This window comes from Anser anser (assembly GCF_964211835.1).
Source record: "Anser anser genome assembly, chromosome: 2".
NCBI lineage: Eukaryota > Metazoa > Chordata > Aves > Anseriformes > Anatidae > Anser > Anser anser.
In genome coordinates, this window is record NC_139721.1 from 44063974 (window position 1) to 44535069 (window position 471096).

Consider the following 471096-nt stretch of genomic DNA (forward strand, 5'->3'; position numbering starts at 1 on the left):
TTTCACCACCATTACTCACCCTGAGCACAGACTTTCTATTCAGAGCAGCCCCTCTAAATCAAAGGCAGCAGTGCGAGGACTACGCGCAGAGCGAGGACAGGCAGGACAAACCAGCACGAGGGGCACTAGGGTGGGTTCAAGGCCCTGCTCTGCCACATCACTCAGGACTGGATTTGCCAAGAAGCATCTCTAGGGGCATTTTGAAAAATGCCTAGCTACCAGATATGAGAGTAAGGCATCTGAGTAAAAATCCCCCCTGTACCACTGGAAATCTGAATGCTTTAGCAGTTTCCATGCCAATTCCCAATAGGCAGATTTGGGATGATAATATTTTTCTCCACCCCAAGGTATATGATAAAGAGAAAGGCACTGGGATGTGCTCACATGCCCACAGCAAGGAACAAAGTTTAAAAAGAGCAGAAAATCTGCCTTGTCTTATATTTCTAAATACTGCAGTCTTCGTTTAGGCAACGGTCCATTACCTTGACTCTTCTGCACAGCAGGATTTTGCTTGGGCAAGAAACACAGAATCCCACCCTCATTCTGGAAGAGTAAAGACCGAAGGCAACACTTTGTACGAGTTTATAATCATGGTCAAGTGTGTCCCAACATTTCATCAGCTGTATATGTAACAATTAGTCTAGGACCTTAAATCTGTTAGCCTCCAGAGACAGAAGAGTACCTATGCATATAAAAAACATATGATATTTCTATCACCAGCTGTTCAGCTCTACCCTTTCATCATGTTCCTGCCCAACAGAAGGTATGTGCAAAAAATACAGAGGGGAAAGGAAAAGGACTTCCAGAGGAATAATGTAAAACAGAGGAAACTTAGAAACAAACCTACTCTACACCTACAATTTTGAATTTTAAGATCATCGAGACCTCTCTTTTACCTTTTTTCACCACATCCAGGTCAATATTTTACTGGCATGAAAACTTGCAGAAAATGTACTTTAATCTTGTTGTCCTGAAGAATAAGAGAAAGTATGCAACCTATTCTCTCAGGATTATTGAAGCCAGCAGTGCTGTGAATTGTCCCAGCTAGGTCAGAAACAAGACCTCGAAAGTCCTGTTGCCTAATTGCAAATTAGCAATTAAGAAGCCTGGTGACGATCACAGAATGGTTCATAAGCAATATACAGAGAAACAAGCGGTGAAAGACAGCTTTCTAAAGTAAGTGAATTAATGAATGATAGAAAGCTATGACCAGCTCAGAGATATCTCGTTTTTATTATATGCCTGTCAGTAAAAGATAATGTGTCAACTCTTATGAACTATTTGTTCAGCTGTGCTACCATGTGAGGAGCGTCGCTGTCCTATTGTCAGTGTAACCAACTAACCACAGCTAGTCAGGTAGAGGAAAGGATGGCCTAGTGGTTACAGCCATAGCTCTGGACTTGTGAAAGGTGGGATCACAGGGTCAGACAGTAAGTCAGGCTGGCAGGGATCTTGGGAGGTATGTTCGGCTCAAGCATATCTACTTGGTTGGTACTTCAGAGCACCCAGACACCAGTAGCTCTGACCTGCCAGGCACCACTTGGCTGTAGCGCAGTGCAGCATGGACCAACACAGAAATGCTCACTCAGATCTGGTGGCATTGCATCCCTGAGAGATAAGGTTTTCTTCCTAGGAGGGATGGCCATCCTGGTGTAACGTGGCACTAATGCAACTATACTGCTCCTGGCTCCAGAATTGTTACTGCTGTCTCTGTGCTCCACAGCTATCATGCAGATATACCCATCCCCTCTCTGCACATCCCTTTCCCAACAGTAAAGCCTTCCAGGCTGCTGTGAGAAAGAACAAAATTTAAGATTCAGACAGCCTCAACTGCTCCAAAAAGGAGACTCACGTAGGTACCTGAGACAGATAGCTGCGTGTGAGGGGGTCAGGTAAATAAGTTCCAAATGAAATCCCACAAACTGCAGCTCAGGACTACTGAAGTGTTGTTTCTGATTGCCGCTTTATTACTGCCTTTACAGCCTCTCAAATAGATTGCAGAGAGCATGGCATGCCAAGAAAGAAGAATGAGCCCCCCTGTCCTAGTAAAATCATGGGTCTCTTCCAACTAGAAATCCTAACCCTGATCTCTTTTTATATAAATAAAAGTCAGAGCAGGTCTTGCACTGTAGCATTTTCTTACAATGTCATTTTAAAAGTGCTCTGCTGCAAACCTCTCTGCAAATGAAAACAATCCGTCTTCCCAAAGAAACCTGCAGAGTGTGTAACTTTTCAGGCAAGGCAGGAGTGGGTGATGCTGAAATGAAGATGGAACAGGGTGACACCGTACACCAGCCCTTCGTGAGATCTGTTTTCTGCATACTGACTCCTACTAATGAGAAAAAAGCTCCACTTTGTCTTAAACATCATGTAATCGAAGACAAGAACATCTAGCTGACTACGACTGCCAGCAGCACTTCTTTTCTTCCTCTTTACCTCCACGGGCTTGCACAACACATGTAATTCAGACTGCTGACACAGAGGCACCCATGCAGCTCACAGGCAAATCTGCCAACCTGCTGCTTTTGGAGTGCTGCTGCAGTGATGAAGTCCCAAGCGCGCAGCATAGGACAGTAACGTTTTACATTGCACGAAATTATGTCATAAATTTTCCCAGGTAAAAATACTCAGAAGGCACTAAAAGTGGGGAAAGTCATAGAATGAGCAGTTTTTATGTTTTACGGAGTCAGAGCTGATATTCTGAGGTTCTAGCCAGTCCTAATGGAAAAAGTTTTGTCATGATTTCAATAATATGGGCAAACTGGAAAACTTCCTTTTCCCCCATTGCTATTCTGATTTACCTTCCACTCCCTACACCATCCACGCTCATTTTAACGCAATAGATTGAGCCTATACATAGCAATAGAAAGGTGCCAACAATGTTTTAAAAGACAAAAGTGATCGTATCTGCTCTACACGTCTTCTGAAACTGCAGCGCCCCGACACCACTGTAAGGAGAAACGCCTCCATCACGCAGGCTGAACCTGTGAGCTCAGCTAACAGCACGTCATTATATAACCCACTTGCTGCTTGAAAGCTGCATCACCACCAAAACGCAACCACTTCTGGGCTGGAAGCAGTCAACTGACTCATGTCTTGCTGCACAATGGTTACTGCGGGACGTAATTATAGTCAAGAACTCTGCAACAAACCACTGCTCTTAGGAAAAAGCATAGCGGCTTCTTTAATGTCCACGCAGAGCAGACAGGGACTTGGAGTCCAGCCCTGCAAGCTTGACTAAGCACATTGGGAAGTATGTGAGCCATGCCATGGAGCTTCCTGGCACAACGGTGGCAGAAAGTATGACAGAGCTGCAAGGGGCTGGGTTCACACTTAGCGTGTGGCCCCCCGGCACCGGGACGCAGTCGGTACGACTGCAGCTCCTGCTCATTCGGAAGGCCCTCTCCCTTTGCCAAGCTGGTAACAGTAAAAATAGGAGTCGGGATCCAAGGTTTGAAAGAATGAGCCATTGTTTTTCCTAAGGCCACGTTAAAAAAATAATAATCCCCCTATGTTTTTCTCCTGCGCTTTGCATGCTAGTCAGAATGCACTTTCCTGGGAAATGCATTATAATAATGGGCAATGTTTAGCATCACATTTGAAGTAAGCACATCCCAGTGATTAAAATCCAGGCAACAGAAATAAACACATCAGCAGGACATGCTGCACAGTACTGAATTGGGACTTCTTTGTTTTATGACTTTCTTGAACGTTAAATACTGTGTGAGAAAAACATTGTTCGAACTAAACCATCTGTATTTGGTTTCTTTTGAGTGCGTTACAATCATCAGCAATCATTTTAAGCCTAAAATCAGAAAACCTGGTCATACTTGTGGGAGACTAATTGTGGCAGTAAAAGGTGGCTTATGTAGCAATAGAATTGTTTTATTTATTTTTTAAGTGAATTTATTAGAAACCCATTGTTTTTAAATGGGGCTACCCCATGTTAAAGTGGCACGGACTGTTATGTTAAGCTGAAAGAGAAATGGCTTCCCTGTAAACAGTTTTCTAGATATCGATGGGTTTTTTCCACATTTCAAAGTGGGAGGAAAGGTTTAAATTACCAAAATTTTCAAAGCTAAAGACCTAAAGCAAAGAAGCAAAAAAAAAAAAAAAGGAAAGGAAATAAAAAAAAAAGGCCTGGAGTTCAAGGCCAGCATTTTGCTTTGACAATTTCAAAACATATCTTTTCAATGTGACTTCTTAAATATGCTATTAAGTTTAATTTTCTAAACAAAAACTAAATTTGAATGGGAAAGCCATTTAGTTAGAAACTACCAAAACATTCTGACAGTTCCAAAACTTTATTTCCACAATACTTTTTGAGTCAAGATATTTGTGAAAGCCAACCCTTTCCCACAAACAGTCTCAATTTCTGTGAATCAGCATGTTCCGTGCTTGAAAACTTTATTGCAAGAATGACACAAAGGCTCCCACCTCACAAGACCTCTTTTCCAAGTGCCTGTTGTTCCCACACTCTCCTGGGAGCTGCCACTGCAGCGAGCACGCCGTATTGAGGTCCTGCCTGTGACTGAGGCCACGTCCTGCTACTGACTGCAGTTCTGAACCCGTGTGAGATAGAGACCACCGCGGGCAGGCAGAATTGTTAGGGGCTCCCACACGGGTGGTATAGCAGCGTCTGTGCCACCCCATCAGACTGCTCCAAACTGTCTGCAGCTTTTTTTGCTGCTGGGGCAGGGAAAGCGCACGCAGCCCTGCCACAGCTCAGGGAAAGGATGGGAGAGGGAGGAGGAGGCAGGGAGAGAGCAGCACTGCTGCATGCATCTCTTCAGGAGGTAGAAAGAATGAAATTAAAAAGACTGGAGGCAGATCATGGTCTACCCTTCATCCTGCTACCCAGCAGAAGTCTTCTGTCTCTGCAGAGGTCTTGTACACCTCCAGCCAAATCCCAGAATCTAACAGAGAGGAGGAACATGGGGTAAGAAAACCACTGCACCTGCAAGCATCGCCTCACCCCTACCTCTTGGGTAAAGCTTCAGATCCTTAAGAGGTTACTTGGAGAAAGAAGATCAGCAGGAAAAGGAAGCAGCTGGCCATCCCACCCACAGCTCCTTGAAATCTCACAGCCCTCTGTACAAAAGTACATCGGGACACCTGGTGATATCACAATTTTATTTTAATCATCCACACTGAAAAGCACTCAAATGGTCTCACCCATCCTTCATCCCACCTCTACAGACAAAGTAACTCCGGTTTCCAGCTCATCCCCGGGCCTCTCTGGCCAAGTCCCTGGCCTGAATGCCTGTCACCCCACAAATGTCCCTCCAGGCTCCCCAGCCCTAGCGTCAGGAAGATCCTCTCAGATGACCAGTTCCTCGTTCCCTGTACCAGAGTTAACAGCTGCTCTCATTACTCCTGAGCTCTGCTCATGGAAATCCCAGCCCAGACACAGAGGCTGGAAAAAAATGCCTTAATCCAGGGTAAAACTTTCTGCTCCGCACATCGGATCTACTCAGGTGCTGAACAAGTGACGAGCTTGCTGGGTGTGCCAGCTCCAGCCTTAGCAGCTTAAGCAGCTGAGCTGGAGGCAGCAAGAGGCGTGCAGGAGCTACAGGCAGCTCTGTACCCAAACAGGATAAAATCAAAACTCGGTTTCTATGCTGCATGCAGGAAGCCTGCCCAGACCACTCCACTCTTCCTTTCTCTGCATTAGGGGGTTTCTGTGTGTCTTGGGTGATTAAAGCCATCCAACCTTTGGCCTCAGGCCTCGTAGCTCCACCCGAGGCATGTTGTAATTCCCTAGAAATGCACTGCTTGTCATGCTTTATTGTTTAATTACACTCTGGTTTTACTTTATTGATACGTCTGTTTCTTGACTAGCTACATACGGGCTTTTTATGCCCCTGAAGGAAAGACTGGGAATGAAGATGCCCTGCAACCACTGCTGCTGCCGGAGCTGTGCTGCTCAGCACCTGCCTTCTATTTTCCTGCCTTGCTCACGCTCCCACTAAGAGAAGTGCAGCCTACCAATTAGCACAGTGCCAGCAGCAAAGTCTACATTTTTCATATTGGAGTGAAAAAAGAACATCCCCAGACTCCCAATTATGAGATATCCTTTACAACATCTTAGTAATCCCTTAAATAAACAGAAGCAAACAAAAAGAGCAAGGTAGCACTGCATTTGTTGGATATATTAGTTTTACCATTTTGATGCAAGGAGGGAGGTATTTTTCTTGGTAGGTTTTTATTCTAATAAGTGACATCAGCAGATACTAAAAAGAATGAATGAAAAAGAGATCTAGGATGTTATTCAGAAGAAAAAGGGAAAGGGGGAGGGGAGGGGAAGGGAAGGGAAGGGAAGGGAAGGGAAGGGAAGGGAAGGGAAGGGAAGGGAAGGGAAGGGAAGGGAAGGGAAGGGAAGGGAAGGGAAGGGAAGGGAAGGGAAGGGAAGGGAAGGGAAGGGAAGGGAAGGGAAGGGAAGGGAAGGGAAGGGAAGGGAAGGGAAGGGAAGGGAAGGGAAGGGAAGGGAAGGGAAGGGAAGGGAAGGGAAGGGAAGGGAAGGGAAGGGAAGGGAAGGGAAGGGAAGGGAAGGGAAGGGAAGGGAAGGGAAGGGAAGGGAAGGGAAGGGAAGGGAAGGGAAGGGAAGGGAAGGGAAGGGAAGGGAAGGGAAGGGAAGGGAAGGGAAGGGAAGGGAAGGGAAGGGAAGGGAAGGGAAGGGAGTGATCTGGACAGTCATTCACAGGTCTAGGAATGAAGTTCGTAGCTTCTAGAAGCATGCAGTTCTCAGGATGCAGGACAAGCAAGGCAGCCTGATGTAGCTTCTTTTCTCAAAGTTTGGCCCAGCTGAGCACAGACAGCTGAGCACTACCACATCCGCGGTAGTACGAGACAGGCTGACAAGGTAGCGTCCTGTAGGAGGATAATTATTTCCACATAAGAATCCCAAGGCCATTACTCATATAAATTCCCATGGAAGTTAGTTGAGCAGAAGTTCAAAGAATTCCCCCCAAAATATGAAAGTACCAGAAGGGTATTTACAGTAAATTGCAAAATATTATCAAAGTTGGATGGTGTGCTCTCATCCTTATCAGCCCTTCTGATCCTATTTCTCTCTACATTTTCCTCTATCTCAATTAGTTGCAAGAAATCTGTCTTCGTAGCTGAGCAATAATTTCAAATAGGAAACTGCGTATTTAGAGATGTGTCAGTAAGGAGGAATAGCAAGCACTCTCTGTAAAAATCCCATACCTCCTTTCATTTTTCCCTTTCAGAGACAGGAATTTGCCATTTGGAACCAGCGATGTCTTTCTGTTGCCTGATTCTGGGTCCCAGTTGATCAGTATTTCCCAAAAGTTAGCGCTGCTGTGTAAGTGTTGCACGTTAGACATCGAAAGTTCAACAATAACAGAATTCTTTCTGTTTTGGCAGAGCTTGTCTCAATTTGGAAACTTTCAGCCTGAGCTTGATGTCACTTACAGCAGTCAGCGTGCCCATCCAAAGAAATAATGTTAAGTAAATAGAGTTACTCCAGCTTCTGCTAACACAATAGGCACCCGTACCTGTTTCCAAAACTTTTGGGAGACAAGGAGGAATAAAAAAGTGATAGAGATTTCACTGTCTATATAGGCATATACATGCAACAGCAACATCTCAAGCTCGGGGAAAGTCAATTGTCCTTATCCTCATCAATTCTGCCAGAGCCTATAGAAACTATGCTGACATTAAGGAAATAATAATAATAACCTTGACGTTAAGGAAATAATAATAATAACCTGGTCCTTTTGGCTAACAGAAATCCTTCTAAGTGTGAAATTGCCAAACACGAACCAGAATGCTTTTGTGAGCCTGCAGAAAGAGAGTCTGAAACAATAACTGACAGGGTGTCTCTCCTACGTTAATTGTTAACTCAAAGGACTGCCTCGGGACATTGAAAATGCCCATGTTGTTAACTATTTATTGCACAGGAAGGAGGGAGAGACATCAGCCTCCCTCCTCAAATCCCAGAGAGCATGGGAATGAGAAAAGAAAGCTAAGGTAACTGTTAATAAAATGCTGGCTAATGTGCATGACATTCGCATGAGAATGTACCTCTGTTCCCCTCCCAACAGAATATTGTGTCCTCTTTTCACTCTACATCCTCACTCTTTGATCCCTAATGAAAGTTAACATTGAAATATTGTCTTCAAGCTACTGATTTGCATGAGAAGTGTCAGTAGCAAATTGATTTTGACAGTTAGTTTGTCACACTTCAAATAAAACATTATTAGACACCATCCCATACCATTGCATGTCAAGAAAACCCCTAAGGATTATTGTCCATTCAACGAACAAAGATAACCTTACATGCTAAAAGATAGTGAAATGGCTCCTTATGTATTTTGGGCTGCTCACTAGACAGTTTTCCTACAAGATTGAATTTTCTTGGTAGTTATGGTATGACACATCAATCACAGAACTTTTTAATGTATAGCCAACTTGAGGAGTCTGTGAATCCTACAGCTGTAGGGGATTGGAGAAGCAATTTATAAATCTTCCAACTTGATTTTTGAGGGGTAAAGTTTCATTTAAACAATTTGATGCTTTCATCACCCTTTGAGTCTGATTTTTTTAATTGGATTGGCTTCCTATGAAACCAGTCAGTATTTAAGTAAATGAATAGTTACTCACTGGACCCATTATGAATAAGAAATCTATCATATACTTAAGGAAGTCAGTGATGGTTTCTGTTTAGTTCTCTGTCCTCCTCCTATTCATTCCTAAAATTTATTTGTCATTTTGACTATCTGTGAGCTAAAGTTTACATACGCCTGCCTGCAACTATTTCCAAGATTTCTTCCCCAAGCAGTAAACAGCTAATTTAGAGTCTAGCATCAAATAACATATAGTTGCCGCTGGTTTTCCTCGCTAAACAAACTATTTCACATTCATTAACACAGAATTTCACCCGCCATTTTGTCTTTCAGTCATTAAGTTTTGTGATCTTCTTCTACTGCTCTACAAAGGACTTTCCTGCCTGAATAACCTAGCCTTGTCCTTCGTCTTCTTTTCATAAATACTCTTACGTACCCAGACTAACCCAGTAAGATGCTAGTGGAAAACTCCCTTTATTCTGCAAAATTATTTTTTCATTTCCTACTTACTGAACATCACCATAATTTTATAAGAGTGAATGTGATGATGGCAGATCATAGTTTTTGGAGAAGCAGAACACAGCATCCAACTGCCCTACATTGACTTCTTCAGAAAAAATGAATTTGTGAAGCAGACCTACAAAACCATACCAGTAATCTTTCATCATACACATCTCTGTGCCAACTCACCTAATCTGCATTACATAGCTTCTATCAGTCTGCCTGCCACAAAGCCAGTTAATCTAGACCAGCAGCCCAAACAACCACTTTCCATCCCTCTACTACCACCAGTTAGGATGTACACAATACTTAATAATTTGGCAATCTCGTATTTGTATCATTTAAACACCTGGGTACGCAGCACTTGTCTGTCTGCAGAATTTGGTAAAAATGGTGCTATACTCATGTTAATAGTATTCTGTCTCAATCTGAATACATTTCCTTGTTTCACCTCCTGAAATAAATAAATAAATAAATAAATGTTGTAGAAGCTATAAGCTCCTCCATATTGAATATCAGTACAAAAAAGCTTTGATATTTTAATGCTATTACATTTATTTCTTATACTGAATCTAGAGATATTCCAGTAGAGTTTCAACTTCTAATGTATTAGAAATAGAATAGTTAACTTATTTACGTTTCTGCTTTTGACAAATTTTTCTTCAAAATCTTCTTGGCGTACTTTCCTATGATTTGACAGGCAAGTTGTGAAAGTTTATTTTCTTATGCATATCCATTATTTGGAATGACTTCCACTTGTTGAATTATGTCCTTTTATTTCTTTTACTCTTTTTTAGTCTGTTTGGAAATGAATTTACAGTGAATGAACACTAGGAAACTGTCCCTAAAGCAACCCTTTATACTTATACATCATGGCATTTCAAGAAATATACCATTTGGGACGTTTAAGTTTCCTTTCAGAGAGGTTTCCTCAGTTTTATCTAATATCTCTGTGGCTTTCTCATTCCCACAAGAATGTTGGACTTCAGTACATGGCGATCACTATTGCATTGACTCTTTGGCAGTTACCTTTTAGGCCATGTCCTGCACAGTAACTCAGGACTAAATCAAAAGCTGTTTCTCCTCTTTTGTGTTCTTTGGCCATTTACTCTAAAATTAAGTCACTATTGGTGTCAAAAAATAAAAAATAAAATAAAAAATAAAGCTCCACATCTTAGCCCCATGCGACATTTACACTATGCATACAGGAACAATAGAAATTTTTCATTATTATTGTGATATTTTACTCTTTCTTTGCATTACATGTTCGTTGTTAGTTGCCCAACCAAGTGATCAACATGGTAAACACAACATTATAATGAATCCATCAGCATACAGTGATACAATTAATTTATTCAGCTTCATTGACCCTGATTTGTAATGGATCATGCTACTTCTCCACCAGCATTGTTATTCCTGTGTTTTCTATTCTAATACTGTGGTGGCTTCCTTTGTTCTACCTACTGGTATTATACACTAATATAATTTCTGAACTTCTAAGTAAGCCCAACACAAAAGGGATGCTTCCAGAGGTTGGAATTCCAGGCGCTGTTTTCTTCACAGAAAGGCATGCCCCACAATTTGAAGTCAGAACCTGGACAGTTTAAAGAAAAAGGAGGGAGACAGTTTTCCTCTTCTACTCTACTACCTAAGACAAGTCTCTCAGCACTGCAAATCATCACATTTTAGCATTTTTTTAGCACTGAAAAGTTATTAACATGGTTGCTTTTCCTGAAGAGAGCCTACCTTTTCATTTAGAAATTAAATACAGGAAAAAACTACAGACTATAAACACCTCTCATTCCTGTCAAGTTACAACCCATTTTTAACAAGGCCTATTTGACAGAAAAGCCAAGAGGTAGTGGTAACTTAAAAAGGAGTAACAAGTTCCTTTTCTGTGGTACAACCTAGAAATGCATCAGAATCCACTATCTCCATTTGGACTGGCCCCCTCATTACACAAATTAAAACTTCTGGTTGATTTACAGCACATACCTTTTAGAAAGATAAAAAATCTTGTTTTAAAGACTTCCTGGATAGATAGTCCACTATAATATACCTTAGCAATCTTCTAATAATTACTTACCCTTGCTTAACTTATTTTTCAATTTATTCCCAGGTTAAATCTGATTACCTTTAAATGTTCCATCTTTAGATTTTATAAACTCTCTCTGCCAAAGTAAAGAATCCTAAAGTATCACCTACTTTTGCTCAGGCACAAATTAAAAAAATAGAGATCGAGCCCTCTTTAGCCTCTTTTTTTTTCTGCACAGACCAAGTTGTGATGCTTTCCTGCTGTTGCACTGAAGAAAAGGAGAAGCTAAAAGGAACCAGTGCAGAATCACTGGGAGTGAACATGAACAATGATGATGCCAGTGTTGAATTTCTCTTGCTTCCCTGAGGCAACTACTGTCCCAGTGTCCCATGATGCAGTCAGATGTGGATCACACCCAAATCTTCCAGCAGCTTCAGTAAGTCCTCCAGGTATCAAAGCCAAAAACAACATCATGGGTGTGTCAGCTTTATTAATGATGATTCAAATGATCACACAAAAGAAACTTTTTGCCTGGCTCAGCAAAAGATTGTTCGAAGACTTAAATCCAAATCAAAGGCATGGACATCTTTGTTTTACTATTAAGTGTTGGCCATTAATAATTGCTTATATGATTCCACAAATGAAGGTTGCATTTAAAAAAAAAAAAAAAAAAAAAAAAAAACAGGATAAGATCTGTTCTTTACAATGAAGCAATTTTAGCAAAACACCTGCAAAACAGACATGCTTCTGCATTCAAGGAAACTAGTAATGAACCTGGCAACTTAACAGAGCAGATTCTGGATATAAAAACAAACACAGGATCTCATTTCCCCCAGTCTTATAGCACATGTATTATGTGTACACGTGAACACGGCATCTCCACTCCATGGTCCATCATTTAAATAAAAAGGACACCTTTCAGCTGCTGAGGCAACACACAAGCCAATTAATAGCAAGATTTTTTTGACACTGTCTGTTAAGAGACTCTCAAATGCACTCCTATGCCTCCTTCTCTGGGCTCTGAAAGGAGGGTACTGACTTTGAAATCTCCCTTTACTGCTCTGACCATCATGCAGGTAGCTGGGTGAGAAGGAAGAGATTTCAGGAATAAAGCAAAGTGAAAGAGCAGTTCTGGAGGGCCTGACTGGTGATAAAGATTTTGGCTTACAATTTCAGGCTGCGACCGGACAAACAAGGACAGTGGTTTCAGCTGCATTTTTCTAACAGACATCACGCACTCAGTATGCCATAAACAAGAGCTGATTCCAGGAGACCACCTGCTGAAGTCACTAAGGCTTTTCTCCAAAGTAAGGACTAAACAGGAACTGCAAGATGGATCTAAGGTGCAAAAAAGGAAGTTGGACTTACACTAACTGATAACTACAAAATCTGTGGATTTGGGGGGAAAAAAAAAGGTAGAATGTATTTGGATTTATAAACAAAAGGCGGAGAAACTGCAGAAATGTACCACAACCAAAGAAATGAGCTTAAGTAAAGTTTAATTTCTCAGTAGGAAAATATGAAGTGTACTTCCTTTTCTACAAGTCACTACAGTAACCAACAAATCAAAGTGGGTAAAATGTCATATAAGATCTGTGCTGTTTATTATCTCTTTAAAAATAGCCATCCACAAATAAATCCAAATCAAGTTTCCTATTGCTCTTCATCAGCAGGAGGGCAAACTATAAGACTGGGAGCTTATCATACGTTATTTCCCTGCAGTGCAGGTGGTCTTAGGTTCCTGGCCTTTTGTGCAAGCCAGACCAGCATATTTGAGACTGGGAAGAATTAACACCACTACAATGGTCCAGAGCATTGTTAGCTACACCTAAAGAAATGGATCATATTTCCAAGTTACATTAAAATACATGAATATTTCATGGCAACGTGTAGAGTCAGTTTAACAAAAATCATCAGTCACCACAAAGCATACTGTTGTTTTCAAAAGCTATAAACTGGGTAAAAAAATACACGGTAAGAACATGAAATTCAGCCAAGCAAAAAATCATAACCAGGGCTTCAGAAAACTCTCCTTAAGACAAATACCTAATTTACAGAGCTCAGAGATACTACATTTCTCTGTTAATTATCTGCTCATAAAAGCCTCATTCTGCTTCGTATATGCAATTCCCTCCAACAGCAGTGGAGAGCTGTGAGCATACGTTGAGAAAAATCAGTATTGTAAATATGTTGTTGATACAAATATTCTGCTTTCAAATATTTTTCCCTCCCTACTAATAAGTTTTATGAAATTCTTTAATTGCCTGGATTCATTTTTGGATATATGGCAGATTTTAAGTACTGTAAAAATACAAAACCAATGAAATTATATTCTTGAGCATAAACAATGTGTGCCAAGGTTGTAAGAATGATATAAAAGATAACCACATATACCAGTGCCTTACAGTATCACCATAACTTTGGGGCTGTCAATGTTTCCTTCTTTCTAACAGTACCTGCAAGTTCTGCTGAAGCAGCACTGCTTATCTGGTTATGTGCACCGTGTGACTCTAAAACTGTCATTTTATTCTGATTAAAATGCAACATGAGAAAAATTTATTTTCACATTCTGCACTCCTAGATATGCACTGAAATACAGATGTGTCCTATTACTTCTAATATATGCACTGATCTTTTAGAACAAGGATTAAAAATATTATATCTCAAACTCCTGATGTGCTGATCTTTAACTTCTTTCTCTGCATTGTTTTAGGCAGCTTGGATTCTGTGTTTCCTACTTCAATTCATGCAAATTGCACATTTTCACAAGATTTATCTTAAAAGCTTTTTCTGTTTATCCCTTAAAACAAGAGGAAAAAAAAGTTTAAAAAGATTTCATAACACGTCAGTGATTTGATTTAAATTATTCTGTCTTTCCAAGTATTTTAATGAAATTTTGTTTAGGTGATTACTGATAGAAACTAATAATCTGTCATTTCTCTCATTTAATCAGTAGTTCAAAATCAAACAGCAGCTCATATGCACAGTGTGCTCAGGTGGCCAAGAAGGCCAACAGCTTCCTGGCCTGTATAAGAAGCAGTGTGGCCAGCAGGTCTAGGGAAGTGATTGTGCCCCTGTACTCGGCTCTGGTGAGGCCGCACCTCGAGTACTGTGTTCAGTTTTGGGCCCCTCGCTACAGGAAGGACATGGACGTGCTCGAGCGAGTCCAGAGAAGGGCGACCAAGCTGGTGAGGGGTCTGGAGAACAAGTCTTACGAGGAGCGGCTGAGGGAGCTGGGCTTGTTCAGCCTGGAGAAGAGGAGGCTCAGGGGTGACGTTATCGCTCTCTACAGTTACCTTAAAGGAGGCTGTAGAGAGGTGGGGGTTGGTCTGTTCTCCCACGTGCCTGGTGACAGAATGAGGGGGAATGGGCTAAAGTTGTGCCAGGGAGGTTTAGGTTGGATATTAGGAAGAACTTCTTTTCTGAAAGGGTTGTTAGGCATTGGAATGGGCTGCCCAGGGAAGTGGTTGAGTCACCATCCCTGGAGGTCTTTAAAAGACGTTTAGATGTAGAGCTTAGTGATATGGTTTAGTGGAGGACTTGTTAGTGTTAGGTCAGAGGTTGGACTAGGTGATCTTGGAGGTCTCTTCCAACCTAGACAATTCTGCGATTCTGTGATTCTGTGATTCTCATTAATAGCCAAAATTTACCTTATTCTCATGTTTTCAGAGGCTATTTAGAGGACATTACATATGGCTGAAACAGATATGTTTGTTTTACCACCTTTTTCAGAGGGCACTAGTAATTGATCCAGACGCATTTGGGGTTAGACCACTCAGAAATGTACCAGCAAGTTTTCTCAGAATTTTTCTGGTATCCTTATCCTATGTAAACATCCTAATCATTAGATATTATAACTAAAAGCCCAACAATACTGAATTATTTCTGCCCAACATGCAAAAGTAGATGGCAGCTGAATAGTTAGGACACTCCTAAGTCCTCTTTAAACCTATACCTATTTAAAACACAGATTTCTATAGCCAAACTGCTGATCATTTTTGATCTCTGTAAAAAAAATCTCTGCATCCAGTGCATGGAGAGTCCAGACAATCAACATAAAAGACTGGACTCCACTGTGGAAACTGGGAGAACAAAAGTTACACAATACCACATCAAACTGCTAGTGGCCGAAACACATGGCTGGATCTGGATGTGTGTTGTTACTTGGTACAAATAAAGTTGTTTCTTCAAAAGAGAGGTTAAGCAGAAAACACAGAAAGACGGTTGATACAGGAATCCTCTGGTCTTACTGCTACACCAGCAGTGGCGCAGAAATGCCTTTACAGCCGCCACGTTAGGAATACGAATGAATGATCTCAATGCAGCTGCTAAAAGTGAGAACACAGAAGTGTCAGCATAAGACAAATTCACTGAAAAGCTTTATTTTCACCGCTTTCCTCAGAGGATTTGGGCTCTTTGGAGATTTTTATTATTCTTATTTTTTTAATACAAAGAAAAACATGCATCTCTTAGAATTGCCAGTTTCTTTGGCAATAAGAAACCACTGAATTCAGACAACTGCATATATGCAATTCTCAGCCTCCACCCCCCACAGAAATAAGAGCACCTTGAAAAGGACGCAGTTATTTGGAATGGAGGGGCCATCTGCATCTAAACAGGCACTACAGTCTACTGATTTAGACAAACATACACCATGTTACTCTTACCACATCCTCCCATCACCTTGTCTTCCCCATTGACTAGTCTAACCATTTCTTGCTCAGATAGCTAACGTTAGACTCTGGTCCCATGGGGGAAGAGGCTGCCTTTGAGCTTTTCATTCAGTCAGTGCACACAACATACAAAATGCACTACAAATAACCATTAAAAAGTCATTAAAATCACCTTCTACACTCCTAAACCATCTATCTCAAAGTGAAAACTGCAACAAATACTGAAACTCAGCACCAAATGATGTGTTTCTTGTTCACATGCAAAGGTTCACTGGCTTTCCATAGAAAAGGCACCTGAAAGAGGTTCCAAGCTCCCAGCCCTGATTTCCATTGTCTAACTTCTTCCTTCTCACTCTTCTTGATACCTGGGGCTGTTTTTTGTTTCTTTGTTTGTTTGTTTGTTTGTTTTTCTGGATTGAAATGGGTGATGCACAGCAGATCTCCCTGAGCTACCCAGCTCACTGCAGCTGGGTAGCAGCCCCATGACTCCTTGGTGGGCTGAGGAGAGCTTACCCAGGGCCCGAGGTCTCCTCATTCCTGCCAGTTCTCCAGTTCTCCAGACGGGCTGCTAGGGCCACAAGGGCAGACCACACAGGCTGCTGCAAGCACTGCCACAGCAGACGTCGCCACTCTTGCGACACACTGGATTCCCATGCCTGGGGAGTTGCTGGTATAAATAGTCACTTCATCCTTAGACCCTACCTCAACAAAACATTTACACATAAAGAAGTGTCTGCTTACGCACACTGCTGGCCTGCAAAGCAACACATCGGAGATTTCTCCAATCAGACATTTACTTAAAAGAAAAGCAAGGGAAAGTTTCAGGCATTTTAATATTTTCTGGAAAGATTAAAACTCAGAAAACACAAAAAACACTCCAGGGAAAAAAGTCCATAAAAATAGATACAAAGAGCTTTTCGTCCAACCAGAATGTTGCACTAATCATTTCAATACTGATTTGCAGCTTGCCTTCACTAGATATTGGGAGCTGGTGTGAGTACACAGCTGGTTCTGTAAGCCTGCCCACCTAAACTGTAATTTGTGAAAAACTTGGCCTTTAGGATTAATGCTCTAAAGAAACCTGGTTATTTTGAAGCTTCAAAACAAATTAGCTTTTCATCTGTCCCAAGTACTACGGGTACATCTTGGATGCACTGAAGGCTGGCTTCTTATTTGTTTTTTACTCCTGGCATTTATAAGAGGAGACAAAAATCAAAATACTGATGTTGCTTAACAATTTATGGTTTCCTTATCATAGACTTGAAAGTATCCAATATTTGCTATATGAGCTCTTTCATTCTTATGTATTTGTCTTATCATACACACCATTTCATGGCTACAACAGCACATGGAATCCACAAATATCATAAGACATTGCTCTTTGCAAACTGATGTGTGCCAACTACAGCGCAGAAGATAATGAAACACTTCACATATTACTGGCAAAGTATATGAGCTGTTAAATATGGGACCTCACAGTCTTACAGCCAAACACCTGGCAAAGTTCAAATGAATTCCAAAGGTTTGGTAAAAGCTCATTTTTTGTCACTTATTCCATGTCTACCCAGAGGCATTTCAGTTGTGTTAGTCAAATATTTATATTTCGGTGTCTGGGGAGGAGCATCTTTCCCATCACCCTCCCCAAATAAAAAGCAACCCAAAAAGCTTAACGCTCTGCCAAAATAAACCTTACTTGGAGGATGAAAAGGTTTGGCAAGACCACCTCTCCACAACCAGCACTTCCTCTCCTGTTTTAGCCGAGTCACAGAACTCAGCTAGGATCAGCAGATCATGAAAAAAGTCTTTCTAAACACCTTCTGTTCAAGGCAAAACAGGAAGCTCTGTCATAAGTGAACCTGCTCATCGCTTTCTCTCTTCTGTCTAAGAAGTTCAGACAGGCTGGATGAGTCACAGAGAACTTAAAGATGACTTTTGGGGTATTCAGCCAAATAAACCCCAAATATTAAAAGTCCTGAAGCCTTACCATTCGCATCTCTACAGTGAGGCTGTGTCTTTAACTTCAGAATGAACATTACAGGGCTCCTCGGTCTATATGCCACAACCTGCTTTTGCAGGTTTCAAACTTTCAAGCGGCTTGAAATTCCCGTTTGACTTCAAGAAGTCTGGTGAGTGGTCAACACAGTTTTTGCCTGCTAAATGCATACTAACATATACGAAGAGCATTTTTTGTTCTTCCAAACCAAACATTTCCAAGCTCGTGGTATATTTAGTTGCTCAGGTATGCTCACTCATAGACTACTGTCACTTGGAAAGCTGTATGCATATCCATGCTGACAGAAAAAAAATTCTCAGATCTCAGCTCAGTTGACATCACAGTTGTTTGAAATGCTGTCATGGGAATCCTCTCTTTATAGCTGTATGATTTTAAGACACAACCTTGTACAGCATAATGCATCCTGTCAAAACTAATATAACAAAGTCTCTTAGAGATGAGACATTAATGGATAGGAGATGCAAAGAAGAACGGAACGGATCCATAGTGATCCAGTGAATTCAATGCTCCTGTCTAATCTACTTGAGCTCTGAAGGAGGATAACGTCCAGCACACTCTTGGGGGTTATTTAAAAGCCTAGTAAGAGACTGAAAACATACAGCAGAGAAGGATCAAGTCCAAAAGCAAGCAAGTCAAACAAGGATAAATGCATTCAGAACCTCTTGCATCTAGGACATTGGCTAAGACCTGTGATAACCTAAGTTATTCCCATCTGACAGCTGTTCAGTAGCCTACACAAAATGAAACAGTGCTTCCACTAGTGCAGTTAGTCAGTAGACAGATGTTTACATTACTGATGGAACTACATGGCAATCTTAGCAGCAAAGCTAAGCAGTTTTGCTGGGTTAATACACCAGCGATAACAGGAGAAAGCTTCCAAGTTCGATACTGCTCACCCCCACTTGCCATTCATGGGGTCAGCCCAGGTCGCAGCCAAGAAGCTGTGCGGGAAGTGCTTACACTTCTGCTATCTGCTCTGTTTGCAAATACAGGAGTCCAGACAATACAGCATTTCACATAGACACTAAATCAGCAATTGTAGACAATTTTTAAGTAATAACCCTAACTCTCCTAAATTTAAAACAAAAACAAAAACAAAAAAAAACACTACGTGACATTTGCTTATATTCCTTTAGCCACTAAATTTTATCTTGCAAAGTGGCTTTCAAATATGAATAATCCCAAATCTCAGTGACCTTGGCCTCCTTGAGAGCCAGTCTTGAAGCATGGACTAACTGCTCTTGACTTTTCCCCCAATGAATGTACACAGCCGGCCAGCTGCAGCATGGAGCTATGTTCTTCAGATGATTTTGCTCCCCAAAACCATGCATGAAGTCATGCGTCTGCTCTTTGAAGAAGAATACTCTATGAGGGAAAAAGGAAACACGCAAGGTTCAAGAGGGCAACGCACAGTCAATTGCTACTGAAATGCATCATCCAAACTATGTGTTGTAATCCATTTGAGGGTTGTTTGCTGTTTGTCTTAAAGAATGATGATTTAAGAACCCCTCTAATGAGCAAAGCTCTAAGTTTTAGTCACTGGCATCTTTAGCACACACATCTACCCCTCTGTCACCCTGAATTGCCCCCAGCGCTGGTAGCTGTGCACTCCCTGAAGCACTGATGAGTCCCCGTCAGTGTCAGGACCCCGAGTGCTCTAACACACCTCACCGCCCTTGCCCAGCCTCACCTGGGGCCACCCCACAACCGTGCCCATGGCCCAGGAGCCCCACTGCAGCTTAGCCTTAGCCCACCAGTCCCCGGGCCCAGTGATGCTGTAGTAGACCCAGCCTCCATCTCCACCATAGCCCTGCCTGGCCAGGGGTCCGGCTGTCCCCCAGGGCTGGTGGCCCAGCCTGGCTGCAGCCCGTGTCCACCCCATGATCCTGACCCCAACTGCTCCGCCTCGGCGGCATGACCTGCCCCATCGCCGTGACAGATGTAACACCATGCCCTCCACAGCCACCACCCGGGGCCTTGGCACTGTCCCTAGCCGGCAGCCCGTGCCCTGCCACCGGACCGCAGGAAGATTTAGGTCTCCCCTTCCAGAGCACGCTACGAGGGAAGCCAGCCCCGGAGGCTGCGAGGCGAGGCGGGCGAGCAGCCGCCGCCGCCAAGGCGTTGGGCATGGCGGCATCTAGCGGCCGCTCACGGCGCCGCCAGCCGCCGCCGGGGGCCCGCCTGGCGCCGCGGCCGGGGCCGGGGCAGAGGCGCCGGGAGGCGGCTGGAGAGACGGGGAGGGGCCGGGGGGGAGCGGGGGGAACCGGCCCGAGGGAGCCCCCACAGGCCCGCAGCAGCCGCGGCCCGGGGAGAGGCCGGGCTCGGCCGGTGTAGCTCGGTGGTGTGCTCTGTCGCCGTCTGCCTCCTTCGGGGCCGCGATTCACCACAGGGTATCGCTTCATCCTGCTAATTAAAAGCGACGCGGAGACGAATGTGGCGTCCCGTGTGCTTTTTGCCAGCTGCAGTTGAACTGCAGCCCGAAACGCAGGCAAAGCGTGCCGCTGCCAGCTTCGTCAGTCACTCCACAGAGTCCATAACTGCCCCTATAATCAGTACATAACGCAGTTCACCCCCTAACCGAGATTTCTTTTCCTGCTGGTAAACTGATCAAATGTTATAAAAACTAATGTGAGCATGGCAATACGTCTAGCAGGAAATGACGGTTATCTACCAACCATGGAAGAAACTTCTGGACCGACTGCCACGCAGTGGCTTCCACGTAGAAGCGGGGTGGACATGTAACATGTCCTGGGACCAGAAATGCAGGCCAGAAACTGCGCATCCACTCAACGCTGCAGAGAGGTGCGATTGCAAAACACAGGCAACCGAACTGGAAATCAGACCAGATGCAGAATTTGAAATCCATGTTCTCGAGAAGAAATGGCACGTAACTCTTAATGACATCAAATGGTCACGACCCAAGGTTGAAATCTCATCTGAAGGAAGAGCATCTCTACTAATCCAATTCCCACTATGAGCACATCAGGGCAGCGGTTCAAGGATGACTAGGAGGGAAGGCTGCCATTTCTTGACTCACCATCCCCACTTCCTGTAGCCTGGTCTTTCAAGTCTTCGTCCAGTTACCAGCTCCTGAAGTGAACCCTCTTATCGTGTGAAACGCGATGAAGTCACAGGCCCCCACAGACTCTGTCTATACATACTCTCCCTCCTCCATGCTTCTGTCTGGAAATTTGTTGCTCATGCTCTTCACATGAACATTTTTCTCACTAAGATCCAAGTAAAATTATTCATAAAATGAATCAGGTTCACCAGGAACTACATGTACTGTGAGAGTTTATTAAGTTTCTTTGTACTTATAGGTGCTGTGATGCTATGGAAAAGCTTCCTATTAGGTTTTATTCATAAAAGTTGAAAACTTACCTGACGGTGCTCTTCCTGTCAAAAATGCAAGTAGAATGAGTGCATAAATATTAAATAAAAAAATCTCCCATTAACAGTGGAGTAGGATAGGGATGTTACTCCCAAATGATTAAAAAAAAAAAATCCTCACTATCTCAGTGATACCATGCATGCTTTACCTGCCTCCTCCAAAAAAACAAACACACCAAAACTGAAAGAACAGACCTAAGCAAGAATGTGTACCAGGATATTTCACAGTGAGAGGTCAAAATCTTTTAGCTATAATCTTAAGCAATTAGCTCTGTCTGTTTTAGTTTGTTGAGGCAAAGCTAATTAACAGCTTCTAACACCATTTCTCAAAATGCTAGATCTAATCTTGAAATATATAAATCACAAGGGAAAAGTGCACATAGCCCCTGATCTGCTATGTTTATTTCTGCAGAGACCTTTCACTCTGTTCTAATCAAGATCACTAAAGTGTAAAAAATATTAATGAAATTGTTTAAATTCTCTTAGGTGAAATTTTGCCAAACTGAAGCTGTATCTTGCCTTGGGTAGACTTAAGGAAGTGTATTCTGAGCCTACTTGAGCTGGACCTCTGTAGATTTGCACTAGAGCAGTAATTAGCAAGCAAATGTACTTAGGAGGCAGCCATTCTGAAGCCACCTGCAGTGCAAGGCAATAGAAATTGAGCCCCCTGTCTTCAAAGTAAAAACAGGAGCACTCAAAGCATCACACAAGTATGGAAAATGACTTTGTAACAGGATAAGCAAAGAGAGAATAAGAGTGAGTTGCTCTCTATGCCAACATCCAGACTTGGAAACAAAGTGAGCAAAGTTTCCTGAATTTCTGCAGACAAAAGAGTTCCCAGACAAAGCAATGAGGAAGATGCAATCAATGGCAAGGATGAAGAAATATGCCAAAGAAGCCAAAAAAGAAAGGAAAAAAAAAATGGAGAGAAAGTAACAGTCAAATGCGTTGTGGGAAAATGCTGTTTAAACAACTGTATTACAACTAATGTACAACTGTAAGAAAATCTAAAGATGTTTCATGAGAGAAACAGCAAATGCTGACAATGTCACAGAGAAAGTGGCCACAAATGAACTACGAACTGATAGGGCATTAAGGCATCTAGCCTGCAGTATCAAAGAGTAGTTTTAGCTTCCTGGTTCATGCACATATGTTACTGATTTCCCAATTCCATGCCATGGGAAACCTTAGTGAACACCAACCCTACACAATAATTTGGTCTCACAGGAAGGAAATGCAGGTGCAGAAGCCAAAAAGGCCCTACAGAGCCTTTTGACCAAGCCCTGGTATGGACTCTCGGAGACCCAAGACCACAGAGCACACCACAAGACTACTCGAAGGCAGACACACAGCAGTATTCATACAGCCCGAGTCAGTCCAAGTAACCAGCAGTGCTTTAGGACACTGCCACAACATTAAAGACCACACTAGTTATTTTGTCTTCATCCTCAAGGCCACAAAGAAAAGCCTACATCACAGACATTTTTATGCCATTTATGCCAGTAATTTGTTTCTCATGGAAAGTGCCCTTCTGTATGTAGATGCAGTTGTAAGTCTGTTTTCTCTTGAGGTGCTCCCTAAGCTCTTCTTCCAGCTCTTATTGCTGAGGCCTTCCCTGGAGACCTCTCTAATGGTGCTTGCAGCTTTATTTTCCATCCCACACACTGGAAGAACCCCATCTTCAGCATTTACTGTGGATCTCTTCTTTATTTTCTTTGGTCTTCCATCTCTGTTGCCACCAACATGCAAACAATTTAAGGAGAATTCTTTTTGGCTGGGGGAAGCAAAAGAATGAAGCAGAGGATAATAGATACAAAATGAGCATCTGTGGCTGAGAAGGGCTCCATGTTGGGCAGACATTAAAAACAACAGCAAACAAATACAAAATTAATTAACCGGAGAACTTACTGAGGACTACATGAGAAACAAGATACAGAGGTAAAAAAACACAGCCTGTCCTCCTGAGAAAGCCAGAGAGGCCGTTGACAAGTGAGTTTATCATTCTGTGTCCTGCCAACCTCCTATTACAGTATCCAGCAACCATTAGGCCACCCAAGTCCTACTGTCAAACAAGCTGGATGCTCTCGCTGACAAATGTAAAGAGCTGTGGAAAAAGACGTCCAAACCCAAAAGCCTCACACACAGCACCTTACATCTTTTGACTGTTATAAAACCACCCTGAGTAATTTCCAAAGTCACAGCCAGGCCCTAATGAACAGTTTTTGAAAACAATATTGTGGATGTGTCTGTTAACATGTTCAGTGTATAATTTCTTCATTTCTACTTACTCTGTGCTAATAGGCATTATGCTCCTTTCAAGGGACAGCAGAGAACAATGCTGCTGCACTCAGTCAGAGACATCTTCTGGAAGGAGGAGAGAATTGTGCTTTTCCAAGAGCAGTTGAGCAACTTTTCAGGGGGAAAAATATGGAGTGCAGAGCAAGTCAGACAGAAAGTGGAGAAACGCACAAGGAGGAGCAGGTAGCACAAGCAGAGACAGGAGAGCTTTGAGAGAGGCAGGGAAGACATTCAGAACCAAGTGTCCAAGGTGATGGATGTAACTATTTCTCCCAGGATGTTACTGGGATATTGTGAAAACTTTGTTACAAAGCTGGAAGCCACTGAAAATTGTGGGCTGAAAGACCAGAACATAGGGAAACAGTGGGTAATAGGAGAGAAGGCAGAAAAGGGTTAAAAACCTTTAGTTTCCATTGTCTCTGAGTTTCTTTAGAAATTTATTGTTCCAGCTTATCTCTTAATGAAATTCATGCACTCTTTGGCTGCATATATACTAAAATTGAAATGAGGCAGAGAAGATTAATGTGGCACCTGCACAAATTGGTTTGGGAGTAGCATGAAGGTTCCACAGTACAGGAAAAATATGACAGGTTGCAGCAAGTCCGGCAGCGGGCCACCAAATTGATCAGGAGGCTGGAGCACAGACGTATGAGGAGAAGCTAAGAGAGATAAGGAGAAGCTGAAAGAGATGAGTCTGTTCAGCTTGGAGAACAGGAGGCCCAGTGGGAACCTGACAGCTGCAACTACCTGACCTCAGGGTACAGAGAAGACAGAGCCTGACCTTTCTTGTAGATGCAGTATGACAGGCAACAAACACAAGCTGGAGCATGGGAAATTCCAATAATATATAAGAAAAAAAAATCACCATGAAGGCAGTCAAGTACTGGGATGGAAGGTGTGAGATCCCCGTATTGGGAAGTGCCCAGGGCTTGACCTGGCATGATCCTGAGCAACCTGATCCAATCAGAGCTCTTTGAGTGGGAGGTTGGACCAGACAACATCTACAGGGTCCCTTTCAACATCAGTTATTCTGTGATACTATGAAACTCATTGAGATTCAAAGATTGAAAGGTGATGTTTTTAGATGTTCTTCACAGGGTGCAAGAAAAATCGTTGACAGAGATCCAGTCTGTCCAGACTGCTTAAGGTAATGTCATGGCATTTTTGTTATTACTGTTACAATGTTGGCATTTCATGTTATAATTGTTGGCATTTCAGATAAATGTTACTCCTTCCTATTTGTATGTCCTGTAAGATACAGCTGCCTCAGGTGCTTGATTCACCAAGCTATTTTACATCCTTCTGCTTTACTATGCCCTGTCCTCAACCCATAGTTTTCATCAAAAGTCCCTGTCCCATCGCTTACTGCACGAGGATTGAAAACATGTCTTCAGATGGTCGTCATACTATTATAAGGTAATAAAGCTCAAAATAAAAATAGTTTCCTTTTTTTTCCCATAATAGAAATGTATATCCTCATCCAGTACTTATCCTATCTCCCTACATTGTAAATTACAAATGATAGTCACAGATAGAAAGATTAAATAACTGCATATGCACATACATATGCTCACATATATACCTACACGCACATACCAGCCCTACCAAGTCTTGTGTATTTAATATTTTCCATCTCATGCTTTCACAGAAAACCCGTACCTCGTGTATGTGCAGTGCAGTGACTGAGCACTGGTCCCATCCTTTGCTGTGCTGACCTGTCATGCCTTCCCTTGGTCTACTTCACAAGTAAGACATCAATACTGAGAAGCAAAGACATCAGGAGTTTGCAGTTCTCCTTTTCAATTTGCTACAGATTCTCTTTCCAGTCCTTGGTGGGCTACTTCATATCCTCATCTCAGCTCCACCATAACCAAGAGATGCGACATCACAGCAGAGCTCTTTGCAAATATAAACTGCACAGAAATATATTTTTCTTTTTCTGTATCCCCTTCAAAATAAAATATGCATAAACTGGTAATTCTCTGCAGTTTCTGTGCTGGCAAGGCATAAGGAAAGGCCTCGGTGACAGAACATGGAGTCTTTGCACAGAATCTATGATCTCAGATAAGCAAGACTGGCCAGTTTCCATGAGTTACTGCAAGTCAGTCAAGCATTTCAGTAGATCAATACTAGCTATTGATTACAATCACACAGTGTCTGTTATTCTAGTTCTTTCAGTACCTCAAGTAGGCAGCAGTAACTCCTCGTGTTTGAACCCTGATGCTGGCATTCCCACGTCACACAGTGTTAGACATCCAGACAACTGTGCTGATCATATATTTCCTCTTACTTTAATAGGCCTTTCAGAAATGAACAAGCATTCCCTTGTATACTACTATGGTTCCCATCACTTGATGGTTACACTTAATTAACCACTAGCTTAGTAGAGAGCTGGTTACACTTCATTTCACTAAGTGATTTCATGATCACCAGAGGTACACTGACAGCTCTGTTAGCTGAAGCTATGTGAAAAGGGGCAGTGGAGACAACAGGAACATTCTACTGCACTTCCTCATCAGTGATTTTCCAGGCACCACTCAGAGTACAGCTAGTTCCATTTCCATTCCTGTTTAGTTTTTTGACTCAAGGCTATCTCGGTTTTGAGGTTAGATAGACCGTATCCTATTACTAGTACCTTTAGCAATGTTGGTTCCTGAGTCCTTGAAGTCATCATTTTCATATAAAGAATATACTAAGAATTTCTTCATCGTTTTTCCCTCCTTCAGACCTCCTTCCTTCATGGTCAGCAAATAAATGCAATCGAAGAAGGACAACATCAAGTTTTAAAATGTAAGCAAGAATAAATGGGAAACCAATAAAATTTTGAAGGGTTCTACGGATGATAAACTGGGCAATTTAAAAACACATGGTAGTTAATTCTAATATGTATAAGTATCAGATGACAGGAAAAATACCGCCAATATTACATACATTAGATAAGAATATGCACGTTAAAGGATACCTGAAGAACAATACATTAAATATGCATGCCACAAAAAACCTTCTCACGATAGTTTAGGCACATTCATGGAGATACGTAATAGACAGATGTTTTAATGTTTCTAATGTGAAAGCATTTTTTTTTTAATTGGATAGGGGGAAATTTGCATCACTGTACTTCAAACCTGTATCTAAATTTCAGTCTGCCTGTTTTTTAAGCCATATTTCAGTTTGGCTTCAAGGGAGAAAGAATTAGGAAAAACACCATCACAGAGGGTGAAATGAAAGACAAATTTATGCATAGGACAAGCCAAAAATAATGCCAGTGATTTGAATTTCATTTAAAGCTCTTTTTCTCTTCCACAGAGGTTTGTGCTCAGAAATTGTGAGAATTCATAAACAATTTGTATTTCCCATAAAAATAGTATCTCTGCTCTAAATATCTATTCTTTAGTTCAGAACAAATGAGGAAATAGCAGAAATTTTACCACTCACTTTAAGCAGACAAGAAGGAAAACAGAAGTATCTTGTGCCAAAGAGTCAAATGATGTGGCTACTTGTTGCTGCCATTCCTTAGAGACTTGTTTTCTATAAGCATCATGAGAAACTTATGTTGATTAAAAGTTTGCTACAAATTTTGTCTGTTTTCATCTTCCTACATGTGTTATGCTATTACAGCTTGTGATGAGACAGATTTGTCACTGGAATCCAGAATATGAGGGAGCCACTTGTTTCAGTAAGTCCTCAGAGGAATTCTGTTTCATCTGTTTTTCTTAATACACATATATTAAATAGAAATAAATTGATGAACGAATAAAAATCATCTGGCTACTGAAGTAGATAATACTGTACGGAAAAATGCAGCATGCCTTCTCCCATGCAGCATGCCTTCTCCCATCCAGCTCACAACACAGGTACGAGATGTTCCATGTACATTTTGTGAACTTTTCCTTAGAAACTACACTTATTACCGACACAGAGCGGGGGGGGGGTCTCACACTGCCTTTTATAACTGGCTTGCACAAAATATTATTATGGAAAGTTTTTATTCCTATAATATTTTTCACACATATACTTTGCACAGGAGCTATTGTGGATCCATGTTGTTCCAAATTTAAAGGCAGAGTAAATGATATGCCAAGTATTTAAGTGATCTGTTCAAAGTCAGGTAACGGGTTACTGATATCCTGGCTGTCTCCAGCCCTCATGCTCTGCAAAGTCCACTCTGGCAACAGTTTGTACTGAGACATTTAGCCACAGATGCTGTCAGCAAAAAGCAATTTCATTTCCCAGGTCTTATGAGTGTGATACTTTGTGTACACAAGAGATCAAGAAAAAGGAAATCACCAATGGCCTTTGAACCAAAACCACAAATTCACAGCAAGGTTATTGAGATTTGGTTATCATGAGAAAAAGAGATTCTCGCTGCCTTCAGGGGAAATCACTAGGTGTCTCTAGATTAGATGCCCTGTTCTGCTAGCACAAAAACAGCCAGTAAAACTCTGGACTGATCTAGCCCTAATTCCTTCAAGAAAAGCTTTGCATTCTTCAGGTAGGTGAGGCATAGATTGACAGTGACAGTGACCTTGCTAATGTACTAATGAGCAAAATATTACTAACAGTAACAGAATATAAATAAACACCCACCTCTATGTCTCTTGGCTGGATGATTGGCAAGGCATTTCTCATCCCGCATATGACATATTTTAATTGGGTGTTTAAAGAGCTTCTCTCATGTACCTACGTATGTTTCTGGTCTGCCACCTATTTACATCGACTGGGACACTTGAGTTTTAAAGTGCTGTGCATTCTCTGTGGTGCTACAAAAGCAACATTATTGTTAATATAGACAAGATCCAGCAGAGGAAATAGGAGAAAATCCAACAGATCTTTGATTCATAGGAGACTCAAGGCTGCATGATTCAAATACCAGAAATTCATTTTCAGGAATTTGGCAAGTTTTTATAACCAGTAAATTATTACTAGCTTTTCTTGGTATTCATTATAACAACATTAATACTGGTGAATTCCTTTGTACATACTAGGTTTTAATTTCCAAATCTGTGGGAATCCCTCTGGTATTTAACAGAATAAAATTAAATATCAATTACAAAGTCATAGAAGGAAATCTAATAGTGTCTTTGTCCAAAAAATTGTTCACATTCATTTATTAACAACCAATACTTTCCAAGTTTTCAAACATTGTATCACTACAAAATCATGAAGAATTATTTACTTTTTGTCCAGTTTCTAAATATGCTGCTATCAAAAACTACTTCAACAATTTATCATGTTGCCTCCCCATTATTAGAATTTATCCCATACCTCATTGCACGTGATCTTAACTAAAAACGTTATTATATCAAGTGGAAGGAGAGAAAGAGAGCCTATTTGAGCAGTCACAGAAATTAAAGAATTGTAAACAACACAAAGGCATGTCAGGTTTTCCTTATACCTTACTGACAAGTGTGATCGTAATTTGGCAGGAGCCTCACATCCAGTGTCTTTCTCTTACATCCAATTCTCCTTTTTGATTGCATATTTTTGATTGCATATTGGCCTACAGGTAGGCCAATAAGAAAGTCCGATCCCCTGTTACTTTCAGTGACCTGCCTCTTCCAAGGCAGTATTTCCTTCCAGTTAAACTTACAAATTTCAACATAAAAATGCTGATATGGAAACATTCTCTTTTTTAACAGGCAGATATGCCAAGGTTGAAAATTTAGTCCTTGCTCAAAGGTTTTGCCAACATAACTTTGCTGCTAGGGGTCATGACTGTTTTGGGGGGGAGGCACAGACACAGTGTGACAAAATAGTTCTTGATCTCCATCCTTCACATCTGATTTTATGTGCATCTTCCATAAACACATTAATTCCTATTTTGCTTCACAAGCATTTAAATCAATGAATTTTGCAATCACCAAACAGCTGAAGAGACATAGCTCTGGGCTACAATCCCACATGACTAGAAACAACAGCTTTTAAGTGTCTCTTCTCCAGAAGGGATCAAGTGGAAAAGCTCAGATTATTTTTTTCACGAAGAAGATGGGCTCAAAAAGAAGGGACAAAGCCTGAGAATGCATCCACGGCCTTAAATTCAGGGGCTACTCCCCCGTGTCAGGGCTCTGTGGTGCCAGCTGGAGCCTGAGCCTCTCCTCCAAGGGGAAAGGCATCAGGTCTTTCCTGGTGATCACCCCAACCACTCGGTTCTGCGGGTCAACAACGGTGAGGTGGCGCAGCCCCAGGGTGCGAAAGATGATATAGGTGCGTTGCAGGGAGAAATGAGCTTGGACTGACATTGCCGATTTGTTTATGTATGGCTCCTGTAAAACAAAGAGAGGAGACAGGGATAACACAAAGCCATGAGTGCACCCCTGCTACAGAGTTGGGAAGGAGAGGCAGGGGAAGGAGTCTAGGAAGAGAGAGGTCCCAGACTTGAGGGACAGGATTCAATAAGAATATTAGTTCTTCTCCTCCTGTTCCCCATCCCCAATTATACCTAAAACATCAGGAAATACCATAGTAAAAAACACTTTCTTTTCTGTTAAACCATCAGGTTCATTCTAAATAAACTATTATGACTGGAAGGTACCCAAATCTCACAGGCTGGAAAAGCAAAGTTGAGCTCTGTTGATATGGTCTAAGTTCTTACTTGGAAATAGCCAATGACCCCAATATTTATTAAGTCTTAGATATTTTATAGCTGCTATCTCATTACACAACCATTTATGACATCCTGTAATATTTTGCAGTAAATGCTTATAAAGGTCAGTTCACATAGAAACATAGACTGCAAGGAAGAGTACAAAGAAAACAATCATATAGCTCTTCTCGAGAAGAAGAGGGCTGCACGTACTGAAATCTGGTCACCGAAAACCATGAGGGCTATAACTTGATGGACCACAGCTAAAGCCATTTCATTGTTAACCAATCTGCTCTTTATAGCCTGTATAGGTGTTCACTAAGTTTTTACTTCTCACATAATTATGCAGTATCCTACAAATAACTTGGCCAGTTTCTGTCAGGGAAGGTGTATTACGCTTCCCAAGTGGATTCTTTGCCAGACCAAGGAAAAATGAAACGAAGACATCATAAAATAATATAAATAAATGCACAGGATAGAGTGACACATCTGTTCTCCACCTTTCATTTACAGAACTGAGGAAACAGTCAAAGACATAAGGAGGAAAAAGAAGTTAAAGGTAAAAAGGGTTCCTTTTCTCTATATCCCATATAATTTTGCTGTGGAACTCACTGCCACAGGAAATCATTAAGCCCCAAAACTTCACAGTGAATATTTCTGTGGATATCAGAAACAGCTTTCATGAGCAATAGCAACAAGTTGTTAGACGGCATATTAACCTTTGTGCTTCAGGGATTGTGCCAGGTACAAAAAAGTTGTGTGGCCCACTGGATTGGGTCTCAACAGAGCCGGCTTCTACTCCCATATATGACATGCTTTTGAACTTTGGAAAGCCGTGTGTCCTCTCTCCACCTCAGTTTCCCAACCTATTAAAAAGAAGCTACTAATTCAAATTAGAATATGGGTATTAGTATTGTGGGCTTTGTAACCTTCTTTTCCTTCTAGCTATTCTCAAAATGAGGAATCCAGATTAGATGGATCTCAAACTTCATTGCATATGAGTAAACAGGAGCTGGTTTTATCTTTTTAAATAAAACCCATCTGAATTAGGCTCTCTCTCATCTAGATTTCCCAGTGTGCCACCTACTTCAGTTTCAGTGCTGTAGACTGGAAATTCACTGGGGCAGAAACTACATTTATTTTGTTTATAACATATTTATTTTAAGCCTTGTTCAGTATACCAAACACATTATTGCTTTTGGACCCAGTATTTTAGTACAGTATTTAGGAAATACATGTGGCAATGTCATAGCAGGGATTAAAAAAAAAAAAAAAAGGAAAGGAAAGGGAAGGGAAGGGGGAAGAAATATAGCTTTATTTATAAGTTGATGTATAGGCACTGTAGCATAATGGAGACTAAAAACTCAAAAGCATTGCTTTATATTTGCTTTATAGGACTATAACAGCCAAATAATGACATTTAAATGATCTATTCCATTAACATTGTATCATTTTGTCAATCTGGAATGTATTTTAATCAAAAGCCCCCTTGAAATGGTCTCCTTTGTTGTATTTTCTTTTTGGCTCATTTTATCAACATCTGTTATGTTTATACAATATGAATTAAAACTTCGGAATGCTGTTTGTACTCAGCTACTTTTGTTGAGAATGTAACGTCCCAGGATTGGCAGTGTTTATGTAAATCAGTGCGGCTGACACAGCCATCATAAACAAATGAGAAAATATAACAAACACATTGTTCATGGAGGAAATGTTTGTTTTTAGAGTTGGCTTCAGTCTTACCAGATTGATGAAGAGTTGCTGATACCGGGGATCTGTAGTGTAGCGATTCAGCAGCATGGCTAGGCGCGACAGATTGGGCAGCTTCTCCACTGTTATCTGGAATAGGCAAGAATCCATTTCTCTTTCTTTCTGCACTCCACATTAGAACTCAAGGTTCAAAAGCTTTCCAGTTTGTCTCTAAGAAAAAGTTTTCTAGCAGAGCTCTGCTGGCAGAGCTTGTCCAAACTTTATAAATTCTTTTGCCAATTAGGTTTAAACTAACGCTTTAAAATAAAACTCTTTACTTATAAAAGGATTTTTTTTCCTTAGTGTAGCTGTGTCTCTATTAAAACAATGCAATTTATACTGGCTTAGGGGTGAGATTTTTCACACTATTACTAAGTGGTAATTGCATGATGAAATAGTGCAGAAAAATGCAACAAAACCAGCATCAGCCATCAGCTGAGCTTCAGCCTTCTTCCACAGGCATACCTATTTGCACTCTGGCACCTCATTCCATGCATAATTGCCCTGCTCCTTCTCAATATTGTTTTGCCAACAAAATCTCCATGTGCAGACCAAGCTTCAGTAATATATGATGACTTTCCAGTTGTTCCTGTATAAACTGCTCAAGCTCCATTACCAGTATTGCTTTGGTAACACATGACTTTCTTTTACCACACTTAATGTTTACTACTCCTAAAAATCCTTTAGTCATTTATCAAAGGGAAGAATTCTACATGCTTTTCAAGTTTGAAAGCTTTTACAAATACTAATCATCCACAGAGGTGCTATCCCATACCAAATTAAATATTACAATAATTCTGCTGTCCCTACAGAAGTTGAGAAAGAGAATTGGATCAGCCTATTTGAGAAAGGACATACTTTGCCAGCACTCTTGTGCAACTCTTAGACTCTGAGTGACATTATAGTTTATGACAGCTGTCCCTGGAAGGTTTCTAGTCATCCTTTAATTTAAATTGTACCTTACCACTTCTTTCTTTCTTCTCAGCCACATTAATTACATCATTTCTTAATGCATGTAGAACTCATTCTCAATTACCAAATATGCACACTGATTAAACAGGGAACGAACTGAAAGAAAAGAGGTTACCTTCTCATAGGACAGAGGATGAGAGGAGGAAAAAGGCTCATAGTTTGTCTCTGGTTCGAAGATGTGCTCATTTTCCAGCAGCATGCACAGCTCTAGCCTAAGGTTTAAAAAAAAAAAAGAGAGAGAAGAGGATTCATTATAATGAGCAAATTTTAAAAACCAAGCACACACTGCTTTACTATCAGATGTATGGCACATAGAGTATTAGCAGGCTGACCACATATTTCACCTTCTTAAATTTCCATCACCAATGGCAGCATCACACAGGTGCTTTCTGGTTTAGTTCTGGCTAATTGGATTATAGGACATCACCTACCCTACATGTTCTTGACCTGGATCAGCCTGCTTGGCAGGAACAGCTCATGCACTAGTTTACACCCAACAAGACAATACCAATAATAAGAAACAACTATCTGCATTAAAGTAGATAGACTGTTGTTCCTTCCCACATCCTTCCCACATCTGTTATATGTAGATGTAACATCTACATTAAAATGAGACCTGCAGAAAATTCATGGCACATTTTAAATCATCAGTGAAACCTTCTCTCACAGTACTGCACTCTAGAGTTCATTAAGGCATTTAATATTCTTGCTGACTTAATCACTTCGGTTTGCATATCTTCATCAGTTATTACATCATTTCAAACCTTTTTTTTTAGAATTAAAAAATAAAAAATAAAAAGGCTTAACAAGCAGTATATTGAAATTATGACTTATATCTCAGTGTTTCCTTGCTTTCCCCACACACACATACACACACTCCATCCACACTATCCATTTCCAGCCTTTTAAATATATTTAGATAACAAACACCTTGGGGACCACCACAAAGCTTTTTGGTTTGCAACATGCTTAACATGATGTTAGTACTGGTCCATGCTTACAGCTATCAGCAAACTGTAGTAGGACAAAGACATGTGACACACTGTTAAATGATGTGTTTGAGGGACCCAGAGAAGACCAGAGGCATAACTTTTGTTCACGCGCCAAGAGAAATACAAGGGAGGTACAAAGTGGCTTTTGTGAATGGAACACCAAAAATAAGGTGGGAAGGTATCAAATAAATATTTCCATATTAGAAAACATGGATTTTCTCAAACCCAAACTCGTCATAGGAATTTACCAGTTTTAGCATAACATCTCCTGGGAAAGATTAAGTCTGCTTCAAGGTGGGATTAGCACTCAACAGCAGAGGATTTACATTAAGAAGACCTGCCTGTCAGTTCCAAAAGCTGGCAGTCAGTGCCCTCCCTAGGAGCAGGATATGGAAGAACTAGGTTCAAGCCCTTTCTCCACACTTCCCTTCATAACAAGCACATTGGTGGCAGTATTTGGCATGTCTTCACTTCTCCAGCTGGAGGGGTTCCACACTGAATAAACAGGAATCTGTAGAATCAGGTCCCCCACATTCCCGCTGGCTGCCCTGACCAGCAGACTCTTTGCCGTTCTATTATTTTTATTCCAAACAGCCTTCCCTTCACTCTTCTGTACTTCTTTGTCCTGCGTTTGATGAAGCTGAATCAAAAGTGTAAAGATTGTAAAAAATAACAGTAAACTTACTATGAAATCCCATTGAGCCCTCGCACACAAAGATGTAACATTAAACTAATGTTTAATTTCCAGCATATTACATAAACTGACTGCAGTTTCAGATGTTTCTGATGTTTCATATAGTCCACCTTTTCTCCAGATTAAACCCAAGATACTTTGGGTGCATCTACCTCTGCATTTTTGTTCAGATCTGGAAGATGCTTTTGAAGCAACGTACCCTGTCAGCTCTACCTGCCGTGGTTTGGTAAGCATTGCAGTGCAGTCCCCTTTCTCCTGAAACAGTTGCCTGTGTCACTCTGCACATCCACTCCTGAGATCTGTATTTCCTTAAAGCAGACAAGGCCTTGGTCTCTCATCTAAGGAACTCAATGGGATTTTATGAATAGTAAGTATGACTGTGCCTAGGACATAGGTATCATTCTTTTACAGGAGAAAACATGACTGTGAAAATAACTTGTGGAAGAAAATCAGATGTGAAGAAAAGCAGTGTCTCAGTCACCTTTAGAGCACATCCCATTTGCAGGACAAACAAGGAATTCAGAGAAACATTATTCGTCTCCATTCTGTATCTGACTGGCTTGGGTTTTCATAAAATCTCTTTCACGCTGCTAAGGAGAGCACAGTGCAGCAGCAGACCTCTGAGCTAACTGCTGAGAAAACTCTGCTTAGGATATACAGCCCTGGGCTCACATCTCCCCTCCTGGGAAAGGCACAGATCTGCCCTATGCTTCTCACCATCTGCATGCCAGTGTGTGGACATGTCATGTAGACAATTAATGGACTTGGGTTTGAGGGCAATCACGAGCAAACCCTACAAAGAATGGTACAGGCATGCTACAACAGATGAGATCCATTCCCCTCAGACTCCTTTTGAAGGAAGAAAGGGAGAAAAATACAATGTACTCAGAATATATTCAATACAGCAAAGGACATGGAGAAAAAATTAACCCAGTCATTCCCTTTGGTGCTTTACACAGTTTATTCTCCAGAGCTCTCTACAGCTTTACAATTCATGCTCTTTCATAAACAGGTTTCTAATTGTTTTAAGAAAAATTTAAATACACAGATCTATATTCTGTCCTAGATCATCCCGTACAGCTCCAAGAAGTCAGTTTCTAGGATGATCACTGGGCATCTTGAAAGGAATACTTTCAAGACTTTAATCCTAACATGAATATATAGACTTCAAGTGCAAAAGCTGTGATCCACCCTAATCATACTATTCAGGCCTGCCCATAGTCCAGACTTCACCATTTTCCACTTGAACATCATGGTCTGGAATTAAAAAAACAGCAACATTCACCACAAGCTTAAAGAGCAGAAATGTTTGCTCATCACCAGTGGTTTGTTGGCTGGTTTTGGCAGCTTGCAATTTGCTCAGCACTGCTCTTAACTAAACCCAGCAGGGAGTCACTTAACAAGGCTTTGGGAAGTGTGAGAGAAATTTGGCTAGTCAAAAAAAAAGCACATGCAAACACAGTGAAGGAAATCGTTGGATCATTTCTGATAAGAATCCAAGCCTATTAAAAACTGCCATATTCAAGAGAAAAATGAGCATACGTTATTTCACTTGGACTTCCAGAAGTCATGCTTCAGAGAGGTATAACAACACCACTCTTTGATGTTACATACAACATCCTTCCTATCACATCATCAAGCCTTAGAAAGCAGACCAAACATGTTTCTTGCACTATTTTGTGAGGTTTAACAGGAAGTGCTAGGATTTAGACTTGGACTCTGCAATTGTTCGTTTACTCGTTATTTATTTAAGAAGGAAGAAAACCCTTAAGTAGGGAATCTCATTTCAAAGATACCCTGGCAAGGCACTGTAGTAGTTTCATACGTTCTATCTGTTATAAAACATGCATTATGAAGATACACCTAATTAAGATAACACATTATTATCCCAATATCCACATGTCAGATTTGGCATGGAAGTCAGGAATGAAAAGTATCTGACAGCTGATTGTGTCACTCTTTTCTCGTCAAGTTGGCCAACTATCTGAGGAAACTACAAATTCTAAATATTGGGGGAGTGACATAAAAAGGAACTGCAGCTCCAAAGTAGCTGCAAATGAACAGAAGGAAGATTAAATGGTGATGTCACTGGCAAAAGGATTCAGGGCAGGACTCTCCCAGACTGAATGGATAAAACAGCTATAAAGTTGGGGCAGAGGGAGAAGGGAGGATAGAGAACCTGAAGTATCATTTTTAGCTTGCTTTATAAAGCTTCAGTCTTATTTCTCCTGCATTAATCCACTGAAAGTAACTAACATTGCTTTTACTCTTGAGCTTTTATTCTTTGGCCAATAACCAGCTCAGTGGGGACCAGCAATTAATATGCTCTGACCAGAATAAAACAAACGTCCCTTCCATGTATTAAAAATCTAATTCCCTCCCAGAGCTTCTCTCAGACATATTTAAAAGCTCAGTGATACTGACTACAAAATTTTGATTGATGTCAGTCACTTGACATAATGATGACAATTGAACTATAACAAGTAGCAATAAATTGCACAATGCAATGGCAGAGCATGGCACCCCAAAATCCTTCATGATCTTTCTTCATCCTAAACCCTGGTTGGGATTAGATTTATTGTCTTGCACCTTCAAATTTCATAGCAGTTAAAATGAACTGAGTGCTCAGATTATCTTGCAGGACTTGATCACTGCTCTGCTCTCAGCAGAAGTTCTTGCATAAACACACAATGCTTGCAAAAGGGCACAATGACAGAAACTTCTTACATGAACTGCAAAATGTACATCCTGTATAAGAATAGTTATTTTTATGTTCTTAGCTATCTGCTAGTATACTAAATACATTTTTCCTGGCTTCAAATAGCATTGTACCTTCATTAAATGGTGAAAACAACTAAACAAGAAAAAAAAAACTATTCTGCATATGGCAAATGACAGTAGATAAGAACTAGGTCACTGAAACAGTTTTAAAATCCACCAAACCTTCATCTTTCACAAAATAAACCCTCAGGTTACAGGGTTGTTTCAGGTTACGCAGCCTAAATCATTACTGTTTACTTATGTGTTTGGTTCTTCAAACCAAGAGGGAGCTTTCCAAAAGTTTTTGGCATTTGACCTATACGATGATAAAAAGGTCATTATCAAGCACTGGACTGAGGTTTTCCATAGTTAAGGTCAAATCCTGTCTATGCCCCACAGCCTTTCAAAGGATGCTGAATAAATATTTAATCTCTGTGCCTCAGTCTTCAGATCTACTTAACAGGCATTTCTTCTACCTCAGAGCTGTGTTTTGAGGTTAATACTCGGTACTTAAGTTGCCTTCTTTTTTATGGACACCATAATCAGGGTGAATGAGCAAACAGTAAGTCCATGGTCTCAACATGAAAATGCAAAGGCAGCTGTAAATAAACTGTACACACAAACTGTATTTCAAACCTACAGAAAGACTAGATTTTAGAGAATTATGAAAACTTAGGATCAGGTTTATATTTCCCTACAGGACAGCTTGTTACCAGGCAGATTTTCAGTTTCAGCGGAACCTACCACACGCTTAAATGACAGGACAAGTATGTGATCAGTCTTTCCATTCACACACCAGTTTTCCCCATGCCTATATTTGATTTCGACATTTAACAAGACTCTGCACTTGCCTAAAAGCCACCCACATGCTGCAGCAAGGCTGCATACGTTTTTAATTTGGCCTTTTGAGTGAGCGCACAGCCTCTGCAGCGCTCCAGTTTCCCTCCAAAAGGTTCCGTCACAAAGCCCTGCAGCACCTGCACAATTATTCCTATGGCAAAACAGGCCTACTAATTTTAAAAGTATCATATAATGTTGCTCTTTGGAAGAAAAGTTTCTCACTTAGGATACAGAATAAAACCACTGCTACAGACTCTATAAACCTTCCTCCATCTGTGTTATTCATGAGCTGCAGTGCCCCAGGACCCTGACAATACATGGGAGGATCGTAATGTCAAGAGCTTTTGTTGAAAGTGCTGGCTTCCATTTATTTTAATAGGCAAGATCACTGTATAGTGTATCATTGAAATTAACTGGATCAGCTTTTCAAAAGCAGGAGTCCAGACAGTAAAAACAAACAACGTGCTGACAGATTCTACCCTCTCCCATGAAAATCAAGTAATCACACCAGCACTTTGATATTGCAGTCTGCTCCCTAGCCTGCACACCTAAAAATAGTGTCCAAGTCCCTAACGTGTTCCCCCTCCCCTTTTTTCTTCTTTGCTGGCTCAGTTTAGATGCAGCCTTCAAACTACTGATGATGGTGTTTCTAGCTTTGATCAGCACTGAACCACCATTGCACAGGGCTTACAGCAAAGGGACGGGGAGAAGGCAGGCAGAAAGCTGTCCGTGATCTCCTAATACAAAATAAAACCTTGTTTTTATCTCCATATACTGCATGAACTTTGCGGACTTCTGTGTTTGATTGAGTAACTTTGCATTCCTGTGATCTAAACTTAGCAACCTCTCCATAACAGAGCCAGAACGAAAAGGCTCTCCAAGAAGCCTTCAAATCTATATCAGTTATTTCATGAATGCCAGCAACAAGGCTGTCATAATATTACAGTCGATATCGCTAAGCTCAGTAATTAATTTTTGCATTAAACTTTTGGGTCTCAATTTTTCTTTAAGGTTCCATTTACCCCTAAGCTGCTGCATTGCATTGCTTACTGAAAGCAAGTGCTTCTCCTCCTGCTAAGAATAATTAAGGTATTTCCTCATTAAACAAGTGTGCGTGGACTCTGCACACATGTGTGTGCACACACCTTGAGAACAGCGTTTCATTAGTTCCAACTGGGAGGGCAGAATAAAGAAAAGTACCGGCACCAGTACCTACAGCCTGACTTATCTATAACAGTTTGCAGTGCTATTATCTCCTTTCCCACAGCACGTATCGATACGCTATACTTGGTTTTACTGAAGTGCTTGGCAGAACACATTCCTGACTCACAACGGTATCTGTTCACTGCACTGACCAGAGGCAAGTCATACCTAACAAACTGCCATAAAATACACGTCCACACACCACTTTGGATCAATGATTTCTCTGTTAAAGGACGTTACTATGTAATACAGCTTTAAGTTTTCAACTTTGTCATATTTTCTAAACTCTGATCTCTTCAATTTACTTTCAGTTATGTGACATTCCCCTTTAGTGGAGTGAAAGCATGCATTAGCTAAACAATGTGGTTTGGATTTAGTGTTCCCATGCATCATCATGAAAATGTTTGTCTCAGCAATAGTGTCATTATTGTTACTGGGAACAGCTGCTCTAGCATGTCTTTCGATCGTGGAAAACAGCGCGTCTCCCTTCTCAGACCAGTTTACAAGCTGGGAAATTAAAGCAAGACTATCGAGCAGGAGGGTTACGAGGACACAGCGTTCTCTACCTGCCTTCCTCCTACCACAAAGGAAGCGGAAAGTGCAGCACTGCAAGAACAGCAGCAAAATAAATGCTGTACACAGAAATGTAGTTTGGCTCCCTCCTCCGGTAGCTCTTCTGCCTCTGGCCTGGGGACTAACGTGAGCCAGAAATCCCCCTCAGGTGCAGCTCTCAGGCAGCTCAGCCCCATTAGTGGTGGCATCCCTTGAGCAAGAAACAATTAGAGCGGGCAGTTTGCTGTTCATCAAGTTGTTTAATATCTCCCCCGAGTTTCGGAAGCAGGAAGATGTAATTCTACACTCTCTTGCCCACACTCCCAACTTCACTGAAGCAAGTTTCAGCACCCAGCTCTGTGGCAGCGACGCCGTCCCACTGGACCCACCGGGCTCCACAGGCCTTGAGCAGCTCAGCTGCTGCCAGCTGCACACCTCCCAGGAAATCTTATAGGAGCTACAGCTGCCCACGCCATCACACAGAGGCTCGGGCTCTAGCTCACCTTCCTGAACAAGGCCTTCAGACATCATCAGGCTGTCGCTTCAGGTGCCAGGGGGGTTGGAAGTGATGATCTTTAAGGTCCCTTCCAACCCAAACCACTCTATGCTTCTACAATAAGATGGATTTTCAAATAAAAACTGTTCTGCAGCGTATTAGACCTTTTTAAAATGTCCTCAAATGGGAAACCATGTCTTCAGGAACTAGTAATAACTAGGCATTTCTGAACATCCACTATTTTTTAACTTTTCAACTATAGGAAGACCACAGCTTTTGAATATTTCTCCTCTTACTTAGAGCACTAATTTCTGGGTTTTTTTTAGGTTTCCAACTTTGTTCTGAAAATGGGAATTGGGCACTTTGAACACCTCACTTGTACACTCCCGTAAAGCATACAAAATTTGCAATAAAGTAGTACAAATATAATGACCACGTAAACTACAAGGACTCTTGACATCTTTACCAACCATATTTTTATTGAAATTTCTTTTGGGCCCCAAAATAATAATTTCCAAAAACCACAAATGCTGAAGTTTCAGCAAACTTGATGGGTGGGAAGAGACGGGGTTTCCTAGGTGAAAAAACACACACAAAAATGCAGGCATGATGCCAGAAATGTCACATCCTGTACAGAAGTAGCAGAAAACCAAGTTTTACCCATTTCTGCTTAGATATATTTATTCTGTACAGTCTGCTTATGGTCAGAGATATTGTGGTTTCTGCATAATTACTTTCTCCCAATCAAACTAAATTGAGCAAAAAAAATTTCCTTCAGCTAAAAGATAGACAAACAAAATGCGGAGTAATGGCTAACAGCTGTGTAGGTAAGAGTGCAAAGGCAAAAACAAGGAATCCAGCCTTGAGCCTCACAATAGGAGAGCCGTTCATGGTACAGATCTGAGAGAGTCAGGCATGAACAAAATGGCTTATTTGTTATAGTAAAATTCCCTTATGGGCTACTCAGTGGTATTCATCAGCCCAGTAGTCTCTCCAGGAAAACTGTATCAAAGTGGTGTGCAAGGCAGAAATTAAGATAGCCAGGCAGCACTCCAGCTTCTGCCTCTGCACCGCTTCTCCTAAAAGGAAAGGGAGGGGACCGAGCCTGGTCTAACAAGCCAACAGCATCCACCTGCTTTTCTTCAGTGAATGCCGGGAGTATTTAACTGCATTACAGAAACCCCAATCCTTCCATTTCCTTGGAAAAAGTGAATTAAAGGCAAGGAAATCCACTGACACCAGAACCGCCTTTGGGAGCAACGTGGCATTTGTCAGCCACAAACATACAGGGTGTCTAAGTGCATTAAGGGATAAACGGAATCTCAGAAAACAACACCTAGGTAGAGAGCATGTTATTGTCCATTTTGGTGGAAGAAATCAGAGAGGATGAGAGTGTTACACGGGCATGTAGAGGGAAGTGATCATGCATGGGAGATTGCACAGATTGGCAGCAAAGATGTTGCTGATGACCATGAAGTATCATCACCCTCCATGTTATATCCCACCCATGTCCACAGGCAAGGAAAAGAAATGAGTTACCTACAGCTTTCCTCCGCAAACCCTCCATGTCTTCTGTTTTTACTACAGTTTACATTATAAAGTAATCTCTGGCAAAGGAAGATGGATCAACAAAACATAAGTGGTGATGTGTCTAATCTCTTCATCATGTCACAGAACCACTTCATTGCCCTACAGCGGCCATACACTAGTACATTGTAACACGTGTGGAAGCGAAAAAATAGCTCTTTTTTCAGTTCTGGTCTCACAGAAATTAGGCAGAAACATAACTCTATCTTTTCCTGCTGGAGGAGGATCTGCAGCCACAGACTACAGCAGCCAAGACAAGAGACAGGGGACCTCCCAAGCAACTACTCGGCATGTATTTACAGCCTCACTCAGTGTCTCTGGCTGAAGCCTCCAGGGAAGACAGGCAATGGTCCCATCCTCAGGCCTCTCCGAAGAATGGATTCCACCTGGGGCACGGTTGCCTCCCCAGCCAGGAGGGCATGCAACATAAGCCATGACATTCAGAGCTTTCAGCAGACTTTGCCAAGCGCATTTATAACAGCCCAGCTCCCTTTCTGCAGATGCTGGGGGGTAGACGGGGGAGGCACTTCAGCTGCAGTGCAAAAGAATAGCCTGTTGTATTCTCATGTGCAAGTATCTTCATTGCTGGGGGAGAAATGGAGGCGGGGAGGCAGTCCCTGAGCACTCTGCATTGCACACAACAGGTCGAGCATCCCTATCAGTGCCGTGCATCTAGCTCACCAGCCACATGTTCCTCAAACACAATTCTGCAAGGGTTTCCCAGGCATGCATACAGCACTGCCTATGGCAAAGTGTCAAGAGTATTACTCTGAGGAGATCTTTGTTTTGGAAACTTGCTTCTCAGCTACAGCTTGCTTCCTCTTTAACAATTTTAAAGCCAAGGAGTTTTCTTTAATAGTTGTTTTGGTTTTTAGTCTCTACTGCTTACTCATCTGGGGAAGATAACAGCTTCAGATTTAGGTCACCCATGTAAAAATGTGTTTGGTTATCTCATTTTGATACCCACTAGGTAACTGTCCAGATCACAAAGATTAGGTGAAAAATCTGGCCCCACTAAGCAGGACTTGAAGATTTTTGTTGTGTTTTTTTGTTTGTTTGTTTGTTTTTTAATAAAATTGGAATATCTGTGTATTTGCTCAGGCCAGCACTGAGGTGCATTTGTAGGTCCACGCAGGTCCCAGCCAACACTTCTTGGCCACAGTCCTTATTTTTGTAAGAACTGACATTGACCTTCTCTTTTCAAAGGGTCAAAATCGTTCATATGTATTACAAAAATAACAACACTTTGTCCTTGTACAGAAACTCTCATCATTGCAGTTTCCAAGTGTGGGCAAATAATGAATAACTTTTGCATTCAGTCAAATTTTCAGTGTTTCATCCATGCACATTTCACAAGAAGAAGTAGTACAGAAACTCACAGAAGTGAGAAACAGTAAGAAAAAATTAGGAGTTGCTGCTGCCTTCATGCAAGCATAGCAGATAAGTTGCTTCATTTCTTTCTTTAGCTCTTTGCACCCATTTTTGTAATGTAATACCAACATTTTTGTGCCACTATTAAAACAAAAAACAAAACAACAACAACAAAAATAGGAATCAATAATAATGCCTAAGGCAACTCTCAAGAAAAACATCATGGCAATTATTATCGCATCTTCCCTCATCCACCTTTTTAAAACATGACAGGCAAGCTACATTTTCTCCACTTTAACACTGTTGATGTACAAAATGGAAAAACAAATGATCCTCTTTCTGCTTGTGGCTATGTCACCTCCATATGGGATTGCATTAGATCCTCCACAGTAAGAGGCTGAAGAGCACCTTTTTCCCTTATGGAGTTCACAGCATTTCTCATCTCGATCTTAACAGTTACGTGCCACAAGAGCTGTAATTTTATGAGTAAGATGGAAAACCAAAGCCTAACTACTTATGGTTATGAATACGCAAATTCCATGACACATCACATTTTTGGAGGCTTGTTTCAGAGGGTGGCTGCAGAGCATTCCTTTTCTGGTGTTGGTGAGGACCCATAGCAGAAGAGCAAAGCCGCGTGCGGTCACTGCTGGGAACAAGGCACCCAGAGCTCATCTCAGAAGTTCTCAAGCAGCTGGGCATGCATTGGGGTGAGAAGGGGTGTTGACAGAACATGCCAGAATGCAATACTTGCTCCCAGACAACCTCTCTGTATGGGTTTCACTGCAGTGGGCAGCACACACTGGACTAGACCAAAAAAAAAAAAAGTGCTGCTGCTTTGCCAACCATTTAAAGCAATATCTTGGTTTTACTCAAAACAGTCTAACAACAGCTCATTTATGCTGAGAATGGCAGGAGAAAAGCTTTTTCAATCATCCTTTTTAAGGCTCTAGCAGAATGTATTCATAGAAGATCTCTAGCAATTAAGCAAACCACAAGCCTCCCAGAATTGTCAAGTAGCATCAGGTTGTCTCTAAAGGTGCCTCTCTTTGGGATGTCCTCATGATCACCCCTCTGACCTCCCTTTCTGCTTGATTCCACACAACATCGCTCTGTGTTGCAAAGCACAACTCTATTTGTGTAAACTCATCATACTCCTCAGTAGCCTGGGACTCTCCTTGCCAGGTAATTTGATGAATTAATGAGGAAATGATGAGACTATAAATTTAATTAAAAGGAGCTTTGTCTGGGTCAGTTGTTAGTGTGCTTTCTAGTTTTATTTCTGAGGACAGCTGAGAACTAAATAAGTACATTAGTATATGATATATCTTCCAGACTGGTGCATACTGTGGACCATCACTCAGAAATTTAGGTTTTAGTGCCTTAGCATATTTCTTATTAGCAACATTTATGACAAGGGAACAAGTATATATACCACATACAAGTATATGATCCCGCACTTACTGATGTCATTACTCCTTCGGGCCACTGCAACCCAAAGAATCTCCACTGTACAATTCTCTCATTACAAGCAGATATTTCTCTAAAAGGCTCGTACAAAGTGTTTTATTTGTCAGTGAAGCAAGTTCACTTTTTTTTTTTTTAAATATTCATTCCCTTTCCATCTTCTTGTCCAAAACTGCAGCTGACCATAGAGCTATGGATGAGGTAGTGTGATCCAGCTGCCAGTATTTCATCCTTGAAAAGCTGTTACAAAGCAGGCAAGGAAACAAGACCTAACTAAATTTCCACTGATGATACATGGATAACATTTTTCCCCATCCAGATCAATAGAAGAAAATACTTTTATCCTTGTTTGATCACAGATAGCTACAAACTGCCACCCAGTTAAGCGGTTAAACTAGAAGTGGATAAAAAAAAAAAATCTCTACAAGGAAGCATACAAGAGTACTATGGTCATTCAGGACAAAAGACAACATATGTCTGTATTAAGGTAATTGGAAGCTACATCCATAGAGCTTTGCTTTGTGAACTCCTGCGCAGTAGCAGTTGCATATGCATCTTCTCCTTTCCTCTAGGATACTCAAGGTGGGAATTAAGCCACTGCTTCTCCCACTCATGACCCACCACTCAAAGGACAGTCTTAAGGTACCTTCCTGAAAGGATGGAGTCACTCTTGCTCTCACATGAAATGCAATACCAGCAATATTTCATTTATCAGGATATTTTATATGCCTTTTGAGAGTCCCTAGTATGCAAGGCTTCCTTTAGCCTAATTCTTGTTTACATTGCATGTTTCTTCCAGTTACTTTGTTGCTTATCTCATCTGTGATATGATTTACATTAATGCATTTCCTTTAAAAGCATACACTAATAAAACGAAAAAATGTGATGGGAGAACAGGCCAATTCTGAATTGATGTGGGATCATTTAATGAGTAACTAGATCCAAATCCCTTTACTGTTTCTGTGAACCTTCAAGGTTATGAAGGGCAATTTAACCTTTTTCTACAATTCACATGAGATCATTTCATTGGTGGTCTTCAATAAACCCTTGATACAGAAGACAGGCATGTACCTCAAGCTTTCCAAGGTCCTTTCTTGAAAGGACACCTGCTGTTCATGCTAAAGAAAGTAGGAAGAAGCTTCATAACCAACCCATATGGTCTTCACAGATGCTTTAAGAAAAAAAAAAAAAAAGAAAAATGGCCATAAACATCACGTAATTTGGTAGTGTTTTTACCTTTTAATGGTTCCCTGAAACACCTCTGCATGGTCTGGCTTGGGCCTGCAAACCACTGGGAATCCACCATGGTTTGTGCTTGCAAGAAGCTGGGCCAAGGAAGCAATGTTTTCCTTTAGGTGAAGGATTCTGACATGAGGCTCCATGACATCCCTGGCAGAGAACAATTCCAGGTTCAACCTGAAAGACACAAAACAGACGTATTATTTAGTAAACAGGAAATAAGGCATACTGTGCCACGTTAGCATTTGACGAGTTCATAATACTTTAGTAAAGTACTTCAAGATGGAAATCAATCTGCTTTATTTGTAAATGTAAAAAAAATGTAATTATCCAATAAAACTGCTTATCAAGCATTGCCTTTCTTTGTGTGAGAGATGATAAATTCAACCATATGCATGACATGGTCATCCTAAACAAGGTATCGTAAGAGCCATTTGTCAATTTGCACAACTTTTCTCATTAAAGAGATTTTTAAAAAAATATTTTAATCTGAACTGAAATCCTCTGGAATTCTGACTGATATAAAATAGTTTAAAGTTAAGCACTTTGGAGAAATTCAGTCTCACGATATTTATTGCAAATTTATTTTTTCATCAGTAACATGTAGGAAGATAGCCCCTTAAGGGTTTCTTACAAGTCGTATACTTGTTTTTCCAGTGCTTTCTAACACTTTTCAGGTTCTAGGTGAAGCTTCAGGAAACATGAATATACATTAATTGAAAGGCATGCATACCTGCTACTACTGACAGTAGAGTGAAATGAAAAAGAAATATACTTTCTGCAAAATTCAGCAGTGATTTCTACAGAACAACCATAGGCCTGTAGATTCTGACAACAGAAGTCAGTGAACTTCTCTAGCTTTAAACTCGTTTCATATTTATTATTTTCAAAAAATACATTAATTATTCTGATTATCATCTGGACGCATCATAAGACAGAATCTCCTGTTCAGACACAGGCTGACACAAACCACAGACAGAGACAACTGGAGCATAAATTTGCCCACATCCTGTTTTACCAATGTTACCTTTCATCCCTGTGGTAAAAGCAACTATTTCCATATGCTGTTAATTATTGTCCTCCCTCCCGAGAGACACAAGGTTATTTTTTCAAGGCAGTTACTCTGATGTTTTGTGATGTGACCACCTGCCTAAGAATAACTGAACTGAGAAGACAATACGCTTCATACATGGCACCCACACAGCTGTTAAAGAAGTTTCTTCTTCTAAACTGAGATGGATTTAAATGAATCCTGAAAAAGAACAGTCTTATGTGCATCAAATCACGTCATGCCCATCCCCAATTATATGAAACAGACTGCAGGCAATGAAAATTTGGAACACCATCATATTACAGATCCACATTTCAAGAGACCAGAACACCATCTTATGGAAAAATGAACCTCTCTGAACAACATTTTGTTTCTGAATTAAAATGAGCAGTAGTTTACTAAAAGTTTACTTACCCACTAGTTTACCAAAGAGTCCCAAAGAGATGGTTTTTGGTTTTTGTTTTGTTTTGTTTTTTTAGAACACTACCATGGAATGTTAATTTTTCCTAAAAGAGTAGACTACTGCTTGTCCTCTTCTTCTTTTCCATCTCTATATGTCTGTATTTGGCTGTCTTAAACTTTTTCTATATTCAACATACACTGTATTGCTATTAAAAGTACTATTCCTTGCACAGTAGATATAATGTAAAAACATGATAAATGATAACTGCTTCCTGAATTACATGAAGTATGCGCAACCCCTGAATGATTTCTAAATTAGAGCAATGTGAATAATGCTACATTACAACAGATTCTACAGCATATTTACTAGCAGTACGCAAGTTTTCCATCTTCACAACTTCATGGTTTTCCGCTATTGCATGGAAAACAAATGTTCCACATTATTGCAGAAGTCCATGAAACATCCTTAGGTTTTCTCCAATCAGTCATTTGTATAAAAGCAAGGCATAGCTTGTTACACGGTTCCATGATCTTGGCTTTGTCTGGTATTATAAAGCGTCTGCATTGCCTACAGGAACTACAGACCTTGCATTATCATAGGTCAGCTTTTTCAGATGTAAGAACAACACACTAAGTATTAGCGCTGATTCACTGCTTGTTGTTAGTGACGTTTCTTTCAATTACTCTTCCATCTAGTACTGTAAAGAATAAGCTTGCTTTGAGGGGAAGGGAAAGGCAAGCAAAATAGCTATTTTATGGAGGACTGTTATAAGGCCAAAGCGTCTTTGTAGCAAAGAAAGCATTAACTGTCTTACCAGTGGCTGCTGTTACTGGTCACTTGTCCCTGTTCATCCGCTATCAGAGGACTGAACCTATTCTGCATTGGCAGACCTGAAAGTGGAGAAGTTGCCATTCTCCTTGTGCCAAGAGCTACAGGTCATCATGGGAATGGCCCCATTTGCCACTCACAACCTGCTGTGGGCTCTAGGTCCCTCCTTCTGTGTAGCTGAGGGTTGAAACTGTTCTTAAATGGGTGCTCAACACACTTTTACCAGAATGAGCTTTCCCAACAGCAGCCGGGATCCAGAGATGGCAGAGGGAGCTAGCAGAAGAGCCAGAAAGAGAGTACTACCAGTACAGAGGAGCCTGAAAACCATCTCAGGCACCTGGAGGTTCACATCTCTAGCAGCCACGCTAACTGCCCAGGACATACTCACAGCCCTACAGGTGGTAGTGCTCCCCACAGATTGCTTATATATATAAAATGTACACCATGCAGGCATCAGTCCTGCAGGCAAGGTTCCTCCTACTGGTGTGTTCCTTCTTGTCAACTATGAGCCTGCCCAAATACCTCCCAAGGACACTTTGCTTAGCTGGTAAGTGCCATTGCTGTCACAAACTTGTGTTTATGCAACAAAGCCCTCAGTTTCGCAACGAAATTTCAAGCAAAGCCGTCTCATTTACCATTTTGAAAATGTCTTTATATGTGGAATAATAAGAGGAACTTACATTTGAATTTTATCATGTAGATCTTTCTCACATGTTTAGATTTACCTCAAGGAGACAGAGCTATAAATAGACCACTAAAATAGATAAGGCATCAGTTTTTCTTTTATAGGATATGTGAGAACATTTTCTCCCAAAATGTAATTCACTACAATAGTGTAATGTGTTAGAGCATTAAGGTTGTTTCACCAAGGTTATGATATACTACTTTCAGGTTCCTTTCAAGAGTACATTCATGACTCTGGATGCAACATGGAACAAAGACACTCTGCTTTACGACAGAAATAGGACAGTCATTTGGTAAGAAGCCAATATCCCTGAATGGTAAACTGTCTTAAAATGATTCATGGAAATGTAGATTGGGCCCTGTTGCTATTAAATCTAGTGGAAGCTTTCCCACTGAAATAAATTGTTAAGGATCTAACCATAACAGATCTAATCATAATGTGGAGGCTTCCTTAGACAACATGGAATACAAGAGAACTTTTATTTTCCTCAAAGAGAGTTTACTCTGTATTTTATGTAAGCTTCAAATGATTAAAAGGATTAAAAGGATTGAAAAGTAATCCTAACTCAAACACACTTCAAGGACCAAGGTGCATGAGAAAACCAGCGGCACTGCTTGCTTGGAATGATTCACGTACTTGCCTTATCTTTTTTAGCTGCCTCTCCAGTCCTCCTCTTTCTGCATTGAGAATGATTACCCATTGACTCATTACAGGCCTTTCTGCTCAGAACAGCCCTAGATATTATTTGGGCTTCTTGTAAACCAAATTTCTTGTTTTATTGCCCTGAATGGCTACAGCATCTCGAGTAAATTCTTCTCAGGAGCTTGTTTTGGGGTTTGCTTAACATTTGTGGTGATTTTTCAGAGCATTTAAGCAGCATAATCAAAATTTCAAACAATTGAGAAGTTGGGGTGTTTAGCATAAGAGAACATTATCAGGTTGGAGGTCATTACAATTACTTGCCTGCATTGTAAATAAATTGCCAAATATTAGAACAATTCTGTTCTAGTTTCTACTATCATGCACTTCATTTGGCCAGAAAAACTGAACAGATTTATTTCATGATTTTCAATCTAGTACAAAATCAACCACATGTTTATGAAAATCTGCTACTACATTATAAAAACAGTTTATTAATGTTAGCTTTCTTTTTCTCTACCATCTTTAAAGAAATCCCATTGTGAATAAACTCACACCATTGCAGAAAGTTGCTTACATTTAAATCCAAATTCTGTTGTGTTTTTTTTATTGATAAAAAGATTTCTAAATACAAGCCACAGTCCCACCAATTTTCTTTTCAACAAGTCACTTGGTAAAAGCCAACTATGAAAAATCCTATCCAAAATTTACATGCCAATATTGATCTCGTTATATAATAGAATAGTACATAAGTACTGCAGAAAAGCTGATCATGTGCAGATGACTGAATTCAGTAGATTTGCAAGTGAATTCTTTGAAAAAAATATTTTTTTTCAGTATGTTCACAGAATACTCACTGAGATCAATAGATGGAAACAAAAAGCTCTATAAAATCTAGTTATACTGGAAAATGACACCACTTATATTAATTAATTTTAAAACAGATTTGCTCTACTCAGTACTAAATCCTGAAATAGATTTAAACTGATTTAAAGTTAAATTAAATGAATAAAAGCACAGTGTAAATTCAAGTAAGTGTGTTCATGCTAGCAATGCATTTTAATTTAATTAGATTTATTTAAAATCAGTTTTCAGTGGAACTTCGTGCAGCAGACAAGGCCTATGACTCCTTGCTGTCTTTTTTTTAGTTGAACACAACTGAGGGAGAAATTCTTCTAGTTAACCAGGAGCCAAAAGTTTGGCAGAGTTCAGTCTCTGTTCAGTATATCTACAAATATTTATATTGACTGTAAGATGACAAGCTTCCCAGCATCTCCTGGTCTTGGCTCACTCAATATCCTTAAAAGAGGGGACATTTAGCTTTTCAGTCCAGAGGCCTTTTGATAGCACAGTGCTTATTGTGAAATGTGTTGTTTGGGTTAGCTGAATGTCTCTGTCACTTATTTCCCAGAGAGGATTTGAAAGTTATATATGTTTAGCAACTACTGTATGCTAAAGACAAATGGATTTCCACATGGTCTCATAATCTGCTGGGAAACTGTCTCTCTCTAATACTTGAAAAAATGCAGAACAAAAAAAAAAAGAAAAAAAAAAAAGAAACAGATAAGAAAGCTTTTGTGTTTTGGAAAAGAAATGCGCAGGGGGAGAAAGAGCAAGGGGAGATATATTTGGTTTTTTTTTTCTGCCAAAATATTTTTTCTCTGTTCTTCCCTTATGAAGTTTTTCCCACCACCACCATCAGTATAAAATACTACCAAGTTAGAAAAATAGCAGCTCCTACTCACTTTGCATAGATATAGCTGTTTATACAAGGCCATTTAGCTTTAAAAAATTAAAATTAAAAAAAATAATTAGGTTGTGCATGGGATCTTGAGACAAGCAGGTAAAAGACTGTGTGAGTGGGTCCATGTGCTGGAACTACTCAAACAGCAGCTTAAAAACTAAGGCCTCAGCACACAACAAGCTGAGCTGTAGGTAAAAACACAAGGGACTTAGTTCTTGACTTAGCTTCCAGAGTGCAAGTCCAAAAACAAATGTAGAGATTGTAACTAGCCACTTAATTTAGTAAAGCATCATGTCAGACAGTATTAGGGGGAGTATGGGCATTTAAATATTCATAGCTACAGACAGTGCCCGCTTACTACTATCACCCAAACCTGAACGCATCTAAACTCACTTGGTATTTGTATTCAGAACTGTGCATTTCCCCACATGATTAGTAGTAAGTGTGGAAATGTCTCAGTGCAAACAAGCAGCTGCCTGAAAGCACCTGCTCTTACACATATATCAACAACATTGCGAGGCAAACACAGGGCATTGCACCACGGCCATGGAAGAGTGACAACCTACAGACACGATTTGGTATCCTTCTTCATATAGAAGACTGCCTTTGGCAGAAATATGGGAGATACTAAATCAGTTCTCACCCTGGGTAATCTGAACCCTCACCTGCTATCACAGAGATAATCAGGGAGCTGGGAGCAAACACCCTCACGTTGAGGATACTCAACTGCATTGTCAGCAAAGCAGGACACACACAAGCAACACATAGCCAGCTGTAAAGAGACTACACATCTGTGAATTGTTGCATTATATACTAAAGGTCACTACTGGTCATTTCATATAAATTTCCCAAAACTACTATTAGTGCACCCCCACCCCCCTTCTCTTGGGTGTCTCCACCCTGATCCCTGAGGCAGGTTTTTCACTAACTAGGAGAAGCAAACAACCTATGTTCACTGACAAGCACACAATCCTTCAAGGATTCATTTTCCCCATGCCCTTGGAATTCTCCCCAAAATCCTCCTCAGTGTAGCGGCTATGCAATGCAAGCAACTCTGCAACAGTGCATGCTGACCTGAGGGCTGCATGAACTTCATCAGCAGAAAATGCCAGGCACAGGAACATATCCGAGAGCTCCCCCTCTCCAGAGAGACCTGTAAGATGCCCCTACCTCTAGTCATGCAGTATTTTCTCACCCACAGGTAGACACCTAATAGAGGAAAAGGCCAAATTTTACCTAATAACTGAACAATTGATAACATTCAATCCCTCTATACAAAGTCTATGTCACCACAGGCATCCATATTTGCATGACATCGCTCATATCTGTAGTCCTCATACACACACAAATGTCTGTAGATGTACACAGAGAGAAGGAACAAAGATGGATTTGCTATCTTGATGTCTAATTACACTAATTACTAGTATATTCAGAATGGGAATGATTCAGATATCCTTGAATTTTCTAAATTATTATCTGAGCCTGTAGGAATCTTTGCCATTAAAAAAAAAAAAAAAAGTGTTAGGCTTTTGTAGAATCCATCTTCCCTGGCATTATATCCAACCAGAAGCAAAGAATGTCATTTCTCAAAACTACACCAGTGCAAGCAATTTGAATCCAAATAAACATTTCAAACAAACTTTCATAGGAATAAACTGGGAGAAACAAGTAAAATGTGCACTAAAATAAATACCTCGTGATCTTGCTTATAACTGAAAAAACAGGGAATTGCATGTTCTCTGGATAGATCGCTGCAGAGCAATTTCCAAGGAAAATTCACAAAATACTAAGCTGGCTCTTGCAGTTCAAATGCAATGACATGATGAGTTTCTTGCAAATGTATGCCAAAAAAACTAATACAAACTGGAAAGAAGAGAGGAAAGCTCCTATGAGACCATTTTTATAAAAGCTTCATTCAGGGCCTCCACCCTCATGTACTGTACCAGCCACCTTAGCTTTTCCACTCTGCCTGGTCCAAGAAAGCACTGACTAGTATATGAGAAATGCTGGCTTAAAAATATTTGGGAATGGACAGTGAAAACAATAAATGTTTTAATAATCAGACACAGATTATCAAATGACCTTTTAGTCAAAATAAGGTACAGAGATTTAGGTCTAACAGACTACAGAATGAGTGAACTAAAGCAATATGGATGGAAAAATACATGAAAAGATATATACCTGATTGCTCAGTACCTCCGAGAATCAGGCACTTTGTAATGGATAAGGGTAGTCAGGTTATTAAAACATACCATTGGTATCTGGAGATATAGATTTTACCCTAATCCCAGTTCAGAAAATAGAAGGTTCTGACACTTACAACCAGGGTTTTGAGCAAAGGTACTTCTTCCATTTGCTCATGTATTGGGAAAGAAAAGCATTTAACCCCTCAAATTTCAACATTCCCATTTTTAAAAATACTAGCCCATTTCTTACGCCACAAGCCTATTGGGAACCATAGTAAACTGTGGCCAGTCACTAGCAGTGTTCCCCAGAGTTCAGTTCTAGGGCCAGTTCTGTCTATTATCAATGATCTGAATGCAGGAGTTGAATGCATCCTTAGCAAGCTTGCTGATGACACTAAACTGGGAGGTGCTGTTGACTCTCTCGACAAGGATGAGGCCTTGCAGGGTGATCTAGATACCTCGGAGAATTGGACAATCATCGATGTATGAATTTCCACAACGGAAAATGCCGGGTTCTGCACCTGGGACAGAGCAATGCCAAACACGGTACAGAGTGGGAGATGTGTGACTGGGAAGTATCTCAGCAGAAAGGGCCCTGGGGGAGCTGGTGGCTGAAGGCTCAGCATGAGCCAGCAGTGTGCCCTGGCAGCCAAGAGGACAAACCGCGTTTTGGGGTACATTAAACACAGCATGGCCAGATGGTCAAAAGAGGCAATTCTCCTACTACATTTAGTGTTGGTGTGGCCTCACCTTGAGTATTTGTGCAGCTCTGGGCTTCACAATATAAAAAGGTTGTTAAGGACCTTGAAAGTGTCCAGAGGAGGGCAACAAAGCTGGTAAAGGGGCTGGAAGACGTGTCCTGCGAGGAGAGGTTGAGGACATTTGGGATGTCTAGTTTGGAGGAGAGGAGGCTGAGAGGTGACCCCACTGCTCCCTGCAGCTTCCTGAGAAGGGGAGGCAGAGGGAGGTGCCGGCCTCTGCTCCCTGGTGACTGGTCTCAGGACGTGTGGGAACAGCACAGAGCTGCACCAGGGGAGGGTCAGACTGGACATCAGGAAAAATGGCTTTATTGTGGGGGTGGTCAGACACTGGAACAGGCTTCGTAGAAAGGTGGTTGGTGCCCCACGCCTGTCAGTGTTCAGGGAATATTTGGACAATGCCCTCAATAGAATAGAATCATAGAATCTTTTAGGTTGGAAAGGACATTTAAGATCACCAAGTCCAACCATCCACTTATCACTATAAGTCCACCACTAAACTATGTCCCTGTGCTTTAACTTTTGTTTAGCCCTGAAGTGGCCAAGCAGTTGGCCTAGATGACCCTTTTAGGTCCCTTTAAACTGAACTATTCCATTCCCCCTCTTTTTTTTCATAAAAATACTGTAAGCTACAACTTTCTATATATACACTCATTATTTTGTAAACATTTCTTTAAATAACCCCCTGCTTTCCAAGTACCATTCACATGCAGTTCATGTTTGTTTTTTTTTCCCTATATTGTGACTTTATGGCAAGGACCCACCCCTACAAATGGAGAATATGCTTGTACTTACATCCCAGTTAAAAATAAAATCACCGAAGTTGGTATTACTTATGTGCTCTTCCAGAAAACGAGCAGTGATCTCTCTGCACCTGGCACTGTACCTACAACACAACATGGTCAACACATATAGCAAAAATTCTGGGAAAGGATTTTGTGCGTCTGACTTGCTTTCCTTCTCTTCCTTCCTTATTCCCAGCACTAGGCAGGACTCAGCTTCTTTGGGCTCTTTCCATCTGCTGTCAGTTTCATCTCCTATTCACCTACTGTCACAAACCCACTTACTGAATGGCAGCAGCTAATAAAACTGTGTTCATGGCTTTATGACTTTTCATAAAACTACTTCATTTTGTGCCCTCTTTTGCCATGTCTCTGTGTACACTCAATGTATTGAAAAACAAGCCTCCCTTGTGATCGTGTGAAATGGCATTTAAAAGTTTTGCAAAACTGATATTATTTCTAAAAAGGGTATTTCATTTCTCAAACATGCTGAAATTCATTAAAGTATTTTGTGCCATCTGTTTCCTCATTGCAAATAAATAATTCTTTCCATCATGACAACCGCTATGACAAGCTCCTAATATTTATAAGGATATAGCAACACTCGCAGGAACAGAAAAAGTGACATATGCATGAACAGCAAAGAGAATTAATTTCAGCTTAAGGTGAACTCGGAAGCAGTCGCCAGAGCAATAATAAAGATGATATCCTTACGTGTAACTCAAGAATATCAAAATACAGCTCTTATATAAATGGATGTCTGTGTTCCCATATCCAGCGAAGACTCCCCGGGGAATTCAGTGAGCTTCGAGTCAGCCCCACCACTTCTTGAATGAATTCAAAGAGTTGTTCAATGACATCTTCATGAGATCGGCCGCTCCGCCGGCACAGCTGGATTTCCGGCAAGGTTGGCTGGTTTTAAGTGGAAACTGTCAGTACCTGCCAAATGGTGGCCAGACACCAGAGCAGACTCAGCCAATTAGCGGAATACCCTGTCCGGTGGCTGGAGATGGGCTGTGCCTGTGCCTGTGTGCACGCTCCACCTGTGTGCGGCCACATCTGAAGGCTGCGGTGGTACCCGTACAGGCAGCCTGTCCTCCCAGGTGAGCTAGAAGGGAGTTTCCTTCGAGCTGGGCCAGCAGAAGCCGTGTTCAGTTTCCCACAGCCGAAAGTCCCAGCATGCGTATTTTACATACAGACCTGTAGGAGTTGGAGCAGCTTGTTCGCTGCCAGCCAGCTAGCTCTGAAACACAGGTTATTAGTTCCAGATGCTGCTTCAGTGTGTTTCCTCCTGTGGAAAGTGTGCAGAAGTCACTTCTTTCAGTTTCACAGGACTCCCCGGCAATGGAAAATGCATCAAGAGTCAGTGTGGATTTGTCATCCCGCCCTCAGCATCGAGCAGGCTGCAGCGTCAGCTAAGGCATCTGTGGAAAGATTTCTCCATGATCCAAAGGGACCTGTGTTACACTCACTAATGGTGATTTGACATACGAGGGCTGTCTCCTGATGGACCTTACAGCAAGAACCATAATCTCATGTTAAGGTCCTGTTCGTTGACATAGCATGCCCAATACTTGCAGCAGGATTACCAACCCCATGGTGGTCCCATTCACACCCTAAAGGGGACCTTGCTTTAGATAGGTGAGAAAAGTGCCTTGTGACAGAAACCAGAGGAATGGGACAACTGCTTCAAAACTCACCATATGTGATCTGTCTCTGTGCATCCAAACTTTCTCCCCAAGGTTTTGCCCAACTTCACCAAACCAGTCCTTCACATTTATTTGTTTTGTTTGAAGTTTGTTTCCCTTAAAAATCTCACTACAGAATACAACATTCACTTGTAAATACAAAATGTTTTCTTCCTAGCACTCAGTGATTGCGATCAGTATACAGCCTTGGTAGAAAACTTACCTTTGGCATATTCTGGAAGGGGAGGAAACCCAGCTTAAATTTCCCCTGACAAAAATGAAGGAAAAGGAAGGGATGGAGAAGCTTACCCTTCAGTTTTCAGACATATCAGAAAATACAATTTCTCAGAGCCTGTAAATATTCCAGTGTAAAACATTTTAGGCTCGTGGAAAGGTAATTGTGCAAATATACAGGCCATGTGTAAACATTAAAGTATTTACAAGCTTCTCCAAGGATTTCAGTCAGACAGCTTATTGGCTCGTCTTCACTATTCTTGTCATTATTTTCCTGTATTCATACTTCCATTGTATATACTCTGTTCTGAGGACTGCAGTGCCTACCAACACCCTTGTAAGTGCAGGAGGTCAGCAGCAAGCTATTAGTTGGCCCCCAGCCCTTCCTACCAAAGGAGAGTGCTGCTGGCCGGGTCTCCACAAGCCCTCCTCTCAGCCAGCTTCACACTTACTCCACATCGCTGCTCCATGTAAGCCTGCAACTCCTAACCTTGAGAGTACAGCACCAGCTACAGCTCTCATCCTGGACATTTTAGGAAAGGGAATGGCTAAGGGTGGGAAAGGTTTATTTTAGGTTGGAGGAAGGGTTGTATCTGCTGGTATTTACTGTAGCATGGGAAGAGGTTTTTTTTATTTATTTATTTGTTCAGACTCCACTCTAAAAATAAACAGTAAGGCAAACAGAATATTGGGCATCTTTATATGGTTTTAACAATCTAAATAAATAAAGTCACTTTGATTCATGCCATGCCTTTAGATAGTAGTTTCATTAAGTAGTAAAAATTAGAGCAGGTTAAAAATCATCTTTTAGGGTTCACAAGGCCTTACACTTAAGAACTGACAATACTTTACTAACACAGCGATGCTGAAAGCTACATGAGGAATGTAGGCACCATCTCTTTTTTAACTGAGAAAACTGAAAAATAAATTATTTTGACCAAAGCAATATGAGGAAATGGGGCAGACCCAACAACAGAACTGCAAGTTCCCCTTGGTCTCCCACTTCTGTCCATATAGCCTTCATTTCTGCCTCATCTGAATCTTTATCAATATTAGTACTCTATTTACATATGACTTTTTCCTAAGAAACATTGTTCGTACATATTCGGACACTGAACTCACTTCATAATAAATGTGAAACATGGGGTGAAATTTAACATTAAAAAATTCTGAGAAAACAGTGTCTCTGGTCTCTGAAGACACTGCCTTAATGGACTGAAATGACCCATTAGGTCATTTTTGTAGATCACTCACTGCCACTAAGAGCTGTTTTTCCCCCAAATCATGTCAAGGAAGACAGTCAGATCTCCAGAAAACTACAGGCTAAAGGGCATTGTTCATCACCACCTGTCAGAGAGCAAAAAGTACATCAATAAGGTAAGTATCCAGGTTAATACACAGCTGCAGCTCTGCCCAGCTGTAAGTTCACCTCTTATTCACATTCACATTAAGACATCGTTCTTCACATAAATTCATGTACATCAGATTCATGTGAACCTTTTTATTGGAATAGCTTTGGATAATTTGGAGCCCAGCACAGTCTGATGGCCAGAGCCCAGTGAAACAAGCTAATATTAACTTCTTTGCCGATTAACAGGACTGTGAAGACAGACAGGCTGGACTTTTGCACAGATATCTGTGGGAGCTGGTGCAGGGCAAGAAGGCACAATAAGTCCTTTCACCATCCCACACGAGAACACCAAACCCACGTTAAAAATAAGATGGGGCCATGCTGCTATTCTTCATAAAGCACATAAAGTTACATCTGGCCCTGACATAGGATTTCTGTCAGGAGGCCAGTACTGCCTTGTCATGGCTTTGTACAGTTGCTTCCCAAGTAATGGAATCATACTAAACTCAAAGCCCAGCAAAGGAGAACAGACAGAAAGGGATGAAAAAAATGGTTCCTTGCCATGTTTGTTTAAGCCTGACAGAGGGGCAACTTAAAACCCACATATAATTTTAATAAATCTCACCCACATCTCAACACCTTCCCTCCATCATTTCTGCAGCAGCCAGGGTTCTCCCCAGACAAAGTGTGGCGTTGTTACAGCAGCTCCCTTTTCCTTTGTGCAGCCAGGACAGGATCCAGCTTCCACCGCAAGCACTCTACAAAAGATGGGCTGGGTGCCCTCTGATGCGAAGCCATTGCCAAGTCCACCCCCTAATGATGCCTCTCAGGATGAAAGCACTAAGCAGCCATGAGACACGCTGACTTTTCAAAGAGGCGAGATGGGATGCACCACGTGCATCCTGGTAAATTGGCCCTGAATGAACACCCTTGTCAGCAAGATGAGCAAGGAAACTCTTAGTGTAGTAGTTGCTAGTCTAGGCCCAAACCAAAAACATACCCCCTGAGTCTGGTGATTTTCAAAATCCAAAGCCTCATCTAAAAAGTTCGCTAATTACCCCAATTTTTATAACAGGCCAAACCAGGACCTTGGATCCCAAATAACCCTCCAACTTGGGTTGGCTCAAATTCTGGGTCCAATGTCTGCGGTGTGGGCTAAGGGAAAACCAGCAAGGATAAAGGAAAAAAAAAATCACCCTTGTTCGGTGGATCTTTAATATAGGGCCACCTCTGATACACTTTAAAAAAATATATAATGAGACCACTATAATATATATTCCAGCCAAAATTCTTGGCTCCCAAAAACAGCTTTATATGGTATGCAATACAGAAACACCCAGGAGACGCTATAAGAACTTTGACAAGGCTAATATTAAGCTAGAACAAAACAGAACTACTGGCACCAGCTCCACTCAGCTCTTAAGTAAACTTGTCCCATTAAAAAGTAGCCTCTAAGATATTTTCTCTCTGAAGTGTATAGTAGCTTATAAAAAGCAGGAAGAGTTGGCAAGACGTAGATGTGTTCAAGTACTCCTTACCCTCATTAAAGAACATTCCCTGGCAGCCAGCAGCTACGAGTGTTCCAGTGAACCAGATTTTATAAGAGGGGTGTTTACGGTGGTGTGAGACATAGCTAGAAATCATGGTGCACTGTAGCAGCCGTGTACTAGACACAGCTGTGGTTGGAGCCTTATCAGCCAGGGCACAGAATATAACAGATCAATGAAGTATTAAGAAAACAAACCTCAAGCCTCTCTGCTCTGTAGGAAGAAAGGCATCCAGAGATGCCAGTGCCTAAGGAGGAGTTAGGTAGTGGAAAACCACGGAGGATCAAGGTCTCACTTCCACCAGTCTCACTTATAACGCTATTTACAGAGTTGTCTTCAAAGTAAGCAAGTACATAATTTAGCTTCTTAATATACCCACTTATTTCCACAGGAGTTAGGAGTTAAATTATTTTGTGGATCTGGGCCTTGACATCCCTTGGTCACTTAAAAGCTATTTTTCCCTTCTCATTTAAGCGTCCAAGAAACCTTGTGCCTGGGGATGTTATCCAGCCCAGGAAGAGGAATGAACTAATGATCTAATACAGATCTTTTCATTCTTAACACCTATGAAGAAAAGAGAAGATCCGCACTTTCTCTCCTACAGTATGAGTGCTAAATGCCTAAAAATACATGCTCTCTTGAATTTCACATTTTTCCTCCCTGCTACCAACTAGACACTGCTTTCCAAAGACTTTTCAGTTTCAGTTGAAGAAGGATAGCAATTTATGTGGCATTTCTATGGCTATTAAGCAAGCTGTTAGTTATCCAAGCCTTTCACCCTGCATACACAAATACGATTTATCACCTGCTTATAAATACATGTTAGCTACCAGTTCCTACACAGCTGATCTCATTCCCTGTTATGATTTGGGGAATACAGAAGTGCACAATTTATACATTTTGTGATCTCACAGAATAGTTAATTGAGGAAAGGTGATGCAGAACCTGCCCCATGTGCAACTGTGTCACCTATGCTTTGCCAGAGCAGGAATACTGTGATTGTGCACTCTCTGCCAAGTTGTTACAGACAGAAAAAGAGGACAATTTGTGCAAAATGATATCTGGATATAGGCATGTGAAGAATAAAAATACCTCCAAAGTGCAGCAAATAAGTGGAACTTGAAAACAGCAGAGCCTCAGATAGTCAGGGTAGTCACCCTGCAATAAAAGACTAAAGAATAACATAGGCGAGCTTCCACAGCATCTTGTTAGCTGCAGGACCAGTCAGAGAGAAAACAAATGAGAAAACTTGGTCTGCATGGAAAAACCATGAAAAGAAAAGTCATGGCCTGACACCTTTCTGTAGAATTTTGACTCAAGTTTCAGGGATGCTCAGAAATAATGAGGAAACAGAGACATGGAAACATGTACACGTTTTTTTTGTTTGTTTGTTTTTTGACAGTCATCTTAATCTGTGCATTTTTATGGCTAGGTAAAATAACAGGAGCTTGCTTTTAGAATGCTTACAAAGACTGTGTGTGAAACATCAGAATTTGTTTAAATTATGACATGACTTCAAGAGGTGCATTATTAATCCAGAGTTGCCTTGAGTCAGTATTTAGGATTTGGGGATGCCTAAACTCTAAGTCAGATCAAAGGATTGGTCCAAATTCTGGAGGTCTGAAGTGGCTGAATGGTGAAGCTTCATTTCTTTGAGGAGATAATAACGTAACAGAGCATCCAAGAATAGTGCCTGAGAAGCCAAGCAATGGGTCGATGCCGTAGCCTATTCAGACTGTCTAAGAAGATTTAGACTGAAAATAGCAGCCTGGAAGGTGACCATCTATAAAGTTTTACCAAGTTGTGATACTATTTTTTTGTTTTGTTTTAGAGTGTCAGTATATTCTGTGACCACATTTATCTAGAAACTTTCTTTAACATTCCTGGAGAGGAAAGGGAAAGGAGTGGGAGGGAAATTAGATTATTCTTATATAGATATATGTATAGATTTTTAGATAGATTTGTCCTTCAAGGGAATGGGACCTCACTCTGAACCAGGAAAATAGCTACAATTCTTTTCATGGACTTGTCATATAACTGGAACACCAAAGGGAACCTTATGACTTCTTCCCCTCTGTTTTATCTGCCATGTTACAAATAGAAGTCATCCCTAATATCACAGATTGTTTTCATTTCCTCCTACTACATTGCTGGCTTTTTCCCTCTCATGTCAAATACCGTTAGAATACAACCAGTGTTCAATGTGCTCGCTAAAAACTTTCAGATATGGCTACATTTAGAAGTGTGAATAGAACAAGTCACCAATATTTTCACTGTTCTAAAGGGTTATTTGAAAATATGAGTTTTTCTAGTAAATCCCAATACTGTGAGAAATGACAGCTAAAATGTCCTACAAATAGCTTTGGTCATGGACGTATACTACCCATATATCCTTTAAGGAAAATAAAAAGTCTTCCTGTGGTAAATAAATAAATTCATTTTTCCTTCTATTTTTTCACCACATTTCCTATTTCATTCCTACAGAATACCTTAAAGAAACAGCATTTCTGCATTATTTTGTAAAAGACAGCAGTACAGTTCTCGCTACCTACAAGTAAGTGTAGACCCAGAACCTACATTTAGAAGAGAAAATTGTTCTTATTACTGGTTATAAATGGTTTAATTACTGATTATAAATGTTCATCAACAGACTGAAATTTCAGATACCAGCTCATATACAGGACAAATGGGGTTAATCTCACCTGACCTAGTAAAAAGTAGTTGTTTTTTTCCAGGCTATTCATTCAATCTAAGTCAGTGGAGGCACTTCCAGAAGATAATTCATCCGACCTGCCTCAAATTGCTATCCTTGGATGGCATGACTCGCCTGAAAACGTACTGAATATGCAGGAAGCCTAGTCCAGTCATCTACAAATTAGCTAAGGGGAACTTCACCATAAGGAATTCTATAAATTGTTGTTGTTCCTCTGCTCTATGGCATCTGCTCACAAGAAACAGTTGCAAATGTCTGAAAACCTCTACTAGTTTCTCTATTGGACCACTTGCTCTAATAAACAGCGTCTAACTAGACGGTTTAGGCATTATGGAGCACTTAGTGCTCTCAGGACTCTGGTGAAAGTGGTAATTCAGATGCTACCACAAACTCTAAGAGAAAGGGGATCTCCATTGTTCTGTTCATACAGAACATTGCCCTGTGAGGTCCATGGTCAGGATCAGGGTCTCCTTTTACTCCTTTGTCCTTCCAAGCTCCACAGCACAGAGGACCCACACAGTCTCAGTGCAGAACACGACACAGAAAACTTACAGATCAGCAACAAAAGAGACCTCACCATTTTCTCCTGTGATGAACAATAGGTTCCACATCCAAGTAGGGAATGCATTTCAGCCTCAGGAGAGAGCTGTACAGGGACACGTTAAAAAAGTCACCAACCATCTTGGCCACCATGACAGCCAGCATTATCAGCAGCAAGGACTGGACATCATTCGTGATCTCTACCTAAGGAAAAAAGAGAACAAAGGACTTGCCTTTTCTTTTTCTTTCTTACAGCTGGAGACAATAGCATGGGTTTTGAGTAGAGGGCTACCTACTTCTTTCACAGGGGAACAGGAAGCAATTCAGTCACCTTGCCTCGGTTAAAACTAGAAGAGCACACACTCTCCTTCCGAGGGATAGGTAATCAATCAACACTTCCACCAAAAAGCCTTGGCTGACGCAGTGACAGCTCCCCCTCCCGTTCCTATCATCTTGAAGCACTGCACTGGCATTAAAACTCACATCTGATTCCCATATTTCAGGTGCTTTGTGATAATTTTGCAGTATCAGAGCAGGGTAAGTAGAGATGGAGTAGCCAGATTGTTTTAAATAGCTTGGCATTTTGACAAATATTAAAAAATGCAAACAAATCCAAATATTTTTCTTTCTTGCTGAGCTCAGGAGATATAAAATTGTTTTCCCATACTGCTGCTTCAAGACAGAATGAACTCCTTGTACAAACATCGTCTTGAAAGATGCCAGAAAAGGGAACAAGAAGCTTTCAGCAGAAGTCAAGCCCAGGAGATCAAGCAGCAGGAACATCACACAGTTGCCACGCTGAACAGCATTCAGCAGTACAAGACATGGTGCAGGCATCCCTTCCCCTGCGATCACAAATCTATCGATCTATCTACAACAACACCTGCTGCAGGGAAACAGAGTGCATACGAGGTTCTGGTACCTAAAATATCTTACCCGAGTACACTTGCATTTTCTCCCTACACATTGAAGGTATGGTCAGGTGAGTGGCAAAGTATTTAGCATGTTTTAATACTATATCCCCCTTCAATTATTTGGTTTTACCTCCACAGACAGACACAGCCACCATACTGTTAGCTCACTGCAATGCAAAGGTAGACTGAGTTCACATATCCTGAAGACATTGAACAGCGATGGTGGCAGTGACTTCATGAAGCACGCCAATATAACCGCCTTTGAACAAAGGATTCTGAGTGAATCATAGTGCTTGAAGTAAAGAGTAACATGAATGCACTTAATCTGTCTAAGCCCAGCTCACAACTAGGTCAAATATTTTTATTGGTGAAAATGACTGCACAGAAATATTCCCTTTATGCTACTTTAATACTGTTTTTTAATTATTAAAACTGCTATCCCCTTCCCATTATTCCCTCTATCATTTCATCTTATTAAAAAATAATTAGTTTATTCATTAACAATTATCCTGGAATAAAATATGCAAACTTTCCTCCTAACACTAAGAGGCTTTTGCCCAGAAACTTCTCTCCAATTCAGACAAAGTGAATTGCAGCACATTGCCATTTAATAGACCTCATTAGCTAGAGATTGTTAAGTACTCCAAGCATCTACATTCAGCGAATGCCAATAAACACATTTCTGCCTGATAAGCTGTAGCACTTTTATCCAGGCTTTATACTTTCACCCTTGTGCCGTCTCAGTTCTGGGTTCACACTGATAACATCAGGGATGATTTAGGGTATATGCCAACAAGGGACTCGTGGCATGTTCAGCCGTGCACGACAGGGTCATGCAACTGTCCTTCCTGCTTGGACATAGCTGAGGATTTCTAATAACAGCACAGCATTCTTTGAATGTCTTTTTAAACCTAGTGTTCAACTGTTTTATTTAAAAACACCAGGAACATGTCAGTTGAAAGGAAAACAGCAACTGTGGGATTTTAAGAATTGCTTCAGCGTATCTGCCACAACTCATTCACACAGATGGAGACTCCTTTATTGTGGATTCCTTTTAAGGTTATTTTTAAAGTATCTTGCTATGGGGAACTCTTCTGGAATAATACAAGTATTAAAAATTAATATAAAAGTACTCTAAAAAGCTATAAAAGCACTCTAAAACTCTAACTTTAAAAACTCTTGAAACTCATACTCTGAAAACATTCTCAAGTGATTGCTTTAACCTGCAAAGAAGTAATCTCCCCCAGAATACAGGGAGAAAGCATTCATTAAGTTGTGTGGATATTGTTACTACTGTTCCAAAAATCAGTGGAAACCCCCTGGACATGGACAAGAACTGACTACAGACTTGAGAACTCAAGCCATGTGCTCCTCCTTTCTTCTAGCCACAGGAAGCTAAGCATCCAGCAAATGAGACATCTTCCAAAGAGGACAAAAGAAGAGGTTACCAGCAAGGCCAGCCCAAGCAAAAGGCAAATGCAGGCAGACTACGGGAAGCAACAAGTGGACATTATTGCCAACTTCGTAGAGAGCACAGGAGCATGCCTGGTGCCATGAGAGCCTTAGCACTGCTTGCTCATCCCAGAAGCAGCAAACCTGACCACCTCCAGAACAGTAAGAACCAGAAAGCTGGCTTTCCAGGCTCCCCTCCTTGCTCTTTATCCCATTTTATCCTTTCCTCCTACCCTCCCATCCTCTAGTGGGAACAGTCAAGCTGGCCTGGCCCGCACCCTCTTCCTTTATTCTCTCAAATATTCAGCAACATTTTACATCTGCTATTGAGAAATTCTGTGGCTGGTGCTGATTTTCCCCAGCACTGCAGCCCTCCTGAGTACTGGGATCTGTGGGGATGGCTCTTCTCTAGAACGCAGCAAAGCAAACACTCAGAGCAAGTGCCTCTGGGTTCGGTGTCAGACAAAACTTCCTCCAAGAGTTAATGCCTGCCAAGCAGAAATGCTGTTTATCTTTGGCAGGCTAGCATGGCTGAGGTCATTAAAGAAAGACATGTTAAAAGCATTTTGAGCAATATCTTCTATATGTAAGTAAATTGAAACTTTGGCCAAAACCGAGAAGCTACAGTTGTCCTGAACTCTCACTACAGATGGAAACAGGAGAGTCAATTTTTGTGATGTGAAATTTTCTTGGACATAGGTAATACTAGAACAACACTTCAAAGCAAGTCTGCAGATGACTTAGAAATCAATGATACATTTGAAGCATGAGCATGAAGGACAGATAAAATCATTTTTAAAATGTCAAGAAAACTCTGCATGAAAATGTAACCCATCACATGAGCTTAAGCTAAGATGGAGCTGTATACACTACTTATAGACCAAGTTATTTGTGATGCTGGTCTAAAGCAAAGTTTTTATAAAAGATGGATTTGATTCCACATCCAAGTATTTAGAGACCCAGAGAAAACCTTACTTCCTACTTACTGGGAGTTTTCAAGTTGTAGAATTTATTAGAAATAAAAGCATACAAAATACAAGAATATACTCCAGAGATCAAATCAGAAATGCTGGGGAAGGCAATTGGAACAAAGAATGAATCGCTCACAAAAATGCAGTCACTCACACAGTAGAAGTATGCCACAGCAGTGAAGGAAAATGAAGAATTCAACAAAACCTGTCAAAGCCCTGTAGCTAAAAGCTAAAGCCACTAATGTCAAGGACGCTGGAAATGCAGCAGCAAAATTCTCCTTAGGGTATCTTGATAAAAATCAAGGAAGCACAAATTAATCCAAGAATCGCAATAGATTCAAGTTGTCTTATACAAACATAAGGACACACACAAATCCACACATGTGCGTGCACACACGCACATACGTGCATTTCATAAGGCTTTGTTAGTAGTCTCCCTGTTTAGAGAAGGGCCATCTGCTCCCTGCTGAGAGAGACAAAGTGCAGAGCCTCGGGACTCGCCTGTACGAGGAAGTCAGCGCGCAGTGAGCCTGGGTGTGAATTTACTGCATATTAGCTACTCTGCACTAACTGCCCATTCGGGTACTCTTGGCACACCTTGAGTGAAAAACAACATACTTCACCTTCAAAAAGGAGCAAGCCTAACTCACACAAAAGCACTCTGAGAGCTAACTCACACAAAAGCACTCTCAGTAGGTACTAGAAGCACCCACCCAGGGAATTAGTGCCAAGTAACCAGCACGTTGTAAATTCACACTGGAGCTCCCTGCAAGCCAGTTCTGCCTGCAGACAGGCCCTGGTAAGCACAGAGCGGCCGCCAAGCAAGCCCAGCCACGGCCCAACACAATTAGGAACCCATGTGGTCCAGGGCTGGAAGATGATGCAGCCTCTCCTTTAAAAATAGTTATCTGTTCAAACCAGTTCCTAAAAAATCTAGGAAGAGAACAAGTTATACAGAGTACTAAATGGAAAGAGAAAATAAAGGTTGACAAAAACAGAGAAAGGAAGGGGGAAAGTTGGGGCAGCCACCAAACACCTACAACTCTTCAGCAATTAAATGTGATGTTTCATTTATTGACGTTCATTCCAAGCCTGCATTTTAGGGGCTGCTTTTTAGGATGCAATTTACTCTCTGTGTATATTGCCAGATTTTTTTCTCCCTTTTGATCTTCCGGGTGTAGCAGGCTGTGCCAAAAATTTCTTTGCCTAGGGCACCCATCTATGCAAAGCCAGCAGCGCTAATAGACGCTGGAAGCAGTCGGCGCTGACACTTCATACATCAGCAGCCTAGTAAATTGCACCTATTTTTTTCAATATTCTCTCTATATACAAAATATTGAAATATATCATTTGCACACACATGCGCACAGACCACAATTAATTTATTAGCACAGTTATTCAAAGCTCTTTAAATATCTTCTTTGTCACCGGAGGCACTTTTCAACAACCCCCACGGTCCTGAGTTTCTCAGGCCTCCACATCATTATAATCTGTTAGCCACCTTCATGTTAGCTCTGTTTTATTATATAACACATAATTATGCATTTCATTAACAGCATCACCAGGCACAGTACATCAAAGAGAGAAAGGCAGCTGCCCAGGAAATTCAAAAAGATGCAGTTTACTTAAATCTCACTGTTAAAAACCCTCCCCCCTTTTCAATCAAATGGTAGTTAATGTGTTTCAAACATTTTACTCCATCTCAGAGAACAGAGGCCAAAGAACCTCATTAGAAGCAAGGCTGCTGATACAGTAAATATTCCATGAACCCTTGGTATTTCCAATAATGTAAAAGAAATATCACTAGACAGCTAAACGGTGCGACCCAATTTTATTTCTTCTACCAAAAAAACACTTAGCAAGAGAGCTGTCTTGCTATTTGCAGCCTACAGTGACAAAAAGAAGAAGAAAACAACACACACAAAAAAAAGTATGACTGCAAAATGAATTAAAATGTGTTCAAACAGAAAAGCTACCTGACAAACTGAACAAATGAAAGAAAAAAATCTACTTCCTTCCCATGATATAACCATCAGCAGCCTGGGTAGAAGCAAACTCTCCAACAGAAATATTTTGTCATTCTTCACAAGCTTACACACACCTAGCTGAAAGCACTGGAATTTGGAAAATATTTGGGAAAAAACAAGCAGCTGCTGGAGAAGACAACATGTCTGAGAGTGAGTAAAAAAAGAGGGGGCATGGGAAGGGACATGAAGCCTTGGTCCTACAAACCAAATCCAATGGTTTTGAAGTTAAGGTTGTAGCTGGCACAAAACACCATTTCTGGGCACGGTTTCCTGGTCTCCATGTGACCAGATTTTGTGGAAGAGCAGACATTTCCCCAGGATGCAACCAGATGCAATCAGAACTACTCCCATTTGAATTTTTTGCTACTATTGATTCAACACACCAAGAAAAACATCATTTACAGTCAACAGAACGTTTCCAAAGAGTAGAGGGTTTGTAGCCAGCAGAAAACTTGTCGTCGTTTTTTTCTTGCTCAGAAGCAAATGCCAACAAGGTTGTAAACTGATGGCTTGACATGAAGAAGGGGAGGAGTTAACAGTTCCCTATTCACAGCAGTAGAAGAGTTGTTCAAGCAGCTTTCTTGAGAATAGGAGTTTATGGAAATAACGTCTCCCAGGATTAAGTTATTTGTATTATGACAGCCATTTGATAAACAATGCAGCTCTGCATTTCAATTTCTTTAGTCTCTGGATTATGATCTGCTGGCCCTTAGTAACCTGTGTGTTGAACACTTGAGTCACTTTCCTTCCCACTTAATAATGTCATAAAAACGTTATGAATTGCAATGTTGTTATCATTGTCCACTATTTCCAGCTGGGCTTATGCCAAAAGAGGCACCTTCCTCAGTATTGATCCAGCTGAATACTCCCTCCCTGAACTTCCATTAATCTCTCCTTTTAAAACTGAGTGTAAAATCTTCCTTTCCCGTGCACTTCACCTTTAAAGAAATCCTTTATAGTTCTAGGACTACATCCATTAACTCAATTCACTTTACTGTATCGCCTTATCACTCATCACCATCGCTGCTGGAAATTTTTGGAGAAGTGGGATGCTGCAATACAGTAAACATAACTCTCTTTAAAAGTCCTGTTAGCCCTGAGAAGTTATGCATTCAAGTTCCTCACTGCTGAAAATGATTATTTCTTGCAGCCTCAGGCACACGAAGCTGTGCATCATGCTCTACAAAGGACGACACACCCAGGGTAGGTTCACTGTAAGGACTTCCTGCCAAATCCCCAGTGCCAGGAGAATTGCACAATTAGCAGGATTCTTGCTCGTATTCGTAACTCTGTTAACTATTCCAGGCCATTACAACGAGTAGGCAGCTTCTAGCGCCCTAGAGCTTAATTACTGCCAAGGCAGAGCACAAAAAAATGTCTGAGCACGGGGTGCATATTTTTTTCTCTTTAAGCAAAATAGTCCTAATTAATCACACCCATCCACTGCTTCTTAATTCATTTTAATTCATAATGTTCAGTGAGATCAAGCCTCATTTTTCTCTGATGTGTATTTTAATACTTGCATGAATTTTTTCTGAAGCCAACCAGTATTTTGTTGATGACTTCCTTGTTTATGGAGAGAACAACTTTTCCTAATTCCAAAACCAAGCACAGCAGTAGGAGATTACTAAAGAGAACTTAGAAATACCCAGAAAAGCTAAGTAATCCCTGGAAACATATCAAAATCCTTTGAGTCTCAGTCCTTGGGAATTTGGACAGAAGAGGCTATGCAAAGTGGAAATGTTTGATTTCTTGTTTCAGTCCCTCAAGGCCTATAAATACACCTGTTTTGACAGGCTGTGGCAAGGGATGCAGTGATATAGGAAATACTATAGGTGATAGCAGCAACTCTTGCCAAGATCCCCTGGAAAGATATCTACCTGTGATTTTTTTTTAATCTGTCTCTTTATCTTGGGTGTATAGCAGACACCAAACCCTGAAAGGAGCTTTCAAAGCTCTAAATCCCAGGAAGACAGCACCAGTGCATGTTGTGTCAAGTGAACTTCTCATTAATAAGTACAGCAGTATTTTGTATGTGTCCTGCTGATTATGCCTTAGCATTCAGCAGGCTCACATGTTAAATCTAATCAAAACAAGCACTGCACTGTATAATAACCCATTTAAACAACCTTGTACTTTTTTAACCCACCATATAGCAGAATTCTTTGAATTATTATTCATGAGCATTTTTGTGAAATAACAAAGGGAACTGCAATGAATCTCTGTTATGTTTAAGCAATGCTAAAACCAACAACTCCAGAGTGCCATAACTCTCGTGGCCCCAGCTCCCAAGGTTTAGAAAAGGCTGAAGAAGGAGCCCCATGACTACAGGCAGCTGAAGAGCGGACACTGGATTTACGAGGTCTCTGTGGATCTTCCTCACTGTTTGATAAACGCTGTATGCCACAGGCTGTGAACTTCATTTCAGCTTTAACAGCAGTAGGAGATTAGACCTTAAATAACAGCAGAAAGCTTACAAAAGCTTGCTGTTCTCAGATCTAGCGTAGGTGATCATTCACTGAGCCTCTAGTTTCTTAAAGTACATTACAAAATCTGAGGTCCTGAAACGGTTCCCCATCCCCTTCTCTGTGAGAGTAGTTTCACTTATTTCATTTTCCAGACAGGCTACTGCTGAAAAATACACAGTGCTTTTCCTTTAGTTGGAATACATTCAACAGAAAATAATAGGACTTAATGTATACAATAGCTTGTTGATTATGCATTGTTACTCCATTATATAAATGGTTGGGTTTAACTTTTCGGGTTTAAAATGAACAGAACACTACTGTACATCTCCCTTTCTTTGTTAAAATGTGACCGCTTACTGTCAGATTAGGAAACACCTTTAAACTCACCATTCAGACTCACTGGGCTCCTCCTGACAGGTAGAATAAGCAGAGCCAATGCTTACCCTGTTATGAATAACTATAGCCTTAGAGATTTTGAGAAATTGTTTTGACTAGGGTTTAAACTCTTCATTAAAAAAAAAAAAAATCAGACAGCTTAGTAACAGAAAATTAGGCCTTGTCAAAACAGCTTCTGTGAACCATCTCAGGTGTAATCAAAAACGTTAAGTGAGCCCTAAAGTATTTAAGTGTGACAGGCTGATGCATTGAACAGTCTAGCACTGGGAAGAACCTGCCAGCTGAGTTTCCAGATAATTAGGCATTTCCTTTGCCTGCCTTGAAGGAAACATGATATGAACCATCTTAAAAACTACATTTGTCTCCACTTTTCCAAAAGACTTTTCTTTTCCCAACAAAACAAGGTGGAACAATCAAGCATGTGGCACTCTCCTAGGGAATTAAAATGAAGAATCTAGCCATGTGGATGGTACTGAGCAAAACTAAATTTGAAGTTAAGTAACCTTGCTGAAGTGATTGTACTGAACTGTTTTTAAGCATTTATAATGCTGTGTTGGTGTAGAGGAGAGAAGAACTTGAACCTCACTGTAGAGGGAGCACATCCCATTTCCTGCCCTTTTCATAGGAACTCTACAGTACACATCATATTGACCAGCAGGGAAAAAAAATGCTTCCTGGTAAGGAAAGCACCTAAGTATGTACTCATTCTAAAGTAAGCGTGACAATCTTGTCTCATCTGCACCAACATCACAGGACAGATGCTGACGTGACCTGTTTCCCGGAGCCGTCATTACTCCCACACAGAAATGGCTCTCCCCATAGGCAGCCATGTGCTCCGTATCGTTTTCTCTCCAGAGCACCAGGCTGTGGTTGCCCCAGGAGTCCAATGTCCCTTTCACGCACTTCTGTCTTGAGCAAGTCAGAGGGAGGCACAGCCAGAGGTCTCCCAGGGTCTGTGCTGCCAAAGGAGGTATTCATTTCTTACAGTCAGTTCTTTCCCTTCTCTTTGTCTGTTCCCTCTCCAGTACTGCATACACCCTGCTAAACAAAGAGGAGAAAGGGAAAAATACGACTTGAGCCTTTCAAATAAATTCTCTTTTCTTTGAACAAAGGTCAGGGTAAGGAAGAACATAGGGTGGGAGTGGTATAACCAGAGTAGCCTGAGGTCGGTCTTCAGGATATATGACCTGAATCACCAGACAACTCCACCGTCGCTCTCTCTACCACCGTGCAACTTTTTCCTCTCTAAAGCCCGCCGTTCTGGAATTTGCACCAGAGGCTACAGAAGTCACCAGTGGACAACAACCTGACAGTTTGGGTGTTTTTCTGTTTCTTTTAGAGATGCCAGAAAGCATCTCAGGTCTGGCTGTACAGGCTGGCCTGAGACATGTCCTCATGCACTCAAGAGTTCTTTCATTATCACTCTTTCATATCTCAAAATGAGAGAATAGCTACCTTTAGGACATGTCCCATTGGCTACCATTTGTGCTTCTGTTTTGTACTATGCTTCTCCTTTTCCACATGCTTTCACGGCTTTTTCCCTCTGTGCCTGCCTCTACTCAGTCTTGCTTACAACAACCACGCACCTTTTACCAGTACTCACTGCCACCATCATTTGTGTCCCACACCCAGTCTTATTCCTCTTGAAAAACAAACAAACAAGAAAACAGGCAAAATGTTGAAACTGCAAGAACAAAACACATCCTGCCCATCTGGGCAGAGGGGAGGAGGACACAGTCCTCCTTGGGGATCTGCCTCTCTCAAGAACGACAGTAGGCGTCTCCTTCCCACCGACAGACCTTGCTCAGCAGAGCAGCTGCTGGGCTGTATAATCACTTGCTCCTGTTTCAACTAGGTCCAAGAATCAAACAGGGATTTCTGGCCCCAAGCCCCCATTCATTAGAGCAGCCGGTTACATGGGGTTTCTAATTTAAGATGATAATAAACCCCTCAGGCTAGAGAAAAGAAAAAAAAAGAGGTAGGCTTACTGTGGTAGCTTTTGTCCCAGAGATAAATCATTTTCACAAAGTTTGGAAAAAATACTATTGGCAATATTCTGAAGGTTTTTAAGTTAAAAATATAACAGAACTTAATGGTTTCAGATGCTTTTCTTGACAGTGTAACAGAAAAATGACTTTAATTTGGAAATTTGGAAACAAATTAAATTTGGCAAAGAACTAACACATAAGACAGCCCAAATGCATTCTGTAATTTGAAAAAAAAAATGAAAACAGATAAGATACTGTGAATTAAAAATAACTTCTGCACATTAAATTCTCATGAACTTTCATTAAGGTTTGTATTACACGTCCCATATGTACAATTCTATGTTGTAATACACTAGATCGCTTTATTTATAAAATACCTTGAAAGCTACTGTAAGTTAGAGCCAGAAAAATGACTATATAAAAATGTTATCTTCTCACATTACAACTTCATTTCCAATGTGTGTATTTAAAACAGAAATGCAGTCTCCATTTCAATATTTCAGATACACAACTGAACTTTCTAAAAGTTCAATGCCAATTGAATCCATGTATAATTCAGGCATATCTATTTATTTTACCGATAAAAACCTGGTGCCAAAGCTGAAGCAACTATATGAGAGATGAAGCTGGATTCTTTTCGAATTTGTGAATTACCTACAGACTAACCACTGTCCTATGGTTGAAGTTCTTCTTTACGGATGATGAATGAATGAATCAGAGGGGACTTGTTCTGACTTTCTTGGGCTGAGTTCACAAGGCTACCATCCAGAAAAAAAAGGGGGTTGTTCTGTTTTTCCCTACAAGCACACTTTTTTTACGGAATGTTCCTGTGACTTGACAAATTGTTTATCATCCCTACAGAGCAGTATTTCTTAGGTTAAAATCCAAAAAGCTTTGATTTGGAATGCTCTTGTGGTGTCTCGTGAGAATTTTAAAATTGGATATAGGCTGGCCTCTCAGATTCAACTACATCTTTAATGATGCACTGTGCATTGCCCCCTCCTTCCTAGAACATTCTAAGGAAGTCTCTTTGGTGTTTCATGAGTAGTATTTCATCTATTACAGAGAAATGATAACATGAAACAATAAAGCTCATAGCAAGATATTTCAAATAGTTTTTGCCTTATTTTGTTTTCTCAAGTGTTCAGCTTTTTGATGAAAAATCCAAGGTTTTCGTGAAACAAATCTGAAATCCTAATTTTCAGTCAAAAATAGAGTAGAAGGGATTTTTTTTTGTAATCATTCTAAACAGGGTGATGCTGAAAAAGCAACCTACTGCAGACTTCAATGTTTATAGTCACTCCCACCACAAAGCTAGGTATTGAAGAAACTTTTGCTGTATTTGGCTATAACATTTTTCACTTGAACAAGAAATTGATGTATTTCAAATCAGTCTGTTCTTCTGCTTGCTGTTACAGCAAAAGCACCCTCGGTGTTCAGAAAAGTTTTCTCCTCGCACCTTATTGAATGACAATCCTTATCAATGAAAAGATGGCAGTTTGATGGCACTCTGAGTTTGGAAGGGAACCCCCTTTTCTTCAACTAGATGCTACACTACATTCTATGTGCTGAAATAAAGACTGGTTTGTTTTAAGACCAGAAGGTTTATTAAGTCCTTTAATCTGTCATCTTGCAAAATATCATGCATTTCCTGTAGTTATTTGTGTTCTATTTATCCTGCTGTTCAGGACCTGCCCTGAAGAGCTGTCACAGACTGAAATCTAAAACCCTCCATTTCCTGAAGTCCGCTCCACAGCATGACAGTGCCATAGCCCCTGAGCCCCTTGCTTGGGGGTTAGCTTCTCCTCCACTCAGGAAGAACACAGGGCTCCTGTAAGCAAGCCCAGCTTTGAAACAGCATTCATTTTGTGCATTTAATAATTTACCAAAAAAAAAAATTTTTTAAAAATGATATGAACTAGGGGAAACACATTACATTACAATAATAAGTACATTATAGAAAAGCATGTGCTCTGTAGTTGGGACTTAAGGGGGACTTGAAGTCAGCTTGTTCAAAGTGTATTCCTACTGTCCCCTTTTCTTACTAGAGCAAGATGCTAAAAAGCCTACAAGCAAGTGAACGGGTCTCACATAAGGCACAGTTTGCACTGAAGACACTTTGCACTTCTGCAGAAGCACTTCCTTGAGTAACATGCAACTCCCTTTGCAGGCTCTCCTTGTTGCCAGCACAACAGTCCTGGGGCACTCGCAAAAGAGAGGGTGAAAAAGAGCACCCAAATGAGAGCACTGTTTCACTGCTGCACATCCTGTGAGCTCACTCTGATCTCTGCTCCCAGCTCAAGGAGCAGAAGGGAAGAGGGGAATACAGGAGGCCCAGGTGGTGGGAATGGGCCCCATCCGAACAGAAGCAGAGGCTGCTAAAGGCAAAGAGGCACTAGCATTTTGCAAGAGGAGGAGCATGGGGCAGTGCCAGCGGAGCAGCCGGAGCTGTAGGATCACAGAACGGTTTGGTTTGGAAGGGACTTAGAGATCCCCTAGTTCCAAACCCCCTGCCATGGGAGCAACTGAGCCCCAGACACAGCCACTAGCAATCCAATCCATGGCTCTCCTGCACCGTAGAGGAGGAAGCTGTGGTGGAAAATAGCACAGTCCAACTGCTCTCAGCATGTCAAAAGGTACAGCTATATTGAATTTTTCTTTCATCCCATTAGATGAGAAGAAATCCTAGAATGTACACATATTAACATTTACATTTAATCCAAGTGTAATATATACCACAATTTTCTTGCCCAGCTAATGTAGAAGTTACTCACCTTCACCTGTAAAATAGAGCTCTCACATATTTAGCTGAGACCTCACTTAGGAGAAAATTTAAACTGATGACAATTTCTGGCCACTGATTGTCTCTCTTTAGCAACAACGTATACAAGCCAAGCTTGTATCCTTTAACCACTGGGCAACACAGCTGTCCTGTGAAAACCCGGACACCAGGCAGATTTTACATGTGTTTTAAACGTCTTATGCTTACTTTTCTAACATCTTATATCACCATTCTGCTCATCCTGTAACTTTCCTCTAATTAGTTAGATCACATGGTTGCCTGTGTTACAGCTTACATCACACCTGTAAAACAAGGTGTGCCTCTCATATCTACAATAAGTGCCCATGGCTGACACTCTAAATTTCTTGTGAAAGGACTTAAGCTTCTTGAGAGTCACTCTCTCAGAGGAAGTGAGAAGCCTAGCCACAGAATTTGCAGCAATACATCCTGCCTACAATTTGAGGTAAGCACATTTTGTCTGAATTAGAAGTACTGAAGAAATTCAGAGAGAGCGAAGAGGTTAGGGCTTAATTGCTGCTACTTGCTGATACTGCTATTGCATTGCACTTATCTAAGATGACCTGTATCCCTGCTGTGAAGCATGTCAGAAGTATAAGTTACAAATGAGGCATCCAAATTATCCAAAAAAATAAATGTTCATTTTAATTTATTGATGAAAAACACATAAAAAATATGAAATTTCCAAACTATAGGACATACAGTAATGTAGTTTAATATGTACCATGCTCTGCCACTGTGCCTGTCCTGATGTAGGCATCAGAGAGCAGAAAGCACAAACCACTTTCATCCCTGATCCTTCCATACTGCCTTATGAATGAGCTGACTTTGCATACAGCTTGTTATTTCTGCCATTAACTTTTCATAATTCTCTGACCCACCATCAGATGGTCATTTTATTTCAGTAGCAAGATCCTGCTCATTAGCACCAGCCACTTGTTCATAGCAGCCACACCTGCCATTAGCTAGAGAAGGAAGGACCTTAGGCAATTTAATCCCCTATGTAGATTTTCCTCTGGCTTGTACAATGACATGGCATTTCCCCGTCCAAATCCTAAGGAACATGCTGTTTTCTCCTTTATTCTACATCTGTTGAAAGACTGATATTTCAGTGTTTCACACTCAGAGGAGGTTTTTGAGTCTTAACCTTTTCACAATTTATCACATTCCCCATATCCATCAGTAAAGATCTTGAGAAATAAATCAGGCCAATAAACTGATATATTGCTTTAATTCTGTTTGAACAGAGCTGGCAGGAAAATGGAGAGAATCAAGGCTACTTTTCTTCACGTGTGAACAAAAAGGAAGACAACTCATAGGTCAAAGGATCCAAATCGGTATAAATCAAGCCTCTTTCTGAGGCTGGCTGCTGAACAGCTTGTCCATAGGAGCATCACCAGTACTGGATAAGAACACTAATTCTAGGCTAGCCCAGTACCGTCCTTTCTCTTCAAGCCAGTGTTTTGTCTTTTCAAGGCAGCATGATTGAGAGGTAAAAATACAAAAGGGATGATAGAAATACAGAATGTCCTAGACACAAACCACACCTTGTAGGAAGATGCTATTCCTCTTCCTACACCTAGAGCCACGAAGATCAAGGACACACAACACAAAGACACGAGAGACAGAAGGCTGCGGGAAGGCACATCATAAGGCTGGACCGCGTGCTCGCCAAGGAAAATGTCACCACATCTACTGTTTGCCACAAAGAGCTGAGGAGGATGAGGGTCAAGTGTCAGCATGGGGGGTAGAAAAACGCAGCCAAGAAAGAAGAGGTGGGCAGATGCCTGTGGGGTCTGCCATGAGAAAAAAAAAAAAAAAAAAGGAAGCATTTTACAAACCTGTTCACTGCAAGTCCCACACTCATAACTGTTTCCAAATGGAAGGCCGTGTGAAAAGCCAAAGCAAACATTCTCAATTCTTTTTGAACCCATCAGACAATATAGGAAAAATATGTGCATTTTATGGTTTGAGGGCACAACCTTTTAATTATGTTTTTGCATTGTCATGTCCAAGACCTTTTTTCTCCTCAAAAATTAATATTTCCTCAAGCAATGCAGCTATTTATCTTGGATGAACATGAATTGAAACACAATCTCCCTGTGCAGAGAGAGGCACAGAAGAGTTATAACATGACACCTAGGGGAATTCAGAACACATTGCAATGCAATCCTAATCATTTTTCTAGTGCCTTTTCAACTGATTTTTGTACAGTTCTCTTAACAGTTTCCAGCTATTGTTTTGCACGTGCTGTACATGCATGCTCAGGGAACTTGGACAAAAAAAAAAAAAAGTGCAGGTAATTGGGAAGGCAAAGAAAAATTGAAGCAAATAAAATGTAGGGGTTTTTTCCTCTCTACTAGAGCTGAATTAAATGTGGTTCTGTCATCCAAGACCAGCAAGTGTTCTGGCACACATTCACCTCTCAGTTCCCTGCAACAGCCTCATGGACACAAAGCTAAGGAAGATGTCAATCAGCTGCTTTTGCCCCTGAGGACCTATATCTGCAGCAAGACCCTAACTTAATGTTTTATAAACAATACTTCAATGAAGATTTATTGAGTTATTGCAAGAAACTTCAGGCTAAAAATTCTTCTACTTCAGAAGAGACATTACAGTTAGTGGCAATTGGAGCTCTCAGAAACTTACACCTATTGTTCAGGCATCAGCTTTCCCCACTTTGAGTCTTACAGATCTCATAGCTGGCCAACAAATCATACAGATCTTCCAAAAGATGTCTAATAGCAATAGCATAAGCAAAAATAACAGAGTACATTTGTTCTTAAAGGCTAAGCAAGCACTAAAGTATCACAAGGACACTGAAGGAGGAGTGTTTCCGTAATCATTCTAATTATTCTTTCACAAGAGACAAGCTTGTATGCACTTACACCACTTCCAAGTTAAAATATCACAAAAATGCTTCCTACACAATTTACACAGCCTATCACTAAAATGAACCCAGCTCTGAGTTAGTGCCGATAAGCAGCTGCTTTATCAAATGCTGCGCAACAGTGTACTAGGAGAGAAAATCCCCGCTTGGTCACTTTGGGTGAATTCCGACATCTGCAAAGATTTTAATGAGATCTTTTTGGGCAGAGGCAGCCAGGACTTGGTTTAGTCATAGGTGAAATTTCCACGTTGTGAAAGCTTGCCCTTGTGACCTCAAAATAACTTCTGTGTTGATTGAGCTGAATTTCAGCTGCACCTTACAACTCACCATCGCCAGGTGTTGCAATCAGGGAGGCTCAAAGAACCTCCTCTCTAATTAAAAGGCTGTTCTTTGCACCTTCTTTATTTTTCAACTTTCAGAGGTTTGCTTTGAAAGTATTGCAGTGTAGACTCAAAGTATTCTGCTATAAAAGGAGGAGGGAAGGCAATTTGAATGTGGAGGGTGTTGCAAGGGAATCTCAAAAATCTGAAGTCTATAAGGCATAAATTTATCAGAGCGACCTGGGAATCTTCCCTTTGCATCACTTGTCTATACTACTGCAAATCCTTCTCTCACTTTGTCCAGAAGTCTATATTCAGCCCCAAAATAAAAAGGCACACTGCACAAGACCCTCAGCCCCTCACAGAAGTCAATTCACAAGCCAGGCAGTGTGGCCTACTATTTTTTTTGTAATCTGGAAGAAACAGAGATGGTATATTCCGCTTCCTTGATTGTAAACTGCTGAAGCTACTATCATTTCTGTAACCAAAAGATGTTTGAAAAATAAGAAAACGGAGGGGAGGGGAGGGGAGGGGAGGGGAGGGGAGGGGAGGGGAGGGGAAGGGAAGGGAAGGGAAGGGAAGGGAAGGGAAGGGAAGGGAAGGGAAGGGAAGGGAAGGGAAGGGAAGGGAAGGGAAGGGAAGGGAAGGGAAGGGAAGGGAAGGGAAGGGAAGGGGAGGGGAGGGGAGGGGAGGGGAGGGGAGGGGAGGGGAGGGGAGGGGAGGGGAGGGGAGGGGAGGGGAGGGAAGGGAAGGGAAACCTCTCCAGGCAAGCTAGAAATAACTAGGCCAAGAATTTATTTCTCTGTGGTCCAATGTGTGTGGGACACTATCTATGGTTCATTTAGCTGCAGCAGCAAAAGCTCAGCACAACCTCGGCCACACAAACACCTGAAAACTTAACATACTTACCATTATAACAGTGAGTGAGATAGTTAGTCTTGACACTCCACTGAAAAAGGAGGCAGCTCCAATGGCAGCAAACAGACCTGGATCAATCCATGCTCCGTATTCATTAGTTTGAACACCAAAAATGGAAACAAGAATCAAACCAATTATTCTGCCATACAAAGCTCCTGTGTACCTGTATGTAAGAAGAAAAAAGAGCACTCTTTTTGCCAGTGATCCTGTTTTCTAGAAGTTCTTCCAATAACTTGCTAGTCCCAGATTTAATCACAAACTTCTGTAACAACTCCTTTCCCCAAAAAAACTCTAGCTTCCTTCCTTATTATGAATGATTACTTAGTTCGTATCACTAGCATGAAACTGCCAAATTTGCTATAATTTCAAGAAAAAGAACTATCAGCATGTGTTGCTTAATGTTGTTCAAAAGCAAATGAGAATAAACCTTACAGGAATACAGTCAAAAATACGGATTACAGATGTACGCACAAAACAAACAAACAGAAGAAACACTTCTAGAGCTCCAGCTTTATATAATTTCTTAAAACTAAGTCTACCTGCGCCCCATAAACCTGGCAAGTAAAATGTTACAACCACATAACAAATGGGGAAATGGAGTAATAGATATTATATTAATGACCTGCCCAAAGCTAAGCAGGAATGAAGCTGTGAAGAGAACCCAGGAGTCCTCAAACTAGCCATGTGCTACATTGAAGAACAAAACCAAAATTTAGCACAGCTGAACATGTAATTGCTGGGGTGAGACACAGCATTTAATTCCATATGCAATTAAATATACATTTCCAAGTGTCAGCCCATGAACTGGATTTGTACAGGCATTCACCTTCCAGGAATGGTGAATTATTATTATATATAATATAGGCACATATGTGATATATATTATCTGACTTGGGGAGCATCATCTTGCACTATTACTCTCTCTTCTTTTTTTCTCTCCCATTTATTCATACAGTTGATTCATTCTATTGATAGGTGCAGTTCTAAAATGGTTACAAAAATTAGCTTATCAGGAGCTGGCTGAAAGTCTTGACTATCAGTATCTACACAGCCAAATATGCCATGCTTCAACAATCCCTACATATCAAAAAGTGGTTTAGACCTCAGCTTGGAGAGGATAGGAGGTGAAAAAGAGGGGCTACTCAGGGGTATGGCAAAGAAAGGAGGTTGTACACAAATTTCTTTTCAGAGTTTTTTCGGTATTTGAATTGCATCATGCTGGATACCCACCCTCCTTGATATCCAACATCAAATCTCTCAACATTACAGATTAGAGCAGAGTTCTTACAACCACAGCTTTCTAAAAACTACAACAAAAGACCTAACAGCAGTTTTCTCCAAAGTCTAGGGTGTTGATGTCCAAGATTAAGATTCAGGCTATTATGTGCATAAGAAACAGATGAAAAGTCTGGATCTGAACTGGTATTTCTACAGTTACAGAGATGGAGCCAGCAGTCGAGGCTCTCTCTGGGTCCCCAAAGGATTCAAATGATCTATACTGGAAAGTACACAGTTTTGGCTATCATCCTTCTACTGCTATTCTCAGATGATTTTTCTTCATTCTTTTCCACAATTTTAGCCTCTCTTTCCAAGCAAACCATCCTGTTCCACCTATGCAACCTCCTCCAAGCAATTATAGCTTTGCTATTGCCAACCTTTCAGCTTACAACTCAGGTTGTTGCTACTCAACACAGGCCTTTTGTATAGACAGCTCAAACCAAAATGGGCAAAGCTTACAGCATAGGAATAACCAGGCCACTGGCAACAGCAGAACCTGCAGTCCAGCAGCTGAGGATGAAATAAAATGCCAAAGCAGTGCACAGGGATGTGTATCCAAATTCCTCATGAGTCCCACGTTTAAAAAGATATGTGATCCCTTGCTTCCCATTTTCAACTAGAAGCGCAGCAGCTGCAACACAGAGGAAGAGATGTGGAGAGATACAAAACAATAAAAGGATCCCTTACAAAAATCCATGCTGAATTAGTCCTCATTTGCCTAAGCATGACAAAAGTCAGTAAAGTATATAAATCAGTTAGTTTGAGTTGACGTGACAAGTTATCTGAGGCATTTTCAGGAAAACAAGGAACATAATTTGTTCTTTCCAGTCTGCTGTGTGATATTAATATTGAACTAAACAAGGAGAAATAGCAACCAGTTAAGCCAGGGAATGGCAACGGTACTTCTTTAGCAGGGCTCTTTCCTCATCCTTTTCAGAGGTAATAATTCAGAAACTTCCCAGTGTATTGGGATCAAATATGGGATTTAGTTCTGACACATCCCTCCAAAGGGAGAAGTATATTCTTTTGAAGAAAACCTACATTACAAGTAAATATACTTGGATATCACATCCAGTTACATACATCGTTTGTTCTCTGGTATCAATCACTTAGCTCACCTTACCTTGATTGAAGGTTCGATTAGAATATCTGACTCCATCTGGACCAATCCATGATGTGCTTGGTGAACAACCATATTCTGAAATTTCCCTCTTGAACAGATTTCTGCTTAAACATCAAAAACATACAAAAAATCTATTAAATGGGTGAATATAACTAACCTTAATGATTGCACAGAATGTGTCTATTAGGTATAAATTTTACACAGAAAGCCTACTTTCCCTTTCATCTCCCAGTTAAGTTGTTTTATTCACTAATAAATCTAGTTTACTAGATCAATTTATTAATTATTCCATGAAATTAATAAACCTGGTTTATTAATGTTCATGTTCCTCTGCATAAAGCTTCTGCTGCTGAAAACCAAAATTTCTGAAATCAGGAACCACATTGCACTACCTAAAACTGGGAAAACAGGGGGAAAAGAATGGTTTAAAATGCACAGCCTGGCCTTGATCTTGTAACTGTAAAACAGGATCAACAGACCAGAATTCTGTCACTCCTGATGAACATTTCTGTGGGTAAGCACAGCATCCCAAGCTCTCAAATGCATCTGCAGATGGACAGTTTAGTAAAGGAGAGCACCACAGAGATCAGGAAGGACTCAGAGGTTCCCATCTCCCACAGCACTGCAGGCTGTACCCAAACCACACCTAAAAGATGTTTGTCCAGTGCATTCTCAAAACTCTCCCTTGGTAAATACTGGCACCAGTTATTTCAACATCGGAAAACTTGCAACTCAGACTGCCGGTTATCATGCTGACTATAACCAGACTTTTCGTACAGCACTTCCATTCCTGTACACTTTCTCAGTCTCGGTCATCTTGAGTAATTGTGTCCTCCAAGCAGGTATGACTTCCTTCTCTGAGTCTGGGAGGTATCCAGCATGTTTTGGACATCACCACAACCCAAACAGTAACAATACGAACTCTGTTCCTGGAACAATGAGCTGGAGATCTGTGGTATTTGACCCACCTGATCCCTGCTCAGAACTACAAGGGAAACTTAAAATGCAGCCAACATGTAGTACAAGAAAATTTCTTCCAGACCCCAGATTGGCAACCAGAGGAACACAAGATACTTCCCCAATCTTGTATTTGCCTTTTACATTAATCCAACCACTCAGAGAATATATTCCAAATTCATAATGGTCAATAAAAAATAAAAAAAAACTTATTTACTCCATCCTGCTTGAGAAATCAAATGATTGTGTAACCCACTTCTAGCAAAACCTCAAGTTCCATACAAACAATGTCTTTACTACCAGTAAAGGAGTACACACAAAAACCAGCACATCTCAGAGGTCATTTGAAACTTGCAGTGATGTCAAAATAACAGAGAGAGAAACAACAGAAGAAAGTTTTTACAATTAAAACACATGGTTGAGCAGGAAGAAATAAGCACAGAGATGCAGAATTTGTTTACGTACAGGCTTTTGTACCACTAACTCTTTCAGCTTGAAATCAGTATATTTAGTAAATCATAGAATGGCTTGGGTTGGAAAGGACCTCAAATATCATCTAGTTCCAACCCCCTGTCCATAGGCAGGGACACCTCCCACTAGATTAGGTTGCCCAAAGCCCCAGCCAACCTGGCCTTGAACACTTCCAGGCATGGGGCATCCACAGCTTCTCTGGGCAACCTGTTCCAGTGCCTCACCACCCTCTGAGTGAAGAATTTCCTTCTAATCTATAATATAAATCTCCCTTTTTTAGTTTAAAACCATTCCCCCTTGTCTTGTCATTATCTGATTGAGCAAAGAGTTGCTCTCTGTCGTTTTTATAAGTCCTCTTCAAGTTCTGAAAGGTTGCAACAAGGTCACCCCGGAGTCTTCTCTTCTCCAGACTGAACATCCCCTGTTCTCTCAGCCTTTCTTCGTAGGAGAGGTGCTCCAGCTCCTTGATCATCTTTGCGGCCCTCCTCCAGACCCACTCTAACAGCCCCACATCCTTCTTGTGCTGGGGGCCCCAGCCCTGGATGCAGCACACCAAGTGGGGCCTCACAAGAACAGAGCAGAGGGGCACAATCACCTCCCTTGCCCTGCTGGCCACTCCTCTGTTGATGCAGCCCAGGACGCAGTTGGCCTTCTGGGCTGCAAGCACGCACTGCTGGCTCATGTTGAGCTTTTCATCTACCAGATCCCCAAGTCCTTCTCTGCAGGGCTGCTCTCAATGAGTTCTTCTCCCGGTCTGTGCTCATGTCTGGGATTGCCCCGGCCCAGGTGCAGCACCTTGCACTTGGACTTGTTGAACCTCATTAGGTTCACATGGGCCCACTTCTCAAGCTTGTCCAGATCCCTTAGGATGACATCCGTTCCTTCTGTTGTATCGACTGCACCACTCAGCTTGGTGTCATCTGCAAACTTGCTGAGGATGCACTCGATCCCACTGTCTATGTCATTGATGAAGATATTAAACAGCACCAGTTCCAGGACAGACCCCTGAGGTACACCACTCATCACCAGCCTCCACTTGGACATAGAGCCATTGACCACCACTCTCTGGGTGTTACCTTCAAGCTAACACCTTATCCACTGAATGGTTCACCCACCATATCCATATCTCTCCAATTTGGAGACCAGGATGTCATGTGGGACCCTGTCAAAGGCCTTTCAGAAGTTCAGGTAGATGACATTGGTCTGTCTTCCCTTGTCAACTGATGAAGTAACTCCATCATAGAAAGCCATCTACCCTTGGTGAAGCCATGATGGTTGTCTCGGATCACATCTTTGTCTTGCATGTGCTTCCAGGAGGATCTTTTCCATTATCTTCCCAGGCACAGAGGTGAGGCTCACGGGTCTCTAGTTCCCTGGGCTCTCCTTTCTACCATTTTTGAAAATGGGAGTGATGTTTCCCTTTTTCCAGTCACCAGGGACTTCACCTGACTGCTAGGACTTTTCAAATATGGAGAGAGGCTTGGCAACTGCATCAGCCAACTCCTTCAGGACCCTCGGATGCATGTCATCAGGCCCCATAGACTTGTACCTGTTTAGTTTCATCAGGTGGTCTCGAACCTGCTCTTCACTTACAGCAGGTGGGACTTTGCTCCCCCAGCCTCCATCTACGGGTTCAGGGAAACAAAAGACACGGGAAGCCTGACTGTCAGTGAAGATGGAGGCAAAGAAGTTGTTGAGTACCTCAGCCTTCTCCATGTCTGTGGTTGCAAGTTCACCCTTCTCATCCATCAGAGGGGGTACACTCTCCTTGGCTTTTCTGAGCAATGTAACTATAGCATCCCTTCCTGTTAGTGGCATCCCTTGCCAAGTGCATTTCCAACCGTGCCTTGGCTTTCCTGATCCCATCCCTGCACAACCAGACTGCATCTCTGTACTCTTCCCAGGCCATGTGTCCCTGCTTCCACTTCCTGTACATTTCTGTTTTGCTCCTAAAGACAGATTTGTCTCTGCTGTGGACAGGAGGACTGCACTGCTACACTGCATGTGCTTCACCAGGACCTGCTAAGAAGAATGGGAAGGAGCCCATTGCTCCTTTACCACCTCTTGCCTCCCCATGACCTCCTATTCCACCTTCTCCTAGGTACATCAGGGGTTGCTGGAAGTGTTACAAAACCTTATTGCAAGCACGGGTCCAACATAAATTCATGAAGATAAGCTATGCTAGAAGGAAGTACTGTTATACTGGCACAGCCACATACAGCCCCATCTGGAGCTGCAGCTGTTGTAATGTTATGGTTTAAAAGAATAAAAAAAATATATATATATACACATTTCACTGAAAGAGTTGGATCTGTACAAAAGACAAAAACAAGTATCTCACAATCTTTTTTGTTACATGGTTCTTATTGGATATTTTAAAGCAGCGAGGGTGCCTATTACCTACCTGTTGGATACTCAAAGGTTAATGATATTTACTTGTCCCTGGGTCACTGATTAAAAATCTCACATTAAGCTGAGATGAGCCAAATTTAAATGATCCCAACTATAATCTCATGATCGCAATCATAACTCTCTCTCTGAATTTCTAAGAACAGGAAAAAAATGAACAAGCTCCTTATCCATGTTCACTCTTGTACCTTATTACAGGTTGACATTATCACTACCTTCAGCAGATGCATGACCTTGCAAAGTCCATGACAATTTGGTGTTTAATTCCCTTCAGATCTATCCATCTTCAACAGGATGTACTCTTTAGAACTTGTAGCCACACCAAATGAAAAATTGGCATTAAGACAGTTTAGCCTCTAGGCTGGATCAGCCTGACTATTTTTAATTCAGAGACTGACAAAAAAAAAAAAAAAAAAAAAAAAAAAGCCATGAATTTATCACGGTTTCAGATGTTTTTCTTTAGAGCAAAAACAGTTTTGTTTTGAAAAATAACATTTTGGAAGCATTTAGTTCTTGAAACAAAAAGGATGTTGTGGTGAGGAAAAGAGTTTTTCCTGTAGCTATCCAAAAAGCCATAGTCATTAAGTCCAGGTACTAAGTAGATGACAAAGTTTGTTTTTATAAAAAATATGTAAATATTTAGTGTAGCAGACAATACTGAACAAAGTATTGCAAGTCAAATGATAGTCTAGAATTGGTGGCAAGAATGGGAAAGTATGTCTGCTTTCCATGTGCTTAAATAAGCTGTTTGGAGTCCAGCCACCAATGGCAAGTTATTCAGCATTTACCATTCATATCGTGCAATGTAGGATGCTGCCCACTTGGAAGGAGGACATGTTAAACTACAAGTTGGTAGTGACCATTTGCAATGACTGTGAAATCAAACTATTGTTTCATCTAAAATCCAAGCTATTCTGTTCCTGCTTCCTCTAGATTCCTCATAGGTATTTCTCAAGAAAAATACCTGGACTACAAAACTTGTATCAAATTCAAGGACCTCTTCAGTGTGTCACCAATAAAATCCCTAAGAATTCAGCTCCATATTCTCTGTTTATTAAGACAGTATTTGTAATTTTAAGGTCCCTTATTACAGTTTGTGCTGTACCGGCACGCACCTCTGATGTGTTCATTACCTGTTGGTGTTCTCATATAGATGACTGATCATGTTCCTCAGCCAGTGGTAGCTGACTGAAGCTGAGAATAAACAATTGTGTTCCTCATTCCAGCTTTTCAGTCAAAGCACAGCCTGATGCTTATAGGCTTATATACCTATATATATGGACTATATACCTTTTTAAAGCAAAATTAGTATTCTAAATTGAAAATGTGCTTGAGTGACGCATACAGTCCCATTTCAGGCTCTTTCCATTTTTGAACTCTTTTGTTTTTTCATTTCTCTTTTTTTCTTTAATTTGACATGATGAGGAATGTTTCTCACTAGAAAAGTTTGTGTGATTAAATGTCAGTGATTAATAGATTGTGTGATTCTTGTCTCTAGGTTATTTTATTTTAAATATTCAGTTCTGATAGGCCTTTGTTTTTTTTTATCCCAAATCTGTAACATCTAATGTATAAATTGTAACAACTGAGAGAAATTGTAACTAATTGTATTTACACATTAATTGTAATTTTAATTGCATGTTAATTTACATACTAATTGTAATTAATTGTAAGAGCTCCTGGTGACTCCCCCCCACTTACATTTCTGAGTTGTTTCTCAGCTGGTTGTCTCTCACATTCATGACTGGAGTGCAGGGAAAGAAATATGGTAAATATACAGTAACAGTCGTCGTACATACCTGCAGGCATTCAAATAAGCAAATAAACTATCATGAGACATAGAAACAGAGAAAAACAGCAAGAAAAGTGTCTAAAATCAGCAGTGCCAGCAGTTACCAGAAGGCAATTGTCCTTGGGGTCTTTCCCACATATCCCAACTCAGCCTTTGTCCATTAAACAAAAAAACAAACAAACAAACAAAAACAGTAGGGCCCGGATTCATCTAACTTAATGCACTGACCCATTGCAACTTGGGTCTCCAGTTGCAGTCTCTCTCTGTAGCCATTAAAAGGCCACAGCCGTCTCCCTGGAAGACCTGGAACACGCTGGATGCTCACCATGTGCCCAGCCTCCTCACCACCCCCTCCATCCCAAAAAAAGAGATTTGGAAAAAAAAAATCAATAGACATCTAGAGAGAAGCTACTGGAACACACAATCATATTAATAATAATTTTTCCAAGCACAAGATTTCATACACTCTGTGATTGTTATAAAACAGCTCAGGTAGCACATTTATAGAAGCCCTCAAGCTGAGAGTCAACTGCTTGCAATTGTGACTAATTTGTTTGACAATCGTATCTCAAGCATTTGTTTCCCTGTATCTCCAAGATTATAAACTTATGGGCAGAGGACTTCTAAAAGAGACAGGTAAAAATGGGAGAGGTTCAGTCTTCACAAAGCTTAGGTCAAGTTTTCTTTCTGAAAACTTAACTCTGGGATAGTTCAAACCCAGGTCAAGTTTTTGCCAAAGCCACAAAGTCCAACAGCAGCTAGGACAGCTAGAACAGAGCCAGTGGCTAGAGATTTAAAGCAGTAGCCTATCTTCACAGTTAAACAGAAAAAAATATATCCTTTCACTTAACCTTTTAAAGTTTTGACAGCTTAATATATGTGTATATATGCATATATCCTTAAATTGTTCACCCTACCCATGGAAACACTAAGCTTTTGGAACAGAAGCATTAGTCAACGAGATAAAAAAAAAAAAAAAAAAAGGTAAAGAAAAAGGAAGATAGCTCTGCCAGATTCTTGGCAAAACATTATCTACAGTGTGATTTCCTCACAGAGAGCAAGGTGATGAATTGAAGAGAAGCAAATGCAGGCCAAGGGGCAGAAGGGCACTTAGGAAGACGGCTTTGCTTAATCTATGGGCTGAAGATTAGATATTCAATTCCAGTCAAAGGAATGGTACTCCGGGTTATGTTGTGGGTGTGGAAGATACCATGATGGGTTCTTTCCAAGTTTAAATGAAGACTGGTTTATACAAGATTATTTTGGGTTAAAGTCGCTGTGACATAGTTTCTTTCAGTTGTCTGATTATATGAGTTTATGAGAAAGAAAAAAAAAAAAAAAACTGTACAGTTCTTTCTCAGATCAAACAGTTTCTTTCCTGCTTTTTTTTTTTCCAAGTTATAATAAAATAAGGACTGTGACCTGAACAGGATCCCCTAGAGCTAATAAAAAGGAAAAAAAGTCTGAACAAGAGTTCATGCTACAAAGTTAATGGGGGAAAAAAAAGTATGTCTCTATTTTGTTTATTTATTTATTTAAAATGATGAAGGCAAAATATGTAAGCTGCAAAGCTTTTGTAATAATTATAGCCCACAAAACACCTGCTATTCTTGCAGTTTCAGGTGTGATCTGGCAAGGTGCTCACTACTCCATGAACTTTTGGAGTCAGTAAGGTGACACTCCTAAGCAGTATAAAATAGCTTTTATGAGGCATTTTCTCTGTGTCTGACACTGAATCTTTGACTCTTTGCTAACTAATCTCAAATTTAATCCTACAGTATCTTCGAACAAGCTGGGTCATGCTGGCTTCTGTTGTGGCATGTTTTTTTCTTCGTTTGGCTGGTTTTTTGCTGTTTTTTGTTGTTCCAAAAAGTAACAAGGAACTGTGTGTTTTTCTAAGTAGCTTACGTAAAGCTTTTGTAATGTATTATGAGAAAGCCAAACCTTTCCCAATGGTAGGGGAAGTGGCTGTCAAAAGCAGAGCTCTGGCTCCAAATCATTAAAACAATAATTGTTACAAACCTGACCTTTCACAAACTGAGGTCCTTTGGAAACCGTTCAGTTTACACAGGACTAATGGGAGACACACAAGGAACTTTACTCCTCATTCTGATGGACTGAAAACTTGCCACTCAGGGATTTTTCTCAGGGTGTATCACTGCAGCACTCAACAGCACAAAGTCCCAACTCCTCTTCAAGACCTGGGAGCAAATCTGCAGCACAACAGAAGAAGGTTGCGCAGGCAAAAGATGCTCCCTGGAGCAAGGAAATGCCATTTTTCCTACCTACTTTATCCACTCCTTCAAACATGGAAGCAAAAAGCTTCACGTGAGCTTCCTCAGGGTATCTCACACCTGCGAGATGCTGAACACAGCTCCAAGCTGAAAAGCCGACATCCTGCCACTAAGAGGAGCTAAAATCCAGTTGTCATCAACGGTGTATGGACGTGCTCCTGTGCGGAGTGTTCACGGCAGATCACTCCTTCTCTCCTGATCCTCCTAAAGAAGCTCCGATTGCATCTCTGTTGTGCTAACGGAGAACCAAACGAGCAGGAGGCTGCTCTGAGCAATGAGCAGGACTCGGCCGAGGAGGAGGAGGAACTGGACTCCCATAGCATGCACAGTTTTCAAGGAGTAAATGAAATGCACTCTTTCAGACCTTATAGAAAGGAAAAATAGTGCAACCTATGGGAAACATACATATCTCTGTACCAATCTGTGGAGAAAAGGAATCGCTACAGATTGCAGAATCTTGACCTCAACCTATGGTTATTCACACTTTAAGCTCTAAAAGTTTCCCTTCTAGTATTTAAAATACTAATTGTTTTCTGTCAGTATTATCCAGGTAGCTAATGCAAGCCAGGCTGACCGCTTTTCCCCAAAGCTTGTGTTCTGTCATCTCAGAGTAGATGCTCTGAAGCCCGTGTCTGGGCTGATGGGTGAAGAGCATCTATATGGTCACCTCACTGATAAACAATTCAACAACCTTCTCTCCAGGAGGGAGGAAAGTGCAATAGTACATTAAAAAAAAAAATAAAAAATATGTAGCACACATAAAACATGCTAGCAAGTGTGCCTAAAAGAGGGCACAAGAAAGGATCTTCAGTGTGCACCGATTTTCCCACAGAAAGGTCATCTCAACACTTTAAAAGGTCTGAGAACTCCTTAGAAAGACTTCCTTAAAAAAGGAGAAGTAAAAATTATGACAAGCAGGGGTACTCACTAGAGAAACATACAGAGAAACCCAACTGCGCATATTTTACTGGACATGCAGTAGAAAAGTTCTGAAGGCTTTTCTCCTTCACATTTAACAATATTCTTAAGTTGAAGCCAAACCATAAAATTTAAAATTATGAAAATATTCAAAACGTGGGAACCTTGTTTCTATATCCTTCTTGTTCTGATGACTCCCCACAGGATAAAGTCATACAATGCCAAATGGAAACTGCAAAGCCTAGGGGTAAAGTGACACCATCGTGCCTTATATCATAACACTTGAGACTCCAGGCCAGCCTCCATCAGTGATGAACAGAACTAACTGACCCCAGATACACAACTAGGTCCAGAAAGTTTTCTATACCTAGTCACATCTTTCAAAGTCACTATGGCATTTATTATTCATGCATCTATTCTTACAACAGACAGAGATCTCCATTGCGGTCTTGAGGCAAAAATACGTATGACTGAGGTCTCCTGATTCTTTCCAATGCTGACAACTGAAAAGTTCTCCAGGTACAGAGGAGTGGAGAAGGATGTCCACCTGGTTCTGCTGCAGGGCATGGCAGCAAACTAACTCTGTGGGGTAATGAGAAGGCCAGCCATGAGCAAGGGAAAGTGGGAAAAAATGGATGAAACCTACTGTTACAGCCCTCTATAAATCCCAAATAAGTGCAGAAACACCCTAGCGTGAGTGGCAGATGTCACCTAGCTGAGCTAGCACCATCAGAATAAAGCAGCAGCAGGAGAGCAGGATGGTAAAATACTTCAAGTATTTAAAGAAAAACATAGCAAAACAAAAAAAATAACACCACAACAATAACAACCAACTTTCTTTTATACCTACCAACATTAGATACCTACACATCCTCTGGAAATCCGTATGTTTATTCTACTCCATTGTACATTAGGTCAAGAGCCAGAGGGCCAGATTCACTTTTGCATCCAACCAACTTATGATCTACCCTCATTAACCACTGTAAACATCATATAATCAAGAGAAAAGGATTATTTACTTACAAGGATGAGCACAGTTTCCAACAGCTTGCTTGTTTTTCTAACTGATGATTTTGGAATTGAATTAAAGAACTGCATACGTAACTTATTAATTTTTATATTTAGGGAAACAAAGAGAGCTCCCAGAAGACCTCCAAGCATTCCAAGCAGGATGGTTGGAATGAAGGCCAAGACGTGCATGTCCAGCAAGTTCTTAACCTGTGTTGAAGAAGAAGAAAATATGTTCTGAGCAACCTGCCAATGACATGACATATTGCACCCTCTCCTACAAAACCTGATACCACAAAGTAATTTCCACAGAAGAAATAAATCTTTCTTCCTGGTTTAGGGACTCAGCTAATTAATTTAAAGCTGCTCGCACATGAGGCAGTGTAATGCTCCTACAAACCTCACAGGAGTGGAGCCAGCAGGTAGATTGTCACATATAGCTCCATGAGCCAGTTATTTTCATTTCTGAATAGCTGTAAAGGACTTGAACAAGTAATTTGATAAGTTAAGGTCAGAAGTGTCCTCTTGGGGCCTACCTTTTCCCTAAGGAAGGTAATGAATCTAACAGAAACTTCGATGATGCATTGCTGTCAGCGCAAACACTCAGCACTTCAGATTACATCCAAATAACATGACACATTAGTTTTAGTGAACACTTTGAAAGACTCTGCTGGGCCAGAGCTTGCTCACGGTATCTTTGCTCACAGTATCTATATCTACCTCATAATTTGGGAAAGTTCATTTATTAAGTGTCAACCTACTTCCATGTGCATTGAGATTATTTATAAGCTCTAAGTAAAACTGAAATTTGATGCTGATCTGGAACAAGTCATGGAATACCAAATTACAAATGTAGAACATAATCTGACAGCTGGAATAGTAACTGAATTTTCTGCTTGATTCCTAAATAGGCAGCAAGGATGAGAGCAATATCATGCTTTAATATTACCTTCCAGCCAGCAAAAAGGGTCAATGGGTCTACAGATTGGTAGAAATCTATTAAATGCTGTGAGAATAATATTTCCTTAGCCCAGGCTTAGAGTTACACAGCTTTTTGTTAAGAGTATGATCTGGACAGAGTAAGAAATCATGAAACATTTAAAAAGCTAATTGGCAAAGAGCAGTAAGGGCACATGTTAAGGGCTGGAAAAAAAAAAAAAAAAAACTACACCGGGATAATATTTGGGGTAGTGCATAGGAGAAACTGGTAGCCTTCTTTAATTGCTTGAGCAAGCACACAATCCCTTTTACTGCTCAAGTTATTTTTTTTACTCCTCTTCTTATTCTTTTTCCTTAATCTTGTTCTTGTTTCTCCTCCTTCTAGAAATAGCCTAGACTTTAAGAAATCCACCAGGAGGCTGTTCTAAGCACTGATGCTATCTCCTGAGAGGAAGAATGCCAGGGTCAAAATCCAGTCAGGCCTGAAGAGTTGGTCCGTTGGGTGTTGCAGACTGAGAAAACTGGCCCGAACAAGGCAGAATCCCAGCATTCATTCCCAGACACAAGAAAGTCAACACCTGGAGACACACTCAGAGGAAGCCAGGAGTGACTTAAGGTGTATCTTACCCTATAATCAGGACTACAACAATCATATATGTCTGTTGTACATACTAACCAAAACTTCAGTAATACTATTTTTACCAATAGCTGCATCAAAATCCATCATTTTCCAAAGGATTTAAATAGATGCAATGTTTAAGATGTTGAAATTTAGAAGGAATAGCTCAATTAGAAGTAGAAAATTTGTTTTATTTACTGCAGAATCCAAATATCTTCCAGCATGTTCTACTTAATTCCAATCCCACATGAAAGTTAAAAATGTACACGCAGGTTTTTACTGTTTTCTCTCCCTTCCCTCATTTTTCCTAAGGGAAAGATATACTGAGATGATTGTTTTAAAGCAATATACACGTGTTACACTGCACATGTGTGGCAATACAAGTAAAATCAAGCCAGCGTTCTGCATTCTGGGAATGAACAGTGGCGGAGTGTATTGTTTTGTCATAGTGTTAGCCACATGCTTTGGCCAGTCATCAAGAAAAATCTGTTACCTACAGAACAAGCTTCACCTTTATAAATAATCCAACCCTCTACATAAAAGTGAAGCTTCCTGAAAATCTCAAGCTCTGGGGTACGATAAATTCCTCCTGTAACCTTTTCCTGAGTAGAAGGAAGCTAAAGAAAACAAATAGTTTTCTTGAGAAACAAAACCCACAAACTTTCAACTCAGAGTTTATCCACTGTAAACTGTGTTGGTTAATGCCACAAAACATGAAAGAAGAGAAATTTCCCCTGAGCCCAGTGTTCAGTGAAATGAAAATATTTCTGGTTATCTGTACCAACTTGTGAGCCAAAAACTATTGAACCCTGACAGAAGCCATCTAGATAATGATTTTAGCTAGCTTTTCCTGCTAATGACACTAAAAGAAGACAGGAGACAGAATCCACTGCTCTTTTCAGAAAACAACCTGAAAAGAGTGTCGAAAGAGCAATGTTTATTGTAAAATAGCGAACAAAGTAAATCCGCTCTCCTCTGTGCATGCAGCTGTCCATTACACAATACTTTGGCTTCAGCAATAAAGCTTTCTTCAGCAGGCCTGACCTCTTCGTTGTCCATTTCATCTCACCTTTCTACCACAAATTTATGTCTTCTTGGTTGTGTCACTACAGTTATTGGGAGGACTGCACAAAGAGTTGGTCCACAAAAAAGGATTTGGGTTAAAAACCAGTGTCTTCTCCCATTGCCCCAGCTAAATTTGTGATAAAACAAATATACCACAAATACTTTTGCATAGTATGTGTAAAATCATTGTATTTATATCAGGTAGCATGCACACACACAAAAAAGATTTCCTGTTTTCCAAATCATGATATGCCTACATGTGGAAAAATGTCATTATTTCAGGTTTTTGTATTGCTAGAGAGATTTAAAACAGGATAAATTAAGAGATCGATTAAAGTGGTCAGGGAATAACCTTAGGAGAAATTACTTGGTAGCAGAAAGTGGACTGGGATTCATGAGACCAGACGTTTATTTTTACCTTTCTAATTGGCCTTCAAGTCACATCATAATACAGAGAAAGATATTCAGGCACGAAGAACTGAAGATGATGATTCTCACACATCACTATTAAATCACCTTACAACAAAGATGAGTGAAAAACATAATAAAAGCAACTATTTTTAGGTGGAGATGAAGTAAAATTCAAAGAATAAGGTTGTATCATGCTGCAAGGAACAAAGGCCGAAGGTGATCTCTGTTGTGCAACTAGGAACAAACAGTGATTACGTTTTTAAATGTTTAATCTGTAAGCACAAAGAAACAGGGCCATGGTACAGCAATGGCTGCAGCAACAAAGGAGAGCTCAAGCCAGCCACAGAAGGAGAAGACATTGAACGTCTTGTACTACAATGTAAAATGTACTTCTCTGCGTAAGTAGGCAACATAAAACAGCTGTCTTGTATCTAAGCGATTACCAGACATAAAGCATGAGGGCTCCCATATCCACTGATCTGATATCTGCACATACGCCATCCTTCTCCCTTCTCAGTCCCACTTACCCCTTACTCCCCCAAGAATAATGTTGAGAGAAACAAGCCTAAAACTCTGCATCTATTTCCTCCCACATCCACAGAGTACTTACCCAAAACAGAATTCTTTTCTCTGCTTCAAAAAATCCAAAATGGCCTCTGTAAACAAACCCATGAAGAGAAGAGGACAGCAAATCCGTGGTGAAGGTAGCCATCAGGCAGCAAAAGAAGGTTTGCCAGGCCAACCTGATGTTCCAGAAGGAAGACACCTCCTCTAGGGTGAACAACAGCCCACCAATGGGAGCACGAAATACCGAAGCTATCCCTGCTCCCGCACCAGCCGTAATGAAACTGCGCCTGAAACAGGTAGAAAAGTCAAAATTTGATAATAGTAGGAAAAAAAAATAAAGAAAAGAAACAGAAGGTCTTCAGAAACATTTTTTCATGTCAAAGTTGTGTTTAAGGAGCTGAATTTAAAGAACTGATTGGTCATTTGGGGGTTATCATGGCAACTTTCATCTCTAGGATCTGAATACAGATCTGGTCTCATATTTGATTCTTATGGCTCAAGTTATTGGGACTACTTGGCAGCTTAGAAATGCAGTAATTCTGATATACTGCCAAGTCCACAAGGGCTTGTGGAGAAAAAATAAGGCCAGTCATAACAGTGACTGAAGCACCCATACAGTGGTAAAAACATTAAATAGTCCTTCTCTGAGTTTTTGTGGGATTTTGTCAGCAGGAATGGGGAAATAACATTTCATTCACAGATTTCCTTTATACTATAACTGTTGTTCTCCTTCTTGACCTTCAACCTTGACAAAACTCCTCAGTCCTAGAACATCACATGAGGAATGCAGTGCCGTGCCAGCAAGATGCTGAACTGGCACCCAGCAGTGTAATTCCAGGTGGAGGTATCATTTCATATCTTCGAATCAGTACAGGCACAGAGGTGAAATATTGCAGGAAAAAAGGTAAGAAAGTCTGGGATTCACCAGAGAATGAAAGTACAGTCTGGAACCTATGGTCTCAAGCAGTTCTTCGGTCTGTATATATCTGAGAAATCCACAGGGAACATATATGCTCTGTCTTCCTCCCATAAAGGTGTGAAGCTCACATACACACTGAGGAGCAACAAATTTGTGTCGCTGTAAGCAGCACTACGAGCTCAAATAGCAGAGATCTGCACAGTCAGTCACAGTAAAGAAAAATAAATAAATAAAAGAAAAATCATAGAATCATTAAGGTTGGAAGAGACCTCCAAGATCATCTGGTCCAACCATCCCCCTACCACCAATATCACCCACTAAACCATGTCCCTAAGCACCACGTCCAACCTTTAAAAAAATATATAGGTAACAAAAAAGAATTATAGTGTTGTAAAGAAAGGCATTAAGGGACAGTCTTCTCTTATACATGTATTACTATTCATTTTCTCACCCACATCATCATTTTGTTTCCAAAGGGCCTATTTCATTATATGAAAACAACATCCTGCATCATACATGTTTAAGAAAGACTGTAGTGTGCGGAACAGTGGGAAGGATATAGAAAGAGGAAATAATATTACGGAAGAAATCTGCCTTGGAAAACTGTATTCAGATTTAGCGCTTGCAATGGAAACTGGGCTGATGCTGACACATATATTGCATGAATCACTAGTGCTCAACAGCTTATAAAACTTGCATTCTTTGGATGTGCTAACTGAGACCCTCAGGGATGATTTGCAGAAATGCCGGTGTTCACTACTAACTGAGGTCAATGAGTATACAAAATACTCCAGTATTTGAAGTGTTAAAATATGTCAAGTTCTCAGCAAATAATATATATATTATATATATATATGACCAGATGTCTGAAAACATGCACCCTTTATTAGGTGTCCCTTCTGACTTCTCTGTGGTATCCAAAAATTTTATCAGTACAAAGATGGGTGGCAATAAAGATAAAAGACAGGAAAAAAAAGCTCATGTGTCAAAGCCCATACAAGGTTCCTCTCCTCCAAGGACTGTGGAGGAGCCCACCATAAAGCTACACAGACAACTTCACATCTGAAATTTCCCTGTTTACAAACATGGAGTTAGGCACTGCACGGATTGCATGGATTTTTACTTATATGTTGTATCTGCAAAGTAACATTATTTTCAGCAGTAGGGAACTCCACAGGTACTGCATGCCACAGTAAAAAGTAGGGGAATTTTGCTTGGACATCTCCAACTTCTTGCTCCAGCCAGTTGCACATGCTGTGTGTCACATCAGTAGTATCAGCAAAGCCATTGAAGACCCCTCCAGTCCTACAGATCCGTTACAGCTGCCTGATGGACAGAAGCCAAGGGTCCTTCAGCATCCTCATGCTGGTTGAGTTACTGCTGGGCCTGTGGCAGTACTGCGAGAGGGTACTGAGCCTACTTAATAACTAGAAAATATACTGGGGGAGTGGGATTCTTTCATCCTGATCTTTGGAAAGGAAGTGAGGCCTTGCTTAGACTGGAATTTTCCTCAGAAATTTCAGAATTTTTCAGAAACTTTCAGAAATTTCCTCAGAAATAATCCTTTTTCTAAAGGGGACTTCCACACAACCTGTCTCTCCCAGAACAGTTCCTGCCCACAAGTTAACACTTCTTTCTAATTACTCTGTAACTGTATGCTGCAGAGACAAACAAAAGTTCTCGGTGTTTCTCTTACCACAATTGCTGACTCCTTCCGTGAGTAACGTTTTGCTGAGGCCAGCACGTCTCAGATTTATTTAAATGACTGACCTTAAAAGCATAAAGGCAAAGGGGATCCCATATCTTCCCTCTGGTATTTTTTGATTTACTTTCAAGCTACAGATAGTTCACAGTGGCCATTCATATGAACTCTTCTTACTGGCTACTTTGTTTTTCTTAGGAAATTAACATGTGAGTCTTTCTCTTTTTCTTGCTTTAGAAAAATCAGTATTGCATGAGCTTTTGTGTGCATGTTTTATATGACAACATGATAACAAATACCATCCAAAAGACATAAGATGGTTTGTAATTTCTTTTTTTCTGGGAATTAATCTCATTAATTTCCATAGACCTGTTCAAAAGAGAGAGCTACCTTGCAAACATACATAACCAGAGAAGAGACAGATTTAAAAAGTGACAAAAGCAAATTACCTTTTTTAAACTAGAAAAACAAACCAAAGCTCCCCTAGTGCACACTATGGAATCCCCATCACCTCCCATTTCCTGAGCTGACACCGTTAGTTTGAGGATAAAGCCCATGGCTAAAACTCTTGCATTTTTCTCCCTCCTTTTACAGCTGAGAAGACAATGGAAAAAGGTCTTCAGCGTAAACGCACTTTTTCCACAAGCGTTCAATAAAACCACTTGAGAAGGTTTATTTTTATTAAGCAAGGTGAGGTGTGGGTTGTTTTTTTTTCCACCCCAAAGTGACAAAGAGCAGGAAGACCAAAAGATGGGTTTCCTCCTTGAGACATGAGGGGCTCGCTGGTGGCATGCTAGATACCCCTGGAGCACAGAGGGCAGAGGGGGAGCCACAGAGACCCCCGCAGCTTGCACCCTGCCCGTCACTTACTTGTCAGCTGAATTCCGGAACCTGGTGAAGAACGGGAGGTGGACGCCAAGGGTGTCCGACTGCAGCTGGCTCAGGCCACAACCCAGGATAGCACTAAAAGCGATGTTGTATAATTGAGAGAGCTCCTCAGTAAATTATTCATAAATCAGCCACGGTTCAAGGCAGGGGAGGACAGAGCCTTAGCCGGCATGCAGCAGCAAAGGTAGACTGGCTTCAACAGATTTAAACAAGGAAAATGTTCAACATATCTTTTAAGTATGCAAAGTCCTGTTGACATAAAGCAGGAGGCTATTGGAGACTTTCAGATTCTTAACTGGAGACTTAAATGGTTCTTTTGCAAGGAGCATTGCGATGATTGACCACAAAACGCCTTTTGAAGAACTGCATGTTAATGTCTGCCCAAGTGTGGTGACATGTCAGACTGTAGCCCATCATTTCAATCATCTGCCCCCAGGTTAATGACCATGGCAGGCAGAACAGCTCTGCTTCTGACAGAAGATATGTAAGGATTTAAATTATTACAGTGTGTTCCCAGGCAGCACTTCAAACTACAATTAAATGGAAAAAAAAGAAAACCAAATCCTTAGTGAAATGAAAAATCTATTCATTGTATAATCTTGGAAGACTTTTCTACAAGACTTAAATTAGGGGTCTTAACGAATCTCTCAGAGGCTTTTAGCAACTTACGTGTGTTTATGTTTAATAAAAATGGTAGAAGGTTCCAACTAAATTAAATTAAACTAGCTCTTAAGTCCTGTGTTTTGAAAAGGCATCACGTTAATACTGTGCTGACTTTCTTCATGGAAATATGATTCAGTTCTTTGGCTCATGCATCTCTGTTACCAACCTAGCACAAAGGAAAAACATCACAGCTGCAGTCTCCAAGCTCCTGGATACAAATGTCTGTCAGCAAAGAAAACAAAAGAAACCTAAATGGAGAGCTAAGCCTTGGTACTCACTGACTGAAAGGTTTGTGGCTCCTTCTGACTAACCATGCTCTCCTCTTTTTGAAAATCTGAGTCATCCCCAAGGGTGCTGCACCTCCTTACAGATAAATAATAAATAAATAAAAACCCACGGAGTAACAGCAAATGTGCAAGCGTGCTGGAGAAGAGAGGTTTGGTCAGGTCAGCGATGAGAAGAAACCTCAAGTATGAATAAGATCCAAAACCAAAAAGAAACAGAAATAAAAGAGCAAATTAACCAACAACTGATCTGCACCATGTTATCAGAGACCAATTTTACCATCTCATTTGTGTAAAGCCCTCCTCAAGCGGTTGCAATTTTACACTGACTTTGCATAGGTAAAAGCCACTACGCGAGGTGCAAGGCAGCCGGCCTCGCTCCAGGACAGGTTGCTTCCAGGAAGAAAATCGATGGCAGTTCTGCCCACCCTGTCTCCCCCTCTTGCTCAGCGCATTGTAAGCAGGTGTCCAGATAACTGCTTGCTGAACCCTGCTGGGAGTTGCGTTGAGGAACCCAGCCAACATTTAAAACACAGTGAAAAAATGTTTTTCTTCACTGTGTGGCTTGAATAGAGGGGACAGCGCAACATTGGTTGTGCTAATGCAGTGCAGGGTGTGTTTTAAACCAATGCTGCCACCAAGAAAGACATTGCAAAGCCATCCCCATTGTTTGATAGGTGTAACTTCAGTCTGGTATTTCTTACCCCAAATGGACCATGGGACCTTCTGGCCCACAGAAGAGCCCGGCTGCTACAGCTAGCACGCATGAGACAAACGTCCCTAGGAAGGTCTTGATATTAAAAAGATGCTGAATAGAAGTGCCGTTCAAATACCCAATGATTTCTGGCAAGCCAGACGGTGAACCTGCTGGACAAAAGAACTGCAAAGGGAAAATAATAAGCAGAGTCAGCGATCATATCCTGCCAGACACATCTATGGACACAGCTGTAAGTCCAGCTCTCACCTTGCTCTGATCACAAACAAATTTTCCCAGAATTAATAATGCATACGCACGCAAACCTCTGGCTACAGATGTTTAAAAACATGTGTTCCCAACAGCGCTGCTATGCACGTACTTAGAGAAAGGAGAGAAGACAACCACGGAGCAGGGCCCACCTCTGCTCCAGGCCCTGCCTCCCATGGCTGGAGCCTGCGTGCACATTACCTGAGGGGCAGGGGTGTACGCGAGCCTGCAGCAGCCCTTCGGTCAGCTCAGGCTTTGGCTAGCTCCAACCTGGTCGGTTATCACTTGTATCACAGCAAACTCCCTTTTCCTACTACTGCTGCTGGACTTTGTGGGAATCTCATTAAAACTTCACTTTTTCTTTCACCTACGCTGTTAATTGCCTTTCTATGATTAAACTGAGCACAGCAGGACAGTAAATGGCAGCAAGGCTCAATGCTCTAGGCCTTGCAGCCTTGTAAAAGTACCGATCTGGGCTGCGAGTGATACACACACAGCGCAGCTAAAAGATCAGTCTAAAACCAACAGTAATTTTTATATGGCCTGACGGTCTTTGGCTCAGGCCCCTTCCAAACACTGAGTTCTCACAAGTTACACAAGTTGCCACTCGTATTTATTTTACAAACACCACACACCAAGCGTAAATTGCATGGCTGCCACCACGGATTTCACCCCAGACACTTTTATACAAGTTACGTGCTGTGGAATTCAGCGTTAGGCTGAAGGCCAAAAAAGGCCTCTCCAGTTGGGTTGTAAAAGAGATTTTTTTTATATTTTTTATTAAATGCTGAATTAAACAGTATTTGGAAGAGTATGAGATGTGGGTTATTGCTGCATTGTGGGCTTCTTGCATTAGAGACGACACTCACCAGCACTGAGCTCGAGGACAAGAGGATCATGGCCAGCCCGGTGCCAAGCATGGACACCCACGTCAGGTGGAAGTTGCCATCCTGTCCAGTTTACAAACAGATCGTTACTTTGGCACCCATATAGCAGCTATATGGCCTGAATTTTAATCATCTTTTGCCCCACAGACTTCTGTGGACAGAATGTGCACCACAGGTAAAAAAAACAACCAACCCAAATAAATAAATAAATGAAACAAGCAGTGCAGCTTCTTTAAAAGGACTGGAGTGGCAGCAAGGTAAAGGTTGACCTTCAGAGTCAAGTCCTGTTTTTTTTCCAGGATGTTTTCCCCATCTCTACCAACACTGCAAGGGATATGTTGTTACTCATCAAAGCCCATCTGGGGAAAGAGGTGGAGTGAAGGGACCTTAAGAACATGCACTAGAAATCACTAAATGGAGCCTCCAGCAGATGTTTTCTCGAACAGAGGCTTCAAGGTCTTACACTAGCGATTATCTTCATGAATTCACATCTGTTATGAATAGACAGAATATATGTAAGCAAGCATTTTCGTGCTCTGTTTTAACCAAAAGCACATCTCCCATACTACGCCTTCTCACATTTAAACACCCGTTTCAGTCTCCCTGGATTTTGGGTTTGTTTGTTTGTCCTTGGGCTGACCGCAGCCACATTGTCTCCAGAGCTCCTCAGCCCCCACATGTTTTGCCTCCTTGCACAGTGCTCGGCTGTGATTCATTGTGTGTGTGCAGGTCAAGCACACCCCTTGCGTTTCGGAGGTCACGGTGTTATAGCCGGACACCGCAGCCTTCCCGTCAGCATCTCACAACAAGGCTTTTCGGAGCATGCATATTGTGCGGCACAGGCAGACAGGAAAGCAAACGGCACAAAAATGAGTTTTGCTCATCTGCAGCTGAAGGAGGTGTTTGGATGGGAAGGTTTTCCAGGGCAGGAGCTAAATGTTTATATTGTTGTAAGAGCCTGTGAGAGCTCACCTGCTGTCCCTCTTTGTTAATTTAATACAATAGGACGGTTTGTAACACAGCGGGACCTTTTGTGTGTGCAGCAGTTGTGGTGCCCTGGGGTTAAACTGTGGTTTCTATATATTCTTTAGTTACACTTCAGTGCTTATATATACACACATATATATGCATATATATCCATACGCATACATAGATGCAGGTATGTATGTGTATTCATCCAATGTTTATGTATTTCATAAACGTATGCTTAGTTTGTATATGAGAATCCCCAAAGAAATAAGATTTCAAGAGCCTTATAATATGCTTTCCGCATGGAAAACCTACACCTGTCTATTACTTGGATATTCCCTCTGATACACGTATCTCATATATTCCATCTTTTCAACGGAGTAAGTCTTCACCTGCATTTCTGCAAAGTGGTTGAGATCCGCCCTTCAGCAACTGGCAGCGTTATTCCGTTATCCTGATTTCACAGAACAGTGGAGGCTGGAAGGCACCTCTGGAGATCACCTAGCCCAAGCAGAGACTTGAAGCAGGTTGCTCACGGCTGAGTCCAGTCAGGTTTTGACAGTCTCCAAGGAGGGAGGCTCTGCAGGCTCTCTGGGCAACACGTCCCAGGGCTTGACCACAAAAGACTGAAAATCTTTTTCTTATGTTTAAGTGGAATTTCCTGTATTTCACTTTTTGGTCATTGATTCTCTTTGCTGAACACCACTGAGAGGAGGCTGTCTCTGTCTGTCAGTAATAATGACTCACGCAGCAAGTACTTACAAACACACAGTGAGATCCCCCTGAGCCTTCTGTTCTTCAGGCTGAACCATGCCAGCTCCTTCAGCTTCTTCTTGTATGTCAGAGGCTCCAGTTATCATCTTCATGGATCTTAACCAGGTCCACTCCAGTATGTCCATGTCTCCCTTGTACTGGAGAGCCCAGAACTGAACAGAATACTCCAGACCTGGCCTCACCAGCACTGAATAAAGGAGAAGGATCACCTACCTCTGCCTGCTGGTAACACTCCTCCCAGTGCATCTGAGGAAGCTGATGGCTGAATGGCAGCACAGTCATATGGCCTATCAACCGCTGTTTTCTTCCAGTTTTGTTTTTGTCTGCAAGTTTGCTAAGCACACACTCTGTCCCACCATCTAGACCATTAGTGAAGATTTCTAGCAGTATTTGGCCCCAGCATTGACCCCTGGGGTATACCTGTGGTGACAGGCATCCAGCTGGATTTATGATGCTTATCAGAACCCTATGAGGCTGACAGTTCAGCCCGTTTTTAATCACTGCCCACTTACCTAACCCATACTTCATCAGTTTGCCTGTGAGGATGTTACGGGAGACAGCGACGAAAGCCTCGCTATAGTCAAGCACAAACTACATCCACCATTCCAGCCACTTCATTGCAGAAGGTGGTACCCACTGAAAATCCATGCTGACTGCTTCCAATCACCTCCTTGTCCTTCATACGTTTAGAAATGGTTTCCAGGACTACCTGCTGTCACCTCTCCAGGGGTTACGTGGAGATTGACTGGCCCATAGTTCCCTGGATCCTTCTTCTTGTCCGTCTTGAAGATAAGAGTGACACTGGCATTGTCTGCAGACCCAAGCCTACAGAGCTGCACCCTGCCTTAGGAGCTGCCTCTGGGTTGTGGACTCTCCTGTGTCAGGGGTAATTTCTGCCCTGGGCGCTGGGGACCATGTCCTGCAGCTCCCTGCCACCACTGCTGAGCACAAAAACGTTGCCAGCAGACACTGGCCCCGTCTGCACAAACTGCTGTGTCTGCCGGATCACTCCTGAGGGTTACACAGGCTTACCCCAGCACCGGCTGTAAGGATGCTTGTCCCTCCCTGGGCAGGATTCAGCTGAACAGCACCTTTCTCACAGTAAGCTCTTCAATATCCTTTCTATATTCTTGCTGTCTACCATAGATACCACAAAACGTGCTAAAATTTTACCGAGCAGTTGGATCAGAGATGCTTTAACACTGGCATTGGTTTTAGCCATTAAGTGGTTTTTGCTGCCACCATCCTGATTATCACAGAGGTGGCAGTACCATGATACCCATCAAGAACAAAATAAGCATTCCACAATAATCTGCGCACAGCATTCGCAAAAGATAGCTACCCTAGAAATGGAAACAAGTAACATCTCTGATAACAAGTCCATATTTACTTGGACTTGCTTAGGTTACATTAAGGGAAACCTAATCCCTCCCCTTGGGCATCAACAATACACAATGTTCCTTTCACCGTGTGCCTGCACAAGGGGGAAGGCCTTCACCAATCTCATGACAAGAACTCCATCAGATAATATACTGTACTATGGGGTAAGTTGGAGCAAAGGACACCAATGCATGCCTGGACAAAGAGCCATGGGATATTTGATGTCCATACTCACCTAGACAGGCAGCACCTCTAGTCAGTTAAAACTTCATGATGTGGATTTTCCAATAAACAAACACAGAAAGAGGTCAATCTAACTTTCTTTTGCTCACCTTCAGGTAATTTTCCACCAGGTCCCATTTCAATGTGATGAGAGAGTCAATTATCTGATGAGTCAAAAACCCCAGCATCCCAACTGCTGTTCCGATTAGCCCCATCAGCAGCCATCGATCCCACTCTTTTCTAGAAATAGGAAAACACGGTTACCTCTCAGCCTCCAGCAATGGACTCTTTGGTGTGTTTCCCCTCATAAACACAACTTCAGTTTTTAGGACCATTTGATTACTAACCACGACTGTACAAGCAAAAGGTTGTTTCTACCAATATCTCTTACAAAAGCGTACACTCCCAAAATTCTACCTTCAGGTGAAAACCATTTCCGTTTGGGTAAGGAGTATCATTGATTTTTGTGTGTTTGTTTGTTTTTATATATCAAGTTGCAGTGCAATCTGCTTTCGGATGTTGGTTTTCTGATGCCCTCTCAAAACTCATTTATGTGAATCACTAATTAAGCACACAGTAGATCACTTAGAACTGGTTTCAAATAAATTCCTGTCTTCTACCACAACTAATCACTGACACAGCACCTATCGTACAAATGTGTAAATCTTTACTTCTAGTTTGTATCTTTTCTAAGCATATACCTCTAATAATAATTGTGCACTGATAATTTCTGATTTATATCTGGTATCATCTAGAACTAAAGCAGCCCAGCTGAGATTCAAATGCCGTATTTCCTGCAGATTACACTGGAGCATAGGAATTCAAGAAAAGTCTCAGTAAGAAAACATTCCTCTAAACTTTTGTAAAGTGTTATTCTTTTAAATTGTATACATTGAGTAGTAACTTTTTTTCTTTTTCCTTTTTTTTCCACTTTCAATAATTCATCAAGAGAAAAGGGGTAAGCACTTTCAACAAATGCTTTTAAACAGAAGTTGTTTGCTGTTTGGCCCCCTTCTTTATTCTATTAAAGTATTTTCCTATGTACAAAAACAACAAATAATGTTCTCTTCATTCCTTCTGCTAGCAGGCATCTCCCTGGATTGCCCCAATTATCCATAGCTTAGAGGCAGCATAACAGCATTTAAAGCAAATTTACCTGTATGCTTTCTCTTGTAGCCACTTCTTATAAACTCCACTGTGTGAAGGCAAATAATCCAAACTCTCATGGGCTACCAGCTGCTCTCTCTCATCCTCCTTGCAGTGACTGTATGCTAAATCACTTCTGCTGATGCTACATTGCCTCCTAAAATCATGAGGATGAATCAAATCAGGCCCGTGATCTTCTGCCATTAACATCTCCTCTTCACCATCATCCACGTGTCGCGTATATGAAAAAAGTGATGACATGACAGTGGCTCCACGAATCTTTGGGATGCCAACAAGAACAACACGAGCCCAAGAAGATCAGGCTCCCTGAGACTGAGAGAGAAATGGAAAAAGCCCATGAGGTTGGAGAGGCTGTGACGCAGAGATCAGATGTTTTGTGTTTGGGGTTGGTTTGCTGTGGCTATGCACAGACCCAGCACCTTTGAAGCAATGAAAACTCGTCTGAGCTGGAGCTCTCTGGTGAAGTCAAAGCACAGAGAGACCTTAAGGTAGTCCATTGTAACGTAGTTATTGCACCTGTTCCTAACTGAGTCTTCAGATGACAGTGATGTTTAAGCAATAAGGCCTTTGTCTGTACTAAAGAGATGGATCACATGCTGTGTTTTGGGCTGTCCGAAGATCTTGATTCAATATAATCACACATTTTTTTTAAAAAAAAATAATGTACTGCATTATTCAAAGGTAAACCCTACATTCTCAGTATTACATAGACACTCTAAAAAAGCTTATTTCCAACACATTTTTTTTTTAATTTACAAATCTATCAAATTTCTTTTTAGACAAAATCTACTTGTTTTTGAATTGCATAACTTAATTATTTTTTTCTGTTCAAATAAATCTCATTGGAGAAATTAAGAATAAATGGCAAATAAAGATTGCCTAACTCACTACTTTTGGATATCGTATACTAGGTAGTTTACAAGTTGGCAGCTCAGTCAAAGCAGACGACTGGTTGCAGGTTAAATATTTACTGTAAAGAAAAGCCTGTAACATGCTGAGTTTGCCACCTCCAGGGCGTGTTTTTGGTTACAAAGGCAGGATAGTAAAAGATTGCTGCTGCTCTCCAGTTGCTGCCGTGGAGATCAATTTGGAAATGCCTCATCTGAAACAATAAAGAAATATACATTGTTCCTGGTTGTCAGTTAATGAGTACTAAATGACAAGAGATCTCAATTTAGTGCTTTTCTTTATTTCTAGGACACAAAGACTCATATGATGTCATTTTCTAGTTGCATTAGATCAAGCTGGTATATACGAGTAGACCTGTGTATTACAGAAATCACAGCATAAACAGAAACACTAAATCCACTGAACAATGCAAAAAGGAAAAAAAAAAAGAAAAGTAAAATAAAACTAAAGCTACGTTTCTAGGGGAAAGGGATTAGGCTAAATCAGACTGCTCTCAGACAACACAGCTATACTTTGCTCCACGTCATGATTTGTTATGCAAACAGGACAGCTGTTGTTCCTCAAACAGGAATACCATCGACATCCCTAAGAGCATACCTGGGCTTTTGCCTTTGCTGTCCCTAGTTGCCAGAAGATGGAAGCTGATGACTGCATTTCCATCAGACGCTAATCCATCCTGATCTCTACAGCAGCTACTCAGCTGTACTGACAATTTTCACAGGCACCCGCTCGTGCTTTCAAACTTTAAAAAACAAAACAGACTAAGAACGGCTTTCCAAATGTCAACCCCTTATTTTTATTCCCCGCCCCCCCCACCTTGTTCTCCTCTCTAGTTAACTTAAATCCAGCAGTACACTTGCTTATTTCAAATACATTTCATGATGCTCTGTGAAGCAGTGCACAAATGGCCAGGGTCCAAAAAGAAACAGCCACAAAGCAGAAAGAGATCTGAGGCTGCAGGAGGGCACGTCTGCATCCCCAAGTGAAGGAGTGGACACACTTCTAGAGAAAGACAAGGCCTTGTAAAATACATACACACGCACTCACAGGGCATTCATTCATTGTTTTACAAAGAAACTTGAAGACCTAATCTACCTTAAAAGAGAAAATAGCTATTTTCAGAATACTTCAATAAAGGCAGCAAATCCAGATTATTAGTAGGGCTGTAAAAGCTTTCTGTACCAGAAATTCCTGTGCTGGACATACATATTGCTTCATTGCCCCCATCCAAATTGGACCCTGAAACTATGCATTTTGGCTGTCCTTGTGTGCACGGGGGAGCACGGTTAACACATTGATGCCAAACACGAGCTTTCATCTTTCTCCTGCAAAGCATCTTGGAGGGTATATTAGCAGTCCTGTCAAGCCTGCATAAGGATCATAATGCCTTCTACAATAAATTTTCATCTCCAAACACCACACAGGGATCTTTCTGCTTAACTACGAGATGCAATAGCTCAGATTTTGCCATGGCTACAGGCACTGAGGAAAGTATACTTCTCAGTGCTGGAAGATAAATGCCCCAACACAAGAGCAGAGAACCCAGGCTGTGGCCAGTTCTCAGGTTTTCTACTTATTTCCAATATTGGTTCCTGCTTCTGCAGGATTGATTTTACCTCAGAGGGGTCATAATCTACTTAGAAACTGCTCCTCTGGAGACCAGGAAGGAAAGGAGTCTGTATGCTTTGTTTATCACTACAGAAGGCTAGCAGCTGCACGCTTCTTTTATAAATGCTTCAAGGACTCAAATTCTAGATTGAATTTGACTCAAAAGGGAGAGAGCTCTGAAATACCACAGTGGGGAAAAAGCCTGCTTCAAGCTGCTAAAACCCTGTTTGAGAGCCCCAGCGCTCCTGGTTCCATGTCCAGGCAGCTTCCACCATGACCACAGGACCAAGAGCAAGGACAGGGCAAGAACAAGAGTGGGTAGATGTCCTCAGTAAGCATAGGCAGACTGAGCCAGGCTGCCTCCAGTCAGAACCTGGAACACAGCTCCCTGGCAATGAGAAAGATCGGAGAGTGACTGGCCCACTGCTGCTTGGTACCTGAGTCACAGGTGAGGGGTGGGGAACAGAAGAGATGAGGCTATGAAATGACTGCCGCTAGCTGGCCATTCCCAAGCTAATTTCCCTCCCAAATAACTGGGGAAATGGGGCAACATAATTTTATTCACCTAAATGCTGTCACATTTCCTGAAGTGTGAGAGTGTGCGTATGCACACACACACACGCACGCCCTTTATCCTTTAGGAGAGCAGGGTGGAATACAAAATACCTGTCACTAAATACACAAAGCCACAGCAAATAAGAACTACCCTCCAAACAGCATTAGCAATACAGCATGAATTTAATACCCACAACATTTTTGCCACTTGTCTTTAAATAGCAGACATCAAGCAGATTCCAACTATTACACATGAAAGCAGCTACAGCAGCACTCACGATATGATCGATCACACTGACACACTCCTGCCTAGGAAGAAAGGCCCCCTCACCCCTGCAGCTAGATGACTACACCATGTAATTTTCAATGTATAGAAGCAGGCATATGAAAACAAAGCAGATAGTTGGCACCTCCGTTTTCTGTGACAGAACAATGTATTTTTGAACAGCAGACAAACTGTGTACATTTAAATTAAATGAATTCCTTCGCTCTCCACTGCTCCCTTTTCTTCAGCTGCAGGCTTGTTAGTGCGGGGTATGCAAGTTGTGCAGCTGTCAAGTAAAGCAGCAGATATTTGTTGGCTTCTGTTTTAATACTAATTATTATACAGATATTATAAAAATCATAAAATCACAAAAATACAATAAAGCACTAGAGATTGATAGCTGACATCGTTACACTGAATAGCACAAAAATTCCAAACATCTGAAGGTAAATGTGAATTTTAAATGCCAGGAACAGTTGCTACTTTAAGGAACACAAGCAGTTCAGATTTTATTATTTTAGCAGACAGAAAGCTGAACAGTAGAATAAGGAGCTCCCGAAGCCGTACTCTATTCAAAGCATCCCACTGTAAAAATCAAAACCATTACACCACTCATTGAGGTGACAGTCAAAGGTTTTAAATAATACATGTTTAATAGACAATTTGAATGACAGCTTAAGGAAGCAAACAGCGATCACACTGAATAGCAATAATAAAAACATTGCTAACCAGAAACATGATGGGTAATTTTCATTTCACATTATTTCAATACTGCAAGTTACAGCATTTAAGAACTGATAATATAGTACTAATTTAGCATGAGAATTTTGCTAAAAATACAACTCACACATTTGATGCGGACTGTAAGGTTTCAAATGTTTGAAACATTTTCAGATACGGCTGTAACAAATCTATTATATTTTTACAGATTAATAATACTATGTAAGATCATAAATTTAATCTGTGAATCTTCATACAGGAAAAAAAAAAAAGACAGGAAACATTTTCAGAAAACACAAACCAAGATGACTGTGCCTGCCTCTATTAATCCTGAAATTATGATGTTGTGGCAAGGAGTTAGAGATTTCTCAGAAGTAGAAGGCCCCATAGTTGTGCAACACACCACCCAGAAGATCACAAATCGTGCTCTCCTGAAGCTTCAGTCCAGCAAATAATAAATAGTTGAAAAAAACTGTAGGCCAGAAAAGGCAGGGGCCAGGGTTACGGCAATTCACCTGGTAATGGGACAGTGAGGTTTTAAGACCAGTTTTTCTCATTAATAGTACTGACTTTATTAATTACACATATACATTTAAACTTAATACTGCTGATCGCCAGTCACTTAGAGTAACCTGAAAACTAAGCAGACCGCCACCAGCATCACACAATTTCAAGGTCTTAGTTTACACAGTTCCTCACGGTGGCAAGTTTTGCAGATGAAAACCTAAAAGAAACAGAGTCATCTCAACCTGCTGTACTTCACCACAGCATTTAACGGTTTCAAGTGCAAGAAGATCATCTCAAAAGAGCAAAGGAGAGCAATAGAACAGGGTTCAGCTCCCCCAGGCTGAATTTAAGGAGTTAGAAGTGACAGCTCATCTCTGAGTGATTCTGCAGGACTGAACCCTCTCTCCTATAGTAACCCAACATTTTTCATGACTCTGGAAAGATTGGCTAGAAACAACCTCCTCCACATCTCCGTAAGAATTTCACATTTCTACTGTTTGAGCTATTCACATCCTAGCTTTATGCCTGTAACAACTGAAACAAAATAAAACTAGGTATTTTTTCACAGTCCATTTGAAGAAAACAAAACATTAAAAAACTACACACAGTCCGTGTTTATTTCTGCCAGGTTTCTGTTTTTCTTGATAATTTTTAGTTGAAGTTACAGAAGAAAATCAAATTTTTTCCCTCCCTTTTTAACACTCCTGCATGTTTAAAAAAGTTAACAGTAATAATACTGCGTAAGGAAAATCGGCATACTTATACAACTGCAATAACCACTGGGAGCACAGTGGGAAGAAGCACAAAGGAACTGATGAAAACCTTATTTTAACCCCAAACTGCACAGTTTATACATTTTAAAACCATGTTTACATGTTGTCCTTACTGTATATAATAAAAGCAGGTTGGGTTGCTTTCCATAAGGAATAGTGAAGAGTCATAAATTTAGTATCAAAAGCATGCATTATAACAAGCTACCCCAAGCACTAGTTATTTATGCATTATCTTAATACCATCCATTAAGTTATCCATTTATATTAATGCCAAAGCACATAAATAATAAAAGGCTTTTTACATTTATCACTATTTTAAAATGGTAAAGACTGAAAAATTTCATCAACCTATTTGAATATGGGAATGCTACTTGAGAGTTGGAATACGCTACGTATTTCATGGAATTAAATTTACTGTACATTTATTTACAACTGTTTATCAGTTGAGCAGAAGGTACAGATCCTTTTAGTAAAAATTGTTGTAAACAGCACTGACACTAAGGCAATGTAGAAAGTTACTGTTTTAACCATTCAATGGAGTGCTCAAGTCCTACGGAAGCTAAGATCAGCTATTGAAATCTGTTCTTTTGTAGTTTTTAAAGGTATTTTTAAGGCAACTGAAAAGGATAATACACTGTTTCAGGGAATAATGCAAACACCAGAACAGGTTAAAAAAAAAAAAAAAAGGAAATCCTTCTCCCACAAGTCTTTCATTGTGTGGTTACCACAGGTGCATTAACAACAGTTTTAAAGCTTTTCCCTTTTTTATTATTTTTTTTTAATTAATGAAAGACCACAGGCACTCTTCACATTCTACGAAGTGTGAAATAACACCCCACCTCAAAAATCTTCATAAATTTCACCAAACACAAGTTTTGAATATGTTACTTAGAAAAAAAATAAGAGTTTTTAAATTACAGAGTTTACTATAATGGTTGATCAACTGTGGTATGACATACTTTTTCCTTTAGGTATCCACCACACAGTACCAAACATTTAGGAGAAGCACGAATTATGCATTTATTCCAGAACAGCTGAGGAGGTTAATTCCTGACTTGGTCCTGCGGCGTGCCCAGTACTCTCAACTTGCTTTCAGGAAGATCAGTGCAATCGAGGCAGTTGGTAGGTGTACACCTTGCAACATTTTATGTACTTCATAATAACAAGGTAAGGCACATTATTTCTAATGTGGATATTTCCATTGGATTGCTCATTATACCTTAAGGTTTACAAAGCATGAATCCATCGTTTAGATTTATTTTTTCCCCTCTGTTTCACCGTGAACTTATTCCTCCCTTGAACAACTAAAACACAAGAACTTCAGCAATGCTTCAGAGCACAAAACTAGTTAAAATCCCAGTTCATGACTACTGGCAGGACATGAATCTTCAAATGCAGTTTGAGGAACGTATGCTGTGTTTGGAACTTTTGAGCTTTGTTCCTCACACAACTGGCTTAAAACAGTGCTCTACTCTGTAAGCTGTACAAATACAATTTCGAGGAAACAAATAAAAAATCCCACAGGCATTTCCTAACAACAGCAAATATAAATCCTGACCAAAGAACACAACACAAATTAAGGAGAGGAAATTTATAATTCTGGTATGTAAATTAAATTACCAAAAAGAAATATAACATGATAAAACAATTGCTGCGCAGATGCCAATCAGACATGGATACTTGTAAAACGATCCAACCTTTCCGGAGGAGAGGAAGCAGTTATGCTTTAAAAGACAAGCAATGAAACTGTTTGAGGGAGGCTCTCAACTTCATGCAGTAGCCAAAGACATTTTAAAAGTCCACAATCGGTTACATACAGTCTTTTACCAGTGTGAGCAAAATGGAAAAACCAAAACACTTAAAACAACTGCAGGATTTTTTTTTTTACAGTCATCCTTTATATTACATACCCTGATGTCAGCTCTCTCCACCATTACTTTTACGTATGTATGCAACATGCACCCGCTTACACGTGGATATGCAGATTTGAACAGATACAAACAAAGTACAGACAAAGGTGAATAACTGTTGCGGGATCATCTCGTACCACACATGACCAAGAGAACAACCAGCCCCTTTTCACACTCCGTGAATAAGTCAGTCTCTTGAATCATGTTACCAGGCACGTAATAGTCCACAAGTGTTTCTCGTTCTCTCACGTTTATGCTATTATTTTCCAAAAAATTCACATCTCAGGACTGCATGGTTCCATTATTTTAATTAAATATAGATTAGCAATGTTAGTGTAAGAAAGATTTAACGGCATCAAGATATTTCAAATGAAAAATCACGAAAATGTTGCAATGCACTTCAGCCACACCGTCACAAATGATATGTCATATAAATACAGACAAGAGGTAGCTGGCAGCTACAGTTCCACCAGTTGTAGAAGTGCCAAATTTGTCAAAGAAGGCATAAACTGACAAATACTAATTAAATCTCTCAACTGGAAAAAAAAAAAAGACACCTAGTTTATTGCTTTTAGAGGTTCTTTACATGAGAAATAAGCAAAGGTATATCAAACAAAATTACCTGACTTGATGGCTTTTGATTAAATTCACTTTTTTCAAAAGAACTGCTAATAAAATCTTGAATGCAAATAGTTGACTTGCTCCCAATGTTACATGTCCTCACTGAAATGAACAAACGCGTGCATTTTCCAAGAGGAGAAAAAGAGGGGTCTTATTTCCAAAAGAATAGCATTAGCTTACTTTCTTTATGAGAAATCAGTAACAGAACTAAAACCCGAGTTCCCAGCAGACAGAACACATTGAAAAAACAGACCAGGAGTTGCAAGAGAGGCAACAGCATTCTAGCTAAGAGGACAGTGGCGTAATGGCGGGTGATAGATGAAATGCAGATGGAAATACAATGCTCTGTACTGCACATGTAATTTTTATTAAAGCTTCCAGAAGGTTTTTTTCCCCCCCCCCCCAAGGAGAGGCAAAAGTGGAACAGACAAGAAAAAAAGAAAGAAACATACAGGAGAAAAAGATGCAAGAAAGCATGAAACAAGGCAGCAACCGCCAAAGCAGGACAGAGAACTAAGTAAGACTTCAGCAATCTGGTCTGAAAACCGCTCAGGGGTCAAGTAAGCCAAGTGAAAGTAGTGCTCATTTCTCTAAAGAATCTGGAGGGGAGGCAAAGAGGGAAAGGTCAGATGAGTTTTTTGGTTTTGTTTTGGGGGTGGGGGGGTTGTTTCTTTTTAAATATACAGTGCAAGTTCATCTAAAGAAGTGGTACTACAGATGACAGAACTTAGTCCTCTGCAGCAAAAGAAATACTTTGACCTCTAAAGTAAACTAAGCATACAAAAGTGGTAAGAATAAAAGGTGCACGTAAAACCAGCAGCAATATTCTGTTTGTCTTTCCACTACTTCTGCAAGTTACTGTACATATATTACATCACTATTATAGAAATGGCACAGCCTCAGACACTTTCCACATTTTATTTACATTTTAAGACTAACTTTAATCTCAATCACATATCCATACATTTCCTTTGTTTCACTAAAACTTAAATGCATGGTTTATTAGAACAAAGACTGTAAACAAATATTTGCCATGTCCGATACATGTAACACACAGGAGCTGCTTAACAGAAATTAATCCCCCCATTTTATAAATACAGGTATCAAAACAATCCTGAACATACTTTGTGACACTACTAGTAGTCGGCACCCACACCCTTGCAAAATTAAACAAGATGAGCAACGGTATTCACTGTACCTGCTACTTTAAAAACAAATTTTAACTGCAGCTCTTTTACTAAGCAAGATGGATAAAGCATGCCATTTATATTTTGCCTTCTCAAGAGATTATTTTCAGAAACATATATTATTCCACAGCAATCTGACACTTTCTGTCATGCTTTCATCTTGTAAAACCTGAATTCCAATTTTAGGCTATTTCAGGCTTATGCTTAAATGACAGTGCCTTGATAAGAGAAAAAAATAATTGTGCTGCCTTTTTCTCCCATAGTGCCTGAAAACATATTGGGCATACATATATTATATATATTCTTACAAATGTCCAGGTCATGTATACCAGCTGAAATTCTTTTAATGTGTGGGTGTTTGCATTGTGAGATTTAATCAAGACATTAACATGAGTAGAAGGTTGTTGTTTTAAGACAGAAGTTTGAGAATCAGCTAAAATTAATTGTTGTAAGTTTGTCCTTCTGGAGGTTGTGGAAGCTTCATATTTTCTTTGGACATCATTAGACGTCTTAGCTCTTGAAGTACAACTTTAATGCTATAAGAATTTTGCCATTTTGCTAACACTGGTATGCTCCGTGCATCCACCTGGAAAAAGAAGAGGGAGTTGTAAGTTACCATGAAATTTAAAAATATCTATATAAGTAGCTGCTAATGAACCAACTGTTCTAAGAAAGAGTCTAAACATTCCCTGACACTTTCTCTGTGGCATTTATGTCACATGTCCCCATATTCATAAAATATTTTTTAGGAAAACAAGCATACACCTGCATACGGATACACATTCTACAGTGACATACATGCAGGTGGACCCCCCCACCTGTGCTGATATGAACGTTAGTGAGAAGGAAAGGGATGGGGTGAGAGGGGAGAGGAAAACAGCAAACAGTTCACTGCTAAACTGGAGGCATATCTTATAAAATTCAGTTTTATCAATTTGTTTCAAGTTACTCGAAAAAAATCACCTTCTTTAAACCATTATATACAGTTGGGTCCTCCTCAGCTCTTTTAAAAAACCTGACACACAGGAACTTGTGGAATACCTCTCTAAAGGAAAATTTCCCTTGCTGCAAGTTTCAGTTTGTGATTTATTCCCCATCAGTATTATGTGGAGTCACCACATATGCTAAGAAATAGCTTGAAAAACTGAAATATTTGATTTATAGCATTTAGACATCTCTTAGTTCTTTGCATTCTTCTTACAAAGCATCGTGTCTCATGGAGCTGTGAAGACTACTGCATTCACTTACCAATTTGAACTGAAAGGGAGGGACATTTCATTTATAAAACCTGTGGGACAATTTACACAACCACAACAGCTCAGCACTTCTCTTCACACAAATAATGTTCTGCCTGGAGTCAGAACTCCTTTAAGCTGCCAATGACTGCATATCATCAAACCACAGCATAAAAGCAGTAAGATTACTTAATAATTATTGAAAACATTAATAAGTTAGGAAAGAAAGAGCATCAAAAGGAAATTATCTTACGAATCAAGATCACAGGTTTTGAAACCAACACCAGTCAGACTGCCACTGTTATTCCTGGAGTACTTCCTCTTCTTTTTAAACAAGGGTATTTGGTTTAATGTGGAAGATAAAAGATCAGAGAAAAAAAACTTTAACTGGAAAACAGGTCCTATTTTCCTAAAAGACAGGGTATTAGATAAAAACACCTGTGAGAATAAGGGAAACTCTGATAAGAGATCACCTGTGTTACCAAGCAGCAGCTCAAGTAAGTAAGGCCTCGTGTAGCCTGAATCTTTGTTGTGAGGTACCAAGATCCTACAGATCTCCTCCTCTACAATCCTTCTAGATATGATTAAAGCAGAACCCACCAGAGTTTCTGTCCAAACAGCTGGACCCAGTGAACAAGGAACAGTAATTCATTTTAAAAGTTAGAATGGTAGATCTCACACTATTCAAAACAATTCTCCACGCAGAGAATGCAGTGAGAAAAGCACAAGACCACCATTTTTACTCACAGGGGTTCTCCAGAAAGAAAAACACATCACGGTGGTTAAGAATCCTGTTATTAGAAGAACCGAGTGCTCAGATCATAGGTTCACTTTGCATATAGCTGCAGATGTTTAAGAAGTTATCCCCACACACACACATAAACACTTGTTAATACTTCTCTGCAACTAACTTACCATCTTCTTCTATTTAGCAAAACGGGACAAAGTATGAGAGAGCACTCCCTAACTTCTTGCTCTAAGCCAGCAATTTGGCAGACCAGTAATTTAAACAACTTCCATGTTGGTCTGAAGCACAACACTTTCTACTGAAGTAGCTGAGGAGAGATCACGCCACTGACCCACCAAAACAGCAGTAGTCTCCCCAAGGAAATAGGGGGAAAAGAAGCCACAGTATAGGAGGCCAAGGACCAGGTTACAGCTACAACAGAAGATTCCCAGCCAGGAGAAATGTGCCTTTTGGGGGTGCAAGCCCACATGATAATAAACTGAAGACAACCATAAACAAACATGAGCAAGAAGAACAAGGTAAGTTTAAGACTTCAGTAGGTTTGAGAAAGAAAACTAATAATCTGTTCAGAAAGACTGGGTTAGCAAAAAATAGCTGGAAAGGCAGTTGCTCTGGTACTCCACCAGTGAACGTCTGTCTTCAGTCTTGCAGTTCTGCTTCCATACCACCTTTCTTTTCCTTGCTTCTCCTCAACTTTGCTTTTGTAGTCTCTCTCAGGTTTGGAGATCAGCCGCAGCTACAGCACGTAGTGGTCAGTCACCAGTAATGTTTAAACAATGCAATTCTACATAACATACGCTGGTTGTGTTGGCGTATGAGAGCTGATCACTTTGAAGTAAGCTCCTCCAACTTTTCTTTTTTTTGGCTGGGAATTTGTAATGGCAAACTCACAGACTGTAAAGGCTGTTTTAACAAAGTTAGGAGTGCTTTCTGAGTAAAGACTGCTAACGCCATAACATTTTGTTGCTGTTTATCTCAAGTCTCTTTTCGCAAGTCACCAACTTTTTTGATGACATCTTGCAGCGGTGAAGATTTTGGCTCAAGTTCTCTTTTCTGCATTGCAGAATTTATTTCCAATTTAGACAGTGCACAATAAATTCACTTTATGAAGAACAACGCTAAGGTATTTGGAAGGATGACACAAATTATGTTAACGTTCAACTCACACAAAAGCACCTAGGCAATATTCAAGTATGCATCCTGGTACATAGAGGAAGAAAATTCAAGATCACAAAATCTAATAAAGCTGAAAACTGCAACCTGAGGACAATTTTATTCTGGGGATATACAACTGTAAATCTTTAAACAAAAGCAAGATAAACTGCATATATTATTTTTTCTAAACTACTGAAATCAAGCCAAGTAATTCTTCAAAATGTTGCAAAATATTGGATGCTCATAATGTTCCCAGCATCTAAGATAACTTTAAGAGGTAGCAAACTGCTTTGTTTACAATAAACACACTCAAAGCAGTAATTGGACAACAGTTTAACAGTAATTGGACAACAGTTTACAGAATTTTAGTTGATGTAAGACTAAATGAATTTAAAAGAAACAAATATTTCCAGCTGTAAATGCTATTTAAATGAACAGAGGTGCCTGCAAATCCTGCAGGACAGACAGTTAAAGAACACTCTCACAGGTCCGAAAATTAGATATCCTCAAAAGACTATGGGAAAATAAATATCACGCCAGAACGCAACCTGTGTTTCGTTAGTACAGAATACAGAAGGTTCCAAGAGAAAAGACTCCACAGCATTAAGTAGAGTAATGTAAATACAATTTTACAACAGTGACACCATTAGCACAGAAAAGCATTTTGTCCAGCCCTCCATCAGTACTTGGGCTAGCTTTTCTGAACTTGGTAACCCAATTCTGTATACAAACTCAGTAGCTCCATAGGCAAATTGAAAAGCAGAAAACGACAAAGACTAACTTGCATATAAGAAATGAAATTTACCAGGGTGATTCAAAGAACCTAAGTTTAGTCTTTTGATACAAAATAACTTGTAAACTACCCCTCTCCTTTTCTGCTCTAAATATATCAAACAGCAGTCTCTGGGATCCATGCTGCTGATGGAAAATTTTACTTACAAGCAAAACTCCCCTCTTAAAATAATCAAAAAGAAGTCAATAAACTTGTAACTGTCTGTAAGGATAAACTCATTACAGATACCTGCACTTTTCATGCAATACGTAAAAAACAGTTTAAGGCTAGCATCTTTAGGCTGAGTTAACTCTAGCACATATCCATCTCTCCCTTCCACCGTTGACATCCCAACTCAAAGCAAATTATTACCCTCTACGCTCATGCTGGGGGCTCTACTTTCCCTCAGGCATTAACTGGCATACATCTTTTGTAAAGTACACCTTCACAAGGTTACAAATATTTTGAGCAGTACTATAATACCGCTACAACAGAATTTCTGTTGCTGTTTATCTCATGTTTCTTTTCTGCAAGTTGCCAATATTTTTCATGACACCTATAAGCAATGTGATCAAAAGCTGGCCATGTGTGAAAAAACAGGCTGCAGAAGCACGGACAGCAGAGCTTGTCTGAAGATAAACACTGTCATTTCCAATCATTCAAAGAATGCAGCAAACCGCTTATGATCTATTATACAGAAGAATCAGAGAGAGAGCAGCTTCAAAGAAACAAGGAAATAAAACAGGGAGCAGAAACAAGAACTGTTCCAGAGAAGCTGAGGAATGTTTTAGGAAAAAAAAAAAAATCTTAGCTTGTGGCTCAGACAATACAGTAAGCCTCACAAGAGATGGGTTCAAGTTCTGATTTTAACAAACTTCTTCAGAGTTATGGGTCAAGTTATTTTGTCTTCCAGTGTTTTCATCCATTAAGCATCCACACTTTTGTTTTGCTTTCCAGCACTTTGCAGCACATCTAGACACCATACGTGCAAAAAAACTACTGCAAATAGACCTCAATTTTGATCAGAATCACTTCAGTTTCTAAATTACATCTGGTTTTGAAGAAATCTTTCTCTGAAGTTACTTTTAAAAAGAAGCTTTTATGAAAAACTGTTCAAATAGCATGCACACACTATCACCAATACTTAACGCTATAAATAAAAGTTCTTACCTAAACCCTTCGTTTTAAAACATATGCTTAGAAGACTGAAAATGAAAACAAATTAGTTTCAAATTCAAGAAACTAGATGAAGAAAATAAAGTTTCTGACTCACTGAGGTAGTCATTCACAAACAGTATTCAAATAAACAAACAAAACTACAACAACAAAGCAAAAAAAAACTAGGGTTTTCTCTGGAAAACTGAGTGCTGGTCATTCTTATTACCTCTAAAAACAAAGACTAATTCTCTTGCTATGTAAAATACGTTAATATTTTATTGCACTAATTCAGCATGTGAATTTCACCAGTAGATAGCATTTGTTAAACAAGTGATTCTAAAGCAGGTTGCACACTTTTATTAGTGCCTTTATTTTCAGTTAAATTAAAATACAGCGCCATGTTTATGAAACACCTCGTGTGGAGGACTGCAGACTGCATCTGTATACAGCTAATTCTAAGAATGCACATTTTTACCCCTTGTTTATTCTACCCCAAGTTTACACAGAATCACAGAATGGTCAAGGCTGGAAGGGACCTCTGAAGGCCACGTGGTTCAAGCCCCCTGCTCCAGCAGGGCCACCCAGAGCAGGCTGCCCAGGCCCACATCCAGGCAGCTTTTGAAGATCTCCACAAGGAGGGAGTCTACAACCTCTCTGGTGCCACTGCTCCATCACCCACACAGTAAAATGCTTCCTGATCTTTAGTCAGAACCTCTTATTCTTACTCTTAACCTTTCCATTAGAAATTAATCTGTTCTGCACCAGCTGACTATCTGTATGTCTTGTATGTCCATTATGTATAACGTATCTGGAGCTAAGACTTCTCTACCCACACAGAAGCCACAGATAAGTCACTCATCCAAAAATAAAAAAGTGGGTTGAGCAAAGACAAAAACTCAGTTCTTCGTCAGAATTCCAGTTCCATGCTCTCATCTGTAAAATGTATCCCCAGTTTATCTGACAGACGGGTTTGGCATAACTCTAGAGAGCACAACAGCAAAATACGTTAAAACGCAAGAAACCAGGACAAGCAGTACATTAGAAATTACATAATGAATGAGTTTTAAGTTCATTAATGCTGAAAAATGTTTTCATTAAAAATACAACTTACTCCTACTGAAATGCTAAAATATGTAGAGTTATGCATTTGCATAGCAAATCCTAAGTTACAGTAGTTTATAAAACTATTGGGGTAAAACTGAATGAAGTTTTGGTGTAAGCTTAAAAATGTATTGGAATCAAATTTTCCTGTACAAATGGCTGAATTTTAACAGCAGTTTTATAACCACCAGCTGAACTTCCAGTCACAGTGTACAGCCCATTCCCCAGCAGGCTGAGGGAGTCTAGACTTCCCCAAACACAAGCTCCAAGCAGACTGACTCAGTAAGCATAAGCTTTCAGCCTTTGTAGGTCTGAGATTTGGCTTCTGGAAACCAGTATCTATATTCTCAAGCATGAACAGATGAATTAATGACAGCACACTTCGTCACTGATACTGAATAATACATGTTACTAGGGGGACGTACAAAAAGATTATAAACATACCAAAAGCTCTACTGCATTCCAGATTAGCAGCTTTGGCTGATCACAATCTCTTAATAAACAAAGATACTTAGACTACAAGCTACAGCTGGAATAAACAGCATTAGCTGGTTTGCAGATACCAATTTTAATAAGATCTCCAGGTAGAGGGAATTTGTTGGCTATGCAAGAAATACTTTCAAATCAATTTTTAAACTATTTCTGAGATGTTGGTCTAGTGGCTTTGGATAACTATCAGTATGCCATCTTAACACCTACAAGAGCTCAAACACATCGCAAAGAATGTAATTTATTGCAAACGGATCTTTACTATGAAAGGGATTACCATCTATATTAAAAGACCTTAAAACTGAAGCTTAAAATCATCTCAGATTGGAATAAATCCAGTACAAACAAAACAGGAGTATAAATACATCCATTCACTACAAGGGAATTACTACATCCAGATTGAGAATCAGGCAGAATAATTTCCATTTTAATTAATGGAAACACCAGATAAAGTTGGAATAATGAAACAAACTTAATGACTAAATAAATAATGGTCTTGAGCAATATAGTAGTCTGGTTAGGATATGAATCTAATACCCTTGTTTTGTAAGAGTAATACATGGAAAATACCTACACATGGCTTAAACTTTTTTTTTCCTGTGCAAAACTTAAATCTTAATTTTTATTTAGAAGAGACGACTGTTTCAATACTATAAATAATGGTTGTCTCATTGCTAAGCCACTGAGAGCCACTAACATATTGTAAATACCTAAAGATTTGAATATGTGCAGTAGGCAAACAAATATTGATTTAAACCAAGAACTTTATCTTGTAATATTTAAATATGAAATCTCCTTCCAACATTCTATACTCCTCACCTTTGTTTTTCATTGAAATAGTTTATATTACAGATTAACAATGTGGTTGGTCTTACCATTTCAACTTACCATTCCATTGGAATTATTTATTCCATTCATATTAATTTTAGTTACAAATCTAACTGTAGGAGGTGCTTCTGGATATTTAGGTCCACACTCTACTTTCAGACTGTATATTCTGTTTTCATAGTTTGTCTAGAAAGCAAAAAGACAGACTAATGCATCTCTCTGAAAGCTAAGTATTAAAAAAAATAACACAAAGCAAAGGCAAGAGGATTAAAGATGAAGAAATATGAAGTTATAAATCTGTTAATATTACGTACCAGTTGATGGTCTTGGATTACTGACAGACTGTTTTGGTTATATTGATTACCTGAGGAATATGTATAAATTATACTACTAATTGACTGTCCGTCCGAAAGTTTTTAACAAAATACATTTTTTTTTAAATTCACATTTACTCTTATCCCTCCTAGACATCTGCATTCCCAAATCACTTTTGGCACAGTAGGGGGCAGACAATCTTCAGGAAAATTACCTCACTCCCCACAAAAAAAATATAACACACGCACAAAAAAAAAAGGAAACAGAAAGACAAAGAAGCAAATAACCCAACCAAGAACATGATTAAAACAGTTCTGTAAGAACATATGCCAAAAGTAATTAACACTCCACTCCAGAAGACAATCCAAGACTTCCATAGCTGAGGATTGATAAGCAAGGAGAGGAATCATTTAACATGTGGTTATCCAAAGCATTTATGAATTTGGACAGTACAGTTAAGTGACAGCTAGTTACCAGAAGATTATTTTTACCTGTTTCTAAGTGCAAATATATCTTGAGAAAGTCCAATTAGAAATGTATACAGGTGTTTTGTTTTTCTGTTTTTTAAAATCTTGTCAAGTAGGATGTGAATGACAGAAAGTGTCAGTGACACTGCTGGTCACTGATGCCTCTGTGCTCCAAAAGGAATATAAACCCAGCTTCTACACCTGCCTTTCCATTGGCACAGCACTTACAGCTAACATGAACCAAGAGCAGAAAGATGCCTCAAGATTTCCAAAAGGTACCATTTTAAGCTGTTCATCAGCCAGCTGTCACTCTCTCCAAGTAGAAGAATCAACCACACAGTCAAGTTATCAAATGGCTCTCCACTCTGCAGTCAATCAAACAGCAGTGTGGAGATCAGGCTACTGAAGCATCCTAACTGTGACCTATAATTTCAAGAAGCCACAAAGACTGTGCAGCAACTGGGTCAGAAAGAAACAAAGGTAAGCAAGATACCCTTTTTTAAGCAAAAAGGTTTTCTACTATTATTAACTGCTAAAAGCTGAAGGCCCAACAAAAAAATTCTCATTATTCACTCAGACAAAGCAATTTATTTCCCAGAGAGGGATGCTGTCATTTATAGTGGAAATAGGCCAAAACGTATATACACTGCTCACAACTCTGAAAAATCCTGAGAATGGCACTCACTCACATTCTCTTATTCCTATCCAGGTGGCTTCTCAATTTTGCTGCGTTCCTCCAATCACCATTTTACTGCAAGTCAAGTATGACCTGCTGACCATCCTGACTTGGTCAGCATCTGACCATCCAAGTATGACCATCCTGACCAGCTCCCCAGAAAGCCTAAAAAGCATTTTTTCAGGGTCAGAAAAAGGTTTCCTTTAATCCAAAACAAACCTCTCCTTCCCCCTTCATGTTGGTTCACCCTGCAAATCAAGTTAAGAAAAAACGATAAGCAATTGTTTGCACTGCTCTAGAGAAGCCACAAATGTGAAGAACTTCATGCTACGGAGAGTATTAGTAATTTTCTGTGTTCTGCCAAGCTGCATGCTGTCTACGTAACTCAACCAATTCCAAAAGCACTCATTTTCTACAAACCCTGAAACTGGACATGAAATTCTTCTCATCAAGGTACTACCCACTGGCTTGAGAACTAGTGGCTCTCACTTTCCGCAGTTACTACATGCTGCAAGTCATTCTGCTATACGCAAGACTGCATGTCCCCAAAATGACCCAGAATTAGGCTTATTTGCTTGCACTCTTTCACAAAAAAAAAAAAGACAATATAAATTGACTAGAATTAAAACTGCATCACAGCATTGTTTTATTTTTATTTAAATCAAAAAACATTTGGGCTCCTACATAGTAATCACTCCCTTCAGAAATGTGCTAGGCATCTGCTTTAGGTGGAACCAGAAAGCAGTGACTGGCGGTTCTGGAGGATGTTTAGAGAGTCAGGGTGACACTACTTTTGTTAGCCCACATTTGTAAGTTCTTCTCAAAATGTCCCTTAGAACACAAACTTTCTTCAAAATGTATTTGAACACTGTGACTACACTGAAGCTAGTATCCAAGGCATACTGTCATTATATTTGTATTTTAAATTGGCCCTCTCTCAAATGCGTCCAAATCTCAGGAGCTCAGCACAATTACGCAGATAGTCAGAACAGTCTGCTGCATGTTACAACTAACTGACTTCCAGAAGCAGCTTAAATTACACTGAATTTAACTAGAACTCTGTTACTCTGGAAGACTATCCTCAGAGGCCAATTTCTGATCTCAGTTCTTGTCTTGGATAAACCCAGTAAGCCCTCTGGCACCAAAGGACACACAAAACAGTAACCTCATGTTAGCAGTGAAAGAGGTGCTAACTTAGAGCTACTTGAAGTATACTCATTTGAAGTCTCTGTTTACACAGTGATCTTTTGTATCGTATTAACTCATTAAAAAGCTTGCATAAAAACTGCACATAAAGTTAAGACGTGCCCATTCAGATCTGGCAAGGCCGATGCTCAGAAACCAGGGATTACCACTTCTCTTACAGGCTTTCAGCGTAGATGACATTTTATAGAACTTAAAAGGTCAAAAGGATTTGACCTTTTTTATTATTATTTATATATTTTACCCTTTATTATTATTTATTCATATATTTTACAGGTAACTAGTAACTGCTTGGTCTTTAGGATCGATTCAATCAGATTACATAAATTGCTATACTTGAAAATTATCTGTGAAAACTTGTGAAAGTTAAAAATGTAGCCACTTTGCTACAGAATTGAAGTTACCAGGCACATATGATAAACTGGGGAAAGACAGCTATCCTGTTTACTGGACTATCACTGTACACTTACGTGCAGTAATGATGGAAATATTACTGAGGAATATACTCAGTCATCTGTAAATTTCAAATCAGAACTGGCTTAGAGAGTTGCAGAAACACGTATTAGAGTGGAGGCTAGACTGAAAACACAAGCACCAGAAAGTGATGAATTTCAACATGAACATACAGTATTTCAGTACTACTGTAGTACTACTACTACAACTTCACTAAATTTTACAGGAAATTTTAACTAATTCCTTCACATTGTAGCAAAGTAATTTTTTTTTTCCTCATTTTGTATTGCCTACGATGTTTTACTTTGGTACACTTACCCTTGGTGGCCCAATAATCATGCCTGTCCATCTGGTGAGTGTCATATCTTCATCATCTTCAAGGCCCCAGCTTACTGTACCATCACCCACTCCTTTCTGCCCTTCTTCAAGTTCTTCCAACAAGCGAAAATTACGAGGTACTTTAACTGGAGAAAAAAATGAAAGAATGAAATTAATACTGGCCACATTAAGAAAGAGATAAATAATTTCATTGCTTTTATATAGCATGCATTACCAATTGTTGAATGTATTTTCAAAGTTTAACAAAACACTCCATCTGAATTTATTTAGCAAGTTGTTCTGAAGCAACTAGCCACTTCTCTGAAAGCTCATTCCTACCAATCGATATCAATACAAACTATCAAAGAGAAAGTAAGAGACCTCTGTTTAGTTTGAGATGGCTTAATTCAGATAGTCCTCTTCTTCAAGTACAGTACTATTTAGAACCAATACATTTCAAAATCAATTCACTGTCACATTCTACTCAAGCAGAATACAAATTAAATCGATACTGCAAATTCCCTATAAAAATAATTAAAGAATGCAATATTTAACACAACTAAGAAATGTAAACTGTATGAAAAAGACTGAAAAAAATCACTTGATTTGATTAAAAAACAAATCAACGAAACAGACTTCAATATCTGAAAACAAACTAGAAATCAAGTCTCATTTAATCTAGAGATTATTATTTCAACTTAACAGAAAAAGAAGGTAATAAGCACAGAAACACTGATTAAGTTGTTAAAGAGAGATAATGACATATTCACAACAGAATATGAAGATGTACTGCCTCTAAAGACAGCCAAGTAATATTCGCTTATGGAACTATAATTACTGGATTTTGATGATTATACATGAGGACTGACAGATATTGCTAGATATTAAACAAGTAGAAGTTTCATTGCTTTATATCACAGAAACTAAAATGATATTTCAGCACTGATGTACTGAACGAAGCTAAACTTGTGCTTGCAGTCATGATATGCTTTTATTTTCAAACACACGGTATGTAGTAGCAATAATACAATAAGGCTTTAACCTTCTTTCAAAAATGACTCATAACTATATATTTTTTTCTTATAGATCTTCTAATAGCTACTTACAGCTATAGTGTTTCCAATGTTACTGGGTTTTGTTTTTTAATAGAGAACCGTTTTGCACTGGAAGAAACCAGGTCCTTCATAGAATTAAAACTTTTGAGACTAGGTACAAAGTTCTTAGTAAGGAATATACATTAATCTGAAAAAGAAGGGGAGATCAAAGACAACTGTTCTGCACATCAGTTGTTTAGTTGCTGAGGTTTCAGGTTTGACATTAATCCTAGTCTGTATTCCAAGTGGCCTACCCAAAAAATTAAGACCAAAAGTATACAATATGTTTATTTAGTCAGTACGTGCACATATGGACCAGTAGAGACAAACATATCATTCAGCAACTATCCAAAGAGCTTATCTTGCATAACTTTGTTCTGAAGATTTTTTTTAAATGTTGTGGTTTTATCCTCAACACAGACTAGGGAGAGTCTCCTAAAAATTACAGAAACAAATATCCATGTTCTCCAAACGCCCAGGAGAAGTCATTACGAGTATAGTATCAGGACAGTGTAAGGAAATTAAGTCACTCATGTATGGCCTCACCTTCCTTCTGTCTTTGGTAGTACCATTCACCTAAACCCATTAGGAGCTACGTCAGCTTGCTAACTGAGCAGAAAATTACACGTTTCGGTTAGACTCCTGACAGCTTGACAAAATGACCCAGCTCACAGAGAGCTCAGACAAGTACCAGCATGAGTGAGGCCACGGCAGCAAAAACTCAAGATGTAAAATGACATTTTAAGCGAGTTCAGCTACTCTGGAAACTTATCTTCACAGAGTTCACAATTACCTGAAAGCACTAGCACAATAGGGATCAAGGAGCAGAGCATTTATACTTCAGCGTAGATCCTTTTAAACAAGCTTCATTGAAATTCATCTGTTCATTCCTCTTGTTCCATCCTGACTTACTAACATTAGATCTGTGCACCTACGTACCTAATCCAGACTAGGTATGAGCACAGACAATCACACTTCTGTTACGTTAAATAGGGTACGAAGTTTTTATTTTTGCTGCTGATTCATATATGTTCTGCACTGCGGTCTGCCAGTAAAAGGTTAATGCTAACCTTTTTAAAAAATAAAAATAAAAGAAAAACAAGCCCTGTGCCCCCCTCCTCCTTCCCCCCAAACAAAACCACATATTTTAGCATCCGATCATCACCTCACGCTTCTCCAGGGGCTTAAACCCAGCACTCCTCAGAAGCCTTGCTCTGACTGCCCAACTTGTGCTTTATAGCTCACCTCCTGCAGCAGCACATAGGAGAAGGTGGCAGACAGGCCCTGAGTTTATTTCCAAGCACTCGCTATCGCCACTCACTGCCAGCAGCGGTTCCACTCCTCCCCAACCTCAGGTGCTCCTGCGCTAACTGAGCTCCTCGGGCAGCCCAACCAGCACCCTCATTTAGCAAAAAGCTCTTCCTCCTTCAAGTAAAATCACATCCACCCAGGTAATCAACTGAATTGACTCAGGAAGAAAGCTCAACAGATGCCAACGCTGACCGCTGCATCTTCCAGTGCCTGCCCCTGCAAAACCATGGCTGTTGGGATGAGGGAACTTTTGGTGCAAAAAGCCACTGGACTGGCTCAGTCGTAGCATAAAATTGCACTCGACACACCAATATCTGTGGGAGACGACAGTTATTAGCAAATAACAACCCGCTATGACTAACTGTCCCATGGCCATCACAATTTTTTCCACTAAGTTGTCTGTGCTCACCAGTTCCCCTAACTACCCACGGGGAGCAGCAAAGGACTAGGGAAAACTCCCAGAACATTTCCAGTAAATAATTGAGATCTGCTCTGAAAAAAAGATGAAAGGATCTGAACAGCAAGCACCAGGCTCCCCACACTAACGTTCCTCTCAGTACTAGAACTAGGTAGCAAAACACTGCTCTAGATTAAAAATAAGAGTCAAAATCCCTACTTTTAAACAAATAAACACCTATTGAGATTCAAACCCATTAACACTCCCCTACCTCCTCCCCCCCAAAAAAACAAGTTACAAATTCTTAACTAAAACTGGACCAAGGAGTCACTCAAACACATTCCCTTTCAGAAAGTTACGCAGTCCTGCAAGATTTGGGTTGGGGATACCAGAAAAGACTGTATAAATCATCGTATAAAATGAACCCACTGTTTCATAAGAACACTCCCATATTTAAGATACTTCATTCACTTTTGCAGACATATTTTATTCATTTATTTACACATTCATCATATATGCACAAAATCTTTCACCTTATGCAATCTTATATTTAAGAAATATAAGAAATTTCAGAAAACAACTCCCTCCCCCTATTTCCAAAGGGACGTTCTGTGCACATCTTAATTATGGATGTCTACCAGAGCTTTTTAAAACAACAAATTAACAGGTCACTATTCCTGGCTTGCAAAAAAAAAAAAAAAAAGCCACTAAACTGCTTTTTTCTTCCTTTCATATATGATTAGTGGTTTGTCCCCTTGTGGTGCAAATTTCTACTGACAACACTACTCAATATTTTATTAGAAAACGATTGTTGGTAGATTTCTTACAAGTGACCCAGAATACTGTAAAAATTAACACAATGGATTAAAAAAAAAAAAGAAAGCATCACCAACCACCTTACCTTTATAATGACAGTCTTAGAAACTACCAGCAAACTGAATTGGAATTAAATGCTACTTCCATTTGAAGAGTACACTCATGCACCCACACAGGCTACAGTATAACAAAAGCAAACATAAAGCGCTATAATCTTTACTTAAAATAAATCTACGTAGCTTGAAGAACAGGATATACATATGACATTGAACCCTCTTTCCAGTGAAACAAGAGCTTCTATTTATAAAATTAGGCAATGATGGCCTGGATCTTTTTGATATTAAACTTGCACCTAACATATAGTAAAATAATTCTTGTCTCACCATTTCACATAAGGCACAATCTAAATTATATGTTAATGGTGTATATGCAACAAACAGTTTTGTCTCTAATCCAGACAATACACTTCATCAAATATTTGTTAAGGACTCTGAAGTACTCCTTGAAGGAAACAGAGTAAGAATCAATATTTCATTTCCAAAATCTGGACAACAAAACATCCTCTACTCAAGTCTGCCAACCATGCAGCTCCTCAGCAACAGCAGATGCCCTTATTCTTCAGCTCCGAGCTCCCCAGTGCATCTCCTGGAATAAAGATCTGCAACTGGAGAGACAGAGATGCTGCTAGCTTTCCACCAGCATGGAACAGCCAGGAATTGCTGTCCCCAGTTCCTCCTGATGATGGGATCACTACCTGGCATCAAGCAAGAGCAGACAGGTTGTTCTTGCTCCCTGTAGCACGCATCCCTCGGCTAAAACATCTCACTTCCAAACGAAGGGGATTTGAGCACTCGTGCGATTTTATCACCGGTAGAGCTGCAGGGGTGGTAATGGCCACTCAGCAGGCCGTGAGTAACGGTAGGTACAGCACGGCTATCTGTATGTGGAAACACAGCTGGCTTCATCAAGATTAAAAATGAAACAAAAGCAACCTCCCCCGACCGCTTTTCAGTTTATCTGCAAAGCTTAACTCACGTTAGGGGTTTTAGTGACAAAAACATCCTGATACACCCCCACAGCATTGTACACATGAACTGTCAAACGGCATTTACCAAGTTTTCCACGCAGCTGAAGTAAACACTGCACTTAGAAAACGACTCATGCTCATAAACACCAATCATTTTTAACTTAATAGAAGCTTAATCATGAAAGATCAGGAAAGTAAGAAAGGATTCATCAGTATTCTTTAATAGGACCAGTAACTTTTTCTGCAGCAATACAGGAGAATTGGCTGAGATACATTTTCTGGAGCAACCTGTTCTTGGCTACTGTATCAAGACTAGTCAGCAGCTGGTAGCACCAGATCACCTGCTGGTATGGATTTAATCAGCACCAAGAAGACACACAGTTTCTTGATGTCACTGTGCAGCTATTACCTGTATCCTTCTGCAGCTGTAGGTAAATAATGCATCTGTGCTGTTCCAGACCAAACAGAACTAATTTAAAGAGCTCAGACTACAGCAACAAAAGTGATACAAAAAACTGAAGACAGAATACTCTAGATTATGGAGGTAACTGGACTTAATGAAGTGGCACACAAAAAAATGAAAAATTAAACCTAGAATATTTGATTACACTCAGTAGTCCCAACTCCCTGCACATCAGTCGACTCCTAAGAACAGCCATGTACAAGGCAAGAGTGCAATAATCTACATCCTCTTCTCCCTGACACTTAAAAAGGGGAATCATAATCCTAGTTTTTCACAGACTGACTCAAAGCCTTAAGTGTGAGGTTTTGTTATATCCAAAACTACTTTTACGAGAGTGCATTACAATATCCATATCAGCATTCAGTTTTCCTTAAAACCCTCCTTAGCTCTTGGCTTCAATCACCCCTTACAGCAACATCCACACGAGGAGCCTCTTACAACAGCCATAGCAGCACACCCCACGCTGACAGCACACGCACCCGAGCAGCTATAAAAACAAACCTTTATGTTGACCCAGGAATGAGCTGTATCAGGGCGTTACACACTAACACAGCTCGGCTACTGTCAGCGGTGTTATTCTTTCTGACTGAGATGGCTACGTCAGGAAAATTCTGCAGCATTAACCATTTTGAATGTATGGATTATCTTCTGCACGGTGACTTTCAGCTAACAGAAACTGCAAAACACGTACAGCTTGGTAACAAAAAATGAAAAACTCTCAAGTTCCATTTAACAGATTCAGGCTAGCACAAAAATAAGTATTTTTTAATGACAAGAAAGAGGGGAAAGATGTCAGCTTTGCAAATTCTAAGCTGTAATATAATTTCTCCTGGTGTATGGAGAAGAAATAAATTCAAAAGAGAAACACACAGAAAATTACAGGTGCCTTTTAGCCTAAGTCTTGCTCTGGAGAAAATAAAGATGGAAGCTGAAATACTCTACTAACAAAATACAAAAAAAAAAAATCAAACAGAACATACAACAACCATAGCCTTACGTAGGCCCCGCAATGGGTGATGTACAAAAAAAAAAAGAGGGGAAAGAGGGCTGTGTGTGTGTCAAATACTAATATCCTATTTGGGCTGCAAAAGACAGTCTCGTACAAATACAGTTTTGTAAGATGTACAGAAGCTACTTTTTTAAAACATACAATCTAGGCTTTTGTTTGCCGATTATCCCGCTCACATCACACACTTTTGCCCAGTAAAATATTCTGTGTATACACAGAGTAACAGTGGCTGACTCACCATTAGGAACCTAATATCAAAAAGTATTACCAGGCTTTACTGTAATTACTTTGTAATTATTATCTGAAGTTGATCACAGTAACCTAGCTCCAAAAACCAGAAGTATTTCTAACAATTTGCACATTGGTGAAATTGGACATGGGAGCTTCGTGGACAGAAGAACATCGCTACCCATCGGGATGCAGCAGTTACTACAGTGAAAGTTTTCTTTCTCAGTGAAAAGCAACACATTTTCTCCAGGGCCTACGAAAGCCCTCATTTGCTGCTGTGGAACTCAGTCTATGAACCAACACAATGACACAATGAGCCTGAACTAAGAAAATTAATTTCATTAAACGACTTTGATGCATCTTGTTATTTTTGTTCAATTCGATGTCTGCTTTCTTAGAATTATGGGTACATCCCACTTCTTCGAACTGCCTTCCAACCAAGTTTTGAAACACTTCAAATTCAGAATCCTATGTATCCATACTGTTCATAAAGGTACACTTACCATACTCTATTTTTCTCTATTTTCCTTCCGCTACTATGTCCCAAAGCAATGGAATTCAAACAACAGAATATTCTGCATTAACAATTTTGAGTTTCAATCAGAAAAAGTACTGTATTATCTTAAATTTAGCAACAACACATGGACAATACACACTGATGAGGGATGTGGATAAGGTACTGAGTGATTCCAGCACGTATGGATGAAACATCCATACAGTACAATATACTCCACCAGAAGATTCCAGTCATCACTGATTTTGTCATATATAAGCGAATAGATGCCTTCCTATCAATAGTGATGGGATAACAAAAGGACTCATTAGAAGTTACACAATACAGATGACAAAAACACAACAGATAACAGACCAAGTACTTCGTGCATCCAAAATTCATCACGGGCAACTCCTAAAAAACAACAGGGATCCTGACTGCTGCTTCTCCACTGGGCTAGCATCTAAACATGCATTTTAACAGATTAATTTAATCACGTGTCATGTCATTACTATCTGCGATTGGCAAATCTGTAAGCAACAGCCGTTTAGATCTACAGACACACGAAGACTAACCCATTTGAGCTTACCTGTGGAAAACATCTAGAAACACGCAGACTAAGAAAAACAAGCCTGATGTAATCAGATAAAAATCCATTTCCACATAAACTGAAACTATTCATCCCAGATGAAACAAAAAACACTAACTTTAGGAATTAATATGAAACGAGACGTGTACCAGGTAAGTTTGCATAGCTCAAGTAAGCAGATGTAGACTAGCTGACATGCAGCATTAATGACCATTTATTTTGTGTGTTCAATGCTTTTCATAATTTAGAGCCACTTTTGCTACAACCCTAAAGATGAGAAAACTGCCATCTCACAAGCATTATTTACAGAAATTATCTGTAGCCAGCATAGCTGATGTGTGCTGAATGGACTATTCAAATTCTTTACATGATGAATTAAACAGACAAAAATATCATGATATATTTGACTATGACTATATAAGAACTTTGTGACCAGTTACCTTCTTTTGCATTTTACTATAACTAAACTCTGAAAAAATTGGGAATCTGAAAAAACAGAGGATTTCACGGAGGAGATACAATTTAAAGAACTACACTGATGTTGCTCAGTTTTTAAAAAAAGAAGCTAAAGTATGCATTTCATCAGTTGTTTTTTCCTCCTATGAAGACGCTTCGCTTACCACACAAAACTTCGCAGCAGGAGCCAATAAATGGTCGCAGAAGTGTGAAAGCTATAAGCCTTCACCTCAAAATCTTTTGGTTAAAGCTATCTAAAGCAGTATTTATTTTCAGAATTACATTAGCGACACTACTTCTGTATTTACTTACGTGAAATTTCACATTGTTGATGCCTTAGATGTTGATAGTTCAGGTCTAAAGTTCAGCTGCACAGGAATTTCCTTTATGTTTGAATCTAGCTACAGCCATAAATATTCCATATACCGTTTATATTAAAAAGGCTGCTAATGAGAAACCACGTTCATACGGCAAAAGCCTCATTTATTGCAAAAAAGCATGTATATCTTGGGTGAAGGGAAAAGGTCTGGAGAGGTGTGGAGGTATTTATGTCTTGAGGAATAGGTCACAAACACTAGTGTTTAGAAAAAACAGTAATTTCACTGAAGAAAAAACATACATGTACAGAAGCAGATTTCTTCCCTTCCAGTTTCATTATGCATATTTATAACATTAAGACACTGTTAGTTATCTGCTAATAATAAACTCTGAAAGTGATAATTTCTAAAAAATAATGGTATGTGCATGTTGGCCTTTTTTGGTTGGTTTTCTAGCAGCGATTCTAGCTGAGCTCTGTTAAAATTTACATTTAACACAAATTGAACTCCTCCACCTCATATTTTGGAGTCAGCTGCAAAATAAAGTAAAACAGGTCTTCAAAGGAAAACAGAACTTACTTCATGCTTGCATGTTTAGGGACAGGCAGACTACCAAGGGAGGAAAGGCTGCAAACAGAAGTATGGTCTTCTAGCTATCAGCTCACACTTTCAAGGCTGAGCCCACCTCACGTTTGGTGGTATCCAATTCTCTATTTTACTTTTCATATACATTTTCCCAGCTACACTCACAAAATCCAGAACACAGTATACAACAAGAACTGTCACGGACAGTCTCACACGAAAGGAGAGGTGGTACTACCAGTTTGCCTTACCAGGCCAAAACGTAATTTCATTACAAAAAATAAGTTGTTTTTAAACATGTGAAAATCATAGCAAAGCTTTCGAAATGTGAACAATACTGAAGCTTATGTAGTTTGGAGTACAGAAGGGAAGAAATTAAGTCTTACTGCTATGGGCACTAGTACTTGGGACTTCATAAACATACCTGATTAACAAACGCACGTTTTAACAGCTTAAAATGCAAATTTTCATGCTGGAGATCTCAGTATATCAGAACTGCAAAAGCAGCATCAGTTTATTTGACGTGTTCTAGTTGCTGCTGGTTTCGCTATAAGAATGAGACCTCAAACTCGGCTTCTCCAGCACAGTAAACGCTCCAAACGTGTAAATAAATAACAAAATCCAGTGCAATTTTAGGTTTTAATATTTATGGCTTTAAGTGTGAGAAATCACTAGCAGAACAAATAGCTCCATTATCAAGGCATCTTCACCTCAGAAGCCCTCCCTGCTTTTCTCTCCTCCTGCCTCTGAGATAACCAGAGAGAAGCGAGCTAACTGCTCCTAATAATTTTGAGTTGTACCTACTCTGTTCAATAATTCATCAGATTGTTTACTCAAGGCAGCCTTGTGGACAGGACTCTTCCTGCGATGGTCAGCATCCTCCAGGAAAACGTATTGTCTATAACGTCTGTTCCTCTCTCCTCCTCTGCTCCCCACAGCCACCCCTCTCCCCTTACTCACCTTTCTCAGAAGGGCAGCAGACAGAGGGAGACGAGGCTGCCATTAACTGATTCATCAGAGCAACTTCACCCTCTGACCAGTATCTGGGGAGAAGCCTTTCCTTACAAATCCCAGTAAGTTTTTCCATTTTGCACCGCTTCTCCTCACCAAGGTTCCCCCCTCCAAAAACCTCCATTCCCCATCTCCTGCAGACCAACCTCAAAACGCGCTCTTCAATCCCCTGATTTTTTATGCAGCAACAATACCCTACATGTCCTGAAGTTGTGCAAGACACAACACTGAAGAAGTGTAAGAGCCATCATGTGAGCAGGAGCAAAGGGAGTAGGCAGGACTGGATACATGCACACACAGAATGCTGTCCTGATCCAAGAGAAACTCCAAGGAGACTCAGCTTTGTTAGCAAAGATGTAACAGAGCTTGTTCCAGTCTATCTTTGCATTTTCACATTAATATGATCACTTCAAATACAGTTGCTGGAATGGACTTACTGATGGTCCTCATATAAATGCTGTAATGGAGAGGCTTACTCCACCACAGATACATATGTTATCAGACTACAAAACAGGGCACAACCGTGCTCTCGGTGTAAAAATAATAATAAAACACAACCTTGAGAAGCTCTCACAACAGATTTTAAGTAATTAAAATACCTCATTAAAAAAAAAACGTTATCACAACAATAGGATGCTACAGCATAAAACCACTGAACTATTGAAGTTCTAAACGGAAACTAGCATAAGTTGCTTAAAACCCTTATTTTACAAGTGTGCATCGATAACAGTGGTATAAATTATCAGTTTAGAATCTAAATGTAAGTTTTGTTATCAACGAGACCACTACTGTTAACTGAGAGCTCAGTTCCACCAGACACTGCACGTCCGCTTGTGCCTAGTCATAAGGAAAAACACACAGGAATGCAACAGCTAAGGCACCGAAGGAGCTCATCCATGGCTACCATCCAGGCTTGTTTTGGTGAAAGGTGGAAATGCAGAGGCTGGCTGTGATTTAAAAGTTAACGCTTTACAGGCAACTACTGAAGGAAACGCAGAGGAGATACTAAATGATTCAGTGATCTTCCCATGTGTTTCAGGATATGATATGGTAGATTACGAAAATGAGACACTGTGATGCTTATCAAATTGAGAGTTTTATTGCTATTTCCATTTTGTACAAAACAATGTAAGGCGGGAAGCCAGGAAAGAGGGTTTAGGAACTACACCAGTCGCTTCAAAATACACCAGCAATATTAATTCTTATTTAATTAGTCTAAGAGATGACAATTTTATCAAAGAAACCTTTCCAATTTATCTCCTCAGAAATAGACACAAAAAATTGTTTAGTACAAAATAAGCCCACTCTTAAAACCAAAGCTATATAAAGGCATGAAAGGCTAAAAGAAAGGTATAATAGCAAATAGGCTCAATTTTTGAAGCTTTCATTTTAAAACTGATATTATGTTGGCAGAGAGGAAAAAGGATTTCAAACACATACTTTTAAAGCTATCTTTTAAAGGTAACATGACATTAAAAAAGTTGTTCCAGATAAAGGGGCAGAAGTGGGAGAGTAGAGGAACCCAGCAGAGGCCAAAACCTCTTCCCATGAAATGACTTTCACAGGGTCTGCTTTAATAGCAAGAACACAATGTGTGACCCAGATAACAAGAGTAGCATCAAGGATTTAGTTTAGCAAAGCTGTAAAGCTGTCTAAAACGGGTTACAAGTCATTGATTAGCAAACACTTTTTCTAAGACTTGCACAGAGGTCCTCACGACATGACTCAGCACCCACCCACAGCCCAAAACAAAGATCTTTTATCTGTGTGACAGTCTGAGCCAGGGTTATTTTTTCAGTTGTTCACCTAAGCAAACACTTAAGGACACAATCAGCAAGAACCATTCACCACATATTTAGTAGCAAGAACTGTCATCAAATTATATTCCTATGTTATTTTTGTGATAGTCATGTTCCAGTCTGCCATTTCCTATAAACCACGTTTCAGAGGTTAAAATCATTTAATATTTACATGACCACATATACCACTTCCATGAGAAGGAAAAAAGCATACACTTTTTTCCTTCAAAAAGTTCTAAGTGATATGAATAAAACTGGACACTTCACTAAGGCTATGTTGGTATCCTGAATAAAGCATGCTATTTTGCCATGAACCACAAAAAATGTTTTCGATTTACTCAAGTGAATTTCAAATTTACTTAACTAATCAGTTATGAATAGCCACAAATGCAATGAAAGGAGGCGATCTTTTTCTTGGTGTAGTTCAAATGTGTAATGCAAAAAAAAAAAAATTTAAGTCTGTCTGTATGTTAGAAGCTATTTTCCTGACTTTTTTTCAGCCTAGCTGAAGCTACTGATCCTGCTGAAATAAGGGATTAATGTAGAGCTCCGAAGTTTTAAGTTTCTGCTGAAGGTTCCATTTGTTTCCAAATGTTAACTACAACTGATTAACAGTCCCGTACTTGAGGCACCACACATACTTGAAGAGGCTGTAAAGCAGAAGCTCATCTTATTCAAAACCAGTCTGACAGCTTCACATTCTTAGTTTATTGTACTGAAGTACTGATTTTACTCAAAAATATTGCTTGCATTACATCTCATTAGTGCATTCCAAACGCCTAACAAAGAAAAACACTCTTTTGGGCAAGGCAGCATACAGCAAAACCCTTCTGAGTACAGCTTAAATCAAGACTACTTTGAAAGCTTTCTCAATAGCATCTTCTTGTCTTTACACAACCCATGCTGAGGCTCCCACAAGCTACTTGAGACAGCAAGGCAACAAAACCTGAGTGACATGAGCAGCTGAAGCTGATCTGGGACTTGAGATAAAGTTTTGGACCGGATGAAGTACAAGCTATTGTCTAGAAAAAAGCATTCAAGAGGAGGTGGAGAGAGAGGAGGAAGAGTCTGTCAGCAAAACGAGGCTGAAGTTTCACGGTATGTACTTACACTGCTTTTGGACAAAATCTTCCGTACGGCAAAATGTGCGAAGTAATGAATGTGTATTTGGAACTCAGCTCCAGTAACTACTCAGAAGATTTGGCAATCTACATCTCACATGCAAGAGCCTTCTCATTTGTGCTGAGATTTATAACGTGGACAATCTGCCTCCAAATACTGAAAGGCAGATCTTCCTGAAATTGTGTGTGTTGCATCTTCATGCAGGCTAGTATTTTCCGGGACTGTATAGAACAGTTTAGGTAATGAGCTTCCATACTGTGCCTGACAACACCCCTGAATTTCACACAAATTATTCTGTAAGTGTCCTGCTTTGTAAATCTCCGAATAAGACGTTTAGCCTGTGAGCATTCTCTTACCTATCGTGGCACAAAGATGTAAGTTGGAGCTCTGTAAGACAGAGTTGTAAAATACCAGCAACAAAGACAGGAAAACGTTACAGGCCAAGCTGAGAAGAGAGAGTATCTTGCCTATACATGCCACACAGTCAGAAAGAACTAATGGTCTATATATAGTTTAAAAGTAATTTGTAAGCAAGATTGTTTTCAACCCAGCTGAAGCACATCTAAATTATTTGTGGCTTGCCATGATGTTTTTAAGTAGGCAGAACAATTCCAGTTACAATTCCTCGTGCATAGGACAGGATGGAAAAATACCCCACACAGAGCGCTGCCTCACAGAATACAGTATTCTGCTTCCTTTGTTTTCTCTGATTACTTACAGCTTCAAGAAGTCTGTGCTTACAGAGCTAACTTTATAAGGGCAAAGAAAAAATGTACAGAACTGTAAAATTCTAAACAGCTTTTAAATTCACTTCTTGAATGGATTCCGGGTAAGTGAGTAACAATGTCACGGAGGCATAACAGAGGAAGGGGGAGGAAGCAAGATATCCTCAAAGGTAAAACATACGAGGAGGACCATTTCTTTATATGCAAAAATAGCCTTGAAAATATTACTTTTACATCCCACTTATGAATAAATTCCTTTATTATTCCTTTGAAGGGCTCTTAATACCTAGAGTCTCCAAACGAGGTATGATAATCCACCACTCTCTATCCTGCTAAGCACAGAACAGACAGACATCAGGCTGATCTTGAATGGAGAAGCGATGTAAGACATCTAAGGGAAAGTAGTATGAGATCTTGTCTCACATTAGGAAATCTTCTTCAGTGGAGGTTTTTAAGAAAAAAAAGCTTTACAAAAAATAAATAATATTAATTAAAAAAACACTACCAAATCACCAGAAAAGATACTGTCAGTCCTTCCTCCACAGCTCAGGGAATCAGACTAAATGGCCCAGCCCATCATTTTTAATATCAGCTTCATAACAGCTGCAGTTATACACACTTAGAACTGCTTTCACCACCTCTAAATGTTTACAAAGGGAGGTAAACACCAAACCTAAGAAAACAAGGCACTGACATTGAGCACTCTGCCATTTCCATTCAAAGAATCAATCATATGTAAATTCAAAGAGAAAGTGATCTTCAGGTGGGCAACAGAAGTCACACAAAGTAATCGGTTCATCTACAGTATTTGGAAAAGGGAAGTGTGGATTTTACAGAAACAAAACCCCCTTTGGCAGGGGAGGTTCAGGTTGGAAATGAGGAGACATTTCTTCTCAGAAAGAGCAGTCAGGCACTGGGACGGGTTGCCCAGGGAGGTGGTGGCGTCACCGTCCCTGGGGGTGTTCAAGGAAGGGCTGGACCTGGTGCTTAGGGACACGGTTCGGTGGGTGACATTGGTGGTAGGGGGATGGTTGGACCAGGTGATCTTGGAGGTCTTTTCCAACCTTAATGATTCTGTGAATATTTATTTGGGATCTACTGTACTCCTTTCAAAGCCATTAAGCACGCTTTCAAAAGAGGTTGCTTGTGACAACATATTAGAAGTAAACTGGGAATCTTACTTATAATTTCTGACCATAGATCAGCTGTTTGTGTTTTTTGTTTTTTTTTTTTTTTAAACCTGAGTGCAATTCCAGCAAACCGAAGTGAATTTTGCCTAACTTAGCCCTTTTCTAACCCAAGCTACTGAAGTCCTTAGTTGAAGAGGAAGGAGATGAAAGCCTTTAGCAACCCACAGTTAGAGAATAGCTTTAGACACTGCACGGTTGATTTCATCTTGAAATGCAGAAATGTAATTAATTCCTGAATTAATTCCTTTAAATGCTGTTATTTTTCAGTTGCTTTTTCTCAAGTTACATAGGAGATTTTAAATGCTTTGATAAATTATGTCTTTTAATCTGAAACTATGTTTAATCACATCTTGTGCTCTACATTTTCAGAAACATCACAAAATGAGTCTCCAGCTAACACATGTGAAACTGGCAAACTGTATCAACAATAGCTGTTCACTTCTTTAAAAAACTGATTTGTTTTTCCCCAGATCTCAATCAGGACCCATACAGCCTACGTTCAGCTGCAAGCAGAAGGAATTGGATTAGAAGAATAATCAAAATGCGTCTTACAAATGTCAGTTTCTAGGAAGTGAAATATCTGCATGTAAAATTAGTCAATATAGGTCCTTTTAAAAAGCAGGTGAGACTTATTCCCTAGCTATAGAATGCTGACAATTTCTATAGCACACACTAAAGAACAACTATTTTCAAACTAAATTATTTGCTCTTAAAGGCATTTTTTATATGATTGTTCAAAGAACTGGTGATCTCATTAAAAGAGTATCTGGAACAGAACTGAAACTGTTGACCTTCGTAAGAGTTTTGTTGGGGCTAGACTTTCATTCCTGGACTTCATGCAACCAAAACTTTCATTTTTCTGAAATAAATAAGGATTAAGTTGAACTCTATAGCAAGAGCAGGTAAAATTCACATAGGTAGAGTTAATTCTTATCTTTACAGCAAATCATGCCCTTCTCTCCTCCAAAATCGAGTTTAACACAGTTTCCTGGTAAGAGGAGTTCTTCCAGATGAAATCTCAAAGAATTTCTGCCCACTATGAGGAAAGAACAAAACAACCCCACCCCCAATCTATGCATATACCTATAAAGAGCCAACAGCATTTTCCCCACAGGAATAAGCACTTTGCTTTAGAAGACCTGACTAAGTTTTCCCAGCAGTTCTGCTAACGATTGTCTGCTTGCTTCATTTAATAAAATGACTTAATTTCTTTAACAGTGCTTGCATGTACCGCTAACATTTTAGTTTGTTTGGGGCAGACACATGTATAATTCTGTAAACCTCCCACTTTTTTTTTTTTATGTGTGACTATGTTTCTAACAGAAAAACAACTGCACTGAATAAGTGTGTATAGAGGCTGTTAAAATATCACTCACTGTTTTGAAAGACTCTGAGGAACTTTTATAGCAGTAAAAGTATTAGAGTTTTGTTTAAAAGTTATTTCTTCTTATGCAGTCAAATTCTCTGTAGGAAAAAAAAATAGTTTTTCTGATAGACAAATTGTTAGTAACTGATACTCTACACTAGCCAGACTGAATGCATTGAGATGGGAAATGGCAACACTCAAAACACATGGCCTTTTTTAAGGTTCGACTTCCCGTGCACTACCGGAAACCCCATGTCTGATACCTGATACAAGCAAAAGCCATTAGAAGTTACTGTACAGTATTGTTTTTATTTTTATTTTTTTTAAACACTCAGACACCAGGAAGTATGCTAATGTATTTTAGCAAAATAAAATGCAGTAATCCATAGCCAAGTAAATAATAAACTTTTTCCCACATATCCATACTAACTCAGCTTACCATAGGCAATAACAGACTTTCCTGGACTGCTCTTTTACTGACCTGCAGAAGTTGTGCCCATTTTACTGTAATCTTCCCAAATTCCACTCTGTAAATCCCACACCTCCAAAGTCACATTACCAAGGGGAGAAGGCTCTCCTGCCACAAAACGGGCTCTCCTCACAGCATCAGCAGTAAGGTACCAAGGTAAGTTTCGTTCACAAATGTTTTTTCTGTTTTGTTATAGTCTCAGTCACTTGATGACCCAGGGGACTGGGAACAGAAATAAACGGATGTGGCCAGCGTTTGTCTCAGACTAAGCACTGAGACATTCATCCCTCTGCGCTGAGTTCTGTCAATCCCATTTATATCTTATAAAACCTCAGGAACAAAGAAACAGTGAAAGAGGCCCTGAAGTGCTCAAGATTTTGTATTGGGGAAAGGCCTTATTTTTCTACGTCTCTCGTGGTACAAGACTGAGACAGTCAGTACGTCTGTGCTTCTTAAACTTCTCTTTTCAGGGCTTGAAGCAATACTCTTTGTCTTTTCCTTTGCTGAACAGATGCTATGCCAGCTACCAGTTTGGGATTCATTCTCTCCTGCTCCCAGCTTACGACCTACAGCTCTCTGCCCTTTCATTTGCCCACAGGACAGACCCAACGGCCGCCCAGGGAAGGAGAACGAGGTACTTCCCTCACCCCCAACGCGCCGCAGCCACCGCTGAAACGAGCTGCCTTTCCCCCAGAACACGACACAGGCCCGACCCCCGCTCTCCCCGCACCCAGAGGGAGAAGAGCCAGCCCTTACTTCGGAACACGACCGCACCGCGCACCCGTACAGAGATTTTCCCTCCGGCATTTTTTACCGGGCCGGTGCCACCCCTCCCTTCCCTCCACGCACCCCCACGGCCCCGCTCCTATCCCCGTGCAGCCCGACCCTTCCCCCCCGCCCCCCCCCACGCTCCCACAGCCGCCGCCCCCCTCCCCGCACATCCCCCCCGGGGCCGGCCTCTCCCGCTGCGAGGGGGGCGCAGCCCGGCCCCGCTCTCCCGCAGCTTCCCCTTTCCCCCTGCGGCAGGCGCCTCCCCGGCGCCCCGCTCGCTGCCGCGGCTGGCGGCTCGCCCCCCTGCCCGGCGGGGGAGCCCCTCGGGGCCGTAACGCCGCCTCACGGCCCGGCCCGGCCCCGCCGCGCCCCCCTCACCGACCTGTGGAGCCAGCCATCTTGTCCGAGCCCCCCCCCCAGCACCGGGCCGGGCCTGCACGCCGCGCGCGCGTCACTTCCGCCTCGCGCGCCCCGTCACTTCCCGCGCGGGGCGGAGGCGGGGCTACGGGGGGGTGGAAATGAGCGGGGGTATGCTGAAGGGGCGGGGCTACGTGGAAAGGGGCGGGGCTATGGGTAAAGGGGCGGGGCTAGGCGGCCACCAAGGGGCGGTAGGGCCGCGCAAGTTCCCGGCCGATTTTTCCACAGGCTTCGTTGTCTTCCGTGTGGCGCTGCGTTAGCGGGCCCTGGTGCACCTGCGCGTCTCCCAAGACACGGTGCAGGCAGGGCTGCCAGCCCCCCAGGTCACAGCTGGCTGGCGTTCAGTAACCCTGCGACCCACAGTCCGCCTCCATCAGGAGGAGCGTCTGTCCCGAGAGGGTTGTGAGGCGCTGGAACGGGCTGCCCAGGGAAGGGGCTGAGTCACCGCCCCTGGAGGTCTTTAAGAGACGTTTAGATGTTGAATTTAGTGACACGGTTTAGTGGAGGACTTGTTAGTGTTAGGTCAGAGGTTGGACTCGGCGATCTTGGAGGTCTCCTCCAACCTAGGTGATTCTTCTGTGATCTGTCGAGCCCACCTGTAGCTACAGCAGCCCACCAGATGTAGGACACATGGTTACTAACAAAGACTTACGTCAGGTAAAGGTAAAACTGCGGCCAGAAATACGTAGAGATACGTACACTGTGGGTATGAACGGTTATTCTACTTCACTCTGCATGCTGAGCAAAGTTTATTGAGATAAGATGTATTTTTTTATTTTTTTATTTTTTTTTGCAACACTGAACTTCAGAGGAAAAATACCTGATAATTAGAAGCCGAAAAAATACAAAGCTACAAGAAGTTCCTTTTCCTCCAAGCTATCAAGTACTTACATATGATAATGAAGTCAGCCTTCTCTTCAAAAAGAAGAGCGTTCTTCTGTGAAATACAACCTCTGCCTTGGACTTAGTCAAATAGGGTAATGGTAATCATGACAACAAAAATGCCAAGTGTCGCATAGCATCCCTTATAAGAAAACTCAGAACTGAAAAATCAATGGAAAAATCAAGGTACTATATTTGTGTGAAATAAAGTTATTTCTTCAGAGTCTTGGTTTTTAAGCACAGATTCTACAGACTGCCCTCTTGCTGTAAACCACAGTCTCCAGAGTTGCCAGAATAATGGTCCCCAAGCTCCATGCCATCACTGGGGAAGGCCTTTCAAGTAATATTTGGAACAAAGTCTTGAGAGAAGACAAATAAGGAATAATTATTCTCCCTTTCTCAGATTACAGTACACTCAGACATGCGATAACTATCTTACAGCTGTAGTGCAAACTTGTTTTTCACAGAATGAATAATTAACTTGTGTAACTCATTTAAGCACAATATGATAGGGGACAAAAGCCTATGTGAGTGGCAATAATAATGCTAATCAAACACACTGAATTGCCTTGTTTTTCTTTCCACAGAATATATCTATGAAACTACTGACTCAAAAAGTGCAGATAGAGCCAGAGGAGTCACTGCTCTGGAATGGACACTGGGCTCTGGAAACTACTTACGCCATCATCAGGTAATTTCCTCCCACAGGTACTGCTTTTGGGAGCTTGGACCCTTATTTTTCTCAGCCCAGTAAATTCTTCACAAGACAGTGTATCTAAAAAGAAAAGACATAAAACACCACATGGGTTAAGAAGAAGCTCTTTTATTCATATCACAGTGCATTCACAAGCTGTAACAGATACCAGCGCTCCATTATAGGGAGCTGCACATAAATATAATGAGCACTCAACTCATTAGTCCAGAGTTTACAGTCAGAAGCCATAGTTCTGCAAGTGACTGCAGACTGCGCCCGCCCCACTGAATTCTCTCATTTCATCAGTGCACAACTTGCATCTGATTAGCTGAGAAGAGCAACATTACTCATCCTCTTTAAAAGCAGAGGAAGCATCGAGTATTGCGCAGTAATAGGAACACAGAAAACACAGAAGCTGTAATAATCACATAGAAAACCAGTACAGAGTCTTATTCTAAGCAAATGGACATTTAAATCATTACCTGAGCATAGAGAGGACTCCTGAAGACCACAACGCTCTTCTCAAAAGTGGATTTCATTTTAACTGCAATTAACTGGCAGTCTTACAGTTGCATCTTTTCTCTCCTGTATGTAGCAAATATCACAAAAATAAGCAAATTCACTTTCTATCCAATCCATCCAGAGGTTAACTACTTTCATATCATGTCATAGGAGGATCTCTTGCACATCCATGCAGCACACTATTTCCCCCTTCATTAACTTGAAACCCAATTCATAATTTTTGTTTCCTGATTTCCATTTATTTTAGGATGTGTACTTCAAAGATTCTGATTGCACAAATTCTCTGTATTTAAAGGAAAGTTTCACTCTGTTTCCTCATGCTGCCTCAAGCTGGAATTCCAAGCTGTTAAATACCTAAATGAGCTAGTAAGAAAATCAAATCAGAATAAAAAATATCTCATGACAACTTAAAACGTGTAAGCAAAGTTTTACAAAGAAAATATTCATGGTATTTCACGGATGTGAAGCTTCACAGGCAATGGATACAATCGTGTTACGAGAAATAATATATCGAATATTCTAGCCCATTGTTTCTTATAAATAGCTTACACAACAACAAAAATTAGTATTCTTCACAGCGCAAATACAAAATTTCATTATACACTAAACTGTATTATAAAAAATAATAAAATCATAAACTACATAACGCAATCATAAACCAAAGTTTTCAAGGCACACTCTCACAAATCTCATAATTTATTTTTCTCTGTAATTCATTCATGTTGTTTATTGCTGTTTTGAAATGTCAATAAGTTTTGTTATTTTGTGTAAGTTTTGTTAATTTGTGTATTTTTCCTCCTCTATATAACAGAAAAACTTACCATTTTGAAAAGTTAAAAACAACATAATGAAAACAATATGTGAACCTTTTTAGATTACAGTCCAGCAATTCAGTCTTTTTTTTTTTTTTTTTACTAATTTTTTTCTTGTATAATGGTATAACTAGGGAATATTTTTAAGTACTGCACAGAGAATAAAGACCAAAAACATGTACTGGAGAATGCGGGCATCGATCCCGCTACCTCTCGCATGCTAAGCGAGCGCTCTACCATTTGAGCTAATTCCCCATCTGAAAAAAAAACATTGAAATGTGGACTTGTGCACTCTAGACTTGCTGATCACAACACAACCATTTCTGATTACAAATTCGTTGTTTCTTGCTGAGTCATTCTTTCCACTCACCAGCAACTGCCTGCAACTCACAGCTGGAGTCATGTGGTGTATCGTTCTGCATGTATACTAGCAGAATGATCTTAATTCATTTCTGCTATAACACAAGTCTTTGTTATTTAGCTGGTTTCATATATTATGTTCTTCAAAATATTGAGCTATATAAGGAAAAAAAAAGTGTTATAAGAAAACTTTTAGTGAACAGCTGTTCCAAATTCAATAAGGAAACCCAAGTTCTTTCCAGTTTTCAATGCATACACATGAAAAACCTTGTCCAGGAAATGTTTAATGAGTGAAAAATATTACATAGCTGATTGAAATGGTTTTATAATCTGAATGTATACACATATATTTATCTAAGGAAGCAAGAATAAATAAGGGAACAGACTGGATGGTAGTAATTTGGTAGCTCCCTAAGCGCTCCCTTTTCTAACAGGCTATACAGCTTAGAAAACAGGCAGGGTTGCCCCGCTCCTGCCACCTTCCTTTCCCCTTCTCCGGCATCCTCTGTAAGGAAAAGACACGGAACGTAACGATTTATCTGCTCCACCGGCACTTTTGAGGGAAAAAAAAGGGAAAAAAAAAGACCAACTTCACGTGTTCCTCGCCCCGGTGGTCAGGAAGCTGAGAAATTCAGACGTGGGCCGCGAGGCGGCAGCAGGGGAGAGGCGGCCTCCGGCCCTCAGGGCTCGGCCCCGTGTCCTCAGCAGCTCGCTCCCCTTCCCCACACCCCGTCCTCGGTGCTCCCCGATGTCCCTGCCTTTCTCCCCTCTGCTGCTCTGGGCCTTCCCCTCTTCCACTCCCTCCCCCGAGGCCAGCAGGCGACGCGAAACCTAAAGCTGGGAGGAGGGAGTCAGGACTGGCTGCAGCAGAGGCGCTTTGAGCGTGAGCTCAACTGCGCTGTGTTGCAGTTCTGTAACAAATTCCACATGAAGATAGTTCATCGACACGGGTTTTTAGAGTTTAACCAAACCCAGGTTGCCTTCCTCTTTACACTTCCTTAATGTTTTAACAACAGAAGTCTCCCCAGTATCTCTGAAAAATAAGCTTGCTACTGTACCTAAAACAATGCACTTGACAAGAGAATTGAGACTGTGGTTCTCTGCAGGGGGAGAAGACTTCACAATTTTTCCCTAGTTTTACATGGTAGTTACTGTACTTTTGCACTCTTCTCTGTAGGCCCCAGGTATTGCTGCATGTAAATGCAGCTAAATTATATAGCCCATAGTCCACCATAAGGTGACACCCTGCTACTTAAACTTACACTCTTCCACTTACAGAGGCAAGGAGATTATTCTTGTGCTGCATTAGCACTACACCAGACAACGAATTTTTTTGCTAAATTGAGCTGTGTTTCTCACTCCACAAGAATATGACAACAGAACAGAAGGCATTACTCACCCATCAAGCTTAAGTCAGGCTAAGGGGAAACCAAATCCGATGGTGAATGGATGTAAGATTGCCACCTGACTGGTTTCTAGCTGGCCTGCCCGGTTTTCATGTTGCCTTAGTGGCTTCTGATGACAACAAATGGGCTGGCTTACGTACGTTAGTACTAACACGATGCATTGCTTGGATTGCAATTCAGGTGCTTCTGGAGCTGCATTCTTAGACAAGCGGCAACACAAAGCAGGAATAATTGAAAGTAACTCACTCTCTTTATTCTGTACAGCAGTATTTGCTTGGTGCTTGAAAAGCTTCAGTGTTGATCTGCTACAGATTTCATGATTATGCCAGCCACAAGAAAACGGCTTGTGGAACAAAGAATAATGGTATTTGGAAAGGATGCAGTTAGCTGTCAGCTTTCTAATACTATGAACAGTTCTAGTGAGAATAGGAATTAGAAATAAAGCTGTTGTGAAACTGTGGCTGTTTTTAAACTTAAGCTGTGTTACAGACATTTTTTAAAAATACTAAAACTAGTCCTGCCAGAGTTAAATACCTTTTTTTTGTTGTTGTTGTTTTGGTTTGTTTGTTGGGGGGGAAGAGGGGGGGACAGGGGGACGGAACAGGGGGTATGAATGTTTGTCATTTCTGAATGTTTATAGGATGTTTTAAGACTAACAATCACATTAAATTGATGTATCTGTAGCTCTTGTGAAGTAAAGAGGTATCTTTTCAATATAAATAATTCATTTTTCTGTGCCAGCTGCTACAACATACAAAGAAGATTCAGCACATTTTCTGCACTCAAAACACTAGAGGGAAAACATAATAGCTTTTGGTATCTCAACAACTCCTCTTTCTTGTGAACGTTAATTAAAATAATTAATCAACTACTGTGAACACAAAGCTTGAGTAGGCCATTGGAAGGCATCAAATCAGACATCAGTGAAAAAAGTGAAGTCTGGATAGTTACAAGGAAAACTACAAAAGCTGCATCTCTGTTTCTCACCTGGGGAAGCTTTCGTACAGCAAACATTTCACTGGCAGTAGCAGCTGTGATATAAAATCCCACAGAAGTAAGGCATTTGTTTTCCATGTAACCTTATTTATGCAAATTCAGTCACCTTTAGGACTCTCATATGGGCATAAGAGTACCTTAATCATCTGTAGGAATTTAGAGTGAGGTAGCTAACCAACATTAATTATTCCAAGGTAAAGGTGAATCATCTCTAGTAGTGATGACAAAGATCATAGTTAGACCAGACATTCCTGAGTAACCAGAAGGCTGGGTATTGTTATTCTAAGGGAATGGAGAAAAACACAGCATAACTTGTATTTATCTTTATCTCTTGAAAAGATGAATCTTTCATGATGTAAAGTTCAATCAATTCAAATGCTGCTATAATCTTAATTGACTGGTAAACAATTCAAAGCCTGCACTGCTGCTGTTTAAGTGGTACTATACACCATTAACATTATTTCAGAACCTTTTATTTGAGAAGTGTTGAAGTAGCTGTAATTTTACTAATAATATTTAGCCAAAAGAGGACTCATGAGCTACAGAAAGGCATGAGCTTTTGTCATCATAGAACTATCTTGGCTTTTGCCTAAGAAAAATTTTGAGTTGTTTCTCCATTATTTTTTTTCAGGAAAAAAATATTTAGCAATATGCAAAGACAGTAGAGTTACAAATATGCAACAGATGGGCTACTGCCAAAATTTTCAGAGACTCCAAGGAACTGAGACAGATGGGAGCAAGCTGGTGCAGCTAAACCTACACAATTTCAGCAGCTGTGCTGGAAGGAGAGAGATCAACGGTGGGTTTTCCCATCCTCTTGAAAAATGGCCTTTGCTTGCTAGCAGTTAACTTGATGTCTGGTGTTGACACTTGAGAGATCAGCGCTTTTTTTTTTGTAGTACAGAGTAAGTTTTTACAGTTTACAAACCAGCCTTATGTTTTATAGTCTCTTTAAGAAGGAAAAGGAAAAAAAAAAAGGAAAATGAGAGAAAGATATATATCTAAGTAATCTAAAGAGTCACCCTCTCAAGTGCCATCAACTACCAGGAATGTGGTTATGAGGTAACAATTCCATCCTCCTTAAACACGGATCAATATTACATATTTTTAAATTACTTTTTCCAACCTTCACCCTCACTGCCTAAGAAAATGCATGAACATAAATCTAATTATGAATTTACATGTTGAAAAAGGTATTTTAGTTTATTTAAAGGTCTATACACTCAGCTGTTATTTTTGCTACTTATGGCCATTACATGTGAGAAATCTAGGGCAAAACCTGCTCTTGCCAACACTGCCCTCCCCATCCCTGAAAGATCCAGTAGGCAGTTGTAATGTTGGGCTGTTCGGGAGGGAAGATAAGGGCTGGATGCCATGAAATGCCCTCACCATACAGGTGAGGTTGTACTTTCAAAGACTTGCCTACTGCCGCACCGATGAAATCAGGAGCTAGGATGTGCCTGAGATATCATGTCTTTCTGTGTTTTTGATAGCAGTCCTCTCCTTCCTAGGGGTTTCATCACCTCACATGAGGGAAAAAAAAGAAAAAAGAAATAAACTGGGGTTTGGGAGGGAAGAGTGATGCTGGTTGGATGCTGCCACAGAAGGTTCCAGCAGTGGGTGGAGTCCTGGTAGCTTCTGAGGGCGGGAGGAGAAGAGCCCTTGGGTCTGGGCTTGGTGTCTGCCCAAGCAGTCCTCGAAAGAGAGAGGAGGTTTGTCTGTAGTTGTTCTTCAGCTATTTTTGTTAAGAAAACCGTGGGTTTCACAGCGTGGAGTTTCTGAGGTTAGTTAGGGCGCACTGGCTATGAGGAGGGGTGCAGGTAGGTGCCCTCAGCCTGGTGTACTGCTGGGGGGTGGTTCTGGGGCTTCTGTTGCGCTGCCGTGGCTCGGGCTCCAGCTCTCCTGGGGCCACTTCTAACACCTACAACACCAATCTTGTATCATGTTAGTAAAGATTTAATAGCTGTAATTTCCTTTCTTTTCTGATGCTGCTCAGCCAAACTTCGCTCAGTGTATTGTTGAGACTAAGAAAGGTAGAAGGATCACATCAGAGGATAACATGGTTTGAAGAAATTGCTGACGTGGGTGCTCTCTTCAACTTACTGTCTTTTTAATTGAGTTTGGTTGTGATGTTTTTGTGCTATACCCGTATTTTGAGTATACTGGAAGTAAGTGACTTCATCAGTGCATGGAGCTCTTCTACTGACAGGTCTGATTTCTGTGTTTTGATTCTACAATAGCTATATAGTGGTGTATAAAAAGGCAAGAGCTTGTCTTTATTTAATTTTATATGGACCTAAGACATTAGATGCTGAATGTGCACTGAACAGCAATGAATTTTGTGTACCTTAAACCCTCTAATATTTGAACACTGGCCAAATATTTTGGATCATTCAATATAACCAGTTCCTTCTTTGTCTCATTTGGTTGGTTGGCTGAGATTATTCTACTTAAAGCTACTTTATTATTCTGCAGAAAATCTTGTTAACTGGTGAGTAGGTCTGTTTCTTAGTAAAATGCACAGGAGGGAGCACAAGATGTAGGAGAGTAAATTCTGTTGTGTGTTTGTGTGGTGAGGCACTTGCAGAATGTTTATTTCATGCTGAAATGTGGCAAAAAGAGAATTAAGCCGTGAACAATGGTGACTTTATTTGATTCTGAGAGACATGGTTTTATGATGTTACAGAAGCGCAGTATGTAAGATGCATTAAAATCATATAATTAAAGTCTAGCCCCTCATCTTTTCCTTGGAGAAGGCATAAACTAACTTTATAGGTGGAGAGGTACTATCGGAAGAGGTATTTTTTTCTGTGTTTCTGTTCAAACTGAACACAAACAGGAGCTGCTGTAGGTCACTGTGTGTGAAAGATGGGAACAAGCCCAGGGATATTTCTGCTGCTTGACAACCTTACTAAAGGCTAAGCACCAATGCCCCTGTTCCAGCACAGACTAGTATTCTGCAGTAGTACCAGTGAAGAAAGCTAAGTCCAACTGATATTAAACTGAAGGTTTTATAAAGCAGAGTTTTTCTTTGTTTTTTTTCTTTTTTTAAATACAAAAGCCATATTTCTTCTATTTAATCAGAAATACATCTGATATTTGTATGCTGTCACTCTCTATTAAATAGAAGTAGTAAACTGGACTTTTTGTGGTGCTCAGTTGATCTTTTTAAATTTAAAGCAGAAACCAGCAGTGTTAAAATACGTGTTGGATGGAAGCTGTTTCAAAAAACTCTTATCTAAATTTCAGAAGAAATTTCTAGGCAAGAGAGGAAAAAAATATAAAATAGAGAAAAAAATAAGAACAATTACATGATTGTAATTTGTAAAACAGGGCAAGGGTGTGCTTTGAAAGGTAAAATCCCATTCTTCAAAATGTTGAAGATTGTATATAGACAAGGAAAATGAGATCATGAATTCTCATCCAATGTAAAAATGTCAGTGGAAAAAGTTCAAAAAGAAAAAAAGAAAAAGCATGTTTTTTTTTTCTTAAGGTTGTCAGGCAGAAATATAGAAATTCTGTAAAAGAAATAGACAAGGTGTAAAAGAAGCATTCTGGGAGAGGAAAAAAGGGTCAAGGTAGAAGGAAATAGATTACATTCTTGTATTCTTGTTCATTATAAAGCCTAGGGCCTATTGGTGTAGGGAACGTGGTGGAGGGAGTGTCTCAGGTTCAGGTGGTAGAAGAGGTTAAAGAATATATTATTTTCTTTAATATATATATTAAAGAAAATTACCAGAACTGGTGTGCGCAGCTGAGTTGTAAGCCCAAGCCTGGGTGGGCTTCCCTTAACTAAGCTGTGTAGCTGTGCTTTACCATTCGAAAGCAGGCATGATGTAGCCAAGTTCCTGCCTGGGCTGCGTGTGTACAGGGCTAGGAAAAGGACAAGTAGAAGGGTACTGTTTGCTTCCTTACAACATGGGTATTTTTAAGTCTCAGTTGATATTTACTCAGAAAGAATACTATCTAAAAAAAAAAAAGTGAAAAACTGTAAGGTTTACTGGGCTTTTTTTTTTTCTTTAATTGTTTTGAAATAGTTAATAAAATGCTTAGAGCTACGTATTCCTATCTGTTGGAGGATCATGCTATTTTGTAAGGGATTTTAGATCATCTATTTTTGTCAATCATATGGTGAGCAGAAGGCATTCTGGCTAAAACAAGGAAAAAATATTAAGTGGAATTTCTAGTAATCAAGCCAACTAATGTAGAGCTATTTTGTTTCTTTAGTGTTTTGAAATGTACAGTACCATGAGTGGCATAAATCTAAGTCACTTCTGAAAGTGGGAAGTGGGATTTATGTCACTCTGGTGCTCTGGAATGTTCTCATATAACTAAGGGCTGTGTTTCTAGATACTAGATGTGTGACTAAGCAAAGCAACTTCTGGATCTTTCAGAGCTTTTTTTTTTCCAGAAAAATACAACTGGTCATGTGAAAACATCATAGGGTAGAAGTACCAGCAAGCTTTCTCACTTCTCCAGACCTATTGACCACTGGGGCTGTCTGTCAGACAGCTGCAGGACAGTCTATGGGAGCTGCAAAATAATTGCAGCTGTAACAACATAATTATTTTCTACAAATTAACTTCAGGTGCGTCTTTCTAAGCTGATTAAATTTCAATCTCAGAGGAAAAAATAGTTTTTCCCCAAACCAGCTGTTTCAACCAGAGTGAAGGAGGGAGCAAATAACAAGATACTGAAGTTTTAATGGGAGAGAGAAGTATGTGTTGGACATTCGGCACAGGGATTTGTGGTTAAACCAATGGTCCTCATCAGGCAGAGAGAGCTGAAATCCTGGATGCTGCAGAAGCTTGTGACAATTCAGAAAAGTGAGGTTAGTGCTAGTGACGTATAACTAAGGGGAGTGCTGGCTGGTGAATTGTAGCTCTTCTTTCCCTGGTCAGTGATAATTAGCATCTTGCTGCTTCTCTTTGGTTCTCCTGCCTTCTCTAGAGGATTGTTGGCTATTCTTTTTGTTATGACATGAGACTTACTATTCCTAAAATAATAATATTTCCAGAATACCTTTGGGTAAAAAAAAAAAAAAAAGCTGGATATGTCTTAAGCCACTGTTTTTGGTTGATCTTAGAAGTGGATGTTTGCAACTGCAGGTCTACTTGGGCTTTTCTTGGTTAAGGTGTTTAGATGTTTTGTGTGCTGTGTCTTTTGAAGCAGTGCATATCATGAGCCATGTGATGTTCCTGAAATCTGTCAATCAACAGTTGAATTGTCAAATCAACATTTGAGTTCTATGGTGCTCAGAAACTACAGATATCATGATGGATACTGGGCAAAGGAAAAGAAGAAGGAAGGGACTTCCATTGCTAAAGGATGATCTTTGTGACTTGTCCAAAACAGCTGAATGTTCAGGAAAAGAGACATTGGCATTCATAAAAATTTTTAACACTCCCAGTGGAACTTGCAAGAAAAGTAAGGAGAGAGTGTTTTGTATCAAAGTATCTCCACAGAACATCCCCATCCTTTCTAAAGTTAGTACTTAAAACCGTTTCATAGACGTGTAAACCACTAACACAAATGTAAACATGAGATGCTTTGCTTTAAGTGTTCTTCTGTTTCTTAAAGCTAGGACCTAACCGTTTCGGCATTCCACTGGGAAGCTGTGGCCTGTTATCCCCCACCGAAGGTGCTGACAGGAGGTAAGAAATTGGGCAGCGGTCTCTGACAGGAGTGCTGTTCGGATGGAAAGTTCCAGGTGGGTTCGGGTGGGCAGCTCTGCCTGTCGGTGTGGCTGGGTACATAGCGAGCCCGGGCGGGCCCTGGCGGCCAGGGGGAATTAGCTCAAATGGTAGAGCGCTCGCTTAGCATGCGAGAGGTAGCGGGATCGATGCCCGCATTCTCCAGTGTTTTGAGCAGCCGCGGTGCCTCACAGAGTTAAAGATTTTCTTCCACAAACTGCTCAAGTTCGTGAAAGAAAATATCCGTTTATCGCCGTGGGGAAACGCTTTCCGTTTTTTTCTGTTACCAGTCGTAAGTTACCAGTGTTTTTTTTTTTTCTGCTTTGGGAGAGAGGTTTGTAAACTTCTGTTTTCTCTAAAATTATGGGAGATGCCCCCCGTCCCTCCTCCACAGACACACAAAAAATACGTTCCTATTGACGGGTTTTAAAGAATGAAACAAGCACCCTGACAGGTATCACCGTCTCTTCTGCTTTTTGGCCACGATACAGTTTTTGTAACCTATTATGTTGTAGGGCTTTTTAAAATTTAGGTGCGTTTTTCCAAAGCACTTTTGTAAGGATTAAAATAAATCAGTTTAGTAAGCATGTGCACAGTGTTAATGATTTAGTAATGTTGATCAAAGTGCCTTTTTAAAGTGCAAATTTATTTTCTTACAAAGGGTTGAGGAAGAAATTGAATGAATTATGAGAGGATTGAGAGAGGTAATGCAAGTGATTGGGAGCAGAAAAGCATGTGAGCTAACTAGCTAAATAAGGTAATTTTGGAAAAATAATTTGTAAAATATAAAGCATGATTAATGTCACTCAAAACTATGTTAGAAAGAAGTGTGTCCTGCCAATCTCAGATGCAACATATGCAAGGACGCTGGAGAGATGGCAATTCTACAGTGAGCTGAGGAGATATATATATATATATATATATATATACACACACATACACACACACATATATAATACATACTGCTATGTTTCCTTATAGGCAATTTCTCTAACTTTTCATATGACTAAAAAAACAGTCACACGCTAAAAGTCAATGTAATGGTCAGAAGCGAATTTTATTTCCTGTGTTACCGAATAACATTAGTAAGTGCTTTGGGGAGGAAATGTTTTTTAAGAGCTGACAAGTGCCGCCTGCTTATTGAGATCTCTTCACGTTCGGTTTGTCTCACGAAATGGTGTCCGTTGCTAGGTATGTATTTTCTTTCAGAAACTTGAGGGATTTATGGAAGAAAATCTTTAACTCTGTGAAGCGCCGCGGCTGTTCAAAACACTGGAGAATGCGGGCATCGATCCCGCTACCTCTCGCATGCTAAGCGAGCGCTCTACCATTTGAGCTAATTCCCCTTGGTGAACGCTACCGAAAGTGGCCGCACTTGTGCAGAATGGCTCCTCGGCCGTTCTCATTGCTCCTCCTTGCTGGGCTGGTCATTTCATCCGGGAGCACTGAATCGTCGGGGTGCTTGTGTGCAAAGCCCGGTAGCTTAAAAGTCAGAGTGCGCAGTTGACACATGAGAAGCCGCGGTGCTGATGCACTTTCTGCTTCGTTAGTTTGATAAAGTGATACTCGGGCAAAGAAACTTGTAAATCTAGAAAGTACACTGTTAGTAGTCACTGAATGGCGATGTTGTTTTTCTTCCTTGTGTTTTTTGTCTTACTTTCTTTTCCAACTTTATCTTCTGTTAATATTCCAAGTAGGTGTGTGTAAATCACAAATATAATGGTTTAAATACTCGTCATAGTTTCTGGAAATAAAGCACTCGTTTATCTCATATCCTCCTAAATTATATTCTAGGCATGTCTACCTTTTTGTATTGACCTTGATGATTCAGTTAAAATAGTTTTGCATCTTAAATATATGGGGTCACTAAAAACACTTCAGAAACAGAAGTCAAGTGTGGCATACCAACAAATTCCTTGGTAAGTTATTTAGGAAAAAGGCTGCTATGGTTTGGTGAGAGGCTGTGGAGGTAGAATACAATGCAAAGTCTGCTCATAAAGATCGTGTACTCTTAATCCTAAATCAAGTCTTACTTTGTAGTAAGAAGTACTTTGGCAAAGCTCTGTTTCCAGGTTGTTAAATCAAGGAGTGCTTTTTAGATTTAAAGAATAAAAACAAAGTTTACAATGAGAAATGATATATCACTGTAACCAAAGACAATAGAGGCAATGAAAATTATATAATACGAGATTTCTCACTTGCAGTTTAAATGCAGAGAAGTTGGTTCTGCTAGTAAAGTAAAACATGTAGTAATCCAACAGTGCATGCGCTGTCAGTTTTTTCTAATGGCTTTAGCTTACTGACAGCATCCAGTCAGAAGAAAATAAATTATGAAATTAAACATCAGCTAGTTACAACTTGTCTAAAGTAAGACAGTACTTAAAAACTAGCACAATACAGATTCAGGATGAGATGTAGAACTAAAACTGCTTTAGTATCACTGCAAATACTCTCCTATAACTTATACTGTCCTACATTTCCTCAATCTTCACACAACAATAAAGATTTGTTCTTACAGCTCCTTGCAGTACCTTGTAACTGACTATATCGACCTCGCTGGAGTAAACTGGAAAACAAATGTGCAGAAGTGGTTTGAGTCCTTCCCACATGCACATCTCAGGCCGGGTGACAGCCCACTGCACGTCTGCAGCTGGGATCTTTCGCATGTGGAATCTCACAAGGTTTGGCTCCATTTCCAGTTTTCTTTATCTACCCTGCACCACCTGAGTCAGTTTAAAAACGGCAGATGACCTCTCCCTACTTTTCATCAGCAAATTTCACTGCTGCCACCGAAATGGCTAACGCTTGGAAAAGCCAGCTCATAGTTTATTTGATGCCTAAGTCAGATAAGGGTGAGGGAAGACCTCTGCAATAATACTATTTCCGTTCATTAAAAATGTGTATTTCATTCTGACAGTCCATTGTTCTGTGATCTTGATTTGTTACGATTGTCAAGTTTTCATGTAAGAAGGTGAGTAACACTTTCTAACTTCCCCTTTAGGTTGGGAGAATTTCCTTACCTACATTGCTGCAAATAAGCTGACCTCTTTAATTCCTTTATTATTCTCTGTCCTGTATTTCAGCTGAGAAGGCTTTGTGTACGCATACTTTCATTTAGCGCAGGTCACTTCAATGCATCTGCTTGGCAACACTAACATAAACTGATAAAAGCTCATATTACCAGCTTGGACTTTTGCTTTCTAGGCAGTCGTCGTAGGGCACCTCCAGGTAAATGCAAATTTTGCATCATCTTTAAGCTGCTCCACTGCACTGTTTGTGACGTTACTTCCCTCAACGCAGAACTAGCTGCCTCGTCAAAAAAAGGTAAATCTAGTGCGAGTGGGTGGCACCGACAGGCTGCAGGCCCTGAGTTTGTCATGTAAAGGAGCATGAAGTGCCTTAGCATGTGACTGTGAGAGTTTATAGGGAGATCTTGTTTGACTTGTAACTCAGAAACTTCCTGTCTTTTGGAACTTCTCCCTCATTCCTTCTCTTGCCTTTCCCTCGAGGAAATCTTGAAACTTAGGAAAAACTTGAGGAAAACTTGAAACTTAGAGAAGGATTTATTGGTAAGCTGCACCACAGCTAGTAGAAAGAAGTAAAAAAAAGGGTGCTACCTGTTTTCTTTGTTCTTACAAGGGTTCTCAAGGAAAGCTTTGTGTTTTTGTTGTTTTTTGTTGTGTTTTTTTTTGCCTGGAGAATACTGTAGTTTACATACATGTACACGTGAGAAGAAAAATGTCACTGATATGATGCGAGAATTGATGCAGTGATTGGCGTGGTAGAAAACCTCCTCAAACAATAGCAAGTAAACAGTACTATTTCACCCCTTATTTAGATGCCTTATAGAGTGAACATTACAGGGAGAAGGAACATGCATCTACGGTTGAGTGAAGCAAAAAGTGGTATGTATGTTTTACTATTACTGGGGATAAAACGATAAAACCATTTTCATGATGGTAGATCTGGCATGAATATTACATGAGCATGCAGTGTTCTATACTCAGAAGTATGAGCATACGTAAATGTGTCCTGCAAGGTGCAGTAATGTGTTCTGCAGTTTCCCATCATAATAACTATTTCACTCATTTTGTTTTACTCCATAAATATACTCTTTAATATTACTGACTTAACCTTTGGGTTTGAGCCATTGACGTGGAGTGCATTTTTTGTTAATTATTGTCTAGCAAGATATCAGTTATTCCAAGGAATATAATCTTCCTTACTTTGCTTCCTGCTCTGCCCTTCACAGAAGCAGAAGCCACCTCACTTGCCCTAAAGTTCTGTATTTCTTTTGTATTGTGCTTCCTTAATTATCCCTGACATCTCAGAGCGGGGGGAGAAAATAGACAAGCTCAAGGTCAAATGGTGGTAAGAGCTCTCAACAGCTGCCTTGGGGATAAAGGAGCAGTCACTAAAGAGGCCGTTTGTGTTTGTGACCACTAAAATCTGTGGTTGCAGGGTAAAAATTGCATGGTGGGGGGGGAATTAGCTCAAATGGTAGAGCGCTCGCTTAGCATGCGAGAGGTAGCGGGATCGATGCCCGCATTCTCCACTGTCATGTTTTGTTTGTGGTGGGAGAAACCAGTTAACTACAGACGTTTTAGTGTATAGAATAGGAGTTTTGAAGTGAGATAAACCAGTACTTCTTAGATGCTCGTGTTTACTTCTCAAATGCCAAGTAAGGAATTCACTAATTAAATTTAAATGATTACTCATCTTTTTAAAATATATGAATAGAAATTGACTTATCGAGTTGGGGGGGGGGGAAGCATGTAAAATGCCAGAAAGCAATTCCTCCCAAGAACTGCAAGCAATAGATTTTTTTTTTTTAAATTTTATACACCTGGAAAACATGTTTTTTCTGTATTGTCTTGTTTTTTTAGCACTTTGTTTGGAAATGCTTAAATGGAATATTAAAGATTTGATTTTTATAAACTTGTTGCAAAATTGCAGTTGATTGTGTTTTCAGCTATGGAGAGACCAGTGCAACAGAGGAAAAAAAACAACTAGATGTATTTAAAATTTGCAGTTCCATATACTCTGATGCTCGAGGTTTTATGTTCCCTATTAATGATAAAAAGTGGGGGAATTAGCTCAAATGGTAGAGCGCTCGCTTAGCATGCGAGAGGTAGCGGGATCGATGCCCGCATTCTCCAGTGTTTTGTCAAACAGAATTAGAAGCTACTAAAACAAAATATGTAATTATTTCAGTTAAATGCTAATTTTGTTTTAATCAGAGCAAAACTGAATTCCTTCTTTCCTCCTTTGGCATGCGTTGCTAACAAAATCAAGCTTATATAACTGTCTATATCAGTTTTCTATTGTAACTCTCAACTCTACCCGGACAGTTCAAGTCAAATTTAGCAGACAGACAGAATTCTGCAATATTAAGTTCTTACAGGCTTGATGAAAAACACTGGATGAATGGAAGTTAGAGACCTGAATCAACGTGTCTCTTCTCCGCCTGTCCAGCAAGGATATGGTTTCATCAGGCAGTGGATCTTGGCAGGGTTAGTAGTTTAAGAATGTTTGTTCTTCCCCAGCTGCCTATTCTAGTGCCAACCCAGAAACACAGCATCTTCTTTTCCCTTAAGGCTTTTGTGAAGCTGCAGCGTGAGCTGGATCAGGGAGTCAATTCAAGTGTAATTGTAAAAATTGTCACCAACCTTACCACAGGCCTGTGTCCTACAAAACACGCTGCAGCTGCTGTCTTGTAGCTATGGCCTTTGTGCAGGTTATAATCACCCTAAAATTCTTAGCTTTCCTTCCTTTTTTTTTTTTTCTTTCAGAGTTGCTTTTAGAAGAGGCTAGCGCCTGCCACACTTGTATTAGAGCTTCAGTGATAACCTCGACCATCTCTTTGATTGACTGACTTCTAACACCTTATTAGTTCCTTCTGATCCTTAGCCAGAGGTTTCTTTGTGTTGCACTTGCCCCTGAGCCTTCCAGAAGCACCTGCACAGCTTTTTAGATATCAGTGAGCTAAATCTGCTGTGTCAGAGTGTTAAGTAAGCACCGTATGGTGTGCAGAAAGTCCTGCTGATTTCTTCACATCTTCTGTCTGTTCATGGCTGAGGAAGGAAATAACATGCAACTAGGAAAACACTGTTGTTATTCTATTTCTTGATGTGTCTCCTTAGGCCGAAAACTTACCATTCTGCTTGAACTCTTGGGTGTTCCTAAAAGCATGTACCAGTCATAGTAGACAAGATCCCCAGAATTGTCCTACTAAATGCCATTATTCTGACAGCAGTCTGGGATGTGACTGTATCTACTGTATATACGTGACGGTGTGTTCTCCCCGGCCACTTCTCACCTTCGGTCTGGCCTTTGCTTTGTTCAAACACTGGCTGTTGCACCCTAGCAAGGACTCACAAAGGAGTGTTAACTAAACATGTCGCAACTCTGATCTGTTAACAAGAAGTTGTGCTAGTAAAAGCCTGCTTTATACTAGGAAAAAGATTTGTATGATAACACTTATGAAAGAATTGGACCACAGAACCACAACAAAAATATGGGTTTTATAATCAGGTTTATAAAGGAAATAATTTAACCTGAAGATGTAGCAAAGATCTCCTAACAGGCGATGGTTATATTGCAGTGGTTCCCTTCTAAGATTTCCTCTTAATACAGTAATTGGAAACTCTGCTCTTCGTTAGAAACGGTGCTCAAATTTAGGCAAAAGCTATCCAAACCCGCTCTTACCCCATCTGGTTGAGAAGTGGGATGTGAACAAGAGTCGTGGATCAAACCAAGTGTATGTTTTCTCTGTGACCAAAATACAGGACACGGAGGGAGCACTTTAGGGTTCAACAAAACATTAAGTAATTATTTAAATAGGTCCCCTGCTCAGATTTTATGACTATTTTAAAAATACGTTTCACAGTAGCAAATACAACACTGTTTTCCTTATCAATTTGGAGCCCACAGATGCCAGTCACAACAGGAGCCTGGCTTTAGTTAGTCTATAGACAAGCTGTACTCCTGAAACCTTACAACTTCAATTAAATAGCTTTTTGGTTTTGAGCATTAAATAATTCAAGCTGGTGTTAGGCTGAATGTAAATGTTGTTATAAAGCAGCCATAAAAACTGATTGGATGACAGCTTCCATATTGACTGTCAGTTTACCTAATGGATGATGAATCTCATGCTTTTTAAGTGAACTATGCACGCATTTTTTCAAGACTGTGTGGTCTTGCAGAGTCAGTAACAAACAACTGCACAATGCTTACTTTCTTCAGTCCATAGTGCTGTATCCAGATGGTAAGTCACACAGCAGCCCTAAGATAACGACTACAGAAACATACTCTACGAGTGGGACAGAATCGTTTTCCTAACCAGCTGTTCGACATGCAACCTTCAGTACAATTTCTTCTTTTCCAGAAACAATCCTGGAAGCTGTAGTTCCTTCTAGGAAGATAAAACTGGAATTCCAGAGTGACTACCAAAATAAAGAATGAAGCTTTGATGAAGCTGACTTAGAACATGGTCTTAAGGAATATATCATCTGAGGTGTGATGGGCAGAGGATAATCCTGACAGATCACCCTCGCCTAGGACTTCACACCATCTGCTCCTACTGAAGTGCTTAACAAAATTGGTCATGATTAGGATTCAGGTCACTTTCAAATCAAATCTCATTGCAGAGAAATGAAGCGTACCTTTGAAGCCAGTAACAGTGGTAGCAAATGACATTTTTCAGTTTATCATATGTTAGTTTTCACCCCCCTAGGATAACTGGTGATTGCATTGTGTGCTAGAAAAATAGAAGTTTACCGTTGCATTTCACTTAACCAGCAGCTTTTCTTTATAACGTTAGACAAGGTAGCAGACTGCTTAAGTCACTTTTAGAGGTCATCATTTATTACAAAAATTTCTGCTAGTAGGAATGTAACTTTTTATCATGTCTTTTGTAGAACGTACAGAAGACTTCAATGCCTTTCTTCTCGGTTGTTTCTGACGTTATGAATGTTAAGTTTCTGGCTGGAACTCTTCTCCCTGATCAGACTTCACTGAAACTTCATCCGACTTGGGTTTAAATGAGTTTAGTTAAAACTAACAGCACAGGGTAAATAAAGCAGGAAATTAGGACATGCAGAGAGTTTGAAACTATCACACAGAGTAAAGAAAATATTCTCAAATCTAAGTAAGTCACTTAGATCTTCCTTTTGGTCTCTGTACGTTTCACATTAGTGTATGGGTGTTTAAGGTCTTTTATGGATTAAGATCTAATCTGTTTTTCACTAAGCAAGACTACTTACAAGCATTACCATTCTATATCCACCTAACCACAAGTGGCACTTGTACTCCTTGATAATCAAAAAAACAACAACAAGCCAACAAAAAAAACTGTTGGAAAACAAGTCATCGATTACTGTGTAAAAGATATAAGAGCCACCTAGTGGGGTTATTCTGTAAGTGACACTGTGAACACTAAACGGAATAATGTTTTTGATGTTTCTTTTTAATACAAATGTAAGTAGTCATCTTAAATTGGAAAGGAGCTAAAATCTAATTTACAAACAAAACTTTCTTCAATTTCCTGGAACCCTTGATTTTACAGATATACAATTTCGTTTACGTTTAGAAACAGAGGGTAAACAGATCAATCTATGTTCAACAGTACTAGTTTCCATCCTGACAAACAATTTTAACTTAAGGAATGTTGGTGCTGTAGCCACATATATCACTAGGTTTGAATCCTTGGGCTTTGTGCATTTATTAATTTTTAAGACTTTGTCTTAAGAAGCATAATTAAGAAAATTGCATAGTGCTGTTTCATGTGACAAATGGAGGTACCAAATAGAAAGGGTAGCCTTGGTAAAACTATGAGAGTGGAATAGCAGGTGAGAAAGGCTTGTAAACTGAGGAATTATTTCACAGGCCAAGTAACGTCCGTGGAAAAAGTATGCAAGTGATAGCTTTCAAAAGGTAAGTGAAAGATAATTGCTTACAATTGTACCAGTCTCTCATAAAAGGTAATTGAAATAAAGGTTTGTTACAACAGGGAAAGGAAAGAAGAGGTCACAAGATGGTTACTTTATAAACAAAACACATAGCTAATAAAATGGCAGAGAAGAAAAGATCCCATAAAACAAGTGCCATTAGAGAATCTGATTCCAGCCTTTACGGTAGTTTGGAATTTTATTACCCATGTTTCTAATGTATTTTTAAACTCTTGGACAGAAGTAAAGCTCCTCCCTTGCATTTGAAATGAATCACGGAAAGTTCAGTTACAGTTAAGCAAACACTATCTTGCTTATATAATAAACGAGTAGGCAAGAAAACACAGGTTGTAAGTTGCCCCCTTTTACAAATGAGGTATATTCACTTCAGGGCTGTTGGAAGCAGTGGCACAGAGTACTCCTGCACTGTACGTTCCCTTTATTTCAGTCTAAAGATTGAAATAGCTTAGTGAGCAGTTGAGGTAAGCCAAGTGCTGTCTGCACTGAAGTGAACTAAGGAACTCTTCTGCTAGCTCAACTGTTTAAATTGTAGCAGTTAGTGCCAAGCAATCGCTGAGGGCATTTATTAGTAAACCTGGATATAACTGGGGAAGACTCTCCAGTAGTCATGCACCACTGGGAGCTTGTTTCTTTCAAGACTTACTACATGGTATTGCAACAAAGAGGGGTATCTTAATTTATCCAGTTATATTTAAGATTACAGTAAAAACACTTAGCTTCAAGTAAAAGTTACCTGCCTTTTTTACCTTGGGGGTAACAAAGCATACTGACAACCACCTCCTTTCATGTTCTCAGAACTCTTCCAAGCAATTACAAAGTTGTGCTCATCACAGTCTGCATTTATTTTCATTTGAAGTGAATGCTAAAAACACTTTAAAATCAAATAACTTTATTTCAGATGACGGCAAAGTCAAGTTTCATTTATCGGAGTCATTTAAGTTGAATTTTTACAATTCATTTTGAAATACAAGTAGTATTGTTAGCGTGTTCTAAAAAAAAAAAACAAAAACCATGGCAATTACATTTGCTCAAATGTAAATAGCGTCATTCAGCTAGGGAGTTTAAGACCTTCATAATGGTTATTACTATCAGCGCAAGAGATTGAGTGGCACTTCTTATAGCAAATGATAGTCCCAAATCTTGAAGATCTTGCAGGCTAGCAATATAGTAAATAAGGTGAAATAAAAGCCGTTACAAGTGGCTTGCAAGGAAAGACCAACTTACAGCAATCTAACAGTTTTTCCAGTCACAGTCAGGAAGTCATCATCAGCCAAGGCACGAAGTGCTTCCTCAAACATTTCCTTAGTGACAGCCTTAAAGAGAAGGGATAAATCAAGTAAAGATGGAGGGGAAAAAGGACAACAAAAATAGCTTAATTCCTGCCACTTTTCTTATTAGGTATTCCTGCCTTACACCTGCAAATTTTATTTTATTCTTTAATTTGAAATCTGGCTGTCTGGAGTGGAACCCCAAAGCTGTTTTCTTTCTGAGCTTCTGAAGTGGCAAAGATTCGGAAATCGGACCTCATGCAGTGGAACTGGTTTTCCAGTTATATTAATTTAAAAGGTTATGGTCTCACTTTTCCTCCATAATGTGATTTGAAGACAAATCGAGGTTGATTTGCAAAAACACCATAATTTTAAATTAATGAAAATGCAAAAAACAAAGCAGAAAACTTACAATGTCAGACTGTGCTCGGAGATCCTCAAAAAGCTGTTGGTATTTCAAAGCTGGTGTTTTACCCTTTGACTGGATAAGCTTCCTCAAGGCTTGAGCCAACTCCTCTTTCCGCTTACGAGCTGTTGCACTCATTCCTTAAAACAAGAAAGTAAACAGCTTTTAAAAATAAACCAAGGAGGACAGGTTAAATTACATTTTCAAATGACAAAAGCCCGATAACATCCCAGCTTTATCACTACAAAACCACAGACCGGTAGTGAGAATGGATATGTCCACAATGCCAGTCCTTGGATCAGTAGCAGACTGCTTCAGAGCTTCCCGATGGAGGCGTTTTGCTTCTTCTACGTCGATTGTTTCAACTTTCTCAGAAAAGCGTACTTTAGCATGTGCTTCTGCCAGTCGGATCAGAGACTCAAGTTGTCGAGGATATGCAGAAACCATTCCCCTGCCACTACCAATCTTCCTCATGTCCACATATGCCTGAAAAGGAGACAGGCATTAACTAGTTCAGTAAATCCTGCTATTGCCCTTATTTTCAGAGTCCCTTTCACCCCCCACCTGTTATTTCAGACTCTCAGCAACCACAGAGAGCCGTTCTAAACAGTGTTTTTCTTGTGAACCTGCACAGTTCCTGCACGATGCAGAATAACTGCATAGATACATCTTTTCCTGATAAAGCAACTGAGCCATGATAACGAACAGTTTTGAATCACTTGAAAAACCTTTGGAGGAGTCCTACATAATATTGTATGCATCTATGCTGACAAGTTAGTTCACTTCAGTAGAATTTTATGCTTTTATGTCATAGAACCAAGCCAACACATCTGAAAATAAGCTAAGGATTAGAGCACAGAATGACTTCTATACTAATCCCTCCTTCCTTTTAAATCCTTGTGATTTTTTGATAGGTCTTATAGAAAAGTTGTATATAAACAAGAAGCACACATACTAGGGGATTTTGCCATTTCTGAGAAGTCAGTGAAGCCTTGGAACATTATTAACAGCAATTACTTTACCTCAATAAGGGCCTGGCTTGCTTCTTCGCTTAACCTGGGATTTATGTAACAACGAGCATAGGCAATGTAATCCCTCAGTACTGCCATGTCCATGTATTCCTCCTCCATCTTCTCTTCACTTTGATAGTACAGCGAAACCAAATGGCGAGCAAGACGCCTGTCATAGGCTTCGTCACGTGGATCCAACATTAAAAAAATCAAGTCAAATCTGGAAGAGATAAGAATCCAATACTTAACGTATATACTTTCTTGCAATTTAAAGTAGTCTGGTTTATGGTTTTTCACTTCACAAGTAGAGTCGGGAGTTACTGTATGTTCTATTAGACTGGAAGAAACTTTTTCTACAACTCTGAAATTCAGAATATCACGGTTTGGATTTGCTTTCAACATACGTACTTGAAACTTTGAAGATGAGATGCTCTGTGAAATTCAGTTCCCATGTTCAAGGCCGATGGTTTGTTTCTTTTTGTTTGCTTGTTTTAAGCAAACAAAGAACAAAATTACTGCTAAAGCAGTAATCCAAAAAAGGCTAGCACTGCTCCCTCCTGACTGAATTTCACAGAACAAAAATAAGCAGGCACAGAGCTTTAGAGTCTACCACATCCAGTGCAAGTTCTCTAATATCAGTGTTTCATTTCAAACTTCTGTGGGTCTAAGAAAAACATCCTGGGTTTTTGTTCAAGCCATCAACCACTATAAGTTTCAGGATAGCTCTTTAGGCATAGGCGATCATGAGACAAGGGGAAAAACAACAACAACCAGAAGTAAATGAAGAAATCCTACAGATCTCATCAGATGATCTGTTCAAGATCAAAATGTGTATACTAGAAGGCAGTGTTCCACTCACGCAGAAGCTATAATTCTGATTCTACCATACTGAATCAGTTTCACAGAAGGAAGTATAACATTTCAAAAATGAGACATGCAAGGAGGAGTTCAGTACCTTGATAACAGCGTATGAGGAAGCTGGATGTTTTCAATAGTAGTCTTTTTTGGATTCCATTGTGATTCTATAGGGTTAGCTGCTGCTAGGATAGATGTACGAGCATTCAGTTGACAAATAATTCCAGCCTGTCAAAATGAAAAGCAGTTGTGAAACCAGAAACTTCAAGGTATCACCAGTAGTATTGCATGGGTTCTGTAATCAAAAATTCTGTTGCAAAAGCCTTTTAGAGTAAAGTAAGAAGAAAAGCATCTGGAAATAATACAGTTTATACTATGAAAGCCATGTTCTTATGTAAATGAGATATGTTACATAATTTAGGATTGATCCACTGACATCAGAAAAGTACGAACCCTTGTTCTGGTAACTTTAGGGTTTTAGCTGCTTAGCAGACCCCATGCTTAGAGCAAAGAACCTGGAATTGATCAGACACTTACCTTTGCAATGGATAGAGTCTGCTGTTCCATTACTTCATGCAGAACTGATCTTGTGCTTTCATTCATTTTATCAAACTCATCAATGCAGCAAATGCCATTGTCACTAAGTACTAGAGCGCCTGTTTGAAGAACCAGTTGTCGAGTTTCTGGATCCTTCATCACATACGCAGTAAGACCGACTGCACTTGAGCCTTTCCCGGATGTATACTGGCCTCGAGGCACCAGGTTATACACATACTGGAGCAGCTGTGATTTACTAGTACCAGGATCACCACAGAGAAGAATGTTGATCTCAGCACGGAAGTTGCCTCTTCCTGTGTGAGTGAAATCCTTTCTTGACCCCCCAAAAAGCTGAAGCAGAATGCCCTAGTAAAAAATAAAAAAACTCTTTAGTCAAAACATAAAATCGTGTATAGTTAGCACAGCCAATCTAACCACTGAACTGAACCATCTAATAAACTGAAACTGATAGAATTAACTTGGACATGAAAAATGACACTGGAAACTTTTTAGAAGTCTAAAAAGGGTTTGTTCTTTACAGACAGCCTCAATTCCAATTAATTACAAGCATATCACAGCTTCTAACTGAAGTTTCAGGTTGGATTCTTATTTATTCCAAAATTTATGTAATCAAAATTTGGTAACTAGTTCTGATGACAACAGAAAAGCCAGAACAGACTACTGTTTACCATGAGGCTATGTTTAATCTACGACCACAGTATTATTACCTCTTTCTTAGGATGAAAAAATTACTGTTTGTACAGTTGTTTTTTTTCCAAAATAAAGCAAGCATTACTTTCTTTTAAGAAAAACTATTGTGTTCACAAAATGACCAAAATAAAAGTTCTTTACGTGCTCATAACAAGGTGTTTAGGGTTTTTATTTCTTTGTTATGTACCAATAATTCCTCCTGTATACTTCTGAAGAAAGCCAGTGATTGAAGTTTTAGTAAAGAAATAAAATCAACTTAATTCCAGTATTTTGAAAGTAGTGAAACATATACTTCCAGTTTTATGAGTTAGCTAGAATTACCAGAGAGGAGTGTTCCCTCCCCCCAGATTTATCAGCTTGAAAATCTGGTATTTCCTAGGCGTTTTTTGTTTCTTTTGTTTTTAAAATATTTTCTTCAGCAGCGTATATATACTAAGAAGTCATTGACTATCACTTCTTTTTATTGACAAGTATGTGGCAGCTGAAAAAAGGAAGGAAAAAAAGGAGGAAAACTGTACACTACTTCATGGAAAGTTTCTACACAACTTCTTACAGCACAGAAGAAACCTCGTAGCACAAGCATGGAGTGAGCTATTCATATTAGTTCTGTTCTTACTTAGAAAAACTTCCAGAGGTTAGTAAAACCTATTCAGTAGCTAAAAGAAGTGTGATTTGACCCATTGTATTTTCCTCAAGGTCCCCAATATAGAATATTGGCACTCCAATGCATGTGGATTTCAGGCACTTTCAAGTGTTAATGACAGAAGTTTGGGATGATGTTGTGAACACATTTTGGTCTAAACGTGAAGAACGTCCCTTGTTAAGCAGTCCCTAGCTTTCCTCAACTCCACCTGCTCACACCCGATGTGCCATATTCGTTTGGTGAGGAAATAAATAAAAGACAGCGTTTCCATTTCTGTTTCAATTTCATCATTGCATGGCTTTGAATTCAACTTCTAGCCATTTCAGCAACCTGTGAATTATGACAATACACAAGTCTGCGAAGAAAAATATACAAGTTTTTTTTAAAGAGGATTGTTCCAGTGTCTAACGTTGCTTTGAGACCCACTATTGGCTGTAGTTTATTTTCCCAGTTCTGATGCCCTTCTACCTTTTAAACATCTTCCCTCAAATTAAGTCCTGAACACCATGAAAACAGTGATACCCTTATCAAGCAACTCCATCCTGACAAGACCAGAGGTTTTTAGGACTGCTCAAGTGGTAAGACTGCTCAAGATCCAGGGGTTTTGTTTGTTTTTACATTCTGAAGCCTCATTTCTATAGCAAATAATTACAAGTGTACTTGCACATAAATAACAATTTACTAGACAAATACAGAATTTTGTTTACCTTTTTGATATCTTCATGCTCATAGATACTTGGGGCCAATGCTGAAGAAAGTCTTTCATATATGTCTGCTTTTTTAGAAAGCTCTTTTAGAATTCCCACACGTTCCTCTGTAAACATTTTTTGCTCTGTTTCCTCATCAACACCATGCAGGCGTTTTGCATCAGTCTTGCGATAGTGTATGACATCAATGTGGGTTTTATAGACAGATTTTACAACGCTGACCCTCGGATTAACTCGAATTGGGACTGCCCTGTAGATACCTGAATACAGTTAATGACAGCATTAAAGATACCGTAGATATAGATACAAGATATAAAGAAACATAAAAACCACCAAACTGAAAATTTTACATTTTTCCTTTGCAAAGTAAAGCTCTTCAAAACAGACTAAATACTTGAATCAGTTTATTTCCCAGTACCACTAAGTCACCTGGAAGCTGACAGAAGATACCTAAGTCATCTATACCCTGTTTTAGCATTCATTTCAGAAGCATTCTGAACAAGGAAAATACTTAAGCATTTTTGAAAAAAGAAAATTTAAGTCTTGATGCTTTTGAAAGGCCTGCTGCTAAACAAGTTTGAAGTCAGTAATTTCCCCTTTTCGGTAAGTACCAAATTTAATAATAGGCTTATAGTGCATCTATAATTGCTGGTAACATGGCAGTTGTTTTAAAGCAGTATGTTGTTTTTTTTTTTATTAAAAAAAAAAAAAACATAGTTGAAATATCACAAGACTTTCTATGTTACCATTCTCCTGACAGCAGACACTATTTAAGATGCTGCCTCCTCACCAACATTCTCAGCAGCACAGAATCATCAAGGTCAGAAGGGACCTCTAGAGATTGCTTGAAGATACACACATTAAAAGAAAAAAACAAACACAAACACGCACCTCTCTCCTTACGTTCTATTAGAATTTCTTGGAGGGAACAAAAAAAAGTGCCCATTTCCTTATGCATTGTCACTGGGCACCACTGGGAAGAGCCTGGCTCTGGCTCTATGACTCCCTCCCACCAGGTAACCATAAACACATAGTAAGATACCCCGAGCCTTCTCCAGACCGAACAGTCCCAGCTATCTCACTCAGCCTTTCCTCATTTGACAGAGGCTCCAGTTCTCAAAAATCACGGCCTTTCACTGGGTTCACACCAGCATGACCATTTCTGCCTTGCATCAGGGAGACGGTGCTCCAGGTGTGGCCCCACCAGTGCTGAGCAGAGGGGAAGGATCACTTCCCTTGACCTGCAGGAAATACTCTTAAACGTATCTCAGGAAGCTGTTGGCTGAATGGCAAAACAATCATCTGATCCATCAAACGCTGCTTCCTTCCATTTTTTTTGCAGATTTACTGAGGCTGTGCTCCATCACACCACCATCCAAGTCATTACTGAGGATTTCTAACAGTACTTGGCCCTCATTTTGATCCTGGGCTACGCTTGCAGTGTGGTGACAGGCATCCAGCTGGACTTGTGATGCTCATCACAACCCTATGAGGCTGGCAGCTCAACCAGATTTTAATCCAGCTCACTGCCCACTTACCTAACCCATACTTCATCAGTTTGCCTGTGATGCTCTTACGGGAGATAATGATGAAAGCCTTGCTAAAGTCAAGCACAAACTACATCCACTGCTCCGGTCACCTCATTGCAGAAGGTTGGTATCCACTGTAAATTCATGCTGACTACTTCAAGTCACCTCCTTGTCCTTCATACATAATCCAGAAAGGCATCTCTAAACCTCTTCTATCACCTTCCTAGGGGTCAAGATGAGGTTGGTTGGCCTTGTAGTTCCCCAGGTCCTCACCCTTGCCACAGCAGTGACACTGGCCTGCTTTCAGTCCTAATGAATCTTCCCCAGTCACCATGATCTTTCAAAAATAATTGGATGGTCTTACAAAGACACTGGCCAGCTCCTTCAGCACTTGTGGGTGCATCCCATCAGGTCCCATTCAGCACATTCTCATTCTCCACAGATCACTCCTGCAGGTGTATCTGCCTGTAGACCTATGCTACCTGGATGAAATGACTCATCCAAAGCGTTTGGAATTGCATCCCACTCACGGTTCCCTTAGCTAATTTAATTTTGAGTGAAGCCTCACAAATACCTGAAAACCCAACTGAAGGTGGCAAGTTATGGCTGCAGGGGACATACACAAACATCTGTAAAGAAGGAAGGCTGCTGCATAGCCATTTTATATGCAGCAGACATAAAGCTACAAACAAGTATATGGAAGTAATACTATGCGAGTTAGGCTATATTTCCATTTCATGGAATTTTTTGGATGCACATTATTCATCCTATGAAGTATTCAACTGTCAGGCATGCTCAGATTACAGTGTTAAGATTGAGTGAAGGAGGATGCAAATACTCAAGCCAGATTTTACCTGTGACGTTAACTCTATCGCCTGGTTGAACTTTATCAACAAGGTCATTGTGAGCGAACAGTGCCACCGTATGAGGCGTCTGCCCAGCTGGCATATCTTCAGGAGACTCCTGCAGTTTTATCTAGCAAAAATAGAACACACTGAAGTTTAGTTTCAAAAAAGGAAAACACTGTCCACAAGGCATTCAACAGGATCTTGTATTATCAGAGTCTTCTGTGTCATTTTGAATCAGGAATGTTGCTCACGAGCAAAACATCTACAAACAGCAAAACTGATTGGTAATAAAAAGATACGGTGAAAATTAAAATTCTGTTCATTATTACGGGTATGGCTAAAGTGCTGTTTATGGACAATGCTCATCCAGTTGAGATGGAAATGGGCATACCATATGTAAAGGGGCTTCCATTTGGAAACATTTAGATATACACACATACATACTTCATTTCATCCTTTCAGTGCATGTCTTCTCCAAAGTATGGACTATACTTTCACTAATACATTCCACATGTGAAAAGGGAGAAAAACGTTTTGCTCTTTTTCAAACCTTCAATCTGAAGAAACACGCTGAATTTTAGCCACACTCAAAGTGCAACGTACCATCTGTTTGTCAGAGAACAGGGATCTGTTGTGAATCAGGGCCATGCTGTGCGTTGTGTTACACTGCTTGCATACTGATGGTTCAGCAATCCTGCCGCGATCAATTTCTACTCTTGTGGTGAAAGCGCAAACCTGGCACTTAAAGAACGCTTCTTGCATCTCAGGAATTAACTGGGAACTTCTGATGACCATACCACTGATGGTGATAAGTTGATCAATATCTACAAAATACAAATATTTACGTCATTGCATCACACTCTTTAAAATAAACTTCCAAATTCCACATTATATTAGTTTTTAGGTGGAAAGTAGACATTTGGCTAGGTACCAGTATTATATCCAAGCCAAAACAGAAATAGTTTTAACTGTGCAGTACAAGTATACTAATTCACATGAGCGTTCATACAAAAAAGTCTTCTGCACTTGCAGAACTAAGAACATGGGTAGCTGATGTCAGAAAAAATTCCTTTATGGATATGTTATTCAGCATTTGGGCTCTATAGCACTTACTTTCAAAACAGACTTATACAAACTAAAAGACATGGGTCTGAATGTACCAGATGTCCAGTTTTATACAGTTGTCATACAAATTCTGTGTTAATATTCAATAGGCTTATATAAATCCTTCACATTTTTTTTTAACATGGCAATCAAAAGTTTACCTTCAGGATTTAGACTTCTCATATTCCTAGTCTTCAATGCATTATATGGCCGTACTTGAATTTGATGTTCTAATATGGAATCAGGGTAACGATCAAAAAAGATCTCATTTGCAGCCATATCAAATGTTGGGATAACTTCCTGTATAAAATTGTTAGAAACATTTAAGCTTAGAAGTTTAAAACAAAAAGAAAACAAAAAAACAAAGAAAAGAAAACAACAACAACACCCCACATCACACACAAACAAAACACAAGCCTCACAGGATGAATTATTTTTGCATAAAGCACTTTAAGTGTTGCTGATCAGCCAGGAATGACAAGAAAAAAGTTGTACCAGCTAAGCATTTCCTACATAACAGGAAACTCACTGTTTAGATCAGGTTTAGTTATTTGAGCATTGCAAAAGCAAAAGAAAAAGGTACAATACTCAGAATATTGCAGTTTACCAGCTAATTTTACATTTACAGTAGACCCACAATAAGATCTAAAACCAAAATTTTAACTACTATGAAATAAGGCATTAAAATGAAGAAATTGAATACAGATGCAGACATTATACTGAACATAAAAATTGTGCATTGCATTTAAACAAAAATATTTAAAGCTATAAATATGAAGAGGCCTCTTAAAAGCCAGAAATCAAGCATACTACTTCACCTGAGGATAGCAGATCAGTTGTCTGTAAAGATTTTCATCAAATGCTCTTAGATGGTCACAATTTACATTCAGAAATGGTTCCCCGACCATATTAATCTGCAAAATGTTTGAAAAGAAATCTTTAGCTCGCTAGCAGGTAATGCCAAAAAAAAAAAAAAAGCTACATTTTGCTATGTTACAAGTACCTCTTCAAGGCGCTGCATGTAGCGTGGTTCATTAAGATCCAAGCCAATGTCTTCATCCTCTTTAGCCAGTGGATCAATGAAACGCTGAAGAAACCTCTGGATATCCAAAATGACAGGGAAAGATATATAGAATTTAATAGTATGCACCTCTACTTTGTATCAAACTTAATGGGTGCAAAACAAACGAGCTTTTCAATTGAAAAAGGAAAAAAAGGAGCTGCTCACCTACCTGGAATTTTTCTTTGCATGAGGTTACGTTCACATCTGTCCCCCAGATAACGAGCTTTTGTCCAAGAGATTGCTCACTGGCTACCAAATCCTCAGCTGGCTGCAGGGAGAGAAGTTAAGCACGTGGAAATACGAGCAGCTGGCCTAAAAAGAAGCAGCTGGACAGGAGGTTCGAGGTGTCCAACCTACCCCATCCGAGTGCAGGTCGACCTGCCTGGCTTTACGGGCAGAGCCCAGGTCCGGCCTCTGCCTCACCGGGGTCCCGCGGACGCCGCTGCGCGGGGTGCCTTCCACCCTGGAGCTGGGCGTGCCGTACGTCAGCGGGGAGCTGATGTCGAAGTCGAGAGGAATGGCTACGAAGAGAGGGGCGAGGTTAGGGCCATCGAGGTCTCAAATCGCGACCGAGCCGCGCCGAGGGGCCGCGAGTACCCGAGTGGCGGAACTGCGGCGGGCTGGAGAAGAGCGCGTCGGCGGCGCCGGGGCTGCGGGCGTCGGCGGGCGGCGAGGTGGGCAGCGGCTGCAGGTCCCCGGGGGAGGCCGAGTCGTCCGGGCGGCGCTTCTGGGACGGCGGCGAGCGGGCGTCTTGCGCTGCGACACAACGGCCGTTAAACCGGCACCGGGAGCCCCCCGTCCCCGCTCCCCGTCCCCTCCGAGCACTCACGGGTCGAGGGGTTGCTGCTCCGGCCGCGCTTGCCGCGCCGGCGGCTGGGCGTGGAGGCGGGCGACGACATGGCTGTCGCGACAGGGCGAGCCGGAGTAGGACCCCCGGCACAAAATGGCGGCGGCCGCCCCCTGCTCCCCGGTACCCCTGCAGACCGAAGGGGTCCCGCGCCGGCTGAGTCACGTGCTCCCCGTCTCGCGCGCTTTCTGCCCAATGGGAGCGCGCGGCGCGGCGGGATCTCCCATCGGAGGCGGGGCGGGGGGGGGCCGCGGGGAGCGTGATGGGAAGAAGGGGAGGGGGAAGATCCGCAGCCCCCAAAAGCACAGCGGTGGGATATTTATAGAGTACCCGAGGGATAGCGTTACGCTGAGGGCCGCCCGTCATCCTGAACGAGCGGTAGACGACCTCGGGAACGGCGCACCCTCCCTCCGGCTCGCAATGGAACCCCCCGCTCTCGGCCGAATTTCGCGGCAAAACAGAGCGGGGACCGCCCATTGCCAGTCCGGCAGAGGTGCGGGGCGGGGCGGCCGGGACGGCCCATTCCCCGCAGGGGGGCGCCACCGCCCTCCCCTTCGCCCCCCCCCGCCCCATTCAGCGTTGGTCGGCGCCGCGCGGCATGGCGGGCGTCGTGCCGGGCGCCCTGCGGGAGCTGCAGGGCTGCCTGCGCCACGCCGACCCCCCCGGCGCCGCGCTGCGCGCCTGCGGCCTGCTCCGCGCCCTGGCCGAGGCCTGCCTGGCCTGCCCGCCCGGCGCCGCGCAGGGTACGGGGAGCGGGAGGTGGCTGGGGGTGGGGGGGGGGCGGTGCGGTGCGGCTGCGCCACCGGCACCGCCACCGGCACCGCGTCCGTAACCCTAACTCCTGACCCCGCACCCGGACCCTGACCCCGCGTCCCGCTGTCCCCTCTCCCCGCAGCGCTGCACGTGTCCCTGGTGCTCTCGGCGGAGCAGGGCTTGCCCGCCTTCGTCTACAGGTCGCTGGGCGCCGAGGAGGTAGGTGGGCTCGGGGGGGGGGTGGGGGGGGGCTGCGGGGGCCCTGCCCTAAATGCCCCCCCCCACACACACACTCCCCATCGCTCTCGTTTCAGTTCCGGGACTGCAGGGAGGAGGCGCTGCGGTTCCTGTGCGTCTTCCTGGAGAAGGTCGGCGACAGGGCGCATCCCTACGCCTGCAGCCTCAAGGTGGGCGGGGGGCCGGGGGCTGCCCCCTTGCACGCAGCAGGCTCGGGCGCCGAACCTGCTCGTTGTAAGCTCCAGTCTGCGTCCCGTAAATCCCTGCCTTGGCTTTCACGCCTGTAACAAGCGCGCGTCCGCACACACGTAATCTTTAACTGCTTCTCTTGGCGGTGGTTGCTTCCAAGTCATCGGTTCTGTAAAATTTCTCCTGCTAAGTTACTCTTGCAGCGTGCGAGGAATGGTGGGTTGCAGGCAGAAGACTTGCCAGGTGCGCCTTTCCTTCCAGAAACTGTCCCTTCTTTGCTTGAGCCTGGATTTGTTATTGTGGCAGATGCTGCTGCAGCGCCGTCAAGGAGACCTCTCTCAGTATTACTATTTCTATTGTTACAGTCTTTTTTAAAACCTTGAACGTGTTAGGAACAGAAACTTTAAAGGCGTAGGTAAATACATCATTATCTTTTAATTTTTCTGTACTTACAAGCATCATAATCTCTTTTTCATTTCCTCTCTAGCAAACTTGTATTAGCGTTTATACAAAAGAAAGGGCAGCAAAATGCAAAATTCCAGCCCTGGAACTTCTGATAAAGGTAAAATGTATTTTATAATCTCTTTTTCCTAGAAAAACCTGTTGTGTTACTATAGTTGTACTTTATCGAGTAGAAAATCTGTAGGCCACAGTAGCAAGAGAATATTGATAGTGTAATATTAGATGTTAATAAAAGATAGGTCTTAATGACAGATTGTCTTTGGTATTGCTACAGTAGGTTGCTTAGATGTCAATGTGTTAGTCCTTCATCTGATACTGCAAGACACAGTTGCTTTGGAGGCAGCGGTGGATTTTCTTTCCTGGTTTATTGTAGTTCTTTAAGGAGAATTTTTCCACTTGTATACTAAAAAAAAAAAAAGTATATCTCACATATCCTGTTAAAATAGATTAGACACAGTATGTGAAAGGTGTGGAGGAAGGCCTTTTTCAGAAAGCTTGTTACTGTGTGCAGCAGCAATTTTGTTTCTTGTTTATTCTAGTTGCTCCAAAATTTACGACATTCCCGTCTTATGGAAGAAATGAAAGTTGGGGAGATCTTTAATAAATTTTATGGGGAGCTTGCAGTAAGAAGTAGAGTTTCTGATACAGGTAGGTTTTAGTTTTTCTGTCAGTGTCCTTTGTTTTATTTACTCTGGTTTTGTTTGATTATTACCCACAGGAAGTGTAATTGGTATTACCATAGCAAGTGTGTTTAGAAATGGTAGCTGTCAAGTCTTAAAGCCAGTAAAGTTTGTTCAGGTCTTCTGATTGTGATCATGCAGCTAATGTTTCTTAGCAGATCTGTGTATGTGTGTAAGCTAATATGTGGGAACAATTATATATTTGAATTCAGCGGTGGCAATCTATACAGCATTTTAGTGTAGTTGATGTAAAAGAGCGTTTGTATGTCTAATCTGTTGTTACTCGTCTCTGAATGCCTAAATCCTGACAGTATTTACAGCTTTCTTGGTATAAACCAACTTACCTTGGCTAGGCTGTTAGATTATTTTTTTTATCTAGATTCAATGTTAACCTGGTGTATCTAAAGCTTAAAAGTTACTCCTATACCTGCTTTATAACTTACAGGTTATGTGTGTGTATAATGTGAGCTTTAAGAGTAGTCCCAGTCCCAACAGTGGGTGCTCTTATGAACAGCAGAGTAAATTCCAGGCTGTCAGATACCTGTCAAAGTTTGTGTAAACCCCAGCTTGATTGCTAAAGCTTGTCATAACCTTATTCCAGCCCTAGCATTTTTTTTCCACAAAGCTGCAGCTTTAGTTTAATTCCGGAGTTTATCAGTTCCTGCCTTGCCTAATTATATATTTTTTTAGAATATTAAGATTACTAATATGAACTGTCTGAACATGTCTGATGTTCTTGAATATGAACTGTCTGAACATGTCTGATGTTCTTGGCTAGTACCAGCTAACATTTTGGCTTGACGGATGCAGCCCTTAGAAAAGTTGCTGTGTCTGCATGGAACCCAGTTAGGCTGAACTCAAGCTTGGTAACTTCTGCTAGATGTTGGCCTTCACCCTGGTGGTACTTATAAGACTTGACATAACCTCAAGGCCAGCAGCAAACTTGAATTATTGGTAAATGCTTCTTCAGTGGATATGGCCTTTATTAATCATTTTTCTAAGCCATGTTTTAAAAAAAAAATACATTTATTAATATGAGATAAGAGTGCATCTCACATCATAGTATGCAGACGTATACATATGCAGTATATATGTTTTCCTCACATGCTAATCACAAAGGAAAATACTCAGGGATGGTTGTCTTATGGTTGCAAGTTACATAGGAATTGCAGTAGAAATTATTTCAGTAATTAATAATAACAAATTACTTCCTAGTACTGGAGAAGATCTATGAGCTTTTGGGAGTTTTGGGAGAGGTCCAGCCCAGTGACATGATTAACAACTCTGAAAAACTATTCAGAGCTTATTTGGGAGAGCTTAAAACACAGGTATGTTCTTTTCAGACTCTTGCATTGCTTATATGTGTTTGTTTGTTTGTTTTCCCTTTGGTGTTTTTGGTTCTGTATGCTGTAGTACTATTCTTATTTAGTACAATGTGTAGAGATCTAACTGGACAATCATAAAGGCTTCCTTAAGTACTGTTAAGGTTATAGTTCTCCAGTTCTGAGAAGTTTTTCAAGTAAATATTTAAGGCCGTAAATGACCATAAAGGAACAAATTAACTGTGAAAAAAGGTGTCACATGATGATCATTGCAGTTTGTGCCTGAGCAAAGTTATATTGCCACTCATTGACAGTTTCTGATTTTGGCTCTGCTAGCTGCAGAATCCTTGCACTTCAGGTAAAGAGCATGCTTCTGCCAACTTTGCTTTCCTGTATTCTGTGCTTTTAAGAGGTTAGCGTGAGCTATCTACGTTTTGCTGTTGTTAGTCTTGGTAGAACATATTTTATGGTCGTAAAAAGATTTCTTACACTTTTGTAGTTAAACACCTTCAAATTCTAGGAGATTTCTGAGTAGTAGATATTTCTGTAAATTTATGTTCATAGAGGTGAGTGGTGACATAGCTGTACTAAGTTGGATTATATTACTTTATCTGCACTTCTATGAACTGGGAAACCTTGGAGGTAAATTTATTTTATCTTGAGGATATATTTTTTTTCAATTCCCATTTTTGTTAGATGACATCAGCTACAAGGGTACCCAAGCTAACCGTTGTAGCAGGATGCCTGAGGGGACTGGCTGCGCTCATGTACAACTTTACCAAGTCTGTGGATGAAGGTATGTAGTTTCATGTAAGACAGTTGAACAATTTTGACATATTTTAACTGTAACACAGCCAGCAAGCAGCACTATTTCTAGTTGTGTACTCGGAACAAAAATTTCCCTGCTGGTAGATGGTTCATGCAAAAGCAAGGCCTATGCAGCTATGTGGTCCCTGTAGTATGTCTTTGTGTGGGATAGCTTGATATTGTGTTTCTGTATGTAAAGATTTAAAGTGCTGTTTTGTAACCGGAGATTGGACAGCTGTGAAAGCAATATTGAAGCTAGAGTGTAGTTTATACAGAGATGTGTTTCCTTTAGAATAGATATCAGCTGAAACAAGGGTATTCAGAATTATCGACAAATATAATGTAAATTATTATTTTTTTATATTTAAGAGTGTTTTTGGAAAAAAGCATCTCTGCTTCTTAAAATAGAATATTTAAGGCTTTCCAATTTATTTCTTCATGTAAAGCTTTGGATAAAAATATCTTTTATCTTCACTCTATCTCTTGTGTATCAATAATGAAACACTAATTATTGGATTGTTTCGCAGATCCTCAAACTTCAAAGGAGATTTTTGATTTTGCAATGAAGGCAATCAGGCCGCAGGTAGATCTACTACATTTTAATCGATCACATAAATTATTTAGCCCCACTGAGAAGAAGAATTAATCGCATATGACAAACGTGTGGTTTTTTTTTTTCATATTACAGGTTGATCAGAAGCGATATGCAGTCCATCTAGGTAAGACTATAATATTTCTGGTCATCCCGTGGGGGATACCATTCGTGCAATGAATTCTTCTTTCTGGAGATGTTTATTCTCTACTGGTTCTCTTCAGATCACTCTAGTCTTCTAAGCTGATCAGGGAACAAAAATGGTGTTTTAAGGGTTAAATGAATATTTGGTTAAACTAGGTAAGCTCTAATTGGCTTACAGCCGTATTACACTTGATGCCATTTGCTCCTATGCAGTAAGTACAAAACCCTGGTATAAGAGGAGGGTCGTAGCAGGAGTAGAAATAAGAGGAATGAAGCAAATTAGGCAGTAATGTAGCAAATGCAGCAAACTGCATTGCAGTTTGGTGGAGGAGGGGACTTGGGCTATATCCTGACCACAAAACTAAATCCTTGTGAATCTGTGATCGAGTATAATTATTTGTAATCACCAGAATCCCTTTCTTTTTCTCTGTTAATATAAATTATTTCAGAACTCTGCTGTGCTTTCCATAGTGGTGTACATTAAAAGAAGAGGATTTTCGAGGGTTGTTTTTATGCTTAAATTCTTAGTGTTTGGATATTGATACTATAAAGGTTACAAAAATACATTTTTATTCCTATCATGGTAGATACACCTACCTAAAGTCGTAACACGGACTTTTATAGTTTGTTCTTTTTTTAAAAAGCAGAATATAAATCTAGGTTTTAATGAGAATTGTTTTAAAATTGCAGCTGGTTTACAGTTGTTCAGCTTTCATGCTGCTCAATTTGGTACCCTGCTATTGGACAACTATGTCATACTCTTTGAAACAATGTGTAAATGGTGTGGCCACCCAAATCAAGAGATGAAGAAAGCTGCTCATTCTGCACTGGATTCATTCCTCAAGCAGGTATCACAACTTCACTGGAATCTCTGAGGCTAAATCAAAGTCAAATTTCTTGAAACAGTGGGGATATTTGGTATACTTGTTGCTTGGAAGTTCAGTGATTATTTTTATTTTATTTTAATAGTTAATTTGATCAAAATGCTTCATATTACAAGCTATGTATCCTTTAGGACTTACTGTGCTTGGTGGTTTGTTTGTTTTTTTGTTTTGTAGTTTCTTGTGTGGAAATCCTGACGTTTTACTATCTCTTTTACAGATGTCCATAATGGTAGCTAAGGATGCAGAGCTACACAAAAGCAAATTGAAATTCTTCATGGAGCAGTTCTATGGAATCATCAGAAGAATGGATTCGAGCAACAAGGAGTTGTCCATCGCTATTCGTGGATATGGGCTTTTTGCAGCAGTATGTACATGAATTTTGTTCTGATAAAGCAGTTTACTTGTACTGGTTTAAAGCTAAGATTCATACACCACTCATTTTATGATTTTGAACATCTAGTTGTATAGAAAGTGTTCCTGTTTCTGGATTAAGAATTGAATTTGATTAGCTGCACTGTAAATACGTTGTGGTTGAAAGTTACTGAAATGCGTACTGAATTTAGTGGGACCACTAGGTTGTAGTTACTTCTGCTTCTGTACTAGTTCTAAGGTGTTAAAAACATGGACTTCAGGTAAAGATGTCACAAAACTTAAGGAAGTGCTTAATCACTTAGGTACAGACAATTCCTCATTAGCTCTGTATGCATTTTAGAGTCCAGGCCAGCTCTACTCTGGAAGTTCAGATAGTTTCCTACAAAGCAGGAATCTCAACCTGAACACCCAAAGGGTGCTGCTAACTGTAGGAGACTAGGAGGTAACCTGTGAAACATGCGTAAATTAAAAACCAAAACCATGCTTATATACTTGAGTAGAGAGTCAGGTCAGTCTGTCAGGGAAGCACTGTTAGGAATCAGTTTCCAACTTTTGTCAGTGGTTGATTGAAATGGGAATATCACCATAAAGGTCCTGTAAGGAATGGTGTTTATGTATCTGCAGCCTGTGTGCCTGATGGTGCCATCCCAACTTTTATACCACAACGTTATAAACATTTGTTTTTTTCCCCCCTTCTGAAAGATTAAGTTCTTATTTATTTAGAGAAGGATAGGAAGTGTAACCGTATCTGGTTCCTAACTGAATCTGTTCCATTTTGCTGCCATTTGAGCTGAGTACATTTGTTTTGTAGAATTCTCAGCATTCATTGTTGAAACCTAGTCTTCTTTCAGGATATGAGCTAGAAAGGGATTGAGTTAAGGCTCAGTTAATTCCTCGCAAAAATGAAGTATATCAAATTACTGAATTGACAGGACAATGTTAAAAATACCTGTTATGCAATACAATAAATTGATTTAAATTATATTAAAATCACATGACGTAAATACTGTGATAATAATATATATATATATACTGTTACTATACACTATATATTACTATAGTGTTTATTTATACTATAGTATATTACTATTTATACATAACAATATAATTCTTCAAACTTTAACAGGAAAAGAAGGATCTTAATGATGAAATACCTGTAAATCTTTAATGTATGAAGAAGCACTAATAGCTGTTAGCCTGTTTAGACTAAATCTTGGCCAAGCTTCAGATGACAGGTTGTGAGGAAGCATGTCTTGCTGCCATTGCAGTTAGTAACCTTAGCCAGAACAAATGTTCAGGGATTGATTCCAGTTCAAGGCAAACTCTTTTACAATCTAATTGTTAAAATAATTCTGAAGAAACAATTACAGTTCTACAAGTGATAAATGGATAGTCTTTATTTTGTTACCCTGTTCTTAGGCAGATTAGATTCAACCTTTCGCCTAACTTTTTTTATCATTACCTAAATCGATCCATTCTTTTTCCACAGTCAGTTTCCTACTATGTTTTTTTTTCCTGTGGCCTTCTTTCCTATTTGTGTATGAAGTTGCTAAATCAGTATTTTATTTTCTGTCTGAAAGCCCTGCAAAGCTATACATTCTAAGGATGTTGATGAGATGTATGTTGAGCTCCTTCAGCGTTGTAAGCAAATGTACCTCACGGAGGCAGAGACAATAGATGACCAGCTGTATCAGCTACCAAGTTTCCTCCAGTCTATTGCAAGTGTGATATTCCATTTAGATACAGTAAGTGGAGTATTTAAAGTACCAGTCAAATTTTTTATGCAGCTTGGGATGTATAAGAAGGTAGTAGCAGTGAACTTGATACCTATGATAAAAGGTATTTCTTTACCTGAAATGTGATGACTTTCAGCTTGTAAGGGATGGGACAATGTCAGGAGAATACTAGATTTTATTTGAATAAAGAAAATACATTGAATATACTAAAAAAATGGTAGAAAATACTAAAATATTTTGATACTGATACTTAGCATGTTCTCTGAGGCTGATAATTTGATTTTTCCATTGATGCTGTGTTGTCCGTCTTGTAATGAGGGTTTTCTGTATCCTAGCTGAAGCTGGGAAGTAAGGCTAAGGTGGAGAAGAAACTTTCCTTACGTTCTGTTTTCAGATTAAGGATGAACAGATTATACTGTTATGTTTTTCTTGTTTAATTAAATTGGAACTTTTCTAATAAGCTTAGGAGTGATTCCAATGGAGCTCTGATCTGTTCAGGAACAACTTTTCATTGTGTGCTCCAGTAAACTTTCCTACTCTGTTTTTCCAGATGTCTAAGATGAATTCACTTGCTAAGTCTTCTACCATTTCTTAGAGTAGGTGATCACGTAAATTATTCTAACAAAGTTTCTTGCTTAAATAATTTAACATAATTCTGCATGTTAATAATGAACTAGAATCATTGTCTTCACGTTTCTTTATTTTTCTTCTAGATTCCAGAAGTATACACTCCAGTTCTCGAACATCTAGTTGTGCTACAAATCAATAACTTTCCACAATACAGTGAAAAAATGCAGTTAATCTGTTGCAGATCTATAATAAAGGTATTTCTAGCCCTCTCAGGAAAAGGTCCCGTTCTCTGGAGTTTTATTGGCACTGTGGGTGAGTCTGTGATATTACCTCTGTTTGTTTGTTTGTTTTCCTAAATTGATTAATTGGTTCTAAGAAAGGTTTATGGAATAGCCTTTTGGTGTCAAAAAGGAAGCTTTTTCAACTGTTTAATAATGAAGAGTTAGGGTTCTCATTGTGTTAGTATTTACGAAATCCATTGCTAAATCACTTACGAAATGTATTTAACAGTTGCTTTGGGTGACAGCATGCGTTATGATCAAGGACAGAAGGAACATATTTTTGTCATAATCTGTTTAAACGTAAGACTTAGATTCCTACTTTGGAGGGCAGTGGTAAGAAAGAGCTTTTACAAAAAACATGCAAAAGTCTGTTCAATACTATTTCAGTTACCCTTGTGAAGTATCAGAGGAAGTAGAGTTAGTGTCATCTGTTAGAAATAGTCTTTTCTATGCTGTCAGACTTGTACATAGTAAAAAATGAAAATTCCAAATATGCAGTTAGTAAGATACAGTCCTGCAAACATAATAAATGTGGTAGTATTGGTAGCAGGCAATTCTATTAGCTCCCAGTATGCTGATGCTTCATTACAATTAATTTTAAAAATGATTTTTAATTTTTCAGTGGCTTTTCTCTGTTGTTGTAGTATCTTCATTGTTTCCCTGTTCTTCATTTGGGATGTGCTGTACACCCAAAGCACCGTGCCAGAATGGATATCCTAACTGCATGTCTGTGAGAGTCATTGGGAGTTATTCTTTTTTATCATATGGGCATTATGAAGAATGCCTTAGTAGTGATCACTGCATTCAGACTCCCCCCAAAAAAAAAAGAGCCAAAGTGGTTTTGAGAAAAAGTAGTAAGTTGCATGTTCAAGATTGTTCTTAAAAGACAAGTACAACCAAAACCAGAGCCATAAATCTAGAGTATTTGCCAGGGAAACAATCTTTTGCCTCTACCTTATCCTGAAAAAATATAGAAAATAAGGGACTGATTGAATTCATTGCTTACATAAGGAATTATATGGATGCTATGCCTTTTGAAGTCTGTTGAGGCAATTTTATTCTGTTTCAGTGCATCAGGGATTAATCAGAGTCTTCTCGAAGCCAATGACATTTTCAAAGGTAAAATAACTGTTTAAATATATTTTTCATCTAGATTTTTTAGAGTATACAATCCAGTTCTCGAAAATCTAGCCAAGTAAACAGGGAAAGGCCTAAAGACAAAAACAATAGCCCTGTCTGTTTTGAATTGTGGCCCTGTTGTTACCAGTCTCTGGCCCCTACATTTGCTCAGAATAGTAAGGATGTCCCTCTTGTACTGAATGAAATAGAAGGAGGTATACATTTGTTTTCTGCAGTTCTTCTTTGCTTAGGTCATCTAATGGGGTTGTAATTACGATCATCCGTCTTTCTTCCAGGTTAACAAATTTGGAATTTTAAAAAAAAATTTACTCAATGTATGTGTCGAGAGAATCCTGTGCAGCAGCAGTGTTTCATATAACTGAGAAAGAGATCGAGATTTTTGAAAGGATATGGTGTTCTTTGTGCTATTTTCAGATTGGTTAAATAAGAAAGCCAAATGTTTTGGGTTTCTACCTACAGAAGTAACTTTGTATTGTTTTGGCTTGAGTCAGCTAGTTAACACGTGTCGTGTTTGTGAAAAATACTGTGTCCTTTCAGGAATTATTTGGAAAAGAAACTTCTGAATCAGAAGACTCCTCTGAACCCGGAGAGACTGGGACAGGGAAATGGAAAGTACCAACATATAAGGACTATCTGTATCTTTTCAGAAGTTTACTGAACTGTGACACAATGAAGGTAAAAGCATAGTTATTCCTGAGTCTTATCATGGCTTTTTTTTTTTTCCTACACTGCTGTAGAACTATTTAAAGGATTTAGTTGGATTTTGCGACTGGTAAATTAATTAAACAGGGAGGAATTTCAGCTTCCATAGCTGAGAAACCTCTAAAGCCTGAAAGTCCAAGTCATTCTAACCTTGGTTCGTAAATTCAGGACCTAATTCTCATTGGTATTTTGAAATGTGAACCTTCTTCCTTCTACAAAGGAATCTGTTTTTGAAGATGAAAACTTTCTTACTGGAAATTCACCACTGCAATCCCTGAGTCGTTTGCTGTATGATGAACTTATAAAATCTATTTTGAAGATTATTGAGAAATTGGACCTGACTGTTCAGAAACTGAATGTTCATGAACAGGTGAGACCTGCCAACGTGTCCATTAATTTTTACTATTATTACAGGGGAACCAAAGTCGCATTCCTTGTTTTGTCTTTGTTACAATTATATAGCTCCTTATAGTGTCCTTGAAGTAATATTCGTATTAGTCAAAATGGTTTGTTCATATTTTTTGATATTGCACTGTAGTTTTAAGAGATGGAAACACCAGATTCAGAAGTAATTCACAGAATCTGTTATTATAGACTTCCTACTCTGGCATCTAGTGTTTTGTTTTGGTACTCACTTTTTCCTTATGAGCAATCATGGTTTATTTTTTCTTTGAATTATTGATGGGTCAATCATGAATCATTTGTCTGTTTCAGACTAGGTAGTAGCAACTAGAAAAAGAGGAAGAGCCAGACTGTATATCTGGAAAAAAAGGTGTAAATGATTTCTTTGCTGGCAGAGATTCAGTGTTTTTGTTTCAAAACTTACTTTCAGGATGAAAATGAAACTGACAGTGCTTTGATTGGGCCTACTTCTGACCCAGCTTCAAACCTTCAGCCAACAAAGCCTACAGACTTTATTGCCTTTATAAATCTAGTGGAATTCTGCAGGTACTAATACGCTTCTATGTAGTTTAAAAGTTACAAAGTGGTTGGAAGAAATTTGGAAGGAGTTTTATTTAAGATGAATGTTTCTGAGCTGCATGAAGGTGATTAGAAGGGATACTGTGTTTCAGACATCTGGGTGATGGGTAAAAACATGCTAGCTCATCAGCTCTGTTTTGTTTTGCTTGTTTGTTTTTTTAGAGAGTACAGGAGACACTGTTTTGTTATTTGGTTGCAATTGTCTTTTAGTGCAGGTGGTAACTTATATTATACTGGCCCCATATACACTAAATACTTCAGAGATCAGAAAGTCTTTTTGAAGTAGTATTGGACATTAAGTGAAAGGTACAGCGTTGCTTGCCTGTGGAGGTCCAGAAGTGCTTATCTTCCAGTGACATGAAAGTTTGAGGTGGGGAGGGAGCAGGAAACAAATGTTTTTATTCAGCTTTTTGTTTTTCTTCTGTATAATTTGTGTGCATCTGTTTTAGAGAGATACTTCCAGATAAGCATGTTGAATACTTTAACCCTTGGGTATATTCCTTTGGTTATGAGCTTATTATGCATTCAACGAGACTACCTCTTATTAGTGGATTCTACAAGCTGCTTTCTGTTGCAATGAAAATTGCCAAGAAAATAAAATACTTTGAGGTGAGATCTTTTCCCATTGGAGGGGTAACATGTTTCATTAATGATGGTGGAGTTCTTTTATATAAGCCTTTTATACATGTATGTGCAATGCTGAAAGTTCATTGCAACTGTTGACAGTTTGTTTTCGATGTTTATGGCATCCTATGTCTCTATTTAAAAGCATGTAGAAAGTCAATATTTAGTCTAGAAGCTCAGTGTCTGAGGAAACCCTGTCCGTGGGTAGTGCTTGTTTCAGACTCCTGAGTGGAGTGAACAGAGCGATGGGAAACATGCTTGCAGTGCAGACTAAGTAATTCGATTATCAGAAATGATCTAGCCAGAACAGAAGAAACGCGTCTGGGTTAATTGCTCAACTTTTGGATTGTACATGTGGTATCCTGCTCGTTGATTTCCACAGGAAATGTGATGCTCCATTTCTGGTATGAAAGCTATTGTAAAGCAATGGTGTTTCATCCCGTTATGTGTGCAAACCATCACACAGCCCAGAACTGCTCTTGCTGCTGCTGGTGATGGCACCAAGTGAAGCAAAATTGTTTCCCAGTATATATGCTTATGCTGTAGATGCTGTTGTGAACTACTGTTTTCTTATTCTACCTGCTTTCTTGCCAGCTGTGCATGCACTATTAGGGATTTTCTTTTCTTTTATGATTTACTGAATGGGAAGGCAAGGACAAAATTAAGCGTGCATGGTACTAGTGTTAGTTAAATCTTTGAGAGAATAAACATACCTTTTAAAGTTTTCAATGATGTAGATTTCTTCAGTAACATTTTTTCTGAGTTCAACTTGTGTTGCATATTTGTGCTGTGTACTATACTTTCTAATACTGTTGATGTGTGTTTTCTGTTTGGTAGGGTGTCAGTCCAAAGAGTCTCAGAAAATCTACTGAAGACCCAGAGAAGAGCTCTTGCTTTGCCTTGTTTGTAAAGTTCGGAAAAGAGGTTAGTTATTTTGCTGACTAGCTTTTTTTACTCTGAATATAAGCATAAATGACTAAATCAAAATTGTATCTTCTCTGAAATCTTGTGTACATGACAGCAGTATTCTAGCTGTTCATATTATGTAGTATTGTTATACAGTATTATACAGGGATATTTAGTAGGCTTCTCTGCGTTTTTATTTAATGTCAGTAACAGTGTATAGACCGTTTACAGTTACTTCTCATTTGAACATCTGTATAATTGTTCATTAAATGCTACACAGTAACCATTTGCAGGTGAATTAGATTCTGGTATTGTTCTTGAGTTGTATATTTTACGTAGATAATTATATAGGTAATATTAAGATCTTACAAGGTTTGTGTTTGTTCTTAACCTATTTATCTGAATTTTAGGTTACAGCAAAAATGAAACAGTATAAAGATGAGTTGTTGGCATCCTGTCTGAATTTTTTACTTTGTTTACCACATGACATCATCATGCTTGATATCAAAGCATATATTCCTGCACTGCAGGTGAGTCAAATTGATGTATAGTTGTTTGGTTTTTTTCCCTAAAACATGCTCCAAAATATTGGAGCAAATTTAGTATCCTGTTGAGCAAGTAAGTTAATATCCCTTGAGCTTTGCATTGTCTGCAGTAAGAAAAAGTACCAATGAGTTGCTTTTTTGAATAAACAAGTAAATTGTCAGCGTTTACTTAACTGACTCAGTTAATGCTTATGTTGCAATAGAATAGATGTTTCCTCTGCTGTTCTTGAAAAAGATGTTAAGCAGACAAAGTTACTAAGAAGGAAAATGTATGCTGAATGTTCGCAAATAAGGAATCTCCCTTTAAATCTTAGTAGTTATTAAAAATGAAAAACTGATAGTTTTACATTTGACACACAGAATGCATTTAAACTGGGCCTTAGCTGCATACCACTGGCTGACCTGGGACTGGATGCTTTGGAAGACTGGTCGACTCACATCCCCAAACACATAATGCAACCTTACTACAAGGATGTTTTACCTCTTCTTGATGGTTATTTGAAAAACTCTACCCCTACAGGTACATATGCGCAATGAATTTTTAGTCTTGAGGGAGATAAAAAAAAAAAAAAAAATAAAATCATAATTATGCCTAGAGACATGAATGTGACCTATATTGTGTTTCTTGTAGCTGTAACAATATTATTTCTCTTACACCCAAATGTTTACCTTTATTCTTGAAGTAGAATGTAGGTGGGTTTTTTTTGGTTGGTTGGTTTTTAAAGAAACCATAACCAGGTACCTGAGGTACAGGTATACTAAGCTAATATTTATATGTTGGTTTTCGTTCATCAGCTGAACCCCAGGATAACTGGGAAGTAAAGAAGCTTTCTCGAGCAGCCCAGAAAGGACTTAACAAAGTTGTGATACAGCGTTTAAGAAAAGCAAAAACTTCTTCATTGGTAAGAACACTGATGCTTTTTAGAGTTAAATGTGAATTAACCACCTCCCACTGCTTCTCTTCCTATCGTGCATACTTATCTTTTTCTTAGGGTTGTTTTTAACTTAGATCAGTTCAGTGAGACTCATTCTAAGGTGTGGCTCAGAAAGCCACTACGTCACCAATTGAAAAGATGTTGTATTCTAGAGTGAGAATGACAGTGAAGCAGGGAAAGGGAACTGAAGAAATCTGGTAAGTCACTGCCAGACTGATGTATAGTGGAATCGATAATTTAACTCCCTACACCTAAAATCAGATAGCATTCAGTAAGTGTGCAAGATGGTATTTGCACACTGCTGAATGTGTAACTGTCTTTTTAGTTGTTGTTATTCTCCTAGGTTCAGTCTTAAAAGTCAAACATACTGATTATTTTGACCAGTAGCTTCTCAAATAGCTCCAGATAAGTGTAGTTTTATTTGTATATTCCAGTGTGCAAACTGACTTGGAACAAATGTTTTCAGGCATGAAACTAATAATTACTCCTATATGGATTATATAACTCCTTCCAACCTAGAGGTCTTTAAACAAAGTGAGTGAATTTTACATCCCATGCAGGCTTCTAGAACCTAAATTTTAGGTTTTTGGGTTAAAGTGAATGAAAGAACAATTTTTACTTCAGATTTCTTACCACTTTTTAGATTATTACTTCATTCTGTAGGTATGTGTTAACTGTGCTGATAGAATTTTAACCTTTACTTGAGAAGTGGTAACTGAAAGACCACAAAACGTGATCAAAGTGCTTTCCAGTGTTCCCTTCTGCTTATTGAACCAAAATTGTTTTCTTGTTTGATGCTGTTCCCCTCTCCACAGGTTCTACACCATTCCATCTTCATCAGTATGCTAATAAATGCCATAAATCCTTCATTCACTATATCAGCCAAGTTATCTATATGTAGAAGTAACTCTTCCTTCACTAATATTGATCTGTTGAATTATTCAGGATGACAATCCCTCCTTGGAAGCAGTAAGGACTAGAGTGGCACGCCTTCTTGGATCTTTGGGAGGACAGATCAACCACAACTTAATTACAGGTGAGTGACCTAAAAATATGTACATGTCTTTGCTATCTCAACACCACTTCACGAGAATGCTCGAGCTTGTCAAGGAAAGCTAGTTTTTACTCTTTTTTTTTTTTTTTTTTTTTTTTAAACAGAGCTGCTTTTATTCAGTTTCAGAGTTCAGGAGAACAGTGTTAATCTAGTTGTATAAAAGTTTTTTTCCTTTTTTTTAGTGCTTACGTTTGTTTTTTCTGCTTTTATAAACAATTTTCTTTTTGCCAAGTACTTCTTTTGCTAATTTGGAAGTATTGTGAGAGAGTAACATTATTACCTGAAGTTAAATACAAAGTATAGTCAGACTTTGACCAAATTAACAAATTTGGAAATAGAGGGAGAGAAGGAAGTATGGCAGTTTTCTCTAAAGGTGTAGACTTTGCAGATTGTAGACATACGTGTAGTCCCTGTGCAACTGTAGGAATCTGTATGTTGGATCTGATTTTCAAGAATTGTTAGTGACAGTAGACAAGTAACGTATTGGATATTTTAAAGAAGTATTTTAAATCAAGTGTGGTTCAATGTCTTATGAGTTTATATTTGTCTCCAAACTTAACTGTATTGAAACTGAAGGCTGCTGCAGCTATCTGCTGAAATGTTGGTTGCAATTATTTTTTCGTGTGGTGGCTAAAATCTGTTTGGATGTGAAAATAAAACCAGCCTTCTAACATACTTCTGGTACTTGTAGCATCCAGTACTTTATAAAGCCTTAATGTTCAGTGGCAATCCAAGTGAATTTGGAAGGCTATAGAATTTTCTTGACATATATATATGTCATATATATATATATATAATATGTATATATATATAAGTACTTGTTCCGTGTATATTACATAAAGCTTTTTTGTTGTTGTTTTAATTTATTCTTTTCAAATGCATTAGCTACTTCTGCAGAAGAGATGATGAAGAAATGCGTATCCTGGGACACCGAGAGACACCTGAGCTTTGCTGTACCGTTTGCAGATATGAAGCCTGTCATCTACTTGGATTTATTCTTGCCTCGTGTGACTGACCTGGCTCTTTCTGCAAGTGACAGACAAACAAAAGTATTGATGTGTTTTTTGCATTTTCGTTTATGCTAGCTGATAGATACTGCATAAAATGTCTTCTTTATTCGGAAAGGCCTGTTAATTCAGAGGTATAAATGTGCTTCTTCCATGCTATTTCATGATGGTATGACTCTGAGTGTTTAAAAACTAGAGAGCAAATGTTGCTGTTAGCTCTATCAGACAGTAGTGTGCCTTTTTGTGTTAGACTTCAGATAAAAATTTAAATTTTAAACTAACTGATCTTCAGTGTTGTTTGATATCCTCCTCATGCCTAGCCTGTGAGCTTGTGGGCTCAGTCCAGCAGAGCACTTAAGCAAGTATTTTGATTCTCTATAATGTATATTCCAGCAGATATTTGCTGTGCTTGATTGGGATATTGATTTCCAAAGAGTCTGGAATGGAGGTATCCCTGAACACACAGTGATGGTGATTTATCCAGTGATGTGTTTTCTCCTGTTGAAAAGTGACTGCATTTGATAGAGACTAAAACTTAAGGAGAAAGGCAAGGTAGAATGGGTGTAGATTATTTACATGGATGCCATCTCTTCCTGAAATGGTGATTTTTGCATAGATTGAATTGATTTCTCAAGTATACCTTTTCTTGTTCTCTCTTGTTCACAACTTTGTCTTCTCTGTGGAAGTAATGAATGTGTAACTAACAGGATTTTTCAATTTCAGGTTGCAGCATGTGAACTGCTACATAGCATAGTTGCATATATGTTGGGGAAAGCATCTCAGATGCCAGAAAGACGTGAGGGTCCCCCACCCATGTATCTGTTATATAAACGATTATTTCCCGTACTGCTTCGTCTTGCTTGTGATGTAGACCAGGTAAACAGGATCACTTAAAAGTATTTTAGCTTGTTTAAAGTACATCTATGCATGGAAATAATCTTGTAATTTTATTTTGAAGTTATTCTGTCAGCAGTTATCCTGACACATTGCCTTTATTTCAATTGTACTTTATTTTGGAAGCTGAAATTCTATTTTAGGGGTAGTTTTTCAGGCTTTCTGTAGGAGGGGGAGGGGATTGAAGCCTTTTCAAAATATCAGTAATGAAGTGCAGTCCAGACTAACTCACAGGCGTGTACAACTATGGGAGTGTTTAAATTTAGTTTCAAGATTCATTTAAAGAGTTTGTGGTATTAATTGTTCTTTATTTCTATATTTGATTTTTGCATTTTTCTTCTTCTCTGATAAGTTAATTTGAGCAGAAATTGATTCGTTCAGTATGGAATGAATGCAAAGCTTCAATCTGTAAGAAAAGCATTTGGGAGAGAGACTGTAGCTGCCTCATTGATAGCTGAGGAGGATATATTTAATTCAAACATATGAACTTATTATTTCTCCTTCTTTACACACAGCAGAATAGAAATCTCCATGGCACATAGGTTTGGGTCCACTGAAATTACAGATGTTGTGCCTTTTCATATTGTTATTTGGGACCCTGGCATCCAGATTTTATTTTTAGACTGCAGGGTTCCTGTTAAAATATACAGGAAACTGTTATCAATTTAAGTGAAACCCTTTTTGCTGGCATATGGCTGAACATAAACCATAAATAATAACCCTAAATAACGGCTGGATTGGTCCAAACCAATGCCCACAGACATGCAATACTGTATTATAAACACATATGTATGCATATATAAGTATATTTAATGGTTATTTCCATCATGTTGTAGAATGACAGGATTTGATCTGATTAACTTAGAAGTAGAAATGTTGAAATCCATCAAATTAGAGTAATGTATAGGGTAATGACTTTATAAGCTGTATTTTGATTGAAAGTTTTTTCAAACTTCCCTGTTTCCCTGGCTGTATATTAGCATGTCAGTCAGTGGCATGCAATGTTCTTTGTCTGCCTCAGAATATCTTACTGAAAGTAAGCTTGGAGATCTTTTGAGACTAGATGAATACAAATTGTCCATATATATATATATATATATATATATATATATATACACATTCACATATATATAAATCCTCACATATATATAAATCCTTATGTGGGAATGTAATACGAAGGCAATTGTTAATTTTACAGGCCCTTTTTCAAAGTATTGTCTTTTATTCTTGCATGTTTTAAATAGCATTGAAATATGTTTAAAGCCAACTACATTTCTCAGGATTACTTCTTTGCAGGTAACAAGACAGTTGTATGAGCCTTTAGTCATGCAACTCATTCACTGGTTTACCAATAACAAAAAATTTGAGAGTCAAGATACAGTGGCATTCCTGGAAGCTATCTTGGTAGGTCATAAGTTGTCCTTTTCATTTTTCTGTGCCGTGTGACTTTGTTTTTAACTAGCATCATTCTACTACTGAAAGAAGCTGGAGCACATAAACTGATACAATGGCTCCTTATTTCTCTGAATAAAGGAAACCAGTTTGTCAATTTTATGACCAGTTGGTGTTCCTATTTCTTTGACATCCTTGATATGCAGTTCGTGCCTTCATAGTCTTTGTAAGAGTAATGAAACACACTTTTATCATCAGCGTGTACAAGTAACTACTAAAAGACCTTTTTCCCCCAATTCTGAATAAAAGTCACTCTTGATGCATGTTTAATTTTTCTTTAAGCTTCCTTGCTTTCACGAGGTACAAAAGCTTTAAATTTAAAACGGTCTTAAAAGCTGAAATCATGTCAGGAGATTTCACAGTACTTGTAAAGAAAAGTCAGTATTGTCACACCACTTGTAAAGCAGAAGAAACTGTTTTATCAGAAAATGAAATGACTGAGCCAAGGCTTCTAAACTGGTTACCAGCTTAGATGGAAATAGAAACCCAGATCTTTGAGGCTTAATCCAGTGCTGTGAAGGGTAGAAATACTGTCCTTCCCCTGGACAGTGCTAGTTCTGAAGCTTTATTATTTCTGGGAAACTGGGGAAACTGAATATATTTTTTAATGTAGAGTTGCTACTGGTATTGTTTATAACACCGCACTGAGACAATGTTTTTTGTTTGTTTGTTTTTTTCATTCTTGTAATAAAATTATCTTGCATAATTTCAGGGTGGCATAGTGGATCCAGTTGACAGCACTTTGAGAGATTTCTGTGGTCAGTGTGTACGAGAATTTTTGAAATGGTCTATTAAGCAGACAACACCGAGACAGCAGGAGAGAAGCCCAGCAAACACCAAGTCTCTTTTTAAACGATTATATAGTCTTGCTCTTCATCCCAGTGCTTTCAAGAGACTAGGTGCAGCACTTGCTTTTAACAGCATTTACAGAGAATTTAGGTGAGCAAACAGAGCTTGGAACAGTAACCAACTTAGACTAAAAAGTTCAAGGAGATAAAAAGAACCAAGTGTAGGACTTGAACAGTCACCCACTGACACTCGTTCTATTATATGTAGTAGCTATAAAGTTGTGTTCTTCGGATCATTCATTGATGTAATTTAATTATGATTGTGTAGTTAGGCTTCCTACAAGGGAGGAGCATAGAAGTTTAAATTTCTATTACAACTTTATGGGGAGTTATGTTTTTTAAAAGTACTCAGCAAATCTTTATTGTTATTCTTTTTGGAGTTGTTTAGGTGTATTTTTTGTACAAAAGTCTTAAGCAGTTTATCTCTGCAGTATTTTAATTTGTTTTTTGATTAGAATTTCACACTTAGTGCTTCTTGTACTCATGTTTCTCATCGTATTTATTTCTGATTTTAAAGGGAAGAAAATTCTCTGGTGGAGCAGTTTGTATTTGAAGCATTGGTTGTATTTCTGGAAAGTCTGGCCTTAACTCATACAGATGAGAAATCATTAGGTGAGCTATAACTAACTGTGGAATGAAAACGAAGGCCACCCTGCTGAATCAATAAATAAATAAATAAACAATCTATAATTTTAGGAAATGTAAATGGGCCTACTTTTGCAACAATGGAAGTATTGTTTTTCATCGTTATTTTTTGTTTGGTTTTATTTATTATTTTTTTGGGCTTTTTCTTCCTCTTATGCTCTTATTTTCATCAGATAATAACAATTAGAACAGAAAGCCAAAATCTGATGTTACAAGGCTTTATTTCTTTCAGAGAAGCAGTTTGGGATGTCATAGAGGTAGCCTCAAAAGAGATATTTATATGGGAAAAGTTTACTGTTTTCTCTAAGCATGAGCACAAAAAAAGCATATACATTTTTGTAGCAGAGGCCTCACAGTTGGCTCAGGCCATGCTGACCTCTCTGCTGTTTTACGGTCTTGTTCTGCAACCTTGAAAAACATACTATAGAAGCACAGAATGATGGAGGTAATGGACATCATCCTGTGTCAGTCTCTTGCACTATTTCTATAGCAATAATATCTCATTTTAACCAAGTCACTAGTATTTATTTATAGATGCCTGTTCTCTCTTTCTAACAGGTACTGCTCAACAATGTTGTGATGCTATTCATCACCTGAAGCGCATAATCATGCATAAAGCACCTTCTCTGAACAAGGAAGGAAAGCGGCGAGTACCACGGTCAGCAACTTGCCATTCTTTTGCTTTTTAAATATTAGATCATATTTAACAGTGTATGCAGTTCCATTAAACACTTAAGATTCTGAAAAGGGAATTCCTCATGTGAATGTCACTAGTGGATGTGTGTTTCCAAAGCATCAGAAGAAACGTTCTTTCTTTCCCAGATACGTCTGCTGAACCACTGGTGGGAAATGCTGGAAAAAGCATGGGAACTGGTGGGAAAAGCATGTTTCTCTTGCAGCTTTGTTCATAATAATGTTAGTGCTGGTGTTAGAAAGCACTTGGAAGAAACTCTCAAGTCTTTTATTATTGCTGTAAGTACTAGTAGAAGTAGGACTAGCTGCAATAGGTCGATAAGCAAATAAAGAGGCATAATGGTAAAAGCAAGAATGGATTCAGTATCAGGCTGGATGCTCTGAGTCACCTGTTTTGATCACACAGTTCACCCTCCTTTGAGCAGGATGTTGGACTAGAAACATCCTTAAGTCCCTTTTGACCCAAACTATCCTGTGTCTTAAAGAAACTGGCAAGTGGAGTCTGAGAGTTAGCTCACTGCTGTGGCATGTAGTAAGTTAGGAGACCAGATAATTAGGGAGAGGAGATACTGTGCAGGCTTATTTAAGCCTTAATCTCCATTTTTGTCTGAGTGTTACAAAGAGAAGGAAAAAGATATAGTTCTGCTTTCTAAACTGTTGCCACAAAGACTACGCTCTGGGTTTCCAAAGCAGAGTGAGGAAAAGGGAAAGCAGTACAAGCCGTGCTTGTAGAAGAGCTCTTCCTTGTAGTGCAAATGGATTTTGGTTAGATAGATAAAACAATGTTCATGATTTTCATGGAATGATGATTTTTCAACCAGAAGACTTTGACTTCTTGTTGGATGTCATGAGGTTTGTTAATCCTTAATGTTTTTGTGCAGAGGATTTCCAGCCTCTAAGTCAGTGTGCCTTCAGGACATTGTCATGTGGCTCTTGGTGCAGTGTGGGCGACCTCAGACGGAGTGCCGACATAAAGCCATGGAGCTGTTCTATGAATTTGTTCCTTTGTTACCAGGTACTGTAAGTTACAATGTATTACTCTTGGCTTTCAAAATTCCTTCCCTATACATTTTCTGCGTGATGTGTTAATTGTTAGAAAAAATATTTTTGACGTAAGTGCCTGTTCACTCACTGCTATTAAATAGAAACTGAGTAGTTGCTAATGTTGGAAATCAAATACTGTGGGAACTTCAGGGCTTGGGGTGGGATTGTGGATATGGAAGAAGTTTTTATTGCAAATATCCTCCTGGTCAGGAAGGAGAACTTCCAGGCCTAGAACTGGAATTGCATCCAACTATGAAAGCAGTATTTGCTGACTGGGAATGAGTGGGAGTGGCTCTCAAATTGGCCTCTTCCTTGTGGGTAACTTAAGCAGTATGATCAATACCTTCTCTACTAGAAGATCTGGCTTAAAACACAAAATTTGGGCATGACGGTCCATTTGCCTCTAACTTCTTGCCAGCTTGAAATGTGTTTTTCCTATATAAGTTAAATCTGTTTTTATTTCCATCAGGGAACAATTCTCCTTCATCTTGGCTGGCTGATGTTTTAAAAAAACACGATGTGTCTTTCCTTATTAACAAATTTGAAGGAGGTGGCAGTGATGCCAAAAGTCCATCTGGGATTCTGTCTCAGCCAACTCTCCGTTGTATGCAGGAGCCCTTTAGTTTACAGACTGTCATGCGGTGGATGGATATGTTCTTAGCAGCACTGGACTGCTACAATACATTTTTTGAGCTGCGAATGATAAAACCTCATGAGATTCTGGGTGAGTGTTACAGAAACCACCTCCAAGAGGAGTTCCTACCTTGGACTTGAAGCTTTTTTTCTTTAATGTAGAGTTAATGAGTTTTACAAACTCTCCCAAAGATTTCAACGACAGAACTTAGTGCTGGATGTTTTTTGATGAGAAGTACTTTGTCAATACTGTCTCTTAAAATGTTTCCTTTTGGTCCTAGAAATATACCATTAAACCACACACCAGTAATTTGTTTTACTGTCTCATCTTGAAAAATTACGCTGTACAGCTAACTTCCCTCTGCTGAGGAGTGCTATAGATTTAAAAAAGAAAAATTCCTTCCAGGGCTGTTTACCTGATCTTTATTGATGTCTGGAGGGAGCTATGAGAAAGTAATGGAAGACATCTCCTTTTCACTTTAAGCACTCTATATGCTGTCTTTCTTCAATCTCTGATGTTTCAATTTTAACAGACTTGCATTTGAGTCTTGATCGTGTATAAACATGGGGTCTCAACTTTCTTTTAATTATTCATGCAGGGCTAAACAAAATGCATTTTATCACGAACAGTACAGTTGCATTGTTACTTTATGTATGAAGTAGATAGTCTGCCTGTCAGTGCTTCAAATGAAGACAGAGATGACAATGTTGTAAGATCTTTATTGGAGGCAGGTAGCGTAGAGCCAAATTATTCATAACTATGGATTTAATGTTTTCATCCTTATTAATTAAAATGCTTAAAATCATCATTGGTAATTACATGCTTATAATGATCAGCAATGAGAAAGCTATCCTTCACTGCCCATATTGTTAATATTTGGAACTGACATAGGACTATCAGAAAATACTGGTGTGAGATGTGGTAGTTTTCTGTTTGTCACCTCAACACAGCTGTTTTCTTCCAAACACAAAACAATGTATTTGAAAGTTGTGAGCTGCTGTCTTGTTTCAACTTATTATGATTCTTCTTAGGTGTAAATGAAAGATCCTCATTCTTGGAAGCTGTGCAGTTCTTCCTTGAAACTATTGCTTTGCATGATATCCATGCAACAGAGCAGTGCTTTGATAGCGGATCAAAAGGCAACATGTTCAGTCCACAGGAGAGAGAAATGTATAATTACAGTAAGTGTACAATTATAGTCCGAATCATGAAGTTTGTCACCCTGATCCTGGAAACATGCCAGCAGGATTTCTGGAAGGTAGGCACTGAAATCCATAGTGAGTAAAAGATGCAAATTTTAGATTTAGTTAAAGATTCTGTTGTGGGTTGTTTGGTGGTTTTTTTGGTTGCCTTTTTTTGTGAGGTTGTTTTGCTGGAGAGCATCGTTATTAGTGGTGCTTTAATTCAAATTGATGGCTAAGCATCATCAACTGTTACAATCTTTGCATGTAAGAAAAAAAAGAATTGTGCAGTTGAATTTTAGGGGTTAATATAGTTTTAAATAGAGGAATTAATCTTTCCTAGTAAGGATATTGACAATGAGATTTGTCGTTCTGCATGTGGTACTTGCACTCAGTATTTCTTGCAGGATGCCTGATTGCCTTAAATGTGTGAAGGTGATAGTTGCTTGAAAAGCAAAAACTCAGGTTGTGGCAGTTTCTTGAATTCAGAAAAAATGTTCAGGTTTCTCAGATCTTTACCTAGCCTTGATGTAATGCAAACCATGATTAAAGATATGCAATTGTAATACATGTGAATCTTTTATCAAATATATACTGCAGGTTTAGTTCTGAGACTCTCTTGTTTTAAGTAGATGTTTAATAGTGTGCACAGGGCTGTACAGTTCAAGTACAAATGTATAATTAAGACTGAAATAAGCCTGTGTGGACATAAATGATCTGAAGTGCAATTTGATGAGATAGCTTACATCCTATATATATATTTATAGGTATGCAATTTTTGTGTATTGACACAATCCATTGAAAGTCAGATGTTTCACAGGGAAAGATAATGCAATTTCATAAGAACAGTTACTGTTTCATCTTTTGTTTCCTTTTAAATATGAGGAGTAATGATAAGTAATGAATAAAATATGGAAATCTAAAAGGATTTTGAAATAAAGATTTCTTCCAATGATTTTTTTCTAGCTACTTGAGAAGGAATTACTTAATGAAAGCCTTGTAGAGCTTCTGGTGATGACAGTGTGTGATCCATCACATATAGGCTTTAATACAGCTGATGTACAAGTCATGAAAAATCTTCCAGATATCTCAGTGAGACTCTTGAAAGCTTTGATGAAATCTCCCTATAAGGAATCTTTGAAACTGTGCTTAAAAAAGAGAATCACACCACAGAGGTAAGTAGGGACTTTCTAGTAAGTATGTTATGCAGAACAAATGAAATGAGAAATAGAAAATAAATAATGTGTGCGCTTGCAAATGGAGCTCCCCGCCAACGTAATGTTTTTGCTTCTCTTTTCTCATTAGCCTTGAGGACCTTTGTTCTGTTGATCTGTTTAATGCAGATGCACGTTTCGATCAAGTTAGGTTTAGCGCTGTTCTTTCTGCCTGCAAGCAACTCCAGAAATCTGGCCTGCTTCATTCTGTTCTTTACAATCAGGTAATTGCTTCTCCAGAAATTAATGGTGAATATTTTTTTATAAGGAAAAAAGCTTTATATGTGTAAAAGGCCAGTATGAAAACAGAGAACAGATCAGATGAAGTTATGTGAAATGAGATCAACAGTGAAAAGCCGACGTTGAATGGGACCAGAAATAAATGTTTTATGCTTGTTCTACAAATCTGGGTAGCATAATATTGAGGTTAAACAATCTTAATAATTACGTCTGTCTTTCTCTGATTTCTAGGGCCTGGAGGTGACAAGAATCTACACCAAATTTTCCCTTTTATTGAGCTTCACAAGACAGAAAGCTCAAAAAATCAGAAATCAGTAATTGCTTAAATGAGGCATTTTTAAACCTTTTTTTAACAAAGGACATTCAAAGTGATGAGGGGAAGTTTAAAAAAGAATACGTTTTAAAAAATAAATATATATACATATATATAGGGGTTACGTTACTCAAAAGAATTCTTTCTACTAAATTTCTGATTACAGGCAATCTCTGTTTTATTTTGGGTAATTAAAGGAAAACAGGTCATGGAACAGCCACAAGGATTGAAGGAATATGTCAACTGGTGGGCAAGGCTGCATTTAGCAAGTAGCAAAATACTTCATTTCTGTGGGGTACTCACCATCCATCCTCTGTCTAAACAAAAGCTAGAGCTGAGATTATAGGGCAGTGATATTCAAGGAACTTCATGGTTTACCTTTTACAGCCTACCCATTCTCATTGAGCTGCTCAGCTGTTCATTTTATTCCTGTAGTAGTTCTGTTATCTTAAAAAGAAATACAGGAGAGGATCAGAAAATGTTTCAAAAATAGTTTGTTCTGAACCTTGTGCACAACAGGGTTGGTCTGATTAAAAATCTTGCTATTCAATTATAAAGGTGTCACTTCCTTGTTTCTATAGGATGAAAGACCTCATTCCTCCATTGGCTCTAAGCTCCTTTCAGTTGTTTATAAAGGCATTGCACCTGGGGGTCAAAGGATATCTCTTCCATCATTAGACATCAGCAGTAAGCGATTAGCTGATAGACTTCTGCAGCTGTCCTTTGCTATTGATGACCAGGTAGGATGTGGTTCTACAGTTAGAACACTTAATCCTTAGCTTTCTATTTTCAGGAACTACTCTGTAGGATAAACAGAACTTTTATTTTGAGTAAAAGAGGCTGATGTTTTATTCATACTCCTACTGTAAGCATTCTGTGGCTTAATTGAGGAACAAAGGGAAATTTTAGGTACGAAGCATTTTGGTATTCTGTTTGTGCTTTCTGGTAACATAAAACAGTTTGGGATTGAAGCTTTAAAAATGAAGTCTTTCCAGGAAATTGGTGTAACTTAATGTGCTTGAGATAACTCTGTCTATACCTTAATTTTCAGTGTGAGGAGCTAGTAAGTCTGCTGCTGAACACGGTGGTGTTATCTGTGCCATTATCAGGAGCATCACAGAGGAACCTGATCAATTTCTCTCATGGACAGTATTTCTACAGCCTGTTCTCAGATACCATTAATCAACAGTTGCTAAAACATCTGGATGTGATCATACTCCAGCTTATGGAATCATCTGCCACCAATCCCCAAATGGTATTAATGTCTTTTAAAAGGACAAAATCAAATGGAAATGTTAGAAGTAACACTTTTGTTACAGGTGGATGTAACTGTGTGCAGTGGGGCAAAAGTGTACCTGGTTGCAGTTGGAAAAAGTGACCTTGATAGATGAGCTGTGCATCATCTCATCAAACTGAGTGGAAAAGTGCTTACCCGCTTCCTGTCCTGAAATCTATGAATTTCAGGATTTTTTTTGTGTAGTCCTCTGGATGAAGAACATCCTTCCAAAGCAAGTCTAATTGTTCCCATTTACTCATTTACCATGCTTTGAATTTTTTTAGTTTTTTTTCATTGTGCAGTGGTTCTAGAGCATGAGGACTGGATTCATTTTGGATAAAATTAAACTGGAAAATTAACTTGAAGTGATAGTGGGCATTCAGTCCACAGGACTGGAGTAGAGCTAGGTGAAAGTATTAAAAAGAGACAAGCATACAAACACCCATGACCCGAGATGAATACAGCATAGTCAAGTACTCAGTCTCAGCACCGTTTGTTCTGCTCAACAGATTTTCTCCTGAGGGTCCACACTCCTTAATATAGAGCTCTCCTTGAAGTCCATGTAGGAGGCATGTTATAATTAGGAAGCCTTCTTTCAGTGGTACTGAAAAGCAGAAGGGTCAAAAAGAAAGATGAGAAGTCTGCTTTCCCTTTTGGTTAAAAAGATGCTCAGAAAGGCAGGTCATCCCTTAATTATTTACTTATTTTTTTAAATTCAAAATGTTATGCTTAAAAGTGTTTCTTCCAAGCAATGTTTTAGAACACGAGGGGCATATTTTATGATACCAGCAATCATGTAGTTTGATGTAGAGAGATGTGTCATGGTAAGATAAAAACTTACTATGGTGATTTGTTAAGACATTTCTTCTTTAGTTTTACGTGGTTGTTTTAAAGTATGGGAAGAAAAAAATAAGGTGTGTTTTTCTTTTTACTCTAAGAGTCCAAGTCCTGTGAAATCACGAGGCTGATTTAAAAAAAAAAAAAATCCAGTTTATTAGGTGATTGCTAACTATCAGAGAACTCAGAATTTAGTCTTAAAAGTCTGTGATTACTAGTTTTATTCACGTCTTTCTTAAACTGCGAAGAAAAGAGATTGAAACATAGTTCATACCTTGTTTGACATATTTTATTTCTCTCCAAAATTTATTCAAATAAGTTATGTACTCTCCCATTTCTGAATTCCATATCAATATTTTCAAATACTGGTATTTAGTGTTACTCTTGGTTATCATTTATTTCTCCATATTCATTCAAAAGATATGGGAAGAAATTGCTGCCTTGTACTCAGAGTGAAACAGAAGTAAATTGGGTAGAAGTCTCTTTTCGAAAAGCAGGTGTTGTTTAAAAAAAACTAATAATTTTTAAATCTGTTGCTTTTCCTTTCAGGTTGGTAGCATTTTGAATGGCATGTTAGATCAGAGTTTCAGGGAGCGTACCATACGCAAGCAGCAAGGAGTGAAACTGGTCACAGCTGTACTAAGAAACTGGAAGAGACTTGACAGCTGGTGGGCCAAAGGTTCAGCTCCCGAGAGCAAAATGGCAGTCTTGACCCTGCTGGCAAAAGTTCTCCAGGTATGCATTATTTTATAACATCCAGATACCTTTCCTAATTCTGTAGGAAGATATCTTATTTTAAGGGAATGGGGTTTGGGTTGTTTGTTCATTTTTTATTTCAGGCGTTTTATATTGGGGGGGGGGTTGAAGCTGGATGATACCAAAGTACAAAACATATTTGGACAGGCAGAAATTACTGAATTTTACTCCTCCTGTTACCTGCCAGCTTTTTTTTTTTTTTTTAAAAAAGCTTTATTCATGTTCTTGCTGCCTTTTTTTTCCTACTGAAGAATTGGTACAAGGAGTAAACTTTGAAAATGAGCAGCCTCTAATAACATTCCTTCTTTTGTGTTGGCATCCACGAAGTCACAGTAGAGGAGTTCTACCCAAATCAGCAGACTGCAGAAAGATCTTTATTTTAAAGACCTTTACATTCAGTTATATTAGGGTTTTGCTCTTTATTTTTCAGACAGAATTTATCTATTTATCCCAGACTTTTTAGGAACTTGTAGAAGTAGCCATACACAAATACACACAAAGATGACTTATTGAGGATTGTCTTAATACACGTAATTATTAGCATCTAGAATTCTTTCAAATGTTGTTTTAGACAACATCAGAGTCATATTTCTGTATTATCTAACAGTGAAGAGACAAATAGGAAATTTGGTTTTGAGGGGCAGCTTAATATTTTTTGAACTGGAAAATGTGTAACATATGATCTTGTTTGTACTTCTGGAATTCTTCTTGATAGGCCTTCTGAAGCTAAAATTGCTCTGTGTGTACTTCTGTTGATTCAGTGTACTTTTGGAAACAAATCTGCAGCATGTGGGGTGGGTTGTGTTGTTGTTGTTTTTGTTGTTCATTAATATAAGGATTTCTTTGACTAGTTTAAAAATAAATCCTAATTTTTAACTTCTGTCATTCCAGATAGATTCTTCAGTTTCTTTCAATACCAATCATGAAGCATTTACAGCTGTTTTTGATACCTATACCAGTCTACTTACTGATCAGAATTTAGGCTTAAATCTTAAGGTAAATTGCTCACTTAGACGCTTCACTTCACTGCTCTTTACAGATCAGAATGTTAGTGGTTGGTGAAATCCCCTGTTATTGGAATTAAATTTTACCTTAGTTTGCACAGTAACGTGGGCATCACTTCTGTTTTCTTTGATTCTTCCTTTCAAGTTCCTAAAAAATAAAATGTAAGTCGTCATATTTGCTGTTCAGAGACTGAAGACAACATCACAGATGATGTGTTTTTGTTTTAGGTGTTCTTTTTGTTCTTGCCCTGCTGAGAGGCACGTAATTTTTAGGAAAAATCTACCATCAGTTGCAAATAATTTCAAATAAACACTTTAAAGTTGTAGAAATGACAGTTAATCAGGCTTTTAGCAAGGATTGGCACTTCCTACATGTCAAATTACAGATGTCTGCAACGACTGTTAGATCCATGTCTGTAAGCATGCAATCAGCACTAATGGATTAACTGCTGTATATGACTTGATCAAGAGAGGGAGATAAAGTACTGCATACTGAAAGTGGAAGTTATAAAAGACGCTGGAGCATAAGCTTTGGTCTTGAAGACTAAAGATTTTGTACTTATAAAATAGTTCTGTATGATTGCTGCTCTGTAAGTCTACCTTCAGCTAGACAGTTGCGTACTTCACTGTGCATTCAAAAGAAAGAAAGCTTGGGATCTTGCTTTAGCTGCCAGGTTGTGCATTAAAAGCAGTAACTTCTGTGGTAGTGGATGCTTGATTAAAAGTACAATGAAGTTTTATTCATACCCGTGTCAGCCATGAGATTTTAATTAGCTTTCAACTCCCTCTCATTAGTGACCATTTTTTTCTGAATCAGCACCTTACAGAAGAGCAGCTACGTGATATGTCCTTATCAGTACACTGAACTGTTGAATCAGTAAGCATAGCCCCTGCTGATTATTTTGTGGTCCTCAGCTTCCTTCATAATTAGAGAAATAATTTTCTTTTAGTTTAAAATTGTGATTCTTTTCTTTAGGGCCAAGCAGTGATAATTCTTCCATTCTTCACTAATTTGACTGGAGAAAAACTTAATGACCTTAAGGATGCTCTTGATCAACTTGTAGCTTTCAATTTTCCCATGAGTTCCGATGAGTTTCCCAAAGGAACCTTGAAGCACAATAACTATGTAGACTGCACAAAGAAGGTTAGTAATTTTAACAAAATAATATGTAATTAGAAGTCTGATTGAACTGTGTCTGGAAACTATTTATGGAAAGGAAATCAGCTTTTCAATTTCTGAGTTATGTTTTTATCCAGAAGTTTAACTTACAGATACACATTACATACATATATCTTCAGCATTTGCTTCTTAGTGGTATCGAAAAATTACACAAGGAGATGGAGTTAATTTGATCCGGTTTGGCTCCTTATTTTATGTGTTACTTTCTTTTCAGTTTTTAGATGCATTAGAGTTGTCTCAGAGTCCAATGTTGTTGCAGCTGATGACAGAAATTCTCTGTAGGGACCAAAGACATTTCATGGAGGACCTATTTCAAGCCAGTTTCAAAAGAATTTCCAGAAGGTGAGTTTGGTCCATTGCATTTTGCCCTTGTTCACGTGGAATTTTTACTGAAGCAAATGTGCTTCTTGTATTATGTTGTCCTTGTAAAAGTTAATGTAACATTTTATTTTAATTCAAATTTTACTTTCGTCTTTGTTATTCCGAAATATTTCTGAAGTGTTAATAAGTGGCACCAATTTCTAGGTGGCACTTGCAATACCTGGGCAAATTCTGTAAAGTATTCCGTAAATTGGCTTGTTCTGGCAGAATCCAATTGAAGGTAGTAGTTGTGTGTGATACCTATGTTTGCTATCACTGTATAACCATGGTGGTCAGTTAAATAAATAGCACTTAAATTAATGGTGAATTACTTTCAACAACCCCTTTGAAAATACACCACCACATTCATTTAATTGGAGTATTTCCAGAATGCTGAATTGTTGACACAAACACGTTCTGTCTACAGAAGAGGTCTCCATCTGGAAACCAAACATTCAAATTTGTGATGGACTAAGCAATAACTATTTTGGAGCACGTAGTTTCCTAGAAGAAGTTGTGTAACATGCTCAAATCCCATTTTTGGATTTACAGCTTTTATAAAATTATTCAGATCAATAGTTTATGTAGTAGTGAAACACTTGATACACCACAGAAGGACTTGATAACTGTTAGTTCTCATTTTTTTTTGTGTTGTCCATTTGCCCCCCCCCCCCCCCCCGTTAACATGTACTAGAATGTGGTTTAGGTTGTCCAGTGAAAAAGGGACTGACAAAGCTAGTGGCTGCTTTTGCATTAAACAACAGAGATGTGCAAACAAGCTTGCCCCTTGTTGCACAGCAAGAAGATTTTGTTTGGAGAGTTCCACAGTAAGTGGCAATTCCGCCAGATCTTGTAGGATCATACCCAAGTGGGTATGCACACAGGTGATTAAAAGAAAAATGATAGAGAGTTTTAAAATGTAAACGGAGTCTGGTAAGAGTTTTCATCTTGAGATTTCTGTCTTGTTTAGGAGCAGCACTGACAAACAAGTGGTACTGCTGGACACTGTTCACAAAATGTTCCAGCGTGAAGACCATCTTTCAAATACTACCCGTCAAGCTTTTGTAGATCGCTCTCTCCTCACTCTCTTGTCACACTGCAGCTTGGATGCACTGAGAGAATTCTTTAGCAACACTATAGTGCAGGCTATGGATACGCTTAATTCCAGGTTTACAAAGGTATGGACTCTTTAATAAGTTAATAAATACAAATTTGGGGAATGTCTTATAAGAGGTTGGTGTCACTGCATATGTTTTGCTTAACTTTGAGTGAAACACTATAATTGAAACCACTTGCTTTCCATTTTTCCAGTTGTCTGTGTCTTGGAGCAGAAGTTTTTGCTGATTAAATAGTTTGATTATTGGTTGGAAGCTTTTCTTTATTCCCCTACACTTACTGCTTTGAATTTAATGCGTGTTCATGTATCTACTGTATATAAAAATTGAAAATGACACAGCATATATAAAAAAGGGGGTCTGATATTTTGTCAAAACCCATTCTAACTTTGAATTATAAAAGGCATATGGAACTGTAGCCTATTTTTACATTGTAAAAGAGATGCGTAGTGAAAGCTGTTAAATTAGATGCCATACTTGTAGAGAAAGAAACACATCTGTCTTTTGATCATTGCAAAGATGCTTCAGTGAGGTCAGCACAGACCTTCCTCTCTCCATGTGCAGCCTGTACTCCAAATTGGTTACGTGCAATGATTTTGTCAGTGGAGATGCCTACTGTTGCTGTAGTTCTCCCCTCCGTTTTGCTAATGCATCTGTTTCAGGGCAGGAGCAAAAACAACATGCTAAAACTATCAGAATTTAATAGTAATCATTAAAAATAAAATACTAAAGACTTATGTGGGGTCACACACACAATTTCTTTTGCTGTAAATCTTAGCAACGAAGTGAGATGCATAAAGAAACTCACAAATAATACCCAGTATGATGACTATTATATTTTATGAAATGGTGGTGCTGGTAGTAGTCGCACAATGTGTTATTTTGGCTTTTGTCAGTTACATTTGTTTTTTATCTTTCATTATTAATGTTTATCTTTGTTTACTTCATTTCAAAAGTAATCCATCCTGGTTTTCATGGGGAAAGATGTTATGTGTTTTCAGCTCATGTTGGGCTAAGGAGCTTTATGTATCTTCAGGTTGTGCAAATTGTTGTTCTCTCTCAGCAGACAGTTCAAACTGACCGATTCCTTTCATCACCAAGCATGTTTGTCTCCTTGGATTGCTCTTACAGCTATGTGTTTTGCTTAAGGTGTCTGAGTCCAAGAAGTTATTTGGTATTCTGTATAAGTTATTCAAACACCACTCTAATGATTTAGCCAAGCATAGTTAACAGCTTACCAGATAAAAAAATCAGCGTATACTTTTAATAACTGTATTACACGGGAAATTAGAACCTCTGTTCTCTTCTCTGTTGTAGAAGGTAGGTAGAAGTAAGCTGAAGGCTAACTAGAAGAAACTAGAATAACCATACAGCTACTTAGCAAGGGCAAAATCTGGGAAATCTGTTTCTGAGGCTTTGCTTATTTGTTTGCAGTCCAATGAATATATTTTTGATACACAAATCACCAAGAAAATGGGATATTACAAGCTGCTAGAAGTGATGTATGTACGTCTTTCAAAAGGGGATGTTTACTCCAAGGATTCTAAAATTAACCAAGCTTACCGTGGCTCCATAAGTGTAGAAGGAAATGAACTTACCAAGGCACTAATAAAGTAAGATTATTATTTCAGATTATTATTTCAATTTCCTTTTAATTTCTAATTAGGTTTTAGTAGATACTCTTCTTAAGTATGCCTTACAAAGCAGAAGATTTGATTTGCTCAAGGGTAAACATAATCTGTGATGTAGCTTTTGGTTTTCAATGGAATAGACAGTATTGAATTTGCATTGATGAAAGGATTGTAGTTTATGTTCAAGACCATGACAGGATGACTTCTGCATCCTCTTTTTGCCAGGTGTTTTCTCTTTGTTAAGCTTGTGTTTTTATTTTTGCTTTTTGGTATGGTTATTCACCTTTAAATTGTTTTCATAATTCCAATTTCATTATACTTGGAACCAAAGTGTACACAAATGTGTCATAAGATAGGTATTTATGTGATCAGTGAGAAGATGGGATGGATTTTCATTTACACTTCACAATACAGCAGCACATCCAGCAGGTGTAGTTTGTTTTAGTTGCTCTGCAGAGGGGAACAGAAGATTAATACTGAATATATATGCTAATAAATACTATTTAGCTTGTTTAATTTTCTGAAAATTATATAATATGCCTGAATGTTCTTTTTTTCTTTAGTTTTACAATGTTACATCCTATGGGGACTTCATATAATTTCTTGACTATGATTTGTATAAAATCTATAACAGGCTATGAGCAAAAGACCTATAAAATTGCATTTAAACTGGTTTTCTCTGGGTAATCTGTAACATAGTTTAGCATGCCTGTCTACTGAGGTGTTGCTGGGAAAGGACCACAAGTCATATCTGTGCATGGGTTGAAATGTATCTCCATCTTCTATGAAAACATCCTCTTGTAACCTTGACATAAGGATGGCTGTGTAAATAGCAGAGAAAGTTGGCTTGGTCATTGCTGAGTGGTTCCATTTCAGAGCAGTATACCTGCTGGGAGCTTGAATAAAAGCCTGAAGTGATTTAATGCTGATACTACTATAATAATACAGATCTTCTGAGATCCTGTTGATTTTATCTCTGACTGGGGGGCCTTTCCTGCCCTTATAAAAGAGAAGGGGAAAAACAAAAAGACCTCTGATCTTTACTTGCCTGTTCTTTGCGTCTTTTTATTTTCAGGTCCTGCTATGATGCATTTACAGAAAACATGGCCGGGGAGAGTCAGTTGCTGGAGAAGAGGAGACAGTATCATTGTGCAGCATATAATTGTGCTATTGCTGTTATTAGTTGTGTCTTCACGGAGAGTAAATTTTATCAGGGCTTTCTTTTTACAGAAAAAGCAGAAAAGGTGAGAAGCTATTGTTGCTGTTAGTGTTTCACGGTTCTGAAAGCCTTCTAAATGATTTTACTTGAAGGCAATAAATCAAAGAATCAAACCTGAATGACATGCAGTTGTATAATGAACTACCCTGTGAGGCAGTAGAAGGAGTGGTAGCTGACTTGCATCCTTCGTGTCATTTGAATTGCTGGTGAAGGCTTTAACATCTGCTTTGGAGTGGATGATCAATAATACATTTACCATGTTTTCTCTTCACTCTCAGTGGATTTTTTAATGTACAGGAAAACACATGTTATTTAAGTTCTTCAGTGCTTGGAATATACTTGAATAATAGAGACCCTTTTTGCAGAGTGCATTGTCTGTGCTTTGAATTTCTTAAGAAAATGTTGCTATTCAACTATTTAAATGTTGATCCAAGAGAAAACTTGCCATATTTTCTATACTGTGCTTTGAACTGTTGTATTAGAAGAAAGAAAATTCTTCTCAGAGTAATTGAGTGCAGCATTATAATTTTGATATTTCCAAACATTCTTTGGTTTGCAGAACTTGCTGATTTTTGAGAACTTGATAGACTTGAAGCGTCAGTATACGTTTCCTGTAGAAATTGAGGTGAGTTGAAGTTTTGGGTTCTAGTGTCTCCAAGTAAAAAGTGAGTATGTCTTTAATAGCATAGTTACTGTAGAAATAGTTACTTGTCACATCCAAAGAAAGAGAATTCTGTAGTTAACAAAAAATGGAGTACTCCTCCGATATTTTAAAGTACATTTTTCTGAAGGAAATACAGATTTGACATTTAGAACATGCTATGCTTGTGGTACATATAAGTTTTAATACATGTTTTAGCACACCTGCTACGGTATTGAATGGCAGTAGAAATAAGTGATTTAGCTTTTACTCTGTAGCATTAATAATCAGTACTTGTAACATGAAACTTCCATTTCTTTTTTATATGGTTTTGATGATCTTTGCCAGTTTTGAGAAGTCATACAATAAAAAATTTAAAAATAGTAATAATTTTGAAACTATTTCTTGCTGTTTCTCAGGTGCCTCTAGAAAGGAAGAAGCGATACGTTGCTATTAGGAAGGAAGCCAGGGAGGCTGGAAATGGAGATCTGGGTATGAAATCCATTTATGACTATGGAAAAAATTGCCATCTTACCTTTCATACACTGTTTATTGATGCCTTGTTAATTGGCTTTACAGTATCAAGAGCACATAAAAGCATTCACTTTGTCATACAACCAATTTCCATCCACCCTCAAGTTTCAATGGTCAATAAAGGCTTGTTCGTTTGTAATTACCTTGATTAACGGTCTCATCTTTTTTCTATTTAGATGAACCCAAGTATTTAGCTTCTGCATCATACATGATGGATAGCAGTTTGAGTGAGGAAATGAGTCAGTTTGATTTTTCTACTGGAGTCCAAGGTTTTTCTTACAGTTCCCAAGATGTAGCAGCTAGCAGTGCTCGTTTCAGGAGGAAGGTAATTTATCGACTTACATGCTACGAAAGAAGTTTATATGCTTTTTAGCAATTACATGTAGTTACTGGGGTTGAAAAATAGAATTTTTGTGGTGTATCATGCTGAGAAATACAAAAGGTTCCCTGATGATAAAGCAGAGTATGATTGCTCTCTAAAGCAATCTGTATAATAGCTGTAAATCTAAAATTTAAAGAAAAGGTTTGCTTTGCCTGTCAGTAGTGATGCTCAAATATTTTAACAGGCTTAGAAATTAAAAAAAAAAAAAAAAAAAAAAGTAAGGCTTATTTGTTGTTAGTCTTACATTTGCTAGTAACAGTTGAAGAATAAATTTGGTATCAAATGACAAAGAAGAGTCAGTCACTTACAAAAAGTTTCACTGTGACAAACTTTAAAGGTGCTGAAGTTAAAAGGGCTGATGGATTTCCTGTTCTACTTGAGGATGGGTTCCTCCAGAAAATGAGGGAGAGAACTTGAGATGTGTTGCATTTTCTAATGCTGAGTGATGCAAGCAACCTGAGTTGTGAAAAGATGACTTTTGACTTCACGTGCACTCACTCAGTCCTGCAATGGTTGTGTTCTCCTGTTAGGTACCCTGTTTCTTCGTTTCCTTCTTTTGTTCTTCAAAGATACTTAACCAAGCTGGCCAGTTCAAATGCATACTATAAATGATCAAGCACAATATTATTTTTCTATCTGTGTTGGGGTACCTTGTCTCTGACTGTTGCTCCTGGAAGATACTAATTGCTGCTCTTCCAAGTCTTGAAGTTGTGTTCCTTCTGCAGTCAAGAAGTGTCTCATCAGAAGTAATACAGATAGGTTAAAACTTGCAATAAAACAGAAAGGAAGCTTGTAACAGTATGATAGATACTGAAGATGAAATCTGGTAAAATAACTGTTAACATTGGAAAACTGTTCCCATGTTTTGGAGCAAGGAGGTGTTTTAGCTGCAGTGACATTAACCAGAAATGCACTTTGCTTTGTGTAATAATGTCGTTTCTCACTGTAACGTTTTCTTCTGTGGTTCTCTCTGTGCATTAAAAGAGCTGCTGTGGTTTCTAGTCAGTGTGAAACAACACATCCATAAAGATAAGACTTTCCACTTGCGGAAGGCATTAACACATTTTTTCAGGTATGAAACAATCATTTCCATGAGCTTCAGCTAGTTGCCTCCTTCCAGCAGTTGCTACACCTGTACTAGCAGGTAGGAAAGTCAGAAGAACATGAAGCTGCATTCTGTTGGCACAGAAAGTGAGTGCTGTGCACAACTGGTGGGGTGGCTGTTTGAACAACACATCTGATTTATTCCCTACTGCGGATTCTGAGCGTATAGTCAAATCTGTAAACACAGATAAAACCAGAATGACTCGTGGCTTTATCATAATTTAAAAGAAAATACGGTCTTGTTATTAATCATAGTAACTTTTTTTTTTCAGGATACCTCAGAATATATGGTTTTAAAGGATGAGATGGAACTGGAAATGGATGAACTCAACCAACACGAATGTATGGCATCTATGACCACCCTGATAAAACATATGCAGAGGAACCAGATCACACCTAAAGTGGAGGAGGCCAGTATTAGCCAAAAAGATGACGTTGTTTCACTAACTGTAACACACACAAGAGGGAGTCATGATTGAATCACTTCATTTTGTAATTTTCATGGCTACATTACCTGTGTGGCTCGGGCTGATTTTTTTCCTCTTTTTTTGTTGTTGTTGGCTCAGTAAATCAGTTTAATTCCAGAGTTGTATTGATTTTTGCTCCTCCCCTTTAAATTTCAGGGGACAGTTCCAGTAGACCTTCCTCTCTGGATGAAATTTCTGCATGGTAAATTAGGAAACCCATCAGTGCCACTAAATATTCGCCTCTTCATAGCAAAACTTATTGTTAATACTGAGGATGTGAGTAATTTTTTTGTCATTTTTTTTTTCTTTTACTATTATAGGTTTTATTAGAACAACTGTGTAGCTCTTGTGTGGCAAAATATTTCGTCAACTGAGACTTTTGGGAAGTTCGAATATAGTAGTTTGTCATGATAAAAGGGAACGCATTCATTGCCTCAGTTCCAGATAGTGACAGTATTTTGAGTGTAATAGAATTACTTTTTCTTCCAAAGTCCATTCTAGAAGTAGAACGTGTCCACAATATGTGTCTTCTGTAAGTACAAGTAATTGATTTGATGCTGGGCAAGAGGTATGGCTGATCATTTGCCATCTTTGCAAGAACAAAAAAATGTTTTTTTAATGGCCACAGATGAGTCTTCTGGAAACCCTTAGATCTAAATGATGATCTTGTTGCAGACAGATGTAAGATAGCATAATGTGTCTTTTTCACAGACAAACTGTTTTCTAACTCCTTTTTCAGACAGTGATTTTAAAGTATAATTTTTGTTTGAAATATTCCAAGTCCCAAATACAAAAAGGCTAAGTTTCTTAATTAGTTCAGGAAGCTTTAACACCCACTTAATGCTGATTTCTTAGTAAAGCTGTCTGAATCGGAGATTTGGAAGGTTAGATGAATAACATATTCTTTCAAATTCTGTAGGGGCAGATTTTTGCATGAAAAGTTCTCATAGAGATGTATTATGGGGGCCCTACAGAAATACTTATAAGTTGATGTAAAGATTTGTATGAAGGATCCTAAGCAGAAGTGAGGAATATGGTTATGGATACCTTAAATTTTGAAGTTATTTTAATTTTTTTTGTGGTTAGTGCTTCAGACGAGGTTAAACAAAGAGCTAAGAAGATCACATCAGTCTCACTCATAAGAATTATTGAATTGTTGAACAATATATAATAATTTATTGAATTCAGGATTTTGAATAGTTGGATAATCTGTGTTTGATCCCTGATTCTCCCATTTTCCATAGGTTTTCCGACCTTATGCAAAGCAGTGGCTTGGTCCATTACTGCAGCTTGTTGTTTCTGGGAATAATGGAGGTGAAGGGATCCATTACATGGTAGTGGAAATAGCAGTTACTGTTCTTTCCTGGACAAGTGTAACCACTCCCAAAGTAAGAAAATGTGAAATAAATTTTTATTATTCCAATAACTATTTGGTAAGGAACAAGTGGGACTAGTTCTTATGCACTTGTAATCATTTTCTACATCAGTCCACTGTTTCTTTTGGATATCAACTTCAAAAAGAGCTTATTTACTTACTTACTCTCCAAAAGCAAAATGTTTATCTTTATGATGGAGTCACTATGTTTATTTTTGTTCCCATTCATTATAGGGAAATATTAAGGATGAGATTTTAGCTAACAGATTGCTTGAATTCTTGATGAAGAATGCTTTTCACCCAAAAAGAGCTGTGTTCAGACACAATCTGGAAATCATAAAGACAGTTATAGAGTGCTGGAAAAACTGTCTCTCCATACCATACAAGTAAGTAATTCAGAACTTTCTTTTGTCAGTATTTCAAGACCCTAAATGAATATTATCAAAGTGGATGACAAGGTAAATTCAGCTGCTATAGTAAACTTTTTGTCCCTGGAATTGACAGCAAAACTTCAGAACCGAACTCTCCAAAGGTTGAAACTTAACTTGTAAAACAGAGACAGAGAAAGACAAGGAACATGTAGAGAATTACAACACCAACAACAGAAGCAAGAGTAGTCTTTGCAGAGGGTTACTTTTTTGTTTGAAATATTATGTATTATCATGGAATATCAGTGCATTCTTAGCAAGAGTTTTGTGATCTGCTGTGCTTCTGAACAACCTCTTTTTAGAATTTTGATTTGTAAATACTCCTTCATTGAAGCGAATTTTTTCTTAATGTGTTTTCGACTTTTGGTGGAATGTTCATGCATGTATATGTCCACATGCTTTCTACTGGTTTTGATGGGGTTGTGTGTGTCTACATATACATGCAGAAAGTGAACGATTTATGGTGTGTATATTTTGGGTTTATCATGTATATCATTACTTATATGTCTTTATCCAACAGTTTAATATTTGAAAAGTTTTCTAGTGGAGATCCTGATACAAAGGACAACTCAGTGGGAATTCAGTTGCTGGGAATTGTTCTTGCCAACAACTTAGCTCCCTTTGACCCGAAGTGTGAAATAGATCGTGTCAGGTGAGAAATCCAACTTTCTGGAGAATAAATTTCAATGAAACCTAAAGACAAAGAGAGCAACTCTTATCTCGTCAGCAAAAAGTACCAGAGCTGTATTGTTCATTCGTTGGAAAGTTTTGTCCTATCATCTCTCTGCTACAGTCTGTCACCATGTAATGCTTTTTGCAAACTGCAGAGCTGATTTAATTTGGAAAATATTGAGGAGGATGTAGGCTTTCTTACAGTGGGCCCCTGGATTGCAGTTTCATGGGAGTTAACAAAGTTAGAAACTCCCAAAGCAGGGATTTGAGACACTGTAGGTGGGAATCTGTATTTTGCTGTACTGAGCTCTTCTGAAAGCAATCACTGTGCCCCTAGGCAGCTCAGGTGAGTTCTTGTTTCAGTGTAAAAATGAATACTGGAGTGGTGGCTTACAGCAGATCTACCTTTTGTGTTAGGTATTTTCAGGCTTTGACCAGTAACATGGGCTTATTAAGGTATAAAGAAGTTTATGCAGCTGCAGCAGAAGTGTTGGGACTTGCTCTTCAATACATTGCTGAGAGAGAAAATGTAAGTAACTGTTTTTAGATGTGTGACCATTCCTGTCTTAATTCTGTGTATATCATTTACGTGACTACTCAGTTCAGCTCAAGAAATGTTTTTAAAACTCAACAGCCTTTGTCCAACAGATCAAGTTAAGGGTTTAAACTACTAAAAAGAATAAGAAAGATTTAGAACAGACTTAAGTGCAGAGTTTCCGCCCCGCTCCTTTGAAGCTAGCAGTAAATGGGCTTTGTTCAGCTTCTGCCAACCAGCAACGCTGGCATGGTACACTTTAAAGTTTTGTGGGCTTTTATGGTGGTTGTTTTTTGGTTGTTGTTTGCTTTTATAAAAACGAAAAGGGGGGAAATTCAAAGTTGGGAGGCTTGGGGCTACCTTTTGAATATCTGTATCTGAGGATGTTTAATAACTTGCTAGTGCTGATGTAAAATTCAAAGATATTTTCTTCAATTTTTTTTTAGCACTTGTTGTGGCAGATGTGGATAATGAATCTGCTTATTTTCTAAGCAGTGGATGTAGTGAATGCAAAACTGTTATTCACCAAATCTTACAGTGCTAGAACCAAGAGATAGTGTTTGTTCACAGAAATCAGTTTAAGGCAGATAGTAGAAGTATCTCTTTACAATTAGTTACCCCAGCAGGTTCTGGAGGTAAGTAGCGTCAATAGGTTCGAAGAGAAATTAGGCAAATCTATGCACAAAAAAATGCCGTGAGCAGGTTCTGAAAACAATAGACAACAATGTACAGTCTAAGTTCCCTAATCTAATGATGGATGCATGTTTGGGTGTATAAGATAAAAAGGACAGAATGCAGCCAGGCTTCTGTGCTACCCTTAAATATAATTCTGTATCTGCTACTACAAAAATACCAAGATATTGGCTAGGTCTACTATTAGTCTGGTGTTGGGGGATATTCTTACATCTCTCCCCACTTAATGCACTTAATTGCATTCTGTTTTTTTAATTTTGTTTTTACAGTTTTTAGAACATATTTTTGTATATGGAATCCCTGCAGCCTTCTCCTCCTTAGTTTTCCAATTTCCATGAAAAGCGTTATTTTGAATAAATTAGTAAAGAAATATTTTATCCTACACAAAGCTTATTCTTTGTTTAGTGAAGATTGCTGATTCATTCACTAAATGTCTTCACTAAAAATGTCTCTTTTACATTCACTAGCTGGAAATCTGCCATGCAGAATAGTTACTATTTATGTAAGCATACTAAGCAACTTGTATTTCAAAATTAAGGCGTTGGTTCCAAACCAATCAAAGGAAACTCGGAAACATATTGTTAAACCAGGCAATCATGTTCAGCAGCCATGAAGCACGATAAATGTCAAGATGAGGCAGGCAAATTTTACCTATCAAAATGCATTACAAACAAACAGTACAGTAGCAATACTCTCTGTCATTAAGGCGATTATGAGTTTCGTGGCTATGCTTGTCATACTGTCTTTCTAATTCTCAGATACTTGAAGATCAAGTTTATGATTGTGTCATAAAACAATTAAAACATCATCAGAACACCCAACAGGACAAGTTTATAATATGCTTGAATAAAGTAGTCAAGAATTTTCCTCCTCTTGCTGACAGGTATGTCATGACATATGTGGTACATTCATTGTAGATCTAGAGGAATAATAGAAAATAACATGTTTTTCTTCATGGGCTTCTGGTCACATTAAGGTTTATGAATGCAGTGTTCTTTCTGATACCGAAACTCCATGGTGTGATGAAAACCTACTGCCTGGAAGTAATAATGTGCCGGGCGGAGGAAATACCTGATCTCTACTTGGAATTGAAGAGTAAAGACTTCATGCAGATCATGAATCACAGGTAAGTGGCCACGTGGTTATAAACATGGAGACATAGACTAAGCTTCTTGATGATGTGTTCTGTGGTGGCCACAAAAATTTTACGCTCCACTGCATGTTCCTTTTTTGGCCATTGCTCTCCTAATTTGAGCAAATGGAATCTAGGTGTTAGCTCACTATGAAAAAAACAAACAAAAACCCCTGCAGAGTGTTAAGGTGAAATACCAGCTCCTATTCACTAGGATGTGGATTTCATCTTTAATATGTATTGATTTAGTTGTATTCTTACTTGTAGGTTGTACTGAAAAGTATTTGCCTAAAGACTTTTATGTGAAAGCAAATACTGTTGTTAAAAAGTAAGCTGATATTCTGGTTCTATGTGTAACAATGAAGAGGGAAAACAATGCAACTATTATTTCGGTTTTTTTTTTTTTTTCTTCTTTAGGGATGATGAGAGGCAAAAGGTTTGTTTGGATATAGTATACAAGATGCTGTCAAAGCTAAAACCACCAGAACTTAAAGAATTTCTTCCTGGAGTGACAGGGTTCATTTCTCACCCTTCTGTAATATGTCGACGGTCCATGTATGATATTCTGATGTGGATTTATGATAACTACAGGTGCGTATTCACTACAGATGTCTTTCAGCGAACAACCAGAGCGAAAGTTCTCCTAACGTTATTTTCTAACTTATGTCCCTTGGTGTGGGATTTTCCCATTCTTGAACAAATAGGTCCTGTGGGTTGCCCTGGTAGCCTCAGGCCTTTGGTGACAATTTTATCGTTTAAACTAAGGGACAAAGACTTGGACCTAACTTTAGCCCAGAACTAGGACACTGCATCACCACAGCATGATGCCATAAGAGGTCTTAGCTCTGATGCTTTCACTCTTTTTCCTGTTGCCAGAGTTTATAACTGTAGTAAGAGTTGTACACAATAGGATGAACGTCTTTATACCATAAGATAGAACAGATCCAGATCATGCCAAAGTGCCTTAATTTCTGTTTGACTTAGAGAACAGTCATATACTTTTGAAAGTAGTTTGCTGTTTTATTACCTAATGTAGCGGGGTCCTCTTTTATGTTTTGCCCAAGATAACTATTTACCATTTAATTTACCATTTAAATGGATAATTATGGTGAAGAAAAAGTACAGGTGATTTCTAGTTCAGTGTCAGTTGGGAAAAGGCGTCACTGCCTTTTTGTCAGTATTAACCTTGCAAACTCAGCGTTATTTCTGCCAGGCCTTTATAGTAAAAACCTAGCAACTTATTTAACTTTCTGATTTTTATTTTGAGTAGTGAGGAGGTGAGCCACTTTGGAGAATAAAGACCCCATGTTATGAAAAATGCTTGTTGTCATGCCAAATTGATATTTATTTTCTTTTGAGAAGGGTGGGTTCTTTCTTCTCTCCCACCATCCTTATCCTCTTATTTTTTTAATAAGAGAAGTCATTAAGAGACATTTTTCTCCTATCACCAGTGATCCAGAAAGCCAAGCAGATGGTGATTCTCAGGAAGTACTTGAACTGGCAAAAGAAATCCTGCTTCAAGGACTGATTGATGAGAATGCTGAACTGCAGTGAGTAAACAGTTTTGTGATTTGCTGTCTGAAGTAATAAATCCTTAAATTGCTGTTTCTTTGTTTATAATATAAGCTTTGATCCATAGAGGTTTTAAAAGTATTTTTAATATAAAAGAGTATAACAGTTAGATAACATTATTTCCTTTTCTTTCAGTAAGTTAATTTATAAAATTTCGTCCCGTACTGTCACACCAAATCCAAGTGTAACTGAGAGCTTTAAGCCATGGAGAAGTTGTTTCAGTATGTTAGACCTAATTTTGTGTTGATGTTCTGAAGTTTTTGAATAAGGCCCTCACTATACACAGACACAAAAAATAGCTTAACGTGAATATCTTTTTCAGTGTAAACCTTTATAAGAACAGTTAAATGCTGTAGAGTGTGGTAGATGAATGTGGAAATCTATGTAAAAGGTGCATCTATGCGAAAGTTTCAACTAAAGACATTGTTATATTATTTATTCTAAATTGACCTTTTTTAATAGTGTTGCATTTTGTTTGCTGATAGCAAAGAATAACTTCATTCCTTATTGTTACAGATTAATTGTTAGGAATTTTTGGAGCGATGAGACAAGGCTACCTGCAAATATTCTTGATCGCATGCTGGCACTGTTAAGCTCTTTATATTCTACCAAGATTGAAACACAGTACTTGAGTCTAATCACAAATTTTCTGCTTGAAATGACCAGCAAGAGCCCAGATTATTCCAGAAAAATGTTTGAGCATCCACTATCTGAATGCAAATTTCAGGTGAATAATAATGTGTTATCCTGAGTGTAACCATGTGACAAATTCCAATCCTGATGGTAGTTACCACTTTGACAAGAAAGGTGTAGTGAAGGAGGTGATTGAAAATGTGTTTTGAAATCTGTAGCTAACATCTGCAATAGAGCTGGGGTACGCATGGTATCCGTGTTATTTTGTGGGGGGAATGATTTTGCTTTCTTCTCAAAAAAAGAACGATTTAATTATATATACAGGTATAGCTGATGTGTAGAGTGCTGAAATACTTTTAAAAAGAATAGTTGTGGTGGAGGTGGTGGGGAGGATAGTAGAGAAAAGCAACTTAAGCTGGAGAAAAATTGTGAAGAAACAAGAATACGGGTACAAGAGCTATAAATCAGTCCTCAGCTGACCAGTCCAAATTAGTGAGCTTTTTTGCTGAGCTATGGGAAGGTTTTACTTGGCTTTACTTGTTTGGTTTTTGTTGTGTTGTTTGTTTTTTTTAATGTCCCACCCCTGTATGGAGGATGATGTTTTAAATGCTATACTTTCATTTCTGTTATCCTGTTTCAAGGAAGGAAAGAAAAAAGCCTCCACTCTTATTATTCTTATTAAAATGTTTTTGTGTTTATAGGACTTTGTAATTGATTCCAGTTGGCGTTATCGAAGTACTATGCTCACACCTATGTTTTTGGAGACTCAAGTTTCACAGAGTACTAACAAGAATTTCTCACAAGAAAGATCCCCGTCCATTTCTGGCTCAGTAGGTGGTCAAGTGAGGGCTACCCAAAGACAATACGAATTTACACCTACACAGAATGTCAGTAAGTCCAGACTGATATCTTCTGAAATCTTGTTGCTTGCTATAAGAAGGATTCCATTCTCTCCATTCCTGCTGCATGTGAATTTTTAATGTAAAAGTAAATGCACTTAATACTCTGTTTTCATGAGTTTTTTTTTGTTGTTATGAGAGAAAACATAGCATACTTTTATTGGTCTGATACACTTTTTATATTTTGCTTAATTTAAGTGTTTCTTACATAACATCTTGAAATCTGTTCTGATTATAAACACTGGGAATTACATTTTGGGGGAAGGAAAATTGTGCCTCACAGATGTTTTCATCTGCATTATTACTGTTTTACAATTATTTTTTTTACAGGTGGTAGAAGTTCTTTTAATTGGCTAACTGGAAACAGCATTGACACATTGGCAGAGTATACGGTTCCTTCATCCTTGGAATCCTTGTCTTCATCCATGCTCTTAGTTAACAAACGGAGTGAAAAATTTAAACAAGCAGCCTTTAAACCAGTGGGGCCAGATTTTGGGAAAAAAAGGTTGGGTTTACCTGAAGATGAGGTGGACAGCAAAACTAAAGGTCTGTAGGCCTTATAGTGCAATTTCTATACTTTCTATTATTCCATTTTGTTAGGCCATCTTTGTCAGTTATTTGGCTGGCAGTCTGTTATCTTTGTGGCATTCTAATTGAAGCTCAATTTGTGAGATCTTGTTTCCAGGGATGTGTGTTGATACTTGCATAACTATGGCAAAAAATTAGGATTGTGCGAAGAATTGCAAAAACTGTACATCGCCAGACGAAAGAATTAACTGGATAAGAAGCCAGCTGGTGTGGTCTATCCTTCTGCCATGTCATACGATGCAGTGTGAATGTCACTTCAGTCCCTTATGTTTTAAATTTAACTGCATATCTCTTTAAAGAAACTGAACAACTTGGAAATATTTTTTCCTCACCACTTCAGCTGTGTAGACATGTTCTGCAACAGGGTGCAATCCAGCAGTGGAATTACCTGCTTTTATCTGAAAGTGCTCTTTTATCCATCCAGTCGACAACCAAAAACAGAAATAAGTTGTTATCACCCAATCTTTCAAGATATTTAGCACTTGCTTTTTTTGTAGAGAGCTATATACTTTATGGAACATGGTGCAAATACCATATTTGCCTTGGGGAGTTAAAAATAAATCTGTTACAAGAATCAAATTTGTTTATAAATTTCGCAGTACAATAGTTGCCCCTTATACCTCATCTGTGTGCCTAAAGTTTTGATACAACTGCTTACCGCTTCTCCTAAAAATGACTTACTTTGTTTTAATTTGATATCTTGCTGGGAGGTCTTGCTTTGAGTTATTGAATATGAAGCTTAGGAGACTAGTTGGTAAGCTAATAAAGGCAAAGATGGTGTTTGTTATTATATGATGCTGTTGCATTAAATCTGAAGTTTGAGAAAAGAAAAGCTGTGGACATGAATGTATGTTATGTTCTCCAGAACTAAAACTGTAAGATGATGTTCCACTTTATACCTAGGTATAGATGAACGAGCAGAAATTCTAAGACTGCGGAGACGTTTCTTGAAGGACCGAGAGAAAGTCAGTCTGATTTATGCTAGAAAAGGTGTGGCTGAACAGAAAAGAGAACAGGTTTGTCAATCCAAATAAGTTTAAAACCTTAAGTCCCAGTGTCATCTGCAGCCTTGTACTTCATCTCCAGAAGTAGTTGTGTGAAGAAGGGGTAGGTGTAAGATGCCGGTTGCTACTTTAAAAGGTTTTATTTGGAAATCATGCTATTTTTGTGCTTCAAGTTAAATGATGTTACTTGGCGTGCGCAAGAAAAGAGCTGGGTAACATTTCCATTCTTCTGCTTTGTATACAAAGTGATTTTATATGATAGAATCCCTAGCAGTGAAGGGAAATGTTCACACCAGAAGCTCTTTATAGTTGTCATCCTGGAAACTAGAAATCTTGAAGAAAGAATGCTCTGCGGAAGTAGTTGGAAAACATTATCCATTGCCTGAAAGCAAACTCAAAAATGTGATACAGCTGATAGGCTAACCTGAACTGCTGAGGTCTTTTAACCTGAAGGAAAGTCAGTAGTAAGCAAAGCATTTGCTGAGTGTTTATCAGAGCCAGGAACCTGGTACTGTACGGGTTACTTAGTACTATATGGCTGTGTTTCATACTCGTGATTAGCTGAAAAACCCTTGAAGCTCTGTAGAAGTTTTTCAAAGGTTTGTGTGAATAAAATAATATATTGTCATCCAAAAGTGATAGCAGTTAAACAAGAACAAAGGAACACAGGATTGAGTTAAGTCTGAGACACACTTGCAATTCTGTGCAGCTGCAGATATCTATGTAAATTGAACTTATGTCTGGAAGAGCCACACAAACACCTATTTTTGCCACCTTGTTCACTGTTAGGCCAAAGCTCCCATTTCTTCCTACCCTGCAAGAGAAAGAAGCTGTAACAAATGTGTTCTGTATGGCAGTTCAAGAGCAAACAAACAAAAAAAAATGTGTTCCACAACAAAAGACCAGAGGAGACCATAAATGCTGCCAGGATTCCTTAAGCTTTTCAAGAGATTTGTTGCACATAAACACACATGGAACTCAGTGCCTTATGCTAATACCATACCTGATGGGGCAACAGGAAAAAGTAGATCCTGAGCAAGAAAGTATTTGGAAATACCTTTAACGAAGCCCTAACTTCTCCCAGGATATTTCTCTTGGATGTTTTTTGTAAATAATTCCTTTGAAGTTGTGTAGAAGAAAAATGGGCTCAAATGACAAGATGAGAAGTGTTTAAAGTTGAGAAAAAATCTTCAAGCTTTCCTCTGTTTCTCTCTTCCACTATGCTAATGTATACGTTCACTCCTTTGTGTAGCTCTCTGTTAAGATCATTTTGGGTTTAACCATATTACAGCTTTAGAGAAAATGTATTTGCTGTAATCGCAGCAAAAATTTTTAAAGGACTTCAAAAATACTTATTATGTCTTATCTAGATACATCTCTTTCTATTTAATGTGACTCTTTTTTAACATTGAGCAATGCATTTCAGGAGATGAAATCTGAGCTGAAGATGAAGTATGATGCCCAGGTTACTTTGTACAGAAGTTACCGTGTAGGAGACCTTCCTGACATCCAGATTGAATACCGCAGCCTCATTGCCCCTCTACAGGGCCTTGCTCAGGTTTGTATTCTTTTCAAATGGCATTTTTGAAGTTTTCTGTTTTTGTAGGGAAAGTGATGTGCAGTTGGACAACTGCTTTCAAAATTGATTTGTTTTGTAATCAGCCACCATGATATGCTTTCAAAGAGTATGTTTGGAGGTACAGTGTTTCTCTTACACCTGGGCTGGTGCAGTGATGAGAGAAGATGCCTTGTAGCTTGCCTCAAGCAGTTAAGGACCTCAGAACACTGAGGGCCTCAGACAGCAGCTCTCGTCCATTGCCTCTGGGTTATTCTCCTTGAAAAACAAGTGGTGGTGGTTTATACAGACATCATTGCAAAGGACATCTTGCTGTATAGGATCCATGGCCATTTTTTTTTTCTTTCTCATTGCTATAGTGGTGCTCTAAAAGTACAGGCAAAGTCTCTGAGTGGACTGGACTTGAACTAGTCAGTAAAACTAATCCAGTATTCCTTTTAGGGACATGGTTTAGTGGGTGACATTGGTAGTAGTGTGATTGTTGGACCAGATGATCTTGGAGGTCTTTTCCAACCCTGATGATTCTGTGATTTCTATGATTTCATATCCGGGAATAGTAGAAACCATATGCTGAACCTATCCAATTTTGCAGTGTTTGGGACGTCAAAGTGTTCCTGATTATCTTTGTATTTAATTTTTTTTGCTGATCCATTATCTCAATGTAAAGGGAGGAAATAGTACAATCATGAATTATCTGAACAGCATTAAATCAAGAGTTAAACCAAACTCCAGTCCCACGATCGACCAGGATGCATAGGATTATGTTACATTTGTTAGTGTGTTTCTGGGTTGAAAAAATGCCTTTATATCTGATATGGCACCATCTGTCTGTACATTTCTCTGTGTTAGCTCCCTGAATGTTTGGGTCTGGGTTTCCTCACACACTGATGCCTTCTGGTTTTGGTTGTTGGTTTGTTTGTTTGTCTGTTTTCCTGAAACCCTCTTCCCTGGCAATGGTGTCCATAAGATGATATTGGGCGTCTGGCTCTGACAGCAGGAATTGCGAATGTGAAAATTGTAAATTCTATCCTCTCCACCAGCACTCTGGCCTGAAACCGACGTTGTCTTGGAGTTTCGTTATGTAGAAAAATTAAGGTAGGGCTTGAATTTGTAGTACAGTAACTCTGAAATGATTCCCAGCATAGGTGTGGGGCATGCAATTATTCCACTCACAGTGTCCACATGAGGACTAGGTACAGGATGGTTCATAGCTCTTAATTTTGTTATTAGTTCATTGGTTCACAGCAAAATTCAGTGACTGTACTGCATTTCTTGTAATTCACAGAAAGATCCAACATTTGCCAAGCAGCTCTTCAGCAGTTTGTTTGGTGGAATTTTCCATGAGGTAGAAAAGTCTAAAACCCCTTCTGAGAAAAAAGTCATCATCCAGAAGCTGCTGAGGGACTTCAATCATTTCCTGAGCATGAGCCTCTCTTACTTCCCACCATTCATTGCATGCATCCAGGTAAAGCTTACCTCATAGCAGGAAAGTAGCAGAGTATAACATGTTTGTTTCAATGTGTGGTAAAACCAGTGGTAGGGAAGGTTAAATACAGTTACTGAAGTTTAAACGGGTGAAAATAGAATTGTTAACAAAATGGTTATTTCAAGTGACTCTTGTTAAGTTGAACACAAACTTCATGCCTGTGAACTGATTTTTCAAGGTTTCTATAATTTCTAATCTGTAGAGTTTGAGTCACCTTTTAATGTTCTTAATTGCAGCAGTAACAAGAAGAGACTTGATTTTAAATGAAAGCCATGTGAACAATTGAAAAGGTTACGTGGGTGTCATGGTGCTCATATTTCCTGTTTCTGGGAATGCTTATTGAGGAATACTTCAATGTCTTGAGCATATCAGTAGCTGTCAGATTGTTTGTTGTTAACATCTCTTATTTATTTTTTCAGCAACATTTTCAAATTATTCCCCTGAAGTAGTTGTCTGGTAATTTTCAGTAATAATGGAAAGGCTTGTTTCCACCAAAGGCTGAGTGCATGTACCACAGCTCTATCACTGAAAGGAAGCACAAGCCTTTCTGCTTTGCTTCTGTGTGCTTCTAGTGCAATGATAATATGCTGACCTGGAATAGTTTGTGAACTTAATCTTTTGTCCTAATTTTCAGAGATTTAAAAACTTTGTCACTATGCTCATCGTCACTATATTTAATGATTCTTCTCATCTGTGTAGATCTTAATGTTGTGTCTGATTCGCAGTTCTCAAAATATTTTTTTATTTGAGTGGCAGGTAGTAGTTTCCTCCTTCTGTTGTAGAAGTTTAAATACTCTGTGACAGTAGGTGTCATTCATAATACAGGAGGAGTATCTAGTTTGGACTAGCTTTTCAACCAGTGACAAACTTTGCTTCTTAGTACTTGCATTTACACATCTGAAAAAATGTAATTTCTTGTTTACTTTCTTCTGTGCAGCTGCATAAAAGGTCAAATGCTATGGGGATTTTTTTGGGTTGCCTTGGTATTTTTTGAGCCAGCATCTCACAATAGCTATCTGTTAATATTCCCTCTTGACATTTCATTTGTTGGTTCTCTGTCTTGATATTATTCTTTTGTGTTAAACTATGTTCTCTATTAGACCCTCTTTAAAAACACTGTTGTGTTAGGCTACATTTTTTTTTCTGAAGAGACATAAGATATTCAAAAAAAACCAGATCATTTAAAATCAGTCAAAAATGCAGACTTTATACAAGTGGTAAGGGCATCTTGTTGCCATCCCTGTTGAAAGTACAGCAGCACAAAGGCAAGCCTCAGCTTGTGTAGTTGAGCATCCCTGGCATAATCCATAAAAGTTGGTAGCAGAGGAAGGTATGCTCTTAGGTATTGGTGTCTGGGGCACATGGAATTGATACTGCCTGAATAGCAGATAAAACGTATGCAGACCCCTCGTTGGGATCCACCTGGTCTGTAGCTCGGGAGGCTACAAGAAGCTGTTCTTTTTCTCTCTTCTATTGAATATGAATATAATTGGCATGTCTCAACTTATACAAAATGTGTATTGAATTTGTGTAAGCCAGATTCATATGCTACAGTTTTTGTGGTGCTTGCCATTAATAAGGAAATGTAGATTAGCTGATCTCACAGTCTCATGCTACAATTTCCATGCAGTGATTTTTCACTTAATATTCTTGCATATACTGTATTGCAAGAATCAAAAATTAATTTTTGTCCTAAAATTCATTGCTGTTTCTTGTAATGAAAGTTTTATTGCCTACTCCTTCAAGTTGTAGTTTTTTCTTCCCCTTTGGTTAAAGGTATGTAAACTCTCCTTCAGGTTCTTAAGTGGGGAAAAAAAAGGCTTTAATAAACTTGTCTGCTCCTTTTTGGAGTTAGTTATCTGTACTTGAGATGATTTAAGTGTTAAAAAGAAATTTCAGATAAACAAGAGCCTTTATTCTTGAAAAAAGGGTTATTCTGTATTTGAACCGATGTTAAATAGGATAAAGATCTTAGAAATATTGTCTTTAAATCATGCAGAACTAGATGAGCACAAATGAGTGAGTATTTTTTGTATACTAAAACTGGGGTGTTTGGATAGAAAGCCTTTAGTTCATGGATAATCACGCCGTTGGCTCATAGCAAGAACACGCTACACAATAGGTTAAGGAAATTCATCTGTTGTGTAGCAGGCAGCGCGTTACCAACAAAAAGAAGGGAAGCTTCAGGCTGTGAATGTGTTCATTTACCTCTCGTCCACTTCTGGTGTGCTTCTGTTTAGAGAGAGCTGTCTAGAAGGTTGCCCAGGTGTAGCAGGTTGATCAATATGCACAGGGTCACTGTTCCTTGTTACTTAACAGCTTCTTTGTTTTGAAGCAGCTTCAGTCTTCAGTGGCCCTGGAGACAGATGAAGTAGGGGGGTTATTCTCTATTGTTCTCTGTTCTGAGAGCAACTGCACAAAAAGAAATGTGTTCTGGTTTTTGTTTTTGTCTTTTTCAGAGTTGGGATCTTCTGGAGATTTAACTGCTTACTTCTAAAGCTTGCACTGTGAGAAAGGGATACCAAATAGGTGGCCTATGAAAGGCAAATGTCAGTGTAGTTTTAGACCAGGTAGACACCTGATGTTTTGTTTTATCTTATAGGAAATGAGCTACAAGCACAGAGAGCTACTGGAACTGGATTCAGCTAACGTGAGCACGAGCTGCCTTGCAAGTTTACAGCAGCCAGTGGGCATCCTTCTTCTGGAGCACGCCCTGATGGCTCTGTGCCCAGTGGAGGAGCCCCCGTCAAAGCGGATGCGCGGGAGGACAGAGCTTCCCCCAGATGTGATCAGATGGATTGAACTCGCTAAGTAAATTCTGGGTTGAGACAAGTTACTCCTGGTCAGGTTTGCCTTGCAAAGAGCTCCGCCTTTATGGCTTATGGCATTTCGGTTTTTAGTCCTTCCCTTTGTTAGAATTCAGTGTGCTTTAATGTCTTGTCAGTTAGTCACTGTCTTTCAGTTAGAGCACTTAGATTTGAGAGATGTGCACCCTGATGATGCTGTCTCACTGCTGAAAAATGTCTTACAGCTTCTCAGCTGCAGGAGTTTCCAGTGTTCAGGTGTTCCCCTACAAGACAAGATGAAGTTTATGTAGTTAAATATATATTTGTAATTTGATATAAGAAATACTTTTTTTTAATATTACAAGCCCGTAATATTCTTTTTTTAATGTTACAAGCCCGTAATATTATTGCTGATTGAATGTGTTTGGTTTTTTTAATTTCATTTTAAATAGCTTACACTTCCATTAATGTACTTCTGTTCAACTAATTAAAATATTTGCCTTTTTCTTATTGCTAGGCTTTACCGATCTCTTGGAGATTATGATGTTCTTCGCGGTATTTTCAGTGGTAAGATTGGGACTAAGGAAATTACACAGAAAGCATTACTGGCAGAAGCAAGGAGTGATTATGCTGAAGCAGCTAAATATTATGATGAGGTAAAATGACAAAAAGAATTTTTTGTTTCATAAATTTTTCTTGTAGCTTAAAACTAATAAGCCAAAATGAAACATTTTGAAAAGAAACGTGTTCTTTAAGACGTCTTCTGTTTTGTTTGATTGATGGTTCAGTCTGTAAAGACACGTGAACAGATGCCACGAGCAGTCAAAACAGAGCAGTAGGCATGCTACTTTTAACAGTTTTTTAGAAAGCTACACATGCACCATTACTTAAGCAGACAAGTAGAACACCATGGCCACGCTACCCCTAAGAGAGCAAACTGCTTGTATTCATGGCAAATTCCAGTTATAGTGGGTACAAATGAAGAACAATCTTTTCAACCTTCTTTTAAAGACTTGGCTCTTTAAAAATGCAGGTTTACTGAAGACGGCTGTCTGAAACGAATTTATACATAAATACTGACTAGCTTGAATTTTCTGCCTTTAATGGTGCTGTCACATTCTGGTAAATGGATAGGTACTTTTACGAGACAATTAATTGTTCTTAAGTCACCGGTGACTTAGAATCTGACATTGGTTTAAATTCTGAGAACATTCTTCTCCTTTAAATTCATTCCCTAGGCACTCTCTAAAGAAGACTGGAAAGATGGAGAGCCAACAGAAGCAGAGAAGGATTTCTGGGAACTTGCATCTCTGGAATGCTATGACCACCTCACAGAATGGAAATCATTGGAGTATTGTGCTACCGTTAATATCGACAGCAGTAAACCCCCGGACCTAAGCAAAACATGGAATGATCCGTTTTATCAGGTTTTTACAAATCACCTTGATACTGCATTGTTTTTATGTCTGCAGGGGTGTCCTGCACCTGATTGTGATTATGGCTGGCATTCAACTGCATAATTTTGGATACTTTTATTATGGAATTTAGCAGACAGTCTGATATATTAATAATTGAAGCAGTTACTTCTGCTATTTTTAGGATGCTATTTTAGCACCAGATTTAACCACTACTTCTTGCAGTATTTGTGTTACTTTTATCTCTTTTATTTGTTGCACGTTTTAAGAGTTGCCAAACCACTGTTTTTGAAACTGGTGGAATTTGCTGACAACTTCTTGAGCAGACAGGGCTGCCTGTGATATGTTCACAAATTGTAATTTATCTATAGGGAATTCATTTAAGAAAATGGTTCAAAATATTATTATATATATATTTGATCTGTCACAGATAACAAAAAGATCATCTAATATTTGATTCCTAGAAATAAAGGCTACATTTTCACTTTGTAGGAAACATACCTGCCCTATATAATACGCAGTAAGTTGAAGTTGCTGCTTAACGGGGAAAACGACCAGACTTTGCTGACTTTCATTGATGAGGCAATGAAGACAGAACAGAAGAAAGCAGTTATAGAAATGTATTATAGCCAAGAGCTTAGTCTTCTTTACATCCTTCAAGATGATTTTGACAGAGCCAAATATTACATTAGCAATGGCATGCAGATCTTCATGCAGGTAATGATCACTGGTATATCTAATGTGATTTTTCTGTATAAACTCATGGAATATTAAAACCGTGGCTGTTAATGCTGCTAGATTATGCTCTTGAGATAAATGCTTGCCCAAATACAATGAAATCTAGGTGCTTTCCAATCATATGACAAAGCTTCCATTGAGGTCGCTGCTTGCAATGATGAGAATTGAGCCAGCCAGTGGAGTTCATCTTCCTCTGTTGTTGTAATTTGTTTTATTCTGCTCAGTTTCATCCATTAGAAATTTTTCAGAGTAATTGTGCAGAGAAATAGCAATTTTATGTCATTCCTCCTTCAGAAGCCTACTGCTCCCAGGACAAATTGCAAAATAAAGTATTAAATAGAGAGGTTATAACTTCCATCTGTTTTAGGGGCTATAGCCAGAATGTGTCTCTATACTTGTTCAAGGCAGAGTTGATGTCAGGTTACAGGTCTGTTAAATAACTTATAAAAGGCTTGGTTGTAGAGCGTAATCTGTCAGCAGTAGGTGAATGTTTTTGTGTAACACTAAGTGACCATGTTGTATCTTTCATCCTCTCCTTTTCCTTTCAGAGCTATTCCAGTATTGATACTTTGCTATATCAAAGTCGAATGACCAAACTGCAGTCTGTACAAGCTTTGACGGAAATACAGGATTTCGTCAATTTTATGACCAAAAGAGGTTAAAAAAAAAAAAAAAAATCTTCATTTTCATTATATTAAATAGTCCTGGTTTTCTGAACTTTTAATTTCTCTTTCCATACCTAGAGGACTGAACTCCTGTTTGAAGGGGCATGGGTCTGGAATTACTTCTTATTGTATTCTTGACAGTAAGAATTATTGTGGTTGTTCAGGGTAGACTTGAACGTAATTCTGTGTTCTCTTGCAAAGCTTTATTAGCCTAACTGTTGTAATAAAAGTATCTCTTTAAAAATGTAAAAAAAAAAAAAAAAAAAAAAAAAAACAACAAAAAAAAACTAAGGTTTTTGTTGGGGTCACTTCTGGTAACAAATAGTAATTAGCAGAGATAAAAGACAGATCAGATATGTCACTTAGAGCTGCTATAGTTGGCATGAAATACAAATTCGTGCATATATAAATCTAATTATATATTAAATTTAGTTAACAATTCTACTATATTCCAGCATACTCCTGTATGGAAAGGTTCCTTACCACTGGTGATTTCCAGTGGCAGTTGACGCTGTCCGCATTGAATCTGTTGTGTTTCAGCAATAACCAAAAGTATGAGCATAAATTAACGTATTTAATGTAAATCCAGAAATGCAACTGGGTTGTTTTATTGCACTTTTGGGGTTTGAATGTTAGATTTTGTTTGGTTTTAGGCCTTTTTCATGCTGTTTGGTTCTAGACTCTTTTATAGTATTCCTAAATTGATTTCTAGGTAACTTAGCTTCACGGGCTTCCCTTAAGAGACTTCTCAGAACTTGGACAAGCAGATATCCAGATGCTAAAATGGATCCCATGAACATCTGGGATGATATCATTACAAATCGGTAAAGTGAAATTCTTTAGTTAGCTCTAATTGTGCGTGCCTGCTGAGTTCTAGGAGATGCTTTTTCTGATAATGCTTGTTTACATGGGAGGGGGGGAGTGTCTCTTACCCAGTATATGACTTTTCTTTTAAACTATTGTAACAACTTTATCAGTATCACAGTTTGCTTTTTGTGGGACTAACTTTCATGGTTTGATAGAGAAACATAATTATTACTTCAGGCATTTTTTTTGCGTCAGTAACTACACATACTGCGCAGAAAAGCTGGTGAGAAGACAAGCTGGCCCACTTCAGCAGCCCTCAAACACACCCACATGTAGTTGAGTAGATCAGCTGTATTTTGCTCAGTAAAACACCACCCTAAAGGCCCGTTCGTTATTAATAAAAATGCTTACCTACTTTGTGGTTAGTGTCAAAGTTAAGGAGTGTACGAAAGCCCAGCCCTGTCACTCTCCGTATTTCCGATGTTTATAGGAAAGTTAATGACGACTGCTGTAATCAAAGACTTCTGCTCTGCAGCCGATGCTAGAAAGAACAAAGGTTCTCTGGAGACTGTTTTGGATTAGCTCCGGAGAAGCTGGAATGCTTTTTCAAATTTTGAAAGTTTTCTGTCCTCCCAGTGCTATTTGTCTTCATCCCAATACAGTCTTCCAGCACAAATCTAGATTTTTTCTCCTTTTGAGGGGACAATTTCTTTAGCAGCTTAACTGATAACCACTGTGCACTGTAATTTATTTTATGATCTCTGGGTGTCAGGAAAGCATGGATACAGATAGAGCTTGTTGCAGTTAGACACTAGGCAGAATAAATATATGGTGTGGTATACTCCTTTACAAAGTTTCAAAATGTTTATTTGTCAGTGTCTTACAAAGGTTTTCTAAAAGCATATTGAACTGTTTCTCATCTTAAATTAGTTACAAAATATGCCTTTATTCACTGCCAAGCCCCACTTCAGACTCCAGTGTTTTCCTCTGCATTGAATAAGTCTACATACTGAGAGATGCTATTAAATTAGATAGGATTAATTGCAGAATAAAAAGGATTTAGCATTGTTTCATGGCAATTTCCTTTTCAGAAGCTGAGCATGGCCACTGGTCTTTTCTGCAATGAAGATTTTAAAGTCCCTTTTTACATGTCTAAGTGTCATATATACTGAATTGCAGGTTTGAATAAAATACAACCTGGCATGTTTCTGTCATGTTGGAAATGAATCATAGAATAGAATCCTAAAGGTTGGAAAAGACCTCCAAGATCATCTGATCCAACCATCCCCCTACCACCAATGTCACCTACTAAACCATGTCCCCAAGCACCATGTCCAATCTTTCCTTAAACACCCCCAAGGATGGTGATGCCACCACCTCCCTGGGCAACCCGTTCCAGTGCCTGACTGCTCTTTCTGAGAAGAAATGTCTCCTCATTTCCAACCTGAACCTCCCCTGGTGCAACTTGAGGCCATTCCCTCTAGTCCTATTGCCAGTAACCTGTGAAGTTATGGCTTAGTGAACCTGGAGGCTGTAGTTCATGCCTAAAAGAACAAACCAACAAAAAAAAAATCCCACTCTATTATGGACATTTTCTAATACTTAACCTTATTGATTCAAGATTGTGGAATGTTCTCAGGGTCAACCTAACCTTGGTTGTTACTTTTAGATTCTTTGTGGAGTATGTTTAGCCCTTGCTAAGGGTGATTGCTATAACTTGCCATTTTTTCATAGCTGTGTTTACTGTCAGTAAGTTCAACGCTTTTGAATATAGGTTCCCTTGCCTGCATGCCAGAGTGATTTGTACTGCTGTTGTCGTTGTGCAGGTGTTTCTTTCTTGACAAACTGCAAGAGAAACTTCTCAGTGATCAGGCAAATGATAGTATGGAGGTGGACGAGGAATATGGTCTTGGTGACCCAATGGAAGTAGATCAACAGGGTGAAGACATTCCTTCAATGATTAGAAGCTGCAAATTTAACATGAAAATGAAGATGATAGAAAGTGCCAGGAAACAGGTGACCATACTGTCTGATAGCTTCTGATTTTGTGAGAAAATGTATAGAAACTACAGCTGAAAAAGCCTCATAGATCTAGTTGGGTGCCTTTTTGCAAGGGCAGAACTTGTCTGTACTTTATCCTGCTGTCCTGGACATTATGAATGCTCAAGAAATTCAGCTCCGTAGAGAAAGAAAACAATAGATAAACGTTGATTAAAAACTTGATAATAATTTGTCACTACTGGAGATGTGCCTAAAGGCCCATTTGATCAACAGATGGTTTCTGACACTCTTAAGGGCGGAAGTATTTGAAATGGTTCAGTCATTAATGGATGAGATGCTTGTAGCCAAATAATATGCGCTCTCATTTATAGTCTCTTCTGTACAAGAATGCAAACCAAATTCAGATTGAATCAATATCATTTGCTTCAATCAGCAATGATGAAACATTTTGGGATTTTTTTCATCACTTTTCATTAATGCTGTGATTAGATATTAGAGTTAACCTTTATATAAAAGGCTAAAGATAAGCGACTTAAAAGTTTTGCTTTGGATCTGACTATTACAATGACTGAAACGTGGCCTTTGGTCACATTTTTGGTCATAATGCATAAATGATTTGCTTAGTGGTATTATAAACCAAGTTACGTTGTCCATATGTGTTTGCATTGCAGAACAGTTAATGTCTATTTAATCTTGCAGATAAAATTATTTTAATTTCCTTAGTTTGTCAAACCTCTGTTCTTTTTTCCTTGTCAAGTTTCAAAGCACAAATCTGTTTTTGAATATGAGACTGGAGAATCAGTTTTATGATAGCTTTATGTTACCTAAATCCTCCCATCCCTTAATCTGGTCACAGAAAGATTTTATTTCCTCTTCAGACACATTATCTGAAAACTCTGTCTTAATCTGAATACAGAACAGCTTCTCAGTTGCCAGGAAGCTTCTGAAAGACCTGCGCAGAGAGGCCAAAACGAGGGAAGACTGGCTGGTGAGGTGGAACTGCTCATATTGCCGCTTCACGCATAGCTTCAGCCGGAACCAGAGCTGTCCTGAACGAGTGCTCTCGGTGCTAAAAACCACCTCCCTGCTTGGTAACAGCCTTCTCCTTGCTTCACTTCGTTTATTATACAAAGCTGCTTTTTTGTCAAATTACCAGCTTTCTTTCTGAATTCCAACAGAAGATGCCAAATCTGACTACCTCAGCAAGAACGTAATGGCCTTCCGAAACCAGAATCTTCTTCTGGGTACTACTTACCGCATTATGGCCAATGCTCTTAGTCAGGATCCAGGATGCCTTGAGCAAATAGAGGAGGAGAAAGCTGTAAAAATATCAGTACTGTCAGGGGAAAGTCTGGAGAGTCCTGAAAAGGTAAAATGGGGGGACGCTTTTAGGTATTTCAGTATTATATACGCTACTTTAATAGATAGTGAAGGGTATGAATAGATACAGAGAATATAAAACCCTGCTATCAGCAGTGATGTCTGCATGAACACCAGCTGTGGAGGGGAAAAGACATCAGATTTAAGTAGTTCGCATGCTCTTTTTAGCAAAAATTCTAAGTATAGCTGTTAGGCAGATGTTACAGATATGTCTCCTTACGAAAAAATAGCATTTTAATTATTTTCTGGTAAATTCTAGTAACATGAAATTTTGTAGTTAAAAAAAATAGCAGAGATTAGTTTAATTTAAAAGTGTTTTATGTTTTTCCATTTAAAACTCTGGAATAATTGCTAGAAATAGCATCCTATTTTTTTTCTTTATACTTCTGAGAACACCCAATATAGTTAAAGTATCTGCTTAATGCTTGCAACCAGGCTTCAGTTTCAACAAGACTTGTTGAATGCTTCTTGCTAATGTCTTTTTCCCTGTTATGGTTAAATTTCAGGTATTGGCAGGTCTGAACAAGAGAGCTTTTCAGTATTTCAGCAGTGCTGCGAGGAAGTCAGAAGAGGAAGTGCAGTCCCACTCCATGGAACATGTGGATGTGATGGGAGTTATTGATGCGTATATGACTTTGGTTGGTTTCTGTGACCATCATCTGCGTAAGGAAGAGGAAGGCTTGCTTGGTTAGTCAGTATTTTTCTTAAGCATGTGAGATGGCTTTTGTGATACCCAAGAGATCTCCTAGAGCAACACAGCTTGGATTTAAATTGAACAGCTTGTTCTGCAGTTCAGCAGTCTTTTTTTCTATAGTCTTTTTTTTTTTCTCCCCACTATTACTGCTAGCTTTGGTACTAGTGAATCACTCGTAGTCTCCCTCTCAATTGTGAGATACATATCGTATCCAGCAGATGCTTCCCTTGTTCCTTCCCAGACCGCAACAGTGTTGTATGTGAAACAGGCGAGTTACCAGTGGTGATGCAGCTTCCTGATAAACCTAATCCTTATAGTCCCCAAGTACATGTGTTGCTGATGTGTGCAGTTCAAACAGATGGGAAGGAGAACAAAGCAAAAATACAAAATACACTGGGAAAAAAAAAATACAGAATAGTGGAGATGAATGTTCCAGATGATCAAAGAAACGAAACAAGTGATGGTGTTTGTGGTAACTTTTGTTTAATGTTTCTTGGCAGAAATTAACACTGCAGATCTGCAGCTATTCCCAGCTATTGTGGTAGAGAAAATGATAAAAGCTTTAAAACTGAACTCCAGAGAAGCCAGGCTGAGATTCCCTAGACTGCTGCAATTAGTTGAAAGATATCCAGCAGAGACACTGGGTCTAGTGACACGAGAGGTTAGTTGCTTCCATTTTCCTGGCAGCCAATGTTGTTATAAATCGAATTTAAAAGGTGGAAGGCGGAGGCTAGATTGATAGAGAGGTTAGACTGTTGAGTTTTGCTTCAAGTGAATCAGATAAATTTTATCCCATCATTGTTCTTTGTTTTTCTCTGTCTTGTTGAGTCTAATTAATATGCACAGAAACTTTTCTTTAAAATTGAACTTTTTTTATTCTGGTTCCAAATATTAGTTTGAGAGCTGCTGGAGGAAAATGACATTTTTTTTCCCCTTCAGAACCATCTAAGTGGGCTGGTAAAGGTGGGTAGGATTAAGAGTTGTTTTTGTAGGCTGAATCTCCTGCGTGCAGGAAACCAGCAGCCTTTTCACATTCATTTTCTGCTTTTCGCACCTGTATCTGTCCTGCTTCATTGCAGAGGTTCACTGCAGCTTCGCCTCTTTCGTATTTCCCACTTCCTCCCTTCCATTGCCTGTTTCTGTGTTGCTGTCAGGATGCCGTGTGCCGTGCTGCCTTCCCTTCTGTCACGGCACAGATACGCTGAGTGCTCCTCTTTGACTCATGCCCAGTCCTGTCTTGGCCTGCCCATATTTTCAAGCCCTTTTCATTGTGCTGGTGCTCAGAGAGTGCCAAGCCCTGTTAAAGGAAGAACTCAAAGGCATGAGAGAGACAGAAATATGGCTTAGTTATCTTGAGAAACTGAAAACATAGCAAAACGGCTGAGGTGGACAAGGTGTGGCCACAGTGAAACTCAGATGGCTGAAACAGAACCTGATGGCTGGTCCAGCTAACAGACCTCACCCAAAAGAGAAGTTCGCCAGGAGTTTCTTTGTCCTTGTCTCACTATGCCAGTGAGATTAATACTGATAGTCCATTAAACTTAAACTCCATTAGAAAGGTAGGAAGCGATGAGGTGGGGAAAAAGGAGTCATTCAGCCTCTTGCTATCGCAAGAAAATATACTGTAGTATATTTCAAAATTTCACCTTTCAAAAGTGATAAATTTTTTGGAGGGAGGGGAGCATGAATTGTATTGGGGGAAGGGGGGGGGGGGGTGCTCAATTGAAATAATATCTGTCAGCAAGCCCAAATCTGTTTAAAGGAAGAACAAAACTTTGGCTGGAGTTCCAGTGTTCTCCTTCCTGGCTTGTTTTATTCAAATCAAGACTTCAACTCAATGGTGTTTGAGATGCCCCATCAAATTTTTGAGTTGTTTTTATCTATGTGATCAAAATTTATTACGTTAGATAGAAAAGCCACAAGGTTGAGTATAAGGCTTCATCTTGATCAATAAACTACAAATCTTTGCAACAGAAAAACTATTTAGTGGTAATAACAATAAATCTCTGCTTCAGTGGGGGATGAGTTGTGTAAGGTGGTTGTCGTTCTCTGTTATAATGTGTTTCGGTCTGTCAAATTGGGACACTGAGTGGTTTTGTTTGTGTTTACTATTTGGTATTTTTGGTATTTACTGTTTGGTATTTTTAAGGAAGACCAAAATCCAAAGCACTGTCTTCTTTTGCAGCTTTCTTCCGTTCCCTGTTGGCAGTTCATTGGTTGGATTAGCCAGATGATGGCACTGCTTGACAAGGATGAAGCAATAGCCGTGCAACATACTGTTGAAGAGATTGTAAATACCTATCCCCAGGCAATCATCTACCCTTTCATGATCAGCAGTGAAAGTTTTTGTTTCAAAGATACTGCAACCGGTTGTAAGAACAAGGAGTTTGTAGAAAGGTGAATTTGCAATTGGAGTAGCTCTTCTGTGTATTTATTATTCTGAAGTGGGTGCATTTATTTATTTATAAGAAACTGTTTTCTTTGAGGGACATGAGAAGCATTATGGGTACGACTGTGCACACTGAGCTCTGATTTAAAGACTCAGGGAAAAACAATATGTAAGCTCTCTCAGTATTAGACATATCCAGATAACAGCCTGAATGCTTTCAGCAGATTTAGAATCATAGAATCACAGAATCATTAAGGTTGGAAAAGACCACCAAGACCACCTGGTCCAACCATCCCCCTACCATCAATGTCACCCACTAAACCGTGTCCCTAAGCACCATGTCCAGTCTTCCCTTGAACACCCCCAGGGACGGTGACTCCACCACCTCCCTGGGCAACCCGTCCCAATGCCTGACTGCTCTTTCTGTGAAGAAATGTCTCCTCATTTCCAACCTGAACCTCCCCTGGCACAACTTGAGGCCATGCCCTCTGAGGTCCCGGGTGTGGGGGTTAGTTTTTTGTTTTGTGTTGTTTTTCCAAGAAAAACAAAAAGAGGCAACCCCTTCCTACAGGTAACTCTTTTAGTCAAAATTATCATCTTCCTCCTTCTCCTTTGAGGCTGAAGGGAAATGGGGTGCATGATTAGACTCTTGCTGTAGAAGACTTCACAGTAGTGACAGACAGTAACCATGAGAGATGAAGTTTTCTCGGATACTTAGTCTTTGTAATACCATGAGGGAGCGGGGATGTTTGAACAGAATAAATGGTCCTATCAGATTTCAGAGATGGCCAGTGAAATGGATGAACATTTTGTTTGGGGGGGTGGGGAACAGCAGCTCTTTATTGTATTCTCCTCTGCTTATGTAGCATGAGCCTTCTACAAGCCCTACCTTGCCTATTTTGTCATGCAGTAAAACCTGACTTAATCCTCAGACAAAAGTCAACTTTTATCACACAGTGCTGTGGAATCACTAAAATAATTTTAGGTGTCAAAGTTCTGATACGTTTGCTGAAAATCTTAGCTTCGAACAAGAAGTTAAAGACTTGTGCTTCACAAACTTTTATCACCCTTGAATAACTGTCATGACAGGATGTATAGTCTTGTTAATGCCAGTTTCTGTTCTAAGTATGCTTTCCACTACCCCACCAAGCTGCTGTCTTCATAGTGTGACAGTTAATCACCAAAAAATCAGGAGCTGTGCACTGAGGACGGCCAATTTATTAACACCTCTGCAGCCCAAGAGACTTCTGAGTCCTCCTACCCATTTGTGCCTCCCCCACCCCCAATAGTTTTATCAGATTCTTGGATATAGCAGATGATCTGTATCATTGCTTATCTGCAGGCTAGGTGGTGATGCTAGTTCCTGTTGAATTGTGATGCCTTTTTTCCTTTTAAAGGATCAAGAGTAAGTTGGACAGAGGAGGAGTAGTTCAAGATTTTGTTTGCTCCCTGGAACAGCTCTCTAATCCGGTAATGCTTTTCAAGGTAAAGCATATTATTATTTTTCCCTCCTTCCCCTTCCTTCCCCACACTGTTTGGGAAAGAAGGTGCTGGGCGGAGCCAGCCGCAGTTCAGTTGATACCGCAGCCGCAGGAAGCGGTTCAACCCAGAACTGACTGGTGATGGTGTTCAGGGTCCTCTCTGCAGCTTTAATTCACCTTGGTCTCCATCCCTTGTGCCAGCTGACTGCTTTGCAGTTGCCTTTCTCAGCTTTCTCCTTTCAAGGCCTCTGCACTGCCTCATGGTCAGCCCTCCTTAGTTGTTCCAGAGTCACTACTGAATTAGCATTTGTGACCATCTGAAGATTTTAGAAAATTTCTGTCTTCTGGTGTTCTTGTGCCTTTTCCCAGCTCTCTGCTAGATTTCTCTGCCTGGATTGTGAACCTACTGCTGAAATGATTCTCTTGTTTTGTTTGATACCACTCCTGGCCCCATAGGGGCTTTCTTAGTTCGCACTCGACACTATGGTAGTAATAATTATGTTAGTAAAATATTTTTTTAGTAACATAATTATTTACTAACTATTTATATTATATATATCATATATATATTCATATAATAAATATATTTATATAACTATTTATATTTACTAATTATTTACTAACATAATTATGTTAGTAAAGTAGAAATCTTTTATCATAAGATGGGGTTAGAGTGTTTCCACAGCCTTTTTATTACTCTGTTGGCTTTCAAAAGACATGTTAATTAGCTATTAGTAAATACAGAAAACTGAATGCAATCTGAGCAAACTGCTAAAGATTTGGGGTCAGCAAACTATTTTTGTCGGTACCCATCTGTTTCCTTCTGTTTGCAGGACTGGGGTGAGGATGTCAAAAACGAACTGTTAAAAACTGAGAGGAATAAAAATAAACTTAAGGAAATGTATGAAGAAATGTACAAGAATTTGGGAGATTTGGAGGCTCCTGGCCTTGGATTGATGAGAAAACGGTTTATTCGGGTATGTGTGATCACTACATTAGTGTTGGCATCGTGTGCTTTTGTAGGAGGCACTAGAAAGTCAAAAGAGAGACCAGATCACAGCTTTCACAGGTGCTGCAGCACTTGGTTAAGCAAGAAGTCAAATTCAGGAGTTCAGGACTGGTATTTTGTTGCTAGAAGCTATGGGACTGTCATAATTCAGCTTCTGCTTCTGACTGCACCTCGGGGCTACGTGGTCCCACTCAAGCAGCTGCTGCCTTCCCTGCCCTGCCCACCCCAGCTTCTCAGGGCCTGGGCCTCTGCCCATTTGTGAACCTGAACAGAAATCTGGCCTTGTTTTTTCCCTACTGCCAAGGACGCATGAGCAATTTAGGGTGCTATATTATGACACTCAAAATTGCTACGGATACTAAGTTTTTAGGTTAAGTTATTAGAAGAGTTACAACTATGAGGAGTTACAGAAATGATTCTACAAAACTAACTGAGAACTTAGCATAGTGAGAGTCAGTGTAGAAAAATGGAGTGAGGGGACACACCTAATTCACTCATAAATTTCACATGGAAATTGTTTGTGTCCAAGCTCGCTATTGCAATTTGAGAGCGAGATCTTGATTTGGTGATAGTTCTGTGGAAACATCAGCTGTGAATACTCAAGAGCTGTCAGGAAAGCAAAATGATTGTTAGTCATTATTAAGAAGAGAACAAAACATGGATTTACACATTGACATAGCAGCCTTCTCAGACCTACACTTTGAACACTGAGTAGTCGTAGTCCACACTTCTCAACACGGACATACCTCATTCAATGCACAGTTCAGTGCTAAACTCCTGCTGCAGGATATTGTGGGTGCTTTCATGGGTTTGAATAGTGGCTAGATAATACAGCATGGGGAGGGGGAAGATGCTTTGAGAGGTGTAAATACAAATGCACCTTTCTGGGACCAGAAAGCCCTGAACTGCAAGTTGCTGGAGGTCAGGAGAGCAATACTCCTGTAGAAGCAGGGCTGTATGCTCGTCCTTTGTGTTCACAGACCTGTGGCTCGGGCTGGGCAGATCCAGGTCTCTCCTGTATGGCTGCTGTTCTTAGTCACAATCGCATGAGATAAACTTATCTGAGTCTCTCTGGGATTCCTACCCCATCCCTTCAGGTGGGGCAGAGAGAGGAGGTGGAGGGTGAGAGTCAGGCAGGGTAGCGGGGAGGCGATACGGCAGCAGAAAAGGGCAGTTAGGAGTTCTGGGGCTCTCGAGCCGTTTCAGTAGGCTGCCACAAGATAAGCTGGGTCTCTGATGATAACAACTTTAAACCTTAGGGTAAGGGGATAAGAATTTGCAGGATGTGCTGCTGTCACGATGGGGGTAGCAGGAGGGGAGCAGCTGTGTGTTCAGCCGTACAGGGGCAAGCGCAGCCAGGGGCCTAGCAGGCACGAGGCCAAAGGCAGCCTGCTTTTGGGTACTGGGATGGTTTGTGTCAGTTCTGTCCTACTGAAGAGAAAAGGAGGGAAAAAAAGTCTCATATAAGTGGAAATGTGTGCAGTAGCAGAGAATTCTGCAAATAATGCCAAAGGATTTTTTGATCGTGATTGAATTGACAGCAGGGAGCAAGGGAGATGCTGGAAGAGGGGGCGCGGGGCTGTTCCCCGCTGCTGAAGGGCAGAGGGAGGGCTGCGTTCATTTTACACGCTGATGGCTGCAGCAGAAGAGGGGCAGGGTGATGGTGCACAGATGCTGAATTCTTTGCCTTTGTGATACTGTATTAATGGAGAAACAAAGTGTGCTGTAGGGATGACAGCATGACTTCTGGTGTCCTTGCTGAAAAAGTTGTCTCTTGACTGATGCACAAAATTGCTCTAATGTGTGGAGTAATTCAAGCTTGTAATCTTCTTCCCTATTATTTATGTACAAGTACAATAGTAATTTAAGCAATAAAAATCTTGCATTTATTTTTAATGTGAAATTCTAGTAATGAATAAATTGAATGCTAAGTAAAAGACAGTATTAAGGCTATTTAAACATTTGCTACCCTTAATTTTAAGGAAATCAAAGGAACTGAACAGAGAAAGCAATCAGATAATGGTCTGAAATCAGATTTGAAGTGATAAAGCATTGACTATAGCAGTCCCTTCTTGAGAAGGATAATGCTTTCTCTATTTTCATTAACTTCAGTGAAATAGCTGTGTCCTTCATACCGTCGGAGAAAAACTGTCAGGCATTTTAAAAACAAGTGAGCTTACATGTCTCTTCCAAGCTGTTAATACCAGTGAGGTCCAAGAGGGGACATCTGTTTTTTTTCTAGAACCTTGAACATGAACAGAAAAAGTCAACTCAGTTAACTACTTACAGATAATACTTAGTTTGTTTATTAAATAGATTGGTACGAAATGTCTCTGCGGTTTTCCTTTATCAGGGTATTTAAAATACTCCTAAAATATAGTTTTGTACATTTTATATCCAAGATTATTTCAAAGCAAATAGAATAAATAATGTGTTATTAAGTAAAATATTTAAATTGACACTCTGTAACATGATACACAAATTAATTTTAATGCCCAAAGCTATCTAACATGCGTTACGTGTATGTGTAATATACCTTTTGGTTAGCAAAAAAGTTATGTACAAAATTAGCTATGCTGTATTTACTTTGCTATGTAGTATGGTTGTTGCTAGTATTAAAAAAATAAATCCATAAAGCACAAGATTTTTCAAATTTTAAGAGAATACACATATTTCTTTTTAATATTTCACTAGCTGTTCTTAGACATTTACAAGTAAACAAGGTACATCTTAAGTTTTAACGAGTAGCAATATTGATATACTGACCCAGAATGCAACTACAGTTGGAGGAGGTAAGAAGGGATAAGCTTCTGGTTTTGACACAGCAAAAAGGTTTGTGGTCTAATTCTGCAGGTCTTCAGTATCACTGGGGTAGTGAAATGTTGATACTAGCTGGTGGGGTCTACCAAACAGGCAATGAAAAGGTTCTGATAGACTAGAAGCATTGGAGAAAAAAAAAAAAAAAAGAACAGCAGCGGGAGAAAGATTGAGGTGTTTTAGGAGGCCAGATGAAACTGTGTGTCTGGATAGGAATGGGTACTGTGTGGGTGTTCTTAGGGGGTTCCTAGCACTGTGTTTAACAGGATTCATTTCTGTAATGAACGTCAGGCTTTTGGGAAGGATTTCAACAGTCATTTTGGAAAAGGCGGTTCAAAACTGCTGGATATGAAGGCTACCGATTTTAGTGGGATACTAACTTCTCTCCTCGCAAAAATGAACGAAAACCATAGAGAGCCTGGAAATCTGAAAGAATGTTCACCGTGGATGAGTGATTTCAAAGCTGAGTTCCTGAGAAATGAGCTAGAGGTTCCTGGTAAGTTCCCCTTCAGTGTCAATGGTGAACTATCCCTTCAAAGAAAATTGCTACTTCCGAGCTCTCTTTCTTCTGTTAGCTGTATGGCCCTTCATCCTCACCTTACACAGAGGTAGACTTCATCTGGAATAGCTCTGTTTTTTCCATCCCTTGTATCTGTTCTTAAGCTGTATGCCTGATTTTTAAAATTGCATCTAAAATTGCATCTCTAACCTAAAACCTTTTTTTAAAGGACTGATTCCAGGAAATCTTGTACTTAAATTTACTGTACGTTTAATTTTAATTCAGCAAGGATGTCTTCTGAAACTATTCAGATCTGAAAATCATAATGGTATAATGGTTTAAGAAAGAATATTAGTAACTCGAAGATAAAAACATATAATGGAAATTGATTTTTATGAATTTTAATATATTTTCTTCAAATATACCGTTCTGCAACATTCTGCTAATTTTACAAAATATCTGGAAGAGTTTTCTGTTCTTACACACATCTTTAAATGATAGTAATAACATTTTGAATCAGACTGTGTCAGTTTTTCCTTTCCCCTGCCCCCTACAGGTCAGTACGATGGGAAAGGGAAACCACTGCCAGAGTACCACGTGAAAATCTCTGGATTTGATGAGCGGGTATGTTTCTAAGTTTGAGTCAAAATCCTGCTGGTATATATTCGAGTCCACATTCAATCTGAAGAAGTCAACAATAGAAAGGTGGTTGCTGTTTGCACATCTTGCAGCACATAAAGGAAGTTCAGGATTTTGGTTTTGAGTAGTAATTCAGCAACTTGATTTTGCCGTTTGGAAATGTCAGATATGCTTAATTTCAGTAATCAATCTGCAAGACTAAGTCTTCTGTCACAAATATTTTGCTTTTTCCTGTCTTCCAAGATAAGCGTAATGGAATCCTTGAGGAAACCGAAGCGTATAATAATCCGAGGCAGTGATGAGCAGGAGTACCCTTTTCTCGTCAAAGGTGGCGAAGACCTGCGACAAGACCAGCGTGTTGAGCAGCTGTTTGATGTAATGAACATTATCCTTTCCCAAGATGCTGCCTGTAGCCAAAGGAATATGCAGCTGAAAACTTACCAGGTCATCCCCATGACAACAAGGTACGACTTTATCTTGAAGGGACAAAAATTCTTGTGTTAACAGATTCTGGTTCAGAGTGTTTGGGGTCTTGGCTTGCTTTTTTGAAGCATTGAAACTGCTTCATCTGGAATCGTGTTCTTCAGGTTGTATTTAAATTGGTAGCTTTCGATGGTCTTTTAGCAGCCACTAGAATGTGTTGCTCTGTATTTTGTGTTGTTCCAACGCCTAAGCTACTTGTTCACATCTCTGGTTTCTTTTGTTCCAGACTGGGGCTCATCAAGTGGCTGGAAAATACTTGTACTTTGAAAGAATTCCTGAGGAATAGCATGTCTGAAGAAGAAGAACTCAACTATAACAGGTGGTTCTTGGTTTAGCTGTCTTCTCTAATAGAGACCACTGCTAGTGGGTTTGTCGTGGTAGTGACAATCTTGTGGCAGCATTTTCTCTATTTAAAAGGAAGAAAAGTACCTATAAGCAAGGAGGCACTTTGTACTTCCTGACCCAAATTAGTAATTAGCAACTGTTTGTTTAATGAGTACCATTGTACCTGGAATATCCTCCACCCAGCTTGTTTAAACAAGAGGCTTATAATCGTGTGTGATGTCATTATCATCACCATTTCCTTATCAGCAAATTGATTTTTACAAGCAAAGGATTTTGATCTCTTGATTTGATCAGGCAGGAAATGGACGTAGGTCAGAAAAGGGGGAGTGAAGGTGGAGGGGGAGCAGAATCAGAGCTACGCTAGAAACTGCTCAGAAGTAAGTCGGGGACTGAGGAAATTGGCAGAGGTACAAAACACAGCTGTAAAAGAACATTGTCTCTGACTGCGTATAAATGCTGGATTTGAATAAATTAGCTTTCTGTCTCTGGATTGCTTGTAATTAAGGGATGAATATTTGTAAAATAGAGTAATTTTAGCACATCATCCTGTTTCTATTCTGGAATTTAGAAATGTGATTTGATTTACTGACTTTGTCACTTAGTACATAATCTCTGTTTGGGCTTGTCTAAGTGCTGTCATTGTGGTTTTGGTAGTTCTCTTGCTTACAGGCCAGGTTGGAAGAAGTTCCAGTGTGGAGGCTGGACTCCAAAGAGCCTTAGTTTCTAGAGCTATTTGATTTTCACTGAGCATTTAGGAACTGCTGCAGTTCCTGCATTACTGGTATCAAGTTGACTTTTGCGAGCAATGGCATTACTATTGATCCCACTTCAGTTTCTAGAAGAGTGGAGGACTTGCATGGAAACATCTCAAGAGGGGAGATTTCCAATACTAAATGTAGATGATCAGTATCTTCCTAAAAACAATTAATGATTTATCCTAAAAATAGCTTTATTTTATTGTTGTTTACAGACTTGGAATATTTTCCCATACGCTCTTCAACTGAGTCAATTAGGTCACTTTATACTGAGCTATGGTTGAATAGCACCACTCCCAAAGGAGAATTCCAACGGAACTCTTATCGGCAATATTTCAGTTGGGGTGAGGGGGAATAACTTTCTGATGTTCTGAAGTTCTTTTCTGTATCCAGAAACGATGGCTATACAGTCTATAAATGATAAACATTTGTTAAATGGGAAGGATCTCTGTATCTCAGAACATCCTCTGGAAGAAAGAGAAAAGGCAGGTGGTGCTCTAGTAAGTTGCTGCCTGTCTGGAATAGAATAGCAGCTTAACAGCTAGCACAGTAATGTATTCAGATAAGATGGGAGAAAAATCAAATTATTCCATAAGCTGTGTAACTAATGAAGTCTAGCTTCTCCTGGATTAATAACTTAAGTCCTCCCCTCCTTTACGTGCCGAAGAGATAATGGACTGCCTTCCTGCATTCCTTACCTGCAAGCTACCTCCTCAGGTGGAGAAGAAATAGCATTAAAAATATTTTTCCCTCTTTGGAGCAGTTATTTTGGGTCTTTTTTTTTTTTCAAGGCAGCCTCTGATTTTTACAGTATCTGTTGGAAATTAATCTCATTGAGACACTAATGCCTAATCTTTCCTTAAATATGACTGAAATGCATTTGGGGGCTGGGGGATAAGAGATGGATGGATCAATGTGAACGCTGACTGCATAAACCTCGCTTCCATAGAAAGGCTAAAAGTAATGTGGGCTGTAGCTTCCTTATGCCTTCTGTGTCTGAAAATCTCAAGGGTCATAGCAGCACGTGCTCAGTCTGCAGATATGCAAGTACAGAGTGGTAAGATAATGTGGAGAAATTGAGATCTTTTGTTTTTTGTCTGTAGCCAAAAAGGACCTCGTGCTGCCTATATGGAGTGGCTGTCCAAGATGAGTGGGAAAGCACAAGGCATCTCTCGATACCATGTTATGTACAAGTAAGTTTTAAGAGAATTGCATGTATTGTATAGGAACTAGAGTATGCATGAACACATGGTTGTAGACATTCCAGGAAAAAATAATCTACACTACAGTATACTGTCTAGACCTGATTTTTACACGTTTTACAGCTTTGCCTAACGTGAGATGCTCTGCAGAAGGAGTTTAGTACTGATAAAATCCTACCAGAGTGCAGGAATACTTCCAGAAGCTTGCTTACTTCCTTAAGAAGGTGTCTAGAAGCAGGTGCTCATCTTCAACTGTATTTTGTAGCTCTTCTTCCTGATTATGCAATTAGGTAGGCTGCCTTAGAGCCAGAGCAGCTGCTAAAGCTGGACGAAGAATGTCATTTTGATTCACTGATGGTTTAAGAATACATGATGGTTTGGGTCCACACTTGAGTATCCTCAGCGAAATTTTTATGCCTGCCTCATTCTAATGCTATAGTGGAGGAAGAGAAGTTTGCAGTGGAGCATTTCTGATGAGCTCATAACCTGCTTAAACAAGTTTCTTGTTTCTTCAGGGAAAACTTTGACTCATTTATCTGAGTGCATCTATGTTAACATTTTTATTCATATCAGGAATGTGCTTTTGAAGTACATTCCCAATCACTCTCACGTTGGCTTGCATCGCAGAGCTGTCCCTGAGTGCACAACTTGGCTGCTTTCAAATGGAGCTTAACTGGAAGTAGGGCACCCAGTGCATTCCAGCTGCTCGCAAGTATTTGTTTCACAGGACCAGATGTGGGCTAGCCCAGCACAGTCACCCTCCCTTTCCCAGATGTGTACGGCACGGATGTCCTCAGCACCAACCATGTAGCCCTGTTGCCTCCCCTTCTGCTGCACTATTTTCTGGTGTAAATATAGCTGTTGCATGTTGCTGCGAGATTCGACTTGGGCCTTAGTTTCTCTGCATGGAGGAGACTGTCCAGCCTGAAAGAGCACAACTGTATTGCTTTAAAAAGCTTAGCCCATCTACTTAATTTGGGGGGAAAATAGACAAAGCTACATGCTATTTTGTAGTAAGAAATTTCAGTCTTGAAAATAACTGCTTGGAAAAAGAAAAGGGGATTCACTTTTAATGTCGGATAAAATATTTAGGGCTAACTCTGTGTGTGGCTTGCTCTGCTCTTTACTGACGTAAACAAACGTGCAGAGGCAGTCATGTACATACCTTAACTTCTAATATCCCATGTGCTGTTATCTCAGTAGCTGACAATACTCTTTCATTAATTTGCAGAAACGCAAGCCGTACAGAAACAGTTATTTCCTTCAAAAGCAGGGAAAGCAGTGTTCCAGAAGACCTGCTGCGGTAAGTACACTGTTAATGACTGCTCATTGTGAAACAGAAACTTACTTTTTTTTCCTGTATTCAACAAATTCCTTCTGTTTTGTTAAGGAGAGCCTTTGTGAAAATGAGTACATCTCCAGAAGCCTTCCTGTCTCTCCGGTCACATTTTGCCAGCTCTCATGCACTGATGTGCATCAGTCACTGGATACTCGGTATTGGAGACAGACATCTGTCCAACTTCATGATTAACAAGGAGACTGGTGGCATGGTGGGAATAGATTTCGGACATGCGTTTGGATCAGCCACACAGGTATTTGTTTTCTAAAAAACTTGTTACCGCTTTTCTGTGTGCAATTACAAGTATAGTCTCAATACTAAATTTCATGTATTTCATTTTCATTTGCCATTGTTCTGATTGTAAAGTAATCTTTAAAAGTTATTTCTGGTTAATAGAACAAAATCTGTGTTTCTAGACATTTCTCAGACAAGCAGTTTGTATGAAACTACAGAGTTTCATATAAAGGGGAAAGGGAATGAAAAAATAGATTTTCAGCCTGTGTGATGATGTTTTGTATAGTTTAACCATGCTTTCAACCACTGTCACTAAATGCTCATAACCAGAGCTCTGATGGCACGGGGTGGTACTGTTCCACCAACCTGCACGTGTTCTGTTAAGTGACAAAGAAAGTTTTAAAGCTTGAAAAGAAGAAAACGGTTTTCTAATCCTTTGGTCCCAAGGTTATTTAATTCTTGTTTTCTTTTGACTATCCTTCCCCTTGGTTAGATTTTGCCAGTGCCAGAGCTGATGCCTTTTCGTCTGACTCGCCAGTTTGTTAATCTGATGATGCCAGTGAAAGAGTGGGGTCTCATTTACAGTGTGATGGTACATGCCCTAAGAGCTTATCGTGCAGATCCAGATCTCCTCATCAACACGATGGATGTATTTGTAAAGGAGCCTTCTCTGGACTGGAAGGTGAGGTTTGTTTTTTTTCTTTCCTTTTTCCTTGTGTAAAAATTCTTAAACTCTAAGAAGAACAAAACTGATCAAAAAGGAGGTATTTCATGATGCTTGATCTTAGTGCTTCTTTTATTGAATTCCCAAAGAAACTGGACATAAAGCATTTAAAATGACAGAATTCTGTAAGGATAATGATGGACCAGGAAGAGTCGCACATGTCTGTGTTGATAATGTACCATTCTTTGCGTGATAACCCTAAAGACGTGGATATCTCTTGAACACATTATGTCACTTACGGCAGCAGCATAAGTATTTTCAACTTTTTGAGCCCCTTATATTTTTGTAACAGCACTGAATTTATCTAACAATTACAGAAAAAAAATATCTGAAACAAGATGTACTTACTTAAAGTCCAATTGTAAATTAAAATTTAAGTCACAGGCATCCTAGATACTATCACACCACTTTGCCCTCCATTGCATTTCCTATTAAGAGGTACTGGCTTGGCATGGTATGATGTGGCAGCATAAAGGTCTGCTTAAGTATGATGAATATAGTAAATAGAGCAAAATTATTTCCTCTTTAGAACTTTGAACAAAGGCAGCTGAAAAAAGGAGGCACGTGGATTAAGGAAATAAACACATCTGAAGTAAACTGGTACCCTTTGCAAAAAGTCAGCTACGTCAAAAGAAAACTTACAGGCTGCAATCCAGCAAGAATTACTTGGTAAGGTGCTCTCCGTTTGTTTTAAACTGTTCCACTAAGAACTTTGGCAGGCTCCAAAGTTTGTCTGCAATTTTGCTCCCTTCAGATAGAATGGCAGCTAGGAAAAGAGAAGAGGCAGAGAGGGCAAAATATTTTTAGGAAACATTTTGGTCCACATACAAGGTCTCTGAATCATCCTGCCAGCCAAAACACCAGGTATCTCCCCAACTGTTCTTGCTCCAGCTCAGGCCTCTTGAGCAGTTTTACTGTTCCTGGCAACAAATTCATTCCCACCCTGTAAGCTGGCTTAATTTTTCACTCTTCAGATTGCTGTTCCTTTATGTTCTAGCTACACAGCTTTTAGGCTAGGGATAGTATTTAAAAATCGATATGCTTCTGTTGGGCGCTTCTTTGGAGGAGAACCTGAAATAGGTGTAGAGGAGGCATGGAGGTAAGCTGTTTTCCAAAAACATCACGTTCAAATCTGGAAGCATTCTCGGGTTATTTCTGTCAGTCTAGTCAAGTCTGGCTCAAATCAGAATGTCTTCAGAATTCAGTTAAAGTACAATTAATCCCTTCCATCCTCTTTTAAAAAGACATTCTGGATTAATAAAAAAAAAAGGGGGGGGGGAGGGTAATGAAAGCAAGGAGAAGGTGAGCCTGTTTTAAAACCATACAAATACTGAAAAGTGTAAGACTCAGGAGGAGTCTCTTTTGCTGTCAAGGCTGAACTGGAAAAGGCAGCAAAATACTTCTTGCAGACACAAATCAGCAGGACAGGTAAGGAGATAAAACAGCTTGGATGTGAGCTGCTTCATCCTTCTTCCAGTTAAGAGGTTTTTGACCAGATTTAAATATTTGTGGTAAATGTTCACTAGCGAAGGACACCTGAAATCACCAGACTTTGATTGGCCAAACCTTCCGCAACTATTGAACTCAACATGTCTTGAAAAATAAAGCTGCATGAATGGTGTCCAAGTGCCAGTTCATAGTTTAAAAACCCTTACCTAAGTCTTTCTTGTCTTGTTCTTCTCAATAAGAATTTACTCTTGTGTTCTCTATTTAGTGATGAGCTACGCCTGGGCTATGAGAAGTCAGCTTTTTACAACGATTATGCAGCTGTGGCTCGTGGTAACACTGATCACAATATCAGAGCCAAAGAGCCTGAGGACGGACTGTCAGAAGAAACCCAAGTGAGATGCCTGATAGATCAAGCGACAGACCCCAACGTTCTTGGCAGAGTCTGGGTAGGATGGGAGCCCTGGATGTGAGGGATTACTTTCTAAAGCCCAGTCTGACAAGGGGGATGTACCCCAACACACAGCTGCAGCCAGTCAGAATTTTAAGGCCAAAATGGGAAAAAAACATTTAACCACTTTTATCATTGGTTAACTTGACTAATATAGACAATATTTTTGTATGAAAGCTGTATTTGAATAATGATTTGTTTATGGGGTTCTGCACCCAAGCAGTTTTATTGTTTTTGTGTTAAAGTCAATGTGGAAAGAACTGGCAAGGCTTGCAGAGCTTTAAGAGTAATGTGAAAGGCACTCTGATCATTCAGAGGAGAGTCACGAATTCATACCCTCTGGACTTGTAGGCATCCTTGTGGTAAAAGTGTGTGCTTCATGTTTTTGTTCAGAGACCTTACTGGCAGTCAGCTGAAACCATTCTGCTGACACGTTATTTGTAATTAAAACGAGAAGGTTCTCATATCAAGAGAAACAGTAAAGCACATGGTAAAATTAATGAGAAAATGGTGTTTAGCTCTAGATAACACATAAGGTATCTGGATGGTTATTTCATTACTGGATAATGAGAAACTAATGATGAGATCGTGCCAGTTTGTTACAGCAGGTTGGCTTTTAACAATCAGGGATTTTAATCTGTGCCTCTGTACTTTAGAGGTCTATACTCCTCATGTTTTATTGATTCCAAATTAGTTGTTTGGCCAAAGTCAGACATTGGCACTGGCAGCGCAGCGAAGTACTGTAAGCTTCTTGCCATAACTGCAGCACAGCAAAGTACTGTCTGTTGCACTTTGGTATTTACTCATGACAAAGTTGAGAAGTCATGCGAGATTTAGCTCTTACTCTCTGGCAGGCAGTTTTCAGGTAACCTTGGTGGCGAATACAGTGCAGCACAGACAGCAAGGTGGCAAGATTTTTTTTTCTAAATTATTGCGGTTGTTTATTACCCATAATTCATTGTCGAAGATATTTTCCATTTATGTTTTCAATAATTATCATAAAAGGTATAATAAAAGTGAGTCTTTGCCCTTTCACCACCTACAAGCTCTCCTTCCTGCCTCTGTGGCAAGGGGGTAGTCTCAGTCTTGTTGAGGCCGTGGCTGCCTCTGGCACCGATTTCAAGTGAACCTTTCAGCTGGAGGGCAGAGGAATCTGTCCTGGTTAAAGGCTGTGAAAGTCTCAAGACTGGGAAGACTGCTGGCAGAAACCTAATGAATAGGGCAGGAGCTGTTCAGTAGTGGTTTTTTTTTTTTTTGTTCCAAAATTTTCCAGCAACTACTATTTGTTACCTTCCTTCTTATTAAATATGATCAATTGTTTGTCAATAATTAACATTATGAATCAAAAATTCAAAATCTTTTTATCGGATTTATTTATTAAAAATACTGTTCACTCGTATTTTTTGAAGAGCAAACATTACAGATAAGACCATTTATTTAAAAATAAAAATAAAATTAAACCTTTAGATGTATTGCTTGTTTTTAAAGTTAATTTAGGGCACTTTAATCACTGAAAACACCAAAATTTACCCATTTATGCAGGTGATGATGAGCGGACAGGGTTTTTTCCATAGGTGTGCAATATGGTTATTTTTATATACACGTGCGTGTGTCCTGCGTCTCGGTGCATTTTGTTCTTTTCATCTCTGGCAACAATCAAGCAGGTGGCATTATGACTAACGATAGGCTCTCTGAGGCAGCCTGGGTTTCAAGTTGTCACTGCAAATATAAGAAAGTTAAAGCACAATAAAAAGCTACATGAAAAGGCGAGGGGACGTTTAGAAATGAAGTGGCTGATCATACAAGGTGTTAAATTGCACTTTTGGCACATACCTTAGATATTTACTAGGTACTTTGACCCGTACCATGGAGGACAAAGTTTAGGTTTATAGTTTAACGAGGTTCTTCGTGTAGTGACTTTTGATACCTTTGGCAGCACTGGACTTCTCTGCTTCCCCAGCCCATGCTGCTCAGTAGGGCTCGCTCCAAAGCTGAGCGAGGTGCCCTGAGCTGGAATGTAGAATGGGATGGAACAGAGGCACAGTCCTGCTCTTCCATGTGACAGAGGCTGTAGTGGACCCCCATCCCTCTCCTCCTCTCCCTCCAGTCAATATTGAGAGGTCCTTGGGCCAGGCAGCAAAGCCACAAATGGTAGGTGACAGTAGCCCTAACAATGCAGAAAGCTTAGAACATTCCTACAGCGTTTAAAAAATAAAAATCTCGAAGTAGTTAAAAGCTTGGTTTTGGCCCTAAAATAAGTGTTTGTAATTTGAAGCCCCAGCTACTTCACTCTTACTAGTGATGCATTTGTCATCCTCACAAAGCAGCACTGGAACAATGTCAGCATCGTACCGCTGCCTCTTCACGAGCAGAAACCCTTCCTATGCAAAGCAAGTGCAATTATGCTAATGGAGGAGTAAAAGACCAGGCTTTCTCTGTGCAACTAAATAAGTCTGAAAATAACCTCCAACATATGTAAATTGCAGCTGCTTTGCTCACTTGAGTGCTCTAAATACAATACAGAAGTTAAATGGAAGGGCTAAAGCCAACCTGTGAACCAGCAAGGAAAGTACTGACATAGGGAAAACCTCAAGTTGCTGGGCTGTGCACCTTATGGGGTGGTTTCATTCAGTTTCCAGAAAGGAGTAAGATGATGAGTGTCTCAAAGTCAGAGACAGCCTCAGGTCTCATGATGCAAAACTAAACTTAGCAACTATCTACAGGTATGGTAGATTATTTCTTTCCTGGATTAAATAAACAGATGTGGACTGTATCTGGGAATTCATTAATTGCATCTAAAAAGCTATATAAACCATTAGCATCTATTCTCAGTAGGTTTTTCTTAGTGTACTGAGTAGTATTCCTGTTCAAGAATCACCATCCCTGTTAGTCTTATTTCTCTCTAATTAAACATCACACTGCTGAACACATAGGAAAACTCTAGCTGCAGCCTGCAGCAGCCTGCAGTTTAATTTCTTAGATGAAAAAGAAATTCATGTATGGTGCTTGATTTTCTGTAGTCCCCACCACAGCCCCTCACTTTAAATGTTAGCTTGGGGTATTTGTGGCTGAGCTTTGGTATAGCACCAACATGCTTTTTTGCATGGAAAGGAGCCTACAAGATCTCCGCAAGAAAAACTCATCGGGCTTCTCCTCAGCTGTGGAATAAGGAGATTCCTGCATCTCCTCTGTCCTCATAGGAAAGGGCTTGGTCAGCCGCTTCCTGGAGTTAGGGGAAACAATGTTGTACACTTGAAGAAACTTCTCCCCAACCCACGTTCTTCAAAACCAGGGAGTTAAAATAGGGATTTATTACCACTGCTTAAAACTGTTCCCCACCACCACCAAGCACTGACCCATGACTGAGGGTGTGATGAGCCGTTTCATTAACGCTGCACACCTAATTTGTAAATGCTTTGAGTTTTAAGGAATTCATTTTTAAGCTACGCTGCTTGCAAGAAATGGCACTTAACACAAAACAGTGGCATGCTGGCCATCCTCCACAAACCCTGACAGCTTCCCTAGTACTGAGCCAAAGCTACCAAATAGCTATATCTTGCCTTAAACCAACAGCATCTAGGTAGGGTGTTTAGTTGGTTTGGTTTTCTTTCCTGTTTGGTGGGACAGGAGAGGGTAAGCTGTATGTGTGTCTATTGCACTCACAGCGTGTAACACTGCAAGATTTCATTTAGTTAGGCAGAAGCCATAGCTGCGATTTCAGTCTCATGACATCCCTGTTGGAAACCAATGCAAGCCCAGTATCGGGGAGGTTTAGGTTGGAAATGAGGAGACATTTCTTCTCAGAAAGAGCAGTCAGGCACTGGGACGGGTTGCCCAGGGAGGTGGTGGAGTCACCGTCCCTGGGGGTGTTCAAGGAAAAATTGGACGTGGTGCTTAGGGACGTGGTTTAGTGGGTGACATTGGTGGGGGGGGGGATGGTTGGACCAGATTATCTTGGAGGTCTTCTCCAACCTTTATGATTCTGTGATTCTAAAAGTTCACAGAAGAGCATGAGAGCACAAGGATGCCAGCCTTCGGGCCTCCCCCCAAGGAGGCACTGCCCCATCCCTGGGAACGTATTGGCAGTTTTTTGCCTCTCCCTGAGCACATTGCACCTCCCCGCCTGTGTGTGCCATTCCCTCGGCTCTTCCTGGCTCCCAGCTTGTGCACAAAACACTCGTGCATGATCTCCCGCGAGGCCGAGCCCCGCTCATGCTGCCCCGCTGCTGCTGCGGCCTTGCTGCCTCACTGCAAGGCCGCCATGGGCCCAGCCTCGCCCGGCTCCTGCTCCCCCTGGCGCAGGCCCTGGATTTCTCACAGGGCTGCCAGAGAGAGCATGGAGAGAAGGACAGGGAGGATTAAAGCAAGGCTGAAGACTTGCCCTGGTTCCTCTCCTTCCCTGTGGCATGTCCCCCTCTTTATTTCTATGGTTTTAATTCCTCCCCCTTGAGGGCTCGGCTTCCTGGGATTCAGAGCCGGGCACTCCAGAGCAGAGTGTTGCTTTTTCCTCTCCAAAGGCTTCTTAGAGAAAGGCTTCTTGTCCTTTCTTTCCAGGTTTAAATGCTCCTCTTTGCTTGAGCAGGAACCTGAAACAGGTTTTATAGAAAACTTTCTGAAATTCAAATGCTTATAAAGTTTCTAACAGCTCCCTAAAACTTCCTGAACCCCGGAGAGAAGCAAGGATTTAGTGGTTCAGGTACTCAGCAGTCTGGGTGAGGGATTCAAGTTCTTGTGTCTGCTTCTTTGCCCGTGAAAGCTGAACATGAGCCAGCGCTGTGCCCTTGCTGCTAAGGAGGCTCGAGGTATCTTGGTGCGTGAGGCAAAGCATCGCCAGCAGGTCAGGGGAGGTGACCTGAGGCCACGCCTGGAGTGCTGGGCCCAGTTCTGGGCCCCCAATACAAGACAGAGCTCGACTGGGAACTGAGGAGAGTCCAAGGTAGGGCCACCAAGATGGTGAAGGGATGGGAACACCTATCTTGTGACGAGAGGCTGGAGAGCTGGGCCTGCTCAGCCTGGAGAAGAGGAGGCACAGGGGGAGCTCATCAGTGTCTGTAAATACCTGAAGGGAGGTGCCAAGAGGACAGAGCCAGAGGTGCCCAGTGCCAGGACAAGAGGCCAGGGACACAAACTGGCGCACAGGAGGCTCCCTCTGAACACCAGGCTGCACTGCTTTATGTGCGGATGATGGAGCACTGGCATGGGTTGCCCAGAGAGGTTGTGGAGCTCCCTCCTTGGAGATCTTCCAAAGCCACCCGGACAAAAGTCCATCGTTCTGGTGAGCAGCAAGTATCACTGACTTATGTGCTCCTGGCTGCTTTGCTGCAGGTGTACTAAAACACCAGTGCTTCACACCATGAACCACACAGAAGCTTTATGCTGAGGGCTACTCTTGTCAGGTAGGCTCAGCAACAAACGCAACCAGCTCGACTCCCAGGGGACAGCCGGGGAGGCGGGTGGTCTGCTCAAAGAGCTGTAAACACACCTCCAGGTCCCGAAGACACCATAAACAAATCTGCACCCTCCATGATGGGGCTTTGGTATGACAGGTGGCAAATACTGAGGCTTGCACGGTTTTTCCATGCCCTGCAGTTCACCATTTACTGAGGAATTCTGAGAGTAATTGCTGTGCACGAGTGCATAGGGGCAGGTGGGTGATCTAGAGGTGAATCTAGTCTTTTTTTGGGTAACGTGATGGGTAACAAATTAGATTGTTTGGGGATTGCACACCAACACCACCTTATGACCAGCTCTCCTTTGGGGATAAGGACTCCAGTTGCGGTTCCCTGCCGGAAAGCCAGCCTGAAGGGAGCGGGGGCAGAGTCACGCAGCACTGATATACCCCACTGCTGGGAGAGGGCAGGAAACAACAACACACAACTGGATTTGGGTGTTTGGGCGTATGGGTTTTTGATGTGGACAAAGAGAATTGTTTGCACCCCCCCCAAAAAAAAAAAAAAATCCATTTCTTGTGTTACTGTCAAATTGTCAAATTCAGTGCTTAATGCTCACCTACATGAAGGCTGCATGATCAAGCCCACGAAGAGCAAAGCCTGGTGTTTTTGTGAATTTAATGGCAGTGCTGTTCTTGCTGGAACAAGACCCTGCCAAACCTCACCTGCCGGACGGGGCACACTTAATGCTGCTCTCCCAAGTCTTTGCCCGAGGAGTTAACAGCCAGACGGAGAGTGTACAGCAGTCCGGTCCCAGCTATTTATAGCCAATATATACCCTATGGCTAGCTATATATATAGCCAATATATTCACGCTTCGGCAAACAGCGGCGTAAGTAATTAAACGAACCTAAAAAGAGAGCCGTCGAAAGTTTCGTGACAGCCCCCGCGGTGCCTCAGGAGGGCGCCTGGGTGCTGGGGAGCGCAGCGGGGCTCGCGTGGGGCCGGCAGGAGCCGAGCCTGCGGGATTTCGGGGACGGAACAGGGGATGTCGGGGACCCCGGCGCCTGCCCCCTCCCCGCATCGCCCCGTCCCACCGGGGCCACAAGGTGGCAGCGCTCCGCACCCCGCCGGAGGAAAGAAACAGGAGCAGCTCGGGGATGGGGAGAAGAGAGGTGGGGGACACACAGCGGTGCCGCCTCACCTGCCCGAGCGGGAGGGTTCGGTGGCTTTTAATTTAATGCAAATTTTTATTTATTTATTAATTTTTTTAAGGGGTCGCCGGGCAGGTGCCGCAAAGGAGGAAGGGGTGAAGGGGGGGGGGGGGGGGGCAGCGCCTCTCCGCCTTGCTGCGCGCACCCCGGGGGGGCAGGACGGGACGGGACGGGCCGGGCCGAGGCTCCCCCCTCCCGGCGGGGCAGCGGCGGAGCCCGGCCCCCGCGGCCTCCGCACCCCACCCGCTCCCGCCCCCGGGTCCCCGGGGGTGCCGGGAACACCCGCTCCCCGTCACTGGGGCAGGAGGCGGGGCCGGCTCCGTATAAGAAGGGACCGAGCGGGCGGCTGCGCTCCCAGGTCCCGCGACTCGCTGCCCCGGCCGGCTTCCAGCCTCCGTCCAGCCTCGCAGCCCGCAGGGGAAGCAGCGCCCGGCCCCCGGGAGGCGAGGCGAAGTGGGGCACCGGCAGCAGCAGGAGCAGCACCAGCAGCAGTACCAGCAGCAGTACCAGCACCACCAGCAGCACCAGCAGGAGCAGCAGCAGCAGCAGCCACCTGCGGAGGCTGGAGCTGCGGGCGGCGCGCAGCAGCAGCGGGTGGTGCCCCCGTCCCGGAGCCCCCTGGCCGCGTCCTTGCGGCGCCGCGTCCCGCTCGCCCATGAGCGCCGCCGCCCTCTACAGCCTGGACTCGCCGGCATGCTATAGGAGCTGGTGCCTGGAGCCCGCCAACTTCTACGACGCCAAGGTGGGCAGCGGCGGCGGGCCGGGAGCCGCCTGCAAGCCGGGCGGCCGCGGGATGAGCGGCGACGAGGCCGGCGGCGGCGGCGGAGGCCCCGGGGGCAGCGGCTCCAACCTGGCCGAGCTGAGCGCCGCCGCGCCGGCCATGTACGAGGACGAGAGCGCCATCGACTTCAGCTCCTACATCGACTCCATGTCGGCCGTGCCCAACCTGGAGCTGTGCAACGACGAGCTCTTCGCCGACCTCTTCAACAGCAACCACAAGCCCGAGCGGGGCGGGGATTACGGCGAGTACCTGCCCGCCAAGGACCTGGGCGCCGCCGTCAGCACCCTGCTGGGCGCCGAGCCCCGCGCCGCCTCCTCCTCCTCCTCCTCCTCGTCGTCGTCCTCCTCCTCCTCGGCCGCCTCCTCCGCCTCCTCCTCCTCGTCGTCGTCGTCGTCGTCCTCCCGCGGCGCCCTGAAGCAGGAGCCGGACTGGAGCGACAGCGACCTCTCCTCGTCGCTGCTGCCCTCGCAGATCGCCACCTGCGCCCAGACCATCATGAACCTGAGCGGGCAGCCCACGCCGCCCACCTCCCCCGAGCCGCCGGGCAGCAGCTCCCCGTCCAGCTGCAGCACCCGCTCCCCGGCTCCCCCCGGGCCCCCCCTGCCCTCCTCCGGTCCCGGGGGGGCTCCGGCGGCGGCGGCCGGGGGCAAGGAGCGCGGCGGCAAGAAGTGCGTGGACAGGTTTAGCCCCGAGTACCGGCAGCGCCGGGAGCGCAACAACATCGCCGTGCGCAAGAGCCGCGACAAGGCGAAGCGGCGCAACCAGGAGATGCAGCAGAAGCTGCTCGAGCTCTCGGCCGAGAACGAGAAGCTGCACAAGAAGATCGAGCAGCTCACCCGGGACTTGACCAGCCTGAGGCACTTCTTCAAGCAGCTGCCCGGCGCCTCCTTCCTGCAGCCCGCCGCGGGCACCGACTGCCGGTAACCGGGGGGGGAGCCCGGGGGGACCGCAGGGACGGCCGCCACGGGGCCGTGGCTGGATGCACACATACCTCAGGGGCCGCGGGGCCGAGCCGCGGGGCCGCGCAGCCCCGGGCCGGGCGAGGAGGACGACGACGAGGAGGAAGAGGAGGAGGAGGAGGAGGAAGGAGCAGCCGCGGTGGAGCCCCCGCCGGTGCGCGGCCGCTTCCCGAGTGCCGTGGCGACGCGGGGCGATGCCTGCGTCTTTCACCGCGAAAAACTCAAACCAAAAAAAAAAAACAAAAAAAACCCACCCACCCCACCCCTCAAAAAAAAGGAAAAAAAAAAAAGCAAAACGCCTTTTGTTTTTTTTCCTCTCCCCTTAAATTATTTTTGTAATGGTAGTTTTTTTTTTTTTTTTGTCTTTTCTACATTTTACTCGTACTGATGCAGCTATGGTACACCTGTTAAAATGATTCGAAGCCTTCATGTATTTTAGACGGTAGGATGACAAAGACTGAGCATGCCCGACCTTTTATATCGATTTTTACAGCATTTCTAATAATAATAATAAAACAACAAAACAAAAAAAGCGTTTGAAACCAAGTCTGCTCTCGTCTGCCGTATGTCCTGCGGGCGGGGGGACAGCGGGGAGGGCGGCGGGGACAGGCCCATGGGTGGCACCGGCCCGGCCCGGTGCTCCTCGGCCCCCTGGGGAGGCAGGTAAGGGGCTGGGAGGCCTGGAGAAGGCTGGGGAAAGAAAGCAGGGGGGGGTCAGAAAAAAAGGAGGCTCAAAACTTGGCCGTTCCTTTAGCAACCGCCGCGGACGCCAGCCAGACTTTCCACCCCCGGCCACGGGAACCAGCAGTGAAGCAGCCAGGTTGCTGTTCCTCGCCTGCCGGGACCTGCACAAAACCATTCACTCCTCATCCTCTGACCCGGGAGATTTTGGTGAATTACCACAAAACGGGATGAAAAATAAATCCCTAATCTCAGCCTGAACTCTCACATCAGTTCTCGTATCGCTTCTCAAACAATGACCGCATGGGAAGACTTTGGTGTTGTCTGACGGGATGGTTAGAAGCTAGACCCGTGATCCGCCTCTCCATACGGTCAGGGTGAGGACGGTGGTGTGGCCGACAAGGCACTTTACTCTTTTCATGTAATAGAAACTGTACAATGAAACACCCGCTCTGTGGGAAGCTACAGATAACGTGGTACTTCCATGCTTAGGTAGCTGATTGCTGTAAAACATTAACTTTTTATGCTTGATACTTTAAAATACGCCTTGTTCAAATCTTTGTAACATTTATTGCAAGCTGATAACAAACACTACAATTTACAATTGGCGATGGCACCGTGGCAGGCAGGCAGCACTTCTGGAATCTGCTGCTGAAACTGTCAGCTTAGATCGACGCTCACTGCGTACAGCAAGGTATTTATTTCAAAAATATCAGTAAAATATTTTCCATCGACATAATAAATACAGCATTATAAAACAAAAATAAAAATCACAACCGTTTGAAATTCCAGAACAAGATCTTTCACACTCCAAAACAAAAAAACGCACTGAAGAACCATGCTCTCAAATTCTGAACCGATCAGAAAAGTTCAGAAAGTCGAACAGATACATTTCTCAGTGTTAGCACACTGTTATAAATCACAGTTTTAATACACTATCTTAATACTTATCGCACTCCCACTACACATTATCTGTGGCAATAGTTAACAGATAACCACATCACAAAGTCCACAGATACTGTAGTAGCTGACTACAGTTTAGTCCAGTTCAGTTTCTTTCAGCTTCCAGAAGAGCAATTTCCTCCAGTCCAACGCAGTTTGGCTGGCTGCTCGCGGAGTGGACGTAGCAGCACAACAACCCCACCTCCTTTCCCAGCACGCTCCTCACCTCATAACTCTGGAGTGATAAAAGCATGTTGATTAAAACAAACAGTCCCGTACATTCTGTTCTGAGCAGCATTCGGCTCAGAAGACACAGGGTGTGAGGTCCTCTTCCAATAGACAATTTTTTCAAGCACTCGGAAAGTGGCGTTAGGACTGATGGAAGGAACGAACACACTGCACTTGAGATAATTAGCTCTTGCTCCTGTGTAAAGTGCCACTTCCCTACCAGGCTTTCAAAAACTTGTTTAAAAAAAAAATAAAAAAAGCTACTGCAAGCTTGACCTCTGCTTTGCTGAAGCATAAACCCACACGTGCTTTCTTACACCGGATTTTTTCATACCATGGGAATGTGCACATACATAGCGCGTTTCGATTACCTTAGCCAACAGACCCACCGAAGGAAAAATAGTCTGTAGCCTTCTATTGTCCGTCCCCTCCCTGCCTTAACTTTGTGTTGCATTTTACGTCGCGTTGTGCCTCGCTTGCAATCATTTGCACCTACACGGCTCCCCCCGGTTAGTGAGCCGACGGGCAAGCAGGTTACCTGTCCTGCTGTGATCTGTGTGGGGAAGGGGCTGTGGGGCTGGGGTGGTTGCTCGCGGATGACAGAGAGCACGTTAACACAAGAACTGCTGATACTGACTGCGGGCACCTCGCCTGAGAGGGTCCCTCAGAGCAGCTTCACCTGCATTTCTTCCGTCCGTGAGCCTTACCTAGGACCAGCCTCTGACCATATGCGGTGACCACATCTATAGCCCGATTCGAGGTACAAATAAGCCTTTTTTTCCCCCCAGATTATTTTTATCCCAGACCACCTGACTCGCCGTGCAGCTGCACAAACAGCCACATTGGTACGACTGCAGCGCTGCCACAAGGTAGGAACAAGTGGCCAGGGGTGGCTAAAACCAACCTCACTGCCAAAAGAAGTAATTAGGAAACTACACCCTTAGAAACTTCAGCAGCACTGGCAAAAAATACATAAATAAATAAAAATAAACAAACAAAACAACAACAACAACAACTGAAGTGGGTGTTTCTTGTGATTAATCTTTGTTGAGACATGCTTCTTTTTAAAATGCAGCGGTTCAGAGATGGAAATGCTTACAAAAAAAAAGGAAAAAAAAAACCTATCCCTGCATTTTAGCTAGGAAAAAAAAAAATACCACCAGCAGTTTGCTTTTAAGGTGCCAGTCTTCTAGATGCAGCATTATTAAAATTGAAACGTGAAAAAGAGGTTGTCTGAATTCTAATAAATAGAAAAAGAACTATGTTTTGTCAGACTGTAACAAACCAGACACATCCTCTAGAAGAGCAAGACTTGACTGCTATTAAAAGAGCACGTGTACTTTGGAAATTTCTCATATCTCTTTGCTTAAATGAAATATACACCCTCCAGCGTAAGGATTTCCAAGAAATGTCCACTTCAAATATTATCCATAAATCGCATTAAAACCATAGGGGATGTAATTGCAAAGTACTAGGAGGCTGTGTAACAGAGAGAAAGCAAAATGACCCCAATACGTGTCACCTAGCTGAAGACATTGAACCAGGATGATTAATTAAGAAGACGAGCAGACCTTTGCCCCCCCTTTCCACTGCAACAGAGGGGGGATCTCCAGCTCCTACCCAGGCTTGCCCACTTTCTGAAGGTGCCGCTCCTCCTCTACTGATCATCTGGCAGCCAATGACAGCCCCGCACCTGCCCTAAATGCCTCGCTTACCTGTGATAAATCTGGGTCACTGTGCCAAATGTCAGGGTTCTGCTGATAGCTCAGACTGAAGGAGCAACTACTTCGTGATTACATAAACTGTACTTTAGCCCATGGAGCCCCGTGGCTTACGTGCATTTCATTTACACAGATCCCAATTGCAAAGTATGACTTTGCATGCATTTTGCAATTTTTTTCTAGTATTACTGCCTGCCAGTAATTTCATACTTGTGCTATTAGAAAGCGGTTGTGCTTTATAGGGTTTAGAAGCCTGGAAAAGTAGCATGCTTGGACTGTATCCTTGCTGCCTTTGGATTTTCAGCCAGAAGACGGAGTAAAGCCTAGCACTGCCCATACTGGCTCTGAATGTCTGGACACACTGCTATTTGCAGATAGCTCTGCAGATCCATGTCTGAGCTAATGCTGTCCATACATCCCATCTGTGGCACCCCTCCTCTAAAAAGGAGAGTGTTAAAAGCCTGATACGCAATAGCCGGGCATCAGCAGGTGGAAGGTAGGATTGCCAAAGGGTAGGTTTGTGCTGGGAGCACACTAACACACTTCAACCCTAATCAGTCCCAGGCTGCACACAAGAAAAAAATGTATTTCTAGTGAAATCTCCTATCGCTCCTTTTGTAGATCTGAAAAGAGCTGCCTGGAAAAGTGGTGGAGTCTCCATCCTTGGAGGTTTTCAGGATCCCACCAAAGTCACGACTGACCTGACCACATGTTGGCAACAGCCCAGTGTGAGGGATTGTCAGACCACCCTGCCACTTCTGTGACACCAATATCTTCTCGCTCGATTCACAGCATCTCCTGGACTCTGCCTCTATAGTAAGTTATGCAGTTAAACTCTCTTTCATCCATTATACGTACCCCATCCTCACTGGCAGCAGACTTCAGGAGAAAAGAGATCGTTCTTTGTAGCAGCTGGAATGGGAAAATTAACAAGTTTTGTTCATGACAAAAATCTTATGTACAGGAAGACACAGTGTTTGCAGATTAAAACAGTCACATTAAATAAAGATTAATGATTTCAATAGCGTGGTTTTGTTTCTCCAGCCAAAAAAGAAGAGGAGAGGTGACACAAACGATGTTCAGAATGGGAGCCTGAAAGTTTCCCAAGGGCCCAACCCAACAAAGCCCTTCAGTTGGACCTGATACATCCCATGTTTTGGAAACCTTAGGGTGAACTCAGTGACTGTGTTAATTGAACAAGACCTGGGAACTGGATTCTCAGTCCGGTGAAACACAAGTCTATCACCAGATTAAATTATGGGATACTCCTACATCTTTTTTTTTTTTCTTCTTGCAACAGCTGTTTATAAAAGTGTTGTTTAGAGTACCTATGTGTCTACGTATCTCGCCTCGTTATACTCAATGCACGGAAGCTCATTTGTGCCATACCTTTACTTTTACTGTACTTTGAGATCGGGATGGACAACTCAAGAAGACTTCCAACTGCATTTTCACAACTGGTGAAGTGACAACTTCAGAGCACTGGTTGCAATATAGCGATCCTCTGAAGCATGCAAATAACGATGGAAAAACACAGAGAATGGAAAAGTTATCAATCGCAAAATCAAAACACAAACAAAAACCAACTTGCTTGTTCTCTAACTGCTTTGCTGGTAGACTTCTAGTAGAAAGGCCTGGCTAAGAGACTAAGTTGATAACAGCAAATGAGCTCCTCTGTTGGTGGACCTAAGTAACTTTCTTGGAGGACCTAAACTCTTCCAGCAAAAGGATCTTCTTTTCATAACTTTAAGCAATGTGGGGGGAGGTTGCAATTTATAGACAATGCAATCAAATATTAATCTCATAACCTTCTAAAAGTTATGGCAACAGAAAAAAGTATAGATTTGGCCTAAATGACTTGTTGATTGAGGCCCTCCTTCAGCAGGCACTCAACATTTACAGCACACACTTAAGCCATATGCAGAAAATTAAGCACAGCCATAAGTGCTTGTTGGAGTATGGTCTTAAATAAGTGTTGATGCTACATTGTTCTCCAAACAAAGCAAAAGTGTTCTTGAGAATATATTAAAAAAAATCACGAAGTACACTACTATGTGTACATACAAACCTCCTTGCTTTCTGCATGATAGTGTAATGTAGGACAATATGTTGCTATATTTTCAACTTTTCCCCCGAGGTTATACATAACAGACCATATGCAGTAAAACTTCTCCTATTTAGGAAAATGGTATATGTTTCAACAGGATTGAAATCACCCTGCTTCTCCTTATGCTTTTGGTAAGCTTTTCCAATAGAAAGAACCCCTTTCCTTCTTTTTATGCTCTAATCGGTCTGCATTTTACATTTATGTAAAATATAGCACATATCACAGTGCAGCACAAAACTAAGGTGAATTAGTGGTATACAGGGTAACAACGTTGGGAAGAAGAATGTTGGTATACAAGAAGCTACTTTTCAAGGTGCTTAAAGTCAGGCCTGTGATTTATGTGGTATGTTCATTAAAACCAACATTAAAATGCAGAGGGGTATGAAATCTTTATAAGCAAAAATTTAGCTTGGAAAATTTCATATCTGCTTGTATCGTTCTTAATAAATTAATCTAACCTTGCTGGCTTTATCAGTTCATCAGCAATAAAAATACTACGTCTTAGTTCTAGGAAGGAACAAAGTGCAGTCTGTGCCTGCAGGAATTATTGCATCACCTATTGCTGTTATGGCTACATCTGCAAAACACCTGGAATCCTACGGAGCACCCTGACTCTCACCTGTCCTGGGGATACAGTTCCAACCTTCCATTGCCACATCTGTCACACGTAGGCCAGGAGAAGGCAGTGCTCTGATTAACTCCAACAATGGTACCTACAGAAAATGAAATTCTTTTAAAATACTAAATGCAACCTAGCAAACACAGGCAGAAAAAAGGGTCATGTTTGACTCTTTTTTATTCTCGTCTCAAGAATAAGACTCTTCCATTCACGGGGTCAGAGCAAGCCTCGGCTTCTCCAGCAGTCTCAGTCCCTTTCTCCTGGGTCCATCCACCAAGGAATGACAGTATGGCATTATGAAAATATCAAAAGGTGGATATTTGAAAATTAACCTTCCAAACAAGCTCATTTGTTCTGCTTGGGAGTTTTATTGCTTTTCTGTTTTGTTTTGTTTGTTTGCTTGTTTTTGTCTCACTGGTCCTCCAATATTTCCATGGCAATAAGTAGTTAGTAAAATCATCAGGCCAGACTGTTTGATATCAACATTTAGGAAACACAAACCAATTAGAAGACACAATCACTTTCAAAAGCAATGATGCAGGTTAAAGTCCATCACCAATGGAGTTATTCTTCATTTACACTGATTTAAGAGAGATTAGATCTTGCCCAATGGTTTAAGTGTGTGCCTAAGAAGGGAATGCCAAAGACACTTTGGACTATTAAAAGGGGCTTTGATAGTTTTGGCAAGAAAAACATTCTGAGTTTTATGAGAAGCCAGTAAAGACTTTTAAAGACTGTATTATGCCTTATGGTATTGGTATGCTGAAATAATTAGCACTGTTTATGGAGAAAATACTTATAAGTATTTTGAACCATACGTAGTGGATCAGCTCTAAGAACAAATTTACCATAAAACAAACTCTCAGTCTGGTACAAAAGATGCACGGACTAAAAATTTCAGCTCCTTTTGAGCAAGAACCTTGCAGTTATGTAATACATTAAATGAAATAAGCCCTTGGAGACTAAGGAGCATTTACAATGTCTGTAAAACAGGGTCTTAATCTTTAGCTTTCCTGACCCTCCTGAGACAAGGATTGTCAGAAAGGAGGGAGCTACACATAAACAACAAAACCATATTTTCCTTTGGGAATTCAAAGGACAGCAAGTCTGAAGATCAGGAAACCAACTTCTCAACTACTACATTTATGACTCAATCTCTCTCTCTCTCTCTCTCCTCTCTCTTCCCCCTCCCCCCCCCCCCATGGATTACACTGCAATTCTGTGTATTTAACCCCTTTGACTGTAACAAAAATAATTTTGATTCTCCAGTTTTTGTGATAAACTGTGAGTTTCTTTTGGCATTTTCAAGGTAAATGATTCCTGCCACAACAGAGGCATGTTTCCTTTGCTCTTGGAAAAAAAAAAGAAATACTACTTTGCTGGGTATGTTTGCTTTTTTATTAAAAAAAAATCACTATTTCAATTAAACAAACAAAAAAAGAAAAAAGAAACAGCAACCTTTTTCTGACAGATCTGTTTCTCTCTAAGCCTTTTAATTTTTCCCCCAGTAGTACGCTATACTGCAACTGTGGAATGCCAGTGCACAAGTAATAGAATTACATCTGAAGATGAATCAGGATCATTCTGAGATTAGGTCTACGGGAGAAGTTTATTTTGATGAAAACAGAATTCCCTCATGAAACCACCAGAGATCACTGAAGTCAGAACAAATACAACTCCGAAGAAGCAACAGATCTAATAATCTAGTGACAGTCTTTTGCATCCTGTGTGCACAGTGATTTCTCAAGTTTAAGCAGCTGAACAGTTCCACATCTTTGTCAAGACTTTAGATTTTGCTTGACTTTCACAAACCTGTTGGATATTATCCTGAGATCCTTCTTTTAAATGGAAATGCACATAGATTTTTACCTCTACTCTATTTTTCTGGGTTGTGGCTGACATCATTAAGAAGAGACTGACAATAGCTCAATCAGGACAACACCTGGAAAAACAGGTCTTGAGTGAGGAATGCAAAGGAGGATTAAAGTAACACTCTGGTTGAAATGTTTGAAAAATGAATATGGATATTATTATTTTTTGCCAATATTTTTGCCTGATTAATAGATAGGAAGGGAAAAATTTCAATCCAAAAGAGAGAGCCAGGTAACATGATTTACTCCATTTTGTTTAGTCTGTTAAGAGGGAAACTGAAAAAGAAACCTGAGTAAGGGCTTAAACATGAAAATATGCAATGTCAAAATTCAATCACTGGATGTGAATCATACACTAGGCAAACATCATTAATCATGCAATATTCCTGCACAGCATATGTGCTATGAACTAAGTAGAATTTGCTCATAAGTATGGTTAAGAGGAAAAGTAGTTCTGTGTAGTATGAACTGCCAACATTTAGGGCCATCCTGACTCCTAGTATACAGCAAACAGAGGTTAGAAATTACTTTGCAACGAATAGTGATGAGAAAATAAATCTATTAACCCTGAGCTCACAGGTGAGAAACACAGACTCATCTTTGAAAGAAGAACTAAGTTTCCAGGAGAGAGCAATCCCAGGTTCTCACTCGTCCATTGACCAGCAACATACTCCATCCCAGAGCTGGTATGATCAGACCTCCCTGAAATAAAGACTTCTGACAGACTCGATGGCTCTGTTTGGATTGCAACGTAGCCCTTTCCGGTGGGGAAGGAAGGATTTGACCAAGTATGACTGGAAGACTTCATTGAGCAGAACACTGACACAAATACAGACAGTTTGCAGCAGGGGATAGTCCACTGATTACGAGGAAGTTTTGCTAGTGAAGGTTGAGAAGGTACACTGCCAACCTCCTGAGAGCCAGGAGGAGCAGCAATGAGGGCAAAGAGCAGGAAGGAGCAATGCTTCAAGAAGGGGTGGAGAAAGCCTCTGCAGCCCCTTCGAGCATTAGGTGAGAGGAAGCCTACATACAGAATACGTAGGTGACTAAAAGCGTGGCAAGTGAAAGAAGGGCACAAAGAAAAACAATGAACAAAGTAATCCTGCTTCTCATTGAAAGCCACATTAACAATTCTGTGAGTTTTTTTTTCTAGGTGAGAGAGAGGTGGTGAGTGAATTTTGGAGAAGATAATTTTTCTTTCATGGATTACTCCATCAAATATGTATGTTCGCACCAACAAAACAGTGCTAATACTATTAGTTTCACTTCTTCATTAGAGACTTGTAGGCAGTAGCTAAACAAATTCCAAAACAGTGCATATATATCCTAAATGTTAATAAATAATTTTAGTTACACAAAAAGGTGAGGTTATAATCTATATATAGCGCTAGTATAGACATAAAGATACTTTACGTTCTACATTGGTACAAAGGTGTGGGAACCTACTGGTAAAAGCTACCCCAGGCAAATTTCATATTAAGCAAGACAAGATTGTACGATTAATTTCTCCTGTTGTCATTCTTACACCTGTAATAAAAAATCGGGGAAAGCATGACACCTCTTATGTAAGTAAAGTACTTGTTTATGCACATGATCACAAAGGTGTATTTTCTTTGCTCTCCTGAAAAAAGAAAGGACTCAAATTTTGCTATATATACACTGCCAATGGGTCAAAAGAAGACAGGCACTTCTCATACCTAGTTACAATAAACAAGAGCAGAGAAGTGATAACTCTTAGCATAAATATTGCAGAGGTTAAAAAAAAGCCAAAAAGTATTTCCTACCCAGTGACAGAAATACCCTTCAAGTAACTCACAGTGTCACTGGGAGGTGTACATACATAATGACTGAGGCTTGGAGTGCCTGTAGTTGTGCTTGTTTTTCATTATGCAGAGTTCAAGATTTGTCACTGCAAGGTGATCATATATCAATCACAGAGGCATCGCTAACTTGTGGAGGTACTCTAAGAGAAGGTATGTTTAGTAATAGCTTTGAGTGGTTTAAAACTGACTTTTCAGTGTACTGCTTTATAGCTGGAAGAATTCACTTGTAACCATTATTTGCTATTATTTTAAGCCTCTTTTGAACATTCAGGTGAATACTTGAAAGTGTAAAGGTAAAACAGTATCAAGAATTTTCTACAAGGGCTACTGGAATCATAAAGAGTTAAATTAAGAGAGGAAACTGTGTTTAAAAGCTGAAAGAACTTGGCTTTTAAGGACTTTTCCCTATAGGCACTATGCAAATGGGGGGGCTTAAGAACCTGACTGGACAAAGTGTTATAAAATATATTGTATGAAATGTTACTGCACTATTAGGAAATACTAGAAATTACATTGTAAGAAATGTTTCTGCATGGCTAGCGGTAGGACTAAAATATTAGACAAAGCAATGATCCAAAGTGGCTGGTGAGCAAATATTGGCCAAGTTAAGCTAGGTGACTATGGTGAAATATTAAATTGCCCCATTGCGGCAGAGCTCCAGGGAAATCAGACAGTAACCCCTACCATTCAGAGTCTGGCTGACATATCTTCTCCATCTGCCTGAAAAATATTGGTATACCTTACTGTTGCCAATACCAACAAGGCTGGTGTGAAAAGAAGGCTACTGAAAGAAGATGGTGAAGGAAGGAATATAATAAACCAGACTGTGCATCAAACATTTATTCTGGGGCATCAGCGAGGGGGAGCAGTAGCCAGGCAGAGCTTGGCCAGCAAAAGACAAATGGAGCCCACAAAGAAGCATAAAAACTTATATATCCTAATGATCTACAGCAATACTGTACTTTTTTTATCCCTGCACCCTGTTTGTGCAAGAAATCAATACGAGGACCTGAAAGATTAAAGTGAACACGAATAATTAACCACATTCATTTCAAAAAAAGGCCATACGAACCTCTCACAGCACAAATGGAATTGGCCTGTGTGGTAGAATCCAGCTCATCGAGTTTGACAGGGCCAGGCAGCTCACTGAGGTCAGCACCGGCAGCCGAGCACAAAAGAGGCTTTTGTAATAAGAGAACAGTACGTTCAACACAAATAATCCTACCTGCCAACAAAGACATTTCAACTCAGTACAGTAACAGGGAAAAAGGTGACCATGATAATTGTCATGGCCAATAAAGACAATGATTTCTGCCAGCTACTAAACAGATGGACAGACTCCATCAGGTTTTCTCAATGACAAAATATTTTGCTTGCAGTGATACATGCAGCATGCTCTTGTTACACCTTGCGACTCCCGGGGAAAAGATTTTTTAAAAAATTCTAACATGGCAAAGGAGAATCAGATTCCATGCAGACAGCATTGTACCACACTGCAAACACAAAGTTACTGTCTCTTCCCCAGTAATAAGCTTGGACACCCCTCAAGGTGGTCTTACTTTGTTTTAAAGATTACAAAGAGTAGATGCATGCAGTACTTTATTCTCCAAAGCAGAGGTGTGTGGCTCTGTTAGCACGAAACCAGTACGACCTCAGCTAGTAAGGGAAAACAGACTAGTTAGCAGATGCAGCAGCAGGACACACGGCCATTTACACAGTTTGGTACTTCCCATCCACTTGCTTTTTGGAAGTGAGGGAAGGCAGGAGATGTGAATTACACCTCTCCACACGGATGCACCACACAGAATGACGGGTGAGCCTCGTTTTTATGAGCAACTAAAAATGAATGTAGAGTGAACTGCCTCACAGAACCTGTATGGTGGGAAGGGCTCTCACAGCTGAGATGGTATATGGTAGTTTGTAGAAGTTCTGTGTCTAGGGACATGCAAGTCTCTAGATTCATTGTCTTACTCCTTTTAGAGGCAGTAAGCCCAATAAAACAAGTCTCTGCAAGAATACCAAAACAAATGAAACCAAGTTGTTTACTGTTTCTGAGTCTTCTGTCAGCTAGCATATTTGATTGATACTGGTCTTTAGATTCAACAGTCATCAAGGAAGACTGACAGAAATACCGGTGAACATACAGTAAGATAATTTCATTTCTCACTTTCATAGGAGACATAACCAAAAATACAAAAAAGAAACCTCACAGAAAACTTCTAATTACAACCCCATTCAAATTGCCCATCCCAAACCTGTAACGTTTCATCTTCAACTGAGAGTGAAAGTCTCTGTAGGCCATGTATTACCGCGTTATAGATTAGGGTGTTAGTTCAGTTCAATTCCAACTGCTTCAAAACCACATGTAAAGCTTACCATTTCCCCACAGGGCATCCTTGAAGAAGATGAGTCGCGAGGCAACATTGAGAGCTTCTATGATTTCTGTACTGAGAACGCACGATGCAGCAACTGACACAGCAACAACTTTTGGAATTGTGTGAGCTGCATCTTGCAATGTGAAGTCAGTCACAAACAACAAAATCTCTCTTTGATTTGTAGGAACACTGTTTTTTGTCTACGATTTTAAAAAATAAGTAAGTCAATAAATTGGAATGTAGTCATTAATTTTTAGAAGAAGGAAAGACTAAAGTAACATCTTCATCTTTAAGCAACTAATAAAACTGACACATTACTACACTTAGGGCCTGTACATAAAAATGAGTTAAAGTTTTATTGGAATTCCTCATTACTCCTTAATGCAGATGAGGACTAACACCTATACCTTATATTAACCTTCCAAGATTGACCCACTGTGATCTTGGCTCTACCACTATCAACTCTCACGTCTTACCATAACTCACTTGGATCTTAAAATATATTTTATAAAAAGTTAATTGGCCATTTTTATGAACAAACTCTTGCATAATTTTCCCTTGGAAAAAAAGAAAGGCTAATACTACTACTAATGTTATTTAGCTGTGTGAGCAAATTTTCCATGCACTGTTATCTGATCCTCAAAAACTCCAGTCCTTGCAGTGGATAGCTACTGCAGTTACAAAGCTGTAGGTTTTTCTTTTTGTTGAACAAACACATCTCTAAATATTTGAATGATACATAGAAGTAGTAAAGAATATAACTCATAATTAAGAAACACAAGAATCCACAATGACAATGTAAGTTTTCTAAGACAGGTGTGAAAATACTCTGGTGTAGTTAAATTAAGGTATATCAAAATTCGTGATGTCACAACCAAAAAAAATAAATTTAATGCCAGGCTTTATATCTGAAAATAGTTACTACTAATTTATAATTTCACACTATTCATAATAACTTTTTTTTTTTTTTTTAATTTTCATACTGGGATGATGAGCAAGACAGATTACACAGACATGATGTAGACATCAGTGTTTAGTCCAGGATCTCTAAAAAGCCAAACAATTTCACAATCTGTGCTTTTCTTCTTTTTCCTTTTTTCTAACATAACTTCTATAATATCTACATGTATGTGAATTTTCCCATACTTTAGGAAAAACAAGTTTAATAACAGAGCACATTGCACATTTACCAGTCCAAACAACTTGTAATTTTGAAGATCCTAATATTTTAAAATATTTAACTGAAATTAAATTACTTTCTTAATTTTAAAAAAGGCTTTGTTACTATTCTACCTTGTTATTATTAGTCTGTTCCTTAAAAAAAATTATACTTAAAACATTCCAATGAAATTTAAATACTACAAGGATTGGAGAGACATATCACAGAAGTATTTTATTCTCGAAGTTGCATTTCTCTAGCATAAAGTAATGCAATGAGAACCCCAACTTTTTGTCTTCAGTTGAGTTCAAACCCTGAAAGCATTAACCAGACTAAAATTAACTTTTTGTTCATGCTAGGAGCTCTTAGAACAAATGCAGTAATTAGAAATAATGGCTGGTAAAATTTATAACTCAGATATTATGGTCCTGCCTTAATATATGCTTCCAATTGCATTTACATTGTTCCTTTTCCTAATAACTGTATGCATTTGGGTACCTCCTCTGTGTAGATACCATTAAAGTATCTTCAAAAGAAAGATTTTTTGCAGCTGTCCCATGAGAATTCCTAACATATTAAAAGCTGGCTTTCAGAAGAATCATCCAAAAAGTAAATAATAATAACAGCAAAAAATCACAAGTTAGTATAAAATCATCATCTTGCTATGTGTGACAATTTGTTCTGAACAGAAAGGACACAACAGACAAATAGCAGCAGGATTGAGTTATAAGGAAGGACAGCTCCTTAACCACAGATGGAATATATTTCCTCATATTCCTTCTGTACCACAGCACAGATTCTGAGTAATAAGAAAAGCATATTTCCATTCCTGCTTCGCACAAACGAAGCATCTCAGGATACTCTTGCTACGTAGAATAAATATTATTTTTAAAGTACATTTGACTTAACTCCTGTGGCAGATTACCTAATAATAACAGACCTGCTAAATGAACCAAACTGTGGTCCCTAGCTCACATATTATAACTTGATATTTTGCACATGAAGGCAAAGGTAACTGCAGTAAACAAGCTGCTGTTCATGACCTTCTTCTGGAACGATTAGGAAAGTGATACACTAACAGCAGGTAAATACCTTTTACGTTTCTAGAGCAGTGATCCAGAAGTGTTATCCAGCAGTATTACAGAAAAAGAAGATTGCTATTGCTTTTCCAGTATTACTTTCAAAGAATTCATGAGCAGTCATATTCACTCATGAAAATCTAGTGCTTACCGTTCACTAAATGAAAAACAGTCAGTAAACCTCCTAGTAGGACGAAGAAATTATAGAAATTATAATTTTTCCTGTTAGATAAGCTTCCACTCTTCAAAGTCACAACTGCTCCTGCATACTTCCTCTTCTCTCTAATTTAGTGATGAAGTGATTCTACACAAGAATGCTGAAGAACCCCAGTGTCTCAGACATAGGTAGATGTACCTAAATATAACAATGCTTGGGTAGGATACCACTAGTCTGTAATTTATTTATTTAAATTGAACAGGCTTCTTGGAAACAGAAGTCCACACATGTACGTGTCTGTCTTTCTGTTAGCAGCCTGAAGATCCCATCAAGGTAGACATAATTTCCCACGTTTGCAAAAGCTTTGCTCTCATGTTAGTAAATGCTCCGCACACACTTGGCAGAGAAAACACTGCGGAGTGACAAGAGATACCCCTCACCGCAGGAGCTAGAAGTACTCCCTGCCACAAAATCAAATCACAACTCATTGGCTTTTGAAGCAAGAGGACAAGACCAAACTAAATTTATGTCTCACACTGGTGGGAAGCATCCCCAGCTATTTTGCTGGCCGTTTTGGAATTTCTTTGTCTTTGGTCCATATGCTTTGATTCACACTTCGTTTCTTGTGGAGCTGATGGACAATTGCAAATTATTCTCCACCAGAATTCAGGGCTGGCTGTACTGAGGATCCAGTCGCCAGGAAAAAATAAATAAATCAGCAACAAAAAATTCCTTTAACTACTGAGGGAGTAAGCAACGTTTTGAAAGAAAATTGTAGCATCGTTCAGAAACAAATAAATAAAACATAATTATAAGCTTTCCAACACAGTATGGATGGCAGATGTATTTACCTAAGAGTTCCTCCTTTCTACTAGCTGGACCAAAAAAGCCAAATTTGCCTGAGGGGCTTCTATTGAAGTCAACAAAAATAGTCCACCCACTTGCATGCAGAGAGAAAAACTGTATTTTTACATAACCGTCATCTGTTCAATTCTATCCCCATTCAACTGCCCAGGAACTTCTTGCTATGTATCTAAGGACAGTACATTGATTTTCATTGCAAGCCTCAATTAACTTTCTGTAAGCTTCCTTACTAGAGTGAAATATTATTTCTAACTAGATACAAAGTTATTCAAGTTTAATTCACCTTCTAGAGTAAATGGGATTGAAACCATGCAGCTTCAACTGCAGTAAGACGCAGCTCATCTTACCCATTCACAAGACCTGGTGATAATTCTGCTCATGTAGCTCTTGAAGATAATGCACGAAGTTTTTCTTTCCCCTAAACAAGATAAATGCTGGCCTCTTCACACATACATTAAGTTGATTTTATTTCACTAAGTGAAAAGATTACCTGCAGCCTCAGGTATAGCACTCGTGCCCAAAAGCTACAACGCTCATTACAACCATCGATCTGAAAATAATGGTACAAAAACAGGGAATGAGACAAGAAGAAATGCAGTGGTAGAAAGCATTTGTTATCGGACTTTTAAAGCAGACTACCTGAAGAATTTCCTTCAGACCACGAACAGCTGGTGGCTGGTACAAATTAGAAATCTGCTCTTCCTCATCCACTTCCACATGTACTTCACCAGACTGAACAGTAAGAATGTAACAGAAGCTGGGAGGAGGAAGATTAGTTGTCATCTATTAAAAAATAAGGAAAAGAAATGTAACATTAAAAAAGGCACTTCAATGCGGCCAGTCAGGTTTTATAATGATAGCCAAAATGAACCACACAATTTACATTTTAAGAGTGATGGGAAAACAAAATAATGACTCTCTGAAGTAGGAGCTGAGTTAATAAAACAACATTCGCAAGTTATAAGTGAAATCAGCTTGTGTGTATCATTCTTTCCATAATCTGACATTGATCCTCATCATAAAAACATCTCATGATTTGGCACACTTGGCAAACACTGCAGCTATTCCAAGGTGGTGATTGTTTTTGTATTTTTTTATTACATGGTAGGAGTACCCTGATTATTTATTTTTTTAACATCCATAACTTTTCTGAGATTTGGGGACTTTTGCATGTGGGTGGGTTTTTGTGATAGTAAACAGATGAAGAACTTTTAAAGCTGCCAAATTAAATCCAGGACAGCACAAGGAGATAATGAAGAACAGGAACTCAACAACTACAAGAACTGCTCTTCTTGTGTTATGCCAGATTTTTCTCCCCCCCTTAAAAAGTATTGTGACGTAACAACTTTATCAATCTCCAGTCAAAGAAAGAGAAAGGCTTCTGAGAAATCAAAGACCCTGCTAGATTTTTTTTTTTGATCTGGTAAATATTCTTCTAGCTATGTTTATAGTTAATAAAGTATTTAATTTGAGAAATATGAATCTGCTAAAGACAGCTGCCCACTCATTAAAAAACGTCTGCATAAGAAAAAAAAAGACATCAACCCATATTCTTGTTTGCCTCTGATGGCACTAAAAAGGTACCTGAAGGTACATATGGCTAAAAATAAATCAGTGCCACAGATCTGTTCTTCCCAAGCAACTTTATCAGTGTATTGGCAATATTATTTATGTATTTATGATTAAATATGCTTCCATAAAACTGTGTGAAAGCTATACTGTTTGTACCACAAAAAATGTACTTCACTTAAAAAAGCGCATTCTGCCAAAAACCTGCAGCAGTAGAATATGCTTGATCCTCTGTAGAATGAATTAGTATTTCAAACCCGTGACAGGGTGTAAATTGAATGATTATGGGAAGTTTCCTCCATTTCTAGATTGCTAATAGAGAAAATGAAGAACAAATGAATGTCATAACAATGTTGAAGAACATTTAAGAGCTTTGATCCATCCGTGGATATTCCTATTCTGTTGTCCACAGTATTTTAACACACAAAACAATCCGCTCCTCTGAGACTTCTGAAATGTCTATATGAAAGGGAGAACCAAGGAGACAACAGCAGTTTCACTCAGTTTCAGTCTTGGTTTTACAACCAAGGTCTGAACTTTTTATTATTCAACATAAATCCCCTTACAATCCAAAGAACACTGCACACTGCAGCGAAAACATTCTCAGACTTTAGAAATAACTAGAAACAACTAGCAATATCCACCTTTTATGTCCTCTGGTTTTGAAACTTGTTTATTTTCAGCTTTTTCTGCTTTATGAGAACTTGCATCCTGATTGACTCCTCTAGGCTCTAACACAGACTTTTAATACCACAAACTTTTTCCCCAAAGAACAGCTATACAAGAACAGCAGGACAGCACAAGTACTTGGTTAACAAGAAGCTTCTCAAATGACCTCGTGTTACCAAAATGCCACTCGATATGACATGACTCCTTTTCAAATACAAAAGCTAATTAAATGAAAATTAAATATGCAAATTTAGATTTGCAAATGTACAGTAACATACTTCAAATCCATTTCAATACATCACATTAGGAACTTCCACCTCCTCCCAAAATCACAGAAACATTCATTATCTTCTAGCAGATTATTTTTGTGTTCATCTTTCGACTGTCTTCACATTGGACAACTGTCAGCCAGAACGAGACCTAATTCCAGCAGTCAGTCTGTCCTCACTGGAGTTAATCTCCAGAAAAGAACTTAAAAAGAATGAGTTAATATCACTGTATATAGATTTCTCAGATAGCATGGAGCCAGCTAATATCTCTTTCCTCCTGCAAGGAAAGGAGAGGAGAGGAGTGATTTGTCTGGCCATTCTGTCACCCTAGCTCTAGAGGATTAATAGAAAACTAACCATCATTTTGGAAAGAAGCTGCTGATCCAGAGTGCCTCAGGTTAGCTTAGAACCAGTAAAACAACACTCAGTAGCTAAATAAAGAGAGGGCAAGAATCTGACACCCAAAATAAATCTGATTACACTACTAAGAAAAATAGTAATCGTGAGTGAAAGAACACATTTCCATAATAACAAGACTTACCATTTCAGGGTCTTGACTTTGTCCAGGAACTTTTACAGGCACTACTGGAGGCCATAAGCTGTCAATCAGACTAAAAAGTCCTAATGCCCTTCAAAAAGACCAATAAAATCAGGTTTAGAATGTTTCTCCCTGTTGTACATTACATTAAAAAGATTCATTAAGAAATATAATTTATACCATTGCAAGATTATGAAAACAATTTTAAATCATATTTGTTTTCTAGAAGCTGGTTTTGATTTGGTCTAATTAAACCTCCATCATTTCTGCTGCAGGGTAGAGAGGGAGGGAAGGGATGCAACACATTCAGCAACAAGCAACTCATATTTAATGCTTTGCCATGAACAGCCTGCTACATGATAAAATCCAGGAGATCGTGGGTAAATGCTAGCTTGCGAAGGACACGGACTACTTTTTTAAAAAATAGCTTTTAACTATTTTAACTGATAGATTGACAAAATGTTTTCTTTCTAACATTTTTATTTCTTGCTTTTCTCTAACTGCTGATTGCCACTGCTATCAGGAAAGTTAGCGATTATCAGATACGAGCAGAGAAACAGGCAAGATTTTTTTATCTGAAATACACCCAGGCCTTGGAGTACCAATGCGCAGAGAACCGTCTCTTTCTCACACAGCTGCTCACTTAGTTATGATTTTTATTTATTTCTTTTTCAAGTTCTCCACCTTCAGTTTAGAAACAAACATAGGATCAACAGCCCAGCATGTTAAGGTGAACTGCTGCAAACTCTTCAGCTTTAGCATGCCAAGCTGTAATTTGCAGCAGTTCGGTGTCTGGCTTGTCAGTTGATGCGTCATCATGCAGTAAAAGCAGAAACATCCATGGGAGAGGCCAAGAAAATAGCTGAGGGAGGGGAAATAGCCACAGATAACCAACTTGAAGAGGTGTGCATTTCTGAGTTAAAGCTCTCAGTTATCTTGTCCTAGTTCTCTGTGCATGTTCTGAATAGTCAAAGCACAGAGAGCTGGATTTTAACCCCACATTGCCTCTGAGAATGAATTGCCTGTCCCTCCAATTATGAAAGCCACTACTTCTGAAACAGTTCTGTTTTAGCAAGTCCAAAACTTGCTAAAGCTAATCTTAGCCTCTGAACAAAACACCTAGAAGAAATAACAGGCATACTCTTGTACTGGTCTGAAGCATGCTGCAATATGCTGCTTCTCTCCAAGGAGTCATGGAAGATCTCCTTTAAAGTTCTGCTTTTATCTCACTTCTGCTTAAGTTTATCTATTTCTGTATTTCCCTTGTTCGTCTTTTGATCCTTAAGTGCTTATACCTTGGGTATCTATAGGCAGTGAGCTTCTTTCTACATTGATGTCTATGGACCAACACTGTAAGAAGTTTTATGAAGGTAAATATCTGAGACTGAGTGGATATCCAGTCCACAAGACTGGATCTTGTGGAATAAAGCTTTTGGTTCAACGTTCGGGTAACAAACTGTCAGATTAAAAAGATGGTGTTGCTATCTGTAGTTGTGCTCCCCATGCTAACAAACAGACCAGAAATACAAACGTGCTGCCCTTGTACAAAAGAGGACTTCCTGCCTTACACGGCACTGTCGACTTAAGGTTTGTGCCTTGTTTTTAACAGAACATTACAACATACAAAAGAACACTTCTTAGGTGTTAAAGAGATTTTACATGAAAATGACCACTTCTTGACCCCAGATATGGCAACATTTTCTATCTTGTATCACACACAGCGACATCTTCTACAGTTGCAGGAGGGCCAACGCTCAGTGAAGCAAACTGGTCTTGTTCGCTGGGACATGGAGAAGGAGCGTTACAAAAACGGAGAGCTGCCTTCTGTACGACTAGGGCAGCTACACAGGTGGCATTCCTCACACAGCACTAAGCAGAAGGGCGAGGGCAGAATGCATTTATTAACATACCACAAACTGTTTGTGTTTGTGTCTGTGTACTCAGAGATCATGTATTTATCAACTTACGGCAAAGAAGCTATGTTGTTGCAGTTGAGATGTAATTACATCTCCGCACAGACCTCACATTGATCTCTCGGTGATTTTTAAGTTTGCACAAGGGACATGAAATTGTCTTTTAATGTCCAGCTCTCTTCTAGCTTGTCACCCCACATCAGAATACCTACAACACACGGTACATTGTCTTCAATCACTTGTGTCCTTTTGGAGAAGCTCACCAACTGCTTGAACTAGCAGCACTTAATTATTACTAAATCGCAGCATTTGTTTACAAACAGGCAGACGAGCAGTGTCTCCCAGAAGCGAGTGTCTCCTGCACATCTTGGACTCATCCTTTTCTTTGACTCCAGTCAGGCGAACCACAAGGACATTTGCCACCCAAGGAATCCGCAAGTTCCCGATCACATCATGTGGGGACGGGGGGATTCTCCTCTGTGGACAGGGAAGTCCTGGAGCTGTCACTGACGTGCCAGGGGGTGTATCAGACAGTCTCCCCCCTGAGGAGCTCCCCCCTCGCTCCACCTCACAGGCCTCCAGGAAAGTTAACTCTTTACATTTACGGACTTTGACTTAACAGAAGGGAGAGTGAGGGGGGCAACCACAGCAGAGAAATGGCAAGACATTGTGTCCTCCTCTGCAGAAAATCATTATCCTCGCAGAAAGAATAAAATCCATTCTCTTTATTCGCCATGCAACACTCAAATCCCACTTCAATCTGACTTGAACAATGGGCGTATTTTATCCAATATGTGTATCCTTCTTCAGCTATAGAACCAGGACAGGCCATGAACAGCTGGCTCTGTGCTTCAGTGAAGGGACTTGGTTAGCCCCGACGTGCACAAAGAGCCTTTCTCATTACAGAAGACAAAATAAAAACTTAATGATTTAGCTCTGTGAGAGTAATTACTAGGCACTATTTTGAAAAATATATATAAAATCATTTTGATAACAAAAGGACAGACTTCTAAAAAAAGGAAAGTACAGTAAGGCATGAAAAGAACCAGGCACAAGGATAAAAAAATATTTTTAACCATTAAAATACTGAGTTATTTTAATTAATAACTTTTTTATTACTTAAGAGACAAGGATTCCACTGTAATATTCTATAACCTTCCTTTGAAAAAAAAAAAAAAAGACTAAATTCATCCCAGGAGAAGGACAGAAGTCACCTATCAGATTCTAAATAACAGATTAAGCTGCTAATTCCATGCCAAACCAAAATCTATGTTTGGTTTAAAAAAAAAAATGTCACCCATACTAAACATGTTTCCATCCACTGTTTATCACCAACATAGCAAGACCACCAGTAACTTTAATAAAGTTTTATAGTATTGACTTTTGCAGAAGTATGAACTTCGGACAGACATTCCTCTATATACAGGTATCCCTCTCTTCTGTAAGTCCACATCTTCAGGCTTTGCTTATATACAATGATACTGTTATACACAGAGACATATGCACGTATACATCACATGCAAAGTAATTATTCTTAGTATCCTTGATTATTTTTCATTATGCTATATGCATAAAAGGCATTCCTCTCAGCTGAGACTTTGCTTGCTGAACTGAGGTATGTCTTTTCTGTGTATCCACAAATGCAAACTGCCTGCTACGTACCCAGACAGCAATCAGAAAATTCAAAAGATTTCATAGTGTTAAACAGGCTAAATACATGCCTGAGAAAAGGCAAAATCTACATGCAGCATGTGCAGAAATTAATCTTGACCTATTAACAAATCATCTTAAACTACCTGGTAGAAAAATTACTGAAAGACAATGGCTGATACTATTAAAATAGCATTTATTTTTCCCTCCCAACACTTTTTGCCATAGCTGATAACTGTGCTGCCCTGTGCAGAAGTTGCTTTCATTTGCTCATCTAACCACCTTCCTTAGTTTCACAGCTCAACAGGAGACAGAAGTCACCTTCTGCTAACTTTTCTGGCTTGTTTTGCCCTTCACTGAATAGTCAGATGGCATACATTCATATGTGCACACAAGCATGCACATTTGCACTCTGAGTTTTGATAAAATACACAAATTAAAGAGAAAAGTCCTTGCAATTTTATTTAGAGACACAGTAAAGTGATAAACCAGAACCTACAGTCTCAGTACACCTACTCTGATCCTGTGGACATTTCATCCTTTTTATACTACAAGCTATACTACAAAAATCAAGCAACTTCAAACTTTGAATTTTTCAAAGCAGCATTTCACTAGTTAGTTTTGGTTCCTGAAGGTATACTAGGCATTTATAATGTAAAACAATACTCTGATCTGACAACTGACTTCACAATTCAGTGAGAAGATTTTGTTTGTTCTCTCACAAGCATGAAGTTTCATCTGCAGTTCTGGTCCAGGAGCTGTGTGTGACACGCCTGGCTCAACTTTTTAACAGTACAGCTATGCTGCTATGATTTTTGATCACATTTTGGGGGATTTTTCCATATTAATAACCATACCACTGGTTAAGGGGCAAATGACAGACAGAATATCAGAAATAGCAAATGAAGTTTAAGAAGGAAAACAATGTCTGTAGCTAGGAAAGAAAAAAGGCTGAGTAAGGTTTGCAGTAGGGGAGCAGAAGGAAGACTAGGATTCTCCTCCAACATCTTCCACAGCTTTGCTCCAAGATCTCAAGACTTAGCACTTCTCTGTTTCCTCCTCTCCTACTCTTCCAATTTTAGTCTAAACCCAGAGAGTTTTCTTTGACAGTTTCAGATAAGTATTGTTGCAGTCTCAATATTAAGAACTCAAAAATAAAGCATTTCCTAGCTCTCTATAAATCATCTCTTTGCTCAACGCTAGAAAGAAATTCAGTAACAATTGCCTACAATGCGTAAGCCTGAACTGTCAGAAGACAAGCAATCCAAATACAAAGCTGGTGCCGTAGGCTAGCTCTACGTCTCATTTACCTATTAAGATCTTGCAGCACACAAGCAAAGCAACACAGTATTTTCTCAGGCTTGAGTAATACAAGCAACAAAAACAAAGTAAAAATCTGAGCCTACTAAAACAGCATCTCAGTCAAAATACTGAGTTTTTTAGATATATTAAATTATTTTGCTTAAAAAAATATTTACATACTTTAATAAATGTGTCTTCTTTAGTAAATTAGAACTTAGTCATGCTACATTAAAACACTAAAAATCTAATATAAAAGGAGTTTTGACACGGTATGAATAAGCCCGTTTCATTCTACAGTGCTGGTTACTGAACAGACTCATGATAGAAGCACTGAAGATCTAAGCAGCAGTCAGTGCTTGTTAAAGAGAAGAAAACTGAAGAAAAAAAACCCTTAATTTCTGACACAAAAATAGTCCTTAAAAGCAATTTAGAAATGCATATAAATATTCAAAACTTTAATGTAATTACTTAAATTATGCTTTAAATGGAACTCAACCTTTAACCACAGCAATTAGTGAAGTGTTTCAGGACCTCAAAACCTCAGAGATGTAGGTGGCTCTTTTAGATGGCAGTCTTTTTGGAGGAGGGAAAATGACAGGAAGGAAGTTATGATATCCTTGCTCTGTAGAGAAATCTTACTGTTACATTTCCTGTCAACATCCAGCAGTTGAAACGCCTTCCTTAACAGCAGGTAGCAGTGGTCCTCTCTTTACTGAGTGTAAAGCAAAATAGAAGAGAAAGCATACAGTGAAGAATAGTGGAAAAAGGTGATTGATACAGGCCAGAGAATTATGGGACTGAAATTAAAAAAAAAAAATACAGGGGGAAAAAAGGAAAGAAAGCTGTTGGGCTACATAGTGACCAGTACTACAGATTGGGACCAACACAGGAAGATTTCACATCGCGGTGCTTAACATTTTAAAGTTTAAAATGACAAACAAGAGAAACCAACTTTACTTGAAAGCACATAAATTTTTCAGTGAAACATAACACTGGTGGATGACCTCAATACTCAGGGTCTACTTAGCTTAGAGGGAAACAGCAAATATTAGAGCAAAATTTATGGAAAAACCTGCCATGAATTAATGGTGGAATCATGTGCCAAAGTGCAGGAGTTGAGGTATCCTTCAAAGTATTTTACCCTATCCAATGTAAATGTGGATTTTACACTATCCATGCAACAGTCACATCTATTAACCTTTTCCTGAAATTCATTAAGCTTTTTTTTTTTTAACTTAGGGACAAAATTGGTACTGATACTCTGTGTTAATTACATATTAAAGCATTTCTCCCTCTACCCTTCCATTTTTAAATTGGTGTAAATTTTTCTGTTCTGCTGAATAGAAACCCTTCATCTTTCTACCTTGAAAGATGCCTTTTCATCTACCTTTCTACCAGTAAAACAACTCAGTGCTTGGCAAATCAGATGAAAAGACACAAATTATCAAAACACAAATTATTATTCTGTGTGGAACGCCAGTCAGGGCTAATAATATAAAACTAATATTTTGGTCGATAAAGATAGATATCTAACTACAAAGTTTATCCCAGCTCATTGCAATTAAGTTCTGGTAGGAAGCAGCACACTATGACAATTTATAGGTTATTCCTGAGACATTTTAGTGAGTGCTCAGTCCCTGCATCTAATTGTGCCCATTTAGTTACTGGTTATACTGGACATCCTTAAATAACTGGGATCTACTAAAATAGGAAGGTTACATATTTTTGTACAGCACACTGATTTTTAACCAATATTTCTGTTTCTAGCAGTACACCATAGAAATCTCACTTCCTCTTTCTCAAGGGGCTAAATTTATAAGACTGACATGTGAGACAGCGGGAGGACAAGAGAGAGAACATACACCCCTAAGGATCAAACGTTACCAATGGTAGATCAATGAACTTTTATCAGTCTTCTCTCTTTACACTGGCACAACTCCCTGTTCTGCTGACACTAGTGTGCAGGTCAAGGAACAGTCGTACAGGGGACAAGTAAGAACGAGACGGTGAAGAGAAAAGGTGTCAGGAAACAGACACTGAACCGCATACGTGCTGTTAGTTCAGCTGCAACAGTACTGATACCCACCTTATTCAATAGCCTCAAAACAGACTGGGAGAACTGCTGTAAATCCGAGGCTGAACAAACCATGGCTGCTTCACCATGACTCAGCCACGTTCATCTGTCTTACGGGATTGCCAGAAACTGGACTGCAAAGGGGAACACCACTTCCTCTATGTATACCAAGGGCAAGATTTCTTGCAGCAAAGGCTTGGGGGAGTGTGTTTTATGTGTGGTTTGGGACTTGTTCTGAAAACCATCTAAATCAATGAAAGACCTTCAAATGATCTCATGACCCTTTAGAGCTGATCTCCCTGGTATTTGTTAAAGCATATGGGGATTCAGCATTGACAGTGTTTCTTTCAATGTAAGATGACTATAATTCGAATTTTTCATAGGGTCATTCTTGGTCAAGACAGGATGTGGTTGTATAAGTTCATAACCCACTTTTCTTTTGGAACACTAACGTTTTCGTGTCAGGAGGAGAAAAGGGTTTGGTTCTTCTCTCTCATCTTACAGGATGGGTCAATTCCAAAAATCAAGTCAGGTTTACAGCCAGGCTGTTGCCTGGATGCAAAATACCCTTTATAATAGACTTCCAGTTCTTGAAATGTAACTTCAGCTTACAACAGTGATCTTAAAACTGCATTTGCTGGAATGATGTACTTTAAATTAAATACTTGATGATGAGGATGGATGATGGCCTGGAAATTTTTTTGAACAATAACAGTGCTCCACTGTTACAAATAGCTCAAGAACCTCTTGTACCTGATAAATTAAAATGTCCTGACTCACAGAGGGACTGAGGAAGCACTCTGTAAGAGAGATTACAGTCCATATGACTGTGGGACAACATGCACATATGGGATCTTATTAGCCATGGTTGGCTTTCTCCAGATCATGTGCTTCAAGGCAGAGAAAAAGTCATGATTCTTCCCCCATATTTCCTATATTTTATTCCCTTTTATCCATTTTAAAAGCCACTGTCAGACTCCAGGAAACAAACAGTTTAAGAGCCGTCTCCTTCCAAAACGTAATTGGTGTTCTGGGAAAAAAAAAAAAAAGGCAGCAGTCTTTCTTGCAGGGCAGACCACATAGTTCTTCTTCAGTCATGTGCTGCAAGCCAAGGTTGGGCACTCACAGGCATATCCTATCATGTGCTCGGATATACCACTGGCTCTGGAAACCCATTTATCCAGTGGCAATAAGTTCTACTGCCCAATTATGCCCTGTGTGAATAAGCACTCCCTTAAATTCATTTCAGCTATGGCTTTACTGTGGTTTCCATCACACCTAGAATGACACAAAACGTGTCCTGACACTTAAAAGTAATAACAAGTTATAAAGCAGAACTTAGGCTGGAACAATTAAGAAAGAAATAAATCCCTAAACAATTCCCTCACCCACCCATCTTGTACATTGAAATCACGTTTTAACCACTGCACTGTCCCTGAAGCTACGCTAGCCGTTTTCTTTTCATGTTTCCTAGCAGGGTTACCACCAGCACAGCTCCAGCTGAGCCACCAGCATTTTCAGCAGTGTGTCTTCTAATCGGCCTCAGAATAGCCAGAAGTAAGTTACTGCTGCTTTGAAACAGAATTTACATTACAAAAAGTCTGTCTCTTATTAGCTAGGCCAAGTACTGGAAACACCAGCAGCCAGTTGTAAAACTTCATTTGTATCCAGAATTCCAAAGCCATTATTTAATTTGTTTGGAAAAAATGTAACTTGAAAAAAAAGCCAACAAAATAATTAAATAAGAAGACGTGTTTGTTATTAAAGATCCATAAAAATGCAAGTAGGCTTGAAATCCAAAGGATCTGAAAATTAACACTGCAAGTACATAAAAAGAAAAGCATACTGAATAGGGATGGATGGAAAACAACAATTCCATTTTGCTAAACATTTCAAGGCTTTGAAATTTGTTTTTGTTCCAATGTGAAACAAAAATGAGACTTTCTGAAAGTTTTCATGAAATGAGAATGAGAGAGTATTCACTCCCTCTGGACCTGAAAACATCTTCCAACAAAACTGTCTCCAAAATAGATAATGTTTCTGTGAAACATTCTGGTTTTGATGAAACAGCATTTTTCAAACAGGAAAAAAGTGTCAGCAGAAATATCATAGCCATTCTAATAGCAGAGGCTTATCTAGATAGGATGTTTGTACCAGAATAATTATGTTGAGAATTAAATCAATCTAATTATATTTACATAGCTCCCCATGTGGATACCATATCACTTTCCATAGAGAGATACTCTGTAAGATAATTATCTATTTAAAGGATTTTTTTTCTTGATTAAACATACTTTATTTTATTTCATTTAAAGAACGTAAAAGGAATCACAGAACAAACAAAATTAGAGAGGTACTATATGTCAATTTGTTAATTATTTGAAGGGATTTTTCTATAAGACTGTGGACAATTTTACTCCAAAGTAAGAATGTTTTTATGGTTTGGTAGGGGCAGTTTGTTTTTTTCTTCTTTTTTTTTTTTTTGGTGAGGCGGGAGTGCGGGAGGAGGAGGGTATGTTTAAAGAAACTTAAACTGTTCTTCCAAAACCATACAGGCCTAACTCAATTAAGCTCTCATATACCAAGGGAAATTCTTTGCTTGAAACTTCAACCCAGCCTAGACAGAGCTGTAGAAAAACATACTATAATTAACAGCCCTGCAATGAAAAGGAGGTGAACTAATGTTTTAAGTCTTTGAATCTCCAGAAGAGGAAGAAAACATTCATATTTTACAAAACATTGTATAAAGCAATTCTAAATTCTTTTCTCTGCTAAGTGTGTATTTGTGTGTCAGTTTATTTATGCTGATTTGGGAGCATGGTTGGCTCAAGTACTATAGGATCTAACTGATACCTACTTGATGTCCTGAAAATGGCAATGAAGACATTTAATTGAACAAAGCCTGATTCAGTTGTTCCAAAGAATATTGACCACATAAATAAATCAAATGGCAGATCACCTCTGCCTGCCACAACGCTCAACACATTCCTCCATGAACTGTTCTCACCTTCCTCTTGTGGTTCTTTGTAAAATTTTCATTCCAGCCAAACAGCAGAATTTTCCTTCCCACCTCCTGCAGTACTGTTCAACGTCCTCTGCAGAACTGAGGGACTGCAGCTGTACTTCACTGAACATGCCATAGGCATCCTGGACAAGGAGGCATAACCTGCAAAACATTCCTCTGTTACTCATTTGTTCCCGTTCGTAAAAAAAAATAGTTAGCAAATTTCTGAAAATTACATGACCAGCTTCAGAACAGGACTTATCCTCTACAACACCTAGAGAATTCCCACCAAATAATGAATACTAGCATGAGTAAACAAAGCAAACATCAGTGAAGGTTTTCCCATGTATATTTGCAGGAAGTAACAGGGCCATGAAACAGAGAAGCCTGACTGAAAATGACAATAAGGGTCTTACACTTCTGTAAAAAAACTGCTAATCGATATATGCTTTGTGTACCTATAAAGAAAAAAAGACAAGTTTTTGCCTAACTTGAGGTGAATTTTGCAGTGCAGTCTGAACAATGATGCAAACATATATGTGCATGTGTATAAATATAAAAAATCTGCTTAGAAGTGAACAAAGCAACATATTTCACAAGTAATAATCACAAACACTGGAACTGGTAAACCAAGCACTACACTTTTTCTGACTTTAAAAGAGTCCTGAGCATTCAAGAAAGTAAGATGTAGATTTTTTTTTTAAAGAAAAAAATATGAAACTACAGATTAGTAAATTCAATGTAGGGTATGAAGAAGCCCAGAGGGAATGTTTTAAGGAGGTAATTTAAAAAACTGCTAAACAAACAATTTGATTAAAGTAATCTATGAAACCAGGGCTGGGAAATGTTGCCTAACCAACTTGCTGGCATTTCGAGCAGATATTACCGACATAGCAGATAAGGCAAAAACCAGTGGATGTCATACATTTAGATAGTCAAAAATGCATTTCACAAGATTCTGCACCTGAGATGAGGAGCAACGATAGCATGAGTCATGGAGGAAGGAGGCCGCTGTCTACAAGATTGGTTTAATTGCCCCGAAAAGAGACAGTTAAGCATGGAAACTTTTCAAATGGCAACAAGAAATAGCTTTGAGGTAGCACACATATCTTTATTTGTAATAAAACTCGGAGGCATACTAGGCAGCAGAATTCCTGGGCAATGTGCTCTAGGTGACCCTGCTTGAGCAGGGGGTTGGACAAGATGACCTCCAGAGGGCCCTTCCAATCTCAACCAATCTGTGTTTCTGTCATTTGGTTTACTTTAAAAGTTCATGCCAAAACTACCTTCCCCAGAGCAGTACCATTGTTCACTCACAGCAAGCCAACTCCAACTGCTTTTGGAAAATACCATATAATGCATTATATGAATCTTGAAAGCATCCTACAGTAGTCATCACATCTTAAAAAATAAAAACAAAAACAAAACAATGGAAAAAAAACACCCACATTTTAAATAAAATGAGCACCTACATTTCTCTGGAAGAAATCTATGGATTTTCTCAGCAGGGAGGCTTAGACACGGAAGACCATCAGTCAGAGTTTCCTTGTTCATTAAGAACTGCCTAGCTTTGGCTTAAACCCTTGAGAGGGCTGTATTCTACACCGGATACAACTACGAAGCCTCTCAGACACCAGCAGATGTTCAAGCACCAGCTGAGAGTCCTCATTTCTCCTATTCAAGTGCTGGTTTTGAGGAGCAGAGTGTGGTGTGACTGAACACGAAGTCCCCGTATTTTCCCTGTGTCTCTAGCTACAGGAGATGCATGCAACAGAGTCTTTACCAGGCAAAGAAAGATTAGGTGCAATTCCTCCACAGCCTGTCAGTGTTAAGAAGTCCTTCACAGCCATGAAACACTGCCTCTACCCTGAGCAATGATAAACGGGATGAAAACAAGCGCTGCTGTGGGCTGTAAGGATACATACCCTGATCTGTGGGATGAGTGAGGTTCCCAGCCTAGAAAGTGGGACTGGCCTAACAATACAAACCTGTACCTTCAACAGCTCTATCCCTAGTTTTATTTTCTCTGTAAAACAAGAAGTGAGATATGCCTTGTGGATCGGTATCACAAGGTCATCTCCAGCTCATCAGAACAAAAACTGTTGTGCTATGGACATGACAGCCCAGAAGCAGAATAACCACGGTTGCCTGCCATGTTAGGACCTTGCAAGCACTTAAAAACTCTGTCAAGTTTTAACTGATTGGACTGAAACTTCTCTTGCTCTTGTTTTGTTTGGAAAAACAAAGCTAACACACTCTGGACTTTTCTGAAATCAGATTGAGTAGAACATGAAAAAAAAAGCAAATTGTTTAGTTTATGTTAACAAAACATTCAGTGACGGTTATTTGTGAAAAATTAGGCTTTTGTATCTTGGAGCAAGTAAGGGCCAACTGAGTTAGTGTCTCAGATCCGATCAGTTCAGCAGTCTCTTAACTGATCACTGGAATTTCTCATGTCTTTAGTGAGACATAACCGAATGCAAGGAAGTCTCAGACTAGCTGGCACCAGGCTCATATTAACTCCTCTGGGACATGTTAAGTGCCCAAGTAAAATTAACTTGGTTGGTGCCGAATATATCGGTCACTGAATGTGCATTTCCTCAGTCCTTTCAAGCCAAGCAAGGAGATGGCTGCTCTCAGACATGGAAACCCCAACCTCCCAGGTCCCAGGCTGCTTATTTCCTTACCTTCATGGTGACACCTTAAATAGCTAGGACAGGAAATGTGTCTGACAAAAACAAGTACTGCAGTCTAATAATAACCACCATCATCAGATCAACTATGTGAAAATGAACTCTCTGAAATTAAACTCCAAGTTGCATGGAGCACTACTTCTAGTTGAGGATGCATTTTCCAGGCAGGATTAGGAGGCTAAAGCTCCCTCTCCAGCTGTCTACTGTATGCAGCACAAAACATCCCAGTTCATACGACGGGGAACGGTCATCAGATGACCAAGCTCAATATGTGGTAGAGGAAGAACTGTGTAACTCAAGGCGTGTAGCACTAATGTGCCCATTCATACTAGTAACGTGTCCATGATTATTGGCGTCATGAAGAAACACGGAGCAGCAGATCACCTTGCAACAGACTCCAAATAAATATACTCTATTAAGACCACACGTGAACAGATATCCGATATACTGCTACACTCATTCTAGTTGTATCCAAAAGGTAGTCATGATTTCTCTACAGGATGCATTTAAAGTGAAATGAATATATCCACTCAGTTGGAAGACAATCTCACAAATAGCCTTCAGATGCCTGACTTTTAGTCTAAAAAGTAAGGAACATCCCAAACTAACTCTACAAATGGAACTTCACACACAATTGTTCCCTGCTTCAGCACTCTTTACAAAATAGTACAAACGAAATAATGACAAAAACTTGAAATATTCTCAACATCACTTGATACATCTCACACTGATTAACTAGCTAATGCTACAGGTACCTAAATGAGTGACAACTGTTTTTCCTGCCTAATGACTACAATGAAATCAGCTGAATCCCACAACAGATTCAGCGAAGCCTTTGGAGAACCATTCTCACATCTTCTGAAACTGGTTCTGTTCTAATGGATTTCACGAACCCTGTTAGCATCGCTGCCAACGGTGTGTATGCAGTCCAGCTGCTTTCTGAGGCTGGTGATTCATGGCTTTAACTTCCTCACTGGCATTGGCTTTTTCCTTGCTTTCACTTTATTCCTAGAACAGTGAATTTGTATTATTTTCTCACGTGTTGCTCCCATATTGAAACAAATGTTCTTGCAAATTAAGTTTCAGCAGCAAGTCTAACTGTGATTAAAGAAATAGTTTGTTCCATGATTTCTGATCCCTTTGAAGCTCACTACCAGGATGTAAACCTACATCTAACTTATGAGACAAGCTGGGAATTCAAAATTACTATTTGTCCCCAGGAATTCAGCATCTTTATTTTATGCATATATATTGCAATTTTTTTTGTTGTTGTTCCCTCATAATCAGCACAAATATACTTCTACCAATGGCTTGTCAGGAAGCATGGTACTGAACTGTTAGAAAAAAAGGAGAACGCTGACATTTTTTATCAGTTGTTCTCAGGCAGGGAGGAAATTAGGACCATCTTTATTTCTGGGACAATAGGATGCAACCCTGCGTAAGATGTGAATTTAAAATATAGTTCTGGAAACAGAAATTTCTCGTGCAAAGGAGCAGAGAATTCATTCCAGGAGTGAGGGGTGGAAGGAAAACCAGTAGAGGAGTGAATGTGGGAGATGCAGACTAAGGAAAAGGTGAAGTGTGACTCATTGGTAGTAACAAAGGGGATGAAGATAGAGAATGATAAGAAAGTGAGGCAGAGATCAGCCTTTTTTCTTTTTTTTCTTTTTTTTTTTTTTTAAAGTAATGACACAGTAAGTCTCATGCAAAAGCTTGGGAAAATTTTGTTAATTTGCTAATAGCCAGGAGCAAGGATGGGAGCTGGGGGAAGATGAGACTGATTACTCTGCATAATTTCTATGACTGTGCTGATATTTAGGACAAAATGTCTCCCAGTAGAAATCTGGAGAGGATTACAGGATTACCCTGCCATGCCCTTCTTCTAGTTAGTCACTCTTTATGGGTAAAGAATAATTTTATTTATTTTTACTATTACTTTTATTACACATGAAAAATCATAACTTTCCACACTGCTGCCTTGTATCAGGCAGGTGACTTTCTTGAGAGGTCAGAGTGACAAAAGTCTTCAGCTCTGGTCTCTTCCAGACTCCTCAGTGTCCTCTAGCAGAAAAGAATAAGAAAAATTACCCAAAGAGATGACGAAGGCAGGGAGGCCAGAACTGACTGATGGTATGGGGATTGCCTTTACTGAGTCTTGTGAAAACAAGCAGCAGAAATTTGTCATAAACAGATCTGAACTAGCTAGTAACTGTTTTGCCCTAGGATAGGAGGACAGCCACGTGGACCACACCAGCTTTCCTCCACGCGTAGCTAAGCTGTGTAGTCCAGCGTAAGGAGCAAGACCATCGGGCAAATTCAACAACTTCTGTAGTGCTCAGAAGGGATTTCATTAGTCGGTGTTTCATTGGAAAGGAGGGAAAAGGAGGAATCAGGGAAATGCCTGAAAACTAATTGCATTGTATCAGCTCTGATATTTGCTCCTTCTTTATCTTAACCACCCAAGAGACAGCTGCTGCTGCTTTGTGTGTCAGAAGGGCTTCTTATCTCTTTGAGGTGTGGTCCCAGCAGAGGCATAAAGCACACATACATAAACACACGTAAACAAAACTCCCCTCTCTCTTAAACACCAGAGGCACAACACTACCTACACAATTCCAATCCAGCAACTTGTCTGGTCAAGTCTCAAGGCGGAGCTGATTAACTCCTGCTAATATGGCTCAGATTCAAATTGTAACCTGCAGGACACCACCCTACTGGGATTTAATCTATCTGTACCTTACGCAGTCCTTGTGTTCACCATTCCCATATTATCGCTGAAAAATCAAAGCTCTGGGCTCAGGTCTAAACACTTAGGGACAACTATCCCCTCCACATCACCAGAAGGATTTTCATATTCAAAGCCCCTTATTCACTGGATCCAAATTTGCTTCTTGTTCCCTTTCAAAATGTATGAACCTGCTGTAGCCTTCCTTGTCCCCTCAAGATTCAGAGTAATCTGCTCTAAAACCCAGGTCATCTGCTGTCACTAAATAGAAGCTCTACGGAGCTGCAATAACTATGGATTGAATGATGTAAATAAAAATGTACGATGACGACAACTGGCTCTTCTGTACCTAGGTCACAGAGGTAGACAGGTACAGAAGAAAACACAAGCATTGCTGCTTTCCAGTTTATAAGGGCTCCAAGAAGACTCCTGATCACAACTCCTTCTAAACATAGACATTTCTAGCACCCAAGCTGGTGCTTGGTTTGAAGTGTTGAGATGACCAAAATGGTACTCATTTGCTTCAAAAACCGGAGGTTCAAAATAACTCAAAAGTAGGGTTTATGATATTTCTTTCTTAGACATTTACGGAAGAACCCAGAAGGAAATAGCGGAGAACACCATTCAACAATGCTGGACCTGGCCGAGAGGGAACACGGCACACAGCTACCACTGGGCACGCAACTTCTCTCCAGCTAGAGACAACCCATCTTTAAGAAAGTATTGCTGGAAACTGTGCATGGGACAAGAATATAACCAGGGAAATAAGCAAGTCTTATCTCAGCATCTGAAATAGAAAATATGTAGCAGAGGCCTCCCCAGGCTCAGGAAAGGAATCTCTTCTTTGCACTTCTCAAAAATGTGTGTAACAGAGTATTTATATAACACGCTTTGCAAACAAATTACTGTAGTAACTACACCAAAGCCATCATTTTGTATTTTCCTTGGGTTTAACTACATTTTTACACATAAGTTATAAAAAACGATAAGCAGTGAGAGAGGTTATAAAATAACAGTTGCTTATTTTTATTCACTACCTTGAACAGTCAACTGCTTCAATACAAACCGGAAAATCAAATGCAGCTTCCCCAAGACCTTTCACAAATCTCCACTTGCTGACTGCTTTTTCCATTTCTTCATTCAGGTTCATTCTTCCAGCTACTGTTTTCTGTCTATGACCTGAAGAAGCAGCACTTCCGTGGAAGATTGCTTTCGTGCGTAGGAAGAGACACGTGCGAGCCAAACACATCAGCCTGGCCGCCTTCTTAATGTGGAACGGGCATGTAGTGAATGGAGCTCCGCATCTTCAGTTTTCTGACTCAAAACGTGGAATATCAACTGCCTTTGGGGAACTACATACAACCGCTTGGAAATGAGTATAGCACACCAGACAGGATTTGATATGTGCAATGACAACCATGACACATTTAACAACTTTTCAACGCAACCTTTTTCTCCTATGAAGTTTTCATATTGCACCAAATACTTTTTTTAAACTTCCCATCCCACACTGTTTATAAGCGCACTATCAAATCCTTAAACTGCTGATGTACTTTATCTGCAGTCAAAATTTTACTCAAAAGTAAACAAAATATTTTTAATGATAAAAAGACATTCCTGTCATGCACTCAAACACAACATGAAGCCTAAATTATAATTTCAAAAAGTTATAGAGCTGAATTTGACAGATGTTTTCAGCATGATCTGATGGCTTCACTTACCTCAGATTTGTAAATTAATAATGAAGTTAATTTATATTATTTTTAATCCAAAATCATTATATGATACAAAAAAAAAAATGTTTGGTTCAGGAGACACTGGAAGTTAAGAAAAAATAAATGCCTAAGCACTGGCTAAAAAACGTATAACGGTTCAGCCACAACAAACCAGTAAGGCCCTCCCCCCTCTGTGCATCTTCCCCTTCCAACACTAAACTACACATAATTTATGGTTCTCTTGCTAAGATACATTCCATACAGTTTGTTATATAAATAAAAACAAATTTTGGGTTGTAGCAGAAAAGCAAGCACATCAGGTCATCCCAGCCTACTTCTGACTAACTATGCTGGAAATTATAGTAGCATTAAAAACAGAAACAATGCATGCACTCCTCAGGTTCCTCAGTGTCCCCATAACACTACTTCATCATGGAATCCCTTGGGTATCGCAGTATACGACTCAGACAAAATAAGATTTTCCCACATGTTATGGTTTACTAATCAAGAGGCAAAATGTACATTTCAGAAACTTAAAGGCTCAGATGAAAACTTATGTCTCTGTTACAGATGATATCCAGTAGAAAAATCATGTTCCAAATATAACGTGTAATTACCATCCAGCCACTTACAGTACTTATCTGTGAATCTGAGGAGGGGTTCTTTGTTTATTTTTTTAATCTTAAGACTTTGTAATTACTGTTTTGGCATCCAAGAATTCCAACAGTCAGTGAGGTACTGCCAAAAGATCTTCTCTTGCAAGGTGCCCAGCACTCCCCTTTCCAAGAAAATCAGCATTCAACTGCTGGTTCTGGCAACATTTCACATCATCTTTGCTGTGCTACGTTTCCTCTACGCCTCAGTTCCTTATTCGTAAAAATTCAGAATAAAAGTCCTGCCCTCAAAGGGTGATTGGAAAACCATATAGCTGAATCGTAGTGTCTAGGAGGACAGGTCCAAAAAATCCATGTGCTACGTCCTGCTCGAGGTGGGGGAGGAGGTTTTATATATATATATATGTATAGATAAACAGTGGGCTTGCAGTAATAACCCATCTCTTCTGAGCTACAGGTTTCAGAGAACTTCAAACTCCTGCTGCAGAACCCATGGCAAGTGCATTACAGAATTACAGCATCTGGAATGAAGCAAGCACACGACAGCAGCGGTACTGGTTGTGCTTACCTTTCATGGTATTATTTGTGGATTCACCTGATTTACTTCTAAACCACATAGACTACAAATGGGATTTTAGAAAGCTTTATTAAAAAAAAAAAAAAAGAAGAAAGAAAAGAAAAAATAATGTGAGTATAAAAAAAAATAAAAAGCACTGCTCACTTCAGAAGGGACAGAACATCCCAAGATGCATTCTTGGTATTAGAGCCCTGCACATGTGATTCCACAGTGCATGTGAAAGGTAACTGAAATATAATAACATTGCAGGATTTCTTACAGAGCTGCGTCTGTGTTCAATAAGACATTCTGCTGTTTCAGTGCCACATCATCTCACCGAAATAGCACAAAACTATAATATTCACCAAAGTAAACAGCAGAACTAAGTGCAAGGAAGAAAAGCAGAAGTGAAATCTTGTCGGGGCTCCTTCCCTGGCAGAAAGGCAACTTTCTACTCTTCCTTCAAGGGGTCTGTCGTTCCTGTTTTGCACTCACGTTGTTTTCCTCTCCTGCCGTTTGTTGGCTGCATTTCCTAGGTGTGTGTCTAAATGAGGGAGAGGGAGCGTGTTTGTGTGTGCATGTAGCATGTTTACAAGAGTTATGGTAGCTGTTCTCAGCAGTCCACTGAGAATTCTAGGAAACGGCCCCTGTTATTTTATTCTAGGTCAATGTCAGCTCATGTCAGGCAGGAAAGATCACACAGGACAGCTCGCTCAATCGCGCAGTCCTGGACGGAGGCCTCAATGGGAGAGAGAAAGCAAGCAAGCTGCGAGTGGGCGGAGTGCCTTCCCAGCACTCTACCAACCACCGCACAAGGAATTATGATAAACACCACTCTGGAAACCAGATACAACAGTACATTGTGTTCTTCTTCTGAAAAACAACCAGACTTCTGCTCACTTAAAGTAAACAGTTAATCCTGTTTATCTTTTTTTTTTCTTGATGAGTTGTTAACAGAACAATCTCTTCTGCAAAGCAAGTAAGAGGTTCATCCCTTAAATTCATGCTCATTTTCTCTTCCTTCAAGAAAAAAAAAAATCAATACGTAAACTTTCTACTATCGGCAAACAGTGTGGAATAACAATCTTTCTTGGCTTAAACTGACTTAACAAAGCGATGCCAAAACTGAATGAAACCTTTCCCTCACATATTTTATTTTGGAAAACTGAAATCCCAAACAGAGAGTTCTGTTCATCTCATTTAACTATTCCTTTTCTAACAAGAACAAGCAAAACTGATAAAACATATAAATTAATCAGCATGTGCGGTGCCCTTGCAGCCTGAGCAAACAGTGCATTGTATGCGTAGATCAGCTACGACCATGGGGGTGTTCTCAGGTTTTCTCTGCAAGCCAAAAAAAGAGGATTCAGAGTAAATGCCTGCAAGTGAAGTAATAATTTTTGTTGTTGTTTGTTTTCAAAATATATGCTTACTGTGCAAATTCACGATGTCTCTGACTTTCAGTATTAAGAGTGATTAATTAGAAAAGCACATGGAAGTGATTATCTTGTTTTGTTGGAGTCTCCACACTCTACCTATTAACTACTTCTTACTGGAGAGTCCAGTTGAGCCCACTGAAAGCTACCAGCTTTTCCAAGGGGAATTCTAATTTTTAGCACTTAGGAATTTAAATAGTTCTGAAAGTCAATAACGAAAGTGTGCTTAACATCCCCAGTCAGTAAAAGCTTGTTGATTTAGCTATTTATAATCATAAAAATACGTGATTTGCAAAACTTAAAAAGGAGAAGGAAAATATCCCCAGTTTATTTTTACCCATCTTGCAAGCTCCAGATCTAAGATTCTGGGTTTTCTGTGCAACAGATGTCAGCCAGTGCAAAAAGGTAAATTCAGGTCTGGGAAGGCAACAAAATGAAAGTCCGTTTTTCATATATATATATATATATATATATTGAATATTTTACATGGAAAACTTTTGCATTTTTATGTTTTGTTTTTGCTTTTTTTTTTTTTCCCCTTGAGATTTTTTTTTTTACTCTTTTGCAACAACCGCTGAATTTACTCAGCCCCGGGGATCTAAGTGACAGAACAGGTCTCTGAAGTGCCAGAACAGGACAAAGCAGTGCTATTTCCCATTACAGAAACTGAGCTCTAGAGGCAGCCATCAAGAGGCCAGGGCCAGAAGCTACGCTCAACACAAGTCCCCGAGGAGCAGCCCGGGGACTGCTCCCCCCAGCCCGGCGCTTAGCCCAGCTACGACTGGAAAAGCCTGTACTGGGAGGCCAAGAGCTGCTGAATGCTTCGTATTGCTCCAAGAGCCCCTGCCTCCCCCTCACGCCTGCCTGGGAAGAGCACTGCTGCTCTCTCAAACAGGGTTCAGCCCACCCAATTTCTCCCGAAATCGATGGATGGCCCACAGCACTTGGAAGGGCCCAGCTCAAGCCCAGGTGCTGCAGCCCTGAGCAGAGCTGCTGGGCTGCGGGGAGAAGCAACGGGCTTTGACGAAACTCCTCTCCGGGGGAGTCTGAGGAGAACATGACGCTACCTGCTTGTCGGAGAAAATCCTGTGCTCAGGAGAAGCAAGCAGTACATCTGAATGATTCAGGGTGGTGTTACAATCCACATACGAAAGAGGACTCCCGTTGGCTGGCCACCATCGCGGCCTAGTTCAGGAGGGCACGTATCAGCTGAGAGGGATGTGGACAAGAAGCAAATCAATCGGAGATCATTAGGAGATGAAGCAACAGCAGGAGGGAAGTGGGGAAGGTGAAGAAAACAGAGTTCTGGAGGAAATGTGCTCTGGTATTACCTCTTTCCCACTTCCTTTCTTACACCTTGCTGTCCTCCATATCTCTAGTAGCTAGAGATTAGGAGAAGAAATGCTGGTCTGTGGCAACACCAGTATAATCCCAGGGATTCACCGTGAGCGTTACTGATGGAGTATTTTCCCAGACACATTTGGATTTTTTCTTTTTTTTTTTTTTTTAATCAGAACTTAAGGATACAACAAGCACTGCTGTATAGGAAGTGCAGATGTCAACAGTTTTCCAATGTGAAAATAAAAAAAAAATAAATTGTTACCCTTCTGAACTTTTCAAAATGAGAAAACTCCTTTTCCATCATAGGTCAAGTAAAGCTTTATAAATTACTTTTAAGCAAGCAGCAGGTTTGGGCCATTATCCAAAACTCACTCAAATTAACATTTCTGCATTGATTTCAACGAGCTTCATTTCATGCTGTGTAGCAGGTGGAAGAAACACCTGGGCAGCACCAGTAACATTCCTCCACCTTGATTCCATTCAATCATTTATGCAAATTCCATGTTTCTCTTTTAAAACCACCTGAACTGAACACCAATCAAGGATCAAACACTGAAATCATTTTTATAAACACCACATTTCCAATTTACTATGACTTCAACGAATCACTTTTAGCAGGATCAGAACTTGGAGCGTAGCACAATGCAGGCATAGAGAATCTCTTATTTCTTTCATTGCTTTGACTATCTTCAGATGTGCTTGGAGATTTCAAATGCTCTGTGTGTTAGTGAGAAATGTCCTAAAAACAAACAAACAAAACCCCTCTGTTACAGCACCTTAGTCACAATTATCCTGTACAGATGATAGTCTCTGCTTTATTTCTCATGCATGTGGAACATTATTTTATTGCAATGACATAATCAGTCATTACACTGGATTTAAATAATAACTCTAGTGAATTACTGGGAAACAGTGTGCTTGGTATACCTGATTCCAACTTTCCCTCACCACTATAAAAAGAAAACACTCCTGAAAGTAAGAATCTGTTCAAATATCAGTAGAGCACAGCTTGTTCACACCACATGTATTCCAGGAGAGAGAAAAAAAGACGACCAAATCTAATCAAAACTACAGGAAGAGTTTAGAGAGACAAAAGATAATCATGTAAATTAGAACTGGATTAGGGCCCTTACTGAATCTATCTATCCATGCCAAAAGAGGTGATTTAATATTCTGTGGTTAAGATTCTGGTTTTGTGTCTTACCCAAAAGAGTATCAACAATAGCACATTGTTCTCCTACCACCGTGCTGATGTTACAGCCTCTGATTTGATTCAACACAGACTTGAAGGGAGAGTAACAGCACAGAAGCACTGCTTCCCTTGCCACTGCATTTTCCTCAGATGTCACCCATCCCAGGCCAGCAGGAGATGTAACATCACAGCCAAGATAACAAGATACCTTTTGTGTTTAAGAAGTGCGGTTTCCTGTTGATAGATAGCATTTTGTACTGTCACATTTGTTGTCTCATCCTTTTTCCTGTCGCACATTCCTTCCCTAATTGAGACGTCACTATACTGCACTGAGCAAGCATTACGACAGGGCCAATGACTTCTACCTGCCTGTAGAGCATGAGCATTTGATACGTAGCAAAAGCCCTGATCCTCACTGGAGAACCTGGGCTGCACAAAACCAAATCAATCCAAAGCTATGGTGTACAAGGATGAGCCATTTAAACACCATGCTGCTGCTTGTCCATCTTAACAACAGGCAATAGGGCTAGCATTCGGATTTTCAGAGTCCTGTCACCATCTTAGCAGTTTAATTTTTCCATTTCAGGCTCCCTGCTGAATAGGATCTCTCGTCGTAGAGTCTCAAACGAGGCTGCTGGACTAGTGCTTCAGCCTGGCTTGACCCCCATACCACAACAGAGCAGTCCAACAATCATCAGATGGACATCTGAAGGTTGTCTAAAGAGTGCTCTTTCCTACTGGATGCGTAATAAAAGAAAGAGAGAGCCACCAGCATATGAAGATGATGATATTCTACATAAATATAGGCATATTTTTATGTACTGTCTGTTGCCATGGGACACCTCGTTCATGGTGGGATCTCCACTGCCAGGTATTGTCAGACACTGCCAATTTTGAATCATATGGCACTATGTAACTTGTGTACTCCTAAGTCGAAGCATAAAAAGAGCTTACATTTAAAAAATGGGAATATTCTAAAACAACTATAAGCAAGGCTTCCAAAAAACATTCTCAAGGACAGGAGACAAAATGTCTATGTTAATACGAGTACTTTATGACCAGCCAATTTTCAAACATGTTTCCGAACTTCCACTGCTGCAAGAAGTGTGAAACAAAAATACATGAAAAGACAGTAAGTGAATCCCACTTGGATTAATCTAAGCATTTTGTTTTACAAATTATTAATAAAAAAAGTTTAAAAATCATAACTGAAATGGTATTTCTAAATAAGTGGTTTTAGAGTAGGAAAATGGCATTGTTTCAAAACATAGCATTTCAGCAATTTCACAATTTTTCAATTGCTTGTACAAGCTTTTCATAAGTTTTCCTTTTTTACAAGATGATTTGACAAAACAATTATTTCTTTGAAAAATTCCCAACCATTTTTTTCCTAGAAATATTTTTCAAAACTGTAATGCAGTAACTATTCATTAATTTTCAAGGCTTTGTTTTGACAGAACAATTACCCAGCATACCATAGAATAACTATCCAGCATGCCTGTAAAGTAGAAGCAATGCTGAACAGTAAGAGGTGAAAATGTAACATATACATCTTTACCTCCCTCTCTCTTTCTCTAGAAATAGCTGTAGAAATATGTTTCAACATATAACTTCTTCTTAAATAGAAGCAAAACTAGGGAAAGCTGTAAGGCTCCTGTGTGTGTGCAAATTTTTAGATACACAACTTACAGAAAATAAAAGTGAATTTCTTTGTTTACATTTTTTTTCCTGATTATTGAAAATATATTAAAGCTTAGGAAAAGGAGAAACCTGGTGTAAACAGGTAAACTTTAAACTTAGGGGGAAAAAAATAAAAAAATTGGGTCCTCTACAGAAAAATCAAAAAGTTGAGACTGTTTGCAACATCCCTGGAGGCCCAACATAATTACAGCTGTCTTCCCAGAGGGAAATAGAGCCTGGGTCCAGCCCCTGATCCTGAAAAGATAACATGGAAAGAAAGACTGTACTCGTATGTACCTGAAATGGAGGCACCGGGTTGCACGTGGGAACAGCAATCTGGTTGAACATGGCCATGTATCTGGGGGCAGCTGGTGGAAAAGCCCACAGAGAATCCTGAAGACAAGGGGCTAATTTCAACCTCCCTGTTGCCTCACTTTATCTAGACTGCCCGCCAGGTATTAAGCAGTGCTGACTCTGAAAAGCAAACTATAAAATCCAGATCAGATCCAGCAATTAACTGCACCCATGGATTTCAGAAGTGGTTTACATGCATTGCCAAAAAAAAAAAAAAAAAAAAAGTGGAGGGGACAAACACTCATGAGAATTTTCTGGGAGAAGAGCTGGTAACTACAACCTGTATGTAACTCTGTTTGGATGTGTCATTATCACTAATTTTAATTCTGAAATGGCAACAGCCGTGAACTGTATTTCACTGCACTTTTTAAGCCAGTTACCTAAATAGGTTCTCTCAATGGCAGTCCCACAAAATATGATAAAAATGTTCCACACACTGATTTTTTTTTAGATTTGTACAGAAGTTTAATTCACCACAAACTTTCCTTTCTTGACCAAAGACATCTCTTTAAGCATAGTTAGTTGTAAATAAACATACATGTATAAATATATATACATTTTCATATAACTTTAAACCAAATGTGCAACTGCAAAGGCACAAGAAGTATTCTGTTTCAGGGAAACGTTCCCAGCCTAGTTTGACCTAATATGACAAGACAGGATGCCCAGGGAAAAAGCTTGAAGGTTCAGAAAGCACTGAAAGGTAACAGAGCAAGACAGTAGGAAGAACTGACTTTCTTTAGAAAGTGAATGCTTTCCTGGTTGCCAGCCAAATCAACACTGAAAATCATATAATGCACATGCAATGTGTTTTGAAGAATTAAATTTATATATGCAAAAAAGTTGTTCATCTACAGCACAGCCAAAGATTAATGTTCTTGTAGGGCAAGCGAATGTGATAGCATCTGATTTGGGATGGGACTCCAAAAGAACATTTAGTTTCATTCTACACTTGTGTAATTTGCATTCGTAACTCTCTCTTTTCTCTCCCATACATTTCCCCTTTCTCCCCAGCTTGTCACGTGTTTTTCAGTGCTGCATATACTGACCTCTGCATATGCACTGACCCCTAAATTTCAACATTAGCTACCAATGAAAGATCCCCACTATTTGTCATTTTTTCATTCCAGTGTGGACATCAGTTTTAATCCCACAGCTGGGATGTTAATGCATTGCAGCCTTATATAAACAGTCTTTTCTTTGTATGTTTTATTTTATGATTTTTAATGATTATTATGATATTAAGTGGTACGAGCTGGGACAAATCAACTTTGTAAATACAGCTATACTAACAACATCTAATTAATGAAGTGGCAAGAATGTTGTGTAGAAGTCAGCTGCATTTCCTTAGTAAGCAATATCGGTTTCTTGCTAAAGTCCTTCAGTTAACAAAAGATTATGCTGGGCAGGGGAGGAGAAGAACCTGAATGAAAGATATTTCTGTTCTACACGCTCAAGTCAGCAACACAGAACTCGAAATCCTAAAGAATCAGCAGAGATTAATCTTGGGACGTACGGTTAACTTCTCCAGCATCAGTGCTTATAAACCTCGGTAACCAAACAGCTGTCAGATGCTGGAGGGAAATATTGTCTGCAGTTATTCGAAAACCAGACTGTAGGAACAGCTTTTCACTTCTGAAAAACTGGGCTGCTTCAACACCCAGACAGAAAGCGCTGATGCTGGCCCAGAAGGACGCACACTTGGGAAAAACACTGTCCTCACCTCCTCTATTTTTGTCTACCTGAAGAACACTGACAATTCATCTACTTCAGCAAGACTTATAAGGTGTTATTTATGCAGGTTTGGAAGCACAGGAATGGAAGCTGGTGTTATAACTGTTAAATATCAGAATTATGATAATTATCACACTGATCTCCTTGCCCCACTAACTCAGTTAATTAAGGTTGCCTGAGAAGATTGCCTAACCCTGACCACTGTGTAAGAGTCATAAAGTGGTTCAAACTTTGGGTATTTGCAGTTGTGGAAAGGGTTGCATGATTTCAGCATCACAGTGGGTGAGATGGAGTAAGAGGGAACAGATCCTGTGCACCCCTGGCTAGTTTTCTCACCTACAGGTTGAACTAACAAATATTAAGGTGGAAGACAAAGAAGGCATCAGTGGACTGCAATTCATTTGTCCTGTCCACTGTGCAAAAAAGGACCAAACTGCACAATTTGGGACAAATAATTAACACTAGAATTAACTGTATTTACACGAGAATCTCAGAGATGTTCTTTACTTACCTACTTCTCATTCAGTGGCAATAAAGTCTCCATAGACAACAAAGGTTACCTTTGATACTTTAAAACACCCAAAATAAAATCTGCTACAAATCCTTTGGCATGTATTTTAAGTATCTCATCACATAACATTTCTGGCAATGCACGGCTTTACAAGTTTATGACCCAGATGGAGAATTTAGACATGGTAAACTGTGGTTTATAAGAAATTATACAAGAATGGTTATTGGGTAGCCAACAAAGCTGTGCATCGCCAGTGGACCATCACTAATTTCTCCAGAATTAACCACAACAAGCTTTAACCACAACAAGTTTTCCTTATTTTGTACACTGGTATACAGGTAGAGAGATGGTTCCGCTACAGAAATACATCTTGCAGTTCCAACTCTCATGTAACTTGCATCATGTAAACAGAGATTTCAAAACAATTTATGTGAAGCCTACAGCAGGCAGAGATAAAGTACCATGTATTTACACATCACACAAAAATGTCCTGAAATCTTATCATGGCTGCTTACAAAGTGACTGTCACAGAATGTTATCTTTCAGCACCGCAGCAGCATGTTAAGATACAGTAAGAAACTTCCACTCTGGCTTTGCACTTCAGTAGGTCTTAGCCAGAAATTTTCCAGACAGAAAACAACGCCAACAAGGGAAGGCAAGGAATGCCTTTCCATTGTCTTTTCCAGTTCTTTCCAACACCTCTGTAGAATCAAGTCAAAATACACTGAGAGTTGGGATGAGGCCAGTTTGCAGTACGTGGGTTAAGACATAGAATAATGCCATGTGAAAAGAAATAGACATCTATTATCTCTGATGACAAAAGGCTATGTAAATCTTAAGTAAAACCATCCAAAGAAAACAGAAATCAGAATTTGCAAAGCTTAAGGTCAGGATACTTGGTCTACCTACACAAATTTACCTTCCATGTTTAACTTGTTTTGTACAACATTTGGGATATTAAAAGCAGTTTTGGACAGAAGCTTAAGATAGGCAATCTCAGGACACGGCAAGCTTTTTACGTTGTTTTTAAATTTCTAGTTGAGTAATGAAAGAAATATTAACATCTCCACCTACACTTCCCCACAAACTAAACTTCTTAATGACCAGATTCAGCTAGGAAAATGCTGAGCTTCTCATGACGTGCTTCTGAGTGCTCTGTAGATTTCAAGAACATTTGTGTTTCCTGTAACGTTGTCTTCTGAACTGTGACTTGAAACCATTTCCACTGAAGTATTTGTCTGTCAAACTGTAAAATTCTTATTTTATGTGCTCTGCAAGAACAGCAAGATTTCAACTAATTTTTTCCATATGCACATGTAGATATAAATATATACACATACACACAAATATAAATATATCCGTACCAAATTTGCAGGCTAAAGGTATTATTTGTCAGGGAATATCAACATTTAGCATCCACAAACTCAAAAAGTTTCATGTCATGAAGAATTCAGTGGAGATACCAGATGAAGATATCCAACCAACTTCATTCCCCAGTCCTAAGCTGTAGGACACTGTCCCCCCTCCTTCGTACCTGTGCAAAACAGGTTGAGGTAGCACAGCAAAACGGCTCAGGGAACTGACCTGGCTTTAACAAACGAATCTCAGAAGGAAAAAATAAAGTTATTTTTCCTTTGCATCAGTTTGCTGACTTAGCATCACAAACAGCTGTTCCGACTCAACTGAATGGGCATCCTGGTACATCGGGGTGGCAGGACAGCTCACCAGGGTGAAAGGTGGGGAGAGGGAAGTGAATTTATTCAAGCTACCTAAAATGTGAAATGGTGATGCTATTTAATGGTCTGCTTTACTGACTTTCTATTTTACTTATAAATCCCTTTAGCAATATCTGCAACTGTTGACATATACCAGAGTGAAAAATGATTGTATTTAGATGAACATAACTCCAGCATCTCATTTGCTCAGACTGAGGCAGATCAGCTGGTAAATGAGACAGTTGCAGAAAACATTTCCTTTAGTTTATTACTTTGTGCTTGCAAGAAGTAGGGACAGCTGAAGGTTTGTTTGTTTGTTTGTTTTTCCCATATGAAGCAAAATACTATCCTTGTTAACATTTTATAATCGTGAATTATTGACAAAGTCAGTAACATCTTTCTTGCTGATTTAAAGAAAAAAAAAAGAAAAAAAGTCATGTTTTTTGTTTTTAAAGAACCAAATGGATCTAAATTGTCAGACTCTGGGTCATCATTAAGCATAGGCCAGAGCATTGGCACGAATGACTGTGTTGTGAAGCCTAAAAGCTTTATTTGGTTTTTAGTTCACATTCCTGTAGAGTGAGACATTCTTAATTTGGGAGAGCTACGGGTAAACATTTATGGGAAAAAATTATTAAATATTTCCTTTCACAAAGGTGGGAGGCAAAAATATAAACAAAAACAAAACCTCAACACAATGCTAAAGGTGGTCTTTAACTATTAAAATTCAGCAAGGCAAATGAGGTTATCTACACTCAGAAAGGAGCACTCAGAGGCTTTTATTACAGGGAGGCTGATTTCCCTCCACTATTCTCCCTAATGAGCTATGTTCATTAAGGAACATGCTATGTTTATTTTCAGCTAGGGACAGCATTATTCATATGTGAATATGGCTACTAAATAGCCTTTTCCATTATATGGAGATAATAGCAATTATTTGGGCTCTGTGTGCACTTGCACTTGGATTTAACATTAGAGAGGAAGTGAAAACACTTACAAGGGTAATGATACTTATTACAACACCTGATGTAACACATAACTACTGGTCACTTCCCAAACCTCTCTCTGAACTCCAGTAGCCTTTGAGAGCTGTTTGTTGCAATTCAGTTTATGACACAATGTTTTAAATGTTCTTATTCCAGAAGACTCTTGAAAGATGAAGCCTATCCGAAGAGTTTCTCACTAAATATGAAACATGTTCTGCTTGCAGATGATTTCAGAATTTTAAGCAAATAGAAAACATTGCTTATTCACCCCAGTGAAAGATGTCATCCTGCAGATGGGTCTGAGGCTGAAGAGGACAAAATGCATGACTCCAAGGAAAGGCAGAATACAGATTTTTCTGCTGGCTGTAGCTCTCAGCGCTCCAGCTTGCTCATTTGTCTGAATCTGAGACAACTACAGGAAAGCCTAAGAACATATATCAGATGTGTCTTGATCTCTGTGTGCTGAGAGCACTCCTGCTCTCACTGTACAAGCAGGAACATGCTGGCCTGGCTGCAGATCACGGATATCAAAGCTCAGTTCCTCCTGTGACCAAAATAAGATACATACTTGCTCTACTGAAAATTCAGACACATGCACACCATCCCTGCTGTACTTCAAGCTGTATGCGATTTTCAGCTATTAATAAAATGGAAGCATGCTGATGGGTACAGGAGAAGAGCATGGACACACCAACGAGTACATTGCTTTCCTCAGTAGCAAATAATTTCCAAAGAATCTCTTCCCTGGCTCCCTAGGAAGGGCATTCCTCTCCTGTTCCCTCTTTACTTGTTAAAACTGAAGTCAAAAGAGTTTGCAGTGGATGACTGAATCTCTAAGAGCATCCTGGTAGCTCCTTCCAGTCAGGCTGCAAAGATCTGGAACCTTCTCAGCATTTTACCATGACTGTGGAAGGGTCAAGGTTTTACCAATACTTCCAAAATTTGATGCAGTTTCCCCATGGACTCCTCAGCATAGCTCAAGAGTAATTCTGAGGTGCAGTCAATATAGCAAAACATAAGGTGCATGTTTTCCTGAAACATGAGGCAAACATCTAGAAGACTTTTAGTGGTACCACCATGACAGCGTCATGGCACAAAAGGGCAGTAAGTCAATAACAATAAAGCACATCTTGCTCCTCAGATGTCTAAAGGAACAACATGCCAAAGATTTAATGTTCTTAAAGAGCAGACAAATATATGTACATATACATATATATTAGTTTCATAACATTGTGTGCCAGCAAAATTATGTGTTAAAATGTCACACAGCTTGGCACTGGTGGAGAAGACAAAACAATTCAAAACCAGAACGAGCAGGAAGAGAAGAAGCTACTTTTTTCTGAGAATTGAGCTATGCTAAATGACCAATCCTTCTCAGGAAGCCTCAAGCGCCATTATTGCTTGAGGATTTTACTAGTCAAACTACTGCCTCTTGTTCTAGGTAAACTGGGAGTATTAATTAGCTGGTAGTCATATGTCACTGCAAGGATGTGGCATGTGAATTTAAACAGCAATCTTACTTGTTCAAAAATTTTGGTGGAATAATTGCAGATTTTTACTGATGGACGATAAAATGATGCATCCCGTTTTTACTGGAGATTTCAGAACTGTTGACTAATATATTTAAAATATAGCCAACATGAAGTCTTTTTAAAAAATGCAATGTTTATTTGCCCGTGGCTTACTATATTTTTTCTAGGAAACAATAAAAGGTTAAAATGACCTAACAAAACATCAAGATAGCATGACATGGTGAAAAGGATAATCCTACCTGATTGCCACACCTTTTAAAATTACGTATAGTCTTTTGTTCCATGGTTCTCAGAATGTCAAGCAACATACGAAATGATAATCTGGACCTAAATAAAAGTATGCTAGTTAAAAATTCCTTACTTATTTACAGTGTGAAATGAATTGGTACTTCAAGTATTTGACTAGCAACATCTTTCTACAGCATCTAAGCTAGACTATTTAAATAGCCAACCCCAGACTATTCCCATGGCATGAAACAAGCTAATAGCAAACCAAAATTTTTCTTCACCCGTTTAAAACATTCACCAGACAGCTTTAAATACCACCAGAAATGCTTAATGTTGCTATTATTACGCTAGCTGAATGCAAGAAGGCAGCTGTAAGTCTTTATGGCAGGAAAAATTGAATTATAAGATTATATTTTTTTAGTATTTCCTTAATACAATTACCTGATTCTTGTATTTTGTCACTCTGTGAGTAGCATTGAGGATTGTTAGCAGCATTACAAGAGATGAAAAGATGAAGAAAGAGAAAAGACCCTGACAGCGTAATGAACACTTTTTTGAGTTTAACAGCCCTGCACAATGAAGGGTTTGAGTTTTTTGTTTTAATGAGGGGAAGTATTACTCAAGCTTCATACAGGGGTCACTTCACCTTTCTTTCCCCTTCTCTCATAACATGTGTATACAGAGCTTAAATATGTTCTTTTAATTAAAAGAGGGTTTCTACAGTTATTCATGGCTTTTTACTTTTGTTACTCATAGTTGGTCAGCGGTTTGTACCAACTTCAACGAATAACATGGAAAGATGTGTTTTTAAAGTGAGGAAATCCCAACAACTCACAGAAATGAGCAATGAATGTGGGAACAACTTCTGAGGGAGTAGATGAGGGGACAAAAAGGAAGCAAGGTCAAACCTTGGGTCAATCCACCATGAAAGACTGCTATAGTGGGGTTTGACAGCCAAACCTTGCCAAGCAGAGCAAAATTGCAATGTCCAGTAGCTTTCCTGCCCCCAGCCCCATAAAGTAATAGATGGTTGCTCTCAACAAGCCGTGCATGTTTAAACATACAGTTTCTCCTCCCTCTCTTATTATCAGGTTAGAATTAGTGATTATCTGATGAATAAATTGTTACTCAATTACCACCTAAACCTATCCCCACCAATTAATCCTAAACACACCTTTCAAACCACAATTAAAAAAAAAAAAGTTAATCTCCTCCTCTTCTTTTCCCACATCTCCTTCCCCTCCTCCCTTTTCCACTCCCCCAAATTAACATGCACTTTTCTTGTTTCAGACCCAAGAACCGAACCAGAAAGTCCTCTCTGCCTTTTCTATAGGGGATGAACAGGAGCTGCTGGTCCCAAACCTACCTTCTGCAGAGAATACTCTGCTTTCACCTTTTGGAAAAGCCTGAGTGCTACAGGATTTCAGTTCTAGCAGAACTCCTCAAAAAGTGGCCCCATGTTGCTGCATGTCCCTTGACTCTCCTTACTCCTCTATTACTAGTTTTTTTGGATTCTTTTTAATCTCTCAGCTCCTTTCAGAGAAGCAGTTCCTTAGTGCAACTCAGTTCATTTGTTCAGGAGAAAAACTAAATCATTCACCCTCAATGAACAAACTGCTTTAGACATGAAACAGTCAAAACAAATAAAAATTCCTGAATAAAATTCTAATCACTATATTGCTGTATTCCACATGCTCTATAAATGGTATATATTGTATGCCATGTGCCAAAATGATTCATATACAGTGTTGACTTTTTTTTTTTTGTTCCCCATAATGTTTGGAATACCACACTACACAGGGTGCAAGAAGATAAGATCATTTATGTAAGCAAAATATGACCTTACAAGTGTGTAAATCCCTTATTTGCGTATGCAAGGGAAATAGCTGTGAGCACCAGTACTATTTGTATGTGCAGTTATTTGTTTTACATGCCACATCAATTCTGCAAACAATTGTGACTATTTAGCAATACACATCTCTCTTTCTATTGTATAACACTGAACTGAGGAGAAAGATGAGACTTCAACGTTCATGGATAAATATTATACTGACTGCAAACTAATAAAGAAATCTCAAGTTTGTGCTTTAAGAACAGAAATCAAGGGCTGACAAAGCATAAGGAACCTGATCCAAGAATCAGACCTGCAACAGGCTGTGCTGCTCTGAGAGAAAACATGGGTCTAGCAAGAATAAGCACACAGTTGATACAGACACATGTATGAATAATACATGAGACACATTCACAACCGTTTGTGTTTTCTTTTATCCACCAGGCAAATATACATAAAACTTACTAAGCCTTCCTGCACTAGGAATCTGAAGGTGGCAAAGTCGAGTACTCTGAAACCAACACATGACAGTCAGTTTCTTTTATATCCTTAAATTTCACTCTATGGGAATTCTGGTTTTACATTTCTTTTGAGTATTTTGCACCTATGCTTCTCAATATGGTTGAAGAATATATATTTATACTAGCAAGGTCTATAGCTTGAACACAGTGTTACCATTCAAATTAGGGGTATCTGAGCTCTAATATAGGATAAGAGTGGAAAGCTGTCGGCTCTGGCTCTGATTATATGTAAGTGTTATCCAGCATTCTGCTTTACACATTTGGGAAGCATTATGTGATGCCCTGACAGAGGGAATAGCACCAATGTGATCTATCCCCTCATTTGGAGGATGGTTTGGGAAGAGCTTTACTTCAGCTGTCTCTCATCTTGACATATCTGCTGCCTCAGGTAGCATGAACCTCTTGGGTCGAAGGAGGAAAGTCTACCTCTTATCTCTCTGCCCCTTCTCCCTTTCCAACCCCAACTGTTTCCATGGTAGAGCCAGCTGTACTTGCTGCCAAAGAAAACAAGGCATTTTCCTACCTTGAGGGCATTCCCCTTTGAACATCAAAAGTCTATAGCAAACAATGGAGTTGAAAGAGCTTTGCAAATAAAAGGTCAGAAGATTTTTTTCATAGTGGAAAATATCAGACTACCTAATAGGCAGGGGTTGCTTTCAGCTCACGAACAACACTACGCTTGCTTGCAAATACACTTTGTTTTGAGCTGAACTCGTCTTTGCTGAGATATTGCATGGTCCCAGTGATGTAACTCTAATTCATCCTCCCTCTAGCTATTTTATAATCACCTTAATTATCAGGTCTTAAAAATAATAGATTTTTGGTTCTTTGGGAAGGGAATGCACTTACATACGGGTTAAAAGCAAGCAAACTGTAGGGTGTTCTGAAATAGCAGGTCACAAATTAAGCAGTATACAAAGTGGGGGAAAGGAGAAAGGGCATGTGCTACGGGAGAGCCTCAGGGAGAAGAGCAGAGCATGTGATAAGCTGTTGATGGAATTGTGCTTAGTAGGCTCTAGCCAAAGGACAAATGAGCAATGCAGAGAGCCCTTGGCTGCCAGGAGCTACTGAACCCATATAGAGGCCTCTACGGAGAATTGGCAGGATGGGATTCAGCAACAGCAGGAGCCACATGTTCTCTGGGCTCCTGTTCCCTGAATGTGTGTATGCCCAGCCCTCTCCCAAGGGGCCACATTCCCTCACCCTGGCCATCCCACTCCCTTACGGCATCCTTGCCTCCCCCACAGGCACACTCCCCTGGTCTCCCCTCTCCCCTGCCTCTCAGAAATGGGGAGGCTGTCAAGAAGTCTGTGATAACAAGTGAGAACCCTGCTGCTGTAAGGATGGAGAACTCAGTCCCTAGGCCAACACTAGAAGATGGAAAGTAACTCAAAAAGAATTTGGCGGGAAGAAATCTGGAAAAGCTGCAGCTGAACAACTTTGCTGCACTAACCCCGAGCTGAACTAAAACACCCTTCAGATGTACATCATAAAATAATTTTACTGTGGGTAGTTAGCACAGTTTAAATGTGCACCCCAGATATTTTGCATTCATTTCCCTGTGCATTCTGCATGTCTGTAAGCCTGCAGCAAAGATGGAAACCACGATTCCTTGCATTTTTCTTAGTTGAGCTCTGCTGGGCAGTGAAGGTGGGGAGTGGTGGGGTATGAGCGGAAGGCTCTGAACTCTCAGGACAAATCATTATGTTGAAAATCAGAATTGTCATCATTTCACAATAAAAATGCCTTGCTTTGAATTTTCATTTATTTATTTATTTATTTCCCCACTCTACTGGAGACTTTAGCAGACACAAGCTGGCGTTTTAAAGCGTTGCTGAGCACTTTGCTCATTAAAAGAATTGACCCTACCCCATCTTTCACATATTACCATCCTGTCAACTCCCACAGGAAGCTGCCCAACAAGACCATCAAACTCACTCACTGCCTGCGGCTTCTCCCAAGATTTCAACACTTTTCTGAACATTCATCCTTGATCTACAGTGCTCAGTATGGGAACACTCCTCCAGTCTTACCTTCCTTTCTTCTCCTTCCCCATTTAGAAAAGCCTGGCCAGCCACCACTTTCTCCATGAGATGAAGAAAACCTGTGAGTTTGACTAATTGCAAGAACACACTCAAATAAGCTAGATGATATACTGCTGGGAACAAAACATTGGAATTTTTAGATTTGGAATATGAGGGCTTGGAAAAATGGGACTTGACTTGTGGGAGAAGCTGGTAGTTAAAAGTCATTGATAACTGGGGAAAAAAAAGGTAGTTTGAAAATTTCACTGTTCACAAATGAAGCTACAGTTGGTTTACAGGCACCATAACTTAGATTTTAGCAGAGACCATCATCAATTAAGATTAGTCTGGAAGACGAAATACAGCTCAATATTTCCAAGTAGAAGTAGAAAGGAAAAACTATTATTGGTAAATTGCACCACATGAATAATAATGGACATTTTTGTTCCCTCTTCTGCCATTATGTACATATGTTAATTAACAATGAAACATCTAGAAACCTTAATCAGGTTCGGGCACATGAGATATGCAGCAGTTTGCCTAGACTGCTCACATGCCTTAGTGTTAACAGAAATTTTAACAGATGACTGAAACAAATAAAGAAGTATGGGGGAAAACAATGGACCTGGTAAATAATCTACAGAAATTGGTGTTAATTTATTCTGCTGCCTCTTATCTTTATTAATGTTGTACTGTTTATGGATGGCTTTCCTTAACACACCAACAAAGTCTCCGATTCCAATATCTAATTAAAGCTCTCTCTTCTTCAATTTTCATTTCATTTGTACATCTGTATTGCAAGAAAACTGTTTCACTTTTCTTAAGCAGGCAACACAATTATTTCTGAGATCTGAAATATATTAACATGACTTATGTATGTATATATATAAAGAGAAAGGAATAGAAAAGTTGCATCAAGCTGTTTTGCAAAGGGGCCAAGACAAAGGAGTTTTCTGGCAATTGCTCAGCACAAGGAGCAAGGTATATGTGAATAGATTAGATAAAATTAGTAGTTGTCAACCTAATACTGCCTGATGACAGAAATTGTAGCTTTATCTCTCTCCTATCCATGCCTCCCACATCATGTGCCTCATTAGGATGTTACAGAAAGAACACACAAGAAAAAGACCCTTCCCTTAGTTTAGCCACCAGAAAACGTCAGGGGAAAAACTCTTGCCAGGCTTGGTCAAAGAGATTTAGTTTTGTTGCAGGGTATAATTATGTACTATCTTACACTATCATAGCATTTGAGGAGTGGGAAAATCTGTGCCATAAACAGGTACTCTGTCAGGGCCAAGGGCATCCTGGCTAGATCAGGAATAGTGTAGCCAGCAGGACCAGGGAGGTGATCATCCCCCTGTACTCGGCTCTGGTGAGGCCGCACCTCGAGTGCCGTGTTCAGCTTTGGGCCCCTCACTACAAGGACATCGAGGCCCTGAAGCATGTCCAGAGAAGGGCTACGAAGCTGGTGAAGGGCCTGGAACACAAGTCCTGTGAGGAGCGGCTGAGGGCACTGGGGTTGTTTAGTCTGGGGAAGAGGAGGCTCAGGGGAGACCTTATTGCTCTCTACAGCTACCTGAAAGGAAGGTGTGGGGAGCTGAGTGTTGGCCTCTTCTCGCAGGTAACTAGGGATAGGGCTAGAGGGAATGGCCTCAAGTTGCACCAGGGGAGGTTTAGGTTGGAAATGAGGAGACATTTCTTGTCAGAAAGAGCAGTCAGGCACTGGAACAGGTTGCCCAGGGAGGTGGTGGAGTCACCGTCCCGGGGGGTGTTTAAGGAAAGGCTGGACGTGGTGCTTAGGGACATGGTTCAGTGGGTGACATTGGTGGTAGGGTGACGGTTGGACCAGATGATCTTGGAGGTCTTTTCCAACCTTAATGATTCTATGTCTCCTTATCTCCAAACACATGGTGCTTGTATGCTTGAAAAATTATCAAGACCTTTAAATTAAAGAGAAGAGACAACTGCCTAAGGGAAGGGATTGGTCAGTCAACATATGGCTACGTTAAACGTATCTGTTTCAAATCAAACATCACAGAAGCATGGACTTTCAGAAAACACTAAAAACATCATTGCCATATGTTTGGAGGAAAAAGAGATTGCTTATTAAGCTACATAATCCTGTGTTAAGGTATCTAATATACTTATTTATGTCCATAATATTCAAAGCTAACAGCGCGATGTATATTGTCCCAGCCATCTTTGTGAGAAAACTCTGTTGGATAAAACTGCTTTTCCTAATTCCCTACACTCCTCCAAGCAAGTTCTTGCACAGAGGTTTTAGTTCCAGTCACAAGAGCATAAGGAACAAATGAGAAAGGACCCTGAATGGCTGAACAATCAATTCAAAACAACCCCAAGGGCCAGCACATGATGACACCACATACGTCATTTCAATGTACATAATAAAAACAGCTTATGAAGCACTGAGAAGAACAGTAAATATGAACAAAAATGTTTTCTATCAGATGTCAATGAACAAACGTTTCCAGCAGATTTACTAAATAGTGCAAAACTTTCCAGTAGAATTTCGTTGGTTTGCATTAGAAGGAAGAGTGTGAGTACATCAAAGGCCTACTTTGCCTGAGCAAGCAAATGATTATTCTGGCCTTCATAAGACTATCCGACATAGAAATCAGAATGAACTGAGCTTTGACCCACATTTGTAAAGGTAATACTGAGCCAGATCACAGAACACGCTCTGTAGGAAAATCTAGATGCTGCTGATATAAGAGGTTCCCACCTGTACTTCGAGGGTACAGCTGTAGGCACTGAACACACATAATTCATGAGCTGCGCTTCCACAGCCTCACAGGCCTTCCAGAGCTTGTCGCATTCTTTTCAAGTGGATCATTAAGGGTGGTGTACCTAAATGGATGGGTGGAGGAAATTTATCTGAACAGGAGATTAGAAGTGATTCAATTTTGGGAGATAACCTGATTTTTTGTCTTGGTAACAGACTATAGTTCAACTATGTGAGTTGACATTGGCATCTGGAGCTACTCAGCAGTTTCACATACAAGTATGTCGTGCAGATGAAAAAAAAAAAGCATTATAAACCTTCTCTTTGTGAACCAAAAAGTATAATTTGACAATGATGATGGCTGATGTAATCAACTTTTTCTGTGAGAAGGCTAGGATGAATAAGGGAGACTAAAGTTATTTACAATTAATGTTTTGAAATCCCCTGGTCTCAAAGAGTTCACTACTAACAATCGGTGGGATAGTGATAAAGATAAGAAGAATGAAATTTGTGCTGAGAACATCTCAGGATGACCTAACCATCTTCTCTTGTATTTGTAAAACGCACTACAAGCAGTGGCAAAAGACCTGTGAAGAGGAACAGCAATAATGGTCTTGAGAACAATCTACCTTCCTTCCTCGGGAGAAGAAAACCTGAAGGAGGCCAGTCCTTAAACGCACAGTTCCAAAGCTTTAACTATTCAAGTGACTAAAGTATCTGTAAGAAAGCAATATTCTCATTCTCCACCCTTTACAGAAATGCAAACCAGAGGATAAACAAAATTTTGTAGTTCTTTAGGTGCCTCTGCTGCTGCCTGAACAAGCGGAGTTGCTGGAATTGCTTGGAATCGCTGACTGACGAGGAAAGGAAAGTGTCCTATTGATGCTAATACCAGAGAGACCATGGCGCTTGCCATACTGGAGCTCTAAAACCAGCATTTCTTGTGCCTTCCTCATTCTCTGTTTTGCAGCTGCTTTTGTTATTTATTTTTAAACACCCTTCTGACTAACTATCCTCCAAAAAAAAAAAAAAAAAAAGTGCAAGAACTGGGGGAAACCAGAGAAGGATAGCTGAGCCATCAATTCTTCTGGGCCAAACCCTTAGGTCCAATTCATCCTATAATGCTGCCAGCCGCTTACATCATTCATAGCAAAAAAAAAATAGCAGTCCAAACTAGTGTATTCGAGACTTGCAGGAATATTGCTTATTCCCAGCTCATCCTAAAAGCTAAACTGAAAATACTTTCTGTGGCTACGTAGTTATAAAATATTATTTTCAAAATAATAGCTTTTAAGCAAGCCATTTAAAGATGCAAATCTTATGATTTGCTATGCTAAAAGTTTTAGCATAAAATCCCCTTGAATCCTGGAAGGTTTGCTCATTAAAAAGGTGCACGCTGTTCTAATATATATCTTATGTCAGCACAAACAGCCTCCATGTAAACACACAGCCGTGAGTACCATGAGTAACAACTCTGTTTCCATCAGAAGCCCTTTATCCTGCGTAAGAGGTCTGCATGCTAATAGATGTCCTGGGCTAACGTTAACTAGCTACAGCTGGCTCTCGGCTATAAAAAGCATTAATGAAAACATAAATACTAACTTCTCCGCTTCCCCCAGCCCGTACGTCAGGGCTGCGCACAGGCACCGCTTTCCAAGCGGTCTGTGTGAATGAACTGGCTGCTCTGAACCAGCCCGCTCTGGTTCTCCACAGTTTGTTTACTGAACAGCGTGTGCAGAGAGAGACACGCTGGGCATGGGGGCTGCAGGGGGGGAGACGAACCACGGGGCCGCCTGGCTCACCCAGCGCGCCCGCCCTCGACCCAGAGCCACCGGCTTCTGGTGACGGCTCGAAGAAGGGGAGGAAATGTCTATTAACCGAGGAACCGACCTACGGACACGCGAACGTCAGGCTGCACTGAAGCCGAGCACGGTCCGATTCTTCCTGTCTATCGCCTGGCTTTGCTGGAGTATCGCTTCGCTTCGCTGTAATGTTGCTAGGCGTTTTGTTATAATAAACACTGCTTGCAGTGACATAGGCAGATCAGAGAACGTCAGAGCCCCCTGCGCTCCAGAAACTTAATGCACGATTCGTATTGTGCCAAATATAAAAGCAAATTGCAGAAATAGACTCAGATTTCTCGAGTATATACACAGAAAAGACATCTATTGCTGGTCAATGGGAAAGAGGATGCATGCAACTCCAGGGTTACAAATTTAGACAGAAACATCAGGATAACAAAGCGCTCCAACGCTCAGCAATTTTTACCCAGCCAGGCTGCACATACATTCTTGTTTGTTCTTTGACTATTTGACTGTTCATGTGCTATTTTTAAATGGTTAATTTTGTCCTGAAAACAGTTGCTTTTCCACTGTCAGCTCCTATGCACTTCATTATGTGTATTTTCCTTTTTTGTCAGATTTATTTTGCATTTCAAAATACTGGGTATCTTAAAAATTCAGCACCACAAATCCCACCAATAAGTAAGAATCATAGCTAGCTTTATTTCTTTTTAATTTTTATAAATTAAATTATTTATATATAAGGCTGAACAGGAAATTTTGTGTTCCTCACCCTAAAGACGCGCAGAAGTACATTTGAAAAGCAAATGTTATTTCCGAATATCGTAATTCCTCCTTCTCATGATTTTGTCCAATGCATAATTTCTTTATCACCTCTGACTTCATTACCCAAACAGCAACTCTAACCACATGGGTCACCTCCAAATCTAGCTTCCGAAGATTTAACAGCTTGACAGGGGTTAGAACTCAGGTTAGAACAGAATCTATTTGTCTATGCAGGAGTTCCCTAAATCTAACATACAGATGTAACAAACACGCTACCTGACATGGTGTAAACCTTTGGAAGCATTTACAAATTTGGCTTTGACTTCTCCCCCTTCTCAGCGTGTATATCCTGATTTCCAAGTCACTTCTTTCAAATCCACGACACTCTGTTAACCGTAGTAGAGTTCCTCCCCACTTCCACTGTTGAAGTGAACACAGTCTGACAGCTGCCAAATTTCCCAACTTGAAATGCCTGTTTTCTCAGAATATTATTGCTACAATTCTCTCCCAAACCCTGGCAGTCCAAATGTGGATGCTGAGTCAGATACACAGGACCATCAAAGTATATATAGATGAGTTCCTACCACAGATATTCTTAATAATTACCAAGCAGCCCAGGCTGCAGCAAGAAGCTTTGGCAGTGTTCACCTCCGTTGTAAAGGAAATACGCACATAGAATTAAACAGAAAATATCAAAGAATAAAATATATATTTTTGCAAAGATTAGGCACGGAATGTTTTTGTTAACAAGCTCTTTCACTACTTATTTATGTTGATATGATCAGTTTATAGCTGTATATTGAAGGTGTGACATCACTTGTTCCAATCAAATTCATTTCCTTGCACATTTTTCCTCACGTCAAGCCGAATTTACAAATTTTGGCATTTGTTCAGAGGCAGGGGAAAATACATAAACCCGTCATTGTAGGACAAAGACAAAAACATCTGTAACTGTTGTGGCTAGATCATATTTAAGTTCAACAAGGGGGGGAACTTGCTGCCTCAGAGAGGTAATACACAGCAGGAACTACGTAGGCTCAACGGAAATTAATGGGCAGAAAGAAAGGTAACTCACACAAATGGTATCTCAGTGACCTTATGACCACTCTCACATTCCCCATATGAGGGCCTCAACTCCGTGCATTACTTCCCTCTCCAGCTACCCGCCATGTACTGCCTTGCCTGGGACTCTCATTCCATGATCCCAACTGCTTTTCCCATCTCTCACTGCAACTGGAGGTCCAACACCATCTCTTATCCCATCTCACTAACACTGTGTCCTTTGCTGTTCCCCTGGTAGTTTACTCAAATGGAAGTGAGCATCTCCTTGCTGGTGGAGTTCCTTTAGCAGGTAGTGGATTGGGACCACAACTGCACAGCTGTGGAAGGGACTGTCAGGCTGGCACTCGCAAATAGTTGTCCTTGGTCTAAACTACTTGAGCACCCACTGAAAAATATCAAATCATTTCATACTTTCATAATAATTTCCTTAAAGCCATCTTTCTAGGTACAGGAGAAGACAAGACGAGATCATGCAGTGACAGCACAGGTTCCTGGTGCAAAATCGCAGCACAAATACATGGGAAGTAAAAAAGCTGTAGGGACTTCACTGCATCTTGCACTGCAACTTCGCTCCTACCTGCTCTCTACATTTATGCGTACATGAAATACAGAGGATAGCTTCCTGGGCAGAGGACCAAGCATGGAAATAGGGAGAGACTGCCTGCTGCTTTCATTTCCACCTTTGCCTCCTTCTGTCCACTGCTGCAGCTCCAAGAAAGGCTGTGGGGAGCAATCGATATCCTCACCCCGCGTTCAGGTGGCTGTATGAAGTCAGCTTTCAGACGCAGCCCCTGCACCTCTAGTCACAAGGACCAGCAAACGCCTCTGAACTGGAGGAAGCAGCTGCACCAAGCTATTTACAGTTGGGCTAGTGGTCACTGCCTGATGGGTCAGGTTAGCACCTCCAGAAGGGCAGGAGCTGGAACTGCTGCTGTGAGAGCCTTCTCAGTGCCTGGCATACCACCGAAAGTAAATGTGCCAGAGCTGGAAGCCACTCATACAGAGGAATAGTTTTTAAAATACATACACAAAATCCTGTTATCGCATGACACTGAATGAAACACTGCAAGCATGACTAGAAATTACATTTTGCAACTTCATAATATCATTCTCGGTCCATTTAAGTGTAAAACTTCTCTGAAATATATTTTGCAGTGAGTTGCAGCCTTGGTCACTTCTATAGCAGGTTGTCCAGAGAATCTCACGCTGCAGCCAAACAGGGGCCTCAAATCAAGCATCTGAATTGAGTGAGTTACAAAACCTTCTCAAACATGTATCAGGCAGTTTGTATCAGGTGAATCTTTTTTTTTTTTTGTTGGTTACTACAGGGTGACAGTTACAAAAATAACAATCTCTTAAGCACCATACCATTCAAGCCTTTGCATCCCAAATTCATCCCAGGCTCATAACTCTTCTCATCTGAGGAGTATGTTCTCCAGACTTTGCAAAGCTCTCTTTAGCAAAAGACAGAGATGATGTATTAACTATAGTGAGCTGGAACATTTCAGTGCAGTTTGTACGGATCCCTACCCAGTGTGACACTGCTGACTTTTTCTGGCTGAGAAATGGAACAAGAATAGCAGGCATTGCAGCCAGTCACAACCTGAAATAGACTGGCACGTGAGATAACACTTAAGTGTTTCCAACATTTATAAGATACATCCCAGTTTTAAACCACAATGCTTACTGAAAGAATTAAGATGGTCACCTCTGAAGATCTTTATTTTTTGTATTCTATAAATGATAAGTGCATAAAAGCTTATGATACAGATGTACAGGCCTATGTCTCAGTAATATTCAGCCCTTTCAAAGTCTTTCTTTTCTGAATTGCGTGCCCATTATTTCAAAACCACACTGGAGAATGTATTCCTAGCTCTGTCATCCTTGGGACAAGACACCTCCTTCTTCCCAAAAGAGTGCAATTATGTTTGTAAACATCTTTCCAAGGAACACCCATTTTTTATATCCAAACTGAAGCTTTTTCAAAGATGATGACAAATAATTATTCCTAAGAACCTTCCTTTTCAGAAACGTGCTGTTATGTTAAATCTTTGCACACTCACTGATCTATACAGGTACCTAAGTTTGTACACAAAAAGTGTTTATGTGCCCAAGTTGCACAGAAATTACATGCAATATTTGGGTTGTTTAGATTTCTTTCTCAGCTGTTAGCTCAACATGTGTCCATCTAGGTATTTTTAACATTTATCACTGCTCATGGCTTTTGCCTTCTGTACCATGGTAGCAGGAAAACAAATTCCAGAGACACAATCTGGCTTTTATAAAAGTTTTGGAGAGCTCCAACATGACTTTAACACTTCCTCCCAGTCAGGACTGAAGTCATGTATTCAGTGAAAGGTAGGGGTGTAAAACACACGTGGATGATTTCTGCTCTCAGTTCTGTCAACTGCATAACTTTCAGAGATACAAAAATTCAAGGGGAAGAAAGGTCAAAAACAAGGGAAAGATTCCATACCTTTTACGTAGGCCATCTTAGAATAATTCTTGACAAATAACAGGTGCTGGAAAATTACTATTCCTGGTTTAAACCAGACAATGTACAACAGCACATACCCTGATTGTGGCTGTGGGGCTGGAAAATTACCTTTTCAAATCGTTCACTTTCTACTCCCTAAGCTGGCCTCCACTGTAGGATAACATATGGAGGACACTGCTCTTCCCATTGCCCCCAGTTGCACGTCCCTCCAAAACGGTTGGTTATGTGGGTTCAGGAAACGAGGTGTTCAGGTACAGTAAAGTCTCCGCAGCTTTCCAAAGCATTGTATGCAATCAGATGCGGGAGGAGTGAAAAGGAATGGTTACAAGGTAAGCAGTAGTGAATATGCAACTCTGCATAATGATGCTTCCACGCTATTTATCTGTCTCTCTATTATTTACATATCTCTGCAATTTCTCTACCATGAGGAATACATCATTAAGTAGAGCTACTCCTCCTTCTTGGCCAACAGAGGACTCTTTGATGGGAAGAGGAGGGTTCTGTCTTCTGTGAACATATGGACATTTTACTGAACAGCCAAAGCACTTGATTATGAAGGAGTTAGAAACTAGCAACCAGTGTCTACATTTTGCTAGATGGATACAAAAGCATGCACACAGCATTCGTTGGCCATCTGACAGTCGATTTCTCTTCCTGCTCATTTGCTTTCTGAAGAGACTGAATCTGTGTCACACTGGTGGTCCATACTGGCTACTGTCTTCTTGAGACTCTTTTCAGCAACTTAACTGCTGCCCTGACATATTTTAGAATAATGGCAAATTATTTAATTGCAGATTCCCAGTGCAGTGCTGAAAAACAGTGGTATGTGTTGGGGGGGGTCCTTTTTTTTCCTTTGTACAGAGTATATCAGATAACAGTGCTTTCACCTTGCCCTTGGACAGAATAAGATTATGTAAATATTTAGCACTGAAAAATAAACGGCAATGTCAAATTAACAAATTGTTGTACTACAGTGGCACTGGAAGAAGCCCAAGTTCCATCTATCCATCTGCAGCACCGGCAGCAGGGAAAACAGACTTTCAGGGCTATCTGGGCAACAGCACAGGGAATCCACAGTGTTAAATATACAATACAGGTTGATGTCTCAGCAAGACACCATGATACCAGCGTTGTTTTTCCAACAGTCTTTAGTCTTTACTCTCTGCTTTGGTGGCTTTAGTTTGAGAATTACAAAAAGAGCAGGGTGGAGGAAAGAGGGAATAATCCAAGTGTCAGGGAGTCTTAACTGTGCTTAAACAAACAAACAAAAAACAGAACAAAAAAAAACTTCAAAGCAAAAACAGGTTACTAGACCTTGAACCACAGCTGTTACCAGAACTATTACAAGCCTGTCAAGTAGCAATTAGACTACTTTGCAAGAATATTACAAGAACATCTTCACTTCTGAGAAGGATCTGAAAAGGGGAAATCAGAGAAAACTTCTAGCTTATGGAGTACTCTCTACTGCATTCAGTTACTTATTTCCTGTTTATTTCCCACTTGAAAAATCACATCCCAGAAACATAATGTAATTTTAAAAAACTTGCATTTATGACCATTCCATTTAAAATGTTTTCTTGAGGGGAAAAAAAAAAACAGGACAAAAAAAAAAACAAATGGAATGCTGTAAACAGATTTAAGTCAGCCACAAAAAACACTCTGACAGATGTTAGCATCTGTGAACATGGATCTTTCATGACAGTCCTTTCCAATCTGGGCCTTTTTCAAATTAAAAAAAAAAAAAAAAAGTGGAAGCCTTAAGTGTGCTTTACAAAATTTAAGCTAAGCTTTCCATCACAGAAGGGTGGCTTTTCAATATGGTCTACCTACTTGACACGCTCCTTCCAGCACTTGATGCTCAACTTTTAGTTGTGCACGCTGCCAGACAGGTTAACACGCTGCCTACACCTGTGTTAAGGTAAACAACAAAGATTAGATGAAGAGAGGAAAAAGGAAATCCAACTTTGAAACGAGTTACTTTGCCAATAAGGCAGTTTTAAACAGAATTACATAGGAACAGACTACATAGAAACTTGCAACAACTTGCTAGAGCATATAATGAATCCCAGCAACTGACTGCAATGTTTCCACTCAAAAAGAGAAATGTTACTTTCCCCACACTTCTGTTTCTTTCAGCCACTCAAACAAATGCTTGGCTCTTCTACATATTTTGCTCCCCAAGGGTCCTGCTTGCACAGTAGCTGGCCTTTCTGTTTCTGTAAGATCTGGCAAATTGAAAACAAAATATAGAGTAAAACCGAAAGAACTATTGATGGGTCGTGGATAGAAGCTGTTTACATTATTTTTTAAACTAAATGCATTGTCTTTCTTTTGTTCTTGGAATAGAAACTGATTGTAGGCTAGAGCGCTAGCATTCAGGTGGGAAGTAGGTCAAAACATATGCCAAGAGAAGCAAGTGGAAAATTTCTTTACTCACCCACAAAGATTTTAAAATCTGGATTCACAGCTATAGCTAGCATTGTTTTATTTTAGAAGTGCTTAGCTTTTCCTTCTTACTAGACAACACCCTTTTCTGTCCAGCTTCCTAACCCAAACCTTGTGAGTGCTCTGACCAGTCTGACTGCCTCCTAGTCCTAAAAATGCATCTATTTTAGTTTCACCAACTATCACACAATGATCCCTGTCCTTTAAGGAATAAAACTGACCAGCTCTATTTTTTACTGAACTCACGTGGCCCACTCAAAACAAACAGATACTGGCTAAGAGCAAAATCCAAATTATACACTGCTTTATCCCAGGAACACAAAGTACAAGGCCGACACGGTGAGTCAGACACCTCAACGCCAGAAAGCTCCTCAGGTTGACAGGATTCTCCCTGGGATTCGTTGTATGCAGTCAGGCCTTTCTCAGAAAGTCAAAATAATCGGGTTTAGACAAATATGTGTTGTATCATTTGGAAAAGTATCTCTCTCATCAGAAGGGAAAAAGGCAGCAAAAAGTATGCCAGGAATGCTGGAAAGGGGCAGACAGTCACAGCAAGTCATATTTTCTCTCCCCCTCCCTCCCCCCAAAGTCCTTAAGCATGAAAAGTCCATTTGCGAGAACAGCTAATTACTGGGGGGGAAGGCAAATGATTCAACAATAACATGGGGAATGTGAGAACAATTTAAGTATGACAGAAGGCAGAGAACTTTTCAGTCTCTGTAATGGTTTCCCAGTGTCCTATGAAAATGCTGAGATACTTCAGCTGAACAGACTTAAAGTCTTACCACAGTAGTTATTTAATGTCTGACTTAAAGGCTTACCCCTTTTGTCCATCACTAAAAGGCAGTATCCTACATATTTATCTTTACGAACAACAACAGCTAGATATGTATAAGGCACTACCAGAATTTCTGCTTTACCCATTTGAGTTTTAAGCAATTCAGCGAATCAGTTTAAACACCAAAAACATAAGTTTCTCCCACAATTTGCCAGACTCTTTCTAGAAACACCACTTTCCCTATTCTACATTTCATTTCATGCCTCTGTTCATCTGTTTTCAATTCTTCCTGTAGCAACAATTTCTAAGTTACAGTGGAGTGCTACAAGAGAAGATATACAATGAAACAGCCTACAATGCAAGTCAAGTAACTACTCATCCACCTTGATATTTAATTAGAAACTGTTGTTTACAAAACAATGAACTATCTAATCCATCTGGCCTTGTAAAATACAAACGCTGCTTTCATGGCAGTTCTACTTTATAAAAAGAATCTCAGGAAGAAGAAAAAGAAGGTTTTCTTTACAAAAGAATGGGCCATCAGTTGGTTCAAAGGACTGCCAGAGGGCGTTGGACCCTTTAGCTCACTATCAGGTGACAGACAGACATTTTTGATAGAGGAGAAAGGTCTCGTGGATGCTTATCAGCCATGAAAACAGCAGCTGATAAAGCAATGTGAGATGTTCTCCACTCTTCACTCTTTTAAAGAAGTGTTCGTTCTCCACCTTTCAAAAAAGGAAGGGGGTTGATTCCTCTCTTCAGGGTACATGGATCCAAGACAAGTCTGATAGCTGTGAATGACAGCCACCAAGCTCCTCTTTGAACTAGAACACCTACGAAATTTGAGGAACTTCCAAGAGGCCAGTTCAACAACTACACGTGGGAATACCCAGCTACAGCATGAACTCATAAGCAAGGAGTCTCATTTTTATTTTATTTCAAATTCAAGCTTGACATAAGTGCAATCTGAGATTTCTGTTTTGTTTAACCCCATTCCTGTGAAGGGTGTGGACTCAGGCAGGTTAACTACCTGAAACCGTGTGAGCAAGTTAAGCATATTTTTCATTGGAAGTTGAAAAGCAATTATGGAGCTCTATCATTGGAGCTGTGCTAGAATTGACCGGCATCAAAAAATCAGCTCAAATAAAAGACTTTCAACTACCCTGACTTTTGATCACATGTAGCCCTCCAGAAGAAAATCTGCACAGAGGAAGGTTGTCCTCAAAATCACAGATTGATGTGGGGCTGATCAAGTTCTTTGCTTCTCACTTTTTTGTTTGGTTTTAGTATGTGCAGTAGCAAGAATGAATTAAATATAAAGCAATGACTTCACACAACAAGATGTACCTTTCTAAAAGGTACAAGATTACTTTCTAAAAATAATGCAAGTTAAGCACAATATATTATACGTAAACGAGCTTTTACAAAATATTAGGATCAAAGCTGTTGACAATTACATTTCTGTGAGTGATGACTGAATATGTATTTTAGGAGAGAGCAATCTTCCTAAATTCCTCCTGGAATGAGGAATGAGTGCTGTAAATTATACAGTGGCTTACAAGGTAGCAAGAATTTGGGAGAAGTCCAGTATTTCAAAAAACCAAGAAGGACCTGCAAGAATGGTACTATCATCAGCAGGGTAGCTTAGAGGAACTGAAATTCTTCAAAGCTTTGAAGAACTTCTTCAACACCTATTCCTAACTACATCTGGTGAGTTTTCAATGGGATCTTTTAAACTAATTGTGTATCTCCATTCAGGTCCTAAACTCTGCAGGTAGAGAGATCTCTTAATGCCCTGAAAGACTGTATTTAGCAGCTTAACATAAGCTCTGCCACTCTAGCTTGCTTTAATAAACTTCCTCAGTTAAAACAAAATTGAATGCATCTGTCTTACAGAATTTTAACCCATCAGAAACCAAAAGTTAGGGCAAAACCTGAAGGAAGGAAATTAAATAATAGACACAGCAATCTTAGATACAGTTGCTGAGAAAAGCTTGGAAATCAGTCTTTGGTCTGAAACCTTGAGGATCATAAAAGGAAGTTTGGTACTGAGCAGAAGGGAAAACTGTGCCTGGCATATCTTTTGTACTAAAGAAAACAAGGGCCCATTTTTGATTACCTACACTGAAAGGGGATCAGCATCAGGACACAAATATTGAAATAGAAGACACTAAGAACATTAGTCTAAAGCTGTGTGCTCTGTGGGTTTTCCGTATAAGATTTCTGCATTGGTGTTAATGTTTTGACACCAGATCACATTTTACTACAGAGTAGTTGACCTGCTGTGACCTCCAGGTTTCCAGAAGTCACCAGGAGTATTTTTCTGTGGCTTCACAATGGCAGTTTGCACATGTGCACCTATGTTTCTCCAGCGACATCTGTGAAAAATCCCCATTTTAAAAAAGCCTTTCATTTTACCACCTCTTCCTATATCTCTCTTCTGTTCCAAAAGACCACTCTAGGAGCATAATTTACAGTAGGGCACACAGGAGACTGAAATAGGTAAAATAGAAGTGGCTGATGTAACAGTTATTCTGTGAATCTCAAGAAAGAATATAGGATGTCCATGATCATCACTGGTTCTCATTAATTCATTTTCAATCTTCCTTTCATCTGTTGATGCAACCCATGAACTACGGACAGATCCTTCCCTCCTCTGGGCGGCATTACTTCTATTTCATGCTACACCTATTAAAAGCATGCCTCGTGACTGTCGAGAAACCTGCACCTTGCTGAATGTGCACACTCCTGAAAGCTGAGGACTATGACTGACAATTCAAAACTCTCTCCTCTTTGGTTTCTCACACATTACAGGCTTACTAGGAAAGCTCCCATGCATCTTATTACTTACCTAACATTTAGTGGATCTGGATTTATGATGGGTGTTGCACAGACAGGTTTGTTTCCTTGAATCTGGCTTCTGAAACCGTCTCTTGCAGGCAAACAGTACACTCTTTGGATAACGACTCGTACCTGCACTTCTCTCCATCCCACCGCTCCTTGGCTTTCCACCATTTCAAGCAGAGAATCATTAACAGCACTCAGTGCTACGGGATGCTCTTTGGAATCACAGTTTTTATGGATTTGTGGAGCACAAGCAACCTGGTGAAGGCAAACCCATTAACAGAAATGTTTAGTGGGATGTTGAAATTTTGTAGTGCTAGAAAGTACAAACATGAAAAATCACTGCAAGAAGTGAAAAATCAGTTTCAAAATACTTACTGCACATTAACTAACTTACAGAAGACCAATGGCCCATATTTATTATGGATTTTTAATAAACACTCAAAAGAGTTCAGCACACAGCGCTCTCCTGTGTTTAACTGGTGCTCTGGACTGAACTAATTAAATCCATGAGAGATCAGGATGACAGCAGGAGGAAAATAGAACTGATACTGGTATTTACAATTCTTCCCCTTGAACTGAGTTTCATTTTTACTTCAACGTTCTGTTTCTTCCTTTTCTAATGCAGGGGTAAAATCTGTCTTAATGCTTACTGACTTTCACATTAATGTGAAAATGAACAGGTGTCTACTTTTGCAGGACAGGAATTTAGTCCTCAGACCTAGTAAATTCAATGTAAAATGTTTCAATTAAAAAAATAGATGACTAATGAAAAGTATAAAACCTTAATCTAAAGGTGTAAACCTTAGTCTATTCTTTAGCTACTTCCCAAACATATTTCTTAAATAAAATCATCCAAACTTCCAAAATACATCTTATTAATAAAAATATGCAACATTTTACCTCAGTTTAAATTAGTAGTTTAATTAATTTTCATTTTAAAATAAATCTTTCTTTTTTTGGAAAAAAAAATCATACGGAAGTATAGCCTAACATTTTCTATACATAGGCTCCTTCCCAGCACAAGCCAAACTTCTATTTTCAAACTGAAACCTCTTTTTTGTTTTTTTTAAGCTGGTTGCAATGAAATGTTTTTAAAGTACTACAAACTTTACTATAAGTACTACCTACCAGTAGAGAAGCAAATTTACAGTATTTATAAGAAAATGCTGGTGTGATGATACGGTTTGTCTATGAAGCACTTGCAACAAAACTTGACTACTGAGTTTTAAGTTAGATGGTTTTGGTAGGAAGTATTAGGGGAACAAAGAAATTGTTCTGGTTTCCACATACCATAGTAGAAGCTTTTTACCAGGTAGAGTTTTAGCAAGAAATTAGATTAGGATTTGCTTTATAGAACTTTTTAATTCCCAGGCCTTTAAGTAGAATTATATTTAAGGCAAATACAAAATACTGACACTCAGAGATGTTCATCAAACTCTTGGAGCCAAACTTCTCACATGTTAAGAATGAGTTTTGGGTGGACGAGAAGAAAAAACTTTAAGTAAGTCTTCCTTTCTGAAATTGCTATCATAAACTGTCAGAAAGCCAAATCCCTTGAAATACACCTCAGCTTGTACAACAGCTAGAGACATGTAGAGTCAGTAGTTATTTGGATACAAACGAAATCACAACAGGAAAGAAAACAAATTGCAGAGGGGCTGGAAAGGAGGATACTGTCACCAACTGATGTGTGAAATAAAGGACAGGACTGGCAAGGAAATGAGTTAAGAAACATGAGTGGAAAAGGGAGTATTTATTAAAAATAATATCTTAGTAGCTATTATCTTAACAGGAAATTGATTTTATTTCAAATAATGCTTGGCTACTCAGCCATAAAGAATAAAAGAAAAATAAATGAAAAAAACAAGCTACAATCACTGTTTAACACAGTAGTGAGACTTCAGCAAAATAACCTCTCAGCAGTTCAGCATTTGGATGGGCCAGAAGCATCTGCTATGAAAATATTATTAAAACAAACACCACATATTATTGAGCCCTGGCTAAATGAAAGCGGAAACTGAACAGGTCAGTAATTTAGGATTTTTGTTTTTGTTAGGATTTCCAACCATCTGCTCACCGACTCTTACACAAAGCACTAAACTGTGAACCAAATGAACCTTACCTGGTTATCTGGAGATTCCTGGGGTTGCTCATTATCAAGGTCATCTAGTTTGAACGTTTGTGCCAAAGATACAATATTCTTCCTAATAAGCATCTTTGTAGGAGCCTGTGTCTTCTTGCTTGTTTCTAAGTGTTCACTGAGTAGCACCTTTTGACTGAAATATGTATTCATGATAATAGGAACATCTGAATTCTTGAGAAGCAGTTTTTGCCTGGAAAAAAATATATAATCAGCATCAAATCCATTGCAAGTTAAGCTACAGATAAACACAGTAGTTTAAGATACGTGGAGTATTTCTCTCCCCTTTGTTCTGCAGTTATCACTAAAACACAAAGCGCGTTATCCAACTGGCAAATAAGCCACCTCATAGATACATTCAGCCGGGATCGGTCCTATCAGCCCAGGCAGGGCTCCGTGCCCTGCTGCATCTAGCCACAGCGTACACCTGGAGCAGGCTGGGCTGACAAGCCCCCCGAACCCCACCTGGCTTCACTCAAACACTGCTCGGTATCTCTGCAGTGTCACTGCAGAAGCAAGAGCACCAAGGACGCCTGTCTACGGTTTCTGAGCTAAAGGAAGGTGATTCCTCCTGTTCTGGAGGAGCTCAGAGAGCTGAACCCAGCCTGGCCCCTTCAGAGCGGGATGTCCCTTCGCTCAGTGCCTCCCATGGAGCAGAATCCATGCTCACCGCAGCCAGTGCGGAGCCCTTCCTTCCTGTTTCCCCTTTCTTTTCTAAAAGCAAACTCTTATGTTTTTCCTGAGAAGTGCTGCATATGATTTTGCCTCTCCGTTTACTTCCTGAATGTTTGTAGCTGTCACAAACTTGCTCTCCAAGACCGAGTTTTGGTTGCTAGCGCCAACGTCAATTCACAAATAGCTTCGCATGCAGCAACTTCTTGCCTGGCAGATTAAGGTAACGGTTGCAGAATTTCTAAGGACACAATAAGTTAATGCCTAGGCACATCTTGATGTTGCTGATACTGTTTCATATGCTGGTATCACAATCATATTTAGAAATACACCTCTTATACTCACAGGATACAAATCTTCTGAAGTCAGCTAACAAAAACAATCAGTAATCTCGTTTTCTAAAGACCATCAAAAGAGAAACAAAATTCACTTAGTGAGTTTATTGCAGGCTGTGTTTTTCTACTATTAGATTTGTATCACTTGGGAGTAAAACAAGGCCTCCTGCCTTGGCAGCAAAGCCGAGCTGACCTGAGTTCAGAAGTTACCTCAGGTCTTCAGTCTCCAGACCACTGAACTGTTGCAATATGGAGACGGAGCACGCTCTCACATCCATGACGTTACTTGTCAAAATGCAACCAGACTAATTAAAAGAAAAACACACCCTCGAAAATACTTATTTCTGATCTCAGTCCGTACAAGATCTCAACCAAATGTTGCAATGTGGTCCGCTTTATAACAGAGCCCTTTATTCTCTCCAGAGAGGATAGGATAGCTACATGGAAATTAATGCATACATATTTTCAATGGCATAGGAAGAGTAGCAACAAGTTATTAAATATAATCCCCATTTTTTAATAATGAAGAAAATAATGCAATAAGAAGATGATCTCTGCCTTTAGAAAAAAAGTACACAGTTTATTCCTTTTAAAGGAGGCTTTCAACTTAAAAAGTATGAATCATACGTACAAATTACAGAAAAGATTTATTGCTTCTATTTGTGAACACTTACGGAAGTTATGATTTGGAATAGAAAATCCATGAAAAGTTACAGCACAAAGCTCTGCACTGAACCTCATCACAATGCCTTACTACCATTTGGGAACTCTGAAGACATAAGCAGACAGTAGTTTGCCCTTCATGGCCATTCAGTCAGTCCCGAGACTCCAGGTGAATTTGTTAACAAGGGTCCCAGTTCAGAAGAGTATGCCAGTAGTTCACAAGGCTGCCAAACGGATGCTGGCTAGTGATCTTCTGCATTGCAGGATTTACACTAAGGGGTGTGCTCAGTCAGCACACCAAGGCATCTCTGACCTTAGGAGATTTTTATGTCCAAGCTGTCACGATTCCCTTTTTTCTTAAGAACAAAAATGTATATAAAGTTTGCTACAGATCTCAAACCAGTTTTGTCTGTCTCTACATGCAGATATGGCATGAAAATTTTAGCACCTACTTTCTGGAGACGTCTGTATTCAGACCCAAAGTAAACAGGAAATCTCTCTGAACACGAGTCTGTTACGTCACTAATGCCAAAAGAATGTTTGCTTGATCTAAATCATCTCATTCTCTAAAAAAATACTGACGCTAGCAGCAAATCATTCACAGGAACTCTGAGGTTTATGGTTTTATTTTTATTTTCCTGCTGCAGATATGTGATGAGACTTTATTTATTCATTTGTTTTTAAAGCAGGCAGGTTTTTACTGATACTCAAATTACGTGTACCATGGTTTTGCTATGCCTATGCATTCAGTGCCTCGATTACTTTTATAACTATTAAGAACTTTCTCTCTTTCGTTTTCATCATATCTGCACATGTGTAATACCATGAATTAATGGCTAGTCAGCATTTCCATGAAGAAAAAAAGAGACATAAGTACACTTTCAGAAGAGGCTCTTCATTTCTTGCCTGTAATTTTAGTTCACTAAAACCAGTTCCCGTAATGGATCGTTTCTTTTAGACCTGCATACCTGTCCACTGAATTAGTAGTAGCTCTTCAGCTAGGTCAGGGGAATGATCACTGCAGTCTACTTGAATTTTCCCTATTTTTCAATGGGCAGATTCCTCCCAGGAGGAAATGAAAGGGACCAGCAATAAATAGAAATGATAACCAATTGAAATAAAAGAAAGAAAAGAAGTTAATGAAAAAAGAATGTAATAAGGTCACTATTTTGTATACAGGTGTATGGCTAAATGGAAGTATTTCAGCCTGGTGTAGTGGGAGGTGTCCCTGCCCGTGGCGGGGTGGTTGGAACTGGATGGCCTTTAAGGTCCCTTCCAACCCAAACCATCCTAAGATTCTGCGATATTCTACCCCGAGATCAGCAACTACAGGCATGTCATTTTCTATGTGCCTAAGCCAACCGAACATATTCCAAGTCTTGGAAACAAAAAAAAAAATACATTTCTACGAGAACCTGCTCTATGGAAACTGTGGTAAGATACAAAAAAAACTTAATAAGGCAAATATGTTTTAAAAGTCATTACAACACACACCAATTTAAATACTGTGAAATGAACACTGCTTTATACTTTTCACTGTGGAGATACATTTCATCTAAAATAACATAAGGTAGAAAATATAGGAGGCAAGCATACCATAATAAACACATAGGAATGCTTAGGTTGTGTGGAATGCCTGGTGGAGTACCCCTCGACTAAAGAAAGCAGCTTGGTCTTAGAGATACTGATCTCAAGATTTCTTGACCCTGAAATGACTGAGACCCCAGCCACTGAAGATGGACATTACCAGCTTCAGCCCTTAGATATTGGGCCACATGCATTAATTTAATGAAAGCTCCTTCCTTTTCTAGGAATTCTTCCTAGTATTGCTCAGCTCAAACAAACTCTGTGGGACGGGAATTTTGATTATCATCATTACAGAAAACTCTGCATTGCCGCTGTATATTGCCCATGACCCTCTCTTTACCACAAAGGCAGCCATGTTAGAAACACACACACACACGTGTGCCCCAGTTCTCTCTGTTCGATCGGAAGATATAGACTAAGGCGAAGAAAGCCAATCCATCTGAAAGAGTTGGGGAAAAAAAATCACTTCCACAAACCACCACCACGGTCCTGAGCTGCACGTGTCGCCCCCGTGCCTGAGACGCCACAACGGATCGCCCCAACCTCCTGCGCCTGTCCCAGCTGCAGGTTCTGCACAACCAGGCGTAGCCCAGCTTCCACACCGGTGGATTCACGTGTGCGGAGCAAACAAAACTATCTGCTGTGTTGAAAGGGGGAAAAAATCCCCCCCAAATACAGAGATTTAAAGATGGCTTTAGGAGTTTTCTTGTACACTCTGTAGGACCCTCTTCACAGATAAAGTGTTACATGGGCACTTCAAGCCTTCTGTGACCGCTCTTCTTCTCCATCTGCTTCCCTATAAAAGCTTATTTTCAGAGAATAAGAAAGAGACATCATCTCATTAATCAAATTACACAGAAACAATAGAAAGAAAATGAAGTTCACTACAGGCTTAAAAAAACTTCCCTTGTCCTCTCTGATTTTTTCTTGCTCAGCACAGCATATTTAAATGTTGAATTGGTCATCCACTTCCTTAATAACTGCCTTTAGAGGAAAGGTCACTTGTAATGACCTGAAGTAGAGACTGTGAACTTTTTACACTACAGGACATTTTTTTTCCTGGTATGCAGACAATCAACAATTGCCGTAACTGGTCACATGCTAGAGTAACATGAGGCAATAATGTTATTTTTTGTCTTGCAGCAGCAGCTTCTCTCTCCAAGGATGTAGCTTGCTTTTTTTGTTTTTTTTTTGCTCTTCCTCCCTCCTGTGATGAAATGGCTATCTGGCAGAGTGGGCGCAGGAGATCTGCTTGCCCACTGCTCCGTTCATCGTAGTCTACCATGATTTCAGACACAAAACACTGCAGCAACCTACGGCAAGAAAAAGTTTCAACGTGAGACGGGGTCCTAATCCCGCTGTCAGAAAGTCAGAAGGCTTGCAGTGCGGTTTGCCCTGCGCAGCCCGCTGTGCTCGCTTTCCATCCACGCGCACAGGCGGCGAGAAGCTCTGAATCTATGGCAGCAGTTAACTAACAAACCACAAACTTCCGCTCGGTTGTGCTGACATCAAACAATGATGCTGGTTCGTGAACTTGAGATGACTTTGGATCACTTTAAATTAGAGAACGCTTTTTTGTTTGCTCTCTCTGGGCATTTTATTGGGCTTTTTTTTTCCCTTTCTTTTACAAAGTGCAAAATGCTTAATGCATTTTTTGAAGAGCACAGTGTATTAGTTGAAAACTCTCAACACTTCAACGACCTACAGCATGCACTGTAATTATGAAACGGACTAATGTCAAGTCTCAGAACAATGACCTCTGAGTAAATAAGACTGAACCTCCATCAAGCAGAAGAGCAGTCATATGCGTAGGGTAAGAGCATGTCAGAACCTCACGCTGGTACCCAGAAGCACAAGGAGTCTTCCTCTACATGCATACCATACAGGGCCCACCCCTGATTTCCTAGGAATCATTTATTTTGTCCAATATGGAGGAAGTTGTTCATGCTGCCTCTCACTTGGAGTTGAGTGCAGTTTTTTTTTGCGGTGTTTTACCTGTGAAAAATTTTAACATGCCCAAGAAATGGCTGAACCCTCAAATAAAAATAATTAAGAAAAAAAAGTCACAAGTCCAGACTGATCTCTGTCCACCTACCATCCGAGGACAATAGCTATCTTCCTATTAGGCAGTTCAAATCAAAATGCTGTTTGGAACTGGTCTGTCTTCTGCCAAGCCTAGAGATCACCCAAACAGAGAACTAGCTAGTTAACAAAAACCTCAACATGACCAACATCCATGAGCCTCTCTTCATCCAAGTGTGAGTAATCTCACCACTCATGTGAGTCTCTATCAGCGTCATTTATCATCACTTGAACAATCTGTACAAGTGCTATGTGGGCTCACACTTTCAAAAGCAAAATTTCTTCCCTTCTCTCAATCTCAAAGGCAGAGAACAAAGATCAGCTGGTATGTCTTTCTTTCAAATTATCTCACTCAAAACAACAATTTCTGTGGGACACAATAACTTAAGATTGAGTGTTCTATTTTCTCCATGAAAAAAAAGTATTAACCACTGAGACCAATGTCCAGAGTCACTTATGTCAAATACACAATTCTCAACCTTGTCGGGTTTCCAAGGAAGTGCAAGCTTCAGCACCTCAGAATAGCAGATCTGCAGAAGATATATGAAGAAAAAGCCATTCAATCTATGTCTAAAATGCCTACTTTTAGAACATGTTGCATTTTATTTGTGAATTGCTAGATATTTGTTTCCTTTCCTCATTGGAAACAAATTCTATTAGAGGTCTCATTCCATGAATACAACACAGAGAGAAAAGGCTACATAGATATTCAGTGTATGTATTTTGTTATTTACTACCATTTTACTATCAATTTACAACCATTTGTCAATCAACTTTAACTGAAAAGCAAAATCTAAGGAAATTAGTACAACAACATAAGTAATAGGGGAAAAAAATCTCTATTGTACTCTAAGTTCCTTCTGCAAAACATTGTATTTTGCAGCAAAATTATTTGTAAACCTAAGAAATCACTCCAGTGAGAAATTAGAGTACACAAAGCCAAGATTTTTATCACTGTATCATTTTAATAATTTCCAAGTAATCATATAAACTAACCACTGGCTTGCCATAGTACTGCTGTCTTTTGAAATGTGACACCCTGCAACATGAAATAAGTTGTATGGAAATTTTCATATTTCAGAAGAGCTCTGCTATAAAAAGTTTGTGGTTAGCATTATGCGCTCTTACATCACGCAGCCAGCGCTTTCACCTCTGCAGGGAGGTGCACCCGGTGCCTCCTGAGGAAGATGTGCAGGTCTTGAGATGCAGGAAAGCACAGAGGGATATCAAAGCTAATCTCATCCAGCTCCAGGAAATTAGTGTAATTAGTCCAGACATTAGCAAGACTGGAAAGTAGGGAAGTTTCTCAAAGCTCTCCAGCCACTTGCTTTGGCTGTGAAAAAAAGCACCTGAAATTTCCAGAATTCTGGATAACAATTTATCAAGACAAAAGTTAACCTTTGGCACCAACAAACAAAATTCCACTCATGGGCTGCACAAAAACAATCTCTTGAGTTCATTGGGCCAATACTTTTGAAAGAATTTGCTAAAATCGATTTCAGTTGTGATGCTGAGACTTTTTAAATACCTTGTGCACGAGTCTGGCACAAACCACTGTTTTACAGGTTTAAAGTTCTATCGGTTAAAGAGCAAAACAAAACAACTGCACACAATAAAGCATTAAACTAGAAAGTTGCCTTAAAAACAAACAAAGAAACCCCAAACACTCCCACACACAGTATGAGGGTGTTACAAGTAACTAGGGAGATATAAATATCATGGTTATCTTTTCATAATCAAGATGTTATGAAAGAATTCCAGTGTGTGTGTTTACCCCATATATCAACTTGTGTCTGACTAGCCACGAGCTCATTACTCAGAAGACTTTTTCTATCTGCTTCCAGTGCTAAACTGCACGTAGGGTTTGAGGTAGCTGAGGGCCGACGGCTGAAGCCGCCAGAAAGTTCAGGGATATGTCGCAGGGATTCCGAAACTCAGAGAACCAAACCAAAGCAAAAGAACAGAAGCAAGCAAAATGCAAAGTAATGTCATATTAAAACTTGTGGTGAATGTTAGAGATTGCAAAAAAGGCCGTATTGGTGTCAGATCAGAGGTCCACCTACCTCAATCTCATTTACAGTAGCAAACAGAAGATGTTTGAGGAAGACCACAACAATAACAGAAAGCCTGTAGTAAAAGTTTTCTAGAACGCTCTTCTGTAGTAACTTCTAAAAGCTTTCAGCTTAGGGACTCCCTGAGGCAGAAGCAGTATCCCCACCGTTAAAGAGTCCTCAGTATAATTTTTTCTTCCATGAACTTGTGTCTGCTTTTTGACCACATGTACATTTCCAACATCCACAACGTCCTGCATCATCCTCAGAGCTCTACAGTCTAATCTGCACGCATGTGAGGACCCACTTCCTTTGCTTTGAATCTGTCCCCTAGCGGTTACACTGCTGCCCCCCACTTCTTCTTTTATAAGAGGTAGTGAGCAGCCATGCTTCTTGATGCACTTCCTAATAGAGACCTTTATCACATCTCCCAGCCACTGCTTTTTCAAGGTGAAGATCCCTACCTGTCTTAGTCATTTCTCATAGGGAAGTTATTCCGTACCTCTGCTTGTCACTCTTTTCGGATATTTTTCTACTTCTTCTACGTATTTTTGAGGTGGGGGGATCGAAAATGCAACCTAAAAATGCACCATGAATTTCTGCAGTGACTTCATGACATTTTTGACTCATTTTCAATAGGTCATACCATTCTGTACGTGTTTTCTGATCACTAGATGAAAACTAAGCTGGCACACTAACAAAACTTTTAGAACCCTAAAAACTCGGCCCAGAATAGTAACAATCCAAAGTCCATCATTTCACGTGCACTTTGTATTTACCTACAATTTCCTGTAGGAGAGGTCAAATCCTTCCTCCAGCCCCAGTTCTAGGGCACTCTATGGAAGAATGAACATGCTCCCCCTGTCCTAAGGACTGCGAGGACCACAGCTTGCCACTGAAGAGGAAGAAAACCTGCATTCCGTTGCACAGAAGTTGTCCAATTCTGTATTTCTCTCCTAGTCACCAGGACACAATGGAGATCTGAGGCAACAGATTCCTCTAAATGTGGTGCAAATGTAAGCAGTGTGGCTACCCTGCTGCCATCGCACAGCACCACCACCCCTGAGGTACCCAGAGGAGCTTCTCCTCTGCCCAGAAGAGCTCTGCAAGACCCCCACAGGCAGCTGAGGGCCATGTGTTGGAGTGAAGAACTTCAGCTGAGAGTTTCTTTACTATTAAGTGATCGGGGAACAAAAAGTCAGGGTACTTTGTTGGTGGGTTCAAGTTTAGAGGATTATCAGAGAAACTTTAACAAATAAATCCCATTTAAAAATATGCTGCCCAACATTTGGTAGTGACTGTTGAGAAAACCGTCTTTTTCTTCCACAGAAGCTTGGAATTTGCTATTGGCATGGGTCTTCTGCAAGTCCGTGCTCACATAACGTGCTCACAAAATCTTCACATGCACAGTAACAATAAATACTCATCCCTGAGCAAAGTCTGGCATTCAGAAAGACAGCTTAACAGATGCATATGCTTGATTTTGTTGTCTTTGTTATTCTCTTTTTATTTAATTATTAAACCTGACAATAAAACAAAATAAAACGAAAAAACAAAAAGCAAACAACCAAAACCACTAACAACAACAACAACAAATGCATCAGGCTTGTTTTTGTACTTCTGTCCTGCTCTGCGCATTTCCTGTTGTTTCTTGTCCAGGCTGTGGAGCAAAACCAAATTCTGGCCTGACCTGGAGAGGTCATTTCTTACACAGATACATCCCGTGATATCGGCACATCAGTACAGGGAGAGGAGGTGAAAGTAGGCTTCTGGATTCTGTGGTAACACAAGCAGGAACACAAAAGATAGCGAGAACTTGTTCAATGCCACAGCTAGGCAAACTCTGCTTGGACAGTAAGGTGGGCAGCAGCCTGAAGGCCTTGGTGAACCACGGCAGGCAAATGGAGGTGGCTGCACTCCTGGCACAGAGAGCTGGTGCCCAGAGCCCCGGAGGTCCTTGGGCAGGTCTTAGCCCAAGTTTACCTGCACTGTGATACCCTTCAGCTTTATTGAGCTGTCCTTGGGTAGAAAAATCAACTTTTTTTTTCATCGTACTCACTGCTAACACTGATAACTATGTAAAAAAAAAAAAAAGGTAGAGGCTGTGTGGATAAGCTACTTACCACATAAAACTGTTTTAGGTGAAATCAGAATAACAATGCTAAAACCAGAATAGTCTCTATAGCAATCCACACAACACCATTGGTGAAAACACAGCAACACTAGTGGCAAAAGCAGGAGCTTTTATTCATGTATTTTTTTACAAAAACATCCCTGTGTAAGCACAGCTCTAGTGAAACACTGTGTGAAAGGGAAGCACGGCAGTTCAGCTGGCCACAGCAACATGGCTGTTTCGTGTCCTATAAACAAAATACTCTTCTTTTCAGGGTGGAAAATAGCCTTCAATTGCGTGTGTACTTTAAAGTTATCGCTCATGAAGTACTTTCAGATTTTCATTTTGCTTCTATGTAGTAGTACGTATCTTCTCTCTTAAGTCACAGTAGATGGAATCTATGGCATTGCTATCTCACAGCTGAAACAAGGAAAAAACTTCTGAGAAACAGCATTTAAACTTCAATATCCTCAGTAACCTTGCCTTTATTTTGCTTTTTGGACTAAGACCACTGTTAATATTCCTGCACTACTATAAAGACATAATTGTACAGAACAAGCAACAGCACCTAATTCTAATATTGAAAACTTATACTGGTGGTCTCCAGACTGTTGCTTAATTTTTGATTTGCGTTATTTCACTGAACACTTGTAATGACAATTAACTACCAGACCCCATCCAGAAGACTTTTCATATTGTATCACAGTACATTTACATGACAGAAAGTCTTTCTTGGATTCGTGCAAGAGGGCTGATGATTTGGCAGGGCAGACTCACTAATGCAATGAGATGCATGAAACCTTGGGTTGCTTCTTCTGTGATCTCATTAGCCCTGAGAGGCTAAACAGCTTCAGCATGTTCTAGGTCTACTTCTTGGTTTCAAAGACTATTTATTTCTAGAAGCAAAACAGTCTTTTTTACTTCAGATAGAAGAAGAAAAATTATAGAGGTATAGTGGAAAGACGAAAGTCTTTATTACTAAAAAAAAAAAAGCATAGACAGCTATGCTTCTATGTTTCTTTGCAGTACCTCAACATCTACCAGCCACATCAGCCAAGCTTACCTACCACAATTATCCATGTTGCTCAGCCATATGAGCACAGCAACTTGAGACCAATTTCAAGTCAAGCTGAAAGAAGGAGGCGGGGGGGGCGGGAAGCAGACAAATAATTTCAGAAATAAAAAATAAGAACAACTTTTACTGAACAAGATCCGTATTTTCCTAAAGAGTCTAAGAAAACCGAATGGTAACCTGGTTCATTTCTTGAAGCACTACCATAAAGGTAATAGAAATTCTACAAACCTGATACAAATCCACCCACCAAAACAGGGGGCCATCAGCAACTTTACACTTGGGAAATATTCTGGTAGCAATGAGGCAGCACCTCGTGCTCCCACGTGAAGGACCGGCCAGTCCTCAGACAACCCACTCCAGCTAAGGGGCTCTGCGGGATCAATGCACTGCCACGGCAGCTGAGTGCTTTGGAGTCTGGGTGTCTCGTACTTCAGCACAACCCTTGTGAAAAGAACAGAAGCAAAGCCTTTCAACGTGTGGAAAAACACCCGTGAAAGTATATACATTTTAGAGCAAACCAGTGAGACAGACAGACAGACGGCATGCTATCATGGAAATGTCAGTCCTGACAAAGAAAAAAAAAAACAACAAAAAACCCAACAAAACCAGAATTTTAAAGTTAAAATGAAATTCTAAGAGCACTAGTGAAATTGGCCACTACAGAGAAATGTTTATACAACAGAGGGTGAAACAACTTCACCCCTACACACACATTTCCCAAGCAAACAACTGTAAACTAATCCGAGGCTCAAATATACCCATCATTATTTAACAAATAATGGCAACCCCGTTCTCAGGCCTGGAGTCTGCCTACAAAGTCTCAGAAGAAGGGATTTTGCAGCTAGATTTGAAAACCTGAGAAACACGAATCTCTTGAGACTGAGCCCTAGGTAAGCCAAAATCCTCTAAGAGTGCCCCCTTCTTGCTGAGGGTGGCCAGCTTCTCTCAGCGCCCTTTCCTAAGGGGCACCCTGTTCTTCAGCCCCCTGCTCACCCTCCCTGCGCTGGTCTTCCTGGCGCTGCCCCTGTGCAAGGGAGGAGAGAGCTCCGCATTCACGTTCAGCAATTAAAGCTGGACCCCAGTAAAAATGACTTTCTTGCTCATCTCCATCACTAAACCAGACCTGGAAAAAATATGTATAGAAATGAAGTAATACCAGCACATTTGTGCTTAAAGTGGTGTCAGTAGGTATAATTAGGATATCATGTTTTAAACACATATTTATACATTTGTTTTGAAAGCAAACAAAATGTTTACCCGCGTTCTGTATTTTCTCCTTTACCAGTTCTAAAAAATAAAAATGAAAAAATAAAAACGAAATGCATACCTGAAACCAGTGTACAACTATCTAATATAAATACTGTTTGGAGAAGAATCTTAGAGCTGATTTCCTGTATGTAAATACACTCAGCTGAAAAAATGTGCGGGGCACGATTCCCGGACTACAATACAGGAAAAAAAAAAAAGGGGCTCCCTAGCCTTGCTGACATCCGAGGGGAGGCACAAGGGACTCATCATGAGGGAAGAGGCCGCTCTGCGACTGCAGCATGCGCGCACACATGCGCACAGAAGTGCTTGCACGTGCGTGTGTGCTCCCCTCCCTCCCCTTCCCTACCCCCGCACCAGCGGGGTGGGTGAGCGATCGCCACGTCCCCTCAAGGGAACGGCTCTTGGAAGATCTGATCCAACTGACTGCGTGCAACATTCCTTTAAAAAAATATTATCTGTTTGCTTGCTTGAAGCGTCACAAAGATAATATTCACGTCTGTGACCCTGACTGTCTCTGGTCAAGAGGCAGAGAGATTGTGCAGACCGCGTTGCTTTCCAGCACCCCCGGGACGCCCGCCAGCACAGCGATGCAGTCCCAGAGGGGAGGCCGCAGCCCTGGGCCGCGGGGTAACGCTGCTAGCAGTCCTTGGGGCTCGCTGCTGGGAAGGTGAAGGGCACCGACGGGAGGCTTGACTTCCCCAGCCTCCCATCTGTGGTACTGAAGTACACAACAAAATCACTGCTGTCCTAAATTTGGGGAGAGAAGGCAGGCGAATGTTTTCTTCTCTGAAAGAACCTTACCCCCAGATCATCTGTCTTCCCATTTCTTCTTTCTCGTTGTTGTCCTCTACACACCTACACCGCCACCCCCTTCGAGTATCTGCCAAAACATTTGTATCTGGTTTTGACATTGTGGCTGCACGTACATGTGGGCTGAAAGACATTTAAAGAATCTTATTTAAACGTAGCTTCACCCTTCCGATATCGTTTGGGCACCCAGCTCTACAGAGCCAAGCAGCATGAGAGAATCCCATTTAAAAGCCCAATTCGACTACAGGCACGCTCATTTTAAGGTGAATCTAACTTACTAGTCTTCCCAAAAAAACCTGCCTAAGGGCATTAAAAAAAAAAAAAGAAAAAGTTACCAAGTACAGAAATACAACCTCTGGCCTTGGAAGTCCTTGAACTAAAGTTTGCTGAAGGCTGGCAGGTTAATCCAGGGAAGAATCAGTTTGTGTTTGCCCAGTTCCTTTATTCTCCCCTCGACCTGCACTCCTGCAGATAGGATGCCAAGATAGGCCCAACTATTATCTGATCTGATAGGGCTCTTCTGCTCATCCGACCCGCCACGTTTGCCTCCATGCCAATAAAGGCACAGCCTAACAGAAAAGTAAATCACGAGAAGCCGTTGAGCGTCATGTGCATTTTTTTTAATGCGTCTCAAACTCATCCTGTCACGACAGCACTTAGAGCAACACCTCACGCTGCCACAGACCACGACCACAAGCGATCGCACAATGACTGTAACGAACGTACGTCTGCTCGGGGGGTATGTGAGAGTACAAATCCATTGCTTGTCACAGAACACATCAAAGGCTTGAGATCCAAGCTTTATTTTATCCTAAACTCCTTCTGGGACTAGCATTTTTATTTCAGTGTGCTCTGTAAAGGTTAAAAAAAAAAAAAAAGTTTTGAAAAAAATTCAAGACCCTAATAAAACCAAGAATTTCTGCTCGACAGAGAGCACAAACCAAAATATGTACACCCACAACAGCTTGCTGTAAACGTAAACCCTTCTAACCCAAAGCCGCCGCCTCCTTTCATTTCAGAAGACAGGTGGCCTTCACAGGGTGCCCGCGGCGCCTGACCACCCCCGGCTTGGGAAGCCTCTCCAGGTCATCTAGGTGGGTTCCCTTCCGTGTTGTCGGAGAGGGTACTCGGCTTAAATTATCAAAGACAGGCCTAACAACCAAATTTTATTAGTATTTTTAATTTGGATATATATAAAACAAAAAACATATTATAAAACGTGATAAATACCATGTCCAGTATGAAATGTGTGGACGTGCAAGGATAGTTTATTCCTATAGATAACGTAGCCTCATATAGAGACCATTGCTGCATTTTAGTAACATTGGAACTGTAGAGAGGTCCACACCAAGGACACAAACAGCTGCAACATTCTGAGTAGGCAAAGACAGAACAACAACAACAAAAAAGCCTATGCTAGACCAGAAGACATATCAAAAGAGTATTGAGAATTACTACACAGCAGAGCGGCACAGTTTTAAACAAACGCTTTGCCCCTGTGCTCATCGAGTGTGCTACGCTCTCTGAAAGGGTTATACCATCCCTTCACTACTGCAGCTGAGTCAGACATACAGAGCACGCAGGTGAGAAGGTGAAAAAAAAATCTAAACACAGACTCATGTGGAGTGCTACCTCCTCCTTCTTTTCTTTTGGCTTGTTCTTGCTGCTCCCCCCTCCACCCCCGAAGATATCTGCCAGCTGTTTTGCTGTGCCTCAGCATCCCCGCCACGAGCACTCTCCATCCCGCGGCGCTGGGTCTCGAAGGCCGAGCTATGAGCAAGCGTCAGCTGAGCAGGCACAGCCACAAACCCCGCTGTGGCTGCGAAGTCACGGTGCCACCCAGGAGCCCCCCCAAGCACCAAAACCCTCCGACTCTTCCCTTCTGAGACGGGGGAAAACGGCGCTCCTAGCAAGAGGAGAGCACACAGCAGTTCTTGGATGACACGAAGGCTTTTGACACTGAGACCTGCCAGAAGGGTCCAGCTCGCAGGAGAAAGGAGGTACCTCTGCTCTGTCCCGATACGCTGTGATACACGGGAAACGCAGGTCAGACAGATCTGCAGGATGAGGGCTGCAGTGATGCTTAGCCATGATATCTCATGCTCAATTCAAAACACATTCCAGAGGCCACTGCATTCTTCAAGTAAGTTTGGAAAAAAATAACTGCAATTTAGATCAATATAATTTACAATAAATAAATATACTTTACATTTATATTTTATTATAATTTACATGTGTTTTAATATAATAAATATAATTTACCATAAATTTACAATAAATAAACAAGTTCTTTTGCTCTGTCGCTTAACATCACCTATTCATTCTGAAAATCCATTCAGTTAATTTTACTTTCAGTGCTCCTTGCTGCCAGATTTAGGTTGCACGCATGATTTGATAAGAGCAATTCTATCTACTGGCCTATATATATTTGTATTTGTTTTATGCCATGGAAACATGTCTATGCTTTTCACAGAAACTGGATAGAGAAATTGCAAATGGAAAAAGCAGTACCTGCGGATGCCCTCCTCCCAGACTGTAAACATAGCACGAGTCTGCTAATGTTTGTTTGAAAACACTTGCCCTAAGTGATAATGCTGATGGAAAAAAAAGGAAGTAATTTTGCTTACTTTCTGCCTTCAGGTGGCTCATTAAAACACCTTCTACGAAAGAAGAGGATGTGAGTCTCTCCTGAGAACTTCATGTTTAGGCTAAGCATCTTTGAGGAAGGATCCTGGCAGCAAATGAGCGTAAACTCAAGTTCTTCTTTTAATTTTGAATTTAATTTGTCAGCAAAACCAAACTTCAGAAAGAAGGCAAATTTTGACAAATTGCAACTGCTATGAGCTCTGCTAAGAGCAGGATGTAACATGAATGTAATTCTTCAAGAGAACAAATTATAATAATTGCATCCAAACAAAAAATGCTTATGTTACAGGTTTATTCTATAGTTTGGCTAACTCTTCAGGCTGGGAGCTAAGGAGAATTTGCCAGTGGGAATCTCAAACCTCACCTTCAGATCATAAAGTGATCTGCAGCACACCTACTACTTGTCAGCAGCACACGGTGCCAGTTGTGCTATTGCTGTTTTTGGACTCCATTTATCCCTTTCTTTCCCTATAGCCATAATACCTTAAATCTGGACACATCTGTAAACAGAAGGAGGGTAATATAAACAGAGCACCAGGCTTTCCAAACGCAACCTTTGAACCCTTGCTCACCCAAGTAATCTGAGCCAAAAAAAGAAAATGGTCGCTTACAAAAATACTAATTCACCCGTATATCTAAGATACATCACGGCATGTGTATTAGGTATATGGTAAGAATGTTTTGCTGTTCACTTCAGCCACAGTATAGACATAAAATTAAACCTTTAAGATATACTGCATCACTTAGATGGGTAGAGCGGCACGGTCTGCAGGGAACTGTAAATATTACATTAGGCACCAGGATTATCAGTAAATAGCCAAAGGCATTCCAAGCCTAAAACATTTATCAGATGCTTAAGACTGGTTCATAAAGTTAGCTAGATAAATCCCAGTCACCTAGACTCTCTTTACAGTTAATGAGCAAAAATAAACAACTCCGAAGTGAGGTTCTTTTGATGTCCTTAAGAGGAGATGACTTGAACTCCAGAAATGCCCGTTCCTTTCTCTCTGTTTCCTACAGGAGGGAACACGGCCCGTACTTGCACAGCTAACCCTAGAGGCGCCTTCAGTTGAGCACTGATTGCCGTGGTGGTGAGGCAGGCACAGCACAGCACAGAGGCCGCCAGTAAACCAGCAATGCCTTTGCTAGCGCAGGAAATACGAGTTCTGCAGAGTTTCTCACAGCATCAGCTGCCGTCAGCATAGCAAGCTCCATCACCACGTCACGTGAGGCTTCATCAGAGCGTCGTGAAGAGTTGTAACGAAACTTTACTTACTACGAACTGCTCCCTGGTGCCTGTCATCAAACGCACCCTTGGCTGAAGACGTAGAGCTGCCTGCGCCTCTGCCTCCTGGATGCTGGGAAGAGGGAGGTCTTCTCACACACATGCTTTTGGAGGTAGATAGAAACAGCTAAAAGCAGAGATCCCCATTCCTATTTCTGCTTTCTTTTGCTTTCCAGACATGAATATCACCAGTTTACTGCTCCTAGAGAAGAGCCAGAAGACCATCCCCTATAAACATCCCTATAATCCGCTCAGTGCAAAGCCACTGAGGTTAGCACAAACCGCCTCAGATCATCAGTTCACTCTCAGCTCTCAGATTTTGCACTAGCACACATGAAGCACATTCACCCACCCATCTCCAGTATCTGCTGATGGAGGGCAACCATCTCCAGCAAGAGGGCAGGGACGAGCAGGCGCCTGCCAGCTGCAGCTCAGGCCACAGCAAGTGATGTTCCACAAGACAGGAAGACCTGCAGCTGCAGCCTCCCTTCCTTCCTGCCTTTTACCTCTCTAGGATATGCTTGATCCTACTGAGCCCACTCAGTGCAGTGAAACAACGAAAGGACATACTCATCCCACCTCCCAGTTTTCTGCTGGTTTAGCGATACGCATCACTTTCGTGCTGCACCAGACAAGCAGCCAAGCCTTGCAAGATGACACAGGGCTGCAAGCTTTTGAAATGGCTAAATTTTACCCTGGATCATCGGTTATTATATCAATACTTTACATAAGTCACAGACACAAAAATTATGCTGGAAAGGGATAAATTTGGTTCAGGATGAGCAATTCATCTGTAGGCTTTTTTCACTTTCAGTCCACGTGAGAGTAGTGGCACTGCACACGCAACTTGCGGCATGCTTTCTGAACTCTTCACGCAGATGCATCTCCTACCGTGCTTCTGGGCTACGGTTTAACTTTTTTTTTTCTGCTCAATGTAGTAATTTATTTGAGAGAACAGAACAGAGTGAATGAGGATAAACCAGAGAAATAAACAGGAGCCAAAATCCCTCACTGTCTACAACAGAAACACGTCACTAGCAACCACAAAGGATATTAAAATCAACAGATAAAGGTCAGATAAAGCACAAGATAAGGTAGTGCGTACATTAATATCTCAAAGATGCTATTACAAGGTTAATCGGTTATACTGGCAGGATTTAAATTTGAGTTATTTGGTGCCTAAGGAAAAAAAAAAGCAAAATAAATAACTTGTAATTTACACACAAAATGTAAATCAACCATGGAATTACAGCTTTACATAACAAAGTGAATACAATGCAATAAAATCAAAGTCTCAGAGGCACAGCCGTCCCTAGGGATTTTCATACTGGTATGGCTATACCCAGCACAAGGAAGGGTGCTTTGCCTTACTTTAGCCCCAGGTTCCACCACTGCTCTGCCTTTTTTAAAACCACGGGAAGTCAAACAGAGAGGCTGCATCAAAGTTTAGCTGCTCCAACGCAAAAAAAATGAAACCTACATTTCTAACACAGATAAGCCCAACACTGGCTGATAGCAAATAGAGGAGTACCTTTTTTTTTTTTTTTTTTTTAACATTTTTGCCCTCATTTTGTTATCTAACAAATGGTATTTTCTTGCCTGCTTTCAGGAATGCTACCAAATATCATGAATTGGAAATTTCTTACTTTATGCTTTCTTCTGACAAAAATCAGAAGTTTAGGATTTGCATGATGATTATTTCCACAATTTCTCTTCAGTTTTGATCCTACTATATTTGTAAGAGCAGGACTTTAAGCCACCCACAGAACAACAGATACCTGTTTCACACAGGGGTTTAGGGTAACGGCTCCAGCTTCTCACTGACATTCAGCACGAGGGCGTCTGGTTCTTGAAATGAGGAGGGATTATTATTTAGGTTCACACCATTACAATAATTGGAAGCATTTGTTCACACAATTCCACCTTAGTTTTGAACCTGTAGCTTATAGAAGTAAACACAGAGAAAGAGATGGAGGCACAAAGCAAAATGAGGTGCTTTCCCCATAGCCAGCTCGTTCTCTCGGAAGTATTCATTCTTGAGCCCTCTCAGTTCAGAGAAAAGATAAGTCACAAAGATGGGTTTAAGTCTAAGTCTTGGGCCAAACACATCAAAGGGAAAATTACCATTAGTACAACATAAGTCATATTCTAGTAATTAAGGGACCAGTATACAGCTTCAAGAGCATTTTAACTCCGCCTTTATCAAACTATTACCTCTGTTATGTATTATCAACATAGCAAAAGACTTAATCGCCCAGACACTCTGCCAACTCACTCTTCCCCGTAGAAACAGAGCACACAAATCTATCTAAAAGGCCAATTTTCAACAGAAGTCTACTGAAACTCCAAACTACAGCTGTAAGTTGCCGAATGTTAAGCGTAAAGTTTCACATCGCACTCATGGCACGTTTATGTGGCTTCCATCAGCCTGTTGGTATCAGCGTGCCTTGGAGTGTGCACATATAGGAACAGAAACACCAGTCCTTTCCTTCCCAGCCTTCAAGAGAGACGCATTACTCAGGCATAGCTTTCTTGTTTGTTTGTACACGTACGTGGGTGTATTGGCTTTTATCAGACAAAGAAAGTGCATAAGGAAACTGAGGTAAAGCTAAACTGAAATAGACTTTCACATTTGGGACTGAAAATACTTATTAGCTCCAAGCTTTCACTTAACTCACTGGCATACAAAACAAGGCAGTGCGGCTCAGGAACTGCGTTTCCAAATTGCCACCATCTTGTACCACAGCCATTCATTTTGCAACGCTGTTTTAACAAAGTAATAGATAATTTTAACTCCAAGACCAAGGGGCTGTTTTAAGCTAGTCCTGCAGACTTCAATAGGGAAATCACATTTATCGTAGATTCAAAAGAGAAAGGAGAACATCAGTGACTTCTCAGCACCTCTGCTAAATGGATTTCTCCAACCAACTGAACGTTTTTCTAAGCACATAGCTTCAGCCCTCAGAATAATGAGCTACTGTTGTAAAGCCTGGAAACTCAGCACGCTTAGCTCCATGTCTAAGAGAGCAGGATGTCTCCTCTCCTGATTTTTTTTTTTTTTTATAAAATTAAAACTGTTACTGCATCAACAACTAAATATGCAGGTGTTAAATGTCATGGTAACTGACTGAAAGCAATAACTAGTTCTTAAGTAGTACCCTTTTCCTGAAGATCTTCGAGCGCTGCACAAAAATTACAAGGCTCGCACAACAGTTTTAATAAATAGGTGTCTTGTAATTCCTGTTTCAGTTAAGGTATTTCTCCCCTCATCTCAGGCAATCAGAAGCGAAGGGAGAGGACGGTAACTTGTCTAAAGCGACGCAGTAGAGGAAGCTCTGGCTCACGCTACAAGACGTTAGCTACACCAGTTAAAGGTGCTCCCACCCTCACACTGTGGTCTACCCCCACCTCTCATTTATCAGCTTCACTCTGTGGGTTGTGCTGCAAAACCAGATCAAGGTCTCACCCAACTTGAAAAACAAAGTAAAATAACCCCCCCCCCCCCCCCCCCCCCCCGCCTTCAAAAAAATGAGCATTTGCTAGCTGGACCAGCCACCCTTGGCTGGTGTGTGTCAGGGCAGAGCCCCTGGTGGAAGCAAACTGCGCCACGTCACAGGAACAGGCGGGACAGCCGAGGTGAAGGTGGACCACAGGCCTTGACCACGGGTGCCAGAGCTCCTGCTACCATCCCCTACCTTATACTCTTTGCTGCCTTAAAAAAGCATGCAAATTACATTCAAAACCCAGCTTCCAAGAGCAATGAGGTCTTCAACACTAACACTGTGACTTGCTGCTTCACAGTTGTGGTAGGCAGCCAGGAACTGCCCAAGGCTGTGAGAGCTGCTTCCAAAATCGCTCTTTTAATGTAACCTAGTTCCTGTTAAAACTGAAGCACCAAAATGGTCCAAATCCTAAGTTAACAAAAGTAAAAGAAATAACTAAAACGCTAAAACCACGATCTCTATTCTTTTCTTAAAGTGTGGTACCTAACCTCGTTGCAGTTTAAGTCATTTATAACGTACCCAGAGTTGATCTTAGCTTTCTCACAGCGAGAATTTACACTCTCAACTCTTTAAGATAGAGCTCTTTATAAGGAGGCCCTTTATTACGCTTCGGGCAGTGCTCTGAACCTTTCAGAAACTGCCTTCAAGCGCCCTGTGGCAGGCAGACAAGCTGTGCGCCTTTATGCTAGGGTGCAAAGTGAGTAATCACTGTACGAGCCTCTTAACAGATCATGTTCAGGGTCTTCAGGGGAAGAAAAATAAAAAGACAACAGAAACCTTTGACACAGAATTGACGTCACTTCTGATAGCAGTGTTTTGACACCAGTCTAGCAGAGACATGTAAGCGCGGCCGTGCTGTTTGCTCTAATGCTCAGTTTCTTGCAGGTAGCTGGTCGAGAACCAGCCGGTCACAGATCTGTGAGGTACAATAAAAACAGTCTCAATCACAACATGGAGCATTGACAGCGAAGCTGGAGACGGAAAGAAGAGAAATAACACATTTCAAACCACAAAAAGAATAAAGTAGGTGAAACTCACCGCTGCCAGTGTGCTACAAAAGCATAAGAGGACAGTGCTGCCTAGAGAAATGCTTCTCCACTCCTCTGCCACAGGAGGCAGGAAAAACAGCCGGCAAGGTACCCAGAAATCAAGAGGCTAATTCTCAAAGAGTAAGATAATATACAATTGAAACTGACAGCACCTGTACAAAACTGATTCTGCTTGTCGCTGAGATGCTCCATGAAACCATTTGCAGACTGGTGCACACAGGCAGAGCCCCTGAACTGCATCCACGCACACAGGACATGGCCTGGGTGTTTCACAGAGCTCCCTTATTCCTTTGTTTTAAAGAGTTTTGCGTTTTTTGTTTGTTTGTTTATTTTTCCTTTAATTTTTGAAGCAAATAAAAAACAAATGCAAGGAGGTCAACTGAACTTACAAGGCAGGAAGTTACTAAGCTTTTTTTTTTTTGGCTAAGCTTTTAGGCCAGTCATTTACCCAGAATTACCACCAGTACGTCTCTGCTAATGGTAGAGATAGAAGCATGGCCACTAGGGCTTTTAAGCATTAATTTCTAGAATAAAAGCCGAGTCCTGCCCTTATTATATGCTTTACCACTGTTAATGTAAACAGCGCTGAACTACCGATTGATGGCAAACCCTAAGCTTTCCAAGAGGAGACAGAACCTCACAAAACCTCCTTTCGTTATGGGAAGGCAGAATGGTCAGAAATCAGTGTGGACTGGCAAGATATATTATCTGGATCGCAGATAGATCAAAGTAGCTGAAGTTCTTCGTATCAACTAAAACCTGAGCTTTGCAGGAGATCTTTGGCACACACATCTCTGAGTCAGCAAATTGCCTTCATTTGACTTTCAAAAAAGTGTTAGGGTTTATCTGCTGAGAAATCCTCCTTTTTATTTAACAGAAGGAATTAAGAAGTAATTACATTATATTTACACATTTGTAAACTATGGGTTGCCTTTTTCTAAGGGCACTGGATCCTTTAATCCTTCCTTAATCTAATCAAACAAGTGGGCAACAAATAAAGCACAAAGGGATGTGGCAGCCCAACCAAGAAGTTGCAAGGAAACAATCCAAGACTCATGTTGCTCACCAGACTAACGATGGAGGACAGGCAAAAAGATCAGTTCCAGTGGGAGCAGAGCAGTACAGGGAGCAAGACAAATACTGCTGGCTTATATTCAAAGTTACAGTGGTATAACTTACATTGCTGCAATATATTTCCACCACATACAGATATGGTCATATATCCTAAGTTTATACTCAAGGGTTTAAACACATCCATTTATGATAACACAGTGCCTCAAGCTTTAGCATCAAGCTGTGAGAAGCCTAAAAAAATATGTAGACATTTGGACAAAAAACAGCCTAAACTTACATATTAATTTTTTTAAAGGTCTGAAAGGACACAGTTATCACTGGAATTGATCTAGGAGTGTTTGGTGTCTTTTGGAGCCAAATGTTTAATAAATGCTGAAAAAAAGTCCAAAATGTTTGTTGGGGGAAAAATATCGCTTCCTCAGTAGTATGAGGAAAAAAAGACAAAGCTGAGAAAACTCTTAACTTGCTTCATATTGCAAATGTTTCACTTTTGGATAGTGACAGCTCATTACACAAACCTTTTCATCCGTTTACCAGAAGGACTTACTAAACATAAAGACGCTTCAAGCCTCGGAGAAAAGATACAAGGATGGGTTTTCCTCAAGCCACCTTCCAGGTGAATGAATTAACCACAGCATTGCATAGATGACAAGTGAAATACCACGCTCCTATTGCAGAGCTTTACTGGGAGTAGGAAAGCTGGGTATGTGGCACTGTGTCACAAGAGGGATTTCTGTTCGGGAGAAGCCGGAGCCAAGTTTCCCAGAAGTGTCAGCCAGGAGCATCAGGACTGGGCAAAGCCCCACCTCTCCTTGAGCAAGCACTGTCGACTCCACTCACAGTGGCAGGTATTAGCCCTATATTACGGATTGCTTAACTTGCTGAGGAGTTCAGGTTCTTTTTCCCCCCTTAGCAGAAAGTGTACTTGCCTAGACCAAACCCACAAACGGAAAAAAAGAGCTCTAACAACAGACATTTCTGAGCTTTCCTCCTGAAAACCAAGCCGAGTGTATACTTCACATTTTATTTTTCCAGACAAAACTCCTGGAGACAGCAGACCAAGCTGATGCACAACACTCTGTAAATCAGAATGGTTTATCTTTACTTGGAATTGGGTCAACTACCAAGGTTTAAATTATTTCTTCATCCAAGTGTCATCCAGTCACCAGCTTTGAACTTCTTAGTTCAAAACCAAGATGTCAAAAAAGGGAGCTTCCACCGCAGGAACAGTGAAAAATCCAGTGAGAGAAAACATTGTTAGGCATTTGCTTGGTTGGTAGGAGGCATGAGGAACTTTAATCAGACAACAGATAAGTATTCGCTTTTAAAAATTTCAATGACAAATGAACATAAACATGGTGTCAGTGTTATAATCCTTGATCATGTAGGATTCCCAGAAATGTGGTGATGTTTTGCTTTAACGGTAACCATAAAACAAACAAACAATTCCAAGATTCTGCGATCAGCCTACACAGACTTCTTTTCCACTATATTTTACTATTTTGTGATTAAACCTTTCCCTCTAAGTCTCGATCTTTGCAATAAACTTTTATTTCTACTTAAACTCAGATACGGTTTCCCAAACACAAGATAAAAAATCAGCTTTCCAACATCCAGAAACAAAATCTGTCTGTTGGAATATAACCCACTAAGTCACTTATTTAAAAGTACATGGCCACAAGGAGAAACCAGCAGTGATTACATTTCTTTATTCTCTACTTAGCTGTTATGAAGTAGATAAATTTATGTTTTCTTCACCGAAGTTTTAACATTTAGGCAGAAAACAAGCATATTTTTGTGTGCAAAAGGAACACTTCTAAATAAAGAAACAGTGGTGAAAATTATTTATGGTCTCTGTTTTACCTAGACTCTAGTAACTAGAGTGCTGAGTCATAAATTAAGCTGGTGCTCTGACCTTTAAAGAACAACTGAGATCATAATAAACACGCCTCAGATTTTCAGTTGAGTCCAAGCAGACAGAAGCCCCATGTCTCTTTGATATGTCTGGGGAGATGCAGTTTCTAAAAGTACACATAAAATGATTAGCAGAGTTAAAAAAAAAAAGTGAAGAACAGATACAATTCCCTTTGAATTTTCACTCTCCTCCCCTTATATATATGCATGGGTAATTTTCTGGGTTGGAGTAGAATCCACCAAAAACACGCAAAACAACGTAAGAGTAGATCAGACAGTACAATAGTTACTTGCAGCCATGCAAGACCTAGAATTTATTTTTTATTAGGCAAACTAGAGAGATTTCTTACCCAGAAGCAATAATTTTAGTGATGTGTGTCCCCTGAAGGTATGCTTGAACATAAAAAAAAAAAAAAAAATGAGGGCAGAAAAGTTAGGAACTATCTCACTTTACCTAACTTTTCCCATCGTTGTGTCATACTGCTGGTTTTTGTTTTGTTTTGAGCTGTCATCTCCATTTTCCCTCAGCCCAAACTAATCTAACCTCTTTCTCTGTAAGTCCTTCAAATCCATTATGGACTTCCTAAGGTCCGAGTGCATGACCAAGTGCTATATCTACATGGAGGCTCAATATACTTATACAGGTACCTGAGTTCATCCATGCCTTTCAAGCCCTTACCTATCAACGTGGAGTTGTGTTTCTTTGCTTTTACCAATTCAGTTACTCAACAGTGATTCTCGCTATACAGACATACTTATACCAGTATAAATACACTCATTATTCTAGTGCATTTTTTTTCCTGAACAGGGTAGACCAGAAGCTACAGTCTTCATCAGTGTAAAGCTGCTATACTACTAAACAACATATTTTATAACAAGGTCTTCTTTTTAAATTTGGATGATGCTAAGTAATGCTAAGAGGCTGCTACTCCACCTGTGTCAGCAAGTCATAACAGGTTATGGTCAACCTTCATTTAGAAGGATATAAGGAAATTCAGAAAAGAAGATAAAGAGGTCCTCTTGAAGCCCTTTCCACGTCCAGAAAAACTCTTTAGTGTAGACAAAACCAGGCAGCTGGATGATTCAGCTGAGCGTATCTAACAGCTGGCTAACCCTCAGAAGAGGGCCCAGCCCTGCTCCCCTCTTGTCTGCGGGCAGCTTCAGTGCACTAACCCAGGAAAACACCACAGAGGCGGTGGATGGTAACTGGTGGGTGCTGGAGAGCCCTGGGCAGCAGCAGGGGCTCTTTGCTCAGGAACAGCAGTGAAACACCATCGTGAAAGAATCCAGTTCGAAAGACAAAAAAAAAGTGTCCTAGCAGATGTCACAGCATAAGACAAACATCAGCGTAGCTCACTTTAGGTGCTTTTCACTGCCCCTTCCACCTAGCTAAATCATCAGCTGGACCGTAGGGCTCCCAGGAACACAGATCTTCCCTCCAGACAGGGATGATAGCAATTATCAAATACTCCAGGCTTTAACAGTAACAACAAGAACAGCAACAAAACAATAAACATCAAACGCTGTCACAGCTCTGCGTCTTGCTAAATAGGAGACGTGTTATTTACGTTATGCAATTCGGTTATAAAGCACTTTCACTCTTGCTCGTAAATCAGAAACGTCCGTGTTAGATCTGTGCAGGCTGAAATGCCTCTCAATGGCTTTAGCACATTCAGCAAAAAGGTTTGCTGTCATATCACGTGTGGAACCATGCGCTGGCCCTGGCACAGCATGCAAATGAACTCACTCACCTCCTTGGGTTTTCCCCTTTCTTTTCCCTGATCTTTAATGAGGATATCGAGCTCACAGGGAGCAGCAGCCGGGAGATTGCTCGGTACTTTCAGTGTGGGAAGGAAGCCAAAAGGCAGACACAATGACCGAATTCAGCTTTTTTAGGCAAACACACCAGAATGGCATACATCCTCCTCCGGGAAAAATGCTTCCCACCACAACTTTAACAGGAAACTTAATTCAAAACCAAGGGTGGGCTGTCCCCTCCTTCGTTTTTCATACCTGGCTATTAAAGCTGTTCTCCCACAAGATATGCCTTCCTGTTAGAAAAGCTCCAAAAATTGCTTATGACCTATTTATTTTGTCCTTATGATGACTTCATGCAATAATATTCTGAATATTACATGTGGTCTTAAATATTTGGCTTTTATATTAAAAAGTTTTGGTAAAACTACAGTTAACAGTTAAATAGAAAATAAAAATGAATGTAGCATTAGACAGTAAAACATGTATTCGTATATGAAAGCGACTCAAAGTTCACTGTGTACTTATTTACTGTTTTAAAATGTATTCCATTACACACAGACACTGTATGCTGAATTTATTTTCTATATATTCACTTAATTACACACTTAATTAGTCTTTCTTTAGCTGCTTTTAACATGGACAAATTACTTGGTTTGAGCTGAAGTTCCCCTCTTTGCTCTCAATTACAAAGTGAATTTCTCTGGCTAGTAAATACACCTGGATATGTTCTTTATTCTCACACTCTGTATAAACAAATACATCCTCAGGATGAGTCTGCACACGATTCTAGAGAGAACCAGCACAAGATTCAGAGCTCATAAAAAAGCATCTTTATTGCTCTCCCTCGATGTGGTGTTGCTGCTCTTGGAAGCTACAACAGCCTGTGACATAGCTCACCCAACCACCCTAGGAAAATTTCTATTTTTTTAATATTTTTTTTCCTCACAGCTAGTATGCCAGTTTTTCCCTAACATTAATTTAATTTACTAATAATCCAGTAAAACTGAGAAGCGCCATTATTTTCATTTTTCATATGCAGAATCAAGGCTCAGATAACTCGCTGAAGGTTAAACGGGAAGCCTGTGGCAAAAAAAAAAAAAAAAAAACAAGCGAAATTGGGAATGTAAACAGCATTTTGAACACATAGTCTATTTTTCCTCGTTTAGTAGCCTTTGGCCATACTCCTCCTTATATTACAAGGCACGCAAGCGTGTGTAGGGTGGAGAGGCAGCAGGGACGGGGATGATATTTTGATCAGGTGCCTGGCGCACATCCCGCCGTACAACACGGCCTACCATGACACAGTCGTGGCATACGAGGTCAAGGCACATGATCCTCCTCTGTCCCTCTACAGCTGCGAAGGTGACCCCGGAGGGCTCCAGCGGAGTTAAGGTTACACACGTGGACTTCAAGTTAGCTTTGCCTAAAGAGAAAGCTCTGACCCTGTGCCGCCAGTTAGGTATCTGGGCTGGCTGGCAACTCTTCTCTTGACCTCAGGATTGTGCTGACAGTATATGATAACATTTCTACATAGGTGTTTCCAAGACCTTGGAAATGTCCATTTATAGCATTACTATATTAAGAAATTTGAGGTTATTGCCCCAAATCTTTGTTCCAGGCCTCAAACTCTTCCTTACCAGTTCACAGAGGTTACAGAAAACACATATCGATTCAGAGAGCAATTATTTCCATGCGGGTTAAAACAAAACCAGAAAAAAATGAATACGTTTAAGACAAAAGTGACAGTTTTCCTTGCAGAAATTAGCAGTCCCTGGTTTGAAAACAATAAATCTGCGTTTTAGCACTTTTCCTTAAAACAGGAGAGAAAGAGGAGAGGGAGGACAGGAAGAGAAATAACCAACATAATGTTTGCTGCTGTTTACGTTCTGAAACAAAGGGAAATTAAAAAAAAAAAGATATAAAATATGACCAAGGATATAGGAAGTGATTTGTTACATAGCAGAATTTCTGGAGCCACATCCCAGCTATTAGAGACTTGGATACAAGGACAGATTATTTTAAATGAGGTTATTAGTGCTTCACTGTTAGGATACAGGGGAAGCTAAGAAGGAAGAGAAACTAAAATATTGTTTATTTTGACGATACTACATTTTGAACAGTCTGAGGGAAGGCTGTCAAGAGAAAAACTGTATATCTTAACAGCAACTGACTCAACGAGCACTCCTTATAGACAAGCAGATTCTGATCACATTGTTTATGTGAGGCAAAAACTATTTTGTTGCTTGTATTGCCCCAGTTTAAAGTCGCTTCTCTGAAAACAAATATGACACAATGAAAAACTGCTAAAAGATTCACTGAGCTATGGAATGTCCTTCCTGCTCACTCTGGCTCACTTTTCGCTTCGAAACGTAAAAGGAATGTCACGCATTTCTAAACTATGTCTGGGAGCAAAGCCTCAAGTATCACGAGCGAAAACACTGAAGCTCCTCACTGTACCAATAAAAATGCTACGTGACTTGTATTGGAGAGCGAGCTCAGATGTTTCTAAATACAGACAGTATCCATCACATGAAGGAAGAACATTAATTGCTATATTTGACGTCTTTCTTGGGAACTGCACCCCTCCTGATCAGAACAACTCTCTGGCATAGTAGTAGTTGCCAAGGCTTTCCATATCTCTGTCTTCAGTGCAGTATGTATTCTCTACAGAAAGAGGAAAACAGGAAAAGGAAAAATCTGTAAAGCGATCACCCATTCTGTATGGCACATCAATTGTTATCTCAGCCCAGTTTTTATTACCTAAGCTCACTGCAACGCTGTCTCCAGGCAATTGCACATTCACATACATATTGACAGCTCAGTTTTTCATTTGCCTAAAATAAATGCTTGTAACAACTTGTTACTTGCAGTTCTGCCATTCAGAAGAGTAAGCTCTAACAATGTGCTACGAGATGCCCGAACCCGACGGGGTCTGACGGCCCCATTGCCCTGTCCCACACACGCTTCTTGGCTCAAAGCTGGCCCCGCACAGGAGCAAGGTGAAGCCCCCAGCAGCCTGCCTGCTTCTGCTGGGAGGAAACCTCGGCACCGAAGCTAGATGCTGGGGAGATCAAGAGGCTGTGATTACTGCGGTGTGCATGCTTTACTCTATCTAGATGATACCGCTATCCTATCGCTTCACCAGAATTAAGCCTGAAAGAACCAGAAATTCCTGATTTGCACTGAGGGAGAAAAGGACCACCACCTTACTTTCCTTAGGTAACATACACAAGTCCCTCCTAGGTGTCCATATTGCAGTAGGCTTTGAACTTGTTCCTTTTTAAAGTTAATAGTATTTAAGACTGGTTTCCCCACTTATCATTCCAAGTATCTGTTTGCATATGGTACAGCACAAATTGTCAGCAATTTCTAGGGTAGCCGTGGGAATGAAAACTTACCTCTTTCAAGTTAATACATACCGGCTACAATGGAACAATGTCAGCATTTCAGCGTGGTTTTTGACGCTCCAGAAGGAAAAAGGATAAAACGGGATAATGTCCTGAACTTTATCAGCTGCAGTGATGACTACGCAGTTACCATCATCAGACTCAGGTATTTGAAAACTGAACATCCACTTTTTAAATTCTTGTTAGCGTCAGAAGAGCAGCTTAGTGTCTGGGTTATCTGTTTGTGACTGTGCATCTGTGTATATCTATGACAATAGGAATCCTCAGAACAAGCCAAACTGAAAAAGATGGATTGGTCTGATGTCTGGTCACCCACGGGTGTGTCCACACCGCTCCTTCTGTCCAGATCAGTGGTGTGCTGTTGAAGTAAGTCTCTCAATCTTCTCCATGTTTTGGTTTGGATTGTGGAGTAGTGTTCTGAGCTCACCAACTGGATTCCTTTTGGATGAAACGAAACCTGGAGTTGTGTTCTAGCTGCTAAAAGGCATTTGGTCCACCAGTACCAGACTACAGCCAGGCTGGAGTAAAACCCTACGGGGTTTTTGGTATACACATATAAAAAATCTCCTACACTGCATTCTGCTCCACAAAGCCTCTCCTACAGCATCATACACCTGCCAGTACAGGCAGATGTGTGTCAAAACTGTCAAGTTTTGTCTTGTATACACATGACCATATCTGCTTCCTTTGATAGCTTTGTTCGTTCAGAAGAACATATGACTGTGGAAGGCCAGGAACACAGAAAGACAGAAAACTTTCCCAGCTGTACATCAGCACAGACATTTTGAAATGGGCTCTGGAATCAGCAGCACAGGAAAGGGATCAGCAAGCTATCGCGTTCAGGTTTCCAGCAGTGCTAGGCAGATGGATGATCAGACTTTGGCATGCACTGAAGCTACATACTCCACAAGGCTCTACACGTGAACATGCCAATAACGAAGCCCTTTACCAGGCCTACAACCAGCAATGCAGGCACAAATCTTGACAACTGCAGATGTACTCATTTTTGGCGTACTGCTTACTGGGGCCCCAATACACGTATGGGAATCCCAGAGCAGACAAACATCACATATGACTCATTGCTACCTTGGAAGAGGCAAACCTTGATTTAGTTTTAAGTTTCAAGTGATGGTTTGTGATCCAGTTGCTAGCTCTAATTACACCACAGAATCACGATGGTAATGAAAAGAAAACAGCAAAGGAAAAAGACTAAAATGCAAAGAGAAGACTTAAAAACGGGAGAATTGAAAAGACAATTTGAAATGGGGCTGTCGGAGCTGCACACGCTCACAAAATAATGGTAAGCTATTTTTTCCTGAACTGTCTGTTCCATCTTTTTTCCTCGATCTCTTTGAAACTATTCATATATTCACTGTGTTTGTTCCTTAACATTTCTGACGAAGGCTTCTGCTATTGTTTATTAAAACTATTGGACTGGCTTAATTACACTGCTAAGGATACACAAATTCTGACTATTCATCTTTAAAGCGTCTTATTTTTTACCACCATAATCTTTTCTTTATACAGAAATAAACGTGCAATCCACTGCCTCACCCTTTTGCCCTACCCAGGAAAGAACAAATATGCAGTGCAGTTCTTGAGCCGAGTCGTTCTGAACACCAACAGAAGCTGCTACGGAGAAACTGAGCATTATCATTAATTGTCTCTTCCTGTGATCTTCATAAGTGATGATGATGATAACTACTCAACATGTACCCACAACATGGCTTGCTTGCTCTTTTTGGTTACTAACTACAATCACAAAGGAATAGCGCGTCAAGGTGACCCTAAGTGAAGGTACGAGGAGGGTGTCAGAAATTCCTCAAGATCAACAGCAAACCTGATTTGTTTAAGACAGTGCCACAGTAACAGAAAATAGCACGACAACTGGAGCATAGACACAAATCACTGAGATTTTGCACAGCTAACGAAACCGCAGTGCAACTAGCAGAAAAATCGTACCAAGGAGTGGAGCGATCAGAAAGCTACACAAGAACAGGCAGCAAGAGGAGACCAATATATCTCAGAAGTCACAAGCACACGCTGCCACAAGCAGAACGCTCTTTGCAGGGCATGTCTGCATTAAAGACAGGAACCAGCCTGTGAAGTATGATATTACTAGAAAGAACTCCTGGATTCTATTGGGGCAGATTCAATTACAAAAAGCTGACCGTAAAATGAGGAGATGTTCTTACTAAATTGATACGCGTCGTACCAACGCTTTTCCTGGAAAGCTGGACGACATTTGTGTATTCTCATTTATTTATTTATTTTCAAGAAGTTTGGGGACACTATCTTTGCGAAAAGGAATGTTCTGTGCCTCGTCCAAACCAGAAAAGGGCCAAGCAGCAGCATATTGTAGAAGGGGTTATCTGGAGTCAGGCAATCCAGTTGAGGCATGTCCACCCAGGTCGGATGACACATCAATCTAAAGGGGACACGAGCAAGGCTATTAGTTCACAGCTCTTGGCCTGAATTTTACTGACAGGTGGCTAGAATTAATGTAAGACCTATATTATTTTTCCAAGTATAGTGGCGAGTGCCAGGACACAACCAAAGAAAAGATGCTTATGCAACTCCTAAAAGGGATTATGCAGCTGCTATAAAATCTTCGAGGGAACTGGCAGATATGGCTAGAACAGCCTTCTCTTGGAGATGGGTAGCTGGCAAGGTTAGAGTCATTAGTGAAAGTGGATATGATTGAGAAATTTTGTGATATGTGTGCAGCCTACAATGGTTTCTGTCCACAAAAATCAGCAGAGGTTCACATACAAGCACTGTATTTCCATTAAAATGAGTAAGACTGGGACTTTACACAATGGTGAGCTAACAAACGAGCTCACAACTTGTCATGGGAACGGGCTAAGGTTCCACACAGCCGAGACCAACATCACTGCTGGCTCCTCTAACGCTGCCCTGCCTTCCCGGGCCCTCCTGATGCATCCATGACTCGTCTCCTCTTCATCTGGCCACACCAGCATTCCTGGACCCTCCAACAGAATGGTTTTAGATGTGTAACCCAGCAGAGAAGTATCCTTTCTCTTTGTTGTTGTCTGACGAGAATCCTGCTGGACGGGTACCATCACTCGGTCCCAGGCCAAAAACCGAGGAGGGCAGTTGAACATTATTCACCTACAAGAGGGATTCCCCAGGGAAACTGCACATCACTTATTCTCAAGCCAGCTGCTGCAGGGTTGCTATAAAAGGTCTGGAGGTTTCTTTTTGTTTTGATTTTTTTTTTTTTTGGTACGTGCAAAATCTGGTTTACGCTACAGGTTCAAAAATTATTCGTGTTGTGGTTAGAAGTCTGCAGATGATTCACGGTTACATAATTCGCTAATAAAATGTAAAAAAAAGAGCTCTGAGCTATTATTTACGCAGATGTAGAGAGCTGTGAATGACGAATAGCTGACATCAAATTTTAGACATTAGAAGCAAGCGTCAAAAGTTCTTTTACAAATTTGTATCCCATTTATGACACGCTGTGGGACAGCGCCTACAGAGATCAGTCCAAAATACTCGGTGCTTGTTCAACGCTCGAACAATACGCGCGCACAAGAACACATTAGAAAAAAAAAAAAAGTACTGGATGTAAATAAAGAGACCGAACTTTGTCCTTAGAATTTCATGACAAATTAAATTTTGAGAGGTGGTATAACTCGACATGACTCCTCCTTCTCTCTACTTTCTGGCCAACGCCAGCACAAAACAGTATATAGTGTTTTCTGTTCAGAAAGAAGGAAAACGCATGGGAAAATACTTGCGAAGTGACTGCTAAAAGCCCAAGGACAGAACCAAAGTACCAAGCTTTCATGGTGATCGCGTAATAGAGGCAATCAAATACCTGCTAGGTTTCAATTTCAACAATTGGAGCCGCCTTAGCAAGTGAGAAATACATGCCAGTAGGTGCCAATTAGTTTCAGTCCCAAATACTTCGGTATCTCCTACTCTGAAGGATATTTTGAACCACGGTGGTGGTAAAAGGCTTCTTGCATGAGCTCCTTAAGGCTCCTTTACAACAACCCATTTACTGGGGAAACAGAGAAGCGTCTGTATTTTAGCAAAACAACCTGTTTTCCAAATTCTAAAAATAGAAAAGGAAAAAAAAAATCAAAGTGTCTGTCATTTTGAAACCACGAGCAAGCATTTCACCCTAAGCAACACAGCCTCTCTCCCCCCTCCCCCTTGCTAAAAATAAAACAGTACATTACAGCAACATTTTTTGCTGCCTTCAGCCAAGAGCTCGCAGCCCTCCCCTCAGCCCAGGCTCAGCTGGAGCCCTCGCCTGCATACTGTGAGTCAGCACTTCTCAACATTGCTGGAAATTCCTCAACAAAGCATCCGCCCTGTAGCAGGAAGCGGCCTCTCCATTTCAGCCTGTACCAGGAAACGCGCAGGCGTTCACGGGCCTCACCTGAGCGCCAGGCACGGCTCGCCAAAATTCGCGCTGGGGCCGCCAGACGCTCCCCTTCCTCCGAGCTTCCCGCACCGCTCCCCAGGGAGCGTATTCCCCGCACAATCAGCTCAGCTAATTAGAAGATAAATTAAGCTTCCCAGTGATGACGGATAAGGAGAGACCAGATGGAAGAGCCACACTGGACGAGAAGGCTGGTGGGGCACCATGGTGGCACTGCAGCCACACGGGCTCTGCTAGCCAGAATCCAGCCAGGCTAGGGGCAGCCCTGCTAAATCCACCATGGGGCAGGATCTGTTCATGCCTGTGGAAATCTGAACTATTTAAAAAAAAATAATAATCCCCCTCTCGTGACTACAAAGCTGCTGTGGACTCAGGGCATCGCCACGTCTGCAAGCAGAAAGGAGATGGGATCTCAGCTGCCTCCCCCCAGCAGTCCTTGGTGTACACAGAAAACTTGGAAACCCACGTAAAACGGAGCTTTGTGCTTTCTGGGATACAGCCAGATCTGCTTGCACAGGGCACATCGTTGTCGGTGCCTTGTGCCCCTGACGCACAAAGCAGAGCTCTCTCCAGGAGCTTTCAGCGTCTCCTACTCACCAATGCCTACGAGCAGCAAGGTGGAGGCCCCGCTCTCGACAGCTGAACGTACCTTGCACTCAGGCCTCTCTTTAGCTACAAAGCGGTTATTTCACAACTGCCACCTGCGATGAGTTCAGTTCCTACGGTACCCATGTCAGAACGAGGAGCTGCGGCTCTGACAGGGACATTAAGGAGAGTTAAGGGAATAGGAAGTACTTTGCGAACAAGAGTAATTACACGTTCTGACCTCTCCAGCTCATCGTATGTATTATCCAACAACCACAAATCAAGAAGCACACTGAAGTTAATGTTGTAATGAATGTTCATTTCCAGCACAAAACATGTGTTAAAACTAACAAAGGAACAAGACAAACAGTGACCGTTTCCCTGCTTGCTCCTTGCTTTAATATCTGTGCGGCTTCCTCTCCCAGAAGAGCCGTGCCTTTTTCTGCTTTTAAACATTTGTATAAAGGAAGCTGCCTAAAGTCGGGTACAAAAATCTGTTTTTCTCGACTGTTTTTAAATACAGAGCAAAGAGATTAAAGCAAGGCAGATAGCCAAATACCTCAGCCATCACAGTCATTAATAGACGCGTTTAACATTTGTGCAGCTTTCGAATGCAGAACATCTGGTTCTAATTTCCAAGCTGGCTTTTAATAAAAGTGCCTCCCCCACAATACTTTTATTATAAAGTGTTCTTTTCCTCCTCGCATTCTCTCTCTCTCTCTCTCTCTCCCCCCCCTCCTTTTTTTTTTTTTTTCTTTTTTGGAAGCGGCTGTTCCTTCCTTCTTGCTGGAAGCCACCTGACCACTGCCAGGAAGAGGAATGCAAAACATTCCCAGGAGCAGCGCCTGACGTCAGGGCAGCGCTCCCCGCCTCGCCACCAGCGCAGCCTGGAAAGTCCAGGCCCCGCGGCCGCTGGGACCTGGGAGCAGCTGCTGCCTGCCCTCCCTCCCTCCCTCCCTCCCTCCCTCCCTCCCTGCGTCGCACGAAAACCTCCTCACCGCTCAAGGCAGGCGGCAGCGCGAGCCGTTCGGGAAGGGAGGGCAGGCACGAAGCCTTCGGACCTTAGAACTGGCCTTTTTTTTTCTTTTTTTTGCTTTTTTCTTCCCCTCCCTTTTTCTCCACCCGTTTCGGCACGGCAGCATGCTTGAGGTTTTTTTGGGGGTTGGCTGCTTTTAGGAGACTGCGTATCGTTTCTGGTGTTTACTGCTTTCCCCGCAAGAGACAGAGCTTATATAAACCTAGCAAGGGGCGAGGGTGACTCAGCCAGAAGCCCTTACGTGGGCTCAAGCCGCGCTGCGGCCGCTCCATGCATACCTTCTGCCTGCCCTAAATAGGAGTGTCTGCTTCAGACACACTTCCCATCCCCGGTGGGCTTAAATCAGCTTAGACACCAGCTTTTATGATGCTTTCCTTGTACTTCGCCTTCCTTCACGGCACTCTGCAGAAGCATGCCAAGGGAACCAGTCACGCGTCGTCGCTGGGCTGTTTGTTTTTTCCCCTGCTGTTAAGAAATTCCAGAGAGATCACGAAATGATAGCAATACCTTCATAGGTGGTGAGCTGCCCTCCTCAGAAAACATGATTTTGGAACACAATCCAATTTTTTTCTACTTTCATACAATATCCTTCTTCTAATGCACGGCAAAAAGATAGACGAGTTGGAATTTCAGCTCTGCATTTCCTTAGTTTCGTGCACATTATAGCCAAAGTAACATCTATCAGAACAAATTAACAACAAATGGTATAATTTTATGCTACTCTTAAAGTGTTAGCTAAAATTATAGATGAGAGATTCTCCATTAAATTGGTGCCAGGATGTTAACTCCGTTCAATACATTTAGTCCAGTTAGTCTACACTACTTCTGGGACAATTTCTTTAAATTCCATATGATGTCCTGCCTGGAAAAAAATCTTCACATATTTTAATAAATTACTGTAACAAAAAGAATGAGGAGGAAAAGGAACAATAGCTGGCACCAAATCTAGGATGAAGCCGAAAGAGAGTTCCCTAATTCCACCGCTCCAATTGAGCAGGAAGGAGGTAGGTGAGGGAATACAAAAAAAAAATGAGAAAAAAATCATTTCCAGAGGATGTGATTAGGGGATTCTTCAAGAAATACTTTTCTATTTCATACATTTCTAACTGTACAAAAAAAAGTTTACAAAACATAATTTCATCACTCCAAAAACAACAGAAACAACAGAACCCTAACATATGGATTTTAATTTTTTTTTTTTTTCTTCAGGAAATACAAAAAGAGCCCAAAAGAAGCCAAAACTCATCCTGAACAGGTAGGAAGTGTGACTGGCAGTACTAAAGTGTTCATAGACACTTCTTGTGTAAATATTTGGGATAAAGTGATATAAATTACTCAATGATGACTGACCACAACGACAAAATAAAGTTCTGGAAACACTAAGCAAGACAGCTGCATCATTTTCATTATTAATCATAAGTAATAAGCTATGTGCTGTTAGGGTTATTCTATCTGCTTAGCCACTGTCCCATGCATCAAGATCCAGATGACTCCAAAGCCTGCAGTTGGTCTGTCAGTCCCAGTTCCCCACCTTCTCACTCCATTTGTGGCAATTTAAGAAATACATAATGTTGTTTTTGTTGTTGTTGTCCAGAGAAGGGCAACGAAGCTGGTGAGGGGTCTGGAGAACAAGTCTTACGAGGAGCGGCTGAGGGAGCTGGGATTGTTCAGCCTGGAGAAGAGGAGGCTCAGGGGCGACCTTATCGCTCTCTATAGGTACCTTAAAGGAGGCTGTAGCGAGGTGGGGGTTGGTCTGTTCTTCCACGTGCCTGGTGAGAGCATGAGGGGGAATGGGCTAAAGTTGCGCCAGGGGAGGTTTAGGTTGGATATTAGGAAAAACTCCTTTACTGAAAGGGTTGTTAGGCATTTGAATGGACTGCCCAGGGAGGTGGTTGAGTCGCCATCCCTGGAGGTCTTTAAAAGATGTCTAGATGTAGAGCTTAGTGATATGGTTTAGTGGAGGACTTGTTAGTGTTAGGTCAGAGGTTGGACTCGGTGATCTTGGAGGTCTCTTCCAACCTAGATGACTCTGTGATTCTGTCTTCTCCAAATCTAAGGGCTTGATACTAAAAGGTCAAATAAATGCCTACCTGCTGACCAATCTCATGCTATCTATGACTTTTTTTTTAAGGAAACCTGCTCTCTGAAGAACTGCAAAGGAGGTAAACACATTGCTTTCCTGGTAAGAAACCCACAAGTGTTGGTTACACCAGCTGGCCACATCTGAGCAGCTAGAAAACCCAAAACCACTTTTCCCCCCTCTTCTCCAGAGGTCACAAATATCAAGTGGTGTATCATGTGTACTAATTGGTATTGTTGGAAAATATGACAACAGGAAGACTCACCCATTTAAATTTATAAAACTTAAAGCAGACCTGGAAAAGCACTAGTCAGCTTTATGAAGCCAATTGCATCCAGTAGCTACTGGAAAAAAAGCAGCCAATTTGTGCTGCTACACATAAAAATATAACTGCAGTTCACTGATGGCAACAGAGAGCCATCGGTATACATAACTAGTAGGAATTTTTTTTAATGTTTTGCAACAAGATGAGAGAAAATGCAAGTGCAAGAAGTTTCTATTACTGAAAAAAAAAACCAGACGCAGGAGGAAATACAAGGAAAATATTCTACTAGCCAAATAAAATAAAAAGTAGTGGAAATTAGTTAGGGATCAGTAGAACAGGTTGATTTTCAGAGCTAAAAGGCAAAGAAAGTTAAATATGTCCTCAATACCTTCTAAAATTAAGCACAAGCTAAGGTGGCTTGCAACCACTGAGGAATACTATAGATTTCTTGTTTCTTGCCATTTTTTCTTCTCTGTTCTCTCATTTATTTTATACTCTATGCAGAGAAACTTACTCAGTTATTTTTTTTTCATCCATATTTCAGGGATTTAAAAATTCTCTCCCTTTTTTTTTTCCAGAAATGATTTTTTTTAAATAAACTTCACCTTATCAAAATGTAAATATATGCAAATCATTAATAGGACACTTCTGAAAAGCAGACTTGAGAATTTCTGAAAAACGAACATTTAAAAATGTTTGAACATTTAATCTGTAGTATTAAAGTGTGGATGAGGATTAGGTATGTACAAGGTATACAAGAGGATCAGAGCTTGGGTGTGTTCTGAGCTTCCCTGAAGCTTAAATTCATTCTCTTCTTCTGTGTTTTGTCTGTTTATTCACTCTATTATTCTTTTATCACCAGGAATAGCTTTGGGATGCCAAAAGCATGAATGAAATCAATGAGAACTTCCTCCTATGTGCGTTACACTGGATTAAGCTTCAGGTATGTTTCAGGAGGCCACTCCAAGAACGAGTGACTCACAAGCCTTGTACCAAACAGCCATTGCCATCAGTCACGGACAGCTTTTTTCTCAGCAAAACCCGGTAAAAGTAGTTTGCACTCCATCTATCAGTGACAGAAGAAGTGGACAACAAAGCATAAATTAAAACTCGGAAAACTAAAGATACTTTCACATTTTTATTTTCCACCAAGAGTAACAGGGTAGTAAGAGTAATAATACATACTAGTTGTTAATTGGCAAAACCACAGCAGCTCTCTTGACTTCAGGAGGGAGCAGTATGTTTCTCTTCTGGAATTTACAGGAGCATTTAGAAACCAATGAATGCAGAGAAAGAGATCAGAAAATCAAGTAACACTCAGAGAAAGTGAGAAAAATGCCAACTCCCTTCTCCTAGTTACTTTTTCATACTTTTCTTGCTTACGCTATCAGCTCTTTGAGTGGATAACTGTTTTTTTTCCAAGATGAAAACTTTGATTGAAAACAGAGTGCCTGCAACACTCAGTGTACTTTTAACTGCGAACACTCAGAAGCAGGAGAAGAAAGCCCTTAATTTCATAGGTTTGCTCTTACATCTGGTACGTGAAACAGCCCAGATGCCAACTGCTAACAATGCACTGCCCTGTTTGCCTAAGGTTAAGAGCAGAGCTCCCTGAGAACCAAAACTCGTGTTGAGGTTCTCCCAGTACCAGCCTTCCAAACATGGCAGTTCCTTCACAGCTCCTCACCTTTGTGTACAGCCTCCACAAACTCTTTTTTGAAGTTTGCCCATACTTTTTTGAAGTACACTCCCTCTTCTTTCCTCTAGTTTTTCTTTTCCTGCATCTCCGTGTTCTGTTTCTGGCTGGAACTGGCAGTGGAATTGCTGAACAACCGATCCAAGTTGTTTTGATCCAAGCCGATCCAACTGTATTGCTGACTCAATCCTGAGAGCCTGTTCTCATCAGATTTCACTGCAGCATTCCAGATTTCAGTACCCAAAAAATTCAGATGCTTATCTAAACCAAACTTCCTGAGGGTGAACTATCCCCAGTGCTAAGACAGCAAGAGCAGGGCCGACACACACTTGAACGAGATTCCATCAGAGCACAGGAGACAGCATGCCAACTACGCTTAAAGCAATATCTACCTACATAACTTCAACTCAGTCTGACTTGGTAAATTACTGAGTTAATTGCCTTGGTATTCATATTTACATTCAAAAAAGGATACACAGATCTGAGGTCAAATCATTAAGCTGTTCCATTAAAAACTTTGTTTTAGGCAAATGGACTTCAGAAAACTTCCTTTATAATGTAAAATGGAACCATCTGTACATAAATTTTGGGACTTATTTTGATGTTAGGTTTATTGATATAATTATGTAGTTACTAAGCTGTTTACTGTTTCAGGCTCCTAATAGCTATTAGGGCTATGGTTTGGAAGGAGAAAACAAAAATTTTAAATGTGTTTATTTCCATGTTTTATACGTGCACGTAGCATCTACTTCCTTCAATGTGAAAATTTTATGAAGAAGTTTTGTCTTGATTTGCATAGCTTTGCTGCTTGGACAGCCATATTGTAATTATCACAACAGTATGAGATCTCACAGAACATTTTACTTACTGTTTAAAGAAAAGTCCAATGGATATCCCAAGATAAAATATTTCTTCATATTTACTCTATTCTTAAAGCAGTAAGATGACTGATACTGCAATTATTACAAAAAGAAATAATTACAAAAAGTTAATAGTGTGGTAATATCCCACCGTATCTTAAATTGTTCCCTGTTTGGGGTTGGAGGTTGGTTTCCCAGTTGGAATTTTTAAAAGGAAAAGCTTCCTACACAGTTCAGTAAAACAGATTTCTCAGACAAAAAGTTTTCACTTGCTTGTCATTTGAGTTGGAGAGACAGAATAGAATACTTTCTGCCAGACAAACTGCTCCAGAAACCCAATTGGTTTCTGAAAGTCTGTCTTCACCCTTTTGTAATACTAAAGAACCATTATCCAGCGTTGCATGGACAACTGCTGGACCGTTTGCACAACAGAGCGAAGAAGATTGGTGGTAGGCAAAGTGTCCACACAGCAACAGATTTTGCTATCAAGCGATCAATCTTTAAGAGCTACTGAAACAGTGCCAGAAGCCTTCAAAATACATTTAAATGCAGTAAATAGTATATTGCCCCAGTACTATATTTCCCCGACAAATATACCAATCAGGAAGAGGAGGGGGAATGACGGGAGGAGGGGGAAAACTAGATTCATTATTTAGACTCATAGAAATCATACAGGGTTAGGCACATGCACTCTGCCTTCCCCCCTTGCGAAAAACAGTAAGTAACTAGATAAGAAACCCAACAAAAAATTCATGTGTGTTGTAAAGAAATGCAGCTAAGGGGGCTGGCAATTAAAAGTTAATGTCATCCTGTTTGCTCTCTGCTTACCATAACACACATCAGTTTTTTTATTTTTTATTTTTTTCTATTTGACCTCCTACGTGCATGAAATCTTATATCTTGTCAGAGAGCCTTGGTAAGGAACACAGAATGAGAGGTTAGCCCAGTAATTAAATACGTCTGAAGGCTCCTTGATAATTTAAAATCAAGGATGGATTTATCACAGCGGAATTGAGACATAAGAGGCAAAAGGAATGGCATGGAATAACAAGCCAAAAAGCTTGCACACGTTCCCTTGAGGATGGAGAATTAGTCTTAGAATAAAATGTTAAAAAATCACAAGACACAAAAGTCTTGGAAAGGATCATTTGAAGTAGTTAGAAAGAAAAACAACTCCAGGAACGGGTCTGTTAGGCTTTCAGCAGGTTAAAAGCATGCCATAGCCAGGAGGTAGCTGTGAACAAAACCCACGGCATGCAGGAAAGTTCTCAGTTTCTCCTCTGGCAAGCTTGCTTCAAGGTTGGACTTTGTAAACATCTTGGGGGAGGGGGAGGACAAAATTACACTGCATTTTTGAAACGTTTACAAGTGTTTTGCACAAATGGAAGCTGAATTGAGGAGATCGCTTCTGCTCCCCAATCAAGAGCGGATCCCAAGGTCAAGGACAACGAGCAGGAAAAAGTCTTGAAGAATGTAGGTGGCACACTCAACAGCACCCAGCCTTCTTCAGCGTTATACAAAGAGGAAGGGGGAGAAAATAGTGTAAGCAGCGTGGTGACTGCTCATCACTACCTTCAAAACAGAAAATGCACCCGGTTATTAAAAGCAATGCAAAAACAACGGCACGCAAACCTTAACAAAACTCTCTTTTGCACACTACGGCTTGACGGACGCGCAGCTTTGATCGTAGAAAAAGTTCTGGACAAATAAACGCTGAATTCAAGGGATGAGTCAACCGAGCGCCGGCTGGGTGGCTTCACCTGGCCTTGCGCTGACAACATTGCCACCTTGAGCCCTGAGAGGGAAGAACACGGGCAAGTCATGCCGGCCACGGGCACGCCGTGCCGAGCCCCGAGGCACCCACTGTGCTGTGAGGGGCCCTGAGGCACCCACCGTGCTGTGAGGGGCCCTGAGGCACCCACCGTGCTGTGAGGGGCCCTGAGGCACCCACCGTGCTGTGAGGGGCCCTGAGGCACCCACCGTGCTGTGAGGGGCCCTGAGGCACCCACCGTGCTGTGAGGGGCCCTGAGGCACCCACCACACCACGGCATGAGGGGCCCCGAGACACCCACCACGGAATGAGGGGCCCTGAGGCACCCACTGTGGCATGAGAGGTCCCAAGGGATCGACCACACCACAGCATGAAGGGCCCTGAGACACCCACCACAACACAGCATGAGGGGCCCCGAGGCATCCACCACACCACAGCATGAGGGACCATGAGACACCCACTGTGACATGACCACAGCGTGCCGAGCACCTCCAGGTAGCAAGACATTGCAGGGGCATCTGTAATCAAGGAGCAAGCTCGGTCTTTCACTGCATTTGGAAATTATCACGAAATCCTATTTTTAAAAAAGTGTTTTCCCCACCACTGAACTTCATAAAATCATTTCTGTGGGCAGGGTTTTGTCAGAGAGAAGTATGTCTTTGTGTAATTTTCACACTATCTGAAACGTTGCCACCCTTCAGCCCTGACCTGCACCAGAATTAAACGCCTGTTCAGCTAGATCTCCGGTACCATTGCGAGACCATGCTGTAAACCATAGTGCTTAACAACCCTAACTTACAATACATTATTTGGTTTTCTTTTCAAAGCAAACGATTTAATTGATTCAGTCTACAGCACAGTACCAAGAACAACTGCTCTGGTACAATTGCGGGACAATTAACTGAGCACACAGAGGGAAATACAATAAAGGGAAAGCATTCTTTACCAAGTAGTAAAATAAACATAGTATTGAATGCATCACCAATGTGACTGCTCGTGCCACTTCTGAAATAGCTTTGGAAACTAAAGAAAGCCAAAGCAGAAGTTAGAGGGAGGGCAGTACCACATCTCTCCATGCCCACACAGATCAAGGATCTCTCATTCCAGGCTTATAGCCCTAACACATTTGATTATGATCACGCCCAGTTTCAGTCCAGAGGAATAATAAGCCAGATGAGTTTTGTTTTTGCAAAAAAATACCATGTCTTTGCCAGGGTGCCAAGAGGACAGAGCCAGGCTCTATTCAGTGGTGCCCAGTGCCAGGACAAGAGGCCATGGGCACAAACTGGCACATGGGAGTCTCCCCCTGAACACCAGGCAGCACTGCTTTATGTGCGGGTGACAGAGCATGGCACAGGTTGCCCAGAGAGGCTGTGGATCTCCCTCCCTGGAGATCTTCCAAAGCCACCTGGACATGGGCCTGGGCACCCTGCTCTGGGTGGCCCTGCCTGAGCAGGGGGGTGGACCAGGTGACCTCCAGGCGTCCCTTCCAGCCTCAGCCATTCTGTGAGTCTGTGATTCCAGCTTATGTGTTTTTGTAAGGTAAGATTTAGGCATGTCAATAGATGCTTTTTTATGTAAGTTAAAAGATCTGAAGAGGTTATAAAGTAAGGCTATTTTTTCCTGCTGGTTTGCAAGGGATATTTTCCTCCAAATGAGCTGCGACGTGTGTATAGTTAATTCTGACATCAGTTAAATAAACAAAAGCCCTAATAATGCATTTAATACATAACTAATAAACTCAGTCCACATTCTGGAGGGAAAATGGCTCTACTTGGACGTACCCAAAGTACACCACCACAGCTGATGCTTTAGGATAGGAAATTACTTTTCAAAAAAGCTTTAAAAATAATTCAACATTGCAACCAAGCAATACCCATATTAATTTAGAAAATGGGTGTTCAGAGTTTAATCTAAAAAAGACACAAGGGGGCTTTTCAGGTGAGAGCTACACACGTTTCCAAATCTAAGACCTCTTCCATGAAGGCAATCTTGAATGTGTATGGTTTACCTATGATCAAGATTCATAGTCACAGCTTGGTAAGGAACCTGACCAATTCATAACTGGAAGACAGAGGAAGAGAATACTTTTGTATGTTGTCTGATCTAAAAGAAAAAAAAGTTCCTTCTAAAATACGTTATCTATATTTATGTTGTGGAAATATTTCCCCCCTTGTTTTTCCTCTAACCTGAACTTGTGCTAAGGGCAATTCAGAGTAACTAGTAAACCTTAAGGGATTCCATTCCTGAGTGGAGGTTCTCAAAAATCAGGAAATTACAGCTGTATCTGAAGTGACCAGCAACCAAAGGCAATTCTCAAGGCTTAGGTGGACTGTTCTAGAAGTTGATAATATGGTATGTTGATAGATGTTTGTTTTTAAAATGGGTTTGGTTCTGAGTATAGCTAGCAAATGGCTCCCTGCTATGCATCAAGGTAGGAAGGTGAACTCCTGTAGTCAAATATCTCCCAGCAAAATTAAACAACCACCTCATGAGCAGCTTCTCAAACTGCAAGCCATGAGTGTCAGCCAAAGCAGGCTACAAAAAAAGATGAAGAAAATACTGGGCAGCCTATTTTTTTTTAATTTTTGTGTGTGTGTGTGTGTGCAAGAGACAGAAAGAAGTGTTTGGGAAGATAATAAAGAAGTATCCTATTCTCTCTATATTTTGTTTCAGTTTCAAGACTGTGACATACTGTAAATCTGGGCTCTTTTATAGCTCCCATAAGTTTCGGTAACAGCCTGTGTCAATAAAATTCATCTCTTCCTTAATCTCTACATTCACATCACATAAAATAGTACCAGCCCTATTAAATTAATATTTATGACAAGCTAAGAGAACCAGAAGACAAGCAGTAATTGCTAAGACACAGATGCGTGCACAAGTCTCATGTAATTGCATTGCCCAAGTTTCTCAACAGCGATTCTCAACTCTAAGAAGTGATTTGTTTCAGGGAAACATACAGGACAGACATGCTGTGCCATCCTGGGAAGACAAATTAAAACAAGATCAATTAAATATATGGTTTTATATACCATCCCAACAACACTTCAGAGATGGCAAAGGGGGGGTATTTCTTTACAGCCTCAGTTTACAATTACAAGGTGTTTGCCAAGGACCATGGAGAATGACTATAGACAATGATTCTCCAAAGAAGACTATATAAAGCCAATTGCCATAATCTGTTCTACAACACACACGTATCATTAATAAATAAATAAATAAATAAAAGCCAAAGCATAAGAAAGGGGGAGATAAGGAACCATTCACCGAAATGTTCACTGGCTTATTAACCTTTTTATCAAAGGGAGAGACACAGGAGTTATTGCTTCAGGAGTCTCCAAGAGGTTAAAGCAGAAAAAATAAAAACGTCCCACATAGTGGCATTTTGTTGTTGTTGTTGTTTTTGTTTGTTTGTTTTTTGTTTGTTTGTTTTGAAGCCCCATCAGGATTTGGCTTTCAAAACACACAGTGAATCCCTCAAGGGTAAAATTAATGGTTGTACACCACTTCTAATGCCATGGCTACTATCTCTGATCCTTCTGCTGGGATAGACTTGGTCAGCCAGAGAACTGTGCTGAGACAGTAACAAGAGGAATACTTTTTCAAGCCATCTCAGGAAGCTGTCAAAACAGCCTACCACTCAGGGAGGAGTAACATATTGCAAACTGCATGGTTACTGTTGAATCAGAAGACTAGCAGAAAGAGAAGCTTCAAACACACAAAAGACTGCACTGAATGTTTCACAGTTGAGCTGCTCCATATACCAAAGCAAGTTGTTGCTGCCAAAAATACATAAAAATCACGGGCATTTTTTCAATGAGCTTTTACTGTATGGAAAGCAATCTGGCTGGTAGAACTAACAGCAATTCCCCTGCCCCTCGATAGAGCAGAATGTTTTAAGCAGTGCATTTTAGGTAGCAACATTTCAGTTGTTTGAAATTTTTGAAAGCAGTATTTCATTTTTTAAAATATTTTTTTAAATTATTATTTTTCTTAGGAATATTGTCATTAACTTTTATCTACCTACAGTTAAGTATGACATCTGAGAGGAGGAGTCTGAGAAGGTCTACCTTCACGTTGAAGGGAATCACCATACATGACAACTTAGGAAGCTCAAACCTTATGCATGTCGTTATCCATGCAGAACTGCACAAGGCACAAGCATATTTAATATGATATAAAATACCCAGCATATTCAAAGCCTGACACAACTGCATACAGAAATGCACACACAAGTCTAACTACACAGCAACCATTACAGTAGCCAAGCACACCTGCTGAAGAGAGCATCACTTAATTCTAAAACTGTTTCTGCACGGTGAAGCTATGGAAATACATAGTCTTCCCCAAAGTTAACACAGCCGTGCTGGACAGCAGTTCAACAACAAAACATCATTTTTCACAATGTAAATGTAAAAAAAAAAAAAAGATTAGCTGATTACTGATAATCTCAAACATTTAAACAAACCCATTCACAGGCAAAACTTGTTCTTTAGTGGTTAAACTACTGCAGGAATTTTGGCACACAACCTTTTTTACAAATTAAGTATTGTTTTACACGTCCCAAATGTGTTAGTCATAAACATTAGCAGAGGAATACAAATCACAACTTTTTAATAACCCTGCAGTAACTCTGAACTTGTTCATCTGAACTTATTTAGTTTGTTTTTCCTTCATGACTGGATAAAGCAGACTGCAGGATTTTGTGCAGTGCCAGGTCTTGGCTCCATCAGTTGCTCATTAAACAAGATCTGGAATTTAGCATTGGATTGAATGCACATGGGAACTCATGTGAAGCTGCTCATATATCATTGATAGCTCTGTTGCTAACACAGAGTTTATCCAAGACTCTACATTTTTCGTTGACATGAACAAAGCTGTTCGCCATCCTCTGTTTTTGACGTCAGTGGACAACTACCCACTAACTGTATCTGTCACTACAAAATGCTTGGAATTTCCTCACTTATAAAAGCTGGAAAGTTTCAAGTACAAACCTTTCATTTAAAAAAATGGTACGCGTTATTAAATTTTAAAGACGAGAATATTTTGTGATTATTAAGATAGGACATTTTCATTCTCACTGAATATTTTTTCCCCCAATAACTTAAGGATTCAAACTTAAATGGCACCACTGACTCTGAGGAATGGATGTTTAAAAACATCACTTTCCTCTTCTGTTCATAAAAAACCACGATCTCAAATGTATGCTAATTCCCCAGCATATAAGTGTCACAGTGAGGTACTTCAGATTCTTCCCATGAAGTGGACATGATGACCATTTCAGTAGGACAAATGTTGGACGGTACCTAGTATTTAACAAAAATGTAGAAAGCCAACCCCCTAGCATAAGCTATTTATTTTCACTGCCTCTTTTCTATACCTGCTTTACTCTTACAGCCGAAGTGGCCCACCTTGAAGAAAGTGGTTCTGGTGGAGGCTCCCTCGGGAGCACAGGGTGACTTCCCAGGAACACCACGCAATGCTGCCTTCAGCCAGGTGTCCCCAGGCTGCTTTCATAGCCCTCGTGAGCCCGGGAGCGTAACAACTGACTCGCTGTACACAATTCAGACATCCATCTTGACAAAGGTACATATTTTACCCCTGCTGGAGATTTTCCTGCAGATAACAATGCATTTAAACCTTGATCTAAAAACCAAGCTGCTGCTTCACAAACACTTCCCCTGCTTCTGACTCCTCTGATTTGGCTGAAAGCAAACAAACATATCAACAATCCCAGCACAACATTGGTACAATACAGTGGAAAGTCCCCTTTTTCCAGCATGTCAAGATACCATCAGCTATTAAGCCAGAGATAGACAGTCGTGTTTAAAAATCCAGTTATAATCGTCTACAAATCTCTGAAACTACTACCTTGAGCCTCCCAACTTCTCTGAACATGTCTCCATTCAATTCTCCACGGAAAACCCCTTTCATGGAGAACACTTCTTTCATCTGTGCTTTTCAGGGTATTAATGTTTTATGTATGACATTCATATAATACACCCACAGCACAGTGATAAAAATAAACAATTCTATCTCATTGTAGAAGGACAGATCATGTTCCTATGTTTATTAGGCATAGCCCACATCCGAAACACCACATACGTTGCTTCCGGTGATTGTGACAAATCACAAAAATAGCACAAATGAACTGTTATCATCTTGGAATTAAAGCTTCATAAGTCTATTTTTTACTATTACGTCATTCCAGAATATACCTGCCTATGAAGAAACATAATTATGCATTGATTTGATTACCAAGAATTGGCAGTATTTTGATTTTCTAGATGGTAGATGAACAAACACAAGTCATACTAATGGCTTAATCTCCTTAGTTCCGGAGACATAAAATAGGATATGTTTGAGCAGCTCTACAGATACAACTTCCACCCTTCACATGAGGGGATATAAAAAATTAAGAAAAATTTATTTTTAAAAATAGAAAAATGAGTAAAATCCTAAGGACTACTCTGTCAAAATGGATAAAGCAAAAAAAGCATTATAGAAATTATATCAAAAGCTCGTTAGAGACAACTTTCAGTTCATAAACACTATATATGTATTCCCAACTCTTAAAAAATCACCTATTTTAAGTGATTGTACTGGGAAAGGTATATCCTAACAAAAAAAAATATAAAGACTTGCAAGAAACCTGCAGCTGCTTCAACTTCTTCTGGAAGGAGCTTCAATTTTCACAACTGCATTGTCTCTGAGAAGCAATTCCAAGCAGATGATATGATCTGATCTTTGGCTTGAAGGCCATTCCCATATGTACTTTAGAAATAGTGCCCACACTGGCTTTACAACTCTGAAGTTTTGTAGAATTTTATCTTCTGAGTGAACCTCGTCCCTCTTATCAGAGGGACACTCTGCTATTGTAACATCTTCAAAGAAAGAATGCAAAGACAGAGCTAACATCTTTCTGATGGCAGGGATTTGACTGTTGATCTTTTTTCCCCTTTTTTCCATCTGTTTGAATATTTATGTGTATGTGTGTACATATACATTTATAAATGCTTAGATTTCACCAAAGGAAGACAGTGAACATAGATCAATTTTGTCCAAACGATCAATCAAGCATTCAAAGAAGTTGTCTCCCTGTGGAACAAGAAGGGAAACTGAATTTATACAAAAGGTGTTACTTCCATATGTCTTTAATGCATGCTTGTGTGTTACCTTTATGGAACAAGAAAACTTTAAAGGATATAGGCTCTTTCTTTCTTACAGAGCAGCAGTAGGCCATTTCCTCATTTCATTAATATACAAAGCCCAGGATCCTACTTTCACATAACCCTTCTCATGGTAGCAAAGTATTCTATAACAGAGATCCTAAACGCCGCCCCTAACCAGCTACAGCAGCAGTGATAAAAAGCTTCTATCTTCATCAAATGGAGGGCAAACACTTTTTAACACCAGTCACACTGGTTCAAAACACCTATTTCATGTTAGCTCCCTGTGTTTTAGCTCCCTCTTACTGCTCACCAAGATTAAGTAAGACCATGCAATGTAAGACAGTGTATTAGGTAAGACACTGCAAAAATCACAGTGACATATCCATTTATCCTAAGTTTTGCTGCTGAGCCAATGAAACAGCCTACAGCATACCCAGGACAATTTTCAAGAAGTAGAATATGCAAGTCCACAAAGCTAGATTGTTCCCCGTACACAAACTTGTTCAGAGCTTGCTTGGATATTTCTACACCAAAAATTTACATCATTTGTGTCAAAAGTCCTTTAAGATGGGCCAAAGGTTTCGTTACTGTACATCAGCTGATTTGTAGCAATGCTTTGTGTGTGCTCTCCTTGTTGGTAAGTATATAATAATTTGAACTCTTTTAAATATATTTCACTGAGGAAAGGCTGAATCTAGAGTAACAAGTATAAAAGAGAAGTCCACATTAAACATTTTCACCAGGCACTGGAAGGCTTTCAAAGCTGAGTAATTATGATTCCCCGTGGTTTCATAGGTTAAGAGAAACTAAAGTACAACTTTCAAGTTGCTTGCTGATGTCACAGAATTAAGTGTTTTATATACTTACCATATTGAGTTCCTAAAATAAACCTTTTTTGTTTGTTTTAAAAAGAAACAATAGAGAGGTTGCACAGAGAACAGCAGTTATCCAGCCAAGGATCTTGCCTTCTACAGTGCTTAATAGCTAGCATTTGCAGACAATATAAGAAAAGAACACAAAGTGGTTCTTTCCCCTTCATACTTTCCCAGCCATCCAGTTATCAGCAGCATGAGAACCTCCTGAACTACAGATTTCATACCAGACCATCAAGTTTAATTGGTATGGATGGATCTCTGAGCCTGCCCAAATCACTCCTGGTTTGTATCGTTATTGACAATGACTGTATATCAACATACTTAGAGTAGTTTAACTTCAGAAGTACATGCAAAACATTTTAAAGTTGTTAAATTTAACGGTAAGGAAAAGAATTCGCACCATTTTCTTCAGTTTAATTTATCTCAAATATTTGAAAGTAGACATATCTAAGAGCAGGAGGTAGGAATAGCTGAAGAAAACTATCCGTAAGTTCTACTATTAGCTGAAAAATTAATTCTTAATCAAGTCTCCAAAATTATAAACTCTATCACTTTCTGTGAGGTATTGGAAATCGTATTTTATCATTTTTATAATTAAACAAAAAAAACCCACCCTAGTTAAACTGAAGCCATACAGTCAGCTCCAGTGGAACCTAGAGACCTTCCTTCCCATTTTCTTACATGCCTTTGAAATATCAAGCAGTCTTCACTTTTTGCTGGATACATATTTCTGCGACATGAATATAGGCTTAGTAATTGATTTAATTACACTCAGTAATAAGCTTTTCCTTTTCCAACTGTTAAAAACACTTAATGATTCAGAATAAGTTTGTAAAAATTACGAGGTGTTCATTCAAATTCTTAATCCAAGAAATTGCTCAGGCACTGCAAAGACAACGAAAGACAAGCCTGCACAGGCAGGGGCAGGCAGGGCTGAGTTCTTTTGCCTCTTGTGTTCCCAGCTGGCCAGACACAAACCAGCTCCAGCCCAAAACACGCAACTGCTTTCATGTCATGCATCCAAGTTAATAGGCTTTATTTAACCAATACAGCACTGCAATAATGCATCTATACAGCCTCAAGATCAGAGCAGCTCGCATCAGATGGCTCAGAGGACAGGCAGCTGAGTTCTTTGTTCCACCAGACACACTGGTTTGAAAATGTTCATCGGCCTATTGGAGTTGTTTTCCCCATGGCAAGTGACAATTATGCATGTTAAGATGCTAGACTTTGGGCTGAAGAAACCCATGTCCAGTTATAGAGAAATCCAGGCTCAATCCTACAATTTCTTACTCAAACACAAAGTCACTCTGAAGTCAGTGAAACCACTCTCATGGGTAATGTCCAGGTTGATAAGATACTTATAACTGGCTTTCTGTCAATATTTTATTTTCTAAATTAATTGGCTTGCATTCCAGTGCTTAAGTGTCACGGGAGTCTGTATGCAAACAAATACCAACAAACATATCAACAGATCTCTAAACACTGCCTCCCAAAGTATTTATGTAAGCCTTCTGCCAGAGACGTTTCACACACCAAGCTGTGCACTGAGTTCCTACCACAGACAAATACAATTAGAAAAGCAAAGTCTAATATTGCAAAGGCTCCAGAACGATGCATTCAGGCTTTGCTCGTGAATACAGGGCACAAGCAGAAGCCAGCAGCACATGTATCTGCTATCTTACCCACTTACTCAAGAGCCTGGTCAGAAAGCACAGCACGTACCTATAAGAAAATAATTCTGGTGTATAATTTTGAAGATATCAGAAAATTCTACACTCCAGACATAACTGTACAGCAGCAGAAATCCACGTATAAATCACCCCATTTCCCCACTCTCGCCACGTTCTGCCTTACCATACAAGTATTTCAAAACACAGGACAAGGATGCATGCGACGCTGTGTGTCCCAAGCACACTCAGGTCAGTCAAGGATTATCCCTTGCAAGGATCCCTTGCATCTATTACTTTGTTTGTTCCCCTTTGTTTCTGACTAGTGATACAAATAAGACAAGTAAATACGCTTATTTCACCATGTCAGGGGGAGATTTGGTTCATTCTTTTTTACCTTAGCCCCACATTTGAATCAATAGGAGAGCGTTTTTAATCACAACCAGCATTTGGTTCTTATGATGGAAGTGCATATCCGACACACAGTAATAGAAACTACATTTCAGTGTTAAAAGCTCACAAGTAAGAGTTTTAACAGAATAGAAACTTAGAAATGTAATAATAGAGGAAACTTCAATTAAGTGTACAAGTCCAGTTTCCCATTAATGTAAACTAAAAGTGCCAAATAATAATCGAAAACAACCCCCGCACACCCATCTCCTGCCAGTAGGTTTAGTTTAACAATATCCAGCCCAACTTGTTTTCACTTCAGGTTGAGTGAACAAAGGGACAACCAACACTAAGATAACTCCAAAACAACAAAAAACAGGACTAGAGATGAGATACAAGGCAATTTTGCCTCAATTTACTAACGTCTTTATAAGAAAGTACCTTACGAGCCACATAGGTCAGGACAGAAATTCTGGAAACTCAGACATGTCCCCTGCCAAAACATTCTGGTTTTATGAAATAACTCTTTGCTTACACGAAAAGTGCATCCTACTAAGAAAAAAAGAAAACAAAACAAAAACAAAAAGTGGTATTGTTGGGAACAGACAGACAAAGTTTTCCCAAGAAATTTCACTTCACATATATATATATATATATGTGTGTGTGTGTGTGTGTGTATGTATAGGAATGAGTTTCACGTCTGCATCATCTGAAAAGGTTTTTTTTTTTCTTCTTTTTTCTAAGAAATGAGAATACAGCACTAGTACAGTTACAGATGCTTGTAGTCTGGAAAGGATTGTACCAATGCAGAGTTGCATCTTCCCAGAACTGACAAGGAAAAACCTAGCGCAGTCTAAGACTTACACTGCTAAGTATCTGGAGAGCAACTTTTCAGGAAAAGAAAAAAGAAAGAAAATGTTGAATAATACCCTAACCAAAACAGTTCTGCTGGTTCAAGAGTCTTTGCCAAGGCCAAGATCTGCACAAAAAAATACAGTCTCACGGCAATGCCTCATGGTTCAGAAACAACAGAAGAAACCTGAAGAGAACAATTGATCTAAGATGGAAGTTGGTAGGTTAGAGAAACAACAGCACGTAAAGAAAGGGGAAATGAGACCGAACATTAGCACCTTGAGGGGTAGGATGAAGGAAAAAAAGAGCAGTGATGTTTCATATCAGACTAGGACTTGATTAATAATCAGATGTATTTCTCTTAGCTACTGACCTCTTTGTATCTCAACTACCAGTAGTTGCATCTGTACCCACAATACACCACAGATTAAATATATTCCCCTAATCTGTGGATCTCTTCCAAAAAGAGTTAAGTAACGTTTGAAAAAGGAGAGATTACCAGGTACAGACCCCCCCCCCAAAAAAAAACCTTGCAGCTGTCAAAAATATTTGATTAAAGATTAAAATTAATAAGATTACTTGTAATTAATTAATTGAATTAAATTAATTGAAGATAAAAATAGATACAGACCTTTACAAAAATAGGAAGAAGTATTTTGTAAAAAAAAAAAAAAAAAAGGATATGGTAAAACACTTAGAGACTGGACTCAATTGCAATTGGAAGCTAAAATTCAGATAATGAATGCTGAAACTTAAGAAAAATATATCAAATTTGACAATTTGTGTGGAGAAGAGCGAGAAGAGGAATAATATCCCCATTTCAAAATTTTCCTGATTTTTTTTTAAAGATCAGACCTTCCCACCTACAGCTGCCAAAACCCATCTGCTTTACTAGAAAAGTCATCACTTTATGCTACCCCTTAAAATCAGGAAAGTAATCCACTTTAGAAAAATCACAAAGTTAGACCAAATGTTTTAGGGAGTTCTAGAGAAGGTTAACGGGCTGCTCTGAAGAGGCATTTGGAGAACTGAAGACAGTGACAGCAGCAGCCATGTGAAACCACCAAGAAGGTGTTTACTGATTTCATAAAAATAGTGTTAGCCGACGTTTCTTCTTTTTCCCCATTTTCAGCTGCATATATTCTTTGCTGAATGCTAAACAGTTAATACAGACTTTTCCACTGAAACATTATACCCATACTAGCAGCAACAGATGAGCATTCCTGAACTACTTTGCTACTAGAAGGTATGTACTTTATTGGCCTTATCATTGATAAGACATTGCTCATGCCTTTCTATCACTCTAAACATGAAAATATTAAGTGAAAACAAAACTGAAGCCCAGAGCAACACTGGAGGCATTACACTACGCATTCAGTTGTTATCTGAGCTATCTTTAAGGTATCTGTCAAATTCTCTCGAGCTGGCAGAGACAGATGGCTGACCAGAAGACAGCCCCGTTCCACCCCCTCCAAGGTCTTTTCTACAGCAACCCAACAAGCCTTGTACGTAGCCCCCCCGATCGGCAGGGCTACAGCAAGTGCGACCCCTTCCCTGTACTTACCACGGAGGATAGATGTGGATGACATCCTGGGGCCTACCCTTCAGGTGAGCTGCTGTCTCTCTTGCAAAGAGGACTTTGAGTATTGGTTCGACGGTATTGATAACGAGATCGTCGGATGAAGTCATAGCAGCAGACTGTTCCAGCTGCTGGCAGATGGCAACTTGGATCATACACTCCTCAAACATCTCCAAGATCTTCACAGTTAAAACACCAGATTTATCTGGAAATTAAAAGATGAAAATAAAAATGCAACATTTAGATGAGGGGAAAGAAATTCTGGCACATGGAACATCTGTGCTCTGCTTTCTGCTTACCTGTAAAAATGACACATATGTACACATGCACATATGTACATATGTACATCCGTAAAAATGACGCATACAGTACATCAGCCCACCGAAAGACTTATGTTAAAGTTTTGTTGTTGTTTTTAAAGCACTTTTAACTGTGGAGACAAAATACTACCTGTACTTCTTCCGAATACAGATGAAATCAAACTTCTTACAGAAAGGAGACCCCCCTCTCCCACTGCATTTGAACTTTTTCATCCTGCAAATGATCCGCTTTGTTCCCAGCTTTTTTTATTAGAAACTGAGCAAGAAACATTTATTTTGAAAACAGAAGAATCACACTGCATTAAAGGTGAAAGTGAAGCTGTGTTTGCCCTGCTCGACCTTTCCCAAAACAACAGTTGTCAGGGACCGAGCTAACAGAGCACCCGTTAGGTACAAAGAATCTAAAAGTGATTTGCATTTAGAGACAAACGTGGTGAAAGAGAGACTTAGATTTATCTAAGACTTATTGTCTTTCTCAGCTAGCCCTGCTCCAGTTTGCACTCTGGTCACTGAGGAGAAGAGGTATGGGTATCCACCTGCTAAATGCTGCTGTCATTAGTGGGGAAAGGCGCAGTGCTAAAGGACAGGGGCAGCAGAACCCCAGTTCTACTGATTTTGATCCACAAGTCATGTTGGGAAAAACACAGTATCCCGAGAAAAACAGCTGATATAAATTACTGTCTTCCCACAGCAAAGAAGAAGCAGGGGAGGAACTGTGAACGTGGTACTGGAACTTAACAGCAGAGCTGTACTAGTTATTTGTTTGTTTATTTTAAGGCCCATTTCACAATTGTGAATGCCTTTCCTTTGGAAAATGAGTCAAAATATTTTAAGTTTATGAGAAACTTAAAAAAAAAAAAAATTCAAGAAACCCCAAACCAAAGAAAGCGGGTCCTAAAAACTTTCAGGTTTATTAAATAAAGTTCAATTCTATTAAAAAAAAAAAAGTCCCTGTTTTGTATTCCCCAATCTTTATTACATTTTATACTAAAACTGAAAAACTGAAATAAAGTCATTTTGAAATATAAAACCAAAGTGTTCTCAAAACCACTTTTATTCGAACCAATTTTTCATCCCATGCAAGATGTTTCTGCAAAGCACTGTTTCCCATGAACTGGTGTTTTCCAGCAGGATAAAGGGCTCCTTCAGGAAGTCCCCCAAGTGATACATGTGAACGGATTCGGCCCGAATCATGGCAGCTCAACCTCCTCTCCTTGCAGAGCAGGAGTAAAAGAACTGATCCTTGCCGCCAAGTTCTCTGAGGCCAACTGATGAAGAGAGATGGACGGATGCCACTGCTATCACCTGCTTAGGGAAAGCTGCAACACTGCTCTGCCGCTCCAAATACTGCACTGCCTAAGGTCTGCTTATGTGCAAACTTCTGCTAAGTGTACGCGTGGACTAGTTTTCTATGCCTAAAGGCAAGGATTTAGGATATTCACACTTGAATTGCATTTTGCCTGACTAGCTGTAGTTACGGTCCTCTGTCAACCCCAAGTCATCTGGAATGCATAAACAAATCGTCCCAACCACAAAAATCCTCAGCCTTCAAAGCAACTGAACATTTACCTCTAGACATACTCCACAATTTTCATCCACTTTAAAAAATAAGTCACTAAAAAGTCAACTTCAATTATGAAATGCACCAACAGTTTCAAAAAAAAACCAAAAAAGGGGCAGGAAAACAACTCGTGAGGCTTCATCACTTCTGGACGGTGCATTTCTCACGTGCAAAATCTTATGACAATTCTTACTGGTCAGCAGTGTATATGTTAGCTGTTAAGCCAGCTTGAAGAAATCACTGTAAAAGAGAATGGCAACCTAATATCTATCTTTTAAATATTCCTGACTATGAAACAGTTAAAAATACTAGGTAAACTAAGGAAGAACTACATTGATAGGAAAGTCTCTTGAAAGATATTGGAGAAAAAACCCTGCCAAGCCACCAGAGTTTCTTGTAAGTCAGTCAAAGTTGGCCCAAACACTGGGAGCTGATACTAAACGAAGCAGAATGCCTCTACATTAAAAGCAGCACCATTTCAACAACTATCCAAGTCTCAAACTTGGCACACACGCACATTCTACAGAACCACAATCTATTTGTTTATTTAGATGCACAGAGATAGTTTAATTTAATTACTCAAATTATTATTACTGCTGCTGATAGAACGCTCTCTCGAACAACATGGCAAAGCACTTTGGATTCCTGGCACGTGATGAAACACCAAAGTTCAGAACGTAGCTTGATTTTTAATTCATTTGGCTCTCGCATTGTTATGCCAATCAAAAATAAATCAAACATATGTGGCTGCGCATTGAAGGGAGAATTTGTGGGTGAGGAGACGGGCTGGATCACTGCAACTTCTACAGCTTCCAGAGAAGTTTACTTGTTTGTTCATTCGCGTGAAAAGCTTACTTTAAGGTTTTGCCATGTTCTCTTTCACCCTTGGATAATTCACAGAAGTTCTTGCTTGCTGAAGCCCTCATTCACTTCATTTCACTTGCAAAACAGAATTACAGCCCGAGAAATTCCAACCTGCAGATGTGCAGGTTTCATGGCAGTATCCAGAATTAAAAAAAGGTTCAAGCAGCAACTGTGGTGCAGTCCTGCTCATTTCTACATCGCATATTCCTTCATTCCTTCACGCCCCACTCTGCTGTCTAGAGCTTTTAAATGTATTTCTTTGGCACTACTTTTTTTTTTTTTTTTTAAACCAAAATCAATACGCTAATCCAGCTAACTGCAAAGCCACCGAGGCACAAGAGCAGATATTAAGGAAAGGAAAGGACAAATGATGAACAGCGGAAAGGGGGGAATGAAGGGACAGAGGGACGATTGCTCTGCCCAATGGCAGCCCAACCAGGCTGGATAAAGACAGTTTGAAACTCAAACTTGGGACTGCGTGTTTGCCAATGGCATCCAGTTACTTGTCTTCCCTTGTGGTGCCCAGGTTGGACTGTACTTGAGAAACTCCTTCAGCACCCAGAGAAGGAATAAGAACTACAAGTACCTACGGACTGCTCCTTTCAAAACCTTCAGTTTCCTTACTTGAAGGTAACCTTTCTCTTCCCATCGAGAGAGTAGCCCCATGCACATTCACAGAGAGCGCTGTCTGGATGCATTTAGAAATCCTTCGCTTGAGCAGCAATTTGAGGACTGCTTAACAAAGCTCATCGTTCCTGCCAGATGCCTTTGCAACAGCATCTTGCGGTAGTCTTTGAACAGTCGGCTAGAAAGTCAGAGAAGACATCCACTGACAAAGAGTCAAGAAGCGTTTGAAGAACCTGGCCCCATGAATATAAAGACAGAGCTTGTGCATCCCAGGAGTGTGAAGTGTAAATCAATCCCTGGTACGCAAAGCTTGAGATGCCACAAAGAGAAAGAAAAGCACCAATAAATCTGGTCAAAAGCTGGTTGACTGTGAACTTTTAAAAGGAGCCACCAGAGCTTGTAATGCTCCCCCACTTCTTCACAGAAAATTCTTCACAGAATTGTCAGTAAGAGGAGAAGCCTTCAAAGACATGCAACAACATGCTGGCTGCTAGTGATTCAAAAGGTACTCCAGTGTCCTGTGATCAACAAGAAAAGTCAGGTACCAGTGATGAGCTGGGTCAGTTTTTACCCGTAAATTTCACATCAGCCCCTTTGCAGAACACTTTGCTACAATAAGCAGAAATCACTGGAAGACAACAAACAGAAATCACTGCTAGGTGGGGACTGTGATGAAACTAATGAATTCCTCCAGATCTCACAAGCGGTCCAGAACAAGTGAAACCAACAGGAGAAGCTAACTGGGGGAGGAACAAGCCATTTAGGCAGGGAAGAGGCTCTGGAGAAACCTCTCCATTATTGACAAGAGCCTCCCTCACCTACAGCCGAGGGAGGAGAAGCTCTGACAAGAAGCCATCCCGTCTCCCTGACGTAAGGGAGATACGGCACCACCCCACCAGCACGCACAGACACACTGCCAGAAACAACGTCAGGCTCCTCAGAGACAGATAAAGAAATCATCCCAAACCAGGCAAATAGGACATCGACCACTCACTGCTACTGTCAGCAGAACCTTAGAAATCCAACAGAAAAGTCTTTTTGGCAACAGTAATAACTGAACAAATTTGGCAAAGGTCTTGGTCATACTTTCTGAAAAAGAAAGCCTGGCATTTCCCAATTATGCAATCAAAACAGGTCTACATTTTATGCACGGGTTCAGAAAAACAACCGGTAACTTCCTGGTAGGAGGAAAAAAAATAATTCAGAACTACTAAGAACACAGTTACTAGCTCTGGTTCAGACAGACGGTCCCTGAGTCAGAGATCTTTGCAAACTGGGAGGATACTTCAAAAAAATAATATGAAGTGCTAGCCCTGTTCTAAGTTTTCCCAGGCATTCTGCTAGCTCTTGCCACTGCTAAGATCCTAAGCTAGATGAATTTTTGGTTTGAACACTTCGCAAACCTGCTCTCATGTCCCACGTTAATTGTCTAACTCCAGATGACCTCTGGGATACTGATCTCTCACTCCAATGTGGAACCTGGCCATGAAGTAGTTCAGTTCATCCACAACATTTCAAACGCATGGGAAATGAACAGACAAGTTTCACACTCAGTATATCGGTTTCCCTGGTCAGTTCCTTTAATTTCTGTTACTTCCTTCAGCACACAGGGTGATGTTGCCCCTCAGTATATACCATGGCAGCAAAACACGTTTTAACACAACATTTTGCAGACGTTTTGCATTACCCTGAATTCCAGGAGGATTAAAAAAAAGGAAAAAAAAATCTGTGTTCCTTTGGAGATCGTGGACCCTGAGACGTTGAGCTTTTTTAAAACTTTGGCACAACTCCATGGTGTCTGACAGAGCGAAGGCTCTTGACAATCTTCAGACCCAACAAGGTGGCTTCACAGCAGACATCTATGTTTAAGCCATGGAGCTGCATCAACGCTAAATGTACATGCTCATGAAGAATGCACTCACTAGATACGCCAAGGGCAGCCTAGGAGGTAGACTACGAAGGAAGCTATTCTGCACTGACTCTAAACAACCAGAACGAACTTTTGAGAGAAGAAAAGTAAAAACACGGAGGAGCACAATCCTAAAATAAAATTATGTTCAGACATTCTGGCTTCGGTGCCTGAAATACAACTCTGAAGTTCGCTTTAATAACTCCGTAACTACCGATGAGACAGACAAATGAGAAAAAAATAGAAATGATGATCTCTTGGGGACTGCATATTTTAATGCAGTCTCTATTTTCTTTTTTTGCACAGAGATGGGAAGCTGAGCACACTGCAAGCACAGGGTCCATCAATGTAGGGAAATGCATCAAATGTTGACATCAGACTACATGCAGTTGACACTACTACATTGACATTAAGACTACATGCAGTTTCACCTTGCTCAAGTGAATTTTGCTAAAATGTTACTTACTGATCAAGTGCTCAAAAAGAGCACCTGTAGTCTTGAATGGAAAGCCTTCATATGGAGCAATTTATCTTTACAGTAAGGTGACAGACCTCCAATACTACTCCCTACAGGACCTACGGGATGGAGATAAATGCTTCAGGAGAACAAGCTGGAGTGTGTAACACCTGAACAGAAAGCAGGGGCGGGTTTAAGTTGCTGTGTTCTCTATGATTTGAACGTGCTAGCTGGGATACCCAATGTGCCTCTGTGCATGTCAGCTCAAGCTTGCCACGGTTCAGAGCGGAAGGAAGCAGATGGAGCTTCCAACACCAGGCGTTCCTGGGATGTGATGACACTGTGCTGCTGTCACTGCCTGGACAGAAAACCTCCCTCTCTAGGGAGGAGGAGAAAAGGACTTGTCTCCGCAGAAGTAATGACAATAGCAGAAGGAAAAAAAAAAAAAGCAGTATCAGCAAGGTCAAAAAATTCTGTGAAACGAAAGGCAGGCCGGATTTATGGCAGTGGTTACTTCCGAATTTTTGAATTTTCCATTCTTCCATAAGAACTTAAAAATCTTGCAATGTCCACAGAATGTGTCGTACCCACAGGGCCGAAGGATGTGATGTGCCCATCTCCAGTCTGAATATAACAATCATACATGACACAAGGTAGAAATAAGTTTTCATGAGGGCCAAAGTACCAATGCTGAAAACAGTGAATTGCAAGCACACAGATCTCACAAACACAGTAAAATTTGCTGTTTAATATAATGGCAAACCATGAACAACTCTGCTCCACTGAGCATTTTGATAAAAAATTACCCATACGTGAGCATGAAGAAAAGCATAGTGGAAAGCATTATTACTGCAATAGTAAAAAGTCTCTATTAATAAAGAGCATGCACATTAAGCAGTAAACATACATGTGAACTATCACGCAAAGCCAGAATGAGAAAGTAACAGTCAGAGAAAGGAATGCTTCACAAACTCCTCAGCCACAAGACTTGCACCATAAGTCACGTCGATGAATGAAAAACAAAGCAAGCAGGGTAAGATGCAAAAGGAAGAGTACTTCAGTACCTTCCTTTCAAATCAATTAAAAATGACATTCAGACAAGAGTTCCCAACAACACCCCTCAAAAAACAAACAAACAAACAACCACAAGACAAACTCAGAAGAAAATCCAAGAGATGGGGAGAAGGATGAGATTGCTTTAAGTCATGTTACTTATAAAAAAATAGCTAACAAGTATTTTTTTGTGTGTGTGCAAAGGCAGTCAGAACAACCTGTATTTGTTCTTACCAGTTACCCTGTCACAACATACGATTCTTGAACTTAATGGTGTCTGAATGATATAGGAGGACAGATGCTTTTAAACAAATTACTATTACTTTCACTTAGAGTTATCAAACACAAATCATATAGATGAAGTGCAGTTTAGAAGCAGATTTGTACTGTACCTAACATCACAGATATTTCTAAATAATGCGTCTGGAAAGTTAAGTTATATTTCTAGTTAAATGGCAAGTTCTTCAGAAATACGAACTACAAGAAATACAGGTGGTGTTACGCTCAGATCAAAGTTCTATTAATCCCAGCTAAAAGCTTTTACGTAATAACATTTCCCGCTGAAAATACAAAATCTTGTGCAATTAATGTTGTTAACAGTACTTACTGTACTAAGAATGAAAGTATGAATGTGTTTCGTTCTGATGGCTTGATCAGATCTACATTATGGAAGTATGAAGCAAACAAAAAAAAATTATGCCTTGTTTAATAAAGTAAATTAGCAACACACTTCCAGATTCGTCCCTCAATTATTTTTTCAAAGGCATTATTTTATCCCAACGATATTTAATTTCTAATTGTCTAATGCAGGTTTCAAAACTGCAGTACTAGACACCCTCCTGGGACAGCACTTACTATCTGCAGTGGAAGAATAGCCAAGCCTACATTTTCTGGTTCAGGCCACAACGTTTTACTTTCATTCTCAAGTGTCAGAAGTATAAAATGTCAAATCACAGGCACAAATCAAAAGAAAATGTGTTCTTTTGCTTGGCATCCCATTATCGTTCTCCCTTCTCTTTCACGTAAAAGCCTGCAGGTGTATGCATAACAAACTCAGCAAGCCGATATACACCGAGCAGACCCTTCCAATCCAAAAGGCAACGTTTAAAGCCAGGAGGCAGCACTGAGATTCCAACATTTTCACAGCCTGTACAAAAACATCTGTTTGCTATTACCATCCATACATATTGTTATTCTTCCTGGGCTGGTAACTTCTGAAGCCATTCAAAAAGATTTTTCTCCAAAACATACCAAGTCTTGCAGGCATGATGGCTTCTTGCCACATCTATATTAATTTAAAAAGAGGCTGCTGAATTTGGCCCTACTTTAAACATTATACATTCTTTATAACAACATATGTAAGCTACTTAAAGTGATTGTGTATGCCATTATTGTTTCTCACAAGAAAACAAAAACAATACAAAGAATTTTTGTTTGAAAAAGACAAGTTTACATCTGATTTTTCCCTCTGTGACAAGTTCAGACATTTGGCTAGCAAAAAATGACAAACAGAAATCTGGCCGCTTGCCATCTCTCTAAATTATAGTATTAACTAATAACTAATGAAATTATCAAGAACTAAGAAAATAAGCAATAACTAACAAAGCTCAGACTTTTGTATTTATAGAAACATTTTGCATGGTAAAAGGAAAGCGTGTTAAGGACTATCCTTGTTTTCTTCATCCACAGACATAAATTTTTGTGCAAGTCTCATCACATCCAAGCTGCTCAAATCCTTTCTTCCCCCACATCGTAACTAGTCACTGAAACTAGAAGGTGGGGGAGTGATTGTTTATATCCTCATTTGTCAGCCTTTCAGCCTCCTTGAAAATGCACTATTACACACGAAACCCCATCTTCATCTTCAAGGCTTCACCCTCCTCCCCTCACGTGCTCCTCTCGCTTCAGTCGCTTGAAGGTCACTTCCCCGCAAGAGGAAGGAGCGGGGGGAGAAGTGCTGTTTCAAAGGAAATGCTGATGGTTTGGGGTTATTATCGATTTATTACTCAAATTCAATTGTAACCCAATCACAAAATGTTCGTCCCAAATCAGACCAACAAATTCCAGTTATCTTATATCAGATTACGAACTCTACAGAATAATATGTGTCAGCATTTTCAGTAAAGAACCATTTTGATAATAACTGCACAAAAAACAAAGAGCAGAAAACAAAATGCATAGAAGGTGAGATTTCAGAAGTTACTTTTGAAAAGAATCTGCATGAGTTTGCTTTAAATCTTGTTTGTGTCTTCTCCTATGGACAGGAGAGTCTTCAGAACATAACTCAGAAAAGCACTATGTTTTTTTCCTTCTGCCTCATGCAATCCCCACATAACCAGCAGATGTTGACAGGAAAAGGTTTTAAAGTTTGGTTTTTTTTTCCTCCTCCCTCTCTCTCTCTCTCAACTGTCCAGATCTCTTTGCCCAAACAGGAAACTTCACAGGGAAGTTGCAGCACAGAATACAGGAGGGGAAATTTAAAAAAAAAAAAAAAAAAAAAAAAGCTTGCAAATGGTCTAAAAGCCTTTTCACATAGCACTCTCCAACCACCAGCTTGACTGAACGGAGCCTTGCTCTTATGATGGCTGTACACCTTTTAGCCTCCCTGTCACATCTTGTGAAGAACAAGCCGTTATGGATTTGTGGAGAAGAGCCTGACATCCCAAACCATAGGAGCATCCAACTAGCGCTGTGCAGTGCAAGGCAAGCTTCTATGGTACCTCCTTTCAGGCCTCAGTGACAGGGTTAGGTTAATTACAGAAGTGGAATTACCAATCAGAAAGACCCAATTAAGAGTAAAGGCCTTCTTCCCCCACTTCTTTCTGCTGTACGATGTCCTCATTTCCACCTGTGTCTGCACTTTCAGCAAGACTGCCGTCACTCACCCCAACACCGGGGTAGGCTGCCGAACGTAACTCCAAAATTGTCAAAATGTGGAAAGCACAGAACTTCTGCCCCGAGGAGTGATTCAGACAAAAGCGAGACCCCCGAGCACTACAGAAAAAATAAACAGAAAATGCATGCTGAAAGGAGGCGCTCTTTTCTGAGGTAGTGATTCATCCCAGTGACCAAGAAGCAGCCAAACCACAATGGTTATTTACCAAAAGAGGTCACACGGAGCAAACAAAGGAATTCGAAAAACTTAAAGCCAAAAAAAAAATGCGTTTTTTTGGGGATAATGTGGATGTTGATACAACCTAAAACCGAAAAACAGCAAAACAAAAGCATAAAATTCTGTAACATGAAATGCTCAACAAGAAGAGAGGCACAGCCCACAGTTCTGGAAACATTTTTCCTTAGGTCTCAGATGGAAATAAGACTTCAGACTGATCTCACTTGAAATTGCTCCCCTTTGCCTTAACGATGAACTCCTGGTCTGCACGTCTATCGAATAACCAAAATCACTTGACAGCTCTTGCAGCAGCTAGGTTACTTAAATCCTCCACGTTAATCTTCAGGCTCCTTCCACAAATCATTTAAGTTTGTCATTTGATAAGTTCTTTCCTCTACTTCTGTTGCCAAAGTCAGAAGCAGTCGTGGAAATTGAGTGGTTTAGAAATATTACCGGGCAAAACATAGGGAAATAAATCCAAGAAGAATCTCAGAACAGTGAGAGACCCTTAGTGTGAACCTAAAAAGATGAAAGTGGTAGGCTTTTGCTTTGCTGACACGTCACATTTCTGGACTAGAAGCAATTGTAAGGTTATCTAGATACATTACTAAAATTTCAGCCATTCAGACTGACATTTTCCCAACCAAACACCAATTTTATTTTGGTGACATGAAACCGTTTGACTATTCTAAGAAAAGTACTATTCAAAACAAATTTTGCCCCGGATGAAAAAAATATCTTGCAAATACTACCACAGCTATTTTACTGGTAATTTTGTCATAGTCATACTTTGGAGTAAGGACTGGCTATTGGAAATGAAAGGTAGGTTGTGAAGTTGAAGTATTCCTAAACTATGGCATATCCAGCATCTTTCTGAAATTTAGTTGCATGCTTTGGCAAATGTTTGCGGGGTAAATGAAGCAGAAAGTAGTGCCCTAATGATTTCTAACTTGCCCAAATTCCTGTACATTTTCACCATGATGGTAAAAGGAATATACCAGAAGCTGTTCATCTGCTGCCAAAACTAAATCATCTTGAAGACAGACTCACCTGAATTTTAAAAATGTACTAAAGAATAGAACAAGGTATTTTCCCCATAGCCTTTTTCTCAGAAAACACTAACTAATTCTGACTCATTTTCTGAAAGAAAGCAAGAAAAATAATCAAAGAAAGGAATCCAGCCAGGGGCAGATGTTTAGCATGGAATATTTCAGCCTAAGAGTTAACGTCTAGCAGACTGGTGAGCAGCCAAACACAAGTTTTCATAATGACACGGGAAGCTAGGACAAAAAGAATATGAGCCATGTTGCAGATCCATTACCGTAGAGAGCAGTGGGAAGAAAAAAAAAAAAAAAGACCCATTCAATATCAGTTTCTGTTCTTTATTTCAGAAAAAGCAAGAGGATGTCCTCAAACCACATAAGGAATAAGGATGTGGAAGTAGATTCCTGTTCATTAGTAACTCAGGAGGAGGATAAACGACATGTAGAAGCCTTGATCAGTTTTAAGTGAGTGTGCCTGCATGATTTTCAACATAGCAGTTCTGAAAAGAGTTGGCTAAAGGTATTTCTGGGTCCCTGATATTACTTTCTAGCAAGTCTTCAAACACCAGGGAAATTCCAGAAGACTGAAAAGATGATGATGTTCAGCAAGGGCAAAAACTGTGACTCACAGTAAATGGAGAGCAGCTACCTTGACATCAGATCTAGGCAAAATCACTGGGCAAAAAATTAAGGAATTAAGACCAAAAATACATTTTGTGCCATTCCACACAGGTGACATCTTGAATATGCTGCATGCAAGTGATTACAGGATATAACCTCTCTAATGCTGCTGTGAGAAACTGTGAGACCAGCTTTAGTCAACAGTTTGGGTTTGACTCCTTCAGAATTAGTAAGGGCTTAAAATCATAGAACATTCTTATGAAATAACAGACATTTTCACTATCAATAACGTACTCTTTCAGAGGAATGCAAAAAAAAAAATATTTCAGATAACTAACTTTGTGAATAACAGTTAAAGCTTTTTTTAAGTGGAAAATCATAATTAAGTAACAGCAGTGCCAGCAGGATTTGAAAGTAAACACACTATTAAATGGTTTCATCAATGACTTTCCTATATCTAAATTAAAGAAACACAAACGGTAACTAGAGAGTGGGGAACTGGATCTCAGAAATCAGCAGGATCTGGGTGATGGCTTTGATGAGACTAAAACTTAAGGGATACATACAGAGTCACTGCCTTTGTTTCTAAGATCATGCTGAAAAGTTTGAAAGCGTGCAGTAAAGAGCCATGCAAATCACTTGACGACTGGAGAAAATGCTGTAGAGAACATTAAAGAGTCCAGTCTGCTGAGTTTATGAAACTTGTGAGGCAGCATGATTTTGCTATGTAAGTGCCAGAGAGGGAAGATGCCATACCCTAAAGAGCTCTTTAATCTAATGGAGAAAGGCTTTATATAAAACAAAAGATGGGAACTGAAGCCAGACAAACTCAGATTTTGGAGAAAAAAAATTAAAAAAATAAAATAAAATAAATGTGAGTGGAATTAAGGACAAGCTCTCAAGGCCTCAAGGCAAGTGATAGATTCCCGCATTTGCATGTTTTCAAATTAAGACCAGAGGACTTGCTGGAAAATAAACAAAGTTAATATGTGCTCAGAAACAATTATTGGGCTTAATACAGAATAAATGCTTGAAATTTCACAGCCTACATTCACGCACACACAAATTGAAAAAAAAAATTGTTTCTTTACACTTTGACTCTATGAACCTATTATCTCTTAAGAAATATTACTGAAAGATGGTGCTATTAGTCGCCTGTAACTAATTAGTGCAACTCTCACCCCTTCTTTTTAAGGGAAGTGCCCCATACTTATACTTCACGCTCATTTCACAGTTGCATTCTGTTTGTTCATGTTTGCTGTCATCCACAATTTTAGCAATTAGCCATGAATATGGCTGACTTCAAATAAAAGAAAAATTGTCAAGGAAAGAGGAAAAAATGGCTATAAAGAAACAAAAAACAATAAAATAAAATACATTGCACATTCAAAAACTAAACCTTGAATTGTCTTACCACCTGGAAACACCATTTTCCCAAGTGATGTGGGAAAGCAAGAAGTTCTGAAGAGTCTAGTAGATAAAGGCTATTTAAAACAAGTTCTTTATCCCTTATATTCAAGTGCTTTGAGAACTAGGACACTGTCTTTTGGGCTCACATTTCATTTCAGCTCTATATGATGGTTTACAATCAAGAGAACTTTAGCCCGAATTCAGGCAAAAACACAGAGAATCTGGGTTTCAGTTGTACCCTTCTGTGGGCTATGCGCATATATGCATCCATGTGCTTTCACGTAATAGCATACGTATAACAGTTCTTACCTGATGGGATTTTAGCATCTGAAATACACTGATGTCTCCAAAAACTAATGGCAGATCTTTCTCTGTTCTGCAGCCGACACAACCTCTCAGCCAGCCCTCCCCTGCGGAGAATAAAGGAATGCTCAGTTTTGCCAAGAATCAGGATACAGTTTTGCCAAGTGACAAGCCATAGGACATATGGAATATGTATGCTTTGACCCTGAGAGACAGAAACATGCAGAAACATTACATTTTACAGATTAGTTCTCCTCATTTTGATTTTCCAGTGGATACACTCCCAATAAAACACACAGTTAGGGTCAATACACACAATAAAACATTTTTCCACTATCTGGGTGTCCACAATTTTCAAGTTTTCAGAACTGCTTCCAACACAAGGATTGTAAAGAAAGGTTCCCACTTTCTTCCTCTGTACTTCCTCTGCACTTCTGCACATACCATGATAGCTACTACAGACAATACTGAATTTGAAATAAACACCCTAAATGGTTCAGTGTAACCACCAGTTATAACAGGTTGGGTTTTCTTTCCTCACAGATTTGTTTGTCTGTTGGCAAGGAGTGATCACAGAAATATTCTTTTACCCATACTTGACCCTATGATTCATTTCACAAGCTGGGTCAAGTGCGCAGTTTCAGTGGTCGGAACATTCTCCAAGATGGAATTAATTTAGCATTCCCAAGGTGAGGAGCAGAGGAGTGGCATCGAAAGCACATACATTTAAGGTAACACTAAAGCAATTCCTACCCTTGGATTTAAATCCAGGAGATGTCAACTTACCACTTTGAAACCAAAAAGTGTGTGTTGGAAGCTGTTTTGGGGCTGTTACAATGAGTTTTGAAATAGTAAGGGGGTATTTGAGTGTTTTTCTTTGGCTTCAAACAAGTTATTTGCATAAAAAAGTACTTTTATCTTTCCTTAAAGTGTAGGTTTCCCCACAACAAGATCTAGTACGTATCAGTAAAGGCTTCCACTAGGCTGAAATGTGTCCTTAGGTAAACTTAAATCAACAAAAATAGAATAAGGCCAGTTTATGAGTGCATATAAATGGGATTATTATTACTATTATTTTAGAACAAAGATCAAATAGCTTGGTAAAGCTCATGCTGCAAATGAGAAGCTGGGAGGAGTCACACCTGTGGAAACAAAGAAGGAACTAAAAGGGCTAAGCAGCACTTCAAGGAGCCTGTAAAAAATCTCTTTGGTTAGTAATTACTAACAGCAATTTCACCTGCAGAGAAATCAACAGGTTATATGATAATGAATTAGCAGTCTCAGCTGATTTTCTAATGAGCAACTATTTAATTTGCAAAACCATAACTATTACAGGACTTATCGGATAGGACGGCAAAACATCGTCATAGTGAAGACCACAGAACGAATACTCAGAAATACAAGAGCCATGAGTGACCCAGAATGATTTGTGAAAGTTACGTAGTTTATATTACTGCAGTCTCTTCTATGGCTGTAGAGGTTCAGGCAGGGAAGAGAAACTCAGACTCTAATTTACCATCTTTCAGAGGACCAACCCCCAAGATAAAGAACTCACAAGCTACATGACTTGCTATATTACGGAGGAAAACAAACAAAAACATTTAGGAAACCTTGGGCTCCAATGAACTTACAGATAAGCTTAACAATGTTGTTTAATCCTCCTTTCAACATGGATTTTAAAACACAGGCAACCAGTACAGAAAAGTGCAATGGATGCTTTGGTATGCAGCAGGGTCAAATTAAGCACAGACCTTCGTACAGGGTAATTTTGTCTGCTGCTAACACCCTGTTCAGCCACATTTACCCCCAAAACTTGAGCACTCAACACTCGAGTATTGCTGCACTCCTGCAGTTGAGGAGAAGGCAGTTCCACAAGCACCAGCAAACTGCCCACCCAGTTTCTCCTCCCGCCTGGCTGCCGTTCTCAGATGCAGCTCTTAATTCAGCTCGGCTGCACGGTCTACCCAAGCCATGCTGGAACACGGTTCACTGGAGCTACTCTTAGAGATACAGCTGCTAAATGCATTTTGAATTTGCTTGCTTGCTGAAGTCTTGCATGCAGAAGTCTGCAACTGAACCCTGTGGCTGGACTACAGCAATACAGAAAATAGCGAGTAGCTCAAAAACTTGTTCTGGTGGAAGAAAACTGTTCAGCAGAAGCCTTCCAAAACCTTATTTCATTTCTTCCACAGACAACGTTCAAAGAAATGTATTTTCTTACAGCGCTTAAGGTACCTGCACAAAAGAGCAGTTCTTAAAACCTCAGTCTAATTTTCCCCCTTCCCCTGAAGAGGGGTATGGTTGTAAGCCTGCCACTGCTTCATCTACGGCAGAAGCACTCCATAGTATGACAAAGTTCCTGGTTTCATGGCACAGAACAGAAATATACAACACAAAAAAACACTCTTGTTTCAGGCCTAATATGCCTACCAGGCAAGGTCTTACTCTGACACAACTTCACCACACATTTGCTAAGCGTGTCTGTATTAGGACAACAGTGACCACAAGGTCCATGAAAAATAAAACCATGTCTTTCCTTTAGCAGCCCCTTGGCTAATAAAATTAATTGATATTTATTAATACTTATCCTTCTATTTCAATTCCAAATGCATTTAAAAATAGTTTAAACCGCAAACATAAGAAAGCATTTTGCATCTGCTTGGATGCAGAACATAAAATATAACCAACAATGTATTTATGAGAGGTTCTCATCCAGTCATTGGCATTGCTTTTTTGTTCCGCTCCTCTCTCCCTCCCCCGTCTTTCATACATTGTGAAACTGGAAAATACAGTCCAAGGACATGCCATGCACAAAAGGAATTTCGATGGCAAAAGAAAGAGTTGGTAGTTTATGGTTCATTTCTTCTGCTTCTTCTAAAACGTAGAAACAAGAACAAGAAATTTAAACATTGCCCCCAAAAACAGCAGAATCAACCCATTTTTAGCACTTAAAACAAGAAAAAAAGAAGAAAGATACTTTCTGTTGCATATTTTGACACGTTTTAAGACAGCGGCACTTGAGAACTATTAACTCCTTCTCATATAAGACAGGTGCCCACACTGTTCAAAATGTTTGTGTATCTGCCGTGAGAAATTGTGAACAGATGAGAGCGATAACAGAGCTACAAAGCTTACATAAAGCAGAGCATGATACTAAGCAGGAACCAGCTTCAGTGTTAAGAACAAATTTCATGTTTTGAGAAGAGCAACACTTAAAATTATTATTATTTTATTCCTAGTTGCACACCTGTGGATTATTATATACCTAATGAGCTTTTATAGTCAGTTTTTGGCAGTTAACTTGGTTTACTGGGACTAGCAGGCATTCTTCAGCACAGATTCTATCCAAGAAAGGGGCATTTTGCTTATTTCTGGTAACACAAGATAAATCATTTTTACTTTTCACTGTCCACACATTATCCTTCTGAAAATGCCTTAGCTTTTCAGTGCTGTGTGTTTGGTTTAGTTTGCCAGATACTAGAGGTTTTGTTGGCACAAAGGGTGGAGACTGGATTCTACAATGCAAGGTCTCATTGCAGTTTCTTTATGTACCTAGCTGCCTCAAGGAGTTTGGAAAAAAATATCCAGATCCTTTTTTTGATCTTATGCATTTAACTGTCCTACATGACTAACCCACCATCTGGTGTGTGTGTATGTCTGTATATATATATATAAATTGGCAAATATATTTTTATTACGAATTATGATTTCTATAATCAAGGAAACTGACAGTCTGTATTTAAACAACAAAAACTTTAATCTGAGCTGCATACCTTACTGACTAGCGCTTTGAACTTAACCCCAAAATAATGTTTTATCGTGAGCAAATTTAATGCATTTGGCAAACTGTTAATGCAAGGGCTGCTCAATGAAGCCAAACTGCTCAGATGCAATCTCTGCTACTCACAACCTTTTTAGTTTTAATCAGGAAACTCTTAGTACAGATGTTTTGACCCTTGAAATCCCTTAAGGTAGATTGAACAAGTGGAAGTCCACGTCCTACTTCCCTACTAAAACTGAGCTTGTTGAAATACTCCATGGTCTATGTTCAACAATATCCACGCGAAAGACGCAGGTTTGCTGACCAAAATAAAAAGCAGCATCTAATACGAAAGCTCAGTTTCTGGAGGTGCTCCTTTCCACAAAGATTGTATTCTTCTGGAGAAGCTGGCAGCCCATGGCTTGCACAGGTGCTTTGCTGGGTTAAAAACTGGCTGGATGGCTGGGCCCAGAGAGTGGTGGTGAATGGAGTGAAATCCAGCTGGCTGCTGGTCACCAGTGTGTTCCCCAGTGGTCAGCATTGGGGCCCACCCTCTTTAATATCTTCATTGTTTACTTGGATGAGGGAATTGAGTGCACCCTCAGTAAGTCTGCAGATGACACCAAGCTGGAGGGAAGCATAGATCTGCTGGAGAGTAGGAAGGCCCTGCAGAGGGACCTGGACAGGTTGGGTCAATGGGCAGAGGCCAATGGGATGAGGTTCAACATGGCTAAGTGCCAGGTCCTGCACTTTGGCCACAACAACCCCACGCAATGCTACAGGCTTGGGCAGAGTGGCTGGAAAGCTGTGCAGAGAAAAAGGATCTGGGGGTGCTGATTGATGCTTGCCTGAACACGAGCCGGCAGTGTGCCCAGGTGGCCAAGAAGGCCAACGGCATCCTGGCTTGTATCAGGAATAGTGTAGCCAGCAGGACCAGGGAGGTGATCATTCCCCTGTACTCTGCTCTGGTGAGGCCGCACCTCGAGTGCTGTGTTCAGTTTTGGGCCCCTCACTACAAGAAGGACATCGAGGCCCTGGAACATGTCCAGAGAAGGGCTACGAAGCTTGGTGAAGGGCCTGGAGCACAAGTGCTGTAAGGAGCAGCTGAGGGCACTGGGGTTGTTTGGTCTGAAGAAGAAGAGGCTCAGAGGAGACCTCATTGCTCTCTACAACTACCTGAAAGGAAGGTGTGGGGAGCTGGGGGTTGGCCTCTTCTCGCAAATAACCAGTGACAGGACTAGAGGGAATGGCCTCAAGCTGCACCAGGGGAGGTTCAGGTTGGAAATGAGGAGACATTTCTTCTCAGAAAGAGCAGCCACGCACTCGAACAGGTTGCCCAGGGAGGTGGTGTCACTGTCCCTGGGTGTGTTCAAGGAAAGGTTGGATGTGGTGCTTAGGGACATGGTTCAGCAGGTGACATTGGGAGTAGGGGGATGGATGATCTTGGACGTCTTTTCCAACCTTAATGACTCTATGAGTGTACCACCCTATGTCAAGCATCACCAGATGCTGCTGGTCCCTAGTTTCAAACTCCAATAAGGTTAATAGAAAATGGAAAAAAGAAAGAGCATTAATGAGTAGGCTGTGTTTTTAAAAAGCCATTTTCAATCTTTTTTTTTTTTTAATTGCTGGAGCTCTTTCTGTGTTTATTTAATGAAGTTTTAATTCAGCAGGGCAATTACTAAAAATAACCCCACAGAATTAAATTCATCTAAATTTACTCCTTCCCAGACTTCATTCAAATTTAAGAACCGTGAACACTTAAGCATCTCTTTGAGTCATCTCCTCAGATACACTACTCTCAGAACTCCATGTACTTCAAAATGCTGTGGATTACTTACACATATCCATCTCAGGACTGAGCAGTTGGCCCTTTTCTCCTTTCAAAGTAATGACAGGTCTCTACTAATATTTCCACTAATTTCTACTAATATTTTAACTAGTAAAGTAACTTACTTCTGTAACACTCAGCTGTTCAATTCCACTCCATGGGGTGCTCGCTTATTAAAAAAAAGGACCCCCTAAGCAGGCTGGCATTTAATTTGGCAATACTGTAAAACCATCAGTTGTTATCAGGCTGTTTACAGCTTGCAAAATGACAAGCAATGCTGAATGCTGACAGTCACTACCCCGTGCCCCCTTTAATGTAAAGAACAGTGTGGGTACATATGTAAGATATGACCGATGTCTCCTCTATAGAGGCCCACTCCTCTCCGGAGCAGGAGAGGTAACATGGGATCTGAAAGAGGAAAGAGTAACTTGGTGTACAGATGAGCCCTATTTAAGCTCTGACTCAACAATTAGATTTATAAACATTCACCTTGGATGAATCCCCAGTAACATGATCATTGGGGTAATTTTGTTTGTTAGATGTGGACATGCATAATCAAGGCATAACAGTATTTCGTTTCCTATGTGATAGAACAAGCAGACACCAGAGTAGACAGCAATCATTTTAATTCCCTATAAAACTTGTTCAGTAACTGTACTCTGCTACAAGTTCTGGGTTCTTTCCCTTGGAAAAGGATCAATGTTTCTCCCAAACCATTTCCATGTCAAATCAGCAGCATCATGCCCACATGTAAAATGATAAGAAAATGAAGATCTGTACTGTAACACAAGTGATCATTTCTAACACGCAGCTATCAGACCCACTGAAGCCTCTTAAGAGTTCAAGGATTTGGAGCCTCTCTCAAGAAATAAGCCCCAAATCTTTTCTGGTCTGCGTGGTCTCTTTTATATTTCTTTTTTCAACTGTTCCACAAAGAAGCTCACTTGCATAAAACATCTGGAACAAAGGTACCGTTTTCAAGAGCCACCACGACAGAGTAAGAGCTGGAGGCATATATGTTGCTGTTATACCCTCATGCTACTTATGGATGCATGTAAGAAAAAACAGATCCAATTTTAAAGCCTGCTTCATTTGTGCCAGCTCCTCCCTCCCTTGGCATTTTCGTTTATTTTCAGGACCTCACTTGGCCCTGTGTGACCAGTTTACTGCATGTAGAACCAGGACATTCTGTATTTTTCCCCCTCTTTTGATAAGGCAAGTTAATTTTAGCAGATCAGATCTGTAAGTGATCTACTGGCTTAAGTATAATTATATATAAGATAATTAAATTGAATTTCCTAAGATTTTATTTTGCTATTAAGCTAAAGAGGGACACATAAAACAAGCAAATAAAAACCAAAACCACACATACACAAAAAACCCTCCCTCCCCCAAAACAAAGCAGTTATTCTTCACAAGTAAAAGCTCTTGCAACATGACAGATTTAGATGAAGTAGGGTTAACGTTATATAACTTCAGATATCCATTTCCTGCACTGAAAGCCAGACGTTTTGTTTAGCTAATGGAAATAAAATTTTACTAGAAAAAACAAACAATTCATAAAGCCTTCAAGAGAGGTCTTCTTGTAGACAAGAAAAGCTGAGTGAACACATTTTGAGTTTTCTTGTTTACAAATACTGAACAAGCACAGTTACTGGTTTAACCCACAGAACAAACTGCGACTGTCAGTACATTATTTCTCCCTTCTTTAACACGCGAACTTTGAGTGCCTTGGAACTGGTGCAGGTTATACATTTTACCTTGTATTATTAGCATTAATTCAAAATCTGAAAAAAAAAAGAACTTCCTGAAAATGGGTATTTGCAGTGTCTACTCTCTCACCCTTAGGTCTGCAAATCGCATGCATAATTTTCCCATGCAACATTGACTCAGGCTGAGAAACTGAAACTTTGTGGTGGAATAAAAGGGCAAGAACATCTAAAACCAATACCTCTTGACCTAATCACCAAGCCAATTCATCTCGGTATCAAATACCACTATTAGCACTTCCTCATCAGCTACTTTAGTAGCTCATCAGTGCAGTACATTGACATTTATCTCTCAGCATACCTTGGAAAATTATACTACTTCCATTCCCTCTAATCCCATTTTTATTTAAATAAAAGGAAGATAGCTATTAAAGATGGCACATAAAACCAATGTCTAAGGTGAGGATGTCCAGGAGCTTTGTTTTGATAGTTGTAAATGAAAGATTTTTTTATTTTTTTTTGCTACTAGGATGGCAGAGCTGGCACCTCCTACAGCCCTGCCCTTCAGGGAGATCTAGAACCTGACCAGGGCCAGCAAGACCTCTGGACATCAGCACAATACAGACTACCAGCTCTACCCTGCAGACCATGGCAGAAAGAACAACAATCTCCACATAAAGCAATTTTGAAAACAAAAACTATTATTTTTACAGTGGATATATGAAGAGATGTTTGAATTGGGTAAGAGGGCACAGAATAGATCAGACAGTTATTGAGGGAAAAATTCCTTCAGCTATGCCTTTCTTTTTGTGCAGATGCTAATCACTTTCCGAAGCCCCACATAACTACTGACAGAATGATTGCAACGTGCCCCTTCAAATTTCACCCATCACAGCATTGTGCATGTTGCATGTTTCTTTTGGGGAGACAGGTGTGCTTCTCATCGTCTTTCCACTCCAACATGTTGACATTACACTCAAATTCCTAACCCTAGCATTAACGAATAATTAAACTAAATTCTAATAATCAGCTTACCTCTGAAGATTTATGGTGTTTAGGTTAGACCTCTTTTTTTTTTTTTGTAGAGTATGATAATTGTATCTTTAAAAGGATCAAATAAATAACACACTTTCCTCCCATCCGGTCAACTGCTCATTTCCAATTTAGGACTATTCAGTCCTAAGGACAATTTCAGGTTGGGCAGAAAAATGCAGTCATTAAGGTAATAGGAAGACAGCTGCAATCAGGTAGTGCAAATATAAATGCAAACAGCAGCAGACCTAAATAATATTGGAAGACTGTTACTCATGGTATAGAACTTTTTCAGAAAATAAGCTAGAATTTTTAGAAAATGTTCTCTCTACTTTTTGAAGGTAGCTGTAGTCATCTCAAAAGGCAAAAAGAATAAAATAGAAAAAATATTGTTGATTTGTAAAAAGTGGAAATAAGAACACAGGCGGCCTACTCCACTTAGAGCAGGACTTCTCCAACCAGTACACATAGTAAAACAATCTGCTTTTGGATTTGAACCTCTCTCATGGGAATTCACACAGAAAGACCATGGCTCTATCACTTCTACCATCTCCTGTCAACCCAGACTTCACTAAGCACCAGCTTGGAGAAAAAAAAAAAGCCTGGTTAAGTAGAAGTTCTTTTCCACACACTGCACAGTTCCCAGTGGTCCAAGTGGGAAACCATGGACCAGATTCAGCCTGCAAGATGAATTTCTTAGGTTTATTGCTTTTTCTGCTGTGGTCTCAACCTGCAGTAGAGATGGGAAAAAAGGAGAGGACAAGCCAACAACTGCTATATAGCTTTTAGCTATATAACCAGAAAGAAGGGATCATCACTTCATTGACCAAGAAGCTGATAAACCTTTCCCTGAACTGGTCTTCAACCCACAGCACTGAAAACCTAAGCTTTCCTATCTAGTATGCAGACTCTTATATCCAGTGGTAGCACATAAAATGAAAACGTGCTCGGTCAACAGTGAAAGGAAAAGTGGAAAAGACATACAGAATTAGTGCCCTGAACAGGAAGAATGAAAAGATGAAAATTATCTGGACAAGCAAGTAATCAGATAAACAAAACTTATATCTGAGGAATTTCCTGCTTGCTTCTGTGTTCCCAAAGGAACCCAAGGTGGAAGCACAGGATCAAATAGTTTAAAAAATAAAATAAAATAAAAAATACCCCAAAAATCTCCCGTGCAAGCTGTCCTCCTCTACCCATTCTGGACAGACTGCATTCTATATTGAAATTTTGAAATAAAAGAAATAGAGAAATACATCAGTAACACTGATTATTCTCTTATATAGCTATTTTGGAGTATCTTTGCTGTAAAAACAAATTTTTGCACTAAAATATTTGATACTAAGGGTCACCAAATGAAGATGGTAGGTGCAGACTCAAGTCGCATTTAAGCTACACAGCTCCTAAGCGAGGGATATTGTTGCTGCAGCCAACAGCTTTTGACTTAAAAAAAAAAACAACAAACTACTGGATAAATCCATCAGGGATAACAAACCACTCAAACAGCCCCCAAGCAGTAAACTGCTGAAAGCTCAAAGTACACCTGGGCAAGATACCACTATACACTTGTCTTGTTCTTATTACCTTCACACATACTTGCTTTTGGCCACCAACAGGCATTTTTGTCAGTAAGGCTTTGGTCTGACCGAGTACAGTTCTGTCTTTATGTTTTTAAAGTAATAAGTAGAGCTTGATTGCACAAGCAAAGCACTGTAAGTACAGAGATCCTCAGTAATTACAACTTTCAAATCTGTTCCCTCAGTCAACATTTTGAAATAGACAAGAACGTTTTAAGAGGAAAAATAAGGTATGGTTATTTATCTAAAGTGCTTTTAAAGTGATTTATTTTCTGATTGATTACTGTATAGAATCAGCTGTAAAAAGAGTAAGAACGAACCATATTGTTAAAGATACAATCAGCATCTATAGCAGCACCGTTCAGAATTTCTATTTCAGTAATTTGAACCATGCCCTCACATATACCATTAAATTAAAGCAACTTAGTGAATATAATATAAGAAGCTACTATTTCTGCACTGTAGTTAGCTAGGAAAATAATGAATCATGAACATCAGACTTCTGCTGCTCAGGTTCTGGTGGTTTTCTTTCCGCATCTTTTTAATACATTTAATTAAGTCACAAAGATCTCAATTTCAGATAAACAAATACATCACACCTTTGCTTAAGTATCACTCTGCCTTGCACTACTGAACATCTGCCCCTTTTATATTGTATTCTGGATACTTTTACCCTGATAAATCTGGAAAGGACTAAAGAAGTAAGAGGTATAGCATTTTCACTACATATCTGAAGAAGCACAAAGCAATGAAATGATTACAAGCTAAAAGAGAAGTATGCATACTCTCATAACTGTAACATAATTTAAGGCATCGTTAAAAGTACTACACCTGCATCAATTTGTATGCAGGAATTCAGACTGAGAATTTTGACCACAAGTTTTAAGACTGAAAAAAAAAGTTGTTTCTTGTCTTCCTTGTTTACAGATAAACGATATTCTTTCAAGTTTTTGGAGTTGACATCTTTAAAGTTTTTATCATTGAAACACATTCCTACTCTTCTGTTAGTTAACTTGTATTATTTTATTTACAATACAAAAAAATCCTTCAGAAAGGCAGAACGTTTACCTCAGTAGTTTCTTCTTTTTAGCAGAATCTTCTGGGGTTCTAGAAGCCTTGCTTGACTGTTTCTTAGGAGTTTGTAGAAGGGCCTGTGCAGACTTCAGCCAGTCACTGGCAGGTCTTGTCGGAACTTCCCCCATTATCAACGCCAAACTCGACTGCAGTTTCTTAGAGAATCCTGGATTAGCGGTCTCCATTTCCACTTCTTCCAGGCTGTCATTATCAGATGAATATTCAGATATTTCTGTTGGAGTCATCTAAACAAATAAAAATAAAAAGCTATTTAAACAGAATGCTAAGGAAATAAGCTAATTCACATGGAAAAAATCTTGTTTACTTTCTAGTACAGATTTATGTAGGCAGTTATTTATGTTTCCCAGAAATCCATAAATTAAATGACAATTTATTGATTAATATAACTTGGACAAGTTCACTGTAAATGCATATTTATCTTTTCTAAGCCAGTATGAACTGCTGAATATAAGGACCATCTGGTGAGGGAAAACTGTGATGAACTTTTTTTTTTTTTTTTAAAAAAACAACTAGATCTTGAGAATTTATCAACAAGATAACTCAATGCCTATCTCTATCTGAAGTCTATCTGAAGTTTCCAAACAGGTGTCAGGATTAAAGCAAATTTTCAGGAAAACAGAAAGAGATTAATGAGGAAAGGGATCACGACTGGCAGGAGAGCTGAAGGAAGCGGAGCTGTCACATCTAGATTCAGGTAACTAGGAAGGTTTGCTCCTCTAGTTCGAGCTGACAAAAGAAACCATAGAAACACAGAATGTCCTGAGTTGAAAGGGATCCACAAGGATCATGGAGTCCAACTCCTGGGTCCCCAAAGGACCACCCCAACATCAGACCATGTGTCTGAGGATGTTGCCCAAACGCTCCTCAAACTCCAGCAGGCTTGGTACCATGACCACTGCCCCAGGGAGCCTGTCCCAGTGCCCGACCCCCCTCTGGGTGCAGAACCTTTCCCTAACCCCCAGCCTGACCCTCCCCTGTCCCAGCCCCATGCCGTTCCCTCGGGTCCTGTCGCTGTCCCCAGAGAGCAGAGCTCAGCGCCTGCCCCTCCGCTCCCCTCGTGAGGGAGCTGCAGGCCGCCATGAGGCCTCCCCTCAGCCTGCTCTGCTCTGGGCTGAACAAACCAAGGGACCTCAGCCACTACTCATATGCCTTCCCCTCTAGACCCTCCATCTTTGTAGCCCTCCTTTGGACACTAACAGTTTTATACCTTTCTTATACTGTGGCGGTTTACATATAAACATATGCCTCTATGTGAGACTGAGAAATCATAGCTAGCAAAAAGCATTTAACAATTCTGTTAAAATAAATTTGACTGCTAAAGCTAGTGTTGATGTCTGTCCAGCAGGCCTATGGCTTCCTGGAAAGATTTCAGAAGTGTAGCTCCCAGACTCAGAAGCTATCAGGCCGCATCCATGTAGCTCCACGGGGGATCCCTGGTCAGCCACCAGAGCCATCAGCAAGCAGAGTGGAGCTGAGATTCGTAAAAACTTGCTGGCACTCTTCTCACAGGAATTCACAGGACACACTGAACCAAGAAAGGAAGGATGAGAAGAAAGGGTGCAAAGGCCCCAAAATAAATCTGGAAAGGGAGATTAAAGGCTTAGGAGAGTGCTGACAGGGAAAAATCACCTGCTTTGGCTCAACTTGTCATATTCTCCTGTAGGGCTCCCGCACAGGCAGGGCACGGCAGCAGGTTTGGCACCCTGAGGTAAGCTATGCAGAGTTGTTATGTAAATTATTATCTCTTGACCCAGTATTTCTTAAAGTATTGAATACTAAGGGACATTAAACAAAAATACTTAGAAATTCCATAAAAAATATGGAAATCAGTCAGAGAACCACACAGCCATTTATCCTTGTAGAGCAGTGCAGAAGTGCTGTACAACTGCTTGCTTCTAAATAAGAGAACAGACAACTCATTCAAGTCATATTTTAATGAACCAAGCCGCTTACTGGAAGAGATTTAAATGGCATAACATGGCCTACAAAAATCCAGAAAAGCTGAACTACAAACCATGTTTGCAGTTACTATTCTTGTCCCGTTCTCCCATTGTTATAAGGTGGTTAGCAACTCAAGTGCTGGTGGAGCGAGCACAGGAGCAGTCCTACCATGGGGACGGACTCACACAAAACCCTTCTTTGGAGCAAGTGAGCTCCGTAACTCATCCCTGATCCTTGGAAGAACCAAAACCCAACGGATAACTGCAAAGCATTCGCTTCACATTATCAACGGGGAAACTGGAAAAAAAAGTTTAACTTTGCTCCAGATAATGCTGCTCTGATCACAGAATAAATGAACTTGTTTGACAGCTCTCCACACAGGTTGTCTGACGAATGGCTCAGATAAAGACTTTAAAAGATAAAAGGCAAAAGGGAGGGAAATCACTGCATTCGCTAATGGTGTATGTTATTAATTAGCGTAATCATCTGAAACCAACATTTCCCAACTGTGCACACAAAAAAAATGAATAAAGCTATTGCCAGTTCTTTAAAACATTCTTCACGTAAATGATGAGACACTGTGTTCGTGTCCTAAGAGCTGACCTAAGTATTCTGGAAACTGGAAGGACCTTTTAAAGTTATCCAGAGAAGAATTGCTAAAAGAATGTAATTCATATCAGCCTGTGATTCTTGTTTTAAACACAACAGTCAACATTCGTCCCTTGGCAACAACATTTCTCTGAAAACAAACTCCTTCCACATTGGAAAAGAGCCAGAAATAAAAGATTTCAAATAGTACAAAAGCAGTAACCAAATGTTTCATTCTTAAAACACCACTTCAGTGCCCTCTTTTGCTACAGGAGTGCTTTAATTTTACTCAGATTGCTATGATATCTAGTTTGTCCAAAAAAGGATGCAAACCTGAAGTTCTCCATGCATGCAAAATGCAAATGAGGAAAGCCCTTGGGATGTAATTAAAGTCAAGCACATTATAATCCCACTGACTGTTGTAAGAGTTAAGCAGCTTTCTTAAGTAAGGATTGTCTAATAAATCATTTAATACTTCTGCTAATATTTATTACTGTATGCTTGTTTAGACTTAACTTCCCCAAGGAAACCATACTTTGAGGTTTTTGCTTTTGGATTGTTTGCTTGTTAGTGCTGTTGTGTGTGTGTGTGTGTTTTTTAATTGGTCCATTGGATTTTTTTTTTTTTTTAAAGAGGAAGCTATAAAAAAAGAGAAGAAAAACAAAGAACAAAAACTAAACTTTCCAATTCCGTACATTATTTAACTTCAGCCGTCATGAGAAACACATCCTGAAGAGGAAAATGATTTCAAAACTTACAAACATGATTTTTCAAGTATGCAGTACACAAGATGGCATGTCTACCAACATTTATGGTGGTAGACAGATGGCCAAAAAAATAGTAAATTAATTCCTTAGGTTCACTTTAAAACAACCATTGATAACTAGTGAACAAACTGTTTATCATTTACAAGTATCCTAAATATCACGAAGCTGAATTTTCAAGAGGTTTTTGTTTGTTTGTTTCAAAATAACGTCATCCCCAGTAGTATCATTACGAGTTTCTGAAGAGCATCATTTGCTTAGCGTCAAATTAAAAGTAGTTGACATTTCCATACTGCTTATTACTCTGAAATGTAGTGGTTTTTGTTATGGTGGCAGAAGGCACACTGCTACCCTCCCCCCAGCTCCCCAACCCAATTTCTCCACCTCACTCCCTTCGTCCAACCCCTGAGCCCAATCTAACCATCTTCATCCTGGCATTTTCCACGGCTGTCTCCCATATAACCTCATCACTCCAGATACTCAGCAGTAGATTGTCCACCAATATTTACTTTTCATTTCCAATTATAACCTCCCCACAACACCCTCGTTTATCTTACGCTAACCACTTTTCCATTTCCAAAGTCTGGGTAGAAAAAAAAAATGCAGGAGCTGACTTCATACGCTTTCTCACTAAAATGACAACATGGCTCATTTTGTTCACTTTTAGAATAAATGGATTTGCTCTGTGCATGGTTTCCTTTGAAAGGGTTTAACAGCTCCTCTTCCATGGCACTTTATTTTAAATGGAAAAACATGACTTTAGCATAAATGCACAGAATATTGCCATTATTTCCACTAAGATTTGTGTATAAGAAAAAAAAAGTCAGTGACTACTGCAGCTGAGCATCCAGAACCTTAATATATTAAAGGTAAGCATGTTTAAACCAAAATGCATTAACAGATAGCTCTCAAGGTGAATTCATTTATGATGTGTTTTTGACAATACTCACCAGTACATATGGGAATGTACAAACATAGAAATAGATACCAGAATGAGAAACGGCAAAATTTGCCCCCACTACTAACCAGTTAAGACTGCTAAATGTGTGTGTATACATATATGTATACATATATATATATACATACACACATATTTATGATCAATTTAAATAGAAATCAAACAAAAGCACACCCACACACCCCTCAAAGAAATAGTAAAATCCCATCCCAAAGCATTCAATGACAAAACTGATTTCAGTGAAATGAAGATAACCTCCCACCAGTTGCCTGGGTACATTTTGCACCCAGGCAACTGAGTAGCTAACACACTGTTACTTCTGCAACCAACTACCCCCTCCCTCACCTTCAGGAGATTTGCTTCAGCTGTTACTTCATCTTGAAAACCTTGCAAATTCTTTGGGAATGCTTTTACAATCTGCACTTTGCAGCACTAGCCCCAAGATGATCTGAAAAAAATTACCTGTTGACTTTAATAATGACAGAAGCAAGAAATAACTGTATTTGATCACCTTAAAAACACTTGATACATCTTATTATTAAAATAGCAATAAATTAATGAGAATTGTTACATCTCCATTTGAGTTTTCTAGTTTAATTAGAAGCAAGGATGAGTAGTTGAGAGAGTTTCTCACCCACTTTTGTTCTTCTTTCAAGATACACCATTCAGTGAGAATTTTCTGTAGAAAAATTTCAGCACGTACACAATGCTTTTGTATTGGTTAAACACTTTCACTTGTTCAGTCATCTCACAATCATGAAGTGTCATAAATCTTTTTCAATTAGTATGAAGACACTGCAGATAAAACACTCAGTAAACACACAATGATATTCTGAATGAGCCCATCAGCTGAAACTAAGACACTTCAGCATGCTGTAGCATGTTAAAGTTTTTCTTTTTTTTTTTTGTCTGAATCTCTTATTGTCAAAGAATGGCTGTCAAATTGTATGGACACTTAAGTAACTTTTGCAAAACGGAACTCACTCACTCTGTCACTTCCCTCCCTAAAAATAATAAATTTCTTCCCTCCTATTATCTTACTGCATCTTAGCTCAAACAGAAGAATATGGTTTCTCAGATGGCACACTTCAGGAGCCAGGCTTTCTCAGGGTCACAAAGCAAAGCTTTGTCAAAAATGGAAATAGTATTTGAGAGTTTCCAACATTGATCACTGTACTTAAAGAGGAAAATTAGTCTTGTTGCATTCCCTTTCCTATTTGTCCTTTCACGTATCTTTACTTCTAACTTCAGAAGCATTTTCTATCATTTCCTGTTTGCTCTCTCATGGACTTTTTCTCCTCCCTGATTCCCTTATTCTTTGCAAGATTAATCTGCATTTCTCTTAACTGCCTTCTCACAACAGCTCACAAGATGGGTGGAAGCTGGCTGATATTAACAAACACGCACGGTGACATTGTGTGACTATCCTACCACCTCTCATGTCTCTGTCATTTTCCTTTTTGATAAGCAATGCTACATTTGAACTAAACGTTTTCTTTGCTCACAGGCATACAAAGGGATTCAAATGCAGAGAACTTCAGCTGAAGGGAGGTAATAGTTAGGGGCTGCAAGGAGATTTTCTATCTTGCACAGTACTCCCCAAGAAACAAAGCGAGCAGAAAAGCCACTGAATTTGCTACAATGAATATTCACAAGCATAAATCACCAGTGCAGTGTGTCAAAGGCCCAGGCTATGCTAATGAATGCTTGAAGCCAACTCCACCAGAAGCTGCCTTGCAGGTTTAGAGGGAGTAGGATAAAGGTAAAAGAAATGAAGTTTCCCCTTCTTTTAATTAATCAACACAAAATTAATTCAAGCATTGTGCACACAGATAGTAGAGGATATTATTCACCTCTATAAAGATAAATAAAGACATATAGGATTTAAAGCCTACCATCCTCCCTACAGCTTTATGTTTTCTGAAGCTTTAACTGAAGCATTGAAGTCTAAGCCAAATATTTTCCTATCTTGAGGAACAATTTGGGTTTTGGTAAGCTAGTGACTTTTATTCTACAGAGAGAAAATTCAGATGTACCTTCGTACAAGCAGCTGAACTTTCACGAGTAAAGCTAGGTGTGTGCCACTCTGTGGGTGGGTGACCCCAAGCTTTCTTCTCACAGAAGAACCACAGGAACAGCACAAAAAACACACCAGATTAGGTAGCAGTGCGTGGGCAGAGATAGCTGTATTACAAAAAAGAACAACAATGAGAGACATAAATCACTAATAAGATATTTTTGGACCTACAAGCCCAAACCGACGCAGCAGATTAACTGAAGTTTAGTATCTGGAACAACCACACGGTGTTATTACAGAGGCAGCATGTATTTAAAGTGGATCTCAGATAATGCCTAGTTGTTCAGCTGCGCACAGCATGCCTCCGCAGCACACGCGCTCGCACCATCTGATCTGTCCTAAATATTTCAGAGCGGCGTTGGTCCAGCACCCCAGGAGACGGCTTGGCCTGCTCCCCGCGTGCTGGCATTTCGTGGCCGCCATGACAGGAGGAGCACCAGTAGGGCCCACACCAAGCACCCCGAGCACACCGCTCCGCTCGGGGGCGTCCCCGCGAGAGAGGCCTCGGGTGCCGCCCTCCGCAGCCACCGCTGCTCAGCCCCAGCGGGATCTCCCTTCACACGGACATGGGAATGAGTTTCTGCTATCTCCCACATGCCACCACCCCTAGGCTGGAATGCCGTCGGTATGAGCACACAGAAGATCATTTCTGCCAAGCAGCACAGAAGAATGCTGTATCTACTGGAATATGGAGGAGAAGTGTAGGCAGCAACGCTGTAATTATTCAAAGCAGAATTTGGTCACGGACTGCACCCTCATCTCGCCTTAATGGTGTTTTGAGGCCTTTAAACAAGCACTTAGGACTTCTCCTCTATGACTAATTAAAAAGGATTCATTACAGCCAGCAGCCCAGTGCTTCTTATCACAAAGGAAATTGATTCATGATTATCTCTAGAGGAAGGAGGCCAGCTACTAAATCTTGAGCACCACTGCTAACACTGCTGGGCTTCCCTTTGGAAGAGCTCATGGGGAAGTATTACCCATGTCTGACCCCACTTATTCTGCAAGCTCGGTCCAAAATTACAGCTGCACAAGCTACTGTCTCAAAAGGTTACCCCAAGTACGCACGTGATTCAATCCAAAGCAGAAACACTGATATCTGTTATCAAGCGAAGAGCAAATAGGACCGTTTCCGAGACACTTTCATGAACTGAAAGAGTCAAGAGGTCTTCGATACAGAAATTAGTGGGATGAAATGCCTGCTGCTGAGTCCATCAGTTATTATCCATCAGGCACCACCAGTGCCTAATGAGCTTCCTGCAGGATTTCTGAAACCACAAAAAAGCATGGAGGGCAATGCTGACGGAGTAACTCAGCCTGACACTCTTCAAAACACTAAGAAGCTGAAGCACAGTACCTAAGCCAACAAACTGGTGTCTTCTATCTCAAATGTCTTCTAACTCAAATGAAGTAACACTGAAAAAATAAATAACCTGTATCATCATTCAACAGCTCCGATATCTTGGGTGGATCATACTGCCTTGAATTGGAAAATAAGGTGATAATTTGGATTACACACAGTATGTTAGGTTTTTTTTTTTTAAGGGAGATGCATGTTCTTGTTTGATTTGAGCTCTCTCACACAAGCCTGTAGGATTAGCAGGCAGTACCCTACATGCAGCACTAATAGTTTCAGAAACTAATAATAATGACAAGAAATAGAATATGATTTTACACACAAAAAATAAAATAACATGAATACCTGATCTTTGGAAGAATAGCCTCAGGAGGGACATTATTTAAATCATAGCAAAAAAAAAAAAGCCAAGCAGGGTTTTTATAGCCCTAATGAAAAGATGGCATTTTAACAACTTCTTTTTTTAGGCAGGTAAAAAAAAAAAAAAGCAAGGAAGAAGAAAGTGAAGCCATAACTTTTAATCCTGAGCAGAAACCTCAGCTTTTACAAGGCAAACAGGTTTAGCAGGCTGTGCCCCTGGAGATGCATCCACAAGCTGTTCCAGCCTGCCTCTCCCAGAACAGGTTGTTCTGAGGCATGGATCATCCAACCGAAACAGGTGAGGCTGCCTTCTCAACCCAAATACATTTTTATACAAAGCAAGTAAGTAAAGCAAGAAGCACTGCATTTGTTTCCACGTGTAATCTTTAGATGTAGAATTAAATGGTGATTCCGAATATAAGACGGAACAAAACTCCTGTCTGCTGGGCACAGGAGCAGGGAAGAATAACAGGGCATAGTGAGCTACTAAGGTACAAAATGGCCAGGAAGCAGCACCTTACACAACCACAGTTAAGGGATAGAGATTTGTACTTTACTGAGTGTAAGGAAAACCCTGCTGCAATCTTGGCATCCACGCAGTTTGTGCTGCAACTGCACCTCTTAAAAGCATCATTTTAGTAATTTAATTAGGCTTTAGCATTGAAAAAATCCATCTATCACTTCCTAATTTTCTACATTACCACTGATCTCGCCATCAGCCTGTGATTTGAGTAACAGTCAACTTCTAATCGGGCCAATAATGCTGAAAAATCTCCATATAAACAGCCTTCAAGTGCTTTTGCTGCTTTGTCTAATCATTTTCCCATCATACAAGATGATATTCAGTTTCTCCCAGTGAAAATGACTGGCTGTTAAAGCCAATTTGGACCACTTTACACATATTGTCAGCCAACATTAAATGCAACTGAATTGCTGTAACCCTTGCTCTCATTCCTTCCTTTAAAAAAAATAAAAAGGTGGTGGTGGTAGGGGGGACGCGACTTCACGTGTTGCTTCTTGCAAACTACTCAGGGACAGAACCAGGTCTCTTCATATGCAACTGTGTATTATCCCACGCAGTTGAGCTCTCATCTTGATAAGGATCCTCCAGATGATAGAGACCCAGGTTTTCAAATATAAATACCTGACTGATAGGACATGCAGATAATTACATCATTTCACACAGAAGCCTCAGCATAACTTCATGCGCTGAAGTTTGGACACAAAAGAAAATTTTAATCAATTATAATACCACTTAAACAGGGTTTAGTTCTTGACACAGAAATAGGTACTTTCATGTTTCCAAGGAACAGATGTTATCGCATGGTGTGATAACCTACTTTCACATTCTTGTTTATAGTTATTCACTTAGTTTCATTTATTAAAGTTGGTGGATTCAGGCCCTGAAACCTCAGCTACATTGTCTCTATTTAAGGTGATGCTATGGTAATCATCTAGGTTAAAGCTTGGATGTAAGAAGGAGTCAACTAAAAGGTATGATTAAAAGCCAAATTATTATTTATGAGATAAATCCTAAAACAACTAGACTAAGCACCTGCAGGATTCAGTGCAAACTGTTAAGGGAGGAATTGCAGCTCCATCTTCAAGAAGCTTTTTTGTTTTGACCCAGTCTAAAGAGAGAACAAACACTTACAGTGAGAGTTAATGCCTTCTACTAGACAAACAGATATAATTGTGGGGGGAAACAAGCTTTCAGCTGTAAACCCTTCTGTAGGTCCCAGTCCTAAACATTTGTCAGGTTTTTCCTCCAAATAGACCAAATAATCTAAATAAATTAAACCTTTCCTTACAATGTTATTTCTCTCTCTTATATCCTTAGCTTATACAGTTATGAATAATAACCCTTCAAGCTTTTTTTTTCCCCCACTCTCTTTTTATGAGATGCATCTTTTCTTCATTATTGTGAGAAAACACCCCTCACAAAAATGTGACTGCTTAGACCTAAAAGGGAATGGGCAATGACTTTAAACCCATCTTTAATATTAAGTATTCTTATTCAAAAAGTTGGTGATGCATGCAAATACCTTACTTGTGAGATGAAAGGAAGCAATTCCATGAGAACTAACTGTAAGAGATTGCACATAGGTATTTAATGAAGTACAAAGTATGCACACAGGCCTCTCATCTTTGCTTCATCTGCCTCCAGTTTCCTGTGAAACCCCTTAGGAAAGTGCTCATCAAAAAAGTAGAAAAAAAGAAAACGAGAGAAAGAGGAAGCACAACTGATATGGTGTTGTATAACATACAATTGCAATACAAGCATCATTTCTGCAATACTGCTCAGCACTTGAGTTTCCACAGAGGTATGTTATACATGTCCTGAAATTCAGCTGCAGCAGTGCCGGTACTCACAGCTGCAGCACCGGCAGCTCAAGAGGCACCAGGCTGCAGGGCAGCGCGTTACGTTCATTTTCTTCTACTCCCACCCACTCCACATTCTTCTCACTTGACTGTGCTCCCCTTTGCACCATTTACTGCTTCACAGTGCCTGTGGTACTACCTCCAAAGCCTAAAATAGTTTCTTCCTCCTTCTTTATTTCTAACTTATTCCAGCCCTTCCTCTCCAGAAGTTCTTCCACAGCCTACCTTTTCTGGAACGTTGTTCTACATTTTTTCCCTGTCAAAACTGTTTTAAACAGCCAATGTTTCAGGGCAAGAAATGTCTTACCATGTGTGAAAGGCTGTGTTAGCAATAACATTACCTGTACGCATACAAAAGCACCACCTTCATCTAACCTGGTTTGTAACGATGACACTGTATATATGCATACAGACTGAAAAAACAAAAGACCTGCTTAATTTTTTTTTTCCAAGGAAAGCAAAGTACCCCCAAACAAAAAAACTAGCTAAAAGAATACGTTACACGTTCGCTGTTGAAACTGATTGTCTGGAGGAAAAACAAAGAAAAAGGAATCCAGCACTAAGCTTACAGCTATTCTTTTAGATCATATGCTTAATCTTTGGAGGAGCAGCAAGAAAAGAAGTTAACCATCAATTGGGTCAAGCACCATAACTAAAAACTGTAACAGTGTGGTTGTAAATATAGATGGTATCAAAAGAGTCAGAGGCACTAACTGCTGCAATACTGTCTGAAGTTTAACATTTAGTTGCACCAATTGCACAAATACGAACACAGTACTTCCAAAGATTTCAAACTACAGACCAGTTAAAACAACTGAGATCTAAATTAGAATAGCACAACTGTGTGTTGTAATGTGTTACATCGCATATGTATTAGTGACATGATTGCCGTAGTATGTGTATAACACATTACAAGACACATGGAGACAATCACAGATACTTAAAACTTTTATTTGTAAGCAAGCACATCAGATAAATGCACCTAGTAAAACACTTGAAATATCATAACAAGGCAGTAATCTAAACTTCGTCCTTAAACAATTAAAACCCGAGTTGCCTGCAAGTCTCTAAGAACTGGCTAGCAACTGGCATGCACAAATTGCAAAGAAAAGAGCCTTGAAATACAAACCCCAGCAATTTGTACCACGTAATTCCTTATAAGGATTCTAAAGCTTGCATCAAGTGGAAAGACTACGAGGAATTATGATAATGCTTCTCAATTAAAGGAAAGGAGAAAAAAGAGCCTCAGTGCATGTCTGCACACTTCAGCACACTCCAAAGAGTAATAGTTGACTGGTTGGTTTCCATAGCAGTCACCAGTATCTTTTGGCTTGATGATTCTACTATCTCAAACCAGATCGAGAGATTGCGATGGCTCAGCCTCACTGCCATTCTTAAAGCACTGCTTTGTTTACTTCAGGAAGGGGGAAAAATCACGTAGAACTATCATTTTCTTTTCTATTAGGCTAGCACATATCAATGTGTATTTACATGTGGAAAATGCAACCTCTGCAAGACTCCAAGGTTTGTCTGGTTTGGTTTTTAAATGTAAGAGAAGCTTAAAGCTGACAAGATAACGCTGAAATAATACACGTCACTTCAGCTTCTAGGCAGACCATTCAAGAATAAAGTCTGTGTCCTTCAAGACACTATTCGCTGCCTGTTTTCCTCTTCCCAAAGAGAAATCACTCATGCGATATTTGTCCTTCATGCTGAATTCTGCAGCTAGCAGGACTTTAAAGTGTCATAAACCATTTTTTCTTAAACTTTTGAGTGAACTATTAAAATCCCAATCAAAACTTACATGCTCTGTACGAAGGAACTAAAAATACTGTGCGAGTTGCAATTTCCTGAAATGTTCTGTTTGTGGCCACCAACCCCCACCCAAAGGTGGTTCTACAAGTAAATTGAAGAAAAATATGTCAATGAACAGTAGTTAACTCTAGAACACCAACAGCAGTGGGTTTGCTCCCAGAGCTGTGCTCACTAGCAAGAAGTTGGTGGCGGGGGAGAGGGATGAGGGAAAAACGAGCTGAGAAAGCATCAGACACAGCACTGAATAAAGCGCACAGAGCAGCTCTGCGTGTCTGGCTGCACAAGTTTAGGGAGCACAGCTTTACTTCCTAAATGAAGGAGCGCAAGTGTTGGCATCCACTGTATCAATTTAGTGCTTGTCTTCTTGGCAAATATATTCATTGGAAATGCCATCACTTAGCAGCTAGACAGCAACGTATCGTGCACCCCTATTACTTCAGTAGCAACAAATGGTCCCCAAAGTCTATCATAACTACCCAAAACCAGTGCAATATTTCCTATTCCTCACTCCAAATCACTGAACATATTTTTGTGCGTGTACTGTCCTAAACTGCAGTCTGGATGATCTCCCTTCCCCAGTTCACAACTACAGTAACTTCATTTTGGTCAGGCAAGCGGGTAAAACAGTGCAGAGTTGTTACATTTTAAAAATAAATAACAAATAAAACCAGTCCTTTAAAATCGAAATCCAAAGACTTTCAAACACTTCAAGGGTCACTTTTCAGGGTACAACATAGGGCAAAACTGTGGTGGAGCAGGACTGTGCTTTCTACTTCTTAAAAACCAAACTTTTTTATCTGTATTCCTAGTTTAACAATTTAAACAGCAACTCACACAGACCTGTTCAGAGCACAGACCTGTCAATATACTATCACTCTTCTCAAATAAGGAAAAGCTTTTTTGCTTCTCAAAGCTAAAGCAAGTTTTTAGACACTAGCAGAGAAGTAGGTATCAGGTAGTGTTTTCTCTAGAGTTATTAGTTCATTAAAATTAAATGTTAATTATAAATGTTATTAAAGCAAAAAAAATGCGTCTGCTCAGAAAATGCAGAATTCAAGCCACCATAGCTGTGTCATGTAATGGTGCACGATGATTTTGTCCAGACAAAGAAGAACGTAACTTCAAGATTCAGACAAGAATTTGAATTTCTTTGTAGAAAAGATTATTTCTTAGTTTTAAACTTCTCTGTCAAAATAATGTTAAAATACACCCACAAGCGCATCATTTAAGCCCTTGGTTTCCAAAACGCTGAGTTAAGATTTCCATTGTAGCTACTGCAATTCAGAGCATTAACGTAACTATAACACATACCAAGACTTCAGGATAAAAATCCTTCTGACATGTTTATTGACATCTACTACAGCCAAATTTAAACTTGGAAATCTTAGACACTTTAAATGCATTTTCCCCCCAAACTGCCAAAAGCAAACATTCTGCTATGCACTAATCACTTAGGAGTGAAGGGGAGCTGAGCTTCTAGATCAAAATTTGACTGTGCCCATTTGCAAGAGTACCATCAAACAAGTGATTTTTTTCCTCTTCTTCTTCCACTTTACTGCTAACAAGAGTCCTGAAAATTCACATCACTACAGCCAGATGTAAGTATTATTATTCCTGGAACGCAAAGCCTACCCTTCTGCAAAACAGCAAAAATTTACAACTATGTTTAGACTACCTGATGAGACAACCAGCTCGTAAGGAGGAAGTGCTCAAGAAATTGAAAATTCAACTTGAGAAGTCACTTACGCTCTCAAATGCCACAATGAAAAAAGGCACATGTACATACACACACCCCACTACATCCCAAGGATAAGCATTTTAAAGTTATTTGATTAAATATAAACAGACCTGTCATTTCCCTTTAAGGAACATTGCACACTTTTCTCCCCAGTTTCAGGTGCGTCTGTCTAATATATACCTAATGTCAACCTTGTTCTGGGTAAACTATAAGAACTCTGCCTGTAAAGGGTTTGTGGAACTTGCTCTGCTCTTTGCAGAATAGAAGCCGCAGTTATTTGTGCTAACTTCTGTATGAGACTGTAATATTTCAACATAAATCTTACTGAACAGAGAAAGAAGAACAGCACACAAAGCAGATGCATACACCTACACTTCTGTTCCTCCTTGCCCCAAAACAGGCTTCCGCACCACTCCTCGCACACTGTTCTACACACACACTGCATCACGCACCTGCAGGACGGCTAACTTTACATTTAAAGAATTACAGAGACATACCATACAAGAGTAAGGAGCAAAAGCAGTAATGCTTTCCTATACTCAAACCCTCAAAACTTTAGGACAGTATCCCAAGAGCTCCTGTAATTAAAAGGGATAAACTAGGGCTTTGAGGACACTGAAACAATGCCTTAGTCCTGAAGAGCAAGTATGGAAGTCCAGGAAAAAGAAAAAAACACGGCAACATAAAAAAAAACAAAAGCAGACCATCAAAGTCCCTCTATTTCACTTGACAGCCACATACATAGCACAATGCAGGGTGAGGATTCAGAAGGTGCATTATAAACCAAGTCTTCTATGAAAGCAACACCGCTGGATTTAAGTGCATGGGTTGATGGATACTCTAACGTTACCACTGATCGTGGCCAGGACTGTGAAGACTGGGTGCACGAACACAGACTCTCTATGGACAGAACACAAACTGGAGCTTTTCCTCTACGTGCCAACCTGGCCTGTGCTACTGCCAGGGGGGAACACACGCTTCTGTAGTGGTGACACAGAGGACCTGATGTCCTTGGAGAGCTCGTGAGCTTTCCAAGTAAACATATTGGATTCATCAGCTCTTTCCCCCCTTTACCATTCCTCCTTCACACACTCCCGCTCCCTAAACCTGTTTCCTATCAACATTTCCAGTTATAAACACAATTCTGAAGACAGTTTTGTCAATCACCACCTCATGCTCTACTTGCCCTCAGACATTTAGGATATTGGCAGCACATATTCATAGGTAGATTTAATACTTTTATTCCACAGGGTTGCAAGGCCTTTATTCTGGCTACTAATTTTTTCATTTAAACTACTGCTCGTTTTAAATTTTCTTGTGATTTGGCACATCATTTTAGAGATGTGTAGAAGACCTCAATTTATATCAGAATACTGAAAGAAAATAACCTCCAACCCCGGCAGAAAGAAGCACAGAAGATATCCAAGGCAGTATGTCGATATATAAGACCACTTCAGTACAAGCAGAAGACGACTATTTGCTGTAGATGGTGACCACCGCCAGAAGAGTTTGCTTGTGACTAATAAAATAAAATCTACCCAAGTGATTTCAAGGGAAGGAGACTTTTGAGCATACTTAGAAAAAGTACTCTTAAGAGAAACTTGGGGAATTCCCTGGTTCAGATATAGAAGAGGAAACCATAGCTGTAATAAGAACCCAAGAATATACTTTAAAATGCACATGAGGTTTCCGTACTACTGCCTGAACGTGGAAGCCTTCACAATAAAATGCTGCCTAGTAGCGTTAGCAGAGGATTGAGTCAGAAAGCCTGATATTTAAAACTGGATCTAACATCAGCTCCTGTGGTTTCAGGGTACAGCGTTTAGGACAAAATTTTCACATGTGACTCTCAGCTGCATCTGGCAAACTTGGTTCTCAAGCTTATTTTTCACCAGTGCTAGACACCAAGTCCCATTTGGAAGTGCTGAGTACCGCTCATGCTTGGTGTCCAGAGGCAAGGAAAGCAAAACTGCAAAGTATTTAGATTTGAATTTGCAGACATTCAAAAGACTTCCAAAAGTTCTCATTTAATAGTTTGAATCTTCAAAATAGGAGACTATGGATCATTTTGATAGCTTCAGGGAGACCACAGAAGAAAATTATCCAAAGTGCTCTATGCATACGAATACGTAAGCTTATCTTCAGCTATAAAAGCTGAAGACCCAGACTCCAAAAGGCACCTCGACAGCATTTAAACAAAGTCCAAGAGTTCAATCACATCGTCCACTCCTGTCCACAAAGCCTCCTGATGAACCCAGCATTTTCAGTGTCAGCTATTTCAGGAGCTCCTTCAAGCACTGCTTCTGCCCATACCCAGCTGCAACACAACTCTGCCAGCTTCTCGGTTTATGCCACATGTGAGCCTGTGAGTACAGAGTTGGTACTTCTGCATGTCTGCTAAGGGGCTTCATTCAGTAGGTGTGTGCTTATGCTCTGCAGAGATCTCAGCTGCCAGCACGCTATGCACTGCTTGAGCTGAAAAGCCCATCCTTAACTGTAAGCACACCTTTCTTCTGCAACAACGCAGATGTTTCAGCCTAAGCAGCAAGGAACCCAAATTAGAGCAAGGCGATCTTTAGCTTAAGAGTTTAAATCCCCCCTTTTCAGGAAAGCACCAAACCTGTCAAACAAAGCAATTAGGACCTCATTCCTAGCTCTCCCTTGAAAGCTGGACCACTGGGGGGATGGCAAGATTCACAGGGTCCTAAAGAGCACAGACGTGCGCTATTACAAAACTACATTCACTTGGGAAGGTAGGAGAGAACTGCCAAGCCTGTATTACAGTCCCTGCTCCTCATCAGCCAAGCATTAGATAAAATGCAGGAACACCAGGGAGCTTAAGTGTTCCTTGGTCAGGAGACAGTAGCTGTGAATCCTGGTATTTAGCACTTAAGCTCTCCTGTTCATTGTATACAGGACGTAGGAATCTAAATCTAAGTTTAATGGCTATTCTGCAGGCCAGGACTTGGATTCCTGTAATCCTGGCACGACGATCAGCCACACCAGAGAAATCAGCCCATTTGTGTGTCTGGCTCCAAATATGCTGCAGCATTTTTTGGAAATCCACACAGCTCCCAAAAGGCAAATCTCCCAAGGTCAACGCTGATCATAGCAAATATGCTATAATTCAGTCCCCTCTAGCTGCCTAACCAGACTTACATTGCTACAGCTTGGAATTTTACAATGACACAGCATGACCAAGTACAATGTAATTGCATTTTCATTTGTTCGTTAGACAAGTCCCTATCCGCTTCTATACTTCCTTAGCTCAGGCGGTGCAGAAACGCAAGCTGTGAAGGCAGCGCTGGATTTTGCAATGCATTCAGGACTTCAGAAAGTTTCAAATACATCAAAGTGGTCAGATAAGTTAGTACTCAATAGGAAGTTGTTTCTCTAAAGGAAATTGCAAATTTCAGTCAAAGAGGAAGATGGAGAGCTAGAATTAACTAACTGCTCCAAAAGCTTCAGGAAGCGTTTGTGAAGGCTACGTGAAGAAACTGCATGTGACCACATAAACAAGCTGAATTTAGGGTGATGTTAAGAATATGTCTCCAACTAAGCAAAAAAAAAAATCAACCAAAAAAAAGATCTCTCATCAAGTTCCATGTTTCTGAAAGGACATAACAGGTATCCTACAAATTGTCGCATTCAGACCTATTTACCAATGGGATAGGCTAGATGCACACAACTTAAAACTGGTCCAGTACAAAAGATTTACATTATGCACCTACTCAGTTATCACGGAATACATAACAGGTGTGTTTAAAATCAGAACACTTGCTATATTTTGTTGAAGTTTTTCCTATCAGCCACAACTTACTAGCATTGAAGTATCTAGTCTTGTCTGAAGATCAGGAATTATCTTAATCCACATTCAGCCAGCAGCAAAGCAACTGTAATATGATTTGGCCAATCGATCCATGTAGCTCGACGTACATTTATATCCAGTGTCCAAATTGTGAGCGGCTGGCACAGGAAGGGCAGTGGACTAGACAAAGATTCAGTCTATCCTATACAGCCGTTCTCGTATCTTAACAGAAAATGTTCTTTTGCAACTGGGGAAGAGGCATGTGCATGTAGGGTCAATTAATACAAGTTAGATAGAAAAGCTACCAACTAAAGACCATCTTCACCAGTACCTGGCCAGCAGCAGAGACTTACTTTGCCTTTAATGCCCCAAAACACCCACTCCAAGCAGTTCCACAAGCTGTGTTCAGCTGTAACCACGAACATACCGTAAATTATAGATAGGCTCGGGTTGGAAAGAACCCTACAGATCACCTAGTTCCAACCCCCCTGCCATGGACAGGGATGCCAAAAGGAAAATCCTCTCCAACTACCTTGTTACTACTGCACCTGAATGCATGTACAAATGCACACAGTTCAGACACAGCTTTTGCTGTGATACCGTGATAGTGCAGGCTTGGCGCGATTACATCACGTGGACTATCTTGGCAGTCAGGCAGCAGCAGCTCCACCAGCTGAACTCAAGGCCAAGCCATCAACAGTTGTGCTGAATGCAGTTGTCTGCACATTTTTACAAAGGCTTTCCCATTTATTATGTTTGTTTTAATTTACTGCCCTTATCTTAATGCTGTACCAACATCCCCATGCAATGTTTGTGTACCTGGTAAATTGTGAGAAAACATGCAGTGACAGGCAACAAACTCTAGCCTGGTCATGATTGCTTCACAAAAATGATCCTCAAAATTTTTTGCTCCTGATAGAGTAAAATAGACAATGCATAATTAAGCCTGAAAACTCTGTCGTGCACATGTCTTGGACCCACAGATTTGCTGACTTCTGAATTCTGGGATTTTCAGCACGAGATCACCTGCCATGACACAACCTTAAGGTCTTTCTAACCACCTAGACTAACATTCTCAGCTGTTTTCAATTCTCCCAACTGCACTTCACCTTTTAGTCTAAAACTACTGTAGATTAGTTCTTTTTAGCTGTCATCTTTAAGTGTGCTACCTTGTGAAATCCACACATCTACCTCTATTTGACAGAACTGACATTCTGATGTTGTCCCTTCATCTTCACTATTTGGTATCTGTCTCTTCCTTTCCTCCTCTTTTCATCTTCTTTGCACAAGAAAAAGAAGAAAAAGAAACATATCAGGCAAAACCAAAACAGAACAGAAGCAAATGTCGGAAGTTACCGTATTTCAGGCTAGAGCAAAAAGATTTACTTTTAAGATAGCTGCTAGCATAGCTGAAGTCTGCAAGAAACAGCACTTGCTAGGCTTTTTAAAAGTGTCAGTAATAACATGGGACAGGTTGGGGGAAAGTTTTAAGTTACAAAAGCAATGTTAGTTGTGGCACATTTTTTCTTCTGAGGATGAATCCCAATATATCAGAAATTAGAGAACTGCAATTAGCTTGCTTAAAATGGGACAGATCGTAGCTGAGCTGTGTTTTTGAGGGGCTGTGAGGGCAAAACCAACCAAGTGCACTGTTTAAAGGAAAGGAAAGGATTTCTAGAGGCCATGCCTCTGAACTCGGTATTGAGCTATTTGCTTTCCACACCCATCAACCTCTCAAAAGCTTGTGCAGCCCACATGTTCAAAAAGTTTCACCCCACATATTCAGAATCACATCTACCTCCAAACACAAGATAATGGCAGAGAAAATCCACTGAATGTCAGCAAAACGATGTTCAAACACAGTAAAACGAGAACGATAGTGTCCTTACAGATTCAGAGGCAGAAAAAGGTATTTACAGTAACATCTTCCTTCCCTCCCTTCCCCACCACCCCAAAAGTAAAACACACAGCCATGCGTACTCCTGCACGGTGGCTTTAATATGCTGAGTGACTAAAAGTGACGATGATGACTACAGGCCATACTATGCATCTTCAGATGTTCTCCAGTTCAACACTGAGGGGCCAAATGGGGCTACAGTGTATCTAAAATACTTTACTCTGATTAAAGGTGTAATTATATAGTTAGTCATAATAGCCTCCATACTTTAAAGAAACCCACCTCTCCTTCAGGGGAAGGGAAGGGAATTATGCTACTTTATTCATCCAAACACACTCTCAGTTAAATTCAAATACAACATGCGGACTAGATAAATACAGTGACACACAGCCACAAACACTTAGTAATCCAAGATAGAACAAGGAGATGAATCTTTTAACCTATAATCTTCGCAAAGGGAAACTAAATCTTATGATTAAGAGTTCTGTCATATCTGTACAGGTATCAGTGGAGGCTGTGTTTTCTTCCCAGCTGTCACAAGAAATTCATGCTGTTTTTAAGGCCTAAATATGAGCTAAGACACTGCAAACATGGGGTTTGACACAGGTCTTAAAGTGTTTACTTGTTCATATTGCTAGCACGTAACTTTGTTCTATGGATGCCCACAAATATTTTTGCATAGAAGAGTAGGCTGGCTCTAAGAATCTTATTCTGGACAAACAAAGATCTGGAAATCTTCTCGCTGTATTCTCAGCTCTGCCATAGATTTGCTCCATTACTGTTACCTTTACCAAATCATCACTCCAGGTCCACAAGAATAATTATTTTCATCCAGGAAGGATCTCCTTGGCTTAGGTCACCTTTCATAGAAATGTAGTTGACTTCAAATAGCCACTACTATTGACACGTAAGAAAAGATGAGGAAGATGATTTGTGTGTGTAACTATAGCTTTTGAACTAACACTTCTGGCTACACAGGAGAGTGGGAGAAAACAATTGAAACTTCAATCTTTTGCCTTTTTTTTTTTATTGACACTTAAAGTCTAATTTTAACATCACCCAAGTAATTCAGAGACTTTCCTCAGTGAGCGCTGCCTGGAGACCCTCCAGGAGATTCAGTTTCCTGACAAGACAAATGCAGACATGGCACAGACCCAGCTCGCTCAAACCTGAAAGGTGAGGCAGGGTCCACACAATGTCCTGATCCATAGCAGTCCCAACCCCCAAACTGAACGAGAGAATTGGGTTGGACAAAAGACGTCGTGTTTCAGGGGAACAAGCAAGGGAAAGGGTGGGAAGCACAAGAGAAGAAAAATCACCATCCTTGCCAATGAAGTTTCCAGTTATCCACACTGATACTTTTACTCTCTGGAAACTCTCCTTCTGAAATAAAATATTTGGAGCATTTGGTGTGCATTCAACAACTGAACAAATCTACTGATTTTTTTTACTGCTTAACCTTCCCACTTCCACCTCCTTTTTTTTTTGGTAAGCATTGATGTTAGAATTTTGAAACATTTTTAGTTCAGCAACTGAACACACACTCCCCATACTTACCGCCTGACAAGGGAGGCTGCTGACCAAGACCCAACAGATGCACCACATTCCACATAATTTGCTAGATAACAGAAGTATAAGTCATCTTTATACTTGCACAGATTTTTAATCACCATCTTTTGCCCAACATAGCTCAGTGGTCAGGTCCCAAGAACAATTTTATGGAGTTCTGTCATCCACATTTTTTTTTTCCTAAGCATTCTTTCGAGTGATCCAGCAGTGCCATCACCGCACCTCCCTGATCCAGATTTCCAAATCTTTTACAGTGCTACCTACTATTCTTTAAGATCTTCCACAGCTGATATCGGGGATGAAAATATCAATGATAAAATTTTCTTGTATATTTTTCTTGCATCAGTAGAACTATATATGAATAACAAAAATGTAGATCAAAATATACTATAAAGCAATAAAATTACAAAACAAAATAGCTTTATGGGAAAGAAGGATGGGAAGTTATTTTCCTCACATTTCACACCATTTCCTTCCCCCACACACACCCAATCTGGGTGAGGTAGGAATCAAGAACTTTTTTCTTTTAATTTTTGCCCTGAAACATACTTTAAGTAATTGCAAGTGAGTGACACCTAGTGATGAACACCAATCTGATCATCCTCCACTCTCCCACACAGAGAAGATAAGCCAGCAAGCACCAACAGGTAACTTAAGAGTGGGTGTTGAATCATGGGAACCTGACACTACTATGTTTCTCTCCCTTAAAAGCCAAATATCAATTGAGCCAAGACACAGAAACTTGATGCACGGCTAAAGAATAAAATAAAATGGCTAATCTGTGCAAGTGAGAGATGGTCAAAACGTACCTAAATTATGACCTGTAAATTTGCTTCTCCGTTCTCTTTAAAATTAGTCCCCTCTCTCTAGGGACATCAAATCTTCCCCGAGTTCTCATTCTTTATTAAAATTTAAAAAAAATCCCCAAAGCAAATGGAAGAATGGGTTTTTCATCAAATACTTAAGTGTCAACAGTTGTCTTAGAGACCACTTACTGATGTCTCTGGCATTACAACTACTGTCCCGTTGTAAGGATTTTATGAGTTTGTCAAAGACTTTTATTTTGCCAGTAGTTCCAAAATTATTGCTCACAGAGCAGTTACTGGAAGTGAAGGGGAGGGGAGGGGATCTAGTGTGATTTGTGGTAGGGTTACAGGAAGGAAAAGTATGCTACTATGCAAAGTAGCAACAACACAGTCCCCTGAAAGGGAAGTTGGAATAAAGAGACAGACAAAACCGATCTGACTTTTCAACACAAGACAATCCTGCATATGGGAAGCTCACCCTGAAGAAGGGATTCCTTTAAGGAGCGTATTTTTAAGGGTAGCTTGAAACTCAGGGCTAAAAGAACAAGACACAGACTCCTGTAGGAAAGGGAAGCAATTAACCTAGCACAGCCATGAAGTTTTCGTGCACTCCATGCCATTTCATGCATTTCATTTTTGTCACGAGCAGGATTTTGTCCCTGGAATCTCAGGAGTTGCTCCTGCTTTAAGGACAAAATATACACTGATTGAAAATCATCGCAAGGACAGGAGTCAAAAAAAAAAGTGGTCAGAGAAGGGGAAGCACTAAACACACACTACAGCTTGCAGACCTTGTTCTGCTCTACAAACCCATGACCATCTCATTTCTCTCTCCTCACGGATTCATGAAAGGTGGAGCTTTTTTTTTTTTTTTCAAATCCTTACCCAAACCTGAAAGAAAATTCAAAAACCTGAACGACTTAAAACCCCGAAATCCCAAGCTCTTCAGAAAACTAACACAACAGAGCCACCTATCATGCGAAGACAGGACTGACACCGCTCTCGGAGCGAGAGCCTACGCTGAAACTTATTTGAATGAACTTGACCCAGCTTGGCTTCAGGCCAGTGCTCAACGTCACTAAATGACTTAACAGAACACAGTGTTCCTGGCACGGGCACAAAAATGTGTTGAAATCCATGCCGGAGAGAGAAAAAAAGTCAGTGTATGTTTCAAATTAATAAAGGAAAACGGTAATAAAAAGGTAATAAACACAAAGATGACATTAGATGTGTTTTAAAACACATCTGCTTTTTTTTTTTTTTCCCCTTTCCGTCTCTGATTTAAATTTTATCTTTTGGCATTCCTTCCTTTACCAGAAGTGAACGAACAGTTCTCCCTACAACAAGCCCTTCCCTGCCTAAATCCCAGCCTACGCGCTCTCCCTCTCACCTCTCCTGGTGCTGTACCTGGAAAATTCCAGCACACCTTTCAGCTAGAGAAGGGAGGGAGCGACAAGCTGTAAAGCCAGAGCTGCTCATGACTCACTTCCTCTCCGAACCTTCAAGTAAAGGCGACACTGTAGGTATCTCATACCATGCTTCTATATGGGATCACCTGTTACGAAGTTATGTCATTCACAAACGGATTATTCTGAGGTTCTGCCACGAGATGAAAAGCAAACAAGTAGAAGGCAATATAAACTCGATGAACCATGAACCTGATGTACTTTCTCTGTGTAACATATGGATCTGAGCTCGCTTTTCCTCGTTTCCTCACCCCGGGACACCCCGCTCTCTCTCCAAAGCCTAGTCTCAAGTCCTGTTTCCTCTTTCCTTCTGTTACCCCTTCTGCCTCTTGATTCCCACCCCCCTGTTCCAGGAAGGATCGAGCTATCTGACACCTGTAGGTGCACAATCGCAGCCAGCTCACAGACACTGAGAGGACTTTCCCCAGTCACCCATCTAGGGCCCGTTCCACCACCTGTGACCCCGTCCATGCCCTGACAGCACCTTGCAGCCGGGCTGTAAGTAACGCAAGCAGGACGACGGACCCGGTTTCACCCTCAGACCCTTCTGCACACGCGTCTCAGCCCAGCACGCAGCCCACACGGTCAGTCCCACAGGAGATGGCAAGGCTAACGGGCTGCCTGCCTGCACGGCCCACTGAAGCTGCTTCCACCATTTCAGTGCAAACCTGGAAAGCTACATCAGTTAGTAGCTGACCCAGCATCCCTCACCCACCTGCTGAAAAAGACAACATTTTTGCCTACTTACAGATTCTCCGGTAACACACCCAAGGCACGCATCAAGGAGAGGATCCATGTCACTGGCCAGGCCTTCCAACATCAGCAACATATCTTATATGTGAAAGTTGCACTGAGGATTTCTTGCCTGAACTACTACATACTGCAAGCTACTATTACCACTACAAAAATAAACTGCTAACCAAATAAATCTGCTAGCCAACGAGACAATAACTTCCTACACAAGTTTTATTAGGTCCCTGCTTAGTATGACAGAAAATCCTTTCAGAAGTCATCGTCTTTGAAAACGTCTTTCACAGAGTCCTGCTTGTGACTTAAAATAGTATTAGCTCCAGTACTATAGTGGTTTACCCTTAATGCCCTAAGGATAGAAAAAATAAATAATGGGAGAGAAACTATGTCCTTGATGTTCTGTGGTTATATTTTTTGATTCTCAAAATGCCATTCTCCAAGTAACTGTATCTTAAAGTACACAAAAATCTAGAAAGGCCTGAAAAATACAATTCTTATACTATTTTCATTTACCTCTGTGTAACACGTATACTAAGAATAAATTCATGTACACAAAAAAAAGTTGACGAGGACAAAGTAGGGGATGGGACGACTTAAAGAATCGATGATTTAAAAGCTCCCTGCAAACACGTAACAATCATTTGACAGGACCAAACAAATGAAAATCTTCACAGAACAAGAGAAGCCACAGTGGATATAACTATTCCTAATCTGCTGTTTTTATGATGGTCATACTGCAGAATGAAGAGGACAACTGAAGAAGTATCAGATAAAGTGAATTCTGAGTTAGATGAAGTATAGGAAGGGAAGGCATTCAAATAAGAAATATGCAGATGGCTGATGACACAAGTGACAGGGAATCCATATCAAGACAGGTAAGTTTCCAACGACATGCCTTGACTTGATGGGCTACTTTTAAAGATCCCTTGGGAAGACACAGAAAGACTTTAAGACGTATTTAACGAAGACATATTGGCATTCACACTGTACGTGTTCAGCGTCCGAGCAGCTCCCTGCCCGCTCCCCTCCAAGCACAGCCAGAACCACTACCTCGTGCTGGAGACGGGGGAAGGTTTTCAGAGAGGGGAGCTCCTCAGCAGACTTGTGTTTACAGAGGAGTTTACTGGGTTGTCAGGGAGAGAAAAAAACAGCAATCCCCACACACCATCATTTGAACACACACAATTAAATTTGTTACAAAATTACAGATTAGTTCTCCGCCGAACGCTGAAAGCCTGCCCCAGTACCCTTCCCTCTCTCCAAATGGGGCTTGGCAAGGAGTCCCGAGATACTGTTAAGTCTGAAAGTTTGCTCGAGAACCAGATCCACAGGTTGGAGAAGTTTTCTCGAGCCGCTCCCAGCTGGCCAGTGGGCAAACCGCAGGGAGACTGCCAGCGTCTCCAAGGAGGGCAAAGTTGACGGGAGGATGTGACACACTCACCGCAATCACGCAGGCTCCTGGTCTTAACAACACGCAGCGTGCCTTATAACCTCTAAGCAAATGCACCAGATCATTAGCTCAAAGGGGACGAGATTCATTTTTTTTATTGTATTCTTAAGGCGAATATTCAGTAAGATCGTTTCTTCTAATACTCTTCAAGACTATGAACGGGATTTAAACAACAACAAAAAGAGTTGAGATCTCCTACATTTTAAAGATAAAGCCCTCTTATTTTGTAGCTGGACATGGAAGCCAGCAAGGCCTGTGCACCACTGCCCTTCTAAACCACCTCACCTGGAACATGAAGCACTTCAGTTTAAGTCCTGGAATATTTTCGTTTGTGGTTCAGAGAATCTCAAGTGACTGGATGCAGTTTGCTGCGCCAGGACCAAAGGCAGGGTAACACATTCCTTGATTTCAGCCCATACTGTTTGAATTAAAAACTTTCAATTGCACCACGCTATTTATGTTTTTATTTAGTGCACAAGAGAAAATCCTACCTAGCCACCAGTAACTTTAATGGCACGGCCCCATTTTCAAAGTACAGTTGAGTCCCGAGCCACGAATGCTTCTCAAACCATCTTTAACTACATAGGTACAAAAGTAACCACAGCAGCTAGCTGCATACCTGTCAGGTAAGAAAAAACTAGGCTAGAGGAATATTTTATTTTCTTAAATAACGCCATTTATCAACTTGAAAGAAAGGAGATTAGACTAATGGGTCACTCCTTAAAAACAAGTGTAAACAGGGCTCAGATACCCAAGACCAGCAATTCCTTTTAGCTCCGTTAGCATGTCAGTTTGTTCATTTGAGAGTTGGGCCATTTGATAATACAGCCAAGCGTACGTACTGGACACGTCAGTAACGCTGCACAGCCTGACAGCCTAACACATTTGCCTATTTCTCCTCCTCCCATTTTTCAGCATAGTTCAGATACTCGTTTATGGGGTCAGCGAAAAGAATCTAGGACAGATCGGTAACAGCAGGGAGACGTAAGTGCAGAAGCAGCACAGAGACACGACTTCAGAGGAACAGGAAGCCCAGCATCACCTGAGATACAGTCACGTCCATGGGCGAGTGAAAACAGGGTAACGTCAGATCTGAACGAGGCTAGCACTGCTTTGGGGCTTCTGGAATATCAAAAGGCAAAGCATTTTAATTCTATTATTCTTCTACAACACTCGATCTGTCAGTCCTCATAACACTTTGGGCTGGAAATGCCCAAATGCTTCTTACAAGATGAAAAGCACAGCAAATAGGTAAAAGGAAAAGGCATCTAGCCATCTCTGGGGGAACGGCAGAATTTACGTGACCTGTGGTTACGACAAACGCAGACAGAGGCAGACAAATTACACTGATCTGACTGCACATATTGAACTCGGGAACTTTCAATTTATTAAATCTAAGTTACTACCATTTCCCATGAAGGAGATGGTGTCCATTGCCAGCTAAACATAGGGACACATTTCTAGATACTTGCTTTTATTTTTCCTGAACGCAGCTTCGGGCTGGGGGGGTTGTTTTGTTTTTCAGAAGCTAGTGCAGGTTGGCTTATTTTTCTAAGCAAACAAGCAAACAGACACTTCTCATCCTGACAACATTTCAATCACAGCAACAGTGTAATAGAAATGATCAGGCCTCTGGATTCTGTACGGAGTTTCAGAGTGGTAACAAATCTGTTACCACACCTTTAAATAAAATTTCAGCTCCGTTTCTTCACTCAATTTCATTCCCATTTTTGTTAATTCCTTTATGTCCGAACCTATCACCTTCACTTTTGCCTTATGCTTTTATTTCATTAGCATGCTTTCGTTTGTTCTTTAAGGGTTTTACCAAGTTCTGATTTTCCACAGTATCATTTTTTCTCCTTACTGCAGCACTACATAGTTAGGCACATAAAACCAAAACAAAGAAATTCCTTCCTAACTTTTTCCAGCATTGTGTGTTTATATTTCTTCACATGCAATTAGCCTAATTCTATCTAGCAAAAATTAAAGCCTTATTCTTTTTTAAAAACTGAATACATTGAGATTAAAGTGTGCCAGAGAGACTGAGGCAGCAGGTATATGAGTGAAACTGAAACTTCATAAGTAACCTATCAGATCCACTCTGCATTTTAGATATAAACAGCAAACCAGAACTTCCTTTTGCTTTAATCCCATAAACACTGGCATAACGCCACATAAGATAATATGCTAACCAGACTCTGGAAGCTGAGGACTTAAATGCACAATAAAGCTGCAGTTAAAAAATTGTGGAGCTCAAGGAAAAGAAAAAAAGAAAGAACAGCAAGAACGAATCAGGCCATAGCCTTGCTGAAATCAGCATCCCACCTGGGACAGTAGCTATATGAGATGCATACAGAGAAGAGTAAGTACAAAGCAAGTGAACATTTCTTCCCTGATACGCTCTTCCAGAGTGAAATGACTTGCAACTCCAGAGCTTCCTAAGGTAGCCTCATTTCACCTAGCTCAGTGTGGTTTTTTTTATTTATTTTTATTTTATTTTATTTAAACCAGAAAACTGTCTAATCACTTTTTAAACCAAAGTCTGCAGATGACTGGTAACATTGTACATCTTAATCCTTTATGTCAGTAAAGAAAGAAATCAGAAGGACCCACAGGTAGGTCACCAGCCATAGGTTTCAGATCGTTTCAGTTTCATTCTCGTGCATTACTGCTGCAACACCTAAAAAAGCCTCAGGAAAGTTACACAGTATTATGCTAAAAAAAAAAAAGGACAAATAAGTTGCAACCACTGTGCAAGGACTTGCCTCCTAAAAAGCCTGAGCAACAAAGTGCTTAAGAAAAAGTTATAGTGACAGAGGGAAAAAAACAACCAAACAAACAAAAAACACTGCAAGGTGCTTTTCTTCCAGCTAAACTCTACAATACTATTAACACTTGGGTATCTCCTTTAGAAGGACATTTATTTCATCCATTCCAGTTTAGGGAAACATGCGAGCTGCATTATCTTCTTTCTTCTCTTTAAAACTGGAGCACAGTTCTGCTAAGAAGCAGATGAATTTTTATGATCAGCTGGCTACAAAGCTCATAAAAATTAAATCCATTTGCTGTTCTTCCATTTGAAATACACATGGCAACAAAGCAACAAAAATTAGCATTCAGCGTCCTCTTAAATCATCCCTCCCTGCTCAAAATGTGAAAATAAACCACCACACATCACCAGTAGTCTAACTTTTTCTGTTTTGCCATGACGACATGGATTATGACTGTGTCAGGGCTGACTGATTGTCTACATTATTACTTCTGACTGTTCAGAGCATCTGGAGCATGCAAGACAGATAGAAAACTTCCACCACCACTTTCCAAAATGCTTACAGATTAATTGATGGCAATTAAGTAACAGCTGAGTAGCATTAAAAAACACCCAAGCAATTCATGGGCAGAGAATTTTTTTTTGCCTCTTCACAAGCAAATTTTGGAAGCCATGATCCATAAGCAACTCCTGCATTAAACCACAACTTAAACACACAGAAATGCCAACCTGAGATCATTCAAGGCAGTTGCTGCGTTATAAGTATATCAAAAAGTGATGCGGAGTGCTTTAAAATAATACAGTATGACAGATGCTTTTTTAAATCTGTCATTCGTCTTTAGTAAGTGACTTGCACAGCACAAGCGTGGCAGAAAAGTTATGCTACCTGCTAATACTATGTAAAATCATGATTTAGTTTTCCCTTCCATTATTTCTCCAATTATTTCTTCCATTTAGCTTCCCACACAATGACCTGTGCTATGACAATGTTACCCTAAACATTTATAAATACTCAGCACACACAAAGGGAACAGAGGAGATATGCAATATTTTTCACTTAGACTCATACGAAAGTGATGAATCAACTCATCTTCATCAGTGAAAGCGATGCTTCCTTCGCTGTTTTAAGACACTGAATAAAGCAAAACAGACATTTTGCCAGACCTAAGTTTCTCTTCTGAGCTCATCAGATTTAAGGAGCCATCAATACTTGTGGGAACCATATATCTAAAATTGCAAAGCCATGTAAGAAAGGAATCTTCTGCCCTGTTCTGACACCCACTTAGCAACTTTTTCCATCCACAGCTCCTGTGGTTAGTACCAAGTTTTTAACTATAAAATGTTCTTACAGAAAAGTAATCACAGAACCTTTTAAATCACAAGTGATATAAACCACGAGTCAAAAATAACATATGCTACAAATCTAGTTCTACTGTTCACACATGAAAAAAATGTGGAAAATGAACCTCAAGTGCATCTAAAGGTTAAAAAGTAGATGGGAATAATCACTCATACGTTTTTTCCTTCCAGATTTGTTTCTTGTAAAAACATTGCTTTTGTTTTTGGTTAAGCTGACAATCTTATAATCTGCCATTCAGCTCACTTTTTAAAGCACGAGAATGCCAGTTTTAAGCCCCATTTTATTTCCTCATCCTAAGTCTGTGCTAATGCCCTAACCCTTTGAAAGGTCTACATATATTTTGGTATTTTTCAATTTAACCTTCCCCCCCCCAAAACTACGTAAGAGATCAAATACATCTTTCTTCCCTTTTTTCTCCCCTCCTCCTCCAATAACTACAGGCTGAGGCTGATGACAAAGTGCCTTCCCTAGTGCGAAGGGCTGCCCTGACCCTTCCTTTTTACATCAGTACATAAATGCCATACAAAAACTCTTACGTCCTCTCAGCACAAAAGTATCTTACGTTATAAGAATGATCCCAGCGAGTCCTGTAAAGGCAGAATGCAGTAACTAAAGGTCGCTGCTGGCAAAGCTTCCCTGTATACAGTTATATAATGCGGTTTTACAAGCAGCTCTGTAATGCTGTTATGTTACTGCCCGTAATATTGTTAATTCTCTTCTTTGTACATGTCTGCAAAGAATAATAGGGTGGTATGAAATGCAGTTCTTTTTCTACAGCCTTCACAAGTAAGAGGCCTTTTTTCTGACTGTCAAATATATAATGAATTATTAGATTGGGGTATCCCTCTCCCCAGATGGTTGGAGACTGAACTTCAATTGATTCAGAAAGGGACTGAGTGAAGTACTGAAGGATAAATCTCTCAATGTCTATCACAGCCTTAATAATCTCGGTCAGAAAGCGCATAAACTGCACTAGAGAACCTCTTTTTCTCACTGCACAATACTTAATATAGACACAAATTTCTCCCCATACCTTTATAATTCAAACCCTAGATAGATAAACCCTCAATATAACCCCCTAGCTAGATAAAACCCTCAAACCCTGTGTCATCAGTTTATGAATAACACAGGTTTATTATTTTAGAGAATTATGCACCTCTTTCCAAATTTATTTCATGCCATTATACAATCATACATTCACATGCATGCTCCAAAAATTATCCTGCTTACCCCAGAAAGAAAAGTTCAGTATTGGGGATTTATACTATTTTTCTTATACTGCTACTTAAATTGTTCTCATTCCAAAAGATCCGAGAGTGCTTCATATCCTAATATCCTAGACAAATCACTTTATTTCTGGAACATACCAGATTCACAATGCAACTCAGCAACACTTCTTTCAATTTCACGATGCTCAAACGTACTTCAACAAATACATGTTTGAAAGTGAAAACCTTAGCACTTTTCCAATTAATCATAAAAATAAGAGATTTCAATTGGAGGGAAAGGAAAAAGCTCTTTACCTTTGCACTTCTCCCTCATTCAAGTAAGTTAAAAAAAATAAAAATAAAAATTAGAGACTGTGAAGCCTGCCACCAGCTCACTCCAGGGAAGCTAAATGCCTCTCTAGGCAAGACTGGCTACGGCCCTACAGCCATCACCTGTGCTGTCTCAAAGGCTCCTTTCCAACCCCATGTCTGTTTAGAAAGCTTTATAAAAAAACGTGAGGTGAGCATAAGCTAGACTACATGGAAAAAAAGACTGCCAGATGGGGCAGCAGGTGACAGAACTAGAGCTGCTAAGAGTACCAACTGCATTGCATCACGAGAAGGTTCATTTGCAGCATCACCTGTCGGTATGCTGACTTCTCAACTGCTCCACAGAGGAAGAACCAAATATGGCAAAGGAAAGAGGACAAAATCCACGCACATTGAGAAGCCCACAGCATACAAACATGGGAGTGGCTGTACAGGAATCTACCAGGGATAGTTCTAGCCCACTATACTTTGTTTCTGACAATGATTTATGTCAGATGTTTAGGGGAGAGTTTGGAACAGGGCAAGCATGTGGCAAAACTGCCACAGAGCAGTCTCCCTTACTCCAGTTTATGGCTTCAACTATAGGCAGTATCTCTATTTAATCCTTAATAGGTTTTTCTTTCAGGAATTTGTCCAATTAGTTTCAAACCCATGTAATCTTTTGGCATCCACATCACCCTGTGGCAGGGAGCTTTGCAGCTCTGTCACATTTGGTGGGATGAATAATCTCCTTTGAAATGCTGACTCGACCTGCTAGTTTCACCTGATGTCTCTTAGCTCTATACAGTAGCTTGTCACTTCATTTACTACTTCCTATTTATTTGTGATTCACAGGTTTCTTTTATGCCCTCTCCACAGGGATTTCCTTCAGGCTGAGGGTTTCTATTACACCAAATTTCTTCTCATGCAGAAAACACTCCATGTATCTGATCACTATTGACAACTCTCTCTGAACCTTTCCCACTTCCACTACTTTTTCTTTTTTTGTGAGTGGGAAAACTACTACTACCCACAAATACAGTGGATGTGGAAAGTTAATGGATTTTTTTTTAAGTTGCAATTAATTTTTTTAAAGCATATTTTCAGAATATCTAAGCTCCAGCAGAAACCTCACCCCTCTTCACCCATGACTACTTTATATGAAGCCATTCTACCCATCGTGTTCACCTTCACATACAGACAGCTCCGGTCTGTTTCTTTCACTTAGCTCCTCTGGTTCCTTTTCCATGCACACGAAGGGGTCTGCAGAACACCAAGTCATTTCCTCTCAGAGAAACTTCTCAGCTGCCCCAACGGGGATTCATACAAAGGCAGATCAGGGCTCTTGTCCACTGATTCAATGGGGAGAAAGATACACGTACAGTCATATACATGTAGAGAAATAAGAAAAATCATGCGCATAACACTGGAGGCTGCAACAACAGCACCGCGCTGGCAAAGCGCCTGATGCGAGGAGCTGCTGCAGCTACCCTTTTTGAAGAGTGGCTACCAGGTGAGAATATTTGGTGACACAGAACTAAATGGTTGTATTAGGCAAGAGAGAACGGGTGAACTGAGACTGAGCAGTGACCAGGTCAGGGTGAATGGGGACAAGCGAATGAAATAGTGACCGAGATGGGAAGAGAAGACTGAGTGGGTGGAGAATGACTGGGACTGAGTCAAAAAAAACATGCCCCCGTGTTGGGACTGAGCAGTGAACAGAGCATGAGGTGCGGCATCTTTTTCGTGTGTTCAAAAAAGTGTGGATAAAAAGGCTGGGCTGAAGTTGTAAGTAGCAGGAGAGATGCTTTATGAAGTAACACCTTCCAGAGGGACTGAGGACAGACAAAGACACAACCATCAGGCAGTCAGGGCTGCTGCCCTAGCCTGAAGGCAAAGTGACATGTTAAAGACACAAAGTGTGGGCGCAGGGTTACATGCAGCTGGCACATCTGTGGTGAGTGCGCTAACAGATTCTTGCAGAGTAGGCAAAGCCTTCTCTAATATTTCAGAAATTTGGAGTTCCAGCCCAACTCCACAGGGCTTCCCCACAGAAAGGGTTAATCAGCCACCAGGGTTATTAGTCTGGAATGCAAGTGTCCTGATAACAAAAGAATGGCAGATCTGAACTGTCATCTACAGATGATTCAGACGTTTGTCTAGAAACTGTTTATCACAAAGCAAGAGCAACAGAACATGACACAGACCCTGCCAAACTGGCTACGAGAGGCAGGACTTCACTCCACCCCAGTACCACCTCGTTGTGCCCGGGAAAGCCAGACTCCCCCCACCCACAAGTTCCTACTTCCAACTTTCTTAAGCTTTATCATACGCATTCTCAGTTTTAATCCATTTGTTCTGATCTCATTTACTCCTTTCTTATCTATCTAACACACTTCCACGTTGTGGTGGGAGCCAGCAACAAACGTCCTGTTCCTCCATACCATACCACAAAACTGCATTCCTTCCAATCCAAAGATACAGTAGCATGAACTAAAAACAAAAACAAAACACACAAAAAACACAAAACACAAAGAACCCCCCACATAGCTGCCTTCTTCCATGCAAGATAAGAACAAAGACAGATATACAAGACCTTCATCCATTAAAGCGAGGCAGAAACCCTGAAAAGCTGTGGAGGCTTTTTAATCTTTTTAATAACCACTCAGCTCCTAAACTTTGGTCTTCCTGTGCTTTCCAAGGTATTCCAAATTTAGGTCCAGATCTCCAAAATTCCGTAGATTTTTACCAGTAACCCTTACTACAAGAGGAATAGTCCTGGTTTTGTGAAAAGAAACTTGAAGTGATGTCTAAAATGAAGGGATAATTGGATGAATTTGGTACACATCATGCTTGGCTTATTCTACCAGTAACTGGATGTCCTTAGACATGTAACATCTTATTTTTACTTAATAGCCATTCTATAGATAGCATTGCACATGCTTTTATTGTTTTAGACAGACGCACACGTCTTTCCTGTATTGCTGTGACAACCTGCTAGACCAGCAAGGTTCAGCCTGGGAACAGACACAGCCTGCAACAGCTCAGGGTACCTTAAATGGACAAGAAATGTTTTTTCCACCATTGGATGCAACAAACATGCCTGGTGATAAAAGAGCATTTTACTTTCTCGGATGTATTCGGTCCTTCATCTGACGCAATGATTTGGCACAACGGGTGACAGAAACAGCTACGGGACCACTATAAAATTATTTTTAAAACAACGTAACGACCCACGAGACAGATTAAAACAGGAATTGTTAAACGAACTCTAAAATCTTTTAGACATAAAGTTCAGTTTGCAGTACACAGACCCCTTTGTGTGGATGGAAACAAGATTGAAGCCATTAGCCGATGTTTCTGGCTCCTCTGTTTTGGTTTCTTTCCAGAGCCACAGTATTTAGAAAGTATATTTATCAGAACAAACAGCTAAGATTGAGCCTATGTATTTCACTTTTTTTTTTCCTTCCACCACTTGCCTCAAAAAGGATTTCAAATAAATTCCAACTAATCTCTCCTCCAATCTGGCCTGAGGAGTCCCAAGACACATTGTTAGGAATTAGTTTGGAAGGCAGATTTAGACAAAACAAAACCCAGCAGCTTTCTCACCGTCCTCGTGATTCTTTGCAGAGTGCAGAACTATTAGCAAATGGTCCGTAATGGTGAGGGGAGAGCCTTGTCAGAGGTGGGGAACAAGACAAAGGCCTTTGATTTCTTACCAATGTTGTTAACTCTCCTGGCTTTAGCCTTTCCCTGCTTCCAGAGGACAGCGCTGCGGTCCCAGAGGTGCATGCTCCACCCTCTCCTGTAGCCTCTTCTGGTGTACGGCTACAGAAGGGGGACACGTGAGACCCTTTCTTTGCTTCACCTCTCGAGACCGAGGTCTGGGCAAAGCATACACCTCCTTGCTTCTCCCTAGGACTCGTGAAGCCCCTCTGCAACATTCTGGAGAGAGTCACACTGCTGAGAGGTGCCAGGCCTGAGAAAACCCAGATCCCTCCCGTGGAATGCAGCCACAGGAAAACCACCACGGGCCACTGCGGTCTTGTTTAAAAAAAAGAAAAAAGCGAATGTGGGAAAGAGGGGGATGAAGAGGGGAAGACAGCAGAGAGGGGGGCACTCGATCCGTGTAGGCAGAGATAGCAACGCTGTCAACTGCGCTTAAAGCTGTTGCTCTCCAGAGCTGTGCAAGAAAGACCAGGCGGTCCAGCTGAAGCCTGAACTTAAACAAAGCGGAGGAGCTGGATTAGCGCACACGAACAGCCCGGAGTTTGAAACAACATAAAAACACGGCCTTGGAATGGCAGCACAAGGCAGCAGGGTCTAAAGCCTGTTTATGTCACTGCGGTAAGTCCTGCAATTCATCAGACTTGGTACACCCAGGATGTGGTAGTCGGGACTCTTTTATATTTAGTTAATAAAACACACAGGGAATTTCACAAACTAAGCTCAAAGAAGCCCTGCTACCTCAGGGACACTCTGGATCACATGCAAGATGATACAAACACACATGCAAGCACACAGAAGTATATACGACAACTGCGGTGAAAAGCTTCCTGCAAAACGGGCACCATGGCCTTACAACACCCCCACAGGGCAGAGAAGGCACCAAGGGTCCGGTCACTCACGGGGCTGCCTGCACCACTGCCAAGGAAGGTAACGAGACAATTCAGCTAAACTGAGATTTGAACTGCTACCTCTTGGACTACAAAGAAAAGTCTTCCCAAAATACTTTAAATCATTAAAGCAAGGAACATCTGAACTGGTCAGGTATTAGCTTAAGTAATACCTCTGATCCTGATTTAAAATTAATGGGGTCTTGGTGTTATGACTGAAGTCTTAAGTCTCCGGTTAAGCAGATAGCCACAGCTCACCCAGAAATGTGCAATTTTCTCTTCTGATAATCTGAGCAAATCACTGGAACAGAATGCTGAGAGGGGAGCCATTAGCCGTGACTATGAAAAAAGTTTTGAGGTTTCCTTTCTGGATAAGGAGGTGCAGCGGTATGCCTGTAGCAGAAAGCGGCTGGCACACAACTTCAGTTTTGTTCAGTAGTCCGTGCATAAATCACTCCACCTCACCAATGTGAATACAAACGGCATTTGTTCCTGGACTGCTACTGACTTGCAGTCTTGACTAATAGGTCTCGCTAAAAGGTCCACCTGAAGAGTCCTGCTAGAAGACACCAGTTCTACCCAGAAAAGCAAGGTTCACTTTTTTGAGGGGAGACAGGGCAGAGGCAGGCAGAGAAGGAAGAAGGACATGGCCCAGACTGGTTGTGCAAATGCCATTCTTAAGAGTTTTCCAAGATTGCACCAGATAAAGCGCTAAGCAACCTTGTCTGACCTTGCACCTCAGCCTGCTTTGAGCAGCTTGCATCAGAGACATCCTGAGTCCGTTCCAGCCCGAGTTATCCCATGAAGCACACTTTCAGAAACTGTAAGCTCGTGCATGTTCTCGTGTATATTCCAGCAAGCTCCCTTTGGTAATGGGCTGACAAAAGTAATTGTTTGCAACAACACGGTCGTACCAGCATCCTTTATCAGCGCTAAGTCATCAGTCTGACAGGATGACACAAATTCCATCTGCCATAATAATGATTCCTTACCTTGAGATAACCTATTTTCAGTTCTGTTACACAACAATAGTTCTAGACTCCACTCTAATTACCAAGCCAATGATAGTTCTAATTACCATTGTAATGCATCAAGAGAGCAGGTCATAAAAGCAGGGCCTACATATTAGCGAAATCTTGGCCATGCATGACTCTTCTATTCATTCTTAAAAGGATCTCTTCAAAATATCATTGTGTGTTGAATCCCCCTTTTAACACCACAGAAAGTCTTTAAAAATAATAATAATAATATTAAGACAGCAATAAATCAACATACTAAGCAACAGATTGGACCCGATTTTGGCAGATGAGAAAGCCTCAGATATAACACAAATCAACATGTATCCACACACTGGAAAAAAATCTCAAATAATTTGTTCCCTTCGCTCTCAGAAAACCTGAAAATTAACTTTTGCACAACACTACACAAACATCCCATCAAATCTCCCATTATCAGTGCACGCAGACTGCAACAAGGAAGAGTGACAGCACAGTGGTGATTCATCGAACAAAGTTTTGAAACAAATGCAGCGATTCTCTCCAGCTGCCTATGATCATACAGCAAGACACTTTGGGGTTATTACCATTCAATCTGTATTTAAAGGAAACAACTTCTTCATCATGTGGCTTTGATACATTTTCAGCCACATCAGACACCAAGATTAGCAGGCAAGCTTATTAGTGTGTTCTGCAACAAAGAGTATCTGCAGTAACAAGTTAAACTTTATTAATGCTGCATAGCAAGTACAGAAGGATGCCCAATTCCTATACTTTAACTACATAAAGGGCAAAACCCTCTCCTTCACACCATTCTGGGATAACTCTCTCTTGCCTCGCATATTTGACATTGGAAGTAGGGTGATGGTTGGACCAGATGATCTTGGAGGTCTTTTCCAAGCATAATGATTCTATATAAAGTAAGCACCATAAGAAACTAAGAAGTAGATACAACACACAGGACAAAAAAGAAAAAATGCTCTGAGACACAGAAATTATATACTCTGTATCACTAAAAGTAGTCCAGCATTTAAGTTAAAGAAAATGTTTTAAGGAGGGATTCAAGCGTGGAAGGTGATGCCACTCAGCACACAGGGACAGAGAAAGTTCCCATTGGGGGAGGTAGTATGGCAGGAGACATGAGCCTACAACAGCACTAGCACATCGTAGTGTCCCTCGGGTCAGTATTTTGACCAACACTACACTTAACATCTTCATTGGTGACACGGCAGTGGGATCGAGTGCACCCTCAGCACATTTGCTGATGAGACCAAGCTGCGTGGTGCAGTCGACGTGCTGGAGGGCAGGGATGCCATCCAGAGTGTCCTGAACAGGCTGGAGACATGGGCCTGTGCGAACCTCATGAGGTTCAACAAGGCCAAGTGCAAGGTCCTGCACCTGGGCTGGGGCAATCCCAAGCACAAATACAGGCTAAGCAGAGAATGGATTGAGAGCAACCCTAAGGAGAAGAACCTGGGTAATGAGAAGCTCAGCGTGAGCCAGCAATGTGTGCCTGCAGCCCAGAAAGGCAATCCTATCCAGGGCTGCATCTAAAGAGGCATGACCAGAAGGTCAAGGGAGGTGATTCTCCCTCTCTGCTCTTGTGAGGCCCCACCTGAAGTACAGCTTTCAACTCCAGGGCCCCCAGCACAAGAAGGATGTGGACCTATTAGAGCAAGTCCAGAGGAGGGCCATGAAGATGATCAGAGGGCTGGAGCACCTCTCCTATGAAAACAGGTTGAGAGAGCTGGGGTTGTTCAGCCTGGAGAAGAGAAGGCTCTGGGGAGACCTTACAGCAGCCTTCCAGCACCTAAAGGGCGCCTACAGGAAAGCTGGGGAGGGACTCTTGGTCAGGGAGGGGAGTGATAGGACAAGAAGTAATGGATTTAAACTAAAGAAAGGGGAGATTTAGATTAGATGTTAGGAAGAAATTCTTCACTCAGAGGGTGGTGAGGCACTGACACAGGTTGCCCACAGAAGCTGTGGATGCCCCATCCCTGGAGGTGCTCAAGGCCAGGCTGGATGGGGCCCTGGGCAACCTGGTCTGGTGGGAGGTGTCCCTGCCCATGGCAGGGGGTTGGGACTGGGGGATCTTCAAGGTCCCTTCTCACTCAAACCATTTAATGAATCTACGAGATCTTATATAATCCCCAACATTAAAATATTTATAAATCATATATAATTCATAGATTAGTAATTCTCACAAAATATGGATCTTCAGCACATAAGACAAGGCCTCTGCACAAGTCAGGGAAAAAGTAGTCATTACCAATGCACGAAATTGTGTTAGAACAATTCTGAGGTGATTAGCTGGTGCTCTTTTGGAAAACACAGATGCTGAAAAATAAACATTAATGGTTGATCTTTATTCAGAGCACCACAGTCCCCAAGAAAAAGGGCAACTGGGCATCCTTCACAGGTAACAGAGCAGAGAAACACTCAGAGTAAAATCTTCCGGGATCAGGTCTTGCCAGATCTTTGTTCTTTATCACCTTAAGTAAAAGGTGATGCATGAGAAATTTCATCCTTTAACGAGATACAAAGGAAAGCAAAGCATGACCATGTCATTTTTTTCATAGACTTTTTCCCCACGTCCAATAATTCTGGAGTGAACCAAAATTAGCTAACAGCTGCTCACCACAAGACGAGACTAAACTTGCCTTCCTCATTACCCTCTGTCAAGTAGCTTTACAAGTCAGAGGCAGCTAGCTGATAAGAAAGACGCTGCACAGTGACTTAAGATGGAACACAAACTGAAATGGGACTGTAGTTTTACACCTGACACAAAAACAAGAGTTTTACCCTCATACCGAAACAATACATCAAGTCTTTCTACGTAGTTAATTGAATAGAAGAAATTTTCAAATTAGATCTACTGGTATATTAGGGAAAAAAACAGCTATGAAGTTATTCATTTCCCAGTAGAAACCAATCACGCTCTTACCATGGGTAAATACTACAATAAAGATATTTGGCAGCAATCCTAAACCTCTAGAACCTCTTGGTATTTGGCATATTTTGAAGTGGGGTAAAATAAATTTCATGGTCTTTTGATTATCCACACACTCCATTAGGTTCCAGAGATTTAGTAAATACCACAAAAATGATGATATATCAACATTTGGCTCTTTTTCCTTTCCCCACCATGAACTAGGCCACAAAATTAAGAGGCCTTTTTGAAGAATACTCATAAAGCAAATGATCTCCTATAGCGAACACTTCTTTTGTGTTCTCTCTTGGAATCCTCTCAAACAGCTCGCCTGCAATGTTTCCTAGGAAAATAGCATATCTGAAGTAAAGCAAAACAAAGAATGCAAATGACACAGTGATCGCCGGGGCTTTAACCTCCTGCATACACCAAATTCCCAGAAGAAAGTTTACTGGTAAGGCTGACCACCCATGGAAATTCCCACAGCGTGGCACTCCGACCAGGAAAGAGAAACCTGAAAAGGGATCCTGAGATTCCCAATTTACCCCCAAATTTTGTAGTAGCATAGCTTATTCTGGTTAAGGTTAAAATCTGTTGATTTCAGTATTGTTGCATTGAAATGAACCCGCTCCTGGGCACCATTTACTATTACTGAAGCGTCTCATAGCATTCACCCAACTTTCCATCTACAGTGGAGTAAATCATGCCGGTATAACAGAAGAGGGACTTTTATGGCTTGCATAAATCCCAGTCTGTTTTCCCAGGTTTACATGGACTGGACGTTCTCTTCTAACACTGCTGTCCAAGACTTGTGCTACTTTAAATCAATTCTTCAAGAACCTGAAAAAATATTCGATTAACCCATGGTGAACTCTGAGCGATGGATGCTAAATCGCTGCTCCCATCCACATGAGACAGTCGAACGCCAGGTCACACGTGTCAACACGGCAGCACGCTGTACCACGGGACGTCCAGCTCCACTTGGTTACTTCCACCCTCTGCCTGCAACCAGAAGATGTCCTCCAAAAGGCAGCAGGACCCTGCTATTTGACTGCTTTGGTGGGGAAGCTGCAGACGGCTCTCAGCCTGCAGGCAGAGCTTCCCTCCAGCCGCGCTGAGGAAGCCTCTCTGAGTAGATAAATGGAAATAACCCCGCCAGGCTGCCCGCTGCCCGGGGAGCAGGGAGCGGCTCGCAGCCCGGCCTCTGGTGCCCTCTGCCGGCACCCGGTGGGTGTCGCTCGGCCACCCTCGTGGAGCCAAGGCCGGCCCCGCACCCGGCGGCACCTTCCCCTGCTGCCTGCGCTGACCCACGCCTCTCTCCTCTCATCAGGCGCCGCTGAGAAAGGTCAGGCTGGAAGCCGGCTGCTACCCTCACCTCAGAGGGTGGAAGAGCACAGCCAGAGCCTTCCTCAGCCTTCCCCCAGCCCAGCGATGTCAGCCCCTTCGGCCTGCCCTCGCAACACCCTGCGTGCCGGCCCCAGCCAGCCCGCTCTGCTGGCCTCCCCTCACGTCCCGCCGGGAGAGGTTACGTGTTGACTTCGCCTAGGATGGTGTCAAATCTCAAGTCTTCTAGTACAAGTCGTTTCTTTATAAAAAATTAAATAAAGGTTAAAAACTTCTGCCATTTATTCTATAATTGATACAGCACGGCTTCCTTACGAATTAACAGCTGTATTTTCTAGAGTTAAAAAACAAAACGGTACACCTCTCTAACGGAAATACTACCGGACCTTAGCTGACAGGATTCAATATTTGTTTCTGCCCCTTCCCTGAGCTCTCCAATCCTCATCACTGAAAAAGCAAGTCCTGTATTAGCCCCTTGCCACATCCCAGCTCTGACAATATGCTCTATTCACAATACTTGCATCTTATACAGCCAAGGTATCCAAGTACTCCAAAGAAATAGGTAGTTGTCTTACCCACATTACAGGAAATCTGGACATTAACTTTCTAAAGGCAGCGCCCCTTAGACAGGGGCTATAAAGAATCCAGATCAAATTTCTGGTAAGAAACCTACCCACTTGGTCACCTTTTTTGTGTGCACACTGAAATGCAATAAATTCCATTTAACTGTAATAAACTTCTTTAACTCAGAGAGTGACTGAACACTAGAACAGGTTGCTCAGAGAGACTGTAGAGCCTCCATCTTTGGGAGATGCTTGAAACCCAGCCAGACAACCCTGAGCAACCTGCTCTATTATCAGACCCAGCTTTGAGAAGAAGGCTTGAACTGGACGATCTCCAGAGGTGCCTTCCCGCTTCAGTAATCCTGTGACTCAGTGGCCACACTACCAATTTCTAGGTGTGGGACATTGTTGGTACAGCAGTCAGAGAAAATACCTTGACATTCTTGTGAATGTCACTATACACTACATAGCTATAGTAGAATCTTTATTTATTTTTAAAAAACCAAACATTTTCTTACCTTATAGAGCTCATCATTCTCCTCTTTGACAGAGGGAGAATTAAGATTTGTGCAGGAGTCTGAGTCCGATATCTCCACTGAACTGTCATCTTTTTCTGATCCATCAAATTTATCTGTAGAATCACTATCTTTCTCCCAGTCAATGAACTCTGGTTCATCTAAAGAAAATTTGCAAAAATATTTTTTCTTATTCATCCATATATTATTCATGAATACAAATTTAAACAAAGTAAAATATTAATCATCCCTAACTTGGAAAAAATGCAATGCTATTTTGTTGTATATGTTCAACCGGTCTTTATACTGAACTATTTTGTGATCCTACACCTCATACTAAAACCTGAACCCTACTAGCAAACAGAAGCTTCTATGAAGATAAAAAAAATCCAAAAATTTTCCAGAGTACTGACCCATAAGGAGGCAATATTTTTAACTTCTTAGGTAAGTAGTTAGTTTAGTTATTATTAATTTTCCTCAGTTTTAGTTATGTGGGGTTTTTTGGTGGTAGTGGTAGTTTGTGTTTGTTGTTGTTCAGTTGCATTAGATTTCCCAAGTTTACTTGTTTGGAATTAACTGTTTTAAGCAAACACGTCAGACCGTGACCTTGAAGAGCTAAAAAGCCAGTGTAAGTGAACATCTGCTACGAGTAGTAACCCCCAGAGCAGAAATGAAAAAGCTGGTTGAAATGGTAACCTCCTAAAACACCATGGCTAAATACAAAACCTGCAAACCAAACCTCTAAGCACATCACACAGAAGATTGTTTAGGATAAATTAATAGAAACAAACAAAAGAAAACCTTGGTGTCCCTGTCTGTATAATGTCTCAAAATAAAAATTAAAATATGCATGATATATTTGTTGTTAGTAAACCGGGCATTATTAGGGGTGCAAGGGACAAGTGAAAGACAATGCTATTAATGGCAGGTTTGAAAGATTCCTGGTGACCATTAGATTACAGTCTGGAAAATGAATGAGTCTTTCCATTCAAAAAGAAGGAAAAAAGTTACTAGGAATTAGAACAGATGACCATCAGATATATCAATGACGGCATAAAATCCACGACAGAAATAAGGATGAAAGAAGTAGGGAGACTGAGTATTTTAAACCAAAGGAATGTGCATAGCCAGAGCTACACACACAAAAGTCAGTCAGTCAATCCCTTTGCTCATCTCCGTGGTCTGTGAACACTTTGCCAGATAACCAGGATCTGAAGTTTGTCCGTAACGCTGAAGATCTAGCTGAAGGAGTCACAATGAAAATACTTCTTAACAAGTTCTAATGCAATATCTTAATTTACACAATAGATCACACAAGTAAAGATTTTTGTCTTCAGCTGCACTTTTAATCCATTTCTCCTCATCAACCCCTGCTCTGTGAAACAGAAAGTAGGCCCTAGGAACAAAAGTCATGGTTGCTTGCACAATACAGCTAACAGAGAAAACAAGGAATACTGTGTACTGAAATGAAAACTCATGCCACAAAAAATGATGCTATCTGCAGCTGCAAAGCCTACCACAGCTATTCAGTAAATGCAGACAGCAATATCACTAGAAGAACAGAAAGGGCAGAGGAAGATATTTACAAGCCAGTATGGATATCACAGCACAGAAAAAGAAATGGAACAAACTATAAAATATTGAAAAAAAGCTGACATGCTTTACTCCGGGTATAAACTGTTCAGTCATGCTCCTTCACTCTAAAGTTTAATTTTTTTTTAATACATAATTTATAGTAAGAGGTTATGCTATACTCAGATGAAATTGATGAAAAACCCTCCAAATGATCTAATCCCATTTTGGTTAAATCATGTCATTTTGCCAGAATGACCTCAAGGTATTTTCATTACAGCACTTGAAGTTGTCAGAAGGTTCCTTGACAAATCTGCTTGTGTTTGAACTTACCTTCATCACTTCTGTCCTCTAACAATAAATCATGTCTCCTTTGTGACTTCTCTATTTTCTCACTGAGACTTTTTTTGCTGTGTAACCTTGGAATCAATGTTTTATTTTCATTATCTGAAAAATCACTGCCACTAGAGGTCCATATTATGCCTTCGGCCTCCTTAGAGCTTTCAGCAGCAGATCCTATTAAAGAGAATTGCAAAGTTTTAGATTGTTACAGAAATGTAATATTGTTAAATTTAAAATCCTTAAAAATTAAGCTATATTCTTCTTGAATTGGAAAAAAAATTATCAGTTCTGTCACCAAGTATCAGCAACCAATACTAGAGCTTACATTTGTTTCCTATACGTACATGCGTTAATTTCATTTTGATTCTCCAGGATAAATGCTACCACTTTCTTTTGTGCGAAGAGGCTATCAATCAGTCCTTCAGCACAGTGAGAACAAGTAATGATTGTCTCTGTGTCCTCTACACACAGACCTAATCCTCCCACATATGGTCTTTTAAAACTGTAAATGGTTTAAATAAAGACTGTCCTCATATTCTGGGTATGGATTTCTCTCACTTTATACAATGAATAACAAATGAATAAAAGTATGCCATCAGTAGAGATAACTTGCCAGTTTTGTCCTGAGAGAAAAAAAAAGTTTCAGGAATAACAAAAAATAGCTATTCAATTTAAATTTCTTATTTCAAAAACACAAGATACCTTGCTTTCATTATTAAAAACTGTGGAGAAAAGAGAAAAGGATTAATGCTTAGTAGCTGAGCATTCAGAATTAGTAATCATAATAAAGCAGCAGTTTCTACTTCTACCACAGCTTTTTAGGCAGATGAGAATTTAGACAATTATTGGGGATTTGAAACTAGACAGGGGGTGCAAAAAAGAATCATCTGCATCTCCTCCTGCAACATGAACACACGGAGGTTCTTTTCAAAAGTCTGGAAAAGCATGATTTTGAACCCCAAAAGGTAGACAAAAGGTTCCCAGTATTTTAACCCTAAGAGGCAGCTCTACTGCTGCTGGAGCAAGTAGAAGCAAAGACTGAAGAAGACACTGCCCTCTCTTTCCTTTCTTCTGGACTCAAAAAGTGAAAGAATTGGAGACAAGTCAATAAGTCCTCCTCCTCCTCTTTATTATGCCTAGAGTTCTTTTTTTCCAATCACAATATTGAACAGATACAGGTATATGTAGAAAACTCTCAACGTGTCAACAAAATTCTGTTTTACCATCTATTGCTTATACTTACAAAATACATACTTTTTTCATACCTGCTTGTCTGTCTCTAAGCAGAAGAGGATTATTTCACCCTCTATCTAGACAGCTATGGGTTGTTTTTCATTCCATTCTCTTAAAAATGTGAAGAACTTAAATATCCTGTCCCTGCTAGAACCCACACTATATACAGCACTAGTGATACTCCCCAATCTGTTCAAGCGCAACAGCTAAAGTTCCTGTACTTTTGCAGAACTGGCACTCTAGGTAAAGAGAAGAGTCCAATCACAACAGCATCAAGATTGTCTCTCTTACCAAAATTAGGTTCTAATTACAATAACAGAAGAAGAAAATAAACGGTATTTTAAGCCAACTTCTACTTTTACAAAGGGCAAAAAAAGTCAAAATCTTTCACAATGCTAAACATGAAATAGCTGTAACATACATACCTGCTGCATTTTCAGCAGTTGCTAACAGTGGTCCAAGTTGCTTCTTGGTCTTGGATTTATTATCAGTAGGTCTTACTGACTAGAGAGAGAGATTTAATCACCAAGAAATATATTAAGGACAATTTTAACACGTAATATACTCAGAACTGTTGTTATACACCCACCACAACTTAACAGAACAACTTCAGACTTTTTTTTTGTATCCTACTACACTGCAATACCTTGAGAACACTAAAATAAAAGCTCAATTTTCATTGTTTTGGAAAATATAAACTTACTGTGAGTACAACAGGAATTACTTCTAACCTTGCAAAGAATAAAAGCCACTGTTTTCAGAACTAAAATGTCAAAAGTGGGCAGGAAGCATAATAAAGCACGTGCCCTACTCAAGGGTTACAGAAAGAAGCATTCAGTGGTCCTGTCTCTGATTTTATTAAATCCCACAAGCTACGCAACACTGACTGCTCAGTACCAGAAAAACAAATCAGTTGAAGATTACTTTCAGTACACAGCACTTTCTCACTCATAGCTGGCTGAACATCTCAATTCATGACCAAGAAGACCAAACACAGAAAAAAAAAAGCTTAATTTGATTTATCATTCAAAGCAGAATTTGCAAGGTCATCAAAAAGCAGAATTTCCTACAGTGAATTCATTGTTGCAAATATACTCCTTAGATCTAACAAAAATTCTTTCAATGCAAGCTATTGTCTTTTTTTTTTTTTTTAAATAAGATGCAGTTCCCCATCCCAAATGGGAAGGACACAAGAGTAATTTAAGTGTAATATTGAACTTATCCAATTCATAAGCACTATCTAGAACATAACACGTTAACATATGCTCTGAGAACTCACTAAGAAGTGTAGACAATGCTCTTAAGTAGCCTCGCTTTCCATTTTGTCTACCTTGGCAGCTGTCACAATATGCTATTAACTGGGAAACAACACAAAGAAGGGTGACATAATTCAATTAAGTACAGAAACTGCTTTAACTGTCAGTTTGTATCTCTTTTTTACACTGTTAAGTACACCAGCATTTTACCTCCAGCACAGAAGTGCTCTGAAAGCCATCCCCACACCTAAGCCATGCGCTGGAAATCGAAGTAGAAGCCACTGATGTCCTGACGTTTGATTTTTTCAGCTGTAGGGGTGTCTTGTCTGGGAAGGACACACATTCTGCATTCCAAAATCGCTTCCGCTATAAGGAAAAACAAACCCATTAAAAACCCTGTGTATATGTAATGCTTTTAAAGTGAAGTTTAGTTAATCTAAACATCCCGTTTCTGAATACTTGCAAACAAATTCAATTTTTAAGTAAGATGGAAAAAGTCTTGAACATCTGCAACCATTTTTATGCAACACCGTGCAATAAGGATAACCCTAATGTCATGGTAAATTCACCCTCTGAGAAGTTAAGCTACTTTCTGTTATTTATGTTATACTTCCAGTACCTGTTAGCTGCCCAATGAAGCTGACAATTTTATCCTAACAGGAGAAGCTCAGTAAAATACATTTTAGCTAAATAATTCCTTCAAACTCACTTTTAGTCTGACTGAATTCTGTACTACACAGGGAATCAAAGTAGATAATCAATATCCACCTGTCCATTAAAAAAAATAGCAAGCAAAGACGACGCCAAGGGCCCCTCACAGAACTCTTCCAGCTTTACCAATTATGCTTCTTTTCATAACTGTTTCTCAAAAAGGTAGACCAAGTGTCACATTTTCCTTATATGCAATGCTGGAAGTCATCTGGACTACCAGGCAAGTTATGAAAACAGGGTCCTGATTAGCATCCAGAGCTAATTTGATGCAATAGATTTTGACATTTGAGAACAGCTTAAGCTGTTGTCTGTAAGATGCTATACCAGTTTACACATATAAATCAAACTGGAGCACAATAAAGATCTCAGGGCACCCTGCTACTGAAATTTTAGAATTAGAAAATTTTAGAAAATTTTCACTGTATCTTCCTGAATGGGTCTTTCTTCTATTGATATACTTTCTCTCGAGCCATTAAAGTTCCTACCTATATTTAGAAGTTACTTCAAAGTTACGTTAATCAGCACATACATTTTCAGCCAGGCTGCTCAATCAGGACTGTAACATACACTTAGAATAAAAAGGTGGAAAAAAAAGTCTTGGGCAGCTTTCATCTGCTTCGGGACTGATTATGTGTATTTGTTTCCTCCAGATCTTCTGAGTGCTGACAAGAACAGAACAGGTACATTCCAAAAGCATACAGTGCACAGCATCTTGGCTTACCCCTCCAGTCAGCTGGTCCCGTTGTGCAGCACAAAGACTCAAGCAGAACAAATAGGGTTTGTAATTTCCTCTGCTGGCAGCTGACCTTGCTAAGAACCCTTTCTAAAATTGCTGGGGGTATTTACACAGCAAAGCACCTACTACAAGAGGTCATCACCCCCAGAGCCAAACCGTCTCCATATAACAGATATATTCTGGGACCAGCGCGGTTTAGCATCTTTGTCATTGACACGGCAGTGGGATTGAGTGCACCCTCAGCAAGTTTGCTGATGACACCAAGCTGCGTGGTGCAGTCGACGTGCCGGAGGGCAGGGATGCCATCCAGAGTGTCCTGAACAGGCTGGAGACATGGGCCTGTGCGAACCTCATGAGGTTCAACAAGGCCAAGTGCAAGGTCCTGCACCTGGGCTGGGGCAAATCCTAAGCACACATACAGGCTGGGAGGAGAATGGATTGAGGAGAGCCCTGAGGAGAAGGGCCTGGGGTTGTTGGTTGGTGAGAAGCTCAGCGTGAGCCAGCAATGTGTGCCTGCAGCCCAGAAAGCCAACTGTATCGTGGGCTGCATCTAAAGAGGCATGACCAGAAGGTCAAGGGAGGTGATTCTCCCTCTCTGCTCTTGTGAGGCCCCACCTGAAGTACAGCTTTCAACTCCAGGGCCCCCAGCACAAGAAGGATGTGGACCTACTAGAGCAAGTCCAGAGGAGGGCCACAAGAACAATTAGAGGGCTGGAGCACCTCTCCTATGAAAACAGGTTGAGAGAGCTGGGGTTGTTCAGCCTGGAGAAGAGAAGGCTCTGGGGAGACCTTACAGCAGCCTTCCAGCGCCTAAAGGGCGCCTACAGGAAAGCTGGGGAGGGACTCTTGGTCAGGGAGGGGAGTGATAGGACAAGAAGTAATGAATTTAAACTAAAGAAAGGGGAGATTTAGATTAGATGTTAGGAGGAAATCCTTCACTCAGAGGGTGGTGAGGCACTGGCACAGGCTGCCCAGAGAAGCTGTGGATGCCCCATCCCTGGAGGTGCTCAAGGCCAGGCTGGATGGGGCTTTGGGCAACCTGGTCTGGTGGGAGGGGTCCCTGCCCACGGCAGGGGGTTGGGACTGGGGCATCTTCAGGGTCCCTTCTGACCCAAACCATTCTGTGAATCTGTTTTTTGTTGTTGTTTTGTTTTTTAACAGCAAGTAGTACAACCTTGAATCTGATCCACTACTAAATGAGGAACCAAGAGCACAATTATAAGGATATGATGTCAAATAAGGAGGCTACAGCAGTTTAAACAAGAACGTTTAACGTTATTACATAAAGTACTGAAATCTTACTAAAGTACTGAAATTCCTCCCAGTGACCATGTTGCCTGACCCTCCATGTCCAGAACACTTAGACTTCGACACCCTACTATCCTCTGGGTATTACTTCTGCCTCTGCCCAGAGAAAGACATTTTTTTAAAAAAATACAAACATTAAGAAATGATGCATGTCAAGGCCCATTTTTTGGTTCTGTGTCAAATCATAGCATGGTCTCAGTCCAGTCAGCTACACTGGCTTCATCTCCACATCCCCCAAATGGATGACTTCTGCCAGGTTAAGATTTAAGAGCACAGGCAATGGTGCATTAATGCTCAAACTCATGCCGTGGTTATGTTGGTTTATTAGTAAGAGAGATCGCCAAAGGGCCTGACTCTTCAAGTTTCATTTGGGATTACTTCCAAAAATATCAGTAATGCTATCAGGCACATATACAGTGATGTGCTACTTATAATCCCACTACAGATTACATAGGAATACCTAGCCATTAATTTAGGCGCAGATTAAAACCCTTTATCATCTGGTAAAAAAGCAGAAGGATATATATATACATATATATATATATATATATTTTAATTAATTACACTGAAGTGATTTGCATTCTTTGAAAAGGGAGATTCCAGCCAGCTTCTCTGTTAATTTTCGCTTTGTTCGTTCAGCTTCTTTTTTTCCACCCTGGCAAGCATTGGAAGACTTGCTTATGTATACACTTCCACAACTTCTAAAAGACTTTGCAAGATACATTTCGCAGACCAGAATTTGCAGTACATTGGAGACTAAAATGTGGTTCATCTAAGCATGCTTCTTAACCAGGACACTCCGGTTTTGAAGAATGTGCATCTGTGCCAGTAACACCACTATGAGCTGCTCACGGGTTTACAATACGCTACTTTTGATGGTCAATTAAAAGCAGAAGCAGTTACAAACAAATGAAAAAGCCACACAAATGCATGCACAGAGTTACATAAAACAGGCTTCGTAATGAATTTCTATTGTTGGGAAGCCTTATAAACACAGAACTAGAGAATGACTCTGTTCTGTAAAGTTCCTCATCCATGTTACCCCTTAAAAATAAATCATTAAATCCCTTTTCACAGAAAATTCCTCTATTCTCTATACTATGAATACCAAAAGAAGCAAAAAAAAAAGAGCATGGCCTAAGAGGCACGGCAGCTGAGGTGGGGCTAGCATTATGTCAGCTGACAACTGTCAAGGTTTGGAAAGGCATCGCCATCTAAAACCAGGAAGGATAAAAGCCACGTGTTAACTCCCTCTCCCTAGGGAAGAGAAGCCAGGGTGCATACAGAAAGGGCATGCTTCCAGTTGACTCTTAATAAACGAGTTATTTAATCCTCCACTTCTCTAGCCTGGATACAGATGGGCTGTGCAGATTTTCTGAGCAGCGCTACAGGGAAATCTCAATGCAGAGGGTCTCACGACAAACCAGAAACAACTGGAGTCTGGCCCCGTGCTGCTTGCCCCTTTCCCCCGTCCATTTCACCTGCACTTGGCCCTCAAGCTCTGTGCAGACGTAGCAACCAGTGACTAAACGAGAAGAAAGCTTATTTGGGAAGAAGCATCAGTTATCTGCAGCTGGCACAGCAGCTGAAGAAAGGATATGGGGACCAGTGGGACCACTCCAGCAGCTACTCGGCACTGTCAGCTTGACTACAATCTGAAGAGATGTCAGCGCTGCCAACAGCTCTGGGTAATTGATAGAAGCATTTGCCATTAAAAAGCTGTCATATGAACACCACACAGCAGGAGAAGGTTACATGCACATAGATGCAAAGTTACGGAACAAGAGCGAGCTGGGAACAGCCCCACGTGGCCTCCGCCTGGCTCGGGGCATTTGGGCATTGCGGGACCGTGCCCGTGGCCAGGAAGGCACCATCACCCTCAGCTCTGCCAGCCTCGTCCCTGCGGAGCTGTGGTGCCTCACACCTCGGTGCAGGGATCTGCCGTCCCAGGGTCTCTGCCACAGGAACACATCAGCTGCCACGCAGAAATGGAAAGTTTTAGAGGGTTTTCGCTTCTGCCCCAGCCTGCTTCAAGGCAACTAAGAAAGCATTATTTCAAGAAACTTGCTTCTCTCAATAATAAATATTTATAACAAAGCTAATCCAAAGGACATGCTGTACCTCGAGAAGCGCAGCACCAACAGTGAGTTCTCTTAATCTCGAGTAACAAGGTTAATCACAATCTTCTTCCTCTGGCATAAAGATGGGACGCAAAACTTATCTTGTGTAATTTATTAAAGCTATGCATGAAATGTCTAAACCCAAGATATTGGTATAAAAAAATAGAGCACTGAATGGGGCTCAGAAGAGCTAGATCATGTAGATCTGGTGTATCTCACATATCAGGATGCATTACAGAACAGAGTCACACAGATTCTTGTGGATTGCATAGAGTGTCTGGAGACAAAGTATGTACTCTTTAATTTTAACTTCAAAAAAAGGTGAGGCTAGGATGGCTACTTTGTGCAGACATTGTCTGTTGGTCTCTGTTCATGAAAGCATTGTATTTTGTCTCTGGAACAATTTCTTCCATCTCTGGAGCAATTTCTTCCAACTACTGAAAAAATAAATTACTGTTGTAAATATATTACTGTCAGTGGAATTGGGATCAAGCCCTCCATGCCAAAGGCACCAAAAGCAATCCTTCCCCCATTACTCCTGTAGCTATTCCCAGTAAGATAAAGGGTCAGTCAGCCTATGTGTGCAGTGAGGATAAGGGAGACACTCAATGAAAATTCAATGAACTGATAATGAGTATACAGTAGACTGTTAAAAGTATAGAGCAGAAGGCTGGTGCTGATTTTTAAAGAGATGTTGCTATCCAGAACATCTCTACTCAACTACATCTATAAATTATAACTTTTGCCAAATATTTGTTAAACAGAAGCACCCTAGAAGCTGTTTCTGGGAGCATATTTTCAAAGACTTCTCACTGCACAGCCCTTTTCATGACAGACAATCCCACTTTCCTGGTGCTGCGCCATAAAACACCAAAGAAACCCCCAGGAAAGCATTACCAAATATATCATCTACCTCACATGCAAGTAGCGTTTCTTTGACACTTTACCTTCCCTAACACATTAAAAGCAGCGTTAAGCTGGAGGACAACAACTAAATAAATATTTTGCTATGTGAACTCCTCCTGCTAGTGACATGCAAATCCAGAAATTAGTCATATCACTTAAACATCACTAAAAGCATTCAAACACAATTATCACATTATTCCCTAAGACAGAACAGAACAAAAAGCGCTGACAATTTCAGCTTTACTTTCCTGAGACTTTTTGTGCTTTGTAATTTAAAAACCAACACTTCTGAAGGGAACAATCACAGCGAAGTACACAGAGATATCAACCACTGACCAACAGCCATCCTCATCTTTCACCTTTGCCCTAATCGCCTTCACAAAGAAGCGCTCAGAAATTAAAAGAAGAGAGTCTTGGCCTTTAAAAGCCCAATTTTAAGACAGCTTGAAACTGAGTTTGGCAACAAGAATCTCACTTTCAGCAAAACTCAGCACTCATGTCACTGACCTCCTGACAGCGTAGCTACTGTTTTCAGTGCCTGGATGGAAAATGGAAGTTTTCATTAGTTTGAAATATTGAAACATTTTGGCACTTTAAGCCTCCAAGTAAAGATTTAAATAAAGGCTGCATTTTTTCTAGTTAAGATTTTTTTATTCCTATGAAAAACGGCATGCATGTTTTCCAAAATCAGCTTGCAAGAATACAAATGACCTCAACTTAGAAGGGATCTCGTTAAGCTGTAGTAATTCATAAAAAAACGCTGAACCGTATGACCACGGTCACAGTGACCTGGCATACCTCCTTCCACACTGTCAGCATGCACTTAAAAACAAAACCAGAAAAAAAGATTTTTTTTCAAAATACTCTTCTTACTGACGTTGATGTGTGGGACTAATATTTTTGGAAGCTTTAACCCCCTTCTTCATGTCTATGATTTTTACTACTGTTAACGAGAGGCTATTGCTATGGACTGATACATACGTATAGGCGCACATACACCCCTACACAATTGTACTATCTGAATATCAGATTTCTTTTTAAAACTATACATGGTTATGCAACAATATGAATGACGTGCTTAAATTGAAGGAAAAAGCCCTCATGGTGTTGAAATACGCTTTTTGTTCATAATTGGTGCCAAGCTGTTGTTAAAGACAGAAATCCACGCTCTATAAAAATGATTAGAAGTGAAGCATTTTAGAAAAGCTTTCACCAAATCATCCAAAATATAACTAAAATGTATTATGGCTGTATGCTAAATATGTCGGGTTAGCTTGCTTTTTAAAACGGTTTAATGTAGTTGTCAGCAAACGGAGAAGACCGCTGCCTTCCCATTTGACCTGTAGGATTTTTGATGACCTAGGAATGTTGTGTACAAAAATTATTATTATTATCCAAAGCTGTCATCACGTTGCAACACAGCCTCGTTCAGCCCCGCCAGTTACACGTAGCTTTTCCACCATTCGGTAACTTTAAAAAGTTTAGAAGGATATACAGATGGTGTCACAGCATCACCGGGTGACTTACAATAGTTTATTTTAAACTTTTGACATTTCTCCTCCAGAAACAGAGCCAAAGCGCGGCTCCGTTAGACCCACACGGCGGGGGACACCCCAGCCGCCTCAGGCCCCGCAGGCGCCGCCCGAGCTCCCCGCTGCAGCACCCGGCGGCGGTGCCCGCGGCCGGCACCCCGCGGCCGGCGGGGCCGGGGCCGAGCCCCGGCGGTTGCGGCCGTTACGGCCGTTAGCCCCCCGCCCCCCCCCCGCCGCGCGCACGCAGGTACCTTCCTACTGGGCATCGCCCCCGCCCGGGCGGCCACGTCCGCGGTCACGTGGCGGGGGAGCCCGAGGGGAGGGGCGCCGAGGAAACCCCCTCAGCGCGGCCCGGCCCGGCCCTTTCCAGCTTTGGCGCCGCGGGAGCCGCGGCTTTTGATTGGACGGGCGCGGCGGAGCGCTGGTGACGTCATGGGGAGGGAGGGGGTGCGGAAGGAGGAGTAGGAGGGTGCTGCGCGCATGCGCCTTGCGGCGGGTGAAGCTACGGGGAAGGGAAGGGAAGGGAAGGGAAGGGAAGGGAAGGGAAGGGAAGGGAAGGGAAGGGAAGGGAAGGGAAGGGAAGGGAAGGGGCTGTTTACACAAGTAGATAAACTTACATGCCAAAAAGGGGGTGATACCGCTGCCAAGTTGTACAGAATTTCTACTGAAACTCGTCTGAGTTGATTTTACCTTACAGAAAGCAGTAATTGCAGCTGACTGGAAGGGAAAAAAAAAAAAAAGGCTGATGGTGACCTTTGTTAATGTTTCTCTGATAGAAGTGGAAGGACAGGCAGAAAAGGGATGTTTAGGTGATTTTTAATTGATTTTCGTATGGTCCTGAGCAGTTCAGTGAGTCTAATAGTGCTGCTGTTAAGAAACCATAAGAATGAATAAAAAGACAATAATAAACAATCTTTGTTAAAAAGATATTTGTGCTTTGTATCTCACAGCATAACTACTTAGAATTTGTAAGGCATTTATGTTTTGATAGAAGACACTGCATGACTGTAATTTTTATTATTAAGCCCTAATTACATATATACATGTCTATAGTTTACAGTTTGTATTTTTTCCAAGGCACCCTGTGGCCAATACCCATCTCACATCCCATTTATAAAATAACGCTAATTAAAGTGGATTTCTCAAGGAGAAGAGAGCCAGAAACATCATCATCCACAAGTCATGCTGCTTTTGATTGTTGTGTTCAAAACAGAGTTAAAAGCTGTATAGTCTCATCCTTCCAAAACTTCGCAGTATTTCTTCTCCAGTTACCAGATTGACAAATGAATTCTATTATACATCCTCAAAGTGGTTTTCTTTGATACTTGTAGAGGTATGTTACTGCACTATTCAGTTGAATACACTATGTTAGAGCTAAATCACAGAAATACTTGGACCACAGAAGTCTAGTCAGCTAAGTGAGTCTATGTTATTTTTTTCTATACATAGTCTCCTTCTGAGGATTTCAAGATACTCACATCTGGGAAGAACTTATTTCTGATGAATCCTGAGAAGGTGATCTAATCAACAAATTTCCTTAATTTCCTTAATTTGTTTTAATGTTCTTCACAAAGTACTAAAATGACATGGAAATAGAGGAAATGGGCCAGGAAAACAAAACAAAACAAAAACCACCTATACACTATGAATTAAAATAGAACTGATTGTTTTTAAAATAATGTTTCCGTGGAGAGAGAGTAATGGATGTTTAGCTTCCTCACAAAAGTTTAAAGAAGCTTCATAATAGTCGTACACTATTCTTCAAGTCCATTAAATATTTTTGTGAGTTACTGATTGACTGTGTTTGTGCTCAAGATCAAAGTTGCCGCTGCTCAGAGAACATTATGAAACACACTTTTTTTATTTTGGTGCATTAAAAATCTATAAAAATATAAAATTCTGCTATTAATAAAATTTAATTTCTTTAGTAAAATGTGGAAAAGCATTTATTTTTTCTGTGGTCCTGTCGATTGTATGAGTGTTTTTAAACCCATGTGTAGAAAAAGTTTTTTCTCAAAGAAACGAATATATTTTATACAAATTGGTCAAAAGGAGGCTTAAATTACTGAAGCTGGAAGAACTTATTTATATTGATTGAATGTGCCCGTTCTTCATTCTAACGTGGGTTTATGGATTCATTTCCTCTTATGAAGCATAAAGTTACAATTCTAAAAGCTTTCCAGCAAATAAAACCTGCAAGGACAATGTGAAATTCAAACATAGAGGAAGATGTTTGGTTTGAGTCATTTCCTTTGTTAAGTTTTAAAAGTCACAAATATCCCAACCACTTAACTGGGATGAGATAGAGGAGAAGAAGCTCATTAAAGATTTTATAACCTGTGTGTTTAGGGTCAGATGGATTTTTATGACTGTAACAGGCAATAGATGATCCCAAGGTCAAGCCTAGATCAAAGATAGGTCTCCAGACTAGATCCAAAATAACATTTTCTTCTGCAGACTGTTACAGTTTGGTGATTTCCAGCTTTCTAAGGTTTCCTAGGAAACGACATGCAAAACTTCAGATTTTTTAATCCCAAAGCTGTGGCATCTGTTCCGCTGTAAATTAAATTGTGTCACTGCCCAGTATGATGCACTGCTATGCCGAGACAAGATGTAGACCTGTGAAAAAAACCTCGGGGGCTGTCAGATTTTAGCAAACCACATGGAGTCAGGTTCATACATTCGTGCAAATTAAAAACTAATAGCTGCTCATTTGAAAACCCAAAGCAAAAATAGACTAAATGAATCAACATATCCTTGAAGAAATGAAGAACAGGGTGGACACTGTGCTCCACAGAGCTGCCATACCACCCACCTGGCGTGTGCTGTGTGGAGATGGCTGGCCGTTCTGTATCTTTTCCTCGGGTTTCTTTGCATTCTGTGCTGTAAAAGAAATATGAGTAAATAAGCTGTATATGGGTCAGCTGTGTGCCCTGGCAGCCAAAAGGGCAAACCTTCTCCTGGAGTGCATCAAGCACAGCATTGCTAGCTGGTCAAAGGAAGGGATTGTCCTGCTCTGCTCTGCGCTGATGCAGCCTCACCTCAAGCACTGTGTGCAGTTTTGTGCATTACAATATAAAAAAGACATAAAACTATTAGCAAGTGTCCAAAGAAGGGCTGCAAAGATGGTGAAGGGTGTAGAGTAGAGGGCAAGACGTATGAGTAGTGGCTGAGGTCCCTTGGTTTGCTCAGCCCAGAGCAGAGCAGGCTGAGGGGAGGCCTCATGGCGGCCTGCAGCTCCCTCACGAGGGGAGCGGAGGGGCAGGCGCTGAGCTCTGCTCTCTGGGGACAGCGACATGATAATGGGTTTGAGCCTGTAATATTTATTAGGACAGTATATTGACCAGTGACACTTTATGTGATATTTTGTTTAAGACTTTTTCTTTCTTCACCATGGCAATGTGGAGAAAACCTCTAAGGACCTGCAGCATGGAATGAAGGTAGAGGACACAGGGATTAGGCTGTCTGTTTAAGGGTCCACTGTGGTGATGAGTCCACTGTGGTGATGAGTCCATTGGGCTCCCCTCAGGAGTAGCTTCCTTCAAGTTCCAAAATTTGCCATAATTCAGCTAAGAACCAAAAGGTACAGCTCTGCCACTACCTACATTTTCCCAAAGCAAGACGCTACTTTTTTCCTGTTATTTGTCCCATCATCTTTAAGCATCTCTCTTTACCACATAATGCTTACTTATAAGTCTGCTTTGTACTGAGTGTAAGATTTTCTTAGTGCTACAGTCTGGAACTGGGAAGCGCTGCCTTGCTATAGAGCAAGCGGCCTTCATCCGTGCAGAAACACTTAAGGTCCCCTAAGGGGCCTTACTCCCAGTGGAAGTCTACCTTCATGGAGCTTATCTGCCCATGGGCAAACTGAAACTGCAAATGGACAATTGGCCTTGGAACTGATACATCACTTTTTGTGGAGAGACGTGGTCATTTTCTAGGATGCAGTTCCAATGTTAGGCTAAACAAGAGTGCAGACCAGGAGTTTAAAGGGAACCTGAAACTTAAATTGAACCTGTGGAACAGCCTTCTTCTTTTGTAGCATAGACATCTTGAATATTAACATGCCATGATTTTGCAGTTTTTGTGTTTTCCAGTTTCTATCTGTTTCCATTATGGTTTACTTGTTTGTTTACTTCTTTGGTTTTTACTAGAATATGCAGTAATGAGGGGAGCAGGAGGTCCCATATGTTTCGGGGAACTCTGAGGTGTCCCATACTGCTCCCACCTCACCTGTTCCTCCCAGTACATTAGTTCCTTCCTTGTCTGCTTTGGCTGCTGATCATTTTGGGGTTGCTTTCTGCCTGATTTCTCTCTACTTTTTCTTATCTTGAAGTACCAGAAATGTTCTATTAGAAGTCTTTTAGATAAAAGCTATTGCATGGTAGGCAGCTTTAAGCTGGGGAATAAACAAGTGTCATAAATTACTAAAAGCTGAAGATGCCATGCTAGGCTGTTTTCCCTATACAAGAAACTCCATCATTATTATTTTATTAACTTTTATAACTTGTAATAAAGTGAAAACTGAAAGCCAGATATTCATTCTAAGCCATCTTGAGCCCTCATCTCTTTTCCTGGCATTTTTAATGTAATTTGTCTTGATTCATTTCCTTCGTTCTTTCCTTCTTTCCTTCCTTCTTTCTTTCTTTCTTTTATAACATTTCTATCTGTAGAACAGTTATCCTTTTAAACATTTTTTTGGCATCTACTAGTGGTACAATATGTCTTCTCTTTCAACATAATAAATCATTGTTTTTCTCTCAGTACTACACATCATTAGTAAACAGGACTGAAGACCTGGGAATTACCCTACTAATTTCACCAGATTCAGATCTGGCTTTGAATTATTTCTCCCTG

At 40.2% G+C, this 471096-nt stretch overlaps 7 protein-coding genes and 2 long non-coding RNA genes across 43 annotated transcripts; 4 read left to right on the forward strand and 5 right to left on the reverse strand.

The window, feature by feature from the left end:
• Positions 1-28598: 28598 nt before the first annotated feature.
• Positions 28599-113070, reverse strand: LOC310894147 (chloride channel protein C-like). 2 transcript variants are annotated; one of them, XM_083823916.1, is made up of 16 exons: positions 106960-113070; positions 105914-106043; positions 102441-102521; positions 101312-101487; positions 99643-99735; positions 96195-96438; positions 92566-92760; positions 88240-88337; positions 82702-82802; positions 82038-82209; positions 80292-80463; positions 63194-63360; positions 46005-46184; positions 32922-33018; positions 31829-31924; positions 28599-29765 (listed from the first exon to the last, which is right to left on the reverse strand). In XM_083823916.1, exons 1-16 carry the CDS (start codon positions 107208-107210, stop codon positions 29547-29549), a joined length of 2472 nt encoding a protein of 823 aa, XP_083680042.1. In that variant the 5' UTR covers positions 107211-113070; the 3' UTR covers positions 28599-29546. The 2 variants fall into 2 exon arrangements, with proteins under 2 accessions (XP_083680042.1, XP_083680041.1); XM_083823915.1 differs by having other exon boundaries at positions 82702-82805.
• A 1436-nt stretch (positions 113071-114506) lies between these two features.
• Positions 114507-144696, reverse strand: UBE2V2 (ubiquitin conjugating enzyme E2 V2). Of its 6 annotated transcripts, XM_083823925.1 has the most exons (5): positions 144561-144651; positions 128050-128185; positions 126944-127089; positions 123572-123697; positions 115741-116611 (listed from the first exon to the last, which is right to left on the reverse strand). In XM_083823925.1, exons 3-5 carry the CDS (start codon positions 126986-126988, stop codon positions 116465-116467), a joined length of 318 nt encoding a protein of 105 aa, XP_083680051.1. In that variant the 5' UTR covers positions 126989-127089; positions 128050-128185; positions 144561-144651; the 3' UTR covers positions 115741-116464. The 6 variants fall into 6 exon arrangements, with proteins under 6 accessions (XP_083680054.1, XP_083680051.1, XP_083680055.1 ...); XM_083823929.1 differs by lacking the exon at positions 128050-128185 and having other exon boundaries at positions 123559-123697; positions 144561-144692; XM_083823924.1 differs by lacking the exon at positions 128050-128185 and having other exon boundaries at positions 144561-144687.
• Positions 144697-144768: 72 nt separating this feature from the next.
• Positions 144769-165607, forward strand: LOC310894149 (uncharacterized protein). Of its 26 annotated transcripts, none has more exons than XR_014579599.1 (8): positions 151073-152087; positions 155437-155753; positions 155828-155921; positions 157755-157879; positions 158479-158641; positions 159165-159284; positions 159799-159865; positions 161753-165607. XR_014579599.1 is itself a non-coding variant. In XM_083823920.1 (7 exons), the coding sequence occupies exons 2-6, from the start codon at positions 146129-146131 to the stop codon at positions 159264-159266; spliced, it is 543 nt and encodes a 180-aa protein (XP_083680046.1). In that variant the 5' UTR covers positions 144769-145663; positions 146065-146128; the 3' UTR covers positions 159267-159284; positions 159799-159865. The 26 variants fall into 26 exon arrangements, 6 of the variants coding, with proteins under 6 accessions (XP_083680046.1, XP_083680044.1, XP_083680047.1 ...); XR_014579604.1 differs by having other exon boundaries at positions 155437-155694; positions 155848-155921; XM_083823920.1 differs by lacking the exons at positions 151073-152087; positions 155437-155753; positions 157755-157879; positions 161753-165607 and adding exons at positions 144769-145663; positions 146065-146168; positions 150899-151066 and having other exon boundaries at positions 155852-155921.
• LOC310894153 lies at positions 145843-148431 on the reverse strand. Its single transcript, XR_014579620.1, has 3 exons — positions 147876-148431; positions 146654-146756; positions 145843-146252 (listed from the first exon to the last, which is right to left on the reverse strand). It is a non-coding gene; the product is annotated as an uncharacterized lncRNA (long non-coding RNA).
• A 137-nt stretch (positions 165608-165744) lies between the features above and the next one.
• Positions 165745-176657, reverse strand: MCM4 (minichromosome maintenance complex component 4). The gene is made up of 16 exons (XM_083823914.1): positions 176440-176657; positions 176208-176366; positions 175968-176131; positions 175780-175878; positions 175551-175646; positions 175366-175461; positions 174709-174847; positions 174047-174267; positions 173450-173570; positions 171067-171326; positions 169006-169371; positions 168569-168696; positions 167626-167833; positions 166861-167089; positions 166610-166743; positions 165745-166242 (listed from the first exon to the last, which is right to left on the reverse strand). The coding sequence occupies exons 1-16, from the start codon at positions 176507-176509 to the stop codon at positions 166150-166152; spliced, it is 2583 nt and encodes an 860-aa protein (XP_083680040.1). The 5' UTR covers positions 176510-176657; the 3' UTR covers positions 165745-166149.
• A 256-nt stretch (positions 176658-176913) lies between these two features.
• On the forward strand, positions 176914-262821 carry PRKDC (protein kinase, DNA-activated, catalytic subunit). 3 transcript variants are annotated; one of them, XM_083823910.1, is made up of 86 exons: positions 176914-177200; positions 177353-177429; positions 177525-177617; positions 178124-178198; positions 178638-178746; positions 179994-180106; positions 180797-180896; positions 181435-181490; positions 181596-181626; positions 182334-182491; positions 182745-182891; positions 184480-184644; positions 185349-185517; positions 186556-186605; positions 187164-187301; positions 187549-187698; positions 188161-188276; positions 188759-188918; positions 189771-189857; positions 190250-190369; positions 190745-190904; positions 191180-191286; positions 192265-192355; positions 193259-193422; positions 194104-194256; positions 195571-195678; positions 196439-196665; positions 197092-197186; positions 197778-197877; positions 198794-198927; positions 199426-199680; positions 200622-200848; positions 201738-201946; positions 202077-202209; positions 203120-203278; positions 203590-203793; positions 205201-205386; positions 206299-206403; positions 207388-207555; positions 207806-207933; positions 208922-209129; positions 210501-210679; positions 211773-211941; positions 212476-212541; positions 212976-213048; positions 213267-213415; positions 214849-214986; positions 215200-215319; positions 216288-216431; positions 216653-216804; positions 217367-217498; positions 217936-218047; positions 219505-219629; positions 219723-219872; positions 220296-220469; positions 221330-221428; positions 221967-222177; positions 222785-222974; positions 223313-223528; positions 224474-224586; positions 226001-226132; positions 227436-227615; positions 230239-230447; positions 230940-231078; positions 231661-231849; positions 232330-232554; positions 233124-233232; positions 233953-234064; positions 235874-236063; positions 236965-237139; positions 237227-237417; positions 237935-238115; positions 238623-238783; positions 240308-240519; positions 241909-241996; positions 242826-242969; positions 246110-246314; positions 246874-246941; positions 247200-247420; positions 247666-247758; positions 249643-249732; positions 250973-251044; positions 251132-251333; positions 251808-251996; positions 252568-252707; positions 253753-262821. In XM_083823910.1, exons 1-86 carry the CDS (start codon positions 177056-177058, stop codon positions 253955-253957), a joined length of 12414 nt encoding a protein of 4137 aa, XP_083680036.1. In that variant the 5' UTR covers positions 176914-177055; the 3' UTR covers positions 253958-262821. The 3 variants fall into 3 exon arrangements, with proteins under 3 accessions (XP_083680036.1, XP_083680038.1, XP_083680037.1); XM_083823911.1 differs by lacking the exons at positions 176914-177200; positions 177353-177429; positions 177525-177617 and adding an exon at positions 177642-177879; XM_083823912.1 differs by lacking the exons at positions 238623-238783; positions 241909-241996; positions 242826-242969; ... (8 more) ...; positions 252568-252707; positions 253753-262821 and having other exon boundaries at positions 240308-240492.
• CEBPD (CCAAT enhancer binding protein delta) lies at positions 260850-262821 on the forward strand. The gene has a single exon (XM_083823917.1). The coding sequence runs from the start codon at positions 261195-261197 to the stop codon at positions 262242-262244; it is 1050 nt and encodes a 349-aa protein (XP_083680043.1). The 5' UTR covers positions 260850-261194; the 3' UTR covers positions 262245-262821.
• On the reverse strand, positions 262625-466666 carry SPIDR (scaffold protein involved in DNA repair). Of its 2 annotated transcripts, XM_083823913.1 has the most exons (20): positions 466491-466666; positions 459137-459292; positions 458096-458174; positions 456429-456611; positions 454527-454684; positions 412162-412412; positions 401191-401291; positions 387890-388109; positions 333343-333553; positions 331225-331475; positions 290897-291055; positions 280954-281041; positions 278545-278688; positions 278396-278455; positions 274648-274846; positions 273344-273496; positions 268578-268671; positions 267241-267355; positions 266710-266763; positions 262625-264137 (listed from the first exon to the last, which is right to left on the reverse strand). In XM_083823913.1, the coding sequence occupies exons 1-20, from the start codon at positions 466503-466505 to the stop codon at positions 264009-264011; spliced, it is 2820 nt and encodes a 939-aa protein (XP_083680039.1). In that variant the 5' UTR covers positions 466506-466666; the 3' UTR covers positions 262625-264008. The 2 variants fall into 2 exon arrangements, 1 of the variants encoding a protein (XP_083680039.1); XR_014579597.1 differs by lacking the exons at positions 262625-264137; positions 266710-266763; positions 267241-267355 and having other exon boundaries at positions 273344-273452.
• Positions 361904-375096, forward strand: LOC310894152. Its single transcript, XR_014579619.1, has 3 exons — positions 361904-362798; positions 362911-363953; positions 369901-375096. It is a non-coding gene; the product is annotated as an uncharacterized lncRNA (long non-coding RNA).
• Positions 466667-471096: the final 4430 nt, after the last annotated feature.

Coding starts and splice junctions, on each gene's coding strand:
- LOC310894147 (XM_083823915.1), bottom strand. CDS start 107,210: ATGTCATCACTTTTTTCATATACGCGACACGTGGATGATGGTGAAGAG. Junction 101,488..102,440: donor TGTCCTCGAGCTCAGTGCTG/GTGAGTGTCGTC, acceptor TTCCCTTTGCAG/TTCTTTTGTCCAGCAGGTTC. Junction 96,439..99,642: donor TTCCGGAATTCAGCTGACAA/GTAAGTGACGGG, acceptor TACCTGTTTCAG/GCGCAGTTTCATTACGGCTG.
- UBE2V2 (XM_083823924.1), bottom strand. Junction 123,698..126,943: donor TGATTATTGGGCCACCAAGG/GTAAGTGTACCA, acceptor TTTGCTTTCTAG/ACAAACTATGAAAACAGAAT. Junction 116,612..123,571: donor TAAATAATTCCAATGGAATG/GTAAGTTGAAAT, acceptor TTCTTTTTCCAG/GTGGATGCACGGAGCATACC.
- LOC310894149 (XM_083823918.1), top strand. CDS start 155,541: ATGATGGATACTGGGCAAAGGAAAAGAAGAAGGAAGGGACTTCCATTG. Junction 155,754..155,847: donor ACATCCCCATCCTTTCTAAA/GTTAGTACTTAA, acceptor TGTTTCTTAAAG/CTAGGACCTAACCGTTTCGG. Junction 158,642..159,164: donor CGCATGTGGAATCTCACAAG/GTTTGGCTCCAT, acceptor TTTGCTTTCTAG/GCAGTCGTCGTAGGGCACCT.
- MCM4 (XM_083823914.1), bottom strand. CDS start 176,509: ATGTCGTCGCCCGCCTCCACGCCCAGCCGCCGGCGCGGCAAGCGCGGC. Junction 171,327..173,449: donor CGATAGAGTTAACGTCACAG/GTAAAATCTGGC, acceptor AACTGTATTCAG/GTATCTACAGGGCAGTCCCA. Junction 169,372..171,066: donor AGCATGAAGATATCAAAAAG/GTAAACAAAATT, acceptor ATTTTTTACTAG/GGCATTCTGCTTCAGCTTTT.
- PRKDC (XM_083823910.1), top strand. CDS start 177,056: ATGGCGGGCGTCGTGCCGGGCGCCCTGCGGGAGCTGCAGGGCTGCCTG. Junction 181,491..181,595: donor TGAAGGCAATCAGGCCGCAG/GTAGATCTACTA, acceptor TTCATATTACAG/GTTGATCAGAAGCGATATGC. Junction 188,919..189,770: donor AGAAAATAAAATACTTTGAG/GTGAGATCTTTT, acceptor TCTGTTTGGTAG/GGTGTCAGTCCAAAGAGTCT.
- CEBPD (XM_083823917.1), top strand. CDS start 261,195: ATGAGCGCCGCCGCCCTCTACAGCCTGGACTCGCCGGCATGCTATAGG.
- SPIDR (XM_083823913.1), bottom strand. Junction 273,497..274,647: donor GGATGCCCTGTGGGGAAATG/GTAAGCTTTACA, acceptor CTTTGTTGGCAG/GTAGGATTATTTGTGTTGAA. Junction 268,672..273,343: donor TTCCATTTGTGCTGTGAGAG/GTTCGTATGGCC, acceptor CATTTTCTGTAG/GTACCATTGTTGGAGTTAAT.